The sequence below is a fragment of the Lagenorhynchus albirostris genome, chromosome 9 (genome assembly GCF_949774975.1).
Source record: "Lagenorhynchus albirostris chromosome 9, mLagAlb1.1, whole genome shotgun sequence".
Taxonomy (NCBI): Eukaryota; Metazoa; Chordata; class Mammalia; order Artiodactyla; family Delphinidae; genus Lagenorhynchus; species Lagenorhynchus albirostris.
In genome coordinates this window covers 42,370,404-42,947,119 of record NC_083103.1, presented here as the reverse complement: position 1 = coordinate 42,947,119, position 576,716 = coordinate 42,370,404, and the positions used below count along the sequence as shown (strand labels likewise).

Sequence of the window (576,716 nt, the reverse complement as noted above, 5' to 3'; positions counted from 1 at the left end):
GGGCAGTAGCAGGACAGTGGCAGGATGCGGCAAGTGTAAAATTTGTAAACACAGATTAAATCTCATGCATCACCTCCAAGTTTAATCAGCTCTAAAATAAAATAAAAAAGAATCCCATCATCCCATCTATAGCTATTTAATGAGATTTTCTAGCCCCTAAAATTTTTTTCCAATTGAGTTTATATTAATAGTGTCTAATTTCTACTTCATAACTACATTCTCATCAGCGTTTTATTTTTCTTTTCTTTTTTAACTAAAGAACACCCATACAAAACATTTTTATTTGTAAGATACCAAGCCCCCTTTTTTAGCCCCCCTGAGTGTTAGCTATCCCAAATACAGAAGAGAGCAACCGCAGGCAACAGTAGTTTTAATCATTACTGTTCTTTTGACATTGGCTCTGAACCTTGCCCTTTTCCCAGGGATTAAATCAATGGTGTCCTGATAAATGTTTAGCAACCAGCTTTTGGGAGAGTGGAGGTTGGTTGGTAGTATTTGCTGATTTCCAGGGTGTAAATACTTCACAATGGACCACTTCAAGGTACTTATGTAATGTCACTGAACACAGAGTCAGAAAGAGATGCACAGTGGCACGCCAACCACTACATAGTATTTCCACCATTCAGTGTCAATAGATAGAAACAACTCAAAAGCATAGATAATAGTAAAATGTAGTAAAATAATTAAGCAGTGATAAGTTTTGAGCTTGTAGTTTCTTTGTTCTTAGTATAATTTTTAATTATGTTTATAAAACTTAATTTTTTTTTTTAATTTTTATTTTATTTTATTTTTTTGTGGTACGCAGGCCTCTCACTGTTGTGGCCTCTCCTGTTGCGGAGCACAGCCTCCGGACACACAAGCTCAGCGGCCATGGCTGATGGGCCCAGCCGCTCCGCGGCATGCGGGATCCTCCCGGACCGGGGCACGAACCCGTGTGCCCTGCATCGGCAGGCGGACTCTCAACCACTGCGCCACCAGGGAAGCCCAAAACTTAATTTTTAATAATGGCTGCATCTAATAACCAGCTCACAGAATTCCTGAAAATTTAACCATCAACTTTGTGAGCTGGCACATCACTGGATTTGACCTTCCAATTTGAGCTTAACTTCCCACAGAGACCTCTCTTGGCTCTGTGGTTAGGAGATGTACACTTTCCACACTGGACTCCTTGAGGACTCTCACACCTCTGCATAGACAGGTCCCTCCTTTACTTACCTTTTGCCCAGGAAAGAAAGTTCCCTGAAGACTTTTTGTTATTCACAGCTTAGGTCATTTCCCTCCCTTTGAGTTAGAAAAAGGGGCGAAATACCTACTACATTAAGCTTAAAACTAGTTATTTAGAAGTTATAAAAGTTAGTTATAGGGCTTCCCTGGTGGTGCAGTGGTTGGGAGTCCGCCTGCCAATGCAGGGGATACGGGTTCGTGCCCCGGTCCAGGAGGATCCCACATGCCCCGGAGCGGCTGGGCCCGTGAGCCGTGGCCGCTGAGCCTGTTTGTCCGGAGCCTGTGCTCCGCAACGGGAGAGGCCACAGCATTGAGAGGCCCGCATACCGGGGAAAAAAAAAAAAAAAAAAAAGTTAGTTATATTGTTGATAAAAACAGAAAGACCTGGGTCTTAATTCTTATTCTACTATGTATAAGCTGTAGGACATCATTCAACTTCTCTGAGTTTCAGTATCCTCATCAGTAAAATGGGAATTATAACAACCTCATAGGTGGTTATGAAGATTAAATGAAATAATGTCTACAAAACAGCACAGTGTCTGGCATTGACTAAGTGCTCAACACATGGTAACTGTTGATATTACCTGTTTTTTTTTGTTTGTTTTGTTTTTGTTTTTTTTTGCAGTACGCGGGCCTCTCATTGCTCTGGCCTCTCCCGTTGCGGAGCACAGGCTCCGGACGCGCAGGCTCAGTGGCCATGGCTCACGGGCCCAGCCACTCCGTGGCATGTGGGATCTTCCCACACCGGGGCACGAACCCGTGTCCCCTGCATCGGCAGGCGGACTCTCAACCACTGCACCACCAGGGAAACCCGATATTACCTCTTTTTAAAGGCCAATGTTATGCAGGTACACATATGATACAACTTATGAAAGTTTAGAATAATCTGAACTCCTGGTAAACTAGCTCATTACCAAAGCAAAATGCCTTCCAAAAATCACATTATTTCAATATTCACACTCAAATATTAAAATCAGGAATATGTTCTTCAGCCATCAAAACACCCAACCTGCTTTTTCATACTAATGTGGTGGAGAGGCACGTTCATTTATTCGTCCAGTTTTCCAGGCATGGGAAATACAGCATTTAACAAGGTTGATACACTTTTTGACAATCATGGAAATTAAAGGCCTGGTGGGGGACAGGGGAATGGAAGATAATCACATAAATATATAATTTCATACTGAAATTGAAGAGCAAGGAAAAGATGTTATAAGAAATTATTATAAACTGGAGTGATAGGGGAGCTATCTGTTCAAAAGAGACATTTAAGCTAAGATCTAAATAATGAGTTGGAGTTAACCAGCCACAGATTAGGTGGAAAAGCATTTCATGGTAAGGGATCAGCCTTTGATGAGGCCTTGAAGTGGGAGAGAGCTTGGTGTGTTCAATGCAGTGAAAGATGGGAGGTACATAGTGTAATAAGCAAACTAAGAAAATAAAGAAAAACTATGTCTGTTATTAACATTAACTCTATTTGTTATTTCCCCATCACTCATTCCCCAGCCTCTCCAGTTCTTTCTAAGAGGGTGGATCCTATACCTAGAGAGCTCTTTGTGATATGTTTGACTGCACCAGTTTGGAGGTAGAAATTGGAAACAAGTTGGGATCAAGCTTAACAGCCCAGCATATTAACAGAATGAGAAGTTTAAGAGCAACCTAGAAGGAGAAGCTGAGAGCCAGGGAGGCAGTATGCTATACTGAGGAAGGGAGTTTCAGCTGGTACGAAAAGATCAGAGGCTAGAAGGAGGGCAGAAGCCCAGGGTATTGACTCCCTATCTCTCTGCCTCCAGCTGGGTCTCCAGCAGCAGCTGCATCTTTGCTGGTCACTTCAGACCCTGCCAGACAACCCCTTGGTCCCAGCTCCCTTCAGGAAGGCATGGCCATGTTGCTAGCTACCACCAAGGCACCGAGTTCTAGTCTTTGGTAACAACATCTCCTCTCGGTATTCCTTCAACTCTGAGGAAAATTGTGGCTTCCTGCTATTGGTAATCTCTGTTTGACTCAACTTCCCCTATTTCCTTGCTATTCAAAATGTGGCTCATGAACCAGCAGCACTGACTTTATTCGGGAACTTCTTAAAAACACAGAATCTCATGCTCCACTCCAAACCTATTGAATCTGCATTTTAAAAAGACCCCAGGTGGGACTTTCCTGGTGGCACAGTGGTTAAGAACCTGCCTGCCAATGCAGGGGACATGGGTTTGATCCCTGGTCTGGGAAGATCCCACATGCCACGCAGCAACTAAGCCCGTGCACCACAACTACTGAGCCTGCACTCTAGAGCCTGCGAGCCACAACTACTGAGCCCGAGTGCCTAGAGCCCATGCTCTGCAACAAGATAAGCCAACACAACGAGAAGCCCGTGCACCGCAACAAAGAGTAGCCCCCGCTCGCCGCAACTAGAGAAAACCCACACGTAGCAACGAAGACCCAACGTAGCCCAATATAAATAAATTAATTAATTTTTAAAAAAAGACCCCAGGTGATTTGAACACATTAAAGTTTGAGAAGTAAGGTCCTATTTGTGTCTTCAGGAAGACCATCCTCTAAGTAACAAATAGCCTGTACTAAATTCCCTCTGTTTGAAATGCCTAGATGGTCTCTGGCAGGACATAACTGACACAGTTAAGTTTTTATGTTCTCATGTTCACTTGTTTTCAATGCTTACTACCTACCCCTTTATACTACAATTTAATATTCTTGAATTATTTTAGACTCACCTCTCTCTTGGTTTCTCTGACCAATACTTGTTTCACATTTTTTTCCTTCAAAACTACACAGACATTGCTTTATTGTTTTAAGTTATTCAATGTTGCCAAAGAGAAGTCTGATTTTTGTTCCTTTGTAGATAATCTGGGTTGTTCTATTTTTGTTTGGGGCATGGATTCTTACAGAATCTTTTGTTTTCCTTAAAATTCAAAATAGGTCATTAGGAATATATATTAATATCACCTGGAACATACCAAATCCTATTGTTCTCCAAACACTGCCCTTTTCTCCCAATAAAGAATAGTTTCTTCTATTAAGACTTAGATTTTTATCCTTTTTTATTTGTTCTAATCTTTTCTTCAGGAACAGTTCAATTTTATAAAATCATGTCCAACATTGATATTATTATTATTAATCCTGCTTTTGGAGTTGAATTGCAAGCTTCCTTTTTATTTTAAACCATTGCTGATAAAGCTCACTTATCCTTCTTCAGAGAGAACATGACTGCCTGCATCTTGCTGGAAAGAGCTAGCAAATGTCTTCCAAAAACTTTTCTGACTCCTCTAGTAGGTAATTTTTACTTTTTTATTTTTACTATTTTGTTCCAGTTTTATTGAGATATAATTGACGAACAGCACTGTATAAGTTTAAGGTGTACAACATAATGATTTGACTTACCTACATCATGAAATGATTACCACAATAGGCTTAGTGAACATCCATCATCTGATATAGATACAACATTAAAGAAATAGAAAAATATACGTATTTTTTCCTTTTGATGAGAACTCTTAGGATTTACTCTCTTAACTTTAATTTATACAATACAGCTGTGTTAATTATCTTTATCACGTTACATAGTAAGTAATTTCTAGAGTAAAGATTTTCTTCTGAGCCTAGACAATAATTTTCCATTTCTTTTATGCTACAGTAATTTTTATAGGGTTCCTTTTTTTTTTTTTTTTTTTACTTTTGACTTATCTTTTAACAAGGCTCAACTTTTGCCAACAGGTAGAGGCCATGGGATCTCCTTGGTTTCTCTCCCTGTGCACTTGGGTGCTGGAGCATACTTCTCTAAGATCCACACTTAGAGTAGGTATGATATACATGGTCCCTAGTCCTGGGCCGGGCGGGTAATTTGTCTCACTTGGCTAAGGAAGACTGAGGTAAGCTCTCCTCTCCCTCTGACGTTTGGGTCAGATGCATTTGTTAGTTCTCTTGTCAGAGCATAAAAGACCACATCCTTTTTCCTGCCTCTGCCTCCATCACTACTAGCTTCTATGTGTGGAGTGGTATTTATGGAATTGAGAGGATAGGACCAGTTCTATCAAGTTCAAAGGATAAACCCCAGATGCAGAAGGGATGTAGCTGCACAAGGTTTGCTGATATTTGGGGTCACTTTAGACTCCTTCTCCAAAGGGGGCTCCATGCTTTCTAAAGGAGAATGTAGTTAGTCTAGGATGTGTACCTTTACCAACAGTATAGCTGGAAGGAATTCCCCCACAGACTTTGGCTTATGGTCTTCCCTTTAGCCTCCAGTGTTTGTCTTTTTGCATAACTTCGTGGATATTTTAATGGAAGGATATCAGACAATACACTGGGGCCTGCTAATCTGCTGTTATAACAACAACAACAATAAAGGCTAACATGGGTTGAGTGTTTACTATGTGCCAGGCACTGTGCTTAGTATTTTGTGTGTATTACCTCATATTTCATCCTCACAAAAATACTTTGCTGTAGGTGTTGAAAGCAACCTCTCGTCCTCTGGTTTCATGTTTCCACGTGGAAGGATCTCCATTAGAATAAAACTCTTGGCCTCTTGCTCACCTCTTCAGTCTCCCTGGGGACAGTCACTCACCTCATTGGCTTGTTATGAAGAAGGAACTAGATACATCTGGCTCAGCCGCATCCAGGACCACTCTTCGATCTGCCTCCTAGAGAAAGGATGCGCTTTGTTCTGCTGCTGAGTCTCACCGTGAGCTGAGTGGAGTAGATCTGCCCCAGGAGAGAGGTCCATATTTCCGTGTCTTCCTGTGCCTAGTGAGTGTGTTTGATGTTGAGGTACAGGACTAGGAAACACATCATTTCTAAAACATCCAAGTTTTCAAACAGTCTTATTAGTAGTAAAGCAACATTTTGATATCCATCCCTCTAATTTCTGCCCTTTCAGTTATTCAAATTTATATGGGGAAGATGGGAAAGTATTTGTAATCTTTTAAAATCCCCAAAGTAGGAATTATTGGCGTCTCTAGTTTAAGTTGTGAAACACAAGCACTGAGCCAACTTATCCAAGGTTCCACAGCTCATCAATGACAGAGCATGGATTCTTACTCAGTTCTGGCTAACTCTAGAGCAAACACTTGACAACCATGCCAAGCTAATCCCTGTAACTTCCCTGCTCCCCACGGCTGAACTTCACAAAATCTCATCATACCTTTAAGACTCAGTGTTGGCCCCATCTGAGGAAAACCCAACCTACCCTTCCAGGATCTGCTGTGGAGCCTTTCCCGATTCTCCCAGAGTTAGTGAGTCCATTCTCTGTGTTCTTTGTACAGCCTTCTGTTGGAGAGCAAAGATTAATTCAATTACTGAATTATTTCATTTCTCTCTCTAACCTTAGAATCTAGCACAGAGTAGCTGCCAGCTGGGTTTGTGTTAAATGATACTCATAGAAACAGATTAACTAATACCAACTTCTTCAAAGCAACGACTTTCAGCACAAGGTCTTACACAGATTCCAGGATGGATTCAGTTGCACTCTAGCAATATTTAAGTTACAGGGCCTCCCCTTGATCCATTTAGTGTTGGGGGACGGGTTTGTGCTTTTGTGTGTGTTTGTTTGTTTAAGTTCTTTCTATTCTTGCCTTTAGAAGCTGTTGTGCTGAGAAGCAGTAAGCTGGCAGCATATCTGATGCCCATTAGCATTGTTTTACTGCACCTGATTTAATCTCACCCAGAATTACTACAAGAACCCGAAATAACTGCAACATTTACAGAACATGAAAATAATAACTACCACTTATTTTTTTATGAGTTAATTTATTATTTTTTTAATTAATTAATTTATTTGGGGGGCTGTGTTTTGTCTTCATTGCTGCATGCGGGCTTTCTCTAGTTGCTGCGAGCAGGGGCTACTCTTCATTGTGGTGCGCAGGCTTCTCATTGCGGTGGCTTCTCTTGTTGTGGAGCAGGGGCTCTAGGCGTGCAGGCTTCAGTAGTTGTGGCACATGGGCTCAGTAGTTGTGGCTCACAGGCTCTAGAGCACAGGCTCAGTAGTTGTGGCACACGGGCTTAGGTGCTCCACGGCATGTGGGATCTTCCCTGACCAGGGCTCGAACCTGTGTCCCCTGCACTGGCAAGTGGATTCTTAAAGTCCCATAACTACCACTTATCAAGCACCTATCATGTGCCAAACACCATGCCACATGGGTTATACCCATTAGCTCTAACCATCACAAGAAGGCTGTGAGGTAAGTATTATTACTCCCATTTTACAAATGAGAAAACTGAGGCTCAAGGAGATGAAGAGATCTGCCCCCTTCCACACACCAGTAAGTGGCAGAGCAGAAATGGAATCAGTTCTGTCTGGATCCACAGCCGGATTTCTTTTCCTTTATTCAGTGCCCTCTGGAACATATAGCAGCTGTTGTGATGATTAGAAAAGATAATGGATAGGAAAGTGCTTGGAAAACTCAACAGAGAACCAAGCATGTAAGAGATTATGAAGACTTGTTGAGAGCTTTGGCAAGGGCACTGTGATAATAGCCCTGGGGAGGGGGAACAAATTGATCTGGCTGGAGTTTAGGGACATTTCCTATTATATAATTGCTCTGAATGCAGTATTTCTCAAGCAGTGGAGATGCAGACCCTCCTTTCTTTGTGAAACAGTCCTCATCTCTGGGAACAAAGATGGGAGAGGTTAGTTTGGTTTAAACTAGTAATTTTCTTCCAGGACAAATGAAAGGGTGGGGGAGGATGATGGTGTTGTCCACTTGCTGTTGGGTCCTAGGCGTTGATTGGTTCCGGACTCTGCTTTGAGTGAGAGCAGTTACTACAACACATGCTGAACGTTTTTCCATTTAAAATGCATTTCAAAACCACAATAGGCCTGTGTGTTTATTCTCTGAAATATAGCACAACAAAACACATGGTTGTTACATATGTTCTGAATGCTTCACCAGAATTCAGAGGCAGAGAAAGGCATTTTTGTTCTCTCATTCACACAACAAATATTTATTGAATGATTTCTGTATGTCAAGCATTGTACTAGGCACTGAGGAACAAGACAAGGGCCCTGTTGTCAAAAAAAATAAGACTAGAGTAGGAGAGATATACTTATAAACTAATTTTTTAAATATTATGATACAACGTAAGTGTAACAATAGAAGTACACACAAGATAAAGAAAATTGAATGAGAGAGTGATGCTCTCCACCAATGGAGACTCTTTCCAAGAATAAATGATGTCTGAGCTGATTTTTGATGACCAAACTGGAATATTAAGCCCAATCCCTATAATGTGCACTCTGCATATATATATATATGTCTGGTGCATGGAAACACACTAAAATATTATTTGTTATTTTAATAATTATTTATTAAGCACCTAGTACATGCAGAACACTATGTTAATATTTATGCAGGATGCAAAGAATAAAGTATTGTTCTATCTACCTGACCTATCAAAACAGATTATATTAGAATAGAGAAAACAAGACATGTTCCATAATAATAACAGAATAAACAATAATGGGGAAAATATTTGCCCAACACTGGCTATGAAAGATCAAGCAGACAAAATATAAACTCTGAATCAACAGAGAGGCAGAGAGTGGGGTTAATGACTTAAGCATCCACCTTAAGAAGCTAGAAAAAGTAAATTAAACCCAAAATATGTAGAAGGGGAGAAACAGTAAAACCATTTCTGAAATGATCAATAGAATTGAAAAAAACTCTAGCAAGACTTCTCAAGAATAAAAGAGAGTAGACACAAAGTGACAGTTTAGGAATGAAAGAAGGAACATCACTTTAGATACTGTAGATACTAAAAGAATACTACTATGAACAACATAAGGTCAACAAATGTGACAACTTAGATGAAATGGACAAATTCCCTAAAAGAATACAACTTACCAAAACTGACTCAAGAAGAAATAGAAAATATGAATAGATCTATATTTTATTTAAAAATTGCATTTATACCTAAATACTGTTATGGATTAAATATTTGTGTCTTCCTAAAATTCATATATTGAAGCCTAATCCCAATGTGATGGTATTTGGAGGTGAGGCCTTTGGAGGGTGATTATCTCATAAGGGTAAAGCCCTCACGAATTAGATTAGTGCCCTTTAAGGGGATGAAGAGACAAGAGTTCTCCCTTTCTGCCACGTGAGGACACAATGTTGATGAGGATGTAAAACAACTGAAACCCCAGCAGTGCTGGTGAGAGTGTAAACTGGTACCACTTTGAAAAACATTTTGTCAGTTTCTTAAAAAGTTAAATACATTGCATGAAGCCCAGAAATTCCATTCATAGGGTTTTACTCAAGAGGAATAAAAACTTATGTCAAACAAAGAAGTATACACAAATGTTCACAGCAGCATTTTTCATAATAGCTCAAAACTGGAAACCACACAAATGTCTATCAGGAGGAATGGTGGATAAATGAAGAAACTGTTGTATATTGACCCAATGGAATACTACTCAGCAATAAAAAGAAACGAACTACTGATATATGCAACAACATGGATAAATGTTAAGCAAAAGAACCCAAACCCCAAAGTGTTCATATTGTATGAGTCTATTTACATGAAGTTCTAGAGAAATCAGGTTAGTGGTTACCTGGGGTGGAATTGACCCCTGAGGCAGGTGTCCCCAAGCCCCTGGCCGCAGCCTGGGCCACACAGCAGGAGGTGAGAGGCGGGCGAATGAACGAAGCTTTCTCTGCCGTTCCCCATTGCTGGCATTATCACCTGAACCATCCCCTCCACCCCCGTCCGTGAAAAAATTGTCTTCCATGAAACCGGTCCCTGGTGCCAAACAGGGTGGGGACCACTGCCCTAAGGGACACAAGGGAACTTTTGAGCACAATGGAAATATTTATATTTTTATTGTGGTGGTAATTACAAGGGTGTATACATTTGTCAAAACTCATCAAATTGTACATTCAAAATGAGGGCATTTTTTTTTGGATTTTGAATTTTATTTTATTTATTTTTTTATACAGCAGGTTCTTATTAGTTATCCATTTTATACATATTAGTGTATACATGTCAATCCCAATCTCCCAATTCATCCCACCACCACCACCCCCGTCGCCACTCTCCCCCCTTGGTGTCCGTACGTTTTTTCTCTACATCTGTGTCTCTATTTCTGCAAAATGAGGGCATTTTATTGTAAGTTAATTAGATCTAACTAGAGTTGACTTAAAAAGGAAAAAAAAAGAAACTAAACAACAAGGAAGTGTGATACAGGAAATAGATTATAGACTGATATTCAGACCAACTGGGTTCAAATCTCAGCCCTTATATCCCAGAGATGTGACTTCGGACAGATTACTTTACCTCTCAGATTTTCAGTTTCCTCATCTATATAGCGAGAGTACTGACATCTATATCAAACAGTTGTGTTTGATAACACACAGTAAATATATACACAGAGAAGTAAGTACATATATATACACATATGTATATATACATATAATACACTTATATACTTATAAATATTTATATGTAGGTAAATTCAACATATAATACTATTAGTGTTCTAATAATATTCATTCTCTTGTATTTAACTTCCACCAGGAGATGAAAGAACAGGAAGGCTGTGGTATTTCTTGGAGATGTTTAGCCAGCCTTTTGGACCCAAACAGTCCAGAAGTAATTACGGCCCCGAGTCACAGATCAGGCTGGCAGACACCACTTTCTTCCCTGGATAATAAAACAAAACACAGGAAATTGTGGCTTGGCAGTGGTTCTTAGATAAAAGGAAGGCTTGTAGGACAGACCATCCGGAGGGAGGAAGATGGGTAAGAAGCAGGGAAAGGAGATACAAGTCCAACTGTGGATAAGGAGGCTTTTCCTCTCTGCTGCGATTCCAAGTTTTTCTTCAGTTCTATGATTGATGGTGTCTGTAGGTAACAAATAATTACAGTGTCCAGTGCAGGGTAGCCTGGTAGAAAGAAAACAGCCTTTGAAGCTCTCAGCCTTGAGCTTGAATGCCAACTTTCCCATTCCATGGGTGTGTGATCCTTGGCAGGAGAGATAGGGTCTCTGAATCACAGTCTCCTCGTCTCAAGACAAGGATAATAAAAGAATCTAGCTCCTAGGGTGTCCTGGGTATTAAATTAGTACAGGCTTCCACCAAAATCTATTACAGACAGAGTTCTCAAAGACAGGAGTTCCCCTGCATGCAGACCAAGAATAGGCATAGAGCTTCTGGAGGGGGTTCCCCAGAGGCAAGTCCAGATTGGACGAGAATGTTCCCTCAGCCAATTGGCCAAACACCCCAGCCCGGAGGGTCTTGAGTGAGCTACTCAAGATTTCGCTGGGTCATGAAAGTCTCTGTCCTCCTCACCCCGATTCTCACTCACATTTCTCCTGCAGGATCTCAGCTCCGCCCCCACCACTGTTGAGCCTCTTGGCCCTGGAACCCCCAGAGCAGAATGTAAGTGTATTTCCCGTGGGGAAGCACTGCATCACAGCTGGGTACGTTCTGTGAAGTGTTTGTCCTGCCTGCTCTTGGTAAATGACCCCCTCCCCTCTGTGGGCCCAAGGCCTCCTGTCCCAGTTGGCGTGCGCACGTCCCGCAGCGGCCGCTAGGGGGAGCCTAGTCCAGGAGCTCTGGGAAGTTGGACCACTCTGCTGAGGTCATCATCCCAGTAAGAAATCTTGCGGTGGCCCTATGTCTGTGCCCGAAATGATCTCACTCTAAATAGACCAGTATTCGCAGAATATCTGAGAAAGGAAAACTGTCCAACGCTGAACGAAAAAAATCAGGAAACATACTATTATCTCTACACTCTCCCTTCACCGGCTAAGATAGTCAGCATTTTCCCCGTTCATCCTTTCAATAGTCACTTCAGAAGCTGTGTAGTGTAGTGGGAAGAACAAGGGTCAGAACTCATGGATTCAAGACTGTTTTGAACTCTCCCTGGTTATGAGAATGTGGACGTGTCTCTACTTTTCTGAACCTTTGTTTATTAATAATCTCTATTACCATTCATTGGCTCTGTTCCCTGGGTTATGCTGCTAAAAATTACCTCATTTAATCCTCACAACAATTACATGAAGGAAGTGTTTGTTTTCCTCATTTTATAGACTAAGAAATGGAGACATAAGAAGTCACTTGCCCAAACTTTTAGACCAGTAGAGTTGTTGAGATCTTTCTGACTCCAAAGTTTATGCTGAAGCAGTTTTATCTCCAGTATAGTCTCTTACTTTTCAAATGTGCCTTAGTAGTAGTAATAATAATAATACTAACAATAACGATAATAATGTCTTCATCACATATTTTGTCTTCCAGACTTTAAAGTTATTCAAATGATTATTTATATTCAAGATTATGTTCAAGGTCACAAAAAGACCCTGTTTCAGAATGAGTCACCTCCACAGAGGGCTGTGTGTGAGCAGGAAGAGATCTGTGGAGAGAGCTGAAACCAAGACCATGACCCAAGCACACATAATGGCAGCAGGCTTCTCCTTCTGCCTTCTCCCCTCACTTGGCACAGGTGCTGAGGCATGTGGAATAGCCTTGTTTCTTCCTGGCCACTCCTTTGCTCCTGGGCAGGGGTCTCCAATCCTCTCCTGAAGAGTCTGATGCCGCAGTCCCTTTTCCTTGTCACAGCTAGGCAGGCTGGCTTTATTCTTCTTTTGAAATCTACTGCATCTCCCTCAAAACATTCCTCCCAGACATTTATCCAAACTTTTCCTCCATTCTCCTCCTCTGCGGAGCCCCCAGGGTTGCATGGCTCATAAAAGCTAAAATCTGGAGCAACTTAAATGTCCATCCATAGAGGACTGATTAAATACATGACGCTACCTCCTTACATTGTTCATTAGTCACCTAAATTTTAAGTGTAGTTGAAATAAACACAACTCAAACTCCCAGAGGCCAAAATGGGGGCTTACCAGCTGATGTAACTGAAAGACACAAGGACATATGGCTTCAGGTCCAGTGGGATCCAGGTATCCAAAGAATGTTGTCAGGAACCTGCTTCTTTTCATCTCTTGTCTCTGCAGTCTTCTTCTGCATACACTTCACGCTCAGGCAGTAGAGATAGCCAACAGCAGCTCAGGCTTTTATCCCACAAAATTCACTACCCCAAAATGTAAAGAGTATCTCATGTACTAGTTGGAGCTATGGCTGCCCATTTCTTGACCAATCTTTGTGACTCAGACCAGGCCAAGTCCTAATCAAGGGATATATATAACATGAAACTTCTAGAAGAAACATGATAAAATCCTTACAGCTTTGGAATAGGCAAAGGTTTTCTTAAACACCAAAAAAGAACTAGTCATAAAAGGAAACAAATATATAAATTAGACTTAAGCAGGGCTTCCCTGGTGGCACAGTGGTTAAGAATCCATCTGCCAATGCAGGGGACACAGTTTCGAGCCCTGGTCCGGGAAGATCCCACATGCCGCGGAGCAACTAAGTCCGTGTGCCACAACTACTGAGCCTCTGCTCTAGAGCCCGCGAGCCACAACTACTGAGCCTGCGTGACACAACTACTAAAGCCTGCATGCCTAGAGCCCATGATCTGCAACAAGAGAAGCCACCTCAATGAGAAGCCCGCGCACCGCCAACGAAGAGTAGCTCCTGCTTGCCGCAACTAGAGAAGGCCTGCTCATAGCAACAAAGACCCAACACGGCCAAAAATAAATTAATTAAATAAATTAATTAAAAAATAATAATAATAAGGGGAGAGATCCCCCCTCCCTTTAAAAAAAAATTAGACTTAAGCAAAGTTAAAAGCTGTTGTTTGAATGGCACTATTGGAAGTGAAAAGTCAAGACTCAGACTGAGAGAAAACAATAGATGCCCCTTAAATTGTAAAATAATTTTGTCACTGTTAAAAATAAGTGGCATGTATCTATATGAAAAGATCTTTGGGATAGGAATTTCTGTTTTGTTTACCACTACATCTCTAACACTTAAAATGGTGCACAATCAATATTTGTTGAGTGAATGAATGACCAAAATATATTACTAAGTTAAAAATAATGCTATGTGCAGATTGATCTCATTTATGTAAAAAAGTATTCTTATATGTGTGTAAATGCATAGAAAAAGGATTAAAAGGGGGAAGAGAGAGGTGAGCTTTTACTTTTCACTTCTTATACTTATGTAGATGTTGGATTTTTTACTAAAATAAATAGAAAACATAAAAATCATAAGGCTATCTTATTTCAGGGCCTGGCCTTTGAGTCCTCAGGCCAGTCCTACTCCAGACTCTGTCTTCCAAGCCTACTTCAAAATTTCACTCAAGATTGATTTTTCAAGTTTTAGTCCAATTTGTACACAACTGAGCTTCTCATTTTTGACCCAGCTCCTTCAAACTGACAAATTGACTAACTTTTAATTTGCCTTTTCTACAAGATCCTGTCTCTCTAGTCATTCCCTCAGACCATCCATTTCCTCTCTTGAATGAATGATGCTCCAACTTGTCACTGGCCCAGGTTCCCTGGAAACTGTATCCTGATGCAGGAAGGTCCCCTGCAGAACAGGATGAGGAATCAACATTGCTCTCTCTTGGGGGTGAAAACTTTGCAAGATGCCTTCAAGTCACTGGAATTATGTAAAACATAAGAGCGTAAGAAAAACTACCCTATGTTTAACATGTTTACTGTTTCACAGACTATGAGCATAACAAGGATTCTTTATTTTTCCCATTTTAAAGAAAGGGGAAAGCTGAAACTCCAAGTTTGAATAACATGCCCTAGGTCACACAGCTAGAGCGGCTCTGGCTCCAATGAAAGTCTCTTTACTGAAGTTTATTCTCTCGTGTTCAATTACACCAAGTTACTACCCGAGAATATGAGCAGATAGCAGGACCCTGCTCATCCCCAAGTCTCCTCATCTAAATTTGGAACTAACAGAATTCACCTAAAGAATGAAGGAAGTTTCTGCTATAATCTTATTATTACCCCTGCATGTCCCATCAATGACATTGCTTTGAGAGAGCCCAGGTACTAACCATCATGAGTAGATGGACATCCCATCACCTGGAAGGTATCCCAGGTTATGAAAGATTACCCAAGCGAGCTTGATTATTTCCCACTCACCCAAACCAATAGGTGTGGTTTCTCTGGAAATATAAAGATTTCAGAACTTGCAAAAGTGCTTCAAGGATAGTGAGTCAAAATGTAAAAATGTGCTTTATAAAGAGTTTGCTCATAATGCCCTCCCATTCAATATCCTCTTGGAAAAATACCCTAACCTCAGTACAAAAGTGGCAGCTCTATACACTATGTGACTAAGTCCCTGATCACTGTTTACTGGGCCAGAAATGGACACCTGAAATGGAACTGGTCAGACCCTACCCCCTGGCTGAGGTGTTCTAAACTCAGGGAACAACTCAAGGAAGTGGGGAAGCACTGGCCTGAATATTGAAGAAAGAAGTGAAAAATCATCAAACTGATTGGTGAGACATCCCAGGACTTTCAAAGCTAGGAGTATACCCCTGCTCAAGAGAAAGGACTTACATATACTGACATTTTAATGTCCCCTCAAGGAAATGGCCAGGTTACCTTTAATCAGTGAAGTCTACTGTAGCCTTTCCCCTTCAACCTCTCTCTCTCTCTCTCTCTCTCTCTCTCTCTCTCTCTCTCTCTCTCTCTCACACACACACACACACACACACACAATCTCCAAACAACATTTAGTGCCTTGTTTTTCAAATATATGTTTTTTAAAAACAAGTCTCCTTAGACATCTGGAGAAAGTTTATATTTTAACGTAACAGACTGATGCAAAATGAAGAAACAGGAGAAAGAAAAGAAGAAAGGAAGGAAGAAAAAAACAGTAATATAGAGAAATTAGAAACAATACAGGAAATTAATGTACTTTTAAAAATTATAATATGCTCAAGAAAAAAGCAGGTGAGGTTATTGAGTAATGTGAAATTAGATTATATAACCACTCTTCTGCTGAACTGTTAAAAATTTTTTTAATCTGCTCAGAGTCACTGAAGAACCCAAAAGATAGTTAAAAATTGCTGGACAAAGATGCAGGAGAAAGCAGAAATTTGGAGGTATCAGGAACTTAGGGTACCGTTAACCCAGAGGCACTTACCAACTCCAGAAGTGTGTTGAAACACCAAAAGCTAATTTTCTTACAGTCTGGAGGCCAGAAGCCCAAAATCAGTTTCACTGGGACAAAATCAAGATGTCAGCATGGTCACATCCCTCCGGAGGCTCTAGGAGAGAATCTGTTCCTGCCTCTTCTGCCTTCTGGAGGCTGTTGGCATTCTTGGACTAGTGGTGACATCACTCCAATCTTCAAGACCAGCATCTTCAGATTTCTCTCTGCTCCATCTTCATATGACCTTCTCCCCTATGTGCCAATGCCAAATCTTCCCCTGCTTCTCATAAGGATGACCCACCCGTGGTGGCATTTTGGGCTTATCCAGGTAATCCAGGACAATCTTCTCACCTCAAAATCCTTAACCTGATTACATTTGCAAAACCTCATTTCCAAATAAGGTCACATTTACAGGTTTCAAGGATTAGGACCTGACATCATTAGGGGGCAATTTTTCAGCCTTCTAAAAGGAGCATCAAAAAACCTCAAGTATCCAGTAATAAATATAATGAAAGATATGCAAGACCTCTACACTGACAACCACATAATGTAATTGAAAGAAATAACAATAAATCTAAATAAGTGGAAGGATATACCATTTTCATGAATGGAAGATAATATTTTAAAGATACCAATACTCTCCAAATTGATGTATAAATTGTGAGCACTCCTGATCAAAAAATAAGCCATGTTTTATTGGGAGAAATAGACAAGCTGTTTTTAAAATTTATATGAAAATGCAAAAGCTGAGAAGAGCCAAGACAAACTTGAAAAAAGAACAACATTGGAGGACTTGAACTACTAGATATTAATAAAAAGTTAAAATATAAATGAAGTTATATGACAATTGAATTCTAAAGCAGCATTTTGAAAACCTTAATGTATACAGGAGAACCAGGTAGGCATATCAATTATATCTTTTCTACTCCCTGTCCCCCACTTTCCAGGATAAGCACATTCACTGCAGTGAGGGCTTTTGTTTACAATATGTGGAAGAAGTGGGTGTTCAGTAAATGTTTGCTGAATTGACTTTCATAACCCAGTTTTCTCGGCAATTTTTTAAATAATAAATATCACGTCAACGAAAGGACGAATACCTTCCCATACATGTCCATTAGTGGTCTGGGGAAATGATAAGTGATCTTATACTAAACTTGGATATTGGATATTGGATGAGTCCGTTTTCTATGAAGGCTTTTTCCTGATATAATGAGCTACAGACCAAGAAGACAATGGGACCGGTTCTGTACTTCAGCTGATATCTAGGAAGCACAAGCCTTATTCAGTAATTCCCTCAGGTTAGGTGTGTATTTTACATCAGTACCTTTATCTACACAAAAGGCCCTGGGACCTCAGTCTATTGTGATTCAACAAACAGTACTAGCTAGTGATCTGAAATCAGCTGCCTATACCAATAACGGCTCCATTGGACCTTATCTTTCTATTGTTGCTCCTAAAATTAGTATTTCTTTCTGTTATAATGAAAAAATCAATCTCCATTGATTGCAAAGAGCAAACCTGATATTACAACGTGATTACTTTCAGAATAAATTGAATCCTATATTGTTCAGTAATAATTATCATGTTAAAGAGATTTCAATTTGTGAGATAAGAAGAAATCCCGACAATTAGATAATAGCCAATAAACCAATAACCAAACTGTACCAGTACATTAAACATAATTAGCTTTAGGTTTTTAAAAAATAATTCAGAGGCAAAGTCAAGCCATTCCCTGGGAAGATGTTATGATTGCCAAGTGCAGCTACAAGTCACTCCTGTATCTGAGGCTGACAGAGGCTCAGAAGACAGCATGATGTTTAAGAACATGGTATGAGTAATGCTTTTAGGTTTATTGTTTTATTATTATATTTAATGATTTATTGTCCTTTGTTCCCACTATAGTAAGCTAGTTTAGGCCCTTGTCACTTAACATACGTGTCTTAGTGCATTCAGGTTACTATGACAAAATACCTCAGACTAAATGGCTTATAAACAACAGAAATCTATTTCTCACAGTTCTGAAGGCTGGATGTTTTGATCAAGGTGTCCATATGGTCAGGTTCTGTGTCTGGTGAGGCCCTGCTTCCCAGTTCATACAAGACCACCCTCTCACTGTGTCCTCACAAGGTGGAAGGGGACTAGGGAGCTTTGTGCGGGTCTCTTTTACAAGAGCACTAATCTCATTCATGATGGCTCCATCCTCACGACCTAATCATCTCCCAAAAGCCCCACCTCCCAATACCATCACATTAGACATCAGGTTTCAACATATGAATTTAGGGGGGTGCAGGGCACAGATATCCAGTCTATAGCAATATGTTCCCATATCTAGGCTGTGCTTCTCTCTACCCATGTCTGTTGAACACCACAATTATATTATCTAAAAAACTAGAGTCATACTTTGCCAACCTGATATTCTTTGCATCAGTTAGGATTGGTTAGGTTACGGTATGGCAAGTGCATTATCTCCACGTCCTAGCGGTTTACTGTACCAAAAGTTTATTTCTTGCTTATGCTGCATGTTCATTGATGGTTGGCAGTGGGGCTGTGCTCTTTGTAAACTCTCAGATCCGGGTAGAGGAAAGCTGTAATGGGTCATAATCCCCACAGCTGAAGGAAGGAAGAGAACATGGCAAATTATACACTGACACTTAACTCTTCTGCCTAGAAGTGACATCCGTGGTGGCCACTCACCTTTCTTTGTCCAAGGCAAGTCACATGACTATGCCTAACTTCAAAAGGGGCAGGGAAATGCTATCTTATTATGTGCTTACAGAGAGAAATGGAATATTATCAACAGCCCAAATAATTCATACTTTTATAATAGGAGAATTTAAATAAAAGAAACATGCAACCTTATGGGAAAAGTCAAGTGAGGACCACCAAAATTAAAACTTTCAACAAAGTAAATAAATTACCTCAGCACACCATTAGCATTAGTTTTTTAATACATATTAAATTAGCAATAAAGATTCTCTACAATTAATTTCCTATTATCATTCTTTACTCTCTGGAAAATTTAAAATTTCTCTCCTCAGTAGTTTCAGTACTAGCTGTATATTCATTTTGCTTGGTATGTATAATGTATGTAGAATACACAAATATACAAATTATATAAATATAAGGTATGTGAAAAGGCATTTTTCTACTATTTAATATTCCATTCAGGTGTTCTGTTTTATCTTTAACTCCTCATTACAATTGAAAATTCACATATTCCCAGTCAGACATATTCATAGTCTAGAATAATATACATAATTTTATCTTCCACAACTCAAAATTTATAGAAAAGATATTTGAGATAGAAAAAAATATCTGGAGTGGCTTCTTGCTATTATTTTACTTCTCTGCTCAAAATCTTTAAAATTTTCCATTATCTACCGTTCAAATACAAATGCTAATGTTCGGTATTAAATCACTAAAAAAAAAAAAAAAAAGAAAGAAAGAGAGAAAGAAAAGGCTACACAACGAACATGGCTTTGTTCCCAAAAAACTTGATTTACAGGCCGGAGGGGAAGATGGGGGAAGAGTAAGACGCGGAGATCACCTTCCTCCCCACAGATACACCAGAAATACATCTACACGTGGAACAACTCCTACAGAACACCTACTGAATGCTGGCAGAAGACCTCAGACCTCCCAAAAGGCAAGAAACTCCCCACGTACCTGGGTAGGGCAAAAGAAAAAAGAATAAACAGAGACAAAAGGATAGGGACAGGACCTGCACCAGTGAGAGGGAGTTGTGAAGGAGGAAAGGTTTCCACACACTAGGAGGCCCCTTTGCGGGCGGAGACTGCGGGTGGCAGAGGGGGGAGCTTCAGAGCCGTGGAGGAGAGCACAGTAACAGGGGTGCGGAGGGCAAAGCGGGGAGATTCCCACACGGAGGATCGGTGCCGACCGGCACTCACCAGCCCGAGAGGCTTGTCTGCCCGCCCGCCGGGGGCGGGCGGGGCTGCGAGCTGGGGCTCGGGCTTTGGTCGGAGTGCAGGGAGATGACTGGGGTTGGCTGCGTGAACACAGCCTGAAGGGGTTAGTGCACCACGGCTAGCCGGGAGGGAGTCCGGGAAAAGGTCTGGAGCTGCCAAAGAGGCAAGAGACTTTTTCTTCCCTTTTTGTTTCCTGGTGCGTGAGGAGAGGGGATTAAGAGCGCTGCTTAAAGGAACTCCAGAGACGGGTGCGAGCCGCAGCCTAAAAGCGCGGACCCCAGAGACGGGCGCGAGCCGCGGCTAAAAGCGCGGACCTCAGAGACGGGCGGGAGACGCTAAGGCTGCTGCTGCCGCCACCAAGGGGCCTGTGTGCGAGCACAGGTCACTATCCACACCCCTCTTCCGGGGAGCCTGTGCAGCCCGCCACTACCAGGTTCCCGGGATCCAGGGACAACTTCCCCGGGAGAACGCACGGCGGCCCTCAGGCTGGTGCAACGTCACGTCGGCCTCTGCCGCCACAGGCTCGCCCCGCACTCCGCGCCCCTCCCTCCCCCTAGCCTGAGTGAGCCAGAGCCCCCGAATAAGCGGCTCCTTTAACCCCGTCCTGTCTGAGCAAAAAACAGACGCCCTCCAGCGACCTACACAGAGGCGGGGCCAAATCCAAAACTGAGCCCCTGGGAGTTGTGAGAACAAAGAAGAGAAAGGGAAATCTCTCCCAGCAACCTCAGAAGAAGCGGATTAAAGCTCCACAATCAACTTGATGTACCTGCATCTGTGGAATACATGAATAGACAACGAATCATCCCAAATTGAGGAGGTGGACTTCGAGAGCAAGATCTATGATTTTTTCCCCTTTTCCTCTTTTTGTGAGTGTGTATGTGTATGCTTCTGTGTGAGATTTTTGTCTGTATAGCTTTGCTTCCACCATTTGTGCTAAGGTTCTATCCGTCCATTTTTTATTTTTATTTTTTTCTTAATAATTACTTTTTTAATGTAATAACTTTATTATATTTTACTTTATTTTACTTTATTTTCTTTCTTTTGTCCTTCCTTCCCTCCTTCCTTCCTTCCTTCCTCCCACCATCCCTCCCTCCTTTCTTTCTTTCTTTCCTTCTTTCCATCTTTTCTTCTTTCTTTCTTCCTTCCTTCCTTCCTTCCCTCCTTTCTTTCTTTCTTTCTTTCTTTCTCTCTTTCTACTTCTACTAATTCTTTCTCTCTACTTTTTCTCCCTTTTATTCTGAGCCGTGTGGATGAAAGCCTCTTGGTGGTGCAGCCAGGAGTCAATGCTGTGCCTCTGAGGTGGGAGAGCCAACTTCAGGACACTGGTCAACAGGAGACCTCCCAGCTCCACATAATATCAAATGGTGAAAATCTCCCAGAGATCTCCATCTCAACACCAGCACCCAGCTTCACTCAACAACCAGCAAGCTACAGTGCTGGACACCCTATGTCAAACAACTAGCAAAACAGGAACACAACCCCACCCATTAGCAGAGAGGCTGCCTAAAATCATAATAAGTCCACAGACACCCCAAAACACACCAGCAGACGTGGACCTGCCCACCAGAAAGACAAGATTCAGCCTCATCCACCAAAACACAGGCACTAGTCCCCTCCACCAGGAAGCTTACACAACCCACTGAACCAACCTTAGCCACTGGGGACAGACACCAAAAACAATGGGAACTACAAACCTGCAGCCTGCAAAAAGGAGACCCCAAATACAGTAAGATAAGCAAAATGAGAAGACAGAAAAACACACAGCAGATGAAGGAGCAAGATAAAAACGTACCAGACCTAACAAATGAAGAGGAAATAGGCAGTCTACCTGAAAAAGAATTCAGAATAATGATAGTAAAGATGATCCAAAATCTTGGAAATAGAATAGACAAAATGCAAGAAACATTTAACAAGGACCTGGAAGAACTAAAGATGAAACAAACAATGATGAAAAACACAATAAATCAAATGAAAAATACTCTAGATGGGATCAATAGCAGAATAACTGAGGCAGAAGAACGGATAAGTGACCTGGAAGATAAATAGTGGAAATAACTACTGCAGAGCAGAATAAAGAAAAAATAATGAAAAGAACTGAAGACAGTCTCAGAGACCTCTGGGACAACATTAAATGCACCAATATTCGAATTATAGGGGTTCCAGAAGAAGAAGAGAAAAAGAAAGGGACTGAGAAAATATTTTAAGAGATTATAGTTGAAAACTTCCCTAATATGGGAAAGGAAATAGTTAATCAAGTCCAGGAAGCACAGAGAGTCCCATACAGGATAAATCCAAGGAGAAATACGCCAAGACACATATTAATCAAACTGTCAAAAATTAAATACAAAGAAAGCATATTAAAAGCAGCAAGGGAAAAACAACAAATAACACACAAGGGAATCCCCATAAGGTTAACGGATGATCTCTCAGCAGAAACTCTAAAGCCAGAAGGGAGTGGCAAAACATACTGAAAGTGATGAAGGAGAAAAACCTGCAACCAAGATTACTCTACCCAGCAAGGATCTCATTCAGATTTGATGGAGAAATTAAAACCTTTACGGACAAGCAAAAGCTGAGAGAGTTCAGCACCACCAAACCAGCTTTAAAACAAATGCTAAAGGAACTTCTCTAGGCAAGAAACACAAGAGAAGGAAAAGACCTACGATAACAAACCCAAAACAATTTAGAAAATGGGAATAAGAACATACATATCGATAATTACCTTAAGTGTAAATGGACTAAATGCTCCCACCAAAAGACACAGATTGGCTGAATGGATACAAAAGCAAGACCCATATATATGCTGTCTACAAGAGACCCACTTCAGACCTAGAGACACATACAGACTGAAAGTAAGGGAATGGAAAAAGATATTCCATGTAAATGGAAACCAAAAGAAAGCTGGAGTAGCAATTCTCATATCAGACAAAATAGAGACTATTTTAAAATAAAGACTATTAGAAGAGATAAAGAAGGACACTACATAATGATCAAGGGATCGATCCAAGAAGAAGATATAACAGCTGTAAATATTTATGCACCCAACATAGGAGGAGCACCTCAATACATAAGGCAAATACTAACAGCCATAAAAGGGGAAATCGACAGTAACACATTCATAGTAGGGGACTTTAACACCCCACTTTCACCAATGGACAGATCATCCAAAATGAAAATAAATAAGAAACACAAGCTTTAAATGATACATTAAACAAGATGGACTTAATTGATATTTATAGGACACTCCATCCAAAAACAACAGAATACACATTTTTCTCAAGTGCTCATGGAACATTCTCCAGGATAGATCATATCTTGGGTCACAAATCAAGCCTTGGTAAATTTAAGACAATTGAAATTGTATCAAGTATCTTTTCCGACCACAACTCCATAAGACTAGATATCAATCACAGGAAAAGATCTGTAAAAAATACAAACACATGGAGGCTAAACAATACACTACTTAATAACGAAGTGATCACTGAAGAAATCAAAGAGGAAATAAAAAAATACCTAGAAACAAATGACAATGGAGACACGACAACCCAAAACCTATGGGATGCAGGAAAAGCAGTTATAAGAGGGAAGTTTACAGCAATACAAGCTCACCTTAAGAAACAGGAAACATCTCGAATAAACAACCTAACCTTGCACCTAAAGCAATTAGAGAAAGAAGAACAAAAAAAACCCAAAGTTAGCAGAAGGAAAGAAATCATAAAATTCAGATCAGAAATAAATGAAAAAGAAATGAAGGAAACAATAGCAAAGATCAATAAAACTAAAAGCTGGTTCTTTGAGAAGATAAACAAAATAGGTAAATCATTAGCCAGACTCATCAAGAAAAAAAGGGAGAAGACTGAAATCAATAGAATTAGAAATGAAAAAGGAGAAGTAACAACTGACACTGCAGAAATACAAAAGATCATGAGAGATTACTACAAGCAACTCTATGCCAATAAAATGGACAACCTGGAAGAAATGGACAAATTCTTAGAAATGCACAACCTGCCAAGACTGAATCAGGAAGAAATAGAAAATATGAACAGACCAATCACAAGCACTGAAATTGAAACTGTGATTAAAAATCTTCCAACAAACAAAAGCCCAGGACCAGATGGCTTCACAGGCGAATTCTATCAAACACTTAGAGAAGAGCTAACACCTATCCTTCTCAAACTCTTCCAAACTATAGCAGAGGGAGGAACACTCCCAAATTCATTCTACAAGGCCACCATCACCTTGATACCAAAACCAGACAAGGATGTCACAAAGAAAGAAAACTACAGGCCAATATCACTGATGAACATAGATGCAAAAATCCTCAACAAAATACTAGCAAACAGAATCCAACAGCACATTAAAAGGATCACACACCATGATCAAGTGGGGTTTATCCAGGAATGCAAGGATTCTTCAACATACGCAAATCAATCAATGTGATAAACCATATTAACAAATTGAAGGAGAAAAACCGTATGATCATCTCAATAGATGCAGAGAAAGCTTTTGACAAAATTCAACACCCATTTATGATTAAAAAAACCCTGCAGAAAGTAGGCATAGAGGGAACTTTCCTCAACATAATAAAGGCCATATATGACAAACCCACAGCCAACATCATTCTCAATGGTGAAAAACTGAAACCATTTCCACTAAGATTGGGAACAAGACTAGGTTGCCCACTCTCACCACTCTTATTCAATATAGTTTTGGAAGTTTTAGCCACAGCAATCAGAGAAGAAAAGGAAATACAAGGAATCCAAATCGGAAAAGAAGAAGTAAAGCTGTCACTGTTTGCAGATGACAGGATACTATACACAGAGAATCCTAAAGATGCTACCAGAAAACTACTAGAGCTAAACAAGAATTTGGTAAAGTTGCAGGATACAAAATTAATGCACAGAAATCTCTTGCATTCCTATACACTAATGATGAAAAATCTGAAAGTGAAATCAAGAAAACATTTACCATTGCAACAAAAAGAATAAAATATCTAGGAATAAACCTACTTAAGGAGACAAAAGACCTGTATGCAGAAAATTATAAGACACTGATGAAAGAAATTAAAAATGATACAAATAGATGGAGAGATATACCATGTTCTTGGATTGGAAGAATCAACATTGTGAAAATGACTCTACTCCCCAAAGCAATCTACAGATTCAATGCAATCCCTATCAAACTACCAATGGCATTTTTCACAGAACTAGAACAAAAAATTTCACAATTTGTATGGAAACACAAAAGACCCCGAATAGCCAAAGCAATCTTGAGAATGACAAACGGAGCTGGAGGAATCAGGCTCCCTGACTTCAGACTATACTACAAAGCTACAGTAATCAAGACAGTATGTACTGGCACAAAAACAGAAAGATAGATCAATGGAACAGGATAGAAAGCCCAGAGGTAAACCCACGCACATATGGTCACCTTATCTTTGATAAAGGAGGCAGGAATGCACAGTGGAGAAAGGACAGCCTCTTCAATAAGTGGTGCTGGGAAAACTGGACAGGTACATGTAAAAGTATGAGATTAGATCACTCCCTAACACCATACACAAAAATAAGCTCAAAATGGATTAAAGACCTAAATGTAAGGCCAGAAACTATCAAACTCTTAGAGGAAAACACAGGCAGAACACTCTATGACATAAATCACAGCAAGATCCTTTTTGACCCACCTCCTAGAGAAATGGAAATAAAAACAAAAATAAACAAATGGGACCTAATGAAACTTCAAAGCTTTTGCACAGCAAAGGAAACCATAAACAAGACCAAAAGACAACCCTCAGAATGGGAGAAAATATTTGCAAATGAAACAACTGACAAAGGATTAATTTCCAAAATTTACAAGCAGCTCATGCAGCTCAATAACAAAAAAACAAACAACCCAATCCAAAAATGGGCAGAAGACTTGAATAGACATTTCTCCAAAGAAGATATACAGACTGCCAACAAACACATGAAAGAATGCTCAACATCATTAATCATTAGGGAAACACAAATCAAAACTACAATGAGATATCATCTCACACCAGTCAGAATGGTCATCAAAAAATCTAGAAACAATAAATGCTGGAGAGAGTGTGGAGAAAAGGGAACACTCTTGCACTGCTGGTGGGAATGTGAATTGGTACAGCCACTATGGTGAACAGTATGAAGGTTCCTTAAAAAACTACAAATAGAACTACCATATGACCCAGCAATCCCACTACTGGGCATATACCCTGAGAAAACCATAATTCAAAAAGAGTCATGTACCAAAATGTTCATTGCAGCTCTATTTACAATAGCCAGGACATGGAAACAACCTAAGTGCCCATCATCGGATGAACGGATAAAGAAGATGTGGCACACATATACAATGGAATATTACTCAGCCATAAAAAGAAACAAAATTGAGCTATTTGTAATGAGGTGGATAGACCTAGAGTCTGTCATATAGAGTGAAGTAAGTCAGAAAGAGAAAGACAAATACCATATGCTAACACATATATATGGAATTTAAGGGAAAAAAATGTCATGAAGAACCTAGGGGTAAGACGGGAATAAAGACACAGACCTACTGGAGAACGGACTTGAGGATATGGGGAGGAGGAAGGGGGAGCTGTGACAAAGTGAGAGAGAGGCATGGACGTATATACACTACCAAACGTAAGGTAGATAGCTAGCGGGAAGCAGCCGCATAGCACAGGGATATCAGCTTGGTGCTTTGTGACCGCCTGGAGGGGTGGGATAGGGAGGGTGGGAGGGAGGGAGATGCAAGAGGGAAGAGATATGGGGACATATGTATATGTATAACTGATTCACTTGTTATAAAGCAGAAACGAACACACCATTGTAAAGCAATTATACCCCAATAAAGACGTTAAAAAAAAGAAAAACTTTATTTCCACAAAATTCTGATGCTTGGCTTTTGCAAAGATGGCTAGTTCTCTATGAAAAATTCAGAAAGTCCTTTCTCCTTTCAGAGTGTGGAGCTGTCACTGGGAAATGGCTGCCTAGCTCTCCTTACAGCCAGATACAGCTAGTGGAATGTAAGCAGGAGTTATTATTACTATAGTTTTTGCTATTATTTATAAAACACTTGTAAAGTGCATAATATGTGTCAGGTATAGATAAGTGTTTGACAAACATCAACTCATTTAATGCACATAATTCTATTGTTATGTGGAAAGGAAAGTTCTATTACTGCCCCCATTTCACAGACAAAGAAACTGAGGGTCAGAGTAGTTGAATAATACAGAGGAACACAGCTAATAAGTCACGGAGATGAAATTCCAGCTTAAGACATCTAATTCGAGTCCATATTCTTAACCATTGCATTATGCTTCCTCTTGGGCCAGGGCCTTTATAAAGCAAATGAGGCTTCTCTATCTACTCTGTGGCCCCAGGGGATGGCAGAGCCACACAACTGTAGGGTCCTGGGTTTCTGATTAGCCACAGGGAAGCAAGCTGCCCTCTGACCACAAACTCCCACACTAGACTACCACATGAATGAAAAATAAACTTCTGTTGAGTCAACGCACTGAAATTTTGGCTTTGTTTGTTACAGCATCTAGTGTTTGCCCTAACTGATACACTTGGCAACCAAGACCCACCATAATTTGTCCAGAGTCAAAGACCTGGATTCTAGCCCCAGTACAGGCTCTGACTTAATGTGTGACCTTAAAGAAGCACTTCCCTCAAGGCTACATTGGAAAGGTAAGAGGATTGGATTGGATCAACATTTTACAATCTGTATTTCATTTTCTATCTTGAATATGTTGCTTGAATCTTCTTCAAAATAGGACTCTATGGCCAAATAAGGTCAGAAAATTTTGGATACTACATTCCCCCATTAGAGTTACATAAATATTCACTGAATGAAGCCTTTGAGACATCCTTCTGTAAGGACTTTAATAATATTCATTAGATGGAGTTGACCACAGAACCTCTTAATTTTTTATTCATTGGGAGAAATTTATTAATACTTAGAGAGTAACTATAGTTAATAATACTGTATTGTATATTTGGAAGCTGCTAAGAGAGTAGATCTCAAAAGTTCTCATCACAACAAAATAAATCTCTAACTATGTATGGTGATAGATATTAACTAGACTTATTGTGGTGATCATTTTTCAAATGATACAAATACTGAATCATTACACTGTATACCTGAAACTAATATAATGTTATATGTCAATTATACCTTAATTAAAACAATACTTAGAGGAATACTAGTGTAGTAAGAAATGTAGTTTGGAGAATGGTGAAATAGAATCCTAAAGCTATTCAAAATTCTAAAAATGCTTTGCATGGTTCTCTACCTTACCAAATTTCCCATACACAGCTCCAATCAAATTACCTCTTTATTGCTATATGTATGCAGCATATATCTCCACTGAGAGCTGGGAACGTCGCACATTGTTTCCTGAAGCTGGAATGACCCTTCTCACCTCTAAATCACTCCGAGTCTTTCTTATATTTCAAGACTCAACTCAACTCTGTGCCTGGTCCATGAAGACTTCACAGTGTGATCTAGCACACACCATACTTTTCTCTTACTCAACACACATTAAACTGTGTGGGCCTTCCATAGACATTTTAGACTTGGACTCCCCTGAAAAGCTTCTTGAAAGAAAGTGTTTGTAGGGCAAGAGATAACTAGAAGGTGAGTTCCTTGAGCTATTTTGATATGCATTGCTTGAACAAAGACAAAATTAGACTGGAAACAGTCACAAACAAGAAATATGTGTATTTATTCCTTGGTGGAGAAGTGGGAGAAGAAACTATGTGGTCCTTGGTCAAGAGAATCCGTGAGGAGCAAATAAGGAGTGAGATGCAGTTCTAGTTGGAAATTCCAAAGATAGTCTGCAAACAGGAAGAGGTTGTGTGTTGGGATTGTCTTCTAAGGTAGGTTTATGTTTAACCAGGCTGAACATGCATTGACTGCATGGGTGTGGCCTATGTATTCAGTTTGCCTCCTCTACATTATGATGGCATCTCCTTTGGCGTTTTGGGATATCTGATCTACCAGGATAAACACCCGGATGCCAGTTACATTTCATCTATTGCCACACCACAGCCCAAAATAAAGTTCTGTTTCTGGGGTTTTATTTGCGGTACGTGGGCCTCTCACTGCCGTGGCCTCTCCCGTTGCGGAGCACAGGCTCCGGACGCACAGGTCCAGCGGCCATGGCTCACGGGCCCAGCCGCTCCGCGGCATGTGGGATCTTCCCGGACCGGGGCACGAACCCGTGTCCCCTGCATCGGCAGGCGGACTCTCAACCACTGCGCCACCAGGGAAGCCCTAAAGTTCTGTTACTGGCTGTCCAATATACTGACATATTTGAAAGAAAAAATAAATAATTCAAACATAATAGAAGAGGAATGAATACTTTCTAACTCACTCTTTGAGGCCAGAATTACCTTGATACCAAGGCCAGACAAAGAATTCTCAAGAAAGAAACTACAGAAAACTATATCCCTTATGAACATGGATGCAAAAATCCTGAACAACACACTGGCAAACCAAATCTAGCAGCATATAAAAAGGATTATACATCATTACAAAGTGAAATTTATCCCAGGAATTCAAGGGTGATTCAACATATGAAAATTAATCAATGTAATACACCATGTTGATAAAATAAAGGACAAAACCACATTATCATCTCAATAGATGCAGAGAAAGCATGGACAAAATCCAACACTCACTTATGATAAGAATTTTTAACAAAGTAGGAATAGATGGGAACTTCCTCAACCTGATTAAAGGCATCTGTGAAAAACTCACAGCTAACATCATAGTTAATGGGGAAAGACTGACAGATTTGCCTCTAAGGTCAGGACCAAGATCGGGATATTTGTCTCACCACTTCTAATCAGCATTGTAGTGAAGGAGCTAATCAAGGTACAAGGCAAGAAAAAGAAAAAAAAGTCATCAGATTGTTGAAACAAAATAGAGAGCCCAGAAATAAACTTTATATGGTCAATTAATTTATGGCAATAATAGACAACAGGGAAAGAATAGTCTCCTCAATAAATTGTGTTGGGAAAACTGGACAGCCACATACAGAAGAATGAAACTGGACCATGATCTTACACTATACACAAAAATTAACTTCCAATGAAAATTTGAATTTAAGACCTAAAACCATAAAACTCCCAGAAGAAAACATAGGCAGTAAGCTCCTTGACATACGTCTTGAAATGATTTTTTGAGTCTGATACCAAAAGCAAAGGCAATAAAAACAAAAATAAACAAATGAGACTAGATCAAACTAAAAAGCTTCTGCACAGCAAAGGAAACCATCAACAAGATGAAAAGGCAACCTATGGAATGGGAAAATATATTTGCAAATTATATATCTAATAAGGGGTTAATATCCAAAATATATAAAGAACTCATAAAACTCAATAAAAACCCAAACAATCCAATTAAAAAATGGCTAGAAGATCCGAACAGATATTTTCCCAAAGAAAACATATAGTTGGTTAACAGGTACATGAAAAGATGCTCACCATCACTAATCATTGGGGAAATGCAAATCTAAACCACAATGAGATATCACCCCACATGTGTCAGAATAGCTACTATCAAAAAAACAAGAAATAACAAGGGAATTCTCTGGTGGTGCAGTGGTTAGGGCTCCGCGCTTCCACTCCAGGGAGCACAGGTTCAATCCCTGGTCAGATAACTAAGATCCCACATGCCGCATGGTGTGGCCAAAAAAAGAAAGAAAGAACAAGAGTCAGCAGGGATGTGGAGAAAAGGGAACTTTTGTGCACTGTTGATGGGAATATAAATTGATGCAGCTACTATGGAAAACAATATGAGGGTCCCTCAAAAAATTAAAAATAGAACTACCATATGATCCAGCACTTCCACTGCTGAGTATTTATCTGAAGAAAAGGAAAACCCTAATTTGAAAAGATAATGCATCTCATGTTCATTGCAGCATTATTTACAATAATCAATACATGAAAATAATCATTGATGGATGAATGGATAAAGGAAATGTGATACACACACACACACACACACACACACACACACACAGAGGAATATTATACAGCCATACAAAATGAAATCTTGCCATTTGCGACAACATGGATAGACCTTGAGGGCATTATGCTAAGTGAAATGAGTCAGGCAGAGAAAGACAAATACTGTATGATCTCACTTATATGTGGAATCTAAACAAACAAACAAACAAAAACAAGCTCATAGATACAGAGATCAGATTGGTGGTTGCCAAAGGGGAGGGGTAAGAGATGGGAGAAATGGGTGAAGGGGGACAAAAGGCACAACCTTCCAGTTACAAAATAAATAAATTATGGAGATGTAATGTACAGCATGATGATATTGGGTTGGCCAAAAATTTGTTCGGTTTTTTTTTCCATAAGCTCTTACAGAAAACCCAAACAAACTTTTTGGCCAACGCAGTAGTTAATGATACTGTATTACAAATTTGAAAGTTGCCTAGAGAGTAAATCTTAAAAGTTCTTATGACAAGAAAAAAATGTTTTCTAACTATGCATGGTGACCGATGTTAACTAGACCTTGTGGTGATCATTTCACAATGTACACAAATATTGAATCACTATGTTGTACACTGGAAACTAATATAATATTATATGTCAATTATACCTCATAACAACAAATAAGTTTTAAAAGTTTATTTAATATTGTTAAGATGACAATACTCCCCCAAATTGATCTACATATTCAACACAATCTCTTTGAAAATTCCAGCTGGTATAGTTTCGGAAGCTGATCCTAACATGCATATGAAAATGCAAACAATCTTGAAAAAGTAAAACACAGTAAGAAGAATCACACTTCCTTCAAAACTTACTAAAAATTTACAGGAATCAAAACAGTGTGGTACTGACATTATAATAGACATATAGATCAACAGAATAGAATTTAAAGTCTAGAAATAAACCCATACATCTATGGCCAATTGATTTTTGACAAGGATGCCAAAACCATTTAACAGAGAAAGAATAATTTCTTCAACAAATGGTGTGGGACAACTTAACACCCCCATGCAAAAGAATGAAGTTGGGTCCTTCCCTCACGTCATACAAAAACTAACTCAAAATGGAGCAAAGACCTAAATATCAGAGCTAAAACTGTGACATTCTTTGAAGAAAACATAAGGGTAAAGCTTCATTATCTTGGACTTATCACTAGATTCTTAGGTATGACATCAAAAACACAAGTAACAAAAGAAAAATAGATATATTCTACTTTGTCAAAATTAAAAGCTTTTAGGCATAAGAGGACACTATTAAGAAAATGAAAAGAGAAACAGAACAGGAGAAAATATTTGCAAATCATATATCTGATAAGTGTCTAGTGTCTAGAATATATAAAAAAACTCTTACATCTCAAAAAAAAAAAAAGCAAATAATCCAATTAAGAGGTGGCTGAAGGGCTTCCCTGGTGGCGCAGCGGTTGAGAGTCCGCCTGCCAATGTAGGGGACATGGGTTCGTGCCCCGGTCCGGGAAGATCCCACATGCTGCAGAGCGGCTGGGCCCATGAGCCATGGCCGCTGAGCCTGCACGTCTGGAGCCTGTGCTTCGCAACGGGAGAGGCCACAACAGTGAGAGGCCCACGTACCGCAAAAAAAAAAAAAAAGTGGCTGAAGACACTTCCCAAATATATATACACACGAAAGATCCAGAACTGCCAAAGCAATCCTGAGGGAAAAAAACAAAGCTGGAGGCACAACCCTTCCTGACTTCAGACAATACTACAAAGCTACAGTAATCAAAACAGCATGGTACTGGCACAAAAACAGACAAATAGAGCAATGGAACAGAATCAAGAGCCCAGAAATAAACCCACACACCTATGGTCGATTAATCTATGACAAAGGGGGCAAAAATATACAATGGAGAAAAAGGCAGTCTCCTTAGCAAGTGGTGTTGGGAAAGCTGGACAGTTACATGTAAATAAATGAAATTAGAACATTCCCTTATACCATATACAAAAATAAACTCAAAATGGTTTAGAGACCTAAATGAAAGACATGACATCATAAAACTCCTAGAAGAGAACATAAGCAAAACATTATTGGACATAAATCATAGCAATATTTTCTTAGGTCAGTCTCCCAAATCAAAAGAAATAAAAGCAAAAATAAACAAATGGGACCTAATCAAACTTAAAATATTTTGCACAGCAAAGAAAACCATAAACAAAACAAAAAACCTACAGATTGGGAAAAAATATTTGCACATGATACAACTGACAAGGGGTTAGTATCTAAAATATACAAACAATGCATAAAACTCAGTCAAAAAACCAAACAACCCAATCAAAAAATGGACAGAAGACCTAAATAGACAGTTCTCCAAAGAAGATATACAGATGGCCAATAGGCACATGAAAAGATGTTCATCATCACTAATTATTAGAGAAATGCAAATCAAAACTACAATGAGGTATCACCTCACACCAGTTAGAATGGTTATCATGAAAAAGTCTGCAAATAATAAATGCTGGAGAGGGTGTGGAGAAAAGGGAACCCTCCAAAAGCATTGGTGGGAATGTAAATTGGTGCAGCCACTATGGAAAACAGTATGGAGATTCCTTAAAAAACTAAAAATAGGCTACCATATGATCCAACAATCCCACTCTAGGCATATATCCAGAAAAGATGAAAACTCTAATATGAAAACATACATGCACTCCAATCTTCATAGCGGCACTATTTACAACAGCCAAGACATGGAAGCAACCCAAGCACTCATCAACAGATGATTAGTTTAAGAAGATGTGGGGGGTGTGTGTGTGTAATACACACACACACACACAATGGAATATTAGTCACCCATAAAAAAAGAATGAAATATTGCCATTTGCAGCAACATGGATGGACCTAGAGAATATCACACTAAGTGAAGTCAGACAGAGAAAGACAAATACCATATGATATCACTTATTTGAGGAATCTAAAAAATAATACAAATGATTCTATATACCAAATAGAAATAGACTCACAAACAAAGAAAACAAACTTATGGTTACTGAACCAGGAAGGGAGGGGAGAGGGATAAATTAGGAGTATGGGATTAACAGATACAAACTAATATACGTAAGATAGATAAGCAACAAGGACCTCCTGTATAGCCCAGGGAACTATATTCAATACCTTGTAATAAACTATAAATGTAAAATAATCTGAAAATTAAAAATATATATATATGTATAACTGAATCACTTTACTGTACACCTGAAACTAACACAATATTGTAAATCAACTATACTTCAGTAAAAACCAAGAAAAGTTAGAAAATATTTTGAACTTGTTAAAAATAAAAACCTAATATCAAAATTTATGGGATGCAACTAAAGTAGGGATTAAAGGGATACTTTTAAACACCTATATCAGGAAACAATCAAGTTCTTAAAACCATTTGAATAGTATACTTACAGTTGGTGAATTTCATGGTATGCAAATTATACCTCAGTAAAGCTGTTAAAATGTGAAAAAATATATATATATACACAAATCACCAACAATCACATGAACAGACGTTCAATATCATTTGTCATTAGGGAAATGCAAATCAAATCCACAATGAGATACCACTTCACATCCACTAGGATGACTATCATCAAAAGACAGATAATAACAAGTGTTGGCAAGTATATGGAGAAACTGGATTTCTCATATATTGCTGTTGGGAATGTAAAATGGTGCAGCCACTTTGGAAAAACTGTTTGGCAATTCCTCAAAAAGCTAACCGTAGATTTATCATATGACTCAGCAATTTTACTTCTAGGTATATACCCAAGAGAATTGAAAACATATATCCACACAGATGTACACAGATATTCATAGCAATTTTATTCAGCAAAAAAGTGGAAACCACCAAAACCTCCATCAACTGATGAATGGATAAACAAAATGTGGTCTAGCCATACAGTGGGTTATTACTGACTCATAAAAAGAAATGAAATATTAATTTATGCTACAACATGAACGAACCTTGACACATAATGCTAAGTGAAAGAAGCCAGACACAGAAGGTCACATCCTGTATGATTCTATTTATATAAAATGTCCAGAAAAGGAAAACCCATAGAAACATAAAGCAAAGCACTGGTTGCCAGCATCCAAGGGAGGGAGGAATGGGGAGTAACTGTTAATGAGAATGGAGATTCTCTTTGGGGCAACGAATATATTCTGGAATTAGATAGTTATACAGTGGTGATAGCTGCACTTCTCTGTGAATATAGTAAAACCCACTAAATTGTATACTTCTAAAGGTGAATTTCACAGGATGCACATTCTGTCTCAAAAAAAAATCATAGAAGACATGTTCACTCCTTGGAAAGAATCCCAGCAACATGACGTGGGACAAGGTACCTAGTCTTTTAGGACATTATTTCTTCATTTGCCAGTTTGACGCAATACCATCATCTCCACAAGCTTGTGGCTAAGTCAGTATATGTGATGTTCTGAGCCCTGTGCTCTTCATCCTGTTAGTACTCTCAGTTGAATCTGAATCCTTCTTCTTTTTTTATTTTTTAAATTTTTTTTGTTTTTTTGCGGTACGCGGGCCTCTCACTGTTATGGCCTCTCCCATTGTGGAGCACAGGCTCCGGACGCGCAGGCTCAGCGGCCATGGCTCACGGGCCCAGCCGCTCTGCAGCATGTGGGATCTTCCCAGACCGGGGCACGAACCCGCGTCCCCTGCATCGGCAGGCGGACTCTCAACCGCTGCGCCACCAGGGAAGCCCCCTTCTTCTTTTTTTAATAGTATTGCCCTCTGTCCAATCTAGCCTCATCTAAGCCACTAGATGTTTTTCAGGTTCTTTGGTTTGGTTTGGCTTTTTATGTGCCCTCTCCCTTTCTGAAAGTCCTGAAAGTCCTCTCCCTAGAGAAAGTAACATTCACTGAGGACCTATTATGTGCCAGACCCTGGTGTAAAATACCATAATTTAGGCCCCCAGACAATGACCTGGGTCAGCGGTATTTATTTCTACTTTAAAGAATAGACACTGAGGCCTGGATTACAAAATTCTCTCTAAGTCACACCATTAAAAAGAGTAGGATGTTGGATTTAGATGGGCCTCAGTTCAAACCTGCCTCTCAACAAATTTGATATCTCCCATTAATTACCTAAGCCTCCTGATCTTTGGTTTCCTCATCTATAAAACAGTGACAATGGGAGAAACTTTGCTGTGGAGTGGCTTTGAAAATTTAGTGATACAGAAGACGTACTTAGCACAGATCCTGAAATACAAGTTAACTATTGTTATCTTACATTAATCTGACCGGTGGCTAAATTTGGATTGAAGCTGTGGCATTCCAAAGCCTTCTCTCCCACTTCCCCATGTTGCCTCTTCTCTTTTCTGTACCTTCCAAGCAACTTGCCCTGTCAGTTGACAAGCAGACTGTGTGTTGAAATGTGAGTCAGCAGGGAGAAGGACTAAGAACAAATTATCAATAGGCATACACATCCAGTTTCCCCCAAACTTGTCACTTGCCAATCGCAGAGCTTCTTTCACAGATGATCCCATGCTGCTCTTGCGCTCTCTCTCTCTCTCTCTCTCTCTCTCTGTCTCTCTGTCTCTCTCTCTCTCTCTCACACACACACACACACGCACACACACACAGAGTTTTCTTACTTTTTCTGAGTAACCAGCCTTAACAGCTTCCTGGAAAAAGGGATACAGCTTGAATCAGAGTTTCACTGGAACATCCCCAGAAAGTCTCACTTCTTTGGACTTTCACAAAAACTCTGAGCCACAATCAAAAAGCTTGCACAAGCCTCTCCACTCCCTCTGTGTCTTCTAGTAAACTGGCTTCTGGCCTCTCACGGCTACATCTGTTCTTAGTGGAATGTGCTTATCAATCTTACTCCAGGGGAATGAGTCCAACAGCCTGGTGCCCTGGTGGCTGAGGAGGCTTATACAACCTTGTGACATGTCATCAACAAGTGGGTTGACACGGGATTTCAATTTTTTATCTTCTGGTAACTTCCATAAGACTCAGAATTCCTCCCCACATGCACCCACACTTCCAGATTCATTCTCTTTTTCTGTCTCAATCCCACTTGCTTTCCCGATCAGTCTATTAGCATCAATTGAGCATTAGCTCTCACTATGATCATTATTGTGTTGCTATTGTAGCTTACAGTAATCACTGGTCCAGCTGGACTCCCTGGTAGCTCAACAAAAGGATTTACCATTCCCCGGAAGGCGCTATGGAGTAGCAGAGTGCTTTAGTGTTGGACACCTCTGGCTTTGAATCCAGCTTTCAGTTCTGAGAGAACTTGAATATGGTTCTTCTCCTGAACCTGTATCCTCATTTGTAAAAGGTAGTTATTAGTCCCCACATAGCCAGATTTTTGGTGGGAAATAAATGAAATGACATAATAGGCTCCATGGCAATTATTGACATTGTCATTGCTGTTGTTGCTCTCAGGATTCCAAGAACCACCTGATAGGAACATATTTCAAAGCATGCTCTCAGCGCAAACTGTTACATCACTGTTAAAAATTAACCAGGAGATGTCTAAACCTCAAGGGTATACAACGCTTTACATGCAGACACCCAACTCCTAGAACTTGAGTCTAAAGAAATAATCATGGATATAGGGCAAAGATTTAGCTACGAGAATGATCATCACTTTTTTTTTTTTTTTGGCCGAGCTGCACAGTACAGAACTAGGATCTTAGTTCCCTGACCAGGGATCAAACCCATGCCCCCTGCAGTGGAAGCATGGAGTCCCAACCACTGGACTGCCAGGAAAGTCCTGATCACCACATATTATTGTTTATGACGCTGAAAGATTAGAAAAAACCTAAACATGAAAAATGACTTTGTATATAGACTATGGAACTCCAATTCAGTAGACAACTAGCAACCCTTTAAATGTGGTAAAAGAATGCTAATGACATGGAAAGGTGTTGACTGTATATATGGTGGAAGTTGTACAACGCAGTTACAAAACAGAATCTAGAACATGGTCCTGATTTTTTCTGAAGGAAGGGCTGGAGAGGACATTTGAGTGTATAGAGAAAAGGCCAAAAGGATAATGATTAAAATGCTTGAAGTGGGTATTCTTTCGCAATATTTATTTTTCTATTTTGTATTTTCTAAATTTTTGATAATGAAAATATTGAGGAAAAAATTAACTTTGGGGGTAAGTTTTATTGAAGCAAAACATACACATTGAAAAGTTGCACAAATTCTAGTACAACTTGATGAATTTTGATAAAGTAACATAGCTGTGTAATTAGCATCAGCTCATGAAACACCCCAGTCGCCCCACACAGATAACCACTATTCTGATTTCTAACAGTCTAGACTAATTTAGTTTGATTTTAAGCACTTTACAAGTGGAATCATCCCATATGCTTTGTACAGTCTGTCTTCTTTCATTAACAATGTCTGAGTGTCCACGTTGCTGTATGTAATAGTAGTTCATTCATCCTCAACCCTGTATTCGGTTATATGAACATACAAACAAAATTTGTCTACCTATTCTTCTCTCAGTGTACATTTGTGTTATTACTTGTTTTTGGTACCATAAATAATGCTGCTGGGAACATTCTAGTTCCATCTTTTGTTGAACTTATGTATGCATGGAATTGCTGGTCAGAGGAAATGTGTATGTACAGTTTCATAGACACTGTCAAACTATTTTCCCAGATAGTTGTTCCAAAACACACGTCCACTAGTAGAGTGTAAAAGTTCTAGGTACTCCACTCCAGTCACATGTAAACACTTGGTACTGTCTGGTGTTTTCATTTTGGCCATTTCTAGTGGCATCACCTTGAGGCTTTAATTTACATTTCCCAAATAACAAGTGGAATTTAATATCTCTTCAAATGTTTATTGCCATTGGATACTCTCTTTTGTGAAGTACTGTTCAACTCCTTTGCCTATTTTTCTATTAGGTTACCTGCTTTTTTTATATTGACTTGTAAGAATTCATATACTCTGTACACAAGTTATAACAGATGCATGTACTGCAAACATCTTTTCCCATTGTGTAGACTTGATTTTTTTCAATCTCTTAATGGTGTCTTTTGATGAAAGAGAGTCTTAGTATTAGTGCCCAGTAGTTCCGTAGGATCCTTGCTGTGTCCCCTGGCAAATGTGAGCCCCCGATCATTTTCCAAAGGCAAGAAAGGCAAACTCATAATCAGAATGAGTCTCTATCCCTGTGAGGATGAACTACTAGTCCTCCCAGAATGGAAAGAAGCCAGTAGTATTATTACCCCACCCTCAGTACTACTTTTGTTAACTGAGTCCTTGAGAAAGTCATGCCAAGATGGGATTAAGTGTGCAAAGATGTTCATTTAAGAAAATGGAGACAGAGCTGCAAACCACTGGGAGAGCCATCAGACCACAAATGCAGGAGACCCCAAGTGTTGGAGTAAGGAAAGAAAGCTCAGGTAAAAGCATCCTAGACCGTCATGGAACATTTCGCAAGGCTGTCAGGGAGTCCTTGAGCTGAAGTCAGTTGTCAAACTTCAGAATTATCCCACATCACTCAGAAATGGATCTGCCTCAGTATCCTGGCCACGCTTAGTCATTGCTGGCAGCAGCCCGTGGGAAGCATGGTCTCAGCCCAAACACAGTGAAGGATTTCAGAGCACTGTGGGCCCTTGGTCAATTACACTCCCTGTAGTTCACGTTCTGGTAGGTGCCCTCTCATAGCCACCACACCAAGGTAGGGAACATGGGAGAAGAAGTAGCGGTAAATGGGGAAGGTGACTAATATGTTCATTTTTAAAATACTGAGTTTGATACACCTTTTCCTCTTAGCTATTTGGTAACCAACAAAATATACATAATTCAGCAAGTGGGTCTGGGTTGCTCAAATAAGACATTAGAGAGTGACCCCTAGAAGAGCTTTGAGAGTAAAGGACCCTCAGGTATCTCCTTATAGGAGATATAATTGTACAAAGGGAACCCAGGGTTTTCAGTGACTTCCTGCTTTTTCTACCCAAAGCTCTTTCCGCTCAGTTGAGATGGTGGAGAACAGAGCAGGAAGAAAGAGATAGAGGCCTTGTGTGGTAGACCATGGGGCCATGCCCAGACTTAGGGCCCCTCCTTATTAAACACCTCCCCAAACATGAAAGCCCAATATTGCTGACATGTTTCTGCTCTATTTGTTTCAGCAGAGCAAATTGGTTTTTCCCATCTTAAAACTGAATGTGGCCAAAAGTAATTTGTATCACTATTTCAATAAGAATTTTAGAGGGAAGCCAATGTACATTCATTATACATATAAGTGAGCTTGCACACATGCTTACACACACACACACACACACACACACACACGGTACAAGGATATGAGCAGTCATATGTGGTCAATCACAGAATCTATGCTCTGCAATCTGGAAGAGAGTGTGTGGGCCCACGAGTCAGGATTAAAACACCATAGCGACCAAGTCACTGAAGCTTGCACGAGTCAGACAGCAATTTCTGCTTAATAGAGCCCTTAGGTCTCAATAATTGCTTTGAAATCCACACATCAGCATGCAGTTCTCATACTGGGGAAGCCAGAAATCCAAGCGTGAGGACAGAACAGACAACCTCTCCTATGCACGTTCTACCTCCTTCTCAGCATCTGTAAATGTGCATCTGAGACTATCCTTTTAGTACTGTCCAGTCACCCACCCTCACCTTTCAAAGTTTCAAGGCAGATTGGGCTGGTTTGTGGACAGGAGCAAGAAGTGGCCCCTGAATTAAAATTCGGCTTTTGCTAACAGAGCTGCCACTGAACCACACAACCAACGAGAAAAGGGCACCTTTTTCTCAAGACACTTTTCTTCTTATGTCTGAAAATTGTCATAATATACTAACTTTGTTAAACAATTTAACAAACCCACCTTTCAGAAAAAAACTGTTGTAATAAATATGCAAATTATTAATGTTTACTTTTTGAATGGAAAATGTGGCAGGATTCAACATAGACAACAGTACATGGCAGCCGTCTCATCTCAGCACCCAGGAATTGTCCTTCTTCTGCTCTTTGTTTTCACACTGTTGAATTTAACATACTACATTTATATGGCTACCACTTGTTAGGAAAACAGCTATTCCAGCAAGCCAGGTTCTGTGCCAGGAATTTCACAGCTGTAGATGCTCATGGTCTATCTGGAATGACAAGCAGAGCCTGGCGGGATAGAGGAGGCAAAGACTTCCAGCATCAGAGATACTCAAGAAACCTCAGCAAACGTGGAGAACAAGGAAGCCTAGAACACTGTGCCCCAGATGTTTGCAGCCTAGAAGCTGCTCTGTGCCTGGCTTTCTTCCTTGGCCTCTGTCTTGCTGGCTCTTTCCAACTCTCCCTACTCCACTTCTCCTCACTCCCAGGGTCCCTCCGCAGCAGTAAATGTGGCTGCTTGAACAGAGAGGTCATTACTTGGGAAACGGTGGTAGCCAGCATTGAGAAAGAGAGTGCTCTCCCCTTCTCTCCTGGACCAGCGGTGGTCACCATGGGGCCGAGCCCAGCCTGGCCAGAGAATGTCCAGGAACACATGCCTCTCACTCTGCAGGGCACTGCTCAGGAGCCTCAAGAAGAATTATGGAAACTCTGATCTAGAGTCCTGGATTAGAGTTTTTAAATCTTTTTTTCCCCCATATTTAAAATAATACAACACAGGGGAGTTCCCTGGTGGCCTAGTGGTTAGGATTCTAGTCTTTCACTGCTGTGGCCCAGGTTCAATCCCTGGTTGGGGAACTGAGATCCCACAAGCCACGCGGCATGGCCAAAAAAAGACCCAAACAAACAAACAATAATAAAAAAAAAAAAACACTATGGAAAAATAACAAAAAGAATTAAGAAGATGAGTTTCCCTTAATCTCACTAACCAGAGATAAGTTGCCTATTTTTTGTTTTGATTACAGAAATAATACATGTAGTCATTATAGAAAAATCTGAAAAATAAACAGAAATATTAAGGAAAAACTATTTTATGTATCATTCAGCATCATTTAAATTTGTTCTTTGTCTTTTTTCTGTGTACACCACTTTAAAAACAAATGAGGGGGGCTTCCCTGGTGGCGCAGTGGATAAGACTCCACGCTCCCAATGCAGGGGGCCCAGGTTTGATCCCTGGTCAGGGACTAGATCCTACATGCATGCCGCAACTAAGAGTTCGCATGCCACAACTAAGGAGCCCATGTGCTGCAACTAAGGAGCCTGCTTCCTGCAACTAAGGCCTGGTACAACCAAATAAATAAATAAATAAATAAATATTTAAAAAATAACAACAACAACAAATGGGATTATACCATATATATGGTTTACTGTGGGTTTCTTTTTTCATTTATTTTTATTCTATGAGCATTTTCCCAGGAATTTTAAAATTTATTTCTACTTCTTTTCTTTTTTTAAATTAATTTATTTTTGTCTGCACTGGGTCTTTGTCACTGGGTGCGGGCTTTCTCTAGTTGTGGCAAGCAGAGGCTACTCTTTGTTGAGGTGCACAGTCTTCTCACTGCGGTGACTTCTCTTGCTGCGGAGCATGGGCTCTAGGCACATGGGCTTCAGTAGTTGTGGCACGCAGGCTGAGTAGTTGTGGCACACAGGCTTAGTTGCTCTGTGGCATGTGGGATCTTCCTGGACCAGGGCTCAAACCCGTGTCCCCTGCATTGGCAGGTGGATTCTTAACCACGGTGCCACCAGGGAAACCCTCTACTTCTTTTTTACTTTTAAATGTTATTCTTATTTTTTGATTTTGGAATGGGTTATATATCTACATTGTACAAAATTTGAAAAATATGAAAGAACATAAAGTGAATAATATGTTTTCCCTTCATTCCTATTTCCCACAGGAGCCATTATCATTAACAGCTTTTTATCTCCTTTCTGAGATAGTCTATAAATTAACACACACACACACACACACATTAGTAGTATATTAGTTATTGTGCTGTACTTTTTTCATTTCTTATATTGAGTTTTATTTAATACACAAAGTTCCACAGTAGTCATGAGGTAAATGAAGTACCTCATTCTTTTTAACAGTTGCATAGTATGCTACTTTTTTTCTTTTAATTTTGGCCATGCCATACAGCATGTGGGATCTTAGGTCCCCCCCACTGCATTGGAAGTCTGGAGTCTTAACCACTGGACCGCTAGGGAAGTCCCTAGTATGTTACTTTTGATAGCTGTGCCATCTTGTATTTACCCAATGCTCTATTGGTAGACACTTAGTTGTTTCCAGCTTTTACCACTGAAACAATACTGTAATAACTCTCCTTGTACATATATCATGAGACACAAATGCAAATGTATCTGCAGGATAAGTTCTTAAAAGTAGAAGTCTTGGGTCCCAAAGTTTGTGTATTTTAAAATTTGATAGAAATTGCCACTCATTGCAGCACTATTTACAATAGTCAAAACATGGGACTTCTCTGGTGGCGCAGTGGTTGAGAGTCCACCTGCCGATGCAGGGGACATGGGTTCGTGCCCCGGTCCGGGAAGATCCCACATGCCGCGGAGCAGCTAGGCCCGTGAGCCATCGCCACTAAGCCTGCATGTCCGGAGCCTGTGCTCCACAATGGGAGAGGCCACAACAGTGAGAGGCCCGCGTACCGCAAAAAAAAAAAAAAAAAAAAAAAGTTACAATAGTCAAGACATGGAAGCAACCTAAATGTCCATTGACAGATGAATAGATAAAGAAGAGGTGATATATATATACAATGTAATATTACTTAGCCATAAAAAAGAATGAAATATTGCCATTTCTAGCAACATGGATGGACCTTGAGATTATCATACTAAGTGAAGAAAGCCAAAGACAAATATCATATGATATATCTTACATGTAGAACCCAAAAAAAAAAAGACACAAATGAACTTTTTTGCAAAACAGAAATAGATCCAAAGGCACAGACAACAAACTTATGATTATCAAAGGGGAAAGGGGGGCAGGGAAGGATAAATTAGGAGTTTGGGATTAACATATACACAATATATATATAAAATAACCAACAATAGATAACTTACTGTAAAGCACAGGGGACTATACTCAATATTTTATAATAACCTATAAGGGAAAATAATCTGAAAAAGAATATATATATGTGTATGTGTGTTTGTGTATGTACATGTATAACTGAATCACTGTGCTGTATACCTGAAACTAACACAACATTGTAAATCAACTACACTTCAATTAAAAAAAAAAAATTACCAATCATCTTCCAAGAAGGGTGTGGAATTTATCTTCCTACTTGAGGAATATGTGGGCCTCCTATATGGCCCTGATAATCCTCATCTGGTATTCATGTCCTTAAGCGTTCTCCGCCCACATTAAATCAGAGTTTTTCCTGTATTTAAGAGAATTTATACCTACTTTCTTGTGAACCATATATTTTCTCTAAATACAGTGGACTCTCTGTATCCACAGGGAATTCGTTCCAGGATCCCTACAGACACCAAAATCCACAGATGCTCAAGTCCCATATATAAAGTGACGTAGTACTTCCATATAACATACACACATCCTCCTGCATACTTTAAATCATTTCTAAATTATTTATTATACCTAATACAATGTAAATGCTATGTAAATAGTTGTAAATACAACATAAATTCTGTATAAATAGTTACTGGTGCAAGGCAAAGTCAAGTTTTGCTTTTTGGAATTTTATGGAATTCTTCTTTCAAATATTTTCCATCTGCGGTTAGTTGAATCTGTGGTATCTCCACAGATATGGAGGACTGACTATGAATCATTTTTCGTGGAGGCATGATATTCCACTATATAAGTTTAATGTTACTAATTTAATCATTCATCTATTATTAGACACTGAAGTAAATTTCCATTATTTTGGCATTAGCAATACTGGGATAAACATCACAAATCTGTGTTCATATAGCCGATCATTTCCTGAAAGGAGGTTGTAATAAAGAAATTACTGGGCCAAAGTGCATTATGAGACAGATATGTATAACAGAGCTGTCTAGAAATCTGTCTAATTTTTTAAGGCTCCTTATACAAAGTGGCAAACTCCTTTTCGTAAAAGTTCTGTTAATGTATACTCCTACCCATCTCAACCTCATCCTTCACCGAAGCCAGTATTATCATTTTTTTTTTTTTAGTATTATCATTTAAAAAAAAAACAAAAAACATGTTGCTAGTCTAAAAGACAAAAAATGGCCTTGTGCTACCAGCACTGCTTTTGAAAAGTACCCTCGTGGAGAACCCTAATTGAAACTGGGGTTGCATCAAGGCATGATTAGCCAGTAGAGGTATCTCAGGGCCTCTGGCATCACTCCAAATTCTCACTGTCACCTGAATGTCACCTGACATGAACCTACCTTGGACAATAGCAAAAGCAAAGGCAGCTGTTAGGGTTGTGAAGACCACAGAAGCTGGGACCCTACTGCTCAAAGCTTTGGCTACAACAGATGCCAGGTTTCTGGGGCAGCTCTGATTACACATATTCTGGTCATAATCCCACGAGCACACGCATGTTTGTCAGACCTTGTGTCCCCAGATGGGGTGTGGAAAATGTGGATGCAAATCTCATTACCCATGCATTGCCTTGGCTCACACTCCCGAGCCCGGAACAGCAGGGCAGGCATTTAGGACTATCAGGACATCCATATGAATGGAAGGTGGCTGGAGCCTAGGGCCCTGTCAGCTAGCTAGGGGGCAAAAGGCTCCTGACAGAAGAGCCCAGGCCCCCAGGGTGTGAATTTCCTCTTCATGGAGGTTTGGAATCCTCCAGGGCTCAGGAGGTTCTTTGAGAAAGATTCACACTAAGAGAGTCCATGTGGTAATATTTAGGCTGCAGGGCTCCCTTCCTGCCCAGTGCCAGTCCGTCCCACTGAGCACTAGGGATCCTGCCCTCTTATCTGACATGACCTCCCGATCCTGCCCTGAACATTCTCCCAGGCTCAGAGCCAGCCCTTGACTTGCTGGCCCTGCTTCCAGCACCCAGTTTCCCTGCCTGCTTTTCTCACTTGGAACAGGTGGATTGCAGGCCTTCCCCAGGACCTTGGGGGGTATTAACAGAAATAGGAAACTATCAGCCTGCTTCCCACAGCTCGAGTTAATTTGGATACTTTGGGACGAGGCACACCAGAGACCCTTAGCAAAGGCTCAGCTTTCCTGAGACAGTGGCTATAAGTCACCTCTTCCAGTTCCTGTATGTGTAGTGACTTCATGGTCCAAACAAACCCAATCAAGACATCAGACAAAGTAGGGTTATCTCTCATTGTACTACTTCAGAAATTCTCTTAAAGGTAAGAAATTATTAAGCAAGTGGTTTTTACATAGGGGAAGATCACTTATAAATAGGATATAAGGTAAAAGTTCTCAAAATGTTAATCTCCATCGTTTTTTCTTTCTGGGAACTTCCTGACCTTTTTCATAATAAACAAAATCATCTACGTGGCCTTAAGAAGTAAAGGTATTGACGGGGTGGGTTTGTAGAGCATTAAATATTAACCAATATAAGTGATGGGGCCAAGAGGTGGCTTCACTGTATCTTCCTCACTAATTATGCAAACTCAGCTTCCAGACAAATTCCCAGCCCCTGGGAAGATTGAAGGAAGATTGCTTCCTTTCTACAAATCCCCTCACTTCCTCTCTACAAATCCCTTCACTTGCAGCAGAGCAAGATTGTACTGTTTAGTGATTCTATTTCCAATGGGCCAAACATGCACATAGTAGGCCCTCCGTAGTGTTTGCTCTGCCTCATCAACTCATTGAATCTTCCAAAAAACAAAAAGACCTTCAAATATCTGGAGAAACTATCAACTTTTATCTAAACTTTCCAAACCCTTCAACTACATCCAGGTGATATCATTTGTTTATTCATTCATTTATTTATCCAATCATCCATTCATTCATTTGATAATTGCCTACCCTAGGCTAAGCACTGTGACAATCAATTAACTAAGGAACCATGGAATGACAGAGAAACATGACTCAGTAAAATGGAGTTGACTTCTGTATTTCATTAAATAATTATTTTAATTTGTTCTGTTTTTTATCTACTTCAAATTGAGGGAATCTAACCCAACCTTTTAAGCTAATGCTTATTTTCTTTTTCCCATTTTCCTAGGTTACCTAAGTAAGTGTTGTCATTATGAGTTCAAATTCTCAACTATAATATAGTATAGGTAAAATTATAAATTACTGATCTATGCTCTGATTCCAGGGCATTTGTTAGCTGCAATGAAAAACAAAAAGATATGTTTATCTATATATTTTTTTCTTTTATTTTAAAGCTAATAATAGTTTTAAATGGAAATAGAACAAAAAGGTGAAGTAAAGAAAACCCGGAAAGCACAAAGACATTACTCCTTTTTGGTGCTGAGTATAATATAGGTGGTTCTGCAATTCAGAGCCAGTTGCACTCCAAAAGGGCACTTATAACTCAGTTGCTCGGAATGCAGATCTTGTTTCCCATAGGCAGAAACAATTGCACACATAGGGGTTAAGCCCCTCCACCCCTGGAAAATCTAGTGAAGGGAGAAACACAAACTGAAGCCAACATACTGTACGTTTCCCACTGAATACTGTTAGGAGACATGCTATGGCTACACACAAAATAGGAAAGCAACAAAATTCAATAAGAAAATTCTTTTTACTTATTTTTCTAGTTCTTGATTATAAGCGAGTATTATTCATTCATTCAAAATACATTTATTGGGGTTTATTTAGAAAGAGATTTTAAAATCCATCTTGGCAAAATTTGCAGAGATTCTCTTTTATTTTGGGCCGCGCCTTGTGGCTTGTGGGATTTTAATTCCCCAATCAGGGATCGAACTCATGCCCCCTGCAATGGAAACATGGAGTCCTAACTGCTGGACTGCCAGGGAATTCCCTTGCAGAGATTCTAAAAGGGACTTCTGGGCACTGTCAAGGCACTTGGAGAGTTATGCTACTTCTTTAATTATGAGTAATTTCATTTTTGAATGTATTGTTTTTCTTTTCCTTAATATAGGTAAACTACCAACAATATTTATGCACTGACTGGCATAAGCATGGCCACTTTGGGGGTTGTCAGCCAAATGAAACCAAGGTTATTGTTGAGGAATTTTCCAGAGATAACTGGGCAAGAGCTAGAAAACAATGGAAGGAACTCTAAGATCTCACTGTTACGTAACTAAACTAAAACAATTACCTATGTACTGGAAAAGCAATGAAAAGAGGGATATATTAAGTGTCTACTTGTACCAATAAACAAGACAAACATGTTTTTATAATTCTACGTGACACAAAAGAAAGAAGGGGATGGGAAGGAGACATGAGTCAGCATATTCCCTGTGTTGGCCTCCACAAGTTCTTCTCAGCCAGGGTGTCATTTGATTTCAGAGAGAGATCTGGGAAAAGGAGGGAAGAGGCAAGTTCTCTGTGTTGGAGGTACTAGAAGAAGCATCCTACTGCTGTCTCTTTGAGTTAAGGGTGCTTGAACTGGTCATCCAAACTCCAAAAGCATCTATATGCCTTGAGGAAAACATAATTGCCTTAGAACAATTGCATAAATTGTGAAGAGATGAAAAGTAAAATAATAAATATTAGTAACCATTGTATTGTTCCCCCACCTTATATTACAGGATAATTCAGCACTGTTCTCCATGTTAAAAGGCTCCACAGTAGATCAGTCGGTCTATCAGTCAAGTCTTTGTTGAGCTCCTTGGGAAGGCACAATAGAAAACAATCCCTCAGGGAGCTTACAGTCAAATGGAGAAGGAAACATTATTAAATAATAAATAACTCAAAATAATAAATATTACAGGTGTGGAAAGGGATGGTCTCTGTTTCAGTGGGGCGCTGGATCTCCCCACATCAGGACACAATGAGAGGACTTTGCTGATGTGTGATGCTTAGGCTGAATTCTGAACCATGAGTAGAAATTAGCCAGGTAAAAAAAGAGTGGCACAGCTTTCCAAGCACATGAAAGCTGTGTGGGTAGGTCCTGAGGCAGAAGACAGCTTAGCATGTTTGAGGAACTGGGAGAGATCTTGTGTGGCCAGTGGGAAAAAAGTAAGAAAGAAATTAGTTCAAACTGAAGCTGGAGAGCCAGGCTAGATTATGTAGGTTGGCCAAATTGAGAATTTTAGATTTTATTTTAAAAGTAATAGGGAATCATTAAATTCATTAAATTGCTTTAGGTTAGAGGAGGAATAGTTTCAGAGCAGGAAAATCATTTAGGTTTACATTTTTAAAAGATCATTTTGGGGGTGGGACTTCCAGAATGGTGGAGTAAGGAGCTCAGTGGGCCCTCTTCCCAGCAAAACATCAGTGTAACTGGAGAAAATTATTTTAAGAAAACAACAATTAAAAGTCTCTGGAAGGAGACACAAGAGGGAAGAGATATGGGAATATATGTGTATGTATAACTAATTCACTTTGTTGTAAAGCAGAAACTAACACACCATTGTAAAGCAATTATACCCCAATAAAGATGTTAAAAAAAAAGAAGAAAAATGAAATTAAAGATAAATCAATAAAAATATGTAAATTGAAACATAAAAAAAAGTCTCTGGAAATTGTCTTAAAGACATACAGCAAATGGAGAAACATTCATTTAAGAAAATCTACTAAGTCTTGGTAAGAATAGTGAGCTACCACTCCCTCCTTTATACACACTGATCTACATGTTATGGAAACTCTACCCTAGGTATTCAACTCCAGGCAGAAAGAGCTGTCAAGAAGCAGCCAAGAAAGTGAGGACTACGTCTCCCCTCAACCCCCAATCTGGGGTTATACGTTCAACCCAGAGGGGGAATGCTGCTGGGGCTTCTCATCCACCACCACCACACCACATCCCAACCTTGTATTGCAGAGGCTCTATTCTATTCCATTCAGCCCCACTCATAGAATAGAAATTCTACCCTAGGCATAAAAGGCTGAGAATACTAGGAGTCAAATCATCCCCCACCCTCACCCCCACCCCATGTACTCACAGAGCAGAGTCTCCATGCTAGGAGAGTCAAGCCACGAAGATAAGGGATTGCTACTTCCCTCCCCTCCATTCCCAGTCTCCTCTTGTACAGCAGGAGTATCACCAAAATAAAAGTTGGTCTCCACCCCCAGTTAGATGCAGTGGCACAGGGTTATGCCTGGGAGGAGAGGTAGGCCACAAGATGAAGAACTCTGCAGGTCTGCCTGAGGGGACTGACTGGAACAGAGTGGAGAACTCCTTGCCTAAGAAGGTTGTCAAAAACCAAGAAGACTAGGTGGAGAACAATGAAGAGGAGGCCAGTAGCTCCATTATACAAACCAAATAATAAAGCAGACACAAGTTTAATAGAGAGAACCAGGGAAAGAGATAGTCAAGAAGAAGCTTCCTGGGATCACAGTCAACTCTGGAGTCAGGAAGGCTGTGTGCATGTGCAAGGCTGCACCGATGCAGGAGCAGTCAGAGTAGGACATGGGGCAGACTTGAAAACATTCCCTGAGCCACATGTAGACCCATCAATACAAGGTGAAGCTTCAGTAGAGTAAGGGGATTAAATACAGGCATACCATGGAGATATTGCAGGTTCATTTCCAGACCACCACAATAGACTGTATACCACAATAAAATGAGTCACACAAATTTTTTGGTTTCCCAGTACATATAAAAGTTATGTTTACATATACTGTACTCTAATGCTATGTCTAAAAAAAATTATGTCTAAAAAAACAACATGCACAATTTAATTTAAAACACTTTATTGTTAGAAAATGTTAACCATCATCTGACAATGCAGGGTTGCCACAAACCTTCAATTTGTAAAAAAAATGCAATATCTGCAAAGTGCAATAAAGGAGAGGTCTGCCTGTACACATATGACCAAACACAGGAACAATAAGCTACTCTGCTGCAGAGACAATGCCTAAGAAGCCAATCTTAAAAATGAAATCACACCCATCACTGGCAAACTGGAAGAATGTGTGATGCACAAGACTGCACCCTCTCGGGAGTGATTAGAGAAGGAACATCCAAGTTACCAGTCCCTGGCTGAATGCGGTGCAAAAATGTAAATATCTTGAATTGTGATAGCAGACTGCAAAACACAACAGTAAAATGTAAAAAGTCTAACTGGCTAAGGGAGCTTAAGCATGACCTTTGACCAATAAGTGACTTCTGCTGACCAAGGAGTGACTCTTAGGTATCCAGGCTAAAGGATAAAAACAAAAGGAGAAAATTGAGTAGGTAAATTAGAGGCTCCATACTACAGGAGAAACAGACTTTGTACAAAATTAGTTCATACAAGTCACTAAAGGAATAAGCAAACAATCAAGCAAAGAAAATAAACAACAACAACTTCCTGGGAATGAGGCAATAAGTATTCAAGCTGCCACAATATAATATCTAAGATGTCAAGTTTTCAACAACAACAACAAAAAAAACTATAAGATATGGAAAGAAACAGGAAAGTGTGACCCCTTCATAGGAAAAAATGCAGACATTAAAAACTGCCATTCAGGGCTTCCCTGGTGGCGCAGTGGTTGAGAGCCCGCCTGCCGATGCAGGGGACACGGGTTCGTGCCCCGGTCCGGGAAGACCCCACATGCCGCGGAGCGGCTGGGCCTGTGAGCCACGGCCGCTGAGCCTGCGCTCCGCAACGGGAGAGGCCACAACAGTGAGAGGCCCGTGTACTGCAAAAAAAAAAAAGAAACAAAAACAAAAAACAAAAACTGCCATTCAAAGGGGGCACAGCTGGTGGAATTAGCTGACAAAACTTGAAAACAGTTATTACATATATGTCCAAAGAGCTAAAGGAAAAAAAACTTAAAGAAAAGTATGATGACAATGTCTCATCAATAGGGAATATCAATAAAGAGCTAGAAACTACTTAAAGGAATCAGTGGGATTCTGCAGTTGAAAAGTACAATAACCAAAATGACAAATCCACTAGAGGAGCTCAGTAGTAGATTTGATCTGGCAGAACAAAGAATCAACTAATATGCAGATACAGCAACAGAAATTATGCAAATGTTTTTGAAAACAGAGTCTCAGAAAAATGTGCGATATCATTAAGTGCACCATCACATATGTAATGAGAGTATCAGAGAGGAAGGAAAGAAAAAGACAGGAAAAAATATGAAAAATTAATGGCTGAAATTTTCCAAAATTTGCTAGTAAACATTAACCTATACATCAAAGAAGCTCAACATACCCCAAGTAAGATAAACACAAAGAGATACATATATGGTCATATCATAGCCAAAATGTTAAAAGAAAACGAGAAATATCTTGAAAACAGGGAAAGAAGAACTACTTGCCATGTACTAGGCAACACCAATATGACTCTTCAAAAAAATTTTATTATTTTTTGGCCGCACCACGCAGCACGTGGGATCTTCATTCCCCTGACCAGGGATCAAACCCGCACCCACTGCAGTGGAAGTGCAGAGTCTTAACCACTGGACAGCCAGGGAAGTCCCACCAATAAGATTAATTGTTGACTTCTTATGATAAACAGTGGAGGCCATCAAACAATGGAATGACATAGTCAGAGTGCTAAAAAAATTTTTTTAAGAAAAAAAGACCTGTAACCAAATATCTTACAATAAAAAACTATCTTTCAAAAATGAAGGTAAGACATTCTTATATAAACAAAACCTAAGTTTTTTTTTTTTATTGCTAGTAGATATGCCTTACGAGAAATACTAATGAGAAAGTAAAACTTAAGAAGACTGCCAAACAGGCTTGTTCCTGGCTTCAGCTTTTCTTAAAGGTGAAGAAAAGATCAAAGTGACTTCATGCAAAATGGTGAAGAAGGAATCTCCAACAGTTGGTCCCTTCACCAAAGCAACGGCTGAGCTGGAAAGAGTTGCTTGAATTAACTATTTTGGAACTCTGAAACTCTGACTAGATACTTATAATAACCAGAAGAGTGCTTGTTTCAGTAGATAAGTTTTTAAAAAACATAAGAGAATATAGTGAACAACTTTATGCTAATAAAATTTAAACGAAATTAAAAATACAGCAAACTATATCACCAAGATTGACTCCAAAAGAAATAGAAAATCTAAACAGACTGTTGGCTCTTTAAGAAATTGAATTAATAGTCAAATATCTCTCAAAAAGCACCATGTGTTATCAGTGAAGTTTACCAAACTTTTAAAAAGGGAGATAACCTTATTTTATATAAACTTTCAAAAGAAGAGAAAGACACTCAATTTGTTTTATGATTCTAATAAAACATCGATACATAAACTAGACAAGGATGGTAGAGGAAAAGAAAATTATGGCATATCTTGCCAAGAAATCTAGACTCCAAAGTCCTAAAAATAATTGGCAAGTTGAATACAGATGTTTATCAAAACTGAATTTCTTAATTTGGATTTATCCAAGAATGCATGATTTCACATTAAAACCCCTATCAATTAATTTACAGCATTAATAGATTTTATAAACCATGTTATTACCTTCCAGTTTAGTGTGTGCTAAAAGCCTCTACAAAGAAAAGCTCAACTGTGTTGCAACAAATATATTAAACAATCTCTTTTTTTTTGGCTGTGCCACACGGCATGTGGGATCCTAGTTCCCTGACCAGGGATTTAACCCCCACCCCCTGCATTTGAAGCGCGGGGTCTTAACCATTGGACCTCCAGGGAAGTCCCCCAATACTTTTTTAGGTAAGAAGTGGATTTATTTAGAGAGAAACACACTCTACAGACAGAGTGTGGGCCATCTCAGAAGGTGAGAAATGCACCAGGGTAAGGGGTTGTCAGTTTTTATAGGAGTGGGTAATTTCATAGGTTAATGAGTGAGAGGAGTATTCCAGCTATTTTAGGAAGAGGCAGGCATTTCCAGGAATTGGGCCACCGCCCACTCTTTGATCCTTATGGTCAGTCTTGGAACTGTCATGGTGCCACTGGGTGTGTCATTTAGCTTGTTGATGTGAGCTTGCTGATACTGAGGTTCAAGGTCTAGTGGAAAAAGTCGACTTGTCCGCCATCTTGGATCCATTTGGTTCTAATCAGTTTATGTCATGTCCTCGGGCTATGTCATTCTTTCAAAGGTTGTGCCCTGCACCCTTCCCTCCTGTTTCATTCCCCCCTCAGAGATTTTACTCCCATGTTCTTATGGGAAGCAGAAGGGCGATGGTCTGTCTTCTGTAACTGCTTCAAGGCTGAGTAGGGGTGTCAACCCTGCCTGTCAGGGAGTAAAAATCTCTGGATGCCTGTTCTAGGGGCTCCAGGGGCAGGGAAGCTCCTTGTTAAGTCAGTATGGGCTGAAATCCTTGCAGAGCCATCATCTTGGTGTGGAACTGTTGTAATTGTTTCCATAGCCTTTCTATGAATCTCCTTGATGATGAAGCACTTTTTGTAACAGCATCAGAGTACAAAAATATCTATAAATGACAAAAGACTTAAAAGGCATGGTTAAACATCTGATTACAGTGTAACCGATAAAGAAACTTGGTTACAATAACCAGAATTACGAATGATTACATTTAACTTAACATACCAAATAATCCTAGTTAAATATTTCTCTTTAAGATACCTCAGGGGACCTCTAAAGTACCCCAAAGTTAGCTGGAAATCAAAAGAAACAATTAAAATGTGATATTTGGGAAGTTCCTCAAAAAGTTTTAAAACACTTGGTCAAATAAGATCATAGGTCACTGTGAGACAATACTTATTCCTTAACCAAAGTTACAAAAGATCTTAAAAGCAAATACAAGTCACTTAAAGGCAAAGAAACTCATACAATCTGTTGTCAAAATCAGCATTTCAAGAATACTTTGGAGGGAGAAAAAAAATCCAGTCTTGTTTTAGCCCATTCCTAACAAAATCCATTTACCCAACTAAATTCAATCCAGTCTTAGAAAATCCTGATCATGCAAAACTCTTTTCAGTATTTTTCATTCTTCACACCTTTTCCTAAAAACACATATTTTACTTTTCTTAAAAGTTTTTTTTCACACTGAGTTACTTTTCTTGTTGACAAATTTGTAACAGAATAAGGTCTTATTTGCCCTCTAATAAACCTAGGTACAACAGAAATATTATACTTGACATTGATGACTCTAACATGTCTATATTAATCAAATTAACAAGCTTAAAGCCACCTTCAATACCAGATATCAGTTTAGTACTGAATATTTTCCCAAAGACATGAACCTGAAATTCATTTTGGCCAGATTGTTTTTTATTTCTGAGCATTTATATAAGCACTTAATTTTTAAAAAGCCAATTAAGTAGAGCTCTTTTGTGAATTAATTTTTGGCAATACCATACACCTACAATGCACATGTAGGTACATAGGAACACACAAACAAACACAGAGGCCTCATAGTTCCCATTCCAAAATTTCAGCCCTGAGTCAGGTGAAACATAAAAGCCATCAGTTACGAGGGGCTGGATTCAAATTGGGCTTCTAGCAGATGGAACAAATCAAGGTCACCTGCCTAGATGGCTAAACCCTTTTTACTAGTGTTTACAGAAAAGACACTTAAGATTTCTATTTATCCTTGGCAAGTCAAATTCTAAATTACTTTACCCTCTTTTTATCTTTATTTAAGGTTTTAAAAATAACATTTATTTCTTAAAAGTTGACATGTGCATAATAGGAAACCAAAGAACACAAGAAGCAAAAACAAAGTCATCCATCATCACAAGCAGTTTACCATTTGATGTGTCCTTCTAGGTCTCATTTGTGTATTTAAACACAACTAAGCATCCATTTATATGTAATTAAGATCATACAGTTATGTATCATGCTTTTTCACACATCATGAATATTTACCATTTCAAAGTCCCAAAGCTATGAGTATTTTGATAACCAAAAATACACTACATCAACTCAATCTGGAAGGAAAAAAAAAATGTAATCCTTTCTTGGCGACAAAAATTTAAGAAAAGGCAAAAATAGCAACAGGCCTCTAGATAAAGATATTGGCAGAGTTATGATTAAAATACTACATTCCCTTAATGTTCAATTAAAAATGAGACATAGGGACTTCCCCGGTGGCGCAGTGGTTAAGAATCTGTCTGCCAATGCAGGGGATACGGGTTCAAGCCCTGGTCCAGGAACATCCCACATTCCATGGAGCAACTAAGCCTGTGCACCACAACTACTGAGCCTGCATTCTAGAGCCCATGAGCCACAACTACTGAGCGCATGTGCCACAACTACTGAAGCCCCCGTGCCTAGAGCCTGTGCTCCACAAGAGAAGCCACCGCAATGAGAAGCGCACGCACCGCAATGAAGAGTAGCCCCAGCTCACCGCAACTAGAGAAAGCCTGCGTGCAGCAATGAAGACCTAACACAACCAAAAATAAATAAATAAATAAAATTGATTCTTTAAGGAAAAAAAAAGAGACATAAAGCAACAGAGTACACAAAGTATAATGCTTTTAAGAGGATTCATTATCCAATCTAAACTATTAAAGTATTAGGAAGGAGGTATGTATAAAAGGGAGGGAAGTATGTGGATGTGTTCCTATTTATATTTTGACAATAACCATTGATGTGTGTGCAACTCTTAGCTGTACTATAGGAATACATTGTTAAGTAATTCAATGGAAACATACCCTCTTTTTAAAATTTGCGTTTAAAAAGATGGCAGAGGTAAGCATTCCTGAGAAGACCAAGTAGGATATTTGCATCTCAAAGGAACGGGTAAGTGCCTCCTAGGATGACTTTGTTTCCCCTTTGTTTAATATTTACAAGACTCTTAAGATAAATAGAGAAGGTTTGGGGAGTGGTAAAAGGATTGGTGGGTTTTGGATTATTTTTGGAGCCACACCTCTGGTCCTGTAAAGACTACATTTGTAAAACAAAGACCGTTTTCTTTTTCAAAGAATTGGGTGGTTACCTCAAGGATACTGAAGGGCTGACATACCCATTCACCTATGTTAGAAAGTTTTACTTTTCCTCATGTAGTTTAGGGGAGAAGGCCTCCTCTAAAATTCCTATCAGACTCTGAATATCAGCTATAGTCAGTTTGGTCAGACCAGTGGCCTCCTATTTTGGTAATCTAGTTACAAACATTTTTGAGGATCTTCCCTAGGTTTAAGAAATTTGTACCTTATATTTAGACACAATATAACCCTTTTTACTTAATAATCACCGGCTGGATATCTTTGGCCAAGCCTGGAACCTCGATATTCCACATTCTAGGGTCTATTAAGGCTTCTGTTTCAGCTTCAGATTTTATCTGTTCCTTTTTGCTTTTTGTTAGAACCATTTGGTGATGAGGGTGTTCCCTTGCCCCTCGAGAAACAGAATGGCCCCTAGCTTAGTTAATGAATCTCTCCCATTAAAGGGATGGGACAGGCAGGCACAAACAGAAAGGAATGTAAAAACAGTTGGCCATTGATCTTGCACAAAAGGGGTCCCAGGTTAAGTGTGCCCCTGTCTCTTCCCTGACAACCCCATTACGTATTCTTTATGATTGCTAAGGTTTCCAATCCTTTGGGTTAAGAGAAGGTTGCACCAGTGTCTATAAGAAATTCTATCAAGTAGCCCACCACATCAATGACCACCTGAGGTTAGACATTAGTTATGTAGATGGTATCTCTAGGCAGAGCCACTTTTGGCCTTGGGCCCCTTCAGTCTTCTGATTGCAAAACCATCGATGGCTGAAGGGGCCCCTTCGCTCTCTGGCATCTGGGGCATTCCCTCTTCCAATGCCCTGGCTGTTTGCAAAGGGCACATCAATCACAATCTTCCCCCCAGTGCCTTTTGTCCGCACAGGGTACACAGGCCTTGTATTGGTACCTGTTGCCTTGTGGTCTGCCAGGGCCAGATATGCCCAGAAAAGCCAACTTCCCCTTTGGCAGTCTTTGAGCAGACAAAGCCACTGCAATCATTTGGGCCTTTTGCATATTTCTCTGGGTGCATTCAGGCTTTTTGGTCATATCTCTATTACTGAAAGCCTAAAAAGCCAATTGGAACAAATCATTCATTGGAGTCTGAGGACCAACAGTTGCTTTCTGAATTTTGTGCCTAATGTCTGGGACAGACTAAGTTATGAAATGCATAGTCAAAAGGGCCTGTACCTCGGAGGAGGAGGGATCCACATTCATTCGGGATCCATGGCCCTGTAGGGTGGGTCAGTTAAAATGTGCTCTGTGTCCTTCCTAGAGTTATCCCTCCAAGCTACACACGCCTTAAATTCCTTTTGGGTTCCATTGCCTAGATACAAGGCCATGAAAATTTGAGCATAGGGTACTTCACTCCATTTTAAATTTCCTAACTCATATAGTGGCCAAACCTGATTACATAACCTACTAAATGTTTTCCTTTTAATTCCTGCTGTCCAAATCTTTCCCAGTCCTGGAGTATATGGCCCAGAGGGGTATTGGTTGGGATTGATACAGCCTGACCCATTTCAGACAAGCCTGAGGTGACGTCTGTAACTCCTGAGCTATCCAAAATTCCACCCTTAAGTCAAAATCCACCACACAATTTGGTCAATGTTTGCACTTATGATTTTAGATGTTATCCCTTCCAAGGTAGTCTCCCAACCAGGTGTTAGTGCCCCAAAAGTCGCAAAGAAATGCACAGAAGATGTCCTCAATGGTGTTGATGATGAGCAGGAGTTGGTGTAGCTATAAGTTGGGAATAAAGGGTCAGCACTTGTAAGGGTTAGAGGGAAGGGAGTAAAAGCAATAAAAAGTACACCTTGGTGGTCACACAGGTCTTCTGGGATTAACAGAACAGAGAAAGAAATAGAGCAGGAATGAATAAAAATGCAAGAATGTAGGAGAAAAACCTCAGAGTCAAGGAGAAGAGTATAGAGATTAACAATTCTGTCCTGGATCTGCTGTTGGATGTGCATAAGTATACGGGGTTGCCCTCTCGGTCTAAAATGAGCAGGCATGCGCAGAGTGTCCTCCCCAGTATGCCTGGCTCGTGGTGCCCCACGGGCCTCTTTAGGACCAAGACCTAACTCTCAACATTTTCTTACCTTATCACTGTCCCTTCGTGGTCACCAGCTGAAACCATGCACCTCAGATTGGGACTTGAACCCATGTGCCGGGACTAGAACCCAGCCAAAACCCAGATTGAGATTTGAACTCATGCGGCTGGGACTTGAACCTGGCCAAAACCCACAGTCTTCCCAACTGAGATCACACACCTCGTTTTAGGACTTAATGAAGCTCACGTTCTTGATGTCTCATCGCAGAAAGAATTCAGTGAGAGACAAAGTGATAGGTAAGAAGTGGATTTATTTAGAGAGAAACACCCTCCACAGAAGAGTGTGGGCCATCTCAGAAGGTGAGAAAGGCCAATACTTCTTTTAATAGTTGAAATTTTTTATTATTCTAATTGTAAAATACATTCAACATAAAATTTACCATCTTAACCATTTTAAAGTATACAGTTCAATAGTGTTAAAAGCATTTATATTGGTGTGCAATCTCCAGAACGCTTTTCATCTTGCAAAACTGAAAATCTACATCCATTAAACAACACGTCTCCATTCCACACTCCTCCCTCCCCCAGTCTCTGGCAACCACCATTCTACTTTCTATCTCTATGAATTTGACTACTCTAAGTACTTCATATAAATGGAATCACGCAGTATTTGTCTTCTTGTAACTGGCTTATTTCACTTAGCATAATGCCATTAAAGTTTATCTATGTTGCTTTTTGTTTGTTTGTTTGTTTGTTTATTTATTTATGGCTATGACAGGTCTTTGTTGTGGCACATGGGATCTTTCATTGTGGCACATGGATTCTTCGCTGCAGCATGCAGGCTTCTCTCTAGTTGTGGCATGCGGGCTTCTCTCTAGCTGTGGCACAGGGGCTCAGTAGTAGAAGCATGCGGGCTCTCTAATTGTGGTGTGCGGGCTCCAGAGCACACAGGCTCAGTAGTTGCAGCACTAAGGCTCAGTAGTTGTGGCATGCAGGCTCAGTAATTGTGGCACATGGCCTTGGTTGCCCCCGCGGCATGTGGGATCTTAGTTCCCCAACCAGGGATCGAACTTGTGTTCCCTGCATTGGAAGGCAGATTCTTAACCACTGGACCACCAGGGAAGTGCCTATCTATGTTGTTTTGATAGCATATACCAGAATTTCCTTCCTTTTTAAGGCTAAATAATATTCCACTGTATGCACATACCACATTTTGTTTTCCATTCATCTGTTGATGGACACTTGGATCGCTTCAACCTTTTGGCTATTGTGAATAATGCAGCTATGAATATGGGTGTACAAATATCTCTTTGAGACCTTGCTTTTAATTCTTTTGAGTATATACTCATAAGTGAAATTGCCGGATCATATGGCAATTCTATGTTCAATTTTTAAACACCATACTGTTTTCCCCAGTAGCTGTACAATTCTATATTCCCATCAACAGAGCACAAGGGTTCCAATTTCTCTACATCTTCATCAACATTTCTTATTTTCTGCTTTTTTAATAGTAGCCAACCTAATGCATGTGAGATGGTATCTCATTGTAGCGTTTAATTGCAGTTTCCTAATGATTAGTTATGTTTAGCATCTCTTCATGTGTTTGTTGACCATTTATAAATCTTTGGGAAAATGTCTATTCAAGTCCTTTGTCCACTTTCAGTCAGGTTGTTTTGTGGTGTTGTTGAGTTTTAGGAGTTATTTAAATATTCTGGATATTAACCTGTTATCAGATACATGATTTACAAATGTTTTTTCCATTAGGTTTCTTTTTCACTGTTGATTGTGTCCTTTGACGCACAGTTTTCCATTTTGAAGTAGTCCATATAACTACTTTTACTTTTGTACCTGCACTTTTGGTGTCATATTAAATAATACTTTTAAAATGTGGATATCAGTTAGGCAATGTCAGTGGTAGGTGTACGAGGTGAGGTCTCCTATCTGGGAGCTGCTACAGACAACAGAAAAAGATCCAGAGTAAATTAGATATTGGAGTTATCAAACAAGCATTTTAAATAACCATACTAACATGTGTAAAAAATAAAAAAAATTGACAGATAACTGACAACTATTTTTAAAAAGTCAAATGGAACTTCTAGAAGTATAAAATAAATTGTAACTGAAATTAAGAATTCAAGAGATGGGCTTAAGGGCAGACTACAACATAGCAAAAAACAGGATTAATAAACTGGAAGTGAAAATATACAGGTTGAAATTCAGAGTGGGAAAAACAATGAATATTATATAAAACAGTGTAAGATAAGTATAGGATACAATGTGAAGATCTAACACATATATAATTGAAATTCCAGAAGGAGAGGAGAAGAAATAGGAACAGAAGAATGTTTGAAGATATACTAACCCCCAGATTTCCAAACCTAATGAAATGTATCAAACCACAAATTCAAAGAGTTCTTCAAACTCCAAGTTGGATAAATATAAAGAAAGCTGTATCTATAGTCAAACTGCTGAATTACAATTTCATTTGTAAATTATATCTCAATACATCTAAAATAAATAATAAAAACAAACTGCTTAAAATCAAAGGCAAAGAGTAAAATATAAGCAAATAGAGGGCAAAAAGGCATGCTACCCTCAAAGTAAAACAATAAAACTCAGTTACCTTCTCAGTAGAAACTATGAAAGACAGAAGACAGTGAATGATATCTTCAAAATACTGAAATGTTAAAGAAATCTGCCAACTTGGAATTTCATCCTTCAAAATTAAGGTAAAATTCTTCAAACAAACAATTTTTCAAACAAAGCTTCTGATGAAAAACTTTGTCACCAGAAGACTTGCACTGTAAGAAAGACTCAAGAGAATTCCTCAGACTGAATGAAAATGATCCCAGATTGAAGCATGAAACTGAAGGAAGAAATAAAGACCATGGGAAAGGATAAATATGTAGATAATATAAATGAATCTTTACTGATAATAAAAATAATGTCATGTAGATATTAAAATATAGGTAGTAATAAAATGTGTGACAACAATAACATAAAAGATAAGAAAGAGATATGGGAATTCCCTGGTGGTCCAGTGGTTAGGACTCTGCACTTCCACTGCTGGGGTCCCATGTTTGATCTCTGGTTGGGGAACTAAGATCCCACAAGCCATGCAGGGTGGCCAAAGAAAAGAACAAAAGAAAAAAAAGATGAGAAGGAGATAAATAGAATTAAACTGTTGCAAACTTCCTGCATTGTTCAGGAAGTGGCCAAAGTATTAATTTAAGTAGACTTTAACAAGTCAAGGGACATAGTGTCATTTATTTGATAACCACTAAATGAATAATAAAAGAAGATATGACTCAAAAGCTAATAGAGAAAAAAACTACAAATAAAAAAAATTTGGGACTTCCCTGGCAGTCCAGTGGTTAAGATTCCATGCCTCCACTGCAGGGGGCATGGGTTCAATCCCTGGTCGGGGAACTAAGATCCTGCATTCTTTATGGTGTGGCCAAAAAAATAAAATTAAATTTAAAAAAAATTTGTTAATCCAAAAGAGGGAAAGAAAGGAGGAATGAAGAAACAAAGAAATAGAATGGACAAACAGAAAATAAATAAAAGGATGGTAGATTTAAACTCAGTTATATTACTAAGTATATACATTAAATATAAATGGATGAAAACTATAATTAAAAGATAAATACTAAAAGACTAAATGTTTTTAAAAGCCCAGTTATGTTTACACAAAAACACTTTTATGATTATGGTTTTCATTCTGCAGGGTGCAGGATTGTAGTTCTTCTTGCTTCTGTTGTCTCAGAAAAACACTGTTAAATACAAAGTTAAGACAGACTGAGAGAAAAAGAAGGAAAAAGACATAAGATGCAAGTACTAATCCAAAAAAAGCTACATATATAAAATATAGCCCTCTAAGGAATCTAGGTGTATAATATATAGAACTCTAAGAGAAAAAAATATTACTAAAGGTTAAAAAGGAAATTTCATATGATAAAAAGGTGAACAGGAAGATGAAAAAACTCTAAACATGCATGAACCTAAGCTCACATTTGAAAATATATAAACAAAAGTTAATAGAACTAAAAGAAGAAATACACAAACATAGTTGGAAATTTTAACAGACCTCTTTCAAGAACTAATAGAATAAGGAGACAAAAACTCAATGAGGATATAAAACATTTGAAATGTATGATTAACCATCCTGACTTAATAAATATTTATAGAATAGCACACTGAACCACTGCATAATGTGAACTATTTCAAATACAGGTGGAACACCAAAATAGACTATAAGATGAGTTGTAAAGCAAGCCTCAACACACTTCAAAGGATTGAAATAATACGGAGTAGTGCTTCTCAAACTTTGTTTTTTTTTTTGCGGTACGCAGGCCTCTCACTGTTGCAGCCTCTCCCGTTGCGGAGCACAGGCTCCGGACGCACAGGCTCAGCAGCCATGGCTCACGGGCCCAGCCGCTCCGCGGCATGTGGGATCTTCCCGGACTGGGGCACGAATCCATGTCCCCTGCATCGGCAGTCGGACTCTCAACCACTGCGCAACCAGGGAAGCCCTGTGCTTCTCAAACTTTAGTCAGCATAGATATCAACCAGGATCTTGAAAAAACGTAGATTTTTAATTTCCAACAAGTCCCCAAATGATATTGATGTTATTGGGCTCATGAATCACACTTTGAATACCAATATAAAATATATTCTCTGAACACAGTTGATTTAAACTATAAATCAATTTTACAAAAGATTATTAGAAACTCTCCAGAGATTTGAAAGTTAAGCACTCACTTTTTAATAGCCCATGGATCAGAAAATAAATCACAATGGATGTTAGAAAAATATTTTAAATTGAATAATAGCCAAAAAAAATACTACATATACAGATGTGTAGGAAACACCTAAAGCAGTGCTTAGAGAGAAATTTTAAATGTTAAACGTATGTATTACAAAAAAAGAGAAAGGTTGAAAATAAATTATGAACGCTCCCAACTTTTGAGTCTAGAAAAAGAATAAGAAATCAACCTAAATAAAGTAGAAAGAAGGCAATAATAAAGATAAAAGCAGAGGGCAATAAAACGGGAAGTAAACAGATCATAGAGAAATATAACAAAGTCTAAGTTTCTTTGCTGAGATTATTAAAATCAATAAATCCATAGAAAGATTGATGGAATAAAGAGAGCACTAATTATGAATATCAAGAATTCTAGAAATCCTACAACATAAAGATAAGAAGATATTAGGAATAACTTTGTGGCAATGAATTTGACAGAATAAAATGGATAAATTCCTGTACAAACAAAAGTTAACAAAACTGAAATAAGAAGAAAAATTTTTTGAATAGTTCCATATCTATAAAAGAAATTCTATTTGTAATTTTTAAACTTTCTCTAGAGAAAACCTCAGATTTAAATGTATTCATTCCTGATGTCCTCTAAATATGTAATAAAGAAAAAGTACTAGGTTTTACAAAAACTCTTTCAGGTCATAAAAATGTTAAGGGAATTTCCCAATTCATTTTATGAGTCAGCACAATTTTGATACCAAAAACTGAATAGGACATTACAAGATAGGAAAATTATAGACCATTATCTTTCATGAAACTAAACAATAATTCTATGTAAAATAATAGAAAATTGAATATAGGATTATGTAAAAGGGATAATCATGACCAACTGGACTTGTACCAGGAATGCAAGTGTATTACTTTTCTATTGCTGTATAATGAATTACCTCAGTATTTAATGGTTGAAACAAAAAATATTTATTATCTCATAGTATGGATTGGGAGTTTGAGAGTTGCTCAGATAGCTCTCAGGGTCTCTCATGGAGTTGAAGTCAAGATATCACCTGAGGCTACAGTCATCTGGAGGTTTGATGGAGACCAGATAATCAGCTTTGAAGATGGCTTACTTACATGGTTGTTGGCAGGAGGCCTCAGTTCATTGCCATGTGGGAAAGGACACAAAAGGCCACATATTTTATGATTTCACTTATATAGAATTTCTAGAAATAACAAAATTACACAGACGGAAAGCATTTCAGAGGGTGCTTAGAGGCTGGAATAAGAATAGGAATGAACTGCAAGGGAGAGCAAGGAAACATTTTGGGTGATAGTTTGTTATAGTGGTTCTACAACGGTGTACGTTTCCTAAAACTCATCAAACCGTACATTTAAAATTGGTGATTTTAAGGTATGTAAATTGTGCTTCAATAAATTTGTTAAAACATCAACCAATATAATTCACCACATTACTAAAATTAATGAGAAGAATTATATGTTTCTCAATAAATGCAGAAAAAGTATTTGATAAGATTTAACACCTATAAATGATACAGTCACAGAGGAGATTAGGAATAGAGGAGAACCTCCTTAATCTGATGAAGAGGTTATTACAAAAAAGGGAGAAGGAGAAAGAAAAAGCTAAATTTAAAAAAGACTAACACCAAATGTTGTTGAGGATACAGAACATTTGGAACTCATATATTGCTAGTGGTAATGGAAAACAGCACTACCAGTATGATAAACTGTTTTGAAGCTTCTTATAAAGTTAAACATAGACTTAATCCATCATAACTCAACAGTTCCTGTCCTAGGTTTTATCCCACCAGAAACTAAAATTTGGGTTCACAAAAGGACTTGTATGGAAATGTTTATAGTAGCTTTACTTATAATACCTTCAAACTAGAAATAGCTTAAATGTTCATCAAATAGATGAATAAATAAAAATGTATGGTATTTATGGTACATTGAAAATATTTTGCTGAGCAAATAAGCCAAAACACAAAAGAATACATGCTCTACAATTCCATGTAAGTGAAAATTTAGAACAAACAAAACTAAAACCATGACAGAAATCAGAACAATGGTTGTCTATATGCTGTGTGTAGTGACTGAAAGGAGGCAAGGGGGAAATAAAAATGTTTTAAATCTTGATTATGGTACTGGATATATGAGTATATTATAATTCATCTAATTATATATATAATTATATACATGTGGATCTTTATCTATGAAAATTCTACTTTGATTTAAAATACTTAAAAAACTTTAAACATGTGCTACATTCTCAATCATAATCAAAAGTAAATTATTTTACTTATTCTCTATTGGTCATTTTTAAAAATTGTCCTCTGAGTTTACAGTAGCAGGTCTTAATAATTTACATGGGGCTAAAGGACATTTTTTTAATGGTTCTGAATTTCGAACATGGGGGAAACCCCCCCCCAAATCTATCATTGAAATCCTACTCAAAGGTGAAATATTGAATATTTTCCCACTGATCTCATAAATAAATCAAGGATGTCCACTATCACATTTTTTCAGTTTTGTACTGGAGATCCTAACCAGTGCAATAAATCAAGTAAAACAAATAAAAATAAAGAGTAGAAAAGAAGAAAAAACTAAAATTGTCCTTATTCACAGAAATGTGATTGAGTACCTAGAAAATAAAAAAGAATCTACAGAAAAACTATTGTAATTATTAAGTAAATTTATCAAGTTGCTGGATACAAAATCAAAAATGTAAAAAAAATTATTTCTACATACCAATAATAAACATTTAGAAAACGAAATTAAAGAAGTAATACCATTTACAGACAAAAACATCAACTGCACAGGAATAAACCTAATAAAAGATGTGTAAGATCTCTACCTTGACAACTATAACACTGCTGAGAGGAATTTAAAACATATGTAAATTGATTAAATATTCAAAAATCAATCAGTGTAACCACCATATCAACAGGTCAAAGAAGAAAAAACACATGATCATATCAGTTGGTGCAAAAACAAACATTTGACAAAATCTGTTTCCTGTTTGTGATAAAAACACCGAGCAAACTAGGAATAAAGGGGATCTTCCTCATCTCAATAAAGAGCATCTATATAAAAAACTGTCGGGTAATAGTATACTTAATGTTGAAAGACTGAATGCTTTCTCCCTAAATTCAAGAACAAGACAAGGATACTCACTCCTTTTTTTTCCCCCTGCGGCTTGTGGGATCTTAGTTCTCCGACCAGGGACCAAACCCAGGCCTCTGCAGTGGAAGCGCAGAGTCTTAACCACTGGACCACCAGGGAAGTCCCAAGGATGCTCACTCTTACCACTCTTGTTCAACATAGTACTGGAAGGCCTAGCCAGCACAATAAGGCAATAAAAGAAAATAAAAGGCGCACGGATTGGAAAGGAGGAAATAAAACGGTCCCTATTTCCAGATGACATAATTATCTACATAGAAAATCCCAAGGAATCTAAAAAAAACAAAACAAAAGCAACCTCCTAAATTAATAAGTGAGCCCAGCAGCAAGGCCACAGGAAACAAGATCAACACACAAAAATCAATGTATTTCTAGACACTAGAAATTAACAAGTAGAAAATGAAATTAAAAATACGGTATCAATTACAATCACTCAGAAGGAAAATATAATAAATTGAAGCTTAAATATTCCCTATCAATACACAACATTGAGCAAGCAAAAATGCAAGCCAAGGGCATGGGAAAGATATTTGCAGTGTACATCTTTACCAAAGGAATCCTATACAGAATATATAATATGTTCCGGCAGTTCACTAAATAAAAGTTGGGTGATTTTCACAAAAATGAGCTAAAATTTCAACAAGCACAGCACAAAAGAGGATGGGCAAATCACTAATAAATGGATGAAAAACTGTACAGTATTATCAACAATCTGGGAGACACAAATTAAAACCGTAGTCAATACCACTACACCCCCATCCTAAAAGACAGAGAATACCAAGTGTTGATGTTAATGTGGAGCAACTGGTACGCTCATACACTTTTTAGGAAGTTTAAATTGTTATAGCCACTATGGAAAACTGTTTGAAAGTATCTCTTAAATCTGAATAAACTTATACTCTATGACCTAGCAATTCAAACTCTGAGTATGTTTCCAACATAAATAATTGCTTATATCCATCAAAAACACATCCAACAATATTCAAAGCAGGATTATTCACAATACCTCCAAACTCGAAAGCATGCTAATGTATATCAACAGCAAAATAGATCAATAAACTGTGCTTTTTCACAGTGGAATTCTACATAGCAATGAGAAAGTACTAAATGTAATGAAATGGATAAATCTTTGAGACATAATGCTGAGCAAACAGAGACCCAAATAAAGAGAAAATCCTGTATGTGATATCCATATATGTGAGACTCAAAAACAGGCAAAAATGATTGGCATCAGTATAGCGGTTGCATTTCAAGGGTATTGACGGGGAAGGAGCATAAGATACTCTCATGGAGTACTGGAAATATTCCATATCCTAATCTGAGTGGTAGTTAGACAGGTTTATATATAGGTCAAACTTCATTTTAGCTATAAAACTAAGAATTGCATATTTTATGGTATGTAAGTTACAATTCAATAGGAAAAAAACTCTCACACACAAATCTACATAAACCTTTAGAATTTAAATAATTGAGCATTTGTGTAGTAATACACAAATGGATCAGTGTCCTGTGATAAAGAACTCAGAAATAGATTCACAAGTATGAGAATTCATATTATGAAGTGATAATCACATATCAGTAGGTAAAACAAGAACTATTTAGCTGTGTGTTATTGGGACAACAAAGTGGTCATCTAGGCAAAGGATGTGAACAATTTTAAGAAAAAGAAATACAGCTGGCTATAAAACATATCTTTTGCCTATTGTTCTTTTGGGTTGGTGGATTTATATTCTGGTTAATTTGTAGGACCTTATTGTGTATTATGGAAATTAACCCTTTGTAACAGGAATTGCAAATATATAAGAATTTTACTGATAATTCCAGTTGATACTGTTGGAGATGAAAAAATTGTCTGAACTGAAATTAACAAAAAAATTATCTAAGAACCTCAATGGCTGAAGAAAAGTTGTCAAATTTGGCATTATGATCAATAGAAGACAAAGTACGTGAAAATCTTGACTGTAAGAAGATTATTAGTGATTTGCTGAAATGGAGGCAAGAAAAAAAACTTTGTGGGAAATATATAATTATTCATAGATTATATATATTTTAGTTTAGTAATCATCTAAATATCACAAGTCCATCAGCAAACTCCCACACATACAGTAGAAACTAACAGAACAATGTACAGCAACTACACTCCAATAAAGATGCTTTAAAAAATTAAATGATATTTGTTATTTACTTACTTTTTAGTTTCAAAAAAGTATAGCCTTATAGTTTTTGGTCAGGAAAATTATTTCTCAGTGTAGGAGGGTAAAATATACTTTAACAGTTTGTTGTCCTGATTTAGATCTTAAATATTTAGACATAAAGTATGTGGGCCTCTATTTGTAATTTATCCAAGGCTATGAAAATGTAAGGAACTGACTAGAAGTAAATATGACAAAGTATTAGCAATTTTCAGTTCTGAGTAGTGGAAACACAACTATCTGTTACATTAATCTATTTGTTGTGTTTTACAAACAGTTTTAAAAAATTTTTAAATAATTTTTGTTTTATGATATGATACTTATTTTCTTCTTTATATTTTTCTCAATTTTCTAAATTTTAATATAATTAACATTTCAGTTTTGAATCAAAAAAAGCATTCTAGGGCTTCCCTGGTGGCACAGTGGTTGAGAGTCCACCTGCCGATTCAGGGGACACAGGTTCATGCCCCGGTCCGGGAAGATACCACATGCCACAGAGCGGCTGGGCCCGTGAGCCATGGCCACTGAGCCTGCGCGGCCGGAGCCTGTGCTCCGCAACTGGAGAGGCCACAACAGTGAGAGGCCCGAGTACCCCACCCAAAAAAAAAAAAAAAAAGAGCATTCTAAAATTTTAACAGAATAGTTTCGGGCTTCCCTGGTGGCGCAGTGGTTGAGAGTCTGCCTGCCAATGCAGGGACACAGGTTCGAGCCCTGGTCTGGGAAGATCCCACATGCCGCAGAGCAACTGGGCCCGTGAGCCACAATTACTGAGCCTGCGCGTCTGGAGCCTGTGCTCTGCAACAAGAGAGGCCGCGATAGTGAGAGGCCCGCGCACCTCGATGATGAGTGGCCCCCGCTTGCTGCAACTAGAGAAAGGCCTTGCACAGAAATGAAGACCCAACACAGCCAAAAATAAATAAATAAAAAATAAAAAAATAAAGGAATTCCTTTAAAAAAAATTAAAAAAAAAAAAAAGAATAGTTTGGAATGAAGATAATTTTAAGAACCCAATCCTGTTTTTACTTTTTGGCCGCATCACACGGTTTGCAGAATTTTAGCTTCCTGGCCAGGGACTGAACCCAGGTCCCGGCAGTGATAGTGCCGAGTCCTATCCACTGGACTGCCAGGAATTCCCAAGAACCCAATCCTTGTACGAGCCTGTTTAAGCTTTTTAACATTTAAAGGAAAAACTGCTCCAACAGGCCTAGTCAGTCATTCACTGACATGCACCAGTAGCAACTAGGACAGGGTGTCAGAAGATAAAGATTAAAGGCAGGTCAAATCAAAGGACTTATTGGAAAACAAACTGCAGCACAATCCAATAGGGATGGGTAGTGGAAGTAATGAGTTGCCTGTAGGGAGACCAATCAAGGACCTTAGGACACATGAACTCATCCCCACTTTATATGATATTGTTGTCTATTATTTTAATTCTAGCCTGTATTCCTTCACAAACTGGACATTTAAAAAAATTTTATACAGTGTTTGCTTAGAGTTACTGAAATGTTTTTCAATATGTTCATCATTCCTTCATGCTCCTCAGATTTCCATATGCATTCATTTTCCTTTTGGCTGAAGTACAGCCCTTAAAATTTCTTTTAATGAAGGTCTGTGGGTGATGTAATCTCACATCTGTATCTGTCTGAAGTTTTTTTTATTTCTAACCCATTCTTGAAATATATAATATGTATATTATATATGGTTTGTATATGGTTTAGAATTGTAGTTTATTTTCTCTCAGCACATGAAGATGTTATTCTACTGTCTGCCAGCTTCCATCAGATCTTCTGCTGTTGAGAAGTCAGACAGCAATCAACATTGCTCCTCTGCAGGCGATGTGTCTTTTGTCTCTGGATGCTTTTGAAATCTTCTTTTCTTCTTTGGTGTTCTTTAGTTATCTGATGATGAGTCTAGATATGTGTTTTGTTTTTATTCATCCTTCTTGGGATTCATTGGATTTCCTGCATTTAAAGATGTGTTTTCAACTCTTCTGGAAAATTATCAGTTATTATGAATTTGAATATTGGCTATTTCCTATTTATTACCTCTTTTTAAAACAGATTTATTGATATGTAATTTATATAACATAAAGTTCACTTGTTTAAAGTGTATAGTTTCCGGACTTCCGTGGTGGCACAGTGGTTAAGAATCCGCCTGCCAGTGCAGGGGACATGAGTTCGATCCCTGGTCCGGGAAGATCCTACATGTCGCGGAGCAACTAAGCCCATGAGCCACAGCTATTGAGCCTGTGCTCTAGAGCCCAGGAGCCACAACTACTGACCCTGTGTGCTGCAACAACTGAAGCCCACGTACCTAGAGCCCATGCTCCACAACAAGAGAAGACACCACAATGAGAAGCCTGTGCACTGCAACGAAGAGTAGCACCCACTCGCCACAACTAGAGAAAGCCCATGTGCAGCAATGAAGACCGAATGCAGCAAAAATAAATAAATAAATAAATCTTAAAAAAACCAAAGTGTATAGTTTCCTGGTTTTCAGTATATTTAGAGTTGTGTGCCATGACCATAATCTAATTTTTAAACACATTACACCCAAAAGAATTCTTGTACCTGTTAGCAGTCACTCCCCATTCCTACCTCACCTGCTGCCTAGTCCTGGGAAACCACTAATCTTCTTTCTTTTCCTATTTCTCTGCCTATTCTGGAAATTTCATATAAATAGAATCCTACAGTATGTAACTATTTGTTAACGGCTTGTTTCACTTACCATAATGTTTTTTTGTGTTTTTTTTGCAGTACGCGGGCCTCTCACTGTTGTGGCCTCTCCTGTTGTGGAGCACAGGCTCCGGACAAACAGGCTCAGCGGCCCTGGCTCATGGGCCCAGCCGCTCCACGGCATGTGGGATCTTCCCAGACCGGGGCATGAACCTGTGTTCCTTGCATCGGCAGGCGGACTCTCAACCACTGCGCCACCAGGGAAGCCCCATAATGTTTTTGAGATTCATTCATGTTGGAGTATTTATTTGTACTTCATTACTTCTTATTGACAAATAATATCGTTGTATGGATATATCACATTTGTTTGTCCATTCATCATTTGGGTTGTTTCTACTTTTTGGCTATTGTGAATATGATGCTACGAACATTTGTGTACTAGTTTTTGCTTTTTTTTAAATATTTATTTATTTATTTGGTTGTGTTGGGTCTTAGTTGCGGTAGGCGGGCTCCTTAGTTGTGGCTCGCTGGCTCCTTAGTTGCGGCATGCATGTGGGATCTATTTCCCGGACAAGGGATCGAACCCAGGCCCCCTGCATTGGGAATGCTGAGTCTTAACCACTGCGCCACCAGGGAAGTCCCTGTATATAAGTTTTTGTGTGGCTGTATGTTTTCATTTCTCTTGTATAAATACCTAGTAGTGGCATTTCCAGATCATACACTAACTCTAAAGATTTTGAGGAATTATCAAACCATTTTCTAAAGTGGCTACAGCATTTTACATTCCCACCAGCAATGTATGAGGGTTCCAATCTTCCCATCCCCATTATCTTCTTTTGGAAATATGACTAGAGATATGCTAGACCTTCTCATTACATCCACCATATCTCATAACCTATCATATATTCAATCTCTTTATATTCTGTATAAATTCATCCAATTCTATCTTCAGTGGTAGAATCTACTTTCAGTGGTGGAACCCACTTTTCAAACAGGTGTTTTACTTTCCGTTATTATAATTTTAATTTTGAGAATTTCTATGGACTTTTCTCGATTCTGTCAAATTATTCCATGCTCCTATTTTAAGCTTGTCTTATATTTATATAAACATATTGTGTTAGTCATCTTGGGCTGCCATAACAAAATACCATAGGATAGGTGGCTTAAACAACAGAATTTTATTTTCTCACAGCCTGGATCCTGGACATCCAGAATCAGGATACCACCATGCTCAGGTTCCTGGTGAGTGCTCTCTTCCTAGCTTATAGGTGGCACTTCTGACCAGTCCTCAGATAGTGGAGAAAGAGAACAAGCTTTCTGGTGTCTTTTCTTATAAAGACACTAATCCTGTCAGGGCTCCACCCTCAAGACCTCATTTGACCTTAACTACTTCCTTACTCCAAATCCTTTCACACAGGGGGTTAGGACTTCAACATACACATTTTAGGGGGGATATGATTCAGTCCATAACACACATTAAACTTAGTTACTTCAAAGTCCATGTCTTTTAGTCTTGTATCTGAATAATCTGAATACATAAAGGCTCTATTTCTGCCTTCTGTTTTTTCTGCTTGTTCTCACAGATGATACCTTGCTTTTTTTAAAAAAAATTCATTTATTTTAATTTTATTTATTTTTGGCTGCGCCAGATCTTCGTTGCTGCGCACGGGCTTCCTCTAGTTGCAGTGAGCGGGGGCTACTCTTTGTTGCGGTGCATGAGCTTCTCATTGCGGTGGCTTCTCTTGTTGAAGAGCACGGGCTCTATGTGCACGTGCTTCAGTAGTTGTGGCACGTAGGCTCAGTAGTTGTGGCTCACAGGCTCTAAAGCGCAGGCTTGGTAGCTGTGGCACATGGGCACAGTTGCTCCGCAGCATGTGGGATCCTCCTGGACCAGGGCTCGAACCCGCATTGACAGGTGGATTCTTAACCACTGTACCACCAGGGAAGCCCGGGTCCTTGCTTCTTAGCATGTTTTGTGATCTTATTTTACAATGCATTTCTCATTTGTGTTGGAACTTCATCTGTAGGAATTCTTGGAGGTCTGGATTGAGTTTGAATTTTTCCAGTGAGCATTCACTTTTGCGCCTCTGAGTCAATGAAGGGCCTTACAACAGGGGACCACTTTGAATACCATCATCAGCTTGCATTTTCCTTTACAGAAAACTCTGTAAACCCATATGATGGTCAGTTTTTGGTTACAAAAATGATGATGATTCTTTTCCCCAACATCTAGCACCAAGGACAATACATGTATGCAAGTTTTTCTTGCTGTCTCCTTTTTTTCAGTAAGATTGTTTTTCTCATTCACCTTAGACTGAAGGTGGGGTCTGAACTTTATGTAAGGGTCTGATATTTGATTCCCTTCTTTTTTTAACCCTTAGCTTTGCCTTCTATTTCCCATGCACCATGTAACTATTAAAATAGGAGCTCAAGTTCTCCAGTGATGCAGAAAATCTCAGGGAAAAAGACAAATCTTGGAGTCTCTTGTCTCCCAAGTTTCCTGCTATTATTTTGATTACAGCTCTGAGATTTCTTATATTCTTTCTGGTTCAGAGAAACATTTAAAATAATGGTTTAAAAAAAATTTTTTTAACTGACATTGTAATCATTTAATTAGGAAAGTGTGCCAAATTGTTACACTAATGGCCAGCAATGAATTGTCTCCCTGTGCTCCTTTGCAATGTAACTTGCTGCTCCAGCTCCAGCCATCAAAAAGTGAGGGTCTGGGGCTTCCCTGGTGGCGCAGTGGTTGAGAGTCCGCTTGCCGATGCAGGGGACACGGGTTTGTGCCCTGGTCCGGGAAGATCCCACATGCTGCGGAGCGGCTAGGCCCGTGAGCCATGGCCGCTGAGCCTGCGCGTCCGGAGCCTGTGCTCCACAACGGAAGAGGCCACAACAGTGAGAGGCCTGCGTACCGCAAAAAAAAAGAAAAAAAAAAAAGTGAGGGTCTATTTCCCCACCCCTTGAATCTGGGCTGTCCTGTGACTTGCTTTGACTAATACAATGTAGTGTAAGTTACGTTGTATGACTTAAGAGGCCTTTCAGTTTTGCTTCCTGGAACACTCCCAGAATCATGAAAAGAAGTCCTAGGTGAAAGACCACATGAAGAGAGAGCTTGAGCCATCCCAGCCATCTCAGCTAAGACCTCAGAAATGTGAATGAGGACATCTATGAATGGCCATTCTCCACCCAACCCACTAACTGAATGCAGCCAGATGAGTGAGCTCAGGTGAGATAAGCAGAACCTCCCAGTCAATCCACAGAATTGTGAGAAGTAATAAATTACTTTTGTTGTAAGCCACTAAGGTTTTGGGTGGTTTGTTGCACATCTATAGGAAACTGATACAAAGGGTCATTTGGGATATCTAATTCACCACATTCCTGGAATAGGATGTTCCCAGTGTGAAGTGCAGGAACTTAACAAGGTGAAGACGGCATCCATGTCAGGGGAGGGGAGGCAGGAAGTGGTGAAGAGAAATTAGTTACAATAGGGGATTAATCAAATCATATATTAAGAATAATAGGGGGCTTCCCTGGTGGCGCAGTGGTTGAGAGTCCGCCTGCCGATGCAGGGGACACGGGTTCGTGCCCCGGTCTGGGAAGATCCCACATGCCGCGGAGCGGCTGGGCCCGTGAGCCATGGTCGCTGGGCCTGCGCATCCGAGCCTGTGCTCCGCAACGGGAGAGGCCACAACAGTGAGAGGCCCGCGTACCGCAAAAAAAAAAAAAAAAAAAAAGAATAATGGGAGCCAGTTTTCACCGTGTTGGAGAACGGAGTTACAAATGTGGAAAAGAAAACTAGAATGAATTCAAGAGTATTTATCTGGAATTGGAGGTACCATTATAAACTCATAGTTGCAAAAGATGATACCTAGCTAGCTAGCTAGATATACATATAAGTATATATGTGAATGCATGCATATATTATCTAATTCTGTCTATAAAGATGCAATGAGAGAAGTAGTCCCCCAAGAGTAATGAGCATACCTAGCACCCAGATTCTGACTTCTAAAAACCATTCTCTACTAAAAGGAATCATGTCTCTTTGGTGAAATGGCTAATTTGAGAGCCGGCCAAGGAAAGTATCAGATGTGTTGGGAATACTTTGGGGCCAGAAAGTTGTAAAGTGCTCAGAAAACGATGGAGACATGTCAAAAGGACACAGAAGCCAGTTGAAGGGACCCTGACTGGCTAAATATGATATGAGTTGATCATCAAAATAAACACAGATAGTAATGGCTTATAACCACTGAATAAAATAGGAGTCCAGGGATCTATACAGATATAACAAAAATTGACGAATAAAGTGAAAGTTGTTTAAACACAGTACAGTCACGTGGTATCAAAGTATCTCCCCACAAATTACTTACTAATTACACACAAAAAAATATGCCTTTACAGTGGAGAAGCATGGCAGACACTACCTTAATCAAATGATCAAACCTAACCAATAAATTGAAATCATGCATAGAAATTACAGGTTGCAATGAGAATATAGCATTACCACTGTGGTGTGCCTGCCATAGATGAATAGTTTGTATCTAATCATGAGGAAACAGACAAATCTGTATTCGTTAGCTATTGCTGCATAACAAATTATCTTTCAAAGTTTCTGTGGGTCAGGAATTTGGGAGCAACTTCGATGGGTGGCTCTCACTTAGGCTTTCCCCTGAGATGGCTGGAGAATCCACTCTCAAGGGGGCTTATTCCGTGGCCAGCAGGGTAGTGTGGCTGCTGATTGAATGTTTTAGTTTATCTCCATGTGAGTTTCTCCACAGGAGTGTTGGAGTATCTTCAGGGTGCAATGACTGGCTTTCCCCAGAGAAAGCAATCCAAGAGGCAATCCAAGCAACCTGAGGCAAAGGTTGCAATGTCTTTTACCACCTGGCCTCTAGGTACATGCTGTCACTTCTGCAGTATTCTTCTGGTCACACAGGTCACCCCAGTACAATGTGGGAAGGGACTCCACAGGCCATAAATACCAGGAGATGAGAATCACTGAAGACATTTTGGAGTCTGACTACTACAAACCCAAATTAAGGGACAAAATATTGATAGCTGACCTATAATCTTCAAAGCCATTACCATCATGAAAGTTAAGAAAATGCTGAGGAACTAACTCAGATTAAAGGACCCTAAAGAGACATGACAATTAAATGCCACACATAATATAGGACAGGTTCCTTTGCTATAAAGGACTCTATTGATAATTGAGGGAACCCAAATGCAGTTTGAGGCTTACAGGTCAGTGTTAATTTCCTAATTTAGATGACTGTATAAGGTTATGTATTGGAATGCTCATGTTTGGAGGAAAGATACATTGAAGAATTTGGGGGTGATGTGGTGTCATGTTGGTAGCTTCCACTCATCTTTTTTTTTTTTTTTTTTCTGTACGCGGGCCTCTCACTGTTGTGGCCTCTCCCGTTGCGGAGCACAGGCTCCAGATGCGCAGGCTCAGCGGCCACGGCTCACGGGCCCAGCCGCTCCGCGGCATGTGGGATCTTCCCGGACCGGGGCATGAACCCGTGTCCCCTGCATCGGCAGGCGGACTCTCAACCCCTGCGCCACCAGGGAAGCCCCACTCATCTTTTTGAATATTTGAGATTGTTGAAAGAAAAACACATACACCTTTCAATACATAGAAATGATTCAAACTTCTTAAAATATACATAATCAGGGGGTCTTATACTGCAATTCTTTAACTCAGATAATGTTTTTAGCAGATCTTCTTTGTAAGAGTCACAGTGCTTTAAATTTGAAGAACACAGAAAATGCCAAAGAAAAAAATTAAAAATCACCTATAATCTATCATATTCTGGCATGTACCTTTCTGGTCCTTTTCTGTGCACACATATACTTTTGTTTTTAATCTGAAATTTTATTTTGATTCTCTCATGCCTAATTTTTTAATGGATTAATTTTTAAATTTTTTATACAATTTTTAAAGTTTACACTCCAGTTACAGTTATTACAAAATATTGGCTATATTCCCTGTGTTGTACAATACATCCTTGTAGCCTTTCACCCAATAGCTTGTACCTCTCACTCCACCACCCATATATTGCCCCCCCTCTTTCCCTTTCCTCACTGGTAACCACTGGTTTGTTCTCTATACCTGTGAGTCTACTTCTTTTTTGTTATATTCACTAGTTTGTTGTATTTTTTAGATTCCACCTAAATACTGTGATATAATACAGTATTTGTCTTTCTCTGACTTGTTTCACTTAGCATAATGCCCTCCAAGTCCATCCATGCTGCTGCAAATGGCAAAATGTTTTTCTTTTCTATGGCTGAGCTGTATTCCATTATATATATGCCTCATCTTCTCTATCCATTCATCTGCTAATGGATATTTAGGTTGCTTCCGTATCTTGGATATTGTAAATAATGCTGCTATGAACATTGGGGTGCATGCATATTTTCAAATTAGTGTTTTTGTTTTTTTTCAGCTATATACCCAGGAGTGGAATTGCTGGGTCATATGGTAGTTCTATTTTTCGAGAAACCTCCATACTGTTTTCCACAGTAGCTGCACAAATTTACATTCCCAGAAATAGTGTACAAGGGTTCCCTTTTCTCCACATCCTTGCCAACATTTGTTATTTGTGTTCTTTTTGATGATAACCTTTAAAAAAACAAATTGTAAATGTGATATCATACTGTTCATGTTTTTTATCACAAACCTTTCCTTGGGCCAATAACATTCTTTTGCAATGTAAAAAAAAGATTACTTCTCACTTTTATACATCAATTCAGCAATGAGGCTGAGAGCCAAGCCAAGTTTGTCCTGCCTCCAAAGTCTATACTCTTTCTCCTTGCACTCCTCCATCCCCCTGCCACCAAACAGTAAAATACAGCACAGATTTTTTTCCCTCACCCACCAAAATGTATCAACAATGGCAAAGATGCTTGCCAGCTGTGCAGCTCTTTGCAGTTCCCAGCACCCTTTCACACCTGTTGTCCCAGGATCTACCAAAGAGGTGTATTGTTATTTTTTTTAATTAAAAAATTTGTATTGAGGGACTTCCCTGGTGATCCAGTGGTTAAGACTCCATGATCCCAGTGCATTCCTCAATCCCTGGTTGGGGTACTAAGATCCCACATACTGCAACTAAGCCCACAAGCCATAATAACTACTGAGCCTGCATGCTCTAGAGTCCATGCCCTGCAACTAGAGAAGCCCACACACAACAACAAAGAGCTTGCGCATCACAATAAAGACTCAGTGCAGCCAAAACTGAATAAATTAATTAATTAAAAAAGTAAACTAACTTAAAAAATTGTGTTGAAGTATAATTGATGTACAGTATGATGATATGTTACAGGTGTACAATACAGTGAGTCACAACATTTAAAGGTTATACTCCGTTTATAGTTATTGTAAAATATTGGCTATATTCCCTGTGTTGTACAATATATCCTTATAGCTTATTTATTTTGTACACAGTAGTTTGTACCTCTTAATCCCCTCCCCCTATATTGCCCCTCCCCCTTCCCTCTGCCCACTGGTAACCACTAGTTTGTTCTCTATATCTGTGAGTCTATTTCTTTTTTGTTATGTTCACTAGTTTGTTGTATTTTTTAGATTCCATCTATGAGTGATAACATACAGTATTTGTCTTTCTCTGTCTGACATATTTCACTTAGCATAATAGAGGTGTACTATTTTTAACGCACCATCTTCATCCTCAGATCATTTACATAGCTAATAGCTGTCAGTCTCCATTTCATAATATTCTTTTCAGGAGGTTTATTTAAAATAGTGCTTCGTGGTTTACCACTGGCCCCTTTTGAAGTGATGATAGAAGGTGTCAGTGTATGAGTCAATCAAGCAATATTTGAATATCCACTATGCACAAGACTCTGCATCTCAAAACTCTTGGGAGAGAAAAGATGTGAATGCTAATTCCCTGCCAGAATGCACACTGAAACTCAACTAGGGAGAGAAGATGAATATGCATATGACAATACACAGTAGCACCAGGAATTCTGTGCTCAGTGACGGGAGTCAGTGAAGCACTTGGGCTTTTATTAACAGAAAGACTTCATTGAGAAGGATGGATTGGGCTCAGCCTCCAATGATGAAGGGGTATACATGGAGCAAGTATTTTTGGTGAGAGAGATAGTATTAATAAAGCTGCAGGGGCAGGAATGTTTTAGACATGTGTGGTGGATGGTGAAGAGATGAGCTTGCCTAAAAGATGACAAAGAAAAAAGGGTAAGAAAAATGGGCCAGGAACTGATTGGGGGGAGCCTTGAATGACATATCCTGAACAAATTTGATTAAATAGGAAGCAAATGAATTAGATGAAAGTTAGGCTCTAGGTAAGAAATGAAGATGTAGGCAGACAGCTCCCCAGAACCAACTGGTAGGGAAAAGAAGGGGAAGATGGGACGGTGGCCTCAGGGTTAACTCAGGTTAACAACATTGGGTAAGCTGTGCCTACTTGGTGGAGAGGGAAAGATGAAGATGATGAAGAGAAAGAGAATAATTAGTAAAGCAAGTTCTCCCGTGCGATGAAGGGCATAGAATCCAGAACACATCTGTTGATGGAGAAGTTGATGGAGGGACTGTATCTAAGAGGGAGAGAAATTACATACTCTGAGACAGGAGGGGCAAAGATTGGCCTAAGTACAGAGATGAAATGGTTTAAGGGTAAAGATGTGTTGTCTTGGCAGAGGAGCTGCCTAGAATAGGCCTAGGCTCAGTGGGTTCAGGGCAGCAGGTGTGGAGCAATCTGGTCTGGAGAGTGCTGGTGATTATTTAAAGTGAGATAGCTCAGAGGATAGATGGAGAAGAGAGAGAAAGCCTGGTGAGAGAGCACAGACCTGTAGAGGAAAATCCACACCCAGAGCCCCTCGATTAGGGACCATTTCCTTCAGGTGAGCTGGGGCTGTCTTTGCGATGGATAATTCCTCTAGCCCTTGGTTTCCTCTTCTTCCATGGCTTGGGAATTCTCTGGGGTTAGGATTATCTAGGTTCTCTGGCAGCACTGTTCAATAGAATATTTTTGTGATAATACAAATGTCCTACAATTTGCACCTTTCAATATGGTAGTCACTCGCCACGTGTGACTTTTGAGCACTTGAAATGTGGTTAGTGCAACTGAGAAACCGAATTTAAAATTTTTATTTAATTTCAATTAATTTAAAATACACAAATGACTAATGGCCACCTCATTGGACAGAGCAGCTAATAAATGTCTCCTTTCTCCATAGTAAAGAAGGAGATAAGACTTTGCACAGAAGTGGAGGAATGCATGGGATCAGACAGAAGAATCGGGTATTGAGAGCCACTAGTTCTCCCAGTGACCACTCTGGGTGATTCTCCCAATAGTAGATTGGTAGTTTCAGAAACTCCACTTTCTCTTCTTTTCATGATAAGAAAACTCAAAAGGATCAATTACTTTGGAGAACCTTTTTTTATCCATGACTAGATTCTGAGTATTATCTCACTTTAAGAACAGTCTGTCCTTAAATTCTTACACCTGGGAAACTGAATTAGCTATACCAAGGCTTCCTGATAAGAAAATCTAGAAACATAGGAGACAATTTCACTCAGACCAGAGTAACTTCTGTGCCTCTTTTGTTGTCATAGGGAGAAATTCTAGAGTCCTAGAAATAGTTCTGGCTTAGCAACAGAGGGATCTGGATTCAAACTTTGGTACTTGAACAAGTTACCCAACAATTTTGACTCCATATCTATAAAATGGAAAGAATGATACCTACCTAAAAGGGGCGTTGCAGGTGTCATTTATAATCTATAACTTATTCATATTTATTCCACACTAATTGCCAGATAGTGTGCTAGGTACCAGGAATCAGATGGAAAGAAAAGTAGATATGGTTCTTGTCCTACTAGCTTATTCCACTAACTTGTTTTAATGTGGGAAGATAGGCATTAATCAAATAGTCACAGAAGTATATACACAGACTGTGGCAAGTCCAGGAAGGGAGGGTATAGGTGAGGTGATTTTTAAAATATGTCTGCAGATTTTTTGACATTTCCCCTCTAAGCAGTAGAATCGAATTCCCCTCTCATTGGATATGGGCCAATCATCATGACTCACTTCTAACAAACAGAACATGGTAGAAGTGATACTATGTGGCTTCTGAGGCTAGTCATAAAAAGGATGCAGCTTTTTGCCTGCATGAGCTTCCTCTCTTTCTCTCTCTCTCTCTCTCTCCTTCCCCCCTTCCCTCCCTCTCTCTCTATCCACAACTCTCCCTTTCTCCCTCTCTCTCTGTCTCTTTCTCAAATCTTACCTTTGAATTCAAGCCACCATCTTGTGAGGAAGCCCAAGAAACATGCGGAGGTCCATGTAGAGAGAAAGTGAGTCCCCTTGCCAAGAGCAAATACCAACTTGGTAGCCACATGAGTGAACAGTCTTAAAGTGGAAACTCCAATCCCAGTCAAACCTTCAGATAGCTGTATCCCCAGCTGATATCTGACTACAATCTCATGACAGACCGTAAGGTAGAACCACCTAGCCAAGACATTCCCAAATACTTGACCCATAGAAACCATGAAAGATAATACATGATTATTACTGTTTTAAGACATTACATTTTAGAGAGATTTGTTACCCAGCATTATATAACTAATGTGATAAAGGCTGGAGAATCATGAAAGACCCTCTTGACGAAATAACATTTGAGCTAATAACAGGGGGAGAAGAATGAATTAGCTAAAGAGGAAGGAAAAGTACTCCAAGGAGCTGTACTAACACAAAAAAGGACCCTGTGGGCAACTGATAAACTTGAGGAACTAAAAGTTTTCCAGTGTGCTAGGGACACACAGTTGGGAGGGAGAGATGCAAGATACCTGAAAAGGTAGGGAGAGGTTGGATCATGCAGGGCTTTAGAATGGCTTTTTGTAAATATGATAGAACGCTATTGAAGGGTACTAAGCAGGTAGGGATGTATCAAGCCCATCATCTGTGTGCTTTTCTCAGAGATAGGAACCACCTGACAAGGACCATATTCATAGTGGAAGATCACAATTCTGGACAGGTTGTCTGACATACTTTTGAGATACCCAGATGATGTTGTCAAGCAGGAAATTATATATATATGTAACTGAATCAGCTACACTGAATCATGAGGGCTAGAAGGACACCTGTTTTGATGGAATAAGTAATGGAGGCAGAAGCCCAACTGGACAGGGTCAAAGAATAGTAAGAGGTAAAGAAATGGAGGTAATGGAGTCAGACAGTTCTTTTCAGATGTTTAGCTATGAAAGGAAGGAGAGAGGACAGTAGGAGGGCATGAGGTTAGAGCAATAGAAGGTTGTTTTTTATTGTTGTTGTTTTTAAGATGGGAAGACTTGTGTATGTTTAAATGCTGATGGAAAGGATCCAATATACAGTGAAGTTGAAAATCTGGAAGAGAAGGAATGATGTATTCCAAAAGGATTATGGGAATGTGAGAAGGGATAGGATTCAGAACCAGGTCAAAACTTGGGCACATGGGAGGCATTTGAATATTGGCAGGTCTCTTTAACATTTATTTTTAATGTTTAAATATTGTGAAATATGGTCACCAAGGTGGCGACATCGGTTGTCTCTGACTTGGTCCCCCTCACAAGAGGAACAACTAGCAACTATTCCAGAACAAGACACAAATGATAGAATCCTAGAACACAGGGGTAAGGCTGGAGCACCTCCTGTAGCACAGAGACCAAGATAGATGGCATTAGAAGATAAGAGAAGTGGTTACATGTTAACAGTATTGTCCCCACCCCCAACCCTGGGCCAGCACAGCACCATGGGGAAAGGTGTCCCCCGAGCCTCCAGTTCTTCCAGTGGGAAAAGAGAACCCCGGCAGGAACAACCAGCATCTCCCAGCATTGTGGGTCACTTTGTGGGAGCCCCTGCCCTGATCTCGTTCCACGGAATTGCAGGGAATCTGACTGACAGAGAAAAGGGTAGACGCTTGCGAAAACAATGGATCTTGGCAGATTGAGTTTACATCATGCAGTGCCCAAGTATTAATCCCAACCAGAGTTTTGCTCATCTGCAGAACCAAGCTGGGGGCACACTCTGACCAGGGAACTTGGCAGGGTGCATATCTGTCAGATCGGACTTCAAACAAGGAGTTTTGCTGGCCCTAGACCCTGGTTTACCCATGCCCGGGCAAGCAGCTGAATCATAGCCCTACCCCCTGCTCTCCTTGCTGTGGAGAGTGTCTTGTGGCCCCATCTGACCAGAAGGGCTGGCAATAACTCCTGGAAGCAATGTGGCCCAGCAATGCTCAAGCCAAGAGGTAGGCAGGCAGAGAGGACTGCCACCAGAGCAAAGCTAGTAGGGGATGGGGAATGTTCCCGTGCTACACACAGGCAGGGGGATTAACTCATAGCCAAGGTTGGTGATAGCTCTCAGCCCTTCCAACCTGAGCGCCTGTTCAGGAAATTGAGAGTTACCTAGAGCAGCCCCTCTCCCTCCTGTCCAGGCAAGGAAGCTACTACATAGCCCTGTCCACTGTAGAGAGTGCCTTCCAGCCTCATCTGACCACAAGGGTTGGACAAAATTCCTGGAAGCTGTGTGGCCCAGCAGCACTTGAACTGGGAGGCTGGTGGGCAGAGTTGACAGTTTGTAGAACACAGCCAGTGGCCCTATTCAATCAGGGAACTTGAGTGTGGGCTGGCTTGAGTTAAGATAATAAACATAGAACTTTACCAGCTTTAGGGCTGCTTCTCCCACTATCCCTGGGCAGGAAATCTAATTTGTAGCCCTGCTCATTGCAGAATACAGTCTTCAGCCTGTCTGACCAGGGAACCTAACCAGAGAACATGGGAAACATGTGGCCATTCAACAGTCCTACACACAGTGGCACTTGAACAGAGAGCACAGCCTATGGCTTCCACCATTTGTGTGGTAAAATGGTGGCCTCACCTGACCAGGGAATTTAGTGCACATTCTGATTTGGGTTCCCAAACAGCAACCTGTACAGGCTGGGGTCCTGTCCTGCTGTCCTGCCAGGGCATGGAAGCTAATTCATAGTCCCATCAGCTATTGAATATAGTACCCAGTCCTGACCATCTAGTAAACCTGACCAGAGAATCCACACAACCACGGACCGCATCCTAGAGCCTCACTTGGGTAGGAAACAATGCCAACAGTCCTATGCAACTGTTCTCAGTCAGTGGCACATGCCCTCCATCCATGTTCTCAGAGCTTGAACAGTTGCCTTCCCCCAAAATAGACCATAATAGCTGGTCCCACCTGCCCAAGGACATTACCAGCAGACATACCCAGAAATCCAACTAAGCTGACTGGTGAAGAACTGTTTCTGCCAAAGCAAACCTGTGAAGTCTGGAAGAGGAACCCCATTACTCAAATGCACAGATACCAACATAAAGAATCAAGGATCATGAAAATCAGGTAAATATGACACCACCAATGGAAACTTTATTAAGCTCCAAAAACTGACCCTGAAGAAATGGAGATCTATGAGCTGTCAGACAAAGAATTCAGAATAATTCTTTTAAGGAAGTTTAGTGAACTACAAGAAAACACAAACAGACAACTAAACAAAATTAGGAAACTAATGCATGAACAAAATAAGAAGTTTCACCAAAAAAAATAGCAACCATCAAATAACAAAAACAAAAATGAAACTACCAAACAGAAATCCCAGAGTTGAAAAATACAATAACTAAACTGAAGAATTCAACAGAGTTTCAAAAATAGGTTCAACCAGGCAGAAGAAAGAATCAGTGACCTGGAAGGTAGGACATTGGAAATTACCCAGGAAGAGGAGCAAAAAGAAAGATTGAAAAAGAGTGAAGAAACTCTATGGGAATTATGGGACACAGGAAAAGAAACAATATCTACATTGTGAGAATTCCAGAAGGAAAAGAAAAAGGGACAGAAAGTATATTTAAGGCTGAAAACTTCCTGAACCTGGGGAGAGAAATGGACATCCAGATCCATCAGGACCAAAGGACCCCAAATAGCTTGAATTCAAATAGGGCTACAATGAGACACATTATAATTAAATTGTCAAAAGACAAAGAAAGAATTTTAAGAGCAGCAAGAGAAAAAAGAGAAGTTACATGCAAGGGACCATAAGATTATCAGCAGATTTCTCAAAAACTTTTCAGGCCAGGAGAAAATGGGATGACATATTGAAAATATTGAAGGAAAATAACTGTCAAACAAGAATTTTACACTCAGCTAAGCTTTCCTTCAGAAAAAAAGGAGGGATACAGACTTGCCCGAACAAACAAAAGTTGAGGAAGTTCATTACCACCAGACCTGCCTTACAAGAAATTTTATAGAGTTCTTTGAGTAGAAGTAAAAGAATGCTAACTAATATCATAAAAATATAAAAAGGTAGTATAAAACTCACTGGTAATGGTAAATATATAGTCATAGTTAGATTCTGCAATTTGGTAATAGTGGTGCATAATTCACTTACAACTCTAGTTTAAAAAATTTTTTAAGTAGTAAAATAGACATAACTATGATAATCTGTTATTAGTTATATAATACTAAAAACATGTAAACTGTAACAGCAATAACCAAAAATGTGTAAAAGTTTACAAATTCTATTGAAGCTAAGTTGTTATGAGTTTAAAATAGAGTGTTATACATTTAAGATATTTTATGTAAGCCTCATGGTAACCACAAGGGAAAACCTGTGGTAATTACACAAAAGAACATGATAAAGAAACCAAAGCACACTGATTCATAAAGACATCAAAACCCCCAGAAAGAGAGCAGGATAAGAAACAAAGAACAACAGATCTATAAAACAGCCAGAAAACAATGAACAAAATGGCAATAATAAGTGCTTATCAATAATTACTTTAAATATAAACAGATTAAATTCTTCAACTAAAAGACATAGAATGGATAAATGGATTTTAAAAACAACAACAACAACAAAAAGATCCAACAATATGCTGCCTGTAAGAGACTCATTTTAGCCTTAAAGATATACATAAACCAAGAGTGAAGGGATGGAAAAAGACATTTCAAACAAATGGTAACCAAAGAAAGCAGGGGTAGCTATACTTATATCAGACAAAATAGACTCAAAACTGAAAATGGTAAAAAGAGACAAAGAAGGTCATTATGTAATGATAAAGGGTTCAATACATCAAGAAGATATAACAATTGTAATTATTTATGCACCCACTAAATATCGGGTTGGCCAAAAAGTTCATTCGGGGTTTTCTGTAACATCTTACAGAAAAACCTGAACGAAATTTTTGGCCAGCCCAATATATAAAGCAAAAACTAACAGAGTTAAAAGGAGAAATAAACAGTAGTACAATAATAGTTGGGGGCTTTAATATCCCACTCTCAACAATGGATAGATCATCCAGAGAATCAATAAGGAAACTATTTGGACAAAATGGACCTAACAGACATATACAGAATATTCTATAAAACAACAGCAGAATACACATTCTTCTCAAGCACACTTGGAATATTTTCTCAGACAGACCATATGGTAGTCCACAAAACAAATTAGCAAATTCAAGAAGACTGAAATCATATCAAGTATCTTCTCGGACTACAATGGCATGAAACTAGAAGTCAATAACAAAGAGGAAAACTGGAAAATTTACAAACACACAGAAATTAAACACTCTCCTGAACAACCAATGGATCAATGAAGAAATTGAAGGGGAAATAAAAAAGTTCCTTGAGACAAACAAAAACTGGAAAATCAAGATACCAGAACTTGTGAAATACAGCAAAAGCAGTTCTAAGAGGGAATTTCATAGTAATAGACACCTACATGGAAAAGCAAGAAAGATCCCAAATAAACAACTTAATTCTATGCCTTAAGGAACTAGAAAAAGAGGAACAAACTGAGTCCAAAGTTAGCAGAAGAAAGAAAATAGTAAAGATGAGAGCAGAAATAAATGTAACAGAGAACCGAAAAAACAATAGAAAAGATTTTAATCAAACTAAGAGTTGGTTCTTTGAATAGATAGACAAAATTGACAAATCCTTAGCTAGACTAACCATGGAGAAAAAACAAAGGACTCAAATCAACAAAATTATAAATGAAAAAGAAGACATTACAACTGATACCACAGAAATTCAAAGGATCATAAGAGTCTATGAACAACTATAGAGTCTATGAACAACTATACACCAACAAACTGGACAACCTAGAAAAAACGTAAAAAATTCTTAGAAACATACAACTCACTAAGGCAAATCAGGAAGAAATAGAAAATCTGAATAGACCAATTACTAGAAAGGAGATTGAATGAGTAACCAAAAATCTCCAAACAAAGAAAAGCCCAGGACCAGATGGCTTCAGTGGTGAATTTTATCAAAATTTTATTTATTTTTCTTTATTTTATTTTATTTTATTATTTACTTTTTGGCCATGCCACACAGCTTGTAGGATCTTAGTTCCCTGACCAGGGATTGAACCCAGGCCCTCAGCAGTGAAAGCATGGAGTACTAACCAGTGGACCACCAGGGAATTCCCCTTTACCCAACATTTAAAGATGAATTGACACCAATTCTTCTCAAACTCTCCCAGGAATTCAAAGAGGAGGAAGCACTCTCAAACTCATTTTACTAGCCAGTATTATCCTGATATCAAAACCAGAAAAAGATACTATTAGAAAAGAAAATTACAGGCCAATATCCCTGGTGAACATTGATACAAAAATTTTTAATAAAATAACAGCAAACTGAATTCAGCAGCACATTAAAGGGATCATACACCATGATCAAATGGGATTCAAGCCATTTGAATGGATTCAAGCATCTGGGATGCAAGAATGGTTCAACATAGGCAAATCAATCAATGTGATACATCACATTAATGAATAAAAGAATTATATGATCATCTCAATAGATTCAGGAAAAGCATTTGACAAATTTCAACACCCATTTATGATAAACACTCTTAACAAATTAGGCATAGAAAGAATGTATCTCAACATAATAAGGGCCATATATGACAAGCCCACAGCTAACATCATTTTCAAAGGTCAAAGACTGAAAAATTTTCCTCTACGATCAAGAACAAGACAGGGTACCCACTCTCACCACTCTTATTCAAAATAGTAATAGAAGTCCTAGCTAGAGCAATTAGGCAAGAAAAAGAAATAATGGTATTAGAATTGGAAAGAAGAAGGAAAATTGACTGTATTTGCAAATGACATGATTTTATATACAGAAAATCCTACAGACTCAACCAAAAAGCTATTAGATCTAACCAATAAATTCAGTAAAGTCAAGGATACAAAATTAACATACAGTAATAAGTAGTGTTTCTATACACTAACAGTGAATTTTATGAAGAACAAATTGATCCCATTTATAACAGCATCAATTAAACATCTACGAATAAATTTAACCAAGGAAGTAAAAGATCTTTACTCTGAAAACTACAACATTTTGATCAAAGAAAGCAAGGAAGACACAAATAAATGGAAGTATATCTTGTGTTCATGGATTGGAAGAATTAATTTTGTTAAAATGTTAATAATACTACAAAAAGTCATCTATAAATTCAATGCAATTCCTACCAAGATTCCAGTGGAATTTTTTTTTACAGAAGTAGAAAGACCACTCCTAAAATTTGTATGAAACCACGAGAGACCCCAAATAGCCAAAGAAATCCTGAGAAAGAAGAACAAAGCAGGAGGCATCATATTTCCTGATTTCAAGCTGTACTATACAGTTATAGGCTTCAAAACAATATGGTACTGGCATAAAAACAGACATATAGACCAACAGAACAGAACCTAGAGCCCAGAAATAAATTCAGGCATAATATTTGATAAGGGAGCCAAGAATACTCAATGGAGAAAAGAAAGTCTTTTCAATAATGGCGTTGGGATAATTATATATTCACATGTAAAGGAATAAAACTGAACCCGTAACCTACACCACCCCAAAAAATTAACTCAAAATTGGTTAAAGACCTAAATGTAAGACCTGAAACCATGAAACTCCTAGAAGAAAACATAGGAAGAGAGGTCCTTCACATGGTTCTTGGTATTGATTTTTTGGATATGATACCTAAAACACAAGCGACAAAATTAAAAATAAACAAGTGGGACTACATCAAACTAAAAAGCTTCTACACAACAAAAGAAACCATTGACAAAGTGAAAAGACAACACATGGAATGGGAAAAAATATTTGCAAATCACGTGTCTGATAAGGGTTAATATCTAAAATATATAAAGAACACATACAACTCAATAGCAAGAAAACAAATAACCCAATTAAAAAATTGGCAAAGGACCTGAACAGACATTTCTCCAAAGAAGATATATGAAAGGCCAACAGGTACATGAGAAGATCCTCAATGTCACTAGTCATTAGGGAAATGCAAATTAAAAGCACAATGAGATATCACCTCATGTCTGTTAGAATGGCCATATCAAAAAGACAAGAGATAACAAATACCAGCATGGATGTGGAGAATAGTGAACCCTTGTGTACTGTTGGTGGGATTGTAAATTGGTACAAACACTACGGAAAACAGTATGGAGGATCCTCAAAAAATTAAATATAGATTTAATTTTGATTCAGCAATTCCACTTCTGGGAGTATATCCCAAGGAAATGAAAACACTAACTCAAAAAGATAGCACCCCCATGTTCATAACAGCATTATTTACAATAGCCAAGACATGGAAACAACATAAGAGTCCACCAGTGGATGAACAGATAAAGAAGTTGTGATACACACACACACACACACACACACAGACACACAAACACACACACATACATACACACAATGGAATATTATTCAGCCATAAAAAATGTGGAAATTCTATCATTTGTGACAACATGGATAAACCTTGAAGGCATTATGCTAAGTGAAACAAGTCAGATAAAGACAAATACTATGCGATTTCACTTATATGTAGAATCTTAAACAAACAAACTCAATAGCAAAAAGTCATAGAAAAAGATCAGACTTGTGGTTACCAGAGGTGGAGGAAATTGGAGGAAGGTGGTCAAATGGTACAAGCTTTCAGTTATAAGGTAAATAAGTACTAGGGATGTAATATACAATATGATGACTATAGCTAACACTACTCTATGATATAAATGAAAGTTGTTAAGAGAGGAAATCCTATGAGTTCTCATCACAAGGAGAAAAAATTTTCCTTTTCTTTTTTCTTTCTTTTCTTTTTATTGTACCTATATGAGAAGATAGATGTTAGCTGAACCTACTGTGGTAATCATTTCACAATATATGTGAATCAAACCATCATGCTGTATGCCTTATACAGTGATGTATGTCAATTATTTCTCAATAAAACTTGAAACAAATTGTGAAATACAACAGATATGTAAAGAAGAATGCTTAAAACAAATACATAGCTTAATGAATCTTTATAATAAACACCCATGTAACCAGACAAAAATATAACATTGCCAGCACTCCAGAAGCCCCCTCTCCCAGGTTTCCCCTCTTTGCCAGAACATCCTATCATTTGGGATAACCACTACCCCAGATTTATTGGTACTTCATGTTCTTCTATCTAGTTTTTTTCCCCCTTCTTTCTAGTTTTGTACATAATTATATATCCCTAAACAATGCTGGTAAATTTTGCTTATTTTTGAACTTTATATGAACACAATTATACTACATGGATTCTTTTATTTCATGCTGCTTTCACTCAATATTATATTTTTTAGCCTTTACCCATGTTGTTGCATGTAGCTGTACTTCATTCATTTTCAACTCTGTATAGTATTCCACTGTATGATTATATCAAAATTCAGGTATCCTTTCTACTGTTAGTGGACATTTGGGTTGTTTCTTGCTTGGGGTTACTACAAAAATGCCCCAATGAACATTCTTGTACATGTGTCCTGGTGCATACATACCTGAGTTTCTCTTGGCTGTATTCCTAAGAACTTCTGCCTCACAAAATATGCATAGCTTCCACTCCACTAGCTACTACCAAACTTTTCGAACGTGGTTGTACCAATTTTTACACTCCTATAAGAAAAGGGGATCAACTTCTTAGAAACAAGACAAACTGTATCATTATTATTAATCATACATCTTTGTCTTCCAAAGCAGTATCTTCCTGAGCCAAGTGCTTCCTTATGGTAAATTCTAACCCACTGGCTCTCCTTTCTAGTTTCAGGTGGACTCAGAGTTTCTACCTCAGCATGACTTGTTACCATTAAGTGGATCACTGTTTCTCTTATATGTTACAAATTAGGTTCTTCCTTGGTAAAACTTGAAGGTAACAAACTTTCCTTTATCATAGGTGATATGTATAATTGTTACATTTCAGGGTAGGTCAGCCCCCGCAGATGGCTGATCTTTCTTGTTCTGTATACTACTGAGTTTGGGCCTTTGAGTGGAAGGTTAAGAGCATGAAATCTGGAGCTGGAATGCCTGGGTTTGAACCCTCACTCTGTACTTTCTAACAGTATGATCTTGACCAAATTATTTCACCTGATTCTCAGTTTGCTCACTGATAAAATGAGAATAAATAAAATCACCTACCTCATAGGGTGACTGTAGGGATTAAATGAAGTAATATATAGGAAGTACTTAGAACAGTGCCTGGCATTCTATCGTTTTGATATATATCCATTTCTGTTTTGTAGGCAATAGAGGGGTTCTGAACATGGGCTGAAGTCAGAAGGAATTCAGGACCTGGCTCTGCTCTTCCCTGACTATGGGACCGTAGGCAAGTCATAGTACATTCCTATACCTCCGTTCTTCACCTGTATAAACTGAGCTAACGATTGCTACCTTGTACAGGTGCCATGCGGATGAACTGAGATGGCAAATGCAAAATGCCAAGGGCTAAGTGTTAGTGCAGTACATGGTAGTTGCTACCATCTTAGCAGGTGGCAGCTACTTTTCCTGCCCTCAGGTGCTGGGAGTGAACAGCTCCCGGGTCCTAAACCCTTAGCTCCTCTGCACTGACCAATGGGTGGCTGAGGAGACTGAGAATGTGTGGAGAGACCATGAAAGTTACTCCCATTTATGTGTAGGTCTCTGGCAGCGTACACATAGCTGAATGAGACCCAGTACACTTTCTAGAGGCTCAGATCTGGGGCACCCCAGTATGCTGGTAACTAACAGAATACAAGTACTTTGTCTGGAGAAAGGAATTTTGAGGGTGCTAGGGAGGAAATATCTACGTGAGTAGTCTTGCTGGAAGAAAAGGTTTTTAAGATGAGTCTCAAAAAATATGCTTGTAGATGGAAGGTGGAGAAAATACTGGTCATGAAGAGCTTTGAATCCTAGGCCAAGGATTTTTTTCCTGAATTCAGTAAGGATTGGGAGACCTTGTATTGCCATGTGGCTGTGAGATGGGAAACAGTGTCTGAAAGGCGCCCAGGTGTACTGGGCTAACCAACAGTGATTTAGAAACCCTACTGTCTGGCACTGCCATCGGACTCTATCTGGTGTATTTAGAAACTGATATTTGGAGAGAGATACGCCTAGTACAGTTGTAATGCCAAATTTTGTGTTTCCCTAACAAATTTCCCCAAACCAGCGTTAAGGTGGCTAGTCATCATTGTGACCTTCATTGTATCACCTCATTATTGCATGCAAACTAAATAGAGATAAAATGCATCTGTACCTGACTGTGGTGGTGGATACCTACACAGGTGAGAAAATTGTATAGAACAAAATACAGGCACACACAAATGAGTACAAGACTGGGGAAATGTGAATAAGATGTGGTGGATTGTATCAATGTCAATATCTCAATTGTGTTATTATAGTTAAGACATTACCACTGGTGAGAGAAATGGGGAAAATGAACAAAGGTTTTCTCTGTATTGTTATTTTTTACAACTGCATGTGAATATTTAATTCTCTCAACAAAAATTTCAATTAAAAATGCATTAGTAAAATTATGCCTTGTAGAAAATGTGCTGTCTCCAGTCACATTCCGCCTCCCTCAGTTACCCATATTTAGGGGATTCCTGGGGGCACACAAAATAGGCGGCATTATGTATCCTGGGGGCCCCAACTGGAAAGGAGAGCGAAGTGCCCCAAGAAAAGAAGTCAACAGAACAGGAATTGCTTTGCTACTTCGATCTAACTGAAACTGCCGGTTACAATTACCCCAAATTTTAGACAGTTCTGCCACAGTGGGTCAGCTTTACCCAGCTGTTTTCTGATTTACCCACGGAGTCTACTATGTCACTTCAGCGTCACTACCTCCAAAGGTAGGGTAAAAGTTATTCTATGTGTACATGAAGTTTATTCCCCCCATCACCAAAAAAAAAGAGTGACGTGAAATTGCCGGATGTAGCATTTAAAAATTTAGGGTTTTTACCTGACCCATTGCTTTCGAAAATTACAACTCGCAGGGATGAGTGAACTCGATTTCTTGAGCGACTCGGAGGAGACCGTGTTAGCAGGGCAGCATTATTACGAACTCCGCAATTATCCTTTCTTTGCTATGCTGAAGGTTTCCCTTTCCAACAGTAGGGCTGACTTCGACTTGAACGAGAGCCCTGAACTTTTATAAACTGAAAAAGAGGGGAAGACTTGGCAGGCTGGGAATCCGGCCCCGGGAAGGCGTCCACCGCGCTTGTGAACAACTACGTGAATTTCCAGAAGAGAAACTTCTCTTCCCCACACTTGCAGACTTCCTCCGAGACCAGGAGCGCTCCAAGCGGCCGCCCGAGCTTCCGCGTCTCGGGACAGGGAAACTGAGGCAGGGCAGGAGCGGCGCGCGCATCTCCGGCCTCGGCGCCCGCCCCAAGGAAGGAACCCAGGATTCCAGAGTTCTTCGCGCTGCGTAGGCTCCTCCGAGGCGCCCTCCCCCCGGTCCGCCCCGCCCAGCTAGGGACAAAGCCCGGAGCCCGCGCCGGGAAGGGGCAGGGCGGCTCCCGCGCGCTCCCCGCTCCCCCGTGGGCGCGAGACTCCGCCCCGCCGCCCCTCCTGAGGGAGCCCGCGCGCGCCCCAACGGCTAGGCTGCCGAGCCAGGCCCGCCCCGAATCCCCATGACGTCACCGGCGGCGGCAGGCCCCGCCCCCGGCCCCGGGCGGCAGGCCGCATGACGTCACCGAGGCCCCACCCCTCCGGAGCGAGTTCGGTCCTGGCGTTCATTTCATTCCTGTCCTCATTCCGAACATTCTTAGCATCGCTCGCGCCGTGCCGCGCCGCCCGAGCCGAGCCGAGCCTCTGCAGCCGCCGCCGCGGCCCCGCCGCCCGCCGCGGGCGCCCACCAAGCACTTTGCAGACTCGCTTCCCCCCTGCGGGCCAGTCCGCGCGGCGGGGCCCGGGCTCGGGGCGGCCGCGTCCGGGGACAGGCCATGCAGTGAAGCCCCCCCACCCCGTCCACCTTTGCCCGGAGCCGCGGGCAGCAGCCCAGTACGTCCAGCCGGCCCCGGGGCAAGAGCGGTGCTAGGTGGTGGGGGGGGGTGGCCCAGCCCGGGGACCGGGAGCCGGGCTCCGAGCTGAAGGCGGGGGAAGCGGCGCCGAAGTTTGCCTCGGACTCGCCGGGCGCTGCGGCAGCTCCCTTCGCCGAGGTAAGTTGGCGCGCGGGGCTGATGCTGGGTGCGGGGGGCGCGCGGGGCGCCGGGGGCTGGGGGCCCGTGGCGTACGGCACGGGCCGCTCTCTCTCTCCGGACTCTGCTTTGTGTGCGGCGGGCGGGTGGGCACGCGGAGGGCCGGGGCCGGGCCCCTGCGCCCGCCTCCCCGCGCCCCTTCAAGGTGAGCGGCCGGGCGCCGCCGCGGGAGTTGCCGGGACGCCAAGTTGGGCCGCGCGCTGCGGAGCCCGCGCGGCAACAGGCGGCCCTGGAGGCGCCAGGCCGGCCGCGCCCCCCGCGCCCCCCTCTCGCGCCCGTCTGCCTGCCAGCGCGCACACGCACACACCCTCGGGCAGTTTCCACGTTTTTCTCGGGGAAGTCAGAAGTTAGAGCGAGCGCGGGCTGGGAGAGCCGCCGGCGCCTCCAGGGAGCCCGAAGCCGGCCCGATCCCCCCACCGCGCCTCCCCAGCCGCCCCAGGCGCCTGGGCCCCCCGAGGCCGGCCTGGGGGCTGCGCCGACTTGTGCTGCTGGCGGGGTTTCGCTCCTTCTCAAAGATGAAAGGAGGCACGGTCGTCTTTGCCGCTTCTCCAGGACTGTTGCTGCCGCCGCCGCTGCTTCATTGCACATTCAAGTGGAAAATTTTCAGGAGTCAGCAGAAACATTGTGTCCAAAAAAGACTGAGTCGCAGTTACCACCAAACCCTGGAGGAGACTCTCCCTGGAAAACTTCCCTTCGGTAGGAAATACTGGGGGATTCGTTTGTTTATTGGAAGAGAAATGATCCCCAGGAGGGGAGAAAATCAGGGTGCATTTCTGCTCTTTGTTCGTAGCAGCAACATGTTTTGTTCTAAAGTCCAGAGGCCCGCTTTAAAGAAAGTACAACTTCTATGAGTTTCCTTTTTTCTTTTTCTTTTAATGTGTTTTTATTTTTTTTTAAACCGAAGCAACATTTTAAATGAGTTGGAAACAGTGGAGGGGTTCACACCTCCCTTCTTTTTCTCCCACGAAAATAAATAAAATCCAGATCATAATTTTCTTCGCTTTTTAATTGTCTTTTTAAAGATTTATTTAAAGTTGAATGTCACTGTATAAAAATATTTATGAAACAATGAAATACCAGCCACCAGCATTTCTCAGGAGGCTTGTTAGCTTCTTAGAAGCAAGTGGCTGCCTGTGATTTGCAGAAATGAAAATTGACCTCAGTAAGCACTGGAAACTTAGAGACAGATGATGTTCCAGGAGCGGGTAATGTAAAAAGGCCGTGTTTTAAAAACAGTGCTTTGGAGGAAGCCCAGGTCCTGGCACAGAAAGGTCTGCAAAACCTATCAGATTTCAAAATATTATAGTTTAAAAAATATATGTATTAAAAATGCTACAGATATTGCAAATGAGTAGAACACTGTCAGTTCTGGACAACCACGTGTTTCTTCCTCCCTACCCTTTGCCTTGATTGTTTCTGGAAGTTTAGGTGGTCTGATGCTTGGGGTGTGCTGGGTGCCTGCAGGTAGTTACCTGAATAGACAGATCCCTTCAGGAAGAAGTGATCCCGCTGCGTTGTCCGAGCAGGGAGTGAGCTCTGTTCTCTAAAGCTTGCAGTGAATTTTGGCTGGTGTTTTATGCATGGGGGCTTGTCTGCCAGGGTACTGTGAGGTGGTTTGGGGAACAGACCTCAGGCTGTGCCAAGTGCTTCATCCTTTCACTATTGGATTTGTGCCTTTCTGTAAATAGCAGGATCTTTGAGCCCCAAGTACATCTGAATGCTTGTAAGGGCCAGACTTAGATCCAACTTTGGTAAGAATCTTTCCTTTTTAGATGGAAATAGTAGAATCAATTACAAAGTGACTCAGGAAAGACAAATGGATTAGTTGAACCTTTGTCAACAGTGAGGTTTTGAATTGTTGATTGTTTTTTAGGGGAAAGGCTTATTTTTCTAATCTCACTATTCCCATAAATGGTCACAGATATTTTTGTTTAGTATTTCTTTCTATGTGCAGTCCTGTGTTGGACTCTCAGGTTTCAGGTTTTAAACAGAGTTTACAATTCTTTTATTTGTTGTTGATGTAAAAGAATGAGCTGATAAGCTGCATCCATTACTGGTTCTTGCCGATGGTATAAAAATGCCCACGTAGACCATTTTATTTTTACGTTAATGATTAAGTATTATTTGATTTGCAGTTTTAGGAGAATATCAGCTACCTTTCCTTCCTCCCTTCCTTCCTTCTCTCTTTCTCTCTTTTCTTTCTCTCTCTCTGTCTCTCTCTCTCTCTCTTTTTACAAGTTTGAAATAAAACCAGTGTGACACTTTGCCTTGACAGTAAGAGTAAAAAACTATTAAAGGAAAGAATTTTTGTGTAGATTTCTCCTCTGTGTGATGTTTTATAAAGTAACAAATAGAACTCCATCCAGGAAACATGCCTGAGAGATTATTGGGGGATTTTTTTCTTCTTCTTTTCCCAAAACATAAACCAGGACTCACCATGGCATATACTTAATGAAATTTAATTTAAAGAAGGAGGACACGCTAACTTAGTTTGAGCCAGACTGAACTGAATTTCTCACCAAGAGGTGCTTCCTGGCATTGTGGTGCTGTGTGTGCCTAGGCCCCAGCAGCAAATCAATTATATATAAGGGCTGCTGGTGGTAGGGGGTTGGGGGGCAGCCTGGGGAAAGTCAGCTTCCTCCTTTCTTCTTCTCTGCCCCTCCCCCTCTTTTGCTTTATATAGAAAGAATTCTATATTCACATACTCAACTTTGGGCACTGGTACCCCCACTTTTTTTTTGGAAAAAGGACAAGTCATAAGGAAAAAAATATTCGGGTTTTTTGCTGCTTGAGTTTCAGTCATTTATGAACAATTTTGAATTTTGCTGGCTCTGACAATACAGGACAGCAAGTATAAGAGGGTATTTCTTAATGCGAAATTTTGGTGGAATATACTTGTATTGATATGGGGATCTAGATCATATTTGTTGTCACATTTTCAGTAGAAAAATGTGACAGTTCGACAGTTTGAGAATGTAGATCCCAAATGTTAGATAGGCCTTTGGAGGAATGAGCTGTGCCGTTAACAATATTTTAAGGTTTCTTGCTTCTGAAATGGATTGACCTGTCATACATGGCGGTGGGACAAGAGTTTGTGCATCTGTGGGGTTACTTGTCTCTCTAATCTCTTGTGTTATTATGTGTTAATTGTGAGCATAATTATACTGCTTGCAAATGATAATTGTAGTGTCTTATCACTCCAAAGGTTGGTGCAAATAACTGTGTGTATGATCCCATGTATGTAAAATGACCGTGCTCACATACAGACAGTAGGTAGATAACACTTTTAAGCTTGTATTTTAGGCATTTTATCTTGTTTCCAATAAAGAGACTGCGAAAGGAGAGAAAAATATTGTGGATTGAAAGCTGTGCTTAGAAGTTGGATCTGTTTAGTGATAAAACTTTTTGGTTTTTTTCCAAAGACTGAAGAATACTGGCCCGAGCAAGTGTCCAGCTTTCTCTGTAGAATTGCAAGGAAATCAGAGCCCACCTTTTTGTTGATAAATGCGGGCATTACAGCTTCCTCTTTCGAGTTCAGAGACTGGAACTGCAGAGTGCTAATGGCCTACTTCTGAACTCGGCAAGAAAAGTATATTGTAAGCTTTGACAGACTCAGGCTGTGCTGCTGGGCTATTGGGGACTGACCGATGACTGGAGTAATCTCTTACAGCTGCGTGGCGCTTTTTCTTATTTTATCTGTAGAAGCCACAGATTACACTGTGGTGTTTAAGTTAGATCCCAAGTCAGGTTTGAACAGTATCAGTGATATATTTTATTTTCTTGTTCACGAAGGTGATAAAATCAAGTAATTCAGGTCCATCCTAAGCACTTAATGTTTCAGTATTTAGTATTTTTGACAAATACTAATTTCGACCCCCTTGTATCGCAATTACTGAATACTTCTGAAATCAGGGAAGTTTGGGGCCTTTCCTCTTCTGGGGTAGTTTGTGGAATGCTAGAATATTTGGATCTAAATACTTGGAGTGTTTTTTTCTAAAATTTTTATTTATTTTTTGGCTGTGTTGGGTTTTTGTTGCTGCTCGCGGGCTTTCCCTAGTTGCGGGGAGCAGGGCTACTCTCCGTTGCGGTGCGCGGGCTTCTCATTGCAGTGGCTTCTCTTGTTGTGGAGCACGGGCTCCAGGTGCGCGGGCTCAGTAGTTGCCGCACGTGGGCTCAGTAGTTGCGGCTCATTGGCTCTAGAGCGCAGGCTCAGTAGTTTTGGCACACGGGCTTAGTTGCTCCACGGCATGTGGGATCTTCCTGGACGAGGGCTTGAACCCGTGTCCCCTGCATTGTCCCGTGGATTCTTAACCTCTGTGCCACCAGAGAAGCCCATTTGTAGTGTTTCTGCATGGATTTTTATAATTTGTTTCAAAGCTGTGGGCAGTTGAGAGTTTTCAATGTGTAAGATTGTCATCATAAGCTTCCTCGACACTCTCCCTTGTTTGAACTCAGAGTGGAAATCCAACCATTTCTTCAGATACATTCGGGCTTTGTAGTGGTGCAGCATAAGAGAATTTTGAAATGTGTATTTATTTTAGTCAAAGCAAATGGGTTTTCAGGAGTGTTTCTTACTGGGTGGGTCGCTTTCAGCTCTTAAGTTCTCCTTTTGTCCACTGGCTTTTTGCATGGTTGGGAGGATTCTCTGAAAATACTTTCCATAGTCTGGGAGTCCTGCCTGGCTAACTGTGAAACCACTGGTCTCTCTTCTGATTGGATAAGGGGTGGGGGGAGTTCCTAAGAGGCCGTCTTTTCTACTTTTGTGGCAGGCCCAGGGAGGAAGGCTCTATCCTGGCTGTATTTTGCCGCTAACCCCCCAGTATTAACTATCCTGATGCAATGCTTCCTGCCCTTTTCACGTTAGTTTTTAAGGCTGTGTCCTAGGATTTCATTAATGGTTTTAGTATGAGGAGCAGAGCCCAGCATTGGAAAAGGGGTTTAAAAGAAAAAGCCAGTTTATTGATGAACAAGTTAAGCACCACCATTGTCTCCATTGGGAAGTTCTGGTTGCTTTGAGGCATCTGACAGGTTTAGATGTACGTGTAAAGTGACTGAAACATTATTGGCGGGGGTAGATACAACAATGGCGAGTGCTGTTGTTTTTACATATAAACTGAAAAACTGCTGCTAATGGTGGGAAATGTTAATTATGTGAGAACATATTGAACTTATATTCTCTGGCATGAACTTTTAAAAGAAATGCATGAACTGTGCTGCTTTTTTATAAGCACAGCTTTCTAATTATCATAATTCAGTTCAGCTCTGCTCTTGGATGGAGTTCAAGTGCAATCTCAATTTAACTTGAAAGGAGGTTTTTTTTTTTTATTTTAACTGAGAATGTTTAAGAAAATTTGAAAAGTTCATCCAAGAATGTTGTCTGCTTAGGTGTGGTTAATTGGGGGGATGAAATGAGTGGCTTTCTGTAATAGTTAATTAGATCTGAATATTAGGATAGAGGCTTTTTTTTTTTTGCTTTGTACTGTATCCAAACCTGCATCTTGTGCTTTTTTTCATAACCAGATGCTATGTGTTGTTGAGTTCTCTTTGAAAACCAGTGTCTTTTCCCTGATAGTAAACTAAATAGATATTCTGTTACCATCAATGATATAATCTCTGCAAAGATAGGAACCTGTTTTGAGAGGGTAGAAAGAAAGAAATGCAGAAATCTTATGAATTCATTTGCCAAAAATCACTGTTAATCTTTTATACCACCCAAGACTTTAGAATGTGATATCCTTATGTGGTCATACTTAATGGCATTTTGTAAAGGGAGTCATCTTTGACAGCATTCATTCCAGTGTCCTTTACATTTTCTGTGACCTTAGTGTCTTTTCAAAAAAAAAGAAAAAGTTAGTGAAGCCCAGGTGCCAAATCCTCTGTGGAATCAGTTTTAATTGGAAGAAAGAACATCTTCAGCTGGACCTTCCGACTTTCGTCCAGTCTGACTTCTGCTAAAATGCAGACTTCTGCCCGAGGAAACCAAATGACTTCATTTGCTCTGGCACTTGAGAGTCCGAATTCACTTCCCTGGTGGTGAAATAAAAGGAGCCAAGTGTTTTAAATAGCCACTCCCCGAGGCCCGCCTGCCCGAGTGTTTTGAGAAAAGCGCATTGTCTGCTTGCAGCTCTAGCTGGGAGCTGGCCTGGCTCGCCCTCCCCCCAACCAGACAGCTCCGTTTCTGAAGTTGACATCTGGTTTTCTCTCTGTTCACCTGATGTATACCACACACGTGCACACATGCGGCGTGCACGCATGTGTCCTGCAGGTAACACAGGTCTTTGACATTGAATGTGTGTATGTTTCAAGTTACTCCTGGGATAGGGGGAGGCTCACAGCTAATAGCACAAAATAAAATGTAAACATAGTAGCCACCCCACATGCCGCTGCTGCTGGGTTTCTGTCCAATGGTGCTTTCTGGGTAGGCGTGCCTATTGTTGTGGCAGCAACAGGCGGCAGAAGTTGGGGCACCATATGGCGGATGTGGGCCTCAGATAAGCTGTCTGGTAATTTAGCTCATCAATAGCATTTTGATATGCTTCATTTTCAGATCACCCATCACTGTGGCTGGGGCTATCTTGGGGGCTGATTCCGAAACCATTGAAACCTCTGGGAGCCGATGCTTCCTTTGGTGGAATCTCTTTCAGCCCTTTCTCCTTTTCATTTCAAAGCTTTTGGGAGACAATGGTGGTTGGTAAGAGTTAGAAAGAGCTATATCAGCTGAGGGAACCTTCAACCCCGTCTTGAAATCTGGAATGCTTAGAAGACCTCATCAGGTATTTCCATTGACAGAAAAGCAGAAAACAAGCTATTTAATAGCGTTTCATACTGGCAGAGCCAAGAAATTCCCATAATTCAAAATTTGCTTTTGTTCTAAATACTGGGAGGATAAGACCAATATGGTTCTTATTTTGACAAAATGTTTCTAGTTTTGTTATGCATTAAAAATACCTCCATAATTTTTTTCCACCTTTCATCAAGTGCAAAAATGATTAATATCTATGTAACTGAAAATCAGAGGAAGTATTATCTGTGATTCGGAGGCAAAAAGCAGCTTCCTTTATGACTAGGAATTCTTAGAGAGGGAAATGCTCCTAGAACATCTCTACTCAGATGTTCAGTGAAGCTGAAGCAAAACTAAAATCTCTGCCACTGGTGAATCGACTGGGGGACTCCTGCCTTGAGTTGCTGGGGCCATTTCAGGGATTCTGCACATAGTAGGTGGATTAGTGGAAATTTCATCATGTGCATGCCCAGGTGCTTATCAGCCATATGAGTCTCATTCAGCAAACATTTGTGTCCCTGATGTGTGCCAGGCACTGGGGAAGCCAGGGTAAGACTGTCTGTCCCTTTCCCCACCCAGCCTCTCTGCACATTCTCAGTCTCCTTTCCAGGCCTCCCGCCTTTTGAATTTGGGGTTTCTAATTCTTGCTACACAGATCTGTTTACATGGCTAATGCAGGATGGTTCTGACGCAAACCCAGGGCAGCCTCTTTGCACGCCTGTCCTAGAGAGTCTCTGCCTCACCAGTGATTCCCGCCTGAGCGTGTGCATCACAGCCTCCATGGAGCTTTCCACAGACTGGGCATCAGCCCTGGAGCCTTAGGGCTGGGATAGGTGTAGTGTTTCTGTATTTCTAAGAGACCCCAGAGTGGTGTCCACCTGTGATTGGGAATTATTACTCTAGGTATTCTAACTTTTATCCTCAGATGGAATCAGGCTAAATTTGCCTCCTAACTCTAGATTTTTCCTGTATCTGTGAGGTGATGTACCTAGGAGCATATACTGACTGTTTATGGAATTCACTAAGATCTTTTTGGTTGGTTTTAAAGATATGGCTACACAAAAATGCGCAGGAGAAGCAACACAATGAGCAGAACCGCCTTCTCCGTGCTCAGCACACATCTGTTATCCCTTGGGAAGGTAGCAGTTGTTTCCAGATGTGATTATAGAGGTGAGCCTCAGGCTCCCTGGCAAGGAGTTTGAGGACTAATTCTTGCCTGGCTGTTTGCAGAGGTAGTTTTCATTTTTGAGTAGTGGGGATGTTCATAGAGGGTCTCACGTGGTACACCTTGATATTGCAGAGTGAGGGCATAGGAAGGGTGATCGTGACAACATCCCAGAGATGAGCATGGTTTTGCTGCTGATAAACCTGCTCGGCTTTTTATTCTTTCCTTTCTTCTCTCTTCCTTCCACCTTAGGCACTTTGAAATCTAGGGGCTCCCAGTTTTGCCTAGAACTGTTACATTGAAACATTTTCAGGGGTTACTGTGTGCCAGGGATTTGGTGATCAGCCAAGGGTGGTCAATGAATGGCCATCAGTAAAACACCCCTGCAGAGTTTCCAATTTAGCAAGGGAAACAGGCATGTGAAGAGATTAAAGAGATCATCACAATCCAGTGGGGAAGCTGTGTTTTTCATATTTCATGAGTTCCAAGGTGCAGTTTTCTTCCCCCATATTTGAACATTTCGAAATTAGGATGTGTCCTGCAATCATGGCTGGCCAGGTGGTGGTCATGACCCATGATGTGGTTGCGTACACTCATCACAGCCTGCAGAACAAATGCAGTGGAGAGGAAGAAAATTCCAGCGTCAGTCGCTAAGCATTCCTAAGAATGTATTTGATGTCGCCAGTGCTCTCATTGACACAGAGTGCAGTACTGTGTGGAAAAGCATGGATGTTGATCTCTCTGAGAAGTTGTTTTAGTATATCTTACCCACTTTTGTTTGCTTATATAGTTTCCTTTTTATATCTGCATAAGATTGACATATGATAAAGTTTCAATATTTATAAAATACAGTTTCTAAGTGATAAGGCTGTGCTCTGGCAACGTGTTTTGCAACAGTATTTCTTAGAAATAAAGTCATACTGCATTTAACAATCACTGGTGTCTTAGAGTTGATGAAATGTTGATGAAATATGTTTGCATCTCTTTCCAGAAGGATCTGGGAGATTATACATCATTGATGGGTTGCTTTGAGGGAGTGGATTGGGAAGGGGAGGGGCTTTCATTTTTACACATTTGTAGTTTTCAGGAACATACATTTTCTTAGGTAATATCAGAATAAAGGGGGGAAAAATCCACTGGGGTGAGTGCTCATGATATATCCAAAGAGTTGTGTTTCCCAGTGGTGGAGACTAAAGAAACCTTTGTAGAGGAAGTGATGTTGGAATTGGGCCTTGAAGGGAAAGCGTTTTTTTTTTAAAATTTTTTTGGCCAGATGCCGTTTTGGGATTAGAGTGGGACTAAGTTGTTAAATAAACAAACAAACATCTCCCCCACCCACTAAATACTCTCCAGAGTAATGAACTCAACCCTAAAATACTAAAGAAGAAGTTTCATCGCCAGTCGTGAGCCAGTATAGATCTAAAACTTGGCTATGAACAGTTAATGAAAGAAGCAAAAGGGAGGGAGGGGTCTGGTTGTGGGGAGCTGGAAGCTTCCTGATTCTGGTTTGGAAAAAGGCAGGATAATAACATAGGTTTAAAAGCACAGGTTTGGAGTCGGACACACCTCAGTGCGACTCTTGGTGCAGCCACACTTGTTCTGTACCCTTGGACAAATTACTTCCTCTCTGAGCTCTGAGCCTCCGTGTCCCCATCTGTACATTTTAATAGAATGCCTCCTGTGTGCCCGGCACATAATACATGCTCAGCAAACAGCAGCTTCATGTGCTGTCTTGTACACCAGGTCTCCCTGGAGTTCCTGCCAGGTCAGCCTGGACGTTGACTCCCGAAGAACACCCGAGGCTGAAGCAGTTGCTAAGAAGAGCCAGACTTATGGTCTCGGGCGAATGATTGAAATCCAGGAGAGGTGAGGCATCCCATAAAGTCCTAGACCATTTATCTCTTTGAACCACACTTCCCCGATTCATAAAGTAGAGGAAATCCATCAGTAAATACGCAATATCTGAGGTCATTCCTTGCCAAATGGTAATACCAGTTAAATGGGAGTGCTTCCAAAGATGGGTAGCATGGTGCACCTATATCCACTCGAAAGGAAATGTCTTCCTTAGGTTCTTGCTTGGAAGCCACTCTCCCAACTTTGGGATTGGGTTCTGAAAGTTCTTTTCCAAGGTGTTTGTATGGAACTCATCTTTTCATAGAGAAGCTATGCTCAAGGCCCTGGACCTGTTGGTAAAGCCATTATTGAGGAATCCCTGCTGGAGTTCTGAGGGCATCAACTCTGGGTGTGAGAGAACAAGAGGCAGAGAGGAACCTCCCCATACCTTTGCTGGCCTAATCGCACCTCTTAACCTGTTTAGAGGCAGACTGCTTAACTTCTCTGTGCCCTCAGTTTCCTCATCTGGAAAATGGGCTGGTGTGTTAACCACCTTGAAGGGCTGTGATAATATGTAGATAAGAGCTAGCTCAGTAGGCTAGAGCTGCAGGTGTGACTGCTGTTAAGACTTATCCTATTCCTCCAAGTACTCCAAGCTCTGGAGTTAAATCTCTGCCCCTCTCATCAGATTCCTTTCTCTGGGCCTTAAATATAATTCAAATAATAATTCACACTCATGTGTGAATGGCAGACCATTCCCTCTGCCAGTATATTTGCATATTTTAAGAGAATGTTTGTTAGTCCCAGGTGAGTGTCTAAGTTGGGTTAGTGCTGAGGTACTTCCTGGGCAGATGAGCTGAATCCTTTCTGGATGCTGGTGGGTAGAAACCTGTGTTTTCAAAGCCAGAGGCCCTAGGCTGGTCATGCTCCGCTTGACACCCAGGTACAATTCAGGGTGTGTCCATGTCCCCGTGTTTTCAGAGCGGGGCCACTCCCAGTGACTGGTTTGAGCAGTTAAGACTGCTTTGTGTGAGCCTAGGCTGAGGACCACCTGCATTTTTGCTCATGTCTTCTTAACCGGGGTATATAGAACTGTGTGTTAATCTGGTTTCCTAGTTTAAATTAAAAATTGAGGTTAAAAATTGTTAAGAGAGATGAGTAGACTAGTTGGGAAATAAAGGCTTTTAGAGGCAGGCAGACTGATAGTTGAAGAGGGGAGAAAGGTAGATTAAAAAAATGGTTTACAACCTGTGAATCTACTAAAAGTCACTGAATTATACTTTTAAAAGGGTATGTGAATTATATCTCATAGAAAAAGATGAAGCACGGTACTCCCAGCACTCCTCACACGGTGGTACATTTGTTTTGCTGGTCAAGTGATTTAAGATTGATATTCAGAGCAATGACCTAATAATAAGGGTTTACATCTCTGCTAGTTTACTGGTTTTAGTGCGGAGCCTAAAGGTATCCATTAGAAGTATCTACAGTGGAAGGTGTTTTTACTTAAGAAAGAATAACTTCAGTAATGTGGGATGACTTGCTCCTTAATGATAAACGTTGACTATGTTAACCGCCCGTATGGCTTACACTTTAAACAGCCTGTGAACTAAATCATAAAAGATAAATAAACTAGGAGATCACGAGGGAGGGAGACCTGGAAGGCACGTGAGGCCACAAGTTAAGTATCGAATCTGATTTAAGTTGATTTAAGATGGGGAAAAGTTGAACCCAGCATAGGTTAATTTATACCTCGAGTTTCAGGTTCTACTCTGCCCATTTTCTTCTTTTTTCTTTTTGTAAAACATCGCTATTGGAGTATAATTGCTTCACAATGGTATGTTAGTTTCTGCTGTATAACAAAGTGAATCAGCTGTACATATACATATATCCCCATATGTCCTCCCTCTGGCGTCTCCCTCCCCCCTGCCCATTTTTTTCTTAATTTTAACTTTTAATTTATTGCTGGGTCCTCCTACCAGCACTGTCTTCCTCATAATAACTGTTTGTGGTAGTTTTTATCCACTTGTATTTCTAAAGGATTGTTCTCTACCATTCCTTGTGGCTGTGTAACTTCTGGCCTGGTGCAGTCCTGGTTTGGGCTGCTTGTGGCGCAGCCCTTAATCGCGCCCTCTTTTACTGTCAAAATGTCCCAGTTTGGAAGATAAGTGATATGGTCATCCTACGAATAGGAACTGTTGAGGAAACTGGCTGACTCTTTAATTAAGCAGAATGGAGAGAAAAACCTCAAGCAGGGGACTTTTGAGGTACCCTGATATTGAGCTCATAACAGTGTTATTCTTGCAGCATCCCAGGCTGTTTCTGAGCTTCAATAGAGGGGAGTTTCAGAGAACAACTTTTCCTATAAACCTGCGCTAGTTTCAACCAAATTGTTTCAAACCCTCTGCTATCCTGTGGATCAATTCATAACGAATTAAAAAAAGTGTCTCATCATTCATGGGAATGATTCAGCACTGGTTCATTTCCTTTCGGACTTGCAAAGTTCAATTTAGAAGTTTTTCCCAGTGGAATTCTGAAAGCTTTGTACTGTGTGAAATATGGGGATTTCAGATTACAGATTTTAAAACCTGTAGTTTTGGCTCTCTTGACATTCTTAGTTTCAAACTTGCTTATCTTTGTTGTTTGGGAGACTGTAATGATGTCCTATGATGTGCCGAAACACATTGGACCCGGACCCAGTATCCACAGGGGATTGGTTCCAGGACCTCTGCAGATACCCAAATCCTCGGATGCTCAAGTCCCTTATGTAAAACGGTGTAGTATTTGTATGTAACTTACATACATCCTCCAGTATACTTTAAATTATCTGTATAGATTACTTATAATACCTAATACAATGTAAATGCCACGTGAATAGTTGTAAATACGGTGTAAATACTAAATGTAAATAGTTACCAGCTTGTGGCATATTCACGTTTTGGTTTTTTTGAATTTCCTGGAAAATTTTTTTTTTCTCAGATAGTTTCGATTCGAGGTTAGTTGAATGTGGATTTGGAACCTGTGGATACAGAGGGAAAATGGAGTGGAATCTTAGAAATTTAAGAAATTTTAGTACTTTGCCTAAAACCAAAAATAATTGTAATGACACTGCTCAATTCCAGGTGGTTCTCTTAACAACACTATTCATTTAGTTATTTTATCATGTGCTCTAGGCAGTAACTTGGGCAGGTGTTCAGTTTGAAAGAATGGCTTCTGGCCTTTGCTGTTGAGAATTGGGAGAACTATTTCCTTGTTGGGGTGGTTCACTGGGAGAAGGCATTTGAGGGTCTTCCCAGGGCTGGGGTCTTGGTCCCTCCACTTCCAGCTGTGTGGGTTGGATAGCCCTTGGTCTTGGCTCTCCCTGTGACCTTGGGCAAGTCACTTGAAAATCTTTGCTTTCCCTTTCTGGTAAGATGATCCAGCCTGCTTTTGAGCCTAGCTTTAGATTAAAGAGATAAAATGTGAGAGCCTTAGGCCAAAAGGTCCTGGAGCAGTGTTGTTATCTGAGTCATCCTGTCCACAACCCCACACTCCCTTCCCTTTTATGGAGGAGGAGCAGTACTGCTGAGTCTATTCCATACCTCTTCTCTCAGTTGTGCTAATTCCCAGGCCACCCTGGGAGAATTTGGATAAGAAAGGAAGGCTGACAGGCCAGGTTCTGTCTTAATCCCATTCTTCAGCATTACCTTAATTTAAACCTGAGAGCTTTATTTGTGGTTGAAGAAAGTGAATCTCAGAGAGGTTTAATAACCTGCCCAAGGTCACACAGCCAGTGCAATGGGGACCAAAATTTGAAGCCAGTTCCTAGATCTGTGTGACTTCACGGCTGCCAGGCTGAAAAAGACTGCCTATTAAGTCACCTGTGGCATTTGAATGGTGTTTAGATTGTGACATTGAAACAAAGGTAGACTTCCCCTCTTTTGGTGTATTTGTGCAGAAAAGGCAGACTACTTAATACTTTATTTTGTTTTGTGTTCTTGGTGGCCCATTTTACTCTGTTTTCAAAACAAACCTGTGGCTAAGGTCCTAAGATGTTAGGTGTGACCCACTCAAGCCTTTCCTGCCCCACCCTAGTCATTCATCTTCTTGTGAGGGGGCAAGATTCACCTCCCCACTTTGGTGTCAGTCTTCAAAGACTGTGGGGACCCAGAACACCTCACCTCTCAGACTGGTTATATGAAAATGAGAGGCTATCTGGCGGCTGGGTTGATCTAAACTGCTCTATAGCTGTGTTGGGGGCTCTGGCAAGAAGCTGATCTGGTTTGGAAGCCTGGAACTGGACCTGCCAGTTTATCTGGTTTTCCTTTGGAATGTGCTCTTGTTGGCCTGCAGGCAGAGTAAGTTAGCCCCCTCTACCACCCGGAAGGCCTGGATATGGAAATGCCTTCATGTTGGGGGTAGGGTTTTTAGGTAGATGACCTTTGGGAGTACTTGGGAACTAGGGAGATGGGGTGAATTTCTCCCCTCCCCACCCAGGTGAACAGCTGGAAATATGTTTTAGGCAGTGATGTGTGATGGACAGTGGCAGGAGCAGAAGGGAAAAGGGAGTTAACTGCTTTCTTCAGAGCCCTTAATAATCAGGTCTCTGAAATAGACAGCAGGGACTTTGAAATGGGATTGCTAATGGGGTTGCTACCCATCTTTGATGTCATGGTTGGTTTTTAGTGGAAGGTTGTGGAATAGTTGATACTGTCTTACTCTTGTTCACCTAATTCTGCTGATTCTGGGCCAAAAGGGGCTGGGGCACTGATGGCCAGTTTCTAGGACTTGTGCTCCTGTCTTCCCCTCCTTCCCTGTACTGGTTTGCCCCCTTCTTAGAGTTGTCATATATTTCCCAGTGCCTTTTGGGTACCTCTGCTGTTGGCCATTTTGGTGTTGCCCTAACGTTGTGTAGATCTCTCTAGTGCTATATATATTAAGCAAATATAAAAGCATGGCTTTGAAGTCAGACCCAGGTTCCAGTCCCAGTTCTGCTTATTGGCTGAGACGTCTTGGGGAAAATTATTTAGTCTCTCTGGGCCTCTGTCTCCTTATCTGAAAAATGAAAATAAAAAGAATAAGTAAAATATGATGGAGTATGGCGAATGGCCCACAGTGAGCTTCTCCATTGGTTGCCCCAACCCATTCTGAAGTCTCCTGCTTCCTCTGTCCTCCAGTTCTCTGTCCAAGATCCTGAGGGTTTTGTCCTAACCAGAATGGACCAGTCTGACAGGAGCTCATTTATTTGCTTTTCCATCTTCCTCCTTTGGGTTTAGTTTTAAGCTTTTTTCCAGCTTCCCTTCTTGCTGGATTTCCTGCTCTGTTGTTTTTCTCTCTTCAGACAATTTCCCTTTTGCTTTCATATTTTCACACACACACAGACACACATATGTGCCGTCCACTTTTTTCACCCTTTCTCCTCTGCTTTTATCACTTTGAGATCTTAAAGAGACTGCCCCTTCAGTTTCCTGGGTTTCACCAAAAATCGTCATCAGCAAAGCACCACTTCTTGATTCTGCTGTTTTTCACATTGGAAAGCGTCGGATCTCTTGACTTAGGGAGTTACCGGCACTTCCGGTAACTATTTTGCAAAGACATAACTCATCCTGATTCTCATTACATTTTTGAATTTGTGGAATTACATACATTTCTTCCACTTACCTGTTTGACCTTGGGCAACCTCTTTATTTTGTTTGAACCCCAGTTTCTCACCTGTAAAATGGACCTAGTAGTGCCTTTCTCATGGGTTATAGTGAGGGTTAGCACGGTGCCTGGCAGAGTGTCTCATTAACGTTATCTGCTGATTATAATTACGGCTACTCTAAGTAGCCATGACTTAGAGTGCCAAGTATCTCTTCTCTCTTAGCATCTTTCTGTCTTTTTGAAGGAGGGGGACAGGAGCAGTGCCTTATTTTTATTTATTTTAGATTTTTAAAATTTTTATTATGAAAAGTTCAGTATAGTAGAGGGCAGTGAACGTCCCTGGACCATCATGACTTAGCAACAGTCATCACCCCGTGGCCATTCTTGTTTCTTCTAAATCCCGGGTTCCTTTTCCACTAGATTATTTTGAAACAATCCCAGATGCCATACCATTTTATCTGTAAAGGTTTAGTATGTATTTTAAAAATATAACTCTTTTTAAAAAACACCAACTGTAATATCATCACGCCAATATTTTAATAATAATTCCTTAATGTAAAATAGCTAGTGGCTCTTTAGTTTTCCTTGATTGTCTCATCACTGTTTTTCCATAGTTGGTTTCCATAGTTGTTTAAATTAGGGTCCAAACAAGATCAAAGGTTATCTTTGGTTGTTCTGTTTCTTAAAACTCTTTGAAGATCTCTTCCCTCCTTTATTCCCCCTCGCGGGTGATGTGTTTATAAAAGCCTGTTTCTCTTGTCGAGTTTCTCGCTCATTCTGGATTTTGCAGTTGCATTCTCTTAGTGCTGTTTATCATGCTCCACTATCCTCTGTATCTCCTATAAATTGGAATTTAGACCTAGAAGCTTGGTCTGTTTGAGGTTTAATGTTTTTTGTTTTTTAAGGCAGGAATATTCCATAACTAGCAATCCACCAGGAGGCACGTGATGTCCAGTTGTCTCTTTCTTTGTGTGTTAGCCACTGATTTATGATCTCTGCCTGTATCTGTTGTTTCATATGGGCTTCGTAAACTGGTCATATTCCAGTCTTCTCATTCTTACTTCATTTATTAGCCAAAATACTCATAGAAACTTTCTATCATCAATTGTTTGGTTAACCTGGCATATAGTTGTACAGAAAAGGCAGGTATGTGGTTTCTTTTGTTTGTTTGAATATTATTATGCAATCGTGGATTTAAAATTGTCGGATTTTTTTTTTTTTGGCGGTACGCGGGCCTCTCATTGCTGCGGCCTCTCCCGCTGCGGAGCACAGCCTCCGGACGCACAGGCTCAGCGGCCATGGCTCATGGGCCCAGCCGGCTCCGCGGCATGTGGGATCTTCCCAGACCGGGGCACGAACCCGTGTCCCCTGCATCGGCAGGCGGACTCCCAACCGCTGCGCTGCCAGGGAAGCCCTGTCCAATGTTTTTGACTCTGTGTAGTTTCCTCTTCCTATTGATGCTCAAATTGTACAATCTTTGGGCAGTGAGAATTTCTTTAGTTGGCTCCTGTGTCCTTTTGATGTGACCCTTATTGATAGCAGCTTCCTTGCTATCCTGTGTCTTTTGTATTCTTGGATTTAGAATGAACCATTTCCGCAGAGCTTGGTTTCTTTTAGTGGGAAATGCTATTTCAGAGCTACAACTTGGGTAGGGTCTCTGTCACACACCCCTCACCCCCTTCAGAAATGGATCCCACCTACCATGTCAACTTTTTGGTCCATGATAAAAACTTTCCTTGCACACTTGTCTCATGTTTGGCCCCTTTGGCTCTCATTCTGCCATTTCCACTCTTGTGCTTGTCATCATGTCCTTTTCTCCCCTACGAAAAAGGCCAAACTGAAGAATTCCCCCAGGACAGTTCATGGCTTGACTCTCATCTTGAAGGCCAAAGCTCACATTAATTTAGGCTTCACGGAAGACTTTAATCATTGCTTTCAGTCCTGTCTCCCTGATGGTTTGTTCTGTGCCTTGTTTAAATAACCAGAAGGTGAGAGATTCCTTATCTTATTACCGCTCTGAGCCATTCAGACTGCAAGCTATATTTTGATGATATTGTTGGGGTCAATTTACACACATGTGTTTGAATAAATACTGGTTGAATTAAGTTTTGTACCTTTCTCTCCTAAAGTGTTTAAAATAGAATATATTTAATCTCTCACTCATTTAAAGAGTTTATCACTAACACATTATTTTTATAAGCTAAAAAATTTTAAAGCTCTGGTTTTAGGCAGCTGTGTGCACTGGAGTCCTAGATGGAACACGGCTCTTCTGCTCTTGTGGGAATACAATAGTAAGCCTTTAAGTCTAAAATGAGTGTTTTTTGTTTAATGAGTCTCCTATTAGACTTATTTTTAGTAATTTCTGCCTTTGCTTTTTGGAGATTGTTTGATGCCCCTGTTGGTGCATCACAGAATATGCACTTAGGCCAAAAGAAAATCTTGTTTTAAATACATCTACAGTGGTCTCTCCTCAGAGGTTCCATTCAGGCCTGAAGTTTCAGTTTCAGTAATACTTTTTTGTTTTGTTGGTGAAACAAAGCCGTATGCGTTCACAGTCCAGCCAACACAGCCTCACAACAGAATGAGTGAGTAGTACTGAAATTATCACCATTCATGCCATCCCTGAGAAATTAACCAGCATCCTGTCCTGTGAAACTTTGTATACTCATTTAATATCCCTACCACACCCCTTCCCACCGCCCCCCCTTTTTTTTTAAAGGCAGCAAGCTTCGTTTAATGGTTCCTCTGTGTTAAGGAAAGTACAGTAGAGTAGGGGTTTATTCCCTTCCCCTTCCTCCAGGGGCACACCGAGAGGGTGAGGAGCCCTATAATTTACAGGCAGGCGTCTGTGCCCCGAGGTTAAACTCGTTTCACAACGGGAATTTTCTTTATGGTCCTGTGGCTCCCTAACACAGGGGAGGCAAGTGGTAAAAGCTACCAAAGAAAAGCTGGACTGGAGCCACTGACGTCATGTCAGTAAATCTGTTGGAGGAGCCCAGCTGGGCAGGGCCTGCCAGGCAGCCCTTGCACTTTGGCCTTGCCTGGTCAACTGGGCTTACTGCTTCTTCCATCTCCCATGGGCCCCCCTCCCCCTCCCCCTGCCATTTTTGTCTTCTTTTCCCCCTTTCCTCTGTGTGACTGGACTGGTGTTGAAACCTGTAAATGGTTTGAAAGCCACCCCTGAAACTGGTCCTGTTCTTAATGCCCCTAGGGGGAGGGGCAAGGAAAACCCAAGGATTGGTGGGCCAGGCAGGCTTGAAAACTTTTCACTAGTGGGCTTTCTTGATGATGAATGAATCTATGGGGCAGTTACGGGGAGCAGCTAGAGGTGCCAGCTTCTGACTCTACTTTTAGAGAGTTTTGCTTTTCAGGACTGATGTGCCTGTGTGTGCGTGTGTGTGGAGGGGGGAAAGAGAAGACTGGTCAGAGGATGGGTGGAAATACTGAGTTGCAGTCTTCCTGCAGAGGATGATTTAAGAGAGTGAGTTCCACCATAAGTCCTTTATTACCCATTACTCATTGGTCAGCTAACCCTGAACTCTTTCCCTGGTTTGCAACTGTAGCAGTTAAATTTAGAGCTACATGCTGCTTTCCATCTTGGGTATTTGGAGTCACAACCCCAGATGCGCCTGAATTAAAACATTGCTGTGCTAAATCTATTTTTACATCTAGGGGAATGATATCTAAAAATAAACCTCATCCCACCTGTTATTCACTTTTGGGAAGTTTGGATGCTATCAAGTCACAGCCCACAGATTAGGCTTTTGATCATGGCTTCAAATGTGGCGTCCACATTCTGCTTTTCCTGCCCTTGGTGTGATGTTTTCATTGTTTCATTAACCATTGTCCTCCTGTTTATTTTGCTGTGAATAGTCATTTGCAAATAAGAGTGAAGTCTAGGTTCAGATTGGTTTTCAAGTTCCTGAGTCTTAGGGTCAGAAACATATTAAAAGCAGTATCTTATCCATGAATCATTAGATGAGTCAGTTCCTGAAACCACTACAAGCCTCATAGTTCTTGGCTACAAGCAAAAGCAGGAAATCCAGGCTTCAATAACTTCCTTTCCCAGTCCTGGCTATAGTCGCATTGGTGGTTAGGTTCTGCTGCCTGCCTTTGTAAGTGGTAGAAAGATGTATGTCTGAGGAACAAAGACACTCAAGTCAATTTACTGAAACTGTTTATAATTTGTGGTCTTGCTCTGAATGTCAGGCTGCATTGGCATACCCTGCCCTGTGCAACTCAGCCAGGAAAGGCAGCTGGCTGGGTCTGCCGAGGTGCCCCCAGAAATGCACAGGAAATGTTTCAGGGAGCTTTAGTTAAGCGTCCAGTGAATCCTAAAACTTGAGGGCATGCAAGCAGACATTAGGGGCAGAAAGCTCTGGAGTCCATATGAATAGCTGAAGTATCAACTTCTTTTGTTTTGTTCGCCTAGTCGGGAGACAGAGAAGGGAGAGAGAGAAAGAAAGGGAAGGAGGGAGGGAGGGATGGAGGGAGGGAGAGAACACACCAGTGCCAGCCTGCCCCGAGCTCTGGCTCTCTTGCTCTTGCTTTTTCTTGCAGTTTACTTCCTTATGTACAGGGTCTTTTTTTTTTTTAATTCCTTTTGCAGTGTTTCAGGCCAGTCTTACTGACTTCAAAATCAATTTGATAACTCTTTTATTAAATATTGTAAAGAGTGAGGGAGAAACGTGAAATGCTGCCTCCCAAAGTCATGGGTCTCCACACCCTGTATGTATTTATTCTCTTTTATGAGCAGCCCCCCCTTGTCTGCCTTCATAAGTGGGGGCAGACTCAGGCTGGTGTCTCTCTGCTGCTTTATGGTTTGCTGGTGAGTTTATGAACTTTTTCCATCTTAAAAAAAATTAAAATTGAGTGTGATGCGTTTTCAGTTATTAACTCTAATGTTCTTCTCCGATGCTAATTGGTGTTGGCCAGCTGGAGGATTTGAGAAAGTGGGACTGAAACTAGACTTTTTTCCACTAGGTTTACATGGAGTCATTGGAAGTTCTGATAGGAGTCTAAAAATAGAGTGGGTAGACAAACCCTGTGAAAAAAGATGAGGAAAGAGAAGAGAAAAATGAACCTATGAGTGGTCACATATTGATGCTGTCTTTTAAATTGAGCTTGTTTCCAATTCATAGTTAGCGATAGCTCAGAAAGGTCAAATTCTATTTCAGCCTTTGTAAAGGATAAAGTAAAAGCAAATGCAAAAGTTTGCCTGCCTTCTTAATGAAGCCTGGCTGATTCAGAGCACAGCCAGGCTGGTGGGTGCCACTTTGTTCTTACTGGTCGTTTGTATTTGGGTAATTCTCTATTCAACTTCAGTCTGAGCTGAGAGGTTCTGATGAGTTTTTGAGAAAGGTGGACTCATCTTCATTTCAGAGGCTGGACTGAGAGTCATAATATCTGACTTTGGTTTTCCAGATTTCAGACTTGTCCAAAAAAACCGCTTAATCCTAGGTGAGTTTGTTAGGAAATCACTGAAAATATATTTCCCTTATTAATGTGTGAAGAGTAACTGTCTAAACTTGGAAGAGATTTTTTCTTATGTTGTAAGAGATACAAACCCAATTATTTTTATTTGTCCTGCATTGATCTGAGAGTTAATTTCTTTTTAAGGTAGCTTTCAGGCTGGGAGTGCAGATTGAATCTTGAATTGCTTACCCTCTCTGGACCAAGTTGTTCAGGCTCAGGGATTGATTCATTAATTAAAATCAATGTAAATGGATTTGTAAGCCTCCTGTAACAGATTATCTTATTAGCAACCACACAGAGCAGCCCATGATCTGGGAGGAATGTGTTTGTTGCTCTAGGTGAAGTAGACCCCCCACTGATGGACTCTTTGGGTCTACTTTATGAAAAACCCAGACGCTTTTGTAAGGAAGGAAGGAGCCTTGCTTAACCTTTACACCGAACAGATTCTTCCTATGGAAAATTATTTTTAGTATGCCTGCCCCAGAAGGCTTTAGTTCTGTGTATTTCTCTACCATGACTGTGTCTCTCCCCTATCTCTGTATTCATGATTCAAGGACATTTTTGTGTACTGCCGGGTTCTGCCTGTTTCCAGGCAAGATTCCTGCTGAGAACCCTCCTGTAAAGAGGAAAGGAGGAACCAGAAATAAATTCCTATTTGATAACAACAAAGTGCTTTTTTTCTCCGACCCAAGCAACCAACAGGCAAACTACAAAGAAGACATTTATCTGTTATTTGAGGATCTGGCTGTATAGCTGTGCTTCCTTGGAGTGATGATAAGAAGACAAGATGGTACCTTTGGAAACCTTGTGGCTTTAACAAAGGTCAGAGTTCATTAAGCTGTTGTCATTTATATTGTCATTTTTTGTAATTGTGCCAGACAGGTAGATATCCTCTACAGTTAGACCAACTTACCCACCTTCTCTCTGATGTTTGGATCAAAGGGGGCTGTCTGATCCAAGCTGAGTTGAACTCTCTCTCCTGAATCTTTTGGGATTGAGACAGCAATCCTAGTTGGTCTTTGATGCTCACCCTACAGTTCAGGGAAAAGCTAACTGGGGAGTAGATGTTTGACCCATGGGTACACAGAAGCATAGAATTAAAACTGATTTGCAGAGAGAAAACAGCAAAGCTGTTGTGCAGAGGAGGAGATGAGAGACCTTGGGAATAGTCTCATTTCCGGATGGTTTTCCATTTCCTGGTTTCCATTTCCCATGAGGGCTGGCTGCAGTTCCTGATTCGGGGTCATCTGATAGACCCCTTGGCCTTATAATGAACCCACGTTCCCCTACCCTTCTTTTTTTATTTTTCCTTAGGTTAGTGGGAGTGGGTTTCTGTTAATTGAAACCAAATGGTCTCTGGCCGACTAGTTTGCTGGGAAGTAAGCCCCGTGTGGTGTTCTGGAGAGGCCCTACTCAGTGTGATAGCACACAGCTTCTGCTTGGTCTGCAAGGCAGGGCTGCTGTCCTGGACCCAGTTCTCCAGTATGGATTCTGTCTGAGGGAGCTAAGCAGGTAGTAACAATAGGGTTACCCTCCTAACCTGTGTTTCAGACTGGAACATTTCCAGGCCTTATGTAGGCCTTTCTGCTGCCTGGTTTGCCATGTGGTTTAGGTTGTACAGTGGCTTGGTTCAAATGTGGCAGGTGAGGAATTTTTCCAGTCATACCCTGGGGCACTGAGGAGTTCTGGTGGCTGAGCACCTGGAAGGAGGCAGGCCAGGTGTGTCATTAGACCTGGGTGTCCTGCCTAGTGGCGCCACCCTTCACTTCCTCCCCTGCCGTCTCTGATCAGTGTGGAAAAGCATGTGCTCAGTGGCCTTTGGCAAATGCTTCCTGATGATAAATCCAGTGTGTATATGTGCACGTGTATCAAGCTTCCTCGGTCAGGGAACCTTCCAGGTTCATTTTATTAGCAAATGGATTAAATGGCAAACGCCTCTCTTGAGGAGACCTATAAGATGTGTGTGTGTGTGCCCCTGGGGATGGTGTCAGAAACAAAAGGCCTGCTTCATCTGCTGTTCCCCAGATTGGGGGGCATTGGGGGTGGCAGTATAAATGAGCAGGGAGGAAGATTTAGGTGAGACTTAACATTTAGAAATAGCAAAGTAGAAGTTGTTAAAGAGGATAGAATTTGTTTTGGAAAACCCTTACCATGTACATTAGGAGACATATGCAGTATTTGTTGGCATCTTTTACAGATTTGAAGCCATTTTTAGTTTAGGCTTGATATAACACGTTCTACCTGCGGGTTTTTTTTTTTTTTTTTTTTTTGCGGTACGCGGGCCTCTCACTGCTGTGGCCTCACCCCTTGCAGAGCACAGGCTCCGGACGCTCAGGCTCAGCGGCCATGGCTCACGGGCCCAGCCGCTCCGCGGCATGTGGGATCTTCCCGGGCCGGGGCACGAACCCGTGTCCCCCGCACTGGCAGGCGGACTCTCAACCACTGCGCCACCAGGGAAGCCCTGTTTGTTTTTTTTTTAACTGAGAAAGTTTGGAAATGTTTCCTCCTTTTTTTTTGATTGACATATAATTAAGGTATAATATTATATAAGAAAGTGATTCACAGTTTTTAAAGGTTATACTCCATCTATAGTTATTATAAAATATTGGCTGTATTCCCCATGTTGTGCAATATATCCTTGTAGCTTATTTTATACATAATAGTTTGTACCTCTTAATCCCCTACCCCTATACTGCCCCTGCCCCCTTCCCTCTCCCCACTGGTAACCACCAGTTTGCTCTCTATGTCTGTGAGTCTTTCTTTTCTGTTATAGTCATTAGTTTGTTGTATTTTTTAGATTTCACATATAAGTGAGATCATACAGTATTTGTCTTTCTCTGACTTATTTCACTTAGCGTAATGCCCTTCAAGTCCATCCATCTTGTTGCAAACGGCAAAATTTCATTCTTTTTTTTTTATGGCTGAGTAGTAGTATTCCATTGTATGTGTGTATACGCACACATACCACATCTTCTTTATCCACTCATCTGTCGATGGATACTTAGGTTGCTTCCATGTCTTGGCTATTGTAAATAGTGCTGTTATGAACATTGGGGTGCATGTATCTTTTCCAGTTAGTGTTTTTCGGTTGTATGCCCAGGAGTGGAATTGCTGGGTCATATGGTAGTTCTGTTTTTAGTATTTATGTTCTACCTGTTTTGTTCATAGTGTTTCGTTTGTATATTTAGAAAGTGGAAACCTGGAGAACTTTTTTTTTTCTTTAAATTGAGAAGGGATTGGAAAGGGGGACAACGTAGAAATTTGTTGGGACGTGGACATGAGGGGGTTCAGATTTAGACAAGCATGTTCCCAATGTCACATCTAGTAAAAACATCTAATGTTTACATGACGTTTTACAATTTACACAGTTCTTTCAATAGATTAATTTATTTAAACCCTCACAACAACTTGGTTTGTATAAGTGAGGAAATACAGTCCAGGAGGTTAGGAGGCTAACCCAGGATCACGCAGCCAATAACTGGTTAAACAGCGACTGGGTAAACCATCACTGGGATGCCACTTAACCATGCTGTGGGCCTCCTTTGCTGTGCTCCTGTACTTTTGTCAGCCTTTGTTGTGAGAGGAGAATATGTTAGGACAAGGCTGCAGGAAGGTGATGTGTGGGTAGGGGAGGGAGGTCTGGGGGTGGGAAAGAAGTTTGAACTACCAGTTCAAACATGTCTCTCTGTAGTATTCAGAGCACAGAAAAGAGCAGGAAGGGACTCAGACGATCTTGTCCACTGGATTTCAAACCAGGCTGAATATCTTTGTCACCTGGGGAGTTAAAAAAAGAAAATACTGACTCTTCCTGTTCACCTTGGATCTTCTAAATCAGAATGTCCAATGGTGAAGTTTGGACCAAGGTTCTGAAACTTTCCCAAGTGATTCTTATGAGGTATCTGAGCCCCACTCAGTTCTGGCCCCATGTCTCTTTAATTTGAAAAGTTCTGTAAAATTTAGCTACTTGGTATTCCCGGGAGCCTGTTAGAGATGCAGACTCTGAGACCCCCACTCCAGGCCTGCCAAATTAGAATCTTGACTTTAACAAGATTCCAGGTGAAGAGTATGCACATTAAAATTTGAGAAGCACTGCTAATGTCCCAGCGAAACGTCAGGGGGCTGTAGGATGGGGTAGTTGCACATATTCTTTCCCAGTTTGTCATTTGCCTTTTGACTTTCCCTGTTACATAACTTTCCATGCAGAAATTAATCTTACATTCAAATTTATCAACTCTTCCTTTATGGTTTCTAGGTTTTTCATTTGCATGCAAAAGACCATCTTATCCTGAAATTATTGGAAAAATGTCTTACACACAAAAAATGAAGTCATAATATACTTTACATAGTTGAATATGTCTAGTTTTTGTTTGGTATGGTAGAAAGAGTGAGGTAGAGATCCCAACCTTTTAACTTAATGCTTGTCTTGTCCTAACACAATTCATTGACTCTTTTCTCTATAGATCGGTAAACTAAATTCACATGTGCTCCATTATCTACCTGGAGCTTTAATTACCATAGCTCTGTGAGAGGGGTTTTGCTGTATAATTCAGCTACTCACTTTTTCATCACTTTCTTCTTTAAGATTTTTTTCCTCGCTTTTTTCACAGGTGTGTTTATCTGTTTACACTTTTAGACGCACTTTGTCTAGTCAAAAAAATTTTCAGAAACTATTTTTATTGGGGTTCTATTAAGTTTATAGATTAGTTTAGCCTCGTTCTATTATTAAACATAATTTTGTCTTTTCTAAATTATATATACTAGTTATTCAGAAAATTTTTTCAGCAACAGTCACACCAACCTTTGTAACAGGTGTTTTGCAAGTTTTAAGGATGTATCTTCTGTAGGGTTTTGTCTTCATAGAAACTCTAACTAACCATCCTATATGGTGGGTGCCTATCCCTTCTCTTCCCCAGCCCAGCTGCCTGTTATCCTGAATCATGTTGCTTTCCCTCAATAAAATTCATTTGTTGATGCTCTGACTGCTAGATTGTAAGCCCCACAAGGGAAGGTTCCATGTCTGTTTTATTTTCCAGTGGAATTGCTCAGTGCTTAGAAAATTCCTGGCAGTTGGTGCTCAATAAATATTTGTTAAATGAGCTGGAATGAGTGAAATCCCAGTAATCAGAGCTTCTGGCCCTCTAGTTGAAGATTAGCTTCCTGTGGGATGGTCTGGACTTGGATCCCAGTTAGAATTCAGCCCATAGTTTGAGAAATTATTCAAATGGATTAAAGTTAATATGTGGTTTTTGAGGGGAAGCAGTAGTTATCTACCAAATGAATCAAGGACTGGCCTGGAGTGTTTTAATCTATGAAAGTTGATGAAGTGGTAGAAAGTCACAGTGAAGCGTGGAGATTGATGGTGATCGATAGCTAGTGCAGGTCTCGTCACCGGCCAGTCCTTTGGTAAATTAATGCACCCGGTCACATCCCACCACTTTGGGTTTAGCAGCGTCTGTCTAATAGATCATTCTGGTTAGGTTAATTTTTTTTTTCTTTAACTAGGGGAAATAAAATATTGCTGCAAAGAACTTTGGACCTTTTTTCTGTTACTAAAAGTCCCTTACTGAAATTCGTATCATCTATTTATTAAACGCTTTCGTTTTGGGTACAAATACCCAACTTGTGAGCACCTTATGGGCAGGAACAGAATCTTCATTCATTTTTTTTTGAAAACAAATTTATTTTATTTATTTATTTTTGGCTGCGTTAGGTATTCACTGCTGCGCATGGGCTTTCTCTAGTCGCAGCGAGCGGGGGGGCTACTCTTCGTTGCAGTGCGCGGGCTTCTCATTGCGGTAGCTTCCCTTGTTGCGGAGCACGGGCTCTAGGTGTGCGGGCTCAGTAGTTGTGGCACACAGGCTCCGTAGTTGTGGCTCACAGGCTCAGTAGTTGTGGCTCATGGGCTTAGTTGCTCCGTGGCATGTGGGATCTTCCCGGACCAGGGATCGAACCCGTGTCCCCTGCATTGGCAGGTGGATTCTTAACCACTGTGCCACCAGGGAAGCCCCTTCATTCATTTTTATAACTCTTAACATCCAGGTGCTTGACAAAAGCTTAAGTAGTGAGAGAAAAATCAAACTCTAAACACACCGTGTATTTTAAAATTGTTGGAAAAGTGACGTTTTATCTGTAGTGTGCAGTGTGCAGTGGAAATAACTTTTGCGTATGTCCTAGTTTTTTGCTGGCTTTCTTAAAAGCCACACGGATCTTTCAGGCTTTCCCTCCTATGATGGAAGAATTTCTAGAAATTGTGTTTCTTGACTCTCGTTTATTTCCTCCTCACTCTGAAACGAGAAGTGTGGGATATTTCGATGGAGTTGGTCAGTCATTTAAAACACTGCGGCTTTGGCTCTGTAGTTTGTGATTTCAGGTCTATATTTGGAATAAATCGAAACTCCAGTGCTATTGGAGGCTTTTAACACATTTGGTGCCAAGGGGCTTGGCTTTGCAGATTATAAGTAGTTCAGTTGATTGTTTCTTCAATAAAAATTATTTTGAAAACCATCACAGTAGTAGCTCCACCGCATGATTCTGTGGTCATCTCCTTGAGCTCCATTCGAGATACCCTGAGAAAGTCTGTCTGTAACACTTGCCTGCCTTGTGGTTCAGCTTTCGAGCGAAAAACCATGGTACTTCCCCACTGATGACCCTGTTCCACTCGCTTTGAATTTGTTTGCTTCTTCGTGTGGACAGTGTACACTGTTTGAAGAGTGTATGTAAGCCCGCTGTGTTTTCTTTAATAAAACTGCATTTATCCTTGTGTAGACAGATTGTGTTCTTTGAGTCTAAATTCTTAGAGAACTCTGGGAACTGTTTACTTAGATCTTTTTTTCTTTCTTTAAATAAAACGCTTCCTCTCGTTTATCAACTTTAAAACTGTTAAAAGTCAGCCGAAAAAGTTGGTTGAAGGGAGAAGGCCCTGTTCTCGAGTGGTTTGAATTTGGTAACTGTATTTTGGAGTGATAAGGGCTTTTACTTCTCCACAACCTGTATCAAACAAATCAAAACTGTAAAATGAAACACAGGCTAAGGTCACAAACCTAAATTAAGCCTTTCCTTTGACCTCAGAAGTCAGGTTTTTGGAAAACCAAACAGGGAGGCTTGAAGACATGAGGTGCTGCTATATTAAAAGACTTCTGAGTAACGGGCAAAGTTGAGTATTTGGAGCAGGTTGTGCCTGTGGGTTCTCACTGCTTTTGGATTCCAAAGGATGGGGTGACATTTCAGTTCATTATATGCTAGGGTCTGTGTTGGGTGGTGGGGACTCAGAGAAGGATGAGAACTCTAGGCTAGTTCAGGAAACTTCAAGGAACTCCAGGGTAGTGGGAGGGAGAGAGTTGTGTTAAGGACACCGTCCCAGTCTTCTGTGGTGAATGATGTGATAGGGAGGCGCACGGTCTGCTGGAGAAGAGACTCGGGGCTGGGGCTCCTGAGTTCCTCCCGAAGCTAAAATAAAGAGAACTTAAACAGGGTATGCGAGCTGCTGCTCTTTATGGTCTCCTGGACTCTGTAGACTACACTCAACATGAAAAAGATGAGTTTCTGTAAGAAATCCTATCCAGAAAGTGACAAGATGTTGCAGGAAATGTAAACAAACACTTGGCTTTAATGGAAGGCAAACTGCTGGGGGGGCTGCCTGCTGCAGCCCACAGGGGCTGGTTTTCTCCTCCCCATCCCTGGCTGGCTCTGGAACCCTTCTTTTGATCTGCTTACAGGCTTTGTAACTGGAGAGCTGGAGGAGGTAGAGCCAGCTGGGTTTTCTATGGGCTTCTTTTATACCTGGTGTGCCCTGGAGTGGTGAATTCTGCTGTCGGCACTGGGGCTCTGCCCCTTGAACCTTTGTGTGTTCTACCCTCAGTGCCGTGGCAGCCTCAGGTGTCCCTGGTCCTGGGCTGGTACCAGCCGGTAGCTGTGCAGGGCGAGGATGTTGGAATTGCCCCTCAGTCTTACTCTCTGGGAACATCATGGACAAGGTTGAGTAGAGTGTCTCTCTTTCCTTGGGCTCATTCCCCAGACTAGTCCCTTGTCCCAACTCATGCCTCCCATCTGTACAGTGCATTATGTCTTAACATCCTGTGGCCAAATCCACTGCCCTATTAGCTCCTCATGACAATGCTGAGAATAGAAAGAGTAAGGATTGTTGGCTCCGTTTTCGAGATGGAAGATTTGAGGCTCTGAGGACTGCCCCTGGGTGTGTAAGGATTGAAGTCTAGCAAAGAGTCCTCTAGCAAAGAGTCCTCTGAGTCTTTGCCAAGTGCTTTTATGGCTGAGCAGCCCCTCCAGCAGCACTGCTTTTCTCCCAGGCTGCAACCCTCTCCTCCCCTTTCGAGTTCTCTGATCTCTCAGATCGCTGACTTCCTCTCCCCCCCTCCCCTCGCCCCCCCTCCCGGTAGCTGCTACCATCCTTTCTCTTGTCTGGATTACTCTAGTCATCTCTGAGATAATATCCCAACTTCAGGATGTCTCATCTGGTTAATTAAGGCTGCTTCATCATCACCATCATTATCCAGTGACACTTCTATAGCAGTTTTTATGGGTGGCATTATTCTTATTGCTTTGCAAATTCATTTAGTGTCACAATTCTGTGAATTAGGTAGTATTATCATCCCCATCTAATAGATGAGAAAGTGGAGGCACACAGAAGTTAAAGACCTTGTCCACAAGGTCGGAGCTGGCTGGCTCCAGTGGCTCTTAGCCGCTGTGCCTGATCCTGGACTCTTGTTTCTCCAAAGCTGCTTCTTCCCTACGTACTTCATCACCCAGTCAACAAACACATTCTCCTAAGGCCAGGTAGATGAGGCCCCTGCTGTGTGGTTTCAGTGTACCTTTCCAGCCGGATGGCCTACAATGTGTCCTTCCAACATATTGGATTCTTCTCATATCCCATACCGGCCGTACTCATGCCACTCCCTCTACCAGAAAGGCTTTCTGTAGCAGAGAACGAGGGCTCTACCACCCATGATGTGTGTGACATTGTGCTCACCAGGATTTCCATGCCCAGTCCCTGCGGTATCACCTGGCACACTGGTTTGTTGTGGGATTGAAGTGATGCATAGCAAGGGCTCAGAAAAGAGGAGCACCTTTTCCAACCGTTTTGTGTTGAAAACCTCCTCCATTTCTCTGCAGCTACCTCCTTCAGGAAGTCTCTTCCTTCTTTACCAGAAGGGACCTTTACTTCCTTTGGCCCGTCAAGGTCTTAATGGCACTTTCACCATCCAGCATGTTTTACTGGCTTTTATTATTATTATTTTTTGCTGCACCACGCAGCATGCGGGATCTTAGTTCCCCAACCAGGGATCAAACCCGCGCCCCTCGCAGTGGAAGCGTGGAGTCTTAACTACTGGACCACCAGGGAAGTCCCTTTACTGGCTTTTGTAGGTGTCCTTCCTCCTAGGCTGTAAGCCCTTTCAGGGCTTGGGCTGTGGCTTGCACGCCTTTATGGTCTCCGTGGTACTTTGCATATAATAGGCATTCAGAATGTATCTGTGAAGGGAGTGAATTTGGGGCCAGTGGGATTTGGTTACTGCATCCCTTGGAGAGCTGGGTGAGCAGTGCCCCGCGTGGGTTCACCTGCAAGAGCAGCTCTCTATTGCATGGGCTCTGGGTTCTGCTCTTTATTAAAAGTCTTCCCTGTTATAGCTGAGATCCTCCCCTCCATTTCAAACCCAGGCTCATGGGGTGGTGCAAATTTGCACAGCCATCTTATAAGCAAATTGGCTAAAACCCCAAATCTCCTGGAAGCAGAGTGGCCTTGGGCGTACTTTTAAAAAACTGCATGGATTTTAGAGCATGGAAAGACTTATGTTAGAGGAACTCGACTCCTGCCAAGTCAGAGACATGTATTATATTTATCTTCTATTATGGCTGAGTCGGCATTGTGATTGGTTTGTTTTGGGAGCTCCCCTCCATGTACCTAGAGCAGAGGAAAATGATGTATGTGTTGGCCAAGCCTCCTGCCAAGCACAGGGAGAATGCGGTGTGACCACTCCATTTGGTATGTGGAGTTTGCTGGAGGAGCCACTCTTTCCACTTTACAGATGATTGAGGTGTCTGAGACCAGGCGACCTGAATCATATTAAGCCTGCTGATGAGAAAGTCTTGGTGTTCCCTCCTAGCCTCCTGGCCAGCCACTCCCACCCATTATTCCTGTTTCAGCCACACTCAACTGTCTCTTCTGCCTCTGTGCCTTCTCTTCCTCCTGCATCTACCTGGGATATGTTCTTGCTTTTGTTCAGCTCTTGCTTCTCTAAAGAGAAGAATGTACAGCATTTCACAGAAGCCTTCCCGGTTCCTTCAGGATAATGTAACTAAGCCTTCTTTCCTTTCCCCTAGTCCCCCATACTGTTACTCTGCCTTTGCATTTATCACATTGTCCTCTGTATCTTGGGTTTACTCCATTCCCTCCCTCTGAGCCCCTTGAGGGCAGGAACTGGATCTTATCTGTGTATCCTGCCTGGCACACAGAAGCTCAAAAGCACGCTTGCACAAGTCGAAGTATTTGGATGTGATAGAAATGGTTAACATTTGCCAAGTGCTGTACCTGTTTGGTTAACAGAAGTGAGTCCTGGTTCTGGTGATGGTCACTCATTTTGGGTATCTTCAGGTTACTTTTAAGGGTATTGAGGAACTCTCCCAAATAAAATATAATTAAATTTATGTGAATGGAAACATACACCATGCATATGCCTTGCGAAGTAGACATCCAGTGGATGTCTGCAGGTTGACCAAATTAATGTGTGAGTGAGTGGATGAATGAAGTGAGCCTCCATCCTCTGGGAAGGAGGGAAGGGTGGGATGTACTGCACTTCTGCACCACTCTTGAAGCTGCATTTGTTGCTTGGCTTGAGGGCTGAGGCAGGAGCTGAGCTGACAGCAGCTCTCGGGGAATCAGCAGGTCTTGTGTGTCTCCTCACATGTTCCTAGATCCCAAGGGTTTACCCTGTTCTTAAGAATCGTAGAATTCCACCAAGTTTCAACCTGACGTGGAACACGTACTTGTAGCTTACCAGTCCTCACCTCACAATACTCTGTGAAGGTGGTTAGTGTCATCGTAGAGTGATGCATACAGAGAGAACCAAATGCTCCCCGTTTAATGAAAGTGCTGGGGCTGTATGATGAATGCTCTTATGATGTACCTCAGCGGAAGTGTGGGTGGTGCAGTTGTCAACGTTTTGCTTGCATTTGTATGTGTTTATCCAGGCAAACGTGAGAAAGACCAGTTCTTTCAAGTACTTGACACACAGAAGTGAAGAAAATTTCATCTTAATATTGTGAGAACAATGGCAGCAAAATTGCCGAAGGGCTGGTTTGTATACCAGCTGTTACCAAAAGTTGTGTGTTGTACATACAAAACTGCTCATTCAGTAGGTAACCTCTTAGAGCGATGCTATGTGTGTAATATACAGTGTGGGCATTATTCTAAGATATTATCTTTTTATTTTTATGAGTTATTTGTAATGGCGTGGATAATAATTCTTAGGAGTTTACTTTTTCGTACTAGAGTTTGTTGACCACTCAAGGAAAGGTTGAGCTCCAGATATTTCAAATGAGGTAATAAATCACTTTTTTACATCGGCTGACAAACTCCATTACCTAAATCTCTCAAATATAATTTGGTACCCTCGCTTGTATATCTTGTTGAAACTTTTACAATAAATTGAATGAGTTCCATTAGGCAATATGGGCTTGTGTTCTCACTGTGCGTGTTCACAAAGGCTGGTAGAATGTCAGTGATGAAGTTGAAACTTAGTTTGAACTTAGTGTGTGAAACAAAATAAATTTGACTCTTGAAATTTTGCATAAATATCTGTCAGAGCCTGGTACCAAGTATCTGGGGATTTTTAGAGCTGACCTCATTTGAACGTTGAATTATGTTCCAAGATACATTTTAACAGTGCTTTCCTCCCTCCAAACTGAACATTTCCTAATAAGAAATGTAATCCAACTTGAAATAAAAATTTCCTAGGGGCTTCCCTGGTGGCACAGTGGTTGAGAATCCACCTGCCAATGCAGGGGACACAGGTTTGAGCCCTGGTCCGGGAAGATCCCACATTCTGTGGAGCAGCTAAGCCCGTGCACCACAGCTACTGAGCCTGCATGCTGCAACTACTGAAGCCCGTGTGCCTAGAGCCTGTGCTCTGCAAAAAGAGAAACCACCGCAATGAGTAGCCCGTGCACTGCAAAGGATAGTAGCCCCCACTCGCCGCAACTATAGGAAGCCTGCGTGCAGCAACAAAGACCCAGCGCAGCCAAAAAAAAAAAAAAAAAAAATTCTTATTGTCCTAAGTTTAGGTTTCTGGTTAGTTTAATTGAATGGATTCTTGAGGCTGCAAGTAAAAGTCTAAATAGATACCATTTGCACTATTTGAGAATCAGGATTTTGTATTCCTGCTTTATATTTCTTATACTGTCAGAAAAATAAAAGGGAAATATATTAGATGTTTCATTTGTAATTTAATCTTATGTTCATGAGAGCAGCCTCACTGTATTTATAATAAATAAATACTATAAATTAAATAATTAAGAAATTCAAATACCACTTTTTTTTTTTTTTTTTTTTTTTTTTGCGGTACACGGGCCTCTCACTGTTGTGGCCTCTCCTGTTGTGGAGCACAGGCTCCAGATGCGCAGCCTCAGTGGCCGTGGCTCACGGGCCCAGCCGCTCCATGGCATGTGGGATCTTCCCGGACTGGGGCACGAACCCGCGTCCCCTGCATCGGCAGGCGGACTCTCAACCACTGCGCCACCTGGGAAGCCCCAAATACCACTTTTTATCTGTTTTATATATTGGGGGCATATGTAAGGTTTCCTCTGACAGAGGGTGATTCTGCTGTTAAAAACCATTGCCAAGATATTTCTAAAGCAGACAGTGGAGCTTCTGGGCTGCAGCCTGCTGTGTTGAATTGGAAACTTGTCATTGAGCCCCTTTCCTACCTGGCTCCTTCTAGGACTCTCAAGATCCTCTGGTGTGGCCGGACCAGATGTGGTGCTCCCCATGCACGTGTCCTGCAGTTCATGCAGGCTTGAGTGGGAGGGGCAGCCTGGCCGACTCGTGGTGGCCACAGCTGTATCTCCTCACACTCCCCATGACGGCCCTCTTTTCCCAGAGAAGAGCAGGTGTCACCCCCATTTTATGCTGATGGGAAAACTAAGCTGAGAAAGGGCATATGATTGGCCCAAGGTCATCTCTTGACCTTGACCCCAGCACAGGCCATGTGACACTTGTAGATCTCAGTGGCTGTGCCTAGGAGGAGAGTTTTGGTTTGTAAAACCTGTTGGCTCTAGATTGTTGGCCATCTGGAGGTTTTCTAGAAAGCTTAAGTAAGGGAAAGGAATAACAACATTTGCGACACTTTTTTTTTGTTAGCAGTAGCATGCCGGCAGAAGACTTGTATACTTGCGGTGCTGTGCTTGTGTGCCTGGGTGATCCTCTCATTTTCTGTGGAGGAAAGCAGTTGATGTGTTCTTTCGAAAACACTGGACCCAAGACCTTAGGATCACCCTTCCACTCTTCCTCATGCTTTTTCCTTTGGCGGCCAACCACCTCCCTGCCTCTATGTGTCAAAAACAAAATCCCTCCCTCCAAGGATGTGATAGAGCTATCTGCAAGCCATTTTAAGGCACATATTCAATGTAATGATGGCTCTTGAATGAGTTTTCACAAAGTCTGTGCACCAGAACTTAACTGCTTCACTCACAGTGACCTCCCCAAGCTTAGCTGCATCACTCAGAGGTGATTTCTATGCTCTGTTTGTTCTTAATGTATTTGTAATTCTAACCTACTTAATTACTGCTTCGCATAGCATAAATGACTGGAGGGGACCATTTATGGCTCTGAAGTAGAGAGGGGGCATCTGCTGGAGAGAGAGAAGCTGATAGCTGATAGTATGGGAAGAGACAAACTCAATAGTAGACACATTTAAAAAGTATATTGAACTGGGGTTCTTTAGCCCTCATTGCCCTGTTGTTTTGAGTGGTCAACACCCCTGTGGGTCTTCATGGTATGACTGTGATCCTTAAGAAACATGCTTCTGTCTAGTGAACTCTATTGAAGAAGGCAGGGAAGAATTGTAGAAATATTCTTCAAAAAAATAAAAAGTTTTGATGCTCCAAGTGTTGATCCGTATTCATACTGAAAGTATATTAATGAAGAATGAAATTGCAGCTTGCGCCCCCCCCACCCCCCATCTCCTATTACTGACGATCCTTCAGCTCTGCCATCTCCCACCTCCTCTCCCTCCTGTAGTCAGTAACTCTTCTTGCCTGTTCACTCGATGCCAGCCCCTGTATGCCAGCTGTTGTACTGTACTACTGAACTTTTCAAGATACTGTACTGTAAGATTAAAAGTTTTTTCTTTATTTTTTGTGTTTGTTTTTTATGTATTATTTGTGTGAAAAGTATTATAAACCTATTACAGTACAGTACTATACAGCCGATTTTGTTAGTTGGGTACCTAGGCTAACAGTTGGACTTATGAACAAACTGAACTTTCGAATGTGCTCTTGGAATGGAACTCGTTCATATGTAGGGGACTTACTGTAAATGCTCTTGGCTCTAGCTCTGCTGTCGCAGTTCCCAGAGTCCCTCAGAAGACAAGAATGATGAGCGGGGGTATACGTACTTGCTGCACAGCTGCTCCTTCATGAGGGTCTGTCTTGCAGAAGCTACAGGCTCTCTGTATACTGACAAGGGATCCTACCTGTGATCCCTTTGCTTTGTGGTCAGAGCCCAGAGCTAAGGACCTCTCTGTGGAATAGTGGTCTTCACCTGAGGTCTGTGCAGTTATGTGTGCCTCTAGTGCAGCCCAGAGTTAACCTTGGTAAGGCTCTTGAACCCTGGTCCAGAATAGAATTAATGCCTGCTTTTCTTGAAGAGGCAGAGTTGGTGAGGTGAGTATGAATTGGTGCCAAGGGTCAGAGATTTTATCCTGCTGAAGGCATTAACTCTATTGATCAAAAAAAAAACCACCCTTCGTTGAGGTGGGGTGATGGTGGAATTTTATATATTACTGATCGGGGTCCACATAACTTTTCTGGAGGGAATTTTGACAACAGGGATTATAAGGTCAAATGTGCATATTCTATGACCTGGCAGTTCTACTTCATATAATTTATCCTAAGGAAAGATTTGTATGAGTATGTTCCTCACCATACTATTTAATATAGTGTCAAACTAGGACTTTATTCTACATTTTTTAAAAAAATTGAAATGTAGTTTTTTTTAATAACAATTTCCTTGCTTTTTATTTATTATTATTTTTAAAATATCATTTATCTGTTTATTTGGCTGTGCTGCGTCTTAGCTGCGGCATGCAGACTCTTAGTTGCAGCATGCATGTGGGATTTAGTTCCCTGACCAGAGATCGCACCTGGTCCCCCTGCATTGGGAGCATGGAGTCTTAACCACTGGACCACCAGGGAAGTCCCCCCCCCCCCTTTTTTAAACTTTTTTGTTTGTTTTTTTAAATATTTATTTATTTATTTGGCTGCACTGGGTCTTAGTCGCTGCATGCGGGATCTTGGTTGCCGTGTGTGGAATCTTTGTTACGGCATGTGGGATCTTTAGTTGTGGCATGCGAACTCTTAGCTGCGACATGCATATGGAATCTAGTTCCCTGACCAGGGATCAAACCTGGGCCCCCTGCATTGGGAGCACAGAGTCTTAACCACTGGACCACCAGGGAAGCCCTGTTTTATTTATTTATTTAGCCATTTATTTATTTATTTATTTAGCCATGCAGCATGTGGGATCTTACTTCCCCCACCAGGGATCGAACCCACGACCCCTGTATTGGAAGCTTGGAGTCTTAATCACTAAACCACCAGGGAAGTCCCAAAACTCAAGTATAGTTGATTTACAATGTTGTGTTAATTACAGCTGTACAGCAAAGTGATTAAGTTGTACACATATATACATTCTTTTTTTATATTCTTTTCCATTATGGTTTATCATAGGATATTGAATGTAGTTCTCTGTGCTGTATAGTAGGACCTTATTGTTTATCCATCCTGCATATAATAGCTTACATCTGCTAACCCCAACCTCCCACTCCATCCCTCCCCCACTCCCCTCCCCCTTGGCAACCACCAGTCTGTTCTCTATGTCTGTGATTCTGTTTCTGTTTTGTAGATAGGTTCATTTGTGTCATATTTTAGATTCCGCATATAAATGAGATCGTGTAATATTTGTCTTTCTCTTTCTGACATACTTCACTTAGTATGATAATCTCTAGTTGCATACATGTTGCTGCAAATGGCATTATTTTGTTCTTTTTTATGGCTGAGTAGCATTCCATTGTATATATGTACCACATCTTCTTTATCCATTCAACTGTCGATGGACATTTAGGTTGCTTCCATGTCTTGGCTATTGTGAATAGTGCTGCTATGAACATAGTGGTGCATGTATCTTTTTGAATTAGAGTTTTGTCTGGATATATGCCCAGGATTGCTGGATCATATGTAATTCTATTTTAGTCAAACTAGGACTTTAGAACATTCATTGATAAAGAAGTAGTTGAATAAACTCCAGTAAAACCATGTAGTAAATATTATAAAGCTTTTGAAAATGATGAAGTCATCTTATGTATTGTTATGGAAAGATGGCAGAGAACTTATGTGAGAAAGTTAGATTACAGATCAGTATGTATAGTGTGATCCTATTTTTTTTTTTTTTTTTTTTTGCGGTACGCGGGCCTCTCACTGTTGTGGCCTCTCCAGTTGTGGAGCACAGGCTCTGGACGTGCAGGCCCAGCGGCCATGGCTCACGGGCCCAGCCGCTCTGCAGCATGTGGGATCTTCCCGGACCGGGGCACAAACCCGTGTCCCCTGCATCAGCAGGCGGACTCTCAACCACTGCGCCACCAGGGAAGCCCAGTGTGATCCTATTTTTAATATATATATATGTGTGTGTGTATATGTATGAAATGAGTACGTATTATATAATTTGATATGCATTAATTTTGCGGCGGGGAGAAGAATATACATCAAATGCTAACAGTTGGGCTTCCCTGGTGGCGCAGTGGTTGAGAGTCCGCCTGCTGATGCAGGGGACACGGGTTCGTGCCCCGGTCCGGGAAGATCCCACATGCCGCGGAGCGGCTGTGCCCGTGAGCCATGGCCGCTGAGCCTGCGCGTCTGGAGCCTGTGCTCGGCAACGGGAGAGGCCCCAACAGTGAGAGGCCTGCGTACCGCAAAAAAAAGAAAAAAAAATTACTGGAAGTCATAGTAGTTTATTGACTGTTAGATATTGGATACTTAAAGTAGGACTGCTATTAGATAGGTGTTGTATAGAATGTTTTGATGTTAAAAGGGGTTCCCAAACTTGAAAAAGTCAGGAACCACAGATTTTGCCTAATAAAACTGGAAAGTTGATACCGGTAGCATTCTGGCTCATGTAATGTAGCTGGAGGCTTTTGGCTGCAAGTAACAGACAAACCAACTCAAAATGGCTTTATAATAAGGAGAACTTTTATCTCATAGGACTAGAAGTCTGGAGGTAGGGTGATCCTAGAGTACGTTAGCTCAGCAGCTCAGTGACTTCATCAAGGACCTGGGTCTTTCCATTTTTCTCTCTGCCATCCTTCACATGTCAGCTCCCTCCTCTTATGTCAGCAAATGACTGCAGCAGTTCCAGGCATCACATCACACTAATGCCCAGAAGTATTTGTTCCCAGACTCTCTCATGGTCAGCAAATGGCTGCAGCAGCTCCAGGCATCACATCACAACACTAATGCCCAGAAGTATTTGTTCCCAGAGTCTATTCTTTCATTAAGGATAGAAGGTACAGGGTGGTAGCCAGTAGAAAGCTCTCAAGCAGTCACATCTGAGGGCTGTTCTGCCAAGCGGCTAGCCCCAGAGAGCCCCAGGGAGCTAGGAGAAGTGGGAAGTTCTGTTTGGAGGGTGGGATGCTGATGGTAGAGATTGTACCCATATCCCTGTTCCCAGGAGCTTCAGCCTGGTCAGCCTCCAAATGGTGCTCTGGGGAGAGACTGGCTGCTGCTTTGGCCTTTTAAAATGACAGTACACCATGAATACTGGCACAAGCTTCAAAGATAAAATGCAGAATGAGACAGGCATGGACTCATCCCTCTTTCATTCATACATGTATTTGTTCATCCCCGTTAGTACTTCCGTAGGGCCGCCATAACAAAATACCACGGGCTGGGTGGCTTCAAGATGAGGGTGTTGGTGGGATTGGTTTCTTCTGAGGCCTCTCTCTTTGGCTTGCAGATGGCTGCCTTCTTGTTGTGTCCTCACTTGGTCTTTCCTCTGTCTGCGTGCACCCCTGGTGTCTCTCTGTGTGTCCAGATCTCCTCCTCTTCTTAGGACTCCAGTCCTACCGGATTAGGGCCCACCTTATGACCTCATTTTACTTTCATTATCTTTGTGAAGACCCCATCTCCAAATACCATCACAGTCTGAGGTGCTGGGGGTTAGGGCTTCAATATATGAATTTTGGAGAGACACAATTCAACTAATAACAACCCCAGTTGTCTACTGTGCGCCAAAATGTGCCCTGCACTCTCCTAGGCACTAGGGCTATAGCTGTGAGTGAAAGAGACAAAGATCCCCGCCCGTATGCAGCTTGCCTTGGGATGGGGAATCGAGTCGTCCTCAGTCACCGATTCTGGCTTCCGTTTAGGACCATCTAACGTACTGTGATTTCAGCACTTCACTCTCTCCCAGACTCCTTATTACTGTAAATGCCACGCTCTGGAGTCATTCCTTCTTCAGAGACACGGGTGGAAACACCTTGTGACCTAGTGTAACCAGCAGAACAGGTGTGAGAGAGAGGGAAGACATCCTTTCTAGTTTAGAGGGGCTTCTTGAGGGGTCAGAGGATGGAAGCCAGCCTGGAGGCTGGGGAGGAGGGGGCGGGGAGAGGGTGTAGGTTGGGTCAGGTGGTTGGAAAGGCGGGGCAGGGGTAGCTGCGTCCCCTTCAGCTGGGTGCTGAACACAGGCACCCTGCTCCTGCAGAAGCTTGTTTCTGGAAGTTGCAGCAGACCAGCCACTGCACTGGGGGTTGATCTACACGAAGCAGGATCCTCTACCAGCAAAAAGATTACGACTTGATGAAGCCTCAGATGCTGGTTAGCATTTTTTAGCAATAAAGTACTTTGAAATTAAGGTATGTACATTGCTTTTAGGTATAACGCTATCGCACACTTAATCGACGCCAATATAGTGTAAGCATAACTTTCATATGCACCGGGAAACCAAAAAACTTGTGTGACTCGCTTTATTGTGACATTGGCTTTATTGTGGTGGTCTGGACGGAACCTTCAATGTCTTCGAGGTAGGCCTGTAGTTTATAGTGACCATAGGCTACAATACCAAGAGTAATTTGGGGCTAATAAATAAGTAAGCAGCAGAATTGAATGGGGAATAATTATATATCTCTGTTATAATGCTGCCTTCTGCATACAGCTGTGTGTGTTTGGTACTGTGTTTTTAAATGAAAAGATCAGATTAGGTTTGACTTTCTGTCACCAGATGGAGTCTAGCTGTACCTGAAACATGGATTAGGAAGCAGGGCCTTTCATTCCTGGGTATCCTGACTGATGGGGGTCTCGTGTTTTATGGATATAAGATGTGCTGGGTGAGGAGGACAATGGAATTACGCTTCCCACAGAAATCACTCCTGGACTGAGAATCGAGTTTGCACGTGTGCCCTGTAGCATTCATTCTTGCCGAGTGCTGGGAGATGGGTGGTTATTAGGTTATGTCAAAGTGGTGTTTGCCTTAATACACGATCCTCCTGCAGTAACTCAATAATGGGAGGTGGAAGGAGGGAGGGAGGGAATGTGGTGACCTGCATATTCCTGAAACACGGTGCGTCTGGAAGTTGAGGAAGCTTGGTGTGGTACTATCGGGGAGCTGTGAGAGACCTGTACCCAGGCCCACGACAGGTTTGAATCCACGAACACTGGCACCTCTTGTGAGGCGGTATGTAGGTTAGTGGTCAAAAGAACAGCATCTGGGCCTAGACTGCCTGGCTCCTGGCTCCTGGCCTACCAGTTTCCAGCTTTTTGCCTTTGGGCAAATTACTTAACCTTGCTGTTTACTGAATAGTACAATAGGGGTATAAGTTCCTACCTCATAGAGCTGTTGTAATAGTAAAATGAGGCAGGGTACATGAAGCGCTTAGAATCATGCCTGGCTCGTGCATCTTTATTGAGATAAAGCAGGAAGAAGTGGCTTTTTTTCCCTTTAACCTCATACTGTGAGGTAGGGTACGCACAGCTCTGGTAGGAATGGCTCAAAACAGGTGCACGATTCCACCCCCTCCTCCCACCGTCTCATACAGAGATGCATGGACATCCCTGGGAACGATCCTGGGTGTTCTTTGTGCATAGTGGTCCATGGATGTTGCTTGGCCCTGATGTGACCCGAGGCTCACCTGCTAGACCTGTCCCTTGCTGGCTGCGGGACCTTCAGCAGCTTCCTCCCCTCTCAGAGCTTGAAACAGATAAGCGGGCATCCCCACAGCCCTCACAGGAATGTCTTGGGGGCATCAGAGAAGATAATGAAAGTGGAAGGGCTTTGTAAGCTGCAAAGTTCCTCTTCAGAGGGAAGGCATCTTATCACCTCTTATCATCATCTTCCTCACTATGCTCCTGCATCCCCTTGGCCTCCCTGCAGCTCCCCCCACCACCAGCCCTTGTGGAACAGGGGCTTTGAAATCATGTTTATAGAATGATGTGGTTCTTCTGTAAGGATTTTGATATCTCCCATTTTTTTTTTTGGTGGAATTATTGACATAATTCAAGTTTGAAGTTGTGTGAGAATAACATTTTGATTTCGTGTTAAGGGCATTTCTGAATCCAGTTCCTTCCTTTCCTTTTCTCTTCGCTAAATTACATTCTTGTTTTATCCCTGTAGGGTTCTCAAGCAGAGTGCAAGGCTAGTCTGTAGTCAGATCTAACTTTTCTCATTCATTTTAGTGTGACCCAGGCTTTTTTTTTTAAAGGAGAAATTCCATCAAGTTCCAATAACCTCCATCCTAATGTTACCTTAAGTATCTTCCTCTACCCTAATTTGGGCTGAATAGTATAAATTTTACTTCCATATGCTTTACATGTATCATCATATTCAATTAAGGGCAGTTCTGTAACTTTTGAGAGTTGGAAGACTTTGCTCTGGAGTGTTCTTGGGGGGGCGTCCAAGAGTCTTTTGAGCAACCACTGTTGAATTCCACTGTTTCTGGAATTGCCAGAGCTTGGGAGGCTATCTCTTAGACAGTGACATTTCCAGGAATCAGGAAAGGGCCCACTGTCCTGGTCTGGGTCACCCCGAGACCCCTCCTCAGGGTCTCTGCAGGGCAGCAGCCCCTGTTTGCTCACCCCAAAGAGTAGAATGAGAGCAGTTTGAGGAGGTGATGGAAGGTGCCTGGGGTTGGGTGAGGGACTGCGGTGGCATGCTGTAATATGCTATGGAGGCATGTCCTTGTCCCAGAGCGAGAGAGGGAAGGAGAGGGCCCCACACACATCACTCACGTGAACGAGGGTAGGATACCGTCCCATAGGCTCCCCAATACCTGAGAGGGAGATGCTGCCCATGAGTCAGCCTCACGCCTTGCCGAGCCGCTGCACAGTCCCCGGCCACGCGGGGCATCGCTCAACCTCGGAGACTGTGTGCTGCGTGCCTGATTCCAGAGGGCTTCTCAGCACATCTCCGTCTCTCCCTCTCCTCCCCTTCCACTTTTTTGGTCAAAAGGCCAGGCTAGGGACAAGGATCGTTTTGCACTGAAAAGGACGAGCAGTGCTGAGGAAGATCTTGGCAGCCTTTTCAGAATTTGATCTGGGAGAAGCCCTGGGTTGGAGGTGGGGTAGGGGTAATGATTTAAACAGCAAAGAGCTTGACCAGATATACCAGCCTTGAGCTTTGAGCCCTGAGACTTGAAAATTATGCTTTGGGAAATAAACATTGGGGGCATGGCCTCCCAAAAGAGGGGAAGGCAGGGCGGGAGGAGCATTTGCCCAGTAGCATTGTCCATAATGAAAATTCGAACCCTTCCACTTCACAAGCCAGGGTGTGTTGGTGGATGGAACAGGCTGTAGATTCCCTAATCTGCCATGTCCTTAAAGCATGAATGAGTCTTTGAATCCCCAGAGCCTATTGCTCCATAAATAGTTACTGAAGTGATTTGAATCGTAGATTTCTTTTCTTTGGGAAGGATGTTTGAAATCTAACTTGTACATTTTGCAGGGGCCCAGAAAGACTAGGTGACCTTCCAGATCCCAGCCAGTAATTGGTCGAGGTGGAGCTCCATTCCCAGCTTCTCCTCCTAGGGAGGGTCATTTCTCATCATATCGTGTTGCTCTTCTAATTAAATCGTGGATAATGTCTATGGCATGTTTAATTTCTAATTAGATGACTTTATGGATCAATTTGCATTTAATGTTAAATCTAATGTGGAAATCATTAAAAAGTTAGATCCTTGGGGAGAGGAATAGGCACTTATTCCATGCCTATTAAAAATAACAGGTATATGCCCTGTGTTAATACATGATGCTTTTTTATGGGGAACAGGAAAAAATCAGTAGAAAATGCAGGACACGTAGGTAGTGTGTGTGCTTGTGAATTGGAGAAACGTTAGGTGTTCAGACTTTACAATGCTTGTAGTGACTGTTGTAGTAGGTACCGTTTACTACAACTTCATTGCATGCCAGTCCTGTGGTAAGTCCTTTAAGGGCATTGTTTTGCTTAACTCTCAAAACAGCTCTCTGAGGTGAGCATTATTATTATCTCCCTTTATGGATGAGGAAACCGAGTCTCGGGAGATGAAGGTCTCGCAGTCAGCAAATGGTGAATGCAGGATTTGAATCCAGGCCAGTTTGATTTCATAATTGATCTCAACTCTTCATTACATTGGGAGGTGCTCCCGTGGGTGCTCAGTAATTATATAGCCAGTAGAACCCTGCACATGGTCTGGGTGTAAAGTCCATTGGATTCTAAAGTGTTTGCAGCTGATGGTAATTTGGGGGCAGCATCAGTGCTGCCATTACTTACTGCTTTCAAGGAGAGAGATGGCTCCCTAGGTGAGCAGCTGAGGCTCTCTCACAGCGTCCATAGGCTAAAGGGACAGTTCCTAGCAAGGGCGACCCCTGTCCACAGCTTGTGTAAGGTTGGCCCCAGTGCCTCCTCTTGGAAGCCTCTTTAAGTTAACTCCAAATCTTTGAACGTGTGTATACAGTGGGTTTCCTTTGGACAATGGATCCTCTATGGGATGTTCTTTTAGACTTATATATTTTTTAATTTTCTTATTTTTCTTGTTTGACTACCCTGTATTAGTTAAGACTGCAGAGAATGTGGTTTTGAGTCCAGAGTCTCTTACTTACTGCCTGGGTCTTTGGACAGACCATTTAGACCTAGTTGCTAGTCTACTTGATGTCATTGTGGTTTCCTTGAGGACAGGTGACTGTGGGAGTACGCAGGCCAGGGCATGGTGTGCACTTGGTAAAGAAGTTCCCCATTCCCTTCTCCTGTAGGAACAGTGTCCGTTTATTGATGAGATGACTGGATCCAGGAGCCCTCATATTTTTTCTGGCTCTTGCTGGTGCCTGTTGTTCATTCACTCAACCACTGTTCACAAATGCACAGCATTCCGGGCCCTGTTATAGCGTCTGGGGACACAGTGCCACTGTGCAGGACAGGAGGGATGCTCTACAGCCCACCCCCACGTCATGGGCCTTTCCCAGGGCTGCGGGCAGACAAGCACGCAAACAAAATAAACACTAAGTGTAGTTGGTTGGAAGATACTGCCACACTACCAGCTCAAGCAGTCCTTCATTCCCCTGTTTTTTCAGTAAGCATTTTGAGCACCAGTTATGTTCCCAGCACTATGCTAAACATGGACATGTGGAATTGGATCATGTCTGGGAGCCCAGGAATTATTTCACCAGAAAAAGAAGTGTCTGAGGAATACAGATCACTCTCTTGTGTTCTTCCGTCTTAAACATTTTAACTCTTTGAGGTTAAATACTCATTTGAACACGTACAAGCTTCTAACCCCCACCCCCCTCCCCAACCCAGGGAACTTTCCTGTGTGTGGGGAGATGGACATATGAGTTTGGGTGTTTGGATTTGGCAGATGTTTGCATGATTCTTAACTAGCGGTTCTCAAATATTCTTGTGCATAAGAATTGCCTGGGTAGCTGGTTAAATTCAGATTCAGGTGCTACACTCCCAGATACAGGTCTTCCTTGATGGGATTACATCCTGATATTCCTTAACTTTTACAATCTTTAATTGTAAATGTGAAATATGTTGGCTTTAAAAAAAAAAATCAGACTACGTCTGCCATGTAAAGTAGAGAAAGTTCTATAATACAGATCTTCCTCCACTTAGGATGACTTTATGTCCCGATAAAACCCATCCTAAATTGACAATATTGTAAGTCAAAATGCATTTGAAGCTTAGCCTAGCCTATCTTAAATGTGCTCTGAACATTTACCGTAGCCTACAGTTGGGTAAAATCATCTAACATAAAGCCTCTTTTATAGTAAGCGTTGAACATCTCATGTAATTGAATAATACTGAAAGTGAAAAACAGACGGTTTGTATGGGTGCAGAATGGTTGTGAGTGTATCGGTTGTTTCCCCTTGTGATCGCTGTCCAGCATCATGAGATAGTGTGGTACCACTTATCACTCACCTAGGAAAAGATCAAAATTTAAAATTCGAAGTACGGTTTTTCGTGAATGGGTGTTACATTCAAACCTTGCAAATTTGAAAACTCCTTAAGTTGAACCATCCTTAAGTCTGGGATTGTCTGTACTCTGATTCACCAGGTCTGGTTTGGGGCCAACTGTCTGAGCTTTAACCTGACGTGCGGTGAGTTGGCTGCAGGTGGTCTATGAACCAAATGTGGATGGATCCACACAGTGCTGGAAGAAACTTGAATCTCTTCATTTTATTAAGGAGGGAAAACTATTTCCCAGTGATGGAAGGGAGCTTGGAAGTAGTGGCAGAAGTAGACAGGATGGGCTGGGGCTTTGGAGCAGAATTGATGTGAAGTCTCATCCTGTCTCTGTCATTTGTAGCCTCATACAGACTTGGGTAGGTCATTCTGCTTCTCTGAGCATCCGATTGCTCATCAGCCTGCCTCACTGGCTGAGAGATGTGATCGGAGGGACCCATGCAAAGCATAGGATAGAGACTCGTGCTAGGTATTGCACATGCCCTGAATTAGCGTATTGGTTTCTCAGATTCCTGATTCATCCTTTGAATGTGAGTTGAGCTGCTGCATATACACCCCGTGATTTCTCTTTATTTCACGAGATGAAATGCTCTAACCACAATAAAGGAAATGAAACAAAAGAAAAATAGTTCACCCACAAGCGTGCTATTCTAACACAACTGTTTTCATTTTTCCTTTTAGCCCTTGTCTGTATGCAGACATATTTCTGTATAGCTGTAATCATATGTAGACTCAATTTTGTATTCTGCTCTTTTCAGTAAACCTTAAGCAAATGTTTTCCAAATGGTTACAGAGTCTTCAAGATGATTTTTAATGGTCTTACAATCTGTCATCCCACAGGCTGAATTTATTTAACCATTCATCTATTATTGTACATTTAGATTTTTTTTCCCCTACAGTTTTGTGCTATTATAAATAATACTTGGAGATATGGCTTCATCCTATTGTAGATTAGTTCCTTGGGGTGAATTCCCAAGAGCATGATTTCTGGGTTAAAGGGCACAAACATTTTTTGGGGGGCCTCTGGATGGATTGCTAAACTGCTTTCCATAAGACTTGCGTCAGTTTACCATGCCACCAGCAGTGGGGTAAGGTACCCGTTTCAGCATTTGGCCTGCATTAGATAAATGGTCATTTTTACAAAGATTTGGCTCAATGGTGCCTCATTGTTTACTTGGTATTTCTTCTATTATGATAAGGTTGAATATGGCTTTATTATTGTCTCTTTTGGGTTTAATTTTTTTGCTTTTGTTATAGGCAGGACCTAGCCATGTGAGGTCAGGTTTTCTGCTCAGAATTTTTTAGATTCTTGGATTTTACAGTTAAAAAAAAACAAACCAAACTACCATTACCCAAACCCAGAGCCCATCAGTATAATAAATACTTTGGACATATTTTACGGTTGGATTAGCTGTTTGTGATCTTAACATCTTTGCAGGTCACCGGTTAATAGGGTGATACTTGGAGAGGAGAGGGGCTCTTCCTCTTCTCCTTGGAGTCCGCTTTGTTCTTTCCTTCCACTGTCATTCCCCCATTTCCTGTCCCCCTCCTTCCCTGTAAATACTGTTTTTGTCTCCTTGGAGATAAAACATGAAAGGATCAGCTTTTCAGTCATGCTCCTTCAACTTATAAAATGCAGGTTGCCTAAATTATGTAGTACGGAACCAGGTTAAAGAAAATCACAGCATTGTAGCAAATTGCCTTTAACTGCACTGCAAAAGCAAATGTCTCAGAATCGTAGAAAGGTGTGTTTGAGGGTGTAATCTTAGCTAGTGGTGAAGGGGGAGTCTGACTTGTTTTTCAAGTCGGTCTTGAATAGCTTTGTTCTGGAATGCTTGCCCTCCTCAGCATGACAGAGTTTGCTTGATGACAGACTCTTTCACTCTGCCGTGCATACCAGGGCCGCAGAACTGGTTTGCTTATTTGCCTGGGGTAAATGATGGAAACGCCTCCCTCTTGCAGCAGCACCCAGCATGAGAGGGGAGACTCTTGTCCCCCAGGTGCCCTTACAGTGGCCCCTGTGGTTGTCACTTCCCCCCACCCCCCAAGGACCACGAAAGCGCTGAAGGACACGCACTCCCTTGAGCAGAAGACACAGTTTCTTGGCACGTGGACGCCCCCCTTGGGTAGTGCTGCCCCAAGTGGGCGACAGTCTCATGTTGGCCGAATAGCCAGGCGTCTGTACATAAGAGAGTGGTCATGGCTCTATTGCAGTTTAATTCGCTAATGAAACAAGACGGAGCGCATTTTCCCCTCCTGCACACCTCCCGGGCTGTTTGAGATGAGGCACAATTAATTTATTTGTACTGTCTGTGGAGGCGTATGCCAGCTAATGTAGTGCAAAAGCTTTTATCTTTCTGTTTGTAATGAAGAGGGGCAGGCTGCTGGCAAATTGACAAGGATTACTGATGACTCATTCTCGGACTGCAAAGTGCTTTCTTCTGAAATGATAAAATGCGTGTACACACACACGTAGGTGCAAACCTAGTTCCTGTTTGAAATGGGCAGAACTGGTTTGGGAAAGTTCAGGTGCCCCTGAAACACTGCAGGAGAAAGAAAGAAAGAAACGGCAGGTGAAGCTATTTCTCCAGCTCCTTGGCGTGCGTGGCCCGACTGAGGGCAGGACCCCTTGCTCAGTGGCGGCCCTGCCTTTCTGAGACAGAAACTCCCTGCCCAACCCCGAAAGGCTGGCTCCTTTGTCCGGTAGGCAGCCTTCCTCCACGGCCACCTCCCAGTGGCGCCGGGCAGACGCATGCCTGGTTTACCTGGGGGAGCCTGCCCTCTGGGCTGCTTCCTATCCAGGCAGCACCTTGGGGGCTTGGCTTTGTGAGGCTGTGAATTCTGGGCCTGTACAACGTTAGCCCGGGAGTGGAGTGCACTGGGTTCCTTCCGGCCTTTCCCTGAGTTCCCCAGGCCTGGGCCTTGGCCATGGCTGTGTTAGTTGTGAACTGCTCTGTCACCCCACTTTGACATGCTTTGGAAGAAGTAGTTTCTATAGTAGCTTACATTTGCTTGGCTCTGTATGGTATATAAGGCATTCTGGCATTACAACAACTCTGTGAGTTGGTTATATTGTTATCCCTGTTTTATGGATAAGGACATTGAAGTACAGAGAGGTTAAATAACACGTTGATGACCAAGGAATTAGCTGGTAAAAAGGCAGTTGTGATGAAAACCAGGACTTTGGAGTCTAAAACCTGATCTTGTGGTCTTTTAATGACATTCATTCATTAAGGATAAAATTAAACATTTTCTGTATAAGAAGTATATAAATTATTGGCCAGGGAAGCTATTCAAGAATTACATGAGGGCTTCCCTGGTGGCGCAGTGGTTGAGAGTCCGCCTGCCGATGCAGGGGACACGGGTTCGTGCCCCGGTCCGGGAAGATCCCACATGCCGCGGAGCGGCTGGGCCCGTGAGCCATGGCCGCTGGGCCTGCGCGTCCGGAGCCTGTGCTCCGCAACGGGAGAGGCCACAACAGTGAGAGGCCCACGTACCGCAAAAAAAAAAAAAAAAAAAAAGAATTACATGAGAGAATACAGGCATTTCTATAGTTCTGTGGAAAAGAAGGAGGTTCATAGGATACTTTCTGAAGACCTGAAAACAGTCTGTTTTGCCCCATTTTGCACTGGTCTAGAGAAATAACCTCTCAAGTGCAATCTAAATGTTCCTTCCTGTGTCAGATGGCTGGTCAAGCTGGCTGTGCAATGTGGGTTCAGTATAAGTGCCCCAGTCGGTGCTGTGGCCCGGGCGTAAGTAACGCAAGTCACTGCGTGGCCTTCTTGACTTTCAGAGCTGGAAGGAACCATGGAGATTTTACAGACGAGGAAACTATGGCCTAGAGAGCGGGAGATTTTGTGTTAGGAGGAATTTCATTCATTTATCCCACCATCCATCCGTGCGTCTGGCAAATGTTTATTGAGGCTGTGCTGGGCTGGGAGATAAAGCTTGGGCTATGAATGAAACAGAGTCCTGTTTCAAGGGACGTGCAATAGTGGGTAACACAGCTGGGCAGGCACTCACAGTGTGGGGTTAGGGCTGTGGCGTCTGAAGTGGGAGGGCTCTGTTGGGGGGATGGTCAGTGGGGGCTTCCTTAGAGGAGTGGTGCCTACGGTGAGACTTGAAGGATGGACCTGAAAGTCATTGAAACATGGAGAACCTATGTCGACTGACAATTGGGCCCTTCCCAAACTCAAATACAACAGAAGTCGGTGCCACTGAAAAGGCTTTATGTGCTTGGAAACAACAGGTGTTAGGCTCTGTGAGATTCAAGCACATGTAAGAAGTGCTCGCTCCAGGTCCGTCCCAGCTACATGTGCTGTTCAGCACTCAGAAGGAGGCTCCTCAACTGAGATGCTCCATCAGTGTGCAATGGCCACTGGACTTCAAAGACTTAGTACGAGGGGCTTCCCTGGTGGTGCAGTGGTTGAGGGTCCGCCTGCCGATGCAGGGGGCGCGGGTTCGTGCCCCGGTCCGGGAAGATCCCACATGCCGCGGAGCGGCTGGGCCCATGAGCCATGGTCGCTGGGCCTGTGCGCCCGGAGCCGCAACGGGAGAGGCCACAGCAGTGAGAGGACCGCGTACCACAAAAAACAAACAAACAAACAAACAAACAAACAAAACCTCACTGGCAATTATTTTTATATTGATTACAGGTAGAAATAATATTTGGGTTGTTGGGTTAGTAGATGTTATTAGAATCAATTAACACGTGTTTCTTTTTTCCTCTTTTTTTTTAACATCTTTATTGCAGTATAATTGCTTTACAATGGTGTGTTAGTTTCTGCTTTATAACAAAGTGAATCAGTTACACATATACACATGTTCCCATATCTCTTCCCTCCTGTGGCTTCCTCCCTCCCACCCCTCTAGGCGGTCACAAACCACCGAGCTGATCTCCCTGTGCTACGCGACTGCTTCCCACTAGCTGTCCACTTTACGCTTGGTAGTGTATATATGTCCATGCCACTCTCTCACCTCGTCTTTTTTCCTCTTTTAATGAGGCTACTAGGAAATGTGCGACGACACGTGTGGCTCGTGTTGCGTTTCTGTTACGTGGCGATGCTAGGTGGAGAGTGAGGCCTGGGAGAGGAAGCGGGTAGGTGACGAGAGCACGGGATTTAGAGTGAAGAGGTGTGAGTCGGGTCCCAGGGGCACAGCCTATGGCAGGCCTGCGCATCACTGCACCTCTCTGCCCTCGTAACAGGGCACTAACAGTCTTACAGCTGGGGCTAAGAATGAAATCAGAATGCCTATGAGAAGTCCACCCCATTATGAGGGGTGGCTCTCCTTGTAATAAAACAGTTTAGGGTGAAGACAGGATATGCCATGCAGTATATACCGATATTTTAAAAGACAGATGAGAAATTTGGCCAGTTGCAGAATAAGAGTCTGGTGTGTGGGAAATGCATTCAGCACACAATGAATTACAGACTGGGGGTGGATCTGTGTGAGATGCTGTGGATAAGAAAATTCCATTTCTGTTGCACTTGGCTTGCTCTGCTCCAGGAATTCCCTCACCCCTCACATCGGAGTTTGCATCCAGGCTTTCATAGTCCTTGTTCCTTGTTTTGTTTAGTCTCCAAAGGCCAACAAGGGCTAACCATTTCTTTACTACTTTTTTATCTTTGGGTATTTAGTATTTTAATCCTAAAACTCAGCACTCATTAAATGCTTGATGAACGAATTGTCATTCTGTCAGTATTTACTGAAGATCTGGATGTGTCAGGTATCTGCTGGGCTCCAGAGATGCTGCACTGAACAGAAAGCTACCCCGATCCCAAGATGCTCATTGTGGGGAAGGAGACAGTTAACAGGCTAAGGTAGAGAGGACTGCAGGAGACAGGAAAGCATTCCTAACTGCTAGATCTTGTGGCCCAAAGGATAACTTGATTAAAGATAGCGAAGGAGAGAGCTAAGAGACAGTTGTAGCTGGCTGGAGTATACTTTCTTATAACTCCCTTTCAGACAGTGAACCCCAAGAGCTGAGTTTGCTTGGGATCTTACCAGCCCCCAGCCCGCAGGGGTTTCCAGCACTGTGGCAGTGTTCGATATTAACGTTACGTTTGTGTATTAGTTACACTTTCCATTGTCGGTTTACAGACTGCAAGGAGCAAAGATGTTGCAGAACACGTGGAGCAAACTGTTAGCCCTTCCCATCAGGAGTGACCTGGGCTAATTGGAAGGCTCTCACAGGACCGGTGGGGTAGAGGCAGTTTGGCAGGGCCAAGCAGGGGCTATTTGGGGGCATGAAGTAGCTGTGACCTGGCATAGGATGGCAGGCAGGCAGACAGTCATTTCAGCAGGAGAGAGCATCTGATACTCATCCCTTCGGGCTAGTCTTATAATAGTTGCAGATAAATAAGCTGCCTCCAGTATGTTCCCAGAATATCTCTGTCTGCAAGATGTCTTTGAGGGGATGTTTGACTTGCGAGCATGCGGTTGATAAAATAAATACATTTTGAAAATGTAAACCTCTCTATGAGAGGTTTTAGTCTCTTCTCTCCCCTGGGAAAAATAAGGCCCCTCTTGAACCTCTCTTCTCCCCTCAGTGTAGAATTCCTGCCATGCTTTATAAGAAGAAATATTTTTGGAATGTAGCACCTGCAGAAATATAAAGGGGCTGTGCCCAAACCATTGGGCGGTGGCTATGGTGTGGATGGGTCCTTGGTGGTTTGTGAAGAGATAGCAGCCCTGACACCTGCAAAGCATTTGAGGTGCTGGGCTAGGGTTGGAGGAGCTGGAATTCAGAGGCACTTAAATTGCTTTTAGCTGGATTTTGTGGGCAGGCAGCTGGATTGGGCCATTCTCTCTAGTATTAGAGAATCCTTACTGTTCAGTCACACCTGGCTAGAAAAGGACTTGGCACCTAGAAAAGTGCCTGGCATGGTATAGGAACTTAATATATGGTTGTTGAGTGAGTGAATGACTGAATAAATGAGTGAGTGAACAAATGAGATGCTTTTCTGGGCTTTGGAGATCTTGTTGGATGAGCGTGCCCCTGGTCCTTGCTTCTTGAGGGTAGTCTGTAGACCACCAGCAGCCTCACTTTGTTAGCATAGGATTCATTCGAGGATCTTATTAAAATGCAGGTTCTGATTTAGTAGAGCTGGGACTTGGCCCAAGAATCTGCATTTTAACACGTTTCCAGATGATGCCAATAGTGCCAGTCCATAGGCTGTACTTTAAGTAGGGGTTCTATTAAGGTTCAGGCTCAGTAGTTGTGGCTCACGGGCTTAGTTGCTCCGCGGCAAGTGGGATCCTCCCGGACCAGGGCTCGAACCCGTGTCCCCTGCATTGGCAGGCGGATTCTTAACCACTGCGCCACCAGGGAAGCCCCTTCAGTGCAGTTTTCGATGTGTGTGTATGTTGTTGTTTTTACAAAATGAAATTTGTCTGTAGTATTTGTCTATGGTATTTTGTAATTTTCTTTTTCTTATAAATAGAGTTTTCTTTTTATAACTTTCATGTCAGTAACTATGATATTGCAGTTGGTAACATTATTTCATAATGAGATAGGTAATTCTGTTTCATTTTGCCTGCTACCTCTCATTTTTTAAACCCCTGCTTTTGGGTTAATGTCAGTGCCTCTGTGGTTTAGGTCAACTGTATCTCTGTTAACCTATTCCTGCGAGTGGAATGGTAAAGCCCAAGACTAGTTTGAAAATGACTCTCATGGCCCTGTGAATTGTTCATTCTCCAGCTTCGTGATCCTCATTCCTATTAGCATGTGGCTTCACACTCCTGTCAGCGCTCTGAAACTTGCTCACTTTTGACCATTCATCCCCTGTGGTTGCTGGAATCCAGATTTGAGAGCTCACTTTTCTTACTGTGAACGCAGCAGTCTACTCAGGGCAGCCTGATACTGCATTAGCTTTTATAGGTGCCTCATCACACTGAGTCATTGAGCTCGTGGGCAACCCAGTCCCTTAAGACTTTCTCATGTGATCTTCTCTACCCTATACTTGTGAGTGAGTGAGTGAGTGTGTGTGTGTGTGCGCATGCGCGTGTTTTTTTTTTTTTAGCGAGGTGCATAACTTGACATTTATCCTTATTAAATTTCCACCTTGTTAAAGTCAGCCGGTCATCATATCCTTTGAGATAGTATCAGGAGCAGACTCTGTTATCCTTCAGAGTCACTGTCCCTTCCAACTCCCAGTCACTGGCAAATTCCAGTGTCAAATGATTCAGCAAATCCCAGCAGTCAGTTACGTCTCCATCCTCCTCACTGGATTGTGAGTTGTTTGGGGCCAAGACCATACCATATTATTTTTCTTAAAAAAACCAATCCCTACTTCTGTTTTTATTTTACATGGCCTAGCGGATACCCAGAAAATGTTGCCATGTGGATATTTGCTTAAACTCCATGGTTGAAGGCATGGTGGTAGTGGTAGTATCATAGTGATGACAAATACAGAGAAGTCAAGGCTGGGTCTCTGGGTGAGGAACTTACAGTGGGGTTGGACAGCGTAAAAACTGAGTATCAGTTGTAGTAAAGATAAGTACAGAGACTTCTGGTGTTGCCCAAGGGTTGCCTGTTTTGCTTGAGTTCATTGTTGAGAAGGATCATTGATGCCTTCCAGGGAGGCAGGCGGTGGAGGGATTCCTCAGGGCACAGTAGGTGAATGGCAGGACGTCGATGGCAGGGGACGTGTTGTATGCTGTGAGAGCTGATGACAGGAAAACCACCCACCCAGCCTTTGAGAATTGGGTTGAGTAATGATCACAGAGAGTGTTCCTATCTGACTGTCCTACGAGATACAGAACAAAAGTTGGCTTCTTTTTCCTCTTTTTATTTATGTATTTATCCCCCCCACACCCCCTTTTTTTTCTTTTTTGTCACACCTCGCAGCTTGTGGGATCTTAGTTCCTTGACCAGGGATCGAACCTGTGCCCCCCCTGCAGTGGAAGGACAGAGTCCTAACCACTGGACCACCAGGGAACTCCCTCTTTTTCTTTTTATAGTCATTGAGCTTAAGGCTCACAAAGTTAAGACCTACTCGCCATTGATTACACCTTAGATGAGAGGCTGAACTGAGACCAGAACCCAGGAGCTCAGATTCTTCTCCCTTGGCCAGTCGTCATGGTGTGAAGGTGGCCTGGTGGCTCCTCCATTTACCCACTTTGGTGTCTGCCTTTGGCCCCATCAGCTTTCCTGAACCTCAGACCCCTCACCTGTGAAAGGAATAATACCACCCCCCTTGCCTTTGTGGTGGTTGTGAAACACCCGAGATGGTGCTGTGAGAAGTGAGCCCTGAGCGCTGGGCTCTGGACACAGCTGCTTCTAAGTAAAGACCTACTGAGGTGGATGACAGTGAACTTGGCAGCATTTCTTAACCTCAAGAGAGTTAAGGGGCAGCAGCCTGAGGGTTCCAGCTCCCCCGGTGTGGCTGTGGTCTTTTGCAGGCATGAAGGCAGCTCTGGAGCCCCTGCTTCCCACCCCCAGCAGTTTCAGCTCTCCTGGTTGGGACAAAGGCCCTTGTTTACTAAAAGGAAAGCTTTCTTCCAGGAAGAGGGAGAGGTTCTTTAGGGGCTGGGTCCAGTCACAGGGAGTTCGAGCACCTCCAGCCCTCCAGCCCTGGTCTTCTTGGAAACTTCAGGGCTTCTTCATTGCGTGGGACCTTAGTTTTTGGTGCAGGGTGAGGTTGCAGGATTCTGGAGTAGACACTCAACTTACCTCTCCTGCTGCCTCCGGGTATGGTAGATACAGATACAGATGCTGGTATCTGTCACACTTGCCTCAACTACAAGGTTGGTTTATATTTGTATATAGATGCATGCCTACTTAAACAATGCACATATATGTGTGCATGTACATATATTTGTAAACATGTGCATTCACCACTAGATACACAGAAATACACAAACGCCCATTTTTTTAAAAAAAGAAAATGCAAGCTCTAAAATTATATTTGAGCTTGGTTTAGTCTTTCTTTTGTGTTGATTAAATGTTAATGTGCTGCAATTATTTTAATTTAGTAAAGGAAGTTCAAACAGGGAGATGGGAAGAAAATAACTACAGCTAATTGGCAAGAATCCGAGGCTATCCAGAAAAGTAGTCTAACCAGCAGAAGTTGAAATGTTTTAGGTATCTGGTTCAGGAGTTTTTTTGTTTTTTTATTTTTCCCTTTTCCAGTTTAGAACTACTGATGGCTTCCCTTCCAAAGGATGGCCATCTTCTCTTTTCTTTATTGTTAGCCAGGATTCTCTTTCCCACTCCCTTCCTCCCAGTTCCTTTTTGGTTCATTCACTCTGAGTCTTGCTCAGTCAGCATTGGGGAAAGGGGGATTTTGCAGGAAGGATTAGAAAAGGGAGAGGAAGAAGAAGTGGCAAAAAAAATCTTATCCTCCCACAGTGGTTCTCTGCCACTCTGGTCCCTGCCCCAGACCTGGGGTAGCCATTGGGCTGAGATGGGGTTAACACATTTGCCATTCCAGATATTTCCATGTATGTTAGCTCATCACTACCCTAGGAGAGAGCACATGAGGACGCTGAGGCGTGGCAATGTGAAATGCATTGCCCTCGTACAGCAGAGTGGTGGAGTGTGCATTCCAGCCCAGCCCTCCAAGTTAAGAGTCAGGCTCCCTGCTAAACTCCAGCTCCTCAGGCCGATCTTTGCCTGCCCTCCCTGGCTCCTAACCTGCTTTATATTTTTTGAGTGCCTGCGACGTGCTATGCACTGTTCTGGGTGTCAGCTGATGTATCAGCCTCTCACTGAACTGTGAGATCTTTGAGGGTGGGGCCCGTGTTTATTACTCATCTTTATCTCTCCAGCATTAGTGCCTGGCCCAGAGTTGGCCACATGCCTGTTGAAGGCTAATTGAACAAATGCTTGTATGTTTTTTCTGACAGCCATCTAAATTTTGAGCAATCCAGATACCTACGACTTCTGTATCTCAGCCTTGCAGAAGTAGCATATAGTAGACCATGCTTTATCTAGACATCTAGAGAAGGGGATAAGGCAGTCCGTCAACAACTGCATCAGTATGTGTGAATTGTGAACAAAATTTCCTTTAAAATGTTAATATGATTATGGTATTTCTTTACTCTGGCAAAGTTCTTTCAGATTTCTGTCTATGAATCTACACGTAATATCCTGAAATTCCAACCGCATCCTTTTTCTTCCTCGCATTCACTATTTCTGTTCAAAACCGGAATATGTGAACATGTTTACAGCCTATTAAGACCAAAGAGATTTTTTTTCCCTAGACTTTTTTGTTTGTTTGTTTTGGTGCCACTGCCCCACCTAGAACAAACTTTTCAGGAAGCACAGGTTTGCCTGGAAGCAATGTATCTTAAAATAAAAAAGAACTCAATTTAAAGAAGGAATATGGAATTGAAAATATTATTTGTATTTAGGATTCTAGATATTTTGTTGAATTCAACTAGTTGTAAAGTGGGATAGACATGATCACTTCTCTTCCTTTGAAGATAGGATTTATCAATGGTTGTTCTTAAAACTAAAAAAACTATGAAAATTCACTGTATTCTAAGTTTCAGATGAAGGTATAATCCTCAAAGCTTATTGAATGGTGCTTGAACATATGAATTAAATAGAGAATTTTTATCAAATTTGATGGTCATGTGGAATGTGATGGGCTCCAGCTGGAACCTTGGTTTTTTATTCTTACCCATTCACAAAGTAATATACGTAAAGTGGGGTGGGGAGGGAAGCAGGAAATGTTGCTTTGAGATAGGCAGCCAAATGAAGCTTTTGCTTCTCTTTTATTTTATTTTTTTGTTTTTTAATCTTTTGGCTGCACCATGCGGCCTGCCGGAATCCCAGTTCCCCGACCAGCGATCGGACCTGCGCCCCCTGCATTGGCAGGGTGCTTCTCTTTTAAATGAGTTGTTATGCATGAGAATGTATTTTCTTTTTAAAATTTACCCATAATTTTCTTATAAGATTTTGTAAAACCTTTAAAAACAGTTGGACAAAATTATAAACACCATTTTTTATTATTTTGTGAGAAATAGTCTGCTTCTTCAGAAGCAAAAATGCTGTCAGAACATGTGTGTATATATATTGGGTTGGCCAAAAAGAAGTTCATTCGGTTTTAAGTAAAGATAGACACACTTTTCATCTTCACCAAGAACTGTATTGAACAACGTATTCACTAACAAAACGAACATTTTGGCCAACTATATATATATATATATATATATATATATATATATATATATATATATATGATGTGGTCAATAATATTTTAGGGGACTTTAAAAATATTTAAGTGTTGGACAATCCACCCATGCCTGGGCTTGGAAAAAAAAAGAATTGCCAAAGGTTATACTCTTGTTCTGTCTTATCTTACCCAGCAGAAGTTAAGGGTCAGATTGTGTGCTGATACATCTCTGTCTCCATAACCCACATGTTTTGTAATAAGGATGGTTTGACTAAATAAATGGAAGACTAAGCAAAAAAAAAAAGAAGTAGTAATCAAGATCTCCATATAAAAATGTCCTCTGAGTGTCTGCTCCTCTATTTTAGATCCTCAAATATCCTTTACCTATGATTTTTATTGTGAATGGGTAAGAACAAAACCTAAGGTTCATGTGAGGACTTTGCTTACTGATTGAGGGTTTCCAGAAACCCACAGGCAGGTCTATCTCTTACCTTGATAATCTTTCCTTGTTATATCAGCATGACCTGTTTGGAGCTGTAACTCAAATGTGTGCACGTGCCCTGAAGTCAACTCAAGTCATGCTGGAAGTCATTTGTACTCCAGTTGGGTCCTATATGCTCTGCATGGTGGGGTTCCAGTGTGGATGAGCCTTGCTTGCCTCTCAGCGTCACTCTTATAGTTTGCCCGGTGATTGGAGGAGGAGGGGGAAAGGAAACACACTTTGCCCAGTAGCAAATCCAAAAATTTGTTCTCCTATGCAAAACATGCACCAAGAGTAGACGTGGAGGTGTATACGGCAGAACAGATTTAGGGGTAATGAAGTAATTTATATGGCAGAAAAACGTACAAGAGGAAATTCAGTACAGGTACCAGCTGCCTTAAAGAATGGACTAGGCAAAAAACAGCAGTTACTGCCCCCGCCTTCTGAGCTGACCCCTCAGTATCGATAAAGATTTACCAGCCTTTAAAGAATGTTTTCTAATTTTAGCCCGAAGAACAGGTGCCTGACAAATTGATCAAACTGCAGTTTAAACTTTTGTTCCTGCAAAGAGGAAAATACTCCCTTAACCTCAAGAGAATTTGAAGAGGTGATGTGTTTAAGCCCCTGTGCTGCGCCTGGCACCTGGGTCTCCGCCTGGGTATCGGAAGGTGGGCGTGGAGCTCTAACTTTGGTGGGGAGGGGTATAGATTCTGGAAATCAGCTGTTCACGAAGAACATCCCCTCTGTTTAATAGAGGAGGTAGAGGGGCAGTGGGAACCTGTCTGGCAATCTTCTGCGGTTGGATCCCCCACTGTTTTTTTTTTTTTCAGTTTCAAGTTAGAAAATCTTTGGGTTTTCTGTGAGTTACAGTCGTCCTTTGGTATCTGCAGGAGTTGGTTCCAGGAGCCCACATAGATACCAGAATCTGGATGCTCAAGTCCCTTATATGAAATGGCTTAGTCCAGTCAGCCCTCCATATCAGTGGGTTCTATATCCGAGGGGTATGGAAGGCCGATGTATTAACTTGCCTTGTTGACAACTCCTTAAGACAACCCTGCGTGTAAGCTCTGAAAATCAGAGCAGTAGTCTAGCCTCTCCTTTTCTCAGCAGTTAATTAATTGACTCAGTACTTATTAAAGGTGATATTGGTTGAGTCAGGTCCTGTGGACGCATCTAAGCAAGATAAGGGTGCAGCCTTCACGGGTTTGACACTGGCTGGATAGACCTGTTGACGGGCTCTGGTACAAGGTCCTGGTACTATGGGAGCATGTGGCGGGCCCCCCAAGACTGGACTTGGGTATCCAAGAAGGCTCGCTGGAGGAAGTATCATCCTTGCTGAGGGGGAAGAGTCTTGGAACGATACATGCAGCATCTATGTGCAGTGGTGAGTGTTCCAGCACTGAGGGCTATGTTTGGATTGCACTATAGGTATACTTTGACTTGGTCTGACTTCTTTGCTTTGTGGTCCTGTTTTATCTGTCTAATTATCTACCTACCTATTTATAATTTTAATTATGGTAAAATGTACAGAACATAAATTTACTATTTTAACCATTTTTAAGTATAGAGTTCAGTGGCATTTAAGTACAGTCACATTATTTTGCTACCATTATCACTATCCATCTCCAGAACTGTTCTCATTTTGGAAAACAAACTCTGTGCCCGTGAAACAATAACTCCCCATTCCTTTCTCCCCTCAGCCCCTGGCAACCACCATTCTGCTTTCTGTCTCAATGAGAGTGATTATCCTAGGGACCTTTTGTGATGGACTTATTTCACTTAGCATAATGTCCTCAAGCTTTATCGTTGTTGTAGTGGTTTTCCTTCCTTTTTGAGGATGCATACTTTTCAACGCCCTATTTTATTTTAACCCCAAGCATGTGTGAAATATTCACCCACCAACACATGAATTAGTTCTCTAGTCCCTTTACTGAGAAGTCATTCATGCATTTGTCCGGCCACCCAACCATCGTCTTCCCTCCCTCCTTCCTTGATTACATGTTACCTGCCAGACATTGGGCTAGTGACTAGAGATACAAAGAATACCTCTATCTACTCCCCACCCCAAACTTGTATTCTCTGAGGAAGAAGGACTCAAACAATTAAATTACTAAGCAGTATCAGTGAAACGGTAATTGTGTGTTTAAAGTTCCATGAGATAGAGGAAACACAGCAAATCTGCATGAGAGCCAGGGAAGGCTTCGCTGAAGAGGTAGCACTTGAGGTGGCCTTTGTGTGGTAGCCTTAGAGATGGCTAAGGGGAGGAAAGACGTTTCAGAAAAGAGGACCAGCAGAGCAGTGGCTGGGAGACTTGGCTATACAGACAGGCAGTCTAGTTGGGTAATTATCAGTTTAGACTCTGAAATCAGACTGTTCAGATCCTGGCTTTGAGGATCCATGAGCCAGGTGGGAAATTTACTTTCTCTTTTGGTGTCTTAATTTCCTTGTTTCTAAATGGGAATAATGATAGTACTTTTCTAATAGTGTTGTTATGAGAGTTAAATGCATTGACAGATAAAGTGCTTAGAATAGGGCCTGGTACAGAATATACACTCTGTAGGTATTAGCTATTATTGCTACTGAAATGTTTAGAGGAACATTAAGTCCTTAGGTCTACCTGAAGTAGGCTATCATCTGTGTATTGTGTTTGCATTTGAAGGTTGCAGCTAGACCTTGGAGATTGGTTGGGTGGATCCGAGTGGTAAAGAGGATTCAAGTATCCACAAATGTCTGACCTCTAAGCTTTCTTGTATTCAGATGCTTGAATACCTCAATTTGTACCTGAGTTTCCTTAAATTTTCTTAAAGTCGGAATAATTTCTTAAAAATTACAAAAACAATGGAACATAAAAAAGTGTAAAATAAAAATCTGTAATGTCACCCTCCTAACAGAGTAACTGTTTCCTTTTTATTTTCACTTTATTTCTGTAGAAATATGCATAAAACTAGAGTTGTAATTACATATATACATAATTATATATATATACACATATACACACAATTTTGTATTTTGCTATTTATTTATGTATCTCTCTTTTTGCCGGCCTATCTGTCTATCTACCAATCTATCTAATTTTTTAGCCGCGCTGTGCGGCATGCGGGATCTTAGTTCTCCCTGACCAGGGATCAAACCCGTGCCTCCTGCAGTGGAAGCGTGGAGTCCTAACCACTGGACCGCCAGGGAGTTCCCCTGTATTTTGCTTTTTAAAATGAATATTCTTTGAGAAACTTTCCCTCATGGTTCTGTCTATTTTTAAAAATTTTTCTTGTAAAAGAATGCATAGTTTTCCTTTGCATTCATGTACTGTAGTTTTCTTAGTCATTCTGCTATTCATGGTATTATAGATGATTCTGTAATATAGATAATTTGTGCTCCTAATTTTTTTTCTACCGTGGGATTTTCTCTTTTTGATAAATTTCTAGGGTTAAGGTTACTAGGTCGAAGAATTTCAGCCTTTTGAGGCGCTTAGTTAAGTATAGCCATTTGGATCTTCACATCCCCAACATCACTAGCATAGTTCCTGTGTCATGTTCACTACAGATGTTCTTATTGTCTTTTAAGGTTTCCTGATTAGGAGATTTAAAATAACACCATAAACTTGCTTGAATTTGCCATTCTTTCCCCCTCCTAGCGAAGATGCGTATTTTGTCATATGCTTGTTCTCCTGTGTGACTTGTTCATTCACTTCCTTTTCTGGTTGTGTTCATGTTTTTTTCCAGTGCAAATGTGAATCATTAATTCACTGTAAATATAAGCTTTGTGTTGAAAAAAAAATTCAGGTGCAGGGATCACAACTCTTTCCCAGCCCTGCAGTAGCGAGGCTCTCATCCGTGCCACTGCATTTCTGGAGAGGGAGAAAGAGACACCAGTGCTTGCCATGTGCCAGCTCTGCTGGGGTCACGATGGCCAAGAGTCTGGACTCTCCACTGGCCTTGCTTTTCAGCTGCTTTTTATTGTGAGCAGAAAAATAGAGCGGCTGTCCATTATCTCAGCTCTAACAGTGTGCTCACTTCATTTACAGGGTCTCTCTTACTCCTCATGTCCCATACACACACACCTGGTACAGAGCCAGCATACAGTAGGCAACTTGTTTTCGTGTGTCATAGATCAGGGGTTGGAATGGACCTTCCTTGACATTCTTCTGCCTACTCCAGTCCCCTGCACAGCATCCCTCCTCAACTGTTCCTTGATTACCTCCGGCGATGGGAGGTTCAGTGTCTCACAAAGACAGACCTTGGGCTCAAGGTGAGATAGATCTGGGTTTGAATTTCTGTTTGACCAGTGGATAAAAGACTTACTGTTTCTAAACCTTATTTGCTTCATTATCTGAATAATCAATATTGTAATATTACATCTCTACCTAATATAGATGTGATGAGGATTAGAAGAAATAATAAAAATCGAGTCTAGATCCCTGTTCCTCACACACAGTAGTGTTGAATAAATGTTACTTGTGAATATTATCTCCACTTACTACTACAAGGCATTTCCTTAAACTTTTGCCATTACATCTGATTTTATGAATCTAAAATATTTTTTATATCGATTAATTAGAATTTTGCTGAATTGGCAAAGAAGCTGCAGCACCCAGAGTGACTTGGAATTTTGAGTATATTCTTCCGTCATGGAGGTGTTGGATAGGCATTGTCTTTGAGCTGATTCCAGCTTGGGCCATGATCTCAGCTGCTGGACTGGACAGTGCTGTAATGCATCCAGGTTGACCCCTTCTTGGTTTTCAAAGTCTGATTTTACAGACCCCTTGTTTGTCTTTCTTCCCTTTCCTGGCTGGTGTTCCTGCCCTGGCACCCCCAGTAGAGGATGGACAAAAACATTTAGAGGAAACAAAACTCTCTTCCACTTATTAGTTACCTGTTCTCTTCCACAGAAAATAGCGTACTAAAGGGAGGGCTAAGGTAGAGGTCATGCTTCCAAGTGCATAGTCATATGCCCAGCCCTAAATGTTGCTTTGGTATTGTAGAGTGAGCCAGTACCAGGGTGGTCGGGGCATTAGTTAGGCTGTACCGACTCTTCTTATTCCTAGACTTCAGCATTTCAGTATTCTTGCTTTAGCTTGCTGAGACTATCATTGACGATCTGAGACCTCCTCAAAGTCTCATGTGATTTAAGCAGGTAGCTTTTACCCTCAGGGAACCAGTGTCACTGGTGTTCGTACTCTTAGGACGACTCTTAGGACTGTGATGTTCGTCTTTGTCTAACCCAGCTCACTGTGCTCTGTAGAGAATAACTTGGTGGGAACTGCCCACCACCCCAGCCGCCGTCTCGGGAAGTTCTTCCCATTAAGTGTCCATTTCAATTTTAAAAATAAAATATTAGGGAATTTAATGAATTTCAGAGACAGCGCTGATGCGTTGGTGAATAAGATTTTAAGCAGTGGTCTCTGAGGAGCTGGTTGGAGGGGAGGATTAACAAAATTTAAAAAGCAAATCCCGGGTTATAGGTTATGTGTGGAGAGGGGTGATGTTTAAGGTATTTTAACAGACAGTGTGGACATGGACCCAGTGGAAGACACTGGAGGCCCCCAGGTGTGCCAGGCACTTACATGTACTTGTTGTATACTGAGAAGATTGGGGGCACTGGAAGAGGGGTGGGAGGTAAGGGAGACAGGCATTCAGTGGGCTTGGGCCACTGACTCTTTCCAGTTCGTGTGGAAGTATTTCAGTATTTGAAACAAGCAGGGTGGCTGTACAAGTGAGGTACTGATGGCGGCTGGCAGCCTGAAGGGGTGGGAGCAGCATCTGAATCACCTTTGACAGGTGTTCAGAGGTGTTAGATCCATTCCTTGCTTGCCTTCCTTTATCTCAGTGCTTAGGGGACCTTTGTGGTGCTGGCCCTGTTGACCTCTTGGTAGGCACTCGGAACGTGTCACATTAGACTTTAGGGTTCTCTGTTTGGAAAGCACTGAGACACATTGCTTTAATTAGAAAACACTACACGTGGCAGGCACCGTCCCTGTCTTCATGGGGTTCCCAATCTTCACCAGTGGCTTCAAGTTTTTCCTGCCCCTGGACTCTAGGAATTTGTCCATAGGAAATCATTACAAGGATGTTTGCTATACAGTGAAAAGCTGGGCAAAATCTAAATGTCCAGCCATGGGGAAATAGTCAAATAATGGTATATCCATGACATGGAATACTATACCTCTTAAAATTCATGAATACAAAGGATATTTCAGGACTCAGGAAAATGCTGAATGTAAAATGTTAGGTGGACAATAAAAGAACCCGAAACTATAGGGAATAATAATAATAATGTTACTAGTACAAGGATGTACATCAAAATGCATTGTTAGCACTGACTGTTGTTTGGAGGGCTGTGGGTAAAGTTAATTTTCTCCTATGTATGTTTCTGAATGTTCCACTTTTTTGGTCATCTGTGGGTATTAACTTTATAATTAGAAGTGTTCCATAAATATTATATTTCTTAAATCCAGTTTAGAGTTTAACAAGTTATTTGTATAATCAGCGACTGAGTATTTTGAATATAAACTTGGAGAAACACTTTTGGAGGTTGTGTTTATCGCCTGTAAAGGAAGCTGCTGACTTGGTGGGATAAAAATAAGAGCCTAGGTCAGCCTCGCGATGCGGGGGCCCCAGCTCCCCCGGCTTCCAGACTGCAAGGGTTCCAAGAGGCCCTAATACGCTTGTTGAAAGGCTCTCCTTGGCTTCTTATTAATGTCCCTCGCTGAGCCGTGCTCTGCTCTGCTGGCTAACCTTGTCAGAAGGTTACCCGTGGCTCTCCAGGTCTCAGCTAATTTTAAACCCAGTGTGCCGGCCAGTGCAGTGGCGTGGCATTGCGCTGCGGGGAAACGAACACTCCCTGGAAGACACGGCTGGGGAAAGATGAGCCGAGTCCCTGGGTTTTCCTCCTCCTCCTGTAAGTGACCAGGCACGCTGAACAAGCAAAGAGAGCTGGGATAATAATGAGAGCTTTTATGGTAAAAATCAGGACTATTAAAGATCTTTTAGCAGTGGCAATCAATGCTGGTTGATAATTGCACGGTGTGATGTGTCCTGCATGAGCTGTGTGAATTCTGACCACATGAGCAGGAGCGAGCTGGATGAGGTCCTCTCTTCCTGGAACTAGACTGACTGTTTTTAAAGCAGAATGAAACTGCCTCTCATTTCACTATTTATTTGGTGTTCTTCTAAATTTGTAGAGCTCAAACTCTGCTGGTAGTACGTTCCTTTTCTGAAGTTTTTACTGATTTGGTTGGGAGAGAGCTAGTTTTTCTTAAAAGCTAAAAAATAAAACACACAGAATCTGCCTGTGTGTTAGCTGCTGTTGGCTGCCACTAAGATTGTCATTTTAAGTACCTCCTTTTTTAAACATTTGCAATAGATAGAGTCCTGTTTAGATTACTGCTGTGCCATATAATGCTTGTAACCCTGATATTTTAACATGAAACATAAATCAGTAACTGCAAAATAACATGACATTGGGGAACCTTTCTCCATCAAAATTAACTTAAAAACAACCAACCAACCAACCAGAGAATCCTTTTTCTCCCCCCTTTTGGATTTTATTTTTTTAAATCTTCTTTCTCTTTTAACACCTTCAGGCTGGGAATCTAAGGTGCCTATTAGAGTTAGCCGTCTTCCCCTGCCAGAGCATTCACAGCGTCTCTCACATGTAAGAGATTACAATGGGAAACTTCACCCACCCGGTTCACTGCCTGGTCTGGGGTTTACCTGCCCAGCTGGAAGAAGGGCATCTTTCCTAATAGCTGGGTCCCTATCTACTCTCTTATGAAACAGTTGCGAGAAGCCAATTAAAAAGGCATAGTGTGTGGAGTAAACCAAGATGAAAGCACAATGGATGGAGATTCAATAACCTGCTAACTCCCTGTAGTGATTGAAGTTAACTTTGTTTGAAGTACCCAGGCTGGGTCAGACCACATCAAGCCAGCAGTGTTCCTGCAAGAGGATAGCACAGGAGTGAACTGTAATTTTATTTTAGGGAAAAAAAATACATAAATGCTTTTTATTGGCCTTTTCTGTTTTGAAGGTCTGTCCCTCCTTCACTAGGCCTAATTAGCTCTGTCATGTTTGGATTTAATTTTGAGAAAATTAAAGCTGAGTAATATCAGGAATTTGTTGAATGGGAATACTTGTTAAAATCTTCACTGACCCAAATCTGACTTTTATAAATAGTATTAAATAAGCAAACTTTAAAAAAACCCCAAACAAACCCATCCCCCTCTTGCCTTAAAATAATGTTTTTAAAAGCACATTCAACTTACTTAAGAATAATATATAAGCTACTCTGGATTGGATGCTAAATGAATGAGTTATTGCAGGGGCTGTAGTGGTGATGTTAGGAGTATACTTATGAATTTAAAGTACATTTTGTAAAGCCCAGTTCCTCTTCGACACAGACTCAAATGTCTGCTTTTCTTCTCCTGGTTCTCTCTTTCTCACCTTTCCCCTCCTGCGCTTGGCCTGCACGCCTGCCTGGTGTGGGCCCGCTGTTATTTTTGTGGTAACCTGACACTTTGGCCAGCAATCGCAGCCCCCAGGTCCCTGGGGGGTGAACTTGCTGTGAGCTGAAAAGGCAGGCTCCAGATCTGATCTCCCAGGTGGAGCAGCTGCTGCAGCAGGGCTGGGGGATGCCACAGACTGGGGAGGAGGGGTGTGTGTCACCAGTCCAGCCCTCGGATTGTGGCTTGTCAGGCAACAGGCCCTACCTTGAGATGGGGGGCCAGTAGAGGCCAGCTAGTCAGGGGTTTTGGAGACTGGAGGAAGGTTTTAAGCTACTACGTTTTTTTCATTTCATTCTGTGGGTCTGGTCTAGAGTATGCCTGAGGCTGTCTTTGTGATTCCTTAGACAAGGATGAGTTTCTTAATAGTCACGAAGATTGTATTAATATTTTATGTTAAACTAAAGCGAACAATTTTATCAAGCTGGGGTAGGGACGAGGTACAGAAATGAATGGGACAGAGCCCCTGTCTTCTGGAAATCTGCAGTATAGCAGGAATGACAGATATATAAGAAGTAGGTATTAATTATAGTTGTGTACGTTCATTCAGCAATTATTTGAGGACCTTCAGCGTGTCAGGCACAGCTCAAGACGTGTGCACACATACCCACTGATCTGTAAACATACAGATTAAGTAATGTATATAATGGTTGCCGAGCATTGAGACATCTATACTTACATGGATCATCTCGTTTAATCTTTCAACAGGTATGTAATGTTAATTCTCATTTTGCTTTGTACCTGCACGCGCACGCACACACACACACACACACACACAACACCCTGAGACACAGCTAACAAGTGGAGAACTCAAAATTAAAACCTCTGGGATTCTAAAGTCTTATATACTCTTTATATACACATATTTTTAACTGTTTGGCCATATAGACTCTCCAGATGCACAGTGTCCTCCCTGGAATTGCAGGGGTGCCCACAAAGGAAAGCACTTAGCAAACATTTTTGGAGTTCCAACAATTCATCTGATAGTGAGAGACGTTAAACATAGGAATGCCAAGGGACTTACCGATCAGCTGGAAACAGTATCTTAAGAGAAATTACAGTGAAGCGTACCAAGTATGGTGTTGGAAGTTTGCTTGAGGTGCTATGAGGACATGGAAGTGACTTCTCCTAGTGGAGGAATCTGCCAAGGCTTCCCAGAGGAGAGGTTGGTGGCTTTGGTCTTGAAAGGACCAGTAGACATTCATTAGATGGAATTGCTGGTGAGAGAAGCAGCTGAGCAGAGGGGCCCAGGTGGCTGAGGGGGTGAAGTAGGCAGCCTGCTGTGTCTGGGCACCTTGGAGTGGTCTCTGGCTGGAATGTGAGGGACTGCACAGGTGCCTGAGAAGCAGGCTGGGGGCAGGTGGTCAAGGCCATGGGTGCCCTGTTATGCAGTTAGGTCCTGGAGGGTGTGGGCCTCTGCTGAAAGATTTAAAGTGAGCACAGGATAAAAGTCATATTTGCATTTTGGGAAGACTCTGTCTGAAGAATAGCACAGGAGAAGCTGACTAAAAATATATGAGCTGGAGATTCTGATTCAGTACTTCTGGCATCAGGGCTGAGATCTGTATTTTTAAGAAGCCATCTATGTACTTCCCAGGGTTGGGAACCTGGCAGAACTAGGTTGTTGGTAGTGGTGGTGTTTGGGGACATAGGGGACAGCCCACCTCAGGGAGGTGTGAAGAGGTCCTGCCTGTGAGACGGGAGCAAAGTTAGTGGGGGTGGAGAGGAGTGGAGGGGATGCAGTTGAGAGATGAGGGGCCGAGTGGACATTCTTGGTGACGAGTTGCATGGGAAGGGATGGGAGAAGCCTGAGATGATGGCCCTCCTTTGGGTGCTGATTCAGCGAGGTTCTCTGAGGAGCAGAATCCCTCAGAGGAAGCCTGAGGGATTGGGTTCCCTCACCCAGGGCCTGGGAAACCCTTTTTGGATTTTCTTGGGCGATTTTAGAGACAGATCCTTAATATAGAAACGTGACTTGGAAGGTGTCAGTGCCCGGTATGCCAGGTCTGTGTGTCTGTGAGGGTTTGGGTTTGTTTGCTTTGTCTTTGGGCCTTTTAGCCTCTCAAGTCTCGCCCTGTAAGTAAAGTCCTCATTAGTTGTTTGGACTGAGCAGGCATCAACACCGTGAATGTCCGAGACGGGGAGGGCTTTAGCGGCAGTTCACAGGTGTAATTGGAAATGGTGTAAATGTAATTGGAAATGCATTTTGATTAGAGAGAGGAGTTCCTTGTTCCTCTACCAGGGTTAGGAGAATCTGCAGGAGGAAGAGATCCTGGAAGGAAATACATATCTCTCCCCTTTATTATTATTTTTTTTCTAAAGAGACTCACTCCTCCTTTGTGCGTGTGTGCGTGTGCTGGGGAGGTGTAGAAATATTGATTGAATCAAGCTGTGGCCTTTTGCCTTTTTTGCTTGATACGACTGCCTCATTTGCTGGGGTGGGGAGCGTTGGGGATGAGGAGGGAGGAGTCCGGTGGCGGGTGTCATGACCAGAGTCCGCTTTCCTTCAGAGCACCTTGAGCCTTGCAGAAGTGAAGCAGATGTTTCGCCTGATTTCAGAGTTGGGTGCCTCAGCTTTTCTGTCGATGCCTCTCTTTGCCTGGGTTTCTTGCCCCACTACATGCCCTGACGCGCTTATGGACTGCTTAGAGCTGGTGTTGTGCACACAGTAGGTGCTCAAGTAATATTTGTTAATTTGAATGACTGGTGTATTGTCTAAGGGGGAACAATACTTATTCTGCCTCAGCCAGTTTCCTGCCAAGATTCTTTCTCCTGCTGAAGTCGCACTGGGTGTAAAACAAGGACCGGTTTTCCATTTGGAGGGCAGGGATGGGGGCGAGGGTGAGGCTTTAATTGGCCCCTGAATTTGCATCCCTCTCAGTGTAAGACCAGTTTTGCAGCTGCTCTATCCCTGTATCATCATTAAATGGCAGATGTGTTTCTCATTGGAGGGGTGGGGACTCAGTTGTATCAGTGACGCTGGGAATGGGTAGACATTTGTGAACAAGCAGTGTCATACATTTTTGGTTTGTTGATACACTTGCTCTCATTGCCATTTGCACGTTGGCCATGTGCACACATGTGTCACTGTGTAAGCATAGCAGTCTAGTCCCCACGTTGGGTTCAGGATGACCGCGCTATCCGCGAGGGACCAGGGAAATACGTGGAACCCTCCACGACCAACTCTGAGAGCATTTATTGGAAGAGCTGAGTGACTGGGCACCAACAGAGTGAATCCTGTGGTTCTAGGCTGTTTAAACAAGCACACCTGTATAAACGGTCATTGTCTTTTTGTGCATTAAAAGGCCTTTATAAATTTGGAACGCTTCAGGGATGAGCCACACTGTAACACTTGAATTTATCTAGAGAACTCTTTTGGACCACACCACACTGAAAATGCTTTTTTCTAAATGTCGGTTCATTGGTTTATTTATTTATTTTTGGCTGTGTTGGGTCTTTGTTTTTGTGCGAGGGCTTTCTCTAGTTGTGGCAAGCGGGGGCCCCTCTTCTTCATCGCGTTGCGCGGACCTCTCACTATCGTGGCCTCTCTTGTTGCAGAGCACAGGCTCCAGATGCGCAGGCTCAGTAGTTGTGGCTCACGGGCCTAGTTGCTCCACGGCATGTGGGATCTTCCCAGACCGGGGCTTGAACCCGTGTCCCCTGCATTGGCAGGCAGATTCTCAACCACTGTGCCACCAGGGAAGCCCTGAAAATGCTTTTGATTAAACAATTTGGATTCCAAATTTATAAAATTGCCGGTTCTTCATCCTTTATCCCCCCAAATACACACATACACTAACACACACACCCCCCTTTAGGAGTTGCTTGCATACTCCTGATATTGCTGGTGTTTTCTTGTTGCCTTTGAATGAAACAACCCAAACTTTTTGTTGCTGTGTGTGTGGCCCCTTGTGGTCTGGCTCAGTTTACCTTTTGTTTTCTTGCTTTGTCTTTTCTTCACCACATCCCCTTCACAGATACCCATCTCTGCACAGGCCTCCCTGAGCTTTCTCATAATTGGCCTCGTAAGTCCTGCTCAGACTTCAAGACCAGCCTAAGCATCACCTCCCATGAGGCCCTTGTTGACCTGAGAGACAGAATCAGCTCCTGTTTCTGTGCTCCAACAGCACTTAGTTCATTCCTCTTTTGACATATTATATTCATGCACTTGTTCATTCATTTCTTCACCCGTGGGTTCATTATTTTAGGCACCCTTTGGGTCATTATTTTTGGGGAGCACTGACTGTGTGCTAGACCTTCATTAAATGCCAAGGACAGGAAAATGACTAAAGGCATGGACCTAAGCCTTAAAGATCTCACAAAGCCCCAGGGTTGACAGCCACAGAGACGGATCATTCCTGTGCAGTGAGTGAGAGGGTTCATTTGTCCTGGGGAGCAAAGGTGCTTTCTGCAGGAACATGGCGGGAGTGGCTTCCCAACGAGTGGCTTGAAGTCTTGAAGGATAATTAACCTACTTCTGTGTCTCCCTGCTGGAAGGGTGCTCCTTGAGGGCAGGGAGGGGAGCATGTTTATTTCCTCTCTCTAGTGCCTGGCACATGGGTGGGGAGACATGGGATGGGGGGTTTCAATAAATCTTTGATCATATTGAATTGAAACAGATAATAAAAAGAAAACAGAAATTATTTCCCCTTCGTGATTCTGCCCTGTCCTGTTTCAGAGTGAATTTAAGGCAGCTTGCAAGGCTGTAGAAGAGCACAAATTAAGAAGCAGGGAAAGAAGGAAGAAAAAGAAGAGGATTGAGGCAGGGACCTCAAAAAGCGGGTTTGGGAATGAAACCAAACTTGCCAACCATATAACCACCGTGCTCTGTCTGAGGGGCCTGCCAGTGGGGCTTAGTGCTCTTTGGCAGTGAGTGAGGAAGCCTAGTCGGGTGAACACGAGGTGAAAAACACGTGGTGTTTTGTTGGTTATTGAACTTTCCATTGGGACCTTTGTAAAGAGCAATCTGTGTAATGTGATGAAGGACATACTCAACTTCTTGGAGTACATCCAGTGACTAATTCATGGGATGTTTCTGGGTATGCTGATGGTATCACGTAAAAGCATAATTCAATAAAAGCAGTTTATCTGGAGCTCCTGGAATACACTTTCTCTCAGATAACTGTGGAATCACTATGGGACTGGAACAGATAGTTCTACCTGCTGTTCAGTCTGTCCCTCTTTTTTATCCAGTGTCCTAATGCTACATGCCACTGCCTTTGGTCCTAGAGGTCACACAAGCTCTGTTTCTGCTCCCAAGGAGTTTGATGATCATGTGTTGGGACTCAGAAAATACTCATGTATGAGTATCTCTATGATCAGATGCATTAGAAATGGGTATTTAAAGTAAGATGGGCCAGACCAACACTCACACAAAAATGTAAACATATGATTTGTGATGGTTGAGAGGATGGAAAGGAACAACATTTGTCGCCGTGTACTGTGTTCTTGGTTACCCTAAGTTGGCAGGAAAGAGGAGTTTTTTCCTTCTGGGCATGTTGGAGCCTAAATTTTGGATTCTCTGATGCGGTGATGATGATAGTCTCATGGATCCATTGGGTCTTTAGAGAGCATTTGAATGCCACTGTACCCAGCTGAAGACCCTCAGCAGAGCTTGGTCCTCACAGTTCAGCACTTTCAAATGCCATCTTTTTCCAGTTTTCCTTGTCGATTGGCTTATGACCCAAGCAGAAGTCAGCCCTGGATTTACCTGTTGCTGCTTTCACTCAGCATGCTGTGTAATAATCCAGGGTAGACGGAGGCATGGCTAGAATGGGGGAAGCATCCTAAATCATAGAAACTGGAGAAGGCAGCCCAGGGCCGTTTCTCTGTGTAGAGTGGAGAGGCCCACTCCTAATGCAGCAGAATTAGGATTCCACATCAGCCAAAGGAGCTGCATCCGGGCAGCTCAGCTGCTGGGACTTGGAGTCAGTCCAGAGCCAACACATCATTAAGTTGGCCGGCAATGAGCTGTGTAACACTGAGTGAGTCTCCACCAGCTTTTGTAAGAAGGATGGTGCCTTCTTACAACAAACCCCCCACCCCATGTCTCCCCATCCACGTGCCTACAGACTTGCCACCTAGGGAACAGCACCTTGATTGCATGAGGCCCATTTGTTTGGCATTCCTTCTGACCTGGGGCTGAGATGGACTCTTTTGCAATGCTTGTCTTAGGGTCTGACCAAACGCAGCATATGTGTTTATCTGATGTGCTGGTAGCTTTTAAAATATGAACTGTCAGGATGTCCCTGGTGGTCCAGTAGTTAAGACGCCGTGCTTCTACTCTAGGGGGCACAGGTTCGATCCCTGGTTGGGGAACTAAGATCCTACGGGCCGCACGGTGTGGCCAAAAATAAAAAATAAAAAAAGTAAAACTGGGGCTTCCCTGGTGGCACAGTGGTTAGGAATACACCTGCCAGCACAGGGTACACGGGTTCAAGCCCTGGTCTGGGAGGATCCCACATGCCGTGGATCAACTAAGCCCACGTGCCACAACTACTGAGCCTTGGCTCTGGAGCCCGCGAGCCACAACTATGAGCCTGAGTGCCACAACTACCGAAGCTCGCGCGCCTAGAGCCCGTGCTCCGCAACAAGAGAAGCCACCACAATGAAGCCTGTGCACTGCAATGAAGAGTGGGCCCCGCTCCCCGCAACTGGGGAGAGCCTGCGCGCAGCAATGAAGACAGCCAAAAATAAATAAATTTTAAAAAAAGTAAAATAAAATATGAACTGTCTACTTTTGATTTTTAATTTGTACTCATTGTCGTGTAAAATTCTGAGGCATCCTGATAGGCTGATGGTGAATCTCACCACCTAAGAAAGTAACATTACCCATGACTTAGTGACTAAGGAGTATTTTTTTCCTGGTATTTGTTTTCTTTGTTTAAGCATTAGGATTGGTGAGTCTACTTGAAATGTGTGTTCACTCTACAGACCTTTTGGAATGGAGGAGTTAGTTTGGGGGGTTTTCTTTGACTGTTATTCCTGGGAAAGGGCTTAGGAATGTTCCTTTTGAAATGCTACTTACTGCTAACTCTTGTGGCATTTTTTTCTTTTTTCCCTCTTAGAGCATTAAAGAAGCATCTGTTTCTGGCTTTGAAATGTGTTTCCCAAGGTTAAACAACCCACCTTCCAGGGATCCATGACTTGGGCTACAGGTCATGTCATCCAGCTTACGCTCCCCTTACAGGTGCACTGTTCTTGATAGCAAGTCTTCTCTTGGCATGGTCAGATGGCATAGATTGCCTGGACCTGAGTGTATGGCCTTGTCTTTTTGAAGGAGCCTACTGATGGAGAGCAGTGATGAAGCTTGCCTGGTGATGGTGAAGAGGAAAGGAAGAGACAGGAATTTCTGTTCTTAATGGCTAACACATTCATTAAGGGGATGGGGAAGGTGATTCCCTCAAAGGCTGGTAATACAGAACCACATGGCATGAAATCAATCAGAACCTTTCTCGAGCTGTCACCTGGGCAAGTACTTGGAGCTGATGGAGCGGAGAATTAATCAGGGAATCTCAGGAGGGTAATGCTAAGACCTCTGATGGGGTGCTCAGCATCGGGGTCTTGGTGAAGAGGTGTTGGCTTGTTGATGGATCCTGTTGATAGAGAAGTGATTTTCGAAAAGGAGAAGGTGTAATTATCTGCTCCTTCCTGCTGAAATTAGAGGGAACCTATTGGCAATTGGAGTGTATGACACTAAGGCTCACTGGCTGATACTGACTGCACAGCAGACGTTCCGTCTCTCTGGAGACTGCCTTCAAAACAAGGCTGCAGATCCTCACCTGTATTTCTCAGGCCACTTGTTAGCAAGTTTGGCTAGCCTCTGAAATGGTAGGAAAATAACAGCTCTCGCCATTTACATATGCAAAAGCGATGAACCGTCATTAGTGTCTGACATTCCTCCCAAGTACCCAGGGAGGTGAGTCAGTATCATAACTATTCATTAGGAATTCATTAGACTGTGCTTCATGGTGTCAGTTGTGGACAGAGCTGAGAATTCAGCACTGCCTACATTCTCTCCCTTTCGAATCCAGCCTCCAACTCACTGTCTAGTGAGGATGTAGTTTGAGTCCAGTATTCCCATGGAACGTGCATTCTATCTGGAGCAATGACTATTAAGCATATGTGACTTCAGTCAACTTATTTAGGCCTCTGGACCTCATAAGGTAGGAATAATACCCAGTGCGGGCAGTGCAGTTACTAAATACGATCCTGTAGGTCAGCAGTCCCCAACCTTTTCGGCATTAGGGACCGGTTTCGTGGAAGACAGTTTTTCCACGGACCGGGGTGGGGCGGTGATGGCTCAGGCGGTAATGCGAGCGATGGGGAGCGGTGGGGAGCGGCAGATGAAGCTTTGCTCTCTCGCTGGCTGCTCACTTCCTGCTATGTGGCCCAGTTCCTAACAGGCTGTGGACTGGTACTGGTATGCGGCCCGGGGGTTGGGGACCCCTGTCCTAGAAGACCCAAACCATATTTGTCCCTTTAACACAAAGGGCTCTTGGTTGTCTGTAATCGTGATTAATAAATAAGAAGTTGAATCAGACAGCTAACTCGTGGTTATCCAAACTGTGCTTGGCATAAGTCTGTCCTCTTACATGTTCTTGGTTTGCTGATTTCCTTTGGGGCTCTTATTATTCATTAGAACCTTGGCCAGAGTCAGAGTGAGGAATGGGAAAGGAGCTGAAACTCTGACCCTTCTCATGGAAAGCTTAGGTGATAAGTTCAGTCATGTTGTTATCAAAGAATGTTCACATCATTTGGTTGTTGGTTCATTTTTTCTTTCTTTGAATATTTATTATGCCAAGTACTGTGCTAGCACAGGGGATAATGGTGACTGTAGTAGTCCCTGCCCTCAAGGACATTGGGATGTGGATGGGGGGAGTGATAACAAACCAACTTAATCTAAGATCTCTTATAGGTAGTCTTTGGAAACACAGGTGATGAATGATGAAGTTGGTTTCCTTCAGTGTTAACGGTGGAAACTGAGTCACATGGCAGATACTGTGTGGTCCAGGGTTACTCGGGTAGAGGCAGAGTCCTAACTTCCAGTCCACCTCTTTTCTTGTTGCCTCACAGAGTATGAAGATATTGGCTAAAATAAGCTTTATGGATTTTTTTTTTTAGATCCTCACATTCAGTGACATTTCCCTAATCATGAGGGTTAGTTAAAACTAATACTTTTATTTAAGAGCTCTTAAATCACCAGTAAGTGGGTGAGATGCTTACATTATGTGAGACCCACAGGAATTAATATAAAGGGAGCAGCGATTCCTGTGTCCTGTGTCATACCCCTTGTGCATACGTTCCTTGGATAGAGTTGGTGTCAGAAGCACCTTCATTGACCGTCTAACCTCCTTCTTCCCCTAGACTTTTAAATGAAAATATGTACTGGTTGAATACTATATATGTGTGTGTGTGTGTGTGTGTGTGTGTGTGTGTGTGTGTGTATACACACACACACATATGTATAATGTTCATCATATAAGATGTCATTCCAGTGTGCTCATGTTACCTGTCTTGAAATGTAAGTGGGTAATCCTGAAAGAATGATTCATTTAGGCAGTGTGGCCATTAGCAGGAATGTTTGGGTAACATTTCTTTTTGGAGTTTATTCCAGTGTGGCTGGGAAGAGTTTCAGGAAAAAAGGAGGTTTTAGAAAAGTGTTAATGATGGAAACTGAGGCACATGGGGGCTACGTGATATATAGTACATTTTCAACCAACAACATTTTCCCTTCTCTCTTTTGTTTTAGGCATTCGTTTAGATTTAGGGTTATTCCCCTCAACGAAACTTCCCAGAAGAATATGAAAACTATTGATTGTGTGCATTATAAGTGCAGGCGTTTGTTACCAATTTAAATTTTCCATTTAGGCATCTGAAGACCTTAAGGAAGAGGATCCTTTAAACTTATTTCCCAAAGGGAGCCATTAGGGAAGCTCCTTCATTTCTTTACCATCCCATTATCAGTAGGTGTTTGGGCATCACAAGGTCCATACCACTGTCTAGAGATGATGGACTTGAAAACGTCATCTGTTCATGGTTTTTCAGATGATAGATCACCTTCATTCATTATCTCACTAAATCTTTATGGAAACTCCATGGGGTAGAGTCCCTCCACTACTTAATGATTTTTCTGCACTGGGGTTGCATTTAATTTATTATTTTCATTTTATAAATTAAAATCTGAGCTTCTAGAGATGACCTAATTTAGTCTGGGCTGCGTGGCTAATGGGTGAGACAGGTTTGGAATCCAGATCAGTTTGAATCTTAATACCATACACCCCACCCCCCACCCCCGCTGCCCCACAATACTATGTTCTTCATTTACTGAAGTGAGTGAAAGTTGGCTCCCTTGCTCAAAGGATGTATGAGGCGGTGAGGACATCAGCTCTGCAGGCACAGATATTCTATGCGTATATCACCTCATTAGATCTTATTGTTGGTAATAAGCAGGTGCTTGTTATTGTACATTCAGAAGCCAGGTAGATCGGGTGGTAGTTAACTAATTCCACACATTTTTAGGATGCTCCTAATGTGTGGCTGATTCTCTCAGAGCCACTAGATACAAGGATGGTTTTCAGGATGAGGTGGATTTTGAGCTGGGCTGGAAGGGAACTGAGGGATGGAATTTGGTATCCAGTACAGGGAGCTTTTCTCAGCCAGTCCTAGTCTTGTGATTGGAAACTCTGCCCATACAAGGCCTCATCTTACAATTGGGTTGTAAAACCAAGGGCCTGTAGAAGTCTGTGGATTATGTATCTGGTAGCTTCTGGGGCTGTGTCCTGGCCCTTGTCCAGAGTAGGTAATTCCATCCTGCTGAGCTCCAGTTCACCAAATGCAAGAGCCTGGACACGGAGTTCTTCTTCCCTTTGCAATAAATGAATAAAAACATGTGAGCATTTAGAGCAGCGCCTGTGGTTCCTAAGTGGATGGATCGATTGATGCTAGTTAATATTGCATTCCCCAACAACCAAGGAGTTGTGACCCTTAGCTTTAGAGGTAACTTGAAGGGGTTGTCTGCAAGACTCTGCTGCCTGTCTTATGAGGCCATCTACCACTTGTTGAACTAACAGGAAATTTTTCCTTATGTTGAGCCATGATCTTCTTTGGAACTTCTACAAAGCAGGTCTAACACCCTCCCTGTGTGTAACAGCTTCAGAAGTTGTTTGGCGTCTGAGGACATTAAGCTTGGCAGTTATGATTCAGAAAGATCTTACCAGTTTTGAGCCACTGGCTAAGGCTAAAAATAATGGAATTTAATAGAATAGATATAAATTCCTGATTTTAGCTCCTAACCCAATTGATCAAGAGTCGGGATTCAGGAACAGCACTTGGAGGGTGGGAGCTTAGAAGTTTTATGGATCCTAAGTCCACCTCTGAGTGTCATTTATTGAAGGTTGTGACAAACTGGGCTGGGCAAGAGGGATGATGTGAATTGTATCTAGTCTGGAACATGGTCAGGAGACTGGGGGCTGCTCTGGTCATACCTAAATGGGTGTCTTCAGGGAGATTTGCTTCCCCAAGGCATGGATAGACCTCAAGGCTGAATGATTAGAAGTTAACCAGGAGATGGGTTTTAGCCTAATAGATGGAAGAATTTCAACATGTTAGTACAAAGGAGGTGATACTGGGAAGGTAGTGGGTTCTTTGTTATTGTTATTGGTGATGTTCATGCATAGACTGACCAGTTAATGAGATGTGTCAGAGGGGACCTCAGCTATTGAATTAGGGTTGTTGTGTTTTGGTCTGGAGACTCTGAGGCTTTCAATTATATGGTAATGTTTTTTTTAGTCAAATAAAGTTCCCCTGGTCCCTTGGATTCCATCCCTCTACCATAGTGGTTGAGCGCTGGACACAGTTTAATCTTAAAATGTGGCTCTCTGGAGTGAAGTCTTACTGCTGTGAGCTGCCTGGAGCTGAGGAATTGGCCTGTGTTTTTGTATGTGTCTGGTTTTGTTCGTTTTGTTTTGTTTAGTTTTGGGGTAAGGTGGAGAGGGAGAAGGTGAACGGCTAGTCACCGCTCAAAGAGTTCACACATATTCTTATAATTTCTCTAATAAACCTCTTTGGACCTAGACTCTAGGGTAGCGTGCAGTTCAGCTTGGATTTTATAAGACTCTTAGATCCCAACCAAGAAAAAAAATGTAATAATTTGAGAATTCAAAGGCCCACACTGCAGGCATTGTAGAGTTCATCTGGGGGTCAGTCACAAAACCCTTTCTTGTGGCATAATTTATATCTTTAACATTTGGCAGTTTTTAAATTCCTGTGTCAGTGTACATGTGTTGGTAAGAAGTAGTAAATATTTTGCTGACAAGTTCTTTGAAAGATGGATCAGTGGCAGCGTTCAAAGGCAGATAACCTGAGGGTTTCCTTTATCCAGGTGCTGCCAAATCTAAAGAGCTGTCAGGATGCGGAGCCAAAAGCACCCGTTGGTTATACCATTTATTGTGTAATGTTCCTGTGCCTCAGACTTTCTGCACCTGGGATCTGTAGATATACACAGCGGGGGAAGGCAGGGGAAGAGGGTTCAGTTGGGAGAGAGAAGGAAAGGGCTGGCTCTCAGAGGTGCTGGCTCTCAGAGGTGACTGCCCTGGGATACAGAGCAGTGCCTGGTACCTAGTAGGGCTGCCCGCATCTGCTTCCCTCCTGGCCGCCTTTGTTGTGATGTTGCATGGACTTGAGGCGGCGGAAGGGGGTGGAATGGTGGTCGCACTAAGCTCTCCATACTCAGGCCCTGCGCCTCCCCTCTTCCAGTCAATCCCCAGGAGGAATTCTTATCCCCTTTTTGGGGAAGGCTTTGAATAAATGATCTGATGCCTTTTCAACAAAGGCATATTGATATGTTAGTGTGCAGACAGCAAGGGGTACTGGATTAGATCATTTTCACATTGGTGTTTGTGCCACTTTGACATTTGTTTGGAATGACCATAGGTTACATGCATAATTTAAGGAGAATAAATCTTTGAGAAAGATTTCTTTTTTTTTTTTTTTTTTGTGGTACGCGGGCCTCCCACTACTGCGGCCTCTCCCGTTGCGGAGCACAGGCTCCGGACGCGCAGGCTCAGCGGCCATGGCTCACGGGCCCAGCCGCTCCACGGCACGCGGGATCCCCCCGGACCGGGGCACGAACCCGCGTCCCCCGCATCGGCAGGCGGACTTTGAGAAAGATTTCTTTTGGTTCTGTAATCTTTAGTGCTACAGAAAAATAAACGAAAGCCTCCCGCACAGTTTTCCTGTGATCAGGAATTCCAAGGAGGCTACCAGATGAAGTGCCTCATGTGGGTGTGAAACATTTCTTCAGATGTGCTGGCCGCTTGCAGTTGTTGCAGGGAAGGCAGGAATTGGGGACAACTTGGTTCCAGCTTCAGGGTTACAATCTAGAAGCTGAGAGTGGCAAAGTGACCTGACCTGTACAGTGTAAAAAGCCCTGCGGTTAAATGCTATAGAATAGCAGGTCCAGGTCTGCTGGCGTTGCTGTTTGTAGAATGAGTATTTGTGATAAAATAATCTCCCTCCTTCTGTCTGCCATTCTGCCGCCATCTTGCTTCTTGGTGATCCCAGTGACAAATTCTCGGATGGTTTGACATTTTAGAGTTATCGTGCTAATTGCCACAGTGAGGTAGACGCCGTTTGTTTTACTTTATTTTCTTTTAAACAACTTGTTCTGCTCTGGAGATTTGATTATCATCGAGCAAAGTGCTCCTGGTAGATAGTAGGTACTTAGCAAATTTTGCATGATTCATTGTGAACTTGCAATTCAGAGTGAGCACTGTTCTCAGATGAAAATTTCCTCTCATCTGTGAAGATTATCCAGCTTCTGCCTGCTGTTTTCTTTCTGTTCCTAACGTGATACATAGGAACAAAAGACACTTGGATCTCAAAATTCCATATTCTCTCCTAGGAGTTATTCTCCAAGCAGAGCTGGTGACTGAAAAGTCCGCAGTAGAACCAGCGAGAGCAGTATGTTGATGGTTACCGTGTCCTTATACTATCTTTTGATTTCTCTCTTAGGTTTATTTTCTTGAAAAGGCTCCAGGCTTCGGCTTGGAAAATCCAACCGCCAAAATTGAGCCCAGCAGCTGGAGCGGCAGTGAGAGCCCTGCCGAAAACATGGAAAGGATGAGTGACTCTGCAGATAAGCCCATTGACAATGATGCAGAAGGGGTCTGGAGCCCCGACATTGAGCAGAGCTTTCAGGAAGCCTTGGCTATCTATCCACCATGTGGGAGGAGGAAAATCATCTTATCCGATGAAGGCAAGATGTATGGTAAGTGATTTGAAATGCTCCTTTGAAATGCTGCAACCTGCTTTTGTGGTAAGGGGTCAACGTAGCTAGTCTTCTACTGAGATCCATTCCTTGTATTGGGTTGAATGATCTTTGTACAATTTTAGTTGGCCATCCAAGGGACTGAATCTCAACTGAAGAGGAGAGTCAGTAAAGGACCACTGGGAAATCATTCCCTGGAGTTTCTTCTTCTTCTTCATATCAAAAGCTCTCGATGACCAGATAGGAACAGAGGTAGTTGCAGTGGCATATGCAGACACCAAACGTGGGGACTAATTCTTCTGAATGCACACCCCATCAAAAGGAAGTGCTGCTGCCTAGCTCCAGATAACTGACTGAAGCTCCGTAGAAGTGGGGCCTAGTGCTGCCAAATCTAGCAAGATAGATGTTTATATATGAAATGTACTCATTTTTAAAAGCCAGCATTTTTTTTTTTAAAATACAACCCTGTATAGGCCATATAAAACATGCCCAGGGACTTGATCAGACCTTTGAACCACCAGTTTGCTGCGTTGTTGCCAATTTGCAGTTGAATGGCCAGACAAGGCACTGACCCCCAGGCTACTCTGACCAGTCTCCCTTTCCACATGGGGACCCCTCACAGTGCATTCAAAACTCCAGGAGCACCCAAGAGGATGAGACCAGTTGACCAGATGGCTGGGGATGCCAAAGGTGGCAGCAAGCACCCATCCACTAGTCTGGGGCTTGCACACTGGGTTTGGACCTTCCCTGCACCTGCTGTAAAGGCTTCCAGCTGCTGACCTGTACTTTCTGCCTGCTTACCTTTTGGGAAGCAGATGGCAGGTGGTTGCAGATACGTTCTGCTTGTCTAATTGGGCACGTTAAGTTGACAGTTTGCACTGTGGCTGAGCCTAAAGAGATGCAAACAAATAACCTAAACTCAAAGAGAACCGGCTCAGCAGCCTAGCGGAGCTTGTTAACTTATCATGGGAGTGATTTATTTCTAAATAATTTGAAAGCTTTTCCATAATAGGGTGTTGTACCTTTAATACCGCACCTCCTCTATCAGGAGCCGTAGGAGGCTGCAGCTCAAACTAGCACCCACTGCTGGGGAGAAAGCAGATGGTGGTGCAGCTGCAACCAGCTGTGCCCCCACCCTGCCCTACCCCTCTCCAATTTGGATGATGTAATGGAAACAAGGAAAATTTTGCTTTCTGCAGCATTCGAGTCTCTCTCCCTTGGCCAGTCGGTGTCACACACACAGGAGAGAAAGAGAACATAAACCTTCAGTATTTGTTTTATGTTCTCATGTGATCCTTCGTAGCCAAAGAAGCTTCTTCGTGTCTGGTGAAATGGACTCAAGATGAAACATCTCAGCTGCTGTGGGTAGAAAGTTTCAGGGCCTTCGATTTTCTGTGTGCTTGTATCTTTCCTGGGCTACCCTTCCTCAGCCTGGCTATTTGCTTTCAGGGTCTTGTTTTCATACCTAAAAATACAACTTCCCCATTTTAAAGGCAGAGAAAAGCACTTTAATCTTTGAGCCTTCTTTGAAGCTGATTTTATTAGGAGTAGTGAAGGTGGCTTCGGGCCATTCTGCCTTGTACCAACACCCATTTGTTTACCCAGAGATTGTTTTAATCTAAAATACTGGCCTAGTGTTGGACATGCTGGTGGGAAGAACTACTGCCTTTCATTTCTCACTGGGAATATGGGAAAGGAGCTGTCCCTTTAGGAAGCAGGTTTTTGGGCTAGGAATAAGAACATAATTCAAAGCCGGAGTTATTCTTTTCAACTCCAGTTTTGTTTTGTTTTTTTCCATTGATTTTACTTTTTAGGTGGCAGCCATGGTAGATTGAACTAATTTTTTTTGTGAAAATAATTTGTGAAAGAATTCTTGTTGGTATTTGGGGGTCAAAGGCAGCAGACTAGGAAAAAGAATTGTGAGAAGCTTTGGATTTGAGCCGTCTACCCACAGTGAACTTGAACAATCCTACCCCTTGGTGTGTGTCTGAGTTTTCTCCCCTGTACAAAACGAGGGTAAAGTAGATGATATCCGTGGTCCTTGGGGCGTATATGTTGTATGATGCTGGATTTTGTGACTTGTACTTCAGTAAGAGTGATCAGTCTGTTGACAAATGTGGTGCTGGTTGTGGAGCATGTCTTTAATACTGAAAGTAATCAGATTCTGAGTGCTTCCTGAGAGCGTGTGTTCTTGACGCATAGATTCTTTTTTCCCTGAAATCCACGTTACATTTATTGACTGTGTTGGTGACCAACCTGATTTAAAATTGGGCAGTCATTTTGAGCGAGTAGCATTAGGAATTACAACTTCAAGGTCATGTGTCCTGTTTAGGGGTGCAAGAGATGGATTTGCTGCAGTGGCCCTGAAGCCATCTCCATGTCTAGGCCACTGCCTTGGAGAGAAAACATCCCCTTCAACTCCCTCTCTTTGGCCAGCGTGGAGGAGCTTTGCTTGTACTGCTGCTTTGGAAGGGAAACATGGTGGTTATCAGGGCTATGGGAGATGGAGACTGGATCCCTTCAGAGAAGCTAGCCCAGGTGCCTGAGAGCTGCATGGGACCTGCCTGTAACTTTGAGGGCGAGAGAAGGTTGATTTGGGAGCCTCCACAGTGAGGCCCCAGCCACTCGGGAATTGAGTCATGTGAGCAGTGTGGGACCAGAGCTACTGTTCCTTGGCTTCCAGCCTGTTCCCCATCTTACCACACGTGAATCAGGACACAAACCAGACCAGGAGTCGAGGTTTCTGAAGGTCCTAAGAGCATGCTTTTTCTCTAAAGCATTTTGGAAATGAAAACATTGAAAGCATTTTGGATTCCATGGAGTAAAATCAAAATAATTTAATGCCTTCTAGTGAGATACCAAGTGTTTTTGACTTGAGGGGGTTATTCCGGTATTTCTGAGCATCTGTAGAGTATTGTGATGTCACTAATCCTGAGCCTTTGGAGAAGCAAGGTCAAGTGCAGTGCTGATTTATTTTGGTAATGAAGTCTCCTCCGTGGTTGACAGTGGGGCAAATGCAATCTTATAGAGGGGGAAAATGGAAAGCTCTCTTCACTTTGAGGTTTGGGCCATTAGAAAAGATGGCTTAATTTTCCCTATGCTACCTGGGTCGGTGGAGAGGCCGAGCCTTTATGTGGCTGGTCTCCACATGGATAGATTATTTCTGCTTGCGGTACCCTATGGGTAGGCAGTTGTTCTTGGGGATTATTAGAAGGAGGGTGAGACTTCTTTGACTGTTCTTAAGAGGTTACAAGCTCACTCCCTCTCTTCTCTGTGTTTTCTTTTTCCTTTCTTTTTCGTATTTTTACATTGCTGTGTGTCTCTTTCTCTGTGGAGAAAGCTGTAGAGTAGATAGCAGGAGGACAAGATGGCAGAGATGTTCTTGATCAGCAGAGTTGTCTGGAATTGAATGTCACAGGAACAGGTCACAGCTTAAAACAAGACAGAACAAAACAGTGAATCATGGGAATGTCTGGATGTGTTTTCTGTTGCACTTGAAAACCCTAGTCAGGCAGTGTGGTCAAATATCTCTCATGATCAAGTTAGGGACCGCAGCTAACATTCACTGGCTGCTTGCCTCAGAGACACGCAGTGTAGCACCTTAAAGTTTGAACTTTGGAATTGATATGAAGCCTGGCCCTACCTCTTCTAGACATCAGACTCCGGGCAAGTTGCTCTTCCTCTCTGTGCCTCCATTTCTTCAACTGCAAGAGAGATTTAGATAGATCTTCCTTCACAGGATCGTTATAAGAATTAAATGAACTTGTTGTGGTTTGGGATCCTCCTACCACGCTTGAACGGTGTCTGGCATAGAGTGAGAGTTAATCAGTGTTTCTGAAGTGAAAATAAAGAAGTGCTCTCTGCCAATAGCTGGGTTAAAGGCTTTACATAAAACTTCCATCTCATGCTCACAACAACATTTTGAGGTGGGTATTGTGATTCCCACTTTATAGATGAGGAAGCTGAGTCTAAAAGGGATATTGTGATTCCCACTTTATAGATGAGGAAGCTGAGTCTAAAAGGGATAAAGTGGCTTGTGCATGACCAGTATAAATGGTATAGCTGGATGCTTTCAAAACCAGCTCTGTCTGACTCCCAAACCCGGACTCTTTCCACTGTGCATTCATTCCTTTCTTGCTGGAGGTCATTATAAGTGAATTCAACAAGTCAGCATTGAGAGTACCGCCTGTATTCCGGCCCCGTACTAGGGGTTGTCAGGGATACAGCAGCGAGCCAGACAGACAAGTCCCTGCCCTCATGGAGCCATCACAAGTTCATTTGCAGGAAGCACTGACCTGAGGTTAGGGCTGTGTGCCAGAGCTTTCTGGGAAGTCTGAGACCCCTTTGAAGATGTTCACCTTCCACTTAGCCTTTTGAAGCCTGTTCTTGGCCACCAGTGTCCAGGGCACCTGGCCCAATGCTGGCAGGAAGAAAGCTTCTCAAATATCGCAGCGGGGAGGATCCCAGATCATAAGGCTGGCCTTGGTGGTGGCCAGAAAGATGTCTGGAAGATTCTGGTGCCCTAGGATCCTACAGGCAGCTTGGGCAGAACAATTGCTGGACAATTGATTTCTCCTTTTGTGAGCAGATATCTTCAGGGTCCTTGCTTAGGAGAGCTCCAGGGGTGCCCCCACTTTCTTGCTGGGTTGCCAGGCCTACTGGTCAGCCCTAGAGAGCTGAGTTGTGAGGCATAGAAAAATCGAGGAGGAAGATATCGCTGGGCCAGTCCTCCCTGGCTGGTCTTCCCCAGTTGCTGACCTGGGCCCTCCCAACCAGGGGAGCACAGGATTCGGACTCGCCTCTTTTGCTTACTTCATAGAAGTACAAGGTAGAGGAGAGAGGGGGCTGCTTCAGTGAGGTGGTGGCAGAACTGACAAGGGGACATCAGAAGGAGTGCACACAAGCAGGCGCAGGTGTGCGCCAGTTCATCAGTGCAGACAAAGCGGCTGACATCTGAGGTCCCCATGCTCCTCCTGCTCTGAAGAACTGGGCAAGGCAGTGCAGAGTCGTCCCTCTGGAAGACGGGGTACTTTCACGTCATTTCTATGGGGACCAGGAAGGTGGGCTACCTCTGTGGAGGCCCCAGCAGCCCTGATGTGGACATGGCTGTAGAATCTGAGCCCTGTAGGATCTCCAGGCCTTGGGAGAGTGAGCCTTGGGGCCTGACCTGAACTTGTTCTTCCCATTTCTCTGTCTGAACATCATGTGGCATCTTTGATTTCCTCTTTCTGTCTTACCTGTGATTTGGGATATTATTTCAAATGAATTTGCTAGAAATGTGAAGGACAAAGTGCTGTGCCCTTAGAACAGGCTAGAAGCTCCGTAAGGCAGGGGCCCCACCCTGTCTTGCTGGACAGAGAAGGTATCAGTGATGTATGCTGAATATATGCATGTGTGAGTTATTATTTAAAATAAAGAAAGGTGAGTAGGTAAACCTGAGTCCCGAGAGGAGCTGGCTAGAAAGAAAGGGAGAAAACAGAAAAAAAAAAAAAAGAGAGAGAGAGAGAGAGAAAGGTGTGTTGGTATATTTAATGGTCTTCCTAGACTGAGAAGGAATAAATACTGGTTTTTGCTCTGTGTGTTGGCAAATGTTAGTTCAAGAGGTAGGAAGGATTTCTACCCACATAAGCACAGCAACAGAACAAGGGTTAATTCTGGGATCCTCAGAACACATGAGTAATGGGGGATTTTGAAATAGTTTGGTTCCTGTGAGAATAGCAAAGCCAACGTCATCAGTGTTTGGACTGGGAAGTTTAACATAGTGGGGGTCTGACCTACAAAGGTTTATGCACAAGGTGTGAGCCCTTATGCAATCCAGGCAAAAAAATAGCTAATTAGGATGGCTCAAGAATTGGTCATAAGGGCGAAAAAAAATAAGAGAGAGAATGTTAAATTATTACCAAGTTGGAAACTTATGCTTTTCAACAGCCTTCTGTGGCAATGGATGAGCGCTGGGATTCGGGAAGACATGGATTCGGGAGTCGTTCAGTGAGGGCCTGTGCTGTGCGTGGACTGTGAGTGGGGACTACAGATGTAAAATAATTAAGAAAGCTGACCTGTTTGACCACTTAACTGTGTGCTAGGCACTTTCTCATTGCTTTAGAATGCGTCGACTTGTTTATTCCTCAGAACAACCCAATGATGAGGTTACCGTGACTATCCCTGTTCTATAGCTGAGGAAGCTGAGGCCCACCAAGGTCAAGTTACTTGCTCAAGGCCACAGTAAATAAGTCGGTAGAGTTGACGTTTGAAAGTCAGCTTGATACAACAAGCCAGTTAAGACAATTAACTACAATATTGACATGGAAGGAAGTATATTCTGTTCTAGAGAGATATACGGCTCAGTGGTAAGGCAGTAGAAAGTACGATTGTTTATGATTGGGGAATGCGCATGTCTATATTTGAAAATGCAAAAGGCTGGAAGAGTCAGAGTCTGAGAGGCAGACTTAGGTGAACTAACTTTCAATGGGAAAAGGCCACTTAGTGTTTTTTATTTTTTTTTTGCTTTTAAACTTACTTTGGATTACAGACCCCCTTTGAGAATCTATAGAAAGTTGTGGATCTCTTCTCCAAAAAAATGCATGCTTGTTACAGAATTGTTGCATATAATTGTTGCAAGGGATTTCTGAAGCCTAGGTTCACATTTGCTACTGTGGGGAGAGAGAGAGAAGGGGAAGGGCATTCAGGCCTAAGGGAGCAGCATGATAAAGGCACAGAGTCCTGAAAGGACCCAGCTCTGGTGCTCTTAGAATTGAGGGTGTATCCTGGAGGGGGATGGCAGATGAACCTAGAAATGTGGGCTGGCACTGCATTGTGGAGGGCCTCGAGTGCCATGCCAAGGTGTCCGGCGCTCATCCTGGGGACAGAGGGAAGCCATTGCATGTTTTCAGGAGAGGTGATGTGACTCAGCCTGGGTTTGACAAAGCCAAACTCTGAAGGCGTGAAGAGAAGTTAGATGACTATTGCAGTAGGCCAGTGGGAGAGGCTGAGCCTAAACTTCGGTACTGACGGTGCTGGCAGAGAAGTTTCAGAGGTCGAACCAACAGGATTGGCTGACCAGATGCAATTTGTGAAAAAGAAGATAGAGTTGAAGATGATTCCAGGGTTCTGCTTCTGGGTGGTGGGGAGGACGATGGGACTATCAAATGGATGGGGAGTGGAGACATGAGAAGCAGTTTGTAGAGAGGAGAGGAATGAGGAGTTGAATTTTGTTATGTGTCGGAGGTGTACCGGGTGGCCATCCAGATGAGGGTGATCTGTGGCGTTTGGAAATTCCTGCTTGGAGCTCAGGCAGCTTGGAGTTGCAGGGGTAGTTTGGGGGCTCATCACCAGAGAAGGGATGAGAATGGGGGATATGCGCAGGCTCACGTGTACTGTGGTGAAATGGGCATGGATTTTAAATGGAGTGTCTGTGTTTGTGGGAGAGTAAAAAGATTGCCTTTTTAAGAAAAAGATAGACCCATCAGTGGTTCCCAAGTCTGACCATCATCAGCAGAAGCACTTGAGAAGCTTAAAACAAGAGACATAACAAAAACAGACTCAAACCAGTTGAATCAGAATCTCTGAGAGTGTGGTCTGGGAATCTGTGTTTTTAAAAGCTCCCTGAGTAATTTGGGTGATCAGCCAGGTTTGAGAGCCACTGGGCTAAGCTACAGCCTGGGTCCAAGAGGACAGGGCCACATTTTTAGAGTTGGTAAAAGAAGCAAATGAGGAGGGAATGAGACTGACATTTGAAGCAGTCCTTACAGACTTTGGGTACAGGAAATGAGCTACATTATTCAGTTTATGCTCCCTGTGTACAGAGAGGGAACATTACCATGGCCCAGATTTGCCATGTACAGGAAGAGCCATGAGGTAGTATCTTAAAGGGCATAAAAAGTTAAAGGAAGACTTATTTTAGGACAGGGTAGAGACTTGGCCATTTGGTTAGTAGAGGAGAAAATATATGTAATTGAGGATATATATGATGGAATAGAACCAGGAAGAGACTTTAAAAGGAGTAGGGCTTCTTTTATTCTGATGCATAATGGCAGGAGAAGGGTCCAGGTAGAGGGCCCAGGGAGGGCATAGTGATTCCTTTCTTCAGATGAGAAGTAAGGCCATGTGAGCTGAGGTGGCTTATGGGCTTTTGAAAAATAGAGCAAGCTTAGTAGAGATACTGTGGGGGAATGGGATATGGATGCACGGGGGTGAGTAAAAGAATTGCTGAGCGGTGGAAGGAGGGCCTGAGAGAAGTTGGAGAACATTACTTTCTTCTTTTAATTGAAATTTTTATTGAGATAATTGTAGATTCACATGCAATTGTAAGAAATAATACAAAGATCCTTTGTACACTTTGCCCATTTCCCCCCAGTGGTTACATTTTGTAAAACTGTAGTATAATATCATAATGAGGATATTAATGTTGATATAATCCACTGATCTTATTCAGATTTCCCCAGTTCTACTTGTACTCATTTGTGAATGAGTGTGTATGTGTGTGTGTGTGTGTGTGTGTGTTTTATTAAGTTCTGTACAGTGTTATCACCTGTGTAGGTTTGTGTATCCACACCTCAATGGTACAGAACAGTTCCAACACCACAGGGATCCCCAGGGTTGCCCTTTTATAACCATACCCAATGCTGTCCTGCTTCCCCTGACTTTACCCCTAACTCCTAGCAACCATTAGTTATTCTCCATTTCTAAAATGTTGTCGTTTCAAACATGTTATCTAGTGAAATCATACTGTATGTAACCTTTTGGGATTGGCTTTTTTCCATTCATCATAATTCCCTGGAGATTCATCCAGGTTGTGTGTGTATCAGTAGTTTGTTCCTTTGATTGTTGAGTGGTTCCCTAGTGTGTATGTACCACAGTGTACTTACCCTCTCACCTGTTCAAGGGTATCTGGGTTGATTCTAGTTTTTGGCTATTACAAATAAAGCTGCTATGACTGTTTATATACAGGTTTTTGTGTGAACGTAAGTTTTCATTTCAGTGGGATAAATGCATTGCTGGGTCAAATGGTAGTTGTGCCTTCAGTTTTTTTTTGTTTGTTTGTTTGTTTTAAACTGCTCAAGTGTTCTTCAGAGCAGCTGTACCATTTTACATTCTCACTTGCAATCTAGGTTCTCTGCATCCTCACCAGCATTTGGTGGTATCACTATTGTTTGTTTTAGCCATTCTGATAGGTGTGTGGTGATATCCCATGTGGTTTTAAATTGCGTTTCCCTAATGACTAATGATGTGGAACATCTTTTCATGTGCTTATTTGCCATCTGTATATTCTCTTCAGTGAAATGTCTGTTCATGTCTTTTGTCCCTTTTTTAGTTGGATTATTTATATTTTTACTGTTGAGTTTTGGGAGTTCTTTATTTTAGATATGAGTTCCTTGTCAGGTATGTGGTTTGCAAATAGGTTCTCCTTGTCTGTAGCCTATCTTTCCATCTTCTTCACATGGGCTTCCGCAGAGTAAAAGTTTTAAATTTTGATGAGATCCAATGGATTAATTTTCCTTTTTGTGCATTGTACTTTTAGTGTCAAGTCTAAGAACTCATTGCCTAACCCTGGATCCTGAAAATTTTCTTCTATGTTTTGTTCTGAAAGGTTTCTGGTTTTATGTTTTACATTTAAGTCTATGATCTGTTTTGAATTAATTTTTGTACAAGGCGGAGAGCGTTACTTTTGGGGGAACCCACTGGCGTTACTATGTGATATATATATTTTTTTCTGCCAGGGGATTATTGGTTTATCCATATTTTGACAATGTCAAGGCTTGGGGCCTGAGACACCAAGGTGCTAGTGAGTGCATGCTTGCACCAGTCTAGGTAGGGACAGGGACAAGGTGAAGCTGGAGGGGCCGGCAGGTCCGTGACATGTGCTGCTCAGAGGCTGTGCACACGTAGGAGAGGTGGCGTGACAGGAGGCTGTGGTCATGCACAGGTGAGGAAGCATCTGAGGTTAGAGGTGGAGAGATTTCAAGTGACGAGTTTCAAGGTGTGGCCGCAAATGTTGTCAACTGATATGAACGTGGGTGATGGCCACTGGAGACATGGAAGTAGGACATGGTGAGGCTCATCAGCATTGACTGGATAATATGTTGACGTTGAAGTCCACAGTAGTGAACTGTGAATTTGCAAATAAACCTATCAAAGTGTAACCAGTTAGTAGGGGGATTTCTTTTTTTCTTTTTCTTTCTTTTTTTTTTTTTTTTTTGCGGTACATGGGCCTCTCCCTGCTGTGGCCTCTCCCGTTGCCGAGCACAGGCTCTGGATGCGCAGGTTCAGTGGCCATGGCTCACGGGCCCAGCCGCTTGCGGCATGTGGGATCTTCCCGGACCGGGGCATGAACCCGTGTCCCCTGCATCGGCAGGCGGACTCTCAACCACTGCACCACCAGGGAAGCCCAGGGGGATTTCTTTGAGGAGGACATGACCCCATGGATATGAATGGGAAGAGTTTGATATTGATATGAATGGCATGGGCCTAGTAAAGAGCAGGTGGCAGAACAGTCTGGCAAAAGGAACATTGGGGTCACAAGAAATTGCTAACATTCTCTGCCTTCCTCCTCCCAAATTCTTTGGCTGCCCTAAAACTATACCTATTTGTGATGTATCTATATGCCTTGTTGCCCTCATCTGTAGAATGGGGCGAGGAAATCAACATATTTCTCCATACCTCTCAGCCATGTTGAGAGAAAATGCAATTAAGTATGAGAAAGTATTTTGAACTGAATTCTAAAAATACTACTTTTCTTAGGTTAAGCCCCCCTGTTCATGGCACATTAGAAAGGTAGGAAAGTATATTTTGGAGCAGTCACTCAGGATTAAGTTGCCTAGCCTAGGTAGAGGGGTGTTTGGTTAAGGGAGGTACTTTGGTAGAAACATTTCAGAGTTTCTGCCAAAGAAGGTACTGGAGAAGGGGAGATCAGGGCAAACTTGACTAGGTCAGAGTCACAGCTGATGGAAGGGACCAGTGGGCAGTGGGAACCTGTTGCCGGCAGAGGCTGGGCAGGCCCCATAGCAGTAGCTTCCACTGGACTCACGGATGTGCACTTTTTTAGCTGCACGGCCCTGGGTTCCAATGCTGTCTCTCTTGTTTACCCCTGCTGCCTTCCACCTAGGGCTAGAGCTTCGATTCCTCTCTCTATAGCATTTCACTTGAGAGTGTGTCTTAATTTCTTAATACCATTGTTATTTAAATGTATCCCATTCCTTTGGTAGTAAGTGTTTAAAGTGGTCATTTTACAAATTATTGTTATTATGATAGTGTTCTGCTGATCTCTGTAGTAGAGGGCCTATCCTAGAGAATACTCAACTCAGTAAATTAAAACATATAAATGTGCTATGTGGTTAAGGTCATAGAAAAAAATCTGAAGGAATTTAGAACATGAATAGCAGTTGCTGCAGGCGGATGGGTTTATGGGGAACTCTGTGTGTCTATTATATATTTCTGTATTAATGGAGTTCTGTTAAATAGTGAACATATGTTACTTTGGGAATTAGAGGGAAAAATAATTATATAGTTTATTTTTTCCTCTGATTCTGAGTAAGAAATACTCATTAAAGAAAAATGTGGAAAATACCAAGAATGAGAAACAAGTCATATCATCCAGGTGGACAATGGCGTGGTGTTCACTAGGGATTAAGTTGGGTGGGCCACTGCAAGGTCCTGGTGGGCAGGAGAGCGGTGCTGGGAGAGGAGCTGGTGCCAACAAGCTGTTCCTTCCATGGGTTCATGGCCGAGGCACCGATCTGGGGAAACAGGTGGTTTGAGAGTGGTGGTGCTGGGGCCAGGAAGCAGGGCAGGGTGTTCTTATTATACATCGTAGGACATTGGTCCAGGAGTTCGACAGGTGCCCAGTCAGTTGGACCTGTCAGTCAGCTGTCCAGACTAACAGTGGCATTATTCTGATGTTCATGTTTTGTGGTAAAATGGTGATGGGAGAGACAGATGAAAGCCTTCAAATAAATCCATTCTTCCAGTGTCCACATGTTCACAGCAAGCTGCTACAACAGAAGGAACAGGATCCACATCTTTGCCGAGCTAATATTAATCGTTTAACTTGTACTTTAGGGTGGACATGCTTTATTTCTGGAGGGTTGCGGCCCTGTCTTTTTAAAAATGTCGGTAGTCTTTTTGATGACCATGTTATTCTTTGTAACAGATTCCTGGCAGGTAATCTTGTACTTGCATTGCCTTTAGGCAGAGGTGGGTGGATTTTAGAGTATGAAAACACTCTGGAGACTTTAGAGAGTACTATAAATTCTCATTTGATTATAATCATTTGATTTAATCACGGGTATATTTCATTTACTTGATATTTACCTGCTATGCCTTCACTACAGATTATTCCGTCTGCCCACCTTTCTTCTCTCAAATGCTTCAATTCCAGGTAAATAATAAAATCAAATCATTCTTCAAAGTCCATATGGATATTATTTCTTTAAAGCCTCTTCCTGTATCAGATATACGCCCTCTCCTTTCTGCCCTTTTAGAATACAGTCTGAAAGGTGTGACAGTGAAATTTCCTGCCTGGGACATTTAATTTATTTAAAAAAATTTTATGTAGTGTTGCAGTGCTTCCCCCTCTACAGGCGGTGAAATTGGTCATTAGCTGAAAAAAATTTCCATAGACACTGTTCTTCTTACAATAGCTGGAGGAACTTTTTAGGCTACCTTGAAAGCAAGTGCTCTGGGGGAAATGTAATTGATCACCCCAAAGCTCTGCAGCATCCCGGGTAACTTTGAACATATGTTAATAAGCTGAGTCCCCCACCCACCCACCCCCAGCCATTTACAAAAGTCCTAATTACTCACTCTGTGCCTGCCCTCTTCCCTGGGTCTGCCTCTGTGCGCTGTGACTTGCTTGCTATTGTGTTGAGACAGGCTTTGGCAAACTGTCTCTTAGATGAATGGTTCTATTACAAACACAGTAGCTTCCGTGACAGCTTAGAGGAGATTGTTGTTTATGACTGCTTTTATGGAGAGGGGTTTGGTGCACATTAATGTCCTGATAAAGACATTTGTACCTATAAAGTAGCCACAGCCTTAAACATACTTGATTGTGAATAAGGTATTGGGGCTGATGACATGCCAGATGTTAGGTATCGGATTGCATGTTTATTCAACTGTTGCTGCAGTCTCTGTACTTGGATGTGCCTTTGTGTTTGCTGTCTCACAGCAACACACAGACTGCAATGGCGATATGATCCTGATTATGGAAGATGCTGTTTGGGTTACTTGGATCCTAAGCTGTGTGTATTAGGAAGCATTCTCTCAGTCCCCGTGTGTCCTGAGACAGCAGTCATGAACAGTTGTTAGGTGAAGGGAATTGCCAGGTGGGATGACCACATGCATTGGGATAGGGGCCTTTTGAGATGGACGAATCTTAGTCAGGCCTGGACTGACCAGAGCAGGCATTGTGACAGAGATTGATAATAATAATAATAACGGTATTTATCCAGTGCTTGCAGTGTGCCAGGTACTGTTCTAAACAATTAACATCAACTCATTTAAGCCTCCTTACAAATCAATAGCTATTATTATTATTCCCATGTTACAGCTGAGGAAACCAAGGCCTAAAAAGGGTCAGTAAATTGCCCAGGATCGTAGAACTAAGAACTCCTGGAGCCAGGATGTGAATCCCCATCAGTTTGGTTCCATTGCCTGAACTCTTCACCACCATCTTCTGCTGCCTCTGATTTGTGACAGGATGGGAACCTGAGGTTCTCTGGACTGTACCCCTACATTGCTGCCTTGCTGTGTGGAAGAGAGTTTTGGTTCCAAGTAAACAATGGAAAAAGGAGAATGGGCTTTCCTGGTATCTGGGACACTCTTCATCCTGTTTTCTGCCTGGTAAACTCCTACTGGTCCTTCAAGACCAGTAGGAGTAGAAAATACTCCCCCCTCTCTGAAACCTTCCTTAGTCTCCACAGGCAGAGCTAGTTGCTCCCTCCTTTGTGTTTCCATAGCATGTTATTTGACTGCCTTTCAGAGCGCTTTTCAGACTCTTTTTTTTTTTAACATCTTTATTGGCGTATAATTGCTTTGCATTGTTGTGTTAGTTTCTGCTGTATAACAAAGTGAATCAGCTATACGTATACTTATATCCCCATATCCCCTCCCTCTGGTGTCTCCCTCCCACCCTCCCTATCCCACCCCTCTAGGTGGTCACAAAACACTGAGCTCATCTCCCTGTGTTATGTGGCTGCTTCCCACTAGCTATCTGTTTTACGTTTGGTAGTGTATATATGTCCATGCCACTCTCTCACTTCGTCCCAGCTTACCCTTCCCCCTCCCCGTGTCCTTAAGCCCATTGTCTACCTCTGCGTCTTCATTCCTGTCCTGCCCCTGGGTTCTTCAGAACCATTTCTTTTTAAAAGATTCCATGTAAGTATGTTAGCATACGGTATTTGTTTTTCTCTTTCTGACTTACTTCGCTCTGTATGACAGACTCTAGGTCCATCCACCTCATTATAAATAACTCAGTTTCATTTCTTTTTATGGCTGAGTAATATTTCATTGTATATATGTGCCACATCTTCTTTATCCGTTCATCTCAGACTCATTTTTAATGTGCGTGTATCTCCAGCCCCTAGCATAGTGCCTGGCACACATTAGGCCTTCAAAAAAATGTTTGAATTAGTGAAAGTTGCCGGTGATAATACTTTCATCTTTTTTCTCTATAAGGTGTTCTTTCCTGCAGCCTTATTGTTACCACATTAACAACATTCTAAAGAAATAATGGAGGCGAGGATTATAATTTCATAGATAAGAAGCTGAGGCACAGAGCCCACGATGTTTTCCATTAGAGCATCTTATCTTGAGGAACCTCTCGGTGAAGCAGAACTTAGTATAGAACCAGCAGCACCTCACTCCCATGTTTACACCCTTCTGTTGTAACCGTATTGACCCTGTGCCTGAGGTGTTGCGAATGAGAGCAGTTTAGTTTAGTTTACATTTTATGTCAGTATCACAATGATTTTGTCCAAATGGGACATTCAGTGGCTGTCTTCATTGCTGAGCTTGGTTTGGTTATTGCAGTGACTGAATCTACCCACTTCCCACCCTGATTTGATTTTTACAAGTCAGAAATTCTGTCCTTAGAAAGCTAGAGTTCGACAATTATTTTTTCCTAGTATGTACCTGACACAGTATGTTTGTACGCTTATCTGTCTCCGAATGGAGGGTGTCTGTGTGTCTGTTTGTGTACATGCGCAAGTGTACATAGCTTTTTTCAGGTTGACTCTGGGTTTAGTTTTAGTTGTCTGAACGTTACCTCAACCACTGATTATTCTAAGATGACATTGTTGATCCTGGATGATTCACTTAAGTGGAACAATGAACCAAGTAAGCTATCACTGTGGAATTCAGAAGGATGTTAAGTTAGGGCGGGTTACTAGACCTTTGTGACCAGGTCACAAAATCTGGTTAGTATAGTTTTAACCTGCCACTAATCTAGTTAGTGTCTGGTTTGTATGGGGGCTTGTCAGTTAGCTCAAAGGAGTAAGTTCTTCATGGTGATGCAGGTCATAGGGTCAGGACGTGGGGGCTGACTGGGTTTAAATCCTGTGTCTACTATGTGTAACCGTGGGCAGTTTAATATTCTTAGACCTTCATTTCCTCATCTGATAAATGGGGCAAATACGAGTGCCCATCTTACAAGTTTGATGTGAAGGTTAAATAAGATAATGTGTGAAAACGTTTTGCACGCCCAACCCATTCTTTGAGAGCAATATTAACCCTGAAAACAAAACCAAAGACTTTATAAGAAGACTATAGACTAAATCTCTTATGAATATAGATGCAGAAATCCCCAACAAAATACTTGCAAACCGAATCCTGCAACATATATAAAGGATTACACACCATGCCCAAGTGGGATCTACCCCAGGAATGCAAGGTTAGTTTAAAATTCGAAATTAGTTAATGTATATAATAACATCATATCAATAAAGAACAAAAATCACATTAACATCTCAGTAGATGCACAAAAAGCATTTGACAAAATCCAACACCTCTTCGTGATTAATACTCAACAAGCTAGAAATAGAACTTCCTCACCTGATAAAGGGCATTTATGAAAACTCCACCACTAACATCATACTTAAAAAGATATTCTGTGTTCATGGATTGGAAGGCTTAATATTAGTAAGATGGCAGTAATCACCAGATTGATCTATAGATTCATTGTAATCCCTATGAAAACCCCAGCTAACTTCTTTGTAGAAATTGACAAGCTGATCCTAAAATTCATACGGAAATTCAGGGACCCAAAATAGTGAAAACAATCTTGAAAAAGAAGAAACTTCTTTTTCAAGATAACTTCTAAACTTATTACGGAGCTACAATCTTATGATGATGTGGTACTAGTATCAAGTTAGGCACACATGTCAGTGGAATAGAATCAAAAGTCCAGAAATAAACCCTCACGCTTATGGTCAGTTGAGTTGCAACGAATGTATCAAGATGATTTTAAGAGGAAAACAGTAGTCTTTTCAACAGATGGTGCTGGGACTGTTGGATATCCATATGCAAAGAATGAAGTGGACCCCTTTCTCATATCATACACTATAATAACTAAAAATCCATCATAGACATAAATGTAAGAACTAAAACTATAAAACTCCAGAAGAAAACTGAGAATAAGTCTTTCTGACTTTGGTTTAGCTTTCTTGGATATAACACCAAAAGCATAAGTAATATAAGTAAAAATAGATAAACTGATACTTCATAAAAATTACAAACTTTTTGTAAATTGTAAACTTTTTACAAACACAATATTGTAAAGCAACTGTACTCCAATAAAATTTTTTTAAAAGTATTAAAAAAAAGAAGACAACCCAGAGAATAGGAGAAAAACTTTCTTCAGATTATAAATCTGATAAGGGACTTGTATCTAGAATGTATAAATAACTCTTACAACTCTAATAAAAAGACAAATAACCCAATTAAAGAATGGGCAGATGATCTAAACCGACATTTCTTCAAAGAAGATATACAAATGGCCAATAAGCATATGCAAAGATGCTCAACATCATTAGGCATCAGAGAAATGCAAATAAAAACCACAATGAGATACCACTTCATATCCGCTAGGATGGCTATAGTCAAAAAGACTGGCAATAAGTGTTGGCTTGGATGTGAAGAAACGGGGACTTTTATACATGACTGGTGGAAATATAAAATGACACCACCACTTTGGAAAACAGTCTGGCAGTTCTTCAGAAGGTTCATCATAGAATTGCCATATGACCGGAAGTTCTTCTCCCAGCTATATAACTAAGAGAAGTGAGAACAGATGTCCTGACAAAAACTTGTACGCTAGTATTCATAGCAACATTATTCATTAATAGCCAAAAAGTACAAGCATCCCAAATGTCCATCAGCTGATGACTATGTGAATAAAATGTGGTATATCCATACAACAGATTATTTGGCAATAAAAAGTACTAATAAATACTATGATATGAACAACTGTTGAAAACATTATGGTAAGTGAAAGAAGACTGTCACAAGACTACATATTGTGTGATTCTGTTTGTGTGAAATGTCTAGAACAGGCCAGTCTATAGACAGGAAGTAGATTAGTGGTTTTTTAGAACTGGAAGATTTGAGAGAAATTGGGGAGTTCCTGCTAATGGGTTTGGGATTTCTTTCCGAGATGATCAATATGTTCTAAGTTGGTTGTGGTGAGGCTTACACAAGTCTGTGAGTATACTAAAAATCAGAGCATTGTGCACTTTCAATGGGTGAGTTGTATGGTATGTGAACGATATCTCAATAAAGCTGGTCTGGGTGTATATGTATATGCCTAGCATTATATTAATACATGGCCCATTTTGAAAGTGGTCAATAAATGTTAGCTACTATTATAATAAAACTTTCTTCTTTCACTAGTAAAGATGAAATGAGAGGAGAATGCTGAAAAAGTAGGTGAACATACCAGTTAATTAAGATACTGAGTGAGAGAGAAGGTGGCCGAATCCAAGGCAGCAGTAGGCCAGGAGCTGAACGCTAATTTTGGAGAACTAATGTAAAGGTTAAGTCAAGTTACGTGGTGCAAGTGCCCGGCACATAGTAAGCACCCTGAACTGTTATGTACATTTGAATTTAGCTACCCTTAAAATGTTGTTGAACTTGGGTCTCCAGATCCAGATGTCACCAGACCACATGTTCTTCACAAAAGAATAATCACCGTTAGTGTGATAAAGGCCAGGGTTTTGTGTCGAGGAGTCATTAAACCAGATGTGTGTGTTTTCCTTTTAAATCACAATAAGTATGACAAAGACCAGGGTCTTGGTTCTGGTGCTCTGGTCTTTTTCCAGGTGCAATGTCTGGGGAAACTCAGTTTCCCATAGTCAGTCCAAGGTGAACAGCTTTGCTCTTTGCAGGATGCCTTTGGGCCTGTGTGCTCAAATCCCTCTAGAAGAGATGGACAGAAAGCCCAGCCCTCACACTCTGGAAGTTATTCTCTGCAGAAGCTTTGCATCAGTACTGTTGATGCCCTGAGCTAGTTATCAGTGGTTCCTCTTGTAGAGCTTGGAAAACATGTGCCAACTAGGCAAGAAGGTTCTCTGCTAAGTTGTGTGTATTTGCTATCGTGTGTCACAGTATTTTTTCCCCAGGTGTCTACCTATGGAAGGAATCTCCCATTTCACTGTTGGGAAAACCAAGTGAGCTGCTTTTCTGATGTTTAGGCCACGCACTGGCAGCCAAGGTCACGTAGTACTGAGTGGTGGAGTGGGGACTCAGAAACTCCCAGGTCTACCTGACTGCCAAGACAGTTTGTTCTTAGTCTTAGCTACTATGCCGGACTGCCTTTCAGGGATGGACTAAGTAGAAGAGGAAGAGGGTTGAAGGCAGAGAGCTGTGTAAACATCCATGTTCTCAGGAACAGTAGGGTTCTGGTAGAGCTAGAGTGTGGGGTGCAGAGAAGGATGGACGAAGTAGAGTGGCTTATGAGCTGGGAAGGGCAGAATGAGAGATTATGGAGTAATGGGTCAGGCGATTGGGGCAGTAAAGGTCAACTTTTCTGTGCAGGTAGCACATTCCTGGAAGGGGTGGGGGGAATAGAAGCCATTGTTTTAGGATATTCAACTAGTATTTGAGGAGAGTTATTCTGGAGGCCTGATGACCCATAAGGAGGCTATTGCAGTACTTGGGGCAGAAGGGCTACAACTAGGTCAGAGGCTATGGGAGTGACAAGGAGGGATGAGGTGGGAAAGGTATTTCAGATCAGTATATTTGTGATCAGGTATTAGATTAGAGATATTGGAGATCAGAAGACTTGGTAGGGTTTATTGCAAGGAAAGAGATGCAGGTATTTCATCTGTATGGGCAGCTGTGCATTTATAGAGACAAGGAAGATGTACAGCATGGAAAGACAGGTTTTATGGGGCAGAATTGGAGTCACGAGTTTGAGTTGTATGGAATTTGCAGGGCCTTGGGGCTCTCCATAGAGCAGGAACCAGCAGGCACTTGGAAATTCAGCATTCTGGGTTGAGAACAATTTGGAAAATAGCATCTCAGGATTTGGAGCAGAAACCTTGGAAATTGTCTAGGAGAGAGAAAAGGCAAAGAGGAAGGAAGGCTAAGGAGAGAACCCATTTGAAGCACTGAGTCAATATCTCAAGCCCCAACTCACTCCTGTGAACATCTTAGTGAGCATGTTGCATGTCACATGAAACCTTACAAATGCTGGAGCAAGATCCCTGCATCTTTACTGTACTAAGTATGCTGAAGTTTTTAAGTCTGTCCCTTGGTGGTGTGCTGATGGAAACACATATGATTTTTTTGTATGTGTGTTAACAGGGTGCCTGATGTCTTGGCACGTCCTAGTCTGTGGCTCCCTAGAGTGTTAATGGGTTGGACCCCAATCCAGTGTGGCTCCTTCCTTTTTTTTTTTTTCTTCCTTCCTTTTTTTTTTTTTTTTAAGCCAACTCAGGTCCAAGCCCGAATGTGATTTCCTTCCTCCCGGTTGGGAGTGTTGCTGAGTTTCCTTCAGTGGTTTCAACTGAGGCATCAGCCACCCTGTTAATTGTAGCTCCTACAGCTGAGAAGCGTGGACTTGCAGTGCACTGTGAATAACAGTGACAAGCTGCCCGGAGCCCTTGACAGGTGTGTCGGGGTGTGAGGGAGCCTGGGGAATCAGCACCGTTTCAATATCTGCTACAATTTGCTCTCTTGGGGCCAACCTGAGGGCCAAGAAATCTGGAGAAAACCCAGAGGCAGTAGGTGTGACCTGTGAGAAGAAGCAGGGCCTGGCCTCTCTCCGTGTCAGATCAAAGACCGACTTTTGAGTCACTTGACACCCTAATGTGAGGATGCTTCTGAGCCAAGGCTGGGCTCCTGGTGGCCTGTGCCCGGGAACTGCGGGGGACGTGTGGACCTGCATGTGCTCGGTGCAGGCCCAGTGGGAGGGTAGGACAAGCATCTCTCCCAGCTGTTCTCTTAGCATTCAGAGCTGGAGGGATCTGGAGAGATCAGCCCTGTCTCCTCGGTTTTCATACTGGAAGCTGCTGCCCACAGATGCCCTTTCCCCAGTTCCAGTCCTGGGGGCGAGTTGGCCCTGCTTGATCGCAGCTGCTCTTACATGGCTGTTCCCTTCTGTCCCGTAGATCCTGGCTCCAGGGTGCCAAGGTCATTCTCAGTTTCACCACTTAACTTAATGTCCAAACTGAGACACTTAGAATAAAATGGAGCAGTGTAAATAACAACACCTGGAAACAGAAATAAACTGGGACCTTCCCAGGCAAAACAGGATGTCATCTTCTCTGTACCTGCACTTTTGGCTCCTTTCCACCCCCTGCTCCCAGATCCCATGACCCACCTGATTTTAGGTGCCAAGGGCTCACGGATCTCGGTCCTTTGAGATTTAGGCTACAGAACAGAAACCTCAGAGGTCTCCCACGTTAGAAGTTTCAGGAGATGGGAGACTTGGGAATAACCCTGGGGAGCATGTGTCTGAAAATCCGTGACTATTCAGAACCTCGATATGGATAGTGTGGGTATGTCATAATTTACTAACATTTTTATTCTAAGTTCTAGATTGTTTTCACATATATTCAGTCTCCTTTCACATGTCGCAGAAGGTGGCCTGCTGGTGGCATACAGATAACGAGAGAAACATGCTGTTCCGAGAGCCTGTGGCCCTGTATAGAGTCAGAAACGCAGCCACATGGTCTGACCCAGAGCTGGAGCGGGAGCTGGGGCTCCGGGCCGTGACGGGAGTGTGCAGGCAGCCCGGAGTTAGGGACTTGTTTATGCTCTGTCTCTGTGGTTTCCACAGTCACAGAGGAGGGTGGGAGGGAACAAAGCATCTGGGCCTCTCTGAGACCAGGCCAAATGGGGATTTAGGAAAAGAAAGTGTTCCTTTTTGAGAGCAGAGGAGGCATAGATGAGAGCTCTGCCTGGTGGCTTCTTCAACCTGCATGGGCCCATGTTTCAACCCAGAGCTGGCAGAACCCGGATCACCAGGGACCTCAATGAAGAGGGTCTGAGGAGAGGAAATGACCTCTCCCTTGGCCCTTTGATTACATCCTCAGACCTCTGCCTCGCCCAGTGACCTGGATGGCCTGGGTTTGACCATTCTGGAGTGAGGACTAAGGTGGTCAGATTTAGGGGGAAAAAAATTGAGTTGCAGATAAACAAAGAATAATTTTTTGTGTACGTATATCCCATGCCATAGTCGTATTTTATCAATACATGGCAACCCTAGTTAGTAGGGCCTGGCCAGATTTTGCTTTCCAGTGGAGCATGGTGTAACCATTCACAGTGCTGCCTTCATTCAGTAGGTGTTCACTGAGTGCCAGCTATGTACTGCTCTAGGTGCTGTGGAGATGGCAGTGAGCAAAATCCAGCAGGGGTTTCTGACCTCATGGAGCTTACATCTAGTGGGATGATAGATGGTAAGAAAGTTAGTCAGATGGCGAAAGTGGTAAAGAGGAAATTAAGGCAGGAAGGGGGATGGGAGAGTTTGCACCTGAAGGAGGTGAGGGGTTGAGGCTACAGGCCAAGCAGATGTTTGGGGAAGCATGTTCTAGGCAGTGGGTGGGTGTGTGCGCGCACACACACACGCACACCCACCCTCGGCAAAGCCCTGGTGTGCCTAGTGTGTTTGAGGAGCCTGAGGGCCAGCGTGGCTGGAGTGGTCAGCAAGGGGGGAAGTGAGAAGAGGAACCAGTGAGGTCACAGGCCCAGAGTTTGTAGAGCCTTGGAGGCCTTTCTAAGGATTTTGGCTCTCGCCGTGTGTCGGGATGAAGGGGGCTGTTAGAGGGTATTGAGCAGGGTTGGGGTGTATCTGATTAGATTTGCAGAGAGTCCCTGGCTGCTGATGGAGAACAGACCAAAAGCCGGCCGGGGTCCTGGCCCCTACCTTGTCCTCAGGGATGGGCTGTGGGACTTGAGACATTTGCGTGTCATTTAGAATAAAGGGATGTTGCTCCCTGGACACAGCAGCACTTTATAGGGTCCTGGACCTCTGTTCTCTGAACTTCAGAGTTCTGAACCTTCCTGACTTTCTTCCTGTTGGAATGGAATGTTCCTAGTGAAGAAGGGGAGGGATATGTAGTCATTACCTGTCCCTTTTTGCCAACCACTGTGTGATGTACCTGGTTTGAGGGACCAGTCCTTAATGTCTCCTATTCCTTAATGTCTCCTATTAAACTTGAGAGAAAGGGTTAGTGACTTGCTGCATATCACTTATATCTGGAGTTTTCACAGCCAAAGGATGATTCAGTAAAAATGTCAGTTTTTTGTTGAGGAAGTTGTTTACTTTGTATTAATTAATTTAAATTTAAATTGTTTGAGAACCGAAGGGCTTGAAAGCATGTCTTTTGTTTCCAGTCTGTGAAAAGAAGAAGAGTCACATGGTCCGACTTACAATTTTTGAACTTTATAAGAGTGTGAAAACGATATGCATTCAGTAGAAACCATACATCAAATTTTGAATTTTGATCTTTTCCCAGGCTGGCGATGGGCGGTATGATACTCGTGATGCTGGGCAGTGGCAGTAGCCACAGCTCCCAGTCAGCCACACCACTATGAAGGTGAACGACCGATACACTTACAACCATTCTGCACCCATACAGCCAGTCTGTTTTTCACTTTCAGTGCAGTATTCAATCAGTTACTTGAGATGCTCAACACTGTTGTAAAGGAGGCTTTATATTAGGTGATTTTGCCCAACTGTAGGCTAATGTAAGTGTTCCTGAGCATGTTTAAGAAAGGCTAGGCTAAGCTATGATGTGTGACCGCTTAGGTATATTAAATGCATTTTTCGACTTAATTATATTTTCAACTTATGATGGGTTTATCAGGAGATAACTCAATTGTAAGTCAAGGAAGATCTGTGTCAGAACTTTTTCTGCTTTACCTGGCTGAATCAGTCTACTTTTTTTAAAAAAAGGCCAAACATATTTCACATTTCTTATTGAAGAATGCAAAAACTAAGGAATATATGCATTTTATTTTTATTTATTTCTTTATTTATTTAATTTTATTTTTGGCTGCATTGGGTCTTTGTTGCTGTGCGTGGGCTTTCTCTAGTAGCGGCGAGTGGGGGCTACTCTTCGTTGCAGTGCGCAGGCTTCTCATTGCAGTGGCTTCTCTTGTTGCAGAGCAGGGGCTCTAGGCACGCAGGCTTCACTAGTTGTGGCACGTGGGCTCAGTAGTTGTGGCTCATGGGGCTCTAGAGCTCAGGCTCAGTAGTTGTGGCACACGGGCTTAGTTGCTCTGCGGCATGTGGGATCTTCCTGGACTAGGGCTGTAACCCGTGTTCCCTGCATTGACAGGTGGATTCTTAACCACTGCGCCACCAGGGAAGCCTTATATGCATTTTATTTTATAAAATAATTCTTTGGAGAAAAATACTGAGGCTATGAAAGCTTGGCTTTTTGGTCAGTAGGATTATTTTAAATGTCAGCCAAATTTGATGATGAGACTTATAATTTCCAAAGGGGTGGCAAATATTATCTAAATACCTTTGACAAGCCTATTGGCTTAGAGATGGCATACTAGTAAATTAGTTTTGATAAGTAATATTATTAATAAATACTTAAGTTTTCACATATTTCCATAAGATTTATTTGAGAAAATGCAAAAATGAGACAATTTAAAAAATGTATAGTGCATGGGCTTCCCTGGTGGCGCAGTGGTTGAGAGTCCGCCTGCCGATGCAGGGGACGCGGGTTCGTGCCCCGGTCCGGGAAGATCCCACATGCCGCGGAGCGGCTGGGCCCGTGAGCCATGGCCGCTGAGCCTGCGCGTCCGGAGCCTGTGCTCCACAACGGGAGAGGCCACAACAGTGAGAGGCCCACGTACCACAAAAAAAAAAAAAAAGTATAGCGCAAACATTTCAAATGTGAAAATGGCCTGTTTCTACAGAGGTGTGAAGAATGTATTGAGACTGGGTCAGTATTTAAGCAGACTTTTCCGAGGGACCGTCTGTGTCAGTTTATGTGCTGGGCCCTAAGAATACGTAATTGCTGGGGTGAGCACTGTAAAAAACATGGAATGAAGTGCAGTGTGTGTTAAAACACAGGTATGTATGCTGTGTAATTGGAGAAGTGGGTGTTTTTGTTTTGTTTTGCTCTGTTTTTGTTTTGGCTTTGCCGACAGCTTTCAGGATCTTAGTTCCCTGACCCAGGGATTGAACCCGGGCCCTGGCAGTGAAAACACCGAGTCTTAACCATTGGGCTGCCAGGGAATTCCTGAGAAGTGGGCATTTTAGATTACACCTTTTCTAGTGACTTTAGCTGTTCTCTTAAGCAGGGACTAAAATTCACTGTAAATCACTTTAATGTAATTGAGATCCCAACCAGGATGAATTGAGATTTTTGCCACCTCGCTTTCGAATTACAAGGTAGAAGTGCATTTTAGTGTGTTCTAGCTCTTCATTTTAGAGCTAGAAAGATATAGCAGGTTGACCTTGATTTCTCTAAGCTTTAGTTTCCCCTTTGTGAAATGGGGAGAATGACACCTGCCTTGCGAAGTAGCTGTGCCAGTTGAATGAGGCGACGCCCGTCGGTTCCCTAGATGGGCACTGGAGCACAGTACGCTCTCGGCGCGTGTTGGCCCATGTCTTTCTTATGGGCACTGCTTTTATTATTTCCTGATGGAGACTGTACAATTTATACTATTTAATGATTTCCAAGGCCACCCAACTTCAAGTTTGGGGTGTGCAGCTAGCATCTCTTGAATGCCTTGAGAGAGGGGGCACAGGCAGGAGAGAGTTTGGCTTAGGAATAGGTGGGAGGCGGGAACCCAGGGTCCTGGTGAATGTGCTATGACACTTGACATGGCCCTCCAGATTGCTGTTCAGCCAGGCTGATAAGTAGCTTCAACAGACGCAAGTCGAGAGGCTCCTGGCTGCTCTTCGACCGCGGGGATACGTAGTGAGAGGAGGACGTGAGGCAGGAGGCCCAAGTGTGGTTGAGGTGTGTGCAGCCGGGCTCAGCTGGGCCCGGGGAGGCATTGCCACGAGTTGGGCCCGCCTGACTCTGCCCCTGTCGGGGGCTGCGGCCTCCAGCTACTCTGCTGTCTGTTTCAGGCCAGGGCTGTGCTATTTAAATCCATCGTCGCTGGTAACTGCCTCCAGCCTAAGCAGAAGCAGTGTGTATTCGCTACAGGTTTCAGCTCATGACCTCTTCAGGGGTCCTGTCCGGCGTCTGGGTGCAGGCAAGGCTAGCACTGCAGCCCCCTGTGCCAGTCCTGACCCTCCAGAGGCAGTTGCTGAGCCTGGGCCCATTGTGGGGCCTCTGATGCCCCTGCAGTGCCGCTGCCTCCTACCTGCCCCCGCCTTTCAGTGGACCTTTCTGGAGTTTTGTTTCCTGCCAGCCTGGGGGGAACTGTGATACTCAGGATTGGACAGCAAGAAGGTGTGGACTCGGCCACCCAGGTTAAGTGACCTTGGATCACTTAAGTCGGTTTACCTCTTGGGTTTTGTTTCCTCTATTAATAGGCAGTGAACTTTTCGAGGGCTGTTCACATGCCCTTCTTCATCTCCATGTCTCTTGGTCATAGTAGGTGCTCAGTAAACAGCAACTTAAATTTGAAAAATGGAGATGATGTTGCCTACATCCCTGAGTTGTGCTGAGGAGGAGAGACAATTTTTGCAGTTCCCTTAATCTGTGGAAAAGGGGGATTTCCCCAGGTTCTGCTCCTTCTGTATCCCCAATATCAAAGAATCTCAGACACTCAGGATGTAAAAAGAAGCCTGTTTGCATGTCTTCATTTATTGATTCAAACTTTTACTGACTTTGCCAATGGATCATAATAGACATCTCTTCAGAGAAGGTACATAAATAATCAAGAAAGCACATAAAAAGACTCTCAACATCATTAGCCATTAGGGAAATGCAAATTAAAACCACGACGAGATACCCCTTCACACCTGCTGCTAGGATGACTGCAGTTGAGATGACTAACACTAAGAAGTGTTGTTGAGGATGGGGAACCATTGGAAGCCTCATAACCTGCTGGTGGGAGTGTAAAATGGTTCGGTCTATGTGGGAAATAGTCTGGCAGTTCCTCAAAATGGCAAACGTAGAGTAATCCACCTCTAGGTATCTACCCAAGAGAAGTGAAAGCATATGTCCACACAAAGACTTGGGTGCAAATATTCATAGCAACATTATTCTTATAGGCTGTATGTGAATGCCTGGTTTCTGTTATGGACTGGGTGTTGGGACCTCCTGTGGGAAAGATCTTCCAGAAGTGGCTGTTCTCCTGTTGGGTCTGTCATGTGTGGCTCATGCCTAGGAAATACCTAGCTTTGGCTTTCATCATTTATTACTTTCAGAGAACTGCCTAAGTTTGGTCTGTGCTTAAGAACACAAATTCAGAGCATCTTTTCAGGCTTCTGTAGAAACCCTTATCAGCTGAAGGTATCTAGTATCTTCACAGACTTTGGTCCGCCCCCCCCCCCCCCCCCCCCCCCCCCCGCGTTCCTTGTAATCAGCATTGGACGACCCCTTCTTGTTATGATGTGAGTTGCTCTCAACACTTTGAAGATGGATTCCTGGTCTGATAGGAGATTCTGGCAGTAATGGGATATCTCTGGAAGGCACTGATAAGGGCCTTGTCAGTTTCAAGAGTGGGCAGGTCCTTCTTACTGAGGTTTCTTGTGACTGAGATACCCGATCAGCAGGCTTTTTCCTGGCTCCAGCCAGTGATGCCTTACAGTCGGGTTGGGTGTGGGAGTGGAACATCTTAGATATGTCTGTGGAGTTCAGGAGTCAGCGAGTATCGGCCTGGAGGAGAGGGCCTGTGGATTGAGGCCTGGGGCCAATTTAAGCCAGTTCTCTTTTCTTTCTTTTTTTTTAAAAAATAAATTTGTTTATTTGTTTTTATTTTTGGCTGCATTGGGTCTTTGTTGCTGTGCGCGGGCTAAGCGACGAGCAGGGGCTACTCTTCGTTGCGGTCCCCGGGCTTCTCACTGGATGGCTTCTCTTGTTGTAGAGCACGGGCTCTAGGCTTGCAGGCTTCAGTAGTTGTGGCACTCAGGCTCAGTAGTTGTGGCTCGCGGGCTCTAGAGAGCAGGCTCAGTAGTTGTGGCGCACGGGCTTAGTTGCTCCGCGGCATGTGGGATCTTCCCGGACCAGGGCTCGAACCCGTGTCCCTTGCATTGTCAGGCGGATTCTTAACCACTGTACCACCAGGGAAGCCCTAAGCCAGTTTTCTAAGCAATTATTTTCTTGCCTTTGAGATATGTTCTTTCTTCAGTAAAATTATAGTGGAATAGGGGAAAATGCTTCCATAATAGCAGGCTGAATAAAGCTAGATGACTGTAGGGAGACAATAAAAAGCACACAGCAAACAGCCTTATTTATTTGGAGGACATAGGTGCAATGTTTATTATACACAAAGTAAGTTAAACTAAAACTTGTGCATGAACCACAATGTGTAATTACAGAAACCTAAAGATAGAGGAATAACAAGATAATAACATTGTTCCACCAAAGGAACAAATGAACTAGACATGGACTCCGATGTTTCTTGAAACTAAGTATGGGTGGGCACTTAGAAGTACCTTCAATGGGAGATCAAGCTGCAGGGTGATGGACACTGGGCAAGTGCCCAGGACATTCCTCTGTGTGCATGGGGTTACTTTGAGATCACCTCACTGATTAGAAAGTTGCTTGGTGAGTCCAGAAATAGGACAAAAGTGAGTGAGTGTTTTTGAGGGAGTTTTCCATCAAGCTTTGTTTGATAGATAAATAGTGCCTCTCTGCTCTGGGGTGTTTTCTCTCTAGTCAGCTGTCATTGACCCCTCAGATGTTTTGTGGGGGCAGTTCTAAGGTTATTATAAGAGTAACCAGAAAAGGAAAGTAAGGGGAAAAATAGTTAAGAGTACTATATAGTACTATGAAGAAAGTTTTTACCTAGACATAAAAATAGAGGCAAATCTGAAAACTTGTTGCTTTCTTCTTTAGTTTGTTTCCTTTGATGTAAGCCTGTTTATTTTCATATCCTTGTGATGGTCACTGAAATAGAAATGCAGACTTGTTCTCAGGACCTCCACTGCATCACTCTGTTAGAACAATGTCCTGGTTTTAGAACAGGCCTGTATATGCACAGCTTAGCTTATACCTGAGCAACTCTGGGCAGGTTCGCCAGCTTCTCTTTATCTTTAAAGAGGACAGTTGTGTGGAACACATATGGTAGCTGTGATGATTAAATGAGACATACGTAAATCTATTATAATGCCAGGAACAAGGTAAACGCTAAAATGTCCCATTATATATACTTAATTATCTTATAATGAAAGTTATAAATGGGAATAATATGTAGTACTTACTCATTTATTGTTTTCCCTCTGATTATAACATTAGAAATAATTGAAGAATATAAATAAATGAAAATCAAACTCCTGTTATTTGGAAATTAATCAATTTAATATTTGGTTATATATTTTTATTTTAGTTTTTTTTTCTATGCCTAAAAACATTTTCTTTTACATAATGGAACACTGGAGTCACAATTTAGATTTTTGCAATATCATTGAAAATTTATAAAGTTACTTTAAAAAAATTACCTAGAATTGTAATTGTAGAACCAGTTACCTGTTTTTTGAGCAATTAAAGCAGTTTTTCCCTGCCACAGGTTAACCATAGTGAATGCTCTTGAGTAATATACCTGAGAATTTCTTCAGGACAATTCCAAGAAGTAGAATGTACATGGTTAAATGGTAGATTATTTTCTTTAAGAGCTATGATGATATTGCCAATTACTTGTGTCCACCCTACTAAAAAAGTAATGAGAATGCTCATTTCTCCAGTTCATGATCACTGCTGGGTATTTAGTTTTTTAAATATCTGCTATTTTGATAGAAAATGTCTCATTATTAATTCAATTTGTATTTCTGTGCTTACAGGTGAACTTAGATAATTGTATATGTTTATTATGTATTTGTATTTCTTTCATATATTATCTATTTAGTATTTTCCTCTATTTTTCCCTTAGAGTATTGTCTTTCTTATTATTTGTAGGATGTTGACCCTTTTGAAGTAAGTTACAGAGAGATTGAGTTTGGCATTTCACTCCTTTTTCTTTTTTTAAGGCATTTTTAGATACCCACTGACACGGTGATGTTAAGACTTTGTTAGGAAAAAGGCATGCAGGATGTGGAACATGAACCTAAAAGACCTATCCCAATGACTTCCTTATTGTTAAGCCCTGGGATAGTCTGTGATGCAGCAGGCCAGGTGGGAATCTTGCTGAGGGCCTAACATCTAGAGCTCATGTTCTTATTGTGACCTCACTGCAGCTCTTCAGAAGTCAGGATACGGGGTATTCCTTGAGGGTGTCCCAGGTATATCTGCAATACTTTGATTTGAAGAATCGGTATTGGATCACTACAGAGGATAATGGAAGCAGACATTTCATTCTTAGGGCGCTGGAGTGAAATGGCCATGACCTTTGGTCTACCCTAACCTCTCTTAAATTTTGTTCACTTGGCCAAATCTGTCAGGAAACAGCTGCGGGACGGTGGGAAGGGCTTGGAATCAGCAGTTCAAATCCTACCTCTTCTATTAATCAGTGTGACCCTGCAAAGATAATGTAATGTCATTAGTCTCCGTTTCCTGGGCTTGCTGTGTTGGTAAAGTGAATAACATATGTGATCCACTTGGCAAGGCCTAAGCACCCAGTAAATGCTTGTCAATTATTTTTTTTCTTCCCGCCAGACGTGCGGTTCTTCAGGCCTGATCTCCGCCACATCCATCTCCGTAACCTCATGTGTGTAGTAGTCACTGTGTGATTATCTGATGGCCGAATGAATGAGGCCAAGGGCAGCAGCTTATATAGGAGCAAGTATGCTCTGAAAAGTGATAATTGACTTTAACACAGTCTCTGTATGTTACTCTTATATACATATAAAAGTATTAAAAAAATACACCTTGTGGTGCGGATGATTTTTGGGTAATCGGGTTCACTGATTTAGGAGTGTCCTATATAAATTGGCACCTGGAATCCTCACTTTGGGACTCGTGACAGCCCCTCTCGGGGTTAGGGCCAAGGCTGATGTGAGGCGCTGATTGTTCCTCTCCGGGAGGGCCCTCGAACCTTGAGTTTCCCCCTGTGTGGCCCACAGGCTGCCTGTCAGAACTTCCAGGTCCAAAATGGGCCCCCAGGACCCAGCCGGGCCTGTAACTGTTTGCACTCATGACAGAGCAGAGCTGCTCCTACGACCCACTGGGAGCAGCTGAGTGGGTGTGCAGACACATAATGGGCCCCGTTGCCTGCCGTGGCTGCCACCTCGAACGCCCTCCGAGAGGCTAGGTGCCAGAACACGTCTCCCAGCAGCTACTTTTCCTTGAAAGGGGTTGCTTATCACCTGGTGCTTTTCCCTAATACGTCCAACAAGGAAAGGAAATTTGTCCTGCACTGATCAGCAGGGCCCCCACCATCCCCTATAGCAGATTCAGGCTTGCAGCAGCCCCGCCAAGGGAGGTGTCAGCGCCTCATTTTATCAGTTTGCTAGGGCTGCTGTAGCAAAGGACTACAAACTGGGTGGCTTAAAACCACAAAAATGTACTGCTTCCCAGTTGGGAGGCTAGAAGTATGAAAGGAGGTGTCGGCATGGCCAAGCTGTCTCGAGGCTTTAGGGGAGAATCTGTTCCATGCCTTCCTCTAAGCTTCTGGTGTTGCCGTCAGCCCTTGGTTTTCCTTGTCTTGCAGCTGCATTTCTCCAGTCTTTGCCTCTGCTGTCACATAATGTTTGGTCCCCATGTATCTTTGCAGTACCTTCTTATAAGGACACCCATCATATTGCCTTCAGGGCTCACCCTACTCCAGGATGTCATCAACTAACTTAGCTAATTACATCTGTAATGATTCTGTTTCCAAATAAGGTCGAATTCTGAGGTACTGAGGGTTACGACTTGAGCATATCTTTTTTTTGGGGGGGGGACACAATTCAATCCATAACACTCATGTGGTATACGAGGGTGCAGGTTTAAAGAGGATTAGTGATTCGGCCACGGTTGTGATTCCAGAGTGTTGGGGCCAGGATTGTAACCCAGGTCAGTCTGACCCCAAAGTCAGTTAATTCTCTTTCCACTAAACTTTGTTGTATCAGAATCACTTGGAGAGCTAATAAAAAACACGGAGGCCTAGGCTCTACAGCCTTGCTTCCCCAACTGTGATCCGTGGACTGGGGGCATCCCATCACCTGGGAGCTCGTTGGAAGTGCAAGTTGGTGAAGTTCCTGCCTCGGGTAGCGCACTGCTTCTGCACCCTAACTGTGTATTAGAATTACTTGAGAAACTTTGAAACAAAGAAAAACAATGACAGCAGCCTCACCCCAAGCCAGCTGAATCAGATCTCTGATGAGGTGGCCAGCATTGTTTTTCTCAAAAGCTGTGCCTGCCATTCTGATTCACTGCTGGAGTCTAGAACGACTGGGGACCTGGAGGTGCTCGTTTTGGGGAGAGTGTGGAGACTCTTCAGTGTTAAGGTTGAGAACTCTGTCTGCTTGGGATTGCCTTTTTATTTCCACAGTAACACACAAAGTGTGGGGAAAACTGTATTTCAGGGGGAGGACAGAATATCCGAGCAAGGAAGATCACACTGCACTTCTCTTCTGACTTTACCTTGTACAAATACTCACTGAAGGTGGCAACTTGTGTATCGAGACTGGGACCTTGGGGGAGCATGAAAGGTGGTATGGAGATGGCACACAGCAGACCCTCGGTGTTTACTGAATTCAATTGGGGGGGAAAATACCCAGCATGGTTTGTCTCACTGAGTTTTGTCATTTATAGAGAAACCCTTGTATTACCTTGGGGTATAAGGAAATGTTGTCATTGGGAGTTTTGTCTTCTTCAGGGTCTGGGATTTTATATCTTGTCTTCACTCACCTACTGCAAGTCACTGCCCTGCACATAGTAGGAAGTTGATCCCTCAAGGTCAAATAAACGCACGAAGAGAATTGAAACCTGTGATGAGTATATTTAAGTGTGTAAACCAAGAATGCCTTATGGTGTGTATGCCAAAAGTATATAATGTTCTCATCTGTAATTACCAATTTAAAAACACCTCGTATTTACAGTTGAGTTTGGCACCAAATCAGCGCTTGTTTCTCTTTCTTTGGTACAAATGTTGTAAAACCTTGAATGCTCTGTTTCTGTGGAAGGAACATGAACCTCTGTGGAGGTGGTGATTACTGTCGGATGTCTCAAGGCAGTGCTGTCCCACTTAGGAGGCAAGCACGGGTAGTGGTGATCAATCTAGGCTCAGTCGGTGAATGGGTTTGGTTTTTCTCTCCTCCTCCCCTGACCTCCCCACTCAATAAGGAAGAAAAATCTGGCATTCTGCTTGCTGGTATACCACGTTAAAATAGAAAGATTGGAGTGTTTCATATCTGTCCATCCATACACTCAGGTTGAGTTTGAGGTTTCATACTAGTCCTCCTTCATCTGTAGGGGAGTTAAAATCTGAATGAATGTCATGGAAAAGAGAGGAATACAAATTTATCTTCTGTTTGTTTGCTTGTTTATTTATTTACCTACCTACCTACTTAGCTATCAAATTAGAAATGTGCCAGGCATTAATCTAAGTGCTTTGCAAATATGAGCTCATTTAAATTTCATAACAACCCCGTAACATGGATACTCTCATTATCCTCATTTCATAGATAAGAAATCTGGGCACAGAGTGATTTAAGGGGCCCGTTAACAATCACACACCTAGTTTGGGGCTATTATTTTTAACAAGACTTTAGCAATTACTATTTTTCATATTCCTTGACCTCCAACAATTATTCAGGTGACTAAATGTCTGTTATTCCCAATCAGATGTCTCGTTCTATGGCTTTTATCCCCATAAGTCATTCTGGCTCTTTTTAATGGTCATAGCTGTACTTGTGTTTCTCTCTAAGATTGACCACAGCTGTGTGTTTGGTGTGTGGATCTGTATTTTAACACCTACTGAAAAAAATCTCCAGAGCTTTACAGTTTATAAGTGCTTTTTCAGATGTTATCTGCCTTAGTCCAGCAACCCTGGTAAGAAGAGTTATTATTAATTTCCATTTAGCAAATGAAGTAAGTGGCTTAGAGAGGTTAAGAGACTGGCCTGTGGCCTTAACATGATTAGTACATTGGAATTTGAACCCAAGTCCTCTTAATCCTTTGCTCTTCCCATACTAATATGCTGCTTATAGCTTGGAAGGTTCTAGTCGCTGTTTTTCTTGACATGCTTTGCTTTTAAAACCTGGATCAACAGTAATTTTTTTTTTATTCATATTCCAGGTCTGTATGGTCGAAGGTGAAAGAAGGGGGATTGAGAATGCAGTCTTTCTGAAAGAGGGGAGATTATCAGATACCACAAGGAATTTTTTTTTGATAACTTTGATAACTTTGATAACTGTAGATTGAAAGTTTTGCAAGATTTTTCTTGATATTTTTGGACTCAGGCACCCCAAGGGAATATATGTGCATAATGCTAATAATTAAATACAGTTTCCACTGTGGGAGTGTTCTCACTTCTACCTGCACAGGCCTAAAGTTGGGTGAGAGAGGCTTTTAAGGACAGATTTGAGGCTGGAGAACCCATTTGTTCTTCTAGCGCTAAATAGTCCCCTCTAGGAAAGATCCCGCAGTCAGTCAGATCCCCCAGTGCAGAACAAGTGAGCCTGAGCTCTGGGTTCCAATCCAGTTCTCTGCTTAGCTCTGTGATCTTGCCTAAATCGCCCACATGCTCTAGACCGCAGTTCAGTTGAGTGTGGCAAGCTTCTGTGGAGCAGCTCTGGGCCAGGCACTGTGGTAGGTGCTCCAGATAGCAATGTAAATTAGATAAGGTCTCTGCTCTTGGAGAGCTCTCAGACCATTGGCGAGACTGCCAGGAGTCATGGTGATGGTCCTGTTGTTCTTCAGATAGAACAACAGGTAGAGCTAGGCCCTGGGGGCTGAGGGGAGGCAGCAAGCCACACTGTACAGCTGGGTGTGTATCAGGGAATGTTCCCCAGTGTGCTGGTTAGACGTCAGCCTTCCTCCTCTCCCACCTCCATTTCCCTAGCAGTAGCCCCCTTAAGCAGAGTACGTTTCCCTGTACTCTGCTTAATATGGGGACATTAGTGGGTGTGATGAAAGTGAGTGGTTGCACAAGAGGGAAGAAGAGCCGCAGGAGTCACAGTCTGTTTCTCCGGGGATACTGTGGTCAGGCATTCGATCTCCCCTTGCCCCTGTCTGTGCCCCCAGGACCACGTGCATCTCCTAGCACAGGGCTCACCTGTGCTAATCCTGTGTAGATGTCTGTATCCTGCACTGGCCTAAGAATGCCTCTCAAATGGCGTCGGTTACATCTTTGTGTTCTAAGCATCAGCATGGTACCTGGCACAAAGATGGTGGCTGGTAAATTCTGTTGAGTGTGTGGATGGATGGATGAATGGATGGTGGATGGGGATTGCTGGATGTCCAGCCTGGAAGGAACAGAGGCAAGAGAGACTGAAATGAGAAGAGGTGAGATGCCATTGGGCAGTGACTGATAAAATTTAGCCCAAGCAGGGAGGGAATTGGGCTGGAAGCCTTATGAAAAAGCTGCCATCTGCAGAACCAGAATTTAACTCCTTGGTTTCATAAGAAGGGACTGAGTTTATCTCAGATATGGGCTGGATTTGACAAGTCAGCCGAATACCTGCAGTTTGTACCGTAGTGAAAACGTCTCCAGTTCTGGCTGGTGGTTAGTGTGGATGGTATACTGTGGAGAGAAGAGGGTTCTTGGTGGGTGGAAAGGGTCCCAGCTCAGCCTACAAGTCCTCTGCTTTTCTCTTTTCATGAGTTTGGCTGTGGAGGTAGAAACTAGGGCCTTCAGTTTTGTCCCGTTTTTAAGAAAAGTAGAAAATCAGCGGAGGCTTTAATTAATATCCACAGCGTCTTTAGTACCTGCCATAGGCAACGGACTGGAGTAAACACTTTCACTGAATTCTTGCAGTAACTTTCTGAGAGGTATTAGTGTCCTTATTTTGCAGACGTGTAATCGGATGCTCACAGACGTTCGTATTAAACAGCTAGTAGAGTTGCAGCCTTGTTTCGAGCCCAGGCCTGTTTGCTTCCAAAGCTTATGCTCTTAAATGGATTTCAGTGCCGCCTGATCACTGGATTTTCCTGAAAATATTTATGTGCACCATCGCTGCAGAGTCCAGCTGAGAGTCTGATTGTTATCTCATTCAGAATCATAACATGTTTTAATCCAGATTCTGTCTCAAATAGTGAAGGTAGGTGGCTCACAGGCTGTATTGATCAGTGCTTCTCACGAGTTAAAAAAGTTGATTTTGTTCTAGAGAAGCGGAATGGATCACACCAGAGCTTGGTTGAGTTTGGCATTTACGTAATGTGGCTATATTTAGTGTAAGCAGAAATTAGGCAGAGGGCTGAAACAGGCCCTCTTGGGTTGCCTTGGAGTGAGTAGAGGTAGTTACGCCCAGCTCTCTTCCCATTTCGCACTTCAGTTTAACTGTTCGTGAACGGAACATAGATCTTTGGTTTTCACTGGTTGTAGCTCAAAGGTCAGCCCTTCAGACGGATTGTTTCAGTCTCAGGGCACCAATTTTAACCTCTGAGGATGAGACCACGTTCCAGGCAACTGGTCAGCATGGGATGGTGTCGGAGGAGAAAATCCATCAGTGATAAGTCAGATTACAATTAAGGTGTTTTTTTTGTTATTATTTATTGGGTGCCCACAAGATGTGGGGTTTAGAAATATGGAGTGATCATTGTTTGTTTTTGAGAAATATCCAGTCACTTTTTCCCCATGAGGAAGATAGCCCTGAAGTAGGGGAGATGTATCTATTCCCCTTTGAATTTATGAGTTTTATTTTGTTTTCTCTAATAAAGCATGTCAAGTAAAATATATCACTTAAAGCGGTTATGTTTCTCCCCCTGACCCTCCATTCGGATAGCTCAGTTTTGTCTCCCGGTGGGGAGGAAGATGGTATTTATGGAAGTGCCTGGCACGCGTGGATGCCGGTGACTCTGCATTCCCCTGTGCAGCTTGCGTCCCCCAGAGGTACTGGTGGCCAGGTGCCCTGCAACCAGGGCGGGGTGAAGGAGATGCACTCTTGTCATTTCCTCAGGCATGTGGCAAACCCAGCCGGGTCTCAGGTATTCCAGATATGAGCGGTGTGCCGATGGCGCAGGCCTGGGAGCATTGCTCGCGCAGAGATACAGAGGCCTGCCTGCCCGGAGCCCTTTGTTCTCCTGGTTGAAAGCAGTTAATTAGCAACTGTCTCCATAGCAACTACCTCATAGTCCAAAAACATTGTCTAGTTTTTCAGTTTAGCTTATCACACTGTTTACCTGAAGGGCTTTTCACTGCTCTGAGTCTCATTTGAGTTGGCGGCATGCCTGTCAGGGAAGTGAATTGTCAAGATAGAAAAAACACCATGGTAGCGAGAAGCCGGGGAGCTTTCTCCCTCACAGGACCAACCTGGGCTCCGGATTCTGCGAAAACAAAAGTTGCGAGGGCCTAACGTTTTCACCTATATTTTTTTTGTTGGCCTGAAAACTGCCGTTCTCTCCAGCAGGCTCCGAACTGTGAGGATTTTTTCCTCTCTTTCCCTGAGAGGCTTTCTAAGCTCTTTAATATTCCCTGTTTATAGTACATTTCCATTATTAGTCATTTTGAAACCCCGGGTGTTCTCTGCCTCTGTACATTCAAGGAAATTTCACTTCCCTGAGGGTCTTGGCATTTCTGAAGGCCCTCGGCTGAGGGATTATGAGTCTGCATGTGAATTAGTGCGGCTTTGTTTTTAGTTATAATGAGGAAGGTTTCTCCTTACCTGCGGCTTAGGTGGTTAAGTCGATCTTGTGTGAGAGAAAGATGTCTTTAGGTGCCTTGTTGGTAAATAGGAAGGGGAACTATGGCCTTTCATAAGCCATGCAACAAAGATCATAATTTTCGTGGCTTTTGGTGATTGAGTGCCAACTGTGTGTGCCTTCATGCTGGGATTCCTAGCTTTAGGGAAAGGGGAGATGGGAGGTGAAGAGGAAGGAAGATTGCATTTCCCGAGTGCCTACCATGTCCCAGTCACTGAACCGGGTCTTTCAGAGTGGGGTCTCCTGGACCCCTCCCAGCAACCCTGCAGAGTAGGCTCTATTATCCTTATTTTAAGGGCGGGAAGTTGGTGTTCTAAGGAGTTGCCCCCTGCCCAGGACTGTGGAATGCAGGCCAGTTCTGTTGGTGTACAAGGCACATGCTCTTGCCCTCCTGTCAGGCAGCATGATGGGTGGAGAGCCTTCTGTCAGGATTTGGTGGTGGGGTTTTGCCCATCCCTGGTGAAGGGCAGAGTGAGGAGGTTTGTAGCAATGCTCCGGAGACTTTGGCTCGAGGGGGTGGTTAAACTTTGGAGGTATACATGTGTCATCAGATCCCTAAGTTATGTCCAGGAAAATCACGAAGCCCATCTGTTTTGTGAGGTTTCTTGGGGTACAGTGATAAAGTATTCAAATTTAATTTTTAGGCACATGTACCAGAGCTTATATACCTAAGTTAATGTTGTTCTTTTTGAAGTATTAACCTGGAAAGACTATTCTTTATGATGTTTCCATTCTTCAAACTTTTAAGGGACCTCTGTGGGGGAAAGTGCTTTCCAAGCTTGTGACATACGGCTTTAAAAAAAATTAATTAATTAATTAATTGATTTTTGGCTGAGTAGATGGTAAACATGTGACTTGGCAGTACTACCTGAGTTTTGTTGACTGTGAGATTACAGCACGTTTATAATCATGGCTTCTGCAGAAAGGAGTGTCATCTCAGGCTGTGTTGATGAAGAGAGGAGGAGGATGACCATATTAGGTCATATTTGAGTTTGGTGTTCTGTTTTCTTCCTGTTTCCCCCCCTCCCCTCTCTCCCTCCTATATACTCTGTGCCGGGTACCCTTCTGTGTGTTGAGGGTCCAAGTGTGGACAGAAGAAAGCCCCCATTAAAGAGAATGTGGACATTGTGGAGCTTTTTCAGAGGAGAACAACCCAGATATTAAAGAGAGCAAGAAACCATGTGCTACACACAATCATTGAAGGGACTGGGGGATATTTGGCCCAGCTTGGAAAAGATTCCACAAAGACATGAGAGTTATTTTAAAATAAGTGTAAGATGCTCATCGGTTAGGAGGAAGCTCATTAGTCCTATAGGACCTGGTTATGGTGGAAGCAGTCAAATTTTGGCCCAATTATAGAAAGATTCTTTTTTTTTTTTTTTTTTGCGGTACGCGGGCCTCTCACTGTTGTGGCCTCTTCTGTTGCGGAGCACAGGCTCCGGACGCACAGGCTCAGCGGCCATGACCCACAGGCCCAGCTGCTCCGCGGCACGTGGGATCCTCCCGGACCGGGGCACGAACCCGTGTCCCCTGCATCGGCAGGCACACTCTCAACCACTGCGCCACCAGGGAAGCCCTCTTTTTTTAAAAAATTTTTGAATTTTATTTATTTTTTTATACAGCAGGTTCTTATTAGTTATCCATTTAATACATATTAATGTATATATGTCAATCCCAATCTCCCAGTTCATCACACCACCCCCCTGCCCTTCCACCACGTTCCCCGCTTGGTGTCCATACGTTTATTCTCTACATCTGTGTCTCTGTTTCTGCCCTGCAAACTGGTTCATCTATACCATTTTTCTAGGTTGCACATATATGTGTTAGTATACGATATTTGTTTTTCTCTTTCTGACTTACTTCACTCTGTATGACACTCTCTAGATGCATCCACGTCTCTACAAATGACCCAATTTCCTTCCACTTTATGGCTGAGTAATATTCCATTGTATATATGCACCACAACTTCTTTATCCATTCGTCTGTCGATGGGCATTTAGGTTGCTTCCATGACCTGGCTATTGTAAATAGTGCTGCATTGAACATTGGGGTGCATGTGTCTTTCTGAATTATGGTTTTCTCTGGGTATATGCCCAGTAGTGGGATTGCTGGGTCATATGGTAGTTCTATTTTTGGTTTTTTTTAAGGAACCTCCATACTGTTGTCCATACTGGCTGTATTCCCACCAGCAGTGCGCCAGAGGGTTCCCTTTTCTCCACACCCTCTCCAGCATTTGTTGTTTGTAGATTTTCTGATGATGCCCATTCTGACTGGTGTAAGGTGATACCTCATTGTAGTTTTCATTTGCATTTCTCTAATAATTAGTGATGTTGAGCAGCTTTTCATGTGCTTCTTGGCCATCTGTGTGTCTTCTTTGGAGAAATGCCTATTTAGGTCTTCTGCCCATTTTTGGATTGGATTGTTTATTTTTTTAATATTGCCCATTCTTGATTGGGTTGTTTATTTTTTTAATATTGAGCTGCATGAGCTGTTTATATATTTTGGAGATTAATCCTTTGTCCATTGATTGGTTTGCAAATATTTTCTCCCATTCTGAGGGTTGTCTTTTTGTCTTGCTTGTAGTTTCCTTTGCTTTGCAAAGGCTTTTAAGTTTCATTAGGTCCCATTTGTTTATATTTGTTTTAATTTCCATTACTCTAGGAGGTGGATCAAAAAAGATCTTGCTGTGATTTATGTCAAAGACTGTTCTTCCTGTGTTTTCCTCTAAGAGTTTTATAGTGTCCAGTCTTACATTTAGGTCTCTAATCCATTTTGAGTTTATGTTTGTGTATGGTGTTAGGGAGTGTTCTAATTTCATTCTTTTACATGTAGCTGTCCAGTTTTCCCAGCACCACTTATTGAAGAGACTGTCTTTTCTCCATTGTGTATCCTTGCCTCCTTTGTCATAGATTAGTTGACCATAGGTGTGTGGGTTTATATCTGAGCCTTCTATCCTGTTCCGTTGACCTATATTTCTGTTTTTGAGCCAGTACCATATTGTCTTGATTACTGTAGCTTTGTAGTATAGTCTGAAGTCAGGGAGTCTGATTCCTCCAGCTCTTTTTTTTTCCCTCAAGACTGCTTTGGCTATTCGGGGTCTTTTGTGTCTCCATACAAATTTTAAGATTTTTTTGTTCTAGTTCTGTAAAAAATGCCATTGGTAATTTGATAGGGATTGCATAGATTCTGTAGATCGCATTGGGTAGTATTGTCATTTTCACAATATTGATTCTTCCAATCCGAGAACATGGTATATCTCTCCATCTGTTTGTATCATCTTTAATTTCTTTCATCAGTGTCTCATAGTTTTCTGCATACAGGTCTTTTGTCTCCCTAGGTAGGTTTCTTCCTAGGTATTTTATTCTTTTTGTTGCAGTGGAAATGGGAGTGTTTCCTTAATTTCTCTTTCAGATTTTTCATCATTAGTGTATAGGAATGCAAGAGATTTCTCTGCATGAATTTTGTATCCTGCAACTTTACCGAATTCATTGATTAGTTCTAGTAGTTTTCTCGTGGCATCTTTAGGATTCTCTATGTATAGTATCATGTCATCTGCAGACAGTGACAGTTTTACTTCTTCTTTTCCAGTTTCTATTCCTTTTATTTCTTTTTCTTTGATTGCCATGGCTAGGACTTCCGAAACTATGTTGAATAATAGTGGTGAGAGTGGACATCCTTGTCTTGTTCCAGATGTTAGAGGAAATGCTTTCAGTTTTTCACCATTGAGAATGATGTTTGCTGTGGGTTTGTCGTTTATGGCCTTTATTATGTTGAGGGAGGTTGCCTCTATGCCCACTTTCTGGAGAGTTTTTATCATAAATGGGTGTTGAATTTTGTCAAAAGCTTTTTCTGCATCTATTGAGATGATCATATGGTTTTTCTTCTTCAATTTGTTAATATGGTGTATCACATTGATTGATTTGCATATATTGAAGAATCCTTGCATCCCTGGGATAAATCCCACTTGATCATGGTGTATGATCCTTTTAATGTGTTATTGGGTTCTCTTTGCTGTTATTTTGTTGAGGATTTTTGCATCTATATTCATCAGTGATATTGGTCTGTAATTTTCTTTTTTTGTAGTACCTTTGTCTGGTTTTGGTAGCTGGGTGATTGTGGCCTTATAGAATGAGTTTGGGAGTGTTCCTTCCTCTGCAATTTTTGGGAAGAGTTTGAGAAGGATGGGTGTTAGCTCTTCTCTAAATGTTTGATAGAATTCACCTAAGATTTTTAATCACAGTTTCAATTTCATTACTTGTGATTGGTCTGTTGATATTTTCTTTTTTTCTTTGTTTCTTTTGTTTTTGATATTTTCTGTTTCTTCCTGGTTCAGTCTTGGAAGGTTATACCTTTCTAGGAATTTGTCCATTTCTTCCAGGTTGTCCATTTTATTGGCATAGGCTTGCTTGTAGTAGTCTCTTAGGATGCTTTGTATTTCTGTGGTGTCTGTTGTAACTTCTCCTGTTTCATTTCTAATTTTATTGATTTGAGTCCTCTCCTTCTTTTTCTTGATGAGTCTGGCTAATGGTTTATCAATTTTGTTTATCTTCTCAAAGAACCAGCTTTTAGTTTTATTGATCTTTGCTATTGTTTTCTTTGTTTCTAATTTCATTTATTTCTGCTCTGATCTTTATGATTTCTCTCCTTCTGCTAATTTGGGGGTTTGTTTGTTCTTCTTTCTCTAGTTCCTTTAGGTGTAAGGTTAGATTGTTTATTTGAGATTTTTCTTGTTTCTTGAGGCAGGCTTGTATAGCTATAAACTTTCCTCTTAGAACTGCTTTTGCTACATCCCATAGGTTTTGGATCATTGTGTTTTCATTGTCATTTGTCTCTAGGTATTTTTTGATTTCCTCTTTGATTTCTTCAGTGATCTCTTGGTTATTTAGTAACATATTGTTTAGCCTCCATGTGTTTGTGTTTTTACGTTTTTTTCCCTGTAATTCATTTCTAATCTCATAGTGTTGTGGTCAGAAAAGATGCTTGATGTAATATCAGTTTTCTTAAATTTACTGAAGCTTGATTTGTGACCCAAGTTGTGATCTATCCTGGAGAATGTTCCGTGTGCACTTGGGAAGAACGTGTAATCTGCTGTTTTTGGATGGAATGTCCTGTAAAATATCAATTAAAGCTGTCTGGTCTATTGTGCCATTTAAAGCTTGTGTTTCCTTGTTAATTTTCTGTTTGGTTGATCTGTCCATTGGTGTAAGTGAGGTGTTAAAGTCCCTCACTATCACTGTGTTACTGTTGATTTCCTCTTTTATAGCTGTTTGCAGTTGCCTTATGCATTGAGGTGCTCCTATGTTGGGTGCATATATATTTATAATTGTTATATTTTCTTCTTGTATTGATCCCTTCATCATTATGTAGTGTCCTTCCTTGTCTCTTGTAACATTCTTTATTTTAAAGTCTACTTTATCTGATATGAATATTGCTACTTCAGCTTTCTTTTTATTTCCACTTGCATGGAATATCTTTTTACATCCCCTCAATTTCAGTCTTTTTGTGTCCCTAGGTCTGAAGTGGGTCTCTTGTAGACAGCATATATATGGGTCTTGTCTTTGTATCCATTCAGTGAGCCTGTGTCTTTTGGTTCAAGCATTTAATCCATTCACGTTTAAGGTAATTTTTGAAATGTATGTTCCTCTTACCATTTTCTTAATTGGGTTTGTTTTTGTAGGTCCTTTTCTTCTTTTGTGTTTCCCACTTAGAGAAGTTCCTTTGGCATTTGTTGTAGAGCTAGTTTGGTGGTGCTGAATTCTCTTAGCTTTTGCTTGTCTGTAAAGCTTTTGATTTCTCCATTGAATCTGAATGAGATCCTTGCCAGGTAGAGTAATCTTGGTTGTAGGTTCTTCCCTTTCATCACTTTAAATATATCATGCTACTCCCTTTTGGCTTGTAGAGTTTCTGCTGAGAAGTCAGCTGTTAACCTTATGGGAGTTCCCTTGTATGTTATTTGTCGTTTTTCCCTTGTTGCTTTCAGTAATTCTTCTGTGTCTTTAATTTTTGTCAATTTGATTACTATGTGTCTTGGCATGTTTTTCCTTGGGTCTATCCTGTCTGGGACTCTGCACTTCCTGGACTTGGGTGGCTATTTGCTTTCCCCTGTTAGGGATGTTTTCAACTGTAATCTCTTCAAATATTTTCTCGGGTCCTTTCTCTCTTTCTTCTCCTTCTGGGAGCACTATAATGTGAATGTTGTTGCGTTTAATGTTGTCCCAGAGGCCTCTTAGGCTGTCTTCATTTCTTTTCATTCTTTTTTCTTTATTCTGTTTTGTGGCAGTGAATTCCACCATTCTGTCTTCCGGGTCACTTATCCGTTCTCCTGTCTCAGTTATTCTGCTATTGATTCCTTCTAGTGTATTTTTCATTTCTGTTATTGTATTGTTCATCTCTGTTTCTTCTTTAATTCTTCTAGGTGTTTGTTCTTTAATTTTTCTATGTCTATGTTAAACATTTCTTGCATCTTCTCGGTCTTTGTATCATCTTCACTGTCATTATTCTGAATTCTTTTTCTGGAAGGTTGCCTATCTCCACTTCATTTAGTTGTTTTTCTGGGGTTTTATCTTCCTTCATCCGCTACATAGCCCTTTGCCTTTTCATCTTGTCTATATTTCTGTGAATGTGGTTTTTGTTCCACAGGCTGCAGGATTGTAGTTCTCCTTGCTTCTGCTGTCTGCCCTCTCGAGATGGTGTTTTCTCAGGTGGGTCTAGTAGGAATTCTTGAGATAAAAAGGTGGGGGCTGGAACCTCATTCCTCTCAAGCCTTTGACTTTTCCCATGATGAATGTGGCCTGCTAGTGTTGGAGGGTCTCCTGCAGAGGTGGGGGGTGGTCGTGGCTCACCGTGAAGGCAAGGACACTGGCAGCAGAAGTTCTGGGAAGTACTCCTTGACGTGAGCCCTCCCAGAGTCTGCCCGAAAGATTATTTTCTAATAGTCCTACAATGGTAGACTAGGCCTCTGTTTCAGGATATAGTGAGAAGTGTTTAAGCAGGCATCAAATGACCATTTGGTGGTTCACTATGCAGATCAAACAATATAGTGAATCTCCTTTAAAATTTCTAGTCATAAAAATTCTGTCATAATGCAGGCTTGCCAGTTGCCTGGGAGAGAAATGCTAGTAATGAAGGAAGATATGTATCACAATTAACATGACTTCTTTTAAATTATTTACTTATCTGTTTGGGGAGACAGCTGAATATGATCAATTTAGAGATGTTTGGACATTTGTAACTGTAGTTTATGAAATGAGCAATTTTTACTGCAGGATCCTTTCCTCTAGAATCATAGCACAGATCCAATTCACCATAGTTGTTATGGCATAATTATATATTGTGAGTGTGTAATTCCTTTTTGAGCCTAGTAGTAAAGATCATGTGGTAACATATATCCTGGCCATCGTAAAAGTGTTGCACTTATTATAAAATCTATCTTTGATGTAGAACCACTAAAGTTTGGAGGCCCCATACACACTACCAAGGGAGTTTATCCTTTTTATTTTCAAAATGCTTGATCCTAAAGATGGCACAAGTTTCCATGTGCGATAGATATAATGGTGAGCTTTTTGCTATTGGTAGTTATGTATCATAGTTTTAAAACAACCCATGGAGTTTCAGAAATTGAGACTGTCTCCAGACTCAGCTGTTGAGTGATTGGATAAAGGTAAGTAGCCGCAGAAACTTGTTGAAGCATTGATTGATCAATCTTGTATGTTCTGAAGAACTGATCTGTTTAAGTCAAGTTACTTTTACAGCTCTATTTGTTGTCTCTAAGTTGATTAGATTGTTTTATGGAGTTTCTTTTATTCTTTCCTAGGAGTTTTGCTGAGCAGTTTTTGATGCCTGAATCAACTGGCTGGTTTATACATTTTGGGGGTCTGTGTGAGCTTCTCATCTGTCTATTTAAATGGCAGTACTTTTATGTTTGAATATAGCCAGACTTGCTCTGAATATTTATGGCACTTTTGAAGCAAGAGTGTAGATGGGAGCTCATATACTGTATGTCTAAATACTGAAAAGTTATAAGTCAAGGTAATACTATAAATCAAGGTAATAAACTCTTAAATAACATTTCCTCACCTCTTACTTTGACAAATATACCTTATAATAATCTGGAACCACCTTCAAATTTAGTGTCCTGTCCCCATCTCTTCCTACCCCTGGTTGCATCTCATAATATGTGTGTATAGATATCCCAGTTGGCTCAAGCAAACCTTCCTCCACTCCCTGCATCCCCAAAGCTGCCCCTTGGCCACTCCTTGCACCTAAGTGTACCCACACCAGTGACAAAAGTGTGCCTTAGTGACAGACTCAGGGAAATAGCCTGCGTGGGCTGTGGAAGTGGAATGGGTATCTTGAGCTGGGAATTCTGAAGCCTCAGGTCCTTGGTTCATGGTCTGAAAGGTAAGGGGAGCCCTAAGGGGGCTGTCCCCTTGACCTTCAAAGATTCCTCACCAGTAGAGGAGAAGTATGGCTGAAAGAGGACCAGTGCAGGGCCTTCTAAATCCTGGGGTTCAAGTTGGGCCCGCTGGCCTGGGCCTGAGGACAGTAGTGAATATGGGTAGAAACATGACCAGTTTCCAGCTTTCAAGCTTCTGAGCTTTCCACTGAATAGTAAACTGACTAGTTGGGTTAGCCGAAGCAACTTTTGTCTTTTAACCTTGGTAATGATCTCAACATCATGGTCTGAGAGTTGAGTAAAAAATAGGTGATGATCAGGACAGGTTTGGATTCTTTCCTATTTTTTGGTTTGTAAATGTGCAGATATGAAATCCCTGCAGCTGTGAAATTGCCTATAAGAATAGCAGGTTGTGCTGAATAATCAAACGAATTGGTAGGTTGGCTCCCATAGGCAAAATCCTGAGGCTGTTTGGAAAAAAAATTCAAAATATAACTAGTAAGAAATGAGTTGCGATAAGAATCAAATATAATACACTTTTCTGGGGAAGCAAATTGCATTGCAGGTTGTTTTAAAGAATGATGTGAAAATACTGAGTATAACAGCACAGATGCTGTTTTTCACAATAAAAATCCTCCAGTGTGAAAGCTCTCCTTTTTTTGCAAAGGTATTTGGAAGCAGTAATGTTTGCATGTACAGTTGGGTTGATTACAGTAAGATAACTTTTGGTCCTATGGATTTGTTTTGTTTTTTTTTTAAGGAAAATGCAGCTGGTCAAGCTTTAGAGTTTTCTTTGTCATAGAGTTCTGTTTCTGTCAGCTCCAAACACAGTCTTTATGAAGACTAATTCCCCATAGGATGCTTTAAAACGTTTCTGTGTATAACACATGGTTGAAGACAGTGTAGCATAATGGTTTAACCTGTTGACGTGAGTTCGGAAATCACAGTCCTGGCCCTGCTCTTGTCCCCGCCACTTCCTGGCTACCTTTGTGACCTTGAGCAAATTACTTAATCTGTCTCCAAGTTTCATTTTTTTCATCTGTAAAGTGGATTGGATAATAGCACCTGTGCTGTATGGTGGCAGTAAAGATTAAAAGAAAAACACCAGTATAGAGCATAGCACTTAGTAAAACTGTTGATAACAGTTAATTACCAGATTAACAAATGGAAACTGTTAATCATCATTAGCTCACCTGTGTAAGGAGGGTCTAAGGGTTTATATAAAGGCAACATTTCATGGTAAAACGACTTTCCATGAGAATTTATGAAAACTCCAAAGGGCTGTAAGGAAAATTCCATTGTGGATGATTGGCCTTCTCCTGGAATTTACTGTTAAGGTGAAGTAGGTCATGCTCTGAAGTGTTGGCAGTGATCAGTCCTGGACAGATGTTGAGAGCTCAGTGGTTCCTGTGGTTGCTGTGTCCCTGTCTCCCGTCCTGGATGGCAGATTATAGTCCTCAGCCATTCACAAGGAATCCTAAGTAGCCAGAGCCCTAGATGTATGTGTTTACTGCTTATCCACAAGGTGGTGTTTTTTTTTTTTGGTTTGTTTTTTTCCCAGTACGCGGGCCTCTCACTGTTGTGGCCTCTCCTGCTGCGGAGCACGGGCTCCGGACGCGCGGGCTCAGCGGTCATGGCTCACGGGCTGTGGGATCTTCCCGGACCGGGGCACGAACCCGTGTCCCCTGCATCGGCAGGCGGATTCCCAACCGCTGCGCCACCAGGGAAGCCCCACAAAGTGGTTTTGAAGAATATGATTTTTCCTCTTGGAATATAAAACGGAAGAGGGCGAAGGAAAAAATAGAAGTTTCTTTTTCTAAGTGAATACAGTACACAGCCTCAGAAAATACAGGGAAAAGATGAGAAAGAAAATGCTTTCTGTTTCTAAATGCACTGTTCCTCTCACTTCCCAAGTAACTTGTGGCTCTCATTATTTTTAGTGATTTATGCTTAAATAGTCTCCCTTGGGAATAATCAAATACTGGCCTCAAACATAGACAAGGAAATTACAGGTCATAGCAGGCTCATAAAATAGTGCCTAGAGTGAACTTGAGATTTGTCGTGGAATGGGGCAGCACACTTCGACCATTCCTGTGTCCTCAGCTCTGCCCCGGAGCCGTTTCCAGCCGAGGCCAAAGGGCTTATATGGTGCAGGAGTCTGACCTCTTTTCTGGAGTATTGCTACTTAACTGGTTTCTAGCAGCCCCAGTGAATGTACCTCCCCTGCTCCTTCCTCTTCTTTAAGCCTTGGCTTTCTGCTCTGTAAGAAGGGAGGCAGGTTCCCAACTTGCCAAGGTGCTCTGAGGCTGAAAGAAGAGGCACCTGGCGTGGGACCACCCAGAGCATGCTAGCTTAGCTAACGCCTTCTCTCTTGCTTGTGGGGGGGGGGTCGTTGCACTGGTCACCATGCCTCTCTTCTTGGAGACACTAGGGAGAGAGCAACAAGTGTGATTCACAGAAGTTCTTGAGCAAGCACAATTTCAAATTTTCTACCATTACTCATCCCCATACGCATACTTGAAACATTTATTTATTTATTTGGCTGCATCGGGTCTTAGTTGCAGCATGTGGGATCTAATTCCCCAACCAGGGCTTGAGTCCGGGCCCCCTGCATTGGGAGCGTGGAGCCCCATCCACTGGACCACCAGGGAAGTCCCCACATACTTTAAAGTTGCCAATTATGTTTTCTTTCTCATTGTTGGTGTTTGAAAAAGTCACCTAAGTTTCCATTTTTTTCATCTGTCAAATGGGGAGAAAAATAGTGTCCTCTCACTAAGTGGCTGCGAGGATGAAATGTCACAGGTGAAAGGCTGTATGACTCCAGTAAATGCAGTCAGAGTAGCTAGAAGAGGAGGAAAGGAGCTGTGAAATCCTTTATTGAACTGGAGGTTTTAATTCTGAGCCTAAGTTAAGAAAAGCAGTGAGACCCATCCCAAAGTAGAAAGCAAAAGTGTCGTATTGAATATGGCATAAACACTGGTTTTCTTTCTTTTCTTTTTTTTTTTTTGCGGTACGTGGGCCTCTCACTGTTGTGGCCTCTCCCATTGCGGAGCACAGGCTCTGGACGCGCAGGCTCAGCGGCCATGGCTCACGGGCCCAGCCGCTCCGCAGCATGTGGGATCTTCCCGGACCAGGGCACGAACCCGTGTCCCCTGCATCGGCAGGCGGACTCTTCAACCACTGCGCCACCAGGGAAGCCCTGGTTTTCTTTCTTAATGAGTGTGGTAATGATTAGCGTTATATCCTTCCCGACCTAGCAAGAGTGAATGAACGTACAGACTCCCACATCTGAGCAGGGACAGGCTTAGAAGGCAGAGCAGTGGACCTGCGGTGATGGACCTGCTCTCAGCCCAACCCTGACCCCACCAGATCCCATAGGTCAGTGTAACCTTAGGAGATTTGTGTCTTCAGTTTCCCGTTTTTTCTTCGCAGTGGACTCCTTACCATTCCCTTTGCTCAGTGGAAGAGCCTTAAATTCTACTCTGCATGAAGGCATGTGGAATCTGGAAGATTCAAACCCACTGCTCTCTCCACTGACAGGCCGAGTGTTAGGGGGAGGCACAGTTCCACTCATCCCTAGCCCCGTTTCTGAACCCAGCCTGGTATCTAAAAGGCATTCAAGAATCCCCCCTGGAGGAATGTCACCAATGTGGTTGATGTCCTTGGGTGCACATCCCCAGCTCTTCAGAGACCATAGTTCTTGATCTGGCCACAGGAACCTCTTTCCCTCCTCAGCCTTAGACACAGCTAGGAGGTTGGGCACAGCCTTTCTTCACCTCCGCAGATAGCACCCTTCTTTGCAGCAGGCAGAAGCTGACAGTGCTGCCACTTAGGCCTAAGGTGGGGCTGCCAAAATCCAACTTCCTGTGCTTTACCCCTGGGGGCCCAATGGGCAACCGCTGAGATCTGTGGAGACTTCTGTGCCAGGAGAGGTTAAGAAAGACCCTCTGCTTCAGCTCCAGCTCCAGCCACAGGAACTGGGCTTTACCTTCTGTGCTTGGAGCCCTGTCCTGACAAGGCAGCCGTGTTCTTAGGGAAATGCACCGAGGCAGGAAGTCTTCTTGAGAGCAACAAGAAGGGAAGGATAAACAAGAGAAGAAACTCTTGTTAATCCTAAGTAACTAGTAACAGGTGAAGGCTTTTTAGGAGTGAAGGAGCTTGGGAATTTAGACACACATGTACAGAAGCTGGAGCGTTTTCTCCACTGGGGTTTAAGCCTGGGGAGATGGCCAGAGTGAACTCTAAGACATTTCCCCATTTTTGCAAGCGCGGGGTGTGCTGGGAGACCTCTGGGCTCCCTGCCCACAGGAGAGCTGAGGAGGCTTTTGTCTTGACCTCTCTGGCCAAGGCATGTGTTCCTCCCTCTCTGCCTCTCCCTCAGTCTTCTGAGTGTCTTTGTGGACTTGGGATTTCTGGTGACTAAAGGGTCCATGCTTTCTGGTGCGACTGGGGGCCTTGCTGCAGCTCCCTGGGTCTGGAGGTGTCACCAGCAGTGAGTCGATGCTCAGCACTCCTTCACGCTGGTGTCACCTGTGGCGGTTCCTTGTCGTGACACTCTTACTATTGCTTTTGGCCATAGGGGTCTCAGGCGGTTCTGTGCCTCTAATGAAGCTGTCACCTTGTCCCCGGCCCTGAGGTATGTTCCTTGGGGCTGCTGGTACTTCCTCACCTGGTGGCTGCCTGCAGTTAATGCTTCTTTCCCTGGACTGGTGAGATGGCTGCGGCCTGTGAGGCTGGGAGTCACTGGTACTTAAATACTCCAAAGCTGTAGAGGGTATTTTGGAAACCTCAGCATCCACTCTTCTCTTTACGAAAAGCACCCAGGCTAGCCTTCCCCCTTGTCCTCTGGCTGGGGTCGCCCTCACTGACGGCTACAGAGGTGGGCATGACTGATGGAAGCCAAGCAGCTTATGTATGTCCACAGTGCTTGGTTACCCCCTCGGAGCCAGTGAAGTAGATGAGGTTCTTTTCTGGGGCTTCTGGAAAATGCTTTCTTCTGCAGAAGCTTTTGGAAGAGAAGCTCACAGCCTGTGGATGGTGTGGTGTGAGGACATGGGGTTTGTAACTGTGGTGGCAGTTTTATTTTATGAGGAACCTACACAGGTACAGGACTGGTCACTGGTTGGAAGGAGGAGCTCACCTAATGGGAGCAGATTTGCGGTGATATCATCTGAGCTGCTGGATTAAGACTTCTTATTTAAATGAGCCACTGAGCGCCCTGCCCCCATCCTTTGCTTGAAAGCCAGTTTTATTGTTTCTTGGAAAGTAGTAAGCTGACATGAAGACTCTTTCCATTCAGAATTTGTTGAGGAATTTGCAACAAGGTCTCTTCCAAGTCCTTATCTTGGCTGGGGCCCGGTACCTTCCCTCTCTTCAGCTGTGGTGGGCGGGTTCAGAGCGTAGCTCTCATCTCCTGCCGAGGAGGGCCAGGGCCAGAGAAGGGTGTCTGTGATCCCGGGGGAAAGCCTAAGGTGGGACTCAGACGCCCACAGAACCAGAGGGAAACAGCAGGTTGGAAGAGATCAGTGAGAGGTCTTCACTGGTAGTAGCGAGTGGCTTTGCTCATAGTGGAGTGGCCCCAGTTCCACTGAAGATCCCAGCATGGATTGTTACAAATTATAATGTCATTATAAACTTGTCCAAACCCAGAAAATGTACACCAAGAATGAACACTATGGTAAACTACAGATGGATGATAATGATGTATCGGTGTAGGTTTATCAGTTGTAGTGAATGTGCCATTCTGATGGGGGATATTGATAATGGAGGAGGCTCTGCACGTTTCGGGGCAGGGGATATATGGGAAATCTCTGTACCCTCTGCTTAATATTGCTGTAAACTTAAAACTGCTCTATGGGACTTCCCTGGTGGCACAGTGGTTAAGAATCTGCCTGCCAATTCAGGGGACACAGCTTCAAGCCCTGGTCCAGGAATATCCCATATGCTGCAGAGCAACTAAGCCCGTGTGCTACAGCTACTGAGCCCCGTGCTCTAGAGCCTGCGAGCCACAGCTACTGAGCCCACATGCCACAACTACTGAAGCCCGCATGCCTAGAGCCCATGCTGCACAACAAGAGAAGCCTGCGTACCACAACAAAAAGTAGCCCCCACTGGCTGCAACTAGAGAAAGCCTGTGCATAGCAACGAAGACCCAACGCAGCCAAAAATTAATTAATTACTTAATTAAAAAAAACTGCTCTAAGAAATAGTCTATTAAAAAAAAAAGTTCCCAGCATGGAGATACAGGTCCTCAGTTATCGTAGACTTTGGGAATGGGATGGGGGTGAGGGTGGGTGGAAGTCCAGATTCTATCATGCTTGGGGAGTCTGGGGTGTTATAGATGTAACTTCTCCCCAAGCGATCTCTGCTTATTTTGTAAAGCTCTTGCCTCTATCCTGAAAAGAGTCCTTCAAAGCCATCTATGGTTGGATAGATCATCCTGTACGCAGCAGCTATACGCCAGCCAGAGCTAACCACAGGGCCAGGGCCATGTGCGGAAACACTGTCTTTATGATGCACATGGGCTTTTGAGCTTGTGGCTTTGGGCTTGTGGTTGTGGACTGAGAAGATTGCTTCCTGAATTTACAGGGAAGGTAGGGGAAATGACCCTCTTGCCACCACTTATTCAGCGATGGCTTCCTGGTGTGAGCACTTGGGGATGGATGTGAGTGAAAGACAAGACTTCAGGGGTTTGCAGAGAGGTGTTTGGGTAGGCAGGGTGGAATAGTACATCCTAGTACACAGGGCTAATCCCTATCTGGTATTCTCTTGTTAGAATTCCAAAAGGGAGCCAGTTAAAAGAGACTTACTGTCTGCCAGTCCCTGGGGAGATGGAAATGATAAAAGTATTTGTCTCCATCCGAAGGAACTCTCAGCCTTACACGGACAACAGATCTGTAATAAATGGGATAAGTGATAATAGATGAAGTTCACACAGGCACATGTTCTTTTAAAAACAATTTTAAAACAGAATTCTGAATTACTGCTGGTAGCCAGTCTTCTTTCAAATGTAGTATCTGAGACATGAAATTTATCAAGAGAAAATTTACATGTTGGAGATGCTGGAAGCCCACGATCTTTCTCCAATTCCACTTGGTTAGCATGAACCCTCTACATTCAGGACCAGAGGGAATCAGCCATATTTGGGGAGGGTGGTGGCTGAGCGCTTTTCCAGTTCAGGACACTAAGCTGGAGAATCACCCCTAGTGAGCTTCAAAGCAGGTCATCTCTATACCCAGTGAGACAGTTCCATAGAGTGATACCTCTTTGAAGGCATTTGGCCATGCTGGGAAGAAAAGGCAGGTCCCTGAATGAAGGAAAGGGTTAGTGACCATGATGTTTGCAACCAAGAGTCAGGGCACATAGTCTGTCAGAGTGGGGTGAGTGTGGACAGGCAGAATCAGTGGCGTTCTAATGCTCCTGCTGGACCTGTGGCAGTGGGCTCTGTTGGGTAGATGGGAGCCAGGAGGAGAAGCTAAGCTAGGCAGCTAAGAGCCGGCCCGAAGCTGGAAGGGAGGAGTTCAGTCCTGGTGAGGACATTCACGGGGCCGAGGGTGTCGGAGCTGTAGAAGCAGTGAGGGTGAGCTGGGGGCTCTCTGGGAGTCCTGGCAGCAGCTTCTACCACTTCGGATGCTTGAGAGGTGGAAGGAGGCCAGAGGAGGCTGTTGGGTGTTTCCTTTTCCTTATGAAATTATAGAAATGTCATCTTTCAATCAGCCATTGAGGAAGCCCCCTTTAAGAGAGCGTCAAGTGAGCCAAATGAGGGGATAGGAGGGAGGGAAGAGTTGCTGAGGTGAAGGGACCACTGTGAGTCACACTCTGCTCTTTTGGCAGCCCGTAGGGCCTGGGAAGATAGCATTTTCTTTTGTGTGTGCATGTGCGTGCGTGCCTGTGCGTGTGTGCACACGCATGCTCTGTTCTTTACAGCAGTGCTCTTGATAGGCAGTGTAATATTAAAGCGAAGACTGTGCTTGTCATTTCTGGAAATGAAGCATAAGGCGCCAGAAGCCTCCCTACGAGATAAGAGCCGTGTGACTTCGTGTGGACTGCTTAGCTTCTCTGAGCCTCAGCCTGCACCTCCTTTGCAAGCTTATGGAAGGACTCAGTGTGATGGTACCTGGTCCTTCCCTTCTTTAGGGAGGGTAGTGGTGCCAGAGGAGAGCACACTGAGCTGCAAATTCACTTGAGATCTTTGCATTTCATTTGGGTTTAGCTGGGGCGCTGGTGTCCTCTCCTCCTGCAGCCAGTGTCTTGAATCACCACCCACGGTGGAGGAGAGAGGGTGGGGTCCAGCCTGGGTCCAGCTCTCTTGGACACAGCTGGGAGGTGCTGACCACAAGTCTGCGGCCCCAAAGAAGTGCTACAAGGAGGATGTTTCTTTCCCCATTGGCACTGCATCCAGGTTCTCAACAGTTGGACACAAACAAACTGTTCTGGTGGCTGTTTCTTGTTCCCCTTTGCCTCCTGCTAGCTGCTCGCCACCCTCGCTGGCCCCCAGGGCTGACGTGTGGGGAGGACACTGCATGCCATTGTTTGCTGTCTGTGCGAGGAGGCTGCTGGCAGCAGCCGGAGACCACACTCTGGCTGTTGAGGCCCAGGCCCCACGGAGGCCTGGGCACCCTGGGATTACGTATGAGCTTCTGTCTTCAGAGGACGGTGTCCTGGGCCACTGGTCCTGTGTTTGAGTGCTGCTTCCTCTCTTGAAAAGAGAGTCTGTTCCTCTTTGAAACAGATGCATATGTAGCCAATGGGCGCCAACAAAGGTTGTAGGAACCAATGTACATTAAGAGTGTGTGAGACGAGTAGCCCCGAAGAGGTGGAGTTGAGTTCCATGACTGCCCCTCGAGCCCCAGCTGGCCTGCTTAGAGAACTTGCGTGGAAGAGGGGGACCCTGGGGCTGGGCCAGGGCGGGTACTTTTGGTTTCAGGGAACCTCAGGGGCTTGTCCTTGTCAGGAGTGCCGGGGTCTGTAATGGAGGGAAAGTCCAGATCACAAGTGATTCACAAGTCATATAAATGAATCAAATAACAGCACTTGAGAATCTTGCCTGTGTTGTCTCATGTCATTCCCCCAACAGCAGGAAGGACGTAGAGGTTTAGAAAGGTTAGGACATTTGTCACACAGTGAGAGAGCTGAGAATCCTGATCTCAAGTCCAGCCAGCCCTGACTGTCCCAAAGCACTGTGTGTGTGTGCGTGTGTGTGTGTGCGCGTGCGTGTGCGCATGCGCGTGTGTGACTGCCCACCCACCCGTCACTGGATGCTCCCTCCCCGTGGGCCAGGCACATGCTTTTTCTTTCTGTTATTCTCAGGAACAGGCACCCAGTGCAGAAGTGGGCCCCATAATGGCTGCTGACTAAGTGCTTAATGGAGATGTTGCCGCTGATAAACCACAGCTGCAAAGGGAAAGAGACAAGAGCTGGCCAACATCAAAGCCCACTTCTGTTTAGAGATAAGCGTAGGTTTCACTCTGTGGGCTCCAGAGCCCCTGTCCCTCAGCCATCAGAGAGGGTGAGGTTAAAATGGAAGCTGTGTTGCTTTCTCACAGTAGCTGGAAAACAGGCCTGCCAGGGCCAGGAAGCTGCCCTCCCTTCCTTCCCAGACAAACCAGGCCACTGCCCTCATCTGCAGTGGAGGTCCCTGGGGAAGAGAGAGGGCTCCCAGCTGCCTCTGGAGTAAACAATGCTTTTCCCACCCCAGCGGTTTCCATTGGGTTTTTGTTCTTCAGAACTTTTCTTTTCTACTTAAACACAACATTTAAAATAATTCAGAAAATATGGACAATAAATAGAGGAATCTGCAGAAGAAAAGAGGTCTCAGAAATGTAACGGGCCCAAGCTGCAGAAACATAGACCACACTGTGTGGCTGTGTGTGCAGTGACCATCCTCCTTAATGAAAACTTAGCGTGGATGTGATGTCACGTCTCTGGTGACAGGTGTTCCCAGTGAAAAGTTTAGCTAAATGTAACCAAGTAATAAGTCGTTTCAATGATTGGCTGATGATTGGACTAAATTGTAATCTAGGCTGAAGCATAGGGATTTGACAGTTTTAGTGAGTGTTTGTGTTAGGGATACGTGTATACTTGTGTGTTGCTTATATGTTCTTCAGAACACAGGTGGAGCCAAAGGAGAACTGTGTGTTTTCAGCACTGGGGTGCATAAGAGAGCAGGTGCTGGCCATGCCAACACATGTAAGTTGCTGCCTGCCTTAAAGGGTGATGAATTCTCTCTGTTACTTCACTGGCTCGGTGGAAAGACAGAAGGCTGCAAGTTGGGATCATAAGTATGAGATAAACCTAATCCTTTTAAGTTAGTTTTTACAGCACTTCAGTTTTGATTTGGCCCTGACCGAAGTCCTGTTCGCTTTTCAGAGGATGGAGAGTTCTTAGGAGCCCAGGCCAGTCCTCTGTTGAGGCTGAGTGACCTGGGGACTGCTGTGTCCTTCCTTTGTTGGGAGCCACCCTCAGGCTGATGCCAGTGTCTCATGAGCCATTCTCCCAGGCACCGGGTCTGCACCTGGGTGGATTTCTATTACCCCAGTACCACTGCATCCGTGGTCCCATCTGGGGCTGGATGGGGGTCAGAGGGCCTACCTTGCCATCACCCTCTCTCATTCTAGTGCCCGTGGGACCACATTCCCACTAGGCCCTCTAGAAAGCCCCATAGGGTTTTGGAAAAGCATTCTAGCAGTGGTCCGGTTTTCGGGACACTCGAACCAGGCTTCTTGTCAGTCGTTAGCCCTTGGGAACCTCTTTTGCCTGCATATTTATTTTCCAGGGGGATTTCAGGATTGGTTCAACAGCGTAACTCACCCTGCCCTTTTTTGGTGTTCCTAGTGGCTTACAAACTCTAAAGTAATGGAAAGCATTTGTTGGCTTACCCGGGGCATTTTCACATTGCGCCCCTAATCATGGGTATCAGGAAGACGGCCCTTTGTGACCTTTTTCTCTCCTGGTGCTGCTGTGGATCAGTGCAAGAAAGAGGATACGTTTAGTTTGTACACGCACGCCAGATGCAAGATTCCCAGAGTGGGAGGGCATTTACACACTAGATGTGGCTATTCATTTACCACATCTTTTGTGCAAATCTCTGTTTCCAGGGAAAGGGATACCAAGATGAATAAGACCTGGCTCTTCCTCTCGAGATGCTCACGGTTTAGTGGCAGAGACAGTTGGACATAGGTCACCACAGTGTTAATAATGTGAAAGTAGGGGACTGAGAACTGTGGGGCCCCTTCTTGTTCCATATTGAATATGTCCTCTCTGGGCAACATGGCTGGAGGCCTGCTGGCTTGGAATATTGTTTGTTCCCCTGTCTGATGAAGGGTTCCCGTCTTTGGTGGAGCAGCCTGTGTGAAGTTTATGCACCCAGCACAACTAAAGAGAAAACACGGGCTGCCAGATAAGGAGAACCTCACGCCAGGCTCTCCGTGGACACACGCAAGCCAGGAGACTCTTGTTTCAGGCCAGCCGTTCATGTTCTTGGAATGAAAGGTACTTCAGAGCAGGGGTAGGTTGAAATAATTCTTCTATTATCTAGAAATTAACAAGTTTTGCTTTTGAAGAAAGCAGGGATAAATATGGTGGCCAACAAGAAGGGGTGTAAATGGCCAGCATTTGGGGTTTTTCTGTTCTTATTTACAGAGAGAGACTGCCGTGGACTTAATTCTCAATTTGTTGATATGTTGGACCCTGTTTTAATCATTTTGCCAGATTTAAACATTTTTCTTCTTTTGTGAACAGTGTATTTACTCCATCTCTCACAATTATTGTATTCTGTGCGTGAGTGCCGGCCTCTTCAAAACTGTCTCCTTCATCATCCTTCTGTCTTCTAGAAATGAGATCTTGATGCCCCCCAAATGAATTATGAAAAGCTTTTCATAGTAATATAATTGACCCACTGTTGGCCACACTTATGAAAAAAAATCAGTGTAACGTGTTAATATTTCATGAGTGCCCACGTTGCCAGCTCCTTGCAATGGGACCAAACTCTAAAGAATGAGAATTGTTTCACAATAGCCCAGCGCATGGACACAGTGCCAGGAAAGAGAGTTTGGGGTCGACTTGAAAGTTTGAAGTGCAACAGGGCCATTGAAAAACAATCCTCTGACTCATGTCAGATTGTTATAATTATTTAATGCCCACAATGCCGCCTTGTCCCCACGGATTTATACTGGAGAGGTTTCTTACCCACACATGTGGTTATTAGCTGCAAAGAAAGCGACGTTTGTTTACAGTGATATGGGGTATATCTGCATGGCAAAGAAAACACTGCAGATTCTGTCTCCTTACGAAGGAGGCAGGAATTTGGCAGGAAACCTGTAGGAAATTGGGAGACATGTTCTCATTACTTTTCATGTATGTGGGCGGTCGCAGCTAATAACCATTAAATACCTTTTATTTTTAACCTTTGTCTTAAACTCTTGAGAGAATGAAAGTGCGTGCATACTTTTCATCATATGATATCTTACAGCAGGTGTGCTCCGAATTGTAACTGCAATTATAATTGTTCTGCCTCCATCAAATGTGGGGTCACCAGCGTTGTCTGTGGAACCACTGTTAATGTATGTGAAAAGTGTGGATGTGTTTTGAACAGTTCTCACATGGCCAGACCTCATTAAGCTCTTTCAAAGGGCATACCTTTTTTTTTTTTTGGAGTCGAGAAAAGTTGAGGAAGTAGTGCTTTGGGGCCTCTCTGGGGACAAGTTGGTCTGGAGATCAGTGCTGGTGCTTATGACCCAGAGTCAGAGCGTCCGGCTCCTTGGGAGATGAAAGCCCTTTGAGTCCGGGAGGGTCAGTCAAGTCCAGCTCCTCAGAACTGCCCTTCTGTCCGTGCCTTCCTTGGCCCTCCCTTCTCCCCTCACACGGAACTCTCATAATTGCCTTTGCTGTCAAAGGAGATTCAATGTCAGTGGGTTTCTCAAGCTTAGAGGGCGGCAGGGAGACATTGAAGCAGAGCAGTGTGAAATTGTCCTGAGGCACTTACAAGCTGGGGTGTGCAGATGTAATTTATAATTGCACCAGAAATACTTGTAACCTTTACCACGCTTAGTGGTGGAGATGAGAAAATCTCTGAGTCAGTTTAGGACTGACTTGGGACCCCTATGAAGCAACTGAATCTTACTAGGTTTTGTGAGAGAAGTACAAACAGAAAGCAGACACAGAAAATAGGCTAGAGTAACAGTAAATACATTTTGAGCCTCAAATTAGGGCTCATGGTGTGTTCAAGGTTTTTTTATGATGCTTCTGGTCCAACAGAAAGTCCTGGAGATCTGTAAGAATTTGAGGCACTTTTGGTGGTTTATGGAGACCAGAGAACCTAAATTTTGGAATTCGGTTGTCCTGGGAAATCTGGAATGTATGTTGAAATACAAATGGAGGGGTGTTAAAGGGTGATGCAAATGATGACCCAATCAAGAGAAAGCTTTGCAACTCAGCATCTTCCACTTCTACTGGTGACGAAGGCTTCGTGACTGCATTTGTTATCACTGCTTTTTCAGAGGGGATTTTTTTTTGTAAATAAAAAAAAAACTGAGTACCTATGTCAGTTCACTTTATAATGCTTCATTTTAAAGGTATATCTGTGTCATATGCACTTTTATGTGCATATATTATATTTCACAGTAGAAAAAAAATGTTTAAGAGGCAATCTTATTTTGTAATATATTGGCCCAGTTTTACACCATTTGAAATGATGGGTTAAAACCATGTTGTTACTGTTTCACGTACAACTAAATGGCTTACTGATTTTCATGTGATAAACATACACTCAAAACCTTTAGTTTGGTACCCTGATCGTGAGCTCCTTGAGAATAGGGTCATACTTCCTGGAGTTGGAGGTGGAGGCGCTGAGTGAGCAAAGTGGCCAGGTGGGCAGGGACCTGGAGTTGGGGCTCAAGGCTGTGGGGGGAGGGGAGGAGGTAGAAGGCGAAGGGGGTGGAGTGTCAGGTCTTGGAGTTTAAACTTCTCCATCAGTGCAGAGCCAGCTGGCAAAGGTGCTAAGTGGGAAAGTATGTTGGGGGTTGTGACATGATTCGATTTGAATGAAATGTGCTCCGGGCTCTTGCTTTACAGAAATTTTCTGCAACTCACAGGATACCGCTTTACTGGGGACTGGAGAGTGGCTTCATCCTTAAGGCAGCACCAAGGCTGCGTAGCCTGAGAGCCATGGGCACCCCTGCCCCCTCCCACCCACAGGGGCATTTAAAGCCTTCGCCTCTAACAGCACTTTGTCTCCTGAGAAGAAAGGCACAGTTGTTTTTCCTTTCTTCCTCTCCTCCCGCCCCCAGAGTGTTCTGCTTCTCACCCAAAACCATGATCTCAGACCTTAGGAGTTACAAGTCAGACATATCATGGAGCTTCTGAGATCAGTTGTCTACATTGGTGATGAAATCGAAACACCCTAAAAGAAGCCGTTGGAGTAGGAACTTGCCAGGGTCATTAGACATGCTCGGGTTGCGAGAGAAAATGCGATTACATGAAGTAAAAGTGGGATACAAAGTAGTGCCTATTCTACAATCATGGCTACTGTTTCAGAGGACGAGGACCAGAAGGGAACCCAGACAAATGAAAACCGTTGGCTTGGAAGGGCTGTGGGATTGTAAGTGCTGGTTTTCCAAATGAAGTTCATTATTATAATGATTTTGTCGGGCTACTGATGTACATTAATTTAAAGAGATCAAATGCAAACAATTATAAGATGGCAAGATTAAGTCTGAAAGTCCAGCTGGGAACCCAGGAAGGTATGTTGTATGTCAGTCTCTCTAAGGCTGAGAGCAGAAAGGGCTTGGAGGTAAGGGAAGTGTTTGCAGCCGCTGGGGAGCTTTGTACCTCTCTGCATGCTCTGTTCAGTCTTTGCCTTGGTCTCCCCACTGGCCCGTCTGCCCTTAACACGGGGAAGTGAACCACTGTTGCTGTCCAGGGCTTCCGGAAGCAGAGCCCCTGTTCACCAGTTTGTTGTTATCCAAAGCCAGGGTCTCTGTGGGATGACTTTCTTCAAGGCCCTGGCATGATGAGCTCAGTGCCTTTGTAGCAGGTGGTGCTTTCAGATCAGTGAATTGCCATTCCTTACGTGAAAACGAGTCCAGAGTTGTGAGTTCTGTCCCCAGTTCCAAGCACTCTCTTGCCCTGTAACCCTGGTCTAGTCCCCAAAACTTTTTGAGCCTTGATTAAAAAAAAAAAGAAGAAAAAAAGCTTAATTGGACCACATGAAAAGACACATGTGAAAGTATTTAGAAACTGTTAAAGCTGTATGCACCCATGAGAGGATAGTTTTATTCATATTTGCATCATAACGTAACGTGGACACCGAGGAAAGTTAACCTCTGTCAGAGTTTAGTTTCTTCTAAACTAAAATGGGAACATAACTGAGGCCTTCCTTGGGAGTTCCCTCAGCATGCAAATGGAAATTTAGAACCTCATCTACACAGCTCTGGGGTAGTTAGAATATCTTTGGAATGGAAGTAGGTTGCCTCCTGTCTTGCAGGGCATCTGCATGGGGTATACTGGTAGTACTGGGTTTAGAATAGTCAACAGTGTCCTACAACAGGGTGGCCTCTGAATGGGTGGGTAGGCTGCATCTCATTTCATTCATAGCTTATCTCTTTGGATTCCATTTGGCCATGTGGGTTGGAATTGTAGTTATGAGTTATGAGTAGTAGTTATGAGTTATGAGAAATGTTTCAGGAAGACTGGAAGTAAGTAAACAGCCTGGGAATCCCAGCAGATGAGCTGGGGAGCATTGATACCGTAAATCTCTAGTCAGGGCCGTGTTAAACTCACATAACAGGAAATCCCTGTTTCGTGTGGGAGAGGAGGTGGCACAGTGCCAGGGAGGCTGCTCAGCTCTGATGTGCCACACACAGGTGGTGAGGTGTCCACCCAGTCGGCTCCCCTCTTTGAGTTCAGGTTTTTCATCCAATAAATGTAATTACAAACTAGGAAGATCAAAAGAGATAAGATAAAATGTTAGCAATTACCTCTATGATAGGGAAAATACTTTTGGGCCTGAGAATCTTAATGTTTTCATATGTGTGCTGTCTTAGTCTGTTTGGGCTGCTATAACAAAACTCCATAGACTGGGTGGCTTATCTACAACAAAAGGTTACTTCTCACAGTTCTGGAGGCTAGAACTCCAAGATCAAGGCACTGGCAGATTCAGTATCCAGTGAGGAGAGGGACAGCTTGCTGGTTCATAGAAGGCTGTCTTCTCACTGTGTCCTCACATTGCAGAAGAGGAGTATTCAGGTCTCTTTAGCCCTTTTTAAGGGTATTAATCTCATTCATGAGGGCTCCACCCTTATGACCTAATCACCTAGAAGCCCCAGCTCCAAATACCACCACACTGAGGATTAGGGTTCAACATAGGAATTGGTGGGTGCACAGACGTTTAATTGTAGCATGTACATTGAGGAAACAATATACATAAATTCTCTCATAATAACAATATTTTTGTAACTCTTACTTTATATAGATAACTTGTTTAATCCTCATAACTACGATAGGTGTTGTCATGTTCCTGTTTAGTAGGACAGTGGACGTCAAATCCAAAGCTCATAAGTGGAAAAGCTGGGATTTGAACCCAGGCAGTCTGGCTCCAGAGTCCCTCCTCTCAACCACTCTTCCAGTCTGTTTCAAGTTAATAAGCCCCACACATGCTGGGTTTGATATTCTCCACTTGATAGATTCTCATTCATTTGGCAACATGCAAAATTTGTATGCCACAGCAAGGGAAGCTAGAGCCCCAAGTTAAAGAGTTCTGCGTTGAGTGGAATCTCTTAGTGTATGGTGATGGCTTTCCTCTGGGCGGTGCCCAAGTTATAAGCCCAGCCTCATGGAGACTGGCTATTCAGGTACAGCCTTGTGGATCTCATGCTCTCTGGGGCTTGAGGAACTTGCCTTTGTGTACCGGGGGTATCACAGACCACAGTTCATTCTGCTTTGTCTTGACCTAGGTGCTTTTCTAGGCAATATGTAGGTTCTGTCCCTGGCTTTTCCAGTACACGCACACACACCTTTCTTGCTGATTACAGCAAATGATCCAGAACCCTAAACTCCCAGCCCTTCTGGAGGGTCATGACTTAAAGACATCACAGGTGGTCAGTTGAAGCTTCTTGAAAAAGTGAAAAATGGCTTTATAGAAAAGGCCCAGATCTGTTTTCATGTATTTTTAGACTATTGATCAACCTGTGTGGAACCTGTAGCCAGATACTGATCGACTGAGCATTGGTAAAGCATTGCAGTGCGACCCCCGCGTGAGCACCCCTCCCCTTTACACCCTCGCTCACTTCTGTCCTCATCCTTCCTTCCTTGCTTTTCCTCCTCCTTTTCCTCCTTCTCTTCTCCTAACTGCTCTGCCTCACCTGTAGGGAAATGAGAGGGCTCATTTCTCACACACGGGTCCTCTGTCGATGAAAATATAGAGAAAAATTGTTCTCACAAGTGTAGAACATTTATTGAAATAATTATGTTGAAGGACCCATTTCATACAGGGTGCATATACCCATTTGCCAGATGAAGGCTTTGGGGAAGACAGGCCCACCCTGTCACATCCTCTGAGACTAAGAACTCAGATAATTTATCCCAAGCTTCTCATCCTCAGCTTCTCCACAGGAGTCCAGTAGAAGATGGGGTGCTGGAGGCCTTGCCTGTGAAGTGTCTCTACTAGAAGGATGACGAAAGCATGTAGCTGGTGAAGGCCAATGCTTTTTCCAGGGACCGGGGCTGAGGGCTATCCTTGTGCTTATCTACTCTGCTCCTTCCAGCTAAGCAGGGGCATCCGGGAGCTTTCCTCAGCCTTGCCGCCTTGTAGAATGGGGTGCAGTGGAGCTTTGCTCAAGGAACTTCCATTTCAGGAGCACCCTCATTCTGATATCAGTGTGGTTGCGCAGATAAAATTAGCATCTCTATTAGTAACACCCAACCCCAAGAACCATGCAATTATCGGATGATTTTATTTAATGACTGTGCTCTTTTCAAAGCTTATTGGGGGTAATCTTCAGAGCATGTCCTGATTACATGTTGTACAGACTACATAACAAGTGAACTAAAAAAGCAATTCAGGCCCCAGTTCCAGCTTAATTTGTAGTTTTTACATTTCAAGACAACATTCTTAGTAGGTAATTGTCCAGCATTTGTGTGTGTGTGTGTGTGGCATATGTCAGATTCTACTTGTTTAACAGTTTGCATCCTCCACTCCTCACACATCTTGTCTGTGGTCGTGACAATGAAGAAGAGAGAACAGCTGTCCTGGTTTTCCTTCACCTTGCTCATTAGGCCATCTCTCTGAGCACTTTAGGAAATGTTTAATGGCTAATAAGACCTTGCAGGACATGTGTGTGGGCCCTTGGGGTCTTTTCTAAATGGAAGACTAAATTGCAGCTGTGTGATCTTGGGCAAGTTCCTTGGCTTCTGAGCTCTGATAACCTTTGCCTGTAAAATGTTCCCACTTTATAGTTGAGGCCTGCTTCGCACGGTTGCGCCGAGGCTTAAAGGAGGTAGTTCTGTGCAAAGGCCCTGCCTCGTCTGTGGAAGGCCTTTGAAAGTCATTTCCCAGGGGCGGGGCGGGGCAGGTGCCGAGGCTTCCCAGACTGCAGGTGGGGATGCTGGGGACCTTCGAGGAGACCCTAGACCCTTCACCTTTCCAGCCAGAGAGCAGGGAGAGTAGGTGCTTCCTTGACATGGGTAATTTCTTCTTCCTGCACACCATTCTGATGGGAGATCAAGCTATGTGTGGGGAAAGCTGGGAGGCAGGGACCTGCCACATTGTGTAATGTGCTAGTGCTGTGCGACAAAGCTCCAGCTATGATGAGGTATTTCCAGTATCACGTTTTCTTGTCCAGAGAACCATTACCAGAGGAAAGAAGGAAACATGTGCTTGGTACCTATTATATACCAGGCACGGAGCCTACAAAGGTGAGAGGGACAGTTGTTGGCGGGTAGGGGGGACAGAGGGTGTGAGAGCTGGGGGTGGGAACTAAAGAGTTAATGTGCAGAAACTGTGGTGAACGTGTATGGGCTTCCCTGGTGGCGCAGTGGTTAAGAATCCTCCTGCCAATGCAGGGGACACGGGTTCGAGCCCTGGCCCGGGGAGATCCCACATGCCACGGAGCAACTAAGCCCGTGCGCCACAACTACTGAGCCTGAGCTCTAGAGCCTGCGAGCCACAACTTCTGAGCCCACGTGCCACAACTACTGAAGCCCGCGCACCTAGAGCCCATGCTGCACAACGAGAGAAGCCTGCGCACCACAACGAAGAATAGCCCCCACTAGACGCAACTAGAGAAAGCCCACGTGCAGCAACGAAGACCCAACGCAGCCAAAAATAAATAAACAAACAAACAAATATTTTTTTTAAAAAGAAAGAAAATGTGATGAATGTGTAAGTGGAGGTAAGCAAAGGGCACCCTAAGTGTTGCCAGTTTCCCTTCAGCAGATGGGGTTCCACCTGCCTCAGCCCAAACGAATTCTTGTCCTTGGAGAAACTAAGTGATTTTGGCTTTTCACCACTCTGAGATACTGGAAAATGAGAACTACTGTAAAATTAGAGAAATGAGCTTTAGTTCTACCCAGAGAGGTTTTTTTCTCTCTCTGGCTAGATTTTAAAACCTCGTAGCAGGTCTTTTATTTTTTAATTTATTTTCTGTGAAATCCCTACTTGTAATGTCTAGTCGGTTTACTATGTCCATTCCTATCAGATTTATCTCAGTGTGTGATAGAATATGTATGTTACAGATAACTCCGTGTATACTGTGGGCGCTGGGTTCTACATATAGTAGGTGTCTAACCATTGTCTGCAGGCTTGTCTGATTGTAAAAATGGTAGTCATTCTAGGCGGGTGCAGTGACACAGCATGGAAGTTGTGTACAGGATAGAGTGTGAACGTTTGTCAGAGCTGGCAGTTCTGTCGAGCAGTTGGATTCTGAACACCCATCTGTGCCTTTTGCTGGGGCATCTAAACTTTCATCTTTCAGAGCAAACAAGGTCTTTGGAACCAATATGTTCTTTCAAACAGTGCTACATGGTGCCTGATAGTTTCCATTCTGGAACCGAGTTTCTTTCTTTTTTTTTTTTTGTAAAGAAGTCCGGCTGCTTTGTTAAGAAACTGTTATGTGAAGATTGCTGAGTGAGAGCTCCCACTGGAGGCTTCTTCTCTTCCAGTCTCCTGCATGGTTCACTCCCAGCTGGCTCATGTGCTGATGGGGAGAGGTTTTGGGCCAGATTGCTAGAGCCTCCTCCCCCCAGGCCCTTCCAGTCCTGGTTGCTAGGGATAGTGGAGGGTGGAGAGAGTTGGTGAGCCTGGGCTCCTGGCCCTGCGAGCCATGCTGACCTGGAGGGTGTTCTGCAGCTGGCAGTGACGTCACCTTCCCCAGACTGGGCTGCCCCTGTTTGCCCTCCCTTACGTTACCTTTCTCCACTTTACACAATCAATGACATGTGATAGTGCTGCTTTTTCATATATTTAGTTTTTAGTAACTTTATATGTTTTTATCTATTAGATGACATTTTTGGTTCTCTGTTCTTAATTTAAAACACACTGATTTTTTTTTTTTAAGTTTGTAAGTATGTTTTTCATTTGTGTGTGATCATGGGTCATCAGTATACGAAAATATTTATCCAGCTCTGTTTCATAAAGTCTTCAGGAAAGATAATAGCTTGAGTAGATTGCTTTGTGCAAATTATGAATACGGCTCCCTCCTGAGATTGGGAGCAAGGCAGGGATGTTCATTCTTGCCACTTCTGTAGAAAAGTATACTGCAAGTTTAGACATCCAGCTTGTAAAGTAGGAAGCAAAACTGTCTTTATTTGCAGGTGAATTGAGCCTGTATGTAGAAAGTCTTGAATACATACACATACACACCCACACAAACCTATAATAAGTTCATTAAGCTTACAGGATACAGGATCAATATACAAAAATCAACTGTATATATTAACAAAAACAATCTGAAAATGAAATTAAGAAAATAGTCTTGTTTAAAGTAGCATCAAAAAATAAATTTCTTAGGAATAAACTTCACAGAAGAAGTACAAGATTTGCACACTGGAAACTATAAAACATTGGGGAGAAAAATTAAAGAAGATCTAAACAAATGGAGTAATATTCCATGTTCATGGATTTAGAAGACTCAATATTTGTTTAATTCTCCCCAAATTGATTTATAGATTTAATGCAATCCCTATAAAAATTCCAGCATCCTTTTTTTTGTCTTTTGGGTTTTTTTGGGTAGAAATTGACAGGCTGTTCCTAATATTTATATAGAAAGGCAGAGGACCCAGTATAAAGAAAAAAAATTGCAAAGGAAGAAAATAGAGGATTACACTTTGGTCTCAAAACTTACTAAAAAGCTACAGTAATCAAGACAGTGTGTTATTGGTGTAAGCGTAGGTCATTGGTACTGAGTTGAGAGTCTAGAAATAAACCATTATATTTATTGTAAATTGATTTTTTCCACAAAGTGCCAAAGCAATTTAATAGAGAAAAGGATCGTCTTTTTAACAAATAGTGTTAGGACAATTGGATATCCATATGCAAAAAAAGATCAGTTTAAACCCTTACCTCACACCATACACAGAAATTAACTCAAAATGGATTGTAGACCTAAGTGTAAAAGGCAGATGTAAAAGCTAATATCTTCATGACCTTAGGTTAGGCAAAGAGTTCTTAGATATGAAACTAGAAACAGCATGCCAGACTACTTTGTAGAAGGTCTGCTAGCAGTACATATGAGATGATCTCAATCAATTTACCCTTGCTAGCATTGAAAATTGTCTTTTAAGAAATCTTCAGTCGTTCAGTGGGTGAAAAGTGAATACATCATTTAACTATATTCTCTTGTTCCTAGAGAGGTTGAATTTTTTAAAAATCTATTAACCATTCAAAATTATTAAAACTTTCTGGACGTATTCTAGCTCTCTGTCCTGTCTTTTCCTAACCTGCCAAACCTTTCGGGAGGAAAAATTTCCTTGGAGAAGAACATAAGTTTGTTAGGCTTTGTACCTTGGATTACACTTTTCCTTGTCAACTGTGGTTTTAATGGGCCTCCATGGTAGATTCATAGTGTCTTTTGTCCTTCTGCAGAGAAATAGTGTGAGTGACTAGTTTTCAAGAAACAAACAGCAGAGTGGAGAGTGGATCTGCAGTGATCCTGTGTGATGAGAAATAGTGTGGGATTTGAAATCAGCATGCTTGGGTTCAAATCATAGTTCTTACCAGCTCTGCAAACCTTAGTCCAGTTACTTAACCCTATCAAGTCCTTAACTTCACCTGCAAAATGGAGATCTGATAATTACTTCTCTGACCGGGGATTGAACCTGGGTCCCCTGCAGTGGAGGGACGGAATCCTAACCATTGGACCACCAGGGAATTCCCAGGAACCCATTCTTAATGAATATTGTTAGACTTTGGATTTCTAGTCCCTGGGACTGGAGCTTCCTGAAGGAGGTCCTTCCAGGTGTTCCATGCAGTCTTCTTTTCTTTTAAAAGCACAGGTCACTGGAAAGGTTGGGAGCAGGTCTTTCTGTCCCTAAAGACAAGATTTCCTTTGGGCCCACTGTGCTCCCTATGGTTTGAATTCATAGAGTAACTAAAGGGCAGGAAAGAATTCCTCTCAGCTCTGTCTCTGAGAATACCTTTGGGCGCTGCCGAGATACCACTCATCAATTCTGTTGTTATTGTTTTTAGGGCTGTAAGCCTTCTGGATAGAACCCAGTGGATTTTTTTGAGTGCAAAAGAATTGTCAGATGAGGGGAAAGCATTTAGACTTTATTACCTCCAGCGAACCATGCCTAATCTTGCTTTAGCCTTAAACGTACATATCCTGCCTCTAATTAGCCTGTGAGTTCTTCACAGGCAAGAAGATGGCACCTTTTAATTCTCTCCATCTCCTAGGCACCTGCCTCAGTGCTGAGCAAACAGTAAGTATTCATGAGATGCTGGGATTATGCCTGGCATTTTCTGAGTTTCCAAGTAGACCAAGTTAAGGAATTATATTCGTGTCAAATGATGTTCATCTGCATAATCTCATTTCGTTCTCTCAACAACCCTTCGGGGGAGGTTGTGAGAATGAGAACACTTATTATCCCTATTTTACAGGTAGAAAATATTAAGGCCCAGATAAGTTAATGATTAAACAAACAGGATTCAGCTCTTAGGAGGTAGAACAGAGATTTGAACTCAGATCTACTGATACTAGTCAGTTGCTTATGTTGCTTCTGCTGTGGACTGTCATGTGCATCAGCTACCACCCGGTCAATGGGTTTTGTCCTAGTGACAGACCACACATCCCACTTGCTTATTTTCAGATTTGCAGGAGAAAGAAAACAGTTTTGTTTTGTTTTTTTTCCCCCATTCAATAGGTTGGATAATGAGAAAAATCCTAGGACCAAAGGTATTTACTCCTGGTCCCCCTCCTCCAAACTCTGTGGACAAACGTTTATGGATTCGATATCATGTTTTGCCCTCTTTGTGCCAGGACAGCTCAAATGGATGCTTTTGTCACCACCCCTCCCTTTTTGGCAGGAGTTGTATCCCTAGCCAATGAAAAAATGAGTGAGAGAAAATGACATTTCCTGGTAATGGAAAGTAACAGTTGGTGAAACTTTAGGGTGTGTGTGTGTGTGTGTGTGTGTGTGTGTGTGTGTGTGTGTGTGTGTGTGTGTGTGTGTGTGTGTGTGTGTGTGTTTCAGCAAATAAGAAATGACCACAGTGGAGGGAGTTGTTAGTTTATTGGGCTGAAGGATGTATTTGCTTGCATCACGATTGTCAATAAAGATCTTTAAAAACCCCAGCTTGACTCTTGAGGGCTGCGGGGTGGGGGGGTGCCTGCTGCTGCTCAGGGATGGAGATCTCTTCCTGGTGGACACTTGATTCACAAGTACGCTAATTATTCCTTCCTCATCATGCAGCCCGCTGAAACAATTGCCCCGCTTGTTTGGTGCCCAGTGTGGCGCTGGACAGCAGGCCTTTTTATGGAACTGATGGCCCTGTATGTTCATATTGTTCTTTATGTACTTGTTTTATAGCTTATGCAGCAGACATTCGAGTCAATTAGCTTCTTGTCTTGCAAACTGGGCGCTGCTGTTCTAGAATCAAGTTAGAAGGGTGTGTCGGAGGGCAACCCGGCTGACCTCCCTCCTTTCTTTTTGTGCCTTGTGGGTTGGTTTCAAGTTACAGCATTTTTATTGGCTCTTCTGTGCTGAACCTTGGTTTCAAAAGCTGATGTTTGTGAGTTGAATTTCTTAAAGGAATAGCTTTCCTTTTTACAAAATTGAAGTCGAGCAATACACATAGCCTGCCCCAGGGCAGGGTGGTTGTTTTAAAAAACTATATACAAAGTATATATTTTATGGTACATCCTAACCAAAAATACAAGCAAAAGGTTTCCTACTCACAGTTCCTTCACTGGTATCGGTTCAACGCAGGCCTTGCTATATATAGAGTCCTTGTTTTTTCTTGCTTTGTATTTTTTGGTATAATCTTACTCCTGCCTTATTTTTTATTCTTTTGTCCTCATTGGTTTCTTCACCCTGTATTTTTGGGAACGTGCCTTAAACCCTTTTGAGAACAAGTTGGAGTATCCGTTAGTTAGGTTCTGTTATGTATTGATATACCCCACAAACTATTTCTGCAGATGATAATGTTTATGGAGCAGAGATGCAGTGATTTAAGCTTGTGAGGATTTTTAAATATTGGAAAGAAAACTAACCCCCCAAAAAAGAAGGAAAGAAAAGGAAATTTGCCTGCTTCCTCTGTCCCCTTTTCCATGGTTTTAGCTCCGTGACCTGATTAATGTATGTAGTGATGGTGGACTTGGAGGCACCGTGCGTGTCTCAAGAGCTCCCCCAGACCCAAGTGCAGCAGACAGGATTTATATCAAATGCACTTTGCCCCAAAGGACCATATGGTTCTGTGTGGCAGAGACTTATGTTTAACCTTGAATCTTCAGAGCCTTCCATGTTGCCCAGTCCAAGACAGAAAATACATGAGGGAATGAACAAGCAAATGAGCCCACCCACTCAACCTCTCCCTCCCTCTGTGTGAGCATCCCTTAAGCCTCACCCGAACCAGAGAACTTTCCCCCAGCCCATTTGGCTTTGCCATATAGCTGTTCTCACCAAGGGACCCTGGATGTGTCTTGGGGAGCAACTGGGTTCTTTGTAGCTGTCAGTGCTGTGATGAAAGCATGAAACATTGCTTACCCTGATATTTGTCTTTAGAAGAAAATTCTAAACCAAAGAAAAGGATCTTGAATTTGTTCCTTCCTCTTGCTTTGTTTATTTATTTATTTTTTATTTGGCTGTATCGGGTCTTAGTTGCGGCACGGAGATCTTCATTGCGGCCTGCGGGATCTTTCCTTGCTGTGCACGGGCTCCAGAGCACGTGGGCTCAGTAGTTGCGGCACGCAGGCTTAGTTGCCCCACGGCATGTGTGATCTTAGTTACCAGGGATTGAACCTGCGTCCGCTGTGTTGGAAGGCAGATTCTTAACCACTGGACCACCAGGGAAGTCCCCCTCTTGCTGACTTTGCACATTGGCTTATAATGCTCAGATTGATCCTCTACCCAAACAGTTTTCTTCCTTTGTCCATGTATTTATTGAGCATCTTCTACATTCGAGGCTACAGTGTTAGCACAGGAGATGGAGAAGCATAAAGATATGCAGTGCTTCTGCCGGGTCCCTTCCTACCCAGTTGTAGAGATTAGGCGTGAACTTGGGTGTTTGTAGAAACTCATCAAGAAAGCTATAAGATTTGAGTATATTGAGCACATGTCACACCTGGAAGACAGTTGAGTTGCATAGTGCCTTACTTGTAATCTCCTGTGTAATTCTTTTTTTTTTTTTTTTTTTTGCCGCACTGTGCTGCTTGCAGGATCTCAGTTCCCTGACAAAGGATTGAACCCAGGCCACAGCAGTGAAAGCACCGAATCCTAACCACTGGACCACCAGGGAACCCCCTTCTATGTAATTCTCGAGGCATGACACATGTGTTGGCATCGTGAGACTGTTGAGGCCATCTTTATTTCTCTCTAACACCAAATCTTAAAGGCTTTTTTTTTTTTTTTTTGCGGTACGGGCCTCTCACTGTTGTGGCCTCTCCCGTTGCGGCCTCTCCCGTTGCGGAGCACAGGCTTCGGACGCGCAGGCCCAGCGGCCATGGCTCACGGGCCCAGCCGCTCCGCAGCATGTGGGATCCTCCCGAACCGGGGCACGAACCCGCGTTCCCTGCATCGGCAGGCGGACCCTCAACCACTGCGCCACCAGGGAAGCCCCTTAAAGGCTTTTTAACAGAAGCGTTGGGAGGGGGAGGGTTTGTAGTTGTCTGTAGAACAGGGCAAAGGGCATTTTCTAACAGAGGATCAGAGAAGTTTGATGAGGTGATTTTGCTGAGCTGGGCCTTGGGAGTAGAGATATTGAGGGAGGCCAGGTGAGGGACAAGGAGGCCAGGGAGACCATCAGAGAAGGGACTTGGAGTTACTGTCGAGGAGAGACCTCTGTGTCATTAGGAAATAGAGGAGCTTAGCCTTGGTGAAATTGGAGGAGAGAATTGAGAGAGATGAGGTAGTTGAGGGTGACAGTGAACAAATAAAGAGAAAACCTCCTGGAGACTGAGCAGTACCTCACCTCACTGGGCAGGTGAGGTCAAGAGGATAGCCTGCCCTGCAGAGATCACAGAGGCTTCCAGGGGGCATCCTGTTAATATTATAAATAATTTCTGGATCCCTTAGTGAAGTCAGCGCTGCTCATCTTGACATGTATTTATGTCGGTAGGAAGTGGGCAGCCTCCTCTTGGTTGGCCTACCTGGTTCTCTGGGCTGCCTGGGCGGTGTGCTGCTGCCATAGCCCCTGAGCCCTGGGCCCTCAGGAGGACTCAGCTCAAACCTGACGGCCGTTGGGGCAGCCTGAGAGTTGGCCTCTCCTCATCACAGGCCCAGTTACCTCCAGGCCTGGAGACGGTCGTGCTCAAAGGCGGGCACAGAATGACGGACCAGCTCTCAGGGACTCGTGTCATCCGGGGACGTCCCTTCCCCAGCAGCCCAGCCCAGCCCAGCCCCATTTGTTCTTAGATGTCTGCTGCCGGGGTGCATTTGATAAACAAGACTGTCATGTGTTCATTCCTTTAAAGAAGCTGTCAGCATATGTGTCATATGCATAAATATACACACATGTGTTTTACACATTAATTATAGTGGATTGTATGTATTATTTATAATTACCTTATATATACACAGACACATACTGTGAAGTATATATACTTCAGAACCCATCTCAAATAGCACTTCTTCCATGGATGTTCTCCTGCAGAGCCTGCCCTTCCACAGCCCCTCTGCCACCTAAAGGCTTTCTCTTTTCCCTGAATTCCCCCAGTGCCCTGATCTTAAGATCTGCTTTGTTTACCATTAATTAGGTACATATTACCCTCAAGCTCCTTGAGGGCGGATACCCTGCCTCATTATCTTTGTGTCTCAAAAATCTGGTTTTTATGTAGTCAAGAAATACGTGTTTGAATTAATTTTTTTTTTTAAGATTCTGGAGAGGATTTTTTTTTTAAGCAAAAGGAAAACATAAAGTCTCTTATTTGTCTATAACTACGTATATTGGCTTTATTTATTTAAGTTTTGTGCTGTACTTATTCTTTACTTATTTCTTACTGAAATATACCACTTTGCTTTAAATAGGAAGGAAACATTTGCACTTCTAATTGGTATGCCAGGCAGGAGATTCACTGCTTCCAATAAGTATAGGAGGCAGGAAACCTCCCCCCCCCCCCCCCCCCCGCCCCTCCCCTCTAGAGCACATGGGATAACTGATCCTGGAGCAGCAATGTGACTTGCCCTGAGGCACATAACAAGGGAGCCACAGATCCCAGATTCACACCCACGTCTGACTTTTTCCAGTGAACCACACTGCTCCCCAGTAATGATTAAACTGGTTACTGTGTACACATAAAATGCATTAGGTTGCAAGTTCTACTTGTTTACACTTCCAAGCTGTGTTTATGTGTGTTGGATCTTCATAATTTAGGGGCATATGAAGGATTGTCTATCCCTAAATTAAAAGCAAGAAGCCTAATAAAAACCAAGATGGAACATTGTCGGAGATAGTCTTTCAGTCAATCTAGACACTGAACAAGGGTTATAAATACAATATATATAGATGACTGGGGAAAAATAATCAAAATTTTTGGTAAATTGTCCTCAAAGCCAGACTGCTTCTTAGTAAAGCAAGAGAAAAGTAGTAATGTTCCCAAGGCTGTGTTTAATCTATAAATTCTTGGTAAGACCTTATTTTCCCCCCTCTTTCCATTGAGTTTAAGCTTTCCTTCTGGTTCTTGCACTAATCATAATAACTATACTGTTGTCACAGCTCAAAACTTTCCTATTGACACTTCAGTCATTTTTAAAGATCTTGAATGTTCAACCTTTATAAAGCTAACCTTTTGCACTCTATTAAAATTTAAGAACCGCTTGATTCTCAGTGAATGCCCCAGCTACTGGATCATGAAAGCATTACCTTGTGCCAAGGGCATGATGCAGTACACTCATTCCTTTTTAACAAATAATAAGAAGTTTGACTTTCCATTTACACATCCTGCCAATTGCTAACAAGTTTCCATCTCGTTCAAACACCAGATTGATCCTAAGAAATTGAAAATATTGATTTAACCCTCTGTCTGATTTGTACTGCAGGCACCTGCTAGTGCAGTCTTAGCACATTACAATTGCTTGGCTGTAATTCCTCAGGGGACCACTAATAACTACCACATCTGTCTTTTCATCTTCCGAAATTATGCTAGCAGTTGTCCAAGTCAATTGTGATTCATTTGATACTGCTCTCCTTCAAGACATATTGCAACCAAATAGACTTGCTCACCAGTAATATATCTGATGACATAGTTAGTTCTCGTTAATTGACAGAATGATTCAGGCTTTTATGGATGGCATTAATTGGTCCCTTGTGTCCATGCAATAATTGACCAGACAGAAGCAGCAGCATTAGCGTTCACCCAGTCAGGAGACTTGTGAGATGAGGTAAATGTAGTAAGAATGACAAAATGTCTGTATTTTTAATCCAGATTTTATCAATGAATTGAAAAAAGTAAGCTTTGGGGTGGGGGCGTGGAATTCAGATCATCTTAATTATGAACATTGCATTCCAGCCTGCACAGAGGTGCTGAAATGCTGCTGATCTACCTGCCCCCTGCCCTTCTTGTGCTGAAATGTTTTAATACAGGGTTCAACTTGGATCTAACATGTACAGAGCAGGAGAGTACTGTGCATGAATTAAGATCATGAAAAAGGAGAAATATAAACAGCTTTTTTTTTTTTTTACCACCGCCACGCCACCCATTCTGAGATGCACCGGAGGCTCCGTGCCGGGGACGGTCGCGAACGGGGGGGCGTGACCGGAGACGGAGGCGCGTCGTGGGGGGCTCGTGCCCCACCCCCCCCCGAACCTTCGGACCCAAACCTCGAGGAACGTGGCAGGGAGGTCGGGCGGGAGAACACCACGAAGGTCGCGTGGTGACGGGCGGGGGGTCGCCTCGGGCGGCCATACGGCAAGGGGGCGGGGACGGTGTTGCCCCGGGGGGAGGCGCAGGCGGGCGGGTGTGGTGAGGGAGGCGAGGAGCCACCCTCCCAACCCGACCTCTTTCGGGCCACCCACTTCTCGCTCTCCTCCCCACTGCGGAGGATCACCGACCCGATGGACCGCCCGGGGCGGCAGCACGCACGCACGCGCCCATCCGCGCTTGCGCCAGGTGCCAATTCCCGGGCTCCTCCCTCCCCCTCTTTTTCCCGTCCTGCGCCGCACCGGTGGAGAGGCTAGTTCGCGAGCGGGCACGTTAATGATCCTTCCACAGGTTCACCTACGGAAACCTTGTTTTTTGATACTCATCATTAGCAACCCAAGAAACTAGGCACGTAGAGTCTACAAATGTGGGATTTGTCTTATATCTTAGCTAGAAACTAAGTCACACCCCCAAAAATGTTTGGATACGTTGTTTCATCTTCCTGAAACTTAAATTTACTCTTGTCCCTATGCTGCTGAGAAAAGCTTTGGATCCCTTTTCCCTGCAGGAGAAAGTTTTTCACGTATAAAAAATTTCACAACCTATCACCACTGTTTATTCCCCCTATTCTTTTAGTCACACAGAGTTACTTAATAAATGTCCAAGGTCTAATACTGTTTAGCCATTTTATAAGTCCCCACTCATTCTTCAAGAACGCTTTTCAGGTGCCTCCTCTGAATTTCTCAAACCGGGATTAGCCGCCGCCTCCTTGGTGCTTACACATTTGGTTCCTTTCTTCCCCAAGCTGACTTTAAGTTAGCCTTGGGCAAGGGCTGTATCTGTATGCTTCACACGTGTAATTATGTAAAGACCTAATAAATGTTTGTTGAATTGAGTTGCAGTAGGTACATCTTCAGGAATGAGAATTTAAGGTTTGAATTCAAGAAAGATGACTTGGATAAAATTAGATGTCAAGCAATATGTATTATAGCCAGTGTTAACAAGTGGCTGGCAACCAGTGTTGGGGGATAATTACAGTTTGGTGTAAAACAAGCCATTCGAGGTGTGAAAGATAAATTACTCAGCTCACATTTGGATGGGGGAGGGTGATGTATGAATTACGCAGAATAGATTTTGTAGCATTTGATTTACTTAGACCGTTCATCCTTTTTAGGTCATCTGTTACTTAGGCTGGACAGTGGCTGGAACAGATATCCATGAAAGCTTTGGACTTGTGAACATCTGATGCAACCTCCTTTTAAGGGCAGTGCACTCTGACAGACCTGGGCTCAAATCCCAGCTCTGCCGTCTATTAGCTTTGTGCTTTGAGTGAGCTCTTTAACTGGTCTTAGGCTTAGGTTCCTCATCTGGAAACTGGGAATAATAATAGTACCTGTCTTACAGAACTGTTGTGGTTATGGAGAGGGATATTTGGGAAATGTGTTGCTCATTGGCTGGCACACAGGAGGCACTTAATAAATGATACCTGTTACTGGTTAAAGATAATGTTTTGATGCTTCCTTCTCGGAGTTCGGAAAGGTGGAGTGTAATACAGTAGTATATGTAGAGAAAATGCTTAATGGAGTTTTGTGACTTTTTACCCTGCCTTTGATTCTCTAGTTGTATGAGATTGCCATTATCTCTGTGATTATATGTCACTTCCATGGGACTCAGAGCATCGGGTGCTCAGAATGTAGCAGAAAGAGGGCAGGAGCTAATGTGCCAACACACCAGAGGTGAATATATGTATTATCAAACCTTGTGGTTCTTTTGTTTGTTTGTTTTTTTAACTAGAAAGCAGCAGATCTGCCATTGTGATAGTATTTTATTTTCACTGATACGGGATAGATTCCTGGCGATGCCAATAGTTTTAGTACCCGATCTAGGTCTAGCGTTTTATATTTACAGAACGCTTTCATATTTGCAGGAGAATAAACTTGTTTGGCAGTGAGCTTTTAAATGGTAAAATTTATACCATCAGTTGTTACATGGATGGATGGATGAATGAATGAATGAACACCTCAATGTTGCTCTTTGGAGTTTTATTTGAGAGTCATAATAATCTTCTTTTAAAATGTTACTCTTCCTGTTAGGACAAATACAGGGCACTGAATGTAGTGTAAATGAGGTCAATCAGATCGATTCCTCATAACCCCTAAGCGGGATCATTACACTGAGGGAATGGGAGCAGAGAAAAGGCTTGGTAATTTTGGAACCTAGTAGTCTTTAGGGGTAGAGTACCTGGGACCTAGGGAAAAAAAGATAATAGGATTTGGGAAGGAAGTAAAGCTAGGAAAGGAGGATGATAGAAAGCAATCGTTACTTCTTACTAGATTGGGGAAAAAGTGGAGAGGACTCCCTCTTCTGTTTCGCACCACAGGAAAAAACACAGGTCATCACTGTTAGTAGTCTTACTTTTACGGGTTGGATAGAAAGACCGGTCTTGGATTTATGAGCTTATCAAGATTTTGTAGATGAGCTGGAAACCTAACTCTGCATATTGTCTTTCCAGGGGCAGTTCAGTTTCTGACTTCAGGCCTTAGGAAACAACCCATTCTTAGGCTGGGTACTCCGTCTCCTAGTTTCTGTGCCTTAAGTGTTATTTTGAAAAACCTTCACCGTATTGTGGACATAGCAGGGTAAAGGTGGAGAAAAAAGTCACATTTGTCATAAGAAGAAAAAGTAGATCTATCTTTCTTTGGCAAAGATCACCTCTGAAAAGTGTTGTATTGTGAAGTGTAGTTTCCTTAAATACAACTAACTCAGGCCTAATGTGTGCTTTTTTTATGTTCAGCAGCTAAGCCCAAGTTAATTAATGCTGCACATCCCATAGTGACTCTTTCTCAAGCCAGGCACACTCGCATATACCCTAGTGCAAAAAGGCAAACAACGTAATTAACTTACTCTCCATCCATAATTCTCTTGAAATTAACTATTTATAATGTCTAGGAGTTTACATTGCAAGCATACTTTAAAAACTGTTTAGAATAAAAGGGACCAACATGGTTGGTTACCCTCTCATTCCTGTCTTTGCCTACTTAGCTGTTAATACGAAAAATAGCCATTCCTGTCACACTCTAGGGCTGCATGGTTGAAACTATTATTAATTTCTGCAAACACTCAATATTTCTTATTTGTTATTCCTTTTTTCAAGATGTGTTAATTTTTCATTGAGCCCTTACCCTGTGCCTGGCCCTGGGCCCTCAGTAGTGGACAGGGCAGATGTGGCTGCTGCCCTCAGTGAGCTGAGAGTTTCTTTGGAAGCTTCAGACACATTTTGTTGGGTTGCTGTAACAAAAGGCCACAGACTGGGTGGCTTAAACAGTAGAAACTTATTGTCTCACAGTTCTGGAGGCTGAAGTCCAAGATCGAGGTACCAGCAGGATTGGTTTCTCCTGAGGCCTCTCTTCTTGGCTTGCAGATATCCACCTTCTTTCTCCCTGTGTCCTCACATGGGCTCCTCTCTGTGTGCAAGCATCCCTGTTGTCTCTTCGTTTTCTTGGACACCAGTCTTGTTGGATTAGGGCCTCACCCTTATGACCTCATTTAACCATAATTACTTGTTTAAAGGCTCTGTCTTCAGATACAGTCACATTGGGAGTTAGGGCTCCAACATATGGATCTTGAGGGGGACACGATTTAGTCTATAATACACGTTAATAGTTACTGACATGGGTAGGTGGTGGTCCCTGTGTGTGACCCCAGTCTTGGTCAGGGCAGACTTAGTGGAGGCAAGGGCTGTCTAAGATGGGAATTGACATAGAAGTAGGAGTTGGTCAGGAAGAGAGGGAAGGGAGAAATATCTTAGGCTACATGTTTGAAGGTCCAGAGGACATGGAAGAGGATGTGGTGGCTAATTAAGTATGACTGGGTTTAGAAATAGCTTGCTTTTCCTTCCGTCTGAATTTGAATGCCATGTACGCATGAATTGTGTCAGCTCGTTAGAACTCAGTGTATTTTGTCCTTGGATTTGTGATCGGTGTTCAGTGTGAAGATGGGATGCAGTCCCCTCTAACTGTGGAGAGTCGGGGTTATGACTGGGATTGACAGAGTAGCCTCTCCCCCACATACCTGTACTGCTCTGGTTGGGTTTGTCATCTGCCCTCATCTACCACCTACAGGTGCTGCCTCTGCAGGCGATGTGTTCCACAGGTGGGTGCAGGAGTGAGATGGATTGCCCAAACAAAAAGTAGGGGAATAAAGAAGGGGAAAAGATCCACCTATAATTCCTATCACCCAGAGCCAACCACATTTTGATATATTTCCTTTACATGACTTAATTTTTATTTTACAAAGTTGGGATCATCCTATGTGTATATTTTATCTTGCTTTCTTAAGGTATAGCATGAACCATTCCCATTAAATATAATGTTTGTTTGTGTTCTGCTCAGAACAATACAATGTAAAGCAACAATAACGTACCCATTTTTGCCTGTACTCATTTTCTAATGTTCCTAGGAGCAAGTATTGCTGTTGGGAGTACTTATTAATATATTGATTCAACCCTTTTGAGTAGCAATTTGATTATGTGTATCAAAAGACTTAAAAATAATCTTTGCTCCTAATGTAATTTAGGGATAGTATCTTGAATATTGGGGCAGGGAAGGAAGTTGCTAAGAGATGTCTGTCATAGTTTTCTCAGTGGGGAAAAGAGAAACAAACTAAACCAAATATAAGGAATTGTTAAACATTGTATTGTCTTGACTATATGTAAGGATGGACCTTTTCTCATTTCATCAGCGCATTTACGTTTCTTCTTTTGTGAATTAGCCTTCGATGTTTTTTGACCACTCTTTCTATAGGTGCAGTGGTGCTTTGAGGGAAACAAAAAGTTACAGAGACGTGAACGTTCTCTTTGCCCTCACTTAATTGGCAGTGATGAATGTTGGAGGGGTGTGAGCCTGTTTCTGTTGGACTGAGGGAGTAATTGCATTCAGGTCACATTTACAGTAATGTAGATGAGAAATTATAATAGTGATGAGAAATGAATTTACTTATAGCTAATTTGGGGTTCAGCTGACGTGTACAGTGTGTTTGATATGTGCCAGGGACCATGCCAGCCGATTTCATAGAAACGTTCTTTCTTGATCCTCACGACAGTTCTGTAAGGGAGTTTTAGACCCTTTTTACATACAAGAAAACCGAGGTTCAGACAAATTCAAACTGGAGTTTGAACTAGGTCTCCAGATACCCAGGCCAAGGGCCCTTCCTTCTAAACCACCAAATCTGCCTTGTATATAAGATCTGGTATCAGTATTTTTATCTGAGTGTCCTGTCCAGTTGTTTCGTGTGGGCCCCTGGAATGTCCTGCCCAGTGTTATGTTGCTGCTGCAGGAGGATGTTAAGAGATGAGCACGCTTGCTGGCCGTGAAAATGATCCTGGGGGTCGCCTTCGGATGGACTGAAGACGTTAGACCCCTTCCGTCGGAAAGAAGAAAGTTGAAGGGAAACATTAAAGGCAGCTTAAAATCATAAAGGGTAAATGTAGATTTATTCAGTATTTTCCCAAGTGCTGCAGTGTAGATGCATTTAGAAATTACAAGGAAGGATTTGTAGGACAGAGTTGCATAATACATTTCAAATTCTATTACTCTGTATATCTTAACAGCTGAGATTTAATTGGCTCAGACATTCTGTGGATGAAGGAATGATCCATAGAGAACGATTCAGAGAAGTTGTGTAGTTGCAGAGAGAATTCTAAGTTTTTAAGGTTGAAGTTATGGATGAAGGGCCACCAGAATGCCTCCCCCAGCAGAAGATTGTAGGTGTGCACCTGGGCCAGGCCTGGCCGAGGGACAGCGCAGGAGGGATGAGCCATCACCGCCCTGGTAGACAACCCTTCATGGGGTAAAGCAAGGACTCAAGTGACAGCATATGTCACCTTTCATGTTTGTGGATTTGCTCAAAATTAGTCTTTTTTGCCTCCTCTTATCTCTGCCATATTATCAATCCAGTTAAAAAAGAAGGTATTTCATTCTCTCTCTTCAAAGCTTATGGGATTTTGAAAACACTACTCTGCCTCATGACATACCACATGTCCCTGTGAATCCTAATAACAAAAGTTTTGGGTTCTTTGTGAACATGGGACCTCCTTTTGTGAAACTTTGAATACATTCAGGAGGAATGTGTGACAGACAGGATTCCACTGTTGAGGGGCACTGGGAACACTGCATTGTCCTCGGATAATATTGAATGTAGACAATGCTGTGTGGCCTCCAAGAACATTCCAAGGCCACTGATCCTTCAAGGGGAGGATCAACCTTTAAGTTTTTGATTTTGTGACTGTGATCAGAATAGACTCTGGGACATAATTCCAGATATATCCAGATTAACTTTCTCTGTCTAATTAAGAAGAATTTTGGATTTAAATCCTGTTGGAAGCAAAGTTAAGGGCCCGTTTTATGCATTTACTAAATGCTAATGATGACATGGACTTTAAAGAAAAATTTTAACATTTAAGTAGAAAATCGGTACAAAACTAAGGTTTAGCATAGGGTGGTTCTGAAATGAGCACCGTCTCAGAGTCAGGAGGCCTCAGTTCTGCCCAGTTGTAAACTCATGAGTGGTGTGGCCTTGGGCATTGTCTTTGGCTTCTCTTTGCTTTAATTTTCTCATCTGCAAAGAAAGTTGAAATTGTTGAAGTTATCCCTACAGTGTCTTCTAAAGCCAAACATTTCTGACTCTGTTTAATATTACAGTAGCTGAGAGAGTTCCTTTAAGTCTAGGCATTATGGTTACAAATATTTTCATTGTTTTCTGGTTGGTTTTTGTGATAATATTTTGTCATTATGAGGCTTGGGTAGATGAGAAACCACATACATGGCATGAAAGGGTTTCTCAGCAGAAAATCCGTGTGGCTCAAACTCTGAAAACAGGCTTACAAATTTCTCCTGAAAAACAAACATGTCACTACACAAGCAACTCATGAAAGACCTCTGAGCACTGCTTTTCATAGACGTAGGACAATTCCCAAATAATATTTTTTTCAAAATAGTATTTTCCGTCCAACTTATTTATTAAAAATTTTTTTTTAATATTGTAGGCTTCAGAAAGAAGTACAGTCCATACTCTGTGTACATTTCTGGTCCATTCATTCTGTCAACATTTATTGATCATCTCCTACGTGCTAGGAGGTATCCTGGAGGCTGAGAATTAGAGGAGTTACAGAAAAAAGCTCCTGCTATCTAGTTCCTAGTTTCTAGTACCTAGACTAGTAGAGAATGAGGTTGCGGAAACAGTGATGATAGAATGTGGTTTTGAGCGCAGGGTGGGTGTAGGGAGCCTGATCAGGGAATCATTAATTGTAGGTCATGGAAGCCTTTATTGAAAAATGAATAGAAGTTTGCAGGTAGCAACAAGGGTTGGCATTCTTGATGTAGGAGTCTGCAAGATAGAAAGCCCAGGGATAGGAAGATGACATTGAAGGTAATGTGATAAGACTTGTTATTTTAAGTAAGATCACTCTGGTTACAGTCTTAAGGAAGGTGAGAGTGGGGCAGGGAGAGATGGATGATAAGGAAAGCAGTTAGGCTACTTTAAAAGGTCCAAAAGAAGAGGCAGGGAAGGTTGGAGCTATAGGCAGGCCTGAGAGATGGATATTTATGTAACTGAATGATTGCATAAGGATTGCATAAGGATGGGGAACCGGAAGGGGAAGGCAGGCATGATTGTGGGGTTTCTAACTTGTGCGAGTTGGTTGGAGCACCCTTGAGAGACTCATTGGCAAGGGAGTGATCTTAGGATCCTCAAATGTGCCATCTCTTGCTGATTTAGGAACCTGCTGCCCCTTTTTTAGAAGCAGTGACTGGAATAAAGAGGCGATAGCCAGTGGTGTGCTGGTAAATACTGTCAATCAACTAACCACACACACACACACAAACGCACACACATGCACGCACATGTGCACACAAAATCAATGTGTTGATTAAACTTTTTACTAATCTAAAGCATGTGTAGCACACAATTTATAAATACTAATATACATGCTTTTTATTGTAAAATACATATAACTGATTTTCTCACAGAATATCTTCACTGATGATCTCTTGTATCCATAGCTTAGCTTTGCTTGCCATTGACCAGGGAGTGTAATCGCCCTGCACCCCCAGTCTTTGCATCGGTCTGGGAAAGTGCCTCACCTCCCTTACTGTCTACCAAAGGTCTGCACGATACAGGCGCCGCTTTGTCCACACTCTCCCAGACCACACAGCATTCAGTAGCTGCTTTTGGATATGTTTCTATTCCTTCCCCCACTTCCTAGGTCAGTGACCATAGTCTATGCATATGAGACCATATGAGTCGTGTAAAATCTCGAAGGGCCCCTTGATCCTTAGGATCCCACTTGAGAAGCAGACTGAACTAGACCAGACTGATGGGTGGGCCTCACCTCTAACCACAACTACTTTTGCATGTGAGGATGTTTATTATATAGCATTGAAGAGATGTAATTTAATGTGCCGTGTAACATACCCTCATAGTTCTCATCCCACTTGACCTTTCCCTCGCATTTTATATGATTGACTTTTTTTTTTAAAGGAACATTTATTGATTGATTGGCCATGTTGGGTCTTTGTTGCTGTGCGCGGGCTTTCTCTAGTTGTGGCGAGCGGGGGCTACTCTTTGTTGTGGTGCGCAAGCTTCTTATTGCTGTGGCTTCTCTTGTTGCGGAGCACGGGCTCTAGGCACGCAGGCTTCAGTAGTTGTGGGACGCTGACTCAGTAGTTGTGGCTCGCAGGCTCTAGAACTCAGGCTCAGTAGTTGTGATGCATGGCCTTAGTTGCTGCATGGCATGTGCAACCTTCCCGGACCAGGGCTCGAACCCGTGTCCCCTGCATTGACAGGTGGATTCTTAACCACTGCACCACCAGGGAGGTCCTATCATTGACTTTTTTTAGCACTCTTCTTTTTTCAGCTTCATCTGTCCTTGCCTTCCATGATATCACTGGACCAAGTACATGTCTCTTTTCGATTTCTCTGCCTCTTCTGCTGATTCCTTTTCTTCTGTTCTGTCAGTTCTTGGCAGTGCCCTGTTTCTTTTACACTTCTTGCCTGGATGTCATTCATTGCTCTCAGGGTTTGGTTACCAGCAGCAGGCTCTAGACTACTGGACCCGTGTCTCCTGCTCAGCCTGAATCTCTTAATCTCCATCCCTGCACATCCACCTACGGTTCCACGTGGACATCCTTTTGTGTTCTCAAATGAAAATACCCCAAATGAGACCTATTGGCTCCTTTGCTCCAGTCTTCTGATTTTCCCATATTCTTTGTTTTCTAAGTTGTTACTACCATCTTGGAGCTAAAAATATCAGCTGCAGGGGCCTCCCTGGTGGCACAGTGGTTGGGAGTCCGCCTGCTGATGCAGGGGACACGGGTTCGTGCCCCGGTCCGGGAAGATCCCACGTGCCGCGGAGCGGCTGGGCCCGTGAGCCATGGCCACTGAGCCTGCGCGTCCGGAGCCTGTGCTCCGCAACGGGAGAGGCCACCACAGTGAGAGGCCCGCTTCCCATCCACACCAGATATGTCAAGAAGACCTGGCAGCTCTTCATTTGATTCCATCTCCTCTCCTGCTCTCTTCAGGTTTACTCCCCAAATTCAGGCCTTCATCACCTCTCTCACCTGAACTGTTGCCCATCTCCCTGCCTCCAATTAGCCCCGTCAGTCTAGTTTGCGTCCCATAGCTAGATTTCTTATCTTCATTCCATGGCTAGATTTAGCTTTTCAAAGCCCAGGTAGGATGTTCAAGCATTCTCTTCCTTGAGCACATCTGATGGCCCTTTGCATTGTCTGCAGGATGCAGTCTAGACTCTTGGCATGGCTGTCTCACTATAGCCAACTTAGCTCATCTTCTGCTGTTCCTCTAGCTACTCACTTCATAAACCAAGCTAAATAAATACTCCCAGTTGCTCATTCACGCTGAAGGGTCTGTAATTAAATTGTACAGAAAGGTCAGTCAAAATTCATATAATGGGGATGGTTGTTTCTCAGTAAGGGTCTTTCTCTCTCCACTTTTACTTATATTCTTAATCATGACATGTAAGAGCATCTGTTGGCCCTTGATGCCTGGGGTCTAGGGTTCAGTGATGTCATTGTGTCTCTCCTTGTGCTCTTCATGTAACTTGGGGATGCTGGCTATGTTAATAGGTACACCAGCTCTCTGCATGTCTCCTTTCAGGGAGAGAACGGCCCCATTCACACCAGAAACCTCATTTTCCTCAGAGGTAGAAAAATGAGACACAGGCTTCATATTAAGGGAATTTATACATACATGATGGCTCCCTGTATGTGATTTCATGACTGGAATGGAATTAGATATGCAGTGGCTTTCAGAGTTCTGTAGACATTTGATTGTTCCCCCTGGATAGTAACTTTATGGTTTTTACAAGGGGAGTCATACTGGAAATTTACCCTCTTTGTCTTTCAACTGATTTGTCCCCAGGCCAGACCTGTCTGAAAATTGAAATGGTAAACCTTTTCTCTTTTCAGGTTATCGGTCGGAGCTGTCAGGAATTTGTTACTGTCTGCTAAAGCCTTTTAGCATGATAACATGCTAAAGGCAGCACTCGTGTGGGAAGTTACACTATTATATGGATGCAGAGAGGGACTTAAAACTAGATTATTCCTGTGTGAAAGGGGGTGGGGGGCAAGCGAACAGAATTAAAAAGGAAAACCCTTAAAAACATAAAACCCCTGTAGATCTGCCTTTTCTTCCTACCTGCATCTCTTGTATGCCACAGGGTAGATTGTAAGCTCTGTGGGTGCAGAAAAGCTGCCTTTTGTCCTCCTTTGATACTCTCAGCTATCTGCACCCAAGTCATGCCCGTAAGGTACGGTGGTAGTCAGAAGCCGTTGGCTTTAGAGAGTGTCTCTGTCCTCTTAGCACAGCCCTTGAGGTGGCTGGGACGGATGCTGGTTAAGAAGTGTGTTCCCTACGTGAGCGCACAGACTGGGCTTATTCTCCTTGAACATTTTTCTCCCGGGAGAACTCTGTGCTGAATGCTGGTTTTGCCTTGTTCTTGGAGGGTTGGTTTAGAATTCTCTTGTGCTTTTCCAAGAATCCCTCCATACCTCCACTTCCTCTGCCACTGCTCGCATAGTAGCCCTTCTTGGATTTACTGGGAAGTATGCCATCTTCCTTTGGTTTGGACCTTGGAGACTCAGCTCTTTCAGTGTTCAGAGGGAAATGGAAGGTGGAGGATCAAAGGACACCAGTGCTTTCTGGTGTTCTCTGACTGCCTGTGTTTGGAAGGAATGTAAAAGCAGTGAGATCTCATCATTATTGTGATATTACAGCATTATAAAGTATTAGACCTTTGGGGAAACTGAGGCATAAAAAGGTTAATAAGTGTCCCCTAAAGTCAGTGACTAGTTGATGGCAGAGTTCTGAAGTCTGCACCACACTTCCCTGTTCATATGGAAGGTTCTGGAAAGGTCTCCTTTGAAAATGTATCATGACATCATGAAGTATAAGCTTCAAGGTTATGTATGTTAAAGAAATGCAGTCAGTTTTCCTCAGATGCCCATTACTGGTGAGCAAGCTGATCCTATCCTCAAATGATTTCTACAGACTAATGTTAATCATGGGAGCCTATTATAATGATATGTAACTTGTCGTAACACATTATAATAGTACAGCAAATATATTTAACTCATGGAACATTCTCAGGGGGCTCTTAACTCCCTTTAAAATCATGCTCCAGGCCTCTGTCATAGCAAGATGGAGCTGCAGAGTTCTGTCTGTGAAGCTGCCACACCACTTTGACCAAGCCAGTGTTATGAGAATCCCTTTTCAAAACCCCTGCACTGTTTTTCCAGGCTTAAAAGTATGTTTGGTTTTGTCAGCACCTGGAAACGGGAAGTTGAGATTTGAGGAGAAACCTTTGGCGTTTATGCACTAAGCTTGCTGGAGAGTTGGAGTCTCTGTTTCCATGGAAACTGCACTGCTGCCTCATTTATTAATGGAGGCTTGGTGAACTTCCAGAGGTACTCCTGCCCTGTCCTGTAAATTCATTCTAGAGAAATGCAGGTTGACTTTTCAAACATGTCTCTGTCATTTCTCAGGCATTGCCCCCTGGATCCTCATGAGCTCCAGAAAATTGCCTGTATGCTGTTTCAGAACCACCAATTTTTCTCTGGCAAGTGCGTGTGAAGGCTGTTTCCTCTCTTTCATGCTTAAATCATGTTTATGCCTGCCTGCCTTGTCCAATAAGTGAATTTTTTATTATTCCGCCTTTAAGAATTATGGATTTAAAATAAGGGAATGGAAAAATTAAGTAATCAAATGCATTGAAAACCTTGATACTAACTTTAAGGGAGTTATACGTCTCTAACTTTTGAACTTCTAAACTTGGTTTTTTATCCAAAATGGATGGTTTGCTTCTTTCCACTCCAGAAAGACACTTTCAGAAAATGGCTCAGACAAATGTTTTTAAAGTAAGTCTTCATTTCACTAAACTAACTCTCCCCTGCCAGGTATATTAACAGTATTGGAAGCTGCCTCTAGAAAAAAAATTTTTTTTCCATCTAATTGTTTATCTGGAGGATGCAAATAGTAGTTTTAAGCCTTTAAATCATCCATCATGCCTGGCAGCCTCTATTATCTCATTGCTGAGTTGGAGCCAAGTGAGACTTTCTCTGTCTTAGGAAGGAGGTGCCTAGATCTGGCTCTGCCAAATCTGTGCTCTCAGGGGGTCCGAGCCCTGCTCTAAGGGAAGGCAACTTAGGCAGACCCACAGGTCCCCTAGGATGGAGAAAGATCATGGGTCCCCATTTTCTGATGTCGCGTTAACGTAGAGACTAACTTGCTGTTCAGAGTAGAAGTGATGGGACTTGTTCCCTTGGTCCTTCTAGTGTCTCTGAATTACTGTTAGTTTTTAAATGCATTTTTGTGGCTGTAATAAAACACTGTTTATAGTCAGCTACAAAGTAAGTAATTACAGTGCAGCAAATGAAATTCAATATAGCTTTGCCGTGGTTTTTTGAATTTTAATCAAACCAGACTTAGAGTAAATTATAAAATCCCGTTGCTTTTGTTGTGATAAGTGACATTGACAAAATATTAATCTAATGGATTGTTATTCACAGAAGCTAAATGTCTTCTCTAGTCTGCAGGCTTTGGATGTTTGCTTTTTGTTTTAATTTCCAGTGTATGCTTTAAAAAATCCAGAGAAAAGAATAAAGTTTTAAAACCACATGAAATAAAAACTCTATGGAATATTCCATTGTTGATATCTTGCCAGTCACAATTGCACATCTCATTTATGGCACTGAAAACTTTTTTTTTTTTTTTTAGACCAGATGTCTCTGTGGTCACTTTTTTTGGTATCGTTAAAACTGGAGCTGGGATAAAAAACCAACTGTTGACTACGAAGTCTAATATTAAAGGAATAATCGGCCCATGTTCCTATTAGATCATTTCCCTTTTATTTTACTTTGTAAATTACCTTGTGCTGTTGCTTAAAAATGGCATTTTGTTGGTTGTGTATCCCTTTTGTAGCTAAATTATCTGAGTTATTTTCTTTGGAGATTCTTCTAACTTCAATTTATATAATAATCTATAAAGTATATATATGCATATATATGTATATATTGCGTGTATTAAGAATTCAAAAGTTAATTTTTCTTTCTGTCAGTTTATTTGTTGCTTCCTTCCACCATGGCTCAATGCCTTTCTTTGTTTTAACATTTTGATGTTAAAAATGAATGTAAAGAATTTAATTTCCAGGTCTTCACATTAGTCCTGCAAGAGTTTTTTAATAATACGAATTTCAGTCCAAGGGTAAAATCTTTACATGTTGTTTGTCTCCTTTTACTCTTCAGAGCTGACCCAGAATCCAAAGGTTGGAGTGAAATTAATTTCTCCCCATAGCTTTTCCTTCAAGGTATTGTAGAAATCCTCCTTTTGAAAAGTGGAGCCAGTTACTCGTGTGTGTGTGTGTGTGTGTGTGTGTGTGTGTGTGTGTGTGTGTGTGTGTGTGTGTGTGAGAGAGAGAGAGAGAGAGAGAGAGAGAGAGGAGGGCAGTGGTAAAAATCACATTATTTAGTCAGTTTCCAAGTATGATTGTTGCCTGTATTTTTATCCGGGGATTAAATTGTTGCCACCACCATCACCGTCAGCTCGTGGGGGGCAAGGGTAGGGAAGGTGCGAGACAGTTGGTTGTAGACACCCAGACATGACAGCAGAATAATCTCTGCAACAATATGGCAGTGGAGCATTTGCTGACTTCAGAGCGCCAGATCAACCCCAGTATTTTTTCAGGGATGCTAAACCTCTTGTAACTGCTAAATTGGATTTGTCACTGAATGAAGTATCAGCTGCTGTTGAACAAGGCCATAAAAGCCAGCCGGCTGGCCCTTTGTAGGCAGGGCTTACCCAACGATTGATATGTTTTAGCACTTTTGGGATTATTGTGATTAAGAGGAAACCATCCTGAATGAGAGAGAAAAGGGGGTAAGGACGCCCAGCTCACAGCTGTGAGCAGCCTGTGTTTGCTGCTGAGGAAGTCACCATTACGGCTTTCTCTGGGGTCCTACCCTGATTGACGGGTATGAAATCTTTATATGAGGAAGCGGTGTCCTTATTTCCTCTAGTTGCAACTCTCCCTGCAGGGCAGTAGGCACGTGGAATGTTGTGGACTTGAGCATTCCGAATGCCTTTCAAGTGCTCAGGCACGCATGCGTGCACATGCCCACAGTGGCTAAACGCGTTAGTCCACACACACAAGTTAATTGAGTTAACGTGTGGGGATTTTGGTAGCAACAATAGAGTGTCCTCTTTTATTTCCCAGACTCAAAGCCCTGTAACATGCGTTAAATAGATACCTCCGCGTAGTTTGCGTCTGAGTCGCTTGTGTGTGTGATGGCTGAATGGAGACTCCACAGCCCTTGGGTCTGTAAACTCGGGGCACCTGGCTGAGGGTTTATTAAGTACGAGAACCTTACCGTCTTTTTAGAACAGGCTCGTTTTCAAGAACCACCTGCTCCTGGGAGTGGGCGAGGTTTTGCATGGCTCTTGCACCGGCCCAAGGCAAGCTTTTCCCAAGAGGCAGCTTGTTGAGTAGGCTGGAGTTTGAAGCTGCCCACTACTTGCAGATGCACATGGAATGAGTCGCCTCTCTGGACATCCCAGGAGGCTGTGCCTGGTTCATGCTCAGAGTTTGCTCAGCATACCGCACAGGAAAGAGGCCGGCTTGCCAGGTCCTGCAGAGCGTCTCTCCAAGCCTGTGAAAAGCACGAATCATCCAGCAGCAGAGCATGCTTACAGCTGGCCCTTTGCTAGCTTTGATCTGCGAATCAGGCTGCACCATGAATGCCCTTATTGTCATGTTATGTGTACACAGTGTGTGAATTATTGAAAATAGGGAGGCCTGAGCCTCATCTGGTAGAGATTACAGTGCAGGCATGCTGGGCGAAGGTCTGTAATTGAAAATCCCCAGATGCTGTTTATTTGGCCTTTGTCACATGACCTGCTGCAGGAAGATTGTCTGAACAAAATGTTGCCTGCATGAAGAGTGGAGCCCGCCCTCCCCCTCGTCCAGAGCCTCCCCAGGCTCAGTCTGTACACAGCTTAAACACCTGCCCAAAGGATTTTTAAAGGCTTAAAATAGATTCGCTCATAGCATTTAAATAGAGGGCATCTTGCTTGTTGGTTTAAACTGCTTAAGCGGTTGTTGACTTGTGGAACCTTCTATCCACCAAGGGTTTGCTGAATAATTTCACTCTGAGATATCTTTGCAAAGCAGCCTTCAGGGCTGGAGTCAAGAGTAGTTTGGGCTCTGCCTTTTCTTACAAAATCAAACTTGTGTGTGGTGAACGAACTTGCAGATGAAGCCACGTCGACTGTCCGTATTCCCTGTCTTTAAAAAATATCATGGCTACCCAGGATACAGCCCGGAGTGAGCTGGTTTGTTTCCATTTTATCTAGTTTTTTGTAACTTATTCTAGCCGTTTCTTAGAAAATTTGTTTTTCTCAGTTAAATACTGAGTGTTCTCCTCTGTGAGGGTGGTGAATTGAGGCAGGATGATAAATCTTAAAGATCACAAGAATTAAAAACAGAGTGGCTTTAGCAAGCTAATTTTGAAGAGGCAAAGGCTCTAAGTTTTCCGGGTCCTGTCCACTAGGGAATGGAGCAGTCACTCGGTGTCCTTTTTTGCCCCCTGTATCTCAGTTATGATCACGTGTGCCTTGTCCGTTTCTTGGAGCTTGTGAGGAGGAGAGGTGTCTTGGGGTGCATGGGTATCTCAGCAGCTCACAAGCGCTCAGCTGGGCTGTGAGTTCCTCGAACTCTTGTGTTCTTCTTTATATCCCAGTCCTGCCAGCACAGTGCTTTTTCTGTCCTTCCTGTTCCTTTTCCCTCCCTGTCTTCCTGCCTCTTCAAAGAAAACATTGTCACCACCTCCTGTGTGCCATGATGTCACCTCTTCAAATATTTTTTTCTTCCAAGAAGTGGCTAAAAGCAGCAGCAGTGCTATCATTAAGTAGCAAGCTCTGAGTACAATGCCAGGAGTTAGAGGCCGGGGGATACTGTGGGAAACAGGACGTGGGCCTTGCTTTAAAGAAGCTCCCAATTTGTCAAAAAAATAAAAAAAAAAGGAGCAAAAACTTGCACAGGAAGAGTGCATGGCAAGCACTATGCTAGTTTGCATGGAGGTTGCTGAGCTGAAGAGGCAGAACAAACTGTCAGGGAGCTGGGGAGTGCCTTTGGAACCGGGTCTTGACAACTCAGAAGTAAGTGTTCAGCAGATTGGGACAGGACCGAGGGGCGAGGGCAGGTCATCTACACAAAGGGAATAGCACCCAACGGACACAATAGCTCTGTAGAGCGAGGCAGGAGAAAGGGCAAAAAGTGGGCTTGTATGTGTAACAGTTATGTTTTTTACAGAGAATATATTGCATATTACCTGAGTAATTAGAAATTTAAAAGGGGAATAAAAATGGGTTAACTCTCCTGAATGTAAAACTCAACCAAAAGAGCTAATAATCTCTTTGTTTTGCTTGATCACTAGCTAAAATGAAAGCCCATTTCATAGGCCACTGCTTTCTCGTTGATGATATTGTTGCCTTTGGATACTCCTGATTTTGAGAGCAGTCTAATGCGTCCAGTGCAGTTGGGTAAATGACAGAGAACGTGGCAACCACAGGAGGAAACATTTCTGGACTTTTCTCAAACTGTTCTTCAGTATGTTTCCTCTCCTCCTAAATATTCTGCCTTTTATTACAGACGTGTGGCTTCTTGCCTCAATTCTCCTAAAATCTAAACTCCTTGGGGCCAGAGAACATGTTATTATTCCAGTGTGTATCTCCTCCAGTGCCTAGTGCAATGCCTTTTACATAGAAGATACTTAACAGATATTACTGAACAGGGGACGGGGACTGCATTGTGGCCAGATTATGATGGCCTTGAAGGCATGAAGAGGTGAGGTTTTATCTTGTATTATAGGTGGTGAATGGACTTTTAAAATGGTATATTACAGTTCCATCCACTTTGTGGTTGGGTTGGGCCCCCTTTAAGATTTTGTTTTGGTTAAGCACTTAGTAATGATCTTGTGAGACGTTAACTTATTATAGAGGCTATTTTCAGAGCAATTGGTCTGATGTTAAGCATAATGATCTTGGAAGACAAAGCTGGGTTCAAATCCCAATTCCACCACTTAACTGGTTTGGGAACTTGGGCAAGTTTCTTGTTTGAACCTCAGGTTCAGCATTTATAAAATGGGAATAAGGTGGGAATGAAGGTTAAATGTATTCATGTATAAGCACAGTGCTTTGAATAGTGCTGACACAGTAGGTATTCACACAGTAGGTATTGTCTAGCTTTCTTTTATCTCACTTCGTCCCTACCTGTCATCCAATATTATTTCATTTAGCTTAACCCCCCAAGTTTCAGTCTCTTGGGTTTGAGTGCATTTTTTAAAATGTTGTTCTTTATGTTATGGTTTCCATATTATTTTTAAAAGAATTACTAAGTGCCTAGACATTTAGAATTCTTTTTATCGAATACTATGTTTTCTGAGCAGCAAGTAATCCTATGTGAGTGTCATTTGGATTTTAATGCTTGCATAACTCACCTTTGTATAGCTACTGCTATATAACTTCAGAAGTTGATGCTTAATTCTTCTAATGATAGTTGTGTTTTTACACTGACAACTAAATTCTGGAAATCCAGTGGGAGACATGCTGTTTATTTTCTTTTTTCCTTTAGAATAATTTTTATTAAATCATAAACGTGCAACAGCTTCTTAACTCTACACACCCACAAAAATTTTTTTAAAGGAATAACATTATGTCTTATTCCACCATGATTCTGGCTAATAGCCTCCATAACCAGGGCTACCTAGAAAATTGCCACCTCTAGGTCCTCCTCCATAGCCATGATAGCTACCCCTGAATCCAGGACCACTTCCATATCCATCAGATCCTCTCTAAAGCTCCTTCCTGGTCCTGCTCCAAAATTTCCACCACTACCATGAGAATATACAAAACCAAAGTGGCCTCCTCTTCCACTTCTAGAACGTTGGACTTCTTGCATTTTAGGTTGAGACAGGGCCTTTCTTACTTCTGCATGATGACCGTTGATGACATGGTTGGGACATTTAATGCAATGCCTGCAGTCTATTCATAGAGGTAATTTTACAATCTGCCACAAATTATAATTTTGGCCTCATTTAGCCCTTAGCAAAAACCTAATTCTTGCTATTTTATTCAAGGAAGAATCTATTCTAAATTAAAAGATTATTGTAGCAACTACGTAACTTGCATGATGCCCTCTTAATATTCAGATATCACAATAAAGGGCTCTTTTTACTTAGAAACAGGTTTTATGGCCATATCATTTGGATGATTTAGGGTAATGAATGCAAAGATTTTGAGGATATTTTCAGTGTAGCATGGAAAAGGTGTTCCATTTCTATAGCATTAAAAGTAGAAACATTGTAGGTTTATACTAGATGCCATGTGGTATGGTATCCTGGACAGAAACCATGTATGTCAGTTCAAGTAATGAAAAAGAGGTCCAGAGAAGTGAAGCAAGTTTCCCATGTTCACACAGCTAATAAGTACATGTTCAAATTTCCCAGAGAAGATCTAGGCAATGATACATCTGAATCCAAAAAAAAAAAGTTTGCAGCAATGCCACTATTAAAGAATCTCCATTAAAGACCAGCAGTTTTTAGCACTTCAGATGTGTGGATTTCACACTTCTCTAAGGCCAAATAATTAATAAATAAACAGAGTGTTCTTACCAAAGTTTTTCATTAACAGGACTCTCCTGGGTTAATGTTGGATTACCTTTTTTTTGGACCAGGTCCATATTACTGTGGCATGTGGAGGTCATCAGGGGGAGAGAGGGGTGAGGAGGAAAAGAGCATGTGTTGGTCACACTTGAGCCAAGCTAAGAGCTCAGGACGAGAGTCTGGAGAATTGTGCCGCCTCTCACTAAAATAGTTGTAACTGTAAAAGGGCCTACAGATTTCAGATGGTATTGACAATGCTGTTATCCAATTTAGGTACTCTTCTTTTAGATCTTTTTTTTTCTGATTTTCTTCATATGGAAGAGGAGAGCTCATTCATTCTTTTTTTTTTTTTTTTCCCTTTAATGGAAAACATTTACTGAGCACCTACTTAATAGGCACTAGATCTGGAGTCAGAACCAGATGGGTTCTGTCCATAGAGCAGTCACTATTCTAAGAGGGGACTGGATAGTCCTGTAGGTAAGTAATGGCAGTGTAGCAGCAGCCGGGCTATCTTATCTGCTCAGTACATGAGCATACGAAGGAGAAACGACTAGCTCAGTTTGGAAAGCTCCCAGATGTCAAGGAGGAAATGCTTCAGTTGGTGCTTACAGGGAAAAATAGGAGTTTTGCTGGGAAAGGAGAAGAAGAACATTTAAGGACAGATGGTTACACAAAGGCATAGAGGTGTGGAAAAGCATAGTGATGGCTAGGGGAACTCTATGAAGCTACTATAGCAGTACAGGAATGGGCTGTTAGCCTTAGGTAACAAGCTAAGGAGTGTGTGTCTTTCTTATAATGGATGGGGACCTGTTGATGTAGGAAAGCAACGTAATCAGATGTGGGCATGAAAGAGAAGGTGAATGCCCACAAGATGAATGGCAGGAACTGTCAGGACTGAACACTCTCCTGAGAGCCTCTGGGTAGGGGGTCTACTTAGGTTGCCACTGGGGTCAACAAGGTTAGAGTCTGTTAACATCCTGTACACACCTTGAGTGTGTGGGACACAAAAATGCTGAAGATATAGAACCTACCTTTCAGGAGCTTATGGTCTTTTACACAGGGAACTCTTACTAGAGCCAGAATGTGGGCAGTGCCCTGACCCATGAAGTAAAGTACTTTGGGCCCAGGGCAGCATGGGAATCTGTGCTACTTCCCAGTCAGAGTCAAGCCATCTCCCTTCACCCCACTTGTATATACAAGGCAGTTTTCTTTTTTTTTAATATATAAATTTATTTATGTATTTACTTTTGGCTGTGTTGGGTCTTTGTTGCTGCGCGCGGGCTTTCTCTAGCTGCGGCGAGCGGGGGCCATTCTTCGTTGCAGTGCGCGGGCTTCTCATTGCGGTGGCTTCTCTTTGTTGTGGAGCACAGGCTCTAGGCGCGCAGGCTTCAGTAGTTCTGGCACGTGGGCTCAGTAGTTGTGGCTCACGGGCTTAGTTGCTCCGCGGCATGTGGGATCTTCCCAGACCAGGGATTGAACCCGTGTCCCCTGCATTGGCAGGCAAATTCTTAATCACTGCGCCACCAGGGAAGTCCCAGGCAGCTTGTTTTTAACTCACAGTGTCTTTGGTTTCAGTTTGCTCTGTAGTATTGTGGTCTTTCCCAGCCACTGGTCTGTGAGGTGAGCTCCAGGTACCTGGCTCCCTGGCTCACTCCTCTTCACACACTCCAAGCCTAGTGCATATTTCAGGCCTTTCATGGAGGTTTTGTGAAGGAAAGAGTATCTGAGCTGGACCTGGAAGGCTTTTGATTGGTGGTCTTAAGGTGTATGGTACTTGTGAGCAAAATCTTAGAATGGCAGGATGGTTCAGGGAACTGAAAGCTAGGTGTGCATTTTGATGGCAGTAAAATGGATTAAGGTGATGGTGGTGTGTCATGAAAAAAAAGTTAGGGCCAGACAGTGGGACCCTACTGAATACTATACTAAAGGAGTTTGACCTTTAGACTATAGGCAGAAGGTCTTGAAGCAGTAGAGTGGCTGTGTTTCAAGTAGCTGTATATAGGATGGATTAGAAAGAACAACTAGAGGCATAACGTAATTAAGCCTAGGTAGAGTATTACAAAGGTGATTGTAGGGCTTCCCTGGTGGTGCAATGGTTAAGAATCTGCCTGCCAATGCAGGGGACACGGGTTCGAGCCCTGCTCTGGGAAGATCCCACATGCCTGCAGAGCAACTAAGCCCGTGCGCCACAACTACTGAGCCTCTGTTCTAGAACCCATGAGCCACAACTACTGAAGCCTGTGCACCTAGAACCTGTGATCTGCAACAAGAGAAGCCACCGCAATGAGAAGCCCACGCACTGCAACGAAGAGTAGCCCCCGCTCACCACAACTAGAGAAAGCCTGCACGCAGCGACAAAGACCCAACCCAGCCAAAAATAAAATAAATAAAGTAAATAATTTTTTTAAAAAAAGGTGATTGTGTAGCATCTCTTTATTGCTTCGTAAAGAATGAGCCATTAGAAAAATTTTCTTCATTTATATTTATTTTCCTTCTGGAAATAAACACAACAAAAAGAATTCAACATGGAGGGATTGTTTGTATTCAATCCATAACATTAGACATTTTTACTTGCTCGTCTCTCTCCTGGACCCTTGCAGTCTTATGCAAATGTGTAGTTTGTTAGCTAAGATGAAGTGTTTTATGGAGCCATCACTTGATAATGTTATCAGCTGCCGTTGACTGATGGGAACTCGGAGAAGGTGGGACTTGGGTTATTGCCAGGCGTTTTGAAGGGATTCAAGGAATAAGTTCTGACCAACCAGGGTTAACACAGCCTTTGTCTGTGTATTCTTCCTTCTAAAGCTGTTCCTTGTAAGCCTCTGGGTGAGTGTAGACAGAGGATATTTATTTTAGAGACTTGCCAGTGTTCACCTCCTGAAGGCCACCAGTTCATTTTGTAAGACTTTAGATGGGGAACATGCAGTACCAGCCCCTGGCAATGCAGAATGGGCTGCCTGGCCCATTCTGGTGATTTTCCATGTTGGTTGGTGCTGATTTTTGGTCAATGATTTATATTGGGGATTAACTGAGACACTGGTGTCCAAACTTCCTCATTGGCAACAACACTCTGTGACCATTTCAAATGCTCTTTCGTGCGCCTTCCTTTACCCCCAATCTAAGCCTTGTACCCCTCCCCCAGTCTGGTTCTCCATCCCTCTCATTCAGTTATTCGTTCCATCAGTGTATACTTTCTGAGGACCTGCTGTATTCTTGGCACCGGGGGCACAGCGATGAGCGAAAACACAAGGTCTCTGCTCCTCTGGAAATTCCTGTCTTTAGTGGGGGAGGCAGGTGTTCATCATGCAGTCATTGAGATAAATGGAACTTGTCAGCTCTGATGCGTGCCATGATTGAGAGGCGTGGAGAGGGGTAGGGTGACTTGAGTCCGTTCTCACGGGTGAGAGTCCTTCACAGATGTAAGCTCCCTGAAGGCAGAGATGGCATCTCTTTACCCCCAGAATCCTAGCATGTTGCTTGTGCCCTGTAGGTACGGTGGGTGACTGGCCAGCTTTGGTAGACCTCCTTTCTTTCCCAGTGTTGCTGGGGTGATGAAGCAGTGTGTGAGAAATGGCTAATTATTAACTCCTCACAGGTCAGTGAATGGTCTCTACTGCCTCCTCTGGCAGTATCCATAGATACAGACGCCCCAGGTCTTCAGCAGGACAGATTCATCCAACATCCCCGTTCTGTAGACCTCTCCCTAGCAGCTGACAATTGGTTCCTGCAGTGTACCCACACCTGTGCTTTTTGTTTGTTGGCTTTCATATTCTAAGATACTTTTTCCTTTACATGAACCTCAGGTCATACAGAGAGGTCCAGAGCTAGAAAGTATTTTAACACCATCTCGTAGAATCTTACCCAAGAAAAGTCCGTTGTAAATAGCTCTCTCATTGGGCATTGCTGCTGGTGTTGGAGGACAGAATCATGCCTTGTGGTGTTGTCACCTCGTAGAAGACATCTTTCTTTGCTTCTTCTCACTGGGTCATCTTTTTCCAGTTTATGCTGATGATTCAGTGTCAAACTGGATTGTAGGGACATAGGAGCCTCTTTTCTGCTCCTGATGACAATTCATTCCATAAACATTGAGCTGATTGGGAAGGGGAGGCAGAGAAAAGATGAATGTTATTGGCTCCTTTTTTTGTTTTTGGCCTCAAGGCGTGGCTTGTGGGATCTTAGTTCCCCGACCAGGGACTGAACCCCGGGCCCTTGGCAGTGAAAACCCAGAGTCCTAACCACTGGACCACCAGGGAGTTCCCTCATTGGTTGTTGTTCTTAAAGACTTTATGCTCTGTTTGGAGCCATGACGTGTGCTGAAACAATCAAATACAAGGCAGAAAATATACGAGCCAGCAGTAAAGAGGCCAAGGTCAAGGGCTGTGGATGTTTAGGGAGAGGGGACCTGACCTCTCCCAGCTGGAAAGCTCATGAAGGACAAGGCATTTGAGAGGTGGGCAGAATCCAGACATGCAGCACTGGGCAAGGAGATGCAGGCCATGAAAGCAATTGTGTGTTCAGGTACAGAGCTCAGGCAGCTCAGGGTCTTAACAAGAAACAGCCTAATAGTGCCCTTGGGCCAAGTTAAGGCTTGTGAGGGGGTGTGGAAGACCATATGGCTACAACCATAGCATCAGTGCCTGTTTCATACAGCTTTGTTCTAGCAGTCAGAAGAAGCTTGAGTTTTCCATCTGATTCTCGTTCTTTTAACATGGGAAAAACCTGTGGGGGAATCCTCCCATGTCCGCCCCAGCAAAGAGAGGGCTAACAGAGGTTTCCTTAGAGTACACTAAAGCCCCTTCCCCAGGCCAGAGTATGTGTTGGCCTTCAGACCGGCTGCAGCCAGGGAAGAGGTTCCATTCGTTACTTCTTCCTTTGTGGCTCCCTGACTCCATTCAATTACAAAGTGGCTCTTACACTGTTAAAGCCGAGTGTCTCTGGGCTACAATTTGTAGCCACAGACCCTGCATTTGCTGTGCCTCAAACATGACCCTGAGGCCACATCCCATTACACACAAGCCCACAACAACGTTAACCAGTCTTCTCTCTGGGTAAGGCAAGCACAGCGCAAACTCCCTTATTGTTGGAATCTCTCTCTCTCTCTCTATTGCCCCTTTAGCGGAAATTTCACAGCAATCTGGGAGGCTGGAAAAGCCAATGATGGGCTCACTTTCAACTGTGTTATGTCACTTAGGAGAAAGGAAAAAGAAAATAAAAACTGGATCGTAGCACTTAGTGAGGATCACAGTATAAAAGCGACAGGTCAGGCTGTTTGCCTTTGCTGCTGCCTCTTGCCTGTGGGAAAAGCAAAGGCAACTGCAGCTGCTGCATCTCAGATTTAAAGAAGTGATAGGGTGTGCATTTCTAAAGGACATTCTGTGCTGCAGAGAAGCTGTAGTATAATGACACTTAGTGGTGAAGTGTGACATTGCCACTCAGCTCTATAAGCTATTACAGGTATTTATAGAGAAGAATGAAGGAGATGATTCATGGATGCTGTGAATGTAGAACCTGGAGATTCCTGGGCTCAGAAAGAGAAAGTGTGCAGTGGTCAAGGGAGCTTGAGGGTCAGCATGCCTGGTTTTTAGGAGCCCCAGTTTCCTCTGTATATATATTTTAAAATGCTGCTTCCTCTGTCTAAAAGGGTCTTCAGCATACCCCCTCCATTCTGCCTATCAAAATCAGTCTTATCACTGTAGTTAATGATATGCACACTGAAGGATGCAGATATGTTATCATGCCTGCCACTCATTTTGAAATGCAACAACAACAAAATAAGATGGCTCGGTGGACGGGTAGAAGAGTGGATAGATGGAGTGACATGTGATAAAGCGAATAAAGAAAAAGTGAAGGTAGGATCTGGGTGGTAGGTATATCGTGTATATAGCGTTCACTTTGTATGTTGGAAATCTTTTATAATGTTGGAGAAAATGTAATCTGTCTTTAAAGCCTAGCTTATATTCCAGTACTTTGGGGAAGGCTTTCTAGATTTCTGGAATTATTTGTGGCTGATTACCCACATATGTTACTAGAACCTCTTTCAGTTGCTGTCTGACACGTAGAGCTGATTTCCTCTATCTTAGCCCTTGTTTTGGACAGTGAACTCCTTGTGGGCAGCAGGCTAGGCTGTCTTTATATCCCTGATACACCAGACAGGCATCATGTAAGGCACAGGGAGAGATGGTACTCACATAACTGTAGGAATAGTTTAGGAATGTCATGATTAACTTTAAAGTTAACTTAGTTGAAAGTAACTTTTGTAATGTAAGGTTTACTGGATCAAGCACCACTATATGTGTACATGTGTATTTTTTTTTGGAAGCAAGAGTTAGAGAAATGAGGGTTAACATTTCTAATAACCAGCATTCTTCATGGCTGTGAAACAGAACTGTGTTGTATGGACCAGAGCCCCACTGCCAGTTACATCAGTGATGTTTGGTGTCCCTGAGTTCCCTGTCCTTGATTGGAGAATTCTGTACCTTAGTACCATGATTCAAATCCAAGGCTTTGAACTGTATGAATCCAACCTGTTTGGAGGGCCATGCTATAGAAATATAAATAGGGCTCAGAAAGTCCTATCAGGGTTGCTAATAAGAATTCATTCAGAACCTAGTAAAATAAGTACAACCCCAAGCACCCAAAAAGATACTCCAAAATCATTTGGAATGACATACTTGTTTCCTTAAAGGGTGAGCATATTATAATTCTGGGAAGATTTAGAATTGAATGTAGAAGTTTTTAATATAATCAGAGCCATAGTGTTAATACTTTTTATTTAAAGGATTTGTGCATGTGAGTACTTCAGTATGCATATTTAAAATAATTTGGCGCACATAACAGGTTAGCCTGTATTTCCAATTTAAAATATGCAATAAAGTAACAGACTTAGACTTGATTTTAGGGAGGGTTGAAGTCTTAACTAGATTTCTAAGCAATATTGGGGCACTTAAGAGAATTTATTAGGTTTCTAAGAGTTGTTTAAGGGGAGATTTTGTAAGTTAAATCAATTCTAATATTTAAAAGAATTAAATAAATTATAGATTATAAATAACATAGTTTAAATGTTTGAAGGAGTTTAACTAGGTTTGTAAAATGGACCAAACATTAATCCGATGGCCCTTTGAAAGTGATTATAAAAATTATAGGATCTGTAAGTTGAACTGAAAACTTAAAAGATGAGCTAGGGCATTTAAGGTTTTTAAAAAAATAACTAAACAAATGAAATAAACATTTCTAAAGCCAGGTAAACCTGACTAATGTTTTCTGTGCACAAAACCACCCTTATCGTCATTTAAAAAATTCACAAAAAATGAAGTGATTAACAGTCTGCTCTGAGTTCACGGTAGATGCTTAGTGTTAGTGGAATTTGAATTTATAATTTGAATCAGCAATATTCCTTATGGCAGGGCAAGAAGGAACACATAGCAGCTTCAAGTTAATTACTCTTCGTGGCTTGAAACATGGTATGAAAGAAAGAACACGGGCTTTTTTTTTTTTTTTTTTTTTAGAACACAGGCTTTTAAAAGAAAGGTAATCTTGCTCATGTAAAGAACCAGGGACGTGAGAGTCATGACCAGCTTTCCATGAAATGATGTAGCATAGCGCTCAGCACATAGTAGATGCTCAGTGAGGTCTTCTTGTAGAAGTAGTGGTCTTTAGAAGCATTTTAATCAAATTATGAGTTGACATTGTTTATGCCACTGCATAAACCACAGGGGGCACCGTCAAACGTGGCTGTCCTAGGTACTGATCTCATTCATTCAACCAAATGCCATAAGAAATTAAAAACTGGTGATATAGGTTGTATGCCACTTGTATCAAGCTATTCTGTCTGCTTTCCTAGAAAATAAGCAAATGGGGGGGCAGGAGACGTTTTTCCCATCTGGACAAGGTTCAGATGAAATTGCATGTAATTCAGAGCCCTAGATTTATTTCGTCCTGGCCACTCAGCTCTGAACAGGGTGCACAGTGAGGCCCTGAGCTGGAGGATGCTTGGCTCCGCTGCAGACATTGTCATTTAGGTCTGGCTTCTGGTAATTAGGCACTCCTAGCTGGGCTCTGCTGTCAGCCAGCCTTTGAAACAAATTGCAAAATCTGTACAACCATCTGAGAGATGGAGAAGTAGACCCGATGACACTACAGGGGATATTGGTAGTTCTCAAAAGTTGAAAGAGAATGCTTTGAGAAGCAGTCCTCAAAACTGAATTTAGAGGTCCTTTTCCTATGGTTAAAGGGTAAGTTCAGTCACAGAATCAGGATCTGAGATTCAAAGACTGGAATGACAGGCTTAATCTAATAAGATGAAGTACGATAGAAATACACACAGCATTTTGTATTTGGATCTGAAAATCCCAACTACACATGAAAAGACTGGGAACAGGGGTAGGGATATATCTGAGAATTAGGCCATATGAAAAAGGCCTAAGAGTTCAAATTGACATCAGTTGACGGTTTATTGTGATTCCCCCCAAATCTAGTGCAGTGTTAGGCTGCATTAACAGAGGTGGAGTATTTAGGACCAGGGAGGTGACTACAGTTCTGGGCTCCAGGCTATGAAAGGAAACTAGACAAAGGATGGTCACAGGATGGATATGGGAGTGTTCCAAAGCTTATCACAGATAACAAAGGAACAGGAAAGGTTTAGCCTGGATACAACCGCAGGAGGACCTGAAAGCTGTCAGTAATATCTGAAAGGCAGTCATGTGCATTAAGAACTAGCCTTGTTCTTATTAAGGGGAACAAAAAGAATCTGGGGATGAAAGTTACAGGAAGCCTCAAATAAGAAGGGTCTTTTAATTCTTCAGTATATTTTAAGATAGCATGGGCTACTTCCTTAATTCTAGAAGTGCTGGCTTACATAAGGACTTAGACTTTTAGGGGTAGGAAAGGATGACTCAGAAGTACTTCCCAGTCCCAAGATTCCATGATTCCCTTGCCTTCCAGTGACGACCATATCCTGCACGGTCCTAACACGGGCAGGTGGAGAACAGAGCCATAATTACAGGAATGTTCTAGGCAGCGATGGGAGAGGTTTTAGAATTCTCAGGCAAGATTCCCATAAAGACACTGTCACCAGGGCCGCCAGTTCTTTACTCTGCTGGGGAGGTCTGGGGCTTGTGGTACTCTCTGTCACCAGAGGCTGTGTTAGTTCCTCATTTCTTCTTTCTGTGTGCCCAGCAGTGTGCTGCGTGCTGGGAAGACCTTGGGGAAGAAGACAAAATCTCTTGCTGTCTTCAGCTATGCAGTATGTGTGGGGAATAAGACAGCAAACACAAATTAGACCACTAGATGATACCGTGATGATTATAGTGGCAGTTTGGACCCACGTGTCCCGTATGAGTGCATTTATATTTCATATAGTATTAGTAATATATTTCCCCACTTGGCTTTGGGGGTGTAGTTTCCCATTATATTATAGTTCAGGTCGTCTCTTTGAGATTTCTCAGTCTCTTGGAGTGGGGACCAGAGGTATTTGTTTATACTTTAAGGTGTTTTCTTTCCCCCAGAGGTAATAAAGCTTGGAAAAGGTTGAGTCTGGTTTTTTTTTGGCGCTGACAGTTTTGTGTATAGTTTGTTACTGGCACAGTGACTACATTTAGGGGTGTGTCTGTCTTCATACTGTAGCTTCTTTTCGTTGTGTTTCCGTGGCCAGAGCAGTTCATCCTCTCATGGCTCTTATGACTCTAACTGGAGTTAACTCTGAGTAGAAACCTGGGTGAGAAGGAATATGAAAAATAAGACTGGAACAGAACCAGGTCTGTATACTCCCACACTAATCCTTTTATTTGTTTTTTATACAAGCGACCATCCGTTTAGGGACAAGCATGCAAACACAAAGGCACATTTTTAAAAGGCACATTTCTCTCCTCCATTGCTGACTGTAGTTCATAATTAAATTCCCTTCGTCCTAATTTCTCCTAGGAAATATTGTTTGCAAACGATTGTCCTTTTTATTTTTCTAGCATTAATAAACTTACAGTTGCAACAACAACTCCTGATTCTGAATTCTATTCTTAGCTTTTCAGAGGCTCCCCCCCGCTCCCCCACCCCACCCCAAAGTAACCTACTTTATTGTAAATTCTTCTTTCTTTCAGGTAGGAATGAATTGATAGCCAGATACATCAAACTCAGGACAGGGAAGACGAGGACCAGAAAGCAGGTAAAACAACCGACCTGGAAATTGTGCATGTTAGTGAATGGCCCAAGGAGGCATTTTGGCTGCAGTGGCTGTCTGTGCTTTGGCTCCTAGGAGCCCCCAATTGGAGTTCCCTGTAAGGACGTCAGTGTTGTAGGTGTTTGAAATTGGCTCAGTTTTCACTGTTCATCATTTCAGTGACCTTTTATTATGTGGTCTCTGGAGTTCCTTCTATACACATATGGGAAAGTTTCACCGCTAAGGACAGTGTATGAACTGTTCCTGTACTGTATTGTAAAACTTAAATTTCTTTCCGAAACTGTGCATCTGCAAACATTGCAAAAGCCGCAGGTGCAGGTATACTTTGCAAGTCATGAAATTTTGAGATTTTGCGCATTGTAAAATCCTGGAACAATTACATATTAGTCATCATTTCAATGAAAAAGTAACACCAGCAGCCATGAGTATTGGCTGGATTATAAGGATGAATGATGTGCGTCCAGGGAACTGTTGCTCCTTAAGCTATGGCTTTTTGTCAGTAGCTGCTGTGACTGAAATGAAGTTACAATACCTTTGTGCAGAGCAGGGTCAGGAATTTTCCTCTGCCCTCTGTCAGCGTACTGGCGCTCTTCGTTCCTTCTGATGTAAAGCAGCCCAAATCTCTGACCCAGTTCAGAACTGGAACGGATGAGAAATTAGTGTTTAACAAAAAACAGAAAAAGAAAGAAATGGAAGGGGGGAAAACCATCAAACCAACCTCATGGGTGAGTTGTTAACAGAAAAAAATATATATGTATATTTTAATGTTGACCTATGCTGACTGAAATGGCATGAATTTTAAAAACTATAATCAAACCAAAAGGCGAGCTCAACTGTGGTCTCGTTAAACCTGAGCAGCAGATTCCAGTCCTCTGCTCAGTGATGAGTTGTTTTCCTGAGTGTTTATGACGGGGAGAGCTTTCCCCAGGAACGCTCCTGTGCCCCAGCCGGGAGCCCACTGCTGAGTCAGCACAGAGGCAGGTGGCCTCCTGCCCGTGCTCAGAGGCAGGGCATTGTCTGTTCGGTGGATATTCCCCCCACTGTGGCCCTCAGCAAGTCAGAGAATCACATCAGAACAAAATGCTGGTGAAAACAAGTGAAAGCAGGAGCAGGATGGAGAGGTGAAGAGGATGGGGGAGAGTTCCTGCTTCTCCGTACTTAAAAAAAAAAAAATTGCAGAAGCAAATTGAAACTCGAAGACAAAGTTAGAGATGAGAGGTTCATTTGTTATCATAAATCCTGTTTTTAGGGTGGCTAGCGTGTTTGAAATCAAGTAATGGCCTCACAGTTGCTGAACTTCTAAATGAGAGGTTCTAAATTTCTGAAACAGACACATCTTAATTCCCAGCATACTGAAGGTGCTGGACCTGGGCTGTCTGCCGGTCTGTGAGCTCTGGTCATGTGCCCAACCCCTTCACTGGGGGGACACTTCTAAATTTAACCAAGTCCCGCTGAAAGAGATGCAAATTTGTTTACCCCGTGGAATCATTGTGTTTCAGAAGCCGGGCTTGGCTTGCTTTCCACACCCCGGCATCCCGGGGATGTTTTTAGGCGGCAGTTGGTGATACCTCTCCAATGTGAATTTGTTGTTCAGCAAATCCGTGTGGTTTTTCAACCCAGATTTTTAACAGGATGGCTGGCTGGCTGTATTCACACTTTTCGCTCTGTAATAATATGCAAATCCACTTGGCGCCCAGTCAATACCCAAAAGAGTGGAAGGATTAAAGATATTTATAAGGGGGGAAAAAAAAGCTCTGCTAACTGGGTCTTTCCATTTCTCTTTGAGATCTAATTTACATGTCAGTATTATTTTAACATTTGCTACAGAATCCAGAGCTCTTAATGAGATCAGAATACAACCTACAGCTTCAGCTTTTTGATTCTGCGGAATGTGCTAATTTATGGATAGTCTCTTCTAAATTGAGAAAAAGGGATTTTCCCTCCTGATACTGAGAAGCTATAAATATTTTCATTTACCTCTACTCCCACCTTTTTAATTTTATAAAGAAAACAACCCCACTCTCCCCCTCTCATCCCGTGCCCATGATTTCTCCTGGGTGAGAAAACTAAGATTAGTTTCAACTTTCATCCTGACTCCAGTCACTGCAGTGATGACCCAGTCTGAAAAGCTTAGAGCAGCGCTGGGGGCTTGGTGTCTGGCTGGGACTGTGTATTCCTAACTGCAGAGCTTTGTTGAGATGCAAATAACCTTCCCCACCCCCCCACCCCGAAACCCTCCCAAGGAGTAGCGATTTTATATTTGATTTCCTTTTTTTGTTTTGTTTTGTTTTGTTTTGTTTCCCCTCATAAACCCGAACAATGTAGGTGTCTAGTCATATACAGGTCTTAGCAAGAAAGAAAGTTCGAGAAATTCAAGCCGCCATTAAGGTACGTCTGGCTTGCCCAGTTGTAGGGGGCTTTTCATCTCCATGGTTACAGGCTTTTCCTTTGTTTTCCTCCCTTCCCCTACCCTGCAGGTGTCTAGTCACATTCAGGTTCTTGCCAGAAGGAAATCTCGTGATTTTCATTCCAAGCTAAAGGTATGCGCTTTCCTGCTTTTTGGCTTGTGGTTGCTATGCATCTCACTTCCTGTTTTCCATGGTGACTGGTGAATGCCTGGTGCTGGGATTCTGGTAACCTAGTTTCCTCGCATGTGAGAGCTGTTTACATTTCTTTGTGTCTAATCTCTCTGTTTCTGTACTAGCCTCACATTAAGCTCAGAGAGAGCGAGAGAGAGTGTGTGTGTGTGTGTTGTGTGTGTGTGTGTGTGTGTGTGTGTGTCCCTAATAACAATGCAAATGCAGCAGAGAGCTGGTCTTGATAACTTTTCAGCACAGAAACATGATTTTTTTTTACTCTTCAAATAACCACCAAGCAACCCTGAGCTAGGAGAGGGAAAAAAAGTCAAAGAGATGCAAAGTTGGTATAGAAATTATAAATGAATCATTTCCAAGTGGCCATCATGAAATTACTTTGAAAAAAATTTAGAAATTATTTTAATTTGTGCTTTTGATGTATTTTCAGTACTTATGAAAAATACATCTTCTTCATGTAATTTTTCATGAGTTCTTCCAACAGAGAGTATTTTCTGCCAGATTTCTTCCACATTGCTTAATGTTTTTTAAGTGTGTGGCTTTGTTAATTAAAAAAGAAATTGGAGGTGAGGGCTTAAAAAAAAGATAGGTCTTAGAGATGGGAAAGCTCTTGATCAAATCCATGTTTGCAATTCCGTTTATACTTGAGTTTATTTTTTTTTTGTACATGTGCCTCATGTTCCAGTCTTTTAAAATATATTTCATAGCAAAAACAGAGGCATGGACGACTTAAAAATGCAAGTTCTCCCTGTTTTCTCTCGTTCCAAAACTTGCAGTAAAACATGCGTGACTTGTTCCCTCCGTAATGCCCTATCTGAGAAATGCAAAGGGATTATAGTTTGCATGGAGGAGCTCTACTTTATAATAAAAATGAATCTGTAGTCCATATTGTTGTCTTTCCCACAAGCCTGTTTTTGGTTCTGTTCTGATTTTTTCCCCCCATACATTAAGTAAATTTGTGTTTTTGTTCTAAACTAAAGGACAAAGTATGATTTCACAGCCCCAAGTGGTGAACACTGGGACCCTTCCCAAAGGCCTCCAACATTTTTTATGCAAACGACGCTGACTGTGAAATAGGTCTAGCGACCAGGAAGGCGCATTTGGGGTGCCCTCTGCAGTGGGCAGCATGCTGGCTCGCTCGCTCACACATGTGGCTGATGGTGGCTGGCTTTTAGTTGCACTGGCTGAGCAGTTGGAAGACTAAAATAACTTCGTAGCTCCTGCTTTTTAACCAAAGGTGCAGTCCTTTCTATGTGGATGTAACTACCCCAGTGTTTGCTCAAGTTCTCACTCTGTTTCTAGTTTCTCTAACGGATTAATGATGTACAAAGAAGTTTACAGACATCAATTTTGTGTTTCCATCTGTGATGTTATGAATTGTTCTATTTCTGCACTGTGTGGTTCCTGTATGCTCACCAGGGCACATGGCCCTGGACCGAAAGCCCTGTAAATGGTGGGTAAAGCTCTCCTGGTCAGAGGGGATCCCCATGGGATTCCACAAGCACTCTTTTTCTCTCTTGGTGACTTTACAAATTTTCCTCAATGGAAACAGTTTTGCCATTATCTTATACATACACATACATACCAACACACAGTCGTTTTTGTGTTTGTTCTTACAAAAAGACTTCCCCCCACTTTCAGCCAGCCCTGGACCACTCTCCTCTGGGGCGGGCATGAAGAAGAGGCAGAGACAGAGGCAGTGGGGTAGCAACTGGCTCAGCATTTCATCTCCAAGAACCACCTCCATCTTCTTACAGTTCCTTTCCTTCCTCCCTACCTCATTACTCTTGGAAAAATGGAGGCCTTTGTTCTTCCCATCAGCTAATACCAGTCGAGTGTTCCAGGCATGGCGCTTATCACAGTGGGCAGTTAACAACCAATCCTCTATTCACAGAGCTGGCCGTGGAAATGGGAATGTGAAATATAGGGCACTGTAGGATAAGTGTTCGCAGAAAGAGCCAAAGTTAAATGTGTAGGCAATCCCAGAGACGAGCTGTATGGACAATGTGCTGCTGAGTTTGGGGATGAAAGACAGGAGTTAGTGCAGTGCAGGGCCTCTTGTATGTTCTCTCATGTAAGCTCACTACAAAGTGAGTTCCATTCTTAGATTTTCAGGAGTAATATTCAGGAAACCAGGGATCCAAAGGTTTAATTAACTCACCAAAAGCCATCCAGCATAGGAAGTGGCAAAGTCAGGATTTGAACTTTCTGAATCCTAAACTACTACTCTTCCAGACAGGGTTTCCTGTAGCGGAGGCTGAAGTGGATTTCAAGCAGTAGGCTTCTCATCAGCACACACTGTAGATAACGTGTCACCACCCCTCACGCCCCTTTGGACCTGGGCGTGCAGGCCTTGCTTCCCACAGTCCCTCAGCCACTACATTTTAGAAGTAAGATGATTTTTAAACTTTGAGCCATCGGTCAAGATGTGGGCCTAATTTGGGATTGACGGTCACCAGTATCTCGGGGTGATGTGTTCCTGGCTGCAGAGCTGCTGCGTCCCCACTCGGAGGGAGTTAGGACAGTTGAGGAGAATAAGGGTGGCTGCCACCTGCCTGCAGATATCCTGCTGCCTTCACCTCCCACAGACGTTTTATGTTAAAGATGCCCTCCTTAACCTTCCTGCCAGCCATTACCAGGAAACGGGCTCAGGCCCCTTGGCGTGGTAGGAGGATAGAACTCCTCTCTCTGTCTGCACTTTCTTGTTCAGCTCTGGAGTCTAACGTCCTCGGGAGGCAGGGATGAGCATCCTCGCCGAGTTCCTTGTGGGGTCAGGCTGATAGCCTCTGGCTTCTTGGCCTCCCAACACTGGCTAATGAGATAAACTCACTACAGAAGTTGAAGTCATCTCGGTAGACAGCAAGGATAGCTTCTGAGCAGGGGTAGGGGTGGCAGGAAGTATCCAGACTCACAACAGGTGCCGTGCTTTGTCTGAGACGATGCAGCAAGACTTCCTGGAGGAGATAGCCGTTGACTGGCCATCTCCGGACCTGTCCTTGCCGTGCCTCGCCAGCCGGGCTTCTCGCCATTTCTCCGCATGCTCTGAAGTCAAAGGATGTCTGTTCTCTGGGGTGGACAGAGGCCTGTGGCCCTCCTGTGAAGACTGAAGCCAAGTTTCATTTCCCTGTTCTCCCTCGGGGTTTGAAAAAGTGGTTTGCTCACACCTGGGGCCGGGGCCGGGGCTGGGGCCAGGTGTGGCTTCCGAGGGCACCCTCTTGCCTGTGAGCCTCTCTTCACTCTCCCAGGAAGGGTGCAGGAGAATTCTTGAGGCTAGTGGTTTTCCAGCCTTTTTTAAGCAGCAAAACTCACATTTCAGATTGAAATCTTACTCGAAATTTTCCATATATAAAAGAGTAAAAGCTGTTTTATTTAAAGCTCACACTCTCTCGTCCTTAGCAGTGGCCTCTTTGGCTGGTTCTGTTGAATAAGGTTTGAAAACCCCACACTGCGTTAGGCAGAAGGAAAAGGAAATGCCCGCCACTCAGCCGTGCCTCCGGCCTTTATGGGACAGCTTGGGGGTCCCACTTAGAGCCCACATTTTCTAAATTCCGTAGCCTGTTCTGCCATAGCCTTCTGAAGAAAACAGGCTCGAGAGAGTGGTTATTCTCATGTCACGGTTGTGGATGAGTCATCCTAGCTACAGAAGTCACGCTCTTGAAAATCTCTTAGGATGCATTTCAAAGGTCAGCTTTATGCTTCTGCTAAATGCATTGGTTCTCAAAGTGCTTGTTTGTGAGCCCGATCACCCCAAAATGTGTGGATTTTCATTTTCGTTTAAAACAAAATTGTTTTAGTAAAAGTTTGAAGATTTCCGTGTAGATTTGAACTTTAAAAGCGCAGAAATGATTACTTAATTCAGTCCAGTAATGGTTCCATTGAGAAGCCATGTGTTCTAGACCCTTTAGTAGATGTTGGGCGTGGAAAGTTGAATACACAAGAGTCTCTGTTTTGGGGGAACACTCATTCTTTCTGTTATTTTTGGGCACATTTGGGGAAAATACAAGATTCCCAGTGGATTGTCCCCAGCTAGGGGGCTCTGCAGTAGAAATTTAACAGAGCAGTGCAAAGACCATGCAGTGAAAAGGATGATTAATTCTGAGTGTGGGGGAATTAAAGAAAGCCCCGTGGAGGGGGTTCCATTAGAACTAAGCATAGAGGAAGGTAGAGAATTTCCACAGATAATGGGGGTGGGGGGGTTGGGGGAACCATGAAGAACACCCATCTAGCTGGAGGCATGGAACGAGGAATGAGACTGGAGGGGTGAGGTTCCCCTGAGGAGCATGGGAACACGCAGGGGTCGTTCACAGTTATGCTTTGGAAAGATCCCTCCAACCATTTTTAGAGGATAGCGCGGAGCAAGGCAAAGCTGGAGGCAGGGAGGCTAATTCAGGGGCTGCTCTAAGAAGCCAAGGGAGCAAGATGTGGGCCTGGACCAGGGGCCGACCAAGCACCCCTGGGGCCCTGCTCCGTGGCTCTTATCCATCCGTATTGGCACCCTCGGCTGGTCCCCACTCCACTCCAATCTGATTGCTGCATGCTCTTTCTTGCTCATTGTTTTTAAAGAGTGAATTATGTTAAAAAGTTCTATTCTTATTAAGTCTGAAAACTGTACACTGAAACTTTTCAAAGGCAGCATTTAAAACTTAGGTTAGGGCTTCCCTGGTGGCGCAATAGTTGAGAGTCCGCCTGCCGATGCGGGGGACGCGGGTTTGCGCCCCGGTCCGGGAAGATCCCACATGCTGCGGAGCGCTGGGCCCGTGAGCCATGGCCGCTGAGCCTGCACGTCCGGAGCCTGTGCTCCGCAATGGGAGAGGCCACAACAGTGAGAGGCCCACGTACCACAAAATAAATAAATAGATAGATAATAAAAAATTAAAAACATTAAAAAAAAAACTTACGTTATTAAAGCCCGGGTTCTCTTAAAGTAATGGCCATTAACTGAGAGTGTACATCAAAATTAACTATGAAGTTTTTGTTGCTAAATTTTAAATACACCAAAAAGTTAGTACAGAGAATGACATATTAAGCATTCATGTTTGTACTATCCAGAAATGATTCTTTTCATTATATTTCCTTTAAGGTTTGTTTTTTTTTAACTGAAAGAAATCAAATGGCAAAACATTATTCTTACTTTTTCTAATTTCCTCTACCTACTGTCTTTCCTCAACCAATCTCAGCCCCCCACCATCAGTGTCTTTCCTTGCCATTTAGTATTTCCCTGAGAAAATCAAATCCAGTGAAAACTGTCTCTTCTCCTTTGGCCCTTATCCTAAAACTAAGCTAGATTTTTACCCATTGTTTACTATGAACTTGTGCTAAAGCCATTGGCACCAACCTGAGACTTCTTCTCTATAGTTTATCCTGGCCTGAGCTAGGATAGACTTGGCCAACAATTTGGGATGGCCTTGGACACAGACTTCAACCACAGGAGAGAGATGCAAGGGGCAAGAAAAACTAGGGGATAGTTGAAGAGGTCAAGGAACGATGTGAAGAGACCAAGAACCATCAGCAGGGAGACTGGGGCAGTAGGGAAAAGGGTGAAGGGGCCAGCAGAGTGCAGGTGAGATTCAGAAGCCCTAAGATGGATTGGAACTGCAAGGCATTTGTGGCCAGAGTGCCGGAATATTGGACATCAAATATATACTTTTATTTTTTTTTTAATTTTCTTGACTAAAATGTCTAAAAGACAAGTCAGAGTGTGATAACCGCTGGTCTAGAACAGAGTCATTTCTCTGTGATGGGAGGACCACATGTTTGGCCCCTGCCCAGACAAGATCCTTTTGGCCCACCACTCTTCAGGTGCCTGGTTCTAGTTATAAAGTAGAAGATGGACCCGTGCAGTTACAGCATGCAGGTGGCTTATAGGTCTATGAAACATGCATTGAGGAATTCCACAGATGCTGACTCAGAAATCTCCCTTGGACCTTGTGTCACCAGCTGGGTCTACAGCAGTGTTGCCCATGCTGGTTTCATGTGTTATCTTCCATCTCCCCCTGTTCCCTAGTTTATCCCCTCATTGGAATCTGCAGTTGAGCAGTGAGAGGCAGCAGCCTGTCTGAGAAGACTTTGTGTGGTACAGACTGAGGCCTGGCCTGCAACTAGACATGATTCTGTACTTTGAATTATTTCACTCACCATTAATTCATCAAAAGGTCTTTAACTGTTTTTGCTTTTTTTTTTTGAGCTCCATGGATTTATTATCCCAGCATGTAGAAAGACTGCAGAAATGTTCTCTGTGCGCTATAAACAGTCTCTTCTTTCCTACTCAGAGTTCCTACTTAGAGTTTCCTGCTCTGAGTCTCTGTATGTTCGTTTGTCCTGGGAGGTTGTCCAGTCCCCGCCCAGAGGCCTCCTTTCCCTGATAGCAGCAAAAAGGTGGTCCTTTATTTGCTGGCTTCAGAGGCTTGTGAGAGCCACAGCCAAGCTCTGCAGGCCACCACCACACTGTGGACTGTCCTCATCTTTGTGGACTGTCCTCATCTTCCCCGAAGGTGGACCAGGCCGCTTCTGGTTTGGGGTGTGTTTTGGTGAGTGCATGAGTCCAGACAGTGCTAAGTGTAAAGGAAGTCTTTGTTCTGCCCTAACCTCAGCAGGAATACATCTTAGGCAATAGACGTATTCATGTCAAGCTCTGGATTGTATTGAAGAAAAGCCTGTACTTGCTGACATTGCATCATCCCAGTAGAGCAGAAAAAAGCCTGAGCTTCTCTGATTGTGTCCAGTCGTTGGTGACTAATTTACGAGCTCCATGTGCTCCCCGGGGCCATTTTCTTCGTTCTCGCCCTGGTGGCCTTTGTGATTTGATTTCTGAGCAGGCCATTCTTTCCAACCTGCCATTCCTTCCAGTAAGCAGAGAGCTTAAAGTTCAAATTGTTGATTTAATTCTCTTGAGGAGTTCAAGAACTTTGCTGTGGCTTTGCTGCATCTACACTGCTGAATCCTGGCTGTGTCACCACTGATTCTATCCAGGAATGGGCCTGTCCACGGGGAAGACACGCTGCACTTCATCCAGTGGTGCTCCCCATGGCCTTCTGAGCCACTTTGCTCGTTCAGGCGTTGACTGTTAGCAGTACACAAGGCAAACGAAGCCTGAAACAACCACCTCCTTTGTCTCGACGCCAGCACCAAGGCACTTGGCCTTGCTGCAGGATTTGGGAAATGATACACTGCCTTTCCTGGCATCTCCCAAACTTCAAGGAGTTCTTTTGCATTCATGACATGTACTCTTTCTCCTCAGCAATATTTTCATTACCTTTTTTTAAATTTAGCTGGGTTAAAACCAAAACTGGAGGCAGTTAAGTTCTTGTGCTTGGATGTGGTGGAATTAGAACCTCTCATCAACCGTGTGATGATACAGAACTTACAGTGTAAACTAGGAGACTGAATACATTTACCTTTCTATGTCAGCTGAGCCAGGTCTGGATTTTCTCTTTAAGGACAACAGAAACAGCCTCATTCTACATTTTTATCCCTTCCTAGGGAAATCCCATTGTTAACTGGCCTCCAATATAAACAGTGCTCAATCACATTGAGCCCAGAGGTTATGTACTCAGGACCAGGGCTCCTAAGCATTTCAGCTCTCCAGTGACTTGAGCCTGGATGGTCGGTCATGTGGGCCCCATAAATGGCACGTCCACAGAATGGCGAGGCTGTGGGCACTGTGTGCTCAGAGTGGTTGATGTGGTTCTCAAAGCACTCTTGAAGGTGAGTGTTGTCCTCACTTTGCAAGTGAGGATGCAGAGGCTTGCAGTGGCTAAGGGGCTCACCCAGGGTCACAAGTCTGAACTGGATCCCAGGGCTATCTGGCACCACAGCCCAAGCAAGCTGTGTTGTCATGCTGCCTCCTTACAGAGTGCTCGCTGGTGGAGGATGAGGGCTCATTGCCCTAACTCGAGATGCTTTTGCATCGTCTCCCTCAACCGAGCCCTGTTTTCATTGTGTCTGCCTGTTCGAATGAAACAGAGAAGATGAGTGGTGGGAGCTGGTACTTTCTGGCTTTTCAAGGGAGATTTGCCTCCTGCCTCTTACTGTCCCTCACGGGGAAAGGGGCTAAAGTTAGTGGGTGCCTTCTCCCCAACACCCAGACCTGGCATTAGCAGCCCTAAATCCCAGGCTTCCTGGTAGAGAGTCATCAGGCACACCTACAAATCACAGATCCTTGTCTGCAGTCCTTTATGATGTTGAGCCCCACATGAGAATTAAAGGAAACACTATTGACAATTATAAAATACTAAATATAGAACAGTACATTTAAAAGTGGACAATGGTAAAAGCCTTGAAAAATTTTTCTTTGATGTGAATGGAGTTTTTGGCATTTGGAAATACAATAAGATGAATTAATTGCTACTCATTACATGTCAAGTCAGGAGAAGCATGAATGGGCCTTCTCTCCTTGGCATTAGCCATTGCCCGCCTGAAATAGGCCCTTTTGTATTTACTCCTGCTTTCTCTAATAATAAGCAAATTAGAGATCATGGCTAGAAAAATTCAAGTGCCCTCCATCCTTTCTCCAAGCCATCATAGACTCTTATGATGTTTATCTGCTTAAGGGCTACTGCTAATAATTGCAGAGGTCATGTGAATCCACATAGTGCAAGATTAGAAACAACATCTGCAAAATTACTTCTTAGGAAAGTATTGTTTTGTCTTTTTCTGAAAAAGTGATTTTGCAAGCAAATTGCTATCTTTCCTCTCATGTGCTATATTTTTATATTGCTGAGAGAAGTATATTTGGAGAAGAACACTTAATAGCTATCCGAAGTTTTTGTATCCATGGTCTTTTTTATTTTTGACTGTACATATTTTTCCTGATGTATTGGTGGGCTTCCATATGAAGAAATTAGATTGGAGTCTTTAAATTCTGAAATGATGGCCCCTGAATAAGCAGGAGTATATTGATTTAGTATGCTGTTCATTCAGATTTCATATGTAGCCACTATAATATAGTACATGCGAGCATGCGCCATTTTATATTATCTTTAAAATGTGTTTATGGTTAATGCCTAAAAATTATGAGATAATTGATTCCCCAGAATATTTAAAAGCTGAGAAAACAGAGGGGGGAACAAGGGTCCCCTACTTTCCAGAGACTGATTCATAAAATCTCCCTGAGTTTGAAGAGCGCACCACTCCAGCCATGTGCATCTGTGATAGGCTGCCTTCCTGTCATGGATATCACCTGAAGACATTTTCCAAACATTGTGTACATTTCAGCAGCAAGAGGAAGGTAGTCAGCTGATCCCAGAGTTGTAGTGGCAGCCTTGCTCTGCTTCATGAAATATGAAAGCCTGTTTACTTAGTAACAATAACAGTTTGAAAGGCTTCAGGCTGAGAAGTTTATGTCTGCCATGGCCTGCTGGACCCCGCGTGGCAGAGGTAGTGAGGCCGTTGACAGCGCGGTATGCCAGGAATGGGGCAGGAAGAGAGTCGAGTGAGTACTGAGACGTGCACCCTGCCTTGGAGTGCTTCGTCTGCCCTCAGTCTCAGGTCACATGGTCTGTTTGTTCTTAGCACTCCATCAACAGTCTTAGACCCATGTTTCCTGCTCCATAAATATTTTCCACATTCCAGGTTGTGGGTTTGAGTTTGGGTTTGGTTGGATAAGGGAGATATGCCTTTTCTTTCCCCACTTCGGCTTTTTATGGCCTCATTCTTTATAATCTTAGGAATAGAAGGGCTTAAAATCAGTAAAAAGGAGTGAATATGAAGTTGTCCACGCTTTTTCCTAGGACACATTTTTCCTCGTGCATACTCGTATGTACACATGCATACACTCAGTATTTTCTGTAATCTAAGACATCATAGACGATAACTCAGTATTGACTTAATAACAGTTTTTCAAGATAAAACAATGTGCTCATCCTTTGTAAATCTCTTCCACATCTCAGAAATATTAGTATGAAAACATCTTAGAATAAAATTAATGTGTACAAATGTAGCATATATTTTTGATTTTACTTAAGCTACTGTTGTTTGGATGGATTAGCGACACCCCCACCCCCACCCCCCTTTATTCTGGGGGTAGGTGGTGATGATAGAGTGGAACGTTTAAAAGTCCAGGATATTAGACTAGAATGACACAGAGATGCCATTTAGTCAGGTCTGACACTGAGAGTTATAATTTCTTCAAAGCCAGGCATGTATCTCTAGGCTGAAAATGACAATTTAGACATCCTTCAATTGAAATCTCTCAGCTAGGTGTACTCCCATTTCAGGATAAGTAGGCCTATAGCCAGTCTCTCAGTTCTGATTTCGAGATCTCCCTGGTGGTGCTTATTATCTGCAGGGTTACTTTAGATTTTAAACAAAAATTTTTAATTTTCCATCGTATATCATAGGTAGAGGGGAGATGTTATAAAATTAAGTGAGTACTCAGAATGTCACCACTACAAAAAGTAGGAAATAACTGGTGTAGACATTTTAGTCCATTTGTAGGAAATTGCCTATTCTCAAATAGGTAGGTCAAGTGCAGAAAGAACCTCTACTTGAGATAAAATTTCCTCTCTGCACTTGGCTTTCTCTCTATTAGGACAGGTGGCCAAGAACTGCCCAAATTTTAACATCCTGCTGTCTTTTCACTAGTGGTTTTCCAGCTATATGTATTAAGATGTATTTGCTTATAATGGATGTCAAACTCACAGCTATGAATACTTTTAGAATCAGAAGACCTTTAGAAAATAAAGTACAACTCTTTCCTTTGTAGTTGAAGAAAATTAGAGTGTTAGGTGATTTGCCCAAGGTAATACAGCCCATTAATGTCAGGTGGAGGACAGGTTTGGAACCAGGTCTCCAGACTCCCCAGCACGTACGCCTTTTACTGGCATAGAGCAAGTTGGTGTGCTCGCAGCAATTGACTTGCTCTTCTGCTTCTGAACTTCTGTTTTCATTTGGGAACCTGGTGGAATGCTGGGTAATAAGAGAGTCAAACCTGACTTTATTTAACAAAAGAAAAAGACTGTATTCTGAAGTGTCTGGAGCTATGTGACATAAACAGCAAAGGTGGTGACTTTTCTCCTTTCCTCATTGACTGATTACCCTGTTAGAAAAGTATCAAACTTTCGTGAACGTTTTGAAGAACTTTTCAATCAGCCTAGCAAAGGGAAACATCTCAAGCAACTCTAATAGAGTAAGAGTGGGTTGTGGAGACGTAGGTACTTATTTCCATGTGGACCTGGACTTAATGATTCCTGGTCACTGCACCCAAGTGTGCACAGACGCACTTTGTATTTGGGCAAGCAGAACCGCCCCTGTCATCAGCATTTCATAAACACAGAAGTCTCAGGTCTGAGAGAGGCCCCATGACGTACTCTTGGAATAGAGCCAAGCCCACAGCTCTTTTGTAGTTATTCTGCACAGTCTGCATCGGCCAGGCAGACAAGCAGCCTGGGCTGCCATTTTCTCAGCTTCCCCCGCCTGGGCCCTGGACAGGTTGTAAGGCTTGTAGCTCGTTGGGGAAGGCACCTGTGGTTATACCTATGCCGTTCCTTCGGTTTCCTTGAGGGTATTGATATCATTTTATTAAGGGTTACATGACTTGGGGGCTGGGGTCCAAAGGGACTGGTCCAAAGAGAAACCCATGAGCTTGTATTGATGTCAAGGTGCTCTTGACAGAGAAGGAAGGAAGTGTGACTGAGCCAGGTTTCCTGTTCCTTATACCAGGGTTACCCTCTGAGGGGATGGCGGGGCAGGTGGCAGGTGGAACTGCAGGACCAGCTAAGGGTAGACTGACGCGCACTGAGGTTTGTACGTGTCAGGCCCAGTTTGGCTGTAGGGCATTTGCACACACACGGTCAGTTTATCATAAAATTCCACTGACTTCAATATTTGCCTTTTTTCCTGGCATCTCAGTGTCTGAAATATTTCAGGCCTTAAAAAAAAAGTGACCTGAGAAAGCTGGCTTCAGGTTAGAACGTTCAGCAGATTAGCAAATGGAACTTCAACTCGAAGAATGCCATCTGACCAGAGGCAGCAAAGGCATCACTTCAGTCTCTGGGGACCAATAATCCTGCAGGCCTCCAGAGCCCTCCTGGTGTCATTCAGCTGCAGCAGTGCCCTTACAGATACTCATTATGACCATGTGTATCCCCGAATAGCTGTTAGATGAGGCTCGTTTTTTTCAGTTGAGAGCCAGAGAAGTGTATGAAATATAAAATTTTATGCCAACGTTAGGCTCCTTTTCAAGGGTTAATATAAGCGTTTTGAAAATTCACACGGTGCTCCTGGCAGTTATGGGGCAAAGTGGCGTCTCTACCTTGGGAGCACCTGACTGATCTTCCTTAGAACCCTCTAGTACTTGTCTTGTAGGCTTTGATTCCCCCCCCCCCTCCTTTTGGCCTTGCCTTTGGCGCCTCAGCATGTTTATTCATCACCTTTGGGTAAATCTGTAAACATTGAAGCCACCTCTCAGCTGGTACTCAGTGTCTTAGCCTGAAGCTTCCCTTGACCTTCACTCTCTGTCTGAACTCTGAATGACAGCTGGGGAGAGTGCTCTTTTTACTCTGATGTCACCATTTTGTTCCTGCTTTGATGGAGTCTGGGCCTGGGATAGCTTGTATAGACCTTGTGCAAGCAGCCAGGACCCTTGACATGTTTACTGAGTGTGAAGCCCTGCCCCCACCATCAGGGCCTGTCCCACACCAGGGGCCTGACCATTTCTCCATCTGTACTGGGGAAGCCTCAGAACCAGCTCAAAGGAGTTGGGAGTTGCGGTTGTTGATAATTGCCCTTTAGATAGTTACCTGGGTCACACATTTCTCCTAAAATGTGAAAGAAAAAAAAAAAACCACGCTCCTACGCATTTTATTGTACCCAAGTATCATGTGTTTGTATACGTATATATTTTTTAACTAAGAAGAAAAATAACCCTGCCTTTGTAACGCAATCCTTTTAACAAATTGTTTATTGTTGTATCCAGGTAACAAGCATGGTAAGTATTTTCACCAAGTTGAGTATTCTGTACTTTAGCTGTGCTTGGCAGACTTTTTGGCTAGCTGTGTGTTATCAGCCTTGGCTTTTTTAGAAAAGACCCTTTTAGGAAAAGGGGAAACCACTTACCTGGTAGCATCCCCTGTGTCCTTGGGTATAGAAAGAACCCGTCTAGCCTTTGACCCAGGCGGGGATACCTGAGAAAGCATGCCCCCCGCCAGCATGCTGCTTGGCCCCGTCATCGCCCTGCCTCATCGCCCCGCCGCCCCGCTGCTTCTGAGCCTCCCCACCAGGTGTCTGCCAGGGCTCCCAGGCCGAGCACACAGACGGGCCTCCCAGCACTCTGCGATGGTCCTACCCCAGATCCACAACCACGCCTCTTCTCTCACCCTCCTCCCCATCTGTGTGCTTGAAAGCAGGGCCTTTTTTTCCCCTCTCCTTGAGTCTGTTAAGTAATTGGAGATATCTCCCTTTGGAAGCTGGAAAAATAAATACGTTGTCCACTCTTCTCAGAGGCTTCCCATTCTGTTGGAAAATGGATTAAATTTTTTTTTCTTTTTAAACCTTGCTACTGGGTGTTCTCAGTAAATGTTCAGAGTTACAGTAGGTTGAGTGTGTTTTTAGCCTTCTGGCTGTGTTTATTTATCTGTGCATGTTTGCTTTTTTGGCCTTTTTTGTGGCACTGTATTTTAGTCCCTGTGCTCGTGGCTGTGCCTGTTTAAGCTGCCCGGTAGCCATGTGTTGTGTATTAATTCTGTGTGTCACTGTCACCTTCAAGGATCAGACTGCAAAGGATAAGGCCCTGCAGCACATGGCCGCCATGTCGTCAGCCCAGATCGTATCAGCCACTGCCATTCACAACAAGCTGGGGCTGCCAGGGATCCCACGCCCCACCTTCCCAGGGGCGCCAGGGGTAAGTCATGAGGTGGAGCCATAATGATGGCCCCTGAGCGCATGGGGTCCACGTGGCCAAGCACAGAGCCATCCACCTGGCGCTTCTTGTTGATTGGGTCAGGTGTAAGAGAGGGTAAGGACCGTTTTGTGGCGCCCTGTTGCTGAGTGCAAAATGGTGAAAGAAAGCATGGAGCGAGGGAGAGGGGGAGAGTAAGAGAGGGAGAAGGAGAGGGAAGGAGCTTAGTCCCTGAAGACATGGAATTAAGTATCACTTTTTTGGTGCCCTTCCAGGTTGTTATCTGCCTCTTCAGCTCTATCATTTTAATCCTGGCCCTTGGTCTCTGTTCCTGTGTCCTCAGGGTCACTTTATGGCAACTAACTCCTAAAGGGACAGAAGTATTCTATTATCATTTTCATTTTGCACCTGCCAAGGGCTGAGAAGCTTAATGTTATGATCTCATTTAATCCTCAAAATAATCTTAAATGCCTCTTACTGTTATTGCCATTTTACAGATGAGAAAACTGGAGTTAATTAGTAACAAAACAAGAGTTTGGGTAACTTGATCGTAATCACATGGTTAGCGATGTCAGGACTCATACCCAGGGCTCTCTGACTCCCTTGACATCCTACTGCCTTTCCAGCAGGCCTCCAGTCAGCGGGCACCAGAAAGCTCAGGAAAGCTCACAGCAAAGGAGGCGTCTCTGCTGCTTCTCTGAGCTCCTGGCCTCTCGTTCTGAGCTGTGTCCTCTCCCCGGTGCTGGGAGCTGTGGAGGCACATGTTACACAGGAAACATTTCAGAATGGAGGGAGGAGGAGAAGGGTGGGTAGGCACATGGGTAAAGCAGTCAGATGAGATATTTTTGAACCCTCTGCAGTGCACCCAGATTTCAGTTGGGTGTCAGGTGAACGCTGAAGAGCTGCTGCCTAGTCCCTGCCGTCCAGGAGATTTTCTGGAAGAAAAGCCAGAAGGAGCTGTAGGTTGCAATCTTCTGCAGGGCAGCGACCATATCTGCATTTAGGGAAGGTCACTTTGCAGCTGGTGGATGATCTGAACCCACTGTCTTTAGCAAAGATTACAGTGCACAGACATCCTGAGCAGTGCTTTGAGGTGAACTCATAACCCTGAAGCTTTTTGCATTTTGCCTTCCAGTTCTGGCCGGGAATGATACAAACAGGACAGCCTGGATCCTCACAAGAGTAAGTTTGAGGAGGGGCCAGCAGTGACAGCTAGGGGCTGGTCACAGCCCACCCCGGGTAGAGGTTTCCTGGCACCAGACTGCCTGCAGGCTTGGAGGAGAAGGGAGAATTAACCTGAGATCACCAAAGTCATCCCCTATTGTTATCTACTGAGGCCAATAGCAGGAAAGAGACTGCTCAGATCCGGGAGACGTGTAAACACCTCACTCCCACCTTAAGTATTAGCGGTCGTGCAGCTGGTAACAGGAGGAGGGGCTCCATCCCTTCATGGCTTTGGGGGGCAGAGCCTGGGGTCCTCCTGAAAGTGCTTGCTTGAGAGAGGGCAGTGGAGGTGATCCTATAGCCCATTTTATTCCGGCTTTCCCTGTAGTGGGGGCAGCTAATAGAAAGTCCTACTGATGCTTTGAGGGCGAGGGAAGCAAGCTCAGTAAGCTGGAAGATAAGGGCAGTCTAGGGATAAAAGCAGAAAGGAACTCCTGCCCATGTATTCTCAAAAGAACTAGAGCTATTTGGCCCAGAGAAGGAGAGCCTGAAACGTCCCAATCCTTGCCTGGAGATGGTGACCACTGACCTCGGTCTCTGCAGGGATCAGAGGAGAGGTTCAGAGGTAGATATCACAGCATGTGCAAGGCAGGCTGACGTCTGTCCAGCTCGTCCCCCGGAACTGGCATGAGGCTTGGTGGTTTGGTCCCCAGCAGCCTGCTGGCCCGTCTCAAATGGACAGCATACCTGCGTCTCTGTCTTGGCAGAGGTCTGCCTGGGCTGTGCTACCACCTGCAGACAGGGAACCTTACGGTGGCGAGGCCCCCAGGTGGGTCCCTAGCCCTGGGAGGCCAAGGCCAGGCCTGGGAAGTAGCCGCTGCTGCAGTCGTGGTTTCTGACTCTTCTCCGTCCTCTGTCTCCAGCGTCAAGCCCTTTGTGCAGCAGGCCTACCCTATCCAGCCAGCGGTCACAGCCCCCATTCCAGGTGAGTCTCTGCGGGACCCTCTTGCTTTGTTCCACAGCTGCACACCCTCCCTCACTTGCAGAGCCATGGACGCCCCCTTCTCGCCGGCACCCTCCTTAAGGCAGGGTTAGCCCGGAGCTCAGGAGGGTCAGGGGGGTGTCCCCTCCCAGGTCCTGATTCGCCTCGGTCATCTCTAGAGAGCTCTTCTCATGGGCTTTTAAAGAAACAGGAAGCCTGATCACTTTCACTCGGGACCCTGGGTCATCCTTGGAAGGGGAAGTTGCTGTGGTTCCTCCCTCATCATAAACAGGCCATGTGGGGCAGTCCCAGTCTTGAGGGCAGATAGGGTTTTACTCACCCTTTCTCAGAGAAGTGCGTTTCAATTCCGAGCACGCTTTTTTAAAGGAGCGCTTACACGGAAGCCCAGCCAGAAACCGGGGACCCAGCCGGCCTGCCCGCCTCCCGCCGCACGCAGGTGCAGAGGCTCAGTGGGACTCTCTCCGTTAGAGACTCCCCAGGCTGCCGTGCATTCGCTCGTCACCCTCTGCTCCAACACCACGGAGCATTCCAAGAGAGTATTCCACAGTGCTGGTGACTGCAGTCTTAGGGAAGGAGATGGTTGAGCACAGGAGGTCTTTGTTGCCTGTCTTTCCTGTCTCACAGGAGATCGTTGCCAGCACCTGCTTCCACTCTTCATCACTCTTGTCGTGGTCCCCAGCGAGGCCCCTTTGCCCAGGATTAGGTGTCCTCACGCCACAGCCCTTAACCTGAGCTGGCGCCGGCTTTAGAAAGAGCCGCCACGTGCATTGCGCTTCTCCGGCTGGCCCTGCCTCTGGGCTCCTCCTCCAGAGCCCACCACTGCCTGGCTCAGCTCCACCCCTGACTCTGGTGGACGGGCCTGTTGGCCTTTCCTCCTGGTAGGGCCCTGCCCCGGGGTTGGCCTGAGGCCCGAGGGGAGGTGAGCGGCCAGGTTGAAGGTGACGATCGATCGGTATTTCAGGGTTTGAGCCTGCGTCAGCCCCAGCTCCCTCGGTCCCGGCCTGGCAGGGCCGCTCCATTGGCACAACCAAACTCCGCCTGGTGGAGTTCTCAGCTTTCCTCGAACAGCAGCGAGACCCAGACTCGGTGAGTGTGCCCAGAGAGGTGTGTCCTGAACCCAGGGTTTGCCCCTCTTTCCCTGCCCTCAGGCCTGACAGGTAACCTGTGTGAAGCAGACCTGGTGGAGGATAGCGGAACAGCCCTTCAATTAAGAGAAAAGGTATTTCTGTTGACAAAATGTGTGGAACTTAAGAGCTGAATGGTTATGGTGCTGTGGACTGCGCACTCCAAGGCTTGGTGGAGCTGCAGCGAAGGACCTTAACAGGCTCTTGCACGTGGTGAAATGTCACATGTTCTGAGCCCTGCCCTGTGGCTGGTGCTCTGTGCAAAGCTTGTAGATAGGATCACATTTTACCCTCACAGAACCCCATAAGGGTAGGTGCTCTGTGGTACATGAGAAAACAGAGGTTAAATAATTTCCCTATAGCCACAGAGTTACGGATTAGAGATTCCAACTCATGTCTTTAAAACTCAAGCCTAAACATTTAGCCATTATTCTATACTTCTTTTCAAAGCTGTGTCTTCTCAAGATAGCAAGTCACTACCTTCTGAAGGAGAAGTACAGAGTAGTACTTAAGTAATTTGAAGTGGAATGTGATGCATTATAATACCATAAATACCAAGAACATTGGCATCTGGACTCTTATTTGTCACTTTTCTTCCTTCCCATTTCCCTGCCCCATCTAGTGCCCGTCATCCCCCTGTTTCTCAGTCAGGCCCACCATTTCCCCTGCATATGTGAGCCTCCCTTCTTTCCCACCCGACAAGCCTGAGACCCTTTCTTCCCTCCCACTCCTTGGCTGTGATTATGAGCGTTGCATCTGTGTGTGGGTGAGCCCAAGGCAAAAACTAAAGAAATCATGAGTTTGTCTTTGGGAGCTTTACCAACTCCTTTCCCTAATTTGTACCTCACCCCACCCTGCTGATCTCGGGGGCTACCAAAAGCACACAGGTGCCACGCTCTCTGGGTATTTGCCGCCTTGCTGTCATTCTGTTACCAGGAAAAATCATCATGAATGAGTTCACCGTCTGTTGTAGGTAACTTGCATACAGACATCTGGAGGTGACCTCTCCTGGGAGTATTTGTACTTTGGCTTGCTGGAAAGCCTCTGATGGTAGGATGGGGGAGAACCCGCAGGTAGAGGCGTTTCCGCCAGCCGTCACCAGAGTGGAGACTCGGGAACCCACGTGTGGCCCCCTGACATTTCTGTCTATGAATTGTGAATGCTGGGAGCTGGTGGAAAAATAGAGCCTGCTCCAAAATTAGGAAAAAATGAAGAAGGAGATGTAGAGTAGGTCATTGGGCCCATTGAGGCAGGTCAAGGAAAATGAGATTATTGAGAACAGGGAAGAGAAGGCCACCTGGATCCTCTTCTCTAGTGTCTGAGTGGCTTTACAAGAAGGGTGATGGTGAGAGCTTAAATCCCTCTCTGCGGGAGCATTGAAATAAACAACCAAAAAGATTACCTTCCTTTTCTTCCTCTTCTGTCTGAGAAGTGTAGATGGTTCTTTGGCTGAAGACTGGGCTTTTGGCCCAGATTGTGCTTCTGCTTTCTGTAACTTGTGTTTGTATGACACCTCATTGCTCGCAGAGTACATTGTCATTGGTTATTTCATTTTGTCCTCAACGTGCTGGTGAACTGCATTCTTTTTTTCCCCATTGTACAGATGAAGAAACTGAGGCCCAGGCACATTAAATGACTTAGGATATTTAGCCAATAAGCAGGAGGACCAGTTCAGATCTTCCATTTCCATGTACTCTCTTCACTACTGTGAACCACCACCAATTTTGAAGGTCTCTTGGATTGTGTTTTCAGTCTGTGTATCTCCTGTATCAGCAAATCTCTCTCTTTGCTTCTGACCATTTTTTTAAGGAATAGACCTCCAAGACATTGGGAAGCAGAAGTCCCAAGATGTTAGTTGTTATCCTTGTTACAAGACTCAATATAATGTTTTATCACCAAAAAAAGAATCAATTTTTTTTTTTTAATTTAAAAAGCCTATGGCAGCCCCCTCATATTGTAACTGTCCTCCTCAGTTGTGGACCTGTTAGGGCCCAGGATGACCAGTTCCTCTTTTTCCTGTTGTTGGTGTTAATTGGGCTTTACACTGTGAATCACCGGCAGATTCATTCAGTCCATTCTATAAACACTTATGAGCACTTGCATGTTCAGGGCGCTGTACCGAGGAGGGGCCGGCCCAGTGCTGCACAGCCAGCCACTGACTCTGCCCTTGGCGGTGGTGGGGGGTGGGGGTGACATCTAGTGGGGGAGGCACACGAGGAGATAGTCACGCATGAGGCCACTGCAAAGTGTGGTGACCGCTGGGGAGGGAGAACACTGGATGCTGTGAATGAGGGACAGGGAACCGGGCAGGCTTCGTCAAGGAAGCAGCCCTCATGCCAAGAGGTAGAGCATCGATATGGGCAGGGACGAGTAAGGGAGAACAGCACTCGAGGGGCGATGACTCTGTTGTAGATAAAGCAGGAGGTGAAAGCTGGTGACTAGCTTAGAAAGGCAGGGCCCACCAAGTCCTTGGAATAGAGTCCAGAGATACTTGTTTCATGTATGTTCAGGATTACACTTAAGACTCTGAACGGTTCGCAGTTGGCAGGGCAGAAATTGAGACACAGATGTAGAGAACAAACGTGTGGACACCAAGGGGGGAAAGTGGCAGAGGGGGGTGGGTAGGATGAATTGGGAGATTTTGATTGACATATATACACTAATATGTATAAGATGGATAACTAATAAGAACCTGCTGTATAAAAAAATAAATAAAATTCAAAAAAAAAGAATCTGAACGGTTCAACTAGATTTGACCTTTCACTGATGAATGAACAGGTTTGCCTCTTTAGCTTAGACTCTAACACGTGACTTTAATGGTGACAGATGTGGTAAACTAGAGAGTGAATTTCCAGAGTAGGAGGGACTTAAGGGAGACCACCCTGGACCGAGGACCAGGCAAACTAGATTCTCCTCTTGGCTTTGTTGCTCCCCAAGTGTGCCTTATTGCCTCTTGGGTGACAATACAGGCAGAAAAGGGTTCAGACCGGCCCACAGCCATTGACTAACGATCTCTCCAAGCCTCTTCTATAGAAAGAAATAGAATTACCTACCTCATAGGGCTGTGATAGGGATGAAAAAGAATCACACTGCACCAAGCTCATTAATTTATTTGCTTGGTTTTTGCCAGCACTACCCATAGACCCATGATTCCAGTGGACCCAAGCCATTGCAAAGACGTAGGGGGAAATGTGTGTACATGTCTGTATGTAGACAAAGATTTGCAGAATCCCAAGATGAATTTGTTTAGGACCTTTAATTATTTGTCACTTTGTTGGCTTCCTTATCAAATTAACATGCTTAATGTTTGATGTTAAATTTTAAGGGTAGTATATCCAAATTTGTTTAAATGTACCAGGTGAGTTTCTTTTCGATGGCTTTAAATTTTCCTATAGCTGGAAGTCTGAGAGCCAAAGAAACCATTCACGTGCTACATGTTTTTTCAGTGTGACCTTGGACCTCAAGGGCCTTTACATGTTCATTGTGACAGCACCTTATGTTTGCAAAATGAAGCACATATTACATAACTGGAGAGGCTGGTGCTTGAGACTTGCCAGAATGCTTGTTTTGAGTAATCTTGTGAATTCTCCCCCATTTCAGTTAATCAGCCACCTCTTTTAGTCCCAGCTGTGCTGGAAATTCACTCTTCGGTTTACCACGTGTCACCTGCTACCACTAAAGATTCTTCACAATTCTGCCACCCCTACCAGCAGTAGTACTGGTGATAGCCAGCACTGTCTTACCCAACCCTATGACATAGCCTGCCCAGTATTAGGCAGCCAGCTGACATTGGAAATGGGATTCAGATCCAGGTCTGTCGATTCCATATCCTGAGACCTGTAACCAAAGGTTCTTGGGTCCATTTGTATCTGATGTGTGTACCTGTAGCCAGCCATAATCTACAAGGAGCTAAGGGAAGACTAATCTGGGGGATGAACGCCCCCTGCTGGCTCTGCCTCATGGGTAAACCAGACATTTCCCGGAGTCGGTGGTTGTTTATATTGGTGGAGAACCAGCAAGTCAGTCCCTCTGTTACCTTTGGCTCCACTAGAAGCTAAGAGAAAAACAGCAGAGGGTGAAGAAAGGAAGATCTAAAAAACAAAGACTATTTTAGAAGTGGTTAGTAATGCTCGAAAGTACACTTTCTACACGATTTCAGTGTTGCGTATCAAAGGGTGTTAAGTGCAAAATCCTCCACCCAGGGTGGGCTTTTTAAAAGGGCCTTGCCTGTAATCAGGGCCCAGTTCCTGGAGACCTGGAGCAGCTGCTCCTTTAGAGAAATGAAAACCCGGCCTTGATGAGCTGTAAGCTGAATCCCGTGTGTGCATGCAGAGTGGTTTTCCTGTTAAAGCCTAACGGGATCCCTCTACCTGCCCCCTGGTGCAGGGCAGGTTCCTCCAGCCGCCCCGAAGCTCAGCCACACCTTCCCAGGCAGAGGTTGTGTATTTAATGCCTACCGTGATCTGGATTCCAGAGCAAGCAGGGCTGTGAGCAGGAAGAGAGTGTGTGAGTTTGGTTAGGTAGGAGTTACACAGCCAGAGAAAGGCAAGCTTTGGGATGGAGAGGGCGGGACAGGAGATTATTCTCTTTAGATTTTGAAGGAGCAGTATCTTGGGGAAGGAGAAGTTCCATGATGTGCAGGAGCACACCTGACCAGGGAGACACCTCTGCTAGTTGCAGCCATCACGATAACCTCCAGCATTGGCTGAGCTGTGTCCCAAGCCCTGCGTGCCAAGCATTTGACACAGGCACTGTTCTTACGTCCCGTCTCTCAGTAATGGAACGGAGGCTCGGGAGCATTAAGGTACACTATCAAGTTCCACTGCCAGGAAATGGCCGTGCCGTGGTTTGTCTCCCCTTTGTATATCCACCATGTCACTGTACTTTTGAAGAAATTAAAAAATCACTCAGATGCAAAAACGTCTGCCCTTCAAGGTCTGAGCTCCCCAAGCACAGCCTGGATGTAGCAGGCCCTTCACACGGGGGCAGCCAGTGAAGGCAGGTGATCGGGACATTTGGAGAAAGAAAAGTAAGGACCCTTGATTTGGGCTCCACAGGAGGAGAGAATTCCCGAATGGTACCCAGGCTTGGACGATGGCAGTTCCTCAACCAGAAGGTGAGGAGTTTTGCTGCCTGGAGTGACCTGGCCCCTTATCTTTATTTCTAAGTGGCTGGAACAGCCTAAAAGCATGGGACTTCCCCAGTGCGGGGAGTGAGTCAGCAGTCTTCACAGCCTGAGGGAACCTGAGTTCTTCCCTCTGGGGGGAGTCTTGTCCCTCAAGTTTTGCAAATATACTCTGCAGACAGCCTGATTCTTTTCCATACAGGCAGTTGGTTAAATGTGGACCCCAAGGATGATTTCATGGTTTTATGTCGCTTCTTTCAAAGGCCTAAATTCACAGATCAACTGAAATTCCTTTGTCAGATCTCACAGATCCCAACTTTGGTTTGGAAAATGTGACCAGTGCAACTCTGAGGAAATAAAACATTGAGGAGGGCCGTGGCAGAAAGAAGAGTCAATTGTTTTGTATGGGAATTCAGTTGGAGAAGTAAGATCAGAAGCAAGGTTTAGATTCCAGATTGCCAGGAGGAGCCTCGCCTATATCCTGGACAGAGTGGAAGAGGGCAAGTTCTCTCTGCAGAAGCTTCCAAGCCCTGCAGTGCCTGCTGGTTAAGGGGGTCGCTGCATCTCAGAGCGGGGTTGTGTGTTCATAGCAAACAGCTCTTTGGGGAGATTTGGTTTCTGGTCCTTCAGAAAAGAGACTCTTTCTCTCCCCCAGTTCATGGCTTGTGTATGGCTCTCATTAACAGTGAACCTGCATCCTAGCATCTGTGTAGCTCCCTAAGGCTCACACAGAACTGTCATGTTTCCTGTTTTGTTTGACCTCACACTGACCCGTGAGATGAGCAGGCCAGGTGACATCTCTGTTCAGATGAGGACACCACAGCCCAGAAAGTTTAAGCAACTTGGCTCAGGCCACATAGCTCAGAAACAGCAGGGTCTGGATTCTAACCCATGGGTTCTTAATGTACGCATCACATATTTGAGTAAATGGTCAGAAAGCACATTTGGCCTTCCAGGTCCTCAGGAGGTCTGACGGTTGGCTGTGCTCAATGTTCATGCTTCTGCCTGCTTTTTCTCTTACGTGTTACCACGTGTGGTCTTCCAGTAGGACGTGGGACATGGAGTGTTCTCCAGTGCTGGAGGTGACAGGTCGCTGTGACAGCCTTTCCCACCCTGTCCTGCACGACTGCCAAGCTGTGCTGTCAGCTCATCCATGCCAACTGCACCCTCTCGTAGCAGCAGTGGGTGGTTTGCTCTCCATGTCTGAGCTTCTCTGGACGCTCACCCTCTTTATTCATGACCATTTGGGGATGAGGCAATTGAAAGCATCTGGAAATCGGGGTTTTATAGACATTTCACAGAGGCCCAGCCAGGCTCCATCTGCTTTCCTTAGCAGGTCAGCCACCGCCCCCCCCCCACCCCCGCCTGCCTTCCTGGTCGCTGTCCCTGTACTCAGCCAGTGGACCTTAACAGCTGCACTTGTGTGGGGAAGACGCACTTCTTTTTAAGAAAACAGCAGCCGCTCCGTGGAGGTGGTGGTGGAAGTGGGAGGTGGGGTGAGGGGTTGCATCCTGGTGTGAGATCCAGGAAGGAAGGACCGATTCATTCCTTGTTTCTTGTGTTCAGTGATGTTTCTTTCTGGGAAGAGCACAGGGAGGGGAGGAAGCAGCACCGGGGGGCCAAGTAGCCAGAACAGGGCTGGTGCCTCTGGACCAGCTAGCTGAGGAGAGAGCCTGCTGGAGCGTGAGCTCAGGCAAGCTCCTCTCCCCAGGGACTGAAGACGCAGGCCACTTTCCGTGGCTTGGTCCTGCATCCACTCCCTGTCCCTGCAGGGCCCAGGGGCCGTCACAGGTTGCCCAGGCTGCGCTGGGGGTGTCTGAGCAGACTGTCCAGGCAGGAAAATAACAGGAAGCAAATGTAGGTGATTTGTCCTTGTTCTGTTTCAACTTGTACATTAGCATCCCTTGACATGAGTTATTTGTCTTGGTTTCTTTGAATTCCTAAGTGGATTATAATTTTTCTCCCGGTATTATTTGACAGCAGTCATTTTTCAAGGTTTTACTGCGTTCTTCAAATACTTGGAATTTTTGGAATAAGTTTAGGGAAGGGCCGCCATCTTCAGGTCAGACAGTGTGGTGCAGCGTTGTGGTGTGTCCAAGGGAGCCTCTCAGATGCCAAGGACCAGCAGATTCTTAGGGCTTTCCCTTTCCTTTTGCATAAAAAGTGAACTGCCTCATCAGAGGGCTCTGGACTAGAACGTATTAGCAGCCCTTTCAAAAAAGGGAAAAGAAAATTAAACCCCAGTGGCCACTTTGGGAGTTGCTTGTTCTGGTTTGTCTCATCTGCAGTAATGGGCAACCGCCCAGGCTGCCCTAGCCCCACTTGCGAGGACAGACTTTGCATTCTTCACAGACACGCCTTGGGGGTAGTTCAGGGGCCGGATTCCTCAAGGCCTCGTGTACACGTCACCCCTACCTCAGCTGCCCTACAGTACAGTACATAATGGCAGTGTCGGGACAGTAGAAATCACCAATGTGTCTGAAACTTTCCTCTCAATTTCTGCTTTAAATTTTTAGTATTTCCATTTCGTTGCTGTCAGAGGAACAGCCATAATTTCAAGTAATCTCACCCGAGGTACAGAAACATCGTGATTATTGGGGAAAATAATAATAGCAATGATAATAATAACAAATTACATGCTTGGCACAGCATTGTGGATTTTCCACGTGTGATCTCCTTTAAGCATCGTGACGCTCCTTCGAGGTAGGTACTGTTATTATCCCTGCATTACCGATGTGGAGAGGGCTGAAAGTGCCCCTCCCAGATGACTCAGCTAGGAAGCGGTGCCGGCGCCAGGACTCAGACCCAGACCCTGTCTGACTCCTGAGTCTGGTGCTCAGCGCTCCTCCCCTGCAGCCTCCCTAAGCAGCAGAGAGAGAGGGAGAGCCAGAGACCAGGAAGGAAAGCGACCTCGCAGAACAGCTTTGGAGGAGGGGGAAAGTCCTTTGTTAATCCCCCAGGGTAGCTAAATTACCCTTCACAAGTCACTTTGGGGAGATTTTAGGATTACATTTACCTTTATCACTGTTTACAACTGCTGTGAAGAATAACTGGAGAGGTTCTAGCAATAAAAAGAGAAAATGAGCATTTCCCCAAGCCAGAATAGAAATCTGTGTATTAAGATTGTGTCAGGGGCTGCTGAGCCGCGGGACATCTCAATCCAGGTAGGATTGTGCCGGTGCAACATCAGTCTTTCTGGTGAACCCTGCAGGCAGACAGGGTCCAAGCTCCTGCTCAGTCATCCTGAGTATTTGGGCCTAGGAAGGCTCTATGATCTGACCAAGCTCCTTTCAGGTCCAGGGAACTTGCGGCCAACTGGAATGAACATCCAGAAGCACGACGCTTTGTGTTTTTGTTTCCCTTTATAGTTCTTTCCTCACAAAACTCCATGATGTTTCAAGATAGTTTTGGATTGGCTGTTTATTTAATTTAATAAAGTAATAGATGTGCTTCGTGTATAAGCCAGATCACACCCCATGCATGGCCTATAAGGCAGAGCAGCCATCGCCTGCCCCCTTGCCCTGTCTCCCACCCCCCAGTCCTGCTCCTTAGGAACAGCTGCTGCCGCCTTTTATTCCTTGCTTTGTATAGTATCTCCGTATTTCTAAACAACATGCTTCTACTCTGTATCTCAGTCCGTCGATCTGCAGACGTTATCTCTGACTTCTTACTGTGGAAGACCAGGACTTAGCTCTCTGAACTTAGCACATCCTCACCCCCCCAATATGGTTACATCACAATTTTTGGTTTAATTAACACTCAGTGTTTATATTACAAACCTGTGCAAATTTTGTACACAGCATGGTTAACGTATAATGGGTTAGAACCATTTTCTTGATTGTAAAACTTGTTTTTTCTAAGGTTTGTCACTGCCTTTTTATTTGTTCCGTTTTTATATACCTACACAAATTCATCCTCCGCATTTCTAACAGAATTCTCAAACTCTTCTCCAGACGATCAGCTAAGTCAGGGAATCTCTCTAGTCCCTTTAGGAGCCCTCCAGCTTCTCGTCCCCTCTGGACTGGCTGCTGTCCAGGTCAGCAGCCCAGCTGCGGGCCAGTGTGTTCCTTTCACCTCTCTTCTGGGTTCCGGCCTCATCTCCCTCTTTTTTTTTTTTTTGCGGTTCGCAGGCCTCTCACTGCTGTGGCCTCTCCTGTTGCGGAGCACAGGCTCCGGACGCACAGGCTCAGTGGCCATGGCTCACGGGTCCAGCCGCTCCACGGCATGTGGGATCTTCCCGGACCGGGGCACGAACCCGTGTCCCCTGCATCGGCAGGTAGACTCTCAACCACTGTGCCACCAGGGAAGCCCATCTCCTGCTTTTTTGATTTACTCCCTCATTTCAAAAGAATATATCCTCCTATTGCTACCTCATAGTTGGCAAGGAAGGTCAGTTTTCTGAACCCTGACAAATCTGAGAGTGTGTTCTGTTCTCACGTGTGATGGCTAACTTGGTTTTCATCATGGTTTGCACCTTGGGCTTGTGAAGCTTCATTCACATTTTCAGGATAAATCCCACATACGTTCTCCTTGCTACTGAATCACACTGTATGTTTAGTGCTGGAGAACACTGCCATCCGTACAAACAGAGCAGGTAAACGCTGATTTAAGTCATGGGATGTACAGGGGAGGGGATGTTGACTGTCCTTGATCCCAGTCTTCTCTATGAGAATCTTTGAGGACATGTATTTAATGGGCAGCCGATGTTCTGACTACAGAGGCAATACGCTGGCTCCATACATTCACTCTGTAGGTTCTTTGAAGGGAGGGGCTTTGTTCTGTTAGCTCATGGATTCCCTGTGCCCACCCCAGTGCCTGGTATATAATGGACCTTAGGTGTGCTGATTTGTTCCACGGAAATCCACAAAAGAAATATGCAGAGTGAGCACCTTTTCTGTTGCTGTCATTGATATGTTGATAATCAGCATATCTACTGAGTGCCTAGGAGACTTTCTTGTAATTGAACAAGGCAGCGTTAACCTCTTTTCGATATCAAGGAAATTCAGGCTTAGGCTTTGGTAGACGTGACTCATCGACATTCACCCCATTTCTGCTTGTACATTCCCCACATACTTGGGATCGTTGGTTGTTGTTATTTTTGTTGTTTTTGTAAATATTTGTTTTCTGCCATATAGAATAGAACTGCCCTGTTTGGGTTTTGTGTTTCACCTTTAGTTTTGGGGAAACCACCACTGCTGGAAAGAAAATGGGATTTACTGGGGAAGGAGGAAGGGAAGTGAGGTATCCACCCTAGTCTTCTCTTATAAGGAGATCTGGCAGGATGGGAAGTAGAGCCTCACCAAATAGTTTTTAGGGTTTTAGTTTCATTAAAACTTGAACCCAAACATATCAGGTAGACGTCTTCTTTTCAGCCTTCTAGATTTGGGTGCAGAGGGATTCCTCACCTAGCCAGGTTGAATTAAGGAGAGAGGGAGGTCTGTTTGTCCCACTGCTGTGGCCTCCAGGATGCCTTCTTTAGCCCTTTGTATTCTTAGAAACAAAGTCACCTCTTGGCAGGAATAAAGCCACTCAGATGCCAACAGTCAGGGTTTGGTTTCAAGTCACCAGCCTTGGGGAGGCAGCGCCCGATTTCCTTTGGCAAAGACAGCCTGCCCATGCTCAGTTCATTTCAGCCACTTGGGCACTAAGGTAACTCCTCAAAATAGAAACCTCTGAAGCCTCTATCTGATGCATCTGTGAATAATTATGTTTGTCCCGAACTCTAATTTCATTTCTCAGAATTTTGAAAACGTTATTCAGCTTTTTTCTCTTTTCTCAGATCAACTTTCAGAAAAAGTAGATCTGAGTTAGAAGGATCTAGGCATTTATATTTTCTTCTGGAGACAGTGTGGTTGATGTTTGCAGCCAATGCATGGGTTGTGGCGTTGACAGATCCAAGTTTTGTTCTTAACTTCAGGACTGTTCCTGGATGTGTGACCTCAGGCAAATCTGTTCATCTCTGAGCTTCTATTTCCTCATCTGTAAAAATGATTTTAATGAAATCTGCCTACAGTGTCATTGTGAGGCAGTGACCCTGAGGTCACTGTATAGAGGTCACATATATAGAAAGCACATTGTACAAACACTGGACACAGTTCCCTTTCTTTCTGCAGACACAGGTGAGAGGCCAACACCCCGAGCAGCTTGTAACGGGTGGGCTGTAATCAAGGATCTGAACAGCCATGCAGCTTCACAACTTGCTCCCAGCTCTTGGCTTATTTGTGTTTATTTTTCCATTGCTAGGCAGGAGGGATAGCCAAAGTAGGAAAGTTCTTTTGATTCTACCCCAGGATCTAGTTAATCTCACATAATACACTGCAACAACAGTAATCTTAGCAGCTGTGATTTATTGAACACTTCTTGTATGCTAGGCCCTATGCCGAGCACCCTCTGTGCATTATTTCCTTTAATCTTCCAACCTGTTCTGTATGACAGTCATATATCCCCATTGTACATATGAGAAAACCGAGATTTCAGGTTCTTGTCTGGCTCCAGAGTGCTTTGTGCTCAGCACCTTGATTTTCAGCTATACTTTCATGGTCCCCATTGAAGAACAGTACATTTTACCCTCCGGTCGTTCACATTCCTGATCTCTGACGCCTGGAGGTCCAGGCTGTGGTCCCTGAGTTACAACAGTTTTAATTTCACCCCAGCTCGGATTCCCTGGCCCATGGGAGCTGGCGAGGCAGAAGAGCTGGGAGTGAGGTGTGCTCAGCAGAGAGACTCTGATTCTTTTCACAGGTATACTACCCAAGGCTCTGTTTGTATTCCATTCTTTCCCGTAAACTCACTGCCTACAGATGCCACAAGAAGTGACAGAAATGGTGCCTCTCAAAGCCGGGTAGGGCTGGGAGCTTGCTGCAAGCAATGTTTGGTTAAGGGTTGGGTGATGGACATGGAGACAGCCAGTTGTCTGGATAATGAAGGAACAACGCCTTTTGCCCTCTGCTCCTGTACTGGTAACTAGAGGTCCAACAGAGGGGCCAGGCACGAGGCATCACCTCTTCATGCACCTCCTCATCTCTGCGGGCCTTGCACTAGTGTTTGTGCTCCCAGCTTCACCTGTGTTGTTTTTTATCCTCCTACCGACTGATGAGACTGGAAGTGCCTTAGCAGCAGTGCCCCATACATTTCTGTGGGCTTTGGTTTGCTTATAATTGAAAAGATGATGTGATGACATTTGAGAAAATTTTTAAAAGATCAGAGGTACTTCACCCCTCCCTATAACCTCTCTTCCCTAACATGACAATGGCTTCTACTTTATTTTAAAAGTTTTCTTCCAGCACAACATATTCTGTTCCTGCGTGGCTGCATCCAGGTCTCAGGCCATCCTGAAATCCACCAGACAGCTGGAACAGAGGCTGGGTCCATGTCAGAGCTTGACGTTCCTCTTTGTCATTTCACCTGATGCCTTTTAGGGTTTTGGAAGCCTTGGTAAAGATAGCACTCTGATGTTGAGCAGGAGAGGGGCTTAGCCCTCTCCCAGATGGTGCTGGGCCCTGGCCACACTCCCTGTATGTGGACAGCTGGCACCAGATGGGGTATTGGGCCTCCTGCCCTTCCACATTGTGGCCAGAGATCCACAGCGTGTGGGTAGCAGGTCATGAGTGTAAACCAGCACTTCCTCAGGATATATTTACAGGGTTTTGTGAGCAAACAACTTTGGGAAACTTTGGGCTATAGAAAGTTACACAATGTTTCTCTTCCGCAGTGCTTTTAATGTGTTATATTCAATGAACCTCAAAGGAGGGAGGTTTTATGAGACATAATAGTAGCTAACATTTATTTAGTGTCTACTGTTTGTTGAATGGAGGAGCTCCAGTAAGCTCTTAGTATGCAGTACCTCATTTAAACCCTAGAGCACTGGGACTTACCCGGTGGCGCAGTGGTTAAAAATGTGCCTGCCAATGCAGGGGACACGGGTTCAATCCCTAGTCTGGGAAGATCCCACATGCTGCGGAGCAACTAAGCCCGTGTGCCACAACTACTGAAGCCTGCGCCTAAAGCCTGTGCTCCACAGCAAGAGAAGCCACCGCAGTGAGAAGCCTGTGCACCACAACGAAGAGGTAGCCCCCACTCGCCGCCAACTAGAGAAAGCCCGCGCGCAGCAACGAAGACCCAACGCGGCCAAAAAAATTTTTTTAATAAAATAAAAAATAAGCAAATAAGCAAAAAGATTTAAAAAAACAAAAATAAACCCTATAGCACCCTTGGGAGGTAGGTACCATCGCTGTCCCCATGTCGGAGGCTGGGGGGACTTACCCAGTGTCATAGCTGATTGGCAGTGGGCACAAAGTTTTGTGCTGAAGCAGGCTGAGCGCAGATTCCATCTCAGCCAGTACACAGTACTGCTGGCGAGCAGCTTAGAGCAGCCTTCTTTTATTTGGGACTTCTCATTCCCTATGGAACTAGTACTTGGAAGGACTCTAGTTGGAGAAATGCCAGTGTAAACTTGAAAAGTGAATAGGGACTGGTGGGCAAATACTGACATGGGTTTCTCTTGTGAACCCTGTTGGGTTCTGAGCTCCCTGGAACCCCTGTACCCCGGATGCCTTTGTGTCACATTAGGCTGGTCTTACTGCCTATTCAGCAGGAGAGGCGGGCATGGGGGGGCTGGAGTATAGAGTTTAGGCCAGTGGTTCTCCAACTTGGCTGCATATTGGAATTCATCAAGGGAGGATTAAACATTACTGATGCCTGGCCTCATTCTCAGAAATGCCAGTTTAGCCTGGGTGGGACCCAGGCATTGGTGATTTTTAAATGCTCCATGGTGATTCTGCTGCATCCTGAGTGAGAACCACTGGTTTGCCACACTCCTTTTTGGTCTGGTTACCATATCTTATACCAAAGCAAGGAGAAGAAAACATTTCCATTTGTTAAATGACTTGCCAGGGTTTTGATTTGTCTGTTTCTGGTTTTGTGAATGAGTGACTGGACTTTTTTTACGGGTCCCATATCGCCCTGCACCATGAATCCTCTCCATGATCTATACCCATGACTCTAACTTTGCACTGACGGTCACATATTGACCAGCCCTTTTGCAGAAGTTTTAGATTGGTTACTAAGGGGACTTGTGAGAAAGACACTCAGCTCTCTTATTCCTGATGGAAGAAGTAGGTGGGTACCATTGCTCAGAGCACTGCATTCATGCTGTTGCTAGGGGAGCTGGAGTGACAAGTGTATTCTGGGTGATGGCGTTAGCTGACCACACCCATACTGCTTATTGGACTTACACTGTAAATAATGGGCTCCAAAGTCACTGTCATTTTCAGTTAAGTCAGGTAAAACTGGGTAACGGAATTGTTTCTAGGTTTGGTAGTTGGGTAACTTAAGTTGTTGTTTCCTACTGTGTCTACAAAAAAGACATTTTTAGGCACTTGGGAAAATATATGCCCTTGTAATAATAGACAATGATTGTTTTAACCCTTAGCTATAATGGCTTTTCTTAATATCTTCATCTTTTCGAAGGCACAGACCCGAGGCCATTCAAGGCGGAATTCCGGGATTTCGAGACTACCACTCTTTGTGCAGCTCAAGATGGATGTGTCCCAGGTTGATCAAAGGGTTTGTAATGGGAATGTTTCTGTTGGTTTCTTACAGTACAACAAACACCTCTTCGTGCACATTGGGCATGCCAACCATTCTTACAGTGACCCATTGCTCGAATCCGTGGACATTCGTCAGATTTATGACAAATTTCCTGAAAAGAAAGGTGGCTTAAAGGAACTGTTTGGAAAGGGTCCTCAAAATGCCTTCTTCCTCGTAAAATTCTGGGTGAGTAAGACCTTGCTGTGATTTCGGTGGATTTTGTCTGAATGGTCGCATCCCACACCTGAGGGCAGAGCACTGGCTGTGGATTCCCACTGACTGATCTGCAGGATCGCCAAGGGATCACAGACTCACATCCGTGGGCCGTCCTCATGCTGGCCTGTGGCACATCCATGTGGTGACCCAGGTGGCATTTGCTGTCCCTGCCAAAGAGACACAGGCAGCTGCTTGGGCTTCAGGGCTCTCTCATGCAATGACAAGAAACTTTGCAGATGGCTGGGGTCACAATGGCCGACGTGAGACACTTAGACCCTCTTTCTGTTTGTTCGCACACCATTAAGCAAAGCAACCTATAAATTCCACTGGAGCGTAGGACCTGAGGCAAAGGAGGGGCTTGGGTGGAGCTAAAGACATGCTTCAAGATTTTATAAGTGTCAGAATACACAATGGCTCTGCCCATTACGTGCCTCATTTGTGCCTTAAAACACCAAGGGCACATTCCCCCAGCTGCTGGGGCTTCCTGCTGTCCCCCGGCCTCTGAGGACAGCTTTGCTGTCCCTTCTCCACTAGTCAGGCCAGGCCAGGGGACTGCTGTTGGGTCAGGGATGTCACAGCAAGCGTAAGGATAATGTGTGTGTACTGGGGGCCTAAGAGCAGAGGACCTGCTGGCACTGAGCGTTTATAACTCCTCAGTCTTGACAAGAATAAAAAGAAAATGGCTCAAATGTTTGCGCTTCTTAGCATGGCATTAAAGGCCCTAAAAGAGCTGGTTCCGGGTGTTTCCCTTGCTGTCTGTCCTATGGCCTGCCTTTGTGTGTGAGTGGGTGGACTTTTTACTTCTCCTCCTTTCCCTCCTTCTTTTGAGGTGGTGGCTTCTTTATTACATAGCACCGTCCTCACTTAAACAAATGGTTGATTTTTCTTTTAGTCTATCGCGTTGTGTGGTTACTCAGTTCCCATGCTGTGTCATCATTACTTGGATGTGTGTCCCACTCCTCTGGACACCTTATTCATAATGGTGGCTACACTGATCGAATGCCTGCTGTGGGCCGGGAGCTGTGCTCATGCTTTACATTCATTTTATCCAGTCTTCCCAGTGTTACCTGGAATTTGCCTCATATCCAACTAAGAAAACAGAGACCCAGAGATCACAAAGTACAGGCTGCACCAGGGTGGGGACCTGGGGCTTGAAATCCGATCCGTTTGACTGAAGTGCCTTTGCTCTGTTTCCTGGCTGCTTCGTGTCCCCTGGACCCCACCCACAGGGTCTGTCAATCGCTCTCCATATCTGCGAAGCTAAGCAAACACCTGGCACAAGAACATCAACAAATGGGGGAAACAAGCAGATGAACTAAGGAAAAATTCATATTTTAAATTCCTTGGGAGGAAATTTACATATTAAATTCAGTTCGTTTAGGTTTTTTTTTAATCCTTGCATGGTAACTGGATTTCATTTGTCATGCTTCCATATTGAATTTGGATTGTGGAAGTAGCCTTCTACTTAATTTAATGTTCTCGGGATCAGTAATACATGTGGACACCCTGAAAAAGCACTTCCTTTTTCTAAGCAGTCACTTCCTTCTTCTAAATTAGTGGCTGCCACCTATTGACTTGAATGATGGTTGGGGGTCAGTTGTTATATGATAACACAGCAGATTTCAAAGGGTGTTCTACAGACCCCTGGGGGGTTCCTCAGCCTCCTTTCAATGGGCTGACAAGGTCAAAACAATTTTCATTATGACACTGAGATATTATTTTCCTTTTGAACTCTGCTGATGTGCTCATTGATGGTTCAAATGTAATAGGGTAAAACTGCTGAAGCCTTGGATCAGTCGGGCTGGGTTGCATGCACAGTTTCTGGGTTTTTTTTAATATAAATTTATTATTTATTTATTTATTTTTGGCTGTGTTGGGTCTTGCGGGCTTCTCATTACAGTGGCTTCTCTTGTTCCAGAGCACGGGCTCTAGGCACGCGGGCTTCAGTAGTTGCAGCACACAGGCTCAGTAGCTGTGGCTTGCGGGCTCTAGAGCACAGGCTCAGTAGTTGTGACGCACTGGCTTAGTTGCTCTGCAGCATGTGGGATCTTCCCGGACCAGGGATAGAGCCTGTGTGTCCCCTGCATTGGTAGGCAGATTCTTAACCCCTGTGCCACCAGGGAAGCCCACACAGTTTAAATTAAAAAAAAAAAATCAGTCACACCAAGAATGTCCTTTATGAGGTTTATTATATCTTGAACCTAGAGTACACACTGAAAATGAATGCAGTGAGCCTGCCTGCTACATCAAGGAAAACAACGGATAATTTTTGTTGCCAAAGATAAGATTTGAGCTTTCAAGTAAAAATAAGAATTTTGGAAAACTTGTATCCACTTTGGTGAACTTGACAGCTTCCCAATACTTAAAAGACTTTTCTGCTGGGATCTACAGTCATATTAACAAATGTGATTTTTTTTTTATACTGTGCAAGTTAAACCAATGGATTTTAAAGTAACAGAGTGTGAAAAGTTCATTGATATGGTTTCAGACTCCACACTATAGTTAACCTTTAAAAACTACGGCTTGTCAAGTTTTGGTGTAGTGTCAAAGAAAAATGGCCACAATTATCTGAAGAACCTATTAAAATATTCTTCCCTTTTCCAGCCACATATTTATGTGAGGCTGGGTTTTCTTCATGTACTTCAACCAAAAGTTGAAGTACAAATCATGACAGATTGAATTTAGAAGCAGGTATGAGAATCTAGGTATTTCTCATTAAGCCACACATTAAGTAGATTTGCAAAATGTAAAACAGTGCTATCCTTCTCACTAATTTTCATTGTTTTTTAAAATATAGGTATGTCTAATTAAAAAAAGATGTATGTTAACACCCAATGAGCTTAATATTATGTTTAAATTAGGTAATAAATATTTAAAATTTTTCTCAGTTTAAATTTCTGACGTGGAAAATACAGACAGCTATAACCTACAGAAACAAAAGCTCTTTGAGGTCCTCAGTAAATCTTAAGAGTGGAAAAGGGGTCCCAAGATCAAAAGTTTGAGAGCCACTATTGTGAAGGATATAAAAAGAGACTGTTCTACCCAAATGAATTAAAATTAATCAGAAATTGTAGGATAAGATAAAAATAAGCCATTTTCAGTGCTTTCAAATTAAACGGTATTGGTTTTTTTGTTTTCCTTTTTTTTTTTGGCTGCGTTGGGTCTTCGTTGTGGCGCGTGGGCTCAGTAGTTGCGCCTTGCGGGCTTAGTTGCCCTGCGGCATGTGGGATCTTAGTTCCCCGACCAGGGATCGAACCTGCGTCCCCTGCATTGGAAGGTGGATTCTTAACCACTGGACCACCAGGGAAGTCCTCTATATAGTATTGGATTTTAATGATAATAAGATTTCTTATAGTCAGCATATTGTTTGACTATAAAGTGGAATGCAAAGTATTAGAAAGTTTTTTTGTTTTTGCTTCCAAAATTTTACATTTTACACAGGGGATGATTTTAATAAATGCTTTCAGTGATGGGACCCTTCAGTCATGAATCCCCAAATAATGAAGTCTAGATTTGCAGATGTTTAGAGTGTGGTGGCTAGTATGAGATTTGCGAATGTAGAAACAATTACTCTGAGATTAGATATTAGTTTATTAAATTAAGATTTGCAGAATTAAAATTGAGCTCTTCTATGAATATGATGGAAGACATCACTCCTTCAGTATAATTGTTAGCAGTACTTAACCTTTATGAAGAAATTCAGTCCTGACTATGTTAGAATAAATGAGGAAAGGCAGTTTGAATTAGGTTTACAGTTTGCTGCAACTTGAAATCTCATTGCCTTCCTCTAATGACTGAGAAAGCATGAATTACACTTAGACTCTATCCTTGAATGTCAGTGGGTGTTTCTTAAGTAGGCTTAATCTTCCTTTTGAAATTTCTTTCGTATTAGCAATTTGCTTCACAGATTTTCATTTTTGTGTGAATTCAGTGCATTTCAACAGAGGTCCTATCCTCACGTCTCCTTTCTTCTCCTCCCTTTTTCCTCTTTCTCAAAGTGCCTGCAGTCTCCAGGTTGTCACCATCAGGCTGACTCTTAGTTTGTTCATAATGATTGCTCCATGTCCATTCTGGGCTCATTCAGGCTAGATCAGCGTAGGAGTTTGCTGTGGGAGAAATACTGAGTCTACCTGAGGTACCCGCACTTACGCCCAAGCTGTGACCCCAGCTCTTTGCCAGGGGACACTGAGGTAAATGGGATGTCAGTGAGTCATGTAGTGGTCACTCCACTGGCTTCAGGGTGGAAGACTCTGACTGGCCCCCCAGGACTCAGGCCCCAAAACACAACTGAATGGCAGAGCCACAGATACCAGTGTTGTGGGTGCCCCTCCACCCTGTGAGCCTTAATGGTATGGGACACCCAAGGGCCTCTGTGAATGGCTGTGCATCTGGGGAGACCTTTTTTTTTTTCTTAAGAACCTTATTGAGGTATCATTTACATACCATAAAATTTTACTTATTTTCTGTGTACAAGTCAATGATATTTAGAAAAATTTGCAGAGTTTTGTGGTCGTCACCACTCTTAAATTTTAGAATATTTTTATCATTTCAAAAAGATGCCCAGGGCTTCCCTGGTGGCGCAGTGGTTGAGAGTCCGCCTGCCGATGCAGGGGATACAGGTTTGTGCCCCGGTCCGGGAGGATCCCACATGCTGCGGAGCAGCTGGACCCGTGAGCCATGGCCGCTAAGCCTGCACGTCCGGAGCCTGTGCTCCGCAACGGGAGAGGCCACAACAGTGAGAGGCCCGCGTACCGCAAAAAAAAAAGATGCCCAGTGCCCACTTGCAGTCAGTCTTTATTCCCACTTCCAGGCCCAGGCAGCTACTAATCCACTTTCTGCCTGTACAGATTTGCCTTTTCTGGACATTTCATGTAAATGGAATCATTCAATGTGTGGTTGTTGGCATCTGGCTTCTCTCACTTATAATGTTTTCGTAGCCTGAGTCAGTGACTTGCTGCTTTCTGTTGCTAAATACTATCCCACTGTGTGGATAGACTGCATTTTACTTATCCATGCACTAGTTGATAGACTTGTGGATTGTTTCCACTTTAGGCTTTTATAAATAATTCTGCTATGAGATCTTTGTGGACAAGTCTGTGTGTGGATGTATGGTTTCGTTTTTCTTGGGCAGCTAGCTATGCAGGAGTGGAGTTGCTGGGTCTTATGGTAACTCCGTGTTTAGCTTAAGAAACTGTCCAGCTGTTTTCTGAGATGGTTGTACCTCTTTACAGTCCCAGCGGGGAGCTGTTAGGGGTCACCTCCTCCTTTGACCGTTACGTCTGCGAGTATTAGGATAGGGAGAGATGGCAGTGAGTGTGGCAGGTAAGGGACCAGTGGGAAGCACCAAAACAAGGGACATGTAAGGCTAGTTAAGGTGTATTCAGGTGCATCAAGGTGTTTTGCAGCTGGGCCCTCACTTATATAGGAAACACAGGTGGGTGGAAAATGAGGAAAGAGAGGAATCAGGGGGGTTCATTTGTATCAGTCATAGGGAGCTGTCAGTGGCTTCAACAAATTTTGAGCCAAGAGAGTAATAGGATTCTTTTTACTGTTAAGCAACTTTCTCCACATTTTGCCTTTTTAATTTTTGTTCTTTAACTTCTTCCTTTTATGACAGTCTCCTGTTTATTTCCTTCCTCTTCCTTCTTGCCTACTTTTTATTCACTCCCGTGCATTTTAATTCTACTCCACATCTCATTACAAAGAGCGGAATGTGAATTTGCTGGAGCAGGAGGGAAGGGGCTCCTCTCTTTTTCAGCAGTGTGTGACCGTGGCTGTTAATGAGTTCCTCCTTTGAGCCAGTCCCTGGACTAGGCATAAGCATGTACTTGGTATTATTTAAACCCTGTTAGGTACATGTGATTATTCCCACTTTACACATAAAGAAACAGTCTGGAGAGGCAGAGTGATTTCTGCAAAGTCACACAGCTAATTGATGCCAGATCTGCTGGACTCCGGAATCCATGTGCTTTCCACGACGTCTATGCGTGGAAGCCAGTGCGGGTACCTGAAGTGAAGCAGTGTAGTTTCTTTGTGAAGGCATGTCAGTATGGGGCACTCAGGTGTCTGTTTACCTGGGCACCAAGGTGAGTAGACTACTGTTACCAGGAAGTTCAAGTTGAATCCTAAGTTTTAGCAGAGCGATCAGTGCAACCCTGGTAGCTGCCTGTGCGGAGGGCAGCACTATCGTGTTCACATGTTTACGAAGCCAACATCATAATCTTCTAGGCAGTTTTCGAAATCTGTAATTCTTAATTCATTCCTAAATGCACCATGAATATGGCTTAATGTGATACATGTTTATGTAGTTTCAACCAAGGAGTGCGTTACATCTGGCATCCTGCTTTTCTTCCTTATCTAGCACCCTTCCCTGTAGCTAGATGTCATTAGATCCCTAATACCATTATTATTGACTGCATAATATCCTCTCTACTGGGTGTATCATAATTTAACCATTCTTATTAGACACTGATTAGGGTGTGTGTGTGTGTGTGTGTGTGTGTGTGTGTGTGTGTGTGTGTGTGTGTGTGTGTGTGTGTGTGTGTGTAGGTATGTGTGAGTTTGGGTCTGTGTGTAAAGAACCAAGTTGCTTTCGAAAGTTGTTAATAGTGAGCATACCAGGCATCTTCATCAGCCTCGTGTGGCGTAATTTAAAACAAAACAACTTTCTGTTGTCACTTTGGTTTTTGGCTTCCTCTGCATCTGCAGCTATTTTTTCTTTCCACTCAAAGTCTTTAATCCTTCCTCACTCTCTATAGAAACAACTATTAATAAGGTTAAACGTACTGTGTTCCCTCGATTCTAAGACATATACTTCCCATGTCAACAGTCATGGAAGTGGGATGCTTCTTACAGTGGCCATCATAAGCACCGTGCCCACCCCTACACAGAGGGGTAAGTCATGATGCGGTTATTATTACTTGCCCTTTGCAACCCTAGGCAGTGTAAAAGGCATCTCACCACCTCCTTGTCACCTTAGTTGAATTACTTGCACTAGTAGTGTATACTACTATACTTAGTAGCTTAAATTTGAATCCCTAATTAAAATGTCTCAGAAAAATTATAGTTTGATGCAGCATTGAAATTGTTATTATCGTTGAGGAAGAGTGTGGGATCGGATTTGTACTAAGTGAACATTTTGCACTGGCAGAAAACCATGCTTCTGTTTTCCTTATAAAACAACGGTCAGATGCTTTGTGGGCTCTAAGAAAGGAAGATGTACACCCACAAGTGGACAGAGCTGTGCTGCATTTCAGTATTGAGATCCACGCAGGTGGGTTGCCAGTGATATGGCAGACACTGCAGCTAGCTTAAGATAAAATGTCAGCTGTCTTGGAATTCATCATAGAATCCCCAAAGCTAGAAGGAAGTAGGTGTGATTCAGTCATGCCTCCTGAAAGACAGAAACCCAAGTATAGCTTGCAGCTCACTTTCAAAAGAAGTTTGTTTCCAGCCATAAGTAGCTTACTTAAGGGAATAAACAAAATGATGGATTTAACCAAATTAAAAAATGCAACGAAAGTAATATTTTTGGAGGAGCCTCAAAATTCTGCTCTCTGTCCTAACAGTCCTCAAGAGTGTCAGGCTTGGGGACACTGGTTCAAAGAAAGCTGTGCCACTAGCATGTTACTTATAAACCTCACAGCCTAAAACTGTTCAGAAGAATCATTAGGATGATGAAGGCTTACTCTCAAACTTTGTTTGGAATAACAAAGAAGAAAATAATATGAAATTGTATGGCTCTGTATCCTGTGGTTAAGAAACAAATTCTTAATTATAATACTTCTTTTTTCTCTCAAATCATTACTAAATTAGTGGTATGTTAGAAATCAGGATATACTCCATGTTACCCTATGGCTATTTATGCTTTGCTTTTTAAAATTCTTGGGATTATGATCATCCAGTATAAACAATTAACAATTTATTCATAGTGATTCAACTTACTTTCTTAACCTATTTTTCTGGAGGAAGAAAAAGCAAGGCTAGTTTTACTAACCAGAGGAGATGTGAGAAGATATTATAAAACAGAAATGGAAAGCGAATTATCTGGAAAGAGGGCAGCCTTTAGAAGATGTTTTTATCTTGGTAGGAACGAAATGACATTTGTTGGACAAAATGACAGGCACTATAAATAAAACAACTGGGCTTTATTTAGGGAGAAGAAACTGGGTGCACATGTAACCCTCCAGAGTTTCAGCCTGTTTCTAATTGGATTCTGCATGATTTAGGCTGGAATTGTAGACTTGAGTCTATCATTTGGAACCAAATGTCCCTGTTGCAATTCATGGAAAAGGACGTTAGCAAAATGGAATAATTTGCTCCCCACATGTTTTAAACGGTTATTAATAAGGAAAGGGCCTTTCAGTTCAACAAGCTTTCCCTTTCTCTCTACTTCTGTCTCTTCTCACAACAGTGTTAAGTTCTGAAATTATGTGAACAATAGGAAGTAATGGAATGATGTAGTGGAAGGAAGATTAGCAAGAAATACCATATTCAGAGGTACTTATGGGGCTAATACATGATAAATTCTCTTTGGTAGACTGTGACTCTATGATTATCTTCACCAGGGTCTGTTTTTTTTGAAAAATCATCTTTGGATAGCAGTTTCTGATATTTCATGTAGAAGGATGGGGGTTGGGGGGACATGGTGGTCAGTAACCTTGCACATCCAACCCATTTTGGCTTGATTTCATGAGAAAAATATCTGGAGCTTGTTAGCGCTTTCTGCATTGACTGCTGTCTATTATTGCTTCCTTCCTGTTTTCCCAGGCCTGTGCCCTAAACTTTGTAAGCCTTCCCCAGGGAGCAAGGATCCTATCCATAGCATTTGTTTATCCAGCAGTGCAATGTATATAGCAGATTTTCAACAGTTTTTTATTTTATTTATTTATTTTTTAAATTCAGTTGATGAAGAGTTATTTCATTCAGTACACCTAGAGGAATTGCTGTACACGGGGTCCTAGAACTGTCACTTGGCCAGCACTGATAGTGTAGGCAGATATCGTAGGCATCTGACAGTTTGTTGAATAAATTTCTCAAGGAATTTACTGAAAGGGGGTAGGAGGAGACCTCAAGAGATTCACACAAACTTTTCCAGGCTCTCTCTGGAGTTGTTAGGTTCTTAGAGAAATAGTTTAATCATTTACATTAGTAATGAATATACACATCGCCAGTGAGTCATTCAACGAATCAGTCAATTCACTGATTTCTACTTTGCTCCTAGAAAGCTGGGGAAGCAGACATGAGTAAGAGGCAGACCTTAGGGTCTGGTGTGGGATGGCAGACACACTGTGGGATAGGGGCTCTAGTGGAAATGTGGAAGCACAGAGGTAGAGGAGGTGCTCTTTCTGCCTGAGAACATTCTGGAAGGCCTCACAAAGATGTGGCATTTGAGCTGAATCTTGAAAGAATTTAATCAATGGAGGGGGAGTGGGAAGGAGTTTTCAGGGCAGGTGGACGCTTGTGCAGAGACCAGGAGTCCTACTGAGAGTTGACAGAAGGTCCTGGGGGCCACTGGGCCTCACAGAACCTGGAGAATTGTGAGAGTTGAGGGTGGAAACGATCTCCATGGCAGTGACTTTATTTAAAAGAGCCTTTCTGAATCCACTGAAAACGTAAGGCAGAATAGGACAGCCTGGAAGCTGGGAGCAGAAGCTCACTCTGCTTTTCCCTCAATCCCTCGACCTCAGTCCCACCACGGATCCTTTTTTTTTTTTTTTTAACCTTGAACTCTTCAGGACATCTAGGCAGAATCTAAATTGGGAATTCCCTTAACCTCATGGGAGAATCCATCTGACAGCTGTTCCTCTAATGCTTTCTGTCCTGGGCCATTGGGCTCAGTGGTTGCTAACAAAGCCAAGGCCAGGGGTCCATTCTTTCCTGCACGGGGCTGTTTAACTCTGCTCTGTGCCGTGGTTACAGGCTGAGATGCAGAGCCACTGTGACCCCCAAGAGCTGCTGCTAAGGAGAAGCCCAGGGGAAAGCAGACGTGTGGTACACCTGCGCCTCCCAGCATTCACCCTGTTCATGGAGGCACAGTTAGCTTCACTCTGTAACCATCACCAAGAAAAGCTTGAGAAGGAAAGAATTGAAGTGGCACAATCAGGGTGTGCCTGCTTATTTCCAGACCCAGTTTTGCAAGGAGTTAGTGGATTACCTAGACATAGTCATAAACCCCTCAGGCATCTTGGTCAGTTGTCTAAAACTGGACCTATACCCTTGGTGATGTGTGAAATTCCCTCTCCCTGTGAAGGTAGAGATGCAAGGTACACCCTACCCATCCACCCCCATTTTAATGTACTGTTTACATTACCAAAGCAAGAGAAGCTTATTAAATTTTCCAAGCAGTTCCAAAGACTATAGAAGAAAAAGTGAGACCGACCCTCCGCCAGCCCTGTATCCTCCCTGACTTTTTATACGCATCTACAAACATTTACGTACACCATTTGTTTTTACTAAAAGAAGTATCATGCTTCATGTGTTATTCAGCAGCTTCATTTTTTTCCCACTCAAAAATATTTTGAGCATAAGATGTCTCCTTACAGCAATGGAAATTTGAGGGTAAGTCCCAATTTTTGTTATTCTTTTTTGGTAAAGGTGAATTGTTAGAAGAGTTGCCAGATTTAGCAAATAAGAATTTAAACCACCCAGTTTGATTTGAATTTCAGGTAAACAGCGTATACTTTTTTAGTGTCTGTCCCATGCCATCTTTGGGACAAAGGGATATGTCCCTATCCCCATGGAAAAAAGTATGTTGTTTGTATAAAAATCAAATTTAACCAGGAAGCCTGTTATTTTATTTGGCAACTCTCCACTTGTTAATTAGTTGATTGATTTGTTGTTATTGTTCTATGTAAGACTGTTCATGCACAAAAACTCCAGACCAGAAAAAAGGCCTTGTTTTCTGGTCTGGAAAAGGTGGTCTCTGGTCGATGTTCCCCTGCCTGGTGAATGCTTTGGGTGAAGGGCCAGCTCAGCTGGGCGCCCAGGACTCATTAACTGCCTCCGGTGGAGAGAACTGGCCTGTGCAGCTGCTTTGTACTAGGACCTGAGACCTTTGCTCTTTCACCCCAGCTACTACTGTGTGAAGTCACCGGTGGCAGTTACCTGAAGTTGTGTGGGCGATATTAATTGAATTTTTTTTAATGAATGCGAGTATTTGTAGGAATTTGCAATGCAAACAGCCAGTCTTTCAGGCAGTGCCTATTGTAATTAGAGCAAGCTTTTAAGATTCTTTGAAGTACTAAATGTTGATGAAATTCAAATGGGTGCTGATCTGCACTATAAAGGGGCTCTTGGTGGTTGTTTTTTAAAATCTTCTATTTTGTAGATGTAAATATATGCCCTAGTTCGTGGGAAGTAACTTGAAGAGTGGGGGGGGGGGCTGAGTTTATGCCTGTTATTCTTATTTAAAACAGCTGTGGCCGGAGAGCTACAGCTTCGTCCTGTTGCACCGGGCAGGGGCACCGTGGCCCGAACACCCTCAAAGGCTCCCTTCCCTTTGGGCAGCTTTCTCGCTCTCCCCAAATGCAAGTCGACCTGCCCCCGGGGGGTGGGAGGAGGGGGCGTGGCGGCTGTCCCACAGTCATCCCAGCTTCCCGCACCCCAGGCCTCCGAAGCCACGGGGCAGATGCATGCAGATGAGTCAGGCGGGAGGGTTGGGGAGCAGACCGCAGCCTCAAGAGTCCCCTGCCCGGGCTGCCTCCTGGAGCACTTCTGCCTGCCGGCTCACGGCCCAGGGCAGAGCAACTGCTGTTGCGGCGCCTGGGGGAGCAGCTGTAAGGCCCACGTGGTGCCCTGCCTGGCCGAGCCTCACCACGTGGCAGGCCTGGATGGACGCCCACGACAGGGCCTGGCTCCCAGCGCTGCCTGCCAAGGAGCCAGATGCTGCCATTGGAAAAAATTGCTTCACAATTTGAAATCTTAGTCCTTTGATCATGGCTGGGAGAGGATGGAGAGGAGAGGTTCAAAGTGGTGAAAATGCCAGCGTCTCCTTGCATCCATCGGTGCCTATTATACTGTCTCTTGTCAGGGACAATCCTCTTGATGTTTTCATTTTTGCAACCAAGTAATTCCTGCCCAGCCCTTCCAAGCCCTCCAGGTGGAAGGGAGAGGCCGGTGGGAAGGGAGTGTCTGCAGCCTGCTCCTTTCCTACCCCGTGCCCAAGCCCTCTCCCCTGCCTTTGGACTGATCTGCTTCCCCTTTATTCCTGCAGGCCTTTTCTTTCTGAGGCCAGTGACAAAGTAGTTGTGTCAGCCAAACGCTGCCTCTGCCTGAGCTGCACCATTCCATTCCGCCCTTGGCAACCCTCACACTCATTTCCCTGTCGTTCAGGCACCTGGAGCCAGGTTTCCAGAGCCCCTTCCCTGGCCCAGCCCTCCCCTCAGAGGACTCTGGATCCTACGTAACTGGGCTAGGCCTTGTTTTCCCCACGCATGAAATGGGAAGAATCGTTCTTTGAAGAATATTGCTTTTTTTTTTCCTTCAATTTCAAAAACATGAAATGAAGCAGTGGAACACATCCATGAACAAATACGCTTGCTGAGTGAGAGGTAACAGAGGAGAAACCAAGCCAAAGTCTTGTCTTGTGACTTACATGTCTCAGCTGCACAAGTAACAAGTGTGTAGGAGAAGGATTATTTAGGGAAGAATTTGAGGGAATTTGATGTTTCACTTTTTTGTTTCCTTGCTGTCTGGTGCAGTCAGCTTTCTCTGCCTAGCATTGTAACCTGCTTCTACTTCGACCTTACACTGTTTTCCAGGACTTGCCCGCATATAGATCCTCAAGTTTTTAATCCATTCCCCACACATTTATTAACGATGGCCTTTTTTGCTTCCAGGCAGAATTTCATGACATCTCTAATCATATCTTTGTGGGAAAGATTGTAATTTTGTACCTGTTTGAGCAGTTATGCCTAAAACCTAAGGCTTGTTATAAACTCACAAATCAGAAAAAGTACCAAGTTTTCTGTTTGAAAAAAGCCATTGCTGCATCTGTGCTGCTCACCTGATAAGCATGGATTGGGACTCAGACTGGCTCTGGGGGGAAAGCGTCTATCTTGTTTGTTGATTATGAACCACCATCTACTTTGGGTCACACCTCTGGAGATGTGACTTGAGGCTCTGTCTTTAATCTCTGTCCAGGTCTGTGTTGAAGTCCCTGGGTTGACAGGAGTGGTCTGCGTTTATATGGCACGTTTCAGTATACAGATGAGGCTCGTATACGTCCTCTCTTCTGATCACAGTGGTGGGCTTTGGAAACAGATCTTCTCTGAGGTTAGAGATGCGGAGAGTGAGACGCAGAGGAGTGACTGCTGTCCATGCTGTCCGTCAGGTGTCTGAGATGAGATGATGACAAGTGAAGACTCAGGATTCTCAAGTCTCTGAACTAGATGGAAGGGAGGTCTGAAGTCAGGATGGAGTTTAATAAAAATAAACATGGAACTTGGATCCTAGGAAGCAGTAGGACCTGAAGAACTCTGTGATGTGAAGGGGGAGTGGAAAGGTGAGATGAGGGGGGAAATGAAAGATGGTTGCAGGATTGTCTTACAGCAGTGTTCTTAGGCCTGCGTGATTGCAGAAGGCAGAGCTGTAGGTGGAAGCGGCTGGGAAGCCGATTGCAACGTAACGGGTGTGGTAGGCATCAGCATGTCCGAGTTCTTACCACAGTGTTAGGGGATGTGTTACATTACGTGGAAAGGGGGAGTGGAGGTCGCTAAGAGCAGACAGGGAAATACCTTGGGTTATGTGAGTGGGTAAATCACAAGTTTCCTTAAAAGTGGCAGAGGGAGGCAAGAGAAGAGGTCTAGAGAGATGACAGCTGGCAATGTGAGGGCTCAGCCTGGTGTTGCTGGCTCTGAAAATGGGGCGAGGAGCTAAGAGACAAGGAATGTGGAAGCTGAAAGAGGCAAAGAATCCGATCCCTCCCCAGAGCCTCCAGAAGCGAACACAGCTCCACCAATACCTTGATCTCAGCCTGGTGAGACCCATGTTGGATGTCCGACCTACAGAAGTAGAAGACCATAAACTGGTGGTGTTTTAAATCACTAAATTTGTGGTAGTTTGTTAAAGCAGCAATAGAAGACTAATAACAGGAAAAAGAACTCTCTAACAATTAGGTCTGCCCGGGACATGGTGAGTATTTTATTAAAGGAATGATTTTCCTGTGTCTGAAGGTAGTATTTAGCCAGAAGGCACCGCAGGTCAGGATACTGTAGAAAGGACTCCTGCCTTAGGTGGTAGGAGAAGGAGCTGGTCTCTGAACCCGGTTCATATAGAGGGTCTCTGTTCTAGGGCAAAATGGGCAAAGATTCCTTAGAAGGGCCCGTTTGCCTGGACTTGCCCTCTCCAGTCACATCGGCAAGGCGCTTGTTTTTTTGTTTTTGTTTTTTTTTCATTTTAGAACATGGCCCATGACTAGCTAGGGAGGGGGAAATTTCCCCTTCTACCCGTCTTGAGTTCTTGTGGCTGGACGGAAAATAAAATTGACACAAGACAGATTAATAGGAGAAACAGAAACAAATTTTTAATTCATGGCAATGGAGTTCACACAGAAATGGGACCTAAGAAGTGGCTGAAGCAGGCATCTATTATACTTTTTAGACAAATAATAAATTTGTGAGGAATCACAGGACAAAGAGACGTAGGTTTGGGGTGCTTAATTAGTGAAGAATCTAAACAGGGCTTGGGCTTGGGGAAGTAAAATTTTAAAGTAACAAGGTTTGTTTAAAAGGCTTCTCGGCCCTAAATTCTCGATCTCTGGTGATGAGGGTGTCCTTCTACCTCCAGATGCAGGAAGTATACCTTTCATATGAGAGATTTATTTCCTGATTTCAGGGAGACCGAGGGGCGGGTCAACCTCTTCCATTGGTTGTTTCTTAAGTAACTTTAATCCAAAATAAGTATGCCATTGAGGCACATTTTGGAACGGGCTGCCCTGGGCCCCAACAGCTGGCTTATACCCGGAGGATAGGATATCGTTTGAACTTGGAATTTGTTGGAAGGATAAGTTTGCTGGGTTCTAGTTGTTTCTTGGATTTTTAAAAATTAATTAATTTATTTATTCATTTACTTATTTTTGGCTGGGTTGGGTCTTCGTTGCTGCGCGTGGCCTTTCTCTGGTTGCGGCGAGCGGGGGCTACTCTTTGTTGCGGTGCTTGGGCTTCTCATTACAGTGGCTTCTCTTGTTGCGGAGCACGGGCTCTAGGCGCACAGGCTTCAGTAGTTGCAGCACGTGGGCTCAGTAATTGTGGCTCGTGGGCTCTAGAGCTCAGGCTCAGGAGTTGTGGCGCACGGTCCTAGTTGCTCTGCGGCATGTGGGATCTTCCCAGACGAGGGCTCGAACATGTGTCCCCTGCATTGGGAGATGGATTCTTAACCACTGCACCACCAGGGAAGTCCCTGTTTCTTGGATTTTTATATTTATTTGCTTTTAGAAAATATCCTGTAATCAAATAAGAGCTGATTAGGCAAAAATAGTTTGTATGTCTGATACCAGCATTTTTTCCCTCATTTTCTTGCCTTCAGAACTATATGAAATAGGTTTGCCCTGAGTTTTCAGTTGGGAAAAATGAGTCGAGAGGGTGGATAATGAACTCAGCACGAATCGTAGACTCATTACAGAGTTTGCCTCCTCTGTTGCTGATTTAATGTTAGCATTCTTTCTTCGATATTACCTTTGCTCCACGGGGGTTCAGTGACCATATTTCTTTCTGAGATAATCATAATATCATCAGCTGACAGATAATTATCTTTCACATCAATACCTCCTCCTAGAAAATTCCCAAAGAACAACTATGATATGGTTGGATGGCTGTGTAATTATTTTCCATGTTCAAAAGTAACTGCAAAGCAGTTGTAATAGCAAATTGCTTATTTACTGTTAGTTGAGAAGTCTTTTAAAATCTAACCTATTAAATATACACTAATACTTAAATACAAAGTTGTCTCAAACTTTTTTAAGGAAAGCAAGATAATTCAAAAACCATCTGTTCCTCTTATCTAAATGAAAGCTGAAAGTGCACATAGATCTCATGACCAGCAATTCCACTCCTAGGAACACCTAACAGGAGTACACACATGAGTTCTTCAAATGCTTATCCCTGAATGTTCAGAGTAGCGCTCTTCATAATAGGTTCAATTTGGAAACATTGTAAATGTCCATCCCTAGAAGAGATAGGTGGTGGTATAGTCCATTCAGTGGAGTACTCTACAGTGACAAGGATAGATGAACACCACAGCATGGATGGCTCTCCCACTGTAATGCTGCACAAATAGGACTAAACACAGAGGAATCAGCACTATGTGATTCCACTTGTGAAACGTTCACAAAACCAGACTTAACGTACAGTATTTTAGGATGAAGATTACTCTTGTGACATGGGGCGTTTGATTGTACTGAAAGGGAGCATGGATGAGGGGGCTTCTGTTCTATTTCCTCATCTGGGTGCTGGTTACATGGGTGTGTTCACTTTATAAAAATTAACCAGTCTGTAAACTTGTGATTTGTACACTTCTCTGAATGTATGTTCTACTTTAATTTTATGTAAAAAAGTTAATCCTAACAACTTTAAAACTCATACTTTGTTGAGATTGTTTCAGATGGTGGAGTTTCATAATGTGAATTCTTGAATACCTTCATTTTTGATACTTCCTGACATTGTACCTACGGGTCATCCATTCCGAATTAAAACTAATTAAATTATTTAGGGAATTCTAAGGGACAGTGGTGAACCAAAGGTGAGAGGGTGGGAATGGTCTGCCCCGGGTGCAGGCATTAAGGAGGTTCATTGCAGAGAAGTTTATATGGCAAAACCATCTAAAAATGGTTGTCATTTTTATTATCACACTGTGCCCACAGTTCTAAACAATGCTATCAATAAAATATTCCTCAAAAAGAAAAAATCCTTTGTTGGCCTAAACCTTAAACAACTGGTAAAATTAGTGTTGGGCTTTTATTTCGTATATATATTTCATATATATTTTATTTCGTATATATGTATAGACACACACACATATATATGCTTCAAACCAGCACACTTATATTGCTTATCCATTATGTTACTTATTCTTTAATAACACATGTGATTAAAGACTCAGTCTTATATTCTAGAGTAAGTTCTAACAGTTTGGAATCGTTGGAGCTGCAGTCCACACAGTGCTGCTGCTTCTGTGATTTGGAAATGGCCACAGTAGTTATGAAGACGAAAAAGTAGAACTAGAGTTACGTCATTCTCTGTTACCACTTTCAGAGTTTTTGTGTTTAAAGTTTAAAACGGTGAAACAGTGCTGATGATTACTGAAGATAATTTTGTCAAAGGAAGGGGGTCTTAAAAATGATCCACTCTGTCAAATCTACTAGGTGTGCTGCTGCTATAGCACCAGTATTACTTAAGCGTGGAAACTCATAGAGGTGGAAACATAAAAGCTGTGAAAATTTTCTGCAATTTTGCTAACATCAAATTATGGTGAATGCCATTATAAACTTGGGTAACATTTTGAGTTTGTATGTTTGTATGGATTATCTTGTATATTTCTATGCTTGCTTTAGATTTTAAGACTCGTAGTTTGTTTACATTGTAAATCTTTTTGCTTGTCAAAAATACTGCCACTGCATTATGCTAAGTGAAATAAGTCAGACAAAAAGATAAATACTGTATGATATCGCTTATATGTGGAATCTAAAAAATACAACAAAATATAACAAAATATATTATAGAGATATAGAGAACAAACTAGTGGTTACCAGTACGAGAGTGGGGGGGGCAATATAGGGGTGGCAGAGTGGGAGGTACAAACTATTGGGTATAAGTAAGATAGGCTTGAGGATGTACTGTACAGCACAGGAGTGTAGCCATTATTTTGTAATAACTGTAAATGGAATGTAACCCTTAAAAGTTGTATATGAAAAAATACTGCCACTGAAGTAAATAAAGTGAAAAATGGAGCATTGAAAGAAAAGAAAACATTGTGCCTAGGGAGTTGAGGTGCAATTCTTAAGAAACCTCCCTCCTGGTTAAGTTGATGTAATTTGAAGTTGATCATTTTTAAAAAGTAACCCAATCCCATGTGCTCGCTCTCCTATTGACTCCCCTGCACATTGCTAATTTCCCCATGCTCCTTCCCACACTCCACCCCTTACACCACAAACACCAGACTGTTTTTGATTGTTCACCAGTCCTTCTCAACAACTTGATTACATCAAAATGAGTTTGTTTAAATTGCAGTATTAGTTAACAGTGTATTTATGGCCCATTAATTCCCATTTTCAAAGCAGGGAATTTTAAAAAATTGAATGTAAACAAAGTAAAAGTAATTTCTAATGGACCTTTCCTGTTCCACTTAACTTATTATTGCACTGTTGTTGGGAAGCATTCTAAATATTCATCAGTAGAGCACATGTTAAATTATGGTACATCTGTATCATGGAATGATATGCAGCCACCAAAAAGTGTGGCTGTTCAGTTTTTTAAAGGGCTATTCTTTTAAAAACTGGTATTCTATATCAGTACTATGTGAATTCTAAGAAGTATTTATTTATTTATAGCCAGGTTTAGAAGAATGCTACAGTTTGTGCAGAAAAGAGGGAATGTGTATGTTTGAATATCTACATGCTAAATATCTCTAAAAGGACACTTGAGAAATAGAAAACACTGGTCATCTAGGGAGGTTGGCAAGTTCAGGGTAGAAATACAACGTACATCCTTTTTACAGTTTGATTTCTTTTTTTACCTTTCCACATGCATATTTTTACTTTTTTTTTTTTTTTTTTTAAGTTAAACCTTGTTGGCACAAACTACATCATAATAGTAAGAGCATCAATCCCACAAAGAACATCACTGGTCATCCCACCCCCGCAAAACACCTGAGCCACTTCTCGGAGCTCTGTGTTCTCAGCTGGCGGCAGGACCCGCTCAAAGTTCTGAAAGGCCCTCTCTTAGTTCACAGCAGGTGATACCCGCCCTGGAAGGCTGGATGACAACCCAGTGTCAGAGCTCCTGTGTGCCTAGTATACACTGGTATCTTTCTGTACTGGAGGTTGGAGCCCACGTAGACTCACGGGCCTCTCTTCAGCCTTAAGGAGCTGAGATACAGATCTCAGGGTAAGACCTCCATCATTCCCCGCTAAACTGTTCTCTCATGGAGCTAAATGTCAAACCTTTGAATGTGAGCAAAAGGCACACCTGGGCATTTTTAATTATTTGCAATTTATGCCCCATAAAATTTTTTTATTCCAAAAAACAAAATGTGAGGGAGCAATACTAAATTTATGGATAATGTAAAACTGGACAAGTACAAGTAAAAGTAGATTGGAATCCCATAACAGGAGCTGGACACTGGTTGTTAGTAGTTATTAGAAGTACCTAGAATAAGTTAATGACTATAGTTGAACACTTAATTTAACTTTGAATTTCTTGGCATATAAGAAAAGGGAATATAAAGTATATTGTCCTTTTATTTGAAGCCAGCATATCCGAAGTTTTGCCTAAGAAAATGGAGATTTTCCTGATACCCAATTCAAGAGGGAAATTGAAATGCAGATCCTTATTAAAAATATATAGGCTAACTCAGGTCTTCATGGCGGTTAGTACCTGTCAAGGTATTAAAATTAGCTAGCCAAAACGTGCCACACCTCGCAAGAGATAGTCTCGTTGTATGTCAGATCCCCCTCTTTCTCTGCAGTCATCCTAGTAGCCCAAGTACCATGCCTCATCTGGAACTTCTTCCAGGCCTCCTGACACACCTCACTCATCCATTCTCACTCTCTTCTCAAGTCTCCAAGCTGTGGTCAGGGGTGCCTTTCTGGATTGCAGATCTGATCCTAAACTGTCACTGGCCCTATCCTATGTACTTAAAACTCGTATGTCCCTTGGTTTTAGGATGTAAGACCCTCCCCTGCACCCCTCCACACACCCCCACCTCCCCAGCTACCCTCTCTCCTTGCTGTCTCTGTTCCAGCCTTGTTTCTGGCCAATCGCCCTGTATACACTCTCTCTTACAGCATAATCCACCGACCCATGCCAGCGCTTCTCTCTTTGGATCTGAGCTGCGTCATCATCAGAAGCTTCCCTGACCCCAAGGGCTCCCTCCCCACTGTTTGTTCTCATGTCTCTGTGCCCATCTCAGGAGTGCTTATTTCTGTTGCGATATCCCCACTCCTAAATCTTAAGCTGTGTGGACTCGTTGATCCCCAGCTCCACACCCAGTGCCTAGTGTGCAGGAAAGGGTCAGTAGATATTTGAGGGAAGGGGACCGTCCGTCAGTGATCTAGCCGCTGAAGCAGCCTCCCAGCCTCCCTCTGCAGTGAACATTATACCACGCTGAGACACTTCTCCTTGAAGCTCAGCTCTGATCACCTCACTGCCTTGTGTCAACACTTCCAATAGGTCCCCATTTCCTACAGGACACAACCCATACCCCTACTTAGTCCTCCTCTACCTGGGCCCTTGTGGCATTTCCAAACTCATTCCTCCCTGTCTCCTTAGTCCTCACGGTGTAGCTAGAATGAAGCACTCCAGGCTGCTTCTGTGCAAGCATTCTCTCAGCCCTTCTCTGCATGTTCAAATCTTAACCATCCTGAAAGTAAATACCCTTAATTGAAAATAATGCTTCCATTGTCCAAACTGAGTACCTTTGACATGGTACTTATTTTCTATCTAAATTAAAGCTATTTTCTGTACATCCCATATTGGCTTGTAGTCCTGTATTGTTTCTAGCATGAGCCTCACTAAGTAATCATAAATACGTTAAATGAGTGGGAACTTGTATTAATTATTTTGCATCTTTGTAAGCCAGTCTTTAGTAGGAACCATCTCCCCTCTGGGTGCTGTCATTTGTTAACGAGGTATCTGTTTTTACTTATATAACAAATGGCCAGTCAGCTACAGAATCTCCTGTTCTTTTAACTATATCTACAGATTAGTGAATATGAATACAATTCATGTACTGCTTTCTGCACATATTTCAGAGACCTCGTGAATGTCTTATTACAAGAATATATAGTATTCTATACTGAATACAAGAAAGTAAAATGAAACATACATATAGCATGTCATTATTTCAAGGGAAGACTGCCCGAACTAGCATTCTCTTCAAAAAATAACCGATGAGCCATAGAACTTGTTTCTAGCGGGGCGTCACCTCACCACCTCTCTGAGCCACGCCGGCCCTCTGCTGCCCTCCAGCCAGCATGGTGGAGGTCTTCCCCGGATGGTTACTGCTTTGACTCCTGCGATGAGAGAGTAATCCCCACCTCCATCTCATTTCCAACAGGCGGATTTAAACTGCAGTATTCAAGATGATGCCGGGGCTTTTTACGGCGTGACCAGTCAGTATGAGAGTTCTGAGAATATGACAGTCACCTGTTCCACCAAAGTTTGCTCCTTTGGGAAGCAAGTAGTAGAAAAAGTAGAGGTAAGTTGGCCTCTGTATGCTGGAACCTTCATTCAGGGCGGCCTGTCGCCTTCCTTTAAAACTAAACCGGAAAAAAAAAAAAACAAAAACAAAACTAAACCGGGGCAGAGGGTTTTATTTTTCTGGTGTCTTCTCCTTCCCCTCCCACTCCTACCCCCCCCCACACACCATTACTTCTAAGAAGGCAAAATGATTTGAAAGCAACTGAAAGAAAGAAGGCCAGGAGTAATCCCATGCCAGCCCTCCGACTGTCTGAAGTCAGCCCTGTGCTTGCCAGTGTGTCAGTCCTGCAGGTGGCCTTGGGATGGGGGGATGGAGGGGGGGCTGATATGGAATCTGTTAGAGATAGACCCTGCTGCCCAGTAGATGGTACCCCTCCCACCCCAGGTTCCAGGTTCAAGGGCACTTCCAGGCATCTTGATAACAACCAAGGTGGTCCTCGGCTGATTGGCACCTGCCTTCTAAAACCCTGATGCCTTGAGTTTGGTTTTTGCTTTTGCCATTTCCACTCCCTTCATCTTAATTGTTTTAAACATATTTCAGTACATACTGGGACCAAAAACCTATTTATGGCCTTTATAGTTCATGCCTCCCTCCCCTTCAAAAAATGGATGTTCATTTTACTGGGGTGGGTTGCTTTTTGTGAATAATGTTTGCAGATGATTTCATTTAGAGTTGTGCTTTCCATTGTCTTCTACCCATCACCCAATTCATCCATGCTCAGTGAGTGGTGTTTATTCACAGATGTCCAGGACCTCTCAGGTCCAGGAGCCCAACCTGACTTTGTGTTGAGGCGTGAGAGAGAGGATGCATTGGGTGGAGAGAGGGAGCAGGAGATGTTTTTCAAGACTTTGGGCTGAACAAGGCGGATTTGGGATGCTGCAGGCCCTCATAGCTTCCCGAGCACAGGATGGGCATCCTGCGAATGGTGTTAAGGAGGGTTATGCTGGTAGAGGAGGATGTAAGTGAGTTGACTAGATGGTAGCCGTAAACTTAGGTGTCATGAGCTTTACTAAAAGGGTGGTAGTGGAATTCAGGAAGACATTTTGAATGGTACTTAGAAGCTGACTGGATATTAAATATTAAAGAGGAGGAAGAGTCAAAGATCACATGTTTTATGCTTAGGAGGACAGTGTAGCCACCAGCAGAGATAAGTAAATAAGATGTTCAACTGGAAATAGTCAGGGACAAATACAGCTGCAACACTAGGATTTGGGAGACAGGTAAAGACTGAAAATATCAATTGAGAATCCTGAGCATTAAGGATAATCAAAGCTGTGGGAATGGAGAGCTAGCTGCAGAGAGGGAATAGCAAGGGAAATAGGGATCAAGATTAAGTTTGGAGAGTGGCAGCCAGACCTAGGGTAGGTGGAAAGGGAGACATGAACAGAGAAGCTGAGGACAAAGAAGGGTGAGGGAGGGGGGAAACCAGCTCAAGGCAGTGTCTGGGAAGTCCAAGGAGAGGGTGGGTGAGAATGTGGCTGTGTAATGAGACACAGCTGGGAAACCTGGAGCCACATGACCTCCATCTCCCCTGAGAAGGAGGAAGCAAAGGTACCTGCTGGTGGTTGGGAGCACGGAAGGTTAGTGTTGCTGTTGCTACCAAATGGCCAAGTTGTCAGGGCTTACCTGTAGATGGACTTCCTGCCTGGACAGGTACCTGTGAGAAACAATGAACCAGATAAGTAACTCAGTTTCCCAGATGTCAAACTATTCTTCAGTTCATCCTCAGCTAACATACCCAAATCTCTTTATAAGTTCAGGGAACAGGGAAAGCTTGTCTTCGACTGATAAAATCCCAGGCATTTTCATGGAGAACGTGCTGTGGTGTGGCAGGTGGAGTTTTGTAATTAAGCCTTTAATCTACTTGGAATATGTTTCTGCATTTGGTGTGAAATGGGAGTCTGCTTATATTTTCTTCCAAATAGATAGGCATTTGTGTCAAAGTCATTTATTAAATCATTTATTTTCCAACTGAGTGGATCTGTCCCCTTTAAGTTATTGCATATACTGGGTGCTGTTCCTGGAGTCTGTTCTATTCCACCCTCTATTTATCTCTACATGTCCCAGTATTGTGTTGATTTGATTACAGTGGCTTTATAGCATGTTCTGATATCTGCTGGGGCAAGTCAATCTCACTGCTCTTTATTTCCATATATTTTCTAGGCAGGTAGCCAGCATTTATTCTTCCAAACTATGAGAGCATTTTAAAAATGTAAAAAATGGGCTTCCCTGGTGGCGCAGTGGTTGAGAGTCTGCCTGCCGATGCAGGGGACGCAGGATCATGCCCCAGTCCGGGAGGATCCCACATGCCGCGGAGCGGCTGGGCCCGTGAGCCATGGCCGGTGAGCCTGCGTGTCTGGAGCCTGTGCTCCGCAGCGGGAGAGGCCACAACAGTGAGAGTCCCGTGTACCTCAAAAAATAATAATAAAAATAAATAAATAAAAATTAAAATGTAAAGAAAAACAAAAATCTTGTTTGAGCAACCTAATCGTTTTTTGGGGTTTTGTTTTTTGGCCGCGGCATATAGGATCTTCCCACGCCCCCTGCAGTGGAAGTGTGGAGTCTTAACCACTGGACTGCCAGGGAAGTCCTGAGCAACCTAATTGTAATTGCATTAGATTTAGATATTATTTGGGGACAGATTGATATGTTATTGATATTAAATCTTTCCAATCAAGAACCTATTTGCATTTCTATCTCATTTTATCTATTTTAATAAGATTTTAGTTTTCATATATAGGTTTATCCCTTTCTTGTTAAATATATCTCTAAATATTATATAATTTGTTAATACAATTTTTCCAGTTTCCAGATTTTAATTACTAGAATAGAAGAAAGGTCCTAGTTTTTGCATATCTATATTCTATTTGGCCATCTTACCATATTCTCTTATTTATCTCCAGTGGGTTTTGCCCCCTAGATTCATGGGTTTTCTCTGTTGTATTATCTTAGCAGCAGCAAAAAGAGAAGACTTTATTTTATCTCCTCGTTTCCAATGTTCATGCCACTTTTATTATTATTACTATTATTATTTTCTCACCTTCTCTTCATTTGCTAAAACTTCCAACACAGTTGTAAAAAGAAATAAAAGAAATAGTGATGGTGAGTATCCTTGTATGGTTACTGATGTCAGTAGAAATAGTTTTGATGTTTTGACGTTTGGGATTAAACTTATTATTGGTTTTTATAAATAGCCTTTATTTTATATTGAAATTCTTTCTATTCCTATTTTACTTAAATTTTTTTATTAGTAATAGCTGCAATATTTTATCAGATGCCTTTTCAGCAACTCTTACTATGTGATTTTTCTCCAATTTGTTGACATCATGAGTTAACGCACATCCTATGTATGAACCACCACAGCATTCCTGAAGAAAGTTCTACTTTGGATACTTTGATGCATTGTTTGCTATTTTACGTAAAATGTTTGCACCTCATAAGTGATATTAATCTATACTTTTCTTTTTTATAAACCATCAACTTTTGGTATTGAATATACATCAATTTCATAAAAATAATTGGAATACCTGTCTTTTTCTATGGTATAGCATTGTTTGAATAACATTGAAAATAACTGTTCTTTAAAGATTATATAAAACTTAGCTGTGAAACCATTTGGTCTTTGGACCTTTTTCAGTGGTATATTTCTAAATAGTTTTTAGTCATTTCCACAGTAATTGACCTATTGGAGTTTTCTACTTCTTTTTGGTTCAGTATTAGCAATTTGTATTTGCTGGGAAATCATCCTGTCCTCTAGGTTTTACTTTGCTTTTATTGATTGATTGGTTGGTTGATTGGTTGTTTGCCAAAGAGTTACATAAAGTAACCTCCTCTAAATCTTCTGAACAATAATGTAATTGTGGTTTTGTCTCTTTTCTTTCTTCTCCTTCTTAAGATTGTGAAGGGTTTATTTATTTTATTTTGTCTTTTTAAAGAACTAGTTCTTATATCCTGTCTACATTTTAAATTTCCTTTACGGGACTTCCCTGGCAGTCCAGTGGTTACGACTTCGCCTTCCAATGCAGGGGGTGCGGGTTCGATCCCTGGTCAGGGAACTGGAATCCCACATGCTTCGTGTCCAAAAAACCAAAAACCATAAAACAGAAGGAATATTGTAACAGATTCAATAAAGACTTAAAAAAAAAAGGTCCACCTCAAAACAAAACAAAAAAATCTTAAAAGAAATTTCCTTTGTATTGATTTGAGCTTTTATCTTTATTAATTTCCTATTCCTGGTTTTCACTGGTTTTGGTTTATTTTGTAGGGTTTATTAATTTTTTAAGATGTGTACTAAGTTCTATAACTTTTCATCTTTAATGATGAAGACATGAAGCTGCTTTCCTGCAAGTATAGCTTCATCGAGTCCCAAAAGTTTGATGTAAATATTTTCTTTTTCATTACGCTTTAGATAGCTTGTGATTTCTTTTTAAATTCCTCTTTGATCCAGAGTATCTACGAGTGTCTCTCTTATTTCTAAGTGCTTCAGTGGAATCTTCAAACCGCATGTATATATTTTTTAAAAACCCCTTTTTTGAAAAAATTAAAGACATAACACAGTCAGGGGCTCATGATCAGTGTGAAGTAGTTTTTCCTAAAGAAGAGAAATTAGCTGCATTGGTTGTTGGCCTGTGAGGCCTTGTCACAGTAAAGAAGGATTTTCTATGGGCCCTTTGAAGAATTGTGACTGGCCGGGCTTGCTCTCACAGATCTCGAGGTAGAGAATCACTAAGCAGGCAGTTATATTTTTTTCTAACCTTTGCTGAAAAGCATCTATACAACTTTTCTTTAAAGCTGTCATCTTCCCAAGTTTAAAAAAAAAAAATTCCAGAAAAATAATGGATTCTGAGTATGGTGTTAAGTTTGGAGATAGGATTTTTTTTAATGAAGTAAACTACGTAAGTAGTGCAGCATATAGCAGGTGATTCATGTTGAAAACGTAAAATGCTTTTACAGGCAATAATATCTTTTTTATGTATTTTGAAGTCAAAGGTGTAAAAATGCTCAAATCCTTTTTCCCTCACAGACGGAATATGCAAGGTTTGAGAATGGCCGATTTGTATACCGAATAAACCGCTCCCCGATGTGTGAATATATGATCAATTTCATCCACAAGCTCAAACACTTACCAGAGAAATATATGATGAACAGTGTTTTGGAAAACTTCACAATTTTATTGGTAACTGTTTGTCTCTTTCAAGTTTTGTCAGTCTCAGCCATGAGGCTGGTGGGGAAGATGGGCCTGGGAGGTGCTGGGGCTTGGGCCAAGGGTAACTGACTAGACTGTGGGGCTGGGCCCCAGGTGGTCAATCAGTAGTTGAATGCACACATCCATAGGGCAAACTTGGTTTGGCTCAAGTTTGTGGAAGAGAAAGGGGTCTCACCTGGCCGGGCTTTCTAAGCTTAGCAGAACTGGAATTTGGGAAGGGAGGGTGAGGGTGATACAAATGGATTCTTAATTCTGGCTGCACATTAGCAAGACCTGGAGAATATCTAAAAATCCCGACAGCAGGGCTGCATCCTAGGTCAATTAAATCAGGATCTCTGAGGATAGGGCCCGGGCATGTGTATTTTCTAAGGTTCCCTGGGTAATTCCAGTATTAGCTAAGTGTGAGTCTCAGCAGCACCATGGTATACAAATCATAAATGAGGCAAAAGCCGAGTCAGCAGGTTTGTGCTTCAAACTCACCTAGACTCATTTCATGAAGGATTTACAAGGCCTTATTATTATAAGTAACATACATTAATATAGCAAAGTATAAACCCTCAGTACCAGGAGAAATGTAAACTAGAATACAGTCAGTGACATAACCAGGAGCAGGGGGAGAATATTTATGGGCTGAAAAATATGGTCAAACTTAATGGGCAGCTAAAGGGCAAGGAAAAAGCAATGGTGCTCAAGGCCCATGATGGGAAAATTTTCTGGTTCCCTGGGCAATGCTTGGTGTGTTTTTCTCCCCCTAAATTTAACTTTAAAACGGTTTCTCACGGGGACTTCATTTGGTTACTTAGGAAGGTTAATAAGTACAGTGCTCCTCTTAAAATATACCTATAAAATATGCAGTAATGGATTTCATAAAGCGAATTTTTTAAAAATTACATTCCTTGATTAGACCAAAGGCAAAATGCCAAAACAAAATTTGGTGGAAACAATTTTACAAAAAGGGGCAGCAGGACAATATTGTGGTCAAATATTCAGCCCTCTGAAGGCCTACTTTGTTATTCTTTGTTACCAGGTTTAAGAACTAGAATACTTAGAGCAAGAATTCTTTATCTGGACTTTTTGGATTCAGTGGGACAGTGATTCTCAATCAGTGATGTGCTGGTTTAAAAAAATTAAAAAATAAAGGCTCTCCCCTAGTTCCTTCCAAAGCCCTGATCCATAGCTTTTGCCCATTTCCATTGTTGCAAATACAGCTTCCATGGGCAATTTCAAGCTACCAACATTTGTCCAGCCCACGAAATTCCTTCATATTTAACAATAACTTTCAGAGCTAGTAGGAGCCAGCTCTTGTATGCCACTGTAAAAAAAAAAAAAAAAGATAAATAAAAATCAAGAAATTAAAAACCTTCTGCATATCAAGATATTCATCCAGGAAGCTTTTAAAAATTCTGAAAGATGGGACCCAGAATCATGGTTTTTGTTTATTTTTACTGCTCCCCAGGTAGTTCTGGTGTGTAGCCAGGTTGAGACCCACTGCTATAGGGGATTGGTTACGTGAGCCACAGGGAGCCTCAGAGTTCACAGACACGTGATTATGGGTATACAATTGGCAGACAGATAATTTTACATCTAATTTTCATTTATTCCAAGGAGAGAATCTCTGGATTCTCATATGTGTCCATGTCCGTGTGAAACTTGGAAACTAGCAGTCCAGGAGAAAGTTTGGAAAACATATTATAACTATTCATTAGTATCCTTTTTCTAACGGTCTTCGGTGAAAATTGAGCAGTTCAAGGTTTGGGGTGCTGGCAGGTACTTGTCATATAGGTGTTCTTTGTTGCTATTTAAGAACAGATGGATCACCTTAGTGCTCAGATGACCGGAAGGTGTGTGTGGCGTCCTGGTGTGGACGTTCAGTTGCCTCAGAAATTAACCAAAACTCTCTGAGTGGATGGCCACCCCCCCTCTTCTGGAGGGAGTCTTAGATGTTTCTTACAAACCAGTGAGACTGTTTCAGCACGTTAAGGAATATGTCCTCAGTCCCTAAAACCCGACTTCACGGCACAGCCAAGATAAATATGATCAGGGAAAGTTGTAAGTATCTCTTACCCACAAAACCCGTGTAACTATATCAGTAATGCTCCCTTGGAACACATGACTGCCATCCATTTAACTTACCAGGTTAAATTAATTTTAAAACGTATCATTAAGCAACTATATACATCCCTTTGATATGAAGAATCAGAGGGAAATAAATATAGAATTAGTAGCAAATAAATATTTGCTAGAAATGATAGTTTTCTGTAGAAAAACTGAAATTAAGCCAGCACTCCTGGGCAATGAAAATGAAGTCATCTCACTGATAAACAGGAGAGATCATACTTTTCAGCACTTCCTCAGGTGTAGGGACATGGCCAGAATGACAGTTGCTGGACACAGTTGCAGGTGTTTTACTAGGAACATTAGATACAAAACCTGTGTCACCACGGCCAGTTCCAGGCCTTACCGGCTGGTGGGCTAGACTCTGGTTTCATCAGAATGATTCAGGAATTGAGGTGACCCTGTAGGTTTGGGGACTTAATGGTGGCAATCAGACTGAGGAAGACAGTGACTGAATTGTGGGCCAAGGATTTCGATCATCATTTGAGGTCATTCAGACATATAGGTTGCTAGAAACATTTTTTTTCCTTCCTCCTTCATCTCAAGCATGAAGCCTAAATAGGATATAGTCTTTCATAGAAAGTCTGCAAGAAGGTAAAATAGATCATAGAGGTTCCAGGCACAGTGCTGAATCTTTTGTAGATATATTATGAAATTCTCACTGCAGAACTGTAAAGTCATTTTTATCCCTATTTTATGGATAAGGAATGTTAGTCCTTCCTGAGGTCACAGAGCCAGTGACAGACGTAAATTAAGATTTGAACTGATGGAAAAGACACTTTGCAGGATGTCATGGTCATGGAATGAGAAGACTTGGGTTTAGGACTCAGCTCTACTTTATGACCTTGGGTAAGACATTTAAAGTCTCCAGACCTCAGTTACCTCTGTTTACAAACAAAGTGCTCAAGTCTGCCCTCTCCACCTCAAAGGTTATTGAGAATGTTTGCATTGATTCGGCTAAGTTATGGAAAGGTTGTACTAGCTGCTGAAATACAGTGCAAATAAAACACAGGAAATCTGGACCTTGTAGGGAGAACGAGGCGGGTAAATAGATGATGACGATGCAGGGCCATCATGGCTGCAGTAAACTTGTGAAACAGACATCATGGGAGCACAGAGTAGTTGAACTGCCTGAGCAGGCACCTGTACTTGGAATGAGGTGGGGAATTCTCAGGGATGTTAAAAGATGATATTTAAGTTGCCTGATGGACAAGCAGATATTTTTCAGATTTACCAAGAAAAGGCCCGTTCGGTGGGTGCATACTGACATGTCAGCTGCGGGGCTGCGGTGAACTAGACAGGCGGGACCAGGCATCCTGGTGTCTGGTGAGGGAGGCAGGCATTCATCAAGGACAGAGAGTCACAAAATGTGTGTAATTCACCTGTGGCTGACGGCTGGTAGAGGTCGGTGCATGGTGACAAGAGAACGTGTAATAGGAGGTCAGGGAATGCTTCCCTGAGGAAGAAACAATTGAGAGTTGTCTCCAGATGGATAGAGAGGCAGAGAGGGTAGGGAAGAATACTGCACATAGGTGGGAATGTGGTAGGAGGAGGAGTGGAAACAGAGCAGTGCGACTGGCTGGGTAGGACCGGCCAGAATGGGCCGCTCACTCTCATCCTTGTAGGATGAGAACAGGTTTTCTCTTCATCCTAAAGTTTAAAAGAGGCCATTCAGTTTTTAAGCAGGAGTGTGTTGTTGTCGGATTCATATTTCTTTCAAGGTCACTGTGACTACTGTGCACAGGTGAGACTGGTGCCCGGCAAGGGTGGCTGCTGGTGGAGGAGTCCAGGTCAGCTTTGCTGGTGCCTTGGGCTGTGGCAGGGGAAAAGGGAGATGGATTCAAGAACTCTTCAGGAGATAAAAGCAGCAGGACACAGCATTTGTTTGGATATAGTGATGAGGGAGGGAAAGATTTCAGGGCTGGAAGACTTGCATACTTGGAGTATTTGATCTGCAAGGGAAGTGGCAGGGAGTGAGACTAGAAAAGCAGGTGGGTACCAGTATTGAAAAAAAACTTTGTTACCCAGAAAAAAAAAAATTAGATGATTCATCACTGTATCAATGCATTTATCTAGAGCAGCATGGCATAACGGGTAAGAAAAAGGTCTTCAGATCCAGAAGATCTGGGTTTTTCGTTGACGTTAGTATAACCTTAAACAAATTAACCCCAAGCATCCTCCCTTGTCAAAGAGGGAGTGATATCGCACCTGCTCCTAGAGTTGTTGTAATATTATATGAGATACTTTCTGTAAAGCATTTAATACTGAGGAGGTGCATAGTAAGCACTGAACAGATGGTGGCTATTATTCTGTGAATTTCCATCCATTCAGCGAATACAGTGGACCCTTGAACAGCATGGGTTTGAACTGTGTGACTGTTCTTTTACTCCGCATATATTTCACTGAGTCCAGGCACTGCATGTTAATACAGTGGTGAGCAAGGCACTCACAGAGTTTATGTCTCCCATTGGCTATCGTGAAACAAAATTTAGTAGAGGTTTAGGAATAAGATAGGAGACAGTCCCTAGGATAAATGACTGTCCCATGGAACTGAATTATAGAAAATTCTCTGTGTTGTAAAAAAAAATTGCACCACCACCCCCCCAAAAAAACAAAACAAAACAAAAACCCCACACTAATTCTTGTGGTGTCTTCTTAGGCTCTCTGAGTGAGACCCAATCTGTAAGGTCTTTCTTACATATGGTAACTAAGCTTAAATAGGATTTAAGTCAGACCTGTAATATCCTGAGTTTTTGCTGGAGGGGGCGGAGGAAGGCTGGGCAGATCTCTGAACAATCCACTTTTTGAACATTGGACTCCATATTCCTTTCCAAGTAAATCGTAGTCATCATGGCACAGATGGAATATGTTTCCATTCATGTGGTGTTTGATATATATATATATATATATATACTTTAATACTTGATATATATATATACTTTAAAAAATATTTTATTGACATATAGTTGATTTACAATGTGTTAATTTCTGCTGTACAGCAAAGTGATTCAGTTATACATATATATATTGTACGTTCTGTTTCATATTCTTTTCCATTTATACTTTTTTTTTTTTAAACAGGTGGTAACAAACAGGGATACACAAGAAACTCTCCTGTGCATGGCCTGTGTATTTGAAGTTTCAAATAGTGAACATGGAGCACAGCATCATATTTACAGGCTTGTAAAGGACTAACCGTGGTTATTTATATATATAGATATCTGTATATACACACACACATATGTGCACACACACACACACTCTCTCCATGATCGAACGACTGACTGTAAACCTCACCACACAGGGGTGCTGCCCTGGCCCTGAGGTCACCCCAACTTTTCTAAATCCTGTTTGAGTGAAGTCATTTTTTCATGTGTTCATACTCATTATAGCTGTGAAGTTCTGGTACAGTTGTAAAAAGAGAAATCGAGTTGTTTCTGTGTGTTATTCAGATCCACAGCCCACAATTCCTCAGAAAGGAGAACCTTAAGAACCCAAGTCTCTGTCTGCAGAGACCTGTTTCTCGTTGTGGTAGAAAAAAAAATTAAGACAGAGCATTTACCATTGGACATTTACAGCCTTTATACAAATGTATTTAGTGTTTTTTTTTTTCCAACATAAAATTCTTGTTTTAAGATACAAGTAAAATTAATCTTTAAATATAAATGTAAATTAGTACACAAAACTAAGAATCTTTAGACTTATCTTTGTAACAAATTAGGGTGGAAGTTATGAAAGAATGTAATTCACTAAATTATTTTTTAAATGAAACTTTTCCTTCTTTTTGAAACCAAATGTTAAAATATAGCCTTAAGAAATGCTTGGTAGAAATATCCTAATGAGACAAATTTGTACTTTTTTCCTCGAGGTTAAAACTAATCTCCTAATCCATTAAACTCTTGAAACAGCTATTACAGAGGAAGAAAACTTCACCCCTTATCCTTAACATATATAGTATATTTAAAAAATATAAAATTGTATTGTACTAATGTGATGATTATTTAATGAAAAAGAAAAGATGGCTCTTTTTGCAATAAGTAGATAAATACTGAAAATCTAAACTTACAATGTTTATAGTCTTGTGTGTGCAGTTATATTTTATATGGACAACCAAATTTTTTATTAAGATGAGTAAATATTTGAACCACTGAAATTTAATAACAAAAATTTAAAATTGGCATGAATACTGCACTGTGAGCTGCAAATTATAGAAAACCCTGTGGCTGGGAGAAATTTCATCAACCAAACTCATAAAAGGCTCATCAGTTTTAGGATCTCTGCTCCCCAGAAAATCACAAGCATGCTCACCAGCCTGTGGGTAAATTATTTCTGGTGATCCAATATGCATATTAACCTGCCGTAACTATATGTGTACGTGTGTGTTTGTGTGTACATATATACACATATACATATATAGTTATTCAACACATATTTATTGAACATCTATTCAGTGTCACTCAGTTTTCTAGGTGCTGATATGTGTGTATTTCTCAGTCTGTGTCCGTAGATCTAGGTGTATTCGCTAAGGACACGCGTTTCCTTGACATCTCTCAATAAGTCACAATGCTTATTTGACTGAGGTTGAAGACGCTCAGCTATCTATCTCTGCCCTTTCCAAACAGGCACATTTGGGAGGTTTTCTTCCTAGGAGGAATTCAACTTTCCAACCCAAATATTCCAAAGCATTGTCCAGGCAGTCTGTTTGATGTGGCCACATGTCTTGGGTTATTTCCATAAGTGCTTCATTGGGAAGGGGACAGGGCATACTCCCCAACTTCCTGGAGGAAAGTGACGTTTTTTATAATTGTCAGGAATAGGTTAACACTATTAGAACATAAAATGTTTTGTAAGTTGTGAAACATGTCAAGACTTTTACGTCAAGCCAGAAAATGAAAACTTTGTTCTGTCACATTCAAATAACCTACACACCCACTTCCCTGTCCCACCACCTGCTCTGACCCTGCTTATATATTGATTAGTATCTGGTGGTCATGAGGGTGTGGCTGGCTCATGGCAAACAGAAGAACCAAGCCTGACCTCTCCCAAACCCATGACCCTGGTCACTGGGAAGACCAAAGGAGAGAGCGCAGAACTTTCCCCTTTTGGAACACACATCCCTTACATAAGCCAGTAGCATGGTGTGTATCTTCCCTACGTAAAGAGACTACAGTTTGTTCCCTGAGTCCAGGTGGACCTTTGAAGAATTGCCCTAGTGGCCCACCCTTCTATCTGGTCTTCGGCCCAAGCATTAAGCTTCTTCCTTGGTCATATATTTATGACTTCTCTTGGTCACCCCTCTTAGGGATGCTTCTTTGGCTCCCATCTCCTGTGTCTTTACTCAAGGTGTTACCCCCAGTCTCTCAGGACCAAGGGGCGCAAATGATCTTATGTGGCTAAAAGCCACGCCATCCCAGAACTTCAGGGCAAGAGGTATTTGGTTCACGCTTTCTCCCAGGAATGGGGCTCTTCGGTACTGCCAGGAGGGCTCTGAGGATTTACTTTTTTCAGAGCGCAAATAGATCGAGACCCAAGAACACCAGCTAGAGGGTAGTTCTTCTGGCTGCAGAGAAGGGCATACCCTGGTCTGCTGAACTCACAGAGTTAGGCTGGGCCCTCTGATGGCTTGCCTCTTCCTCCGAATGCCTTTGTAGTTGAGTTTGGGGGTTTACATGGATGAACTTGAGGATTGCTCTTTGCTCTTAAAACAAGTTTACTTCTTGTCTTGTCCTTCTAAAGATTTCTCCAGGGCAGATATTCTCCCTGTCTTAACCACTGGTCCAACCTCTTAGCCCTTTCTCTGTCACTCCCAAATTAGACCCTGGGATTAGATTTGTGTTAGAACATCGAATCCAAGTCTGTTTTTGGTCCTTCACCCTTTATGGCAGAGTCTCCTCCCTTCGTAAAGCTTTCTGTACCATAAAGAAGCCTTTCCAGAGCTCTGTCCTCACTGCTCTTTTCTGTGTGCTCTATCTCCTGGTTGACCCTCCACTACCAGGATCGATTCAGGGACATCTTGTGCTTTCATTGGAGAGTTCAGAGGCCACTTTCCGCAGCCTAAATAGGGAGAAGCTGAAGAACTGGGCTTTGGTCTCTTGGTATTCATTTTCATCTTAGCAAGAGACCTAAATAAAGTTGGGGCTTTTCCAAAACATGTCCTAGAATCCCAGAACGTCTAAGCTACCGTAGGCCAGGGTTTCTCAACCCTTTCTCGACACTGTTGACATTTGGACCGGATAATTCTCTGTGGTGCAGGGCTGTCCTGTGCATTGTAGGAGGTTTAGCAGCATCCCTGGCCTCTGCCCACTAGATACACCTTTCCCCAGTTGTCACAACCCAAAACGTCTCCAGACATTGCCAAATGTGCCATGGGGCACAGAACTGCCCCTGGTTGAGAACCAGTGCCCTGCATCTGACAGGTCACAAATGCCATATTTGAGGTTTTCTTTCTCCTTCCATTTTACCCTGAGAAAGCTTCTCTCTTGGGAGCCTTGTCTCAGGCCATCAAGAGACAGGTAGGAATATTACTCAAATGATATTGTGTCCATGTTTCTTCCTGTTTCAGAACTTCTATTTCACAACAGAATCTCTCTGCTACAAGTATTCTTTCCTTCCTCCCTGGGAAAGTTGGGGACAGCTGGCCACCATCATCCCTATAATCAACTCACACCTATTTAAAGAGCATTTCTGATTTGCTCTTCGTTGCTTATTTTATCAGGTTAAAGAAAATCCCACCCATTTTTATGATTTCTCCTAAGGTTATAGTTCTCATTATCAAACCTTTAATCATTTCAATACATTTCCTCTGGTCTTCTACTTTTAGCCTTGCACTCATTGCTTTTTTGTAGAATTTACAGAGACCTCTGGGACATTTCATCTTTAAGGATGGTGGAGAGAGGGATTCATTTCGGAAGAGGGCTGATCGAATTTTCCTTTATCGAGCTTTAGGAAAGCACAGTCTTCAGGCATACCTCAGAGCTAGCGCGGGCTCAGTTCCAGAGCACCACAAGAAAGCAAATATCACAGTAAAGCGAGTCACACAGTGCATATAAAAGTTATGTTTACCCTATATTGTCGTCTATTAAGTGTGCAATAGTATTATGTCTAAAAAAAAATCAGTACACATACCTTAGTGAAAAAATATTGCTAAAAAATGCCGGAACAATTACAATAGAAACTTGAAGGTCACCATAAAAAATATGAAAATAATAAAAAAGTTGAATTATTCTTCAATTATTAATTATTGCGAGAATTATCAAAATGTGACACAGAGACGTGAAGTGAGCAAATGTTATTGGAAAGTGATGCTGGTAGACTCGTTTGCCTTAGGGTCGCCACAAACCTTCAATTTTTAAGAACTGCGATATCTGTGAAGCACAATAAAACGAGGTATGCCTGTGACCTCCATTTTGTAGATGAGAAAGTTGAGGCCCAGAGGGGAGATGACTTGCCCAAAGTCACCCAGCTGGTCAGTGACAGATTAAGAGTAAGGCTCTGGGACTCCTGACGCTTAATCCTTGGCCTCTTGGCGGGGGTCGTTCCTCTCTGGTGCTCAGGGCGGAAGAGAGAGGGAGGTTAAGACCCCCTTCCTCTGCCAGAGCGGCAGCATCTCCTGGTGGTGACGCTGCTTCTCTCCCTGGAGCGTCATGTCTGGGAGGCATGCGCGAGCAGATAGGAAAGCTGATGAGCCTTTTGCTTACCCTGAGGACAGTTCACCTGCCACAGGCTCTGAGTCAAATTTCTCTTCACAAAGCATCCCAGCAGCAAAGTCCCACGCTCGGACCAGCCAAAAAACAGCCCCCGTGCCCAGAACTTGGTGTTACAAACCCAAGTCTTCTCTAGGTCTCAAGACTCTAGTGGCTTTTGCAGTTTGTTTTTGTACAAACGTAAGTTATTTAAATCACACAAGATGACAGTCAACTTTTCAAACCAGGTACCGATAACTTGTATGATTTTTGTCTATGCTCTGGTACACTACACCTGTTCTAACGAAGGGTAGAACCAATTTTGTGTGTTGGTGTTCACACCTGTGACATTAAGAGGATACGTCTGCATTGCTTCTTTCTTTCTGTTGATGTTTCTGTGGCAAAACCCTGCACATGTCATTTCTGAAAAGCCTTAAATCTTTGCGATGTTGCGTGTAGGGTTTGCAGTGCAGAAGGCTGCCTCGGAACTGTGAGCCCTTTTGTAAGCTGGAAGCATTTCTCTTACTACTGTTAACTTTTGTAGGAAGTTTTCAATTCAGAGCTGCCAAAGCGTTCAGTAAGCAGTGCCTTAGTGATACTTAGTCGTGCCGCCAGCCTTTTCTCACACCAGTTCTCGATGTCCCTTTACTGATCGGCATGGTATTTAAAATAGAGCAAGCAAGCGTTGTTTTCATTTTTGTTTTGTAAGCCCATTTTTCTCCAGTTCTATTGGAAACTGACTTCTTGGTCTGAAATCTGAAATGAACAGAAGTCAGTTCATTGACCACACTGTCAAATGTCTATACCAAAATGGAAGGTTTTGCAACTTCGTAGTTTACTATGAAAAGCAAATTGTATACTTTTAATGTTGCCTTTTAAATTCATGACCAAATACTTAGCTATTTGTGAATCTTCTGCACTCTAGCATGAAAGTGCCTTTGGTTTGAGATTCCAGCTTAGAAAAGTGCTGCCATAATCACGATAATTTGTAGAGAGACCAAAAATATTCTGAGATCACCGTAATGCCTTTGGTTTACTGGGATAGTAACCAACCACAGGCCTCCATTCACAAGAGCACGACGCGGACCCTGCCTGCTGCGCGGTCTGTCTGCCGTGGGGGAGCCCCTGCCACCCATGCCCCCGGGGCGCACAGCGGCAGGAGGGCCCCCAGGAACTGGTGTGTTTGTGCGCCGTGACCCCATGCGCCATCTCCGCCCGTCACCCAGCCCTGTGTCCGCCTGAGGGAACTTGCACACAAACCGCAGACTCTCGGCCGGTGGACAGATTTGTCCTTCTTATGCTCACGTTCAGTCTGTGGAGGCCTGCCTTTCCACTCAGACGACAGCGCGCACTTCCGGTTTACGCAGTGATACCGTTCTGAAAGTTGGAAGCCTCAAACTGAGATGACAGTGCAGAACAAAAAATGGGTTAGGGTCATTACAATTGAAGTGTTCTTCTTAGGGCGAAAATGTTGACTCTGAGTGTTGTCTGAATGCGCTATGAGAAACTTCCAAAGAGCACCACTCACGATTCGGAATTTTCGAAGAATGTTCCAGCCCTCCAAAGGGCAACTCTTTAGAGTCCGTGCTGGCTTTTATCAAAACCTTGTGTAAATTGGGAAAATTGATAGAGGGGAGGAAAAGGAGTGAAAAGGATGAGAAGGCAAAAAACACGAGCCAAACAAAAGCCAGGACAAAAAAGACTTTTCTTTAACAGTGACATTAGACATCTTTGAAAGTTAGCCTCTGAATGCAATGGTCCGTCTGTCTCTACCTGGTGTCTTTAAGAATACCCTCTTTGGGCTGTCTGAAATTTCAGGAGTGATTTCTATCCACACCAAGTTGTGAGTATTCGTAGAAATTTCTATAAGAAACAAAAAAAGTTAAATGAAAAGGAAAATTGCTCAGCACAAGTTATAGTTAGCTGCTTGAATTCAGCCCCTCCCTGTCGTGGCAGGACTACACCACAACTTGGAAGAAATTAATCAAATGTTTGTTTTCCTGTTTCCCTTTTCAACTGTTACTGTGCTTTCTTTGGCAATAGTTTTCTCTCATTAACTCATTACTTATATCGTTAAGAATGAAGGTTTTGTGTTTAAAATTGCATTGCAAAGGATAGTTTCACTGAAGTCATGCACCATTAAATAAGATGAAATATTTGTCTTTATTGTTCTACTTCCTAAGCCGTAAACTTGTTTTATTCTCTGTGAATTTGCATTGAGTCTGTTATATGCCCCACTCCATCATTTTAGCATTTGAAATAGCATTTACGTTCCCTCTCGTTCATCATGAAATGGGGGCAGATTCCAGGAGATTCCACTTCTATCATGTTGGCTCTCTGTTGTCTGCCTTCCATTATGAAATTGTCTCCCCTTCCCCTTTTTCTGAAACAGGCTGACAGAATCTAGGTGTAAATCAATTGGAAACCAGTCTCTGGTTTTCTCCCTCCTTCCCTCGGTCCCTCCTCCCTCCTTCCCTCGGTCCCTCCCTCCTTCCTTCCTTCCTTCCTTCTCTTTTCTTTTTTGCATCAGTCATTTTCTGTGATTAGTTTCACCGTGTAAATTAGATATTAACTGCACTTCTTTAAAAAAAAAAAAACCATCTCCCTGTTACCTCCTTGAAAGAGTCACTTCTGTAGGCCTTTTTCAACAGGCTCATGACTGCAGATAAGGAAAAAAAAAAAGTAAAAACAAAAACTATGTGCCTAAAAAAATGACAAAAAAAGTTTTGTAACATTTAAAAAAGAAACCTGAATAGCCTTTAATTCTTTAATATGCTTAAATTTTATGTAAATCGATTTTTTGCCACGTGTGTTTGTTCACATTCTAAATGGCTTAATGGGATTCTCACAGTCTGTCTTCGTGTCACGTGTATGAAATGGGCTTGTGACGTAAGCGTTTCATCTGGTCAGTGGTTCCTTTGATATTGTACTGCTGCTGTGAGTGGGCTGGGGAGCCTGCCTTTAGGCAGTAAGGTTCCTCTTGGGTAGATTGGAGAGATGGGGGGATGGGGGCAAATTCTCACATACGTTTTCATAACCTGTTTGCAGAAACTTTGAAAAGGCGTTTGGTTAAACCTCTTGGCAGTACAGTATTCTTGTATTTGTTAACGTCTGTGTTTAGGTACTGGTACCTTTTTGTTTAAAAATGTTCTAAGTGTTGGCTTTAAAGTGAATTTATCTTTAGTATGATAGTTATATGAAAATTATAGGGTTTGTGTGCAGAGAATTTTTTTATAAAGTGCTTTGTATAAAAAAAATGTATTCTAGCTTTCGCGGTACATATGTGTGATAACTGTAATATCCATGACAGTTAAGTGCAATTATTTCATCACTCTAAAAATGCTATTTTTGTGTCAGTTCCTGCAGGTGTTTTCATGTCTTTGCAAAGTGACACATTTTGATGCCTTCTTGATAAAGTGGTAGACATTTTGTAGCTTTCTAGAAACTTTGTATTCATACGGTATCAATGAAAAATAAAGAAAATGAAAGTGTGGGTCACCTTTTTTATCTGCCAAAGTGTATGTTGTTGAAAATGAAAGGTGCTTTATGTGTTGTGGGTGAATGTATGAAGGACAGAGTAAAGGAGGTTGAAGCCATGATCCTTTTGATGGTGTCCACCAAGCTCAGTTATCCGAACATGACATGTTAATGTCTAGCAGGGTTTCTTTCTTCCTGTTTGTTTTTTTTTTAATAGAAGTATATTTGATTTACAATGTTGTGTTTCAGGTGTACAGCAAGGTGATTCAGTTATACATGCATATATATCTATTTTTTTCATATTCTTTTCCCTGATAGGTTATTACAACATATTGAGTATAGTTCCCTTTAGCAGGGTTTCTTAAAAACATCCACAGGTCAGTTGGTCTACCTGCCTGTCTGCCTGTCTCTCTTTAGTGTGTCATTAAAATTGTTAACCCGCCTTGCTGTGTGCATGCCAGGAACCAGGGGTAGAAGTTGGTGCCTGCACGGTGCAGGCTGTAACCCCGCCCTGTCCTCAGGGGTGTGCAGCACACACATGCACAACAAAGCCTTGGAGTCACTAAGTTTACTGATTCTCACAACAGTCCTGATGACAGTAATATTATTACCCCCCAGCCGATGCTCAGAAAGGGCGGGTCGTCCAGAGTTGTGACTGGTGCGTGGTAGAGTCTTCAGCTGGTCACCCTGGCTCTGATGCCTTGACCCTTGGCCCGTGCGTTTTGGCTCACTGAGACTCCGTGGAAACAGCTCAAGGCTGGGGAGGAGAAATCTGGGGGCCGAGGGGCTTTCTTAAGCAACAATGACCTTAGGCCCTGACAGCAGGACCCAATGTATCCTGGGATCCTTCGGTTTGAACTAGACCTTAGAAGGTCTTGCTTCTCCCCATTTCTTTGAAATCTGAGGTACAGCCTGCCTCGAATCCCAAGAGGCACTGTGGGAGGGGGAACAGAGAAAAAATTAGCTTCCAGTTCCTTTGAAGAGGCATATTTTTAGCGAGCTACAATTCAAGAGGAAGGCCATTGTCTCGTGAGCTGCTCGGGCAGAGGGAAGGGGAACTGTGGGCCATTTTGCTGAGGCCCTGTTAATATGCCAGGTACCTTCACAGTCACGATTTCTTTAACCCACCTCCTCTTGAGTAAAGGAATCATTTCTGATTTTCCAATAAGGAAATTGAAGCCCAGAGAAGTTAAGTCCTTGTTAAGATCATGAAAGCTAATAAGTAGCAAGAATTTAGAGGTGGAAAAACCTCCTCCCTTGCGGTCCTGGCTCTGCTGCTGGCTGTGTGGCACTTTAGACCTCCACCACCTCCTCTAAAACAGGGTGTTTAACGCATCAAAAACATCCTTTATTAGTGCCTGCAGTTCCAGTCAACTTGAGTTCAGCAAAGAGAGTGACATGCTAGGTGACCTAACATCACTGAGGAAAGGGATTGAAGGCACACAGGGGAGGGAGAATAAGGCTTCTTGTAATATCGGGGAACAAGAAACTTCACTGGGAACCCCGATCATTTCTTCCTGCCTTGCTACTGACAGAGATCCCTTTATCATAGCTACCACATACTGAAAGCTAAATTAGCTCCTGTTAAGTCATTGGTAAGCACCTGAACAATTCCAATTCAAAAAGCACAGTGTTGTGTTAGCTGGTGAAGCCTCAGAGTTTTTTTAATTGCCTTTGAAGACACTTTTGTTCTGTTTAATGCCCCATATGTCAGATTTATCTAGGTGGTTGTAACTAGCAAAGCCTCAGGCTGCTAGAAGCAATTACTAGAAGCAATGAGATGAGGTGGGGCAGATTGCGGGGAGGCGAGCACTTCATGTTGTGAGGCATCTGTTTCAAATGTGGCCTTAACGTGGTCTTCAGGCAGAGGGGTGGACGGTTAGCCTAGAAGTTTCAGAGAAATCTGAGGTTCAGAGCTCTCAGTGTTCCCACCCAGGTGTTCCCACTCCATGTTTTCAGTATCCCGCTCCGTATCTATTAGGGCCTGACAGGAGACTTGTGAGAGCTCTAAATTCAGCTTTATTTGTAATTTCTGGCTTGATTTTTAGCACAGTCTGCCCTTCAACTGCATGACCTAAGGATTTCTTTAAATGCTGCCAGGGAGATCTTTTACACCATGCCCTGAGTTGAGCCTGACATTTTCTTCCTTCTGTGCACCAATCGCACTTAGCAACAACTAACCTATTAATACCACCAACCAATCATAATTCACACCACCCCAATCTCTCTAGCATGCTAGAGATTGCATAAGGTAGTGCATCCCTTTCCTTGTGGACCCAGTGCCAATTTACGACAGGTGACAGTCTTAGTTATTGTGCTGCTACAACATTCCAGTGGACCAACTATCTTAGTTTAGGCTCCCCCAGAAGCGGACCCTGAAAAAAGACTTGAGGGTGAACAGTTTATTTGGGAGTCTTAATAAAGATGTCGCTTCACGTGATGAAAGGTTAAATTCACCACAAAGATGAAGTAATTGTAAATTGATATGCTCTTAATAAAACTACCTTAACACTCTTAAGTGAGAGAACTGCAAGGAAAAATACAAAACCATGCAATGCTTTCAGTAGTTGATGGAACACGCAGACACATTCCAGGAAATATGTAGAAAAATCGAAGTACTAATTGTGTACGATGTGTCCCAAAATTGTCATTCATATGAAAACCGTACACTTGCAAATTAAGCAAGTGTCAGTATATTCCAAAGGATTGCTGCAAAGCTGCTCAATATTCTCTGACCTCAAAGCAATTAAGGTAGAATCAATTTTAAAAGGATCTTTGGAAAAGCTCTCATATATTTGGGAATTAATAAATATTTCTAATTAACACATGAGAAAAGAAGTCACAGAAGTTAAATATTGAAAACTGTATATGAAAGAAATACTATCTACTAAAATGTGTGGAATGCAGCTAAAGCAGTATTTAGAGGATACTAGACTAACATGCAGAGAATTGTCCATACTAGATAAGAAAAAAGACCAAAAATTAATGAGATAGGCATTCAATTCATGAAGTTAAAAGGACCAAAATAAGCAACACACACACACGCACACACGCACACAAGGAAGGAACTGTTTAAGCGCAAAGTAATGAAATAGAAAAATGAACACAATAGAGAAGATCAACAAAGTCAAAAATTGGTTTTTCAGAAATACAATCTATAAACCCTAACAAGACTGATAAAAGAGGGAGAGAGAACCAAACCAACCAACTGAATAAACAAAAAGTAACAGGAATGAAAATAGTTATCACTACAGATCCCACAGATATTAATAAAAGTATAATAAAATAGATAATTAAAATATACTGTTATAAACTTTATGCCAATGAATCTGTAAGTATAGATACAAAGAATAAATTCTTAGAAAACTGTAACTTATGAAAGTTGCTTCACAAAGAAGTAGGAAACCTGAATAGAGTAGTCTTAACAACCATTAAAGTTAATGAAACAGTAGTTCCCAATATTTCCACTCAAAAACTCAGGCCTACATGGTTTATTAGTGAGGTCTATAAAACTTTAAAGGGATAAGGTCCTGCAATCTTACAGAAAATACTGCAGTGCATGGAACAAAGGGTATAATTCTGACCTTAGCTTAGGTCTTCTAGAAAGCAGAGCCTGAGGCAAGGACTAAGATACTAACACATACTGTGCTTCATTTGGGAAACGTAAGCTCAGGGAAAAAATGAGAGAAAAATGGAAGTAAAACAAGGAGAATCCTATGAAATATGTGACGCATTACTGTCTTGACTGCCACTTCACAGTGAGTTGAAAGAGACCTATCAGGTCACTCAGCATGTGAAACTCTTGGTATGTGGACTTTTCTGGTAAGGTTTCCAGGAAGAAACAATGTTGTGGAGTAACCAATGGGAGATAAAAGGGAGTAATCTAGCTATCAGGTAACCTCCCATCTCTCAGTTCTCATTGGTCAATGTTCTTGCCACAGGGATGATTGACTGTCCCACTGGGTTGCATTATCCACCTCATAACAGCTGTTCAGGAATGCAGATCCCATGTCTTGTAATGCTGCGTCTCATTAAAGTCTGAAAGTGGAGGGAAATTCCACAATGTATGAGTTACAAGTCAAGGCAGGGAAAGAGGAGGCAGTCAAGGGTGTTTGAGAAGGTGCATAAAGTTTGTTTCTAAATATACTCCCCATTTTACTGTATGGCTAGCATACCAACAAGGACAGTACGAAAAAGGAAAAGTATAGGTTAATCTCACTCATGAGCATAAAATTAAAATATTAATTTGAGGATAGCCATGTATATAAAGCATAATGCATGATGACACAATGGGGTCCATCCCAGGAATGCAAGGTTGGTTAACATTAGAAAATCAACCCATGTGATTCACATTAATAGATGAAAGGAGAAAAATCATAGATCATCTGAATAGAGGAAGATAGATGCATCTGAAAACACACAGTGTCCATTCATGATTTTTTTTAAACTTCTTAAATTAGAACTAGGAGAAAACACTCTGAACTGATAATGGGTATCTACAAAATAAATCAATAAGCTAAAAATGAAAGCATTCCTTTTGATACTTGGGAACGAGGCAACGATGCCTAAGTTTACCACTTTTACTCAGCATACTGAGGTTCTACACAATGTTGTAAGGCTAGAATAAGAAACAAAATCCATAAGAATGGGAATCCAATCTGTCATTTTTCTTGGAAGATAAACTGGTATATGTAGAAAAGCCAAAAGAACAGATAGATTTATTACTAGAATTTGGAAGTAAGTTTATTATGTTGCTGGATACAAAACAATGTACCATGATAAAATGCATTTTTGTATTAATAGTAACATAGAAAATTTTTAATATACTGTTTGCTTGAAAACTATGAAGTGCTGAAGAATAAACCTAACAAAAGCTATAAGAGATCTTTATGGAGAAAATTATAAAAGTGTTACTGAAAAACTTTAAAGAAGATCTAAATAAATGGACAGAGACAAATATTATGAGCTGGAAGACTCCATAATGTAAGGTTGTTAGGTCCACCAAATCTACAGATTAAATCCAATCCAAGTGAAAATTTAATAATTTCCACCACCACTACCCTGCTTCCACTGTGTACATGGGAAGGTAAGTGACCAAAAATAGCTAAAAAATTTGAAGAATAAGAACAAGTTAGGAGTATGAGCTAGCTACCAATTTTCTCTCAGCTCCAAATCCATCCTTTGCCCTGCTTTGTGATAGTGGAGCTAATAGACCCTATAAACATTTCTTCTTTGCCAGCCGGACACAATGTTAAGCTTTACCAATAGAGAGCACTGGAGTTACACTGAAAGGCAATGGCGACAGGAAGGCGTTTCCCTTCTGGGGATCAGTCCTCCGTTATTATTACTCTGCACAGGAGCCCAGCAGACCTTGTGGAGCAGCTCCAACTGTGTCTCTGGCAACTGTCTCTCCACCAGGTAGGCAGTTTCTACAGACTATCTTTATCCCAGCTACGGCCTATGGCCATGGTGGACAATTTCTACACACCAGCTCTGGCCCATGCCCCTGTCACGTTTCTTTGCTACTGGGAGGCTGCACGTTCTCAACCTTTGGTTGGAAGGGCGTGGAATTCTCCTAAGTCCCTAGTTCCTTCATTGTCTACTCTTTTTCTTTTTTTAATTTATTTTATTGAAGTATAGTCGATTTACAATGTTGTGTCAATTTCGGCTGTATAGCAGAGTGATTCAGTTTTATATATATATATATATATATATACACACACACACACACACATTCTTTCATATTCTTTTCCATTATGGTTTATCACAGGATATTGAATATACTTCCCTTTGCTATACAGTAGGACCTCGTTGTTTATCCATTCTCTATATAATAGTTTACAGCTATGTGAGTCTGTTTCTGTTTCACAGATAGGTTCATTTGTGTCGTATTTTGGATTCCACATGTAAATGATGTCTTATGATATTTGTCTTTCTCTTTCTGACTTCACTTAGTATGATAACCTCTAGGTCCATCCATGTTGCTGCAATTGATATTATTTCATTTTTTACGGCTGAGTAGTATTCCATTTTTCACCCTTTTTCACACTCTTTTTTAGCCTAGAGGTAGTTGATGCCTTTTTGCACTTGCTACTCCTGTACTCCTCTGAGTCTTCTTTTACCCCTTTTAGTAAACCGCTTTCTACGAGTTAACAATTCTTTATACTACATTTTCCCTGTTCAGGAATATGTGTGATTTCTGTGGCTGATATAGGGGACTAATCCTACCAAGGTATCAATATTTATTATAAAGCCCTAGTAAATAAGTCTGTGTGGTAATAATGCACAATTAGACAAACTAATCGATGGAATAGAATAGGGAGATTGGAAAAAGACCCAAGGTTATATAAAACATGACAGAAATGGTACCTCAGATCAGTAGGTTAAGACTCTTTCACACTCTTGCCTTTAGCTGAGATGCTTTGTGTTTGTTTTGTTTGTGTGGTCCAGGAGCCAGCCAGAGATATGAACAGATAAAATTTGGGGACCCCCTCTCTGGCCCTTCCCTTCCAGGAATCCGTCCCCTCCTTTCGGCAGCTGTAGTTGCCCTGTACTTGATCTTCTTTTCTCATGGGCCAAAAAGATGGCTGCTTTTCCACCAGCACCACCACTGGCTTGCACAACACTCCCTGTACCTGGCCCCTCGGGCACAAAACAGCAGAAATAGGGAGCTCACTTCCTATCACTTCTCTCTCCACACATGGACTTCCCACCCAAATCCACCTGCTTCTTTTTACTCCCCGGTACTTTCAATGCTTCCATTTTGTACACGTCCATACAGTAAAAATCTTTTTTTTCTTTTGGTCAGGCTCCGCGCCCTGTGGGATCTTAGTTCCCCGACCAGGGATTGAACCCGCGCCCCCTGCTTTGGAAGTGCGGAGTCTTAACCACTGGACCGCCATGGAAGTCCCCATCTAGTAAAATCTTATTCAGTTACTACTGTAAGCAGAAGTCTGGCTGTGATATTTTCGGGGCAAGCAAGGTATGAAGATGCTTGTTTCTTTGCAGGTTTTGAGCTCTTGCAAGGGCTTCCCAACTCTGCTGTGAAATCAATATGACATCTAGTGGCTTGGTAAAGAAAGTTTGGACTGGTTTTAATCAGTTACATCTAGGTTTGGGGCTTCCCAGGTGTGGAGGTGAGGGTGGGGGGTCAGTGGTTACAATATGTTTTAATAATTGATTTTTAAGGAATAGTTACTAGAAAACAATAACAACTAATATACCTAAAGACCTGGACTTCAATCTGCTCATTGATAGGAAAGAAAGACAGGGGGATGATAGGGATGGGAAAGGAAAGGAATGAAATAGGAAAGAAGAGGAAGAAAAAGGAGAAGCTTGGGGTGAAGAGAAGGATACAGGTTGAGGAGAAATGAGAAGAGAGAAGGGGATGGTGTGGGCAATGGATGTTCCAGGAAGAGGAAGCAAGACTGAGAGCCTAGAATTAGGAAGTAAGTGACAGAACAAGGACAAGGCAGTAGCAGGAAATGCAGTTTATGAGTGGTCTGGCTTGGGAAAGACCTTTCATTTCATGGGGCAGAATTTACATTGTATCCAGTAGGCAACAGGCACTCATCTGAGTTTGTAACCATCAAGGGCGTCTCTGCCCCAGGCCTGTCTGCGCTCAGATCCACTCCTTGCCTTTTACCTCCTCTGAAATGCAACCTTGTTGGTTGTCTTCTCCAGGCACCTCTGCCAGGTGCCTGGCAGCAGAGCGTGGCCAATGCAAGGTCCTGGTGGAAGGGAGAAGCTGGCTCATTGCCCTCCCTTTCCGTTCCAGGGGGTGCCTCCAGCAGCAGAGGCTATATTTCCTTCATGGCTCCAGCTCCCACTCGAGGGACCCCCAAGGGTTCCAGCTTCTAGTGATCTGATCTGGGGATCTAGGACCATCACCTTACCCCTTCGCTCTTCTATCCTAAAAGCTAGAGTGACTTTCTATTCCTGCGCATCTTGGAGTTCAGCGTTTCAGTACCCTCACCACCAGTCTCCGCATCAAATTCCCTTTGTTGTAAATATTGGGTGGGCCAAAAGGTGCCTTCGGTTTTTAAGTAAAAATAAAAGACACATTTTTCATTTTCACCAAGAACTTTATTGAACAACGTATTCACCCTTTTGTTCCACTACCTTCTGCCGTTTTTCAGGCAACTTCATAATTCCATCTTCCCAAAACTTTTTTTTTTGAACAAAGAACTGTTCCAGGTGCCTTTTACAGTCTTCCAGGAAATTGAAATTTTTTCTATTAAGAGAATTTGTAAAGACCGAAATAAATGGAAATCTGAAGGTGCGATGTCTAGTGAATACAGCAGATGAATCAGAACTTCCCAGCCACGCTGTAACAGTTTTCGCCTGCTCATCAAAGAAATATGCGGTCTTCCGTTATCCTGATGGAAGATTATGCATTTTCTGTAGACTAATTCCGGATGCTTTTCCTCGAGTGCTGCTTTCAGTGGGTCTAATTGGGAGCAGTACTTGTTGGAATTAATCGTTTGGTTTTCCAGGAGGTGCTCATAATAGAGGACTCCCTTCCAATCCCACCACATACACAACATCCCCTTCTTTGGATGAAGACCGGCCTTTGGTGTGGTTGGTGGTCGTTTATTTCACTTGCCCCGCGATCTCTTCCATTCCACATTATTGTACAGTATCCACTTTTCATCACCTGTCACAATTTGTTTTAAAAGCGGAACGTTTTCATTATGTTTAAGTAGAGAATCGCATGCGGAAATATGGTCAAGAAGGGTTTTTTTGGTTAACTTATGTGGAACCCAAACACCAAAGCGATGAACGTAACCAGGCTGGTGCCAATGATTTTCAACGCTTGATTTGGTTATTTTGAGTATGTCGGCTATCTCCCGCGTGGTATAATGTTGACTGTTGTCAATTAATGTCTCGATTTGATCGCTGTCCACTTCAACTGGTCTACCTGGCTGCGGAGCATCGTCTAGTGAGAAATCTCCAGCACGAAACTTCGCAAACCTCTTTTGATACATTTGATCAGTCACAGCACCTTTTCCACACAATGCACAAATCTTTTTTTGCGTTTCAGTTGCATTTTTACCTTTCTTGAAATAAAAAGCTAAAACTCTTGCTTTTTTTCCTTCCATCTTCAGTATTAAAATGGCTACACAAAAATTCACCAATTTTGATGTCTTTTTTTTAAAATGCACGCTGATATGACAGCTGTCACATACAATTTAACAAATTTGTTTCAAATAAAGTTAAAGACAACTAAGTGCTACTAGAGCCATCTTATGGAAAAAACCGAACAAACCTTTTGGCCAACCCAATACTTGAAGTGGTTTCTATTTTCCTAGTTAGTCCCTGACTCATACAGGTTGGGGGAGCACTTTCTCCCCACTGCTCTGGTTTTCATGGAGAGAGATTTTCTTCTAGTTACTCTTGGCATCTTGCCTTACTCCTTACCTCCACCCATGGAAGTACATATACTAAATTATCTGGGTAGTGGATGACAGCAATTGGTTCCCATTCTCATTTGGGTGGATATCTCCTGGTGGAATTGGACAGTGAATTTGAGCATACTCTTTAGTTATAGGTATGCTCTGTCCTCCAAGATAGCCTGTTCTGTAATCAGGTTGATGTTTGAATCTTCATCCGTCTGATTCCTGAGTCAGAGTTGGTGCCCAAGTTCAGGACAGGTGTGCTCTATCTGTTTCTTTGTTGTTTTCGGTTTTTCTTTTTTGGGTTTTGTTTGTTTGTTTGGCTTCCTCAAACTCCAGCAGTAAGCAGAAGATTAGATTTGTGCTACAACAACATTCTAGCCAAAAGAAACCCCACACCCACTCCGAGTCCGGCTTACTAGGGAAGGCCCTTTCCCCACCTCCTCTCCCCAGACATGTTCTACTAAATTTCAGGTCCTCTGGGAACTATGACGACTAGGACATGGATCCAGAAGTTTAACGTCAGAGCAGGTAATAATGTATGTGTGCCACACATGGAGTTGCACAGGGCCCCGTCCTCCAAAGTGCCCGTTGCCTGGTTTAAGACTCTCGTCCCAGTCTTGAAATTCTTAACTTTCTAACAAGGTGACTTGCATATTTCACTGGACCCCTCAGATTATGTAGCCTTTCCTGGTACTACCCGCGCTCCCTCTTGGGGTGCACCTTTTGGAGGGGTTGGGTAGGTCCTCGACATCCAAGCTCCTTGGAATTTGGAGGCTGGCAGCACTGCGAGAAGCATCCCGGAGTTTTCCAGATGGACAGCAGAGGGCAGCAAACTGCCACTTAAGGGTTTCTCACCCAGGAGGGGTAGGGTTTGAAGCCGACTTTCCCGAATGTTTACGGGCTACAGGGCTGCTTGTTTGTCTGCTTGTTTTTATCATTGAAAACCAGAAACTCTATGCTCTTGAGCCCCACCTTAGGTGCGGTGGCGCCTGGTATTTGCTACTCTGGTGAAACCCGTCCCGAGTTGCGTTAGAGCAGCTCCTTCTACCTTGAAGGTACAAGCCTAGCGGCCGGATGAGCAGTGCCCCGCGCCAGCTGCTCCTGTTAATGGCCAGACCTGCTATGAAGAGCCTTCCATGGGGTCCGGCATGGGGTCGTCCAGGGATTGCCTCTAATCCTTAGAACACGCCAGCTAGGTCTGTGTTTTCATCTGCATTTACTGGTGGGAAACTGGACTCAAAAATGTAACTTGATGTAATTTGTCCATGGTTACACAGCTATGAAGTGAGAAAATGTGGGTTTGAACTCTGATCTACCTGGGTTCAAAAAGGCATGCTCTTGGGGCTTCCCTGGTGGCGCAGTGGTTGAGAGTCTGCCTGGCGATGCAGGGGACACGGGTTTGTACCCCGGTCTGGGAAGATCCCACATGCCGCGAGCGGCTGGGCCCGTGAGCCATGGCCGCTGAGCCTGCGCGTCCGGAGCCTGTGCTCCGTCCGCAACGGAAGAGGCCACAACAGTGAGAGGCCCACGTACTGAAAAAAAAAAAAAAAAAAAGGCATGCTCTTTACACAGGTTTATTCTGCCTCTACAAAATTTTTAAAAAGAGAATGCCATTTTTTTCTTGTCTTTGCTTTGTCAGGTGGAAACAAGTTCCCTCGGGCTATACCCCAGCCCTCTCCCAGTCACAGAGAAGGCGTGCAAACAGGAAAACTCACAACCACCCAAGGTCTGTGACCTGGACTGCATCTCTCATCAAGCAAAGAAAGAACTTTTAAAATTTCTCTTTTTTCTTTTTAAAGCAATAATCCAGCAGCTTACTCTGCTCTCTTCTGGAGCGCTGTCGTTCTAAGGAGAAACTCAGCATTGATTCAGCCCAGTGAAAACTGACTTTAGTGGACATTCATTCACATTCCCAGTCAGCTTCTAACTGTTCTATATAAATGGATTACATTTAAAAGCTACTTAGAGGACTTTGTGCAACCACATAAGGCAGACCCCAAAGCACACAGGTGTCAAGATAAGACAGAGCTGAAATTTTTCATAGTCAATGGCAATGTTTTGGTCCAGCAAACACAAATGCACACCAGGAGCAGGCAACAATCCTAAACATCAGATGTGAGAGGCAGTGAGTGCCTCATTAATGGGCATTCACAATGAAACAACAAAACAAAAGAGAAAACCATCACTGTGCTCCTTTGCCCTTCTGAGGAGTGAGATTCGTTAGCCAGTGTGCAGCTTAGCTTTGCCTTAGTAGCTAGAGGACGCAGGACTGAATGATCAAGGCTGGTAACAGTACAGGAGAAGAGTACCCTGCGGTGGCTAGGCGGAGGGCTCTAGAATCAGGATTCCAGCTCTGATTTATCACTGACTGGTGATGGGTCTTTGGGAAATTTACTCCCTTTCTCTGAGCCTTTGTTTCTTTATCTGTCCAATAGTGGTGACCACATTTACCACTACAGTGTTGTGAAAAACGAATAAGACGATGGATGCCAAGTGTTGACCAGACTCACAAATGGGGGCTCTTATGTTATTCCCCTCCTCCAAGCTCAGGCTGGTATTTGAAAGCAAATATTCTGCTCCAGCCAAAGAGGCTGCTGCATTTTGTGTTTGACTACCTTCTCCTGTGTCATGCTTTCTCTACGCCCTCTCAGATGCTTTCAGAAGAAAGGTATATATTTTAAATGGATAAACAACAACAAAATGAGGAAAAATGGCCCCCTTTTGGTCCCCATTGTCTTCTCTTTGGCCATTTGGGTGGGGAGAGAGCAGATCTGGCCCTGAGTCACTGGCAGAAAGAGAAGGCCCTGCTATTTATTTACCCCAGGGTGAAGCTGTCCAGGGACTCTCTTGAGGTTCCCAGAGGTAACACCTGAGAGGCGAGACCTGTTGTAACCCTCAACAGTTACCTCTGTGAATGTGGGAAGGGGCTTCTGCTAGGTCCCAGCGTGGGAGCCCCCAAGGGTGGGACCCTACACAGCGAACCTTCCAAGGACAATGCTGGACCCTCCCCTGCTGAGCTGGGCCACGGCCAAGAGGCCTTTTAGCAAAGGATTACAGGTCCAGATCGGATTGATTGACTCTCTTCCGGATGGAACGCGAGTGTGGCTGGGAAAAGGTCTGAGCTGGTGAGATCGGGGCACTGCAGGGGCTTCTGGAAGAGAAGGAAACCCCTCCTCTTCCAATGCCCCTTGGTTTGAACAAAATACCTCTCTCCAGCACAATTTTGCCCCTCTTTTTCCTCTGCACCTAACAAAAGAAAGAAAATGCAGGAGGTCCTACTCCTGGGTGTCCCAAACCCTGAATCCAAACTCCTGCACAAGAATCAGCCTCATGCTGGGGTTCAGGGGAGGGGGGGCATACTTTTGAGGAAACCCAGGATTTTGACAGCTGTGACAGGCAGCAGATTGAGGTCACGGACAGCACCAGGTCTGTGTGACCAGGATGCCCAATACTGTCTGAAACTTCTTGGGATACTAAGTAGATGCACATATTTTAAAACTTGGAGCAAGATTTCAAAGGTGCTTTGTATGTTGTTCTGCAGTTAAACTAGAAGGCTCATCTCTGTTTTGTAGCTGTGCCTATAGCTGTTTGTGAAGGGGGTCTGGAAAGCCAGATTTATCAAAGTAGTTACCACATTAAAACTGTAGAAGCTGCCTCCAATCCTTTTTGACTGGATATGAAAATCAATAGACAAATGCAAAGGTTATTAAAATATTATCATAAAAATGTAGATCAGGGTCAACTAGATCCAAGATAAGAACTTTGAAAGGGGATTTATGCAGAGGAAGGCGAGCTGTAAGATCACAGGGAGCTAAGGCATGGATTTCTAGATTCAGAGGTGAGATGTGTAAAGTACTGGGCTGGGTCCTGAATGCATCTACTCTCAAGGTATAATCTGTGAGTCCCTGTCTGTCGGTGGGTGGCCTGGGGCAGAATGGGGTGTCTGATGAGGTCAAATCCAGGATGGGAAGGGGAACTTTAAGGCGGACTGAATTTCCCCTGCAGAGAGACTGCTATTTTCACCGATAGAGAAGGAGAATTTGAGAACTTGACCCTTGACTCTTCTCTTCCTGCTCTTTCTCCTTCCGCCTCTTTCCCCTCCCCCCACCCTCTTCGAAGTTCCGAAGGGGTTTAAGTGGTGTTCGTACCCCCCCTTGGCCCCCTCAGCTCTGTGCCTACAGGCTCAGGAGCTGCCTCAAGTGGGAACTCAGAGTCCTTTCTTCTCTCTTGCCTTGGTCATTGTACCCCTCTCCCACCTCTAATTTAACCGTTTCTTCTTTTAATGCAAATTTTCTGAATTCCTATACCACAAGTACTCTTTTAAACTTGAACCTGTCCGCAGAACAGCCAAACTTGAGAATTCTTGGTGATCAGATGAAGTCCTTTAATGTGGAGTCTTGACCTCCTTACCATTCTTGCTGTCTTATTACTGACCCCCCTTTAGGCCTCACAGCTTATGTCTTAATACCACCCTGGGAACCTGAAGATTTTCTTAAACCCCAGAAGAGAATTGCCATTGATTGAGCACTTACTCTAGAGACCAGAACTCTGCAGCCTCCCTGGAGGTATTGTCCCCACTGCATAGGATGTCTCATAGTGAAGGACTCAGTGTCACGTTCTCATGGTGTAGGACTTCAAGAAATCTTTAAAAGAAAAAGCAATCATTACAGTAGAGGTGGGAGGGGGTGCAGTACCCCAGCTTTTGGTTCTGGGCTGCTCTGGAGGCTGTGGTGATGATGAGGCTCTGCTGAGTTGGCTGGGGGCGGGGGGCATGTCATCACTGCACTGTCAGCCTCTCTTTGATGGACTTGGCCCAGGAAGCCCTCCACCTGAAGCCCGGGTTGCAGCACCTCCATACTCCGCCCCCTGTGATCCCATCCAACCTGGAAGGATGATCCAGGGAGTAATTAACAAGCCAACTCCCCTGACATGGGCTGCGGCAAGTCCCAGCTGGTGTCTGCTGGCTTGGGGTCGGGGAGTAGCCCTGGCTGGTGCAGCCGCTGAACACCTGCAGGTCCCGGGATTGTCCCCAGCCCTCCCTCTCCTGCAATCTCACGCTGGATCTCGCGTTCCAGCTCAGATGCAGGGGAGAGAGATCAGACATAAAATTCTAGGGGCTGAAAATTCCTCCCACAAGGACATTCCCGGCCCCCACCCTTTCCAATGAAGCAGAAATTTTAACTCTTCGGGGCAAATTTTCAAAGCTGAGTAACTACCTGTTACACCCTTAAATCCTGTTATTTGTTAACAGCATTTGAATGAGTAACTTGCTCCCATTGCTTTGAAAATGTATCTTTTAATAGGTGAGCAGGGGAGATTAGAGATGAAAAGTACCTGTGCGGTACCTTCCGTGATGCCAGAGGCTGTTCGGAACTGGCATTCCAAGGCTTGTGAAAATGACTTTCTTTAGAAGAATGTAGAAGGTGGGTGTCTTAAAGGGGAGAGGGGACAAAGAGGATATCCATGTGGTAGGAAAGATATGGTCAGAATGCTGACCATTCTGTGCTCCGTTCAAGGACTTATCCTGTGATCGCCAATCTCAAAGGCAGACAAGTGTTACATGCTGCCCCTGGATTTTCTGGGCTGTTAGAGAGACAGGCCCTAGGCTTTCAGGGTAGAACAGGGGTGTCAATTGAAAGAAAAGCTTCTGAACCCCGCCCCCTCCCGGGGCTCTCCCTCTTGATCGCTCATGCAGAATGCCGCCTTCCTGCAGTGATGCCCAATAACCCCCGCGCACTCTCCCAGTGCTGAGCTTGGCTGTGGAAACCCTGGAACCAACAGGTGTCTTTGGTGATGCCCGAGGCCCTCCAAGATGGACCCTTCTAAGCAACCTGCGGTCCTGCATCCCAGATGAGGACTGCAAAGCCATTCATGGAGGAGAGGTGCTCTCTGCAGCCAAAGAACGAGGCCAGAGAACTCACTGTATACCTGAGACCCCACCAGGCTCTGAGCTCAGCTCAGAGCAAGAGGCAACACGGTGTGGCTCAGTGGATTCTCCATATTGGCTGCACAGGAGAATCATGTGGGTTTTTTTAAAAAATCCTGTTGCTCAGGCACCGCTGTCCCCAACACACACACACACACACACACACACACACACACACACGCATAGACACACACACACATACACAATACCCATTGCATCAGAGTCTCTGTAGGTAGGACCCAAACACCAGTCATTTTTCAAGCTTTTCAGGCAGTTCTAATAAGCAGCCACGTTTGAGAACTAGTGATGTCAAATGGCTGAGATGGTTCTGAGACTTGGGCCCAGCGGGGAGAGAGAAGAAGGCTGACCAGCTTCTGCTTGGAAAAGGAGGTCAGTGTTCAAGCAGAGAGGACTTGGAATCCTCCTCCCTTTTCTATGAAAGTTGTGATGCCCTTTGATGGTAGAAATAGTTCCACTTCTTCCTTTGAAAGCTTAACTAGCTTAATTTTTTTTCTAGTAAACTTGACTTTGGAAGTCAAATGTTTTTATAAAAATTTTTGGAAATAATTTCAAACTTAACAGAAATTTCAAGAATGATACATATAATCCTTGTATACTTTTTATCCAGAAGCACTAATTGTTAATATTTACCATATCTGTTCACACACACATATATACATACACACATATACATTTCTATATATACCCATGCACACATATACAATCTCTGTATATGTTCATACACACATATATGATGTGCATTGTACATATTTTTTTCTGAACCATTTCAGGGTTAGTTGCATATATCATGCCCCTTCTCTATGCATTGTATGCCTTTATCTTTAATACTTCAGTGTTATTTCCCAAGACCATGGCTATTATTATCTCATATAAACAAATATAGTTATAAAATTCAGGAAATTTGACATCACTACAATACTATTGTCTAATCTACAGTCCATATTCCAATATTGCCAGTTGTTTCAATAATGTCTTTTACAGATTTCTTTTTTCCAATTCAGGGTTCAATCTAGATTCATACGTTGCATTGGTTTACAGCTCAAGCTTGCTGGTACAGGAGATTTACATTACATATTTCTTACTATATAATATAACAACATAAGGAAGCTGTCATCTGATCTTATTTTTCATTCCCCAAATTCAAAAGTTTTTCATTAAAAATTTCCTCAAAGGTTAAAAATGAAAAAATTTCTCATGATTTTTCAAACCTTTAGTTCTTGAAGAACTCACAACATATTACCACATTTAATCTTTTCTCTCATAGCATGGATACAGCATTGTTGTTTAAAGGAAATTTCTCACAATAACTTTGTGAAGCATTACCCCTGGTAACGTCTTCTCAAGAGGTGGCCAAGAAATACTTGTTCAGTAAATGAATGAATGAATGAATGATCTCTTGCTTGGATTACTGCAATAGACTCCTCCCTGGTTTCTTGCTTACATCCTTCCCCATGTTTGTTTGTTTCTCAACCCAGCAACCAGAATGATCCTTTTAAAAACATTAATCAGAGTGTACCCCTATTCACACTCTGAACACCCCCTATGCCTTCCCAGCTCATTCAGAATAAGAGCCAGCATCTTCAAAATTACCTACAGGGCCCTGTGTGACAGGACCCCCATACCCATCTGCCCTCCCACTTTGATGTCATCTCTTATTATCCCTCTACTCCTTGGTCCCTCTGCTCCAGCCATCCTGGCATCCTTGTGGTTTCTTGAAAGTACAAGGCACACTCCTGCCTCAGGACCTTTGCACTTGCTTATAATTCTGTTCTCCCATCTATCTACCTAGCTTGTCCTTCACTTTGTTCACATTTTTAATGAGGTTAACCCCTCACCCCAATCCCTGCTCTGTTCTCTAGGAGGTCACTCCTCATGCATTTATCCCCCTTCTCCACATCTGAATGGGCTTTGGGGGCTGCACAGCATTCTTAGCCCACATATAGTTTATGGAAGATTGGGAACCCAAATTTCTAACTTCTCTCTTTAATTCCTGACTGCAAACCAGCAAATAGTTCTGGAACTCATCTCTTTATTGAAGTGTCTTGTCAAATGCAGTCAATGGCAAGTTTTTTTGGAGCATAACCATACTTCATTCCTTTACATATTGTCTCTGGCTGTTTTCATGCTACAGTGATGATAGACTTGAGTAGTTGCAAAAGAAACCGTATGGTCTGTAAAGCTGAAGATTATTATCTAGCTCTTTACAGAAAAGTTTGTTGACCCCTGCCTTAGACTTACAAATTCGTCAGCTCACAGTCTGCTTTCCAAATTATCTCCCGCCCACCTTTATTCAACTTTTTGCCACTGCATATCATGGATTGCCATCCCTCCAGCTTGACTGCTGCGCTAATGCCACACATCTTAAATTTCTTTGTTTTGGTGATATTCTACTCCTGGCGCTGGTCAGGATAATTGACAACAGCTGATTGAAATCTCAGTGGTTTAACCTGACAAAAGTTTGTTGCTTGCTTACTGTAAAGTCTGAAGTTGGGTGGGCAACCACCCTCCATCTTGTAGCTGTACCATCTGGAAGGCGTGGCCTACAAAGTCACTCAGCAGTTTGGGAGGTGGAGGAAGGATTCTGTGCTCAACTGCCTTTCCTTCCATTGGCCAGACTAGTGACAAAACCCCAGTCTCAACAAAAGGGGGCTTGGGATGTTTAGAGGACCATTTAAGTGTTTGATGAGTTTTAATCAGTCTTTGTAAGTTTGATCCTTTACCTCAAGCAAGATTAGAGCTAAATCATCCCCATAAGAGCCTCTTGGAGAGTCCCATAGAGTGGGAATCCACAGGCTATTCCAGAGAGCCTGGAAGTCTTTCTTCATATCTAGCTAAAGCAAGGAGATTCTTGTATCTTGAGATTGCCTGATGCACAGGAGGAAATGATTCGATAAAAGGAAAGGGATGTGTTTGAAGTAAGGGGGGAGGTGGAGAAAAGACTTGTGAGACAGGGCTTCCCTGGTGGCACAGTGGTTAAGACTCCGCCTGCCAATGCAGGGGACACGGGTTCAAGCCCTGGTCCAGGAAGATCCCACATCCCGAGGAGCAACTAAGCCTGTGCACCACAAATACCGAGCCTACGCTCTAGAGCTCGCGAGCCACAACTACTGAGCCTGTGCTCTAGAGCCCACAAGCCACAGCTACTGAGCCTGCGCGCCTAGAGCCCGTGCTCCGCAACAAGAGAAGCCACCGCAATGAGAATCCCGCGCACTGCAACGAAGAGTAGCCCCTGCTCGCCGCAACTAGAGAAAGCCCGCGCACAGCAACAAAGACCCAATGCAGCCAAAAACAAATAAATAAATTTAAAACAAAACAAAAAAAGACTTGTGAGAAAGAAAGGGATACTTGAAGTCAAAAAGACGCGGGCAGCCAAAATGACTGACAGCCTTTAGAAGCCTGTGAACTGCAGTGCTTTTCAAACAGTGCAGTGTGAACAGGCACCATTTAAATCCAAGCTATCATTCTGACTACAAAGCTATTTACTTATTTCAATGTTACAATTTAATTTAGTGAATCAAGCATTTTATGACTTGAAGTCACTTCAGAAGTCAGCTTTGATTTCCTCAAGTCATTGAAGGAGGGTTCAGAGTTCATTTCTGCTTAATAGATCAAGGTAGCCAATTGCATTTTCTGTCAAAAGGAAATGTTTAGAGAGTGTTGTGGGGGAAGGCTGGGTTTTGGCCTGAGAGGTAGGGTAGGCAGTGTGCCCAGCTCTTTTTCTGACCCTGTTCATGACCTTAAGAGGTCATATAACCTTCTAAAAACCTCAGTTTCTCCTCTGAAACAACCACCGCTTGCCTCCTTGGGCAAGTTGGATGATTAATAATGACACAGTGTTAACAAAGTTACTTTGAGGTCTTTCGATGAAAGACAGCCTATAAACTCTGCTAAAGAGTTACTGCCTTATTAAAGAAATGGCAGCATATAATACTGCACCAATAAATGCTGACAAAGGTAAATGTTCTCAATTCATCCTGACGAAGACAGGCTATTCATCTATTGAACGTATGAGAGAGGGTGTGGCCCAAAGTTATAAAATTTTGTATTAATGTTGCCCAGAAAGATATTTTAGATCTGTATCATTATTATCACTTGAAGTATTAACTAATAGAACCAGCCATCTAGACTTATAATTACATAACAACTAATAATGAACGAAACAGGTATGCAGCACAGCTTTGTTCCTTGACTGGAGTATGAAAAGAATAACAAGGATTGCTATCCCAAAAGCTAAAATTCTGGGAAAACATGATAAAGCTATGAGAGAAATATGGAGCATTGTGTGGGGATTGCCTTTGCTGAGCATCCTGAAAAATTAGACAAGAAGGCCTATGTTGAGGCTACAGAGAGATTTCAGAGCTGTTATCTGTCATTACTTCCTAGTATCCAGGTTTCTCATCAACTCAGCCAATCTACAGAGGCTTGAACGCACCCGCGACCACGTGACCTGGGCGTTGTAGGTGATTTCTCTGGTTATGTGGAAAGAGTTAAGGAATATGAGTCCAAGAGACTATTAGCTCTGCCACTAACTGTGCAAAGTTGAGCAAACGACTTTCCAGGCCTCAGAGGTCTTGTCTGTAAAATGAAGTCATTGAACTAATAATAAAATCACTGTTCACTGAACACATGCTAAGTACCAGGCCTCCTGAGTAGGAGAAATGTCTATTTATCCATCCTTTCCATTTCCTTTTCACTGCTGCCCCCTTAATGCAGGCTCACAGGTTTCTCTCCTTTCCTCCATTCTTTCCCAGTCAGTCTTGTACATGACTTCCATGTACATATTCCTAAACCACCACCTTGACTACACCTTTCCCAGCTAAGAGGCTTTATTACCTACTCAACATAGTTCAAATCCATTGGCAGTCAAGATCCTCCACACTTGGCCTCAAACTTCTCCCATCTTCTCTCCCAGCCGTACTTCTATATAACCATGCCCTGTCTACTCCTGGAGACCATAGCAGGCATGCACTTTCTCACCTTCATGCCTCTTCTTAAGCTCTCCCCTTTGTCAGGAATGTGCTTCTCCCCTTCTCCACTGAGACAGTATCATCAAGGCCCAAGTCAAGTCTCTCCTTCTCCCAGCTCACTATGGCCCCTCTGAAATCAAAGCCCCCTGGCTTATTCACCAGCAACTACACACGTCCTTGCTTTCTTGTAGTATCTCTTGCAATGTGGTTTTTATCATTTTATTTTTTTACTTTTATATTGTATTGAGCCTTTTGCTGGTTATGTTTTCTCTCTGGCTCTGCCATGAACCCTCAGCATGGCACAGTGGAAGAGCACAGACATTGGAGTCAGACAGACATGGGTATAATGCCAGTCCTCTTATTGACTAGATATGTGACTTTGAGCAAGCCACTTAATCTGGAGCCTCAGATTCCTCATGTGTAAGATGGGGATAATAACGATATCACAAGATTGTTGTGAGAATCAAATAAGACAATGTACATGAAATTGCCTAAGGGTTCACGGTTCATAGTTTTTCCCCTTCTTTTTGTGTCACATGGAGACTTAAAATAGCACGTTTTGAAAATCTATTGATTTGGTTTTGAAACATGTTTATTGTGAATTATGAGCCATTAAAGAACAGTCATAGGATAAATATAGACACCGATTTCTGCAATACACTTTTGCAAAAGGAAAAGAAAAGGAAGAAAATGCTCAGCGTCTAAAAATGGAGTGGAAGCTGAAAAAAGGAGTTTCAAGTAATATCTGATGCTTTGGCTGTCCTTGGGGGCAGAGCTGTCAAGTCTGAGTTTTGCTGCCCATTCAGGGACAGGGGCAAGGACTTAAACGGAGAGCCCTGCATAGAGTAAATAACTTTTAAAGGCACATTCTGGAAAATTCTTCCCACCAGCAAAAGGCTCTGGGTAAGAAAAAATATTTCCCTTCAGAGAAATTGTAACCTGAAGCCAACTATAACTAAAGGGTTTTACCCACAGGGGCTATTCAAATTTCACAGGTTCAAACTTATACTATCTGAGTGGAGGAGAAGTCCCTAAAAATTCGACATGAAAAACGTCCTGAGCTGGTAACAAGGCTGGCAGAAGCCAATGCAAAAACCCCCTTTGTAGACACACAAACCAGACTACACAGAAATCCCACCGTTAAACACCCTCAGAATCAGCCCACAATCGAAGATTATGACGCATACAAGGAAACAATCTCATAGGAAACAGTAGAAATAAGCAAACAACGAAGCAACAACAAAAGCAGCAGACTTAAACCACAGGTTAGGCCTTCCCTGGTGGCGCAGTGGTTGAGAGTCCGCCTGCCGATGCAGGGGACGCGGGTTTGTGCCCCGATCAGGGAGGATCCCACATGCCGCGGAGCGGCTGGGCCCGTGAGCCGTGGCCGCTGAGCCTGCGCGTCTGGAGCCTGTGCGCCGCAACGCGAGAGGCCGCAACAGTGAGAGGCCCGCGTACCGCAAAAAAACAAAACAAAACAAAACACAGGTTAGCAATATTTAGACTGCAATGGTTAGATCCAAGGAGCATCCCATCAGCCTGGGAAGCAATTCATTAACAGTGTAAGGCAATGCAGACAAATCCCAATTGAAAAATGGCTTGTATTCCACAAAGTTAATTTGAATATGATATTCAACTATCAGAATGGTATTTCCTTACAAAACATCGTTTTACCCATTAGATCACAAAAGCTTTTGGAGCCCACAAGTCAGAAACTCTTGAGGACACAGTGGCACAATTTCTAGCACAAATTTGTGCTCAATAAACATTAGTTAAATGAATTTATCAGTGAATGAATAAGGCAGCTAGATCTGACCCAAGTTCCAGGACTGCAGAGCCTGGGGCCTGGGGTTGTTGCTTTGTTGTTTGTTTATTACTGCTGTATCCTGTGAGATTGTTTCCTTGTGTGTTTCAGAATCTCTTGGAGAAGGAGAAACATTTTATTTTCTTTCCAAGGCACAAGTCCAGCTATCTGGAAACCTTGTAAGTACAGAGGTACAGCTTACGGGAGACACTCTCTACTTCCCCCTTCTGGCTTCTGGAGCTTTCCTCACTGGTCCTAAACCCATGGCTGCATGGGTTCATCAAGGCCATCCTACTCCCATATGCCCTTTTGCCCTTAATTCAGTGCCGGGGATCTTAGCTCCCTGGCCTTGGGAAAGCACCCAGACTGGGCTCAGGGGAAGATATGAACAGCTGTTAATCCCTTCCCACCCCCCACCCCCCCCACCCCCCCACCCCCCCACCCCCCCACCCCCCCCACCACCACCCCCCGAGATGGCTCCACCTCTATGGGATGCTTATTTCTCCAAGTCTCTAACTGGGATGGCAAAGTGAAATGAATGCATCCCAGCCATGTGGTCAGACTGGGGCTGAAAACCTGTGCCCAGGCCCACCTTCCTGAGAGCCCACCTTTGGGGGCATCTTCATTTATTCAATCATTCCACAAATATTTACTGAAAGCCTACTTCTGATCAAGGGCCTGGACATGCAATGATGAACAAGACTGAAAATAGCTAGGCTCTCATGGAGTTTTCAAGGTAGGAGAGAAGATAGATAATAGTAAAAACATATACACGAACAAGATAAAAGCAGAGAGTGATAAATGCTATTTAAAAAACAAAAGGGGAAGAAGTGAAAGAAAGCAACCCTGCCTCCCTCCCACATTTTACCTCTGCCCTATCACCTCTGTTGAACCCGAAGTATTTTTTTTTAAGCTTCAGTTTCTTTTGAGCTGCCTGTCTTCGTGGCTGGGTCTGTCTCATAGGCCCAGGGGGAGGGGAGTGAGGATAGGGTGGTGTCAAATCTTGCAGAAGTGTCTTGGTCGCAGGATGATAACTACTATCACTCTATCTGATTCCTCTATGGTTCACTCACACACAGGAGCAAAGTTCTTTCTCTTTGTGAGTTTTGAGGTTCTACACGTCAGTGGACGCTCTCTGCCTCGCTGTTAATTTCAACGAGAAAGGGAAGTTTTCCCAAGTGTAACTTTTCCAAACAAAGGCGGTGCAGGAGTGGTGATCCAGGCAATGATTAAGCGCTCACAAGTAGAATGTGAGCATGCATTCATTTCTGCCCCAGCAGCCTGGGCTTCTTCCTGGAGACTGTTGACAAAGGAACTTGAGAAGGCAGAAAACCCTTTAAATAACAAGAGGGCGCTCTGAAGTGAGGGAACAACGTTCTGCTGGTGATGGACAGCGGATCACTGTCCTTGGAGTCCAGTGACGATGAGAGACAGCCCAATCTGCACACAGCGCTCAGACACTCAGCTGCTGAAAGAGCCCTGAGGGGAGCCACCTGCCTACTCCCCTCCTTTGGAGGATTGTTCTCCTAGAGAAGCTACTGTGCGTTTGCGGAGCTTTCCTGAAACTCCTTATCCTCTTGGAGGCTGAGCCCCCGGGGTGCGGAGGCTTCAATTGAACCAAGAGCTCTCTTTGCAGCCTGAGCTGCTTCCCTGATCTCAGCAGCCCACAGATCTTAATGCCCTGGAAGAAAAAGTCTTTTATACTTGAAAACTCATAATGAGGAGAGGTTGCACTTTCCCCATGTGCAGAAGAGAAAAAAAAGATCCTTTTTTTTTTTAAAGGTTTTTCTTTTAGATTTTTTTGTATGTGTTAATTCCAGGTCTTGTCCTGTATCTTTCTGGAGAATAAAAGAACCAAAAATTCAGTGGTCCTGTATCAGGACCACTTCTCCCTGTCTGCCTCCATCTCTCTCTCTCTGCATGTCTCTCTATGTCTCTGTACCTGTCTGTATTTCTGTCTGTCTGTCTGTCTCTGTCTCTGTCTCTGTCTCTCTCTCTCTCTCACACACACACACACACACACACACTCTGTTGAACCCACAGTTTTTCTGCCAGTTCTATTTTATGTGTTGTCCCCTCCTCTCCACCCCACATCCCTGCCCAGCTCCACTCTCACCATCTCCCGCCAGGACTAGCACAGTAAGACTCCTAATATGCGTCCAGCTCTGTGGTCTCACGTCACTTTTTTTAACTTGAAGGGGAAATGTGGACTGAATATCAAGTTTCAAATGATTTCTACTTCTTAAATGTAGCATCATGAAAGGGATTTGGGATATATGATAAAGGAATTTTGTTGATTGAGAGTAGCCAAAATTCAAGAACTGTGGAAAATGCATAAGATGTTGGGTATGATTTGATAAAAATCCTTTGCATTCATGATTGTTCGCCTACAATGATAAACGAATGCTGTCAGAAACCATTCCAACTCAAACTTATGTGGGCATATACAGAAAACTCCATATTGATTATATAGATATATACTGGAATGATGGAAAATAGAAATCGCTTATATTTAATTTTATACTATATTTTACTAATGGAGAAGAGCAGCTTTAGACCTGGCAAAATCATCAAGCATTGATTGTGTTTGTTATACATAGGGCAATTGTGCAAGAATAAATAAATAGTTATATCTTTTAAAAAGTTAAACATTGATTTTCAAAAAAGACATCATTTGGCAACTTTAGATCTATAAGCAACATTAATTTGATTTCATTTGGTTCTCATCCATGTTGTTGCAGGAATCAGTAGCTCCTTCTTTTTTATTGCTGTGTGATACTCTTGCATGGAAGTACCACAGTTGGTTTATCCATTCATCAGGACATTTGGGTTGTTTCTTTTTTTGTTTTTTTTTTTTTGGTGATTACGAATAAAGCCATTATGAACATTTATGTGCAGTTATTTGTGTGAACATACCTTTTCATTTATCTTGAGTAAATACTAATAAGTGGAGTTGCTGTAGGAGAGTTCCAGTTTCTCCACATCCTTGTCAGCACTTGGTGTTGTCAGACTTTAAAATATCAAAAAAACAATTCGGTCATTCAAACAGGTGTGTATTGGTATCTAATTGTGATTTTAATTTGCATTTCCCTAATGATGACTGTTGCTGAGAATTTTTTTTTCATATGCTTATTTGCCTGCCATACCTAATTTTCTTTAGTAAAGTATCTTCAGATCTTTTGCTATTTTAAAAATTGGGTCGTTTGTTTTCCTTATATTATTATTATTATTATTTTTTTTTTTTTTTGCGGTACGCGGGCCTCTCACTGTCGTGGCCTCTCCCATTGCGGAGCACAGGCTCCGGACGCGCAGGCTCAGCGGCCATGGCTCACGGGCCTAGCCGTTCCGCGGCATGTGGGATCTTCCCAGACTGGGGCACGAACCTGTGTCCCCTGCATCGGCAGGCGGACTCTCAACCACCGCGCCACCAGGGAAGCCCTGTTTTTCTTATATTATTAAAAAAAAAAAATCCTCCTCACTGCCTTGGTTCATTATTATTATTGGTCAGTAGCTCCTTATTACCTACAGGATAGAATCCAAACACTGCTGAGGTGGCAGGCTCTGACTACCAAGGAGAAACTGGATAGATGCCACACAATGAGGACATGGAGGACTGTGTCTGGAATCTAGGGGTTGCTTGGGGCACCTCTTAGTACTTCCACGTCCAGTAGTAATACTTAATGGAAAAGTGGGCAGAACCACTGAAGATTCAGACCCTTTCGAAATGAAAGTTGATATCATCCTAGCAGGTAAAAAAACCACACCAGGTGATATGCTGACTGAGAGCAAAGGAAGGAAACATAGAATGAGTAACAGAGGAAGGAAGTTAAAAATGTCAACCCTTCCTGGTGATCAGCTACAGAGACAAGGACTGTCACCACTCTGCATGTTTTTTTCTTACATGTTTGCACAGTGTATACTTTTTTTTAATGGAAGTATAGTTGACTTACAATGTTGTGTTAATTTCCGCTGTACAGCAAAGTGATTCAGTTATACATATATATGCATTCTTTTTTATGTTCTTTTCCATTATGGTTCATCATAGGATATTGAATATAGTTCCCTGTGCTATACAGTAGGACCTTGTTGTTTATCCATTCTCTATATAACGGTTTGCATCTGCCAACCCCAAACTTCCAATACATCCCTCTCCCACCCCGCCTCCCCCTTGGCAACCACAAGTCTGTTCCCTATGTCTGTGAGTCTGTTTCTGTTTCATAGATAAGTTCATTTGTGTCAAATTTTAGATTCCACATATAAGTGACATCATACACACACACATATTTAACGCACACTTATTTCTTCTCTTTCTTTCTCTTCCTTCCCTTATAATTTCTATGAGTATTGGTGGCAGTGGTAAACTTTAAAATTAATCTTTGGTTACAAAACATTCAGGTGGGACTGATAATCACATCACCCAGAGACAGATACTGTGACTGTTATCCACAAATGGACACCTTTACTTTTGGGATTTTGTGCCTTTCCTCTCTGGGAGAGGTAAAGTTGTCTTCATTTGTACAAAGGATAGTTGCGTTTTGTTAGGCAGAAGCATACAGCTCTGTATAGAAGTTCAAGTGTGTGTAGAAGGATATATGTAAATGATATATGTGAATGATGAGCGGCCAAGGGTGGGCTATGCTGGGTGCTCAGCTCTGACTTCTCTGCTCCAAACCCATCCTTCTAGTCTCAGCATTTTCATCCTGGAGCTGGGACTCTATCATTACTTTACTCCTTTGCCAGCGGCTCCCTGTTAGGTTCTGTCAATAAGGGGCCACTGAAAGGAGCTGGAAGGCAGGAAGGGGAAGAAAGGTCTTGCATCTTTCCGTGTTGGCTTCCTGCTCCTGTCAGAATCCTCTGAGCAATAGTTTGTCACCTTGCAGTGGCCTTCGGTCCCAGGTTTCAGGTTTTTGTTCATATTCCCACAATCAGCCTCATTGTACCCTCTTATAGAACAAGCACCTGCTAAGAACACCCTCTTCTCACAGGTGTGGGAACAGCTCTGTTGTGTCCACTCTCTAAGCTCTGGGGCTCTCAGGGCCAGATGAACAGGACCATCAGGTAGGTAGCACCTTCCTCACAGATCTGGGTCCCAGTTCTACAGGGTTCTTCCTAATGAATAATCCCAATCGCTTCCTTGTGTTTCCCGAGCTCTAAGTGTAGCATTGTTACCGACCCTCCCAGGTCAGTCCCCAACAAGGATCTCCTGCCCGCAGTCTCTCACACTAATAGAACAAGACCAAGTTCAGTTCAGAAGCGAAAGAAAGCTTTGTTCTTTGATCAAAGAACGGAGAGGGCCAATCTCGTCCTCCAGAGTACCCAGTCTCCCAGGTAGGCCACGGGCGGGGCTGCTTTATACAGTTCCAGTCAGCGGAGTAGGGGGCGGAGCGCTAGGGGCAGACGCAGCTGCGCTGCTCACGCCCCTGATTGCCTAGCGGGGGGCGGCGTCTCTGAACACCGCCCTGCCGCCGGCGCCATCTTGAAGTGTGTCAAGTACAGCGCTTCTGCACTTGGTCCCACGCTGAGGTGTCGGCGTAGCCGTTTCGCACTCAAGTGCCAGGTGCAAGGCCTCTGCACACGGTCCCCAACGAGCAAGTGAAACTAGATGAAGCACAGAGGAAAAAAGGTTAGACTTTATTTTATTACGCAGATTCTATTTCCCAGGAATTGTTAATGGGCTTTGTCGGTGACAAATACCTCGTCTGTCTTTTGTCCTGCGCCTCACGCTTGAGGGGCGCCGAGGAGCGCGGGTCCGTCTGTAACTGCTTCCGGGTGACTTGGGGCGTCGTCATAACCGCGGGTGGAGGAGCAGAGCTTCTCCCAGCTGCCTTTACACGTGCATCCTTGTCACAGGCTTCCGCCCGGACTGTTCGCATCCCTGAGCGACCACCATTTGGAGTTTTAGAAACTCTAAACTTTGGAGACCAAGGACACCAGACAGTTTAGGATGCATGGCCCAAGTGTTAGCAAGAGAATAATGGTCATGCGTTAAAATTTTTCCTACCAGTGAAGGTTTCTTGGTCTTTGCCTGTAGGTACAAGTGTGCCCTGATGTCGAGACTCTGCCGTGGCTGAATATCCCTGGTCACACTTCTGTGGTTTTTCGGGAGAGAAGCTTTGGGTCAGAGAGAGGTTCACACGAGGAGTCAGGGGGGGTCTGTTGCCCCAGGTTGTCTCTCTGAGGTTGGGGGTCAGGGGCCCCCCTCACTCAAGTGTGATGCCCCCGTGGAGTGACCCCTGCAGCTTCAGGGCAGGATGGGTGGTAAGGCTCACTGAGTGGGGTCCGGTCCTCTTAGGAGTGAGCTGATCTTGCGTGTTGCCAGTTTTCCGGGTGTTTAGGTTCACCCAGTCTCCGGGGGGGAAGGGGTGGAGGGCCAGTGGGTGAAGGTCGGTGGGTGCAGGCAGCACCTGGTTACCATATTCCATGAGGCCTTTCGTGGTTTCTCCTTCCTGGAGGGTATACTTGAGTTGTTCCATTTCAAGGGGGCTAATGTGTCCCTTCTCTTGGGCTTGGGAATAGGTCTATCATACATGAGTTCAGATGTATTTTGACTTATCTCTTGAGGTTAACTGTGTGCAAAGCAGGGAAATTGGGGGTAACTTAATCCAGTTTTCTTGAGTATCCTGGTATAGCTTGGCTAAGCTTGTTTTAAGGTCTGACTGGATCTCTCTACTTTCCTGGACAATTGGGGTCTGCAGGCTGAGTGCAAGGTCCATTTTATGCTCAGGGCACTTGTTATCCCCTTTGTCACTTGAGACACAAATGCTGGGCCATTATCACTTTATAGGGATCTTGGGAGCCCAAACCTTCGGATTATCTCTTTCAGCAATACTTTAGCCGCTGTGGCTGCCGTTTAAGTTCTAGTGGGAATGCTTCTACCCACCCTGAAAACATGTCCGCTAGCACCAAGAGATACCTGAAGTTGTCTAATGCTCTCGGTGACAGTGAAATCAATCTGCTGATCTTCAGGATATGTCTCTCTGGTCTGAATAGTCTGAATGGAGCTTACCTAGGGGCCTCTGGTCGGCAGTGGGGTCCAACTTTGGGGTTGTTCATTGTGCAGATGGAGCAGGTCTCAACAATCCAACTGATTATACCTTTCATGCCAGGAGTTACTATGACCTCAACTAACCAATTATACAGAGCTTCCCTCCTGTAGTGAGTTCCTTGATGAACCTCCCTGATGGCTTGACAAGCTGCAGTTTGGGGAAAGAAGTATTGCCCATATTCATTAATTAGCCACCCATGGCCTCCTAGATCTCTACTGAAGCACCATTTTGGGGCTTTGGCTAATTCTCCCTTTGTGTAGACTGGGGAATAATTGGATGGATTTTACCTCTTACGTATGAGTGGTAGCTGCCAAGTTACTAGTTCTAGGGCCACCCTTTTGGCAATTGTGTTCACCTTGTTTCCCTTTTTTACCTCTGCATCCCTCTTTTGGTGACCCCAACAATGAATCATTGCCACTTTTTCCAGCAGCTGCACTACTTCTAGGAGTCTCAATAGGTTTAAGCCATATTTCAACTGCTTATTCTCCACTGTAAGCATATATCTTTCCTTCCAAATAGCCCCATGTGCATGTAGGATGGCGTAAACGTTTAAGATCTTCCTGGTCCTGAGCTCTAATGCTCAGGTGAGGGCTATCAGCTCAGCGGGCTGAAGTCCCTGGACATAGGCTTCCTGCCTCTATGACTTGGGTCTAGGAGGTAACTGCATATCCTTCTGGCCTTTATCCCTCTCTCATAAAACTGCTCCTGTCTGTGAACCATTCCTCTTCAGCATTTGGAAAAGGCTCACTTCCTAGGTCTGGGTGATTGGAATAGATTGTGTCTACGGTTTCTATACGGTCATGCTCCAGGAGCCCCATTTCTGTGGGTAGCAGGGTGGCAGGATTCAGTGTGACAGGTTTGTTTGTTTGTTTACTTACTTATATTGAGGTATAGTTGATGTACAATATTATATAAGTTTCAGGTGTACAACGTAGTGATTCACAATTTTTAAGGGTTGTATTCCACTTATAGTTATTATAAAATATTTACTATATTCCCCATGTTGTACAATATATCCTTGTAGCTTATATATAATAGTTTGTACCTCTTAATCCCCACCCCTATCTTGCCCCTCTCGCCTTCCCTCTCCCCACTGGTAACCACTAGTTTTTTCCCTATATGTGTGAGTCTGTTTCTTTTTCGTTATATTCACTAGTTTGTTGTAATTTTTAGATTCCACATATAAATGATATCATGCAGGATTCGTCTCTCTGTCTGACTTATTTTACTTAACATAATGCCCTCCAAGTCTCTCCATGTTGTTGCAGATTGCAAAATTTCATTCTTTTTTATGACTGAGTAGTATTCCATTGTATGTATATGTGTGTGTGTGTGTGTGTGTGTGTGTGTGTGTGTGTATAAAACATCTTCTTTATCCATTCATCTATTGACGGACGCTTAGGTTGCTTCCATATCTTGGCAATTGTCAATAACACTGCTATGAACATGAAGGTACATGTACCTTTTCAAACTAGTGTTTTCATTTTTTTAGATAAATGCCCAGATGTGGAATTGCTGGGTCATATGGTAGTTCAACATGTGACAGGTTTTTATGGTAACCACTGGGCTGTCTAAAAGCATAGCCTGAACTCAGATTGACCTTCCCTGTTGCTTACTAAAGCCTGAACCTGGTGTGGAGTCCATGTAGTGATTGGCTGACCAACCGTTAACTTTTCAGCCCCCTTTAGCAGGGTTGTAGTAGCTGCTACTGCCCATAGGCAAAGAGGCCATTCCTTAGTGGTTTGATTTAATTGTTTAGAAATGTTCTCTTTTACCCTTTTAGTTTTCCAGTGCCTGGTTAATCAATCTATTATATTTAATTCTTCCTGTTCATACCGTGGCATCGTTTCTGTTTGTGTTTTTATTTTTCTCCTGGACTTGGATACAGTCATCTTTTGGGGGTTAACTGTCCCTCTCTTGTTCCCTTAACCCTGCTCTGTAAATAGTCCCTTGATTAAGGACTCTAAAATTTGAGCCAGTTGGAATGAATTATTTTAGCTTCTGGACCCAAACTGATGGATGAGTGGATAACCTGAAGGGGCTTACAGTGATCAGGGGGTTTGGTGGGTCTTGGCGTTGTGATCAGAAGACCAAAGCTGAAGTTTAGATTTGTCAATCACTGGTTCTATGGCCTTGGGCAACTCACCCTAGGGTCTTCGTCTGCAAAGTAGGAAAATAAAGCATCACTTTCAGGGCTATAGTGGAGATTAAATGCAAGTTTATGTGTCTGGCAGAGTATCTAGCACATAGTAAGGTTATTTTTAAAAAATTTAATTAATTAATTTATTTTATTTTATTTTTTCGTACAGCAGGTTCTTATTAGTCACCAGTTTTATACACATCAGTGTATACATGTCAATACCAATCTCCCAATTCATCCCACCACCACTACCCCCTGCCACTTTCTCCCCTTGGTGTCCATACGTTTGTTCTCTACATCTGTGTCTCTGTTTCTGCCCTGCAACCCGGTTCATCTGTACCATTTTTCTAGGTTCCACATATATGCGTTAATATATGATATTTTTCTCTTTTTGACTTACTTCACTCTGTATGACAGTCTCTAGATGTGGGCAGGAGATGGAAAGGTGGAGCAATTAAGCCCATAAGAGCACTGTAAGAACCAGGGATACAATCTGGGAGTGGTCAGGAAGTCGGCACAGCCCTGATATACTCTGGAAATTCTGGGGACAATCCCAGGATCAATGTTCTGTGTGATGGAAGGAGGATCCTAGGGAGTCAGGAGGCCAGCATAGCACTGACATGTTCTGGAGGCAATGAGAACAAATTCCTGGTCCTGCTAAGCCCCCAAATAACAATAGTTCACATTCTTTCAGGTCTATCTGGATTGTACTTTTTAACATTTCAAAACCTTGTGACATATATTACTTTATTTGAGCCTGACATAGACATAGTGAGGTGGAAAGAGCTGGTTCTGCTCTGCTCTAGGGGAAGAAAGTGAGGATCAGATGGAACAAAATAATTAAATGGCAGAGTTGGGACCGGGACCCAGAATTTCTGCCTCCCAGGCTAGGATTCTGTCTAGAGAGAAAAGACAAAATGACAGCTTGTTAATGGAAACTAAATGGAAGGGGAAGTAAAGCAAATGTATGGATTCAGTGGTGATGGAGGAAAGACATACTTCCTAGGAAGGTAAGGAGGGCCTCACAGCTCAAATTCTGCTCCAGACCATGACTAGGAGACCACCAGGTTGAATACAGGAGTGTTGATACAGATGTGCCAGGTCATCTTCTGAACTGTTCGCTGTCCAGATGCTAGTGTTGGATCTCCATCACTGTCACTTCTGCTAACAACCATGTAAATAATAAGCCCATTTACGTGTGCAGTCAATACCAACTCCTACAGGTGGGAGAGCGCTGCAAAGTATTTTTTACTTAAAGTACTATATAGTTATAATTATTAATATGTGAAAATACTTTGTAAACTGTCAAGTGCTGCAAAATGTCCATTAGCATCATCATCACATTAGGTTTTTCTCCAACTAGAGAAGTGTACATTCAGTCCCACCTTTTCTCCTTCAATTTAAGTGAATTCTGTATCCAGAACCAAATAAATTTTAGAATGTTTTTAATACTCTTGATATAGAACCTTGTCAGTATCTCTTAAAGCTCAAATAACCTCTGTCCACCTTTTCTACTTTGTCCCATATTACTCTTTCCTCTTCCATCACCCTTTTCCCCCCAGAAACTCACGAGGCTTAGAGACCTCAAATTGACCTGGCCAAAGAAATAGAGCTAGGGTCAGAGAGCCGTAGATGTGGAAGGAAACTTTAAGACTGAAGTTGACAGGTAACAGAGCTCAGACCCAGAGAGGTGAAATGACTTGCCCAGGATTACTGGGTGGGGGAGTTGCAGAGTCAAGAGTGAAAGACAGGACATCAGATTCTTGGCCTAGTGCTCTTTCCACTGTGCCATGCCTTCCAGTGTGGTTTCTCCCCTGCTACAGTGTCAGGCCACTCAGATTCTGAGATTTTTCTTTGCCATAGCTTTACCAGGATGGTTCTATGAGTGTACTTCCCACTGGCCCCTCTAGGGATGCTCTCATGGATGGAGGTCACCCTGGCATCTGTTGGGCCTTGAGATTAGGGGCTGGTGAGAAACCAAGGATATATATGGTGTGGATCAATAATCCCAAAACGTCTCTTTTGAATTCTTTCAAAATTTCATAGTTTAGGCATAGATTCCTGAAAATTTACCTACTTTGAGTTATATCTAGAGCACAGATTCTTAACCTTAGTGGCATGTAAGAGCCACCTGGAGATCTTTTAAAAAATGTTGATTCCTGGGACTTCCCTGGTGGTGCAGTGGTTAAGAATCTGCCTGCCAATGCAGGGGAAATGGGTTTGATCCCTGGTCCGGGAAGATCCCACATGCTGCAGAGCAACTAAGCCCGTGCATCACAACTATTGAGCCTGTGCACCACAACTACTGAAGCCTGTGTGCTCTAGGGCCTGTGTGCTGCAACTACTGAAGCCTGCATGCCTAGAGCCTGTGCTCCACAACAAGAGAAGCCACTGCAATGAGAATCCTGCACACCACAACAAAGAATAGCCCCCGCTCGCCACAACTAGGGAAAGCCCGTGTACAGCAATGAGGACCCCACACAGTGAAAAATAAAAAAATGGAAATAAATTAAAAAATATATTGATTCCTGGGAAGTCCCTGGTGGAATATATATATATATATATATATTCCTCGGAATAGAGAGCCCAGAAATAAACCCACACACTATGGACAATTAATCTTTGACAAAGGAGGCAAGAATATACAATGGGGAATTTCAGCAAGTGGTGTTGGGAAAGTTGGAGAGCTGCATGAAAATCAATGAAGATAGAACACACCCTCACACCATACACAAAAATAAGCTCAAAATGACTTAAATATAAGACAAGATGTCATAAAACTCCTAGAAGAGAACATAGGCACAACATTCTTGGACATAAATCATATAAATGTTTTCTTAGGTCAGTCTCCCAAGGCAATAGAAATAAAAGCAAAAATAAACAAATGGAACCTAATCAAACGTATAAGCTTTTGTACAACAAAGGTAAACAAAACGAAAAGACAACCTACGGACTGGGAGAAAATATTTGCAAATGATGCAACTGACAAGGGCTTAATTTCCAATATAGACAAACAGTTCATACAACTCAGTGACAAAAAAACAAACAACCCAATTGAAAAATGGGCAGAAGACCTAAATAGACATTTCTCCAAAGAAGACATACAGATGGCCAATAGGCACATGAAAAGATGCTCATCATCACTAATTATCAGAAAAATGCAAATCAAAACTACAATGAGGTACCACCTCACACTGGTCAGAATGGCCATCATTAAAAAATCTACAAATAATAAATGCTGGACAGGGTGTGGAGAAAAGGAAACCCTCTTACACTGTTGGTGGGAATGTAAATTGGTGCAGCCGTTATGGAAAACTGTATGGAGGTTCCTCAAAAAACTAAGAATAGAGCTACCATATGATCCAGCAATTCTACTCCTGGGCATATACTCAGATGAAACTATAATTCGAAAAGATATATGCACCCCTATGTTCATAACAGCATTATTTACATTAGCCAAGACATGGAAACAATCAAAATGTCCGTCGACAGATGAATGGATAAAGAAGATGTGGTACATATATACAATGGAATATTACTCAGCCATTAAAAAGAATGAAAATAATGCCATTTGCAGCAATATGGATGGATCTAGGGATTATCATACTAAGTGAAGTAAGTCAGAAAGAGAAAGACAAATACCATATGCTATCACTTATATGTGGAATCTAAAATATGACACAAATGAACATATGTATGAAACAGAAAGAGACTCACAGACATAGATAACAGACTTGTGGTTGTCAAGGGGGAGGGGAGCGGAGGAGGGAAGTATCGAAAGTTTGGAACTAGCAGATGCAAACTATTATATATAGCAGCGGTCCCCAACCTTTTTGGCACAAGGACCGGTTTTGTGGAAGACGGTTTTTCCACAGACAGTGAAGCGGGGGGATGGTTCAGGCGGTAATGCAAGTGATGGGGAGTGACAGATGAAGCTTCGCTCCCTCGCTGGCTGCTCACCTCCTGCTGTGTGTCCTGGTTCCTAACAGGCCGCGGACTGGTACTGGGGGTTGGCGACCCCTGATATATAGAATGGATAAACAACAAGGTCCTACTGTATAGCACAGGAAACTATATTCAGTATCCTGTGATAAACCGTAATGGAAAAGAATATGAAAACGAATACATATATGTATAACTGAGTCACTTTGCTGTACAGCAGAAATTAGCACAACATTGTAAATCAACTATACTTCAATAAAATTAAAAAAAAATTGATTCCTGGCCTCACTTCAGACCAATTGAATCTGAATCTTTGTGGGAAGGGTCCATGCGTTAGTAAGTTTGAAAAGCTCCCAGGTAATTCTGGGTTCAGCCAGAACTGAGAAGCAGAGCTCTGGAAACTAGATATCATACTAACTTTGCCACAAAAATCTGGCATCTTTAATTTGTCTACTTCAAGTCTGTCTTTAAATCCACTGTTATTCATTCTGGAGAATGGCCTGCTTTCCAGTTACCCCACAGCTAACCTCCTGTTCAGATAAACGCACAGTCTACCCCAATGGAAGAGTTTGACCTGCTCAGCCTCCCAGGTCACTCTCAGTGTCCATCCCTTGGACAGATGCACTTTTTCTCCTGGTGAAGCCCATCATTCCTGCACTGCCTTCTTTCAGCCCCAAATACCCCCACCTTTACTGAACTCAAAATCTGCCTCCTTGCCTTCTACAGTCCCTCCCCAGACAACCGAAAATCATAGATATTCTTCAGATGAGGAAATAAGACAAATATGGCTTAGATCTGAATCCATGATTTGCACTAATTTCTATTACATTTTTCATTCATTCATTTATTCTTTATGGAATGCCTTCTGTGACCAGATCCAGCCTCTTTCCTTCTGCATATCTTGAATAACCCCACATGAGGACCACGGTCTATGCAACCAGCAGGCCTGTAACTTCCAGTGTTGTCCACCACCCAGCTAAGGGATATGCATGATGAATATGTCTTCAAAGCAGGAGCTAGAAGGTGGCTTCCCTGACTGCTACCTTCCTTTCCTCTTTCCCTTCCTGGTGTCCCTATTTCTCCAGGAAAAGAAAACTGGTTATTTCTCACTGTTTGTTCATGTGCCACACTGTATGCTTTGATAGAAAGACGCTGTAAGTCCGTCTGTGTAGTGGCATGTGAACTGGCTCCTCTTAAGCGAGTCACTCCAGATGGCAACATTCATGTACCTGTGTGTCAGTGTGATCTGAAAAAGGAGGCTGGTATGCTGCCCTGGTGCATTCCGTACAAAAGTGTACTGGTCATTTCAGGACCCAAACTTCTCACCTGCTTGCTTCATGATTCACCTCCAGTAGACAGCGATTAACCCTCTGACTTCTAGTTTTCTCACATACACACTACAAATGCATACTCATCTTTATGCAAAACCATTCCCCCCAACACATTTGAGTTTACAAACTTTATAGCTAGACTCTCCGATGCACCTGAACTTCTTCCAGGAAAACCTCTAGAACTGGCTGTGGCATGGGCATGCAGAGATGTGAAATATGTGGCATGTGGGCTGCCACTCTCCCCTTTGGCAAGCTTGACAGACATGTCTACTGTCTTTCCCTCTCGGCCTGGATGTGGCCTCAGTCTTCCCAATACTAGATCCGGGTGGTCACTATTATTTAGAGCTGGCAAAAGAAGGGGCAGAGTCCACTGCCCAGCACGGCGGCGGAAGGAAATGTCTTTGGACCTGCACCCTCCTAGGTTTGAGTCTCAGCAACTCACTGAACCCCAGTTTCTTTATTTTTAGACTAGGACACTACTACCTACTTCCTGTCAGGTGGTTGTGAGAATATCTGTGAGACATCAAGTACCCCTCCTGGCCCATTAAATGTGGGTTCCTTTCTCTTTTCTCCTCATTGTGGGACATTTCTTTGAAGACTCAGTGAGCATTTTCTTAAGTAATTTTAGGGCTAGGGGTAGATAACAAAGTCCTCCCCAAAAGATAAGATCAGTGTTTGGGTGAGGGAGATGGTATGTATAGGTAAAAATGATAGAATTTTCAGAGTTTACAGACAAAGAGCATACAGAATCTGGAAATTCTAGCTGTAGAAGGAGCTTCAAAAGGTAAGAAGAGGGCTTCCCTGGGGGCGCAGTGGTTGAGAGTCCGCCTGCCGATGCAGGGGACACGGGTTCGTGCCCGGGTCCGGGAAGATCCCAAAGGCCGCGGAGCGGCTGGGCCCGTGAGCCATGGCCGCTGAGCCTGCGCGTCAGGAGCCTGTGCTCCGCAACGGGAGAGGCCACAACAGTGAGAGGCCCGCGTACGGCAAAAAAAAAAAAAAAGAAAAAAAAAAAGGTAAGGAGACAGGGCAGCAGGGCTGTGCTTTTGAAAGATGAGAAATGGTAATAAAGGATGATTATTAAGAAGTAAAAGTGCATGACAAATTTAGAAGAAAATGGCAAAGCAGCATCCTAAGTTGCTGGTAAACTAGCTATAAATTAAATTCTTCAGTGAGGTCCCCACACCTCCTCCCAACTATTTCATCTTTCTTCTCTTTAATGAATCATCAGGGTGCATAATACACAGAGTGGCCATAAAGCAATGAGATTGATTGCCAGGAGTCAAACATGAGGAAAATCAGTTTTAGTACTTTAGATCACATCCAGTTAACGCTTGCTTATATGGAGAATTAACATTTTATTCACTGTTGCCAAACTCACCACAAATATGCTCTAACTGATTAGGACACTAAAAAGAAAATAGCCTGGGATTGGAAGTCTGTGCCTCTTAACGTAGCATCCATGGGTCCTAGTTTCCTCATCTGTAAAACTAAGGGGCTGTTTGACATGTATCGATGGTGTATCAGTTCAAATGTTTTTGGTTCTAAGTAACAGGACAGCTGGCTCATATTGGCTTAAATTATGAGGGGAATTTACTGGCTCATGTAATTGAAAAGCCTAAAGAAATTTGAAAAGCTTGAGGGGTAGCTCAAACAACCTAACCAGGAATCAGTCTGCCCCTCATCATCTCTTGGCACTCCTTGCCTGGTGTTGCTTTATCTTAGGCAGACCCCAGCAGACCCTTTGGTGGCAAAATGGCTTCCGGCTGTTTCCTGGGGCTACGCACGCCCATTCACGAATAGCCCAAAGAGAAAATCTCTGTGTCAGTGTTATCAGCAGAAGTTCTAAGATTTACTCTAACCACACCCTCTGAGGTCACATGCCTGTCCCTGAACCAATAACTGACGGGATGAAATGTGTTGATTGGCCAGGCTGAGGTAATGTGGTGCTAGGTCCATTCCCACTGCTGAGGGTGGATTCAGCCTCCCTATAACTGCATTGATTCCCATACAGAATTGTAACGGTTGGGAAGTGAGAAGAAGAGAAGGAAAGGTGCAGAGTCAAGCAAAACATTTGCATGGTCAGTGGATTTCAAACATTTGGGGGGAATGGAGCCCCAGTGTATAAAATATACACAAATGGAGCTTCACTAGCTGATATAGGAAGCGGGGTTTAGAGCCCTGTCTTCTGTTGCTCCTAGGAGACCTGCTTAGAAACCTAGTGCTCCAGGAAACAGGGATAAAAATAATGTCTTTGGGTCCATCCAGCTCTATTCTTTGCAATTGCTTAATAAGCAAATATCTACTAGGACAACGTGTTCATATCGATTGTCTCCAGGCAGAAATTGTGCTGTTTGTTCTGCACATGGCTCTGTGAACTAGGGAGAATATTAATTTTATTAAGAATATATTTTGTAGTCACAGTCTTTTCAACATAAAGACTTAGTACCCAGCTATCATTTTTCAAGCTTAGCAAAGCTTGCAACTATTTACCTAAGTTTCTCATAAAGACTGGAGCAATAAAGCCAACAAATCAGCATAAATGGCTAACAAAAGTTGACCAATACGTGGAGCTAGGGAGAAAGAGTATGAAAGCAGAAGGAAGACAAAGGTTTTTCAAATGAACAGTGATCAGAAATTGTTTCCTGAGAGATGCAGGGAATTAACAAAATACTGTATTTACTTTGAAAGTCATGTGGAAAGTATTTTACCTTTTGAAAAAGTTGAAGGTTCCCTTAGTAAGAGCTTTGGCATAAAAATCTAAAATACTTTTTAAAAAGCATTATGATTTTAAATTGTGGTGAAATGTACATAACATAAAATTTACCATCTTCACTATTGTTAAGTATATAGTTCAGTGGCATTACTGCATTCACACTGTTGTACAATCATTACCACCTCCATCTCCAGAACTCTTTTCATCTTGGAAAATTGAAACTTCATATCCATAAAACAACTCTCCACTCCCCCCTTCGCCAGGCCCCAGTAAGCACTGTTCTACTTTCTGTATCTATGAATTTGACCTTTCTAGGTACCTTATATAAGTGGAATCACACAGTATTTATCTTTTTTTTTTCTTCTGGCTGCACTATGCGGCATGTGGGATCTTAGTTCCCCGACCAGGGGTTGAACCTGTGCCCACTGCAGTGGAAGTGTGGAATCTAAACCACTGGACCGCCAGGGAAGTCCCAGTATTTATCTTTTGTATGACTGGCTTATTTCACTTAGCATGTCCTCAAAATTCATCCATGTTGTAGCATGTGTCAGAGTTTCCTTCTTAAGGCTGAATTGTATGGACATACCACATTTTATTTATCCGTCTATCAATGGACACTTGGGTTGCTTCTACCTTGTGGCTATTTAAATAATGCTGCTATGAACATGGGTGTACAAATATCTTTTCAAGACCCTGCTTTCAATTATTTTGGGTATATGCACACTGAGAAATGGGATGGCTGAATCATATGGATGAAATACTTTTTATGACACAGTTGTTTTGTAAAATTCTTTAATGGCTACTCTAAAGTAGCAAATACAGACTGATAATTTAGTGATTTCTCTCTCTAGTTTAACAACAGATACAAAAGAGAAGGGAACCAGACAATCTTCTGTAGGATCAAGTGGCTTCTTTCCTATTCGTGGAGATTTTAGCTTTTAAGGGTTCAATTATGTTCTAGGTTTGCATCTGTGTAGGTCTCCCAATCACAAAATCAAGTGTAAGGGATCCATAGTTTAACCCCGGTTTAACTCAGAGCACCAGTCCAAGAAAACAACGCTGTGCTTTAAGAGTGAAACAAAGAGGAGCTTCTTCAGCAAGCAGGGAGAGACTGCAGAGTTACCCAGATGTAACCTATTTTTGCTTATCTAGCCCACAGCCTTCCTTTTTAATCTGGCCGGATAGGACGCACTGACAATAGAAACATGTCTCCATTTCTTCCTCAGTGGGGAAAAGAACATCTCCTTGTGAACATGGTTTCACTGTCTCAAAGTTATTTGTATCAAAGTTTCCATTTAATCAAATTTAATATCTTCTAAATATTTCTTAAAGGGAGTTGCCAAGTTCCAGGCAGTTCACACCAGCTACTAAAACAATCATGCTTTCAAACCAAGAAATGTGGTATTGAAACTTCTCTCAACTCATTCGACTTTACTGAGAAAATAAAGCTAGCATTTTGCTCACATAAAATAGCAGTAATTCAAGTACAGGCCTCATATTGTGTCCTGGGTGGTGAGTAGCTGACACACAATAATTTGGTGTTGGGCAATTGGAGAGAGAAAGAGTTTGTATCTCTCTATAATGAAGAAAGGCCACACTTAGGGTCAGGACTATTCTACCCTGGGAAAGCTGGGAAATGTTTCAGATGTGGCAACGAAGACACTGTCTCGTTCACACACTCATTAACAGTATCACCTTTCATTAACTGGGTAACAACAGATAATGAAAATTAATCACACAAAACCCCTTTTGACATGGTTGTCTATGGTGATGTCATAGACCATTGAATAGATGATACTTTTTGCTTAAGAGGTTTCTCTTTGACTGTAAGTGCTATACATTCCCAGGATGATTTGTGAATCAGGAACTAGGTTGGTTTTGTTGGAACAAGGACTAGGAATGCTCAGTACCTTCCAGAATGTCTTTCAGATGACTGAAGTCATTGCTACTTTAGACTCCCTTACCTAAACATTTCTATGTTATCATCTTGTAACCCAGGCTTCCACCAAAGAGAAAAGATTCCAGAGGATAAAGAGTGATCAGCCCCTCCCCTACTCTGTCCTCTCTCTTACCTTCTTCTTCTCAGGGACATCTCTTTCTCACCTGTCATATGTTGCCAGCACCCTATTGTGTATGTATGTCATTTTTATATGATTACCATCTATGGGACCAAGATGGCTAAAGAGCATTCTTGCTAAAAGCATTCTTGTCTCTAGTTCTTTCCTCCTAGTGCAGTTGGGGGTCAAGCTTTAGTGTGCATAAGAATCCCCAGGAGGGACTTCCCTGGTGGTGCAGTGGTTGGGGGTCCGCCTGCCGACGCAGGGGACACGGATTCGATCCCTGGTCCGGGAGGATCCCACATGCTGCGGAGCAACTGTGCCCGTGCGCCACAACTACGGAGCCTGCGCTCTGGAGCCCGCGCGCCGCAACTGCTGAAGCCCACACGCCACAATTACTGAGCCCACGAGCCACAACTACTGAGCCTGTGTGCCTGGAGCCCGTGCTCCGCAACAGGAGAAGCCACCGCGGTGAGGGGCCTGCGCGCCGCAACGAGGAGTGGCCCCTGCTCGCTGCAGCTAGAGAGAGCCCGTGTGCAACAACGAGGACACACTGCAGCCAAAAATAAAAATAAATAAAATAAAATAAATTTATTAAAAAAAGAATCCCCAGGAGAGGCTGCTTTAAATGCAGATTTTGGGGCCTGCCTCCAGAGACTTTGATTCACTATGTCTAGAGTGGAGCCCAGATATCTGCATTTTAATAAACAGCACAGGCAGTTCTGGGCAGGTGGCCCATTGACCTCAATTTAAGAAGCCACATCCCTGAGGATATCCCCCAGCCAGGTGTTCAGTTTGATCAGGAATGAGTTCCCTTGGACAAGTGTGGCGGTTCCCAGATTTCCTCTAATGCATTTGAGAGCAACCAAAAGTTTTTGTAAACATAATTTGCCGGATTATTTTCTACAGTTAATCATTAAGAGGAGCCGATTCATGCAGTAAGGGCCAGTCACACTTCTGCATGCCTCGATACAATTAAGGGCGGGAGTTCCTGTTTTGGGTGTTCCACAGCTGCCATGAACTGTGACTGATAGATTGGACAGGTAGAAACTGCAGACAGAACAGGGCTCTGTGAGCTGGAAAACTGGCCAGTCCCTTCCCCATGGCCTCAGTTTTCTCATGACTGAGGGAGCTATGTCTAAAAGAGATGAAGGAAAGGTCGAAAAGAGAACCAGAACTTAGTGATCCCAACCTGAGCCCTTTCAATTTTAAAAATCATACACTGCAATTGCATAATTAAGTAATGCGTGACTAAATTCTTGTAAAATTGTTGCAGATGAAACTGAATTCCTCTTTGATCGTCTCCCTCTGCAAACTTCTTATTCTTCCAGGAGGGATTCACTGCTTTCAGTTTGGCAAACATCCTTTGATACCTTGTTCTGTGCATGCACATATAGTTATCTGTACCCAGGGAAACACATGGCCTGATTTGATGTATATGTGTATGTGTTAAAAACATAAATGGGATCTCATCATAAACATCACACTGAAACTTGCCTTTTGCACTGAACAGTTCATCTTGGAGATTTGTTATTACCTAATTCTTATAAATCTACTTTACTGGCTTTCACTGTTGCCAAGCCTTCCAAATTTTGAGTATCTCCTAGTCTATTCAGCCATTCCCTTATTGATAGACACTTTGATTGTATCCATTGTTTTGCTAAAACGAAATGGTTTAGTGCACATCCGTATACATGCCTCCTTGAGCACATGTATGTTTTCTAAGGTAGATACCATGAAGTTGAATGGGGCATTTTATGTCTGGGACATTTTATGTCCCACAGTATGTACATTTTAATGTTTAATAGATATATCCCCTCATCCTGGCCAACGTTGTCAGTGTCAATTTCTAAAATGTTGCCAATCTGTTGGCAGTAAAAGGGCATCTGGTTTCACTTAAATTTACATTTTCCTGATATCTTGTCCAGTCGGGCATTATTGTTTGTTGGCTATTTATGTTTCCTCTTTTGTGATCTACCTGTAATCTACCCTTCATCTATCTTACGTCATGTGGCATGATTTTTTAAAACCAAATTTTAGGAGTTCTTTATACATCCTGAATACTAATCCTTTGGTATCTATGCTGTAGATAATTTTTTCTGCGTTATTATTTGACAACATAATTTATGGTATCCTTGTATATTTTTCCAATCAGAAGTTTCGAATTTTTACGTGGCCTTCTTCTATGAATTTTGCTTTCTTTTGTCCTGTTTATGAATGCCTCCCCTATGCCCAGATCAAAAATATATTTTTGTATATTTTCTCCTATCGTGAAGCCTGTGTATTTTCTGGTTCAGGACACTACCTGAATCTCCACCAGGGATCTGGACTGGTAGATAAGCAAGGATGCTGAAGTCCTGTCTGGGAAGTAACCACTTATATTTTGACTTTCAGTTGGATCCAACTGTAGGTTTGGACTCAGGAATGTGCATCTTAGGCTGCCTAAGGGGAGTAGCTTAGGTTCTAACAAGAAACTTTTCTGAGGGACATCGTAAAACAAAAAGAAACATTCAAACTACAAATCCAGAAAAGCTATGCGATGGCTTTCTCTGGAGATGGCCATAACGCAGGCAGACATGCACTTGTTTAGGATATTTAGGGTAATTCCACACTTGGAGAGGCTCAAACAATTTGCTTCAAGTTTCTGGAAATTTCCACAGGCAGCATAGTCTAATGGAACTATAATATGAGCCATACAGATATTTTTAAATTTTTGGTAGCCACATTTAAAAAGAAGTAAAAAGAAACAGGTAAATGAGGTGGAACTTAGTCACTTTCATGTAAGATTAAACCACAATTACAGAGAGTAGTAATTTGTGAAATTCAATTATTTATGTTTGAATTTGGTAGCAGGTCTGTTTTAATGTATCTAAATTTTGTTTCTCCTGTACTCCTTTTTTTAAAACTAAATATCTCTTACATCACTTACGATATCATTCTTATGTTGCCTGAAAAACAAAATCCATCAAAATAAATGTGTTGGTTTATCCATTAAAAAAAAAAAAGAGCACGAGACCGTAGGGTCCCGCTCCGACGACAGTCAGCCTGGCAGTGGTCCTCATGGCAGAGGTTGCGGTGAGATGCAGATCATGGCCTTCTCCCCGGGGCCCTCCCAGGCCCTCCGTCCATGGGATGCACAGGTGAGCTGGGGGGGCCCAGGGACAGGCTGAGGGCTGTGTCCTGCAGAGCTCCAGAGCCCTTGCCACGGCCGCCCACTGACCAGGCCCAGGCCTTGAAGCAGCAGCAAACCCCTCCCCCCATCCCCACCTCCGTGACCTAATGGCAGTGGCGGTCTCCGTGGGTCGCAGTCCACTGAGGCCTCAGCAGCTGGAGTATATGGACACTGCCATTAAGGTTTACAGGAACATCGTAATGTGACCGTGACCTGACCTCAAGAACAAAGGATCTGACACAAAGAAGTCTGCAACTGCTAACCATGCTCCTCCCTCACCTTTCCTATAATATGGCTTTGCTGGAAGCTTTCAGGGAGTTTGGGGTTTTTAAGGCATGAGTCCCCCATTCTCCTTGCATGGCCCTGCAATAAGCCTTTCTTTGCTGCAAACTCCGTTTTGTTATTGTTTTGCCTCACTGTGCGTCGGGCACATGGACTTGCGATCAATAACAGGACCACTTGCTCTGGGGGAAGCCAGCTGTCATATCCTATGGACTCTCAGCAGTCTGGAGAGGCCCACTTGACAAGGAACTAAGGCCTCCTGCCAACAGCCAGTGAGGATCTGAGGCCAGTCAACAACCACGGAGTAAACTTGGCGGAGGACCCTCCAGCCTTCAGATAACTGCACCCCTGCCAAGGACTTGACTGCGACCTCCTGAGACATCTCAAGCTAGATTCACTCAGCTAAGCCACTTCCAAATTCCTGACCCACAGAAAAATGAGGGAATAAAATTGGTTGCCTTAGGCCACTTATGCAGCAACAGATAATGGAAATGGCTACTTTTTCCAAAGCCCCTAGGGTGTGATACTGCTTTAACAGTTTATAATAATAGTTTTTTAAAAATAAATATAAGTATTTCTGTCACCTTTACAGTTTATAAACAGCTTCCTCACTTATGCTCTTCTAATACAGGAATCCATTCTCTTTCCTTCACAAGGTGCTGATTCATTTCAGGTTTGTAAAATTTCCAGTGGCTAATTTTTTGCCTGATATTCAGCATAAGATAGCAAAAAAAATGTGGGCATTGGAATCAGACAGACTGGATTATCTTAACTGAGATAAAAATTATATACAGGTAAATAAACAGATTTATAAAGGTACAGTTCAATGAATTTTGACAAATGCATTCTCCGATACAACAAAAAACACCAATAAAAATAAGGAGCAAAAAAAATAAATAAATAAATAAGCATTTCTCTCACCCTAGAAAGTTCTCCATAACCCATCCTATGCAATCTCCTCTACCCTAGAGACAACCAGGGTTCTGATTTCAGTCACCAAAGATTGGTTTTGCCTTCTTTGAACAAATGAATTTTACAATATGTGTTATATATGATTACTTTCACTCAGTAGAATGTTCTTAAAATTCATTCATGTTGCTATGGATAACAATACTTTATAACATTTATTGCTAATTAGTATTTTGTTGAATTAATATAATTAATATAATGTAATATATTATAATGTACTGCATTCTTCTGTTGATGGGTTGTTTCCAGATTGGGGCTATTAAATTAAGCTCTTATAAACATTTTGGATAAGTCTTTTCTTAGACATATTTTCATTTATCTTGAATAAAATACCTATGAATGGATTTGCTAAATCATAGGGGAGATGTATAACTTTGTATGAAACCGCCAAACTGTTTTTCCAAAGCATTCGTATTATTACATTCCCACCAGCCGTGTATGAGGGTTCTGGTGGCATTACATCCTAGCCGACATTTGGGGTTATTGTTTAAATTTTAGTCGTTCTAGTAGATATATAGTGGTATTTCAGTGTGGTTTTAATTGGCTTTTACTTGATGACAGAGGATGTTGAGCTCTTTCTTAAGCTCACTGCCCATTTTTATACTTCTTTTGTGAGGTATCTGTTCAAGTCTTTTGTCTGCTTTTATAACATTTAAAAATTATTGACTTCTAGGGATTAGTTTATATTATGGACATGAATCTTTTGTCAGATATATGCACTGTGAATAACCTCTCTCAGTCTGTGGTTTGCCTTTTCCTTTTCTTAACAGGCTTGTTTTTGTTTTTTATTGTTTGTTTGTTTTTAATGACTAGGGGTCTTTAATTTTGATAAAGTCCAGTTTTTCTTTTGGGGTTATTTTTGTGTCTTTTCTAAGAAATCTTAGCCATGCTAAAGCTTGAATATATTTTTTCTTCTATTTTTTCTATGAATATGTTTCTTTAAGAAAAAGAAGATTTAATAGTATCGGCTTTTACATGTAAGTCCATGATTCATCTTGAATTAATTTTTGTGTTTGATTAGGAAAGTATTGGAATTTCTTTTTTTCCCATTTGCTGAATAAAATTTTGTTTCTTCATTAAAAAAACAGTAAAATAAATTCAATGAGTTAATCAGATATTTCCAAAATAGTATCATTTCAACATATAATTGATAGAGCATATTACTAATGTTATTAAATTTTTTGTGTGTGCTGAGTCTTTGACATCTAGTGTATATTTTATACTCATAGCACATCTCAATTCAGCTAACCATATTTCAAGTGCTCAATAACCACATATGTCTAGTGACTACTGTACTGGACAGTGCAGCCCTTTACCCTCCCCCGCAGCCTGTTCTTCTTAACAAAAGTGTATCATAACTTCAATTGATCCTACCTACTGATGTAGATTAATCTTCCTAAAGCACAGTTCTGCTTGGATTAATTCCTGGAGCGGATGTTGTTGTGAGTGAAGACTTTTAGGAAGAGGTGGCAGTTAAGCTGAAACTTGGAGGGTGGGTAGGAATTAGCCAGGGGGTCAGAGGGAAGACTGTGAACAAGGAGGTGGCTGGAGTGTACAGGCTGAGAGTGAAGCAGCCATCAGATCCTGAGGGGTATGTAGGCTCTGCTGAGGGGGCTGGATTTGATTCTGAAGATAATAGGAAGTCATCACACATTTGTCAGTAGGGAATATGGGAGAAAGGCAAGCCAGGAGGAAACTAGTGTGGAGGAAAGTGCGTGATCCAGGTAAGAAATAATTAGGGCCTGAGCTAAGGAAATTCATTCATTCACTCATTCATTCCACAAACACTCAATACCTACTGTGTGCTAGGCACTGGAGAGAAAGCAGAAAACAAAACAGTTTTGCCCTCATAGAACTTCATTACACTGTGGGATAAGAGGTAGATGATGCAGGGTGATCCTCAGGTTTCATATGTCATTTGGTGGATGGTGGGGCCATTCTCTGAGATAGAAGTTCAGGAGGCAGAACAGGTTTGGGAAGAAAGATAAGTTCAGCTTATCCTTTTGACAAATGTTTGGGGGTATTTTGGGGACACCTAAGTGGAGCTATGTGGCAAGCAGTTGAATTGCATACTGGGAGATCAGGAGATCTGGAAGGGATGCCTAGATTTGGGAGCCATGGTGTATCGATAGTATTAAATCCCTGGCGGTTAGTGAGATAATCCTGGGAGGAAGTGTAGAAGCAGGAGTCACAAACTCAGCTGTCTACAGTGGTGAGGTGACTTGTGAATGTAGGTGAATTGGGTCATATAAGAGACAAAGAAAGTGTTGGGTTCATGGCCAACTGGAAAGGGTGTGCTCCATCTAAGACAGCCAGGATTGGCCTGTGGGCCTCCTGTTGCAACAGACTTTTGGAACATCTCTCTGCCTCATCTCCCATTTTTTATAAAGATTCTTCTGGCAGGTAGTTAGCTATTCATAAAAATCCACTCCTTCTTTTGAGACATTCACTACATTTCCCAGCCTCCCTTGCCATTACAAGTGGCCATGTGGCTGGGTTCTACTCAGTGGGATGTGAGCAGAAGCAGTGTTTTCCATTTCCTGGCCAAGGTCTTGAAGAAAACAATATGCCCCTTCCTCCTCTCCTTTTCCTCTGGCTGGATGTAGATGATGAGGTCTAGGGGACTTTGGAGTCATGAGATGGAAGGAACCAGGATCCCTGTATCATTGTCTGGAATAAAGCCATCTACCAACCAGGATACCTGCTTTTGACTATTACATCAGAGAAAAATAAACCTTTGTTACGTTTGAACCATTATACACGTTTGGCTCTGTTTATTACTACAGCCTTGCCTAATCTAACAATTACATTTCTAATCAAACAAATACCAAACTAGTCCTGACTGTGAGCTCTGTAAGGGCAGGGACCATGCCTGTCTAATTCACTGCTGTAGCCTTAAAGCCTAGCCCAGGACACAGCTTGGAAAGGTACTCAAAATGTGTGGATAAAGCTAGCTATGTTTTATCGAGCATTTGTGATGTGATATGCCAGATACCATACTAAATTTTTTACATGTTGTACATTATTTCATGTTCATGACAATTCTCTAAGGAGGTTCTATTCTTTTTTATTTCCAGATGAGGAAATTAAAGCTTAGAAAGCTTGCAGCTAGTACTCAAGTCTTGGCGGGGCAGCCCCAGAGCCTGCACTCTAAAACACTAGTACATGACCATATGCATACCTACCTTAACATTTTAGCTCATGTCATTTCTCCCACCAACTCCTTCTCTCCACTTACTAAAGCCCTGCCTTCTTCAGTCTTCCCAGGACCCCTTAATCACTCTATCCTTTAGTTGCTCCAGCAGGAATAACATATATAACATTCCTACAATAGGGATTTCATGTATCTATCTGCTGCCACTAAAAGGAAACTACAACCTTGAGGGTAGCACAATATCTTAGATAGTATTCATCTTAGTGTTCCTTACAGTGTTCCTTACAGTATTGAGTAAGACATAGAAAGTGCCTACTATGTACCAGGCACTAGGCACTAGGGACCAAAATATAAATAAGATAGTCAATTCACTCTTGAAAAGCTCTTAAGTCTTGTGGACAAAGAGAGATGAAAAAAGTGCATCACAACACAAAGTAACAAGTGCATCAAGAGAGGCAGAAGAGGAACAAGGAGCCTGTTCATCTTGGAGGAGGAAAGAAAGAATTCCCACAACACATGATGTTTGAGCTGAACTTCTGAAGGATGAGTAGGAGTTTTTCAGTTTAAGAGGGATCCTAGTTAGTGGGGAAAGCACTTATAAAAGCATGAATGCATCAAGATTCAGGTGCTGCTCTGAATGAGTGAGGTGTTGACTTGCTAGAATGTAGGATTCATTCATTCATCCATTTATTTATTCAACAGATACCTAGTAAACCTAGGATGTGCTAGGCATTGTGCCAAATGCAGAGGATTCAAAAGTGAGCAAAACAGATATGATCCCTACCTTTGTGGAGCTTAAAATCTTCTAGGGATTGCAGCTGATAACAAAGCTCTAACAGTCATGAGAGGGGAAGGAGGCAAGGATATCTAAGCATGTGAAGGAGGAGTTAGGGGAGTAGGCAAGGCCAGATTATGAGATTCCCAATACCATGCTAGAAAGATGGAAATACCCCTTGAATCCATTACCAAGTCCTGCTTCTCCCGCCTCCCTGACAGCTCTCAATTTTGTCCAGTCCTCTCACCACCACTATTGTCGGTGCAAGCGACCATCTCCTCCTTGGATGAATGTGACAGTCTTCACAAGGCAAGGGCCACCTTGGCTTTCATTCCCCACCACCATCCATCATCCCCAATGCAAGCAGAGTGATTTTTCAAAATAAGAATGGTCACCTTAGGCTCTCTGGTAGACAGAAATTGAAGATGGCCCCATGATCTCCATCCCCCCCTGGTGTTACTCTGGTGATTATCTTACATTACACAGCAAAAGGGATTTTGCAGTTAAGGCAACTAATTAGTCAGCCTTTTTTTAAAAAAAATATTTATTTATTTATTTATTTTTTGGCTGCGTTGGGTCTTCGTTGCTGTGCGCGGGCTTTCTCTAGTTGCAGCGAGCAGGGGCTACCCTTTGTTGTGGTGTGCAGGTTTCTCATTGTGGTGGCTTCTCTTTGTTGCGGAGCACAGGCTCCAGGCATGCGGGCTTCAGTAGTTGTGGCACGTGGGCTCAGTAGTGGCACACGGGCTCAGTAGTTGTGGCATGCAGGCTCAGTAGTTGTGGCTTGTGGGCTCTAGAGCGCAGGCTCAGTAGTTGTGGTGCATGGGCTTAGTTGCTCCACGGCATGTGGGATCTTCCTGGACCAGGGCTCGAACCCATGTCCTCTGCATTGGCAGGTGGATTCTTAACCACTGTGCCACCAGGGAAGTCTCTAACCAGCCTTTAAGACAGGGAAATTATCCAGGTGGCTCTACGTAATGAATCGAGCCCTTTAAAAGCAGAGTTTTCTCCAGCAGGTAGCAGAAGGGGAAGCCACAGAGACTTCAAGCAAATGAGGAGTCAAAGGATTTGACATGCTGTTGCTGACTTGGAACTGAAGGGGGAGGTATTATATGGGAAGGACCTGAGGGAGGCTTCCAGGAGTTGAGAGTGACCTCCAGCCAATAGCCAGCAAGGAAACAAGGAGCTCACTCCTATAACTGCAGGGAACTGAATTCTGCCAACAGTCTGAGTGAGCTTGGAAATGGATTGTTTCCCAGAGCCTCCAGGTGAGAACTCAACCCAGCCAACACCTAGCCTTTAGCCTTGGGAGACCATGAGCAGAAGATTCAGCCATACCATGCTGGACTTCTGACCTGCAGACCTAATAACTGGGTCTTATTTTAAGCCACTAAATTTGTGGTAATTTGTTACACAGCAATAGTAAACTAATATACCCCCTACTTCTAACCTTCCAATAAAACTTCCATTGTGGATTTACCAGGTCCAAGCATCTAATCCTCATAACAGTTCTATTAAGTAGTTTTTAAAAAAAATTTTATTGAAGTATAGTTGATGTACAATGTTGTGTTAATTTCTGCTTGATTTACAATGTTGTGTTAATTTCTTCTGTACAGCAAAGTGATTCAGTTATATACATATATATATACTCTTTTTCATATTCTTTTCCATTATGATTTTTCACAGGATGTTGAATATAGTTCCCTGCTCTACAGTAGGACCTTGCTGTTTATCCATCCCATATATAATAGTTTGCATCAGGCAGGTATTTTTATTGTCACCATTTCATAGATGAAGCTCGGAGAGATGAAATACTTTTCCTAAGGTTACAGAGCTAGTAGGTGACAGGGCTGGATTTTTACTAAGGCAGTCTGACCTCAGAATCCACACTCCATGGCTTCTCATTGCCCTTAGGATAGGTCCAAATACTGACACATGGAATTAAAGCCCCTTCCAGATCTGGCTCCTGCTCACCCATCCAACCTCATTCTTAAGACACTCCTCTCACTTAAACTCCTTGTAGCCCCGGTAACTGCCATGCCCTTTTGATTCCTTGACTTTGCACATGTGGTTCCTTCTGCCTGGCATGCTGCCTGCCTCCTCCCCTCTGTTTTTCTTTTGGCTGACTCAGATGATGCTTTCAGTCTTGCCTAAGATGACCCTTCCCCGGGGGGCCTTCCTCGACTCTTCCAGGCTGGGTAGGACGCTACTCCAGCATTCCTCTGGCACCTCGTGCTCTCCTTTATCAGAGCACAGAAGACCCCGTGTTGGACACGTCTAGCACCTCTGTTGAATGCCTGGAGCACAGTGGGTACGCAATTATTTATCAAGTGCATGAATGAATGAATAAAAGTACTTTATTCAGGAGGCAGTGAAGAGCCGTCCAAGGTCTTGAAGCAAAGGAGTGAGCTTATCAGGCCTGTGCTCCCAAGGACAAGCTGGGAGCAAGCCTTGCACACAACGGACCATCCTCATCAGCGTCTGAGGATGAAAAAAGTTTATTTGCATTTTGGTCTTGGATTTCTTGAGCTGTGAAAGTTGGCCCTTACCTCCTCTTGACCACATCTAGATTCTGGGTAATGCCAGAAACTGTCGCGGTAATGACTAGGTTTCTCTTTATGAAGGTGGGATGTGGAAAAGAGCTTGGGCCCGGAACTCACACTAGAATCAGGAGTCCCCCTACCAAGAAGGCTATGTGAAGCCAAGGCGACGTGGGGAGCCACAGACATGACGGTGCCGGGCACCGGGAGCAGCCTCTGAACGTCCCCTTCAAGTCTAGACCTTACTATATCTACACTTGTTCCCCGAGCACACTGCCCCGTCCTGTTCGCCTTCAATATGCAAATATTGTCTCCAGACAAGAAAGACTGAAGGCCTTCCGCATTATAGCAGGCTTTTACAGCTCCCGTCTGGAGGTCAGGCAAGCGGTTGGAATCTCCGGTGGCGCGGGGTGTCTCGGTTTCTCTGCGCCGCGGCACTTCTCAGACCGTGCTGCCTAAGGACCAGGAAACGTCTCTGGGGCGCCGGGAAAGGTGAGAAAGTCCAGCTAGCTCTAGGCGCAAGGAGCGGAGCCAGTGGGCCGAGAAGAGGAGCAGAGCTGACCCGCGCCTAGGCACGGATCCAGGCCCTGCAGCACGGAGGTCCCCGAGTCCCTCTCTCGAACCGACGCGCAGTAGAGTGCCCACGCGGGCAGCGCGGGAGAGGGGCGGGCCTGGGCTCCGTGCCTCCCGCGTTCCGGCCGTAGCTCCGGCGCTGGGGGCGGGAGGGGGAGGAGCCACGTGGGGAGGAGCGAAACCCGGAGGCCGCGGGAACCTTAGGCAGAGCCAGAGCGGCGGGAGCCCGAGCCCGCGCATGCTGCTCCGGGAGCGCGCCGTCCAGGCCGAGCACCGCCGCAGCTTGCCTTCTCTGCGCAGCTGGGAGAAGGGCCGGTGCTGACGAGGACGAGGATCCCGAGCTCCAATCCCTATTCAAGAGCTGCCGGGCTGCCCGCTGCCCCAGTGGGGCTCGGCCCCTCCCGCCACCTGCGTCCCGGTTGAGCCATGGATCCTTCGGAGAAGACGATATCGGTGTGGATCTGCCAGGAGGAGAAACTGGTGTCCGGTCTCTCCCGTCGCACCACTTGCTCGGACGTAGTGCGGGTGCTCTTGGAGGATGGCTGCCAGCGGCGACGCCGGCAGAGGCGAGGCCGGCGGCGGGGCATAGCTGGCGACCCGCCAGGCCCAGGGGAGCTGCCGGAACCCCTGGACGAGGACGACGAGGACGACGACGCGCTGCCCCAGGGCATGTTGTGCGGGCCCCCCCAGTGCTATTGCATTGTGGAGAAGTGGCGGGGCTTTGAGCGCATCCTGCCCAACAAGACGCGCATCTTGCGCCTCTGGGACGCCTGGGGTGACGAGCGAGAGAACGTACGCTTCGTGCTGGTGCGTAGCGAGGCGTCGCTGCCCAACGCGGGACCCCGCAGTGCCGAGGCGCGCGTTGTGCTCAGTCGCGAGCGCACCTGCTCCGCCCGGGGCGTCCCGGCGCGGCCCAGCCTGGCCCTGACCCAGGAGAAGCAGCGACGGGTGGTGCGGAAGGCGTTCCGCAAGCTGGCCAAGCTCAACCGGCGGCGCCAGCAGCAGCCGTCGTCGCCTTGCTCGTCCACTTCCTCGTCTACAGCCTCATCCTGTTCGTCGTCGCCGCAGGCCGCCGAGAGCGCGTCGGTGGAGCGCATGGAGACGCTGGTGCATTTGGTGCTCTCCCAGGACCACACCATCCGTCAGCAGGTGCAGCGGCTCCGGGAGCTGGACCGAGAGATTGACCGCTACGAGGCCAAGGTGCATCTGGACCGCATGCGGCGGCACGGAGTGAACTACGTGCAGGACACCTACTTGGTGGGCGCAGGCATCGAGCTCGACGGGCGCGGCCCGGGAGAGGAGCCGGCGGCGGCGACAGCGGCGCCGGCCCTGGACGGCGAGGCTCAGGCGGTCGAGCTGGAGGAGCTGGCCCAGCGCTGCGACGACCTGCTGCGGTTGCAGGAGCAGCGGGCCCAACAGGAGGAGTTGCTCGAACGCCTCTCAGCCGAAATCCAGGAGGAACTGAACCAGAGGTGGATGCGGAGGCGCCAGGAGGAGCTCGCAGCGCGGGAGGAGCCCCCGGAGGCTGATGGCGGCCTCGACGGTGAGCTGCTGCTGGAGCGGGAGCGGGTCAGGACGCAGCTCAGCACCAGCCTCTACATCGGGCTCCGGCTCAACACGGACCTTGAGGCCGTCAAGTCGGACTTAGATTACAGCCAGCAGCAGTGGGACAGCAAGGAGCGCGAGCTACAGGGCCTTCTCCAGACTTTGCACTCGTTGGAGCTGACGGTAGTTCCCGATGGGACTCCAGTCTCGAGCGGTCCCTCGCAGGAACCCCGGCCTCAGGCCTGCGCAGAGGTGTGGGTGGACCAGGCCCGCGGACTGGCCAAGAGCTGTCCTGGTAACGACGAGGACTCGGATACCGGGCTGAGCTCCATGCACAGCCAGGACTCGGACTCGGTGCCTGTGTGCGAATCCCTTGTGTAGGAGGAGCAGAGCGGGGAGAGGGAGACGGCCGATTCTCCCTTCTTTGTAGGAAGCACCGGCTTGACCGGCTCAGGGACTTGAAACCAGGCGGGGAGTGGGCCCGGACCTTCTGCCGGGCAGCAGCGCTCTGACTGGGCGGGGGAGGGCAGGGGACGCCTGCTCGGCAGCGGCGCTCCTCTGGCCTTGGAGTGAATGTGGAGGATGATAACCAGACGAGGAAGCAGGGTCTCCATTACAAGGTCTTTCAGGGGAAGAAAGGAGGGAGGAGGTGAGAACCCCCTTATGTTGGAAAACAAATGCTCCAGGAAGTTGACGTGGTCCGAGCCCATTTTCCAAAAAAACAACAAAAAGAGTATCATGGAGATTTCACCAATCTTTTGTATGGGAAGGACTGATGGCAGCTAGAACTTTAGTTTGTGGTATAAAGTACTTTTTAAAGAAACACTTGGATGAAAAGGAAATTCCTTGAATGTTAATTGTGACTGTGAACATGTTAAAACTAGCCAAAGAGGACGCACTGGTGTTGGTCTCAGCCTTACTCACACCTTTGATAAAACCCATAGGCACCAAAATCCTGGCTGTTTACATTTATGCAGATTTGGGAATTACCCATCTGCTAAACTCTTTGCCTTTTCTTTTCTTTCAAAGACTAACTCTATTTCCTCCTAGCAAATACAGTATATGTTAAAATGGGGTCCTTTTCCCAAAATCACCTTTTATTATTATAAAAGCCAAACCTAACCCTTGGAGATACAGAATCGTGGTAGACATAACCCCTGGTTAAAATTTAATCTAGGCCCTTTGAGATTTGCTCCTGCAAAGGTATGTGTGTTGTCCTTTTATTCTTATTGCCACTTCATTTCCTTCAGACACTGTTATTTCAGAAAAAATAAAAGGGAAGTTGCAGAATCCAAGTACAACTACATTTGCTGTTTAATGAGCACTCTGGTTGAAAGGTAAGCCTTGAAAGCAAAGATCTTTGTTAGTATTCAGCTTTTTAACTAAGCTACGTGTAAAACCAACCATGACCTCAACAGATTTTACCAAACAAACCCAAGTCTAACTTCAGTATCTTTGGTCAGAGATTAATTAGTTACTTGTCCAAACCTAAATTGAGATAGTGTAAATATCAAGGTTTACTAGATAAGACCTGAAAAGAAAACATAAAACAATCTAATAGTACACCTTAGGTGAAGAATTTGGTTAACAACGGCATGTAGCCATAAAAGCATATAAAGGCATATAAAATTGAGCTAAAGATTCGACTTGAATTACTCTTGTCTGGCTCACACCTTTGCAGACACCACAGCATGCAAGTGCAGTGCTTCTCTCTTAATAGCTAGTGACACAGCCCTGTGGGAACTCAGTGTAATTGTTCCAGTTATTTCAATGAAAACTTATCAGTTGTAGCTAGTTGTTGCCCTGTGGAAGGAGCCTGCGCAGTGTTCCCTCCAGAGCTCAGAACTTCTGAGGAATGTGGGATCTAATCTGTCCTGAGGAGGTATTAACAATAGGGTGTGTGCGCGGTGCCAGCCTGGTATCAACCTAACTGTGCGGGGGCTGGCTCCAGTTTCAACACTACATGGGAAGATAACTTAAGAGGTCTTGCTTTTATAGAGAAATTTCTTTTCTTGGAGAGATTCTCTGCTTGTTGCCAAGAGGGGCCTGCCCACCAGACCTCCTCAGACCCTTTGAGCTCTCTGCTTTTTAGACACCCACCCTCCACCACCGCCATGCTATTATAACATGTGTAGATATTTTCAGATTTTCGAGTGGAATGGGAATTAAAAGGCCATTTTCTTAACTGGTGTTTTCCAAAGACATTAGCTGGCATAATTATGGTTTTTTCGTTTCGTCTGATGCAGAAAACGTCTATGCGTTTGGTCTGGAGCATGATTAAAATGAGGAAGGGACCAAAGGAAACCCACTGTCCCAAGACAGTCATTTGAATCCATAAATACAAAGCCTAATGATAGCTTTCTTTTGGAGGCAGAGGTAAAATCCTCATTAGAGTGTGACAAACGCTACTTGTCTGGATGGTTTATGCTGGCAATAGGCTGACCCGGTGGTTTTAAAGTTATTGTGCTTCCCTCGCTCCGCACCAAGGGTGGTAGGGGAGGTGGCTTTTGGACGTTTATTAACTCAAAAGAAAACACAAAAGTTGGCAGAACAGGACTGCCTGGCAGAAAGGGGCCATTTTCCTTTTCACTATTATTTTAAACTTTGACGGGCTGCTGGCGTCAGCAAGTATGCCTGAAGCCTGTAAAGCAAATAAGCCACATCACAGGGAGAAAGCCTGTGGGATTTTCTGATGCCCTCTTTCTAGGACCTTCCAGTCCTGACCACCTGAACATGCTTTCCCAGTCAGCTCTTCAGGCAGTGAAGGAGGTTTTGTTCATAACAAAGGGTGGTCCAGTCTGCCCATTTTTTCTTTTATCCAAATCAATTATATCCCCCAAAGGCACTTTCTGTGTGGGTAGGAGAAAGGAGAACGGGGGTGGGGGGGGAGACAATAGTTCCTTTTACTAAGAACTTCTGCAAGCCTGAGGAAGGTGAAATATGGGGATAAAAAGTGCCTAACAAATCCTAGATATCCTTAAAATTTCATTCACTTTAAAAATAATCATCATGGCACTAAGAATGAGAAGGAATGCATAACAGTGAATGCACCAGCACCAGGATTTCAGTGCGCCTGGGAAAACTGCCTCCTTTACTGTTCTCCAAGCCTAACAGAAACGCTGAGGAGAAACCAGCAAGCTTGTGCAGGAGAATATGAGATGGAGTAGGCTCCTTACCAACCAGTCCCATCCTTTTGTGGAACTGATAGAATTTATTGTGTCTTTGATCTTTATGATCCCATTCTCGGCCATCTCCCAAACCAAAAAGATTATATCTGGCATCTCTGTTTACTTCCTTATAAAACACGATTGATGATGATGATGATGATGATTTGCTAATTAGAAAAGTTATATTCTGTAGTCTTTATGGTGGTCCTGAAAATAACATAAGGAAGAAGAAAAGTCAATCAAAATCTCATCACCATAAGCTTATCACTATCAAAATTTGGTATATTTCCTTCCAGACCTTTTGAATTGTGAAGTTTTCATATTTTGCTGCTTTTTAAAAATATATAATTTTAATGAGAAGCCTATATGCTTTTAGGCTCAGGTTTTGACATATTCCTTGTAAACGGCTCCGTCCATCTGTTGGATGCACTATAGTGCATATAACTATTCTCATGTTATTAGGTTGTTCCCAATATTTTTTTTTACTATTATAAAACAACACTGTGATAAGCTTCTTTGTGTACATATCTGTTTCCCTAATTAGACACTCCTCCCCAACAATAAGTTCCCAGAAAGAATTCCCAGGTCAAAGAGTACAACATTTAAAGGCTTGAGACTTAATTACCAAATTGCTTTACAAAAGATTTGGTCTAATTACAATCTGCCATGCATAACAGTGCCCATTTCACCACACCTTGACTTTCATTTGATATTATATTTTGTTAAGAAAGTATTTTAACCAAAATTAATTAATTCATTGGGGCCCCAGGAATCCAGGGCTGGCAACCACTGACTTAAAATATCCTTACAACCTGAAGGGCAAGTCATCCGACCAGAAGTGTTAAGAGGACATGGTGCTTTCTCTTCCTCCCACTTCTTTATCTTCCCCGAACTCTGCTTATTAATAGCAGTCTTGTCTGATATCAGAGCTGAACAATGATCCATCTGAGCAGAAGGGCCAGAAACTCTACATGAGTGAGATTAAGGGGATTAACGAATAGAATCAGATTTATAAAAAGAAAATATTATCTTTTTTCATCTGAGTCTAGTAGAAAAGGTATCCTTAGAAGGTGGTATCATAAAACATATTTGATTTTGTGCTTCTCCCTACCCACCCCTATCAAAAATTAAATCAAAATAAAGTAAGTACGTAAGCCCACTTGTTTATTAACAGCCTCTAATTAACAGTTTAGATTATTCTAGGCATTTCTTTCTACATATGTTACTATACCTGAGTTCACCCTTAAATTCTTGAAAAGGGAAAATTTGATCATGACAGTTTGTGAGATTTTCAGTGTGAAGGTGTTTGTGAAACATGTTCTCCTAAACAGAAATGAAGGAGGGTGAGGAGGAACTATCTTTTCTTGAGTACTTTCCAAATGCCCACTCCTCGGGCTAAGTATTTTCACATGCATTTTCCCTACATTCATCTTGTGAGATAGACCTTTTTAACCTCCAGTTTTTATAGATAGAGAAGATAAGGCCACCCATTTGATAAGATGCAAGATACTAACCTAAGCCTGACTAAAACCTGTACCCATTTTGCTACATCACACCAGGTACATTGTACTCAAGAAGTGCTCTGCACACTCAGAAAAGGAGTGCTTACAGACCTCAGAGTGTTGGCATTGGAGAGGGTGGTGCTCAGAGACTATCAAGTATTGTCCAAGTATTTCCACCAGGGAGGTGGAATGATTTTTCAGAACCATAGGGCTGGTAATATATCTACCAGGTGAGGATTTAGGAAAAAGCAAAGGAGGAGAAATTCCTATGTAAATATCTGGGCATCTGTCTGAGAGAGGTGAAGACTTTGCCAATGAAAAAAAATTCTCACAAAAAATTAATACCCTCTGTATCAGCATGGAGGTTTTGACTGAAGGCCCCAAGGACACAGGTGTATAGTCAACAACCTGGAATCCTTGTCCATCAGAACAGACAGCTGTGCCCTATTCACAGTTGCATCTGGAAGGTGGTACCAACCATGACTGTGCTGGAGCTGTCCCCAGCACTTTTAACCAGGCCTTGTTCCTGGTTGAGCCTCTGGTACATGAGGATCAGGGAAGGTTAAAGAGAGGCAGTGTTGAGTCTTCCAAAGATCCCTGTGCCATGTAGTTGGGCATGCACACCTGATTTAGGGCATTTCTGTGTCCACACTGACCCCACTACACATGTGGAGACCTAGCATGGATTGCTTTGAAGGACCACTCTCCCAGCCTCTGCCCCTCTCACCCAGTCCCATGCAAGTTTTTCCTGCTTCAGATATCTCCAGGATTCTCTGTAGCTTTCAGGATAAAATGCACATTGCTTAGCAGGATTTATAAGGTTGTTGGTTATACAGCTCAAGACCCCTCTTCGATGTCATCCTTTCCCACCTTAAAAACCACAGAATTGACCAGATCCTGTTTCTTCATTAAGGTCACATTGCCATCCTCAGTTTGTGCAAGGTCTCTCTTCTGTCTTATTTTATTTTACTTCATGTTCCCCCCCGCCCAACCCCACATCCACTTCCCTTCAGTAGTTGTGGCACACGGGCTCCAGAGCACAGGCTCAGTATTTGTGGTGCACGGGTTTATGTGCTCTGCAGCATGTGGGATCTTCCCGGACCAGGGCTCGAACTCGTGTTCCCTGCATTGGCAGGTGGATTCTTAACCACTGCGCCACCAGGGAAGTCCGCGTTCTCTCCCTTCTTTTCTCCTCTCCCTCCCTCATTCCTTTGTCATTCATTAACTGGAATACTTCTGTAGAAAGATTCTTCCTTATATCAAATGTCACCCTGATGAACAGTTTAAATCCTGATTATCCTGAAATATAGGATAAAAGCAACATTCCTGCATTTTCTTTTTATTTACTAGTGTTCAGAATAATGTGGTTGTTCCCTAGCATTCTCCAAAGTTGACTGAGTTTTTTCTTCTTTGTTCATCTTTTTGGGAATCATTATGGAATTTTGAACTTAAAATATTTAATGTGTTTCAATCCATTATAGTTTTGGTCCTATCTTTGGCTGAGTGGGAGCTTCTTCAGGTTAGTTCCTGAATCCTTTTCACACATTTTTCACAGTCTTTGATAGCTTTGCTCTCTGGTGCGTCAAGGTGTTCCTGGCTCATACTGTACATTTTCTGACCCAGACCTGAAATCAGCCATCACTGATTCCTTTTAATGGGAAATATTTTTTTAATTAAAATTTTTTTTTAAATTTTGTATTGGAGCATAGTTGATTAACAATGTTGTTTTAGTTTCAGGTGTACAGCAAAGTGATTTATTTATACATATACATGTATCTATTCTTTTTCAAATTCTTTTACCATTTAAGTTATTACAGAGTATTAAGCAGAGTTCCCTCTGCTATACAGTAGGTCCTTGTTGGTTATCTATTTTAAATATAGCAGTGTGTACACATCAATCCCAAACTCCCAGTCTATCCGTGCCCCCCCACCTATCCCGCTTGGTAAGATAAGTTCATTCTCTAAGTCTCTTGAGTCTGTCTCTGTTTTGTAAATGAGTTCATTTGTATCATTTTTTAAAGAATCTGTGTATAAGCGATATCATATGATATTTCTCTTTCTCAGTCTGACTTACTTCACTTATTATGATAATCTCCATGTCCATCCATGTTGCTGCAAATGGCATTATTTCATTCTTTTTAATGGCTGAGTAATACAGTACTCTATTGTATATATGTACCACATCTTCTTTGTCCATTCATCTGTCGATGGACATTTAGGTTGCTTCCATGTCTTGGCTATTGTAAACAGCGCTGCAATGAACATTGGGGTGCATGTATCCTTTTGAACCATGTTTTTTTCCAGATATATGCCCAGGAGTGGGATTACTGGATCATATGGTAGCTCTATTTTTAGTTTCTTAAGGAACCTCCATACTGTTCTCCATAGTGGCTGCACCAATTTACATTCCTACCAACAGTGTAGGAGGGCTCCCTTTTCTGCACACCCTCTCCAACATTTACTGTTTATAGATTTTTTGATTATGGTTATTCTTATTGGTGTGAGGTGATATCTCATTGTAGTTTTGATTTGCATTTCTCTAATAATTAGTGATGTTGAACATCTGTTCATGTGCCTCTGTGCCATTTCTATGTCTTCTTTGGAGAAATGTTTATTTTTAGGTCTTCTGTCCATTTTTCTGATTGGGTTGTTTGTTTTTTTTTTGATATTGAGCCACATGGGTTGTTTTTAAATTTTGGAGGCTAATCCCTTGTCGGTTGCATTGTTTGCAAATATTTTTTCCCATTCTGTGGGTTGTCTTTTCATTTTGTTTATGGTTTTCTTTGCTGTGCAAAAGCTTTTGAGTTTAATTAGTTAGGTCCCATTTGTTTATTTTTGTTCTTATTTCCATTACTCTAGGAGACGGCTCTGAAAATATATTGCTGCAACTTAGGTCAAAGAGTGTTCTGCGTATGCTTTCCTCTAAGAGTTTCATAGTATCCGGTCTTACATTTAGATCTTTAATCCATTTTGAGTTTATTTTTGTGTATGATGTTAAAGAATGTTCTGATTTCATTTTTTTACATGTAGCTGTCCATTTATCCCAGCACGATTTATTGAACGGACTGTCCTCCATTGTATAGTTTTGCCTCCTTTGTTATAGATTAATTGACCGTGGTTGTGTGGGTTTATCTCTGGGCTTTCTATCCTGTTCCATTGATCTATATTTCTGGTTTTGTGCCAGTACCATATTAGAAACCACAGTCTGTATACTAGGAGCACTAACTGCTACTGGGTTGGTGATTACTTTTAGAAATTTTTCATGGAAAGAGCTAGGAAATTCATTGTCCTTGTTTTCTTTTAATTTTTTATTGTGCGAAAATATGGATAACATAAAATTTACCATTTTAAGTCTTTTTAAGTGTACAATTCAGTGGCATTAAGTACATTTACAATGTTGTGCCACCATCACCGCTATCCATTTCCAGAACTTGTCTGTCATCCCAAACAGAAACCTTGTATCCATTAAATAATAACTTTCTATTGTCTCCTCTCCTCAGCCCCTGGTAACTTCTATTATCTTCTTTGGAGAAATGTCTTTTCAAGTCCTTTGTCCACTTTGAATTAGATTCTTTTTGTTGTTGTTGTTCTTGTTGAGTTGTAGGAGTTCTTCATATATTCTGAATATCAATCCCTTATCAGATGTATGATTTGGAAATATTTTCTCCCATTCCATTTATTGCCTTTGTTGATGGTGTCTTTGATGCATAAGAAATTTTTATGAAGTCCAGCTTATCTATTTTTTCTTTTGTGGTCTTTGCTTTTGGTGTTATATCTAAGAAATCCTTACAAATCTAACGTCCTGAAGCGTTTTCTCTGTTTTCTTCTAAGAGTTTTATAGTTTTAGCTCTTACATTTAGCTCTTTGACAACTTTTTTTTTTTTTTTTTTTTTTTTGCGGTACGCAGGCCTCTCACTGTTGTGGCCTTTCCCGTTGTGGAGCACAGGCTCTGGACGCGCAGGCTCAGCGGCCATGGCTCACGGGCCTAGGTGCTCCGTGGCATGTGGGATCCTCCCGGACCGGGGCACAAACCCGCGTCCCCTGCATCGGCAGGCGGACTCTCAACCACTGCGCCACCAGGGAAGCCCCTGACAACTTTTTGCTAGTATTCTTACTTTTATTGACAAGTAGCTTTTTGGATGTCCTTTCTCTGCCATTCCCACTTAAGTCACTTACAAGTGTTTTCATTTTCTCTTTTCTTTTTTCATTGAATGGATAGAATTTTCTTTGACTGATTTCAAAGTTATACATTTAATTTTGCTCTTCTATTTTTCAAACTTACTAAGAGCCATACTTTTGCTTATTTTTTCTGACCACGATATAAACTTATGAATGCTGTGTTTGCCCCCAAGCAAGATAAGAATCTTAAAACACTACTCCCACTTCTCTGGTCTCTCTCCCTTTTCATTTTGATATCATCTACAATTTTAGTTATAGAAAATCTTATGTAGCTAATAATAACCCGTCTCAGTATATTTTATTGAGATCATGTTAAATACATACATTATCTTGAGCAGAGTTGATATCTTTATCATGTCAAGTCATTCTGTCCAAGAATATGATAATAATAAAGTATAACAAATCACTACCAAATTCAGTATGGCTTAAAATAATAATCATTCATTCTCATTCACCTGGGAGGTAGTTGATCCAGGCTAGGCTCCACTGAACTTGGCTTTAATCGGTGGGTTAGGTTTAGGCCTACTTCATGGGTCTGTCATCCTGTTTGGACCAGAGGCACAGAGCTTTCCCAAAGGTCCTTTGGAGTTATTACAGAGGCCTTAGCCTAGACTTTTTCTTTTTTACATCTTCTTCTGTGGGCCTTGGCTTGCTCGGTCCAAGTCAACACACAAAAATTGAGTTCCTGCTGTATACCAGGCCTAGGGGTTAAGCATGCAAAGTGCTCTCTAAGACACTGGTATTGGGATTTTACATTTATTGAGCCCTTTGGATTAATATTTTTTCTAAAGAGAAAATTGGTTATATAAACTGTGTTATAGCCATATAATTATATTACACAGCTACTAAAATAATTAGATCAGCGTTGCTGACATGAAAAAAAATCTGTATTATATTGTCAAATAAAAAAAGCAAGGAAGTAGAAATAGTATAAAGTCATTACTTTTTTTATAGCTCTAAAAATTATACATTTCTTAGCTTTGTCCACAGAAATGGTCTGGAATCAATTACTGCCCACTAGCACCTATACCAATGATATCTAAATACCATTTTCTATTAAAAAGACAAAGGCTCCTTGAAGTAATGGCTGATTCCAAATTCATGACAAGAAATAGATAAGATAGGCTTGCTACATCCTATGTTCTAGAAAACAAGGAAACTGTAAAAGACTTTGTGATTTTATATAAACTCAGGGGCAACCTGAAGGGGCTTCAATGGTTAAAGACAGGAAAATATGAATTTCAATGAGAATAACAACTGCAATGGACTGAAACACACCAAAAGCATAAAAATCTAGGGGCTCACAATGATATTACAAAAAAATTAACCTATTAATCACCTTTGATTAATATGAGGTGGCTAGGATACCAAGTTGTTATTCTGGAAATTAGTAATAAAGAGAACATTTATTCTGTCTTTCTTGTACACACTGAGTTTCTAAGTCATCAAACAGTTAATGAGGGAAAGTTTTCTTTACAAAAAAATTTCAGCTAGCAAATGCAGAAGAAATGATAGAATTAGAAAATTACCCTTATGCAACCCCTAATGAGTTAATGCATCTAGATAGTGATCATTGATGATATTAAAATGAGCAGGTGTCAAGTTAATCAGAAACTTTATAGTGGATGGATCAGCTGACAACACTAACAGCCATGGAACATCCAGTCATGATGTACCTCCTGGTATGATAAAATGGAAAGCTATCAGCTCCATCTACCAAATATTCCACCCCAAATAAGAGTCTGAATCTAATCAAGAGTCTAGGTCTACTGAGGAGGTTATAGGAAACAGGGAGAGGAGAAGAGCATGTGGAATGATATTCTGAGTATGTAATAGCCAAATCCAGACTGGGCAATTCTATAGGACAAAAACCCATGTATAAATAGCCTAACAGAGGGAGTGGAGATAGAACTATTATAACTATTGTGGATTAAAAGAGATGTATCAACAAGTTATGGACTTTATTTGGATAGTAATTCGAACAAACCAAAAGTTAAAAAACAAATTTTAGGGACAATCAGGAAAAATAGAAACAGACTGTTTATTAAAAGGTGGTTGTTATTTTTAGATATGATAATGACAAAATGATTGTTTTTAAAAGATTTTGCCTGTTAGAAATACAAAATAAAATACTATGGTGAAATAATATAAGATTTGCTGGAATGTTTCAGGGAAAATAATTGGACGTGCAGGAGAGATAAATAGAACAAAATTGGCCAATTGTTGATATTTGTTGAAGCTGGGTGATAGGTACATGGGGATACCTTATACTGTTCTCTGTGTTTTTGTATTGGTTTGAAGAGTTTAATAATAGAAAGTAAAAAAAAATTGGAAGAGAGAAGGAAAAATCAGGTTGTAGAACAATATGTATTTTTTTTCTTTTTAATAAAACAGAACAAAAGACTTTGTTATACTATTATCTATGGTTATCTTTGGGAAATGGCATCAGGGAGTGATATAGAAACTGCTATTTTTTATTTTATAAACTTGGTATCATTTGACTTTTAAAAAAAATTTAATTTAATTTATTATTTTTGGCTGCGTTGGGTCTTCATTGCTGCACGTGGGCTTTCTCTAGTTGCAGTGAGCGGGGGCTACTCTTCGTTGTGGTGCATGGGCTTCTCATTGCAGTGGCTTCTCTTGTTGTGGAGCACGGGCTCTAGGTGCGCGGACTTCAGTAGTTATGGCTCGCAGGCTCTAGAGCGCAGGCTAGGTAGTTGTGGCGCGCAGGCTTAGTTCCTCCGCAGCATGTGGGATCTTCCCGGACCAGGGCTCGAACCTGTGTTCCCTGCTTTGGCAGGCGGGTTTTTAACCATTGCGCCACCAGGGAAGTCCCTCATTTGACTTTTTAAATAAGTACATATAACTTATGTAACTACAAAAAAAAAAAGAGTAAAGTGTCATAATTAAAGTATGAGCAAAGTACCATGGGAGATTGTTTTCTTATATCCTGGTTGAACATAGCTGCTGATAATAGAACCTAAAACCATGAGAGTGAAGGTTGCTCTTGAATCACTGGAGTAGGTTCAGCATGACCCTGAACCAACCAACCTGCGTGCCGTGAGGGATAACAAAGTGATCCATGGTCTCTGGGACAGATGGTCTTCTCATCTCATCACATGGCAGCAAAGTAGACTTTACAGTAGAGTGGTCCTTTGATCGGTTGCTTAAAGGAAAGTATTTGATCTGCTCATTCTGTGTTAAAATACAGATTCTTAAAGTATTGAACTAATCTCTTAATGCCTGAATAGAATTACTTAGTTATGAAGGTATTACCAGTTACTCATTTTCCAACCATGTCTGTCTTCTACATCACTGAGTTTCCTGAGTTGGTCCAGATCCAGGGGGAAAGGGTAGCTGAGAGGCATAAAGGGCTATGGTAGCATCAGTGAGTCTAAACCCCTGGCTGCCAGGGGCCCTGTGGAGTGTTTACCGGGGGGTCCACAAACCCATACCCACAGCAGGCCGTCTGTGGGCATAATAACTGTCTTTCACATTCATGTACTACTAATTTGTGAATCTTTGTAGATGGCATTGTGATGAATCCAATCAGATTCATAAAATCCTTACTGAAGTTAGAGGAGTTTTAGGATTTTCAGCGTCAGCTACTATTACACAGAAATATCTAAACTTTTTGATATTAGAAGGGGTCCTCATATGGAAAGAGAATGGGAACCACTGACCTAGAGTTATGAATTATTCTTAAGCTGATCTTCAGGGTTGTAAATTGAGGTGCTCTTTCCATTTGCTGTTTTTCAAAAAGTTAACATCCCAGGCATATTTCTGCCATACAGTTGGTTGAGACATCTGAAGCTGCTGTGGCTCCCTTCTCCTTGCTCCCAGGGCACCTTATACATAACTCCATTAAGGTTCTTATAACACTGACATATGCTGACTGTTTTACTGGTGTCTCCACCACTATGGTGGCAGGGAAAGGGGAGTTGGGAGAGTTGAGGGCAAGGATTCATTGACTCAACAAACTCATGAGCCTCCACTGGCTCAGGAACTAGAGGCAAATAGATGAACACTCCTGGCCCTCACAGAGCTCACTGAGTAAGGGGTGTGGGGTAAAGGATAGACAAACAAGTGGACAATCACAATACGGTGTGGGTAGTGCTCTGGCTCCCATGGGAAAATGAAGGAGGCATCTAACCCAGATTGTGGAAGCCAGAGTCACTGGGAATAGATGATGCCCAAGTCAAGATTTGAAGGACTGGTTGGAGTTGACCAAGTTGAAGTGGGGGAGGGAGGGACCAGTAAATGCAAAGTGCAGAAGAAGATAGTACAAACCCAGAGTTGAGAGGTGGAAAGTGGGGTGAGAGTAGGCTGGCAAGGTGGGTAGGGGCTTGACCATGACGGGTCTTGTGTGCCATGATGAAGACTTTAGACTTAATCTTGAGACAAAAGAGAAGACATTAGAGGTTCAAAGGCAGAAGCCTGACCTGAGCAGATTTGTCTGCTTGCATCATGAACTGGACTAGAGTGTGGATGTTGGCTTGTGTGTGCAGAGCCAAAAAGTGGAGAGATGTGTTGGGAGGTTGATTCCTAATGCAGCTAAGATTCAGGTGGAGACCTGAATGAAGGTAGTAGTCATTGGAATGAAGAGATAACAGACTCATGGAACACTGAGGAGGTAGAACAGACTGGCTGGGAGGTAGAGGAGACTGGTTGGATGTGCAGGTGGAGGACTCAGGGATGGTGACCAAGTTTCTGGTCTGGGAAATGGGTGGCTATTCACAGAGGTAGGGAATACGAGAGGTGGAGGAGGTTTGAGGGAGGATGGTGCAGGAAACCAAGCTCTATTTGGGTGATGTTTTATCTACGTCAGCCTTTCTAGGAGGGGACTGGCTGCCAAAATCACCAAGGAAGAGGGAGTTTCAAGCCACAGAGCAGCATACAAGTCTGAGCCTTTGGTACCTAGGGCTAGTTTTTGAACATACACACATTTCAGGTAGACTGAAATGTCTACCTGAGGCTGCACATGATCGCACATTCTTTGGAGCAGCAACAATGAAGACAAACCTTTGTACTTTAAGGAAATGAATACATTTCATTTTCTGTGGGTAAAAATGTGTTGTTTAAAAACAATGCTGCAAAGTAGAATAGATAATTTGGCTAATCCCAGATTGTTGGTAGGACCTAAAAATAATGCAGCTGCTGAGAAAAACTCTAAGACTTGGTGACAAGTTTAAGATTTGGAGCCATAGGTTAAAATCCAGGCTTTTCCACTTACAAATTCTATGACATTAATTCTATCGTTTAGGTTAAATTATTGAACTAGAGAGGTTAGGAATAATAATAAGCACCTCACAAAGTTATTGTGCAAGTGATTTGTGAGTTTTGATTTTGTAGGCATATTATTTTGAACTAGGCAATGCCAGGTGCCTTGCCCAATTTGTTCCTTCTTTATGCACATATTCATGTGTCCATTCATATAGTCACAAACGCTACTACAAGTACACACTATGTGCCAGCCACTATTAGCAGACCCAGAGGATAAGAAATTGAATAAGACATGATCTAATGAGGACAAGAGATAAAAAACAAAGATAGGGAACATGGTAATCAGGTGGTCCAAAAGTTTGGAAGAGAGATGCGGAGGGCCTGAACTAGGAGATGGGGTTAAGCAGGGATCTGAGACATTTAGAAGCTAGCCTCACTCACATGTGGTGATTAATCATTGGTGGAGGATGAGGGAGAAGGAACAACCTGGAATGATTTCCAGCTTTCAAGTTTGGGCAGATGGGAAGATATGGGTGGGTGCTTTTCTTAAATGGTGTGGACTGGGCCTTGGCAAGAGGTGGGAGTGGGAGATGGTGAACTCAGTTTGGAATATATTGTGTTGAGGTGTCTGTGGGTGCCTGGATGAGGGGACAGGGAAGCCATGGACAGGGATTCAGATGCTCAACAAAGAGTGTAGAGTGGGAATATAAGGTACTGAAGATAGAGCTCTGGATAAGACAGAGATTTAGATAGTAGATGGAGGAAGAGGAATTCACAAAGACTAAGAAAAAACAGAGAAGTAGGAGAAGAAGGAAAAAGTAACATCGTGGAAATCATGTTTAGGGGGAGTGAGTTTCAAGACAAGCGTGGCTACCTGCACCCATTTTATTTGGCAATTTATAACCATAGCCTTGGAGAGAGGAGTGTCAGAAGATTGGGGGGAGCTGAAGCCACATTTAGTGTCTTGAGGAGTGAATGGGAAGTGGAAAGTTAGGGACAGCAAGTAATGAGAATTCGTTTGAAAAGTGTAGTGTGATGAGGGTGGCGATACAACTGTAGTTGTAAAAGGATGAAGGGCCAAGGAAGAATGCAAGGTGAGGGGGAGAGTGGTCCAAGATGAGACTGGAGAAGTAGGCAGGGGCCACAACTTGTAGGGTCCGGAAGCCCACAGGAAGGAGTTTGGATTTGTATACGTACTGAAGAGCTTCAAGCAGGGGAATGACGTGATTGGATTCTTCTGCCTGCTCCATGGATGACAGAGGATTTGTAATGTGCCCTGAGAACCACTGCAGAGCTTCAAGCAGGGGAATGACGTGATTGGATTCTTCTGCCTGTTCCATGGATGACAGAGGAAAGGAACAACTGGGCTTTGAGATTCTCAACATGGGGACGGTCTATGGTATGGCTCTGGAAGTGGATGGCTAAAGAGAATGGCTGAAGTTGAAGGTCATCAAAGCTGGAAGCCACAGGTGTTGGGAGATACATCCACGTGGATGATGAAGGCCCCTATGATGATATCAAGAATTGGGATGAAGAGAGGAAGAGGTCTGGATGTGAAGGAACAGAGAGAGGTAAATGAATGGAAGCAATATTGTGACTATATGGAAAGTTCGCATTGGAATAGTGACTGTGGCAGAGAGGGGTGAATGAGCCCGTGACTCTGATTATGTCCCTCACGTGCTCAGCATTCATCAAAACTTCCCTATTACCCACTGGAGAAAGTCTATAAAAGTCTATCTTAGCACTGTCCTGCATAATACATCTTAATAGCCTCATCTCCCACTGCCACCCTCCCCTAGCCTCACTGTACCACGTGAGGTTAACCTGTTCACGCCTCTCTCCCTTTGCACACACTGTCTTTCCCATCTCAAATGTCTGTCCCTCCTCCCACCCTTGCAGGAACCCCTATAACTTAGTTCAAATGTCATACTTCTACAAACTCTTTCTCAAATGCCTCAGCCATTCAGGTAGCCATATTTATTGAACATCTACCATGTGCGAGGCTCTAAGCAAGGCACACAGTCTTTTGGTCCCTCCTCTGAGCCACCCCATCCAAGCTTTCCAGGTCTGCCAGCAGAGTAGAGACTGGCTCAGTGTCAGATCTCCCAGACTTGGCTCACTAATCACCAAACCTGAGAGCCAGACTCCCCTGGAATTTCATCAACAGGAAAGGCTGGGCAGGTTTCTTCTCATTTCCTTACCTTACTCCCAACCTCAGCAGCTTCTGTAGCTTTTTGGATTAATATGTGAGATGCACTGGCCTGTTAAGCAGTGTTCCTGATTCATTTGGAATTTATGGTCAGATTTTGCTGCAACACATGTTTCATATCTTGATTTCTTGGCATCTGTGAGCACTGTCCTGTCTGCATCTGGATACAAGATGATTTTTTACCAAGAGTCATTTGCTGTAAGTAGAATGGAAATAACAGAGAGAGTTCCTTTGGGAGAGGGGGTATTCCTCCTGGGGTAGAGACTACACATTGGGTAGCATAAGTAGCCGATCGGAGGCCGGTATTTAGTCAGTAACTATTTCTTAAGGTGAGCACAGAACAAGGTGCTCAAGGTTCCTTAAGGTTCTAAGCACAGAACAAAGATCAACTTGGTTCCAGCCCTACGGGAGCATCAGAGCTGCTATTCTTCTATCTGTAGCAGTGCTCTTTTCCTCTTGGCCTGGCCCCTCCTACTCATCTTTCAGCTGTCAGCCCAAGCCTCCATTCTTCTGGAAAGCCTTTTTAACTCCTGGTGGAGTTATCTATCGAATGCCACTTTTTCCTTCTTTCTTATGAATAAACCCTGATTATATTCTGGATAGCATTTCACACAGCTGATGACTTGCAATTCCTAATCTCCCTTACATTTAGGGGTGACTATTAAAATAGGAAGGAAGAAGTTGTGTGAGATTTCTGGCAAATTCCCTTCAAGGGGGCTGACTTAACTGAGAGGTGCCCCTTATTTGTCCTCACTTCCTTTTTCCCTCTTCATTGCTGGACTTCGGATATGATGGCTGAAGCTCTTGCAGCCACAATGAACCATGAGGCAATCCTAACAGGTAAGACACATTGAAAATGGCAGAGAGGAAAGCGGAAGGCTGATGACCGTGAAACTTCTAAAGGCCCTGGACTGCATACCTCTGGATTTCATCATTGCAGAGAAACAAAAAACCTTATATTAAACCATCCTTATTTATTTTGCCTATTCAGTGCACTTGGACTTAATCCTAACCAATACAACCCCCAGACTGCTTTATCCCCCCTTATCTGGATTGCTTTTTCTTCATAGCACTTACCACTACCTACCATTTTTTTTTCTTTTTTGGCCATACCACATGGCATGCAGGATCTTAGTTCCCCAACCAGAGATCGAACCTACACCTCCTGCAGTGGAAGCATGGAGTCTTAACCACTGGACCACCCGGGGAGTCCCTGCCTAACATTTTTGTTTGTCTGTGTCTCCTATTAGAACATAAGCTTCATGAAAATAGTGATTTCTCATGGCCTGGAACAGTACCTGACACAAAGTAGATCCTCATCAGCTAAAGTAAACTTAAGAAAGAGAAACAAAGCTGGAGGTATTATGCTCTTTGATTTTAAACTATACTACAAAGGTATAACATTCAAAACAGTATGGTTCTGGTACAAAAACAGACACATGGATCAATGGAACAGAATAGAGAACCCAGAAATAAGCCCACATATCTATGGTCAATTAACTCAAGAGAAAGGAACCAAGAATCTACATTGTGGGAAAAGACAGTCTCTTTGATAAGTGGTGTTGGGAAAACTAGACAAACATTTGCAGAAGAATGAAACTGGGACACTTTCTTACATCGTATACAAAGATAACTCAAAATGGATTAAAGACTTAAATGTAAGACAGGAAACCATAAAACTCCTAGAAGAAAACATAGGCAGTAAGCTCTTTGACATTGGTCTTAGCAGTATTTTTTTGGATCTGTCTCCTCAGGCAAGGGAAACAAGCAAACATAAACAAATGAGACTACATCAAACTAAAGGGCTTTTACACAGAGAAGGAAACTATCAACAAAACAAAAAGGCAACCTACTGAATGGGAGAAGATACTTGCAAATAATATATATGATAAAAGGTTAATATCCAAAATATATAAAGAACTCACACAACTTAGTACCAAAAAACCCAAACAACTCGATTGAAAAATGGGTAGAGTCGGTGCTTTGTGACCACCTAGAGGGGTGGGATAGGGAGGGTGGGAGGGAGACACAAGACAGAGGGGATATGGGGATATATGTATACATACAGCTGATTCACTTTGTTATACAGCAGAAACTAACACAACATTGTAAAGCAATTATACTCCAATAAAGATGTTAAAAAAAAAGAAAAGAAAAATGGGCAGAGGACTTGAATAGACATTTTTCTAAGGAAGACATACAGATGGCCAACAGACAAATGAAAGGATGCTCAACATCACTAATCATCAGGATTATGCTAATCAAAACCCCAATGAGATATCACCTCACACCTGTCAGAATGGCTGTCATCAAAAAGACAGCAAGGGAATTCCCTGGCAGTTCAGTGGTTAGGACTTGGCGCTTTCACTGCCATGGTCCCGGGTTCAGTACCTGGTGTTGGGTAGCTAAGATCCCACTAGCTGTGCAGCATGGCCCCCCCACCCCCACCAAAACAAAAAAAAGAGAAAAGAAAAAGAAAAGACAACAAATAACAAGTGTTGGCAAGGATGTGGAGAAAAAGGAACACTCATGCACTGTAGGTAGGATTGAAAATTTGTGCAACGCTATGGAAAACACTATGGATGTTCCTCAAAAAATTAAAAATAGAACTGCCATTCAATCCAGCAATTCCACTTCTGGGTATTGTTCTGAAGAAAACAAAAACACTAATTTGAAAAGATATATGCACCCCTATGTTTATTGAAGCATTATTTACCATAGTCAAGGTACGGAAACAAATGTCCATTGATGGAAGAATGAATGAAGAAGATGTGGTATATGTATACACAATGGAATATTACTCAGCTATAAAAGGAATGAAATCATGCCATTTGCAACAACATGGACAGACCTAGAAGGTATTATGCTAAGTGAAATAAGACAGAAAAAGACATATACCATATAATTTCACTTATATGTGGAAGCTAAAAAACAAATAGACAAACAAAGCAAAACAGAAATAGACTCATAGATACCAAGAATAAACTAGTGGATCACCGAAGTCGAGAGGGGGTAGAAGGGTGGGCAAAATAGGTGAAGGGGATTAAGAGGTACAAAATTCCAGTTATAAATTAAATAAGTCATGGGGATGTAATTTACAGCATAGGGAATAGAGTCAATAATGTAATAACTTCATATACTAGACTTATTGTAGTTATCAATTTGTAATGTATGTAAATGTCGAATCACTAAGTAGTACACTTGAAACTAATATAATATTGTACATCAACTATATTTCAATAAAAATAAATAAATAAAACATCCAGATAAAAGTTGCAGCACTTGTTATTGTTATATATGCCCTCTATCAAAATACTCATCATATTTGCAACCACACACTTAATATCTATCTTTCCCATGATTCTATGCTCATATATACAGGGGACATATCTGTCTTGCTCTCTCTTGTATCCTTAGCATATAAACTAACGCCACCAAATAATATTATTTCATCTGTGCTCTAGGACACTAACGTGGTGGCGAAAAGGACGGATTGGAAGGATGAGTTACTCTCAGGAGCCTGGTGCGACAGTCGAGGGTGTAATCATAATTGCTTATTAGTGTTTTACCATCTACGTCTACATCTAATTTCTAAGCTCTGTTCATGCTTCCCCAAAGCCTGAGAACTAGGCATTAATAATAATTTTCCAGGTTTTAGAGTTGGGGAAACCAACAAACGTACAGTCTAGACAGATGCATAAATCTCACAGTGAGAGACAAAATGCGTAGTGTTCAAATGCATGGACTCTGGTGTAGACTGTCTCCATTTGAATGGGCAATTCCATTTCCTAGCTGGGTGACCTGGGACAAGTGACTTAACTTTGGTCTTAGCCTCTTGAGGATAAAATGAGGATAAAGATAATAACGACTCTTTGGGTTGTTGCAGGGATTAAATGAGTGTCAGAAAAGTGCCCATCACAAAACATGTATTATAGAATGCTTTTGGTAAGAATTGTTTTGAGAGATGTAATGGTTAATTTTTTTGTGTCAACTTGACTGGATCACAAGGTTCCCAGATATTTGGCTAAAGATTATTTCTGGGTGTGTCTGTGAAGGTGTTTCTGGATGAAATTAGCATTTGAGTTGGTGGACTCAGTAAAGCAGTTCGCTCTCCCCAGTGTGCAGCATCCAGCCTGTCGAAGGCCTGAATAGAACGAAAAGTTGGAGGAAAGAAGAGTCCATCCCTTCTTGCTGACCTACGACATCAATCTTGTCCCACCCTCAGTGCTCCTGGTTTTCAGGCTTTTAGACTCAGACTGAATCACACCGCTGGCTTTCCTGAGTCTCCAGTGTGCAGACAGCAGATTGGGGGACTTCTCAGCCTCCATAATAGGGTGAGGCAATTCCTTATTCCAATTCCTAATAAATCACTTCCTACATTTATATCCTAATGGTTATGTTTTTCTGGAGAGCCCTGGCTAATACAAGAGGGCATTTACAAATGGCTACAGAACCATAGAGAAGGATGTTACTCTACCTCCAGGGATTTGGAAAAGCAGAAGAGATGGGACCTAAAAGATGTATGTGAATGTGATGGGTGGCAAAGAAAAGGAAAGGCATTCCAGACAAGGGGAACAGAGTGTGGGAAGGCATGAAGAAATGAAAACCACTGCATGTAGGGGAGGATGAAGAGTTTGAAACATAGGGTAGTCATGGAAGACAGTGGTGAGGACAAGAAGTTAGCACATGATGGGGCCCATGGTGTTAGCATGATAGATAGGGCCAGTTCTGAAGAGCCTAGAGTTGGAGTGTGTAACATCATTAGGCTTGTCATGTCAAAGACAGCTGTTATGGCCACGTGTAAAAGGAAGAAACTGTATCCAGAAAGGCCAGGGAGGAGGTCAGCAGCTGCTTGGGGTCAGAACTAGGGCAGTGTTTGTAGACACCAAGAGTAGGAAACAGATGTGAAGCATTTTTTTCTGATTTGAAACAGAAAGAGCTTAATGCCTGGATGTGGGTGGTGAAGAAACGAGAATTGAGAAATAAAAGATGACAGAGACCATTCATTTAGACAAAGAACTGAGAGGGGTGTTTAGACTTGGAGATAAGATGAGAAACTGAGCTTTGCACATGTTGGATATGAGATGCTTTCCAGACATCCAGGTGGAGGTATGCAGAAGACAGTTGCAAAAATGAGTTTGGAGTTTGGAAAGCAAAGTGATGCTGATTGGGAAGCCAATCAGTAAACAGCAGCTGAAGCTATGGAATTGGAAGATCTTGCCAAGGAAGTATGTATGATGAGGAGAGGGTACCAGACCTCCCACAACAGGTCATGATTTCTTAATTTGACTCACTCACCAAAATCCACATCCAGGATGGGAATATGGAACTCAGCCAATATTTTCATAATGTTCAGTATATAGAGAAAGGAGCTGGGGATGAAATAGTTTGGGGTTGACCGAAGAGGTCCGGGAACAAAGGTGCCTGGTTCCGAATATCAAAAGGGTGTGAATAGCAGTAAATGATCATTATAATAATAACACCTGGCATGTAGAGAACACCTTTCTCCAAAGAACTGGAATCTCTGCCCAGACACCGTGAATTTTCACAGAAAGTTTGGGAGGTCTGTAAGAGGTAGGGGAGATTATATTAACTTCTGGCATGCAGGAAAAACAGGATTTGAGAAGACCATGAAGTTCTCTCTGAGCACAGAGCCAGAGGGTGTTATGGTCAGCCAACCTGTCTCCAAGCCACCCCCTTGTGGCCAGCAGTCTGACCTGTCTCCTTGTCTAGTTCTGACAACATAATCATGTGCACTCCTGGCATTGCCATCCTGGATCTCAAATCCCGTCTCAAGTCAACCCAGGCACAGGGGATGCATGCGTTCCAGAAGAGGACTTGATCACAGCAAGGCATTCCCTCTTGGAGAAAGCAGAGAATTTAGAGTCAGACAAGTCTGAGTCCAAGGGCCACAGCTGCTGCTTACTATCTATGTGATGCTGGGCTTTTTTTTTTTTTTGGGGGGGGGGCTTTTAATTTTATATCTCTGGGCCTCAGTTTCCCCAGCCTCAAAATAAGTATAATACTAGCTACTTCAGGGTTGTGTGAAGATGCATTCATTCAACAAATATTTATTGAGCATCTACTATGTGCCAGGAATTGTTCTAATCTCTCGGGATATATCAGGAAACAAAACAAAGATCCCTGCCCTTGGGCTGTTACTTTCCTAGAGGTGAGGGATGGGAGGGGAGGAAAGATAGATGATAAACAATGAAATAATAGAGAAGCAAGTAATCTGGTATGTTAGATGGTGATAAACTCAGGGAAAAGGAGATATATACAGTATATGTGGCACGTAGCACACTGTCTGGCTAGCACACAGTAGGCACTCTGGGAATTCGTGCTACTATTATCATAATTAAGAAAAGATGAAGAGCCTGAGGCAAAATAACAGGCTGTAAAATTTTATGAAAATGTGTCTATCTCTTAAATTTCAGTCAGGAGTAAGCAGAAAAGTTGCCAGGGAAGGATAAAGGTAGAAGATTACAAAGTGAAAAAAAATCGACCTGAAATGCTTTTAAGTGATGTGTAATCAGCTGCATCTCTTCTAATGACCACCACTAATTAAGCTGTCTCTTGCAGGCTCCCAGAAAAAATCGCTTGCCCAAACAGGTAGGCTGAAATGCACATTATAAGACCTTCAGTATTTAAATTGAATTTGATTTTTACCGTTAACACGGGAAGCAGTTTAGAACGATTAGGCTAGTTTCTCCTAACAGGTGTCCTTCACAAGTGACCGTTCAAAACACCTGTATATTTTTATCTGTATTTTTATGAGAAAAGTGAACACTATGTCAATGACATTTCCTCCTACATTTCACTCACAATGCCTTCTTTGGTTGGCATGAAGGGGTTGTGATCAGAGGTTTAGGTCATGCATTTATTAATTTGGCTAACAAACATTTGTGCAGTTAATAATAAAAGTGAGAGTTAAAAAATCCTTCAGTGTGGACCATTTACCATGTCAAACATTTATATGCAATACCTAATTTAATTTTCTCAACAACTCTTAAAGGTAAATGTCTTTTAGATGAGGAAACAGAGGCTTATGGAGATTAATTAACTTCACATGGTTAAATAACTGGTAAGAGGTAAAGTTACGATTTGAACCCAGGTCAGACTGATTACTTAGTGCTCATATTTGATCACTATAATGTATGACAGACCCCATGCTAAACAGAGGAAGGTGTGTTTCTGGCCTTGTATTACCTAGTTATTCAATGGAAGAGACATGTAAGTTAACAAACAATTTTAAGACAACATGACAGGTGCTAAACTAAACATAATAGACATGCTCTGGGAACCCAGGAAGAAAGGACTACCTACTCATATTGATTGCATTGGGGAAAATTTTCCAGAAGTGATATTTAAGGTGGGTGTTGGTGGATGAGTAGGAGTTTGTCTGGAAGCAAAGGGCAGGGCATGAAGGAAAGAACATACTGAGCAAGCTTTCTCTGGCTCTGAAACCCTTGCTTTAAACACTATGCTAAATTAACTACTTCCATTCATCTCACAACTAGTCAGATGTTCACTGAGTATTTTCTTGTACACTCAGGTCTTTTAGGGAGATAAAAAGGAAAAACAGAAACTGAGTTGAATTAATATCGATAGTCAACCTAGATAATTCCAGTCTTACAAACACATGTTTTCCTTGCAGACTTTTGCCCTGAGGCTTTTGAAATGAGATCTGAAACATGCCCAAGGAGATGAGAAAGCTCTGATGGGCAGAGCGCACAGTGCACTGGGCACTTGTCCGTATATCCAGAAACTGCTCACCCTGAGCTCCAACACTGAAGTTCCTCAGTGAGGTCCCTGGCAAACCCTGCAGACACATAAAGTTAGCATTGGGGAACAGTTGACAACAGGGTGGGTGTAGAAATCTCAGAACAAGTGGTCAGTGGGAACATGGTGAAAATTACTTGGTTTCTGGACTTATAATTGTCTATAAGAGGAAAATGATTGCAGTGACAATTGTTTAGCCTCATCTCCTGAAGGAGATGGCTTATTATAGTAAAAGTTTTTCTCTCCTATGAGAAATGAAAGTGTGTTTGCATTTCCATTGAGTTTCACCCATCTCATAGCAGAGCTGGGCGTACGAAGGGGCTGTAATCAAAATGAAACCCCTAGTGTAAACCTTGAAGTAATTGGGCTTAGGATATGGAAGCCAAACGAGGGAACCGTAACATCCAGTACAGATCTGGGAACACAGTTGGTGTTCAATAGGTATTTGCTGAATTAAGTAAATAAATAAACTATTCAAGAAATAAATAAGACAAACACATTTATTTGATCTTCCCTCAATGTGGATATTTTAACTAAGTTTATGGGTTATTTCTGATTACAAAGGAGGAGAGTATCAAGCATCTGAAGCAAGAGGAGCAGCATGTGCCCTGACCCAGAGGGAGCGTGATGATCCCTGGGAAATGAAAGTCCTCCAGGGTGGCTGGAGTGCAGGGGAGGGAGGGGGGCATGGTGCCCAGTGAGGCAGGGGAAGGTGGCAGATCCAGACCCATAATTAAGGAGTTGAGAACAGTGGGAGTATTGATGGGTTTTAGCTAAGGGATGATTTGTGTCTTTACTGGACCGCTCTGGCCATGTGGAGAATGGACTGTAGGGATCAGCAGTGGCTGCCAGGAGAGCTGGTCGGGAAACTCTTGCAGGCATCCAGTGACTGATAATGGCCTGGGCAGTGGGGGTGACAGGGAAGGTGAGAAGATGGGATCCATTAGAGCTGGCAGGTAGGACCAGCAGGCCTTGAGGGAAAGGGAGAAATCCTCATTGATTCCTGGGATTTTTACCTGAGCAACTAGTGGATGATGGTGTCATGTAGTGAGATGGGGAAAAGTAGAAGATGAGAATGTCTGGAGGGAAAGATGAAGAGGTTGGTTTTTGACCCAGTAGGGTTTTGGATTGCTTGAGTGACATCCAAATGGAGATTTCAGGCAGTGATTATGAGTATAGAGCCCAGAGGAAAGCTTTAGACTACTGTGTGTGTGTGTGTGTGTGTGTGTGTGTATACATATGTATATTTTATTATGCAAAAATAGATTATAGTATCATGCTCTACAGCAACCTATTGTGTCATGTTTTTGTATCTGTTCTTGTTCTTGTAATGATGCCCTCCTCCTTCTGGCTGGAAATTACTTTTATGGGAACCCGTGGTGTGGTCTGGTACATTGGTGAGTAGGCTTAAAGTCTAAGGGGTTAGGAGCTGCACCTTAGAGGCAGGATGGCAGAAGCTGGAACTTAGGAGACTGAGTTTGGAGTGGAAGAGTACTATTAAGGGATGCCCAAGTGGAAACGTGAAAACTCAAGAAGGGATGGTGGGGGCCTCCACAGGAGCATCCCGAGTGGCCTTGTACCCATGCGCCAGCTACACACCCCCAGTTGCAAGCAGCCTGCCCCTGTGGAGAAGTCGGCTGAGGAGGTGAGGAACGTGGAGGCAGCCCCCCCCGCTCAGCGGGCTGGCCCACGTGGCCCAGGGGTTAGGGGGGAGATGAGGGAAAGGAGGTGGTCAAGAGGGGCCTCCACCTAAGCAGGCCACCCCCATTCCACCTAGATCTAGCTTCCACTCCTGCCGGGGCCAACGTGAGCAGCCTGTGTTTTTGATCTAGAATATTTCTTGTACATACTTCTCTGATAACCTATATTCTTTCCTTACTCTATCTAATGCATGATATTCCATCATGTAGATATGCTTTTAGTTTCTAATAAAAATTTTTAAATGATGAAATACTTGAAAAAGCAGAAAAGTACAGATCATATGACAAATATCCACACACCTGTCACCTAGGTTTAATAAATGCTAACATTTTGACATATTAGTCTCAGATCTCTTTATTTTGGATTTAAAGAGAAAAAACCTTCAAATACAGGTAGGGCCTTGCCCCCATCACTCTCCCTTCCTTCATCTCTTCATCCTTCTGCAGAGCTGACGATCCTGAAGTTGGTATTCGGGGTTTCTGTGCATGTTTTTGTACTTGTATATATACAGAACATAATACAGTCGTCCCTAGGTATCCATGGAGGACTGATTCTAAGACCCTCCTGGATACCAAAATGTATAAATGCTCAAGTCATTTATATAAAATGGCGTGATATGTGCATATAATTTACTCACATCCTCCCATGTACTTTAAATCATCTCTAGATTACTTCTAATATCTAATACAAAGTAAATGCTATGTAAATAGTTGTAAATACAATGTAAATACAACGTACATAGTTATAAATGCAAAGTAAATGCTATGTAAATAGTTGCCAGGGAGTGGGCAAATTGAAGTTTTGCTTTTTGGAACTTTCTGGAATTTTTTTTTCTGAATATTTTCTATTCACAGCTGCTTGAACCTGAGGATGCAGAACCTGTGGATACAGAGGGCGGTTTAGCCTTATTTTAAATTGCTTCATACAGCTGCATGCCGTTCTGCAGCTGCTCTTCTCACTTATCATTATATGTATGATATTTATCCATATTAAAAAGAGTTCTCCATTAATGGACGCTTTAATTTTATTTTTAATCTTCATTATTCCAACATGAATATAAGGTGGCTTACGTGGATACAGCCTTAGGAACATAAGTCTGAAATGCTCTTTAACCAGGTGCCACCCGTGAACACTGGCACGAAAACCACTACGTGTTTATTTCCTTAGCCTAACACTGGAATGCCAGTCTTGGATATTAAACCATGGCACCCGCAGCAGGCCAAGCAGAGTAGGTGTTATGTAATGTTACATCCTGGGAAGAATGCCCTGAAAGCTGCTTTGTCATCACATCAGTTCAGAACGGGAACAGAACTGTTGAATGAGAGGGGCAGAGCAGGGCCGGGCTGTTTCTTCTGGGCCGGGCGATAACAGAGCTGCTTGCTCGCTTTGCCCCACTCTAAATCTTGGCCTTTCTTAATTGCTCTGGAGCCGGCGAGCCAGTTCTTAGAACAAACACTCATCCTACACCCACAGGACTTCTCTTCTCCTCCTCCTCCTTTTTTTTTGTACACCCAGCACCTCCCAGCTTAAAAAAAAAAATGTTCTGAATGCTTTCAGTCTCAAACAAAGCTTTTATAGATTTGTTGGCAGGAAATCCAGAGTGGAATTTGCCATTAAGTTGTAGTAAAGCAACTCTTCAAACAAGGTGTACTGAACAATCAAACACTTTTAAAAGTCAAACCACAACGAAAGCGTACATTGTCCCTGGAGAACCCCTAGTGGCACTAAACCTTCTTAGAGTGGGAGGAGTTTACAAAAACATAACCTATTTCATTTCACAAGTTGCGTGCTGTACAGAACTTTCCACAATCCATCAAAAGTAACGCCTCCTGCTAGCACATTTCAACTCAAGTAGCTCCTTAATGGGCAAGTTTTGCTCTTAGAAAAAACAGCATTGTTTTTTTCAATTGAGAAAGTTCTTCATAATGACAAAGTCAAGTAGAAAGTGTAATTTTGATCCAACTCTCACACTTCTCAGCTTCTGGAATGTAGTCACTAATTGAGCACTTTTATGTGTGCCAGGGACTGTTATCTCAATTAAGCCCAACAACAACCCTATGAGATAGGTATTGCTACTATCCCTGCTTTCCAGTTAAGGGAACTGGGGCATAGCAAAGTTAATGAACATGTTCAAGGTCATAGGGCTTATAAGAGAGGGAAGCAGGATTTAAGCTCAGGGAATTGAACTTCAAAGCTCATGTTCCAAAGTTGCTGTACTGACTTAATGAATTCTGAAAGAGCTTCCAGATTTTCAATGTGATAAGAAAGAGGACTAACCAGTAATGAGCACCACTAAAAGCCAATATTGTACGCATCCTTTCTTTTTAAGTCTCTCAACACCTTTATGAGTACTGCTTCTTTCCTAATTTATGTATTAATAGATGGAGTCTCCAAGGGCTCACCTGCAGAAGACAGAAAAGTTTTAGGATCTGAACCCAGGTGCCCTAGAAAGAGCTAGACCATCCTGCTTTGCTAGAAAAGGATTGAGCACGTACGGCTTCAATAATGCTTTAGATTTTATAGTCTACACCCTCTTTTGCTCTCTCTTTCTAATGCAAAGGATACTCATATGATTCAGGGGAAGAAGAATGTCTGACTCTTAGAGCTTGTAAATTTGTTTAAAAGGAGTATTAATTTATAACCCAGATGTAAGGACCTGCAAATAAATCAGAATGTCTTTTTATAAAAGATAATAAAAAAGAGACCAGCTGGTGGGGAAGACCTTCTGTGCCTCTGAAGATTTTCCCCACTGCAACTGTCTATTGCTTCAAAACCACTGGAAGTATACTTGGCATTTTCGTGTATGATACACTTCAGATATACAAGCATATGCAAAACCACCCTGCTCTCCCCTTAACCCTACCCCCTGGCAACTGGGGTTTTCATTCCCCTTACTTAGGATATTCTTCAGAATTTTCTCCTAAGTCCACAAACATAATGTTCAGAGGCCTCCCAATGAGTTTTTTGGTACATGAGCCAAAGTTATGTAAAGTTAGCAACAAAACAGAGGAAAGAGACTGTGTGATACTAAGAGACTGGGGATGATGCAGCTGGTGTCAGAGCCACTGGCCTTTGGAGGCAGCTTGGGCTCCAGGGCAGGGCGGCAATTCCCCACTTTTGTTTTCTTCAGACACCAGGGCTGTCTCCAAGGCAACTTGGTCAAGGGAGTTCTGAACAACCCGACCTGTAGGGAAGGACCTGACTGGTGAGGACCGGTTTAACTCTCTGTGGAGGAGGTCCCTGAGGCATTGGGTGGGGCAGCAGAGGAGAGGCCACAGCCTCCTCTGTCAACAGGCAGGGTAGATGTGTCATTTGTAGTTTCAGTCTCCAGGGCTGGCACAGCACTCAGGAGGAGAGATGGGAAAGGAGGGCCAGGTGGAGGAAAGAATTTGTTCCAGCTCCAGAGCGGGCTAGGAAATGTTGCTAGAAATGCAAACAGAGGGAGTTTTTGCGATAGAGTGCTTTCATCGCTTTTTAAAGATGTATATATCCATAATAAAAATACTCAGAGAAAAAGTGGCCTGGAGTGGAGTGTCCTCAGCTGCTTCCACTCTCTTCACCTCCAAGAGGGGCACGTGCACCAGGTGACTTGGCAGAGCCTCTTTTAAAGGATGCAGAACCTCAGAATACACTTGACGTTCTCTGAGGTGTAGTGAGTTATACCCCGTTTATCCCCCATGCAAGAGCTGAACACAAGTTAGAAGTGCAGCAGAGAAGTCTTGTGGAGGGTGTTGAGCAGAGTGAGACCCACCAAAGGGTGAAGCATTTGGACAACACATAAAAGCTGAGTTGACACAATTCTAAAGTTCTAATTTTGCCAAGGACAGACTTAAGTCTCCCCATTCACATGTAGCCACCTGGTACTTAAGACATAAATGTTTCAAAGCAGCTGTACTTAAGACTCCTTCACTGGAGGTGAGAGTTTCTACTTTTTAGAATTTGAAGCAAAAAGCAAAAAGTCCAATTGCTCATTGAATTATGAAGTCAGACTTTTCAGGACTGAAGGAAGAGTCAACTGGGCACCTTGTGGTTATTGGAGAAAACTCCCTTATTCCCTTAGTTTCCCACAGGAAAGCTCATGATGACCAGGAGTCCTGGAAGGCTGCAGGCTTCAAGCAAGGTGATGTCTTAGGAGAGAATGTTGGCACTTCCTGGCCCCTGAGCTGTGTCTTATAAGTGTTTATAGAGCTGCAGACCTACAGAGGAGGAAGCAATTCACGGGATAAGACCAGGGCAGTTCACAGTGTTTCCTTCGTCGCAGTGAGTTCTCTCAAGAGCAGGAAAAGTATTTTTTATTTATTTCTGTATCTCCTTAATGGAGTGGCTCGCACATGGTAGGGACCCAGGTAATGACAACTGAATGAATTAAAGATCACTGTCAGTTTGACTTTTGATAACTTGCTTCATGGTTGCTCTACCCCAGAAAAGGACAGGACAACCACCTGAACACACTGACCACCCTCAGCATCACCAAGAGCGGGACAGTCAGTGCTGTTGCCTCCTGATGTGGTCCAATGTGAAGCACACAGCACCACCTCAAAGAATCAGTGCCAAAACACCTGAAGTCCATCAAATGTTTAATGCCAACTTCTAGTTTACAGGAATTATGGGGGAGAGAGAGCAAGTTAAATTTCATCACAAGGAAACAGACTAATCTAGAATGGGGGATGTTCTTAGGGCAATGGATCTAGTTCCCCCAATGCATTGGCATCAAAAGCAAGTAATGGGCTTAGGAAAGGAAAACTCCCTCTCTTAAAAAATTTTAAGGGACAGAACAACCAAATGCAATGTGTAGGTCTGGCATTGTGATTCAAACACACCAAATATTTTTTTAAAAAAAAAGAAAGAAAAGAGAGAGGAAAAGAAAAAGAAAAAAACGTTAAATAATCAGAGAAATTTGAATACAGACTTGGTATTAGGTGATACCAGGAGATTGTTGTCAAGCTTGTTAGGTGTAAAAATAATCCTGTGGCTAAGTTAAAAAAAAATGCATTTAAAAAAACGCATCTTGGGACTTCCCTGATGGTACAGTGGTTAAGAATCCGCCTGCCAGTGCAGAGGACACAGGTTCGAGCCCTGATCTGGGAAGATCCCACATGCCGTGGAGCAACTAAGCCGGTGTGCCACAACTACTGAGCCTGCAAGCCACCACTACTGAGTCCACGTGTCACAACTACTGAAGCCTGTGCGCTTAGAGCCCATGCTCTGCAACAAAGAGAAGCCACCACAATGAGAAACCCTCGCACCGCAACTAAGAGTAGACCCCACTTGCTGCAACTAGAGAAAGCCCGCATGCAGCAATGAAGACCCAACGCAGCCACAAAATATGCATCTTGAAGTGGGGAGTGAAATGACAGGAAGTCAGGAATTACATTTTAAAAAAAGAGAGAGATGAAGCCAGTGAAGCAAAATCTTGCTAATTGTTGGGTACATGGGTTCATTATACTAGTTTCTCTACTAGGTTATTTTACAATTATGCCACTGTAATTGTATGTTCAAAATTTTTCATTAAAATCTTAAGAAATTTTTTGAAAGACAGAGCATATAAGGCAAAAGATACAGTTTTCCCCTCTATCCTTTTCCAACAGCAGTGAATTTGGGCATTTCAGGTCCCCAAACTTTCTATCATGCCAAAACTAGACAGTGAATTTCACTTGCTCACTGATAATTTACTAGTCTTTAAGATTACCCTTTATTCTCTTTTTTATATATTGGGTCTGGAAATAACTAAAATGAAGCCTTTAAACCATCTAATTGTGGTACTAGACACCTTCATCAGGTCAGGGAGGGGCAGGAGGAAGAAGGGAGGGCTATTCTGATGGGGAGGGAAGTTAGGATGGGTGAGCAGAAAGCTTCTAGCCCTTGTGAGGCTTACACAGGTTCCTCCAGGCAATGTCTTGGAGACTCACCTATAAACCAGCTTAAGACAGGAGAAAAAACAAAACAGAACACAAAAACAAAACCAGGTATCTGGTAGATAGTGGAAAGACACTGATGTTGGAATGAAGAGTTGCCTTGGAGTTCCACCTTTATCACTAGCAGCTGGATGACTTAACCTCTGTCAGCTTCAGGTCCTTCGCTGGTAAAGGCAAGATGATACCACCCCATTTCCAGTGTATCTGTGAGGAGCACATGAGTGAAAATTCCTAGCATGGGGCTGGACACTTGACAGCTACTCAGAGAAGAGGAATTTAGGAAACATATTTATTGAACATCTACTGTGTGCCAGGTATCGTTATAGGTCATGGGAACATGATTAATAAAATAAGGCTGTTGCCTTTAAGAAGCTCTTATTTTTGCATGTACTTGGGGGTGGTAGCGGAGTGAACAAGGGTATAGAAATGAACTAAAAAAGAAACTAACATTTGTTGAGAGCCTGTTGTGTGATAGTCACCCTGTTCTACATTTTACCTGTGTTTTCTCATTTTATCCTCACAAGCACACTCCAGGGTATAATCCACTTTACAAAGGAGGAAACCAGCTCAGAGAAGCTCACTACATTTGCCAAGATCACACAGCTAGTAGGCGACCAACTTAGGATGTGAAACTTCAAACCTTCAGTCCTTTCCTTCTCCATGGGTAGAAGTCAGCTGTCAGGAATTTTCTCGTCTTACTGAAGCCAAATCCCAGACCTGTATATACGGGCACCTCTCCTGTTCTTTTCCCTGGTTATCACATGGATTCTGGGTCCCATGACTTTTCTTGGACCTTGCTGTATGGATTATCTTCTCTCAACCCCTGCATCTCCAACTGCGCTTTTTCCCCTGGATCCTGCCCAGCAGCATTCAACACTCTAGCTCTCCTACATGATTAAAGCCTACTCCAGCCCTCACATCCCCGTGTCTCACTCCATCTCTCTACCTACTTCCCTTTACATGGGAGCTCCTTGAAAGAGTTGTCTGCAATACAAACGTACTCTGTCTGCTTCCTCACCTTCCATTCCTCTGACCCAGTCCAGTCTGCCTTCTGCCTTTACTTCGTCACTCAAGCTGCTCCTGCCCAGGTCACAAATGTCCTCCATGCTTCCCGAACCATCCTTGTATGTGCATGTTTTATTTCTTTATTGTAAAAAATTGCTCTTTATAGAGATAAATCTTACTGCTAAATATTGTTGCTACTCAGGTATTTTAAAGAACGTTAGACTTTTAAAACCATTTTTATTGAGATATAATTCTAGTATCCTCACAGAACTGTGCAACCATCACCACAACCAAAGTTTAGACATATTTTTCACCCCAAATAAACCCTTCACCCATTAGCATTACCTGCCCTCCTTCTCCCCTAGACCTAGGCAGTCACTAATCTGCTTTCTGCCTGTAGAGACTTTCCTGTTCTGGACATTTCATATAAATGGAATCATACAGTATGTGGTCCTTTGTGTCTGGCTTCTTTCACTCAGCATGGTGTTTTCAAGATTCCTCCATGTTGCACCATGTATGAGTACTTTATTCTTTTCCATTGCTGGATAATAAGTAGCCCATTGTATGGATATATCACATTTTGTTTATCTATTCATCATTTCATGGACATTTGCCTATTATCTTTTTGGCTATCATGAATAATGCTGCTATGACTATTCATGTACAAGTTTTTATATGGATATATTTTCTCATTTCTCTTAGGTATCTATGTAGGAATGGAATTGCTGAGTCACATGGTAACTCAATGTTTAAAATTTGAGGAACTTCCAGACTGTTTTCCAAAGCAGCTGCACCATTTTGCATTCCACCAACCATGTATGAAGTTTCCAATTTCTTCACATCCTCCGTAACACTTGCTATTGTCCGTCTTTGGTGTTTGGTCTTCTTTATCCACAGCTTTTCTGTGTCTTTTATGACACTGACATTTTTGAAGAATTCAAACTCTCTCCCCTTTGGTTTATAGGACAGTCTTCATTTTAGGTTTATCTAATGTTTCCTCATGATTAAATTCAGGTCGTGCATTCTTGGCCAGAACACTGCATAGGTGATAATTGTGTCCTTCTCAGGGTGTCACACCTGGAAGTTCATGATGTCCTCTTAGTGATGTTAATTTTGATGACCCAGTCAAGGTGTTGTTTGACTTCTCCACTCTGTAGTTACTCTTTTTTTTTCTTCCTGTGGGAGAGACACCTTAAGATGGTTCAAATATTTTGCTCTTAGTCAAAATTTCCTCCTAGATTTTATTTCCGTTTATGGTTCTTGCCTCATCCTATCTTTATTATGATGGTTGCAAAATGAGCATTTTCCACCCACAGGACTACCTCTAAATTCACCAGCCGGTTTTCTGCACTTTACTGTAAGCAAGAGTTCTCCCTTCTCCATTCATTCATTGATTCATTCATTCACCTATCTGTCTATCTACCTACCTATCTATCTATTCGTCCTTGGTAAGAACATACAAATTATTTTTTCCAGTGCTTTATAATGCATGGATGGACTTGATTTGGCCAGTGGGAGTCCCTCTAATCTGGCTCCTGTGTCCTTTTGACATGCCCCAGTTGTTCTCTCTCTTTCTCCCTCTTTAGCATCCTTGGCATAATAAGATGTTCTAGGTTCATTTTGTCCCTACCTCACCTCAACCCTGGAATCAGCCATTCCTCTGAGAAACATGTTTCCTCTTAGTGGGGAATGGTATTAGAGACCAAGATTGGGGAGATAGATGTGCTCATTGCTATGGGGAGGGGAGAGGGGGTTTGCTTCTTGACCCTTTTAGTAGGCAGATCTAGGGAATATATGCCTGTATATAAATATAAATACATATTCATACATATGTGCACATAAAATGTGTATTCACACACATATACTTGTTTTAGAAATCATGAGTTTACACTGATAGCTCCATTTCCTTCCTCATGGAATTCTTTTTTGCCTTCTCCCAATCCATATTTTTTTCTTTTCATTTTTACTGTGGTATAATTGACAAATAAAATTGTAAGATATTTAACATGTACACATAATGGTAATTTGAAAGGATTCCCACCACCTAGTTAATTAACACATCCATTGCCTCACATGTTTATCAGTTCATATTTGTATGTCCCTTCTTCCAGAGTGGACACCCTGGATCTCAACACTGATATATTCATTCACTTCTCAATCCTGTAATACATATATAATAGCTTCAGAATTGCTTCACCTGTGCCCTTTAAATAAACAAACCTACTAAAATGAGTTTAGGATGTGTTCATAATTCTTAAAATTCATAAAAGTTTTAGTGGGTAATAATAAGAAGTCTGAAAGTATCTTCGGGACTCAGAAACCCGAGAGATAAAAATCTGTTATAGGCCTGAAATACAAGTTCAGTTCTCAGTTTGGAGTTGGATTTTTGGATATTTTCTTTCTAGGGTGGAAAGGCAGCTGCAGTTTCCTGAGAGCAGCCTTTAATTGAAAACATGTTTGCAAATCCACTGTGTGATCCCAGAATTCGTTCAGATAGACGTTTATGCCCAATATGTCTCGAGTTAGGCCTTGTTGGAGCTTGCCAACAGACAGCAGAACCACTAGTTACATTTTCTTAAGATAGACTGTGCCAAACTGATAACAGCAGTAGACCTACCTGACAGCCCAAGGAAACAACTTCCTGCTCTTTCAGGTGAGACTGAAATCTGCCTGCCCTCTTCTCTCTTTAAAAAAGCCATAGAAGCATCAAAAATTGTCTTAAACTAGGTCCAGCCCAGTCCAGAGATAAGCTCAATTCCTGTCCACCCTCCTCCATCTTGACTCACTACTTTTTTCATAAACCCTCCTACGTTTGTTGACTTCTAGCTTTGGTGGCAGGGATGCTTAGCAATGAAGGAAGGACTCAGAGCTGTGGAATAGAAGAGGATAATGGAGATTTTAATGCAGCTGAGAGTTCAGGGGCCCGTAAATTCCTTTTCTTTTTCCCACGCATGTAGTATACCACTTGAGAGATAGGAGTCGAGCAGATGGAAATCAACATCTCTATATGACTGATAAAATCTAGGCTGGAGTATATCGTGGATGCTACACTGTGCTGCCCAAATCCCGTTTCAGGAATGAAGGACCCATTCCCCTGCTGCAGGGAGTGCTTCCAGATCACCCTCAGCTGACAGCCCTCTCTGGGGATTGTCGGGGCGAAAGAAAACTGTCTCATCCAAGGTCACACCTTCCAGAGGCAGCCTGCATCCAATGACTGATGCAACTTGGGAGCGTGAAGGCCTGGCCCACTCCCTGCTGTCTGACAGGCCTGTGGGGTTGCTGGGGCCCCTGTTGGAACTGCATTGCTGCTCAACATCTCCCTCTATCCAGTCTTTTTTCTTCTCCTCCCTTCTGTAAGTTATCATCCCCAGGATTTCCTCCATGCTAATCTCAGAATTTGCCTCCCAAGGAATCTAGCATGGGATGCACCCATTCAGGGAAAGCATCCCTAGAGGAGGTTCCATTTGGCTGAGTTTTGGAGATTAAAGTGAGACAGGCAAACAGAGAGTATGTGCGATTCATTCCAGGGATCAACATAAGTGAAAGCCCAGAGAACTTAAAGACTTAAAGAACTTAGAGACCTTCCCTAATCTGTCCAGGACCTGGCATAGGGCCTGATGCAGTCTTGGTTGAATGAATTAATAATGATAAGTGAGGCTTTTCTATTTATTTCAGATTGTGGGTTATATTTGTTTGTTTTTACAATGGAAGCACAGGAACAAACCATACTTAACAGGAATAATAATGGCTATCATTTACTGAGCTCTTACTGTGTCCCAAGCACTGTGCTAAGCACTTTGTAGATGTTCTTTTATTTAGTTTGCATAATGATTCTATGAGGCAGAAGCTATTGTTATTCCAGTTTTATAGATAAGATAACTGAGGCTTAGCCAAGTTAAGAAAGTTTCCTGTGGTCAAATATTCTGTGAGACTTTTGGCCCCATGTACTACAGACTCCCTCAGACAAAGAACAATGAGAGAGTATAGACGAGAGTTTCCAGAATGTACAGGAGGTTGTGCCTCTCTCAGATGTCCACTGGGGCCTGGCCTCACTATGGGGCCCTCCTCAGGCAGCTTGAGTCTGGGAGACCCAAGCCTGGACTGTGGCATGGCTTCTGCCTCTCCCCTTCCTGCCTCAGGGGAGTGGTGCTAAACTGAAAGGGCTCAGCTGCTCCTGAGAGAATCGCGGTTCTGAAGCTGGAGACGGGTGCTTCTGCTCAATCTAAGGAAAAGTTGATAGACGAGTTTTTCTTGCCTTTGGTAAAGAGGGTGCCAGCATAAGGCCAGTGCGTAGAGATCAGTCAGAGATGTTTTTTTCAGGAGACAGTATGTGTTGAAGAAGGGAGGGGGGCCGGCAAGGTTAAAGGGGAGGCCTTTAGAAAAAGGTCTGTGCATACATTTCCCTTGCAGATGGGGTTCTATGCACACAAGATGCAGCGTGCCTCTTGGTTCTTTTGCTCATCCATCCAATCATTTGTTCAACAGTGTCTATTCAACAATACCTACTATATGCCAGGTACAGTTCAAGACAGTGGGGTACAGCAGTAAATAAGACATTCAAAGTCCCAGCTCTCATGGAGTTCTTACACTAGTGGGAGAGGATAGACCTACCTGGGTCCCAGCTGTCTCTGGCCCTGTCAACTCCTGCTAAGCCTGGTTGGATAACATGGGTGACCCCATTGCTTGCTCAAGGGATCATACCTGGGGCTCTGCATGATCATGGTCAAGGACAGGCAGGGTGTGGAAGTGTCACTTGTCACCCCCATCACAACCTCCTTTTTTGGGGAAGACTGAATTCCACATTGCCCTTTTAATGGAAAGGGCTAATGCTGAAGCCGCTTGCCTGGATTTTGTGGGTGAGAGGACCCGGCCAAGCCAGCCTTATCCCCCTCTATCCCAGCCCTGGCAGGAGTAGTGAAATGAGCCCATATTGCCCTTCTACGTGCATCAGAAACTACTAACACAGCCAGAGAACTGGGAACCTGCTGGACTGGTGCCCTATCACAGGATGGGGCCTCCAGGCCCTGCTCCATGAAGCTGGGTCCTTACCTCTCCACATAAGGACTTCCTCTTGATTGGGTAAGTCTGCTGACCTTAGGCAGACCTTCTTCTTTAAGGCAAGAACCACCAGTGGAGAAGCCGCTGTGGTGTAGAAAATAGCACTGTGCTCTGAAACAGGAAGAGTACATGTTCTAATTCCAGCGTCACCACCTTCTGGCTGAGTGACTGGACAAGTCACCTGACTTCTCTGAATCAGTGTTTTCTGTTCTGTAAAGCTGAGAATATCCTGTAGTCCGTAATTCACGAGGTTGTTTTGAAGACTAAATTAGAGAATGTATAAGAAAGGCTCAGGCCTATTGCAAACACTTAGTAAACACTGGTTAGATATCAAATATTAATAGGATGTGAAGTCAAATCAAAATGGTAACTTTTTTGCTTGGCACTGAGAGAAATGAAGGAGGTAGAGTTGGTCCTCCTTATCCTTGTCTGTGGAACCTCAGATACGGAGGGCCACTGTGCTAAGCCATTTTATATAACGACTTGAGCATCCTTGGATTTGAGTATCTTCAGGGGGTCCTGGAACTAGTCCCCATGGATGCAGATGAATGACTGTATAAATCAACATCCCTGTGCTTAAGGAATTTTCCATAGAGTTGGATTGTACTCTTGTAGAGTTTTCTAATGACAATATTGAGTGCTCAGAATTGCTAAAAACAAGCACATGGATATGTGTGCAAGTGTAAGAGTGGGTTTCACCTACCTATGCAGAGAGACTTACAGAACTAAGCAGAAAAAAAGCACGTAGGGAGCAAGTGGGCGATTCTGAGTCCCCATATACATCCAGCAGGACACTTAGTAGTGGCGCATAGTTAGCATTCAGAGTAAAAACTTGTGAATAATGGGATAGGGGAACAGAGGCACCTAGCCTGGGAGTTGTCCTTTCCCATCAGGAGTTAAAAAGAGGGCCGTGTTCAGCACTGATGATAAGTGGACATTCACTGTCCTTTGGCAATAGGTACTTGACCAAGTGGGCTTTGACTGGAGGAGAACCACAGTTTACACATGAATTTATTGTGCAAATAGAAACAAAAACAGGAATGGCTAGAGTTATGGAAGATGAAGACTTTGCAGATGGAATGGCCCAGAGCTCACTGATTGTTATTATTTCCATCCTGAAAGGATGGGCCGGGATCATGATGGAATGTGGCTCAGCACAGCATACACAAGGAAACCTGTGAAAGAATAACAAGGATAACTAAAGAAAGTAAGACAGAAAAAAACAGGGAAGAGATGGCCACAGTCCCTGTGGCTTGTCCTAGTGGGGAGGACAAGGTAGCGAACACCAGACCCATGTTGTTTTAATCATGTTATTTTTTTCCTACTGTTGATGTAAAAATTAATCGGTCGATCTAAGAAAGAAATGGGAAATTTTATTCGAGCCAAGTTGAGGATTATAACCCAGGAACAGCCTCTCAGAAAGCTCTGAGAAATATTTTGCCATTAGAGGTCAAAGCACAGTTTTATAAGTTTTTGAGACAGAAGACTGTATATTAAATGACGTATTATTGACAGTTTACACAATCCAGTTCTACACTTACAAAGTATCCAGTTCTACACTTACAAAGATTAAGAAGGAATGTTACCTTTTAAGTTGTCTTGTTGATGCTAGGAGCATGTCGCTCTTTACGGTTAAGTGGGTATTTCTGCCGATGGAGAAGTTTGGTCGATGCATAATGCAGATACATGATGCATGGTAGAGGGGAGAGAGGAGGCCAAAGTGCAGAGAAAATGTTTTATGTGTAACTTTTCCTCGACTTGCCTTAGAATACGAATTTTTATTTCATCACTACTCTAACTACATTCATGTGTAAGTTAACCTATGTGTGGTTCATCATATATCGTGGGCTTGGTCGTTTTAAACAAATTGTTTTGCTGACATAACCCCTACTGGTATTGCCAAGGGAGGGAAGTGAATGGACAGGTCTCATGTCCTTGGAAGTCACCTGGTGCCCACCTTGGGCAGACTAGCTACTCCTTAGAGCGCGGGTCTGACTGAGGGTTGAGTGTGGGCACCTCTCTCTAAAGTGGAGAACAGAATACTTGCTGGAGGAGTCCACATCCCGGTTCACTCCTTGAACTTCCTCCTGTATTTTCTGCAGTCGTGCAAGCTGCAGTCAGCCCTGTTTGGGGGGGGCTTCCGGAATGTGACCCATCCAACCCTGCAACAACTGAATGCTTGGTTTTTTAAACGTTGCTGAGATTTTTGACAAGTGATTTCATGGTTCCCTTATTCCTGTGTGTCAGAAGCAGAATATTAACTTCACACTATAACTTGGATGCACAGAGAAACATCTGCTTTGTTTTTCGTATATCTAATACAGCCTTCTTCCCAAGCCCACAGCCAATCGGTTAGCAAAGAAAAACTGTAAATGTTCAAATGAAGGCCTAACTCAATATTAAACCCAATATTAAAGTTTTAAATTAACCTCTCTTGGATAAAGTTGCTCAGTTTCACAGATAAAATTCTTTGTCTCTTTTTAATTCCCAAAGATGTGTCCAGATGTGTGTCTGGGGGTGGTGGCAGCTTATGCAACCCCACGGCTGTGGCTATGGGGAAGATTCAGGGTCTTTGTGCAGATGCTCCCTGCTTCCTCTGGTCTCTGTGGAAGTGTGACTCGTGATCTGGCCTTGCTCAGCTTGTTCAGGGCCTTCTAGCTCCCTCCAGCTGACTCACCCTGACCCTTGGTGCTCTCAGGCATCAGAAGCTCCCCTGAGACTCCTGTCTGGCTTTGACTTGAGTGTCTCCCTCAGTAGCCCTTGCTACTTAAATCCCCCGTCCTCACCATGTTGATCCTTCTTGCAAACTCCTCTGGACCCTCAGGTATTTCTGGAGCCTGTCTCTACCACACTGGAACCAAAGATGACCCAGGACACTTGAACCATAGGCTGGCCTCTGCCTGACTGTGCTGAGCCATCAGGGTGAGGAGGTGGTCCCCCAGCTCAGTGTGGACGGCCTGAGAATTAGCCTCCTCCTAGTCTTCCAGAGGTTGCACAACAGAGCCCCCAGCCTTCTTGGCTCCCCTAGACTTAACTAACACATCCCCTGCTGGGTCTGCCAGGAGGTAGCCAACAAGACCGACACCTTTGCTCTCTGGCCTCCAGGTGCTCCTTCTCCTTCTGTCTCCTGCTGTTCCCGGGGCTACAAAGTGGAGAGCTTGTCTTTTGCTTCTGCTCCATTTCCTCTCACATACAGTGTACCTGGCTTGCACGAGGCCTAGGGTATCTTCTCCACACCACAGAAGCACTCTCTGAGCCAGGTCTTCCAGGCTTGGACCCTGATACCTAAGGAGGGATACAAAAGAATTTGGAAAACCACCTCTCAAGATAGTAGCCTTGGGTGCAAACTACTACCCTGCTGCCTAAATCGTGATTGCCAAAGCTAATTAATACTTCGGTAATTCTTTTTACATTCTTTCTGTCACAAAATCTCATCTTCCTAAGGCATTCTATGATAAAGGTTATGTGCTTGGGAAGGTTAAAAAGAAAAGGAACAATTTTAAAGAATCCAAAATATTAATTACTCTTCTAAACCTGCTTCTCTGGAAAGATCCTTCCTCTCTGGCACACTGCAGCACTGTGCAATGAGAATTCTTCCAACTGGGATACATCTTTGTCCCTGTCAGCCTGGTAAATCTTGGTCCCAGCCGAGGATGGGATGACAATGGCTCTAGCTGATGACAGAGGGGACATAAGAGCCCCTGAGTGGAAAAAAACAGAAGGGAAAGGTACATCACTCAAAGGGCATCTTGAAGGGGAAAAAAGGAAGCTGCAGGAAGCATAGCCCATAAAGAGCTTTAAGGGGCTTTCTTCAAATAAGAATTACTCACTTCTCCCTACTCAAGAAATAACCAGCTGATCAGCAGTCACCCTTCATTTAATAGGCATATTTCAATAACATCTTAATTAGAACTTTCTTCTCCACTTCCCCCAATTGCAACCTTCTCTAAATAGCTATTTTTATGTATTTGGACTTTTTCCACCACTCTACCTTCCAGACTATCACCCAAATGAATGAGGCATCCTCTCTTCTCTAGGTGGAGTATTTATGGAATTGCATGTTGCCTCTTGTCATTTATCAAGCTTTCTGGCATGATCCCAGAAACTCAGTGAGGAACCTAGGTTTCTGGAAGGTCCTAATGGCAGGAAAGCTCACAATTCAGGAGAATAATAGAGACCTTGCCCACTTTCCCTATTGGGTAGTGGATTTACAACTGTCCCCTGGAAGAAGCCTCTGTCTGCTCTCGTTCCTGGGAATATCTGGGGGGTCAACTTCAAGCATCTTTAACTGGGGTTTACTCTCTTCCTCTTCCCCATTTCTTCAGCAAGCTGTTGTCTTGACTGGGTTAGTGCAATACCATATCTCCTGGAAACAGGGACACCTAAGACTTCAAAACTCTAAGGAGGGATCAAACCTAATAGCTCCATAAAAGTTTTCTGAGATCACTGATTTTATATATACGTACTGTGTACCTGTTGTGTGCTAGGTACCATGCTCAGCATTGGAGATACCTAGTGTGCGAGGCAGACACAGCCTCTGCTCTCATGGAGCTGATAGGCTGTGGAGGAGACGGTCATTGCTCAGTCAGTCTGTAATTACAGGTAGTGCTAAATGCTGTGAAAGAGTTCAAGGTGCTGTGAGTGAGAAGAGCTAACCTAGCTTGGGGGAAGAGTGGGATAGAAAATCTGCCTAAGGAGAATGAACTTTACACTGAAACTGAGAGGATGAAGGGCTTGGACAAGAAACTTGGAAGATGTGGACAGTATTTGAAGAAGACCTGAAGCAAGATGAGTGTGGCTTGTTTCAGGGATTGAACATATGCCAGTGTTATGGGTTACTTTGTGTCCCCCTCAGAAAAAGATATGTTGGGGGGGAAAAAAGATATGTTGTAGTTCTAATCCCTAGTACCTCAGAATATTACCTTGTTTAGAAATAGGGTTGTTGAAGATATGGTTAGTTAAGGTGAGGTCAAACTGGGGTACAGGAGGCCTCGGATCCAACATGACTGGTATCCTTATAAGAAGGCAGTCATGTGAAAACAGAGACACAGTGAGAGTACCAAGTGATGATGGAGGATTGGAGAGATGCATCTACAAATCAAAGAATGCCAAAGACAGCCAGCAAATAACAGAAGCTAGGAATAAACAAGGAAGGATTGCCTCACAATTTTTGCGGGAAGCATGGCTGTACTGACATCTTGTTTGTGGACTTCTAACCTCCAGAGCTGTAAGACAATGCATTTCTGTTGTTTAAGCCAGGGGTCCCCAACCCCCAGGGTGTGGACCAGTACCGGTCTGCGGCCTGTTAGGAACCGGGCCGCACAGCAGGAGGTGAGTGGCGGGCGAGCGAGCGAAGCTTCATCTGCCACTTCCCATCACCTGCATTCCCGCCTGAACCAGTGCCCCGCCCCCCACCCCCACCCCGGTCCGTGGAAAAATTGTCTTCCATGAAGAAACTGGTCCCTGGTGCCAAAAAGGTTGGGGACCACTGGTTTAAACCACCTAGTCTGCGATACTTTGTTACAGCAGCCCCAGGAAACTAATAGAGCCATTGTGGCTGAGTTGTCAAATGGAGAGCAAGGGAGGAGTGTGAGATGAGAAAGGAAGGGTAGAAGAATCAGATATCCAGGTCCAGGATTTGGAACTTTGGACTTAAAGCAGTGGGGCAGTATTAAGGAGTGTAAGGGGGAGAGTGATATTCTACTTACACTGTAATTAGATCACTGCAGCCACAGTAAACAGAACGAGTGGAGAGGGGATGAGAGGTGTTGCAGGTTGAGTTCTCCAGGAGGGCTCACAGAGAGAGCCTCAGCGACAAAGGCTCAGCCAGGCTACTGGGGACCTCTAGAGTACTGTCAGTCAAAGTTGTCCCACATAAGGCTGAAATGACCAAGCTTTTCTACTTCCCAGTCACCTGTCTGGGATACCCTGGGAAAAGTATGACCCCGGGTGAGGCGGCTGTCTGCAGCTGCAGCCGACTCTGCAAGAGCTGACAGTTGGAAGCCATCTGCTGTCTACACTCCCCATGGCTGGGCAGTAAGTCTTCCTTTGAAGGGGGATCTGGGCTGCACACCTTTTCTACCACAAGAGGTTATAGGGGTCCCAGTTAACTAGTTGTCCAGGGGAAAGAAGATGGTGGCTTGAAACGGTGTGGTGGCAGTAGAGACAAAGAGAAGTGGCCGGTTCAGGGATGGCGTAGTAGCTGAAGTGCTACAGGACTTGAAGGATTCTGTGTAGATGGAGTGGAGGTATTGAGGGAAGAGGAAGAATCAGGAATAGCTCCTGGGTTTCTGCTGTTGCCCAACCGGATGAATAATTGGCACCATTCAGCAAGTTAAAGAACTTTGGAAAAGACCAAATACGAGAAAGTAGAAGATCATGAGTTTGCTTTTGGACATGAAATGTTGAATGATCTGGATACACTGGGGAGTAAAAACCCTGAGAAAAAACAGACATGTGTATGCGTGCGCGCGCACCCGCGCGCGCGCGCACACACACACACGCACACACACACACACACACGATTTGGTTCCAGGAAGAGTTCTGTATGTTTACATCTCACTCTTAGAAATGCCATCTCTTGTTGTAGTACTATGGATTTTACCTTCTTTTGCTGTAAGTTGAATCAGTATTTATAACTTACACGGTAAACACATTGAAAAACTTTAGTACAGAAAGATATGAAAAGGAACTCAGGGCATCTGAGGAGTGAGAACGGGCCCACACACTGCACAGAAAATAATTAACCTACACCCCAGCCAGCTGTACCACCCTCAGATGGTATCATTCACTAATAAGGGGATTGAAGTAACTCCAGAGGTGGTGGTGATAGGTTTGGGAGATGAGAGGGAACAGTGGGATGGAAGACTGAAGATTTATTTAAAACAGGGGAAGAGTTTGCACAAGAAAACAACTTTGCTAAACAGAATCTGCCAGCAAGCCCAAGCAGATCTTTTGATCCAATCTAAGTTCATCAGCTGAATTTGGGCTCTTATAATTATGTTCCGTCTTGCACTAGCTGGGACTGCATCCTGTAGCATCCCTTTAAGATGCTGATTTTTCCATGGATATAGTCACTGCCTTTGACTCAGTGAGTCCAAACTTGAAAATATTCAACAAAAGGAAGAATCTCTAGGCATAATGATGTTATCAGCACATTTTTATGATATTGATATATTAGAAAACTCCCTTCATGCCAAGAATGTACATTCACTTGGTGAAGAGCATTAACTGTGATCATTATGAAAGCTATGTTGCAACACAGAAAAATGCTAGACTACTCTTTACTGAGCTGCCACCATGTGAAGCACTGTGCTACATTTGAACATAAAACTATGCTATGATGTAGGAAAGAAACCACAGAGATGACAAGTAACCTTTACAAGGTCATATAGTAAAAGAGCTGAGATTTGAATCCAGGTCTGTCTTTCCATAAAGCCCAATCATCCATCCATTCATACATCTGACCAATAAATATTTATTGTGTCTCTATTATGTGCCAGCAATTGTGGAAGGCTATGCTGTTTTGATGATACCACACTTCTTGGAAAGAAAAGTGAAAATGCAGCTTTTTATATTCAGATACAACTTCTTATCAGAGAATTGCAACAAGAAGAGCAAGACTTAGATGTTTTAGAGGTGTCATAGTTTTTAGAAATTTGTGGTCTTCTCTCTCCTCCATCTGTTCATACCCTTTCCACCTTCAAGACTTCTGTCAAACTCCCCCATTTCCTCTAGCTACAAGTGGTCTGTCCCTTCACTAGCTCCCTTTGCCACACAATTCATATCTTATTAGATCTTGCTAAATACTGGTTGCCAACACTAAGTATTCACTCTTTGGTATATACTGTCTATTAATTGACAATTGTTGAGGCTGGGAGTTAGTTCTCTTATTGACAGACTTTGCAGTGCTGTTGCCTCACCAAAAAGATTCTCATGTTCAAACTAAATAATTTGAAACTTTTTTACATTTTCAACCCAGCAACGTCAGGCCCACAAAGACTTAAAAACTGACACAGACATTTAAAAAACATCTCATTTAATTATTTCAACAACCTATCAGTTTGATACAACCTATCAACTTGTATCAGTAACAGTGAGCTTGGTTATGCTATAGTAACAAGTCCCAAATCTTAGTTGCTTTAAACAACAAAATTTACTACTTGAGGTCAGTGGGGGCTCTGTTGCACTTCATACCTACACAGAGACCCAGGTGGTGAAGATTTCACCTCTGGAACATTCCCAATCTTTAGGGTAAGGAGAAGAAACAGTGGCACATCTTGCACTAGCTTAAACACTTCCATATTTCACTGACTAAAGTCAATCGTATGGCCATGCCTGAAAACAAGGGAGAAGTGAAGTACAGTCTTTATCAAGTACCTGAAGAAGAAGAACCAGAAACTTTTGATGAAGAGCATTAATGATTGCCACAATATTATTATTATTATTATTTCTCCCTTTTTACTTTTTAAATACAACTAAAGCTTAGATGGATTTAATAATTTATCCCAGGTCACACATTTTAAACATAGAAGAGCTAGAATTTGAACTGAAGCCCTTCTGATAGTGGGGTCTGTGCTCCTTTCTCTCTACCACACTGTTTTTCTCAGAGCTGCTTTCCAGAAAGGATGTCCTGCATGTTCTTTGTGTTTTGACTGGCTTCACTTAAATTATTATTCCCAGTAAGGAACTTAGCTTGCTAGACTTCAACCTTGGATCATTTTAGGTGTATCTTTTCCAGATATCATGTCAATTTTCTCCTCCATTGGTCCATTCATTGATTATTTGTTATTTTAAAAGGGTCCTACTATGTTTTATTTGATATAGTAGGTGTTGGTAATACCAAGCTGACTAATACTTAGTCTTAGCTTTTAAGGGTTTCATCTCCTAGTGGGGCAATCAGTAAAAATAGCAAATAATTCCCAAAGAAATGTGATAAACCCTATAGTGAAGATCTGTCCAGTGTTTGGAAAGAGGGTATCTCCCAAAGTGAAATTAGGAAGATAGAAATGGCAAAAATAAGAGTAACCATCACTAGAAGTAACCCAAGTCAAGTGTGCAAATAAAAGATTTTGAAGATTTGAAAACACACAAATTCAGCAAAGATTCCTGAGCCTTTCCCTTTTTTTGCAAATAAGAAAACTAAAAGCTAAACAATTGTCTTATATACCACTGTGTAGGAGAGGACTACCACCAGAAGGTAGATGATTTGAATGGGATTTCAAAAAGAGATGTATTACTGATGTTACTCTATTACATGCAATGCAGTGATTTCAATAGTCATAGAAAATTATACCCTGGGGAAACAGAACTCAGGAAGAACTACTGATTTGCCCCAGCTCATACAGTAGAGTAAATGGCAATGCTGGCATTTCACCCCAAGGCTGTCTTCCCTAAAAGCCTAACACCCACACATGTTCCATGTTACCACTTGTAGCTCAGTGAGCCACCTGAACCACTAGCCTGCCGCTGCCTGCAGGCAAGAACATTGATGGCTCTATCAGGGGTCCCAGGAAGACTTTAATCTCAGATTCACCAAACGCAGCTGCCTTCTTAGACTGTTTGAAACTAAGATTACATCTGTATTTAGCGTCTTTTAAGCCACTGCTCTAAACCTCTGAAGATAAACACCACAGATAAATTTATGACGCTCCATTTATCAGTCAGTCTTTTGAAATCTCCAGATTACAGATGAATTCGCTGAGTTGTGTGCCCCTTTTGGGCCCCACCCTTCCCTTCTCTCAGCCCGCAGGCTGCAGGGACAGGTGCTACATCAATTTTTTCAACAGTTAGAATGACAGAGTTGTTAGTCTTGCTAGAGTTATTTATTAATATAGGCATGGCTCCATTACAGTCTCAGTTTCTGGAGGTCAGTGGCCAAGTGCTGTACCTTTTAAAAATTCCTAAAGCTTCCAGAAGAGTCAAGAAGTGTTTCTTGTTTATTTGTTTTTTTTTAATTAAATGCTGTCGTATTTATTAAGGTGATCTGGGCCCATGGAGAGTAGTAACATGATACCTTTGACAATTTTTGGATAGTTGCTAAGAAACCTTCCTACACAAATCTCATTGTAGAGAAAGGGAGAAAAAAATGGAGGGAGACTCCACTTTTGACCAAAATAGAGTAATAGGGATTGGATATATTCTCCTGCCTGAAACAACTAAGAAAAGGCAAAATATATAAAAGTTTTCAAGATACTGATAGCAGGCAATGAATGACAGTGATCCCTGAGATATGAGAGACAAACTTGGTGAGCCCTATGACTGCCCAAGTTTATTACCTGCCCATAGCTCAGGGAGGGGAAATCCAAGTAAAGCTCAGCATGCTTCCAGAGTTGAGAAGATGAAGCTAAGGCAGCAGGGAGACTAAGGCAGCTACGATATGCAGTACAGGGAGAAGTACCAAAGAGGAGAGAGCTGCACAGAGAGAAAACCCTTAAGATCTGCATAGAGTCCCTCTCAAGTTTTAACAGGATATGATCAGCACATATGTGGGAGAAAACTGTCAAAGGCTGGAGAAAGAATCATCCAAAAAAGGTTAAAGGAAGAGTTCCCAATGCACACATAGGGCCAGAAATAGTTCTGTTTCCATCAGCCACACAGGAAAAACACTTAATTCATGGGGCATTGACTAGAATACTCTAGAAGTTCTTGCCTCAGTAATGGAGAATAATTACCCCTAGACTGAGTCTTGTTCTGAGCCCATCTAATGAATCAAAAAAAGCAAGATTTGAAATGATCAAACTGTTTCCAAATAAGTTAACTCTTTCCTAGAACAAAGCTCAAAAATATATTTATAGGATTATAAAAATATCCTATGCCCAATAAGATAAATTTACAGTGTCTGGCATCCATTAGAAGTTTCCAGGAATGTAAAGAAGCAGAACTTGACCCAAATGAGAAGAAAAAGCAACCTAAAACTGACACAAATGTTGGAAATAGCAGAGAAAGAAATTGAGTTGTTATAACTGCATTCCATATGTTTGAAAAATTAAGTAGAAAAAGACATAAAAAACACTCAGATTAAACTTATGAAGATGAAAACTACAGAGTAAGATGAAAAATCACTATATGAGATTAACAGCAGATTAGAAACCTCAGAAGAAAAGCTTAGTAACTGTGAAGACACAGCAGTTGAAACTATCCAAAATGAAAAACTGAGGGGAAAAACATTAAAAAGTAAGAAAGAGCATCACTGATTTGTAGAACAACCTCAAGAAACCTCATATACATATGACTCTTATCCTTGAAGGAGAAGCGAAAAAGGAAGGGAGAAAGCTAAAGAAATAATGGCCGAAAAACTTCCAATTTTGATGAAAACTCTAAATCCACAGATTTAAGAAGATTAATGAACTCCAAACACAAGAAACACAAGGAAAACTATACCAAAGCTTTTCACAATCAAATTGCTCAAAATTAGTGATAAAGAGAAAAATTTAAAAACAATTGGGGGGAGCAGGGAAAGATACATTATACACACACACACACACAAAACCAAGAGAAGGATGACAGCAGAATTTATCATCAGAGCAACACAAGTCAAGAGACAGTGGCGGGCTTCCCTGGTGGTGCAGTGGTTGAGAGTCTGCCTGCCGATGCAGGGGACACGGGTTCGTGCCCCGGTCTGGGAGGATCCCGCATGCCGCAGAGCGGCTGGCCCCGTGGGCCATGGCCGCTGGGCCTGCGCGTCCAGAGCCTGTGCTCTGCAGTGGGAGAGGCCACGGCAGTGAGAGGCCTGCGTACCGCAAAAAAAAAAAAAAAAAAAGTAGATGAAATAAAGATATTTTCAGACATAAAAAAGGTGAAAGAATTTATTGCAGGCAGACCCACACTCCAAGAAGTATTAAAGAAATTCCTTCAGATGGAAGAAAAATGATACTTGATGAAATATGGATCTACAAAGGAATGTAGAGCACAAGAAATGGTAACATGGGTAAATGCATCATTTTCTTACTATCGAAATCTCTTTAAAAGATAATTGGGGCTTCCCTGGTGGCGCAGTGGTTGAGAGTCCGCCTGCCGATGCAGGGGACACAGGTTCGTGACCCGGTCTGGGAGGATTCCACATGCCGCGGAGCGGTTGGGCCCGTGAGCATGGCCAATGAACCTGCGCGTCCGGAGCCTGTGCTCCGCAACAGGAGGGGCCATGACAGTGAGAGGCCCACGTACCTCAAAAAAAAAAAAAAAAAAACGATAATTGACTGTGTATAAAAAAATAATAACAATGCATTATGGGTTTTATAACATACATAAGTGAATTGTATGACAACGATAGCATAAAAGCCCAGAGGGAAGATTACTACTGTAAAGTTCTTATACTATGCGTTAAGCTGTGTAATATCACTTGAAGGTAGACTATGACAAATTGTTGATGCTATATTATAAATCCTACTAAAGAATCCTACTAATCCTAAAGAGTCTACTGAAATAACAAAACAAAGTTATGGTTAGTAAGATAACAAAGGAAACATAATGGAATTATAAGAAAAAATAATAATACAAAAGAAGACAGCAAAAGAGAAAAACAAGTACAAAAAATAGTTGGGACCTAAAAAACAAGTAGCAAGATGATAGACTTAAACCTAACTATCTCAGTAATCACGTTAGATGTAAAGAGTCTAGACACCACCAATTTTAACTGGGAAATTATCCAACTGTATAAAAAAGAAAAGCCTAGATACATTCTAGGTACAAGAAACACATTTCAAATATCAAAACACAAATATCTTAAAACTAAAAGGATAGAAAAATATATACCATGTTAACCCTAACCAAAAGAAAGTTGGAACAGCTATGTTAAATCAGACAAAGTAGATTTCAAAGCAAAGAATGTTACCAGGGATTAAAAAAGGTCATTTTATAATGATGAAAGGATCAACACATAAAAAGGAAACATTAACATTAAATGTTTCTGTACCTAATAACAGATTCAAAATATATGAGACAAAACTGATAGAAATGGCAAAAAGAAACATACAAATCCACTGGTAGAGTTAGAAATTTCACTACCTCTGTCTCAATAATTGGTAGAAAAAGTAGAGAGAAAGAGTGACAAATAAAAGATCAATTTTCAAAAATATGTTGTATTTTTAAGTTGCAACAATTGATTTGAAATATAAATTTAAAATGAAGACAATTTGAACAATGCTATCAACTGATTTGACTTAATTGACATTTGTAGAATACTCCACCCAACGACAGTGGCATATACATTTTTTTTCAAGTGTGAACATAACATTCACCAAGATACAGCATATTCTGGGCAATAAAACAAGTCTCAATATACTTAAAAGTATTCAGTCATAAAAAGCATGTTCTCTGATCACAATGAAATTAAATTAGAAGTCAATAACAAAAAAGATAACTGAAAACATTCCCAAATATTTGAAAACTTAATAACACACTTCTAAATAACCCATGGGAAAGGAAAAATCAAAAGGGAAATTAGAAACTATTTTGAATTCAATAAAATCACAACATATCAAAATTCATAGGATTCCACCAAAGCAGTACTGAAGGGGAAATTTATTGCACAAAATGCCTGCACTAGAAAAGATAAAATGTCTCAAATCAGTGACTTAAGTTTCCACCTAAAGAAATCAGAAAAAGAAGAGCAAATTAAACTCAAAGTAAGTGAAAGAAAAGAAATAATAAAGATTAAATTGGAAAACAGGGACTTCCCTTGTGGCACAGCAGTTGAGAATCCACCTGCCAATGCAGGGGACACGGGTTCGAGCCCTGGCCCAGGAAGATCCCACGTGCTGCCGAGCAACGAAGCCCGTGCGCCACAACTATTGAGCCTGTGCTCTAGAACCCGTGCTCCACAACAAGAAGCCACCGCAATGAGAAGCCTGCGCACCTCAACGAAGAATAGTCCCCACTCGCCACAACTAGAGAAAGCCTCTCACAGCAATGAAGACCCAATGCAGCCAAAAATTAAAAAAAATGATAATAAATTTTTAAAAATAAATAAAGTAGAAAACAATAAACTATTGTTTCTTTGTTTATTTCCTAGACAAAATCAATAAAACCAAAAGCTGTTTCTTTAAAAAGAGCAATAAAATTGATAAAACTCTAGCTAGACTGATCAGGAAAAAAAAAATCCATAAACATCCACAAATATTAATAGGTTAATAAAGGAATATCATGAAAAACCTTGTGTTCCTAAGTTTGAAATTTTAGATGAAATGGAAAAATTCCTTAAAATACACAGACTAAAACAGCTCATCCAACAAGAAATAAGTAATGTAAATAGCCCTATAGCGATTAGAGAAAATTGAATTTGTAGTTTAAAATTTTTCCTACAAAGATACCTCCAACTCCAGATGGTTTCACTGATGAATGCTACCAACTATTCAAGGAAGAAATAATACCAGTTCTACATAAACTCTACAAGAAAGCTAAAGAAGAGAAAATACTTTCAAACTTGTTTTATTTTACCTCATTACCTCATACAAAGACATTACAAGAAAAGAAAACTACAGACCAATATATCTCATAAACATAGATGCAAAAATTCTAGCTAAGATTTTAGCAAATAAAATTGAATAACATATAAAAAGAATATGCATCATAATTATGTGGGGTTTATTGCAGTAATGCAAGGTTGTTTTAACAGTTGAATACTAATTAGTATAATTCACTCTATTAACAAATTAAAAAAGAAAAATTATATGATCATCTCAATAGATGCCAAAAAAATAATTTCTAAAATTACAACATCATTCCTGATTTTAAAAACTCAACAAAGTAGGAAAAGAAGGGAACTTCCTCAACCTGATTAAAGGCAGCTACAAAAAAAGTATAGCTAACCATATGCTTAATGGTTAAATGCCATTGTACAGCAACATTGTACTAGAGGTCCTCGCCAGTGCATTGTGGCAAGAAAAAGAAATAAAAGGCATCCCGATTAGAAAGAAGTAAAAAAATTTTTACTCACAGATAACATGTTTGTTTGTATAGAATCTGAAGGAATCTACAAAAAAATCTACCAGAACTAATAAGTGAGTCTAGCAAGATTACCTGATACACAATGACTATTCAGAAATCAATTGTGTTTCTATATACTTGCAACAAGCAATTCAAAATTGAAATTAAAAAACAGTACCATTTACATTTGTCTCAAAAAATACGAAGTACTTAAGGATACACCTGACAAAAGATGTGAAAGACCTATTTGCTGAAAACTACAAAATTCTTCCAAGAGAAATTAAAGAACACCTAAAATAAACTGGGAGATATACCTTATTCATGGATTAGATATATCTTGTTCATGGGTTAGAATATTGTTAAGATGTCACTTCTACCCAAATTGATCTATAGCCTCAACACAATCTCAATCAAAACTGTATATAATTAACACAGATAGAAATGTAAATGGAACAGAATACACAGTATACATATAGATCCACACATGTTTGGACAACCAGTTTTTGCTAGAGGTGCACGGGCAATTCAGAGGAGAAGGGATCATCTTTTCACAAAGTAGTACCAGAAAAATTAAATATCTGTATGTAAATATAATGCACTTTTCCATACTTCACACCATATACAAAAATCGATTCAAACTGAAATACAGACCTAAATGTATCATGTAAAATTGTAAAACTTTTAGAAGAAAACATAGGAGAAAACCTTTTTGACCTTTTGCTAAATTGGACTGATCAAAGTTAGAAACTTCTGCTCTTTGACAAACACTATTAAGAGAATGAAAAGACAAGCCAAAAATTGGGAGAAAATATTTGCAAATCATATATTTAAAAAAATATATATATATATAGTGATCATGATTTCACAGGTATATATTTGTGTTGAAAGTTGCACACTTTAAATATGTGCAGTTTATTGTATGTCAATTATATAATACCTCATAAAGCTGTTACAAAACAATGGAAGAGAAATAAATCCTATTAATGATTTCAGTTCTTCCCCAAAGGATTTTCAGCCTAACTGCCAAGGCTACTATTAGGTGGTTGGTGGGAACAAAGAAAGAAGACATCTATTTCATCCAAATGCTTGCAATCCATTGGCCAGAGGTAGAATGGATAGATGAGGATGTACATACAGAAAACAATGTGTAACTACCTAAAGTAATGTACTGATGACATGTAAGATGTCATGACAATGATTTATTTTTACGTTTAAAATTTTAAATTATTTTCTTATGGAATTGTGAAATAGCTGCTATTGACTGGCACCCAACAATTGTCTGTTCTAGCTTGCCTTTGAAAGGAGGCATCATTCTTAGCTAACTGGCTGTGGGACTTCTGGCTTTCATTCATTCATTTAACCAATTTCTTGAACATCTGTTGTGTGCCAGGCAGAGTGCTAGACATCAGGGACATGATGGTGAGTAGAATGAGCCAGGGTTCTTCTTCTCCTTGGATTTTGCAGAGTCAAAACTCTAAGTTTATTGTGAGGTCAGCAAGTCACAACTTACCTGGGGTCCTGTAGTATGCCTGGGCTGAAGGTATGGTACAAGGAGGCATTTAGACTAGATCAGTGTCTTTCACGATATAGCAACCCATTGGTGGGTTGTGAAATCAGTTTAGTGGGTTGAGATCAGCTCTCAAAAAAATAAATAAATGGAATAGAATATATCAGAGTGTAGCACATTCATCAAGGATAAGTGAGACTTGTTTCAATTAGGTGTTTGTGTGTGCGTGTGCGTGCGCATGTGTGTGTGTGTATGTATTGAACTGTGATGTAAAATATATTTCTTATTGTAGGTCATGGTCAGAAAGTGTGAGCAGTTATGGCTAAATGAATTCTTAGGTCCCTCACCTCTGTCATTTTAAAGATTTCTTATAATGACTGACTCAAGTATCTGAGGATTGTATTTGGAACCATTATTTCATTCACTGATCTGGTCCCAGATTTCCCTAACTTGGTTGGATTCAATTTTGTTCTTTGAGTGTACATTTTCTACTCTAATTTATGAATGTAAACTTCTTAAGGGTAATTCTTATGTCTTTGCCTTTTTTAAATCCCCACTGCACCTAACTCAGAACTTTGGATACAGTAAGTTTTGAATAAATAATAGATTTTATTTCTTTGAAAATAATTTTTTGGTTTAATTTCCAGTATATATCAAGTGCCTGCTACATGAAGGATAAGTACCTTCTTTTATGCTAGACATGAGAGTACTATGAATATAAATAACTTGGCTAATCTTTATTTATAGCTCTTCAATTATACTTTCCAAATATTCAGAGCTTCCATTCGGAGTGTGAGAGTCCAGGCAGCCTCTTGGGCCACAGCACAGCTGACATAGCAATGCTACCTACTTATGGTGTACTATACAATAGCCAATACTATGAAACTGAGCAACTGGGTAATGTCTACTGTCCGGGAAGAGGACTCCTGCCTTCCCCCAAACTCCCCATCATCTGTGGCCTGCGGGAGAAGTAACACTGCCTGTTTCCCTGAGGCCCTTGACCTTCCTGACTCTGACCTTAGAGCTCGTACCTGGATTCCCACTCTGAGTTCTCTCCAGTCCTCTGTAAACTTAAGAATGCCCTCCCCTGGCCTCTCCAGCTGCCATCAGCAGAAATCAAGGGAGTGCCCTACAGCCATCCTTGTTCTCTGTGAGATGCCCTCCTCCAACCTCCATACCTTCCATTATCAGGAGTCCAGGCGGCAATCACGAGCTCTGTGCACTCCTGACACAGCCCCTCCCTATCCCTGTGGGATAGTTAATTTTGTATGTCAACTGGACTGGATCATGAGATGCCCAGATAGCTGGTTAAACGTTATTTCTGGGTGTGGTTGTGAGGGTGTTTCTGGAAGGGTTTAGCATTTCAATCTGTATACCGAGTAAAGTAGATGGCCCTCCCCAACGTGAGTGGGCATGATTCAATATGCTGAGGGTCTGAATAGAACAAAAAGGTGGAGGAAAGTTGACTTTGCTTTTGCGTGACTGCATGAGCTGGAACAGAGATCTTTCTAGTTTTCGGGCCTTCAGACTTGGGCTGGAATCTACATCATTGGGTCTCTGTCTCTCAGGCCTTCAAACTATATCACCAACTTTCCTGGCTCTCCAGCTTGCAGGTAGCAGATCCTGGGACCTCTCAGCCTCCATAACTGCATGAAGTATATATTATAATAAATCTCTGTGTGTGTGTAAATATATATAATATATATTTCCTATTGGTTTTGTTTCTCTTGAAAACTCTAATTAATACACTCTGTCGACCCTTGACATTCAAGCTTTACCGCTATTCTCTTCCTTGAAACCATCAGAACTTACCTTATTAGTCCTCTTTATATCAGTCACCACAAAAGGCCCAAGGCTCCTGGGTTATTCCTCATCCCCCAGACTCTCATCCCCATGTGGCTCGGGTGTCACCTTACAGGTGAGGCCTTCGGAACCACGATAATTAAAATTTCAACACCACCCCTCCACACCACCTGGTATCTTCCTCTACTTCATTTTTCTCCATAGCACTTAACACTATTGAATACACTATATACTACTTACGGTCTTGCTCACTAGAATGTAAGCTCCATAAGGGCAGGATGGATGCTGTATGCCCAGTATTGAGAACAGTGTCAGGCACATAGTAAGCAGTCAGAAGTTATTTGTGGAATGAGGAATGCACACTGTGTCTGCCTTTAACTGCTGAAAGTTGTGTCTACGATTTCCTCCTTCAAGAAAGGTGGGAGGCCCAGTTTTGGAACATAATCTGGCACTCAGTCCATGGGGCTGCCTCTGAATTGCTCACAAGGTGCTCTTTGGGGAAACATCTTACAACATCTCAGGGATGATGTGTCAGCTGTCTCTAAGCACTTAGTCAGATCTACCCCCCCACCCCTTATCCCCCTGTCAAAGTCTTCTAGAAGACCAAGAAGCTAGAATGTCCCTGTGGCCAAGGATGTTCTCCCAGATCTGCATCTCTTTCAATCCCCACCTCAGTAAATGGCACTACTCTTCACCCAGGTGCTCAGGCTAAACACTGGGAATTATCTGTGATCTCTCTGATCACTCACATTGAATCCATCTCCAAGACCTGTCTCCTCTTCCTTCCCAATACATTCTGAACCTGAATGCTTTCCTCCATTCCCACAGAGCAGACATCTTTCTATTTGTTTACTACTCATGTTTTCAAGAATACTTTAGAGACTTAGGAAATTGATGAAAAGAGCAAGATGTAAAATGGAATAAACAGTACTATCCAGATATGAAAATACATGCACAGAAAAAGGGCTAGAAGGAAACACATGGGTATTTTAAGAGTAATTATCTCTGAGTGGTGGAATTATGATTTCAATTTCCTACTTTATACTATTTAGTATTTTACTAATAGCCTACAACGAGTATGCATAGTCATTAAAAAAACAATAAGAAAAATGCTGAGTGGTCAGTGAAGCAGCACTAACGATGGTCAAATTTATTTAATAGATTTAGGATTTTTAATTTAGGAATTTAATTAAAATCAGACTCAGCTCAGTTTTACAGGTCTCTTCTTGCATCCCAGTCACTGTGCTAGGTGCTTTTCTCATACTTTATTTCTGAGAAAGGATTTATTCTGGTTTTACAGATGAAAGAATGAGTTCAGAGAGGTTAAATGGTTTGTCCAAAGTCACTCAGCTGATAAGAGACATGGCAGGTGCTAAAGCCAGGTCTCTAGACCAGGCTCTTTTCACTGCCTCCCTCCCCCGTTCTCTTCCCTTACCCAAAGGCTGGGGTCGAGGCAGACATCACTGGAGAATTGTTGGGGGAGCTGAACGAAGATGACAGGAGTGAAGTTATTAGCATCATTAAGGGGAGGTTATAGTTTGGTGAAAACGTTGACAGTCAATATAAATCAAGTAACTAGAGCATCATTTCACAGACATATTTGAACTTGAAACTTACTGGCAACATGGATTTAACTGTCACCTGTAAAAGCAGCATAAAGTTAAACCTTTACTGTTCTGCCTCCTTGCCCTATAAAAACAAAGCCCACGCTCTTGGAGTTGATGAGTCTGGAAAGAGGCACAAGGGCCTCTGGCATATCCCTGACCATGTGAGGACAGAGGGGAGGCGAGGGGGGAAATGAGAGGGGCAGTTGTTTCCTGTGGTGCTCCTGAGAGACTAATCTTTTAAAAACAAAACCCACCACCCGTTACACTTGGAATAATATCCACATGCCATGAGCCCAGTGTCCCAAGGTCCATGCACCCAAGATCCATGTGCCGGGTCCATCCTCCCTACTCAGCCCACCTCCTCCTTCCCTTTCTTACTCTTGGTGAGGGCTCCAGTCCTTCCAGTGTCTGCTGCTTCTGGAACTCCCAAGTCATTCCCTGCGAGGCCTTCACCCTCCCTGTCCTGCTGTGAGCATCGCTCCTCCTCAGACCTTTGCACTGCGGGCTCCCTCTCATCCTTCTGATTTCAGCTTAAATATACATCTGCGGAGAAATCTTGTCTGATGACTTCATCTAAAACACCCCCCGTGCCCCATCACAATCTCTCTCCGTCCTCTTACCCCAATCTTTTTATAAGCACAACTTTTTTGTTCTATAATACTGAATTAGAAGAATATATTTACAAATGTTAATCAACTATACTCCAATATAAAAAAATATATACAAAGAAAATATGGAAAGAAGAGGTATGTTATAAAGCATGATAATGTAATGATACTTATGAACCCACCAACCAATTTAAGGTCTAGAATATTAACAACACTTGATATTTTTTGCATAGCATTTATTAACTATCTAAAATTATATTATGTCCTTACGTATTTATTTTCTGTCATACCTACTGGAAGGTAAAGTCTGATGCCTGCCTTTTTCATTGCTGTGTCCCAGAGCTCAGAACAGTACCTAGGAAACAAATACTCGTAAATGAATGAATGGCTAACTGAGGGCAAGGCAGAAAGGCCAGTGGAGCGGGGTTGTTACTGGGGGCAGTCGTGCATGGCCTGCACTGTCTCCAAGCAGGGATCCGCAAGCCCGCAAGACATGACTGCTCTCTCCCCATATTTCTCTGAAATCTAGTTAATGTGTAGTTATGTAACATGAGGTACAATGTCTAGCTAGCTGTGCAGACAGAAGCACACAGGGTGGGTGATTTTGCCATTTTGAGAGTCAGTTTCTGTCTCTGGTAAAATGGGTAGTAATAGCTACCTGTACAATGCCTGGGTTAGAGCTAAAAGCATTCTCACCTCCTCCGCCCTGGTAACACCTGAGAAGGGTAGGGCCATCAGGGAAAGGGCTGCTGCTGGCAGCACATAGCCTCAGACCTGGGGGGAGACAGGCAGACTCTGGGTGGGCAAAATTGTGGCAGACAGACACTCAGGCCATCCTGGAAGCGGTGGAGAACAGCTCCTGTCCCCAAATGGCCCACTGCCTGTGCTTTAAGCCTCACGGTGATGCCCAAGGCCAGGATCAGGCCCCTAGAACAATGGGATGGCCAGGCCTGGGCACTGCCTGCCTGGCAGAGGTGGGGCGTCCCTCAGAGAACATATACGGTCTTGATGCGTGAGTGGAGGACACACAGTCACTGAAAAGGAAAATGAAACATATTTTCTCTTCAGTGAATCAGGGAAAAACTAAAGTAGAGCCTGTTTTTTTTCCCCCTCCAATACAAGTGCCCTGCTTAAGCCAGTTTATTCTAAAATTTTATCCAAAGGAACCAGGCCTTGGAACATTCTTCAATGTGTCCCTTTGCCTGGCAGGTTAATTAATTATTTAGTTTAACCAACATTCACCAAGCAACCGGGCGAGGATGAGGAGGGTGCAAATGAACAGGTGCAGAGTAGAGCTCTCAGTGCTACGCCGGAGGAAGGAGCGGCCAGCTCTGTGGAGGGCCAGGAGGAGTGGGCACATGCTGCCCCTTGCAGGAGGGAGCCTTTGCATTGTGCCTGGAGGAAGATGGAGGGACGGTACAGGCCAAACCACGGATGGTGGGTGGAAGGCAGGAAAGGTGGGGGTATGGCGCAGCAATGGGGAGTCGTTTCAGAGATGTGGGCTGGGGCCACACCTCGAAGGCCTTGCTCACCATATCTTGAAAGCAGTGGAGCAGCAAGATCAGATTTGTGCTGCAGACAATCTTGGCAGACAATCTTTTGCCCCGCAACCCTCACTCGCCCGTCAGCTAATCATAACATCTCTGTTTCGCTTTGGGGAGTCACCCCTCCATCACTGTCAGTTCATGTGGTTCCTTCTGGTTCCTGAATGGACCTACGATTCAGGCCTGGCCAATCAGTGTAAGTTGTCCCTCAGTACCCACGGGGGACTGGTCCTCCCACCCCCACCCTGCAGATACCAAAATCCTCAGGTGCTCAAGTCCCTTATATAAAATGGCATCGTGTTTGCATATAACCTACGTACATCCTCCCGTATACTTTAGATCATCTCTAGATTACTTACAATACCTAATACAATGTAAATGCTATGTAAGTAGCTGTAAATACAATGTAAGTGCTATGTTAAATAGTTGCTGGTGTGTGGCACATTCAAGTTTTGCTTTTTGGAACTTTCTGGAATTTTTTTTCCGAATATTTCTGATCCACAGTTGGTTGAATCTGCAAAGGTAGAATCTGCAGGCTGTATTGTGTTATTTGATTCTAAGGGATTGATTCAGAAATGGGCATACACTGCTGGTGGTCCAAGGAGACCCAGCTCTTAGGCTACCATTGGCTCTGTTGGGAAGCAATCCTATTTCTCGAAGCAGGAAGCCTGCTGACCTGTGGCTGTGGGGCCACCAGAGGGAGATGGCCAGCTTGAGAGTGAGGCCAACACAAAGGGAAACAGAGCCAAGACAGAGAGATCAAGTCCTGATGCCACTGCTAGCGTACCTGAATCCACCTCGGCCTGACATGAGATCTACCGGGCGCAGGACGTGTTAGAGGCTTCAGCCAGGGAGACCAGTTAGTCGGGAGACTGTGCAGTAGAACTGGGGAAGCTTGTGAGGGGCTGGCTTAGAGCGAAGGCAATAGGGCTGGAGAGGAGAATTCAAGACCTGCTCAGGTGATGGAAGCGGCAGGTCTCGGAGACCTATAAGATGTGGGTGTGAGCAGATGGAGGAGTCATTCTCAAGAGCACTGGGCCTTGTTTTTCTCTCGTTTAGGATGTTTCCAGCTTGAATATTGCTCCTACCATTTCAACACAACTCAGTTCTTCTACATGAAACATCTCTGCCTCTTGATCGCATCGTCCCCTTGATAATTCTGATTCCTACTTCAAGACTCATCGGAAGAGTTACCTCTTCCAGGAGTCCTTCCCAGGCTACCCCCACGAAAAAAAGAATCACTTTCTTCTCAGTCCCTTCTTTAAGGTTCCATCGGGGCACTCATGGCTGCCTCATAATTATCTATTGACAATTTGACTTGCCCCTGGATCGTGAACGCCTTGAAAAGAGCATGTTTATCCAGGTGTCCTCTTATCCAGCACCACACCTGATTCATAGTGCATGCTCAGAAGTCATCTGTGGAAGCAAATGGAATGTTTGAGCTAAACAAAGTCCCGCACATTTTATAAAGTAAGGTGTCACTGGTGAAGGCACGTGTCGCAATCCGAGGAGGCGTATTTGTCAGGATGAGAGTTTGGCTGATTTGGCTGAGGATTTCCAGAAAACAAAGTTATTTTCTCAGACAGGTTCCCTTGCAGGTGAACTGCTTTCCCGTGGTGCACTCTTTACCTCCCGCATCTGCAAGTTCAGCTTTCCCAGGAGCAAGCACTCAGCTGCCAGCCGCCCCTGAAATGCTGACCTCATGAGCTGTTAACACTCCTCGTGCTGCCTCCACGTCCTCCCTGCCCAGCCTGAGGGTCCTGTCAGTTACCATGACAGAGTAGTCCTGTACTACGGAAGACATCTTACAGACAGAAAGGGTGCTTGTTGCTGCTCTGTCTACTGGGGAGTGATCGTTTTATATTACTCTGGTTGCATGAGGACCCTGAAAACAAACCCCTCTGAAAACAAATGGGTCATTCTGGAGGGATTTTCCAGTTCCTGTGATCATTCATTCATTCATTCCACAAATATTTACTGAGCATCTACTTTATGTCAAGTTTTGTGATAAGCCTGCAATTGTGAGCAAAACAAACACAAACTCTGTGCTCATGGAGGTTGCAGCCTATTGAAAAAGAGAGATGATGAACTAGTTAAAGGTATAATCAGAAATTGTGAAAAGTCTCATGAAGGGAAAGGACAGTACCTGTGAAAATGCATTCAGAGGTACCTGATCTCGTTGGCAGTGGGGGTGGGTGGAGGTCAGGGAAGTTTTTCCCTAGGAAGTAACAAATGAAATATGAGCGAAAATAGGTGTGGTAGTTGGCTGGGGGATGGACTGGGAGTGGGGGACAGAGGGAACAGCATGTTCAAAGACCCTGGTGTCCTGTCAAACCTTAGGAAGCGCTCGATCATCCCCCCAGTCCTTCCCAGATGGTAAGTGGGGAGGGGAGGGTGAGAAGGGTGGCCTTGAATCCAGTCTTGGCCTTGCCTGGCCCTTGGGTGCAGATGCAGGACACATAACAGGCTGCTTCATTCCTAAACAGCTCAGTCCCAGTACGTTTTTCCACACTCTTCTCTCTTATCGTAAGCCCCACCCCACCCCCACAAGTATTTTGCACTGGTGATGGTGAGAGAAATGGGGTTTTAGCCCCCCTCAAATGCCATTCGGCCAGTTTGAAAACTCCATTCTTTCCCCATTTCTTCTATAACAAGGTTTCAGTCAGGTTTATTCCATTATTGTAACTTGTTCAAGACCATAGTGATGATCCATTGCTTTTTCCTAATTTGGATTTAATGATAGATATTTAATATCAAAATTTTATTTAAATAATAGACTCGTGTTTTAAAAGGCAGAGCCCACTTAAGAAACAGACCTTAAGGCTTCCCTGGTGGCGCAGAGTCCGCCTGCCGATGCAGGGGATGCAGGTTCATGCCCCGGTCCTGGAAGATCCCATGTGCCGCAGAGCGGCTGGGCCCGTGAGCCATGGCCACTGAGCCTGCGCGTCTGGAGCCTGTGCTCCGCAACGGGAGAGGCCGCAGCGATGGGAGGCCCGCGTACCGCAAAAAAAAAAAAAAAAAAAAGAAACAGACCTTATATGACACCAAAAGCATTAGAGACAAAAGAAAAAATAAATTGACTTCATCAAAATGTAAAACTTTTGTGTTGTAAACAATATCATCAAGAAAATGAAAAGACAACTCACAGAAGGGGGAAAAATATTTGTAAATTATATATTTGATTAGGGACTTGTATCCAAAATATGGAAAGAACTCTCACAATTCATAATAAAAAGACAAATGATACAAATTTAAAATGAGCAAAGGATTTGAATAGACATTTCTCCAAATAAGATATACAAATGGCCAATAAGCACATGAAAAGATGTGCAACATCATTAGTCATTAGGAAAATGCAAATCAAAACCACAAGGAGATATCACTTCACATCTACTAGGATGACTGTAATCAAAAAAACAATAACAAGTGTTGGTGAGAGTGTGGAGAAGTTGGAACACTAGAATACTGCTGGTGGGAATGTAAAATGGTGTAGCTCCTTTGAAAGACGGTCTGGCAGTTCCTCAAAATGTTAAACTTAGAGCTACTGTATGACCCAGCAATTCAACTCTAAAGTATATACACAAGAAAAATGAAAACATATGTCTACATAGAAACTTATACACAAATATTCATAGCAGCATTTTTCATAATAGCTGAAAAATGGAAAAAACCCATGTCTGTTACTAATGATTGGATAAATAAAATGTGTTTTATGTATGAAATGGGATGTTATTCATCAATAAAAATGTGAAATACTGATACCTATTACAACATGGATGAACCCTGAAAGCATTATGCTAAGTGAAGGAAGCCAGTCACACAGGACCACATATTGTACAATTCCATTTATGTGTAACATCCTGAATAGGCCAATCTATAGACACAAAAAGACTACTGGTTGCTTATAGTGGGGAGAGGGGATTGATAGGAGCGGATGAGAGTGACTGCTAAGGGGCATACAATTTCTTTTAGGAGCGAGGAAAATGTTCTAAAATTAGAGTTGGTGATGGTCCTACAACCCTGTTAAAATAGTGAAAAACATTGAATTGTACACTTTAAATGGGTGGATTGTGTAGAAAGTGAATTTATATCTCAAAAAAAGTAGGCTAACCAGAGTAGCTCAACCAATATTGTCTGAGCCTGCTGTGCAAAGAAAATTTTACTCAAATTCCGGCACAATGCACAGGTCAGGCAGAGAAAACTTCCTGAATGGAAAAGTGTAGCAATAGTAATAATAATAGTCACATTATTAACAGTAAATAACTAAAGTCGATATGATCTTTATGGTTAGGAAAGCACTTTCACGTTTATTTGAGTAAATTCTTCCACTCATTGAATCCTATGAGGGTGGCATCACTGCGCACATCTGACACCTGAGGGAACTGAGGTTCAGAGAGTTTAGAAAGGGTGAGATCATCCGAATGGTAAATGCTTGGGCTGCGATTAGAGCCCTGGTCCATCTGCCCTACATCTCATGTCACTCCACTAAGCCTGAGAGGGCAGGGGCCTTGATCTGTCTCGCTACAATGGTAATCCCCAGTGCCAGTCAGGGTGAATGAACGAATGAGTAGTAAACTGCTTCTCTTCAGACTCTGCCACCAGGTAATACAAAGTGTGGCTCTAGCTTCTGCTAGAAAAAGGAGACCAAGAAGCGCAAGTCAGAAAGTCCACCCTGAAATGCAACGATGCAGAGTGCTGGCCAGCAGGCTGGTCTCCAGAAGTAACACTGACTTGATCCCTTTACAGGCATAGGAAACAGGCAGGAATATCTCGGAACTGCAGGCTTCACATTCCTGTGGGCCTTGTTCATGGTCCTCAGCCAGCCAGTGTCCTACTGGGATCTCTCTCAGGAGCACATGGATTACCTCAGCCCCAGACTCGCACTTGAATTCCTGGTCAGCATTTGCACTCCAGAAAGAGGCTGTATCCCCCAAGGCTGAGGCGTTCCCATAGCCAGTCTGTGCTGTCCAGAAGATGGGATGGGGTCCCACAAATAAGGTACAATCCCCCACCACCTGGGTTGTCTCTTACTGATGGAACTTGAATGGGACAGAGAGCTTTGCCCTTCTGCCTAACTTGTTGAGTTGGCTGATGGTTGAATTTGGGTGGTTGTATTTCAGATGGTAGTAGGAGAAGTGGCAAAGATACTCTGTTTGCTGAGCTTTTCCTTTCTCCATGGACCAGATGTTTTTTTTGGAAAGAGCCTTGGATTTGGAATCACACAGATCTAGCTACAAAACATTTTTTGCTATTTACCCTGGTGCCCTCTCTGAGCCCAAGTTTCTCACTTCCCCAGTGAAAATCTCACAGGGCTGTAGTGAGAGAAATAACTTAGCCAAAGCCCAGAGCCAGTAAATGGCAGAGTTTTGATTTGATCCCAGGACTGTTGACTCCACCTCCACATGTGGTGGAATGAGATCATGGATGGGAAAGAGATGTCTAAAGTGCACGCACAAGTGCTGGCTGTGATAACCGCTGACACTTTCTCCCAGGGCTGGAACCTAGGAGGGATGGAAGGGAGCAGATGAGGTGTGCATTTCCCATTGGTCAGGGTGGAACATGTGCTCTGTGCCCTTAAGAGGATTTATGACTTGGAATTCTGCTTGGCAGCCTGGCCGTAGTAAAGGCTGGGCTAGGGTTCTGGGTGTAATGGAGATGCTGCCCAGATAAGTGTCTGCCCAGGTACATCCTCGGCCTGGTTCCGTTAATAGCCCTTCCATTTCACAACCATCGCTGTGTCCAGGCCACACCAGGAAGGGATGGGATGAAAACACTGACCCTTTCCCCACACACAACCAGTCTGGATTATTTAGGTCTAAAACACTCTCTGTTCCTTTGGCAATTCCATCTGGAAGGCCACACGAAAGTGAATGACTTACTTTCCTTCTGTGGGCTGTTCATCAAAGGGATGGCTGCTCCTCTCCACCCAGGGATGGGAGGTTTTATGTGATTGTGGGGTTAGAAGTAAGGGCCCAGACTTTGGAATTAGACAGTCCCCCATTTAATTCTGGCCTCCTGGTTATTTCTGTGTGAACTTCAATCATGCTGCTTGACCTCTGTCTCTATTTCATTTTACATTTTCTGTAAAGTGAGGGCAATGATACCTCCTTCTAGGGCTGTGAGGACTCTGCCAGGCAGTGGAATTATGTGGCTGGTGCTTGGCAGGCCTCAGGGACCAGAAGGTCTTTTCTCCTTCCTGATTCTGACTCCACTAAGTTCTCTGACATATATCAGGGAATATTTAACTGTCTCGGACAAATCTTTGAGGGAGAAGGACTGGGAAGTGTCGGAGGTATTAAAAGCAAAGAGAGAAAAGAGACAGAGGGGGGTGTGATAGTAAGTGTAATAATAAGTAGTAATAGTGATAGTCATAGTGCCTCTTTTAAATGAACACTTACTATGTGCCAACACTCTGCTTGGAGTTTTACGTATATTTCTTAACTTATTCTTTCTCTTATCATTTCCTTTAATAGATGAAGCAACAAGTTGACAAATGTCTTGATAAGCTAGTAACTGCAGTTTAAAACTTCATATCACCCCAGAGCTCTGGGGAAGCACATGAGTAGTAGAGAGGGTGGCGTCTTGGGCTGGGCTGGCCTGGAGGTTCTCCCTTCACCCCCCCAGGAGGGAAGCTCAGGTTTTCCCTGGTTCTTGACCAAACCTGGGTGAGGTGAGAAGTACGAGGCCTCCTTGGCCAGAGGACCTGCCTCCTCAGATCAGAGGTGAGCACCTCAAAGGCAGGGCCGCATCTGCCTGCTCCCTCCAAGCAGGGGCCCACTCTGAGTTTAAAGGAAGCGGCAAACACTGCAACCTGCCCTTTTCCTTTACACATTGTGGAGTCTACCCAAGGTGAAACAATACCTTTGAAAGGTGTGGAACCTGCCACTGTGGACAAAGCACAGCATTGTTCTGGAGACCTCATGCTACCCGAGACTCCACTCCTCCCCACTGCTGACACCAAGTCCAGCCAATTCCTCCTTTAAAGTCGGACTTGTCTGAGCCCTCTGCTCCTTCCCCGTGGCCACTGCCCAGATTCGGGTGTCTGCACCTGCTCTCCTCACTTCCCATCTCACCCTGCACTGAGCCCCGTTTCCCACCCAGGAGCCAGAGAGAACTTTCTTAAATGAAACTCTGCTCAGGTCTCTCCTCACTGCCCTCACCCCCTCCACAGGGCATGAGCCCTCCACAGTCCTGTCCTCGTCTCCTCAGACCCACTTCTCTTTTTCTCGCCAGGCACCAGTTCCACCTGGCTGGTCACAGTGCCAGGAGCGACCCATGATGCCACATTCCAGAGTCATCAGGACAGGGGAGACGGACCTGGAGGCACTTTTCATTACTCCCTCCGTTATCCCCTTGCCCCTACAGACACGTCCGTCTCACCTGGTGATGTCGCAGGCCTGGCCGCATGTGCAGTAGTTTGCACCAAGGCTCCAAGGCAGGGGGTGAGGTGGAGAGCGATGAATCCCCACCCGGTTTCTCTTCAGAGAGAGAAGGTTATGGCCTGAAGGAAGATGAAGCAAGACTTGGCAGGAGACACAGTGGGGATCGTCCTCAGGCCTCTTGTTTTCTAGCTGCCATGTGGCCCCCAAAGCCTCCCAAGTAAGAAATGAACATGCAACCATTGATAAATAATGTCACTAATAGCTAATATAATATTTGTTAAATAAAGTACTTGTATGGTACTTTCTTCATGCCAGGCACATTGTAAGCAGCCTGTGTGAATTTATATATTTGATGATTTATTCTCATGACAAGCCATTTACAGAAAACAGGCATAGAGAAATTAAGTAACTTTCTCAAAGCAACACAGCTAGTAAGCCCGAGAGCCAAGGTTTGGCTCTTGACTGTGTGCTATTAACCTCTATGCTATTTTGCCAGCTTGCTAGAGTCAAGCCTGCCACCTGCCTATGGGAGCGTCGTCCTCCTGTGGCCCCTCACTCACTGGTGCTTGAGAAGTGTCTGTAGAACACCTAGCCCCAGATGTGCCCTCCTGGCCTTATCTCACTGTGCTGTCATTTAATATTTCGTCACTGTGAGGCCTCATCTTACTTCTCAGGTGGGTTTTATTACTCCCATGCTGTGGGTGAGCAAACTAAACTCAGAAGATTACTGCAAGGCAGCACATCCACAGGACTGCCAGGATTTGACATTGAGCCTGTCTATCCATAGTCTATCTTCTCCCACTCCTCTAAAACAAGCCTGGGGCAAGCAGACATTCTACCCATGCCACGTGGGGCATGTTGATCTGAAGTGCCGCTGAGGCACGCAGGCTGCAGAGCCTGGCTTGTGGCTCCGGAGAGAGCGTAGGGCTGGAGATGTGTTTGTAGTCGACAGAAGAGGAAGTAAGGGAGAGGTCAGGAACTGAAAGGAACAAAAGACAAGTCTTGGGGAAGGTCTGTTTAAAGAGGATAATGGGGATGAGATACAGTATAGAAGAGCAAGCAGGGAGGAGAGAGAAAAGTGACAGTAAGCGCAAAAGAACCAAAATACTCCTATTTGTGTATCTTTTTTTTTTTTGCGGTACGCGGGCCTCTCACTGTTGTGGCCTCTCCCGTTGCGGAGCACAGGCTCCGGATGCGCAAGCTCAGCGGCCATGGCTCACAGGCCCAGCCACTCTGCGGCATGTGGGATCTTCCCGGACCGGGGCACAAACCCGTGTCACCTGCGTCGGCAGGTGGACTCTCAACCACTGCGCCACCAGGGACGCCCTGTGTATCATTTTATAGTTCACAGTGAGTCTTTGTGTCCTTATCTCTTATCATATAAACACACACGTGCACACACCTACACACACATCCAAAAACCACTACAGAGTCCAGTGTTGGAAGCAAGCTAAGTACTGTTATTACTGCCAGTTTACAGATATGAAAACTCAAAGAGGGTAAGGGACGTGCCCAAGATATAACAGCTAATAAACAACAGAACTGGTATGGGAACCTCTGTATCCCATAGACCCAGCTTCCACTGTCTCGGATGCCACAGAAGTAGAGGAATCAGGGAGGGAGCTGCAGTGTCAATCTGGCCCATAGAAGTCTTGTAGGAGCAGGGCATCCAAACTGAGGCATGGTGAGGGGGTGTAAGGAGTTGAGGGATGGGTAGTGTGGAAGTAGAAGAGTCTGGACTAGACCCTTGTTGGAGAAATTGGTGAGTAGGGAAAGGAGAACCAGGAAGCCTTGGGAGGGGTTGTGCCCTCTGCCCGTTTCTTCCTTCCTGCCCTCTCTCTACCTGGTGTCTTTCTCTGCCCCGCCCCCCATCCCTGCTGTCTGCCTGCCCAGGCCTCTTTCCCTGCCCGCTGCCTCTCCCTCTCTTTTCCCCTCAGTCCATCTCTCTGTCTCCATCTCTCTCCCCTATTTTCCATGGGTTCTCCTCTGTTGCCAGGGCCCATCCTGTGTCCTGTCTCCATTCCTTTCCTCTCTTTTTCCTCTTCCCCTGTTCAACTACCTACATCTGGAAATCTAAGACATGTTTAGTATTACGTTTACATATTGAATCAGGTTTAATGCTACTTGTTGTTAATTTAAAAAGCCGGAGATCTGAAATGTTTTTCCCTTTCTTTCTAAAAAAGAAAAACTCTCTCCAAAAGGGAGGCACCTTTAAAATATCCTCCTCGATGAAACTTTTATGGGCAAACCAGTGCTCTCAAGACAAAAAAAGCAGGCTCCTCCTATCTCTGTGAAGGTGCCAGGGAAAGAGGAGAATTTCTCGATGAGCAGGAGGGGGAGGCTCCTTTCCCACTTCTGCTCTGAGCGATGCAGGCACTCGTGGGCTCTTCCCTGTGATGAGATCACCCAGTATGCCTAGCAAGGTGCTAAAAAATAATTGTCCTCAATGAAGACATACAAATAAATCATTCTGCCTGGCAGAGAGAATTTGAGTGTGTCTGCAAAACGTGCAGGCAAAGGATCCCTCCAACTGCTGTGCTCTGAGGACAACCATGCTTGACCCACCCCATGTAGATGGGGCCAGGAGCCCTGCTGCACACACACATTACGGGGTAGCAGACACCACCTGCTCCATGGGGAATTGTTCAGGGCAGTGCTGTCATGGGGATACCTCAACCTGTCCTTCATCCTGTACCCTGAGGGCTACGATGCCATACAGTCAGTAATAGTGGCTTTCAATGGCTATGATTTTGCTGCCCTTCGGGCTACCTACACCCCAGTTAGAGGGCATCTTAGAACCCCAGTGGGGTTTCGCCATGAACTCATGCATCCAGTGACGGAGCAGCCTCATGGGCTTCTGAACCCTTGGAGGGAGGAATGAGCACCGCCCTCTCGCCTGCAATCACTGCTACAGCGTGCCTTTTTACTGGCTTCTATCTGAAGTCCTTAAATCATCTTTACTGATATTAAGTAATGAGTTAGTCACTTTCTTGACACAGTTGACAGAGAGATAAGAGGTTTCCCATCATCTACTAGGAAAACAAATGCCTAGGTTTGACTGAATTTATTTCCTAAGACCAGATTCTTTCATCAGTGAATCATTTTGCTGACTTCTTTCCAAAAGACCTGAGACAATGGTTGGCTCTTTGGGGTGTGCTCACAGAAGGTGGCATGCTGGTTGCTCTCCAGGCCACTCACAGGACAGAGAAGGGAGATGGGCACCCATACCCAGCTCAGCTCAAGGCTGTGAGCTCTAAAAGGAGGAAGGAATGGCTGAGTTACAGAGCCAGGGGTCATACTCTAAATGTGAGAGGCCATGGAAAAAGAGGAGAAGGAGGTGAAAGAAGAAAGGAGAAAGAAGAGGAGCAGACAGAGGAATAAAATTCTCACCCTTTGCTGCATGTCTGCTGCTAGGTGTACTCTCTTAAAGATGCCCTGGCTATATATAGCCTTACATTGAAAGATGCAACACAGATGTGGCATGCACCTGGGAAGACTTGCTTAGTCCTGGGTCTGAGTCTACTGGTCCTGCCAATCTGTCCACAATATTTTCATTTCTGTCTCAGAATTGTTCTTAGTTGAGATTCCCCTAGACAGCGTCCTGAAGCTGAGAGTTTAACAAGGAAGGGAAGGCAGCCCATAAAGGTGTGGCAACTGGAGCTTCATCCCTCTGGGGGAAGCAACTCTGGGAGCCAGTGTAGAATATGCACTTTGGAGTTATCCCACCAAGGGAGCAAGGGAAATGAGTTCTTTAGTCACTGACTCCTGTCAGTCATTGGCTGCGTGCTGGTCCTGGGGGAAAGGGAGGGTGTTAATTCCTAGCACCTGACCTGCTCCAGGTGTGCTCAGTAGCTGGATAAAGCCCCCAGGCATGGGGCCAGGAGTCGCAGTTGGAAGTAGGCTGGCATGCACGGAGATGGAAAGGGTAGAGGCATATCGGTGGGACATCAACAGCCTTTGCCAATGTGACTGCAGCATATAAATGGCCCAAAGCTGGGCATAGGGTCCCCAGTCCAGCCAGAAGGACTGAGACCACAGAGCATTTTGGATCCATTAGATGCAACCGTTTTCAGCTTTCAGTCAGGGCTCACAAATGTCTTTGGTCTTGAGGGTCTCCTCAAGCATAACTGAGGCACAAGTAGGAAAAATGAAGAAAAAGTAGAAAAAAAGACTAGAAGAAGAGAATAGGGAGGACAGAGAGAGAAAGAAAAGCAAAAAGTATGTAACCCACAGAAAAGTAAGCATGAAATATATATCAGCAAAACTCCCAAGAGACATGGAGTGGGCCACACAGGAGATGCAGCTGGTAGATATTTGGGAAGGTGACTCAAGAAACAACCGTGAAGAGAGAGATTTCTGAGGAGATGGTGAAAGGATTCTAGGCAGCCTTTAACCCAGGACATTTCTCTTTCTTTTTCTGGCTAAATCCAAGAAGATCTCTTAAGGTCTATTTTAAAGCGAGAGCTACACCTCCAGTATATCCATGGTGAGACATTTAGCAATTAAGAACAGAAATTGTTAGAGAATCACGATAGTCCGTGTGGCTGAGAAGTCTGGGCAGCAGCATTTCAGCTCAGAACGCCCAGTGTGTCAGACTAGCAGTGGCTTCCAGGGACTCAGATCATTGTGGGTCCCCGATGTGTATCAATAGCATATAATCACAAAGGGGGTCTGGGTGGGTCATCATGTTTACTACCAACAGTTTTTCCTTATTTGAGGATCCTGGGGAGTTGGATTTGGTAGCATAAAATGATATAAAATGGAACTCTTCCTGTTGATTCAAAATTTTGGCATGGTGAGAAGTATCCACATACTCTAGAGAGAGGTGCTTAACATATCTGTTCAGGACTTCTCAAGGGTTAACAAAAATAGGTCAGCAACCATTAACCCAACTGGGCTTCTATAGAAAACAAGAGATTTGAAAGGAGCTCTCTGGAGAGTCACTGAGGTAAGGAGTTGTCAGCTGAGCTGGGAGAGCTGTGATGTTTCTCTTCTCTTTCCCATCGCTCCCAAACCAAGTGAAGGGAAACTGATGAAATTGAGATTTGCAAAAAAGAGGGCTGGTATCTCACAGTCCTGGTGAGCTGCAGAAATTGTGGGTCTATCTTGAGAGGGTCATTGGGAGAAAGTGACGTTTGTTCCCTTGGAGTTTGGAGGTATATTTGAACGTGGACACTGGTACCCCCTCCTAACCTTACCTCCTACTAAATTTGGAAGGCAAGAGGGTGGCTGAAGTCATCCGCTAAGGCAGGATAAAAAGAGTGAGCAAAAAGACCAGCTTTAGTGTGAAAAGAAAGCATGATTTTCCTTTGGGATAAACATGCACTGGGGAAGATAATTAGGCTTGAGATCAATTGGGACTCTGTCAGAGAGGATCGCCTACCAGTTAAGAGGTGACAGGAAAAGGCTGCACAGTGAGTTGTTGGGGGAAGTTGCTAAGAGTGTTGCAAGATGTTGACCAGACAGTGCACCCCGCCGGTTGGAGAACCTGCAGTGGAGCCAGTCTTTGAACACTTACAGTTCCCAGAAGCTGTCAACACTCAAGAGAAAAGCACCTGCAGGACAGGTAAGACACCAGACACTCTCTTCCCCAACCCTGGAGGAATCTACAGCAGGAAGTGGGAAGGAAATGAAGAAAGAGTGAAGGAACACAGCAGTCCTCACCTCCTCGTTGATGATTCCCAAGCCACACGTCCAGCCTGGGCTTAGAGGAAGGAAAGTAGGAGTGAGACATCTAGAATTGGGAGTGTTTCAAGCTTTTTTTGTTTTTGTTTTAACCAATTAATCATTTTGGTTTTTATTATTTATTTTGTTTTTTTCTTTAAATTCTTTTTGTATCCATTGCATCTCCCCCCCAGTCTTCACTTCCTCTTTATTCAGAATAAGTTCCCATCTGTGTTCTGGAAGAACCTTCTTCACCCTTGTTTATTTATTTATTTATAAAAATTGGGGTATAGTTGATGTACAATATTATATGTTTCAGGTGTACAACATAGTGATTCACAATTTTTAAAGGTTGTATTCCTTTATAGTTATTATAAATATTGGCTATATTCCCTGTGCTATATAATATATATTTGTAGCTTCTTTATTTTATACATAGTAATTTGTACCTCTTAACTCCCTACCCCTATATTGCTCCTCCCCCCTCCCTCTCCCCACTGATAATCACTAATTTGCTCTCCATATCTGTGAATCTGTTTCTTTTCTGTGATATTCACTAGTTTATTTTTTAGATTCCACATATAAGTGACATCATACAGTATTTGTCTTTCTCTGTCTGACTTATTTCACTCAGCATAATATCCTCCAAGTCCATCCATGTTGTTGCAGATTTCAAAATTACATTCTTTATGACTGAGTAGTATTTCATTTTATATATATATATGTATATACACACATACACACACACACACACACACCGTCTTTATCCATTCATCTGTTGATAGGCACTTAGGTAGCTTCCATATCTTGGCAATTATAAATAATGCTGCTATGAACATTGGGGTACATGTATCTTTGCAAATGATTGTTTTAATTTTTTTTCTTTCAAATACCCAGGAGTAGAATTGCTGGGTCATATGGTAGTTCTGTTTTAAGTTTTTTGAGAAACGATCACAATGTTTTCCTAGTGGCTACACCAATTTACATTCCCACCAACAGTGTATGAGGGTTCCCTTTTCTCCACCTTCTCCCCAACATTTATTATTTATGGTCTTTTTGATAATAGCCCTTCGGACAGGTGTGAGGTAATATCTCATTGTGGTTTTAATTTGCATTTCTTTGATGATTAATGAGGTTGAGCCTCTTTTCATGTGCCTGTTGCTCATCTGTATGTCTTCTTTGGAAAAATGTCTATTCAGGTTTTCTGCTCATTTTTTAATCAGGTTGTTTGTTTTTCTGATATTGAGTTGTATGAACTGTTTATATATTTTGGATATTAACCCCTTATCAGTTATAACATTTGAATGCTTCAAGTTTTAAATTGGACTGAACCCTTTAAATACACAAAAGTGACCAGAAAGCCATGAAAGGAAGGCAGTGCAGCTGAAGGTAGCAATAAGAGAAAAACTAACCTGTTTTCTGTTTGTGCAACCATTGAATTCATCCCATTCAGTAAACTGGTTTACAGAAGTTAACACCAGATGTATACCATTGTTACACTTTATTTATCATTGGTGTGTGCACACGCATATGTGTGTGTGTGTGTCTAGGGGTGTGCGTGTGTTTATAAACACAGTGCATAGCTCATCCCATAGTGTGGGTTTATTTGTTAGCAACAGATAGTTTTGCTGTCTTTAATTTCTGGGTCTCGGTAAAGAATCCCTCTAGGCATCATTAAGGAGGCGGACCTCAGCCAGGTGAACCCAATCAATATTACAGTCCCTGTCTGGGAGCCTCAAGTGGGCAGAGTAGGTTCAGAGCGGTCCTGAATGAGCTGCTGGGTAGGTGTGGGGGAAAGTTATGTCTTTTTGGTGTCCATGTGAGGAGAGGCGAAAGGGGCCTCCTGCAGCAGCTTTGGTTGACTTAGGTTCCTACTAGGGAAGAAAAAGCCCATATCTTTACTTTGACTCTTTGATTAATCAAACTCAAAGAATGTGGATTTTGCAGGAATCCAAGTGAACTTGTTCCCCCTGAACACTGACCTCGTCTGGTCTCCCTATCCCATTCCCATTTTGTCCTTGGGGAACCATCCTTTCTTCTGTCTGGAGCAGTAGTTCTCACATTAGAATCATTTATTTTTCATTGGTATTTAAAAAAATATACCAATGCCATAGTCTTACACCCAACCAAGTCTAGAGGTAGGGTCTGGGCACTAGTATTGAATATTATTTTAGAAGCTCCTCTGGTGATTCTTGTGTACAGTTAAGGTCTAGAAGATTGAGGAGGATATTCAGCAGAGGCTGAGTGTGTCCAGTTATTGTAGGTAGGGGAGGTGAAGTTCTGTGGAGAGCATGGCTCCAGGCTGACACTGGTGGGCCTGGCCATGTGAAGTGGAGAAGTTCATGCATTCATTCATCAGATATTAATTGACTGTCTACTATGTACCCCACGCTGTGGATACAGCAGGGAACAAAACATCAAATCTGGCTCCCTCGTGGAGCTTACATTCTACTAGAGAGAGCTTTCCTGATTGGGAAACAGGTGAGACCCAGGGAAGGCCCTCTCTGGCTCTCAGGTGAGTGATGTTGGGAAGCAGCATCATAGTACTAATAGGCTGCCTGGTTTTATACACACTTTCACAGCTGATTGTACCCTCACACAGCTGATCACATCAGGCTGGTGATCGTCTTGTGTCCAGGCTGATGTGGTGTCAAAGGCTCTGAGTGGTAAGAGAGTCTGTGACATGGCATTCAAACTCAGTATGTTCTCTTCCAGCTTCAGTCCACTGACCCAGAGCAGCAAAGGGAAGACATGTGTGGCGCAGGTGCTAACAGCCATGTGCGTTGGCATGATCCCACTGTTGTGGGATGGTGTTTCCGATGGTGATGTTGAGTGTCTCCATTTTTAGTTTAATTTAGTATCTCACATGAGGAGCCTGAGGCAGAGACAGCCTTTGAACTTGAATCTTCCATTCCCTAGTCTAGGCAGGGTCCTCTCCTGACTCTCACTATGGCAATAGTTAAGCTGACCTTCTTGACACCAGAGGAAAGAGATTCTAGGAACCTGCTTTGTGTCCTTCGTTGCCCCAGGCTTAATGCCTTGACAAATCCCTTCTACTTGTCTTCCTCAGAATGAGTGGCTAACGCTGTGTTTTGAGAGGCTAGGATCAGAGGCAACTCTGACCCACAGGCCAAGGCTAATTGCTCTCATCACCACCCCATCTGTGAAATGTGCTTCTGCTGGGAAGCATATTAGAGCCTCGTGAAGAGTTGGAGGGCTGATGAAAGCTGGGCTAAGTGCCGAGCAGATAGCATCAGTGTGGCGCAGCAGCGTCTTCACAGCTCAGCCCTGCCCATGAGTCTTGAGAGTGTGGACGAGAAAATGGAGGAGCAGCCTGGCTTTGGTGTGCTGTCATGGCCACTTGGTCCTAGCACAGAAGAGCCTTTAGGTTTGCTTCTGCCCTGTTTGCAGGGAGGCCCATTGCTGAGTGATCCCATTCTCATTTCCTGAGCCCTTTCTACTCAGCCACTTCCCCCACTCCATCCTCTTTCCCTCCTTTCTCCTTTTCCCTGGGTTCAGCTCATACCTAGAGCCTGGGAAGCATCTGCACCTTTGGTGACCAAGAGGTGGCTGAACCCCCAGACCACTCTGCTCAGCACCTGGGAGCACAGACTCTACCCACCTCAGACCCTTCCAAACTGTCCCTTGGGTCCCGAATACTAGTTGGGGACAGGAAGGGCTGTGTGGGAAAGGGAGCATCATTACAGTTTTCAAGGATCAATGAGAAATATGTGAACACAGAACTGTACCAAAAACTGAACAGATGTCTTTTTATACCATTGCTTTAAGCTCTTTGACGGTTGTTTTTTACTGATTACTTACTATGTGCCAGGCAATGTGCTAGGTGCTGCCTGTGTATTATCTCATTGAATCCTCACAACGGGCCTATAAGATAGGTCTTATTTTCCCATTTTACACTTGAGAAAACTGGGGCATAGAAATTTTAACTTTTGCAAGATCATACCACTGGCATGTGCTGGATTCTCCAAAGCCTGAGTGTCTGGACTAAGTGGCCTGGGGGCTGGAGAAACTGTCCTGATGGAGAGACTCAGGAATCCAAACCCAGGTGGTTTAATCAGCCCCAAGGATAACAGAAGGAATATGGTGGCAAACAGTTTCCAAATCCAGCCTGAGCAGTGAGTAGGGACAGATCTAACCATGTGAGCCAGGGGTATGCAAATGGAGCAGTTGGCAGGGAGGTGGGAAAGAGAGTTCAGCCTGGAGGAGGAGGATTCAGAATCTAGGTCAGGAACTGGAGCCTTGGCCACTGGCAGAGATGCAGAGCAGGGCCCCTGGCCTATGGAGGAGGAGTGGCCCTACATGGAAATTAAGGAGAGGAAATGCAGGCAGAGGTACAGTCTTGGAAGTAGGCGCACACAGGAAGGGGAGTGGGTGGGTGTGGTGTGTTAGGGTATGGGGGAATCCACAGATGCCCAGCCTGCTCTCTAGTACGCTGGTTCCTGCATCTAGCGGACAGAAAAGGAGACCTGGAGCAGGGGGCATGGGAGTTGCTCTTACCTGGCAGACCCCCACCCGAAGCTGAGTTAGCAACTGTACCCTAAGCCCTGTATGTTGGAGGGGCTGAGGCCACTGATAAACGTCCTGCTTCACTTTGGACAAGCTCACGACCTGGGGTAGCATGAGGCTGCCGAGCTTGAGAAGCTGGGGAGGGCACGTCTGGGACAACGAGCAGGCTTTTGCCCACTAAGATCCCCGAAGAAGGTATTCGGAAATTCTACCTCTTTCCTCTCTAAATGACGAAGTCCCTCTGTTCCCGGCAGGTCAGAAAGCAAGATGAGAAACAACCTGAATACAGCCCAGACTACCTTCGTTGACACAGAGATTTTTAAATTCATATTGTTTTATTGCCTGAAAATTATAGATTTCTTTATTTTATGGGAGGAGTGGCTGGTAACCCAAGTGGGATCAGCATAAAATAAAATAATAACTAATAGATATCAAGCAGTTACTATATGTCAAGCATAATAAAACTCCACAAATTAGGTACTATCATGTTTCCTTTCTACTCAGGAGGAAATTGAGGCTCAGAAAATTAATAATTAGGTAAAAATCATATAGCTCATGAGTACGAATTCCAGAACTTGAACCCAGGCATTAGTCTACACTCATAACCACTGTGTAATGCTATCATTCTGTGGAAGCTGCAAGCCCCAGGGTAGGGTCTCATATATAGTAGGTCACAGGAATTATATACTGAATGAATGAATCAATGAATAGATGGATGAATGTACCCTCAAAATATATTATCCAGGGCTTCCCTGGTGGCGCAGTGGTTGAGAGTCCGCCTGCCGATGCAGGGGATGCGGGTTTGTGCCCTGGTCCAGGAAGATCCCACAACAGTGAGAGGCCCGCGTACTGAAAAAAAAAAAAAAATATATATATATATATATATATATATATATATATATTATCCAGACCCTGAGACCCAGAGGGAGATAGAGTTAAAATGAAAACTGGGTGTAGGGTCCCCTCATTACATCAGAATTCACTGGGAGGATGTCCCAAGATGAGGCCACAGTTCACACATCTATCAGCTCCCAGTGAAATGAGGACCCCCGGCCACTCTATGTCCTTTATATTTCTTGCATGTGATTCTCCTTGGAGAACATGGGCCTGGTCATTCTCAGAAATAGCAGTGTTATCTTCGTGATGTTTCAAGTCTTGTTTTCAACGTTGTATGTTGTCAAATATGAATGCTAAAACTGGAAGCCTCTACCTGAGTCTTCGAAGCAAGTTTCTGGTTCCAGAATAGGCAAAGCAGAGGAACAACCTCCTGGATAAACTTGAGCCTGAGGGATCCTTTCTCTTCCTGGAAGTGAGATTCTGTGCTCAGACACAGCATTGCAGGAACGGTCAGCATCTGGGCCATGGGAGATAAAGAGCAATGGGGATTCAGGTAGTGGCTGAACCCTAGAGAGGCAGGAAATCAGGACCCAGTCATCAGAAGGGGGTGGGTGAGTACATGCGGGGTCTGGGATTTGGGGTGGGGGTGGAGTACCAGGTAGTGTAATTGATCTAAGGCTTTGGGAGGGAAGCACATGAAGCTCAGGTAGTGTAATTGATCTAAGGCTTTGGGAGGGAAGCACATGAAGCTCAGTCTTGTGGACTGCTACCACATGGCAGCCAAAGGAGAGAGAAGTGCTTTGAGGCAGTGTGGTATCATGATTAAGTATATTTGGTTTTTGCCCCATTCCTTGCACAGAGCTCCTAAAACCCTTGGAATTTACTAAGTCTGAGAGCAATCAAGGTGTCTTTGTTATGTTAATAAGGCAACTTTTGGAAAGCACCTAAGGATGGGGCTGGTTGCCAAGAGAACCAACCAAGTGATGGAAGAGTTGGATCTTCCACCCGCTGATGTCCTGGTAGTAAAGAGGGGCTGGAAGTTGAATCAATCACCAAGGGTCAATAATTTAATCAGTCATGCCTATGTGGCATGTGCGTGCGTGTGTGAGACAGAGAGAGAGAGAGACAGACACACACACACCCTAGGCTACTTGTTCACATCACCAGAACCACATTCCTCACAAATATTTTCTTTCTTCACAGCCGATAAAGAAGATTGAGAAAAAACTTCTAAATATTTTTCTCTTCTCACATTTCCTCCTCCCTGCCCCCTGCACCCTCACACCTCACACTCTTCTTTCCCCACTGTCTCTCTCTCTCTCTCCCCCGCCTTCTCCCTGCCTAGTTCGAAAGCAGTAGTAGAGAGATGAAATTGTATCATGTGTCCGGAAGGAGAGCCAAGATGTTTGTGGACAGCCCCTGCTCCCTCTAGAATTCCTCCCCCTTCTACAGCTATGCAACTCCACCCAGCCCTCAAGAGCCCCTGGAGTCCCTTCCAGACAGCGCCTCCCGTCTCCAATTCCCTTCCACCCCAGGCTGCTATGATGGCACTGTGCACGTGTACCTATGGAAAAAATAGATCACTTTAGGTTACAGTTATTTACAAGTGTTGTGAGAGCTCCTCAAAGGAGGGTCATTGAATTTGTAGGTCAGAGTGGAAATCTGCTAGGATGACAGATAGATTGGGAGTGGGTGGGGAGGGAATTAGGGCAAGGGAGGAAGGAAGGCTGTCAGAGTGCAGTGACTGGACAGTTAGGGTTGGGGAGTGTGCTACTGGCCTGGGGGCTCAACCCCACTCCCTCTTGGGAAGGATGGGTGTAAAGAGTTCCCACTGCTTCAGGGATTCCCAGGGACTGCTGGATTTGCCCACTAAGTTCTGAGCCCCAGGAGTGGCCACCCTTGATCTGGGCTTTCCTACATGCTCCTGCAATCCCCAGGTGTCCCTGGCCTGGGGGCCACCTCCTCTGCCACCAGCTCTCTGTCAAGACCCGCTTCCCCTCACCAAGGCTGACTGCTCAGGGCCAAAGTGTTTTCTCTTTGTCTAGCAGGTGCTAAGCACAGAGCCAAGGTAAGGTCTTACCCCTTCTAGGTACACATCTGCCTTGTGATAGAAGCTCCATGGAGACATAATGCCCTAATGTAAAGGCTTAGCTCAGTGGGAAAATTCCAGATTTGGAATCCACAAACATTTACAGAATACCTACCCTAATCTGAGGCTTGGACTGAGAACTGCCCCAAGCATTATTCTGTTTGATACAGCAAACCATAGTAAGTCTAATTGTCCCCATTTTAAGATGGAGAAGCCAAAACTCAAACACAAATTAAATGAATCACCCAAGGATACAAAACTGGCGAGTGGGAGAGACAGGATTAAAGCTCGTTTCTGTCAGACTCCAAGTCAGAAGTTCTGATTGCTTCCCCTACCCACATAGCAGCCATGGCTCTCTCCCCAAGCCTGCACCATGCCCCAGCTTCCTGCCACCATCTGCCCACGACTGGGGCACCCTCAAGTGATGGGACCTAGGGCTTTTGACTTAACTTCAGCAAAAGTAGATGGACCACCCACTACATTCTGGTCTCCTTTCTCTCTCATGCTTTGCCTTATGTGATGTTATGGCATCCCTGTGATAGACCCATTCCACCTGGGATTTCCAAATTGGATATGCGGTGGTGGCCAGAGGGCACGTAATGCCACAGAAGAGCCATCTTACGTTTTCCTAGCCAGTCAATTTTATTTAAATATTGTTTTATACAAATTATATACATATATATTGTTATATACATATTTTATATATACATTAATATTTGTATTATAAATATATGTTTACAATATATAACAATATATTCTGTTATTATTTTGATATATCATATATTATTATATAACTATACATAATATATAATTATATACTATACTATATAGTATAGTATAATAAACAATCTATATTATAAATATGTATGTTATAAATTTACAAATTTAAATAAACATATTTTTCAAAACAAATATACAATGAAATAGACAAATAAATTTGACTGTGGTAGGCATAATTCTAAGATGTCCTCGAGATTTCCTGACCTTGGTGTATGTGTTCTGAATAATCCCCAAAACTGTGAATATGAAAAATTTTCCTCCTGGGTTTGGGTTATATGACCAGTTGACCTTAAGGAGATTATCTGGGTGGGCCTGATATAATCACTTGAACCCTTTAAAAGTAAAGCATTTTCTCTGGCTGGGTGCAGAAGGGGAAGTCAGAGAGATTTAAAGCATGAGAGGGATTCAATGTGTGGGGAGGGTCTTCATTGCTGAGGTGGAGAGGGCCACATGGCAAGGAGCCAAGAGTGGTTTCTAGCAGCTAAAAGCAGTCGCTGTTCTATAGCTAGCAAGACAGCAGGGACCTCAGTCCTACAACCACAAGGAACTGAATTCTGTCATCAACAGGGGGAGCTGGGGAATATATGTTTCCCCAGTTACGTCTCTGAGTGAGGACACAGCCAGCTGGCACCTTCATTTCATTATGAGACTCGAACAGAGAAGCTGCTAAAACATGCAAGCTTCCTGACCAGCGGAAACTATGAGATAAAAAATTTGTGTTGTTTTAAGCCACTGAATTTCTGGTCATTTGATATACAACAACAGAAAACTAAATACACTGACCTTTTAGAATAAAAAATATTTCATATTAATTTTTGGTGTGCTGACCCTTGCTGGGTCAGCTGTTTGGGCCTATGTTTCATGGCCCTTTTGGGCTTGCTGTTTATGCCCCCTACAGAAAGAAACTTTAGAAGGAAAGCTTGAAACAGCCTGGCTTACTGGTATGCTTTTTTTTTTTTTTTTTTTTTTTTTTTGCGGTACGCGGGCCTTTCACCACCGCGGCCCCTCCCGTTGCGAAGCACAGGCTCCGGACGCGCAGGCCCAGCGGCTATGGCTCACGGGTCCAGCCGCTCCGTGGCACGTGGGATCCTCCCGGACCGGGGCACGAACCCGTGTACCCTGCATCAGCAGGCGGACTCTCAACCACTGCGCCACCAGGGAAGGCCTGGTATGCATTTTTAAACAAATGTTTATTGAATGTCTGCTCTCTGTCTGGTATTAGATTAAAGCTATAGTGATATATAAGACAGGTAAAATTCCCTGCTCTCATAAAAGTTCTAGTATAAAAGAAGGGAGTCTGATAATAAATAAGGGAACAAATAAATGAACAAGATACTTTCAGGAGTGGTAAGTGCTGTGAAGACCGTAACAGAGGGAGAAGAAGGCACGACTGGGGTGGCTCTGGGGTCGCAGGTTGTGGCATTAGCTGGGTGCTCAGTGAAGGCTCTCAGGATGGTTTTGAGCTGAGCCCTGTGTAGTCAGGAGCCAGCCATGTGAAGAGTAAGAAGTGTCAGATCCAGGGATTTGTGATCCTTCCTGACGGTGGTACTGCCAGTGTGCGTCAGTGCCCAGGATGGAGGCAGTCAGAACCCCCAGCCTGGGCCTTTCTAGCATCTCAGGGCTGCCCCCTTGAGGCTTTCCTTGGGCCATGGGTGAGCTCAGTACCCAGCACTTCTAAGGCTCTAAGGAGGCTGCCTGTACGGCCCTGGACTCTGGGCTTGTGGTCCCACCTCCAATCCCCTTTGGGATAATAGGTAAAGCTTGAAGGACTGGAGACAAGAGTTTCCAGATAATGTGCACCTTTCAGGGCCTGGAGAGTAGATCCTTGCCAAACTGAAAGTGCTCTGTCCTCACCTGTGAGAGTTTTTCTTGGAAAATGTTTTTTTCCTTGGGGCTTGCTGGTCAAGGGCCTGCAGGCTCTTCTGAGTTATCTCAGTCTCCCCATGTATTCAGGCCAGGTTCCCGTCAGTCTTCCCAAATCATTACAGGGTCTGGTTTTCCCATTGTTTGGGGAGTCCCCCCTACCTTTTTGAATGAGGAACAGGAGGCGGTGGTACTGCCAGGTCTATGCAGGCAGGCTCCTCTCGGCTCCCTATCCCTCATCACACTCCCACCATTGCAGGACCTGGGGAAAGAGCACAAACGGAAGTCTGCATACCATATGTCTAAATACTCAAAAGTTATGCATCAGGCTGGCAAAGTGTATATAAAATGCATTTTATCATCTGACTTAGACATATCGAATTTCATAATGACCTACAAGGCCAGATCTGAATTTGGACTTCTCAGACTCCTTGGAGTTCCACCCTGAACAAGTGGTGTGGGGAGAAGGGGCCTCTGGCTCCCACCCTGCACCCTTCTCTTCCCACTCCTGGCTCCATCCTGCACTGCAAGGGGTATCCCCTGAATGCATATGGTTACCCTGCCCACACATCCTAGCTTCATGCAGTGCCCCCTGCAAACATCTGTCACTCAGGGATGTACACTGCAACAGCATGGTCCATTCTTAGGAAGATGGACCCAGGCAACAGGCACACACAAGTCTGGAAGTGGGCTCTGCATTATATGGCAGGGAATTCCAAGTTCTGGGAACTTGGAGAATGCTCTAGAATGGGATTGATGGGCCCTGGGAGGGTACATCCCTTTGGCCCTGCAGCCTTCTTGTCCTGTTGGGAGGGGCACAGCCAGAGAGGGGTAGGATATGGCCCTCTAAACTGCAAGGTGCAGGGCAGGAGCCCCTCTTACCTGGATCTTATAAGGGTGCTACTATTTAAAAATGAGAATTAGCTGGCACTTTCTACACTGCTGCCTCTCATATGCTTTTCAAAAAATTTATACTTAAAATTTTTTTTAACATTCTACTCAAAATATTTTAAAATTTATGGAAAAGATGTGAAAAGAGTTCAATGAATTCCTTTTTGCTTTCTCTATATATACATACATAGATATATACCTACAATAACTTTTGCTGAAACATTTGAGTATAAGTTACAGACACTGTGATCCTTTACTTCTAAATACTTTTCAGTGTACATTTTCTGTGAACAAGGACATTCTCTTAACCACAGCACAATGATCAAACTCAGGAAATGTAACATGGAGTCAATATGATTTTATGTCCATATTCAGATTTTGCCAAATGTCCCAGTAACGTCCTTTAGAGCATTTTTGAAAATGTGGCATTTGATTGTTAAATTCCTTTGATCTAGGATCCTTTCTCAGCTTTTCTTTGTCTTTTATGATGTTGATATATTTGGAGAGTACAGGCTAGACTGTCCCTCAGTTTGAGTTTGTCTGGTGTTTCCTCCTGATTAGATTCGGACCATATATTTTAGGCAGGAATACTTCCTGAGTGATGTTGTGTTCTTTTTGGTACATCTCATCAGGAGGCCCATGATGTCAGTTTGCCCCATTACAAGTTTGCAAGTTGGTTTGCACGTAATATTAAACCATAAAAACATCCTGTCACATGATATTGCTTGAAACCTACTTTTCCCCATCTTGTAACTTTTATCAAGACTAGTGTTGTCCCATAGATATATACTGTAAGCTATATATTAATTTCAAATATTCTAATAGCTGTGTTAAAAAAGAAAGAAAAATCAGGTCAAATTATTAATATACTTTATTTAACCCAACATGTTCAAAATGTTATCATTTCAACATATAATCAACATAAAAAATTGCCAAGGGGATATTTTAAGTTCTTTTTTTAATTCCAAGTCTTCAAAACTCCAGTTTTTTTCATATCTATACCTCATCTCAATTCAGACTAGCCACATGTCAAGTGTTCAATAGTCACATGTGGCTAGCAGCTACCATACTGAATGGCACAGATCTAGAACATGTTTTCAAAGTATGATAAATGTACCATAATTTATTTAACCATCCCCCATGAATAGAAGTTACAATTATTCTTTAAAATTTGCCATTATAAATGATGATGCAGAAAATTTTTGTACATAAATCTCTCTGTGCATCTGATTATTTTCTTAGGATATCTTCTTTGGCATGGAATTGATATATCAAGGTTATCAAAGATATGACAGTTCAGTTTTTCTCCACTGGATTGTTGCAATAGAAATGATTCTTGCCTCCAACCTTTCCTTCATGAAGCCATCATCTACTCTGCAACCAGAGTGACCTTTCTTAAATTCAAATATCACCCTGTTGCTCTCCTGCTTACAGACTTTCAGTGGTTCTCTTCAGCTTTAAGATGAGGCTTGGTGTCTTTGGCTTAGCTCACAAGGCTCTTCTTTATCTGGCCAAGACCAGTTCCTGCTCCCTTTCCTCCTTCTTGATGGAGCTCCTTGCAATTTCCTGGACATATCACGCTGTTTCATGCCTTTGTGCATTTGCTAACATTGCTTTCTCTTCCCAGTAAGCTCATTCTCCTATTTCATCCAGCTAATCACTCCTTGCCCTTCAAAACTCAGCTCATACAGACTCTCTGCTGTGAAGATTTCCTTGCTTTTATCCTTGCCCTATGCAAAACCCACAGTCTGCCTGTGAAGGGAATTTGGGCAAAACAGCAAAACTTTATTCAGTGCCTACTATGTGCCAAGAGTTGTGCTAGAGACAGAGTTTACTTAGCTTCTCTTAAAAACTTACGCTTTGGTAGGTGAACCAGAAGGCAAAACAGATCATTTCGTCAACGTGGGATTGTTGAGATATATATTTGGTGCTTTTGGAATACAGAGGTGGAAGCCTGAATAAATTAGAAAAGGTGTGACAGGGAAGGTTAGGGTTGAACTGACCTTGAAGGAGGTTTTGGTAAATTTGGAGCAGGAGGGGCCTGGAGAGGTTGGCAGGAGCCATACAACAGGGAAGTTAAGGCTATACTCTGGGCAGTCACAGTGAATACCTGTATTTGTGACACCACTTCTCCCTTCCCCATTCATACAGACCTCTCAAATCTGTGACACTCAACTCAAACACAGACTCAGGATTCATCTGCATACAAATGCTCCAGACATCAACAGTTGGTTGATCCCAGTGCATTCGCCAACATCCCTCATCAGATTTGCATTTGAGAATAGATCCCTCTAGCAGCCATGGGGAAGGTGGATTCCTTATAAGCCAAGGGGCCGCGGTTGGCCTCAGTCTTAAAACACTACCTTAGGCATCGGGAATGTAGGTTGTGAGCAGCTGCCATGATAGTTACTGCAGACAGTTGGTCTCTGCAGAAAAAACCTGAGCCATGGCGCTCTGGAAGTGGATTGCCCCATTCTCATATTATGCCTCATTGCTGAGTCAAGGTCAACCAGAGATTGTCATGAGAATTTGGGGTCATCTTTGTCCTGAGATGGATTTATTTTTCTTACTTAGGATCAAGGAAGATCAGCACTATTCATTTGCCAGTTTACTTGGGCTGATCTTTCACAGTCAAGGTAACTCAAAGGAGTAAAATGATCTGTTTGTACAGCGAGATCGTTATAAGGAACCTCAGCGAAATACCAGTGTCCACTGGGCTTTGTACAGAAGCTCAGAGGACACATTCCCCAGGATCCTGTAGTCTCTTTCTCAGCTACCACCACACATTTTTTCAGATACAATGAGAACTATTTCCTTTCAGTGTAACTTACAAGGCAGTGTTACATTTCGCTTTCATTGGAGGGTGAGGACAGAGAAAGGAGATTACTTCACACAGCCTGCTCACCTTAATGCTTTCCTTTTAAAGAGCCTAAGAAGGGACTTAGGAAACCTGAAGAGATTTCTCCTCTGTGCTAATGAGCAGAAAATGATGAAAAAATAATAGGGTTAGAGGATTAAACTATTGCCCTTCAGGCATCAAGGCTGGTGCCCAGCAGGGCCTGGAAACTGTCTAAAAATGTATTTGTTCCAGTGAGTTCCATTCTAACTTAGGTTTTTGTTTTCTTTTTTAAACATCTATCCTTTTTTGTGGGCTGTGTACATTAAGACAACTTGCCTTCTTCACGATGACCGTCATTCCTCAAGGGCTACTGGCTGCCTACATAATGCTGGATCTTTCTTTTTTCTTACTTACTAGTTGCCTCCCAACAGCTATCCTTTTCCCCTCTCCCTTAGATTAGGGGTCCACGAACTTTTTCTGTAAAGGGCAAGATGATAAACATTTTTAACTTTGAGGCCGTGTGGTCTGTTGCACCTACTCAATTCTACTGTTGTAGCAAAAGCAGCCATAGACAATGTGTAAATGAATGAGTGTGGCTGTGTTCTAATAAACTCTGTTTATAGAAACAGGCATCAGGCCTGTGGTCCATCCTTTGCCAGCGCTTCTTTAGTATGTTCCATGCAACAGTGTACCCTTTTAGAAATTGTCACCTTCTCAGACTCCCTTGCACTTAGGGGTAGTTATGACCAATAAGACATCAGCAGACTATTATGATGGAGTTCTGGAAAAGCTTCTGTTTTCCTAGTAAAGGTGTTACCGGTTCCTCCTTCCTTTTCCTTTTTCTTTTTTCCTTGAACATGAGCATGAATCCTAGAGGAACAACAGCCATCTTGTGATGATGAGGTTACAGTCATGAGGATGAAAGCCTACATCTAAAACAGAAAGTGTATCTCTGACAGCATTGTGACACTGGCTCAGCCCAATGACTTCTTTTACTTTTTTTTAATAAATTTATTTATTTATTTATTTTTGGCTGCATTGGGTCTTTGTTGCTGTGTGTGGGCTTTCTCTAGTTGTGGTGAGTGGGGTCTACTCTTCGTTGCGGTGCGTGGGCTTCGCATTGTGATGACTTCTCTTATTGTGGAGCACGGGCTCTAGGCACACAGGCTTCGGTAGTTGTGGCACGCAGGCTCAGTAGTTGTGGTGCACAGGTTTAGCTGCTCCGTGGCATGTGGGATCTTCCCGGACCAGGGCTTGAACCCATGCCACCTGCATTGACAGGTGGATGCCTAACCACTGCACCACCAGGGAAGTCCTGACTTCTTATTTTTGAGACAAATAAATCCCTATTTTTTTTAAACCACTGTTAGTCAAATATTCTATTTTTGCAGCTGAACATATTCCTAATAGATATATAAACAAAAGTAACACGTGTACTATAGAAAATTTAGAAAATTCAGAAGAGCTGAAAGGAGAGGGGAAATCATATACAGTTTCACCACCCATCAACATATCATGTCACAGAATTAGGAGGACATCTTCCCTTACCCTCAGTCTCAACTTGCTTGGACCATCGTGAGGTAACTGTGATTATATTCCCGAGTACAGAGCACAGAAGGGTTGAGTTTGACTTGCTCCCATCACTTCCTTGCAAGAAAGCTGGATGTTGCAAACGAAGATTTTTATGACATTGGAGCTACAGCATTCCTGAAATTCCTGCAGTTTATGGAGTATGCCTGTTGCTTTGCTCCCCAGTTCTTGGCACGTGTGGCCCTTATCATAAGTATTCTTAAAAAGTGGGCAGCCTTCTGATAGCCAAGAAAACCTTTCAGACCTGAAACTCTACCCCGGGATCAAACTCCACCCATCTCTATCAGACACACACACACATACACACACACACGTATGTGTGTGCATGCACAGCCTTCCATGTTATTGGGCGAGTTGCCTCTAGAAGCAGGAAGAGACCAATAGATTGGAAAAACAGACTAGAAAACCTGGAAACGAAAACACAAATGACAGGAAACCTAGTATAATACAGCAGAGGAGATATAACAACCAAGCGTGGGGACTTTCCTGGCAGTTCAGTGGTTAAGACTCTGTGCTTCCACTGCAGGGGGCACAGGTTCAATCCCTGGTCAGGGAACTAAGATCCCAGATGCTGCAAGGAGCTGCCAAAAAAAATTAATTAATTAATTATTTTTTAAAAACCCAAGTGCAGAAAGGAAGAATAGTCTCTAAGTGGTTTGGGGGCAATTGGATTTCTAAGTGGAAAAAAATGAAATCAGACTCCTACTTCACCCTTTATCCAAAGTAAATCCTAGGAGGATTAAAGACACAAATGTAAAACACAAACCTTTAAACCTATTAACAGAAAATATATGTTATATCCTTATATTATATCTTTATGTCCTTGGGGTAGGGAAGAATTTTTTGACAAGACCTACCATGAGGAAAAGAGCTATAAACATGACTATATTAAAATGAAAAGCTTTGGTACATCAAAAGACACATTTTTAAAATATGAAAAGGTAAGCCACATGATGGGAGAAATGTTTGCACATGTTACAAAGTATCTGTATCCCAAACATAAAGAAAGCCTACAAATTAAAAAGGAAAAGACTGCAACCCAATAGAGAAATGGGAAAAGGCATAAACAAGTAAGGCACAGAAAGAGAAAAATTGAATGGAGAGTAACATATGAGAGATACCCTCACTATTCAGTCAGGGCAAAGCAGATATAAATAAGTTACAGGTTTTCGTCATTTGTGCAAGGATTTTAGAAATGATAGTGATGGCAAGGGTATGGGAAAATAGGAACTCTGCAGGTGGGAATATACGTTGGGTAGTAAATCTATAGTGAAACCTTTATTGAATAAGCTGAACTCAATTGGGTACAGGCAGAGATGAATTTTTATTCTTCCCCTTATCTCCTCTTTTTTTTTTTAAATTTTATTTTTGGCTGCGTTGGGTCTTCGTTGCTGCGTGCAGGCTTTTCTCTGGTTGCGGCGAGCTGGGGCTACTCTTCATTGCAGTGCACAGGCTTCTCATTGCGGTGGCTTCTCTTGTTGTGGAACACGGGCTCTAGGTGCGCGGGCTTCAGTAGTTGTGGCACACGGGCTCAGCAGTTGTGGCTCACGGGCTCTAGAGCATAGGCTCAGTAGTTGTGGTGCATGGACTTAGCTGCTCTGAGGCACGTGTGATCTTCCTGGACCAGGGCTTGAACCCGTGTCCCCTGCATTGGCAGTCGGATTTTTAACCCACTACGCCACCGGGAAGCCCCCCTATGTCTCCTCTTGACTCTGCTCTGCTGAACGGTTCTTTCTCTGTTCGTACTATCTTCAGATACTATGAAATCCCAATAACAAGTCTAATGCTACGGACTGAACTGTGCCCCTTGCGCCCCTCACAATTTATACGTGGAACCCCTAACCCCCAGTGTTGACTCTATCTAGAAACAGGGTCTTTAGAAGGTAATTAAGGTTAAATGAAGTCATAAGGGTGGTGCCCTAATCCAATAGGATGTGACCTTATAAGAAGAGGAAGATTTCTCTCTCCCCACCCCCAATCACGTGAGGACAAAGCAAAAAGGCAGCTGTCTGCAAGCCAGGAAGAGAATTCTCACAGAGACCAAATCGTCCAGCATCTTGATCATGGACTTTTCTGCCTCCAGAACTGTGAGAAATAAATTTCTGTTGTTAAACCACCCAGTCTGTGGTATTTTGTTATGGCAGCCTGAACAGACTAACATACCCAGTAACAAATGTGTATGGCTTAATATGAAGAAAACAATAAATCTCTCTGAGAGCTATAAAAAATGACCCAAATAATCCTAGATTGGGAGGTTCAGTATTGTGAAGATGGTGATTCTTTTCCTAAACAATAGGTATTTAATGCAATCCTATTCAAAACTACAGAAGGGTTATTGTTTTACCCTTACAAGCTGATTCAGTAATGTCCAAGAAATCATCTGGAAATAACAAAAATAACAAAAAACCCCACCCACCCAGAAGTGGGTGGGGCTGTCTTCCCACATAGCAAAACACAACGGAGTTGATGACTTTGGTGTAGAAATAAACATATAGTGACCCAGAAGAGAAGCAAGTCCAGAGACCCACACATGTGTGCCCGTGTGTATATGTGCACGTGTGTTAAAAGTGGCATTTTTAATAACAAAACCATGACTTAGTCAGTAACTGGTATTAAAATAATTAGATATTCATTAAGCAAATAATTAGATATTCATTAAGGGGGTGGTCTTTACCTAGCACCACGCGCAAAGTAATTTCAGGTAAAGAGTCAGACATGAAAAATTTCACAAAGAGTTCGTGGTGATCATTGTGCTTGACCACCCCCACCAGCTGTGCACCCCAAAGGATTAATCTAAGGTATTCACGGTCACTACGTTTCCCTGGGCCAAGACATGAGGGGAAGTATTTTGAAACTTTGGGAAAAGATTTTCATGTTTCCAAGGAAGAGAAACATGGGAATTCCCTGGCGGTCCAGTGGTTAGGACTCTATGCTTTCACTGCTGAGGGCCCAGGTTCAATCCCTGGTTGGGGAACTAAGATCCCACAAGCTACGCGGCCAAAAAAAAAAGGAAAAGAAAAGGGAAGAGAAACAGGAAAACACAATCCCTTTTGTTCCTCTGGATTTGCTATGAATTCTGCATATGAAATCTGCACCTGCTCTAGCCATCTTGTTGGCAGCCTGAAATAAAGCCAGTATCGACAATGGAATGAAAAGAAGTCAAGTTCAGGAAAATGTCATTGGGCCACTGACCATACCAGCCTAAATCCACCTTACTTCTGGACATCTTAAGTGAAATAATACATTTCTTTATTGGGAGAACATATAGGAGAAGACTTTAAATGATTTGGAATTAAGTGTTTTTTAATCAGGATACAAACCCTAAAATCTGTGAAGGAAAAGATTGACATAATTGATTATATCTATTTGATATTCCAGATAACAGATTTCATCATAATAAAGTAAAAATAGCAGCACAGGGGGAGAAAATATTTGCAGTTTACATAATGGGTCGACAAACTATTATCCTCAACACTAAGGAAATCCACAAATCAAGAAGAAAAAAACACTCCAATGGAAAAATGAGCAAAGGATATAAAAAGGCAATTCACAGAAGAAATGTGATGAGCAATAAACATGATAAGTTAATCAACCTCTCTGGTAGTCAAGAAAGTGGAGATGAAAACAACTTACCAAATCAGCAAAAATGTATATAATGATAACAATATCCATTTTGATGAGGAAGCAAGTATTAATGGGACAATAAACTGGTATGGTCTTGGTGGAGGACAATCTGCTAGTTCTACCAAAGTTTTAAAGGTGCTTATACTTGAGAGAGCAAGTTATCTATTCTAGAAAAACAGCACACAGATGCTCCATAAGAATGTGTAAAGTGATCATTGCAGCATTTTGTCATTGCAAAAAATAATGGAAATAACCTAAATATTAAGTTTAACATTTAAAGAAAAGAACTAATAAATGATGATACATGCAAGTTATGAAACACCATGTAGCATTTTTATTGGGGTAGATAGTTATGACGTGAAATAGAACAATCTACCAAGTCATATCATTAGGAAAAGAAATAAAATGACAGAAGATAATATTATAGATAGATAGACAAATAAGAAAACCCTTATATAAAGTAAGTCAATTCTTATAAAAATACATTAGAAACAAATCCATTGTTAAGATTCAAATATTTTTTAATATCTAAAATTGGGATGCATCTCACAGTTGCTAGCATGCCGTAATTTAACTCATAGTATTTTCCTTTCTTGGATGTACAGGAAATAATGGAACTTTAAAAAATAGATACATCTTAGAGTCAATATAACATAGATGATAGATAGATAATCAATAAATGATAGAAGACTAAAAGGATAAGCAGCAAAATGTTAGCAGTGTTACCTTTACCTCTATTTAATTCTATATTGTTTGGACTTTTTACAATGAGAATGTAACTAGGTGTCTAAACGTTTTAAAAATTCTAATTATCCTGTTTAATCTTTGTTACATTAAATTCTTTTTGATTTCTTTTTGTTTACGTTTACTTGACATGTCCATACCCCATCCTTTTATTTTCAATCTTTTAGTATCATTTTAAGTCATCTTTGGTAAGCAGTCATTGAATCGCTTTGTTGTTTTTGCTCCAACCTGAATCTTTGCCTATTTTTAAAGGGCTTTAAAAGTGTTAATGTTTGTTGGCATAACTGTTATGCCTGGTGTTACTTCTGACATCTTGCTTTATGCCTTACGTTTTCTGTTTACTTTCTATTCTGTTTTTTGCTATAGGGAGAGTATTTTGTTTGCTTTTATCTTCTGCAATGATTTGGAAATTAGATTTCCTGCTTTAAATTTGAGTGGTGACTAAATTATGAAGTAATTCTTAAAGTCAAATGTATCACTAGGCTTCAGTCAGGAAAACCACTGTCTAGGTATTCCAGGAATGAAAAGTTTAAAACAGGAACTAGGGCTGGCACAACTTTGGAAGAGCAGGGCTGGGAAGGTTAGTGAATCCATACCAAGATCTGAGCCTGAAGGTCTAAAGCAGGTGATTCTTGGGACTCACTGGGAAGCCACGGTGAAGTCACAGGACTACCCACTTTTGTGGTCACAAAGACCTCTCCTTCCAGACTTCTCAAGAGCATCTCTCCTGGGCAAAATCTAACCCAGAACCATTCAGGGAAGGTGATTCTAGGAAAGGTAGTTCCTGGCTTCTCTGCAGCCATGCAGAATGACGGCAAGTTGATAACAGACAACCAGAAGAGCATATTTATTATTTTATTTAAAAGTAAACATTTAATTTTTTTACTCCTCTTTACATGGAATGAGGAACCAAGTGTTCTTTCTTTCTCATCTATTTTTCCACATTTCCAATAATTTTAACCAATTTAATAATTGGTTTTAATATTTACTTATTTATTTGGCTGCACCAGGCCTTAGTTGCAGCACATGGGATCTTTAGTTGCGGCACGTGGGATCTTTAGTTGCGGCATGCGGGCTCTTAGTTGTGGCATGTGGGATCTAGTTCCCTGACCAGGGATTGAACCTGGGCCCCCTGCATTGGGAGTGCATAGTCTTTATTTATTTATTTATTTTTGTGGTACGCGGGCCTCTCACTGTTGTGGCCCCTCCCGTTGCGGAGCACAGGCTCTGGACCCGCAGGCTCAGTGGCCATGGCTCACGGGCCCAGCCGCTCCGTGGCATGTGGGATCCTCCCGGTCCGGGGCACGAACCCATGTCCCTTGCATCGGCAGGCGGACTCTCAACCACTGCGCCACCAGGGAAGCCCCAAGGAGTGCATAGTCTTAACCACTGACCACAAGGGAAGTCCCTTAACTGAACAATTAAAAATATAATCTCCATTGAGTTTACTTTTTATATTCAAGCTCCCATAAGCACATTGATAATAATTGTGTGTGTGGAAAAACAAAACAAAACAAAACAACAATCATCCTTTCCTCTGGGAGTTCCATGGTGGCCTAGTGATTAAGATTCCAGGCTTTCCCTGCCTTGGTCTGGATTTAGTCCCTGGTCAGGGAACTGAGATCCCACAAGTCGTGTGGTGTGGCCAAAAATAAAAAAAACAGGGTAATTGTGTATATGTATGCACGTGTAACTGCTTTCAGTACTTATTTCCAGTTCTTTCCTCCTACTTGTCCTAAGATCTTACTTTGGACTCCCCTCATGATTTTCTGGTGGACATTCTCAGGAACCTTCAGGAGGAGTGATGAAATGTACATTTTCATAGTTCTTGCATTTCTGAGAACATCTTTCTATTGTTGTCACAGATAACAATTTTTTCTGAATTTGTAGGTAATAACCTCCTCTCTACATATCTCTGTAGACATTTCTTCATGACCTTTCGGCATTCATTGTGATGGGAAGACCTAGGAGGGTCATTCTTTTGTTTTCTTCTGTCAATAGCCTCTTTCTTTTTTTAAGATAATTCCTTCTGTTTTAAATTTTTTTAATTGCCAATATTTTTGTACCTGTTAATATTTTGGATAAAACGCACTGAATATACACTCAGTTAGGTTGATTTTGTTTGTAAAGTCAAGAATATTTTCGCTTATTATTGCTTCAGCTTTCCTTTCTCAGTAGAATTAATAAGATAGATCCTGGGACCTGTTTTCTATACTAGCTATTCTTTATCTCTCATTTACATATATATTTTTTCTGTTCTCTAGTATAGTTTCTTCAGTTTATCCTTTCATTAATATAGTTTTCTACAGTGTCATATTTATTATTTTTCTATGCCCAACATAGATGCCGAATGGTACTGCACTTTAAATTCCACAAAGTCTCTTCTTGTTTGGCTGATTGTATTTTCAGTACGTCCTGTTCCTGTTTAGTAGGAGAATTTCAGTAGTAGCTACTAAAAACAAAAGGCGAAGAGTTTCTAAGAGTATTTTGATATCATACAAAAAAATCGACATCAGAGGGCGAGAAATCTACATTTGATTCCAGAATATTGGGCCATTTTTCTCCTTCTCTTGTATAAAATAATAGATTTTCACAGGTCTGTGTTAATTTTTGTCTCTTTGATCATCTCTTTAGAGTGAGAGATGAGCCCATTCAGGAAAAGGCTGGAGACAAGTATAATGCATCCAGTTCCAGGCTGGAAAGGAAGAGGATAGTAAGTTTTCTGTTCAGTGAATAAGCAGGCACCAAATAGGAACCATATTCGTACATTTCGCCTACTTTGAAGACCTCTTAGTGTTACAAATAGATGCTTAGGGGAAAGGAAATGGATTATGAAGCACATAATCCACTAAATGCTCACAAGTCAAATGGTGGTTTCTGTCCTGGAGTACAAATGAAAATATCTGGAGTGACTGGAGCTGGAAATCTGTGATACGTGGCAGGCAGTGAGGCATTGCGAAAGAACTTGCTGTTGACTGCTGAGAGAGGCTGAATGTCATTCCTGACTCATTGTTAAGGCGATTACTTCATTTTCTCCAGAATCTGGAGAATGCATACCTCTTGCTCATATACAGCATAGACAGGCTGAGGTAGTAAGTGTCTAAATTTTGGGGGGTCAAATGCGAAAAAGATGTGATTACCCTGGAAGAAATGGATGGCTATTTATTGGCGCTCCTAGAAATATGAAAGAAAGACAAATAGGATTAAAAACAAAGTGGAATCATTTCCAGGCAGAGACTGAGCCAGGAAAGGGGCCCAGGTCCTCCCTTTTACCCAGAGCTCCCTTCGGCCTTGGCATCTGGTCCCTTGAATCGGAGTCATTGTCTGACTCTAGTGCAAACCGTGGCTCCATTGTGATTCTGCAGAGAGGCTGCCCCACATGCACTGATTTCCACCCACCTGGGGCTTCTTTGGGCTTATCCCACTGAGCTGTGACTCCGGCTGCCAGCCAAGAGGGCCTCTATCCAGGGTGGTGTCTTGAGATTTGTGCTTATTTATCGCACAAGAGCTACCAGGTAAATCCCTTTGCCATCCCATGGGAAATGTCAAGTCAGAGGCAAAGTTTGGGTGCTCCCTGTTTGAATCCAGGGTTTCGGGTCAGAGTGGATGGTGGCCAGGACCTGCATGCTTATTTATATCTGCCTTTGAGGATACTTGGATGGACCTTAAACTACCTGGAAAGTTCTAGAAAAGAAATGTAGGTTCTGCATATCAGGTGTTCTAAGGGATTTTCATGAAATCTAATGGAACAGAGTAGTCTGAAATAGACGAGGTTCATAGGTAGCTTAGTGCAACGCTTCTCAGACTCACTGTGCGTTAGACTTATCTACGGAGCTTGTAAACATGCAGATTCTTGACCGCATTCCCTGGGCTTCTCACTCATAGGTCTGCAGTTGGGACTAGGAATTTGCATTTTTCGTGAGCATTCCCCGCTGATTCTAGTGCAACAGGGTGACACAACAAATTCCACTTAGAAAAACACTGATTTCTGGCGATGCTGGCAAAGTAAGCACTTAGATCAACCTGTTGTGATTAGTACTGAGCCAAGAATGGGTTTGTCAAGAACTACAGCAGGAAGACTATCTTCATCCCCCCGCACTGGTTGAGCACTGCCTCGCGCCTAACCAGACTTGCTCGGCAAGCAGGGTTCCTGCAGTCTCCAATTATATGCATTGTTGTTAAGAGAGTCTATCCCAGAGGAAAGGGAAGTAGCAAGTAAAGGGAAGAAACTTTCCTTCTGTCAGGGTCAGACCGATGCGCTCAACTGGAAAATCCCAGTGACAGAGAGAGAAACAGTGTATTGTGATATCATTCAGTGCCTGTCTGCCCACATCTCCTCTAAGGGAAACTTCCCCACTCACAGCCCCTGATTTCCCGGTGGCCACATTGAGTACTATAAGAAGGTGCATCCCTCCCCACAGCTGAATAGGCCAAGGATGGGCACCTGAACCCAAGGCAGGCATTTCTCAGGTAAGGTAAGACATGAACTGGCATGAAAAGATGAACCAGGCCAATCAGGTTTACCTCTTGGGAATTTGTTGGGAAACATGGAAAACCCAAACCAGTTATTAGTCGGTGATCGTTTATCAAAAGATCATGTCATAGCAAGAAAGGCTGGGGAAACTATGATGAACTATGAGTAGACAAAAGAAGCTGGTCAGTGGGGAGAAGAAAACACAGCAGATATGCAGAAAGAAAAGAAATTTCAAGAAAAGTTGAGAAATGAGAAAAACAAGAAACCTGGTTAAGAGCACCAGATAAAAGCAAATAATAAATGCTCTCCAGCTCAAGGAACATGTAGCCTTACTTGAGCAAGCTTGAGAGGGTCTCCACTCCCGCAATGAAATACCCATAAACAATGAAGAGGGACCAAAGTTAGACCGAATGTTTATGTCCCCTAAAATTCATGTGTTGAAACCTAATCTCCAATGTAACGGTATTAGGAGGTGGGGACTTTGGGAGGTGATTAGGTCATGGGGTTGGGGGGTGGGGGTCTCATGAATGGGATTAATTCCCACATGGAAGAGACCCCAGAGAGCAGCCTCACCTCCTTCCACCATGTGAGGACACAGCAAAAGATAGCCATCTGTGAACCAGAAAGTAGGCCCTCACCAGACACTGAATCTGCCAGTGCAGATCTTGGACTTCCCAGCTTTGTTTATAAGCCACCCAGTCTATGGCACATTTTTTGTAACAGCCCAAAATTCTCAGACAAACATTTAATGAGCTCTTATTGCATGCAAGATACTTGCTGAGTGTGTAATGTATTCTTTCACATTTTGCACTCACAATAGCACTGAAAAAAATGCATTATAGTGCTTGCCTGTTCTATTTTATCACCCTTATTTTTTAATTTAATTTTTTTATATACTTTTATTTATTTATTTAGCCCCACTGTGCGGCATGCAGGATCTTAGTTCCCTGACCAAGGATTGAACCTGTGCCCCTTGCAGTGGAAGCACGGGCTCCCAACCACTGAACCACCAGGGAAGTCCCTATCACTCTTATTTTAGATATAAGGAAAATTAATAAATTGTTTTGCTCTGAGCTGTCCAGTAGGGTAGCCACCATATGTGGCTCTTAGGCACTTGTCCAAACTGAGATGTGCTGTAAGTGTAAAATCCACATCAAATTTTGAAATTTAGTAAAAAAATTTTTTAAAGAATGTAGACTATATCATTATTCATTTTTGATTGAGAACATGCTGAAATGATATATTTTAGATATATTAGATTAAATAAAATATGTTAAAATTAATTTCACCCATTTCTTTTTACTTTTTAAATGGAGTTATTAGAAAATTAAAAATTGCATATGTGACTTACATTTGTGAGTCACATTATATTTCTTTTGGATAGCACTGGTCTAACCTGTTGGCTTATGAGACAAAAAATAGTGATGCATGAAAAGGAGAAAAATATAAGCTTCCCTTCATGATGTCACACTCACCAGTCCTCACATTGGAAAGCAAATTCAACAAATACTGACCAAGTGCCTGTGGGAATCTCCAGAGATAGCCACCACAGTTTTCCCCTCCCTAGATAAGCATGTCCCTCCCACATCGAGAAGCAGAGCTTAATTCCCCTCCCTTGAATCTGGGCTGGCCTTATAACTTGCTTTGACCAACAGAGCATGGTGGAAGTGACATTATATCTGTTTTGAGTGTAGCCGTTAAGAGGTCTGGCAGCTTCCATTTCCACTTTTATTCTTGGAAGCCACCACCATGGTATAAAGAAGCTGTGGTTATACTACTGAATGGACAGATAGAGGCCAGGTGGAGGAGCACCTGAGAGCCAGACATGTGAGCAAGGCCTTCTAGGACCTTCCAGCACAGCAGAATGCAGCCTAACTAGTGACCCTGCCAATGCCATGTAGCATGAACTGCTCCACCAAACACAGCCCAAATGGCAGAACCATGAGAAATAATACATCACTCTTGTTCCAAGCTGCTAAGTTTTGGGGTGGTTTGTTATATAGCAATAGCTAAAGACTGTGCCTTCTGCAGGCAACACCCTGTGATAGACAGAGCCTGGCAGTGACAGCATAACTAAGGCTGTCTCGCACCCTCCATGAGCTTAGAGTCTAAGGGGGACATCATACACTTGTATACAAAAACAAGTTTAATATGGGATATAGGAATCAAGGGGATAGGCATTTTAAGTCGAATATTGCAATGGTTGTTGAAGCAACTCACCCAGAACTTCATACTGCTTGGAAGTAGCGTCTTCTCGCAGGTCCCAGGGTTCTTAAGGCCCTTTTCTTCCCCATTCAAGCCTGATGAGGAGGGAAGCAGCCGCTCCAGCTACCTCTCTTGGCTCTCCTTAAAGCCAAGTCCACACATCTAACCGCTGTTCCCAGCAGCACAGCCAGAGAGAAAACAAGATGCAAATATGGGAAAATAACACAGATATTGAACTCTTAAAAAGTTTTTATTCTCCACTGGTCTAGGCTTCCTCACAGCTCCCCAAATGTAGTAAACAAGAGCATGTTGGGGGCTTATAACCTCCACTATCATTTCTGAGGACAGTGCTCACCTCCTCTCTTCTCCTTTTGACTCTGTACCAAGGGTCCTCTGGGCCATTTTCCCCATTGAAGTCTCTCTGCCTGAAGGTGACATCCAGGCACAAATAGGTGCTCTTTGTCTCAGGTTGGCCATTTGCATCTCTGTAGTCTTCATGCCTGGGTGACACCCACTTGACTAAGCATTTGCCCCTTGTGGGCTCAGAGTCCCTCCGTTTACATTTCCCCACAATAGTGAAAGGCTTACAAGCTGTTGAAATACAGTTGCTAAACAGCTAGTAATTCAGCCAGAAGACAGCCCTTGAAGGGTTGGAATCAGAGCGATTCTGAGAGCTCTAAACCCCTAGGCATTGGCACTATGACCAACCAGTGAAAGTAAAGGCAGAGTGAGAAAACTAAGAGCATCTCAGCCATGCCTAGGGCAAACGTTTTGCTGACCACTTTCCCCCAGGGCTTCCTCAATAAACCCCAGGAGAAAGGATTTAGTGGTTAAAACCAAACACACAAAGTAGAGTCACTGTTTAGATTCTACGTGGAATCAGTGCATGAGACAAAAATCACATATAGTCACAATTATCCTTCAACATCCTTTAATGCTTGTGAATAGAGCAGACGTTGTTTTGTGTTTACAGCCCTGGACAGTAAATCTTATACCCATTGGATGTTCAAGACCACTGAGATACAAATGAAAGGGGAGAACAGAAGTAAATTTTATGTGTAGATGTCTGTTTTCAAAGCACTTACCTTGAAGATAACTGCTAAATTTTCATTCACCATTATTATTATTATTCACACGTTCCTAGTAGGGAATGGGGGAACGGGTAGAGAATAATAATAAAAAACCATCAATGCTCGTGATAGGCACTGTTCTGACTGCCTTATGTGTATTAGCTCATGCAATCTTTACTGTGTTAGGAATCATTATCCCTAGTTTACGGAAGAGGAAACCCAAGGATACAGAGGTTGTGGAAATTATCTTAGATTTTCTGCTAGAACGTGACAGCGCTTTCAGGAGTAGGTGGTATAAAGCTACTTGTGAAGGAAATATAGGATTTCAATAAATGGAACTGAGGGACAGGGAAGGGTATTAGGGGTGGAAGGCACTGCATGAGCAAAGGAATAGAAGTTGGAAAATACAGGGCAGGTATGGGGAATATTCTTTTGTAGCTGGAGCAAAAGATGAGTGAGATCTGTAATCTTAGGCTGGATAACTACGTGTAATGGCTAATTTTATGTGTCAACTTGGCTGGGCCATGGGTGACACCATGTACCTCAGATTGGGACTCAAACCCACGTGGCCAGGACTCCAACCCAGCCAAAACCCACAGTCTTCCAACTGAGATCACACACCTGGTTTCAGGACTTAATGAAGCTCAGGTTCTTGATGTCTCATCACAGAAAGAATTCAGTGAGAGACAAAGTGATAGGTAAGAAGTGGATTTATTTAGAGAGAAACACACTCCATAGACAGTGTGGGCCATCTCAGAAGGTGAGAAAGGCACCAGGGTATGGGGTTGTCAGTTTTTATAGAGGTGGGTAATTTCATAGGCTAATGAGTGGGAGGAGTATTCCAGCTATTTCAGGAAGGGGCGGGGATTTCCAGGAATTGGGCCACCACCCACTTTTTGATCCTTACTGTCAGTCTTGGAACTGTCATGGCGCCTGTGGGTGTGTCATTTAGCTTGCTGATGTGTTACAGTGAGCATATACTGAGGCTCAAGGTCTAGTGGAAGTTGACTAGTCTGCCATCTTGGACCCATTTGGTTCTAATCAGTTTATGTCATGTCCTTGGGCTGTGTCATTCTTTCAAAGGTTGTGCCCTGCCCCCTTCCCTCCTGTTTCATGGGTACCCAGATATTTGGTCAAATACTATTCTGGGTCTTGCTGTGAGAGTGTTTCGGGATTCAGTGGACCTTTATTAAGACAGGTTGCCCTCCCTAATGTGGGTGAGCCCCATTCAGTCAGTTGAAGGACTGATTAGACTAAAAGGACTGGCCTCCCCCATGTGACAGAGAATTCTCCAGGCATCTACCTTTGCACTTCAAGAGTAACCTCAGTTCTTCCTGGGTCTACAGCAGACAGTCTTCAAACAAATTGCAACATCACCTCCCCTGGATCTCCAGCCTGCTGACACACCCTGCCAATATTGGACTGACCAGGCTCGATAACCACAAATTCCCTGTAATATGTCTGCTTCTGTATATACACATTCCTATTGGTTCTGTTTCTGAGAGGAAATTGTGGGAGTCTCATAGAACTTGAGATCTGGAAGGCACCCTTAACCCCCCTCCCTCATTAGAAAAGCAGAAAAGAAAGAACACCATGTCTTAGAGAGTTTCAATGGCCAGTGAAGCCCACAGAGCCGGTAAATGGCAGAGGTGTGGGCTAGGAAGCTCCTGGCTCAGAACCCCCTTCCCCCTCTCTCTTTCACGGCAGTGTGCCGTCTCCTTTAGGTCACACACAGGATGCAGGTGGGGTTGTTGAGGGGACAGAGCTCTCCTGTGTGCTCCCCGCTACATGCACGTGGGGTTGGTGAGAGGATAGAGCTCTCCTGTGTGCTCCCCTCTACATTTCCTGCTTTCCTTCTCCAAACATGGTGTAATGTCGGTGCTGGCTCCAAACATGTCATGACACAGGCCCATCTGTCATTATCCTGTACTGTCCAGCACCTTTCAGGTAGGCTGCTTCCGAGAGCGGGCCAGGACCGAAGTGGGGCAAGCAGGCCTCACTCTTCCCAGCCTGACCAGCACTGACTGCTTTCTCTCCTGGCACGATTTTGGGATTTCCCATTCCCCTCCGTACTGCATTTCCTGCTTACAGCAACTTTTTTTTTCTAGGTCAACTCAGCTGCTCTCTGATTCAGGCAAAACTAGAAAGGCAAGGGAAAATGAAAACTGGTCAGAGCTCTTTTTACTCTACTGTTCACACTACAGAAACACCAAATAATTACCTAATCCTGCACCTTACCCACTCTGCCTCTATCTCACAATCCTGAGTATTTTGCTTACATTGTTCAAAGATCCCCTTAATCAAGTTCAAATTTACACCTCCTTGATGGAAAAGACAGGTGCAGGCGGCATTGGGGCCCTTGTATACTGACCACTTTGGGCAATAGTATGAGATATCTCTGCATCGTCCACGGCTTGCCTCACCCACACTTCCAACCTACTTGTCCTCCCGGATGCAAATCCTTTCCTCCAGTCAAACTGGCCTTTTGATTGTTCCCTGAACTTGCCGTGTGTTTTTCCACCTTCAAACCTTTGCTCCCACCTCCTGCCCCCATGGAATGTCCTCCCCGTTTCTTTCCACCTATAGCCAAATCAGATTCGTTTCACCCTGATTCAACGCCAACGGCAGGTGGGCGTTGGGCCAGCACTTTCACATGTGTTATCTCATCCTGCAAGGCCCAGCATAAAATTCTTTTTATCCGTGAAGCCCTCTGGGGCTCTCCCAACTGGAAGTGACCGCTTCCTCCTTTCTGTTACACTTATTGTCTGTACTACTCATTTGGCACTTAATACCTCCTAGTACTCTGTAATGAATCATTCACTCATTCATTTACTTAAACAAGTATTTACTGAGTGATTATTATTTTCCGGTGGGTGCTAGAGATTCGGAGATGAGGAAGACACCTTTGTTGTCCCCATGAAATTCAGTCTAGCGGTGAAAACCGACACATAAGGAGAGGATTATCATACAACGTGAGTGCAGGTTCGAGGAGACTTCCTGTGTGATCTCTGTCCAAGTTAAGTCTTGGTGAATGAGTAGAAGTCGGCCAGGTGAAGGTGGGGAGAGAGTACACTTTCAACAAAGACAAAAGAACAGGACCCAGAGCCGAAGAGCAGCCAGGTGTGTAGGAGACTCTGCAAGCAGCCCCTTCTTGCTGGAGCAGAGAACGTCGCTAAAGCATAGAATGTACAAGATTTAGCGGGAGGTCCTGGAACACCAGGCTTAGATGCTCTGATTCACCCTGATGGTCGTGGTATGCCGTTGAGGGTCTTAAGCCTGGTATAGACTCAAGATCTGTGGTCCCAGATCACTGTGACTACAGTGTGAAGAATGGTTCAAACCAGGGAGAGACTTGAAACCAGGAGCTGTAAGGAAGTTGTAGCCAGGGATAGACTCAAGATCTGTGGTCCCAGATCACTGTGACTACAGTGTGAAGAATGGTTCAAACCAGGGAGAGACTTGAAACCAGGAGCTGTAAGGAAGTTGTGGCAAGAACCCAAGGCAAGAGATAGGAGGACGGTGACCTGCCCCAGGAATGAGGAGGCTAAATACGAGCAATGTACACGATGTGAAGTTACACCACACTCACGGCTCTGGAAGGCCTCACGCTGATAATGTAGAAAGTAAGTACAGTGCAATGCAGGGAACCTATAATGGAGATAGAGAAGGTGCTATCAGGGGAGATGATGGCTAGCACAGTCTAACAGATAGGGAACAGGCCATCAATTTGTCAGTCATATAACCTGAATATTTATGCATACGCGTGGTATCTCTTCTCCTAGACTGCAGGCTCACTGAGGGCAGGGGCTCTGAAAATACTAAAGCACATCAGTTCTTGTGACTAACCAAGGCCTCTGCCCTCACTGTTAGAGGTGGGTAGATTATGTCCCAGAAACCATGTCCTGCAGCAGGCAGGCCAGGAGTTTCTGCAGCGGGGGGCAAGGCAGGGAAGAAGCATTGAGACACGTTGCCCACAGGCCATGAGGGTAATGCCCAGAGCATGGAGTTGGAGCCAGGCAAGGCTGAATTCACATCTCCACCCTGCCATTAGCCGGTTGTGATCTTGGACAAATAACTTAAAATCTTAGTCTCATCTCCTTTATCCGTAACATGAGAATATTATTACCTGCTTCACTGTATTGACCTCAGTATCATGCGAAATAGTGAATGGATATCTCTAGGCACATACTTAGTACCCGGAGAGCACTCATTGTTATTGACGTAGGTGTCACAGATGTTGGTGTCTTTTCTGGTCTGTTCCCCTTACTAACCCATGAGATCCCTGAAGGCAGGGACTACGTCTTACTCATATTTTTTTTTAAATAAATTTATTTATTTATTTTTGGCTGCGTTGGGTCTTTGTTGCTATGAGTGGGCTTTCTCTAGTTGTGGCGAGCAGGGGCTACTCTTCCTTGTGGTGCACGGGCTTATTGCAGTGGCTTCTCTTGTTGCGGTGCATGGGCTCTAGGCGCATGGGCTTCAATAGTTGCAGCACATGGGCTCAGTAGTTGTGGCTCATGGGCTCTAGAGCTCAGGCTCAGTAGTTGTGACACACAGGCTTAGTTGCTCTGCAGCATGTGGGATCTTCCCGGACCAGGGCTCGAACCTGTGTTCCCTGAATTGGCAAGCGGATTCTTAACCGCTGAGACACCAGGAAGCCCCCAGCAAAATTCTTTAGTTTCAGATTCACTGTGACTCTTTAACGGCCCTCTCCCCACCCCCATCCCAACGCACAGCTCCCACATTCTGTTACCCTCCTGCAGCACCTCTAGGGCCGACCTCAGAGCTTGGTGCACAGAACACAGTAGATACATGTTGAATGATTGTGGTAAAGGCTGTGAGAAAGAGAAAAACCAGGACCTAGGAGAGTTCAAAGGAGGAGAGATGACCCGTGAGTGACAATGATAAAACATTTGATGGAAGCTTTGAAAAATGGATGGAATGGAACCAGCTGAGGTGCGTGAGACTATAGGAGTGGGTGGAAGAGGAACTCTCCAGGTGGATGGACAACCTGTTTGGAGAAACCAGGTGGTGTCTGAGAAATGATGAGTAACCAGGATGTCTGGAATATAGGGCTTGGGAAGGGGAGAAGGACTAGAAAGGGCATGTCAAGAACTGGCTTCGGGACCCATTCTTATATCTCCAGGAGGTGCTCATGGTAGCTAAGATGCTTCCCCGGCACAAAGGGGTCCTTCTTTTTCTGGAGTGCAGGTGCCTGGGTTAGTTCACAAAAATTTGCTTCTCCTTAATTAGCTCTCACTCAGGAGTTGGGGGCAAGAGGGCCTAACACCTTTCAGCCCCCGAGGCTTCCCACCCCACCTGAGCTCCAGGCACCTGGCTGGCTGGTAGGCTTCAGCCAATTCCCCTTTGCAGTGGAAACGGAATATTGCTTATTCTGTGATGTTAATTGTTTAATCTAATTCCACATTAGGAAACTTGGGACTTTGGACAATTTATAGGGAAAAAAATTGGGACAAAATTCAAACAGTTCTTCCATAGGCAGTTGACTTATGTTTGAATCACATCCATGTGTGGATCGTCTCTACTCACCATGGGGGCCACTGAAAAAATTCAGCTACACAGGACTGTCTGAGCTTGTGACCCACTATTGAAAACACATGCATGGCTCCTCTATTCAATAGATTATGGTTTTAAAGGGACATTTTGTGCTTTATCATCTATCCTGTTAGGTGCTTTCCATGAGTTACCTCATTTAGTCCTCACACTCAATCCATCAGGGAAGCACTAAGATTTCTCTCCTAGATAAGGAAACCATGCTCAGAAGGATTAAGTAACTTGCCCAAAGTCACACAGCTTGTAGGCGTAAAGCCTGCATTGGCACTGAGATCTGTCTGGCCTAAATCCTGTGCTCTCAGCTATTAGACTCTGCACCTTTTTCAAAGGCAAGGTACATTGACTAGGCTTTGGGGACCCATCAAGATTACTTTTGAAAGAACTTTTTTACTTTCAAATAATTACAGGTTCACAGAAAGTTGCAAAAAATTGCACCCTTGCCTAACTGTAGTGTAATATCAAAACCAAGGAATCGACATTAGTACAATCCAGAGTTTATTCAGATTTCACTAATTTCACCATTGGGGTTATTTTTAAGTTTAACACAGTTTGGGGGAAAACAAACAAAACCAAAACCACAACTATCTAAAAGGCCCTTTGGCACCCCTTCCTCCCTGGATACTTAAATGCTCAGTCACCTCTGGGGCTTCCTGAGACAGCAGGATCAGAAGAGGGGACAAATCAATACACATGGAGAGCTCCGTTTCTGCCATTATGGGCCCCAGGGAAATGGGCATTATATAGCTTGAACACCAAGTGAACTCACTGAATCCCTGCTGCTTTAACTGGGAAAGGACCCCTCGCCTAGAACCTAGAGGGACCTGGTGAGACTGCCGGAGTCTGGTTATTTGGAGACCTCTAAAACCCTTGGGGCCACCTAAGACCTGGCCCAGCCAACATGCCTCTTTGCCCCTATTGTCTGTGTCCTGGAAGCTGATGATGAGTGATAAGCATGAGAGATAAAACAGGTGTGGGGCTGTGAACCTGCCTGAATCACTGGCAGCCAACCAGGCCATTTTTTATCTGGAAAAACTCCCTCCAGGACAGCCCAAACCAGTGTATGGGAACATGACTGAGGGAACAATGGCGGGAAATGGAGGCCCAAGCTTGGGCGTTAGGGCCCTGACACCCACACTCCTTTGCACTGTTATTCCTGGCGAAAGCAGGCATTTGCTTTCGTTCACAGACTCTGTGGGAAGAGGCACTAACGAGGCTTGGAAATTAAAAGGAAGTTGTATGATGACAAAGGAAGTGATAGGAGATTGTTTTCCAGGCTTTAGAGATTTCATTATAAATGATTCTGAGAACTTCCTCCCTGGGTTTATAATATGACTGCTATCCTAGTAACTATGATAGCTTGTTGCCCACCAGGCCAAATGTTGAAGCCAGTTGGGGGATAACTTTTTCGCTGAACTGTTTTACTTCTGAGTTTTAGAGACCTTGGAACAAATGAGAGGTCAGTTACGTTATATAGGCAAATGTCGTCTCCTTTTGTGTGGCCAAAAGGGTGCTTGGGCTCTGGCCCCTGCCCATCCCTGCAGGTAAATCTGTTTACTTGTGTTTAACCCTGTGACAGTAGGAAATGGTTAGACTGACATGGCTTGTTCTTAGTGGACTTACATTGATTTCTAGAGATGACTGATTATTTTACCAAATGCTCAAAAACTCTCTCTCTCCCCCAAAGTTCATATGTTGAAGTCCTAACCCCAGTGACTTAGAATGTGACCTTATTCGGAAATAGGATCATTGCAGATGTAATTACTTAAGATGAGGTCATACTAGAGTAGGCTTCTAATGCAATATGACTGGGTTCCCTATAAAAAGGAGAAGCCTGGACTCAGGCACGTGCACAGGAGAATATCATGGGATGATCAAGGCAGAGATAGGAGTGAGATTTCTCATGGAACACTGCAGATTGACAGCAAACCACCAGGAGCTAGGAGGCAGGCGTGGAGCAGATTCTCTCCTAGAAGGACCAACTCTGCTGACACCTCGATCTCAGACTTCGAGCCTCCAGAACCAGGAGACAATACGTTTCTGTTGTGGTACTTCCTGTTTGTGGTACTTTGTTACAGCAAAACTTTTGTACCCATTTCAGGGGCTATTTCCTGCTGGTTCTTAGTCCAAATGGTTGTGGAAACTGGTGGCGGCCAAGGGTACTGCGTTCTCAGCTGGCACATTACACCTGCATTAGGAACAAAGCCCACCTTTTCCTTGGATCTCAGATGCAAACAAAAGGGAGAGTCACATCAGAAACCCTGATGAGCAATTAGTGCTGGCAGAAAGATGAACTAGGAAAAGAAAAGAAGCTGCATAATATGATCCCCAGCCCTGCTGGACAGGGGTGGGGAGTGATGGGTCCTTTCACTGCATCCAACCCAGTGGTGCCCTTCAGACAGGGACAACCAGACATCTGGGCTCCAGCAGGCCCAACAGAAATCCCTAGGACCCATGGATCACTGGGGTTTGCTACACATGTCTCCTGGCCACGGGATCCTGGCACTTCTGCTCCAGCTCCAAACCCTACTTCCTCTGGAGTGCTGGCTGCTGTAGATGGAGGTCAGTTAATCCTGAGGACACCGCTTAGAACCCCTAGTTCTTCCTCTCCTTCCTGCAATGTTCTTAGGGCCTCCTCTCGGAGTGTAGGTCAGGCTTGGGCATTTGGCTGCAAGGGAAGACCATTCCCCTTCCTCCCATTTCCCGTCATTTTCTCATGTCTGACACACAGCCTTGCTTGGTCTTTGCAAGATCCTCTGCTTTCCCTGCCTAAATGTGAGTGGTTTTGTTGCACGTGGAAGGAGAGAGAGGCACAAGGGGGTGGAGATTGGGGGTAGAGGCTTTGCCAGGATGCTGGGCCTGAACATTCCTCCAAGTGGTACTGGGTTTAGAAGATCAGGGCTGGAACCTTTGAGGAACCAGCCAGAACTCTCTTTCCCTTAACTGGGCAAACTCTAGTCCTCACTGCAGCTGCCCTGACCCAGCTTGTCCCCAGCCTGACCCTCAGCTGACCCATTCTCTAAAGGGTGCCCAAGGCAGAAGGTGAGGAGGAGGTGGGTGGGAAGGGCCTAGGGAGCTGCCTGAAAAGCCCGGATGCCAGGTACTCACCCAAGTGGAGGACTGACCTCCATAAATGGTACCATCCCTTTGGTCCCTTCATTCAGTCACTGATCCAATAGGGTCCACCTTGGAGGCATCCAGAACCCCTTCTCTGACTGGCTTCCCTCTCTTTTCACCTCCCCTGTAGTCACCTCAGTCTCCTTCTAACCTCTCTTCTCCCGCGTGGCCCCAGCTCCATCCCAGGAAGGTGTAGATCTCATCCACAGACTCCTAGGCACCGCAGGAAGAGGTTCAGATCTTTCAGATTGTTCAGAAAAGAACATGGACAAAACAAGCCTTTCTGTTAATATTGACTGCCTTTCCTAGCTCAGCTCAGATGACTTGTTAAGCCAACAAAGTCTGTTTGTTTAAACTGTCTTGCAAGGAAAACCCAGGAAGAGGTGAGAAGGGAAGAAAACCCTGTTCTGCCACAGAAGCAGAGCAGAAAAGAAAATCCCCCAGCCCAGGAAGGCAGGGGGCGGGGGGTGGGGGGGATGAACTGGGAGATTGGGACTGACATATATACACTAATATGTATAAAATAGATAACTAATAAGAACCTGCTGTATAAAGAAATAAAAGAAAATAAGATTAAAAGAAAAGAAAATCCCCCAGCCCAGCTGCACACTCTGAGGCAGAGAACAGTGCTATAGAGTTGGGCTGGACACACTCACGGTGCCCTGGCAGCTGCAGCTGGGCCTTTCTGGCAGGGTACATAAAGAGTTAAGGAACTGCGCTTGGACAAGCAGTGTAGCCTGAAACTCAAGCTCCAGAGGTCTCTTTCAGAGTCCAGGGCCAGGGAAGTATCTATTGTCAACAAATGCCACCACTGAACCAATAGCAAGCCCGAGTGTGGTTCTGAGATAGGGGCCTCTGGATGTCACCAGGCAACAGGCACAAAGAAGGCTGGATCAAGCGCCCAGCAGACAATTACACCACCCACAGCTCCCGCCTCCTGCAGTTCCCACTCCAGCGTGGCCAGGCCAGAGTGACTCTGCCCCAGATTCCCCCAAGATCAAATTACCATCAGTCTTGGGATTTGGAGGGAAAGGAGATGGTGTAGGAAAGTCTTTATTTAGAAACTTCAGTACAATTTAGTTTATTGAAAAGCTGGGGTGATGGCAAAGGTGAAGACTTTCAGGTAAACGGAGATGTTGCTGCAGACTGCAACAAGACTCGTGTACCTTTCCTCTGGTTCGTGTTCCTACAAGTCAAGAGATGGGCACAACCCTAGGATCCCTCACCCTTGACCTCATGGCTTTCCCTGGGAGATGTAGGGTGGGAAGCTTTTGATAAATTTACTAAATTAGAGCCAAGGAGACTATAAGGTAAAACCTAAGGACACTTGTTTCTCATTCCTACAAAGTATACTCCCTCCGTGTCACAGAGCCAGAGGGGGGCGTGCCGTCACCCACGCAAAGTCTTCTTGTCTCAAACTAATGGCGAGCTTAAGAAACATTTTCATTTCATCAGGCACTTATTCATTCAACATTTAGAGCAATGGCAGGGGCTGAGCTAAGTGCTGGGGTTTCAAAGATGAATTGTTCATTTTCCCCAGGTGGTCTGACCCTCCCCAGAGATTCACCATCTTATCTACCCCATATGCTGAAGACTCTCAGATGTATATTCCCAGCCCAGGCCATACCTCTCTTCTAAGTACCAAACCAATGTATCAAAGAGTTTTCTAGACATCTCTTCATTGGTTTCCCACAGGGCCACTGAATGCAACAACCCCCAAGCTCAAGGCTTCATCTTTCTATCACCAAACCTGTTTTATCACGCGTTCTTTGTCTTAGTGAATGATGCTACCCCCACGCCCTGCAACATGGGTTGAATTCCCCTCCCCGCAAATTCATTTAAAGAAGTCCTCATCCCCTATACCTATACATAATAATAATACATAATACCTATACATCCCCTATACATAATGGGACCTTGTTAGGAAATAGAGTTGCTACAGGTATAATTAATCAAGATAAGGTCATATAGGAGTAGAGTGGGCCTACTCCAATATGAGGTGTTCTTAGGAAAAGGGGAAATTTGGACAGAGACATGAGTACTGTAAGAAAGCCACGTGAAGAGACACAGGGAGCAGACAGCCATCTACAAAGCCAAGGAACACTTGAGGCTACCAGAAGCTACAAGAGAGGCCTGGAGCAGATCCACCCCTAGAGCCTTCAGAAGGTACATGGCACTGCCAACACTTTGATGGTAGACTTCTGACCTCCGGAACCCTGAGACAATAATTGTCTGTTGTTCTAAGCCACCCAGTTTGTGGTACTTTGCAAAGGCAGCCCTAGGAGGTTAATACACCTCCATTAAACATTGTCCAAGAAAAAAGCCTAGAAGGCTCCACTGAGTCTTCCCCTCCATTACCATCTCTACCCTCCATCTGTAGCCATATACAGTAAGCCACAAGCTCTGTCCATTCCACCTGTGAGACACCGCTGTCAACAACCCACTTGTCTATTCCTGCTGCTACCATCTTATTTCACCAAATTATTTCACCAAAATCCTTCCCCACTGCTGGCCCTGCCTCCATAACAAGTCCTGCCTATCTATTCCTCAAATTGCAGCCAGAGTCATCTTTCAAAGGGCTAATCTGAGATGCCACTTCCCTGCTTAAAACTCTTCAGATGTTCTTCTTTGCTCTTAGGATAAAGTTTAATCTTCCTAAAGGGCTCAAAAGGCACAGGGTAACGTGGCCCCTGCTCTCCCCTCTGTCCCCGTCTCTTGCCAGTATTATTCAACAGCAGTACTGAGCTTCTTTCTCTTCCTTAAATGTGCCAGGTTCTATCTGGCCACCACCATTTACATATGCCTTTCCCTCCATCTGGAACACGTATCCCCACCCTCTTCTTCTACAGGACTCTTACTTATCAAATTCATTGTAATGCCCTCTTTATCTGTTAGAGTCCTACCCAGATCGTAAGCTCCTACGGGGGAGTAATCCTGTCTGTTTCATTCATGGATGTATCTGCTGTGCCTGACACAGTGCTTGTGACATAGTAGGTGCCCAACCATCATTTGTTTACTGACTGACCGACTGATAGACTGAAACACGACTCCTGTCCCCAGTGAGCTCAGTCCAGAGGGGAGGCAATAGTGTGGACCAAGTCATTCAGCAATGCAGAGGCAGGACTCAGTTTGCTTCAGTTTGAGGGAGGGTGGGGGAACATTTCACAAAGGTGATGACATCTAAGCTGGGCCTTCACTGATGGGTAGGAATTGGCCAGAATAGAGAGAGCGCAGGGAAGGGAAGCTCACTTCCAGCAAAGAAGGTGCTATGGGTGAAGGAGCAGGGCGTGTTTGGAGATGGTGAGCGTGTTTGTTGTGCCCGGAGCTGGATGTGCAGAAATTCAGCTGATGTGGGCTGTGGGTCAGACTGTGAATCCTCTAAGGAACTTATTTTGCATATAAACCTCAGTGACTTTTCCTAGACGTGATAGAACAAAAGAAAGTCTGTAATCCCTTTTTACAGGCAGAGAGGTGGAGGCACACCTAGAGGTGTTTGTTTAGTCTAGAGGTGCTGCTCTGCTGCTCAGGATACCCCTGAGAACCCAGTTCCCTTTGCTCCTGGGCTTGAGACTTAATAATCTCTTCAGGCCTACCCGCTAAACACTGTACACATCTGCTGAGGCTGAAAACCTGGATGAAACCACTGGGACCACACCTGCATCCTTCCCCCTTCCTCCACACCCCCTCTCCCAAAAAACCCTGAAAAGTCTCAGGAAAACATAAGCTGAGTGAATGGTTGTCTGATTTCCTTCATATGTCCCCCAGGGTAGGGAGGCTTTCTCCGATCACCCTTTATCATTCTGAAATCTCCCCAGCTCTAATTTAATTTCGTTCCCTCTTGTTAGTCTTTTCAGACATAAAGAATAATTTTTCTTTATTCCTTGCGTTAAATTATTGCCTATAGTTAAAGGCAAGAATTAAACCATCCATTGACCTTCTCTTCTCCAAAGAAAACAAATTTGATTCCTTAACTGTTTTCTTACTGAATCCATTCTCTCTCCCCAAACCTTAATTCCTTAAGGTCATTTTAATCTCTCTTTCTCTGAACCCTCTGGATCAAATGCATGGACTAGAACTGAAGATGAATCATAAAACCAAGAAAGTTTTTCCTAAGATAGGTGAGGGGTCCATGGCAGAGAAAGAAAAATAGTCTCTTCTGTACAGGAACTTCTGCGTGGTCCAACACAGGTCCAGGGGAGCACGTCACCACGTTGGCTAGAGAGGACATCATCAATCAGAAGATCCATTGATCTTTCAGAGTGGCAGTTGGTCTCAAAAGCCCCAGAGGAGATAAGCACAGCCACCTGGGAATACTGCTGATTCACATGGTGTGAAGCCTGAGGAGGCTTGTGCAGGGTGTGCTATCATCCCACCATCTTTGAGTCTGTAGCCTGAAGCCAGTACTGTGGTCAGAACGTGGACAAGTATACCTAAGTACACGCACACATGCGGCTCAACCCTGAGGGCCAACGGTGGACATCAGTAGCCCAGGGCCAGGAACTCATTCTTAGTGGTACATTTGTGAGAGTAGCAACGTCAGCATGTCAGTACTGTTTGGGCAGCTACATCTCATGCAAAAGAAATGCCATGCCAACCAGCAGAAGCAATCAGATTGCCAAGCTGCTGTCCTGATAAGGAAAAAGGGGACATCTGGTTGACCCCATGCATGGGGTGGAGGGTCAGAGAGAGCTTCCAAGGGGAGAAACAAGGTCAGGGCTCATGCAAGTCCCATCTGGGATCAGGGCACCCACCTGGACAGCACTGCCAGCTCTGCCTGGTCTTAAGCACCAGAGAGGCACTTAAAAAGTTTTAAGAAAGTCACTCGATAGTGTTTGTGTATATGTACGTGTGTATTTGGGAGGGGGTAGGATCCTTAGTACGTGTGGGTCCTGGCAGGAGCCCCTTTTACCTGGGTGTAAGAGAAATACTGGTTTGAATTCAGGTTGGCTTGACCTCAAACCCCTAATCCTGACCACTAAACAATATTGGGAATAACACAAACCTTTTTTAATGACAAAGTTAAAACTTTTTGTTGTTTTTTTAAAAGAATTTCCTTTTTGGATGTGGACCATTTTTAAAGTCTTTATTGAATTTGTTAAAATATTGCTTTCTGTTGTGGCTTTTTGGCCGCGAGGCATGTGGGATCTTAGCTCCCTGACCAGAGGTCGAAACCGCATCCCCTGCATTGGAAGGTGAAGTCTTAACCACTGGACCACCAGGGAAGTCCCAAAATTTTAAGTTTTAGATAATGAAGACACAGATGTGAACAGACCCACTGCCTTGCCCCTTTCCTCCTTGTCCTATCAAATGTTCTATTCCTGCCCCACAGCTGGTCTTGACAACCTTGCCTTCTCACTAGGTCCTGCCTCCTTCATTCTTCCGACCCTCCTTTCTTCTTTACCCTGCTGTGTGTGAGACCATCTCATGACTTGGGAGCTGGGTGCAAGGCACTAACACTTCCTGGTAATGTGGGGCTGGAATGCGGAGCATATAGGGCTGGATTTGTTGAGCAAGCCACAGTCAGGCAGAGACTAATTGGGGCAGGGCTGGGCTTCCTAGAACAAATTGAAGATTAGAGTTATTTATGTGTCCATTTCCAGCCCTAGGCAGTGAGCTACTCTGAGGGAGGGGCCATGCCTTTTATAGTCTCTTATCCCTTCATTCCTTGAACAATGTCTTGAATCACCATGTGTATGCTGAATAAATGAAAGGAAAAAAAGATGAATGACTGAAAGGCCCTGCCTTTGCCTGTTGAGATTGGCTTGGAATTTGGGACAGGCTTGACCCTGAGTTAAAACCATCAGCAGATCCAGCTGCCAAGGAGTAGAGAAAACGGTAAGAGAGGGGGATCTGAGATTAAATGTCCCCTTCTCCCATACCTCAGAAGAATTCATTAATTCGGTATTTTAAGAATTCAGTTTGTGACTCAGTGTTGCTCTCATGCCACCATGTTATTGAGGGGTACCTCAGTAACAACAGTGTTGCCCAGAGGCAACTCTGCCCCCCATCAGGGACACAAAAATCCCTAGGGTTCCCTCTGAACCCCATCCCTGTCATAGTGTGCCACTTTTGAATTATGAAATAATCTAATGGGTCACTCTTACTTTTTTAAACAGTTCCCATGTAAGTCCCCCACTAGCAACTCTAAAATCATGCCCTATCTTAGCCACTCCTGGGATTTATTCATTGCTGTTTGCAGTCACCCAAGCACCCTAGTTTCAAATAATTAACAGCTCCCTCGGAATGCTTACCTTTGCAAAAATACTGCATGCTCATTTGAGCATAAAGAGGCTCCTGATAGGAATATCAAAATCACCTTTGAATACTGGATAATTTATGGATATGTTCATACCCTTCACTAAGCTCTAGGTGACAGCTTGGCATGCAATTTACAAAACAAAACAAAACCTGGCCTCTGATCTGTAAAAAAGCATATTGAATAGGCCTGTCTCACAGATGGTCACTCTTGGTGCCTTTCAGCTGAGAGTGGTTGTGTGGAAGGGAGTGTCATTGGAGAAGAGGCCCAGGAAATACTAAGGCAACTGCTGCCAGCTGTGTTGGGAAAACAAGATGTAAAACAAGATGTAAAGGGGCTTCCCTGGTGGCACAGTGGTTGAGAATCTGCCTGCCAATGCAGGGGACACAGGTTCGATCCCCAGGCCGGGAAGATCCCACACGCCGCGGAGCAGCTAAGCCCGTGCGCCACAGCTACTGAGCCTGCGCTCTAGAGTCCGCAAGCCACAACTACTGAGCCCGCATGCTGCAACTACTGAAGCCCGTGCACCTAGAGCCTGTGCTCCGCAATGAGAAACCACTACAATGAGAAGCCCACGCACTGCAACGAAGAGTAGCCCCCACTCGCCGCAACTAGAGAAAGCCTGTGTGCCGCAGCAAAGACCCAACACAGGCAAAAGTAAAATAAATAAATAAAACAAGATGTAGAGGTAGATCAGACCCCATAGCTGGTGTAGGGGTGGAGGTGGGGGCAGGGGGGTGGCTAACACCTCTGTCTATGAAGGCAGTTTCTCCTGCTTATAGAATACCCCTACCCCAGCTCAGTGCTGCCGGCAAGCAGACCTCAGGATAAACTGGCCATAGTGTATTTCCCTATAGCAGGACTTTGGCCAATGCTCAGTACTACTTTTGTATCAAAATTCCAAACAGAATTCTCATGCTTATAGTCCCTTCCATGTCCCTCCAGGATTCCTTTCATGTAGAAACTTCTGTATGCTATCTCCCTCACCCCAAGATAATAAGACTCCATTAAAATAATATTAATAGTAACAGCCAATATTAATCCTGCCCTTAATAAGTGTCAGAAACTATAGTAAGTTGAAACTATACTAAGAAACTACACCCAATATTTCTATAATTATAACTGACTCAGTATGTGCCTAGTTCTGTTGTGAGTACTCGACACACATTATCACTCATTCAATCTTCACAATAAATCTGTAAATTAGAAAGAAAGCATTCAGTCTTTTACTGTTAAGTATGATGTTAGCTGTGAGTTTTTCATAGATACCTTTTAGTAGGTGAGGAAGATCTCTTCTATTCCTAGGCTAAGTGTTTTTATTATGGAGAGGTGCTGAATTCATCAGATACTTTTTCTGCATTTATTGAAATGATCATGTGCTTTTTGTCCTTTATTCTATTGATATTATATTAAACTAATTGATTTTCAGATGTTAAACCAACTTTGCATTCCTGGAATAAATCCCACTTGGTCATGGTATATGGTCCTTTGTGTATGCTGCTAGATTTGGTTTGCTAGTATTTTGTTGATGATTGGTTCTTTTGTTCTTGTTTTTGCTTCTTCTGTCTGGCCTGTCTGCTCTTCCTTGTCTGATGTGTCATCCTCAGAATGGTAGGAATCCAAGGACTGACATCATAGCTGGATTAAGAAGCCAACTAGCTTGGCCATTGTCTGGAGCACCACCTATAGCAGGACTGGAGTACCAAATACAATAGCAGTTAACTTGTATTTCTACAGCCTACTGCTTACATCATTGATTCTCAAATTTTAATATGCAAAAGAATCACCTACAGTGCTTATTAAAACAGAGTCTTGGGTCCAACTCAGTTTCTGACTTAGTAGGTCTGGGATGAGGCTCAAGAGCTGCAGTTCTAACAAACACACAGGTGATGCTGACGTTGATGGTTCATGAATCACACTTTTAGTAGAACTCTTTTACTTGACTGGCTAATTGTAAATCTCTCAATCTCCCTCTGAATACACAGAAACTTACAAGGAAAACAAAAAATACCCCCCCATGCCTAAAAACAGTAACACCACTAACAAGGAGCACATACATTATTCAGATATTTATTTCTAAATACTATTGCCTCCAATTCAAGGAAGCAGGGATCCTTGGAGAAATAGCTAACTCTAGGGCTGGGATAGAGAAAATACAAGATGAGCGTGGAGTATTTTGTAGTGCACAGAAAATAAGGAAGTACAAAAAAAAGGGGTTGGAGGCTTCCCTGGTGGCGCAGTGGTTGAGAGTCCGCCTGCCGGTGCAGGGGACACAGGTTCGTGCCCCAGTCCAGGAGGATCCCACATGCCGCGGAGCGGCTGGGCCCGTGAGCCATGGCCGCTGAGCCTGCGCGTCCGGAGCCTGTGCTCCGCGACGGGAGAGGCCACAACAGTGAGAGGCCCGCATACCGCAAAAAAAAAAAAAAAAAAAAAGGAGGGGGGATGGGAACATGTCTAAAAACCACAAATATCCATGAGTTTATACTGATATAAATGAGTGAGTAAATAAATAACAGGGAAAAGGGATAACTTCTTTACAGAAAAATCTGAATAATATACATAGATATTCTCCCTTCCAGGAAGTGGAACTTAACCCTCTAGTTGAGTACGGAATAGACTTAACCCACTTTCAAAGAATATAGAAAGTGGATAAAAAGAAACTTTACAGTGGAGAAACCTGGCAGGTACCACCATAACCAGTTGATCCGTATCAACATCACCATCAACATCAAACTTCAGTTTGATCATGAGAAAATGTCAGACAAACCCAAACTGAAGGCAGAGACTGGGAGAAAACACTCGCAAATTGTATAATTGCTGAAGAACTTTTTTTTTTCCACCATGTATAAGAACTCTGAAAACTCGATAAGAAGAAGACAACCTGGAGAGTTAAAGAAAGCATATTAGTGGTTTCCTGGGAGCAGGAGAATGAGGATAGTGGAGAGGGGCAGAAGGGAGCGATTACTAAGGGGCACAAGAAAACTTAGGGCATGATGGATATTCACTATCTCGACCGTAGTGACGACTTCACAGGAGTATATGGTACACTTTCAACAGGTACAGCCTGAATACCTCCTGATGATTCTTCCCTACCTCCTCCTAATTTTCCAGAAGACTGAGGGCATGAGGGATGTTGTCTCACTGGCTATACCCGATTGCCAGTAACCCCACTTCTAGATACCACATGACTGGGAAAGCAAGGCAACCAGCATCTATTGAGTAGTTATTATGTTCCTGGAACTTCCACACAATAAACTTTGTTCATCCTCACAGCAACTCTGAGAGGAAGATAATAATACTGTTGCCTTCCAGATCAGAAAAATGTTCCTTAGTTTAGTAACATGCCTTGTCATACAGCTAGTCAGTAATGAAGAAGGGATTGATTCAAAGCAGTTTGTTCAAAACCCAGGGGTAGGAGGTAGATGGGTAAAAACTTGTGTAACTATTGGGTTAACCAAAAAGTTTGTTCAGGTTTTTCTATAAGATCTTATGGAAACAACCCGAACGAACTTTTTGGCCAACCCATATATTATTGTAAATTACTTTAATCTACAGTAATTGAGTTGGTGAGTAACCTAATGTTATCTAATTATAAGTGAGAAAAAAACAATCAATGAAACACAAAAATTAAAATTTTAAATAAAAAATTTTAGTATATTGTTTAATATTTAACAATGCTTTGTTTGAAAATAAAGACCTTTTTTTATAATGTTTGCATTGCATTTCTATTGAAAATAGGTTTTCTCTTTCCAACTCTGTTGAATGAATATAGAATAAATATTAAAGCAAATTAGACCTAACTGGGGCAGCCACAGGACTCTATCTGGCCCCAACTCTGATTCAGATGTTGGTTTAGAAGAAAAAGGGGGGAAAGTAAGCCTTTGAGAGGCTTTTGCTGCATCTGATAGCCCTGCTCTGGCTTAGGCCTCTGCCTGCCTGGATTTCTGAAATCTCCTTTCTGGATCCTCCAGTCTGGTGTCCTATCTGTTGAGATAGCCATACTTTCAGAATCACTGATGCCCGCCATCTTCCTAAACCATACCTGGGGATTGCTGCACCCAGACATATTGTGCTTGACCATTGGCTAGGTCTCTCCAGGCAGCACTCTATTGAGTGGGTCAAGGTCAAGCCCATCTTTCCTGGATTTCTCTGAGTGACCGCCCATGTGCTGCTGACAAGTACTGAGATTCACAACTCCCACATCACAGACTTGTTTCATACTTTCACTATATCTTCCCTAGTTTTCACAGTCTTAACTGGCCTCCCAGCCTCCACTCAGAGTGATCTTTCCAAAGTGCAAATCTTGTCATGCTGTTTTCCCACTCCCAGCCCTTGACTGATGCTTCAACAGCCATGGGCTAATGCCCAACCTCTTCACGATTTGCCTCAGAGTATCATTCTAGCTTTATTTCCTGTCAGTCTCCCCACCCCACATAGCCTCTGGTCTAGCCACACCAATCACCCACCATTCCAGGAACAAGCGTCATCCTGTCAGGCCCCTTTCCTCTTCCTCTGCCAAGAAAGCCCTTTTTCTCCCTCTCTCTACTCAACTTCCAACATGTAACTCAGAGGTCATCTTTTCCATAGTGACCTTCCGGACTCTTCCAGTTTTCTTTTCTATGTTCACCTACACATAGCCCTAAGCAAAGCTGTATTTCTGTATCTTGCTCTTTCTATAGACTGTGAACTCCTCAAGACAGAAACTGTTGGATCCGTTCTTTGTGTAACCAGGGCGCTGGCTGTCTCCTTGTCTTACAGCTCTATAATCCACATGTGCTGTCTGTGTTCACCCCAAGCCCACCCGGGTGCCCCATTTGGTAGCTCCTGAGGACTTCTGATCCACCCCGGAGCAATGCAGAACTGTGTGGGAATGGTGGAGGGGGACTCACAGGGCACACCCCACCGCAAACAACTGAAAACTGCTCATCAGAAGTCTTCCCATGAAATTTCTTCCTTGGCCATGCTACAACCAGAGGCTTTTCTCTCTTCCCCTTCCCCAAAGGGTACCTGTTGTGTTGGTTCTTTTCTCCTCTATTTTTGTGTATGTATACATGAATGTTGCTATTTATAAGAATTGATTTTAAGAATGCAAACAGAACATAAGAGTGCAAAATAAGGGACTTCCCTGGTGGCACAGTGGTTAAAAATCCGTCTGTCAATGTGGGGGACACATGTTCGAGCCCTAGTCCGGGAAGATCCCACATGCCGCGGAGCAACTAAGCCCGTGCACCACAACTACTGAGCCTGCGCTCTAGAGCCCGCGAGCCACAACTACTGAGCCTACGTGCCACAACTACTGAAGCCCGTGTGCCTAGAGCCCGCACTCGGCAACAAGAGAAGCCACCGCTGTCAGAAGCCCACACACCGCAACGAAGAGTAGACCCTGAGAAAGCCTGTGCATAGCAATGAAGACCCAATGCAGCCATAAATAAATAAATAGATAAATAAATAAATAAAAGAGATGATCAGCTTTAAAAAAAAAAGTGCAAAATAAAATTAAAGTACTATATCTCTTTTACACCCAGAAATGACTGCTTTTACCCACTTCTATTTTGAGTTTTTCTGGTGGTTACCACCATGACTTTAACTTCTGATACTTAAGTCTTTATTTCATAATTTATCCGTCTAAGACAGTATTTGTTGACTCCTCAATATGAAATATGGTGAAATTAGCACACTTACTCCACCTCCCACTTCCTTTTTCCATTCCCTCTCCCTTTTCTTGGTTTTTGTGTTAGTCCTAATTTGAGTTCTTCTGATGATTATCATTAAATAATATACCTAAACCTCTATATCTTGATCCATCAAAGTTGTACATACTTATACACTTGCTTTTTATTAGATGCACCTACTCTCCCATCTACTTCTCCTTGTATTAGCCTCCCCTTTTTAGTCAAGGAACCATATTTTTGATATTCATAACATTTGGATGTTATAGTACAGTTATAATTGAGTTTGCTTCGTCTGTGAGCTGATTTTTCTGTTTCTATTAAAATAGAAAACCAATAAAGAGAATTCAGATATTATGACTATGTAACTGTTATTCACTGTAGAACCAAGTGGTGTGGCTGAATTAAAAAGAGAGGGAAATGGAACAAACAGTGGTTTGTTACTAACCTGGGAAGCCATCTGGTCCTAGAAACTCTTGATATTGTACACCTTTAATCACCTTTCAAAGTAATGGGAATTGGTCTGTTTAGGTTTCCCTCTTTCTCTTAGGTCAGTGTTAGTAGTACGTACTGTGCCAGGAAGTCATCTTCTCTCTCTAAATTCTTGAATTTGTTGCCATAGGGTTGAATCTCCCTTTTTTGTTTCTCTTTTTTACTTATTCAGGTTTCTTAAGGGTTTAGCTATTTTAAGGAAGCAGCTTTTAGGTTTATTTAAACTTTTAAATAAATGTTACATTTAATTAAATTTTAATAAATCAATAAATTAAGATTTAATTAACTCATATTTAATTAAATTTTGCTTTTAATTTTACAAATCTCTTCCTAGTTTCCTTTGGTTTATTGTTATTTCGCTAGTTCTTTAAGACAAGTCCTTAGTTCTTTTACTTTTTAGTCTTCTTTCTCCAATTATAAGAGAATTGTAATAGACCATAAATATTTCTCTCAGGACAGCTTTGCTGGGTCATTTGTTTTAGTTTTGTGTTTCTCCTTTTTATTGCTTTTTAGCAGTAAGAATTTCCCTTTTGATTTCCTCATTAAGCCAAAGATTGTCTAGGTGCACACTTCTTAAGTAAGATTTTTATTCGCCTTTTAATAATTATGTTTAAAGTTATTAGATAATAATCAGAAAATCTCCCTGGTTATATGTCAATTATATCTCAATTTAAAAAAAAGAAAAGAAATTTTGCCTGTAAAATTGCTATTTAAAAAAAATCTGTTTAAAGTTTTCTTCTTTGGCCGACAAGTGACTGTGGTTTGTTTGCTAGAGGTAAATATAATCTTAAGTGAATAAAGTTGAAAGACAGCTTTCATTGGTCCCAGTATCGGGCTTAAGAACTAGTAAGCGGCAATGTTAGGGCTCAGTCAGGCAAGCAGGGTGGATAGAGCCAGTTCTCTACTCAGGGAACGCGATGGTGGCTCCATCCCGGTTGGTTCTCAGCCAAGAACCTTGGCGTTATCCCTGACTCTGCTCTTTCTCTTGCGTTGCAATTAGGCAATCCTATTAGTTCTACCTTTAAAATACATCCAGAATCTGACCACGTGTCACCACCTCCACTGCCACCACCCTGGTCCAAGCCTCCTCGTCTCTCACCTGCGCATCAGTAGGCGCTAAACAGGTCTCCCTGCTGGCACTTTCGCCCCCTACAGTTTGTTTCTAGCATAGCAACATCGTGAACCTGTTAAAGATAAGAAGAGCATGTGCTTCTCTGATCAGGACCCTCCAGTAGTTTCCTGGCCATTCCGTGGAGGAGCCCCCATAATAGGGTCATTGGCATCTGCTTGACAGGTTGGAACAGCAAGGGAGCATCCGGTTGAGTGGACAGCCAACCAGGAGAGGAGGGTGAAGGCCCCACCCAAGGAGTCTGTGCTGAGAGGCTAGACTGGGGCGCCCTTTGGGAGCTTTCTGAGATAACTAAGGGACACTTTGATGGGAGCTACTAATTAACAACCCAGTTGCTGGGGTTAATGCCATCATCATTTGGGTACTAAAAGGAAGTGTGACTTTCTTGGTTACAAGCTTTTATCGCAGGAGTTGTTTACATTACAGTAAGTTTTGCAAAATGTTCTTGCCCAATTTTGTCTTTAGGAACGAATGATTTGTTTTCAGTGCTTCAAGTTGAGCTTTCTTTTGTAGGTTGTTACTTTGAGAGAAGATAATGAAATTACATTTTCTTTTTTGCCAGAAGCATCTCTGACTGTGCTTACGATAACACCATCTGATTAATGCAAATGTGCAGGTGTCCCTTGGCTGTGTACTCTGTAAGCCAACCAATGATGAAGCCTTTGTTCCAGCTGACCACGTGAAATGGGGGGAGGCTTTCTCTCCCCCTCTGCTGAGTTGGAGGATGGCTACTCTTTATTTTCCTTGGAAGAGCAGGTCACCTGATATTGCACACACCAGGATGAACACAAGAGGCCTTTATCTAAGTTACCTGATCACAGTCCAATGCAACTTTCATTACTTGATTGGCTGTAAGGGACAGGAAGGGTTTTCCAAGGAAACCTCAGATATAACAATACTCCTGGGAATCCATCAGCCTTCTTAGCTAGGACACTGGCCCTCCCTACTGTGATAGAGACCAATGTCATTTTTTACCTAAGGAACCTCACCCGTGTGTGTGTGTGTGTGTGTGTGTGTGTGTGTGTGTGTGTGTGTGTGTGTGTGTGTGTGTGTGTGTGTGTGTGTGTGTGTGTGTGTGTGTGTGTGTGTGAGAGAGAGAGAGAGAGAGAGAGAGAGAGAGAGACTCCTGGAATCTATATAGTTTGTCCTCTCTTCTTACACCTCAAAAATATTTTGGAAAGGAACTTCTCCACAATGTGTCTTGGGCTGTTTCCTGTCCCCATTTCCCTGCACAAACACAGGGTTGCTTCTGTGAATAAAACCAAAATTGTCTCAGAAAGCAGAGCCTGACAGGCCCAGGAATCTCGGCCAAGGTGTCAGCTGCCTGCTTCACTCAGGAGGGAAGGAAACCACACGTCTATTGAGCATTTACTGTGAAGTAGACGCTCTGCCTATTTACTTACCCAGAGCTTTAAATCTTACTGTCTCTTTTATAGGATGACACACGGAAACTCAGGGAGGTTATGGGAAGTCACATGGCCCCCTCCTTAGTCTGAGCTCCACACCCCATCTCTGGCCTGTATTTTTGCAATTGCTTGCTGAGTGATCTCTCCACTATGACACATTTTCACCCTGCAGCTAGAATGAAGTTTTCAAAATACATATCTGATCAGGTGACACATACGTACTCTTTACCCCCACTCCCACTGCTAGAAACCTCCCTGTCATCTCATGCTCTTGGCAAAAAGACCAGATGCCCTAAGGTATCTGACACAGCCCTGCAGGGTATGTGCCCTCCTCTCTCAGCCTCATCTTGTCCTGCTTTCCCTTTACCCTCTGGGCTCCAAACCAAGTCTGCGGTGCGTTGCTTCTCTCTGGCACCAGACCTTCCCACATGCTACCACCTCCACCTGGGGAGCCACCGCAGCCCCACTTTTCTTCATCCTTAAGCTCACAACTCCCCATCATTTCCCCAGGCAGGCCTGGTCTATTATAGGCCCTTAGAGTCCTGTGTATGCTTCCTTCAGAGCACTTGCGACCATTTAAAATGGGCATTTTTTTTAACATCTTTATTGGAGGATAATTGCTCTACATTGTTAAGCAATTATATATATGTTCTGCTGTATAACAAAGTGAATCAGCTATACGTATACATATATCCCCCATCCCCTCCCTCTTGCGTCTCCCTCCCACCCTCCCTATCCCACCCCTCTAGGTGGTCATGAAGCACTGAACTGTGCTATGCTCTCCCTTGTGCTATGCGGCTGCTTCCCACTAGCTAGCTATTTTACATTTGGTGGCGTATGTATGTTAATGCTAAAGTGGGCATTTTTATCTTATGAGCATTTGATTATCTCTGACTTCCTCACTAGACTGGCATGAACTGGGTCTTTTGTTTTTCTAATCATTGTCTTTTAAACACCTTGCACAGTGCCCAGCCCAAGATAGGCACTCAGTATTCATTGGGCGACTATGACTGAATACGAATGAATAAAACAACACCTGAGTGATGGTGAGCCAGGGTTTTAAAAGCATAGCTTGTTTTCATTCCATTGCTTCGTACCCCCTGCTTCTAACCATTGGCTTCCTGACTTTAGTCACGTGTTAAACTTCCTCCCTCGTCCTCCCTTACTCAAGACTCATAAACGTAGAATTGCTTGAAACTTTGCTGCTGGTACTAACACTTTGCCCTCGAATGTCTCCCTTTTTAGAAACTTCTCATTTCAGCTTTGGATAAGGGGTGCTTTTTTGCTGGCTCCCACTCTTGACATCACCCCCGCCCCAATCTCACTTCCCTACTATCCCAGTCATCATAGGCTGAGAATATCCTTCATTGCTCCCCTGACCCAAGACTCAGAGCTAAGGTACATGTCACAGTGGCTCTCCCCCAGGAGGCAAGGGAAGTGGAAGGTGAGACAATACAGAGTACAGGTGAGTGAGCACCTGTGAGCCAGAAAATTAAGGTGCATATCAACAAGAGATCCACTGTTAGGACACCGACTTCACACTATGTTGAAGAAATTATGTGACAGATTGGGGCCGGGGCGGGGGGGAATGCATGGCAGATCCAGTCTTCAAGTTCTAGAAGTTTCCTTGAAAGCATTTAGTGCTTTCAGCTGTTATATTTGCAGCTAGAGCACAACCACACTGCATTCAACCTACTCCACACTTAGTACCTACTGTGGTTCAGACGCTGGGCAAGGCCCTGGGGACACAGGGCTGGACAGCGTCCAGGCCCTTCCCCCAGGGCAGAGGTGGAGATGACACCCAGATGGAGGTGTGGAGCACACTGCACCAGCTTAAGGGGTGACGCACTGGGGACACAGAGGAGGGAACAAATGATGCTGTCTAGTAGAGGGGTGAGGGTGCGGAGACAGCCCAGAAACAGAGAGAAGGTATCATTTCAGCTGGTTTTTAGGATAAAGAGGATTTCGTCAGACAAGCACGGCAGGAAAGGGTAACCCCGACTGAGGGGGGAGCGTGAGCAAGGTGAGGAAGCTGGCAATAGCACGTGTTTTTGGAGAATTGTGGGTATTTTGTACAAGCTGAAGCGTTGGGCGTGTGCTACAAGTAGCGTGACTGCATGAGCTATTATCCACCTTGAGAGTACAGTGCACACTACTAATAATGATGGCAGAATGACAGGCATAATGACAGGCAAATTAGCCTGTGTGGTACCTAGTTAGAGGGAAGGAAGGCTGTAATCAGATCCTAGACTGGAATGTGGGTGGGACGGGGAATGTTAAACCTGCTCAGGAGGCAGAATTTGATCCTCGCCACATTGAGGTGTGAGGAAAATCGAAGGATTTTTAAGCAGGGTAGTGATGTGGTGGTCCCTGTGTTATAGGAAAATCACCAGGCCAGCCGTATCGAGGAGAGATTTAAGGTGTGCAGGAAAGGAGTTAGATGGTCAGCTTTACAAGGGCGAATCCCATCCTTTTATTCGGAATTTGTGCCCAACGCATGCATAGTGGCCAGCATGATGTCTGGCATAGAGAAGCTTAATAAAAGTTTCAACTGCAAGGCCTTCCCTGACCCCTGTCTTTAACTTTGCAACCCTCCCCTCCCATTACCCTCGTATTCCTTTTCCTCTTTTCTCCATGGCTTATGGCTCTCTGACTTGCTATACGTGTGTCTGTGTCCTCCCTCTGGAATGTAAGTGCCACCGGGGCAGAGATTTTGATGTTTTGTTCACTGCAGTTTCCCTAGTGCCTGGTGCAAGGAAGACAATATATATTCATTGAAGGAAGAGGGGAAAGAAGGCCAGAAGATTGGGGGTCTCTGACATTTGTATGGGTGTGACAGATGAGGATCTGGAATGGCCAGTGTGGTAGAAATAAAGGTAGAGAAAACTTGAAACTAGTCTTGTTTGCCCAGATGCTCTTCCCGGATCACCTTGCACGGAGCCTTTTCATCTTTGCCATCCCTCCTGTGGCTCTTTGTGCCGTGAGTCTGTGTCGAAGGAATCCCCTGGCTGTAAATCATTAACATATCCTCTGCCCTCTTTTTTATTTTATGTATTTATTTATTTATTTTTTGCGGTACGCGGGCCTCTCACTGTTGTGGCCTCTCCTGTTGCGGAGCACAGGCTCCAGACGCGCAGACTCAGCGGCCATGGCTCACGGGCCCAGCCGCTCCGCGGCATGTGGGATCTTCCCGGACCGGGGCACGAACCCGTGTCCCCTGCATCGGCAGGCGGACTCTCAACCACTGCGCCACCAGGGAAGCCCTATCTGCCCTCTCTTTGACTGCCCAGCCAAGGTCACCATCATTTCCTGCACAGCCTGACTCCCAAGTATTCATAGCTTGCCTGTGAATATTTGATGAAAGGATGGCATTTGCCACATTAGCAAAGGCAAAGGAGCATAAGTTCACAAAGTTCATTTTCAAGCACTTTTTTGTGTGTGTGAGATTTAGGAGCCTTTTCTCTGCAACTAAATAGCCCTTTCCAATGGCTCTCTCCCTGCTTCCCGGGCCCTCTCCTGAGCCGGTGGGCCTCCTTTTCCAGCAGGGGCCTCTTTCTCTCAAGCTCTTCCGTTTCTTTTATATGAATTATTTTTTCTGTGCCTCACCCCTGCCCTCAAATAAATTGGACAAACGGGCCTTGGTATCCTCCCTGAGGATAAATTCAGCCCATGGCCAGCCATCCTCCAGAACCCCAGATGACTTAGAGTGTAAGAGCCCTCCAATCTGTTTGTCTCCATTTAGGCCAAGTGACAGTTCCAAGCCTTCATCACGGTTTTTTCTGGGAAAGCTGTGGGCCTTCCCTCCTGGCAACAAAACCCGTGGTGACCTGCCCAGGCCTGCCTGAACGTGCCAGAGATTGTGTGGTGGTGACAGAGTGGGCTTCTCTGTCACAGCCACATTCCACACTGTGCTGGTACCGGGTGAGAACAGAGGAGGGGCCGGCGTGTTGCGGTGAGAGTCCAATGCTCTAGGTCCTGCCGTCTGGAAAGGGCACCTGATGGGGACCAGTTGGAGACTGGGGGCACCTGGGGACAGCAGTCAGCAGATCTGATGTGGCAGATGCAGGACTCAGGGTGGAATTCTGAGGCAGGTCAGTATCCAGCAGTAAGCGAGAAGCTAAGAGATGAATGTGGACGCTATGGGGGACTCTGAGAGCCTGGATGCAGAAGCTGCAGAGGAATTAAAAACTAAGAAGACAGATGTAAATACATAGGTCTATTTTTTTTTTTTTAAGCGGTACGCGGGCCTCTCACTGTTGGGGCCTCTCCCGTCGTGGAGCACAGGCTCCGGATGCGCAGGCCCAGCGGCCATGGCTCACAGGCCCAGCCGCTCCGTGGCATGTGGGATCTTCCCGGACTGGGGCACGAACCTGTGTCCCCTGCATCGGCAGGCGGACTCTCAACCACTGCGCCACCAGGGAAGCCCCATAGGTCTATTTTTAAGAGTAAGGCCTGTTGGAAAATGGGATCAACAGGCAAAGGCCTGATGAAGTGTGCTGGTGAAGACACACAAAAAGAGCACGAGGAAGAAGGGGTTATTTTGGTCCTAGGCCCAGCGTGTAGGGTCCCATAACATTCTTACTCCATTTTCAAGAAAGCATACTGTTCAGATATCTTTCTGGGTTCAGCCTTCTATTGGGATTGATTCTGATAGCTGGAGTTCATGGTTCATTCATTCATTTACAAGCTGTCATTGAGTCTGTTGGCAGGTCCTCAGTTTGTCCTGAGATACAGCCCTGGAAAAAACAGTTCCTGCCTTTGGAAAGCTCTCAGTCCAGTGGCAGGGCCGGCTAGTGGATAGAGAGTTATGGGTCACTGTGGTCAGTACTATAAATGGGGCAGGTCCATAGAGCTGTGGCAGCACATGGGAGTGCCATCCTAGGTTGGGTTCCCTAGAGATTGGTACATCTGATATGTTCCTGATTTTTCAAGCAGCGGTCTCGGGAGAAACCGGTAAGAGAGCGGGGGAGGGACTTCCCTGGTGGTCCAATGGGTAAGACTCCGCGCTCCCAGTGCAGGGGGCTCAGGTTCGATCCCTGGTCAGGGAACTAGATCCTGCACGCCGCAGCTAAGAGCCCACATGCTGCAACTAAAAGATCCCGCACATGGCAACTAAGACCCGGTGCAGCCAAACAAATAAATAAAATATTAAAAAAAAAAAAAAAAAGAGAGCAGGGGAAGCAGGACAGTGGAAGAGACCCAACAAGGGTGAGAGGCATAAGTCCCACTGCAAGTGGCTTCCACCTGACCCCATAGGGAAACTCTGGAGTATTAGCCAGGTCTCAGAGTTTGTCCCAACAAGAGAGGATGAGCTTGCAGACTCCCACCCTGCCAGTCATTGGCTAGGCACTTCTGCGGGGGCAGGCACATTCTCCAACACGCTACACCTGCCAGCACCAGTGGGCCCAGGGCAGTTGTCCTGGAGAAGCTTCAGGAAGCAAAAACATTCCAAAGGAGAAAACAGAAGGAAACCAGGGAGGAGTACAGAGAAATAGTAAAGGGATCCGAGGAGCTCTGGATGGAGCATCAACATCTGATACAGGCACCCAGCCCGACTTTATGGGTCGAGATAGACTTCTTGAGCAGGGTACACTGCAGCCTGGCAGGCGGAGCATGTGATTCCCATATCTGGGAATCACCAGCCAAAGATATGTGAGAGACCTGAGGTGGGGAGATGGCAGAGGAGGACGGGCAGGGCAGGGGGCAAATGCCCTGTGATAACCACATTCAAGGGGACCCCTCCCCTCCCTTAGGTGGCTGCTTTTCACAGGTATAAGCAATTTGTAATTACCAAGATAATAGCATCAGGATACCCAATATCTTTTCAAACAAACAAACAAAAAAATCCCCACGTACTCCTATCTAGTGTCCTTTCTGCTCCAGACCTCAGTGGGGAGCTGTCAGTAACACCTTTGTAACCTGTACCTAAAGCCATGCAGGATGTCCACTTCCGAGTCCTCACTCAGGAGCGCCTGCTCTCACCTGTCACCTCTGCCAAAGCCAGCTGCCCTGGGACCCAAGACAGGCTACCTTTGAACGGAAAATGTCATCCTTTATTTGTCTCTCAAGCTGAATTCCATTCGGGAAAGATGGGAGAGGCGCACGGCTGGAAGAGGGGATGAGCCTCCTCAAAATTTCTGTTGGAAATATTTTCAAGTGAAGACAAATTAGCGTTTTCTCTTGCGTCCTCTGACTCCTCTTTTAATTGTAATAGAAATCTGCCCTTTGTGTGGCCTTTGATTCCAGAACATCTACACCTTGGTGACTGCAGCACAGAATGGTTCTGCCTCTGGACATAAATATAGTATTTCTGTCTCTGCCTCAAACAGGTATACTTAATCATTTAACATGTAGGATGTCCAAATATCAATAAAACTAAAGAGCGTGAAGTTAGACCAATGTATTCTACAGATGGGGAAACTGAAGCACAAAGAGGGAAAGTGATTTCTGGGGATTGACAGGGACAGATATGGAACATGGGTGTTTGGTCACCTGGGCCCTTCCTCTCCACTCTTCTGGGCAGGTCACCTGCAGGTCCCCTGCTCCAATGTGTGGATGGGAGTGAGAGGTGTAGGGATGGGCAGTGTCCACATGGCTTCTATTCTAGGCCCGGAGTACGAAATCCTGCTTTCTAGAGCTGCTCTGGCCTGGATCCTGACCCTAAGATCTCCTGTCCTGTTGGTGGAAGAATAGGGTTTGGGTTTCTTTTAAGAAGTATTGTTATAAAGCAGAAAAGTTATTGGGTCTTGGAGACAGAGTCCAGAGTTCTATCCCTAGAATGTCTTGTATGATGTGGGCAAGTCTCTTCCCTTCTCTGGACCTTAGTGTCACCACCTGAAAAATGGAAGTGTTAGACCAGAAGACGCCTGAGGAACTGTCTAGCCTGGTCCCCAAAGCTCACCTCGACCATGTCCCTGCTTGCTTCTTTGCCTCAGACAATCTGGACTTTCCCCTTGTTTCACTATTTGTTTGTCCTTCTTGCGATGCCAGGTTCCCAGTCTCTATCCCTCCTGACCCTTGTGGTCTCGAGGCTGACAGCTGAAATCTGGAATCAAGATTCAGACATTTGAGCAGAGGTCTATGTGGGTAGTCACATTTTCACCAGCTCAGAGTGAGCTGCCATCCTGCCAAAGAGTCAGGGACCAGCAGGCCAGGGAAACCTACCTGGCATCCAAGCCTGCATATTTGGACTTGTGACTTGCAAAACCCATTCTTATTTTGCCCGGGAAGTGATGGACACTGTTTAAAATCCTACTTGATTAGTAATGGGGTGAGACCCTTCCAGCTGAGCTGTCACTGGGAAGCTGTGGCCATCTCTTAACCAGTCTGTCTAGTCCATGTCCCCTAAATGGAAATGTTCTCTTTACCCCTCTGCCAGTAGCTAAGTTTCTGCTGAAAAATCTTAGATACGTTTTATGACCAAATGAAGCTTCTGGTTTTTGTGGCAAGTATCTCCTTCACAGGTGTTTTCTGTGCTCTTTAGGGTCAAGCGTTTGGCTCTTCCTCCATCCTCTCCTTACAAATGTGTGCTCAAGAGGCAGGGAGATGAGCCACTCACTCCTGAGTATGTGGGTGTATATGAGAGTCCTGCTTCCCCTCTGGGATATATGGGTACTTTTTTGTCCCTTCTCTGTTACTGTGTTAGTCAGTGTTCTCTAGAGAAACAGAACCAATAGGATGAATATATATGTCTTCTGTACATACATCATAAGGAATTGGCTCGTGTGGTTATAGCAGCTGAGAAGCCCCAAGATCTGTAGGTTGAGTTGTGAAGCTGGACACCCAGGTGAGCCAGTGGTGTAGTCCAGTCCAAAGGCTGGCAGGTTTAAGACCCAGGAAGAGCCGATGTTTCAGTCTGAAGGAAGGGGGAAAAAAAATAATGTTACATCTTGAAGGAAGTCAGGCAGGAAGAATTCCCTCTTACTTGGAGGAGGGTCGAATTTTTGTTCTATTTAAGCCTTTAACTGATTGGATGAGGCCCAACCACATTAAGGAGGGCAATCAGCTTTACTCAGTCTACCAATGCAGATGTTCCTCTCATACAAAAACACCCTCAGGAAACGCCCTGAATAACGTTTAACCAAATGTCTGGTCACCCCATGGCTCAGTCAAGGCACATAAAATTAACCATTATAACTTCGTAAAGAAATTCAAAGCAATTTGTTAGCCAAGGGAGTGGAATTTCTTTGGATGTGTGGGTCTTTCTCGAGGCTGCCAAAATTATGCTACAAAGAAATTAGTAAGAAAAGTCCTTCTTGTTACCCTAATGGTTGGACAGCCCATTCCCTGAGATATTTTACTAATTGAGGCTTATGGCATGATTATTCTCATTTTCCTTATCTTACTGTGTTTGAACTTTTAAAGAGTAGCCAGTTGCTCTGTAAGATGAATTATAGACACAAATTTTACCTGGTATTAATCCAAGAATAAGCCTTCCTTGACTTTTTCAAATAGTCATTTACAGTTCCTTTAATCAAGAAAACCACACCAACTGATTAGTATTTCTCTATGATTCTGTCACCTCACCCCAAAATGAAAAGAAAAGTGTTCAGTTGTGAGAATATGGAACCAAGCCGTGATTATGCTAAGGACAATTATCATGTAAGAATCATTTCAAGGAAATAAATAAAAGACGTATTCCTTTGTTTGGCCCCCATCTAAATGAGGGGAAAAAATTTCTAACATATATATCAGTGTAAGGAAAGCTCCAGATGATTTTAATTCAGCAGTGGGGTCACGATGAAGCTAGTTCTTCCTCCATATAGCTCTGTCTGAATGAGACTGGGTAGTGGTCATAATCTTCTGGCAAATAGCAGTAGGAAGTGAGCAGGTATGGCTTGAACTCGATATTATTAAATGAGGGGCCAGAAGCCTAGAGGAGGGTCCTCAGACTCCATCTCCACTATTCATCACGACGAAGAGAATCAAAGCATATGTAAAGAGAAGTGAAGCCAACCCATCTGGCTCCCCTGAATCTTAACCATGATCTGTGATGCCTCCCAGGTATGTGCAGACATAATCTAATGGTCAGTGCTCACTTGCTCAAAGAGGAACTCCCATTATACCTGGCTGTAAGGATATTAAATCCACAGAATCAATAGCAGAACTGAAGAAACAGACTCCAGGTTGAGCTTCCAGGAGTGACACCCAAAAGCCACACCGTAGATGGAGGTCTCAAGGGGCCTGTTGCTCTCGCCACGATCAGGAAGTCATTTCTGCTAAAGTGGGGACCTGCATCTGCTGGCTGCAGAACTATCATGCTTCTGCCATGACCTGCACCAGCAAAATGAATGTCCACCTCTCATCCTATGGAGTTAATTCCATTCTCCAACCAGTGTAACAGCATCAGATAGGAGGACCTGAATCACACCCAGAACCCTCTCTATAAAGAAGTGTGGGAGATGTTGTGGTTAGCTTTCAGCCTCTGAGGGCAGAATGGCATTCCAAGGGGTGAATCCGTGACACAGTGAAGGCTCCCATATTGTAGGGAGAGATCAGGTTTGGGGGCACATACTTCACCTCTTTGTCAATTCCCTACTCTGTAAAAATGGAGATAAGATTTACCTTAGAGAATTAAATGAAAGCACATATTCAAAGTTTCCATAATAATAATGTCTCATAAATGAGACTAGGTTCCCTTTAAACTTGAAGGACTAGAAACCTAGGTCATGACTAATGCACATCCATCAGATTGATTTCTTTCAGGTAAGCCTGTTTAATAGTTATTTTAAGGCATACCTGTTCAAAGCAGCCACAACTGCGTGAGTTCAGACAGTGTGCAGGGTGTTGCAGAAAACTCCACTGGGCTACAATGATGGATGAGGCATGCTCTGTGTCTCCCAGGGGCTCCCACTTATGGGAGGATGGCTCAAGGTTGGGGGGTCAGAAAAGGCTTCAGAAAGGGGATGACTGAGATGAATGAGGTAAATATACGGTTTATCAGCCACGTCAGGCCCTTATAATCCTGGAAGGGGGCACTTGCAATCGTTGCTCTAGGGCAACAGGCATCAACCACGGCTGTCCTGAGCAGACCGGGATACATTCTAGCCTTAAAAGATGAAGCCATCAGGTCTGTCAGTTTTACAGCAATTCCACAGGCCTCACTGAAATCAAAACTGCTTATTTCAGTCATGTACTGTCTTGGCCTTATGCTGAGAATAGGCAATAGAAAAAAAGAGGTAGACTGTATTATGGCAGACTTGGTTACAAGTGACAGAAACAGAGACTAGCTTGGGCAACAAGGGGACGTTTTGGGGGTCACCTAACCCTGGGGTGAGCTGGGCTCTGGAATTAAAGGACCAAGACAGGGACTCCATCAGCACTCCATCACTCATGTGCTCTGTCTCTCTCTCTCTGTTTTTCTGATCTCTGCTTCTCTCTCCATGGCAACCTCATCTTTTCAAACTGACCCTCTCCAAAGATGGACCAATTCTCCCCAAAGTTGCAGGCTCATATCTTCCCTGCATCATCATCTGAGAAAATCCCTACTGAGTTCCAGTTCAAAAAAAACCCCAGGGAACTATTCTGATTGGTCTGGTTTGGCTCGTGTGCCAGCTCCCTGGACCAACTTCTATGGCCAAAGGGGAGGATGTTCATCTCCCCTAAAATCATGTTGGAGTGAGGGGGTCAAAGCTCTCCAAACGAACGAGGGTTATTCCTAGGAGAAGGGAGGGGTGCTGGCTGAACAGAGTAATACGGATTCACAAGACGGGGCTTTGAAAAGATCTGTATTTCACAAGTGTAAACCATCTATCCTCAATTCAGACTCCGCAGTCAAAGTTTTCATGTTTGGTTGGAACCAAGAACCCAAATTCTTGCCAAGGAGCCACTATGCTATGGCCTAGGTAGGAAACTAAGTGAGGATCAGTCATTCACAAATCCAGAACAAGGAATAAATCCCTCAATTAGCAGAAAGGCAGTTATAGAGGCCGAACAACCAACATATAGATAAATTCCATGATAATTTAAAGAATTTCACAGAGAAGGAGGCACAGGTAAAGAATAACCCACATAGGGCTTCCCTGGTGGCGCAGTGGTTGGGAGTCCGCCTGCTGATGCAGGGGAAAAGGGTTCGTGCCCTGGTCCGGGAAGAGCCCACATGCCGCAGAGCGGCTGGGCCCATGAGCCATGGCCGCTGAGCCTGCGCGTCCGGAGCCTGTGCTCCGCAGCGGGAGGGGCCACAACAGTGAGAGGCCCACGTACCGCAAAAAAAAAAAAAAAGAATAACCCACATAGACTCAGGATCACAGGAAACAGGATTATTTTATAGGTTGTGAGATTTGGGGAAAGTTCAAGTTCTCTGACCTTCAACAGTCCCGTCTCTTAAATATAGAATGATTAATAACTTCCTCACTGGTATTGAGAAAATTAAACAAGGTAACCCAGATAAAAGGACTAAAACAATTTGCTTCCTCATCCCTTGCCCCAAGCCAGTTGAGGCATTTGTATGAAAAATCAAGAAAAGTTTCTGGAATACATAGGTCTAGAAAAGTGCTTTGAGAGAAGTCATGCTCTATTTCCCAATAAGCTGGCATTAAGGGGCAACTCATGAGGATGACTGATATTTTTTCATTTTATTACAAAGCTGGTTTGGCATCTTGGCCTTTTCTGTTTACACCCCTGTGGCAATTATCATTTGCACCACTCCCCTGGCACAGACCACAGAGGGCATTGTTCAATTAGCTTATGTTTGATGCTTGTGAATTCGGCCCAAACCAGTGAGCTAGGGCACTTAATTTAACCTCAGTGAGCCTCATTCTCAAAATTTGAAAAATGAGGTTAATAATACTTTCTTCATAGAGTGGCTGTGCAGGTTAAAGAGAATGTATAAAAAGCACCTAGTAGTGGGCCTGGCACATATTAGTCCTAACAAATATTTCTCAGCCTGTATACTTCTCCCTGTATCCTACTCTAACCAGAGCATAGTCTATTAGAAATTCTGTTCCACTTACGGGAGAAATTTGAAATTTGTTTTGCTGACAAGTCCAGCATGAGTATCTCTGTTGAGAACAGGCATGTCTCTGTCTCTGAAGTCACAAGATTCCCCTCGTCCCCGCTTTTATGTCTAGCCAGCATGCATAGGTCTTTTGCCTTGGATAATGGCAACCAGCCCCCAGTCGAGATCCTGACCTAAACTCAATGAATCCTGATGCTATCTGCAGTGGACTCTGAGTGTTTCCCTGGGAGGTAAATGGTGGAGACTGTGTCTCTCACCTGTGATTTAGACTGTTGATTATCTCCTCTTCCAGATCAGTCTCTGCATTGCTATTTTCTTAGCCCACCTTCCTCCAGCTTATCCTTCTGCACAGGCTGATCCACCTCAGAGGTCCCAGCCTTGCCTAGTGACTCAGCTCCTCCAGGTTTTAACAGTGCACCCTAACTTCAGACAGTCAGAACTGTGCATCATTTAGGTGTCAAAAGACAACTACGGTAGGTTTGCTAAATCGGTTTCTTTGCACACTATTTGGCCTGAATTATCATCTGTCAGAATTGTTCAGATCAGTTCGTTCCTTACCAAATGTCTTAGGTCATGTTCTTTAGAAGCAGACCCTGAGAGGATGCATGTCCAACTAATATGTTTAGAAAACACTCCCCAACCCCGCTCCAAAAAAACAAACAAACAAAAAAAACTCAGCAAGAGAACAGGAGAAGTAGGAAAGTGAAGGAAAAGAGGCCAACCCAAAGCGAGACTTGGACCAAATCACAGCCTCAGCCTGACGCCACAGAGGAGCCCTGGAAGATAAATTACACCTCGGGGTTTATCGGAATGCAAGGCAAGGGAGCTGGGCTCCCGATGACTGCACTGCTGACCCTTAGAATCAAAAGAACACAGAAGCTAGGAGTGCGGTACAAGAAGTGATAAAGGGGGTCCAGGGAGACCTGGGCAGAGTCCGCTGTGTCCACTCCTCCAAGTTCCCTGTTGGAGGATCATATTTTCTGCTTTCACACCTTCAGGAAAAGGGGAATTTACTGTTTTACAACTTGTCACTTTCTGGTGTTCAGGGCTAATGTTGAGAATATTCCTCCTCATAGGGCTAAAATGTGCATCTCTGTAACTTCTACTCATTGATTCTAAGCAATTTAACAGATAATTCATCAGACTCATCATATGTTTGTTGAGCACCTACTATGTGTCAGGAAATACACAAGTGCTGGTTTCAGCCTGTGGAGCAACATGGAATAGATCTAATTCTTCAGCACATTAGGTATTTGTATTAAAAATTACTTAAAGTAAGTTATAAATATTTATAAGATGACAAGTTAGTATAGCTTAAAAGAGAGCTCATCAAAATAGCCCCCAATTGTAAACAGCAGTGGACTGAATAAATAAATTGTAGTGTATTTATACAACAGAATACTATACAGCAATGAAAAATCATGAACTACCACTTCCCCCAACGACATGAATGAAGTTCTCACAATAATGTAGATCACAAAAGCCTACACAGAAGAAGTACATCCTATGTGATTCTGTTACAGATAAGACTGGTCTTTAGTCACAGAGGTCAGGGTAGAGGTTACTTCTGGGGCACAAGGGAACCTGTTCTGACACTTGATCTGGGTGGGGGTTACGGAGGTACATACATAAATAAAAATCCATCAAGTTGTACACATAACAGGTGTGCACTTCACTGCGGGTATGTCATATCTCAATAAAAGCTTTTAATTAAAAAGGATACAAAAAAAATTGACAAGGTTGAGACAATAAAGGAGATCCAGGGTTGAAGGTGATAATGCAGGCTATAATGACTTACACGCTTGGCTCATAACTGGCTCTAACCCTTCCGGAAGCCATTTGAACATAACTGCCATGTCCTCCCTCCAACTCTTTTCTTCTCCAGACTGAATAGTCCCAGGTCCTTTGGAAGTTTTCAATGTCCATGTCTCTAATACTTTAACTTCCATCTTCTGCATATTACGATGTGTGTCAATATCCCTTTGGAAATGTAGCAGCCAAGACCTCCAGATATCGTAAAGCTGTGTTAAAAATTTATGACTACATTTCTTCTGCTCATCCATCAGTATAGCCCAAGGCTGTTTATGGGAGCCATATGATAAAGTGTATTGGCTGGAACCCTTTAACTACCTACCTTCTTAACTAACTAAAATGAACTTTGGCTATAGTTATGATTAACTTAAACACCTATGTCATTATTATAAGAGCTATGGAGAGACCACTTTGTTCTTTATGATATTGCTTTTATCGAATCCATGTGGAGGACTTATGTTAATAGTTGTTAAGTTTTAACTTAGTTTGCCTAATGTTCATTTTAAACCTTTATTCTGTCATACAACATACACTCCATCCCTCCGAGATGTACATCGTCTCTAAATTTGATATGCAGATCATCAACTTTTTGACAAAGGCACGAATATAACTGTTGCATAGAACAGGATCAAGGATGGAAGCTTGTAACATGTTACTGGATCACTATTTTCTTGGGTATAATTTTCAACCAGCTCTTTGGAGTTCCCTGTGTCCAACTCCCTTTCCTCCATCTGTCTCAAAATATTTTTGTAGAAATCAAGATGTACTACATTTACAGCATTTTTCTTCTTTTTCTTATCATCCAATAATCCTTCCGCAACAGCACCTTGGTTCTTAGTTAACCCATGCTGCCTCCTAGTGACCACTGTACTTGTTGGATGCTCTAAAATGTTCCCAAGTAGTCAGCTGCGAAACTCTGCTCCCAATATCATCCACAATGATGGAAAAAGTCAGCAATGACAGACTTAATCGAAATCTGACCCTCTACCAGAAAAAGCCTTTCTACCATTACTTTAAATAAGTAATCACTCCAGAACACAGATAATTCATCCCACCTTCCATTGCGCTACCTGCCTCACAGCGGTCCCCGGACATGCCTTAGCTGCAAAGTTAGCTCCATGCTGGGAAAAAAGGATTTGTAAGTCCTCCTCGTATGGCTGCTTTCCAAATATTGTCTCTAATTCCAGCAAGCCCATCCACTATGGTGAGAGGGTGGTCCTGTTCATCACCAATAGATGCATCAGTGCGATACTGAGATGCTTCCATTCTTTGAACGTTTTCTATGAGCCAGGCCCTGTGCTGAGTAATTTAATGGAGTCGAATCCTGGCTCTCCTACTTACAGCAATGCCCTTATGTCTTTTTTCCTTAATGTCTACATCTAAAACAGATTTTTTAAAAATAAATTTATTTATTTATTGGCTGCATTGGGTCTTCGTTACTGCCGGCAGACTTTCTCTAGTTGTGGCGAGCAGGGGCTACTCTTTGTTGTGGTGCGGTGCGTGGGCTTCTCATTGTGGTGGCTTCTCTTGTTGCGGAGCACAGGCTCCAGGCACGCGGGCTTCGGTAGTTGTGGTACGAGGGCTCAGTAATTGTGGCTCGCGGGCTCTAGAGCTCAGGCTCAGTAGTTGTGGCGCACGGGCTTAGTTGCTCCGCAGCATGTGGGATCTTCCCGGACCAGGGCTCGAACCCACGTCCCCCGCACTGGCAGGTGGATTCCCAACCACTGCGCCACCAGGGAAGTTCCTAAAACAGAGATATTGATATTACCCTTATAGACTTGTTATGAGGCGTAAATAAGTTAAGCACCCAGCACAGGACTCTCCAAATAGTAAGAGTTTGTTTTCTCCCTTCTTTTATTTTTAAAAATTCTTATGTTACAGCTGATTCTTCCTAGAGAAATACCTGTTTCATAAGAAAAATCAAATAATCATTTCAAATTATGCCTAAAGGCTTGCAATAAAGTCCAGCATCCTATTCTTAAGAATAAGAGATAAAAACCAAAGAGCAGAAATAAGCAGATACTGGATGGACAAATGCAGAAAAGCAACAGGATCTTCTGTGTGCAAGGCGCTTAGCAGTTTACAAAGGGCTTTGTATATATCATTTCATTTGAACCTCACACTAACTCTGTGAGGTCGGCAAAAAAGCAATTATTATTATTTCCATTTTACAAACGGTGAACTAAAGGCACAGGGCTTTTAAGAGACTTGCCCAAGGTTATGGTGGAACCTGTGAACAGCAAGCAAGTTTAGCAGTTGAATAGACTGAGGTTACATCCTGTGGGTAATTGATATAATTGTCAGCATTCCCTGGGGATCCCTGCTGGAACCAGTGTTTCTTAGACCTGTCCTACAAGACCTAGCACCATGAATGTTGAATCTCTGTGTCTTCAAAAGAAACTAAGGTTAGTGTTTAGCCTATGAGTTGCCAATTCAATGGGTACAATTTACAGGGTGATTTCCTAGTCCTCTGCGATGGGGCTGTAATAATGCAGCTAACACATTTTCAGGGAAAACAATTCCACTTATAATAGAATAGTAGATTGGGGGCTATTTGTTTGTACAAAATACTTTGACATTGACTTGAGAATCAGGACATTTGAGTTCAAGACCTGTCCCTGTCAGTAACTGTATATGTGAATTTGGATAAGTTACTTAACCTTAGTTTTAGTTTCCACATTCATGACATGGTGACTAATGCACAGGAATGGTTGTATTAAACAACAAGATGTATATAAAGGCATCTACCAACCACCTGACACGTAGTAGGTATTCAATAATTTATCGTTGGTATATTTCTCTGCTCCTCATTTTTCTGTATCTTTGTGAGATTCAATTTCATCATCTGCGAAATCAGAATAGATTAGTGGTTCTCAAAGTATGTGTCCTAGAGGAGTAGCATCAGCATCCCCTGGGAACTTATTAGAAAATTCTTGGGTCCCTCTCCAAACCTACTGAATCAGAGCTCTAGGGATGGGGCTCAGAAATCTGTGTTTCAACAAGCTGTGAGAGCCAAACTCCAAGATGTTCCCCAGTGATCCTCACTTCCTGGAATTCACGACTTTGTGTAGCCCTGTCCCACCTTGAACCAGAATTGGTCTGTCTGATGACTAAAATACTTCAAAAGGGATGATATGTCTCGTCCAAGATTATATTTCACAATACACTGTGGCTTCCGTCTTGGTTATTCTCCTGATCTTTCTTGGATCACTCGCTGTAGGAAAGCCAGATGCCAGGTTTTTAGGACATTCAGGCAGCTTTATAGAGAGGCCCCCTGGTGAAGAAGAGACCTCACCTCCAGACATGTAAGTCCTTTTAGAAGCAGATCATCCAGCCTCAATCAAGCCTTCAGATGACTGCAGTCCCAACAAACACCTTGACTGCAGTCTCATCAGAGACCTTGAGCCAGAACCACTCTGCTAAGCTACTCCTGGATTCCTGACCCTCAGAAACCGCATGAGATAATAAATTTTTGTTATTTCGAGCTGCTAAGTTTGGGGTAATTTGTTATGCAGCAATAGATGCACAAGCCCTGCTAATGATTCTGCTGCACACTTACATTTGAGTACCACTGGGATTCCTAAGCTTCTTTCCAACTCAAAAATTTTGGAGTTTCGTGGTCAATATTGGGTATTAAAAACTAAGCAAGAAATGGCTCCCTATCCTTGTACCAAACAAAAGGACATTGGCCTCTGGAGCACTGGTTTTGGGCCTGACCATTGAAATTCAAGGAAAACTTGGCAAAGCTGGACAATTCCAGAGAAGGGCAAATGAGAGAAGTAGCCTAGAGCCACTGCCTTCCCATGGATTCTAAGACAAAGAGGACTCTTGTTGGAAAAACTCAGAGACGCCAAAGTCTACAAAATCACAAGGCACATGGTCAGAACTGTGGACTTATCAGCCAAGTTCAGGGAAAGCAAAGTTAGCGACAGCAAATGTAGTGGAAAGGACCTAGACTCCAGAGTCAGATAGACTGGGTTCTACTCCATAGAAGTCACTCACTTGGAGAAAATTCAGTCATCTCTTTGAGTCTCAGCTTCTTTATCTGGAGGAAAAGAAATAAGACTATTTGTTTGATAACTCAAAGATGAGAATTTACATTGATCTGCTTAAAGAACCTGCCGCAAAGCAGATAACAAAGAACGATAACTATCACTGAAAATGAATGCAAGAAAAGATGGCCTTTTTGCGAGTACCAATTCATTCAAGTCATCTGATCCTTCATATTATCAGAGGTAGCCTAAGCTGAACCTCCAACTAGAGGCACTGTGGGTTTAAATGAATTGTGAGTTAGTTTATCATTGGCTATAAGGCAAATGACAGATGTTTGAATAATGCCATATGCTTTAGAGGTTGATATCTCAGAGACTGAACATCCCAGCCTCCATCCCAGTACATCATTCATTGGTACCCTCCTACCACCCCCCACCCCCACCCCACCCCTGTCACGGGGCAGAATCCTGAATGAATGAATCACTAGAGGAATGAAACAACAGGATTTCTGATGACCTATTGGGTGAGTGGTAGGGGATGGGGAGAATGGGGTCACGGCACCTCAAAAACAGGGATGAATTTGCTGCTTCAGGCTGGCATGGGTCTAGCAGCATTTCTGGACGATGGCTTTCCCTTCCCTCCAAGTGTGGGTTGGAATTTAAGAATAACTCCTCTGTGCTTCCCTGGTGGCGCAGTGGTTGGGAGTCCGCCTGCTGATGCAGGGAAAAGGGTTCGTGCCCCGGTCCGGGAAGATCCCACATGCCGCGGAGCGGCTGGGCCCGTGAGCCATGGCCGCTGAGCCTGTGCGTCCGGAGCCTGTGCTCCGCAACGGGACAGGCTACAGCAGTGAGAGGCCCACGTACTGCAAAAAAAAAACAAACAAACAAACAAAAAAAGAATAACTCCTCTGACAGCCTACACCCACTTTACTGGCAGCCATTGTCCCTGAGTACAAACTCCCTCTTGGACATTACAAATGTACTAAAAATAATTAGTACAAATGTACTAAAAATAAAAAACAACCGCCTGTTAATGTCAGGAACTATTAAAGATTTAAATGAGTAATCACTCCAGAACACAGATAATTCATCCCACCTTCCATTGCGCTACCTGCCTCACAGCGGTCCCCTGACATGCCTTAGCTGTTTTCTACCACATGCTATTGTTCTGGCAAATATTCTCATCTGGTTACATGACTGTTGAAACTTGCCTGTAAAGCAATGAGCCGTTTGCAGCAGTGCCACAGCCAAGGGAATTAGTTGCTATTAAAATCCTGTTCAGACCAGAGCATTGCCAAGGCGCTGACATCTGGGGAAGCTGCCTGCAGGGCTTTGGCTCCCTAACAAAGACTTCGAGATGGCAGGATCTCAGAGGGGTTTCTAAATCGGGGACAAACAGACAATTTGAGGCGAGAAGTCGCCTGGAGACCACTCCAACCCCCGTAGTGAGTAAAACCTTTGGGGTTTTAAAAATTCATTCCCAAGAGCCAGATGTGGCCTGAAGTGTGCAGGTAAAGTAGGGAACCTTCAAGAGGGGACCAAGATGAGAAGGAAGGTGAAGAAAAGCATGTCAATGACCTACTTTTCACTTTGTCCATTGTGTGCAACTGTTCGTAAACCCTGAACGCTTATCCAAATAGCTATTACTACCCAAACTAGCATGTTCCTGCTTGTAACTATAAGTTGTAAATGGCTGTAAAGTCAGCCATGTGTAAATGGTGGATGACACATGTGTGACACATCTCAGCAAGACATGCCCACACTTTTAATTTTTGTCAAGTCTGGATTAGCCTGACAGAGGGGATCCTAGGCATAAATAATGCAACCAGTCAAGGACCTGAAGTCTCTCCTGCTTAAGTTTGGGAAGTTATCTGAACATGGGCCCTCAGCAGCAGGCTGATGCTTCCAGTGGTATTTCTCTCTAGCTACTGCTAAGCTAGTTTGCATCCTCTGATCCCACCCAGGCTCAGCCATGCAGGTGGTGGTGGTGGAGTAGCTGGGGAGGAAGGAGGGGAGAGTTGACCTTATCCAGAAGCTCCCCAGACTTGTCTCTGGATAAACGGCCTTCACACTTTTCTTTTTTTTAAATTTTATTGGAGTATAGCTGATTTACAATGTTGTGTTAGTTTCAGGTGTGCAGCAAAGTGATTCAGTTATACATATACATGTATTCATTCTTTTTCAGATTCTTTTCTCATATAGGTTATCACAGAATACTGAGTAGAGTTCCCTGTGCTATACAGTAGGTCCTTGTTGGTTATCTGTCTTATATATAGTAGTGTGTGTGTGTTCATCCCAAGCTCCTGATTTATCCCTCCCCCTTCACATTTCCCCTTTGGTAACCATAAATTCATTTTTGATATCTGCAAGTCTGTTTCTGTTTTGTAAATAAGTTCATTTGTATCATTTTTTAAAATTAGATTCCACATATGAGTGATATCATATGATATTTGTCTTTGATTTACTTCACTACTTTTATTGGCATTCCATCTAAAAGAATTTTGAAAAACTATGTACCTATTTGCACATTTTTAAGTTGACAGCTAAAATATTTCATCATTAAATAGCTGTAAATGATGTAATTTATGATACATTGTAAATATTAATTTTAAAAATTAAGCTGACATATAATTATTTTAAATGTATCCAGTAGTATCATAAATCTTAGTTCCCATCATATTCCACTTAAAGAATACATATGCAAATCTTCTTCGATTGTCTAATATCTAACGTTGTGGTTTTCTCTTCTTGAATTTTGATTTCCATTCCATTTCCCATACTGTATTTTAGCCTTCTATATCGTTTTAGTCTAATTTTGTTTACTTATTACTCAATACTTTTTCTGCAACAAAGCTAAGTATACAAATTGAAGATTTTATTTATTTTTATTTCCTGTGACCATAAGTCTGTAAGTGTTAAATGTGTTATCCAATAATCCTTTTGTAAAAGCAAAATAAGAAAGGAGGTTAAATAAGTGTACAGAAAAATTTAAAACACTTCTTGCCTCTCACAGAATATTTTTAGTTTAAAAAAAAGTAATGTTGAGTTTTTAGGAGATAAACATGAAGCTTATCACCTTCTTTTCCTTTAAATACAAAAGATGGAAATGAGACACAGATCAAGACCAAATGAATAAGGGTTCTCACCAAGCTCTTTTCCCTTAATGAAAATGGAGAAAACGCAGAGAGGACACACCTCCTAGGAGGTTAGTATTTCCCAGTATGCTTTTCATGAATGTTGAGTATCCTAATTCTGAAGGCGAGACAGACAGACAGATAACAGAGCTTTGCCCTGAGTGGATTGGTAAGAGAGGAAATGAGACATAGCTGCTCTCATTACTTAGACCTGTACTCTGCTGTACTTTAAGAGGCTGTATTGTCAGAAGTAAGGTATTCCTTGACAATATTTGGGGATGATAGAGAGAGGTGGTTAGATAAAAATTATCACCCCATACCACACTCTGTAATATGTCTTAAATTTTTTTTTTTTTTTTTTGCGGTACGCGGGCCTCTCACTGTTGTGGCCTCTCCCACTGTGGAGCACAGGCTCCAGACGTGCAGGCTCAGCAGCCATGGCTCACGGGCCCAGGCGCTCCGCGGCATGTGGGATCCTCCTGGACCGGGGCACGAACCCATGTCCCCTGCATCGGCAGGCGGACTCTCAACCACTGCGCCACCAGGGAAGCCCTGTCTTAAATTTTATATCATCCCAGTGTGCACCAAAATCTGCTTTTTTACAGCCACACTTTTTTCTTAATGGAAATATGTATTAAGCAGGGGAACAGCCCAATAACACATCAATGGTGCCTTGATTAAAGGAGACTTCGTAAATACAATTAGAAATAAATATTACAAATTGTCCTGTTATTTGGAATACAGAGGATTTTTCACTCCAGGGCAAAGCCCTACAGTAAGATTTACTTTTGTAAAGTAAGAGGAGGGAGTTGTGATCTCTGTTCAAATGCCAAAGAAAACCCCCAAACCCGCATGCCTGCATGGGAGTGTTTGCCACAGAACTACCAGCAGCACAAGCTGCTTCAGTTCAGAAGAGTGGCTTCCATCTCATCGTGTTTCCCTTTTATCTGTTGAATCTTGTGTGGATACTTCTGACTGGCAGAGCCTAAATCTCATGCAGAACCCTAGCTGTATTGGGGTCTGAAAAAATATAGGCTTCTTTTTCTGTGCAGCCTCTGCACCATCAGAAAGCATCTAGAAGAAAATTGGAATGGATATTGAACAATCTGATTCATGGTATCCAAGCAACTGGAAAAGCCTGTAAAGTGATGGCTGGGGCTTGAAAGATGGAAAACTTAGACACATGCCTCAAATGCACCAAGAGACAAATTGAACTTATCATCTCCACTCCTGCTTTCCAAACACCTTAAGCATGCCCCAACCCTGTTTCCTCTCCTGGGTTTCATACCTCAGTGGAGGCACTGACATTCACCAGGAAAGTGGACTGTTTTTGTTCTTTTCCCTCCTCCCACCCCAGCCCACCAATTCTCCCTCCCTGGTATATTTCAGACCTGTTCCCTCCCCTCCTTCCTTATGGTCAATGTCTTGTTTAAGACCTTTACCCTCTCTTACCTGGACATTTGTACTTGGTCTCTAATGTGCCTCTCTGCCACCAGTCTCTGACCTCCAAAATGATGCCAAATTAATATTATAAAAAAATTAATTGATTCAATTAGATTATTCAAAGACTTCCTATCCCTTTGAGCAACGGTTCTCAACCATGGCTGCATATTAACGTCACCTGGGGAGCTTTTGTGGTCCCACTGGCCAAACCACTTGACAGGTCAATTAAATAAGAATCCCTGGGTGGGACGCCAACATCAATATTTTTAAAACTCCCCAACCAATCCTCAGCCAAGATTGAGAGATGCTATTGCGTTGCAGGAGGTCATTCTCAACGTAGCACCAGATTCATAGGCTGTTTCTCCCCACATCCAAGTTTTAGCCACACCAAATATCTCTTGGTTCCCCAAACATGCCCTGTCTTTCATCTCTGACTTTGCATGGCATGCTCCTGTCACCACCTCAAATTCCCTTCCTACTCTCTTGACCTGGACCCTCCTACAGGCTCATGAATATACTATCCCATCAAGGGTGTGTGCTGTACACTTTGTATATTTCCATCATTACAGCACTTCTCACACTGTGTAATAATTGGTTTATTTACATGGTTGTCTTCCTCATTAGATTCTGTGCTCATTGAAAACAGAGAACTGATTCATCTTTGTGTCTCCAGTGCAGGCACATTTGGGTTGATTCTTGGCACACACAAGGGCTAAATGAGTGAGTAAATGAATGAATGAAGCATCGATGAAGCAGTTGACTTGGTGTGTTTCACCCACTCCTCCAGTTCACATTGCTGTACTAAGTATGTTAATTTTTTCTCTACCAAATATTTCCATTTGCATTTCTGGAGCCAAAGGGAAACACTAAAACAAGTAATGAAAACCATACAACACTGATGTGATATTAATATTCAATTCTTGGGCTTCCCTGGTGGCACAGTGGTTGGGAGTCCGCCTGCCGATGCAGGGGACACGGGTTCGTGCCCCGGTCCAGGGGTGAGAGGCCCGCATACTGCAAAAAAAAAAAAAATTCAATTCTTCCTTTTTAGGGAGAGGGAAATATCTTCATTTTGGTTGTACTCAATTGCTCAAGTGCTCATCTCTTTTTAAAATGATTATTATTTTTTAATTCTAATCTGGGTTCATTACATCAGAATGCATACCTCTAGATATCAGGGCTTTTGTAATAATTACAGAAAAGTCTCCATCTCTTCATTTGAAATTATTCAAGCATCTTCTACCTGTAATTAGGTAACTCTGATTATTCTGTTGCAAATCCCTATTGACATCTCTCTGCAATGCCAGAAGTTAAGTATTTTTTTCCCCTCCAGAATCTGTTGCCTTCATGCTCTTTCTCTCTTTCTTGCACATTCTCCCTCTTACTCTTGTTCTTCACCCCATTCCCCCCACCCCAACTTTTCCCTGAGCACTCCTTCCTTGCCCTCTATCTTTCTGCAGTAGAGGGCAGAGGTTACATGGGGGTGACCATCACTTGCAAAATTCTCCCCAACTTGCAGAAATCATTTACCCTGATTACTGCCTTTATTACATGCTCAGACATTCACTAGAAGCCCTGAGGTTTTTCTGATGAACCACTGAGTGGCCATCAGGTTAAGGGCTACACTTAGAGGCCTGGGTAAAGACCATGTCCTGAACATATCTCAGGAAGTGCAACCTCACCTTTGAGAAGCCTGATGACAACCTCAACCTGTTGGGAAACACCCTGGCAAACATCCTAAAATAAAGCTTTTTGTAATTTTTTTTCTTGATTATAAAAAATAATATATCAGCATTCCTTAAAACTGGAAAATATAGGAAAGTATACAGAAAAAAATAGAAATTCCATATAATCCCATTGATAAGACAAAAACTGCTATTTTTAAAATTTTTAAATTTTTTATTGATGTATAGTTGATGTACAATATGATGTAAGTTACAGGTATACAATATAGTAATTCACAATTTTTTGATTAAACTCCATTTATAGTTATTATAAAATATTGGCTATATTCCCTGTGTTGTACAATATATCCTTGTAGTTTATTTTATTTATTTTAATCTTCTTGAATTTTATTTTATTTATTTTTTATATAGCAGGTTCTTATTAGTCATCCATTTTATACACATCAGTGTATACATGTCAATCCCAATCTCCCATTTCATCCCACCATGATCCCCACCCACTGCCGCTTTCCCCCCTTGGTGTCCATATGTTTCTTCTCTACATCTGTGTCTCAATTTCTGCCCTGCAAACTGGTTCATCTGTACCATTTTTCTAGGTTTCACATATATGCGTTAATATACGATATTTGTTTTTCTCTTTCTGACTTACTTCACTCTGTATGACAGTCTCTAGATTCATCCACGTCTCTACAAAGGACCCAATTTCTTTCCTTTTTATGGCTGAGTAATATTCCATTGTATATATGTACCACATCTTTATCCATTTGTCTGTCGATGGGCATTTAGGTTGCTTCCATGACCTGACTATTGTAAATAGTGCTGCAATGAACATTGGAGTGCATATGTCTTTTTTTTTTAGCTTAAAAAATTTTTTCTTTATTTCTGAGATATACATTTTAAAGTAATAGCTAGAATTATGACTTATAACATTATACCAGAACATATAAGATTTTTAGAAATTTCATGTAATGTCTGAAGCATTTATATTAATATATTTCCTACAAATAACCCAAAGAAAGTTTAGTATTAGTTTGTTTGTTTTTATACTGCAGGTTCTTATTAGTCATCAATTTTATACACATCAGTGTATACATGTCAATCCCAATCGCCCAATTTAGCACACCACCATCCCCACCCCACCGTGGTTTTCCCCCCTTGGTGTCCATACGTTTGTACTCTACATCTGTGTCTCAACTTCTGCCCTGCAAACTGGTTCATCTGTACCATTTTTCTAGGTTCCACATACATGCGTTAATATATGATATTTCTTTTTCTCCTTCTGACTTATTTCACTCTGTATGACAGTCTCTAGATCCATCCACGTCTCAACAAATGACTCAATTTCGTTCCTTTATATGGCTGAGTAATATTCCATTGTATATATGCACCACATCTTCTTTATCCATTCGTCTGTCGATGAGCCTTTAGGTTGCTTCCATGACCTGACTATTGTAAATAGTGCTACAGTGAACATTGGGGTGCATGTGTCTTTTTGAATTATGGTTTTCTCTGGGTATATGCCCAGTAGTGGGATTGCTGGGTCATATGGTAATTCTATTTTTAGTTTTTTAAGGAACCTCCATACTGTTGTCCATAGTGGCTGTATCAATTTACATTCCCACCAACAGTGCAGGAGGGTTCCCTTTTCTCCACACCCTCTCCAGCATTTGTTGTTTGTAGATTTTCTGATGATGCCCATTCTGACTGGTGTGAGGTGATACCTCATTGTAGTTTTCATTTGCGTTTCTCTAATAGTTAGTGATGTTGAGCAGCTTTTCATGTGCTTCTTGGCCATCTGTATGTCTTCTTTGAAGAAATGCCTATTTAGGTCTTCTGCCCATTTTTGGATTGGATTGTTTTGTTTTTTTTAATATTGAGCTGCATGAGCTGTTTATATATTTTGGAGATTAATCCTTGTCCATTGACTCGTTTGCAAATATTTTCTCCCTTTCTGAGCGTTGTTTTTTCATCTTGTTTGTAGTTTCCTTTGCTTTGCAAAAGCTTTTAAGTTTCATTAGGTCCTATTTGTTTATTTTTGTTTTTATTTCCATTACTGTAGGAGGTGGATCAAAAAAGATCTTGCTGTGATTCATGTCAAAGAGTGTTCTTCCTATGTTTTCCTCTGAGAGTTTTATAATGTCCAGTCTTACATTTAGGTCTCTAATCCATTTTGAGTTTATTTTTGTGTATGGTGTTAGGGAGTGTTCTAATTTCATTCTTTTACATGTAGCTGTCCAGTCTTCCCAGCACCACTTATTGAAGAGACTGTCTTTTATCCATTGTATTTCCTTGCCTCCTTTGTCAAAGATTACTTGACCATAGGTGCGTGGGTTTATCTCTGGGCTTTCTATCCTGTTCCATTGACCTATATTTCTGTTCTTGTGCCAGTACCATATTGTCTTGATTACTGTAGCTTTGTAGTATAGTCTGAAGTCAGGGAGTCTGATTCCTCCAGCTCAGTTTGTTTCCCTCAAGACTGCTTTGGCTATTCGGGGTCTTTTGTGTCTCCATACAAATTTTAAGATTTTTTGTTCTAGTTCTGTAAAAAATACCATTGGTAATTTGATAGGGATTGCATTGAGTCTGTAGATTGCTTTGGGTAGTATAGTCATTTTCACAGTATTGATTCTTCCAATCCGAGAACATGGTATATCTCTCCATCTTTTGGTATCATCTTTCATTTCTTTCAACAGTGTCTTATAGTTTTCTGCATACAGGTCTTTTGTCTCCCTAGGTAGGTTTATTCCTAGGTATGTTATTCTTTTTGTTGCAATGGTAAATGGGAGTGTTTCCTTAATTTCTCTTTCAGATTTTTCATCATTAGTGTATAGGAATGCCAGAGATTTCTGTGCATTAATTTTGTATCCTGCAACTTTACCAAATTCATTGATTAGCTCTAGTACTTTTCCGGTGACATCTTTAGGATACTCTATGTATAGTATCATGTCATCTGCAAACAGTGACAGTTTTACTTCTTCTTCTCCAACTTGTATTCATTTTATTTCTTTTTCTTCTCTGACTGCCATGGCTAGGACTTCCAAAACTGTGTTGAATAACAGTGGTGAGAGTGGACATCCTTGTCTTGTTCCTGATCTTAGAGGAAATGGTTTCAGTTTTTCACCATTGAGAATGATGTTTGCTGTGGGTTTGTCATATATGGCCTTTATTATGTTGAGGTAGGCCACGTTACCCACTTTCTGGAGAGTTTTTATCATAAATGGGTGTTGAATTTTGTCAAATGCTTTTTCTGCATCTATTGAGATGATCATATGGTTTTTCTTCTTTAATTTGCTAGTATGGGGTATCACATTGATTGATTTGCATATATTGAAGAATTGCATCCCTGGCATAAATCCCACTTCATCATGGTGTATGATCCTTTTAATGTGTTGTTGGATTCTGTTTGCTAGTATTTTGTTGAGGATTTTTGCATCTATATTCATCAGTGATATTGGTCTGTAATTTTCTTTTTTTGTAGTATCTTTTTCTGGTTTTGGTATCAGGGTGATGGTGGCCTCATAGAATGAGTTTGGGAGTGTTCCTTCCTCTGCAATTTTTTTGAAGAGTTTGAGAAGAATGGGTGGTAGCTCTTCTCTAAATGTTTGATAGAATTCACCTGTGAAGCCATCTGGTCCTGGACTTTTGTTTGGTGGAAGATTTTTAATCACAGTTTCAATTTCATTACTTGTGATTGGTCTGTTCATATTTTCTGTTTCTTCTTGGTTCAGTCCTGGAAGGTTATACCTTTCTAAGAATTTGTCCATTTCTTCCAGGTTGTCTATTTTATTGGCATAGAGTTGCTTGTAGTAGTCTCTTAGGGTGCTTTGTATTTCTGCAGTGTCTGTTGTAACTTCTTTTTCATTTCTAATTTTATCGATTTGAGTCCTCTCCCTCTTTTTCTTGATGAGTCTGGCTAATGGTTTATCAATTTTGTTTATCTTCTCAAAGAACCAGCTTTTAGTTTTATTGATATTTGCTATTCTTTGTTTCTATTTCATTTTTTTCTGCTCTGATCTTTATGATTTCTTTCCTTCTGCTAACTTTGGGTTTTGTTTGCTCTTCTTTCCCTAGTTCCTTTAGGTGTAGGGTTAAATTTTTTATTTGAGATTTTTCTTGTTTCTTGAGGTAGGCTTGTATAGCTATAAACTTCCCTCTTGGAACTGCTTTTGCTGCATCCCATAGGTTTTCGATCATCGTGTTTTCATTGTCATTTGTGTCTAGGTATTTTTTGATTTCCTCTTTGATTTCTTCAGTGATCTCTTGGTTATTGAGTAATGTATTGTTTGGTCTGCATGTGTTTGTGTTTTTTACGTTTTATTCCCTGTAATTGATTTCTAATCTCATAGCGTTGTGGTCAGAAAAGATGCTTGATATGATTTCAATTTTCTTAAATTTACTGAGGCTTGGTTTGTGACCCAAGATGTGATCTATCCTGGAGAATGTGTGCACTTGAGAAGAAAGTGTAGTCTGCTGTTTTGGGATGGAATGTCCTATAAATATCAATTAAATCTATCTGGTCTATTGTGTCATTTAAAGCTTGTGTTTCCTTACTAATTTTCGTTTGGGATGATCTGTCCGTTGGTGTAAGTGAGGTGTGAAAGTCCCCCACTATTATTGTGTTACTGTCGATTTCCTCTTTTATAGCTGTTAGCAGTTGCCTTATGTATTGAGGTGCTCCTATGTTGGATGCATATATATTTATAATTGTTATATCTTCTTCTTGGATTGATCCCTTCATCATTATGTAGTGTCCTTCCTTGTCTCTTGTAACATTCTTTATTTTAAAGTCTATTTTATCTGAGTATTGCTACTCCATCTTGCTTTTGATTTCCATTGGCATGGAATATCTTTTTCCATCCCCTCACTTTCAGTCTGTATGTGTCCCTAGATCTGAAGTGGCACTCTTGTAGACAGCGTATATATGGGTCTTGTTTTTGTATCCATTCAGCAAGCCTGTGTCTTTTGGTTGGAGCATTTAATCCATTCACATTTAAGGTAATTATCGATATGTATGTTCCTGTGACCATTTTCTTAATTGTTTTGGGTTTATTTTTGTATGTCATTTTCTTCTCTTGTGTTTCCCACTTAGAGATGTTCCTTTGGCATTTGTTGTAGAGCTGGTTTGGTAGTGCTGAATTCTCTTAGCTTTTGCTTGTCTGTAAAGCTTTTGATTTCCCCAGTGCATCTGAATGAGATCCTTGCTGGGCAGAGTAATCTTGGTTGTAGGTTTTTCCCGTTCATCACTTTAAGTATCATGCCACTCCCTTCTGGCTTGTAGAGTTTCTTCTGAAAAATCAGCTGTTAACCTTATGGGAGTTCCCATGTATATTATTTGTCGTTTTTCCCTTGCTGCTTTCAATAATTTTTCTTTGTCTTTAATTTTTGCCAATTTGATTACTATGTGTCGCGGTGTGTTTCTCCTTGAGTTTATCCTGTATGGGACTCTCTGCTTTCCTGGACTTGGGTGGCTATTTCCTTTCCCATGTTAGGGAAGTTTTCGACTATAATCTCTTCAAATACTTTCTCGGGTGCTTTCTCTCTCTCTTCTCCTTCTGGGACCCCTATAATGCAAATGTTATTGTGTTTAATGTTGTCCCAGAGGTCTCTTCGGCTGTCTTCATTTCTTATAATTCTTTTATCTTTATTCTGTTCTGTGGCAGTGAATTCCACCATTCTGTCTTCCAGGTCACTTATCCGTTCTTTTGCCTCAGTTATTCTGCTATTGATTCCTTCTAGTGTAGTCTTTATTTCAGTTATTGCATCGTTCATCTCTGTTTGTTTGTTCTTTAATTTTTCTATGTCTTTGTTAAACATTTCTTGCATCTTCTTGATCTTTGCCTCCATTCTTTTTCCGAGGTCCTGGATCATCTTCACTATCATTATTCTGAATTCTTTTTCTGGAAGGTTGCCTATCTCCACTTCATTTAGTTGCTTTTCTGGGGTTTTATCTTGTTCCTTCATCTGGTACATAGCCCTCTGCCTTTTCATCTTGTCTGTCTTTCTGTGAATGTGGTTTTTGTTCCAGAGGCTGCAAGATTGTAGTTCTTGCTTCTGCGGTCTGCCCTCTGGTGGATAAGGCTATATGAGAGGCTTGTCAAAAACCACTCTTAACTGTTAAATTTGGTGCATTTTCTTCTATGTTTTTTCCTTAAATACATATACACAGAATAAGTAGGATTTTATATAGTTTCACTTCCTGATTTTTACTGACATTATAATATAAACATTTCCCCATGCCATTAAGATGTCTTCATAAACACAAATATAATTGACACATAATATTCCATTTTATGCAGGTACCACCATTCTGACACTTTTGAAAATTTATATTGTTTCCATGATGATCATAAATGACTTTGTACATTATTCTATTTTTCTTTTCCATTATGGTGTATTACAGGATATTGAATATAGTTCCCTATGCTATACAGTAGGACCTTGTTGTTTATCTGTACTATATATAATAATTTGCATCTGCTAACCCCAACCTCCCACTCCATCCCTCCCCCACCCCTCACCCCCTTGGCAACCACAAGTCTGTTCTCTATGTCTGTGAGTCTGTTTCTGTTTCATAAATAAGTTCATATGTGTCATATTTTAGATTCCACATATGAGTGTTACACAATATTTGTCTTTCTCTTTCTGACTTACTTCACTTAGTGTGCTAATCTCTAGGTCCATCCATGTTGCTGCAAATGGCATTATTTCATTCTTTTTTATGGCTGAGTAGTATTCCATTGTATATATAGATATATGTCACATTTTCTTTATCCATTCATCTGTCCATGGACATTTAGGTTGCTTTTATGTCTTGGCTATTTTAAATAGCGCTGCTATGAACATTAGGGTGCATGTATCTTTTCGAATTATAGTTTTGTCTGAATATATGCCCAAGAGTGGGATTGCTGGATCATATGACAACTCTAAGTTTAGTGTTTTGAGGTACCTCCATACTGTTTTCCATAATGGCTGCACCAGTTTACATTCCCACTAACAGTGCAGGAGGTTTCCCTTCTCTCCACACCCTCTCCAGCATTTGTTATTTGTAGACTTTTTAATCATGGCCATTCTGACCAGTGTGAGGTGATACCTCATTGTAGTTTTGATTTGCATTTCTCTAATAGTTAGTGATTTTGAGCATTTTTTCATGTGTCAGTTGACCATCTGTATGTACATTATTCTTTACACATATGTCTCATAGTTTCTTTAGGCTGGATTCCTAGAACTAGAACCATTTGTTCAAAGGGTATGAATAGTTTTAAGATAATTGATAAATTTTGCCAAATTGCCTTCCAAAACCTTCCAGCAGTTTACAATGTAAGCCATGTATGAAAGTGTTCATCTCACCAAACTCTCAGCCTGCTTAACTTTGCATTATCATCAACAAAATGAACACTGTATGAACAAATAAGTGGTAGAGATTTTTTTTGGCGGGGGGGGGGCGGTATATAGGTAACCCTTTCTGAACACTGAAGTAATGGAATTTTTAGCTCTTTCCGTATATTAATGTATAAGTTTATTGTCAATGTATCAATTTATAATTAATTAATGTATAACTTATTGTACATTAATCAATATACTATAAACTAAAGTAACAAATAAACCTCAAATCCTCAGTGGCCTAGCATTTGAAGTTTGTATCTCATAACAGTTTAATATAGATTGTGTGACTCTTCTGAGCAGCTCTTCTCCAAAGGATGACTCAGGAACCGAGAGGTTTCTGTCCTATAGCTTTGCCTTCCCAAAGGTCTTTACGTCCAGCCCTATGGATGGGAAAGAAAGAGCAGGGGAAAGCACACCCACTTTTAACTGCCCCAGATCAGAATTCTGCATCATGCTTCTCTTTGATATCCCCAAAAGCAACCATTCAGGCACGCATCTGGTATGACAGAAAGTTAAGTCCTTCGGGGTTCCCCTTCCCAACTGTTTCTGAAAATCTGCCAAGAAACATTCACGTGTCCATAAGCCCCTTTTGGTTGTTGGCTGTTAAAACTCAGCCACTTTGCTCCAACCATTGCCATACTCTCTGTATGTGGTTACCCTTGTGTTGAGTTTGAGGCCTCTTCAGGATGTACTAATTCGCTGCACTTGTGGACACAAATGCATGTCTCTCTCCTGGGTGAGAGCTTCCAACATTGCTAGACCCAGGGCTTCAAACTATAACTCCTGTTCAACCTCTTTATCTCTCAACCTTGCCTTCCTGTGTGTTCACTATCAGGAATGCTCTCTCCACATGCGGGTCCCTGTCAGCTAACGTACTGCTAGCATAGCAGTCCCAATGGTAAAAGAGTGCTTCTTTTCCCAATGGTTGCTGGGCAGGAAACAGCTAGAGATGTCAACTACTGTGTCCAGACTCGTGGGAGCTGTCTGAGGATAATACGTTGCAAGCAGAGCCAAGATCAAGCTAGGGTGGAATATCAGAGCTGAGAACTCCTGGGCCAGAGATGGCAAATATGGGACAAAGATGCTGGCAATACTCCCCTCACCCAGAGCAGACACGCTCATCAGTCCTGGCCCTCTTAACTGTGGGACCCTGGAACCCTTTCAATGAAGGCCGTACTAGTGTGAGCAGTTGAAATCTACTTGCCATCTCTGCGTTAAACTCTATATTCAGCCAGTATGGTTCTTAGGATATGATGGGCACTTAATAAATATTGATTTAACAAAAAACAAACCAAAGCTATCTTTGACCCAAGGAGTGAATTTAGTAACAGTGGTGGGTCAAATATTAGGAACATGAAGACCAAAGAAGTTTCATGGAATTTGAGTCAGGTGCAGTGCCAAAAGCCAGGAAGTCGGGCTTCCCTGGTGGCACAGTGGTTGAGAAAATGCCTGCTAATGCAGGGGACACGGGTTCGAGCCCTGGTCTGGGAAGATCCCACATGCCGCGGAGCAACTAGGCCCATGAGCCACAACTACTGAGCCTGCGCGTCTGGAGCCTGTGCTCCTCAACAAGAGAGGCCGCGATAGTGAGAGGCCTGTGCACCACGATGAAGAGTGGCCCCCGCTTGCCGCAACTAGAGAAAGCCCTCGTATAGAAACGAAGACCCAACACAGCCAAAAATAAATAAATTTATTTAAAAAAAAAAAAAAAGCCAGGAAATGACAGAGGGTCAAAGCCCAGAAAATATCTGAACTCACTTGGGCTGGAATGCTGCAATGGTCAGTTGGTCTTTCTGCCTTGGATCCTGACCCTTCTCACCCCTGACAATGCCTTCTCCATGTCACAGCCACTAGTCACTACCTTGCTTAAAGCCTTATTTAGTTTCCTATTGCTTTTATTTATTTTTTTAACATCTTTATTGGAGCATAATTGCTTTACAATGTTGTGTTAGTTTCTGCTGTATAACAAAGTGAATCAGCTATATGCATACATATATCCCCATATCCCCTCCCTCTTGTATCTCCCTCCCTCCCACTCTCCCTATCCCACCCCTCTAGGTGGTCACAAAGCACCGAGCTGATCTCCCTGTGCTATGCGGCTGCTTCCCACTAGCTATTTATTTTACATTTGGTAGTGTATATATGTCAGTGCTACTCTCTCACTTCGTCCCAGCTTACCCTTCCTCCTCCCCATGTCCTCAAGTCCATTCTCTACGTCTGCGTCTTTATTCCTGTCCTGCCCCTAGGTTCTTCAGAACCATTTTTTTTTTTTAGATTCCATATACATGTGTTAGCATACGGTATTTGTTTTTCTCTTTCTGACTTACTTCACTCTGTATGACAGACTCTATGTCCATCCACCTCATTACACCTATTGCTTTTAGGATAAAGACAAGATACTTCCTACAACTTCCAAGGCTGCCAGACTCAGTCCCTGCCTCTATCCAGACCCACTTCCACATGTCCATCATTTTATATTTGCTCTCTCATCTAGTGTTCTTTCACCTTAGACAGGTTTGTTAATCCAATTTTATAGGTGAGGAGTTCTCCTCCGATCCTCAAGGAGATTTCATGAATTAGCCAAAGTCGTGAAGCTGCCAAATTTCTCCAGTGGAACATGAACCCATTCCTGCCTGGCTCTAAAATCTGCATTCAGGAATAGATAAGACGTTTATCATTAATTCAGCTCTGTGTATTAAGCACTTTGTTTTTACCAAAACAACAAAAGAAACTGGCTATTGGCCCATTGAAATGCATTCACACACACACACACACACACACACACACACACACACACACACACAGATCTAGCTGTTTGATTTACTTTCAGCCCGTGTGTTTGTACAATGTAGACAGAGCTTTCTAGTGTGCATAACCAGGGCTAACTTCCCAAAGAGGAGAATTGACAAAAGTACTGCTTTTTTTGGTTTTCCTTTTTTCCCCTTCTTCTTACTTCTTTTCTTTTTTATTCATAGTTACTCTTGTCTTTGTGAGTGAAAAAGGGAACTCCAGGAAACTGTCCTGTTGATGAGCCAGCCATTTTTGAGTGGGGACAGAATACACACAACTGCTATTTTCTTCTCTTCTCTCCCCTCATCTCCACCCCCAGCCTCCCAAAGGTTTGGTTCAGAGTGAGTTTTGCTCCAGCTGCAGAGGGAGGCTGTCTCCTGTCAGACTGGAGCCTCGCTCAGAATGCAAATGCCCCAGGGCTGAAAAGCGCCTTTCACCAGAAACTCCAGAGCTGGAGTCTCTTTGGCCTTGGCAGACAAGAGCATCCATACACCAGAGGGCAGCGCCTTCTCCCTGGCACTGCCATTTGGCTCAGCTGCAAAGACTAAAGAACCAAGCCTCAAAGGACGTACAGTGTTCCCCTGCTGGACAGAATCCCACACTGGCCACGTGAAAAGTAACAGCTCTTTCTGTCCGGCAGCCCACTCTGGCTCTGTAGGCTGAAACCTGATGCTCCAGCAAGGCTGCCTGTTGGACTAGAGCGCTGCAAAAAGGGTATGGATCCTCCCTTAGCCTAACTCACCACCATGCTGGTGGCTCCAAAAGTAAACAGTACACCCTTTCCCAGAAGGGGTTCAGGTCTGTGGCAACATCTCCCAGCCATTAATCTCAAGGAAAAGGTGCAGCAGGTCTTTCTGTTTCCTTCTCCCAGAGTAGGCACGCTTGTTTCTATAAACTTGAAGGGACTAGCACGTAAACTCTACACATCTGCACGGGGCTGTATTTTAGGTGACTTTTCCTGTGCTCCTTGAGGGAGCCGAGTCTTCATCTGTGCTAGGAAGAGTCTGATTGAAAGGGAAAAGCTTCAGCTACCACTGCAGAAGGCAGTCGGCCTCTGATAATCTTTCTTAAAGATCAGTCAAAGTGGGGAGTGAGCAGGGCAGAGAAGGCACACTCAGACCTCAGGGCTCTGGACCTCAGGGTCAAGGAATTACACAAGGTTTGGGGGTCAACCATGGGTCACCGTGCCCTGTGGTTGACAAACGCTAGCTGTGGGCATCTTGAGTCTTGCCAGAGCAAGAGAGCGACAAGGGAGGCCAGTCCCAGTCATGGACTTGAGTCTTCAGAAACTTCTGCAAGGAATGGATGACCTAAGCATTCACTCTGTTGCTCTCTGAAGCAGGGGTGTGGACTTCCAATTCTGATTATGAACATGAGGAATTCAAATTCCATCTGAGTGCCTCCTGGGTCTGCCTACAATGATACTCTAACTTTAAAATGGCTAGAGGGGCTTCCCTGGTGGCGCAGTGGTTGAGAGTCCGCCTGCCGATTCAGGGGACGTGGGTTCGTGCCCCGGTCCAGGAAGATCCCACATGCCGCGGAGCGGCTGGGCCCGTGAGCCATGGCCGCTGAGCCTGCGCGTCTGGAGCCTGTGCTCCGCAACGGGAGAGGCCACAGCAGTGAGAGGCCCACGTACCGCAAAAAAAAAAAAAAAAGAAAAAGTGTGGGACACAAAACTTGTGGGATTGTAGTACTGAGAGGGAAGTTTATAGCACTAAATGAATACTTTACATTTAAAAGAGGAAAAGTCTCAAATCAATAATTTAAATTCCCACCTCAAGAACATAGAAAAAGAAGAGCAAATTAAACCTTAAGCAAGTATTTAAAAGGAAGGACATAATAAAGATAAAAGTGAAAATCAATGAAATTGAAAACAGAAAAATAATACAGAAAAACTATAAAACAAATAGCTATTTCTTTGCAAAGATTAATGAAATTGATAAACCTCTAGCAAGACTGACAGAGAAAAACTGAAGATACAAATTATCCATCTCATGGATGAAATGGAGGATATCACTACAGAACAGGTAGACATCAAAAAGACAAGGGAATACTATGAACAACTCCACACAAATAAATTTGACAACTTAGATGAAATAAACCAATTCCTTGAAAAACACAAGCCAGCAATATTATATTGATAATTTGAATAACACTATAACTGTCAAGGATACTGAATTTGTAATTTAAAAAATCTCCACAAAAGAGAAATCTTCAGGCCAGGATGACTTCATTGGAGAAGTCTACCAAACACAAGAAAAACCATTCTACACAATCTCTTCCAGAAAATGGAGTACTTTCAATATATTTTTATGAAGCTAGAATTACCCTAATAACCAAACCAGACAAAGACAGTATAAAAAAAAGAAAGCTATAGACCAATATCTTTCATAAATAAAGACACAAAAACCCTTAACAAAAAATTGGCAAAGAGAATTCAACAATATGTAAAAAGACTTATATCCCAAGAGCGTAAAGGGTTTATTCCAAGGATACAATGCTGGTGTTATATTTGAAAACCAATCCGTGAAAAATCAACCAACACCATATTAACAAGCTAAAAAAGAAAAGAAGCATGATCACATGAATTGATACAGAAAAAAACTTTTGACAAAATTCAGCACCTATTTATAATAAAAACACTCCAAAATAGAAGGGAACTTCCCCAACTTGAAAAGAACATCTACAAAAACTCTGAAGCTAACAATATACTTAAAGATGAAAGACTAAATGTTTTGCCTTTGAGTTTGGGAACACGGCAAGTTGTCCACTGTCACTGCTTGTATTCAAGATAGGACAGGAAATTCTAGCCAATGCAACAAGGCAAGAAAAGAAAAGAAAACGTATAGAGATTGAAAAGGAAGTAATAAAATGGTCCCTATTTGGTTGTCTATGTAGAAAATCACAGGGAATATATTTTTTTAATTTCTAGATCTAATAAGTGAGTTCAGCAAGGATGCAGAAGATAAACATACACAAATCAATTGTGTTTCTATATACTAGCAAAAAACACATAGACAGTGGAATAAGAAAATACAATATCATTTACAATTGCTCAAAGAAATGCATAGGTGTAAATCTAACAAAACATATACAGAACTTCTATGCTGAAAACTACACAACACTGATGAAAGGAATTTTTAAAAGTTTAAATAGAGAGACATACTCTGCTCATAGCTAGAAAACTCAACATAGGAAAGATTTCAGTTCTCCCCAAGTTGATATACAGGTTTAACGCAATTCCTGTCAAAATCTCAGAAAGATGTTTTGTAGACAAGATTAATCTAAAATATATGTAGAAGGGTAAAGGAACTATAATAGCTAAAACAATTTTGAAAAAGAAGAATAACTTGGGAGGGATCAGTCTACCCAAAGACATTTTATAGCTACAGTAATTAAGACCATGTGGTATTTATTAACAGAGGGATAGACACATACATCAATGGAACAGAATAGTGAATCTAGAAATAGAATCACATGAATATACCCAAATGATTTTTGACAGAGATGCAAAAGCAATTCAGTGGAGGAAAGAGATTTTTCAACAAATGATGCTGGAGAAATGGGACAGCATGGGCAACAACAGCAACAGCAAAATTAACCTTGACTTAGGTCTCAGTCTTATACAAAAATTAACCAAAAATGGATCATAGACTTAAATGTAAAACTGTAACACTTTTAGAAAAAGCATCAGAGAACATCTTCAGGGTTAAGCAAAGAGTTCTTATATTTGACACCAAAAGCATGATCTAAAAAGCAATAACTAATACATTCAACTTCATTTAAATAACAAACCTTCATTCTATGAAAGACCCTATGAAGAGGATGAAAGATGAGTTACAGGTTGAGAGAAATTATTTGCAAACCTCATATCTGACAAAGGGCTAGTATCTAGAATATGTAGAACTTTCAAACTCAACAGTTTAAAAAAAATCCAATTAGAAAATGAGCAAAAGACATAAGCAGAAATTTCATTGAAGAAGATATACAGATGGAAAATAAGCACATGAAAAGATATTCAACATCATTAGCTATTAGGAAATTCAGATGAAAACCACAGGAGATATCATTACTATATTAGTCTGCTAGGGCTGACATAAAAAAATATCACAGACTTAATGACTTAAACAACAGAAATTTATTTTCTAACAGTTCTGGAGGTTACAAAGTTCAAGATTAAGGTGCCATCAGGGTTGGTTTCTGGTGAGACCTCTCTTCCCAACTTGTAGACAGCTGCCTTCTTGCTGTGTCCTCACATGACCTCTGTGCTCTTCTCTTTACTCATAGAATGAGCTCTCTAGAGGACTTCCCTGGTGGTCCAGTGATTAAGACTCCGTGCTCCCAATGCAGGGGGCATGGGCTCAATCCCTGGTCGAAAAAAAAGAAAAAAAAGAATGAGCTCTCTGGTGGCTCTTCCTCTTTTTATAAGAACCCCAGTCCTATATGATTATGGTCCCACCCTTATGTCCTCATTTAACCTTAATTACCTCCCTGAAGGCTCTGTATACAAATATAGTCATATTGGGGGTCAGGGCTTCAACAAATGAATTCAAAGGGAGACACAATTCATTCTGTAATAACTATTCAGCTATCAGAATGGCTAAAGTTAAAAGTAGAGTACCAAATGCTGGCAAGGATGCAGTGAAACTATCGCTTGCATTTGGCTGCTGGGAATATAATATGGTACAGCCCCCTTAGAAAAACAGGCAGTTTCTTTAAAAAAAAAAACACAAAACAACTAAACACCCAACTACCATATGACACAGTAATTGCACTCCTGGGCATTGATCCCAGAGAAAGAAAGCTTAAGTTCACAGAAAAATCTACCCACAAATGTTTATTGCAGCCTTATTTGTAATTACCAAAAACTAGATGACCAGATGTCCTGCAATGAATGAAGGGTTAAACCAACTGTGGTACATCCATACCGAAGAACATCACTCAGCAATAAAAAGGAACAAACCATTGATTCATCCAGGAACAAACACAACCTGGATGAATTTCTAGAGAATTATGCTGAGTGAAAAAAAGGCAATCTCAAAAGGCTACTATTGTATTATTCCATTTATATAAAATTGGACAAATAAAAATGACAAAATTATTGAAATAGAGAATAAATTAGAGTTTTTCAGGGAGGGTTGGGGGCAGAGGAAAAGTGAGTGGGGTTATAAAAGGGTAAAATGAGGGATCTTTGTGGTGATGGAAATGTTCTGTATCTTGCCTATATAATAGCCAGATTGTGATATAGTAGTATAGTTTTTCAAGATGTTACCACTGAGGAAAACCAAGTAAAGGGTACATGGGATCTTTCTGTATTACTTCTTGCATTTGCATGTGAATCTACAATTATCTCAAAGTAAAAAGCTAAATTTAAAATTTTGATGAAAATTTTCATTTAAGATATCATAGGCAAGTTAAGAATAAGCCTTTATAATTGTATGGTCTACAGTTTTTAAAGGTGCTTTCACGTACATCATCTCATAGAATCACTGACTCATTCATTCATGCATGCACGTAATCATTAAAAAATTCTCTATCAAGCATTGTGCTTGAGGTGTAGATTACAGTTACAAATCCTACAATTCCTTTCTCAGGGAACAGTCTTTTTATCCTCACCAACCACATGAGTTAAACAGGGCAGGTATTATCACCCCTGTTTTAGAAATGAGAAAGCTGAGAACCAAAGGGTTGTGTGTCTTACCTATGGACTGGGAGAAAATATTTGCAAATTATGCAATCAACATGGGGTTAATATACAAAATATACAAACAGCTCATACAACTTAATATCAAAAAAGTAAAAACCCAATCAAAAAAATGGGCAGAAGACCTAAATAGACATTTCTCCAAAGAAGACATACAGATGGCCAACAGGCACTTGAAATGATGCTCAACATCACTAATTATTAGAGAAATGCAAATCAAAACCACAATGAGGCATCACCTCACACCGATCAGAATGACTATCATCAAAAATCTACAAGTAATAAATGCCGGAGAGGGTGTGGAGAAAAGGGAACCCTCCTACACTGTTGGTGGGAATAAAAATTGGCACAGCCACTATGGAGAACAGTATGGAGGTTCCTTAAAAAGCTAAAAATAGGACAACCATATGAGCCAGCAATCCCACTCCTGGGTATATACCTAGAAAAGACGAAAACTCTAATTTGAAAAGATACATGCACCACAGTGTTCATAGCAGCACTATTTACAATAACCAAGACATGGAAACAGCTCAAGTGCCCATCAACAGACAATTGGTTTAAAAAGTTGTGGTATATGTACACAATGGAATATTACTCAGCCATTAAAAAGAATGAAATATTGCCATTTACAGCAACATGGATAGACCAAGAGAATATCATACTAAGTGAAGTAAATCAGACATTAAAGACAAATATTATATGATATCACTTACACATGGAATCTGAAAAATAATACAAATGAATCTGTATACAAAACAGACTCACAGACAGAAAACAAATGTACGGTTACCAAGCGGGAAAGGGAGTAAGGGTAGGGATAAATTAGGAGTATGGGATTAACAGATACAAAGTACTACACATAAAATATAGGTAAGCAACAAAGATTTACTGTATAATACAGGGAAATATATCTAATACCTTTTAATAATCTATAATGGAAGATAATCTGAATTTACATATATATATAGTTATATATATATAAAACCGAATCACCTTGCTGTGCACTTGAAACTAATACAATATTAACTATAATTGATAATTAAATCAACTATACTTCAATTTTTTAAAAAAGTGAATCAACCAAGAGTTGTATTATCCAAAGTCATACAGTTCGTTCACCATGTGGCTGGCAGTAGACATGGGGTCTTCTTCTTGTCTTATGTTCTTTCCATTTTACCTACAGTAAAGCAAATGGTGAAGAATAGACTTTAGAATCAGTCAGATAGGCTCAGCTCTGCCATTTATTAGCTGTTCCCTTCATGAGTCCCTTAATCACTGTATACCTCAGTTTCTTCCTCTGTAAAATAAGGATGGTAGTTCCTATCTTGTACGATTTTGTAAGATTTCAGTTAGTTAACACATGCAGTACACTCAAAATGCCTAACACATAATAATATCCCACTACATGTGAGTTGACATTAGATATTGCCCTTATACATGATAGAAATTATAATAATACAGTAACAATTGCTCATACAAAATATATGACATTTCTTCCACAAATCTTCCAACCACCATCAAACATCAGTTAATATACCCACATGGCAAAAGGCAAGTGGGTAGAAACATTTAAGGTTTCTGTTTGAGAGAATGGAGAAGTGGCATGCTTGTCTAGAGCCGCAAAATGTTCCAAAAAAGTAAAAGACCCTTTTCTTCATGAATATTTTTTAAACAATTTAAAAATAAGACCCCTCTTGTATTGGCCACAAAGGGAAGCTGTGGCGTCCATTTATCATTTGTATATTGTAATCCTCTCACTTCTCTCCAGCTAGTGACCATATGTCAGAGTGTGCATGTGTTTTAATGCAGCCAGATGGACATCAAGACCGTCATCAGTTCCCTCCTTCAACAATGCCCCATTTTTTCACCTCTCCAACAATCATGGATTAATTATGAGTCTTGTCTCCCCAACAGATGGTACCTGTGATCATATGACCATATCAGATCCACCTCCAAAATCAGACGGATAAACAGTCTATCCAGCATTTCTAGTATAAATGTCCATCACCTGTGTATGCAAGGAGGTAAGACAGGTGTGGTCTTTATCAGATGCTCTTTGACTTGGTATTTCAGTGTCTGGTGTCTGTTGACAGAGTTGATGAGGCAGTTCTAAGCAGCCCCATTATGGAATGTCAATTTAAATTAGACCATGCTAAGCCTGACATTCAAGGATTTGCCTAAACATCTCCAAGTGGGGCACTGACATGGTTCCATTGCTCCCCATTACCTTCCTGGAGGAGCTTTGCACTTACCAGTTTCATTAGTGGCTTATGTCAGGGATGTTTAAGATAGTTCCAATTTCAAGCAGTCTCTTGGTCAGTCGTACAAAATATCAAAGCCATTGAAACGTCTACTTTTCAGCCTGCCTCTTATACCTCATATTGGCATAAAAGTCGTTTTGCAAACCATATGTTCTGATCTGAGAGTCAGAAAATAAAGTCACCCTAGTGTAAGGCTTAAAGACTAGGAATAGTCAAGGCTAAATGTTAAAGAGAAAGCACCTTATTTCTCAGCCACGACACTGCCAAGAAGGCTCGTAGGATGCTGCGTGCTGAGGAAAATCACATATACAGTGGTTTCACATAAGAGCTAAACTAGCTGCTTGTTTCATGGAGAGCCACCTTTACTTGCAGAACTGATAAACTATGGACATTCAGAGTTGGGTATTTGGCAGGTATTTTCTTGTAGATGAATGAAGTAAGCCTATCAGTTCAAGGAAAACAATGGACTTTTAAAAAATCATTATCAAAATTTGAGCCAACAAATTAAAATTAGAAGTTTGGTATCTACAGCTATGTGACTTATATAAATGTGAGAGTGAACATTGGGACCTGTGAGTTTGATGAGATTCCCCCAAGGGAATAGAAAAGAAGAGGATGAGAAACACCTTCCCAGAGGGTGGAGAGAAAAAAGGCAGAGAGTGAAGGAGAATAAAGATGAGGGGTCAGAAGTGGAAGAACAGAGAGTCACGGATGCACTTCACAGAAAATTGTTGTTATCCTGTGGAACATGCCTAACAATCTGTAGAAACTCAGTTCTACCAAACTTCTATTTTTTTAATACCCTTAGATCTTATCTGCCATGGAAAGAAATATGCTATGTTAACCTCTTTGCGTGGAAGCAT

The 576,716-nt window shown here is 42.8% G+C and overlaps 2 protein-coding genes across 10 annotated transcripts; both read left to right on the top strand.

Annotated features, from left to right (window-relative positions):
- The first annotated feature begins 94,887 nt into the window (after positions 1–94,887).
- On the top strand, positions 94,888–355,408 carry TEAD1 (TEA domain transcription factor 1). Of its 9 annotated transcripts, XM_060159634.1 has the most exons (15): positions 95,536–96,002; positions 116,872–117,001; positions 175,999–176,254; positions 280,766–280,830; positions 283,171–283,233; positions 283,323–283,385; positions 296,353–296,364; positions 297,142–297,276; positions 298,409–298,455; positions 299,361–299,422; positions 300,589–300,659; positions 315,290–315,463; positions 336,764–336,904; positions 341,931–342,083; positions 347,310–355,408. In XM_060159634.1, exons 2-15 carry the CDS (start codon positions 116,951–116,953, stop codon positions 347,421–347,423), a joined length of 1,407 nt encoding a protein of 468 aa, XP_060015617.1. In that variant the 5' UTR covers positions 95,536–96,002; positions 116,872–116,950; the 3' UTR covers positions 347,424–355,408. The 9 variants fall into 9 exon arrangements, with proteins under 9 accessions (XP_060015620.1, XP_060015617.1, XP_060015619.1 ...); XM_060159637.1 differs by lacking the exons at positions 95,536–96,002; positions 116,872–117,001; positions 300,589–300,659 and adding exons at positions 94,888–95,267; positions 300,402–300,526; XM_060159638.1 differs by lacking the exons at positions 116,872–117,001; positions 300,589–300,659 and adding an exon at positions 300,402–300,526 and having other exon boundaries at positions 95,547–96,002.
- Positions 355,409–408,396: 52,988 nt separating this feature from the next.
- RASSF10 (Ras association domain family member 10) lies at positions 408,397–410,633 on the top strand. Its single transcript, XM_060159633.1, has one exon. The coding sequence runs from the start codon at positions 408,621–408,623 to the stop codon at positions 410,118–410,120; it is 1,500 nt and encodes a 499-aa protein (XP_060015616.1). The 5' UTR covers positions 408,397–408,620; the 3' UTR covers positions 410,121–410,633.
- Positions 410,634–576,716: the final 166,083 nt, after the last annotated feature.

Excerpts from the sequence above, each read along its gene's own strand:
- TEAD1 (XM_060159634.1), top strand. The coding sequence starts at position 116,951 with ATGATAAGAAGACAAGATGGTACCTTTGGAAACCTTGTGGCTTTAACA. Across the intron at positions 117,002-175,998 it reads ACCTTGTGGCTTTAACAAAG|GTTTATTTTCTTGAAAAGGC; the intron begins GTCAGAGTTCAT and ends TTTCTCTCTTAG. Across the intron at positions 315,464-336,763 it reads TCTTCCTCGTAAAATTCTGG|GCGGATTTAAACTGCAGTAT; the intron begins GTGAGTAAGACC and ends CATTTCCAACAG.
- RASSF10 (XM_060159633.1), top strand. The coding sequence starts at position 408,621 with ATGGATCCTTCGGAGAAGACGATATCGGTGTGGATCTGCCAGGAGGAG.